The following is a 576,716-nucleotide window of genomic DNA, read 5'->3' on the forward strand; positions in this document are numbered from 1 at the left end:
TAGTTCAAATTGAGTGATTTATTTTCGTTCCTTGTTCATGTTTTTCAATAATTTCCCTTGTGTTTCACGTAATAATTGCTAATTCTGCTTGTTTATCCAAAAAAGCCTCACTGAGTCTCATGCCTCTCCTTCAGAAGGAAACTACCAAGCTATTAGAGTAAGGGGACTATTACAATTGAGCAACTTGTCGAATTTTCTCAAATTTGGACCCTGACTCCAGCCGGCACACAATGGCCTTCATTGCGAATTACGTCAGGGGATATTAAACGTCCCCTGTGAAGCAAAGTCATTACACCCGCAAAGATAATCAGGGCGGCCGCAGGATTTGAATTGGGACGTTTCGCAACAAGCGGCAGACACGCTACCCGCTGGGTCACTGCCCCAAACGTCGGTACAACTATTCACACACACACACTTGGGGATGAATTCATATTTTATTGGACGAGTTTAATCTCTGCACGTGTTCGCCCCGGGCTTGTCAACACATATTATATCAGTGATTTTTCAATACTTCTGCTAAGTGCTGTTGAAGATTACTCAAACTTTTCGTTACGAATAAATGTAATCTCAAACATACACATCGCCAACATTTCAACCACGCGAAATCTTATTCTGTAATATTGTATGATGCGTTCATGAACACCTTGTGTACGCCAGTTATTATCTCTGCTCACCCTTTGCTCTGAAGAAGCGCCGTTTCCCGAAACGTCAGCCTGTCGTATATTTGTGCTGTGATAATACAGTGCCCCATTTTGTGCCGACTTAGCATATCCGCTGACTTTGACGGCTGATTGACCGATTACAATGAGTACGGAGCAAAAGTTAACACATTGGCATAAGCAAAAGCGGAACCTGACATACGCCTCACGATAAGTCGTTCCGTTTTTTCCCCATTTTTTTATATTTACAATGTATAGGCACCCAAGGATGGCCTCGTGACAAACTGGCATCAAGGAATTGGACACATTGCCGCGTTGCAGATTTCTATTAAGTGATAGCGTGGCTGTCAGGATGTCCATAAATCCATAAAGTTCCATGATGGTATTGTAGAACCACAACAAAAACCGCAAACAAAATTGTATGAAACTTTTATTTATTTGAGGTACGTTTATGCTTTCACAATTGTTTTCGTATCGAATTTGTGCCACCATAATGTAATGTGCACATTCAACAAAGGAGACTTTATTGGAGAGTGTAGAGGCATGTGGTGTATACATATACGGTAACGTGGGGAGCGCCGGTGTAATGGTTAGCGCACAGCACTATGAAACCAGAAATCTGAGTTGAATTCTGCACGACGTTTTACATCAGTGGCGAGTGTCTGCACGTGACATTGCTACATCGCCAACTCGCGAAAACCAACGCGGTGAAGTATGGTCAAACAGCCCTCAAAAGCTGACTAAGGGTCGTACATTGTGTATACTACAAACTGTTCAGCAAAGTGAGCTTCCACACGACACTTCGCTGCAAGGGATGGTCAAGAATAATGATGGAGTGGCAGCCAATAAATGGAACGCGTCCGAGCGGTTGACCACAATCGGGGGAGATGGAGCGCTGAAATTCGCTTATGCGGAGGTGCTGGGTGGATTATTACATCGAAGGATCGGCGATGGCTTGTGGAGGCTTTCAGTGACTATTGATGATGCTGATTGTGTTCATGGTTGCATCGTGTGTTACTGCAGAGTTCGGGGAGCAGTGAGAGCTTGACCAGAATAAACTGGAATTCGTAGCCGCAGTGAGTTAAGGAAGAAATGGTAAATGCTGACGCAGAAATTCAGTCGAGTCTGCCTTTTACTTAGCAGGTAAAAAAAATGCTCGTTAAATATGCGTGTCATTCATTCTGCGTCCTTGATACTTATCTGTGGTCGTGAAAGGGCGTGGGTGGGAGCGGTGGCACAATGATTAGCGCACTGCGCTCTGAACCCAGCTTACCCGAGTTAAATTACTGACCATGGCTAACAGTGACGAGGATGAGGGATATCTAAACGGGTCCTGACAACTACTCCTCTCTCCGTCTTCCACTCCTTCCCCCACACTGCTGGGCAGTGGATACATTTATCTGCAAGTTATGCATCAATCGCTAACTCGGTTGGTTAATATTCCACGAGATGTTGCGCTCTCGAGGTCATGCCACAGTACAAGTGATCTAAATAACGCTTTAATGATAATACTTTTAATGGACTATTCGCTATTGTGCTAAGTCGATTATTTAGACGTCTGTGTGTGACTGACATCACGCGGACTTGTTAGCCGTCTTGGTTTCTTTTTTAAAGTCACATTGTTTACACCGTGGAATTTTTCCACGCACACAATAATCATTCACCCGACACATTCTCTCTCGGCGTCTGATGTCACCCGTGATTACAGATACAGCAACCGGATTTTTTGGTCATTTTCCAGGTGAGAAGGAGAACGAGGCGAGGATGGAGCCGGGTGGGGGGGCGAAAATTCAGTCACGTGTTTGCATCTGTGAAAAAGAGCTTCGGAGCTCATCAGATTTCTCCAGTCTACCAAACATATTCTGAATATGAAAACCCAAAAACACACAGCCTGTATATACATACACGGTGGTAAAAATGACACACGCGTGTAAACATACACATGCACATACTGATATAATAACACACGTACAGATGCGCCTGAACTTGTCAAATCTCGGAAGCTAAGCAGAATTTGAGCCTGGATAATGCGACCACCATGCAAAACAGGTGTTATACGTTGCTGCGTGCCACGTTTTCGACATCAGAGGGCAGTGCAGCAAAATAAATGATTGAAGTGTACCTATATCTCTCGACGTCCATGTTCTCTGCCAAGCAGCACTAATCAGCGAGGTTAGGTACGGTCAAGTGACCCCCACGAACCGCCGGACGCGGAGAGGCCCTCTCTCACCCAGCAGTAGATTGACACACGTGTGACTAGAACAACAAAAACCTCCCATAACTATAGAGGCGCAGTGATCGACACATGCTCCCTACCGCTTGCACAGATAACGAGACCGCGTGTTCTACCTGCGACTATTGCGCAAGCTATTATAAAGAACGTGACAAATGTTCCACATCCAGAACGGCATGCAGCCCTGAATGAGCACGCGTGCACAGAGATTTCTGTCTAAGTGAGATGAAGATAAGCCACACACACACATAGGGCAAGCGCATAAAGACCATATTTCATTTTGAGGTATATGTGCGTCAGAATAATCACGGTACATAATAATTGAGGCTTTATGTGGGAGCCCTTTAAAATGTCAACGATCTGTAAAGTCGTGGGCCCGGTGCTGTTTTTATTGATAAATACAATTAAGGATACGGATTTTCGTTTATATGGCGCTTAAGTGGCTCAGCAACTCAAAGCGCCTTACATCAATGTCATCTCATCCCATCTGCATAGCTAGATTGACAGATGTGTCCTGCTGCAAAGAACATTTGTTATCATCCACTTCTGATATTGAATTAAAGTACAGAGCAATTTTGCGAAATATTTTTTATGCTAATAAAGTAATTTGCCAGAAAAAATATATTCGAATTGGGCAAAACATTTTAACTTCTGTATAGTTCCCCTGCTAAGCACTAATTTATCATGAACATATATCTTTTTTTATGTTACTTTAATTCAATATCAGAAGTGGATGATAACATCGGATCAGAAAGTAATAACATATAAACAATCTTGATTTGAAGCTTTCGTTACTGCAGGAGTCCATACTCTCTTGTTCTTTCGGTAAAGTCACGTAGGTAGAAAAAATAATCAAATATATAGGCACGGGAGGGGAGAGGGAAGGGAGGGAAGGAAGGAGTTTGGCTGTGGAAGTTCGCAGGACGACGACAACCGGGTTCACTCACCCACCCGGTTGTCGTCGTCCAATTACGACTTCTACTACAAATCCATTTACTTGCTAATTTCTCCAGCCTCCTCCCGTCCCTGCACGCCACAAACCCCCCTCTCCCCTGTGAACTCCCACAGCCAAACTCCTTCCCTCCGCCCCTTCCCTCTCCCCTCCCGTGCCTATATAAAGCCACAACAGCAGATCATTTTTTCACACCTGAAGACGGACGCTTGTGTTGCGACCGAAACGTCGTGTTTTATTTTACATTATTATTTTTTCTATCTACATGACTTTACCGAAACATATAAACAGGCTGTAACGCACGCCTGTAATCCATTCTTGAAGCGAGGGTGGGTAGATCACACAAATGTTGTGAAATCCCTTCCCAATTGGCATTGAGTTGGCATCATACCCTGGCTCGCCAGGAAAATTGCGGTGCAGCTTGTGTGGTCTGGCACGTCCCATCCGTATGGGATAGTGTTGCCTCCTCACACGCGAGGATTTTTTTTAATCCAGATCCACCGGTTTCCTCCCACATGCATGAAACACATTAATTGGTCGAAAACCATCTTCACGTAAAAGCATTAAATTCTGGACATTCTTGATAAAAGGTTATTGGACTTCGTGTGGCTTTGTGGGTAAACGAGTAACTTCGGTGACGTGGCCTCGCAACATCGCGTTCCCCGCATGTTGCAGAGGTTCACGGTTCGAATCAAACGGCCGCCCTGACGTTAATACTACGAAGCATCTTAACCGTAGTAAATAAAAAAAACCGCACCATTGTGTGCCGGCGTCTTGGTCCAAATGTGCTCGATTTGAAAATGTATCCGCAAAATTATTCATCTGGACTTTACGTAGCAATGATCGCCCCCTACTGTGAAAACCGGGCGGTGATTGCGCACACAGCCTGTATTTTGGCACGTGGAGAGTTAGTGGAACGCACAAATAAAAACGAAACGACTATATTTTAACAGGTAAGGGGCCGTCCATAAATTACGTCACGTACCTAGGGGGGTGGGGGTCAGACATTTATGACGATGTGTGACGAGGGAGGGGGGGTTTGAGAATTGTGACGTCACATCAAAATGCGCAACTTTAAATAAATATAGACAACACGTTCTACTTAATTAAATATACTTTTTAAATAAATGTTTTCTCCTACAACATCAGAGTGCAGCGCCACATTAAATACGCACTACAATGACAATAATTTAAAGCGATTTTAAGCATGTTTTATTTTCAAAACGGAAATATGGTTTGGGGGGGGGGGGGTGCAGAGCTTTGTGACGTCATATTTGAGGGGGGATCTGACTTTTTGTGACGCCGAGTGACGGGGGGGGGGAAATCGTCCAAAATCGCGTGACGTCATTTATTGACGGCCCCTAAGACCGACTGAGCTATCGATATAGCTCCTTTTCAGAAGCGACATGGCCACAAATGATAGCTCTACGAAGTTGGCTTATCATATGTGGACATTTATCGAAGCCAAATACTCTACATGGTGTGAAGCTCCCTTCCCATGGGCGACACAAGGCAGCAGAGCAAGTGGACTGACATTGGAATGTGTTGGAAAGTGTGTCTCCCTTGTTTGTTTAATTGGCCGAAAATATCTCAAAAGTAAAAACCCAATGCAGGACCCAAATGAAAAAATAATCCTCCGACTCAAGTGTGGCAATCCTGGATGAATAAGCGAAGTAAGAACAAGTAAAAACTTGGCAGGATACTTTCCAAGGAGAGGTTATTATTGGAGCCGCACACGCTGCTTATCCTGCATTCCTGGAATGCCCTCTCAGGCTCGGCTCTCAGAATGCACAGTTCGGTTGACCTCGACCAAACCCGTTTGTCGCTACTCTTCGCATTCTCGTGATGGTTGTTTTGCTCATTCTCCAATACTAATTGCCTCGTCCTTGTTTTAGGTGCAGTATTCCTCTTTATTGTATTAATATTGTTCATGGTTGTTCTTTGTGTATTATTTCTGCCTTTACCTCCGACGCGTTCTGTTCCATTGTTACCTTTTAATATCACTTTGATGTTGTTTTAGCTCTGTGCTAATGCCCCACGCATCTCCATTGCAAATAAGTCGAGTAACTGGCTAAACTGGATTTTCTAACAATAAACATTGTTACTATACAGTGCATGAAAAACATCACGTATAAACAAATGCCCATAAGGAATTAGGAAATAAGAAACGCACATGCAGGAGAAAGGCATTTAAACCGCAAGCATTGATTGAATCAGAATCTGTATACCGGAGGAATCCGATGAGCTATAAAGCTCTCTTGTCTCACAAACGTCCACTAGGGGCCGGTGCAAGTGCATTCCTGTAAACCAATTCATCCTAGAAAGTCCCATCACAAAGGAGAAACGCAAAAACATGTTTTTACTGAAACGGCTGTACGCCATACGGACCTGAAAACTCAATTTCCCTGTAAAATAATACGGCTATGTCGTATGGGTTGACAAGCATGGAATCCGATGAGCTATCAAGCTCTTTTTTCACAGATTTCCAGCAGGGGCGTTTAAGAAAGTTACGACAACATTGGCAAGTGACACTTTGCGAGCAGCAGCAGCAGCGACGGCGGCGGAGCTATAGGAGAATGTGAGCTCCAACAGAGTTAATCATCCCAGGGACCCACGACTGCAACCGCGAAGCCACAGAAGCCACGTAATGGCATGCATTTAAAAAAAACCTCCACGTGCTTCCAACCGCATGGGATTACCCAAAAATAACGCGGTGACGTCACCCATCACGGCGGGGGGCGGGGCCGCGACTCAACGCACGAGCGCCCCATGCGACCACATTGGTCCGCGCTCGAGCCACGTGACCGGACTTGCGTTTATCCCCCCCCCGCTCCCATCCGCTCCGCCGCGCCCACCGCCCCCGCCAAACCGCCTCTCGCCGATGACGGGGGGTGGGGGGGGAAACGTCCTCTCGCGAGACTTGGCCACCCAAAGTGCGGAGGCCATCTTCCTACGGGATAATGAAATGCTTTGAGTTATTCAAGGGGGTGGGGGGCGGACGGGGGGGGGGAACGTCATCTCGCGAGACTTGGCCACCCAAAGGGCGGAGGCCATCTTACTATGGGACAATGAAATGCTTCGAGTTATTCAAGGGGGGTGGACGGGGGTGGGGGGAGTAGACGGGGGTGGGGGGAGTGGACGGGGGTGGGGGGCGGGGGGAACGTCCTCTCGCGAGACTTGGCCGCCCAAAGTGCGAGGCCATCTTACTACGGGACAATGAAATGCTTCGAGTTATTCAAGGGGGATGGGCGGAGGCGAATGCTCCATTCATTCATCAACGCATTAAGTCGGCGAGAGGACCGTCGCGCCCAACGTGCCACCACTCTTGTTGAATTGATGGCGGCATTTATTTGATGGTCGCGGTTCTCGCTTGGAACGTCGACCGACTATTGTTGCCGATTACGTTTTGTGCATCACATTAAACGTGTTAGGGGGGGGGTATCCAAAAAAAAAGTGACAGCCGCCTCTCTGTCCCTTTCTCTGAATTCGGGATGCACGCGTTCATGTAATAATTGGGCGCTGTAACAGGATAGAATGAATCCGCGACAGAATGAATGATACATTATGCTAATGCACAAGAGAGGACAATCAGCGGCAACGTGCGGCCTAATGTGGGTTTTTTTAGATCAACAAAATCGCCTCTTGAGGTCCAGAAATCATGTGACGGGAACGACTTTGACGATTTAAAAAAAAAACACATTACTTAAGATATCGAACATAGGATCGTAAAACAAAATCACGTCGATTCCCGTGCCTGTATTCCTTATATGGGCAAAGCCACCCCCAATTACTCCATATATCAGCCAAAGCGTTAACATAATCTATCATTCATTTTGTCGCGAATTAATTTTATCCTGTTACGACGTCAAAAACGTCGTGACCTCATGGCGTCAAGCATTCATTGGGCAGTGATCAATCGACTTCTGGATTTACGGCCTTAAACATGCACACTGTAACCGGTCTCCGTTGTACGGTGCCATTTGTCACGTCTTAACGAGCGTGTACAGCCAAGTGTACCGTTTCCAGTTGGTAATAATCACACCTTAACCGTGGTCTCAATACGATGAGAGCACGGTTAAGTCGGCAAACGTACCGTGCGGAACATTTGTCAATCATCGGCGGATGAGAGGCACACTGCTGCAATCATAATTCCATTTATACGTCGCTTTTTTTAAATCAAGGACCTCAAAGCGCTGCACAGGACGCAGCAACAGCGGCAAGACACTCAGCATGAAACGAATTACATTATAAATACATTTATGTGGGGCCGTGAGGCATATTTTCCCGAACGTTACGGTGCGCTCATCAGTGAGGGTTAGGTGGGTGGGTGAGGAGCGAGAGGACCGCTCAGGGCTCAGAGCCGCCATTAGCCACGAAGTGACGGTGACGTCACAAAGGCGCCTGTGACACGCCGGGTGCACTTTGAGGCGACGTGAAGTGTCGAAGGCTCGCTGACAGGAGGAGGTCTCGGGACAGACCCAGCCGGTGCCATGGGTTGGCTGACTGAGATGACCGGCAGATGCACCAACTGTACCCCCTACTCATACCTATCAACCCATACGGTTTGCCCGTATTCTTGTAGAGGTAAACTGAGTTTTCGGGTCCATACGGTATAAGCCGTTTCAATACGGGCAACAAAACTAAATTTTGTCTATTTGTTTGAGTTTCTCCCTTGTGATGGGACGTTGTAGGATGAACGTTGAGATTTATAAGGGCACGGGGTGACCATTACGGTCTGAATTGGTTGGTAATAAGGCAGGCGCTGATGAGGGGTTGACAGGTGTGCCTACTGTGCCACCTTGCTGCATTATACCCGCCCGACACTCCGCTCGTTGTTGTGAGTGTCGCTCCTCAGCACTTCGTTGTTGCTGGAAGGCGACTGCCTCCAACTGCTCAGTAGCGTCCTTTACGAGCCTTCTCCATAGAGGCCGATTTTGACAACGCTGGTACCAATCATCGGCAACTCCACTCTTCGCCCGTTTAGCCCCCTCTATGCAGCCAAACAGACGCTGCTTGGCAATGCGGTGGCTGGGCATACGGGCTACATGACCCAACCAATGCAGCCTTGCCTGCCGGAGGAGCTCATGACAGTCACACACACTTAAGCTTATTCCGGGGTGACTTGGGTCAGATAACCTCTCTACGGGCCTTATGTATGTACTGTACGTTGAACTTCTTTCGTACCGTACGTAGCCCCAACCGTGCTAATCAGAGGTGCGGGGAAAGGACAACCAACTACTGTTCACACAAAAAGCACATACAGCGGTAAACTATCGTAGTCTGCGCTCCAACTGCGAAGGAATAGCAAAACTACATGAAACTTCTGAAGCCCTGTCCTGTATCGCAGACCTAGGCATTGCTATTTAGCTCCTGAATTTGTTGCTGCCATATGCCCAAAGAAAAAAATAGAATTGAATTAAACATAAATATCTCAGTGGGCTTTAACCTAGTAAGATTTTTTTTAAATACGTTATTTAGTTTTATTTGTATATATTTTAGGTGATAAGTTTACATTTCCTATACTTGCACTCCTCTCGTGTTGTTGTATTGTTTGTTGTTTTAACGTTCTGACCAGACCCTATTGGACACCTGCCAGGACAAAGAGCTTCACGGCTCATCGGATTCCTCCGAGGACAGGTGTATTGCAGTAAATCTGAAACTTGCAAGCGAAAAGCAGACCACGACGCGATATTCATTGCATCAATTCGTGTGCAATTTGTAAGGGCGCGGTGATACAGACTTATTTAATTTTAAGGTTATACTGGTAGGAACCTCCTGGTTACACCACCAGCCCACAGGGGATTATTGTGTCCGTCCGTCGTGCATCCAAAAATGGGAGGGGTGGGGCTGGGTAGAGAGGGGAGGGTGGGGAGGGGCTGGGTGGGGAGGGCTGGGTGGGGAGGGGAGGGTGGGGAGGGGCTGTGTGGGGCTGGGTGGGGAGGGTGGGGAGGGGCTGGGTGGGGAGGGTGGGCTGGGTGGGGGGTGGGAGGGGTGGGGCTGGGTGAGGAGGGGCTGGTCACCCCGTGGTTCCCTTATAACACATTCCTGCGGAGAGAGCTGGTAAGAACGTTGGGTTGCTCGGTTAATGGCCAGGGTCAACGGTGGCACGTGGTGTATTCCGCAAATATGCCCGACTGTGAGGGAGGGCACAAGCCGGCGTGAGTAGGTTAAACGTTAAGTTTTATAAGGGCACCACGGGGTGACCAGCCCCTCCCCTCCCCACCCAGCCCCACCCCCCCCACCCCCCACCCAGCCCCACCCTCCCCACCCAGCCCCACCCTCCCCACCCAGCCCCTCCCCACCCTCCTCACCCAGCCCCTCCCCACCCTCCCCTCCCCACCCTCTCCAGCCCCTCCCCACCCTCCCCACCCAGCCCTTCCCTACCCTCTCCACCCAGCCCCACCTCTCCCGTTTTATCCGGGTGTCCGGATACACGTGGACAGACATCCACAGACATACACAATTAATCCCCTGCCTCCTGTGAATTAATCCCGGTTGGGCTTCCAGTCCACTACGTTTCCTACCAGTAATGCCCACTAGGAGCGCATTTGTTATATATCCGGGTGTCTGGATACACGTGGACAGACATCCACAGACATACACAATTAATCCCCTGCCTCCTGTGAATTAATCCCGGTTGGGCTTCCAGTCCAACTACTCACGCCGGCTTGTGCCCGCCCTCACAGTCGGGCATATTTGCGGAATACACCACGACATGGTGGTGCCGTTGACCCTGGCCATTGACCGAGCAACCCAACGTTCCTACCAGCTCCCTCCGCAGGAATGTGTTAATCCCGTGTTCATCATGACGTCCTTTTTACTTTGATGTCTCAACAGCGTGACGGAGATCGCGTGACGTGAGGGTTCTGCCTTTGTAGTGGGGGTTGTGAGTTGACGCCGAGGAGGGGGGAGGAGGCGCCTCGCCCCCCCATGTGGAGTGACGTCAGCCGCTAATTATTATGCATGGGGGGGGTGTCCAAGTGAAGTGACGTCACCTGCTCATGATTATGGGGGTCCATGTGGACGACGTCACCTGTTCATGATTATTAATGAGAGGGGGCTGTTGGATGTGGAGTGACGTCACTTGCGTATGATTATTAGTGAGCGGGGGGGGGAGTCCTCCATATTCAGTGACGTCACCCGATCATGATTATTAATGAGGAGGGGTGAGGGAGTGACCATTTGGAGGACGTCACCTGCTCATGATTATGAATGAGGGGGCTGGTCGATGTGGAGTGACGTCACGCGCGTTACGGATAGACATTCCTGGGAGATTAAAGTAGATATACTGTATTCCGTTGCGAGGACGATGGGAATCATCAATTCCAATACAAAACCTAACCGATCCAACTCCCTGCCATCGATTTACACCGATCGATCCACCCCACGCGCCCCTAACCCACCCCCCTCCTCGCCCCCCCCACCGCACCCAACCACTCCCTCGCGATGACGTCACCCCTCTTACATAAGCGCCGACCGCATAGAGGCTCCCCCTTAGCAAGATGGCAACGGGGGCGCGAGGCGTGACGTCAGACGGCGAGAGTATGACGACACCGACGCCGCCGCCGCCGCCGCTTGTGCTGCTGCTGCTGCCGCCGCCGGTGGCGACGTCGACGACGACGATGACTGCGCGAGACGAGGAGGGCCCGGGCTGCGAGATGGCGGAGGGCGGCGCTGCGGACCTCGCGACGCAGAAGGGCGACATCGGCGCCCTGCTCAAGACTCCGCTCAAGAAAGGCGACACATGGTGGGCTGGGGAGAGTGAGAGGGGAGGGGGCTGTTGGCGGTGGTTTGTCGCGAGGTCGGCGGGCCGTGGCGGGCTGGGGCGAGCGCTGGTGGCGTTGCGTTCACCCCCCGCCGCCGCCGCCCGTGGGCCCGGCTGTGACAAGGAGTCGAGGCGGAGTTACCCGGCGGAGGCCCCGGTGACTCGACTCGGTGTTGTCGGCCTCGGGCCTTACGCCGAACCTCCTTGCTCATCCGTCCTCCGCTAGCCACCGCCGCCAACCCCCGCATGGCCGGGGTTCGATTCGCCATGGAAATGACGAATTGTTTAATAATTGGGGTGTGATTTTTCTTCTTCCAGTTCTTTTAACGGTTGCGGTGTTTAAACCGTGGGCTTATTCACGCGCACGTGAGGCGGTTTGTTGGTGGGGAGGGGGAGAGATCTTCATCCAGCAGTGGATTGACCGCGGCCTCCTCCTCCTCCTGATGATGAAGATGAAGTGACGAAGCTGTGGATTTTGCCCGTGTCGTGCCACTAGCCGGGAGTGTTGAGGCCTCCAGCCGGCGGCTGTCTTGACGAGGCTGGCGGAGGGGAAGGGCTGGGGGGGGAGGTTCACCCATCCGCCTTGTTCCAAGAGTGCTTGAGATGTTTTAAGATTTTACAAAAAAATAGATAGGAACAAAAACGAGTTTTGAGAAAGGTGTTATTGATCGCATGATACTTTTTATGTTATATGTTCTACCCGGTATATAGGGGTTGGGGTTACCGGGAAACGTGTAAAAGTGGCACGCGTAAAGCTCTAAAGAATGTAGACCTTGAAAGCGCGAGTTTTATAGTATTTTATATATATAGATAGGCGTACCACTGCCTTTGACCATGGAAAGGCTCCGCCCAGTCTCAAGACTTATTGTCAAGGGGTCCTGCCACGTTTGTGACATTTGGCCATGAATTGCGTTAATGAGTGGCGTTTCGCTTCCCCGTACCCGAGTACCCGGGGAGAATCGACGACGCATACAACGACAGAGGATGTGTGGTGGTTGGATAGTGATCAAAGCTCCGCACAGATGGATTTAAATAATCCTGTCTTAAGTCTTGTATTGCCATATCCTCCTGGCCCCGTGGCAGCCAAAGCCTAGGGAGGGACGCCTTATTTGGCTGCGTTGTACCGGTGTTTAACGTCTACGTACAGTGAGTGACTAACTTTGGTGACAGTTTATTGTTGCCTCGTGGCATTATTTTTTTAATCTACCATCCACGGTGTTGCTGCCTTTTTCATGTCACTTGTAGTTTATAAAAAAAAAGCTTTTTTTAAATCTATAATACTTGAGTCACTTCCGTCTTTAGATACGTGTTCAAATCGCGACCCTATATTATACTGTTTAAGGTTTACGCATTCGGAATGCATTGAACGTGACAATCAACTTGTGACAACATTCCATCCAATCGCAGACCGCTCTAATCAACAGGCTATTGCGAAAATACTGAAATGAGTCACGAACACGAGTGAGCTGTTTAAAAGAGAAGCCTTTTGGAAACTTTAAGTGACCAAATGTACAATTTGCTCATGGGGCCCTTTTTAAATTCTCGTACTGTATACTGTACTTGGTGGAAAGTTGGTGATTGTATACATATTGAATAATGGGATTGATAAGGTTTATGTAGTAGCGTTTGCAGGGCGTTGGATACATAGGGTTTATTTTTGACAAATGTGTGGGCCCTTGGGTTACAATTTTATGCTGCTTTTGGCACCGGGAGATGACCGTGATACCATCCAGTACACTATCCGCCTCGCCACCCTGCGTCAAAAATAAACACTTCACTGCATTTAAAGGACAACAGTTTTAAACAATTCGGATGTGTGAAACAATACCGTCGTGGTGTGTTGAAATGAGGGTTGATCACAAAGTACATACTCTTGCACTTGTGAAATATTTAACATTCTGGGTCATTTTCTAAAAGGATTGCTTCTTTTAGCCCACGAAGGCCAGTTTAAGGTACATACATAATGCCTGTCTTAACTTGTTCAAGTACCTTGTTGGGAACTCTAAGCTGATTTTTATATTTCATTGTGCTTCCTTGTCCTCCCATTGTGACTTATCAGAACTTGTGCTCTCATAGCTTTAAACCAATACTGTAGTTTAGTTATGAAATTCTGTAATGTGGTAGCTCTAGGGCTGCCTTCATTCTTTTCCTGGTGATGGAAGGCACACAACTGTTAAGCAGCTGGACCCATAAATAGGAAGTCCACTTTTTTTCGTAAAGAGCAAAGTGTCAGAGATTTTGCTCTATCTTGCCATATTATGTAACCTTAAGCCTACATTTACCAAAGGTCCATTCAGTTTGAATCAGTATCTTTATTGATCGTTCAGAGATCCCATGCGATATGAAGTGCTTTTTCACATGTCCAGTCAGAAAGCTATAAAATTTAATTAGCGTTTTATGGGCACTAGTAGTATAGGTTTGATCACTTACTCCTAGTAGTTACAAGTTAAATCACCTAAGCCCTTTTGGCAAGTCATTGCTGGATGAAGGCCTTTAAATCACGGAAGTTGTTTGACCATACGTCACCAGCGTGTGGTCCGCACGGGTTAGTGAAACAAGCACCCTGGACTGATTGATGTATCACCTGAATTATAATAGACTTGCCCCTTTCCATTCAACATACGATTTTGTTTCAAATAGTAAAAATATATTGGGTCTTATTAGCCATGTAACAATGAATTAGTCTATTAATATAATTTCTTACACTGAAGAGATCGTGCATTTATTTGCAGGTCATATATATGTAGGTACCTTATGCCCCACAATGGCAAAAAGTTATTTATTTGCCATTTCAAGTGTGACCTTGAATCCTGACAATTTAATTGCTAGAAGAGCTTGTGTGCTTTATTAGGCTTGACTTTTGTGATATCTGCTGAAGGAATTGATTTTCCCGTTTTTAGGTACCTGGTTGACTGCCATTGGTTCAAACAGTGGAAGAAGCATGTGGGATTTGACAGCTGGGAAGTCTACTCTGCAGCTGACCAGAGCACCTATCCAGGCCCCATCGACAACTCTGGTCTCTTCAAAGGTAGTGCATAGTTCTACATGCCCGAGCAAGCCACGGTACAAACGTGCATATTGATCGATTAATAAGGTGTTGAATCCAGCTTGCAACTGTAATTATATAATATTTCAAACTCATTTCTATTCGAAGTATGAAACGGCGCATGTGCTGCTTTGTCATGCTTTTTTTTCTTCCCAATGCGTGTGCTCAGTTGGCCCAGACGAGAACTTGGAGGGGCTTAAGGATAATTTGATCGATGAGCTGGATTACATTCTGGTGCCCACAGAGGCTTGGAGGAAGTTAGTGGAATGGTATGGCTATACAGCTGACCAAGAGCCCGTCGAAAGGAAGGTATTAGCAGCTCCCCAATTCATTCCACACACAAAGCCATAAATTACCATTCTGAATGAGTTGAATAGTTACATTGCATTGAACTTTTTAAAGTGCTACTGGCATGATGTCTTTAAATTACCATAAATTTCTGCGAGACAAAATTGTAATTAATAATGAATCATTAAATAGTTTCTGAAATATTAAGTGTTTAAGTTACCGATTTGAATATTTATGAATTGTTTACTCACTTACTTGACATTATTTGACATTCTTATATAAGTTTTAACCACTGCATCATCTAAGTGCAGTGTTTTATCAAGCTCCATTCCTCATAACTCTTTATCAATCTCTCCCCTTCAAACGCACAATTAGGTGCCACACGGTGGCAATCTCGGAAAGCTGCACTACGAAGATTATTTTGAGTAAACTGATCCAGTGGATAATGTTATAATATGTTGTGAATTGTGTGTCTTATCCCCTTGGCAGGTAATAGAATATGGTATGTTTGTCAAGCACTGCAAGGTAGAGGTGTACCTCACTGAGCTTAGGCTTTGTGACAACAGCAACCTGGATACGGTGGTGAACTGGCAGTTCAGCAAGGCGGATACCATTGGTAAGCGTATATGGAGATATTTTGGTGTTCTAAAAGAACATTTGAGTTTTTTTTGTGATTCAAAAAGCCAGTTTGTCACTGTTTTTAAAGTGAAGCCTCATATAATGTATGCCGTCTTACCCGCCCCTACCGGATATCTGTGGAAGTAGCTTTATAACTCATCGGATTCTTCCAGTATAAACACATATTCTGATACTGTTTTGGAGGGCCTAGTTGTCAACCTTTAACTTCTCACTGCTGGGCAAGGCAGGGCTAGTTAGGAATGTGTGCTAGTGTTTGATTAATCTGTGGAAAAATGAACCTAATTTGATGCTTGCTTAACAGTCATTTGCCTGTGGCTATTTTTGTGTTTGTGCGCAGACACCATAGAGAAGGAAATGAGGAAGTTGTTTCATATCCCTGAAGAGAAAGAGACACGATTGTGGAACAAATATATGACCAACACGTACGAGCCCCTCAACAAACCCGAAAAGACCCTCCAGGATGTGGGACTCTTCCAGGGGCAGGTACAGAAGCAGCGTGTCGTTTTTGGTGTCTATGTTTTTCAGAAATATCATTGTTGGAAAGCATGGATTTTAAACCCTCTATCATTGTCAGAAGCAGTGACTAAAATGGTACGCAACACTAGGTTATAATCTGACGACCCGAGTTTGACTTCTGCCAATGGCTAACATGAGTTATGATTAACATCAGAATTGGCCCTATTCACCTTCCCACTCTCCCCTCTTCACCAACCTTCATGGTCCAACATGATGAATTATGGTCATGTTCCCCAAGGCCTTTATCTAGCAGTTGATTTAACAAAGGGCTGTTGATTACTATTCTTATGCATATTATATGGCAATTCAATTCTTCGTATTGATGGGACGTAATGTTTCCCTAGGGACAGGTCTGCATGGTTTTGAAACTCATTTTATACGACACTATCACCCTGTTTGCAGGTTTTGGTAATAGAACAGAAAAATGAAGATGGAACTTGGCCAAGACAATCGCCTACTACCAAGTATGTTAAGAATAATTTAACATTGGGTTTAGGTCTTATTATTGGTTTGTTTCCCACCCCACCCGGGCAAGAAAGCAACGATAACCTGCTTGTTTTGTATTTTGTTATTAATATAGGAGTCCACAGGAATGCTGCCGTTAGGGTTCCTGTTGCAGGGTAACTGGGCCACACTGCACTGTACTGCTGCATGAAGGAGCTTGTGCTGGTTTCTGTCACTTGTAAATGTTTGTTTATAAGGTCATATTGGGGTTTTGTGGTATTCTAATTAATATCATGCAACTTTTTGTAATTCGTTGATGATTGCAAGCGTTTTAAATATCCATAAAACAGGTGGCTAAAGAGCTGTTTCTGTCAGATGACCTCTGACTGCACCGGAGACAAAAAACCCAGCCTGTTGACACAATGTGGTGCAATTTGTATTTGTTCATAATTCCATCATATTTTTTGGTGATTTGAAGTTCAAGTCTTAATGGTATTGTTGAAATGGATTGTAAGTGAATACCTTTTTTGTCATATTTGCTTTGATGCTGTTTAAAATTATGTTGTGGCTCTCAGTCAACCAAAACGTGTGATTCATTAAGGTAGTGATCTTGGCAGAATTCAAATCCGCTTATGATGTAATCGGTTTAGCACTGACATTGGCTAACCTCTCTGCCGAATAAGACTCGGCACTCCTGTTCTCAACAAGCTATCGGGCCACCTGTGGCTGCTTCGTCTTTCTTTCTGAGTGTATCTTTGCTTTGCTGTCTTGCTTTCAGTTCACCTTGGTTTTGTGTTTTCCTGCCCATTTTGCTCCCCCTCCTTTCCATAGATCAGATAGTGCCGACGCAACTGAGAACGACACCCCGTCGCCAAAGCCCTCCTCTTCTCCCTCTGTGCCCACCCCCTCTATCCCACCTCCTCCTCCCCAGACTACCTCGGCTCTCACGGCCAGATTCTCGTCAGCCCGAGTGTCAGTAAACCCTGCCGTGCGCGTCAGTTGACCCTGCCAAATAAAACGCATGCAGTACCCGCCGGACTGGCATCTGTTATTTTTAGCAGAACGCATGATTCATTATTAGACTGCTTTTGTTTTTGGACAGGGAATCTTGTTTTGCGGAGTTAAAATTAAAATCAAGTTTCAACACCCCAAATTTAGGACACCTAAGCTTTTTTTATTCTGTTCAACTTTTTACTATATTTACTCACTTTATTGCTGAATAATTCATGCTGAATTCTATTTCTTCATCTGATATATACAGTCTGCCCATTAATAAATTCATGTTTTTGTTTTTTTTGTTCTGTACCATATGGCAGCATGCAACTAACTTTTTTTTCTTCTTAATGTACCCTTTGGGAAAAATTCAGGCTTTGAATTTACAAACCGTTTTGCCATCCAATTGTATAACCTTTAACATTCTACTAACCTCCAGCTTCCCCCTCCTGCATGAAACATGTTCTGCATTAATGTATTCGTGAAGTTATACTGTCTAGAGCAGATGTGTGTTTGTGCACCCTTACGGCCCGTGGGTTGTTCGGAGCCCGCATTGTGCTTTTGAGTGGCTCGCGTGTGCAACGGGTACGCGTACGTTTGTTGAACAACTCGGCGGGCTGTTTGCCGTGAACACGCGACCACGTCCACGTATGTTTGTGAAATATTACGTCATTCCCTTGCTAATGTGATGTCACGTTCTCGAAGTTCTCTCTGTCAATGTGACCCTCCTCGGCCCGCGGGGGGAGTTATGAGATTCTAAACCTGGCTTGTGTCCAAAAAAATGGCACACTTCTGGTTTCGCGTAAACCAGGCTTTCCTTTGTGTTTAGAAAATTTTTCAAGGCCATGCCCATAGCAGTGCAACATCATTTGTGTGCCATTGTCCATTGCAATGGATTAAATGCCAAATACTAATTGGTGTACACACACTGGATGTTTTAAAGATTTTTAGTTAAATCAGAAACTTTGAAAATCGGCTTTGGAAAATTAAATGTATTATCATGCGAAAACCATTTTTAGGGTTGCTCCAAAACGTTGTCACAGCATTGGCATCAAACCAATGTGCTCGAGTGATATCATTGACATGGACGACATGGGTGTGTGTCCATGTAAAAGTGAGTACGTAAATGCATCAGTTAGGGTATCGGGAGTGGTTGCCCAGTGGTGGTTAGTAGAACGTTATGAATGCGCAAAATGAATTTCATACCCAGTGATCTCAGTTGGTACTGGGCCTCACCTAGGGTGATTCGGCTTTTAATGACCAGTAGTCAACACTAAGTCAGCATTGTGGAGACAGATGTGGGCTGGTGTGGTGCTGCACTATTTCATGCGTCTTGCCTGCCTTAATGGCTGTTGGTATTTTGGGTGCGAGTGTTCACATTGCCTATCCGCAGTTGCTAGTTTATTCTGACTACATTGCATTGGCCCAAAATCTGTAACATATACATATGACGAGCTGCCAAGTTATTAGACAGTCAGTTTCCAAAACAGCTTTGTTTTAACATCCAGTGGAAACTGGTTCTGTATGAAGTATATCTATGTATGCCTATTACCTGGCAAGCTCTACTTTTATTCTTAATAGTTAAATACAATTCTTTACGTGCATCCTGCCAAGCAGAGTATTGTATTGAGAAAACCCTTTGGTAAACCTATTTATAGGGACCTACAAAAGCTTCAAATCAATATTAAAAGTGAAGTCACCTCTACACTTTTCACCATATTCATTGTTCTAGTTTTTCCATCAGCATATGGTCAGCTCTTTTATTATTACTATATTCTAGGGCCAGATATAGTTGGCTGAAAAAAAAAATCCTTTTTGATTTCCTGAAATATAAACATATCTTTCATAATAATCCAAGTCACTTGAACTTGGTGCCCTGTAACTTTTGTGGCTGAGCAAACTTGAGCAGAGTTTTGTGTTGGTATTATCTTTCAAGGTTATTGCGTGTTTAAAATAGATGGAATATTTTCCCCATCTTGGCACAGGGCTAGTTTATTGATGTTTGGCATGGCTGCTTTGCCATTTGCAGCTCGAGCAGCAGTAGTAGCAACAACTACAACTCGAGCTACAACTCGTACAGCGGGCGCGGTGGAACAAGCACGCCGGGTCTTTGTGGCCTCAGCAACCTGGGGAATACTTGCTTCATGAATTCTGCTTTGCAAGTAAGTGAAAGCGCACACATTCACAAGGGAGGTCGTGATATAAACATAGGTGGAACGCAAAAACGTTTATATGGAAGTGGATCTAGAGGATAGGCCTGAATTTTCTTGACTCTAAAAAAAAAAAATGTGCTCATCAGTTATTTTTTTAATTAATGCACTTTATTAAATAACATGTATCTATTAAACCTATGATTGATAACCAATGGAACTACTGCTTTTAATAAGATTTTTTTTTTTAGCTCTGAATCATTGAACCAATGTCTTTTGCTAAAAAAATAAGCCTCTGACCAAATTTATTGTAATGCATGTTAAATCCCTGATTGTACTTGGGACAGGCAACTACCCAGGCCCGCATGGGCCAGTGTGGTGAAATAGAGTAACAATGATACCCATGATCTGTATGGCATGGGAAAAGCCTTCATCCAGCAGTGGATTGACAATGGCCTGTACATGTACAATAAAACAACTATATTGGCACCCTTATTACAGCCAAAACTTAAGAATATAACATTTGTAGAAAGTTGCAGCTATTATATATATCTTTTATATATCTGTTTGCAGTGCTTGAGCAACACGCCACCTCTCACCACCTACTTCCTGGAGGATGCATATCTGAAGGAGCTCAACCGTGACAACCCGCTGGGCATGCGTGGTGAGATCGCCTGTGCCTACGCCGATCTTATCAAGCAGATGTGGTCTGGGAGCTACTCGTCCACCGTGCCACGCTCCTTCAAGGTCGGTCTGCCTTAATTGCGATTCAAGAGAGGCTTGTGCTGCGGTTACTCTCTTGGGAGGTGCCACTCTTTTTCTTTCAGATGAAGTCCAAAAAAGCAAGTTGTCTACATGAGATGCTTGTCATGTCAGTGCATTGGTTCCTCACTTGTAAATGATCTCTTGCTTGCAATGCAACATATGTATGTAAGAAACAATTATGATTTGTATGCAATTAGGTCATTTAAATAAAATAAAATACATGTTTCTTAAGTTGAATCATGGTTTGATATGCCCAGTAGGGATGCGTAGCTAGGCTCTGTTCTTGGCTGTCCACGTGTTTGAATCCTAATTGAGAAAATAATCTTAGATTTCTATTTGAGGCCTGCTGTGTCATTGTGCTTCATTATATTTCCTGATTGACATTGTATTTGAACGAACACATGTGCCATCGGTGGCATCGCTGAGTGCTATTTTGAGGCTTGCTTGCCTGTGATTTAAAAGTATTTTTTGTCATTCATCAATATTAAAATGTTGGACAACCTTGGGCACACAATCATGGGGCAGTGCCACGGTGGCGACGTTAACTACCTTGCCTGGTATACGGGATGTTGTGGGTTCGATCCTGATGCCTATTTATGTGGAGTTTGCATGTTCTCTCTGTGGTCGCGTGAATTTTTCTCTGGATCCCTCCAGTTTTTCTCTCCACATTTAGAATCAACATAAATTTAGAGTATTATTCATTTCCACATTTTAAGCCACTTTGTTGAGCTATCATTTGTGGTGAGGTTGCTTCTGAAAAAGAGCTACATAGCTCCAAAGTGCTCGCGAACAGCACTTGTCCCAACAGTCTAAGGCTATACGGGGGGGGGTCTTTGTCTTTATGTGTGTGTGATGCAGACGCAGGTAGGCCGCTTTGCTCCACAGTTCTCCGGGTACCAGCAGCAGGACTCGCAGGAGCTGCTGGCCTTCCTCTTGGATGGCCTTCACGAAGATCTCAACCGCATCCGCAAAAAGCCCTATGTGGAGCTCAAGGATGCAGAGGGCCGAGATGACAAGGTAGGTGTGGCCCCCACCCGGTTACATGCCACATGTGGGTTTCTAGGTTTTGTCCGTTTACTCGGCTGGTAAATAAATAATCACGATTCACATCTTATTTAATTAATCTGTCCCATAGTAACTTCCAAAAGAATGCTATATTTATATAATGGATAGCATACCCTCGTGATTCTCAGCATATTATTCTGGGTCTGTTTCGGGGCTATACAAATAACTTGGCTGCTTTTAAAGTTACAGGTGTGATGGAAGTGCCTAGATGTGATAAAATAAACGAATGAGGTATTAAGATCAGCCATGGTCTATCCACTGCTGCAGCAAAGGGTCTCCCCCAAGCTTTCACCATCTCGGTCTCGAAGTGAAACAATCCATCTAGCTCGTGCTAGATAACATAATTGCATCACTCCATCCATGCAATGGATGCGTTCTCTGGTATATTTCCTCATTTGCTTACACTCGATCGTAAGTCTCAAACGCCGACTCATCTCTTTTAGCAATAGAAATCAACATGCCATGTTTAAAGCTTTTTCAGTTTTTTATAGCAGCCTTTTTTAAAGCTTTGTATAATGAGAAGGGTAATTGGTTATATTTCAGATATCCTTTACGAGATTGGATGGTGATTTAGATGAATACTGAGGGCAGAACCACCGAAAGCCACGCATAGGTGAAAAGGTTTATAGCAACATGCATAACACTTCTGGTATGTGCATCTTTATGTAAATACCAGTAGAATTATAAACAAGGTATTTAGTGCAATTTACCTTCATGAGTGAATATGACAAAATGGTGTATGTTATTCTTTGGTTCTTTTGGTAAAGTCAAGTAGAATGAGAATAAAATAATAAATTGATAAAATAAAATAACACACAATAATATTCTCACGACGTTTCGGCCACAACACAAGCGGCCTTCATCAGATGAAGGGACGAGACTGTCTGGAGGACAGGACAGCGCTGTCCTCCAGACAGTCTCATCCCTTCACCTGATGAAGGCCGCTTGTGTTGTGGCCGAAACGTCGTGAGAATATTATTGTGCTATTTTATCAATTTATTACTTTATTCTCATTCTACGTGACTTTACCGAAAGAACCAAAGAATATGAATCCTTGCAGTCACGAAAGCTTCCTTGCAGTCACGAAAGCTTTAAATGGTGTATGTTATTATGAATTTGTGATCAACTGTATCCTTCCTGGCATATTTTATACGATGGGAATGGTGGTGCATGCCTTTAATCCTCCAGTACCTTTTGTGTGTTTTTAGTAAATAATCCAATACTTAATTTTACGAGTTAAAGATGCTTAATGTGCCAGCATCTTTAAATTGCGAACAAAGTTAATTGTATGACGACCTTATTTAAGAATAGTTTTACATAATCAGTTTGATTAATTTTGTACGGAAAATGGTATCGCTGAACATTTTCTACCTCCCGTGATAACCACATTCTGCCTATGGACTGCAAGGTTTGATGGCTCATACAAACTTCTAAAACTTAGAAAGTAGGTTTGTGCACCCATCTATCTAGGCCCTTTTCGTGTTATCTACTTGTATGCACGAGTTTCTCCAGGTGCTCCAGCTTCTTTCTGTGAAAAAAGACTTAAAAGCAAGTGGCCAAATATTCCAGTTGAGTAACTGGAAGAATGTTTTAGTTATTGAGGAGTTTGTGGATGAATATATGCCAATTATACAATTACATGTGACTTTTCATCCTCTTAATGTATAATTATTCAAACTAAAATCACGAGACGATGACGTCCGGTGTAATACTTCTGTGAATTTAACCATTAAAATGTCACTTGCAGGTTGTGGCGCAAGAGGCATGGGACAATCACCGTAAGCGGAACGACTCCATCATCGTAGACATCTTCCACGGCCTCTTTAAGTCGACACTCATTTGCCCCGATTGCGCCAAGGTCTCTGTGACCTTCGACCCCTTCTGCTACCTCACCCTGCCGTTGCCCATCAAGACGGAGCGGGCTGTGGAGGTCACACTCGTTTGGCAAGACCCCAAGTCCAAGCCTACCATGGTAAGCTCGCCTGATGGGGGAAGCATTTTTGTGGCCCATGTGACGTGTTCTCACACCTGCATAAACAGTCCTCATCCACAGCTGGATGAGGGCCACTTCATACTTGGTGTCTTGAGGGGGTTGATCTTATTTCACTGTGCGGGTTCGTGAAGGCAGGGAACATAGACATGAAAATAAAGTACAACAATATATTGTTGCACTGCACACCACTTAGCCCCGCAAGCTCTGACAACATGTTAGTGCATGGTGGTCATTCATCTATGCAATATCAAAGCTCAACCTTGTTCCACTTTCAAGATTGGAGATGGCCACTTGCCAGCTGATTTTGTCAGTGGCATGTAATCTTCATAAGACCCACGAGATGGCTCCTACTAGGAGTACTTGTTATCTACCGTCTGATGTTTGTGTAATGGATTTGTATCTATTGTTGTGCAGTACAGAGTGGTGGTGCCCAAGATGGGCTCTGTCTCCGACCTTTGTGCTGCATTGGGCCTGCTCGCTGATGTCCCAAAGGAAAACGTGAGACCCTGAGAACAGCTGTATGCATAATGGCGTGACTGTATTGTACGTGAACTTTGTAACTCTGTAATCGTAACATCTGAGCTAATAAGACAGCTCTGCTCGGCATAACAATTGAATGATTGTGAAAAGTGAGGCGGTGTGCTGTCATGAATAATAAATATTCTTCAAGGGTTTGAAACTTGAAGGCAGCATAGTTTGAGACCTTCCTCTGATAATTATTGCAGTGCTAGTCAGCTGTTGAAGGTTAATTTGCTTGTCATTTCATGGGACCTCCTTTGCCAGTACCAAATTATGAGCATAAGTTTTCCCCTTTTTTCTGGCAACAAAGACAGGTGTTAAGATGTTAAAACACCAAACATAAACCTTTTACAAGGAATCATGTCTGCATTAACCACGTTACTTGTCAGAATGCAAACAAAAAACATACTCTGGTAATATATGCATTGTCTTTGAAACTGATTGGTCCGCACCAGAGACAGCTTTCTTTTGAGCCTTGTCTCAAACGGTGTTAGACCAGAGGACGCCAAAAGGCGTCCTCTGGTCTAACACCAATCGGTTTCAAAGACAATGCATCATATTATCGGAGTTTTTTGTTTGCATTTTGACCACAAGTACTGTGGTTAATGCAGACATGATTCCTTGTAAAAGGTTTTAGTTTGGTGTTTTAACATCCTAACACCTGCTTTTGTTGCGAGAAAAAGGGGGAAAACCTATTCCCATGCTTGTCATTTGTTAATATCATAATGCAATATACTTTTTTATGGAATCTGTTTTCCATGCTGTGTTTCTGAGCATTAATTACTGTGTTTACGGTCTCGTTTCAGATGGTAGTAACAGACGTGTACAATCATCGTTTCCACAAAATCTTCACTATGAACGAGCCTCTAAATGGCATCAATGATCGAGACGACATCTTTGTGTGAGTTTTTCAAATGTACTTTTACCCAAGGACCCAGTACCACCTTTGAGTAGTGTTTCAGTTTTTTTTGTAAAATGTAGAAGAATTGAAATAATATACCCAAATAACTGAACTATTATTTTAGTAACAGCAGCTTGTGATCTAATTATTTTTAATGCTTGTATGAAAAATATAATACTTCGTTTTTTAAAATATCCGTATTAAAGTAGCTGTTCGCTTTGTTACTTCCGCACCCCCCCTCCAAGTGAAATTATAATCAGTTTTGTTCTCTCAACCTAAATCCACATTGGCATGACATTTTTAATAAATCGCACTTGGTTCTCACATGTACACTAATATGCATGTACCATAAGTGAGAGAATATGCACTAGTACAAGCCTGCTATCTACAAATCTTAATAATACGGGAAACCTATACCCCAAATTTTAACACGTTTCTAAATCTATGTAGAAGACATTGACTTCACCATCAGTTAATATGTTGGTAGCGGCAGTTACGTAGAATTATGATGTTTTAGAATAGAGCTTTGAAAATGTAGTGTTAATTTTATGCTGGATGTAATTACTAGCGAAACGTCGTACTCAAACTGTAAATGTTGTGGATTCACTCTTCAACACACCGGTGGGCTAAAGTAGTGAACTATTTGTCTTTTGTCAACGTGACACTTTTTTGCTGATTGGCTGTGTCGGGTGGTGGAGGGTTACGACACATTTATAAATAACGCGATCTAACCCAAAAACGTTTATTGTGATACATTTGATGCACACAAACATTTCTATAATCTAATGTCTTTTTCTCAAATAGCCTGCAAAGTCACGAAGATCTGTTTTGAGAAATCTTGCAATGAGATGTTTGACCAGTTTATTTAATGAGCATTTAGGAGGAAACTGTAGTACCTGGAGAGAACCTCTCATACAAGCGGGTAAACGGACATTCAAAAATCCATTGCTGTACTGCTACTTCACTGCCCTTAATTACATCACCTGATATTCCCATGCATTTTGCAATGCAAGTACTGTACAGGCTCAATCCTACTTACTTGTGAAGATCTGATCAGGCATACTCAAGGGTATTTTGTTTTAGGAAAAATAATGTGCAAGTAAATGTGCGTTTTTTTTATTGCAAATTGCCATCACCTGTGTAGGTAATTATTGATTATTTCAGTTGCAGATTAACTGAGCTTGTGAAAATGATAATATATCCATAACATTTTATGTGCATACTGATTATTACATGCCCCTTGTCGCGCATTGAGGTTCCATAAATGGGTGCCCACATGACCATAAACATGTCGGCAAAGTAAGCGAATTGCTACAAATAGCAATAAACACAGATAATAAATTATAGGCAAACAATTACACATTTTATAGCCTTAATACAAGTTTTGCATTATCTGTTTTTGTTTTATCTAGGCCAGCCCCATCTCCCCCCACCCCACATAATCAAAAGTTGACTGAAATTGGTCTACTGGGTTAGGCTACGCATTGATCCATTCCTTCCCTCAAGCATTCGGTCCCTGCACTAACTTGGCTGGCATCTTGAAGGAGTTGAAGTCTATTAATTTAGAATATAAGTGGCTGTGAAATCCACACGCTCAGAGCGGTTGCTTGTGTTGAGCTTTCTATTTGTGTGTTCTCAGATTCGAGGTGGCGGACGAGGACACAGCCCCCGACCACGTGCACGTGGCCGTGTACATGCGAGAGCGCAAGACGTCACGCAGCGGCTACAGTTCGAGCTGCGCCAGCACGTCGCTCTTCGGGCTGCCGCTACTCGTGTCTGTGCCGCGCAGCACCACCACCCTGGAGGGGCTCTATGAGCACCTCACTCAATGCATGGAGTGAGTGGCGTGCAACACTTGGAGGGGGGGGTGAGGTCTGGGTGAGGTGGTGGAGAAAGCCAAACTTGGTCAAAAAGATGTTTTTTTCAGGCAGGTCCTTCATTTAGGTTGGTTTGGCCAATGCCCCGTCAGCAAATGTGGGCAAATAAAGATTCAAATGACAAATTACAGGGGTGATTTGTAGACACAAATTACCAATTGACCCGGTGTAGTAGTTTGCGTGCTGCCACCATAATTCCTAGCGATTCCCATGGCTAAAATCGATAGCGAGTGATATCTCGAACGGGTTCTGAGCCCCACCTGCGCCAACTCAAATTAATCCAGCGTGGTGAAGTATGGCCAAACAACCTGCATGACCACTGATTATGGGGCAGCTTTCATCCACCAGTGGGTTGACAAAACGGCTGTAAATTATTTTACCAACTACTATGAGTTGTGTAATTTAGACATCCGTTCAGTGCAATTAAATATTTACGTTGCGTGTAATTTAGATGCTGCCATCACCGAGTCATGGACCACCTCATCATATTAAACTGTGGGAGATTTTCATATAAGTGAATGCAACAATGTTTGTATTTTGCCATGTACGGTTTCTGTTAATTAGCATAGACAGTCCCTTTTTTAACCTACAGCTGTTTGAGGTGCCCCCCCCATTCCGTAGAGGTTGTGGGGGTTATTTGACCATACTTTCACGATAATCAGTATGGGTTCATGAACACAAACTCATATTTTGATCTCCCAAAGCTGTAATTGTAGAAACTGGTTTACTGTACATCTGTGAAAGAGCTAGCTCATTGCGTTCCTCCAGTAAATATTCTGAATTACGGGCAGCTCCTTGGATTTGAACCCAGGATCTCGGTGCTCTGGCCTCTGAACCACCTGGCTATAACCAACATTGACTTATCTTTTAAATTTACCTTCCAGTGGAAATGGTACTGGAAGCTTTCTGACCAATGTCTCTGAAATGCTGTCAATGGGATTTTCCAAGTTCCCGTTTTCTTTTGCTTGCAGGCGCCACATTAGAAAACCAGATGACGAGGAGGAAGATCATGGACATCAGGAGCAGAATGGCACACACTACCCCCACAACTACAAATGCAATGGTGAGCTTTGACTTTTTTTAATCTTCCATAGGATGGCATGTTTTGGTGATGTGCAAAAAAACATTGAAATCTAAGCATGCAGGAACTATTAAGATCGCTTGACATTTCTTTATTTTTGAAAATGTTATTACAATTGTGCCATCTGCATCATATAATGAAATTAACATACATCCCTTCAGAACTCTTGCAGAATGATGCATCGCCTCATATTAGATGGCAGCCCACCAAAGATATCGCAGAACTGCTTTTGAGGTGTCTGCATGTGACTTTATCCAAAATGGCCATGCTACCCTTTTCTACAAGCCCTACCACAGATATTCGTTGCATGGCAGTCAAATGAAAATTATTTAATTATCACATAGAATCTTACTAAATTAACTGAACCCCGACACGGCCATCTCCATCTCAACATTTCTGGAAATAATTCAACTTTGTTTTAAAAAATTAGTTTTTTTTTTTTGTCTGCCGGCAGGCTCGGAACACATGGAGGATGACACGTCCAATCAGGACGTTCCTTCAAGTACAGTCACGGGAGACCCGGAGCAGGAGCTTGCTTCCGAGTCGGAGAGTGATGCGGACCAGCAGATAGTACCATCCAGACCCAAGGATAGCACAAGGGCGGTGCCAACGTACACAGCAGTAAGCACGGTCGACGGAGACTCTGACACGGAGGCGTCTCCCGAGCGGGGGGAGAGGGGAGACGGCGAGGGCTGTGCTGATGAGCCGCAGCTGGGCGGAAAAGGGCAGCGATGCGGACACAAGCGACGGCCCCTCTTCAGCATCCACCCCGTCAACTCCTATGGCAACACAGAGAACCATGCCATCACAGACGACGGCAAGCCCATCAAGTTCCAAGGTGCCAGTGAGGACATACATTTTCAGATGGATGGCATCGTCGGGTCTATGACCAAATCCACCCACACACAGATTCATTTAAATAACACATGCACAAATACAAACATGCTGATAAAATTTTACGTGCACACACGCCTATGACCAAATGACCCAGAGTCTATCCAATATAACCATATGTCCTGAAAATAACCTGGATTTGGACTGGATAGTGCTTTACTCGGTCACCACCATGCACAGATGGGTCGTTATCGGCTACGGGGCTACACGGTGGACAGCAGAGGACAATACAGCTAAATCGATTGTACATCTATGTTCCCTGCCTTCAAAAATTGGAACTGACCAGCATGGGAAGGATGGCTGTTATAACCCCGACGACCTGCATGGTGTGGGGTGGTCCTTATTTATAAATGGTTTGACAAAGGGCTGTGTGTATATATATACATGGAATAATCAGTGGTCATGCTTTATGGTCTTGTATGCAGTACTTGATATTAAGCATACCGTGTGTGTATAATTTCCTTTGCTTAGATTCCAATGCACTAATAATCGGCTTTTTAAATGATGGTAAGAACTGTTCTATCATTCCAGGCACCTGGCGTCAATTGATACTTATTTGGCCCTATTTGTCCAACAGGCTAGAAACTGTTTTATTTATTAACTCGTTCCACCTTCACATTTACATAGGTGTATTGCATTCAGATATAGTTGGGTGTGGTGATGCATTGCAGATGCATGTTGAATGGTAAGCGCCGAAGTAAGATCATGGGGCAATGCAAGCGTGATCGTTTGATCCGTTGTTTTTGTAGGCATATCACATTTATCAATGCAAAAGTAACTAATAATTATATTTTTATAACGTACGTCTCTTTACCTGGGGACGCCTTGAGAGTTTCATGATTCTCATTCAAGAGGATCTTGCCAAGTTTTTACAGCAGGGATAATATTCTGATGTCTAATCCTAATGTCTTAAAAAAAAATTGCATATAGGTTGTGGGTTTTTTTAGACACTGGGGGGGAAACCCATGCGCACACGCACATCCGAGTGGGGAATCTAACCCAGGGACTTCTTGCTGGGAGGCACAAGTGCTACCATTGCACCACCCTCCCGCCCTTGTCTAATTGTTTTGTCTTATCTTGCATTGCAGCGAGAACCTATCTGGCTTTAGAATGGGATTCTGAGACGAGAGCACGATTTTACAACAACAATGTGGATAAGGTAATATTTATTGCATGTTAAACTATCCCCTTGCCTTCAAGGTGACTAAATTTTGCAGCTCCGAAGGCATTTTCTATTCCGCATAAATATATAATCCATTACACAGTTGATTCATGCCGTCAGTGTTTTTATGATGCATAGCTCTTCTGTACAGAATCTTGAAATGCAGTGTGTACGTGTAGTTTCTTTCATAGCGTGCATAGTAGTCGACCGTGCTAATCGGAGTCAGTGAAACTTATATGCTGTACATATCCGAATTGTACTCTAATGTAATATTTGGCGTGTGGTGTGCGAGCAGGAATTTGAAAAACATGACAGCATGCTAGCACAGCCGTTGAAGAAGAAGAACCCAGTGAAGCTTAAGGAATGCATCGAGCTGTTCACGACCAAGGAGGAACTGGCAGCCACGGATCCATGGTAACTATCCCACGAGCAAACCAGTACACATTCCAAGTATCAAGTAAACCAGATTTAAGATGCATTACTTCCTCTGAGAGCCAGTTGGTATTTATTATCGGCTTGCAAAAGACCATGTCTTATTACGTAGGGAGTTTATCGAAATATACGTACGTGTATTTTATTCTGCAATGTCCCCCACCGTCTGTTAGCCACAATGGACAGAAGATATTACTTTATTGAGTGACATTTGCCTGAGGGATTGCAGGCTTTCTGCTCATATTTAATAATTTCGAATTTAAGCAATGACCTGTAAACCTAATGGCTGCCTCTTGACTGATATCATAGGGTATAACTTTATCAATTGATAGGCAAATGGCACTCTTTTCTAATTCCCTACATAAATCATCGGTGTGACATAGGTTTTTTTATTTTATTTGTGCAATCTGCTCTGGTCATGAGTGATTGCCATTCGGTGAACCAGCCATGCTTGTCAATTTTATAAATTATTTTGTATTCCAAGGATTGAAACAGGGAATGTAAGTTGGGTTTGTCTCCATCCAATTGGAAATGGCAATATTAAAGGGTTTTTTTGTGGGCTTTTATGCCTTCTGAACCCTTCTAACTGATTTTATTGGTTTGCTTGAGTAATATTGCATTGTTAAAGTGCTTTTTTAAAAATAAATTAATCTTCTGCTCTCAATTTGTATATTTTTTTTGCTGCTGTGCTTGTACTGTCATTACTTCAGGACCTCGTTATGAACAAAATATAAAGGGGCTTATTTTGTTTTAGTAGTCTACATGAAACATTCAATGATATGAACTTGGCGATTGAGCATATAAGTACACTGGCATGATGAATAAACATTGTCACACTGCTATTGATGATACTAATTTTATAAATAATACACAACAGGTAAAGCCACAATTAATTCCCTACAATGGAGTTTGGATTGACCTAGATATTTCATCCACGTTTTTTTTCTCTCCAAGCAATACTAATGTCACTTATTTTCCAGAAAAGCCAAGCTGCTGAACATATTTTTCAGGAAGTTTCTGGGACGTTTGATCAACCGGGACAACATTCATAGGTCCCACCTAGTTGTAAATGTTGTCATGGTCACTTGATATGGCCGCTTATAAGAGTACAGAAGTACTCTTTAGGGGCAGAGGTCTTTAGGGGTATTGGTGGTGTATTTGCCCAGGTACTGTCCCAACTGCAAGAAGCACAAGCAAGCTACCAAGAAGTTTGACCTGTGGGCATTGCCGAAAGTTCTGGTGGTGCACCTGAAGCGCTTCTCGTACAACAAGTACTGGAGGGACAAGTTGGATACCCTTGTGGACTTCCCTATCCGGTGAGGACCCCCACCGTGTTTAGCTGCCTGTATTCGTTGTCATTCTCGCACGTGCATTTTGAAATGTGCATTGGATAGTAGGCATGTAATGATTCATCCTACGACAATTGGATAAATTGTGTTCTTAGATTCAAGAATGAGCTCATGTCATGGCCCAAGTGAATTGGCCATGCTGAAAGAAAGGGATCCAGCTGAAACTTATTTTGTCGATTAAATAAAGTCTGCATATACTATGAGACCTCCTTTGCCAGTAGCAAGATATAGTAATAGGTTTTTACCCTTTTATCCAGATAAAAGGGTACAAACCTATTACTATAAAGTCTGCATATATTTGAATGTTTTGTATTGATTATAAATTCACAATGTTTTGCATCACCAAATGTGTGTTTTTTTTCTAAAACTTCAACTTTTACTCTTGATGCATGCCTGTTGAGTTTAGTACTAGTTAAGAGTCATGCATATTGGCATTAAAATAGATGCTTATGCTTAATTGCTTTTAATCTTGTGTGGTAAGATTTTATTTTTCAATCCATATACTTTTTTATGTTAATGGCAGGTATGCAGCTGCTTGGGATTTTACCTGCACTGCAATGGAAAACAATTTAATTGCGTTGGAAACCACTGATATCTTAATCATCTTGGAATGAAATTTTTGATATTGTATTACTATTTAAGATCTCGGATGTATTTTTAAGTGCTTGGCCATGATTTGGTCAGGTGACTTGGATCTCAATGCAGAGCTGGTACCACCTGATATCCTAGGTTCCGATGCAGGCAACTGCTCTTGATTAAATGGAATTCTCAAGAAAATGTATATAATGGCCTCAGCCCAGTCACCATTTAACACAAAATATAACTGATCTTAACATTGACTTTTTTTGCTAAATTTTATCTGGGTGATTAATTTTTCTGCTATGCAAGAATCTCGTAGGAGTGGGAAAGTTCACCCTGTGCCGTGTAAAGTATAAAAAAATACCATTTTAAGTCCTGTAAAAAGACAATGTGGACATTATCTAGGTTGAACATGGTTTGAACTGCTTTGAGATTTTCAAATGGGTAAATGCTCTTGCCATAATGCCAATAGCTCCGTTGCAATAAAATAGGAGGGGGGGAAATATAAAATATGTTTATGTTAATGATACTTAAGGGTATTATGCTAATTCCGTTATTGTCATGCATGCAGAGACCTAGACATGTCGGAGTTTGTGATCGGAACACAGGATGTTCCGTGCACCTATGACCTCATCGCGGTGTCCAATCACTATGGAGGAATGGGTGGAGGCCACTGTAAGTATACACAAACTAGATATAAAAACACTTTGCAGGTTACTGAAATCTCAACTAAATGTACTTTGTAATTGATTGCTTGTGTTCATCTCAATCTTGTAGCTTTCCAAATTGGCATTGTGCAATATCGATTTGGTAGCATCTCATCTTTTTATTTAACATTCACCACTTGGCAAAAGGGAGTTGGACATTTTTGTGTAATGGCACAATGTATGGTACAGGGACTGATATTTAAAATCTGTGTGAATGTCATGGTCTTCCTTGGCAGATACTGCTTATGCGAAAAACAAGGGGGAGAACTCCTGGTACTACTTTGATGACAGCAGTGTTTCCTCCTCGGCTGAAGATCAGATTGTGGTGAGAATTTGTAGGCGTTTTTCTTGAAAACCTTCATTGAAACTTGTTTTGCATGTAGAAATCACTCCAATAATTAAACACAATACAAGCTCGTGAAGTGCATTCAATTTTCTTGTTTCAGTTGTATGTATTGTCTATATGCATCATGTACTTTTTTGCATTCCTGTATCTTTTTAAATTGCGTGCATGTTTATTGTGCTCTACTAAAACTATAATCCTGTTTTGAAAATTGTATTTACCAATATTTAGCACGAGACCTAAAGGCAATCGACGACCAAAATGGTGGATCTCTGTGATTATTCCTTATGTTTCTAAATAAAATTTGCCTGGAATCGCAGTGCATAAAATTGTCTTTGCATTGGCAGTCGAAGGCTGCGTACGTGCTCTTCTACCAGCGGAGGGACAACCTCAAGCGTGCTCTGGAGGTCTCGGCATCCTTGGGCGTCCCCGAGGAAAACCACGATTCGCAGGACAACAGACACGTTACCAGCGGAGAGGAGGATGCCATGGACAACATGGACAACATGGACACAAACTAGGCCCAGCTGTGTGCACAACCAACGGGTTCCCTCACAGGACGCATTGGCATGTTCGTATCGAGCGTGGAAGTGTGATGTGTGCCTGCCTAAGGTGCATCCAGGTAGCGGTCAACCACCAACCTCTCTGTCTCCTACCAACTTTATAACCCCTTTTAAAGGTTGTGCCTTTTAACATCGTTTTAAAAAGAAAACACCCGTCTCACTCGTACATCCCAAAAATGTCCTACTGCTAAATTCCCTTTTGAGCAAGTGGCTGACATGCCCAGCCTCGCGCAGCCAGCCAGCCGCCCCCCACGCCCCTGCCAGAGCATGCACGTTCACGCATGGTCTCACGCATGGTCTCACGCATGGTCTCACGCATGGTCTCACGCATGGTCTCACGCATGGTCTCACGCATGGTCTCACGCATGGTCTCACGCATGGTCTCACGCATGGTCTCACGCATGGTCTCACGCATGGTCTCACGCATGGTCTCACGCATGGTCTCACGCATGGTCTCACGCATGGTCTCACGCATGGTCTCACGCATGGTCTCACGCATGGTCTCACGCATGGTCTCACACGCAGGGATGATGGTGCCCGTTCTTTGATCAGTTTTCCAGGCATAGCACACACTAGCTTCGCTTCATTTTGCCATGGGGATAGTGGTTTGTCCTTTTTCATTATTATTTTTACCACTTGCGCTGTTTCCAAATTGCAGCCTTGAGTAAATCTGGGGTGGCCTAATTGTTTAATAGTGTTAGGTAAGCCACTTCCTCATACTTGCACAGAATTAACTTGTTTTGTGTGATTTAGTGGATCTATCAGTGATGCATAACTGAAACAGTGCATATTGATTCACTGGCGTGATAATAAAGCATTAGTTTTGCATAATATTGTTACTTTTTGGTGGCCTATCATAAGGGCTCGAATGGAGTGGACGGTAGGCATAAAGGCACTTGGCCTGTGATCCTATAGATATTGAGTTCTGATTTTATAACTTCTTCCAAATTTTCAGTTGAGAGACACCACCTAGAGGTGTTGTTTCCATGAGTCGATAAATGATTGCGTTTCATGAAGAGGCCATATTCTTGCAACTTTTAGATACACAAATCAAAGAGGAGTTATTGTGGCTGCTATTTAACGGTGCTCCTACAACAAGGCCCTGTTCATCCCGAGTGACTTGTGGAGCCTTGTAATGAAACTCCACCCAGGTGTCTGTTTCATAATTGTGACGTTGCCACGTCATATTTTTATCGTGGCTATAAAATAGTACTGCATTTAATCTGATCATTAAGTTTATTTGGAAAATGTAAATTCAGAAGTGCGGTTTTTAACAGGCAAAGGATGATACATAGGTTTTTAAAAAGTACTGTTTATAAAATTAAATGGTGAAGATTTCAGGAAACTCGTGCGTGTGGCCAGATGTCCTTCAAGTAATATCAGATTGTCGTGATGAATATCAAACTAATAGCACCAGCCGTTTTTCTTGTTTGAGTAACAATAAATATATGCTAGCGTGAAGAAATTGTATATGCTGTATATTGGAGTTTTCATGTAAACTGTTGTACATTAATGGCATGGGGTTTTTAGCGCAGTTGTGTAAATACAGTAACTTTATAACCAGGAGAGTGCACATTGACAATGGGCAGTACTGACACTGAACTCGATTTTGTGTCATCTTAATACTTCATTACGGTTGGTACAGGTAGTCAGGAATTTTAGAGAAATGTCTAAATAAACACGCTTGATTTCACACCACTGTACCAGCCAGAATGAGGCTTCGTTTGTGTGAACAGCCCATGCATCGTGCTCACAGCATGTTAGTGTGTGGATAAAAGTTTGAATTGCACTGTACTGGTGTGTTTTTAATGTTTGGGTGACAAGTTGGTTTTTTTCTTTCCCCCTTTCCTAAAAATGCAACCCGAGAATCCACACGAGCGCTCACTTGGCGCACTCGCGTGACCTCGTGTGTGTGTGTGTGTAACCCATGTGTGCGCGCCAGGGGGCTGCCGTGCTGGGGTTGTTGACTTTTCCTGGGTTGGGCGAGGAGGTGAGGGGCATGATTTCTGTGGGCACACATCGATTCACGCGGTAAATCCGCGTTTGTTCTGTAAACTTGAGACAAAAAATGCAGTGGATTCTATATGGTTGGTTTTCAAACGATAGCTGTGATTTACGTGACATTTTACAAAGCTACAAATCCGACAAGATGAGAACACGAATATTAAATGTTAGTGCGTCCTATTCCACTGTAGTTGTTCAAGTTTACAGGATATTTTGACGATTTATGGAGTGTTGAATAAAAATTACCTGCAGGAGAAGTTTTTTAATGAAAATACTGTAATCAAGGTGGGAAATTATCCCTTCAACGGACGCTATAGGAAACTTCACCCAGTAATATTCGGCAACCTTTAGTCTGGCGCTAGCAATACATTTCTAGCAGCAAAATTTGACGCGAGCACTGCAGACGCTTGAATTTAAGTTCGTCTGCCACAGTAAGTGTGGAGGATGTGGGGTGCTGGGAGTGGGTGCAGTGCACTGTGTGGAACGGATGCCAAATCTGCATGGATAAGTGCTGGTGTTGCCTGCCTGCACAAAAATAAGCCTTTCAGTGGGCATTGATTGTCACTGACGATTGCTTTTATGTTCTTTTTAAATAAATTTGAGATGAAACACTGATTCTTTGTCACGATCATTAACAACATGGTGTTAAATTGTAAGTGCGTTGGTCGTACACACGAGCACAGCAGGTCTAAACTAAGATTGCTGTCTTAACATTCAAATTGGGGCATTTTATTTTTCACCAATAACTGAATGATGAAGTTTGCAGGCTTCTTAAGAGACTGCGTTGATTTTAATCATGTGCACGTTTGTGGTCTACATCTGTGTTAATTTTTAATGCAGTGTGTTTACATAACAAATGGTATGTTCAGGTCTAACCCAAAAGTTAGTCATGTAATTGTACTGTGCTTATTGTGCCAATATGGACACGACTAATTGGGTTTTCTATGCTGCTTACATTTGCTTTTAACTTTGCATTGGCATAATGACTAAAATAGGGTTAATATTTGACGATAAAATATTTGCATTACAGTAATTACACATCTGCAATAGTGTTTCAATGTCTACTTTCATATACGTATTGCGTTCAGCAGACATGCCTCTTGAATTCTGTAGGCTTCCAAACATGGAAGTTTAATAAAGGTAACTCATTTACCCTTGGCATGAGCAATATACGAAGTGTAGTGCTAAGAGAGCAATAACTTTCAACACTAACCTTTGTGCCTCGGTACAGGGCTATAATGTCGAACTGCTGGACTATTAAATGTAGAGCCCTTTGGCAAAACAATACATCTCTAATTCATTATCATTTTCTACAGCATTCTCCCTTTACATGTTTGATTAATCCGCAAATGTTAATGGCCTAAAGGCCATTAAAACAATACTCTTGAATTCTATAGAAACTAAATGTTTATTGCTGAAGTAACAAATACAACACTTCAAAATAGACGTAGCTTAATGGTCTGCCCACTATTCAAGAATAACTTTACAAATTGAACAATTGCATAAATACTGTTGTAAATAAACATTGCACACATACGCCCACGACTTTGCATGTGGACAGCTGGGTGTGTAGGCGAGATTGTGTGAGGTCATGCTCGCTCGATTTGTATACTGTAAAACCATCCCCGTTTAGCCATATGGACTGGTGCAAGTGTTGTTAAGTGTCGATTAAGGAAGGCCAGCATGGGAACACGAGGGGGTGGTGCGCGCAGCACCACGACGGACCGTCATTGTTATCCCCACCACTGACGATATCTACACATCGCACCAGGTACTCATTTCATGCGGAGTCAATCTACGGGAGGCGAAGGACTGGTTCAGATAATGGTCTCTGATGTGAGCAATTGGTACCCTGATGTTTCTGTGTTTCTAGTGCAATGTCCTAATATGCCACGAAATCCCTGCATACACGTATATAAATGTGTGTTTATACACAACTGCCAATTGCCACTGGTGGTGACGCCACTGCATTTGTGCTAGGCTTGGTGCACTTTGAGGCCATGAAGTGTTTTGAGGCTGGCTGGCAGATTACAGAAGAGACACTAGTGTTATGGGTAAACTGAGATGTCAAACACTCGAACTTTTTGATGAATAGAATAGTGTACTCAAGCATTGTAGGATATGCTGGCTCCCATAAATTCTGGCCAGAATCGTCATAAAGATCGGAGAATATAACACACTAGCGGTAAATACCCGGGGTTGCCCGGGCAAAACATTTCAAAACTTCTCTTAAAAACCTTACATATACACAGATACTAAGATATTGTGAAAGCCCGGTGGGCCATTTGTCCATTTCTCCAACAAAATTATAAGAGGCTTGCAAAAGTCCAAAAAGTTATAGAAAGTGTGGGGTAAATAGTTGATTTAAAAGGTTTCTGAAAATTGTCGACCCCCCCCTCAAAATATATTTAGCCCCACGTAGGCATATATACCTACACACCCTACATACAACAGAGTAAGTAGTATCTATTGACTCTGTAGTTGTATCTACTGACTGTACAGTAGTATCTACTGAGCCAGTAGTAGCTACTGACTGTATAGTAGTATTTACTGACTGTAGTAACGACCGACCGTAGTAGTATCTACTTACCCTACAGTAGTATGTACCGACTCTATAGTAGTAACAACTAACTTTATAGTAGTATATGCTGACTCTGGTAGTATCCACTGACTATAGTAGTAACTACTACCTCTATAGCAGTATCTACTCTATAGTAGTATCTACTGACTCTATAGCAGTAGCTACTCACCGTAGTAGTATGTACTGACTGTATAGTAGTATCTACTGACTCTATAGCAGTATTTACTGACTGCAGTGGTATATCCTGACTGTGTTAGTATCTACTAACTCTACATAGCATGATCTACCAACTGGATAGCAGTATCTACTATGACTACAGCAGTGCATACTGACTGTGGTGGGACCTGCTATGATTACAGCAGTGCATATTGTGGTGGTACCTGCTATGATTACAGCAGTGCATACCGACTGGTGGCACCCATGATTACAGCAGTGCATACTGACTGTGGTGATACCTGCTATGATTACAGCAGTGCATACTGACTGTGGTGGGACCTGCTATGATTGCAGCAGTGCATACTGGCTGTGGTGGTACCTGCTATGATAACAGCACTGCATGCTGACTGCGGTGGGACCTGCTATGATTACAGCAGTGCATACTGTGCTGGTTCCTGCTTTCACTACAGCATTGCATACTGACTGTGGTTACCTGCTATGACTACAGCAGTGCGTACCTACTTTTGGTGGTGTACGTTTGCCCACTGACAAAGAAATGATCAGTCTATAATTTTAATGGTAGGTTTATTTGAACAGTGAGAGACAGAATAACAAGAAAATCCAGAAAAACGCATGCCAAAAATGTTATAAATTGATTTGCATTTTAATGAGGGAAATAGGTATTTGACCCCCTCTCAATCAGAAAGATTTATGGCTCCCAGGTGTCTTTTATACAGGTAATGAGCTGAGAATAGGAGCACACTCTTAAAGGGAGTGCTCAATCTCAGCTTGTTACCTGTATAAAAGACACCTGTCCACAGAAGCAATCAATCAATCAGATTCCAAACTCTCCACCATGGCCAAGACCAAAGAGCTCTCCAAGGATGTCAGGGACACGATTGTAGACCTACACAAGGCTGGAATGGGTTACAAGACTATTGCCAAGCAGCTTGGTGAGAAGGTGACAACAGTTGGTGCGATTATTCGCAAATGGAAGAAACACAAAAGAACTGTCAATCTCCCTCGGCCTGGGGCACCATGCAAGATCTCACCTCGTGGAGTTGCAATAATAATGAGAACGGTGAGGAATCGGCCCAGAACGACACGGGAGGATCTTGTCAATGATCTCAAGGCAGTGGGGACCATAGTCACCAAGAAAACAATTGGTAACACTACGCCGTGAAGGACTGAAATCCTGCAGCGCCCGCAAGGTCCCCCTGCTCAAGAAAGCACATATACATGCCCGTTTGAAGTTTGCCAATGAACATCTGAATGATTCAGAGGACAACTGGGTGAAAGTGTTGTGGTCAGATGAACCCCACGGTCCGAGAGCCAAATCCCTCGCTATCGAGCGTACGCAGACAGACAGACGGACAGATTGGTAAGGTGGCGGTATCATTGATTCGGCTATGATGACATTGATTTTGGTTATAGGAATACTTTATATGGCAATTTCTGTGTTTGCTCGGCATTGCAAATAAAGGATTGGAGCCCCACTGAATCATCATTTGAGTATGGGATTTTAGACACCTTTTTCTTGCTTTGTAGGTGGTGTAGAATAGGTCAGAATCTAAAAAAATCTTTGCTAGGCTCCAGGGAAAACTCATAATGTAATGCTTTTCAGAATCTAAAAAAAATATTTGCTGGGCTCCAGAGAAAACTCCGAATGTACTACTTTTCTGCACGAAAGGGCAACCGTGATAGGTCATTAAATTCTCCCTCTGCTTGGACACCTTTTCCCAGCTCTAATCCATGGACCTTGGTGATAGCTAAGTTTGCTCGACCATGACCATATATTTATCAACCACCGGATTGACCCAGCCACATTCTGAGCACAGGGGCACTTAATATTTAAACAAGGCTTTTGGATTATCTAAGTGTTGATAATTATTAATATGAGGAATTAAAGAGACTACATCAGGTGCGTAGAATGGTAGTTTGAAAAGCAGATGACCCGTGAATTGTAACGAAGAGCCCATTACGTTCGATAGAATCAGAATATATATTCATACTGGAGGAATAATCAGATCTAACCATTAAACGTCTTCAGGATATCGAGTATGTGGTCAATCGTAATACAAAAAAAAACCCCATTTAAATCTATGTTGCCCACGTGGTTGGCTGGCTTAAAAATCGTATATCATTCAGTTATCTATTTCAATAATGAACAGGATACCATAGTTTAACACAGGCTTTCGTGACTAAAAACCTCCCCTGTATTATGGATGGATGATACTATACTGTATATAACTGTATATACAAGTGACAGGAGGTGAATGGGTCTGGAAAGACATCTGTTGTGTGTTTCCACGTATACTGTATTTCCCGAGTTATAAGTCCCAATTTCCGCCCCCCCCCCCCCCTGTATTTTAAAGCAGAGGATTTGGGGTACTGTTTAATGTTTTCTTTGAAATGATGAATCGTTCTTGATTTACCAAAGACAGGACCCTGGAACGTGATCGTGACTTTGTGTCGACTGGTGACCCCGTAACAACAGCCTTCTGCTTCCTTTTCATGTTTTGCGATTTTACGCATTATTATTATATCCTTTGAAAATAAGCTTTTGATTATTTACATTGTTATTTCTTGTAAATAGTTAATACACAGCAAAAAAAATACATGGGGGAAAACCGCCATCAATAATGTCCTCGTTTCGATCTTTGACTACACGTTGTATTCATCAAAAAGCTAGAGTGTTTTACAGATCAATATTCATTTATTTTGATGTCCAATCACAATTGTTGAGGGACTACCGTGCGTAATATTGGTGTGGTTTGGGACTGTTTTGTTGTTTTTACTGCCTTGCCAAATCTTCATAAATCTAACTTATATAGTTTAAAAGATCAAATATGTATTTATATTTAGTGACTTTTTTACCATTTTCCCAATGTTCTACTCCTAAAGTTTTTTGCATTATTTGTTGTTGTAACTGGCTGACCCGCCCCACACTGGACATCTATGGGGAGAAAAGAGCTTCATAGCTCTTCGCATTCCTCCTGAAGTCTAAATAAAGATTCTCATTCTGATCATCTCCCCAATTCTAAAGCACCGCGTTCATAATCCCGTCAACCCCTTATCAGTACCCTACCTTATTGCAGACCAATTCAGACCTTACTGGTCACCCCCTGCCCCTTATAAATCTCAACGTTCATCCCACAAAGTCCTATTACAAGGTAGAAACACAAACAAATAGACACTCACCACTAGTACACTCACCACGAGTACTCACTAGTACACTGACCACTCCATCAGTGCCCAACCTTATTGCAGACCAATTCAGACCTTGCTGGTCACCCTTATAAATCTCAAAGTTCATCCCACAAAGTCCCATCACGAGGGAGAAACACCAACAAATAGACTTTTTTTGCCAGTATTGAAACGGCTGTGCGCCGTGTGGACATGAAAACTCAATTTCCCTGTGCAAGAAAACGGGCTAAACCGCGTGAGTTCATGCGGTATGGAATCACCTGAAAGCAGGGACGGAGCCAGGATTTTGACTTTAAGGGGGGGGTGCTGACTTCAATATTCTGAGATATCCAATTTATGTTTTCCAATGGGCGCCACAAATGTATAAAACACATTTTATTGGTTTTGAACGCGGAGTTTATTAATTTATTAATAAGTCGGAGCCGCTGATGTGGGTAGTAAGTTCGATAAGTTCGAAAGGCTGCCGCTCAAGCAGCCTGCAGGGCAGCACGAGGTGACAGCCTGCAGGGCAGCACAAGGTGGCAGCCTGCAGGGCAGCACACGAGGTGGCAGCCTGCAGGGCAGCACAAGGTGGCAGCCTGCAGGGCAGCACAAGGTGGTAGCCTGCAGGGCAGCACACGAGGTGGCAGCCTGCAGGGCAGCACACGAGGTGGCAGCCTGCAGGGCAGCACAAGGTGGCAGCCTGCAGGGCAGCACACGAGGTGGCAGCCTGCAGGGCAGCACACGAGGTGGCAGCCTGCAGGGCAGCACAAGGTGGCAGCCTGCAGGGCAGCACGAGGTGGCAGCCTGCAGGGCAGCACGAGGTGGCAGCCTGCAGGGCAGCACAAGGTGGCAGCCTGCAGGGCAGCAGCACGAGGTGGCAGCCTGCAGGGCAGCAGCACGAGGTGGCAGCCTGCAGGGTAGCACACGAGGTGGCAGCACAAGGTGGCAGCCTGCAGCATTTTGCAGCAGCCGGATATCCTAAAATTTAAGGGGGGGCTAAGCCCCCCCCCAGCCCCCCCCCCCCGTGGCTCCGCCCCTGCCTGAAAGACGGCTCTCTGCACAATACATAGCACCGGATTAAAACGCTCGTAAAAGCAAGCGAGCGAGCGAGCACGCTTTTGTCTTGGTTGTTTTTCTCTCTCTTCAGGTGTCCCCATCTTATAATCCGTACAACACGTGAAGATCAAGGAGTAATTAGTAAAACATTTTTATTTAAAGCTTTCGTGACTGCAGGGATTCATATTCTTGGTTCTTTCGGTAAAGTCACGTAGAAGGGAAACAGTAAAATAATAAAAAAATATAAAACAATAAAATTCTCACGACGTTTCGACTGCAACACAAGCAATCATCATCAGGTGTGAAAACCACAGCAAGAAAATTTGGAGAAAAAAAACCGCCACTTTTTTCAATTTTTCTTGCTGTGGTTTTCACACCTGATGATGATTGCTTGTGTTGCAGTCGAAACGTCGTGAGAATTTTATTGTTTTATATTTTTATTATTTTATTGTTTCCCTTCTACGTGGTGACTTTACCGAAAGAACCAAGAATATAGCTGCAGCGATCTTGCTGTGACTGTTCCACCTGAAGACGGACGCTTGTGTTGCCTCCGAAACGTCGTGATTTAATTTAGTTGCTTTCATTTATTTTATTTTACCTACGTGACTTTACCGAAAAAAAAACAAAGAGTATGAATCCTTGCAGTCACGAAAACTTCAAATCTAGAAAGAATATAGTAAGCAATTAACAAGCAAGAGCAATCGGACTTGTCAAGCTAGAGGGTTTCCCCTTCAGATCTGGAGGAAAACCCTCCGAGCTGGCAAGGCGCACGCGCGCTCCGGTGTGTTTGCGGAAGCGCGGTGCCGCGTCAGCAAACGCGCCCCGTCAGCTCCGGCCGCCACCTCCGCGCCCTCCACTCCCTCCTCCTGAGGAGAAAAAAAAAGGAAACCAAGCCCCGAGCCGCACTCCGCCGCGTTCTCATGACACCGCGTGTCCGCGTCCAGCGGCCCCACGCCGCCAGGGACCGCGTTTTCTAGCGGCCCGATCGAGGCCTAGCCGAGCTGGGAAGCCTACGGGCTTGCCTCTACGGCCTGCGGCAAAAGACGCGAGGGACCACTCCGCACCCTCCTCCTCGTCCTCCTCGCGCCGGTCGCCCGCCTCTTCCGCGGGGCCTTCCACTCGACCGGGTTCGCCTTGGACTTTGCTCGCGGCTGCTGCTGCTCGAGCGGCTTTGGCAGCGAGGATGGCGACCACGTCTCCAGAAGCCGTCAAGAAATTGATAGAGCACATGCAGAGCGATTTGCGGGCGCTGTCCATGGACTGCAAGAAGAAATACCCCCCCGTGAAAGAGGTAAGGTTGGAGGATGGCGGCGGGTTGCGGAGGGCCTTCATCCAGCAGTGGATTGACCATGACTGATGATGAGGATGATTGTGGAGGCCGTGTGCGGTGTTGACATTTGTACAACAGGTACAGCCCCATATTTGTCAACCCACACTGCTGGATGAGTGACATCCGGCGCCGTGCGTGCCCTGGGTTTGTTTGTCTTCCCATGCAGTACTTTATATCTCGCATGTCATTGCGCGTTGGAGCACACCATAGTTCAACAATTGATGTTGCTGCACTGCCCTTCGCTGACACTATAGCCCAACAATAGTATACAGCACCTGTTTGGCCAGTTTATATGTACAGTATAAGGTGCCGTCTTGCTTAGCACATGCGGAGGAAACTGGAGTACCCGGAAAACAAAGTAAAACCCATTCCGTATAAGATCCGCACGGATGGGTTCACGAACTCTTGTTACCATGTCCTGGTCGCCTCGCAGCTCCCAAGTGGCTTTGGGAGTTTTACAAAACCTCAAATGTCTACGCCGCTGTCGACCTCCGGTTATTGACTTTCGTGTTGTGTTCAGTTGAATCTTCAGGTTGTTTTTCAAGATGGTACTGGTGTGATACGTCAGTTCGTTTTCATGAGCGTTATTCTTCGTGAGTGGATATCGGAGAAAGTGCGTGCGTAAGAGCAGTATGTTCAAATGTCCGCACAGACGAACTTGACTTCCTGCACTGCCGCCGTATGTGCTGGCCCACCTCGCAGCCCAACGTGTTTGAGATTTTTACATGAAACAAAATTGATCTTTATAATCCACCAACCTTTGCCTCCAAACCCCTGGCTTAGCAGGCGTGCATCACCACGCCCATAATATTTTAGGTCGTGATATTAATTTTTGTGTTAAGTCCTTGTGCTCATGTTCTTGCTCAATACTTTAATACACACAGGGCCACCCTTCTTCCCGTCTTATACCTTGATCAGCATTTTTTCTGCACAAAACTCTCTGCTTCCTCAATTCACTATCTCCATACCCATCCTTAAATTGTTCTTTTTACAGTACCGATTATGCCCTCCCTGTCCTGTGCATCATTTTGAGATGTTCTGCCATTTATACTCGCCTTATGAAATTACATTTAATGCGTTTCAAAGTATTTTTTGTCATTCTATTAAGGCGCATTTAATCCACTGTTGAAAATATATGTTGATTAATTTGTACATCTCACGCCATGCATTTTGACGCGATAGTTTACACTCCTGGACAACAGCACTTGACTGCCGTTTAGCTCTTACTTTAATTTTAAAGTGGGCTTGGGTAGGATATGTCGGGGATGGTGACCGGTGGTCGAGACGGAGAGGCATGCAATGGAGGAAACATGCCCAAGAGGAAGTCCACGGCACAGGTGGAGCGGTTGAATCCAATCATATGCAGGAGATAGATGTATTGTTGCATCTTATGGGACTCTTGAGTTATAGCAGCGGCCAAATGAGACCATCGAGTAGTGAATAGATCATGACTGACAATGGATTATCTTGCATGACCATGATAGTATACAATTTAAGCATTGGCTTAGAGCTGTAAACTTTGAAAAGGGGGATACCCCCTTTAACGTTTTATGCTTGCAAAAAAGTATTATTACAATGGAGTGGCACCTTATTGAATAAGGTACGTGAAAAAATAATTGAATAAAAAGAATGCACCAGATATGACAGCTTAACATGTCCACCAAGGACAGCTATTTACCGATATAATGTTATTGACATTGGAGAGAACGTGGACTGCACGTTAGTTTCAAAAAGAGAGAGGCTGTTTTCTTTAGTCTACATATGAGTAGACCCAGTGTTTTAAGTATGTTTACCAGAAATACTGACCAACTATACATAAAAAAGTATAAATATAAGCCGCCTACTGCCTTGTGCACTTCTAGTGCTGATACGAAATAACATTTTTGTAACTTTGTATTTGGTACTGCTGTTGTGTACTTGGATAGTGACTGACAACGGGATTGAGATACGTAAATACCTATTGTAAGAGCATGTACATGAAAACTTTTTGACTGATAAGTGAGTTTGTTCTCATTCATACAGTACCGAACATGGACATTTAATGTCTTGTTGGAGAGAAGGCTTCGGTGAAAAGTAATTAATGTTGTGGCAGTTATGGGATTACATAATGTACACGTTGTTTTGTGACTTGTAGTGCAGTAAAACATTTACGTAAATAAACATTGAGTTTAGCATCACTTGTGCTTTTCACTTTGAGTAATATTTGTGGTTTAATACATAATTAAATAGACAAAAGTGCATTTTTTATACTTGGTGGATATTGTTACAATTCATTGGCCTGCTTAGTTTCAAATGTTATTTAAATGTTTCTAAAAGATGTAGTTAAACACATTTAATGGGATAAGTTCTGCTTGGTTTGCATGCAAATAAGGCATGATATGTCTGCTTCCCTTACATTGGTAAAAGCATATCTTATACAGAGGCAACCACAGTTCACCTGTTGCTCATCCATCAAGGTTTAAAACATGAGTATGCAAGAGAACAGATACGTATCGTGAGGGTAGACCCCAGGGTAATGTTTTGGCAACGCCGAGACTAAGGGGACTTGATCACTTTACACTAACGATGTCTCTGTTGCTGTGCCTGTCCGAGCTTAATTATACGTTACGTTGAATTGTTTTGCCTCTCCCAGCTTTAAGCTTGTTGAGAGATGTACTTAACCTCGTATGAAATATGTACATATTATGCAGAGGGCACTTATGTTAATGGATTTGTAATATACCCACTTACCTGTTTTGGTAAATGTTAACGCTCATTTCATTTTGGAAACGCAGTGAATGTATTGCGATTTTAATTAAGTATACATCCATCATTAAAACTCGTGTTTTCAGATTACATACCGAGTTGGAGGGATATTAAGCATTACGTTTTGATATTTCAGGGGTGTGGCTGAATTTAATTTTCTATTTGTGTCTAAACATTTATGCAGAAATAGAACGTGTGTGCTCTTGAAGTAAAAGGAGAACATGTTTGCTATTTTAGAAAATAGTTATGCAAGCTGGTGCAAATGGCATGCTGACTTTGAAAACCATGGAAATCGTTTGTTATGGTGTCCATGTTCACAAATGTCCCCATCTAGTGAATTGCATGGGGTTTAGATGGCCTCACATATTCAATGTAAATGTTTATAAATGGAATCATTTTACACGACGGTATGAACCATTTTGTAAGTCTTTCGTATGTACTGTAGTTACATTTATATTTGCCAATACATGATGAGATCCTCGACAAAAAAGACTAAAGATACCAAAAAGTTACTTTCATAAGTCACATAATACATCATCTATTGAACACTGGACTGCACATGTTAATTTGTATCTTTAACATACAAGCTTAATAAATGATAGTGGGAAAAGCCTTAGACTTGCAGTGATAGTACAATCATTATTACGCTTTAGGTCTTCATTGCCATATCTTCCTGTTAAGTATTCCTATTGGTAGCATGTTAGAATGTCCACGTTAACACGTGTGCTTCCCATGTTAAGTGTTGCAGCAAAGGTTAATCAAATCTTCGATAGACTTTTTAGAGTTGGGTAGCTCATTGTTTTATGTAAGAGTGGGCAAGCCATCTAGCTGAGTGTTCCAAGTATTAGTGTCAATGTTCGAATTCATGTGTGCTGAGGAAGGCCCGTGTGTTTTTATTCAAAGTCTAATGCTGGAAACGCCCTTTCCAGACCCAGCAGTGCAAACAACATCAATAAACTATTGGGGTATGTTTGTATGTTGTCTCAACAAAGTGTTAGCCAGATAGCCCAGCTTGGCTGTTAACAGGTCTGATGTACCATCGGTTATTTGTTTTTGGCAGTTCAGAAAACACAGATGTGGACAGTAATGTGTGGAAATGTGAACAAATTGTTGAATACCCCGTGGGTGGGTCAATTTGAACGACTGTAGTAGAAACGGCAGTCCAGCTCAATAAATTGGCAAGCATTCAAACCACAGTACGCATGTGTCAATAATCCTTTCTAGAATGTTGTAATACTTATTACTTTGGAGTAGATCATATCCAAGTGCATAGATTACACTTTGAGTCTAGAGCTTCTTATATTCACCAATTCATGACATTTACTCACTCGCTCCCTGTCTCCTGACAAAGCAGCAGGCGAGTGCCACTTAATGGTAAACCAGCGCCGGGTTGACCACATGCTTTCAAGCTGCTTGGGGTGTACAACAAAATGCACTGAGTGATTGGCACTGGACAAGTACATACTCCCTGTATATCTATGGGCACTGCAAAATAAGCCCCTGCGTGTTAGCCTGTCTAAAAAAACTCCACCTTACGTAATATTACCATTGTGTGGCTTGTTGCCTAGGTGCATTGCTGCCTTCTCGGCAATTTTTAAGTGGCAGCACCGAATTATGCAAGAAATATAACATTCAGATGTATAATAATCAGAGGGGGAGAACTGATGTTTGCAGCCTGTGAAGCATGAACATAAATTTGCAAGCTGTGCGCGTTTTGTTTTGTAATTGGTTGTTTGCTGTTAGGGAGTTGAGCACAATAATTTTTGTTGACATTCCCTCTAATTGGCCTTGGTTGAAATTGATAGCCTGGTTGCTGATTGTATTCGATGTTTAGTTGTAGAAAATGCTGGGAGCTGCAATACTCCCAAAGATATACCTTCTGTCTTGCTGTTGGGAAGTGGAATTGATGCCTCTGCATAGCCCATACACAGATCTATGCTGAACTCAGTAGTCTGATTTCAAATTTTCAAAGGCCAGCCAACTACAATGGGCTTGGCTGGCATGTTTAGTTACTATTTACAAATGGATTATTGGAATATGATAGGAAGGACAGTTGCAGGGAAGGCTGTGGTAGAGTCGTAAGATTTATTGGTTTGTTCTGTGTTTTGGATTTAATTTTTTTTTTATCCCAACTAGGAAAATAAGTACACTTTTGATTAAATAATTATTGTAAAGTTTAATGTCTGATTTCATCTTTCATGTTGTTCTCACTTTCTTTTTATGTTTCAAATAATGTTAGAGTAATATTATTTACCACTTAATTCAGGTTGATGAACTACTAACTTTTTCCCTGGCTCATCAAATACATTAGGTGTAAGGATATAAATACTACTCTTTCAGTGTATTAAGAGTTTCTAGATACAATAATGACTTTATACTGGAGAGCATATGAAATATCGTTTTGCTGTTTACAAATTAGCCAAGCCTTGGCTGGCATGTTTACTAACTATTTACAAATGGATTCTGAGGACGATTGCTTGTGTTGCGATTGAAATGTCGTGATTTTTTAATTATTTTTATGTCTACGTGACTTTACCGAAAGACCCAAATAGTATGAATTCCTGCAGTCACGAAAGCTTTAAGTCATCATGTGTTATCTTCATTTCATAGTTGGCCATTTGATTAACACTCAATTGCGAGGCTACTCTTGTCTGTTGAGGTGCCCGTGAAATATATGTACATCCAAATTGTAATTTTATTTTAATAAGTAAAAACCATTCATCGTCAGATGTTTTAAAGTGATTGTTAAAATTTTATTTTGCATGTCGACTCTGGAACCATGTTAAACAAAAACTAAGACGTCCTGCCAAATGGGTTTCCTTAAAAGTGCTGTTGGTTCACGGTACGCAAGTCAATCAGTCTGAAAACCTTAATTGCAATTTTCACGGTGATAAAGGTCATGTTGCAGGTTCGGAACTTAAATTGTGTTGCTGGGTAATTATGTTTGAAATAAAATAAAGTAATGGAGGCTGGGAAAACACCATCCCATTATTGATTTGGAAACCAAGCCCTTGGGTAAATTTTCTGCTCACGTTTGTAATCAACCTTTACCAGAGTTATAGAGTGCATTCGATGTCCTCATTTTTGCTTTTCATTGTGTTCACTGTCACTTTTGTTGAAGTGGAAATCATCCGTTTACATTATTTATTGCTTAGCAAGACCTATTTGCAATTGAAAGCAGCCTGACTCCGTCATTGCATTTTGAAGCCAGCCTCCTACATGAATAAATAAGTTTGGTCACATTAGCTATTGTAACTTAGGTTAACAAGGTCAGAGGACACACATGGGGCCTGGCTAATGGTAGAGCCCACTGACAATGCTGTTTGTCATAAAGCCCAAAATACAATATAATATTTAGCGGTCCTTGTGAAATTAACGTCTATGAATGACCGATAATTTTAGTTGCTTTATAGAACGTTTATAGTGATTTTTTAAAAAGTGAATCATTTTAGGTTTCACAGATTTTAGTGAAAATGTTTGTTATTGAAACGTATTTGTGTGAATAATAACATTACATTTTCTTCAGGCTGCAGAATCTGGGATTGTGAAAATTAAAACCATTGCTGGAAAGAATAAAGACATCCTTAAAGGTAAAGTATTTTTCAAATATAAATTTTACTGTAAAATTCTTAAAGGTTTGGTTTACAATAAAGTAATTGTGCACTGCACTCAGAACGAATTGGTTATGTTTTTATTCCAATTTTTATTTTAAAAAATCAAGACGAAGCATGTTTGTTTAATGTTTAATCTTTGTATTTTAGTTTCATAATTTGAAACACAAATGTGGGAATTAGACCATTTTGTTAGCCTATAAATCTGAGTTTTAATGAGGTTATAATGATAGTAATGATATTACTGCTCTTGACTAAATTACTGTAATTGCCATCTAATCTAAAGTAAATGTTACTTGTCAATTTGATTACTTCATTACAATTTCATTTGATCAGTCTTTGCATTTTAAAATATTTAGGAAAATTTACATCTTAATATTGTTTTATTAACATAAATTTACTGTTATTCTCAGCAGCTGTTTTGTGTACATCATTGTGAAACAGATATTCTACTTAGCAAATATTTGTTGTTCTACATTTAGCACTTTGAACAGTGAGTGGTGCAAATTAAAAACAAACACGCTTATGTAACTATTGAGCATTCTGTTGTGCAGGCTACCATATATACCTGTTTTAAATGTTTTAATGCACAATTCAGTAACTGTATTGTGCATGTATCTCAGTGATAGCATGGTTTTGTCAGCATTATCTTAATTGCAGTGGAGATATCACGTTATACATGCCGACCCTGTGGTACCAGGCTCAATTTTTTTCTGGCAGTGGAGACGTCCAGCATTAAATGAGTGTTTATAATACAGGAAGATACCCGATTAGTGTATTTCCTGTGCTGGAGAAAAATGCGTGGATGCCCCCCCACTTCTTAAGACCAACCTGGCTGACTCACAGAAGTGCAGTGAATGCCTTTTGAAAAATGCAAGTCCTCTACCTGCAGTGGTTTTGCGCACTGCACGATGAACTTGGCGACACTGAGTTTATTTTATTTACAGAGGCAAGTGATAATCGAATTGGTCCTACTAACTATCTCACACTTTTACCAAACAGTTGTACCTGGTGAAGTGTCGTTGTCCTTCCCCCCCCCGCACCTCTGATTAGCACGTTTGGCTACGTACGGTCCAAAAGAAGTTCAACGTACAAATAACCCCGATGATCAACATTGTGCAGGCCATCATCCAGTAGTGGATTGGCAAATGGTTATAATTATATTTATCATTGTACCAGCTGTGCTGCATTCAGATTTTGGTTTACTATTTTAGTAATATACTTGTTCATTAGCATTCACAGTGTTGTAGTCAGATTAAAACTTTGTTTCTTTGCACTGCGGCTACCCGTTGACACACATCCGTGTGTACATTCTTGCTCTTGATTTGTTAATGCAGTTCTTAAAGAGAACAGTGCGGAAGTGGTGCAGCCGCTTCTCATGGGCTGTGGTACCAAGGAGCCCAAGATTGCACTGCTCTGCCTGACCTCGATCCAGAGACTCCTCTCGCATGACGTCGTGTCTGAGGTAGGGTGTCCCATATTCTGCTCATCAAACTTTATGGGCAGCATACCTCAATTCATGATTGTGATGTACTTCTATGCTCCCATATCTACGCTCCGTGCCTTGACCAGCATGTTGAAGTATGGTAAAAAAAACCTACAACCTGTCAGGTGTGGGGAGGCCCTCATGGAGCTGCTGATTGACAAAAAGGCTGTACATATACATGTAGCACACTATTTGTAATTCATGTATGTATTTGCAGTGCATTTATATATGTGAGTAGCTTAACTCGCATTTTGCAATTGTTTGACTATATTGTGACATTTCCTGATTTATTGGCAGATGCTTGTATTAATTTATGTATGTATGAATGTACACACTTTGATATATAGGTTGAATATGAGTGCGTCTATTTGGTGTATACGTGTTGTGTGTGTGTATATATATTGTGGTGAGCAGCAGTACAGTGGTTCGCACACTGCACTATGAACCCTGTGACCTGAGTTTGATTTCTTGCCACAGATAACATCAGTGGCGAGTGATGTATGAACCGGTCCTGTGCCACCCCTAGGTCGATTCACTCTTAATTGTGTACCTGGTGCAGTGTATAAACATCAACACTGGGTTACACCACCCTATCGTGTGCCATGGTAACTTTAATAGGTGCATACTCACAGCACTTTTCCCAAAAGCCTATGCAGACTATATGGGGGATATTTGTCTTTGTTTTTCAGACATGCCACTGAGATTCATTGTGAACATTCTGCACAAAAGCTGACATAATTTTGTCACGTAACCTTTTGAAATTCATTGTATATAGTGGAATCGCAATTGCTTGTCCCCAGCTTTGCTGTTTGTTGTGCGCACTGTTTACAATCTGTGCAGGTGGCAGCTGTGAATCTCATTAACACGCTGTGGCAGCTGATGGAGAATGGGCTCGAAGAGCTCAAACTGCTGCAGACCGTCCTGGTGCTGCTCACGTCCAACACGGTCGTGCATGACGAATCTCTGGCTAAGGTGGGAGATGCCCTTTCTAATCAAAGAGATGCCAGTTAATTTACACCGCTGTTTATTTGGAAGCCAGCATCAATGTACAATTGAAGATACAACTGAAAAATCCATTTATCTTTTAACTTATCGAAACCATACCCAGGCTGTGTATGCCATGTTGCCTGAAACAGGTTTGAATTTTTGTTAAAATTGTATCTGTTTAAAATGGCTTTCTCTCTTTAGTTATTTTCAAACGTCTTTCTCACTTCTTCTTTCCATGGTTGATGTTTAATTATTTTCGCCTTTCCATGCACAGCACTCTGAGAATGATTGTTTAAGGGCGCTTTATGAATTTAAATTATTATTAACTATAAAGAGACTTTAAAGTGCCCTTTAAGCACACACCTTTAAACCATGGAATGTTGGTGACATCTCTACAGTACGCCTGCTGTACTTCTCTATTTAACATCCACCTTGAAGTCATTTGTCATTCACGAAACTTCAAAACTCATGTTGAACAGCCCGGGACAGAGAGATCAGTCTAATTTTATCTTTTTTGTTTTGGATCTTCGTTTAATAAGAAATTGTATTTTAAAATCCAGTAAATAAATCACAATAATTCAATGCTGCACAGAATAATATTGTACTTGACAAATGGATATGGAATGTTTGACAACTATCTTTTGTCAGAAAATCAGTCATCCCTAAAGTTTTTCCTTCAGAAGAAACACATTGGTTTCATGGCTTATTGTATCTATATCACAATGCTTTTTGGCATCTGTCTGATTCAGTGGTTTTTGGTTTCCTGTAAACACCTGCAACTGTGCTTCCTGTGTGCAGGCCATAGTGCTCTGCTTCAGGCTGCACTTCACGAAGGACAACATCACCAACAACACAGCCGCTGCTACCGTGCGGCAGGTGGTCACTGTGGTCTTTGAGAGAATGGTTGCTGAGGACCAGCTCAGTACAGGTAGAAAACCAGCGTGCTTCTCGCTTATTTGTGCTCTGCTGTCTCATTTGTACGTACATATGTATGTTGAACTTCTAGCCATAAGTAGCCAATTGTGCTAATCGAAGGTGCAGTTCTTAAAGAGAACAGCGCGGAAGTGGTGCTGCCGTTTTTCATGGGCTGTGGTACTTAGAAGCCTAAGATCGCATTGCTCTTCCTGACTTTGAGCCATTGGCCAAAACATGTCTTATTGGTACCACTGATGGTGGCATATGCGAAAAATGTTTTCCTAAAGAATGTTATCACTAGATCAGAAAAATGTGTGATAGCAAGGTCACTATGGTAGCTGTTGATTATGAAAATGGCATTAAATGATGGTACCTACCATAGCATGATTGATAAAAAATATAGTTTTTATATACATTAAATGTCCACAGAATATGATGAAACACCCATGGAATATAATTGCATCTACAAAAGAAACAGTATACAGGTAGTCCTGTACTTACGATGGAGATGAATTATGACGACCCCATCGTAAGTCAAAAATATCGTAAGTCGAAGATGGCCTAGCCTACCCAAGAGTCTTAAAGAATGGTGATAATGTAGCAAAACAGAGCAATTTACAGTACCGTACTGTATAAGCTACTGTATGTATGTATTTATTAATTACAATACTGTGTTGCACAGTAAAATGTAAATAAAAAAAAGGAAAATTCTTAGCCTACCTATATGAACTGCAATTTAATAGAAAGGCGGGAGATGTGTACATCCCGGCAGCGTCCCAACGTACAGTATCGTACAACGTACAGTATCGTACCTCGTACGCTGCTGCGTTTGCCTGCCGCGCAAAATTTTAAATATTTTACATTTTTGTCGTATCGTTATCGCCATCGTAAGATCGAAATATCGTAAGTCGGACCATCGTAAGTCGGGGACTATCTGTATACACTGAGCTTTTACTGCCCATGGTGGATACTGCTGAGGGTGATTACTGGTCGCATTTGCCACCCTAGGTGGTACTGACCAACCCCGTTAGTTCATGGGATACCTATTCCAACCCTAACCCATGTATCATATTTGAAAGAAATGCCAGTGTTCCATATTAGATTCCAGTTGGATAAATTGGTGAGTGTTTTGTAGTCAGGAATGTTGCATGTATAGGTAGTGAAGTATATCCAGTCTTGTTTTTTTAATGGGTTTTGGCAAGATGCTTGCTCTTTTGATATATTTTGTGATTGTTGTCATCTTTACCTAGGTTGATGTACCATATAACTGTGTATTATGCCACCCATTTGACATTTCGTTCGATAGCTAAATTTAAGTTTAGACTACCATATGCACATACTAGTTGACATTGTTTTACACACTCATCTTTCTGTTTCACAAAAGCCCAGCGTCTGTTACAGCAGGAGGGCACACGGGGTGGGGAGGGGGTCGGGGAAGAGGGGGAGCCAAGAGGAGGGGCCGAGATGTGCAGGTGACAGTTGTGGTAGGATCACTGGCTTTCTCGTTTTAACATTTTATCAACTCCTTTTTCAGGTTTGGTGACTATTGATGCATCCAGTCACATTGTTGGAAACAATACGAGAAAACCGCCTACCTCTCTTAAACCATGTGCCAAGGATGCTTACCTGCTGTTCCAGGTACAGAATAATTTGCGCGTGCCTTGGACGTACAATGCGTGACATTCGGGCATAGGGTAAACTATTATCGCTAAACAAGAACAGTAAGCATTGGTCTCTTGGACGGAGTGTAATTTATATTGTTTTATGAAAGGATGCCTCATTTATTTTTCCACTGGACTGATTTATCGGCTCATTTTTACATTCACATATGCTGCCTTGATTATGCATGCAAGATTACTTCCTGGTATATCAGTAGCACTGCTTCATTTCAGTTGACCTTTACGCAAAGAATCTGAAAACGCCATTACGTATTTCATGCTGGAGTGAAATAAGCACATTGGCAGCAATGTAACCTAGTAAGATTGTATTGTGACTTGAGTTATTGTTTTCTGTGTTGTACGTGCCAGTGGCTGCTTTGCTCTCTAAATGTGTTGATGTAGATAATGGGAATTGTGTGCACGTGACAGGACCTGTGCCAGCTCGTGAATGCGGATGCACCATTTTGGCTGGTGGGCATGACTGAGATGACCAGGACGTTTGGCCTGGAGCTCCTCGAGTCTGTCCTCAATACCTTTCCACAGGTGTTTCTCCAGGTAAGTCGGCCTGGAGTGTAAGGCTGTGGTAGAGAGTGGAGTTGGGATGAAGGAAATGTTGAATTTAAGGAGCTTTTGTGGACTGAGCTTCAGCTATCTATGCCTGAGTGGTAAGTTAACCTGCAATGTTGTGGGTTTACTCTCCAACACACCGATGTGTTGAACTCGTAACGAATTAGCATGTTTTGTTGACGTGACAAACCTTACTAATTGGCTGTGTCGGGTGGTGGCGGATTTAACGACACAAATTAACACGCTCTAACCCAAAAAACCTCTTATTGATCATTTTGGTCGTGAAAGCCATTGTGTTAAACTAAGACAATAGCTATTTGTTTTTTTGGGTTGCAACCTCCTTTAAGACTGGGTAAAAGCCTGCCAGTTGATATTGAGTGGAGATGGCAGTTGCTTGACGCATCTCCCATGCCTGGGTACTCCTCCCTGCTCACATAATAACCTATCAAAATGTTTTTCGTTTTAAGGGCAGGTTGAAAAACTCACATGTTTCAACTTCGAAAAATACTTCAGCATACAATGATGTCACTATACATGAGTTATTCTATGTGCTTGTTTATTATACAACCCAGTATGTTTTTATTTTTTGATTTAAAGCTTCTACGTGACTTTACCGAAAAAAACAAGAATATGAAACCCAGTATGTGCAATGTTATTCGTTACCTTAGAAACTTGTTGGTCTTTCACGTTCAGGTGTGCCACTGCCTATGTCCAATGCTCTGTTCAATTGGGCTTCCTAATTCCATTGGTTGTTCTGGACTTGATTTATACTTCTGTGAGACACGATATCAAATGGTGATGATGAAACTCAAACCCCTTGGTCACCATCCATGCTGGTTTTTGGCGTGTGGCTCTTCCTCATTGCAGCACATGGAGTTTGCCTTCCTGCTGAAGGAGCGCGTGTGCCCCCTGGTCATTAAGCTCTTCTCACCCAACATCAAGTTCCGCCACACTTCAGGATCATCGTCGTCCTCGCCCGGGCCCAGCGAAAAGCCCTACTTCCCCATCTGCATGAGGCTGCTGCGCGTCGTCTCCATCCTCATCAAGCACTTCTACAGCCTTCTGGTGAGAGTGCCACCATGCCACGGCAATGCTCCTCGTGTTTTCAATTTGCCGGATAGGATTACAAGCAGATGTCAACAGCACCTTGTCACAAGTGTAGAAACTACGGCATTTATAAAAGGCACAAATTTCACCAACTGCGGTGGGGAATTCCCGACAGGTGACGGAGTGCGAGATCTTCCTGTCGCTGCTCGTCAAGTTTCTAGACGGGGACAAGCCGGCCTGGTTACGCGCGTTGGCCGGGGAATCCCTGCACCGCCTGTGCATTCAGCCCAGGCTGCTCAGGTCGGTGGAGAATTTGTGTGTGCGAGTGTGTGGCAAACGTCAGTGGTGAATTAACTGAATCAGTCCTGGGCCTCCCTGAGGCTGACATAAGCCTTAAATGATGGCCTGGTGCGGTGGGAAAACATAAGCACGAGGGAAACAAAGGTGGGCGGATGTGGTGCCTAGTCACACCGCCCCCTAGTCTGCTATCCCTGTGTTAGAAGGTGCTTGCTATTTTATTGTTGCTAATTATGAGTTATTCTGTTTATTACCCATTTGTTTTTTTTTACTTTATTATCGCAGCTTTGTTTTTGCTACTAATTTTTTCTAGCATTTTTACGAAACACTTATGTAACAGTTCCCTTGAATCCAATTGTATAATTACTTGTTCATCGCCATTATAATTAGCATTTATTGTCATGTAGACATGAGCAGGTTGAGCTGCTTCAATTAGTGAATGCTGGCTGCCTACTTCACGTATACAGGGGAGTATAGGCATTTGGATTTGAGTTTTTTTTTAAATAAAAAAAATGGTAAAACTATAAACTAGTTCAATCTTGAATGGTACATGGATCATCTAAAACCTGTTTTAGGTCCTGGAAGAGCCATCCAATTTTAAACCAGTTGAAATCTAGTGCAGCCAGAAAATTACATCCCCTGTAGTATTTATGGTACCCGCCATATACAACAAAATAGAAACTGATGAAAATTAGGGTTAGTTTTCTTGATTTCAAGCTTTCATGACTGCAGGAATCCATACTCTTTGGTTCTTTTAGTAAAGTCACGTAGGTAGAAAAATAAAACAAAAAATAATATATCACGACGTTTCGATTGCAACACAAGCGGACGTCCTCAGGCAGAAAAAAATAATCTAGCAGTGGAACTGCTGAACCAGGAAGAAACACAGCGAGAAAGCTGTTACAACAAGACGTTATATATGTGGTGAAGGGCAAGCAGGCGGGGTCTGAGCTGGAAAGGAATTTATCCCCGCATGCAAGCACGTCAGTTGTGTTAATGGGGGAGATTAAGGAGAGAGATTAGCATGAAATCAGCTTCCGTCGCCGCATAATAGTGTCACCCCCGCAGTGTTGATGGGAGATTAGCACTATGTTGATGGGAGAGATTAGGCAGAAAGATTAGGGGGATTAGCAGGCTAATATCATGTCTATGTGTAACACAAGCTGCGGCGCTGCCAACTGCGCTGTGAGAGGCAAGCGCGTCCACGCAAGAGAACACCACAACGATGGTCGCGCCAGTGAGACACACAGCCCATCACACAGCCAGAACCATCGATACATCGAGGCGAAGGGAGCAGAGGTGGCCATGTTCGTGAGACCCCAGCCTGTTAATGCATAGGCACCTAATAGGTCAATGCAATTCAGAGAGTTATTTTTCTGTGTCGATAGCACATTTGTCAATATGAGCACAATACATGTTTTTGATGACCATCCTGTGTTGCAAAACAATTATCTTTTAATTCGGAATCTCGCATCTGACGACGTGTTCTAACCAGAGCCTGATGCCTTATATTTACTTGTGCTTGTAGGTGCTTCTGCCAGTCTTACGATATGAAGGAGCACTCCACCAAAGTGTTCCGTGACATCATCAATGCGCTCGGCTCCTTCATCCAATCGCTCTTTATAAACTCAACCTCGGGGGGTGCGTCCTCGGGATCTGTGGGGCCACCAAGTAAGCAGCTGTCATCCCCGCAAATATTCCATGTCGTGTACACACACATCACTGCCTTTTTGAATACCCGATGGTCGGCTCTGGATAACTTGGGTAATTAGTGAGACCTACTGATGCCATTGGCGTCATCAGCTTGGTGTGGCTTTCAGAAGTTTTCTCACCTTCACGAAGCACAATATGTGAACGATCATTATTATTAAATCGGGCCAATTAATCGACGACAGAAAAGGTGAACGTTTCAAATTTTTTGACAATCGAGTTCTACATTAAACCTATTAAATTTCGCGAGAACATGAGCTGCGGTAGGCGTCGGAGAGAAGCCGCGCTTGTATGAATCGCTTTGTATGTCTGTTGAACTTCTTTTGCACCGTACGTAACCAACCGTGCTCATCGGAGGTGCCGATGATCCTGCTGTTTGTGATGTTCCCTTCCAGCTGCTCAGACGGTTGGGAGCACGGCAGGCACCCAGGGGGGAGCAGCGGCCGCCGGGGGCCCCATGGGAGGCGTGACCCCCCAGCCGGCTTTCGAGTACCGCGGCGTGTGGATCCCCATCCTCAGCGTGGCCGTGCAGGGCACCACCCGCTCCATCTAGTGAGTGTCGTGTCCTCGCTAGGTTTTGCGGAATGTAATTTTTCATGATATACGATATTCAATTTCACGATATGACGGTTATCACGAAAACATTTGGCCTTTCACGTTTTTATAGTCTTGTATTTGTGCTATGGTGCACTTTGAACACAGATAATGATTGCAAATTAGTAATTCAACTGTAGATCACTCAATATATGCCTGCCATGTGACTGCCAATCATTGCAACTTTACAATCAACTGTATAATACTCGTAACACACACGCCGTCAGAAAATGATGACATCAATATAGCCGTCGTCCTCTCAGTTGCTTTAGTAAACGTTTTACATAGCACTCAATGGGTAATTGTTATTTTTCATCACTTAATTATTATTGTGAACATTAATTGTTTCATGAATACAGTAAGTTCTCGCTTAACGCCTTTTCACACAACACGTTTTTGCTTTTAACACTTTCTCTTCTGAGGGAATACTTCGCACGACGTGGCAAGCGGCCGTTATAACACGGCTTCTGCGCGCTGAGCTATTTTTTTTTACTTAATTGTATTTTGCAAATATCGTGCGTACAGCGGGAAGAGTGTGCGTGTATATGTACAGACCTGTATTAATCCACTGCTCAATGATGGCGTTCCCCACACTCTGGATCGTCAGAATTATTTGACAAACTTCACCACAGTGGTCAGTGCAGGTTTGGTGAAGGCAGGGAGCATGAACGTGGGAGGCCGTTTTGTACAGTACGACAAGGGATTTGGCTGCGCTGCCCTCTGCTGCCCAAGGCATAGCACCGCAGCAGCCTATAGCGCTTGTTTTTCGCGCATGGTCGTCACCCATCCATGCACCTTCCAGGCAAAATTCTGCTTTAGGCTGATGAGATTCTGTGCATTCTGGATGAGAGTGTATACAGTGAGGGAAAAAAAAAGTATTTGATTCCCTGCTGATTTTGTACGTTTGCCCACTGACGAAGAAATGATCAGTCTATAATTTTAATGGTAGGTTTATTTGAACAGTGGGAGACAGAATAACAACAAAAACATCCAGAAAAACGCATGTCAAAAATGTTATAAATTGATTTGCATTTTAATGAGGGAAATAAGTATTTGACCTCTCCGCAAAACATGACTTAGTACTTGGTGGCAAAACCCTTGTTGGCAATCACAGAGGTCAGACGTTTCTTGTAGTTGGCCACCAGGTTGCACACATCTCAGGAGGGATTTTGTCCCACTCCTCTTTGCAGATCTTCTCCAAGTCATTAAGGTTTCGAGGCTGACGTTTGGCAACTCGAACCTTCAGCTCCCTCCACAGATTTTCTATGGTATTAAGGTCTGGAGACTGGCTAGGTCACTCCAGGACCTTAATGTGCTTCTTCTTGAGCCACTCCTTTGTTGCCTTGGCCGTGTGTTTTGGGTCATTGTCATGCTGGAATACCCATCCACGACCCATTTTCAATGACCTGGCTGAGGGAAGGAAGTTCTCACCCAAGATTTGACGGTACATGGCCCCGTCCATCGTCCCTGTGATGCGGTGAAGTTGTCCTGTCCCCTTAGCAGAAAAACACCCCCAAAGCATAATGTTTCCACCTCCATGTTTGACGGTGGGGATGGTGTTCTTGGGGTCATAAGCAGCATTCCTCCTCCTCCAAACACGGCGAGTTGAGTTGATGCCAAAGAGCTCCATTTTGGTCTCATCTTCCCACAACACTTTCACCCAGTTGTCCTCTGAATCATTCAGATGTTCTGGCAAACTTCAGACGGGCATGTATATGTGCTTTCTTGAGCAGGGGGACCTTGCGGGCGCTGCAGGATTTCAGTCCTTCACGGCGTAGTGTGCTACCAATTGTTTTCTTGGTGACTATGGTCCCAGCTGCCTTGAGATCATTGACAAGATCCTCCCGTGTAGTTCTGGGCTGATTCCTCACCGTTCTCATGATCATTGCAACTCCACGAGGTGAGATCTTGCATGGAGCCCCAGGCCGAGGGAGATTGACAGTTCTTTTGTGTTTCTTCCATTTGCGAATAATCGCACCAACTGTTGTCACCTTCTCACCAAGCTGCTTAGCAATGGTCTTGTAGCCCATTCCAGCCTTGTGTAGGTCTACAATCGTGTCCCTGACATCCTTGGAGGGCTCTTTGGTCTTGGCCATGGTGGAGAGTTTGGAATCTGATTGATTGATTGCTTCTGTGGACAGGTGTCTTTTATACAGTAACAAGCTGAGATTAGGAGCACTCCCTTTAAGAGTGTGCTCTTAATCTCAGCTCGTTACCGGTATAAAAGACACCTGGGAGCCAGAAATCTTTCTGATTGAGAGGGGGTCAAATACTTATTTCCCTCATTAAAATGCAAATCAATTTATAACATTTTTGACATGCGTTTTTCTGGATTTTGTTGTTGTTATTCTGTCTCTCACTGGTCAAATAAACCTACCATTAAAATTATAGACTGATCATTTCTTCGTCAGTGGGCAAACGTACAAAATCAGCAGGGGATCAAATACTTTTTTCCCGTACTGTACATAATTATATTCAGGTTTGTGCTCTCTACTGTGCCATAGTGCTGCCATTTAGTCTCCTGTGTGCTGTTTGAGTATTGTTCCTCCAATTGGATAGTGCAGTTGTGTCTGCTGTGATGCAGTATAATTTGCTCTCATTCTCGTGTTTCCCCACTTTCCTAAGCCTGGAGATGTTGGATAAGGTGGAGGCCCCCAGCATCCCGGATGGATACTCCATGTCGGTGGCCTTCAGCTGTCTACTAGACCTGGTGCGGGGGGTGACGAGCATGATTGAGGCCGAGATGGAGGACGAGAAGGCGGGGAAGGCGGTAGCTGGCGCTGCGAAGGGCGACACCATCAAATCATGTAGGTCTTCCGTTCCTTTTGGTCGCACACATTTTATTTCCCCCCCCCCCTGTTGTGGAGCAACCATGTCGACTTCCTCCGCTAATGAAGGAAGACATGTCGTGGGACTCCCATGTGTTTTCGAGTTGCACCGCGTGATGTCTGACGTTAAACGCTCCACGTGCTGAGAGCTTCTTCTGGAACCTTTTGTCGCTCGATTATGCAGGCTTGTGGGCTTGTGCTGGTGTTGCCAAATTCTTGACTATGATTGGACTCGCCTCTCTAACTTAGGCTGCCCCCATGTTCTTTTGCGTCATTTGGATGTAACCAGAGTGGCCAGAGTAAGCTCGCCACGCATCATCACTCAATTGGGGTTACGCACAGCAGATCGAATGCCTATTTGCAGGCCAGGTGCCCACATGGGGACTGCTTCTACTGGGGGGTCCCCTTTCACACATTTGAGATTGTGTCATTGCACATTTTGTCCAATTAGCAAATTCTGGCCATTTTGGACTGCAGATTAACTTCAACATGACTTGACGTAAATTCTCTTTACGAGAATAAAATAAAATACGTTTTACAATGGGTTTTTATTTGAAACAAAAAAACATTCCGTTATTTTAACATTGTGATTGACCTTGAGATGCAATGTGAGTTTTCTGCAATTTTATAAGGTATGCACAAAATACAAATGGTCCCGTAAATGTCAGAGCACGCCTAAGAGGCGCGGGTTGAATATTACGTGCGGGAGGGTTGATGGCGTCTGGTCAATGTTTACCCATCGGCGATTAACACCTCATGCTATTCCTTAGCGTAAGATGTGTGCTGTGTTTACTTCTCAGCGAACAGAGCCGTGTGGGAGGAGATGGTGAATGCGTCTTGGTGTGGACTTCTGGCTGCCCTTTCACTGCTCTTAGATGCAAGGTGCTCATTCAAATTCTTTGCGACAAATGTGGAAAAACATGTATGTGGCATGAGTATCAACAGGATGAGAACGTTATTAGCTCTGAGCTTATTGGCAAGCAGGTTATCCTCACTGCTCGCAACAATCACGGTGTGCGCAGTACGGACGAGACGGCCACGGAAAACATTCTGAAAGCGGAGACGGCGATGGCTGCACTGAGCGGCAAGCTGCACCTGAAGACGCCACGCGATGCCTTCATCACAGCCGTGTGCAAGGCCTCTCTCCCGCCGCACTATGCCCTTACGGGCCTTAACACCACCGTCACGGCGACTGTCAGCAAAGGTGACGGGTTTTTCTTTTGCGCTTAGTGTCACCGGTCGATATCCAAATCACGCCACCACTTGATTGCCACTACTTGAAAGAGAAGAGGTGATTTGAACGTCTTGCCAGGTCGAAAATAGTCCCCTCTAGTATCTGATTAGTGTGGCTAAAGTGCTTGCAATGATAGATAATACAATTTGCAGGCAGTTTAGAAGTGGTAGGCCTCATGTGGCCACTAAACATTTTGTATGAAGTCGCAAGACCGTAGGTTCCCCACTCCTAATATGTCTGGTTATGTAAGACTTACGCATTTCCTAAAGACATGTTAAATAATTAATGCTTGTAAACACAATGTAATTAATGTTATCAACGCTTTAGTATAAATAAATAAAATTGTTGCACATGTCAAGCAGACCTGACTGGTGGTTAAATGCAGACACCCATAGTGCAGAAATTATCTCTTATCAAGTGACCATGAGCAACTGGTCATACAACTTGCTACTCTGCAGCATATGTTTTCCATTTGGTTATATTGTAAAAATAAACTGGCACTGGTGTGGCAATACAATGTGCTACTCACAGCAAGCACATTCCATGTGCTGACGGTTTGGCTGCCCATAATTAAGGGTTATGATGAATGTACTTTCTATCTGGCACACGGGTGCCTGCTGAGGACACCGTGGACCATGCTGTCGACACGCTTATTGGGACTTGTGCGTTCCTTCCATGCAATTTGGTGTTCGGCAGATTGTTCAGTTCTCCCCTTTCATCACCGCTGCATACAGCGGCTTGTTTTCCACGTGTACCCAACAGAGCATTTTCATGATCAGATGGGAATTTTCTGGAATTCCGATGTTTCTCATCCATCCGCCTGTCTCTTTTGACCAGTGAGCACGGTTGGCTGTGTATGGTGTGAAAGAAGTTCAACATCAATACTAACAACCAGTGTAATGGTAGCGAAGTTGTTATGTTGGCAGTTCTTCGTGCGGTCAGCCTCACGGATCGACTGGTTTTGGTTTACGTTCGTCCAGCCCGCTATATTCTACATCCAGGTTTTGTGTGGGTGTTCTCTTTCTAGTCCCCACAATGGTGCCTTGTAGGATAGATTTGGAGAGTGTTATTCTAAGACTAAACTAGCTTTGGGAATTGGCTGAAGATGTCACTCATAATTACGTATTAGGACATGATATTTTCTGTTTATTATTATTATTATTCGTTTGGTTGATATTATGGCTATATAATAACATTGTTCGTATTATTAAGTGACTGCATTGCTCCTGTACAGTTTCTTGGAAATATTCAACTGAGAAAAGTTGCTCTGAGTTAATACACTAAGTTGTATGTGCTAAATCTGTTGAACGGCATATCTATCATTTTGAGCGATTGATATTGCAAGGGAGATATTACACTAATTTACTGACCTTCACATTGTGTTTGAAGCATTATGTGATTATATTATAAGTTGTAGCAACGTGTTATTTAATTCTTCTACATATACTTGTTACCGTTTTGTTCATGCATTGCTATGTTGCGCTTAGCATTTGATAAATGCAATAAAAACCCTATTGTATTATGCGTCTAGTTTTCACAGTGTTGCCTTAGTGCAAGTCATTGCTTTTAACAGTATCTCCGCACCTCTGATTAGCGTGGTTGGCTACCTATGGTGCGAAAGAATTTCAACATACAATGCATTGTGAGTAATCTCTCACTGTGTAGCTCTGGGGTGTGTCACATGGGCCGGCTGCCATGCCTTGATGTTGACGCAGCATTTTCGGCGGCATTGTGGCCTACAGCGTACTCCATCCAGGGCCAGTCGGTGTTGGCCATCAGTCCGACGAGCGAGTCACACCAGCAGGTGGTGGCCATGGGACAGCCTCTCTCCATGCAGGTGCAGGGCACCGTTGTGGTGAGGCTTTCCCTGCATCAACTTTCCCTGCTCTTAATCCGTGCTTCAAGGAAGATGCAATTAAGAAAGCAAATAACTCGTGTCATATAGATGTGTGTCTAGGCTGTTGGCATGGAATGATGTGTAGATTAATCGATTTTTCAGCTTATGATACCTGCTTACATTTGTGCGTGTGAGGATCTGTTATTTACAATTCATGCGGATTTTATACTCATAATATGGCCGTGTTACATTTAGGCTAATAGAGTGAACAGAACTCTCTAACCAGATATAAATTAGAAACAGTATGAATGAGATAGTAAAAATTTCACAAAATAACTAACTCATGAATGCAATTGTGACAATTCACATCGTCATGACAGTGGGTGAATTGTTATATACCAACTATTCTGTAACATGGGCTGCCTCACACATACATTTTTTTAAAAATCTTGGTCAGGTGCTCCATCCTCACTTTAGTGATGTCGCTGCATTTATTCATTCAAATGCGCACAATTTTTATCACAGTTATGCCGCTGGAGTCTAGAAATAATGCACCTGACTGTTTCCTCATAAATGTAACTTAAAAAGCATGTGAGACGGTATACGACAAACAAGCTAGGTACCTATCTACAAGCTGAGAGTTATTTGTTTTTTGCTTGCATTTTCTTTTAATTGCATGGCAAGTGTTTATTTCCCCCTGTACTTTGGCATCTGTATTTTATCTTTACCAATGGGTTTGAGCACAAACTACTTTGTCCATTTATCTGCCAACACATCCTTAAACCCATTTTCTTTTCGCCATGGGTTAATATTATGCATGACGACTACAAATGCATAATCTTTTGTCAAGATTGTTTTTGGAGCGGTGTCATTTTTTGTGTCTGTGCCTTTTCCAGCTTGTGTGTAGGAAGTGAACATACAGATAATTAAAACTAAATCGATAGTAATGATATGCTACAGGTGATAAACCGTAATTTTCTAAAATTTTTATGAGCAAAAAAATCTGTTTACCCATTCAGTTGTGTCACGTGTTTAAACAAATGTTTTTGAATATCGCCTTTGCAGTACCATGAATTGTAAGTTCCATCATGTGTGTCTTCGTTCGCGTGGCCCAGCTGACAAGCAAGAACATGCAGTCGATGCGCACGCTGCTCAATGTGGCTCATTGCCATGGTGCGGTGCTAGGCTCTGCCTGGCAGCTGGTGCTCTCCACCCTGCAGGTGAGGCCGCTGTCAGCGGCATTCCATCTTCCACGTCCCACAGCAGATGGCTGGTCACATCTGAGCATTGCACAGGGCTAGGGCTGAGCCACGGGGACGAAGCCATAATCCCGTTGCACTGTTATTTTACGTTGATTGAAATTAACGACGTACATTTCGCCTAGATGACGGCATTGTGCTTAAGCTCACACGAAAACACCTCACAGTGGGCCATCGGAGACCATATAATAAACCACTTTAGTCAGTGCTCCTTCAATGAAGGAGTATAAAAACTACACAAACTTTCTCTTGAAGCCCTCTCATGGCTAGCAGACCTGGACATCGTCATTTAGCTTTTGAGCATATTGCCATATGTAAGAATAAAACTATATTCATGGATTTTTTCAGCCTCTATATTTGAAATATGTTATTGTATAGTTTAACCAAGGAAGGTTGCCCCCCCCCCCATCATCTCTTAGTCATGTACTACTGCCCATAAAATTGTGAATAAATACTGGAAATAAATTTATATAGAGGCTCTATTAACGTCATCTTCAGGGCAGTGCAGCCTGCAGTGGAGTGGCAGTATATAGATGATGTAGACGCATAGCTCCCCAGCAAGATGACAGCGTGCACTCGAGAGACATGCAGCATGCAACATGACAATATTGTGTAAATCATCAACACACGGGGTGTGTAAGGCAGTAGCAGCGTGTAGACTACACAGACACCTGGACTTTATTGTATGTATGTTGAACTTCTTTCGCACCGCACGTAGCCGACCGTGCTAATCGGAGGTGTGTGTGAAGGACGACAAACTTAACACAAATCAGTTCTAAAGTAATGAATTTTCAATCTAGATTTAAAAGTACATCGCTCCGATGGCTTCCTAATATCGGAAGAGCGTTCCAGACGGCCGCAGAAGCTCATCTGAAAGTGACTGTCTTTGTTCGATGGTTAGCCAAAAGCTGCTGTGAGGATGACCAGAGTTTGATACTAATGTGGTAACCATGGAGACACGTGGTCCGTAGTACAATACCAGTGTGATTTTATGGAGACGTGCCATGCAGTGCAGCAACACTGTGATACCACCCCCTGTTTCCACACTCTTGCGTCACCACCTATAATTATTTACAGTTATGTCAGTCCCTTGCTGCACGAAGACCGCTTCATGCCGTGTCCATTACGGGGATGTTTTGACCATGCTTCACCATGCTGGTCAGTCTGAGTTGGTGAAGTGGGGGACCCCATGACCGGTTCAGACACCATTCCACCAATGATGTTAGCCATGACCGGGAATCCACTCTGGGTTGTTGTGTTCATAGCACATTTGGGTGCTGGCACATCTGCATCACAACATCATCACATGACACAACATGCCGATACACCTCTAAACCAGGGCCAGGCTCATTTACTACGGCAAAAAACGGCCAATCACAATGCTTGCTTACATAAAGAACTTCCCATGCCCGGCATATAAACTACCTTGACTTTTGATTTAAAGCTTTCGTAACTGCAGGGATTCATATTCTTAAAAATAATAAAAATATAAAACAATATATTTGTATTATTTTATTGTTTCCCTTCTACGTGACTTTACCGAAAGAATCAAGAATATGAATACCTTGACTCTGTAAAGCATAACAAAGGGAATCCACTCTGGGTTGTTGTGTTCATAGCATGGTGCGCTAACCACTCCAGTGTTCTCATCAATTCTAAATATATATAGTCAATGTATCATTTGGTAAACTATATGTCTATTGATTTTCAAGTAAATGTTTGCGTTCGATACAGTTATGTAAAACTCAGATTACACTATGCTCGTAGTGTAATGGTGTATTTCCGTAATTACAGCATGTGTGTATATCCACCTAATGCGACACGTGGTGCATTGCACAGCACTTGGTTTGGATCCTGGGACTGAAACCAGCAGCTGGGGGGGCCCTCAAGCCTGGAAGGACATCTGAAGGACCCAGCACGGTTTGCCTAATCTATTTGAAGTTTTTTTTTATATATATGTTACAGCAGTTTACACATTTCCATTATAAATGAAGTTCTAAAACGGATCACAAAAATGTAGGTGGACATCATGAGGCTGTTGTTACCCAATCTCGATGCACTTAGTTTTATAAATGTGCTGGTCGGTATTGTAGAGTGTTTTTCTAAAGCGGCGCATTGCGTTTACTAATGCGGGCACCTAATTGTGTCAATTTTCCCTGCTGTTCACATTAGTTATTCGTCATAGATCTACACCCTTGAATGGATCATCTAGCTTGCATTTCTATAAGTTACATTGCACTAAATTGGTCTTCTCCCACATGGTGCATGTACAGCCTTTTGTCGATCCAATACTGGATGAGGACCTTCCCAGGCCGTGCGAATTGTAGAGGTTATTGGTTGTAATTTAGCACTGGTCGGTATGGGTTTGTGAAGGTGGGTAACATGGATTTGAGAGCCTAAAGTACAGCACAGCATGGATTTTGCTGTACTGTCTGCTGCTGCCTGCCACGTGGCCCCACATTATAATCTCATTTGAAAACATTTGTGTAAAACAAAATGCTGCAGAGGAAACACTGAAAACGCGTGTGTTCCTGCTATCACATGGGTAGCCCCGTGGGTGTGGAGGGTTGGTTTGCTGTGGAGTTCGACTCATTGCACTTTGAGCCCCCCCTCCCCCCCCCATTGATGTGGCCTTGTTTTGTCACTTGGCAGGTGCTGACCACAGCAGTCATGGCTGACCTGCCGGTCATCTCTAACATGCTGTCGCGACTCTTCGAGAGCTCCCAGTGAGTTTTCTGGCAGATGCACCCATTAAAAAAATCTGTCTTGTTCACAAATGAAATGTTAACCCCAAATACATGGACACTGTTATGTTATGTTACGTTTTATCAGACAATTAAGCTGCCCTAATGCATTGTTGTATCAGTGATGTAAAGGTAGACAAAACAAATACCTCTTACATTGAGGATATTCACTTAGGCTATGTGTTCTGGGCTGTTTTAACTTCAATAATGAGCAAAAAAAGTAACCTAGTCATTCTTCCTGCATTCAAGTGAAGTTACTTCCAAACTTTTTAAATGTATATTGCAGTGATAATACTTAAGTACAATGATGGAGTGCCTCACCATCTATATGTCTCTTTTTTTCCCCCGATTAACAAAGAGTGGTGGTCAGCCCAGGACATACATCCATAAGATTATACCTGTTTTTTTCATTCGAGTGTTCCTTTTAAGTCAAGAGATTTTCACCTGACGGCAATAATCGTGACCATTGTCATCCTGCAGCAATGTAACGATGCTGTCGACGCACATAAATACTAATTAAAATTTTCACGCGTAAATGCCATGCATTTCATTTTCTTTTTCCCATTTGTGTCTACCGAGTGCTGCATTTACTGTTCTCGTGTTCGCCTATAGCATGTGAAACACTGCTGTGAAGTCCGGGTTATGATAACGATGCTTTTGTGACCACAGGTACTTGGATGATGTGTCTCTCCACCACCTCATCAACGCGCTGTGCTCCCTGTCCAGCGAGGCGATGGAGATGGCTTACGGCAACAGCAAGGTCAGTCATTCCGCATGGCACATCAATACGTTCTGCTTGTTTTATTGTTTGACCCAAATCACCCGCATATGCGCCCAATCCCGTCTGACCTCGGGACATTCATGTGGGTCAGGATTGGCGACCACCGTGCATAAAAAAAGCTGGAGGGTGTTCTCATAACTCGGGGTGCTTATTGCTAAATATAATCTCTTATTTCCAGGTTTAAACAGCATCTCACTTTGTTATTGGATGTTGCTATTTCCTACTGCTCACTTTGTGCAGTGTTTGCACCACTCATAATTAATATCCCATTGAGTTCGTTTCCACTGTTGGGGACACATGCTGCCTCATCCTGTGTCTGCCCTTCTTACCTCACGTTCACACACAGTGCCGTTTCCTTCCCGTCACCTCTCTCCCGCTGTGGCCCCTTCCACAGGAGCCGTCCCTGTTTGCTGTCGCCAAGTTGCTGGAGACGGGGCTCGTGAACATGCACCGCATCGAGATCCTCTGGCGGCCGCTCACGGGACATCTCCTTGAGGTAACCCCCGAAACGACCCACTCCATTTTACACCCCATTATGTACGCGTATATTTTTAACTTATTTCGCACCGTACGTAGCCAACCGTGCTATTCGGAAGTTCGGGGTGAAGGACAACAAACTAATGCGGAGGAAGGACAATATAACGACTGTATCCTTCACCCCATTGGTCATTTGTGAAATATAATGACACCTAACTCACCATGTCCGTGGCACGTCGAATCCATCCTCTGTGATGTTCCATCCAGTGCTCGACGTTACTGTGTCGGTGCTCGCAGTTGTGCTGTATTGTTCTCCGAGGTATTTTCCGGTTGTTGTACAGCGCGTGGTTCGGCATGTATTCTGTTCGATGTTTCGCTGCGCATGCTGGGAGCTTTTTCAGGAACTGCTCAGTTCAGTTCCTGAGAGAGCTTCCTCCAACACATGGAGCGAAACATTGGACATCATGCCGAACAAGGTGTGGTACAACCCGGAAAACATACTGTAGAGCTCGTGCTCTGTGCTCTTTAACAAGAAAAACATTGCCATCATGTTCATTGTTTAGCTCGCATTATATTTTAACTAAAACGACAAATTGGTTGCTTTTCCACAATATTGGAATATTTGATGTATTGCTTTTCGAATGGCCTCTGTATTTTTTGAAGTGTCACGCATTACAGGTAAACTGAGGTTTGCGTGCCATTTGAATTGGAAGTGCTACTATGGCAGTCAGTGCAGAGCCAGAGCTATGAATACTGAAATATTCCATTTAAAATTGGTTTGCACCGTGGTGCTAAAATGTAAACAATAATAGTACCAAACATATATGAAAACGTGAAATTAATTATATTTTCCGTGCCTAGCCTTGACAATTATTTTCCCAATACCCCTTTGTTTCGCAACTCAGCTTGCTTGTTTTTTGCAGAGCCACTTTCCACTTTATTTTTCCCCTTTACCCAGCTTGTCAAATGGAAATGCACCTTTTTGTGTAAAAATTAAGTGCCTGTGAGCTATTCCATGCTTTGAGTTGCCGTTCTCTTTACTGCTCTGTGTATAACCTATTCCCTTTTGTCCCTTGCATATCTGCTCTCCCACATTCCTATACAACAGAAGGTAAGGCTAGCCTTATAAAGCCCCTGCATACAAATGCGACTAAATTAATGTCAACTCTGGCTCTTTCAACGTTCCCGCTTTTGTAGTATTGGTGTTCGCACTCGCTTGTATGTACGCGTTATTTTTTTTACTTTACGAAATAAATGCACTGCATGTACCTGCGCATGTTTTTGCCCTTTCGGTTCCTATATTGTGCTTCGGGATTATTTATTTTTCTAAAAGTGACGGTGGTTTGCAGTGACTTTGTTATGCTTTACAAAGTCAAGATGGTTTATATGCCAGGCATGGGAAACTTTATATGTTGGCAAGCGTTGTGCTGGGCCTTTTTGTGCTGGCATACATGAGCCTCGCCCTGGTTTTAGAGGCTTGTCGGCGTGTCGTGTCGTGTGATGATGTTGTGATGCAGGTGTGCCAGCACCCAAATGTGCGTATGAGGGAGTGGGGAGCTGAGGCAATTACATCGCTCATTAAAGAAGGACTCGCCTACACCCACACCCCTCCACTGTCAGAAAACCAGGTCGGTCTGTTCATTGGATTTTAACGTCATACCTTAATGTCCTTTGATTCCATGTCTCCGATAAGGTGTACAATTGCCAGTTATGTCCACGCGGCACCTGGAGTCATGTTGATACATCCCTTTGCATGTGGGCTTTAAACTTTTGTTAGTGTCGCTTGCGTGTATCCATCCCATTTGTGTTGAGCAGCGAGAGTGCGATGCTGTTTTTGAAAGGTAAATTTTATTCACAATGCCCGATATTGTGTAGCTTTTGCAGCATCTCTCGCATGTCGGCTTAATATTATATTATTGTTATGAATATCTAAGCAAAAAAATAGGATTAGTAATTTGGATTTTCAGTGTGAATTTTGGATCATTTTTGTTTTTAAGTGAATTACACCATATCCTAATTAAACATGTCTTAGTGCGAACAATAGTGACGGCACACAATATCACGTGACAACACTTGTGATTTCAGGATTAATCAAAATTTGTATCTGTGCCTGATATTCTGTGTTTTCGTATTAATCTCCTAAATTGGGAACATATCCCTTAACATCGCTATGACCACTGTTATATTAGTTTAGAATTTAAAAAAAATCTACAAAGTAAACAGAAAATCTACAAAGCAATCTATCACTGCTAAACTCTAAAACTATAAAAAAAAACATTGTTTTCTCTTTAAATTGGAAACATGCTTTTTCGTATAAAAAAAAAAAAGATTTAATGTACACAGCCATGCAAACAAATTGGTTGTGGGCAGGGGATGATGGCGAACGCTGGGTGTTGTGCTCTAGAGGTTACAGGCCATGCTGCTGCTCCCGTTGCGGGAGCTGTCATCCATCACGCACGGCGACATCCGGCAGAAGCAGCTGGAGTGCATGCTGCAGCTGTTGGAGAGTAAGGGGGAGAGCCTGGGACCTGGCTGGCCACTGCTACTCGCCGTCATTGGGGCTATTCGCAACGACCAAGGGTACGGGCCCCATCTCGTGCCACCCACAGCTTCTGCCATCTTACACCACTGTCAACACAACGCGATGGAGCTGGCCTATCCGGTTGTTTACGTAGTCGAGTACTATGTATAATATAGGTTGTTTTGGGTTCGATCACGTAATTATAAATGTGTCGTAAAACCTGCCACCACCCGACACAGCCAATTAGTAAGGTTTGTCACGTAAACAAAACATGCTAATTCATTACTAATACAGCACCACCGGTGTGTTGGAGAGTAAACCCGCAACGTTGACAATTCGAGTACGACGTTTTGCCAGTAATTACAAGTAGCATCATCAGGTGACAGCCAGATTTGTGGATAAATCCTATTTCGGTATTAAATAGAGGGGTAAATATGATCGAGTACTCCACCAATTATTGGTTCAAGTTTTCTACCAATCGGTCGCTAATGGCAACTCCATAGTGCAATATCATTGTTTGTACAAGTAATCAGAAGCGACTTTTGTTGCATTATAACTGCGCTGCCAGTCTAGCCTTTGAATGTTTAATCTTTTTGTGTGTTGACTTAGCCTCAAATGGGTACCTGGTGCAGTGCTTAAACATCGACGCTAGGGAGACAAAGGCGGCCGGGCGTGGCGCTGGCCACCCACCCATCCCCTCATGTGCCGTGCCGGCCTCATAGGTGCTACTCGCTAACAGCACTTGCCCCAACAGTCCGTTAAGCCTACACAGGGGATATTTTCTTTGTTTTCTGTCTTTGTGTGTGTGTATAGGGAGTCTCTGATCCGCACCGCATTCCAGTGCTTACAGCTGGTGGTGACGGATTTCCTGCCGACCATGCCCAGCTCGTGCCTGCGCCTGGTTGTGGAGGTGGCAGGCAGCTTCGGTCTGCAGAACCAAGAGCTCAACATCAGCCTCACATCTATTGGCCTCCTTGTAAGGGCCCCCCACGGACCAAGCATCATTTTATTGCTAAATCAGGAAGATAGAACCCATAGTAGAACAGACCCGTCTGATATACAGGGTGTTCATAAATATATCATTATTATTTTTTTAATAATTGTAAGACAGCAGTTTGAGCAAGGTCAACAAACATACACAAGTGTTCACTTGGTAATATTAAGATTTTATCACGTGAGATGTAATGCCTCTAAACCCCCAAATTGTCTCCACTGGCATTGGAGACACAAGTCGTATCGATATTTGAGAGTCCCAGGAGTTTTTCAAAATCTTGGGTTTGTCTTTTTGAATACTTATGTTCCGTGCTGATGAAGATCACTCAATCGTTTCAGGTTTTTTTGGAAAACGCTTTTACTTTCACATAACCCCAACATTCAACCGCGCCAATTCTAACTGCCGCTTAATTACGATTGTTTAAGAATGGATGTTACTTTCATGGATACCCCGTATCAACCTGGGGTCAATTTCAAATGTAATTGTGTAATTCACGCAATCGTTTCAGCCACATTGTAATTTCAGCCAACATTGGTGCAGTAATTGTAATTATCAATGACCCCAAGTCTGCTGTGTATTATTACTCGTGATGGACTTTGCCTGCTTTCTATCAACTTCAGCATCACACTCCATATATATATACTCGCTTCACCGATGGGAGGGATCATATTTTTAAGAGCTCAGTACATGATTTAAAGCAATCTATAACTTTAGGCTAATGTTATCCTTTGAGTTAAACCAAGAAAACTCCGTGCCATAATTTTTCAGAACCCAAGTTCAAACATTTAGTTTTTCGCATATTTCTAGTTGTAAGCTGCGACTCAACTCTATTTATCTGCTTTCTAACCTTTCTATAACACATTTAAAATTGTCAGTGGATTTTCTACACGCATATATTGACTTGTGTGTTCAAATGGTGTCAAAATGCATTCCCGTTAATGGACCCTTGCCTCCACCTTGCAGTGGAACATCTCGGACTACTTCTCGAGGCGGCGGGAGATTGTTGAGCGTGCGCTGGAGCAAGAGGAAGCGCAGAAGCTGAGGCGGCGCACCGCGGAGAAGGACGGGAAACACGAAGGGGAGGAGGAGGAGGAGGAAGAGGAGCAGCAGGGTCTTGACGAGAAGGGGGCAGAGACGCCCTTTGCTGCGGCGCCGCCGTTTGATCGCCTGTGGCTGACGCTGTACTCGCGCCTCGGCATGCTGTGCGTGGACCCGCGACCGGCCGTGCGCAAGAGCGCCGGGCAAACCCTCTTCTCGACCATCGGTGCGCACGGCACCCAGCTGCAGCAGTCCACGTGGAACGTGGTGCTCTGGCAGGTAGCGAACTCCCCTCCAGCTCCCCCCCCCCCCCTTTGAACAGGGGACACGAATTTTAGCTCGGATCGTCAGGTGGGCAATCGTTAGCATGTGACGGTAGCAGCAGGCGAGGTTAGTGCATTCAACACAAGGGAGCTGTGTGCCGAGTGGATCACTTTCCTATTTTTTGGTTATTTTACAAGGTGTAAGGCCCGCTCAGCTATGTAGCCCTTTTTTCAGAAGTGATCTGGCCACAAATGATAGCTCGACGAAGTAGCTTATCACGTGAAAATTTATGGCAGCCAAATACTGTAAACTTATGTTGATTCTAAATGTGGAGGAAAAAAACGGAGAACCTGGAGAAAAATATACAAGACCATGAGGAGAACGTGCAATCTCCAAATTTCAAGGCGTCAGGGTCGGGATCAAACCCACGACCTGTATACCAGGCGAGGTAGTTAACATCTCACCACTATTTGAGTAATGCCGAGGGAGAAGCGCTCGCCGTTCATTTAGTACCAAGGAAGGAGTGTTGGGCTGTAGCAGCATACGTCACCATGGCCCCGTACAGAATCATAATCTTTATTTAGACTGGAGAAATCCGATGAGCTATGAAGCTCAGATGTCCAGTCGGGGGTGATCAGAATGCCCTCTCTGCCTATCGTGCAGGTGCTGTTCCCGCTGCTCGACAAGGTGCGCGAGTCAGCCAAGACGGCGGACAAGGAGAAGATCGACTCGGGAAGTGCCAACATCCTGATCCACCACTCGCGGGATACGGCCGAGAAGCAGTGGGCCGAGACCTGGGTGCTGGCGCTGGCTGGAGTAGCGCGGATCTTCAACACGCGTCGCAAGCTGCTTAAGGCGCTCAGTAAGCCTCTCTCGTCCCGTCACATTTCCAACTTCCGAATCGTCTGAATCAGTTTTCAACGCAGGGCGAGCGCAGAGTACTGACGGTAGATTCTCGCGGTTCCCCTTCCCACAGCGGGCGACTTCTCGAAGGCGTGGAACGCCCTGCTGGACCACATCCAGGCGGCAGCATTGAGCCGCAATGGCGAGGTGTCCCTGGCGGCGCTTAAGAGCTTCCAGGAGATCCTGCAGATCGTGCCACCCCAGGGCCGTGAGGGCGAGCGCGACGAGGGCCTTGTCTCAGCGCTCGACACCGCACAGGTTTGTGGTTAGTTTAACACGTAGGCTTTCGCGACCAATATTATTCATAATCAAGGTTTTTGGGTTAGATCGCATTATTTATAAATGTGTCGTAACCCTCCACCACCCGACACGGCCAATCGGCAAAAAAGTGTCACGTTGACAAAAGACAAATAGTTCACTACTTTAGCCCACCGGTGTGTTGAAGAGTGAAGCCACAACATTTACAGTTTGAGTACAGCGTTTCGCTGGTAATTACATCCAGCATCATCGGGCAATTCGCCAGAATGGTGAAGCCCTCCACTTGCTCCCGGTCTTAAATATAGCAGCAGTTCTTGTATTACCCCTCCCCTTCACTTCTCCTGGTGCAGCAGTTGAAACAATGGACACGTTACTTAAATCCTGCCCATGCCTCTGTCCACTCGGTAGTATCAATGGGTACACCTCAGTCGATTGGCAGGTCACGTGGTGGGGTAAAGTGTGGCTACTTCCAACTTTGGTAAGTCATCGTTCACAGGTTCCTGCTTCACGATTCCATTTGGCTGTATCGTTACGGCCGGGCTGCAAACCAGACACCAACCCCATTCTTCCAGGCTCTGGACCGGCACCCACTAATACTCAAACTTGCCATTGGTGGCTGGACTTGATGCTTATTAATATTTTTTGTGATAAAAAGCCTGTACTGCTGCATTTTAGACCGAAAGTGGTGTGGAACTTTAGGCTGACGCTGACCCGTGAGTGTGGAACCAATCAAACTGTAATATGGGACCTTTCTTGCCAGTATCAAAGTATAAGAATAGGTTTTACCCTTTCTGGCAATAAAACAGTTTGTGTTAAGGTGTTAAAACACCAAACAGAAATCTTTTGCAAGGAATCATGTCTGCATTAACCACACGTACTTGTGGTGAACATGCAGACAAAAACATGCTCTGGTAATATATGCATTGTCTTTGAGACTGATTGCCCTACACACCAGAGACAGCCTTCTTTATAGCCTAGTCTAACCAGTGTCAGACCAGAGAACAATGCCAAAAGGCTACAAACAGATCAGATATCATTCGCCACTGATATTTAGCCATGCCCGGAAATGCAACTTAGGCTGCCGGTTTGCGGGTGGAACTGTGCTAACCATTTTGTAGCTGCTCACCCCGAGCTATAAATGCTCTGAGAGTGCATTATCTTTGTACTGTTCGCCTTTTGGCATTCTCTGGTCTAACACTGCTTGAGACTAGGCCCTAAAGAAGGCTGCCTCTGGTGTAGACCAATTAGTTTCAAAGACAGTGCATATATTATTACCAGAGCATGTTTTTGTTGTCATGTTCACCACAAGTATGTGTGGTTAATGCAGACACGATTCCTTGCCAAAGGTTTATGTTTGATGTTTGAACATCTTAACACCTGTTTTATTGCCAGAAAGGGTAAAACCTATTCTTATAAAATCGAACTACAGTGAGGGAAAAAAGTATTTGATGCCCTGCTGATTTTGTACGTTTGCCCACTGACAAAGAAATTATCAGTCTATAATTTTAATGGTAGGTTTATTTGAACAGTGAGAGACAGAATAACAACAAAATCTAGAAAAACGCATGTCAAAAATGTTATAAATTGATTTGCATTTTAATGAGGGAAATAAGTATTTGACCCCTCTGCAAAACATGACTTAGTACTTGGTAGCAAAACTCTTGTTGGCAATAACAGAGGTCAGACCTTTCTTGTAGTTGGCCACCAGGTTTGCACACATCTCAGGAGGGATTTTGTCCCACTCCTCTTTGCAGATCTTCTCCAAGTCATTAAGGTTTCGAGACTGACATTTGGCAACTCGAACCTTCAGCTATTTTCTATGGGATTAAGGTCTGGAGACTGGCTAGGCCACTCCAGGACCTTAATGTGCTTCTTCTTGAGCCACTCCTTTGTTGCCTTGGCCGTGTGTTTTTGGTCATTGTCATGCTGGAATACCCATCCACGACCCATTTTCAATGTCCTGGCTGAGGGAAGGAGGTTCTCACCCAGGATTTGACGGTACATGGCCCCGTCCATCATCCCTTTGATGCAGTGAAGTTGTCCTGTCCCCTTAGCAGAAAAACACCCCCAAAGCATAATGTTTCCACCTCCATGTTTGACGGTGGGGATGGTGTTCTTGGGGTCATAGGCAGCATTTCTCCTCCTCCAAACACGGCGAGTTGAGTTGATGCCAAAGAGCTCCATTTTGGTCTCATCTGACCACAACACTTTCACCCAGTTGTCCTCTGAATCATTCAGATGTTCATTGGCAAACTTCAGACGGGCATGTATATGTGCTTTCTTGAGCAGGGGGACCTTGCGGGCACTGCAGGATTTCAGTCCTTCACGGCGTAGTGTGTTACCAATTGTTTTCTTGGTGACTATGGTCCCAGCTGCCTTGAGATCATTGACAAGATCCTCCTGTGTAGTTCTGGGCTGATTCCTCACTGCAAGGTGAGATCTTGCATGGAGCCCCAGGCCGAGGGAGATTGACAGTTCTTTTGTGTTTTATCCATTTGCGAATAATCGCACCAACTGTTGTCACCTTCTCACCAAGCTGCTTGGCAATGGTCTTGTAGCCCATTCCAGCCTTGTGTAGGTCTACAATCTTGTCCCGGACATCTTTGGAGAGCTCTTTGGTCTTGGCCATGGTGGAGAGTTTGGAATCTGATTGATTGATTGCTTCTGTGGACAGGTGTCTTTTATACAGGTAACAAGCTGAGATTAGGAGCACTCCCTTTAAGAGTGTGCTCCTAATCTCAGCTCGTTACCTGTATAAAAGACACCTGGGAGCCAGAAATCTTTCTGATTGAGAGGGGGTCAAATACTTATTTCCCTCATTAAAATGCAAATCAATGTATAACATTTTTGACATGCATTTTTCTGGATTTTCTTGTTGTTATTCTGTCTCTCACTGTTCAAATAAACCTACCATTAAAATTATAGACTGATAATTTTTTTGTCAGTGGGCAAATGTACAAAATCAGCAGGGAATCAAATACTTTTTTTCCCTCGCTGTGTGTGGGCCGTCGCCAGCTGCCGGGAATGCCCCCGGCGCTCGGCCGCAGCGACTCGCTGGTGGACGGCGGCGACGGGGCGGACGGGCCGAGCGGCGACGAGGACGCGGAGCTGTGGTGGGCGGCGTGGCTCGCGTGGGTGCGCATCGGCGGCGAGAGCACGCAGCCCCCGTGCGACGGCGAGCGAGCCACCTTCGTGCCCAGCCAGCTGTACTTGGCGGCGCTCGTGCACATCTTCCCCGCGCTCTTTCGCCACGTGCGGCCACGGTTCGGCATGACGGAGATGCGGGTGCTGGGCGTGATCATGTACGGCGCCGTCTCCGTGCCCATCAGCTCGGACGTGTCGCCCTTCTTGCTGCCCTCCTTCACGGAGGCCATACTCACGGCGCTGCAGGAGGCTGTTCTCGGAGCTCTCACGCTCCTGCAGAAGGTGAGTCCTCTCCCCGTTGATTAGAAGCATACATTTAGAGTAATCAGATTATTTTTGCTGCTATACATTTTCCATTGTTCAGCTACCATTTGTGGCCAGGTCGCTTCTGAAAAATAAGTTAATAGCTCAGTGGGCTTTTTCTGGTAAGATATGAATAGTTTAGTTTTATTTGCATATTTTTGTGGAGTGATTTGTTTACCTTTCCTATACTTTGCACTCCTGGTGTGTTTTTGTATTGTTTGCTGTTGTAACGTTCTGACCCGCCCTTGCTGGACATCTGTGAAAAAAAGAGCTTCATAGCTCATCGGATTCCTCAAGATAAATCTGATTCTGACCGATTAAAATCGCAATAATCGTACGTGCAGTATCCTTGTCTATTTGTGATGTAGCATTTTGTCATACTGCGTAATAGTGGTACATCCTTGATGGTTTCAGTCACCATGTACTCACGTCTCTGCAATTAGTCTATTATAATTCTCATAGGTGTTGAGCCTCGTGTTAAATCACTTTATTCCACTCCATAAAGGTTACTGTCACTCAATATGGAGTGGTTACGTCGAATGACAATAGCATATAGCCATAGTGTCATGGTCAGGTTATTTGAAGGCGGTTTTAATTGCGGGAGGATAGCACTGAAGGCCTAGGTGTAAAATACACAGCCCGCCACTGTAATACAGTCAAGGTTTTACAGCACCACTGAAGTCATGCCCAAGGTGCTTTGCAGTTAAAGATAAAAAAGGAGAAAATGTATTTAAAAGTACAAATGTATGACACGAAACATACCGATCAGGAAAGGATACAAATTTTAGTTTTTAGAAGTGATTAAAATAAAAGAAAAATGTACTTGCTTATGCCAGGGGTGGGGAACGTGCGGCCCGCGGGCCGTATAAGGCCCACGAAATTATTTGGTGGTGGCCCTGCCAAGGCAACCGCAGGCGGGACTCGAAATTCAATAAATCTAGGAGCACACCGGGAAAAGCAGTTGCGAGTAGCAACATCATCGATACCAGCTAACATCATCACACGCCTCACCAAAGAAAAGCGGTTCCAGCCATCACATTAGGGGTGAGTTAATTAAATGTTTGACAAAATATCACAGGCTAATTTTTAAGTTGATAATTTTGTATGGCCCGCAAATTATGTTATCAATATCCAAATGGCCTTTGGCAGAAAAAAAGGTTCCCCACCCCTGGCTTAGGCAGTAAGTTATGTAGTTCAGGTTCAAACAAAACAAAGCCTTGTGTCCCGCAGATCGTAGTTAATTCGTGTGACGATTAGCAATCTGCCGTTTGGAACAAAGATTACAAATGGCATGGGGAACAACTGTTTGTAAAAGATAAGGTGAAATCTTGACTTAAAGCTTTTGTGACTGCAGGAATTCCTATTCTTTGGGTCTTTTGGTAAAGTCACGTAGATAGGTAACCTATTCGAAGGCGAATAAAGATAAGGTGCTAAGCCATGAGGTGGAAAGCCATTTAAGGCCTTAAAAATGCAGTGGGAAACCTTAAGCTTCATTCTGCAGCAAACAGATAGCAAGTGTATTGGTTTTAGTGCAGAAATAATATTGTGTCATAGATCGTTGACTTCTGCATCATTGCTGAACGAGTGGAAATGAATGAATGTCAGCACCCTCGTGCTTACATTCCACTGCGTTTAGGTTATGACACGTGAATCTCTACAGTGTGAATATATTTGAAAATGGCCTGGTTGTTCATTTCGATTTTTTTCCCCCACACCAAATTATATTCCAGTTGTGCTCTTGGCACATGCCATGTAATGAGGACATTTCCATTGAGAACTCTCATAGCGAGCAGTGCACTACGCTGCCAGCACCTTGCAGCTCAACCCATAGGAAATGACGCTGCCCACCACCGGCCAGGAAAGAACCCTCGCTCAACTGCGTGCCTGCGCTCACTCCACTATCATGTGAACACTATCTTGTTCCTGGCAAAGGAGGTCTCATAATGTAAGTGCTTAAACCCGAGCTCTCAATACTCTGATGGTGCGCTGTTTTTGAGTTGTACGCCTTTTGGCGTCTTCTGGTCCAACACCAGTGGAGACTGGGCTCCTAAGAAAAGCCGTCTCGGGTGAGGACCAATCAAATTCAAGGACAGTGCATATGATCAGAGTTGTCTTTTTTGTTTGCATTTTGACTACTTGTGTTGTGGTTTTTGCAAACATGATCCCTTGTATAAAGGTGTCAGTGTTTGTGCCAGATAAAAGGGTAAAAACCTATTACTTTATCTTGTTACTGGCAAAGGAGGTCTCATAATGTAAACGTTCCAATAATGTTTGTGGATGTCTTAAGAGAAGCTGGCCGACTTGGCCAACGTCAATAGATGTTTATTTATTTATTTGGGATGTACAGCAAGCAAAATACAAAGCTCTGCACCACACTGTGTCAGAGAATGTATAGTTCACAGCAGCCAATAGCAAGAATACTGGAAAGTCAAATAGTTGCTTACACTTTTACAGCAACCATCGGTGCTCAAGTATAGGCAAAATATTATATTTTGCTCGACAGAATAACTTGATTCAGTAATGTTATCCAGCGCCACCGGGTGAATGTATTTTTAACATTGGAGCCCAATATTATACGTAACTTGATAAACGTGCTTTAAAGTGCAACTATATGTAATATTCGTAGGAGTTGCTATGTCAGTTGAATATGATAACAATTTCATATTGAATTGCCCTGTGTGGAATGTAGTGTGGTAGGAGCAATATTATCTTTCAAAACAATGCAGAGATGCCTTCGGGGTGATTCACTGCAAATGCCTTTCCAAAACACGGCATTGCTGAAATCCCAGCCACAGTCACCCATGTGACCTTGTTTCTTTCCTCCAAAGACCAAATATATTTTTATTTGGTGGGAATGTTTTCTATTAAAGTATTTATAGGAATATTTTCAATTTAATAGCAGGCTTTAAAGGAAACATATGGGTTTTCTTTGGCAGTAAAAACTATAATATTAGATTTTTTTTCATGTTATGACAGTCTTCAGAAATTGAAACTGTACTAAAAGCAATACCTTCGATGCATCTCTGGTTGTTCATACCAGTTTGTATGAAACCGCTGATCCACCATCGGTGCCTTTTGCTGTGTGGTGCGCCAGGCCATCTGCACTGGTCCTGAAAGCATGCAGGCTATGTACCCGGCCATCTTCCAGCAGCTGCTCAAGTTTGTGGCGTTTGCCTGCGTACCACCGCAGTACGGCAAGCTGGAGACCAAGAACGTGGCCAACGCAAAGTACAATCAGGTGATAAGTGAGCCCGTCACCTTTTCCTCACGTATCGCCTACTGTCTGATTGACCGAGTTTTCTGTATGAATTCCTCACCAGTGATAACAATCGGTTTATTAAAAAGAGTTATTGAAAAAAAATGGGTTGAACTTATTTTAGTGTCCACGATTTTTTTTAACAGGGCGAATATTAATTACATTATGTTTACGATAGAACCTCACAAATATATTATTTTTATTGGATGTATGACCCCTGTTTTAAATACCATGAATATGTGGGATAATATCTATCCCATAATGATATATCTAGTTGAAAGTGAAATGTGTTTGTGGTCATTAAATCTAATTTTAGTAGAGAAGCAAGATTAATTGCTTTCAGATTTTTTTATTGTTCATTATAGTTGGCTTGCTGTCAGACATATACAGTGCTCTAAACATTGCACAGCTAAAACTAAATTGGCCCAGGTTTTAATATGACTGGCGTTTGCTGTTTGCGAGCTATATTTAGTATGTGTTGTTAAGCTCAAACCATGTGTAACCACCCGCTGGGGATGTTGATTTTGCCAGCATTAGTCACAAACGACAGCTCGGTGAGCTAAGTTTAACAGCTGCGTTGTCCAATAATTTAAAATGCAGTTTGGACAATGAAACACATTCTTAGTAAAACTGAAATCACTAATGAATAATGTTGTTATTGTTCCTCTATGCTGCAATTCTGGACTGCTAGGTCCAACTGTTTGCCCCGGTGAGTTGATCTTGAGGGTTCGTGTTGGTGCATATTTTTTGGGATGATCACAGAAATGGGACTATGGCCACGCATGCTTTGGGAAGTTACGATGTGGTGATTGGGTCTTTGTGTTTGACCTTTGCACGTGGTTGTCAAGCTTTTAATGGGCTCTAAAATGTAAATTTACAATTGTTTTTTTCCCCCACCGAAACAAGTATCCAGGACTACACAAACAGTGCTTAGTAAACACCGAATGTATTAATGAGTATACTTTTTGTTGCAATAAATTGTAGCTTGGCTGACACCAAGTTTAAATAATTGGATATATTAACATAAAAATTGCCTCCGGGGCATGATATCACTGGTTTAATGAGTAAAATGTAGCTTATGTCCTGAATACTAACTTTGTAGGTGGAATTTGAAAATCATATATATGGTTTTAGTTGTTGGATTTCTTTTTTACATTTATGATGTATTTTATGGTTTCTGCTGACTTAATGTATAATGTATATAGCCATTATTTATCTGTTTAAAGTGTGTCTTGCTTTCGTGTTCTGTGTGAATTCAGGACTGACAGTTATATTCATTCCCGAATAACCAAGCGATTGGCAATGTTTTGCCCCGTAGATAAAGTGTAGCTATTGACGCCTTTAAGTACGTCATACAACTTGTGTTAAGAACCAAAGGTAGTAAAACTGGAAAACCAGGGTTTGGTACTTGGGACTCCTGCTGGGGTGGAGTTAGGTTACGGCACAGACTTTAGAATCATAAACACACCCAGCTAAAATTTTACATGTGCTTCATTTGATTCTTATTGCTACGCGATACATTCCCCCCCTGTCAGCGCCCTTTGCTCTGTTTGACCTTTGGTGTGTTCTCCTGTACACTCAGTGTTAACACAAGTGTACGTGCGTTGCTACACCGCAGGCACTGATGCGCACTCTGCAGCGTTTTCGGCGTGCCTTTCTCGTTGGCTCCCCTGTTCACGTGCGCTATGCCTTTTTGCTGTGTGCGCGTACGTGTCGACGCTCCTAGGCGGAGTGGGTGGCCATGAACTATGTCCCGTTTGCGGAGCGCGCCCTGGAGCTGGTGGTGGAGCTGTACCAGAAGACGGCGTGCCACAAGGCGGTGGTCAACGAGAATGTCCTGCAGGAGATCATCAAGGTGCTCGATAGGGGTGTGGAGGTGTTGGTGGCCGGGGGAGTGAGTGTCTCCTTGTGTGTGGCGGTTGCAGGGAGTGTCAAGCAGGTCAAACGCTGCTCCCAAAGTGTACAAAAATAAATGTAGGAGTAGCATGTGGGTGAAATTAAAAACAAAAATGAATGCAAGTCTTGCAATATCCCTCGTGAGTGTTCTGAGCACCAAAGGTGTCTGGGCCTTCGAGTATAATGCGACGTCGAAGCGGATCCAAACACCATTGGATGCACATGCTTTTGAAAACTTTTAATTAGCTTGAAGTGTCACATTTCACTTAGGTTTTTACACTACACTATAGCTCTTAATTTATTTATAATTCTGTCCTGATTATGCACTTTGCTATATATGTACATATGTTGAACTTCTTTCGCATTGCACGTAGCCAACTGTGCCATATTTTTATACAAATGTAGGTCTGTAGATACATAGAAATTTCAATATTTTTTTACGCAAGAGAGACATGGTACAAGCAAATGATCAAGATCATGAAAAGATGTCTTCAAACACAACAGTTAGGGCTACGCCACCCCAATCACGCCACAACATCAATGCTATAGGGTCACTCCACACCACACCGTCATGCCATACAATTATGCAACACTATCACCACACAATTTTCGCCATACAGTATCGCATATAGATACTGCTCATGCATGAACTTGAAGCTGCTACTTCTCAGATGGAAAGATCGTAATGTGGGGCAGTCACATGATCTGTCTCTGCGATCTGATTGGAAGTTGTCATCTCGGCTGCCCACCGCGATAATTTCTCTTCAGATTTTGTGCAATGAGATTTTGACAACAAAAGATTCTGATTGAAGGTGCACTGGTATTGTGCAGACGCTGCGAGTGCCACTAAGCATGAAGTACACGTGCCCATCGGAGAGTACCTGGCGGTTGGCGGTGACGTCGTTGCTGCGCGTGCTGGCCGTGGGGCTGCCAGTCGCTCGGCAGCATGCCTCCTCTGGAAAGTTTGACGCCATGTGGAGTGAGCTGGCCGCAACCTTCCAGGACTTCCTCTTCACCAACAGGTGGACCAGCTCTACAGAGACATATATATGGTGCCACGGTGGCAAGATGTTAACTACCTCGCCTGGTATACAGGTCGTTGGTTCGATCCCGACCCTGACGCCTGCATAGTTATAGAGTTTGCATCTTCTCCCCATGGTACCTTGGATTTTTCTCCAGGTCCACCAGTTTTTCCGTCAACATTTAGAAACATACACGTTGAGAGTATTTGGCTGATATAAATATCCACATCTTCAGCCACTTCATTGAGCTATCATTTTTTGCCAAGTCGCTTCTAGAAAAGAGCTATATAGTTTAGTGGGCTTTACCTGGTCAAATAAAAAAATTGTAACAAAAAGAATGAGTTTTTTTGGCAATATCTCGACTACAAGTTCAGTGTGCTAAGCTTTAAATCAGGCACTTCGTATGTGATTGAAATGATCTAAAAATACCAAATTCTGAAAACACGTAAAAATTGTCCCCAAATAATCAATAAATATATATATATCGAATGTATGCTAACTGCCATTCCAAAACGACACACCACAGAAGAGGTGAAACAATGCAAACAGGATGGTAAAATTGCATCGTAAAATAAATAAAAATGTAATCGAAACGCAGCCCTTAATAGTGGCATGAATAGCTTGGGGTCATTGCATCGCTGGGCATGAATCGCTTACTGACAACCCCACCCAAACCGACCGTACACTTGACCCTTTTCACACCCCTCGAAGAATAATACAATCTCATGAACCTCACCCACCCTTCCCCATTATATTTAAGACTTTCTCATTGTAAACAATAACCTTGCCGACGAATGCCCACCAGCTGATACATAATCATCTGTTTATTCAGCACTCCACCGGAAAACCTGTCTTTGCAAGAGTTTCAGAAGAATGAAAGCATTGACGTTCAGGTTTGCTGCTACAATTATTTATGGTCTAAGTCATGGATAACTTAAACAATTACTCCCACAGCTGTAAGTTTACTGACTTTAATCATGTGTACTCTTAATTTGAAATAAAAATGTGCATTTGACTAAATCTTATTGAAAAACTTTAATACATTATTGATTCTGTCCACGTAATTTTTCTTCTACAATTAATACCACCAGCTGTCATCTACTGGTATTAATGCTAATTGCTGTGAATGTGTACATTGGTTCTAACGCCGGTTGACACAAATGCAAACTGCTGTGTCCATTGATGCATCTGTAACAGTCTGTTGTACGGCCCTAATGAATGCCTTCTGCCACTGTGCACCGCGCTGGAGACTGATGCTTGATTGCCAGGCTGTTGCTCGTTTCAGGTGGTGCAGCTCATCGGCACAGACATTCTACCCCACGCGCTCTTCATCCCTAAGGAATTTGTCAACCAGATCATGAGCATGCTTAACAAAGGCTCCATCCACTCACAGTCCACCTCCTTTACCGGTACTGCATTGCCTTATTACACAGCCCCGATACATTACACTCTGTAACACAATTTTTGTTTCTGTGTAGTAAGTGTTATTTCGTAATTTCTTCTGCCTAAAAAGTATAGAAAATGGCTATTATTCCCCACAAACTGCGTTTGTGACCAGGACAGTGATATTTTGAAATTTACCTATTTTCAATGAGAGAACGGGCGAATTTCTGTCTTTTCGTTCACATAAAGTCAGAAAACAACAACATGAATCAAAATTAACATGTATTTATACTAAAGTAATCAAAAATGACTACAAAAAATTTAGACACCAAGGTGCACTACCACAGGCGGGACTGGCCACAGCGGACCGAGTTCTCTGTGGGGAGGAACAATGTCAAGTGGAAGCCACTGGGGAATTGTGGATGCTCTCACCTCTGCCATGATGTCTGGCCAGCATGCAAGAGTAGGCCAAATACCCTCTAGAATGTCTCTCCAGGGTTCCCTCTCGTGGAGGCCTTTCCACCAGCGGTGGCAATGGCTTGGAGTGGCCTTTCTCCAGTAGTGGAGAGATCGTGGCTGGCGATGATGACGACATTACGCAGTGGAAAAAAATGGGCCACAGTTGCAGGGTCATGGCCGTTTTTCAGGTCACCACTGTGAGTCAAATGCAGGTTTGGTTTTTAGTGACGTCATCAGAGACTTTTGCGGTTCAGTCTGATGGTGCAGGATTTAATCTTGTATAATATTGGGTGTTATGTAAGTGACTAATTGCCCGAATGATATCACTTTTCAAAATAAGTAAAAATTTAGTCAATGTAATTTTTGTTCAAATAATTCAAACAAAACATTTTATTAATCACATTTGCTTGCTGTGTCAATTATATTGCCTTTAAATGCTGATTATAGGATGGAAGAACATAGCACAGTTAACCCTGAGACAGGAAGAAACAATGATTTTAGTTCATAACTTAATAACATACTTCTCAAATTCAATTAACTGCCACAATTTGGGTTAAGTCTCATTTGTGTATTCATTTATTTTGTTGTACAGGTTTTTGTGCTCCATTAACCAAAATTACCTTATATTTCTAACACAACTTAATAATAATTTCTTGCATGCATCATTCAATGGACATTAGACCATTATAATAAATACAATGTTTGCAAAATACATTGTGTTTAGATAATGTCTAAATACAACTGCATATCAAGATGCTATACAAAACAGTAGTACGTGTGAATCGCAGCAATAACAATCTGTACTGGATTCATTGCGTATAATTATGGCTGGCCTATGATGCAATAAAATCACCCAGATTGTTCCCATCAAATATTGGAAAAGCCTTACTAGTGTTCAGATGGATGACTACCATGCACAAACAGGTTGTCGTAGGACTTGGATAGCAGAGGGAAGGGTAGCAAAACCCCCCACTTCTATGTTCCATGCCTTCACTGACCTACACATTTACCAGTGTGGTGAAGTATGGTAAATTAACCACCATGATCCGCATGGTGTGGCAAGGCCCTAATCCAGCTCTGGATTGTCTTTAGGGCTGTATAATGCACTAGCGCACATACAATCTAGACCAGACCAATATGGGTGTCAAGTCATTCCCAAACAAGTCCTGGCCCCTCCCATCCAACCACCATCAACCTTCACCGACCCTCACTGTCCAGCTTGGTGAAGCCTGGTTCAAATAACCACAGCAACCACGCACAGTGCGGGCAGGCCCTCATCCAGCAGCGGATTGACAAATGGGTGTGTGCGTGTGCACGTACAACCGTGGCTGTCGTTGTTTTTGTGACATTGCCGGCGTGCAGAGGCGGAGGTTAGCTACCGCATGCGCGAGGAGTTCTCCAAGGTGTGCTTCGAGACGCTGCTGCAGTTCTCGCTGAGCGGCAAGGCGACGAGTGCGCAGGAGGGCTACATCTCGCGCATGGCGCTCGCCGCGCTGCTTCAGCGAGCGCAGCAGGTGCTCGCCAAGTACGTGGAGGATGAGCGACTCAGCGGCTCCTGTCCCCTGCCCAGGTGCGCCGTTCCGGAGAGCGTACATCACGCGCGCGTACGTCAGTCATAGTCGCGGTGGCAATACACCAGTGTTCTTCACTATTCAGGGTTGGGGGGGGGGGGGGCACTTTTGCCGATAAGACATCAGTGTGAGGGCCGTGACACATGATGTGGCTTTTCACATCTGTGTATTGTGGGGGGCCGCACGTCAAGGGCCGCACTAAAGGCCACCCGGGGCCGCCAGTGGCCCGCGGGCCTTGCAATGAAGAACACTGCAATACACTTGTATAATCCAGCCCCTTGGAGGGGATAGAATCGGGTTTCCTTCCGCGTGATGTAATAACCGAGAAATTGGCCACACTATCACAAATCTGGCCTTATGACCAAATCGCCCAGAATGTGCCTGCTTCTCATTAGATCTTGGAAGCTAAGCAGAGTTGAGCTGGGGATAGTGCTTGGATGGGGCAATCGCCGTGCATAAAACTTGCGGCTTGTAGACTGCCGTGGGGCTCCGTTATGGGCAGCAGAGGGCATAAGAATGATGTATTGTACTATGCATCCACATCTGTACTGCCTGCCTGAACTAACCCACACTGAACAGCGTGGTGAGGTATGGTCATGGCATTGTGAGGCGGTCATGGCATTGGGAGGCACTCATCCAGCAGCGGAATGAGACAAAGTCTGTACATACACATAAATAGAGGACCCTTTTCGAAAATCAGTTTAAAACTCTAAGGTTTATACTCTTTGGTTATTTTAGGAAAATACACGTAGGTAGAAAAAAAAATCACGTTTCGATCGCAACACAAGCAATCGTCATCAGGTAGAAAGGTACAGTAGTAGAACTGCTGAACAAGGTTTGTTTGTGGATGCGTCGCGTAATGTTCACGATATTGTTGTTTGATACAGTGTGGTATCCTTATCCTTTGCCGCCCCAGTTTTGCCGCAACCACTGTTTTATTTTCACGTCTGTGCTCGAGTCACCTCACCTGTCCAATTCACTTTCACGGGAACAATTTTTTTACAGCTGCTGTTACAGCCGGCATCTCTGTTGATTGCAAGGTTATATTTGTAAAACTCATTTCCATGACGAGGAACACACTTTTCTTCGCTTCGTGTCGTTGAAAGTTAGTTGATCGGTTTTCTCCTTTGGTTTCACAGGCAGAGGATAACAGAAGTAGTTTTTGTATTAAAAGCAACAAGTACACTAATGGATTCGTTGAAAAAGACTCGACCGGAAAATGGTGAGTTTTGCTTCACTTCATTTGCAGCCCCAATGCGGGCGTGGGCGTTTAAAGTAACCGCGACGAGCTATTTTTATGCTATGAAAAGACTCCTTTGTTATTCTTTCCATTCTGCCACTGTTATCAGTGTCTACCATAGAAGAATATATGGGCGAAACCCGGGTTGATGGCGCTAGTGAATGTCTTTGTGTGCTCTATTTGATTTGGCAAGCTTCATGACAGGGATATATTTTTTGTATACGTGTTGCCTGCAAACAACAAATATAAATATGCTGTTTATGACCGCTAATTAAATGGGAAAGCAAACATTTGTATGTTATATATATTAAAAAAAACTTGTGAATGTTTTGGTTTCAATGTCAAGACACATTTAAACAATCTTAGCCCACAGAGTATATAATCTTAAAAGACCCTTGTGTAAACAACAAGTGGTACGCACGTGGTCATTTAGGAGTTATATTTAGTAGGCTTTTAAAATGTCCTGGGCTTTGAAATGTTCCATACAGCTAGCTGCTGGTTGTTTCTCTTCAGGACTTTAAATGTTATGATGTACACCACACGTCACAGATTTAGAAATTATCTATCCACGAGAATTGCAGGTAATACCGGATGTGCTGGTTATGCAGCAGTGACTGCAGTGTTGGAGGCTCATAAATTATTGACGCACACAACACTGTTATATTTGTCGTTTGAATTGTACGCAAACGTGTACTTGTGTGCTGTTTTACCTGGGCCACTTAAACACATCAGTGCATGGAGATGACATTTTTTTTGTCATTAGCGCATGGGTGGGTTGACAGGAAATCCTGTGAGGCCATGTGCATGCGGGCGTCATATTCACTTGGTCATTCTTTTAACTATGCACTCATTTATTGGCGGGTTTTTTTTGCACAATCCCTCTTGTTTTTACAGTGGACATGAGCATGTGGGAGCAGGTGATAGCGTTGTACCCGACGCTGGTCGCGTGCGTGTCGTGCACGTGTCCGGATGTGTGCCTGGCCCTCCAAGAGGCCATGCATCCTTTCCAGGACATGCTGCGGCCACCACCCTGCAAGCTGCAGAACGGAACCTCATGATTGCAACGCAAGGCCCCGCGTGCACTACACACAATAGCACTGCAGTCACCGCGCCAGTCCGGTGCTGCGATTCCGTGCAACGCCACCACGCCCTGCGCTTACTGCTGTAGCCGCATGTCATCGGCCCCGTTTCGGGAAAAAAAAATCCACGTCTTAACTCGCCCACGCTTCTTCCGTTTGCGACTCAACTCACCAGGCTGTAACCACCACCGTCTGTGCCACATGACGTGATTCAGCCCGTTCCAAGCAGAGTCACACTACGCTGTGATGCACTGTCAAAGAGATACAAAAATAATCTGGCTGCAGTAGGGTGCATACACCGCACACATGTGGCACATTTGAGGTCAGTGGGGAAAATGGTTGGGGGGGGGGGGGATGCCAAAGGACTCCTTTCGAAATCTTTATTCATTAAGCGCTTGAGCTGGTTTACACATTCGGGAGTCTCATTTTGTCTATCAGACGGAACGTAACGTCGAGTAGGCTGTTGCTGGGGTTCATCCAAGCTGGCTCAAAAGTAACAAAAAACATGTTAGGGAGTATTTTTGTGTGCAATTTTCACATTGTCCTCTTTCAATCCAGTCAATTCGATGATACATAATGGCTGTATCATGCCTTGTGTTCAAAACGTCTAATTTAATGGCATAATTTCCATGAAGGTTTTTATACAATCGGTTGTTTTGAGAGTACAAGGTTAATTGACGCAACCGCTTGTGTAAAACCTTACATTGCTCAAGGCTTTTTTATACAGGTGGTTGTCTTTTCACAGTGCAAGCTCAATCAGAAGTCGAGCAGATTGAGGGTGGGTGAGAGGCAGGGGAATGCTGACTTCAAGTCAGTCGTGGCAGTGGTGTTGGGTATGGGAAAAGAGCACTACAGTTTTTTTTTTATAAATAGTTAACTACCAAATGACTAGAATTTAAAGGTTGGGGCGTGATAAGTGCTCCAACCAGCTGGTACTTAGTGCCCATTACAGCTGGTTTAGCTGGTTTGTTAATGTCGGTCTATTTGAATGGTGTTAATACAGTATTAGGCTGACGTAGAAAAAGCCGGTTACTGTAATTGTATATTAAAGCAAGTACAGTTGTCTGTGTGTATCATTAAATGTATTTTGACTGTCAATTGAATGTGCTTGGAAAACAATTTTGTTTACATTTTCAGCAAGGTGCATCAGTTTTATCGTTTGTAAAGTCGGACATTTTGTATTATGGCCTTGCTTTGTCTTATTGTGCCAAGATCAAATTAATTTAAAGTCAAAACAGTGGAGTGTGATTCATTGGAAAGTGTGATACACTTTACAGCAGGGTTGTGCTGCAAGAATGGTCAAAAGGACTTGCTAATTACATAAAATGCGATTTCCTTACCATTGCAGCAATGCATGTCGCATGCTATTTCGTGCATATTGGTTTTTGCTTATACATGCATCTCCAACCTGGGACAAATATAGTTTTAAAATACACTTAAATACAACCAATACCACAGTACTCAAAATGATGTTCAATACAGTATTGGAATGTTTATTTGATAACAATGCAAAGCCCATGAAACATTGATATTACATACAACAGTAGTTAATAAAAGTGACACTGTTTAGTGGTGATGCACCAATTGCACTAACTTTACTTCATTAAACCCACAATCCAATGTACATTTGAATTTGGTTTCAAATTAACCAAGGACCGACTTGTCATTTCAATGCAGAATACAGTGGGGTTGCATGTGATTTTTAATGGAGTGGTCACCTTGAACACAGTAGTAGTTCTAAAAACACAACTACATGTGAAGTCAACAGCACCCTAACTGAAACCCATAACAAAAAGAGAACCATCTCCAAAAGGAATGTTTACACTGCTAAGTAAATGGAGATAACATGTTGGTTTTCCATACTGTGGCCATCCACATGCCCCTTCTTCCAAGACAGGCCAATGCCATTGTGCCCTCGCCCAGGAATAAAAATAATTACAGGTCAATTTATGGGCCTATTTACCCAGACAGTCTTAAATTGCATTGTCACTTTGGTTGCCATATTTAGTGTTAGGGAACAGGTTGGCCGCTATTAGGACCAACATAACAATCCAAATATACTAAGGAGACTACATCAATACACGATGCTATATGAGGCAGTTATCTGGCTTGACAACCTGAATGTGAAATTGCAGTTGTTGCTCTGCATCAGCCACACAAAAGACTGATCAGGACCTCAGCAGCAAGCAGTGCGGATGGTCTCAATTTTACCACCACTTGGGGCAGTCACAGGATGGAGGACTGCACAATACAGCACAACAGAGAAGAGGGCCCCCCCCCCCCCTTAAAATTTGGCTGGAAAAAGATGTGGCTTAAGTTGAAACTGCAAAGAATCCCGATGGCAAGAATCAAGGCCTTGAACCAAAAGAGCAGACTAGTGCTTGTGGAGAGGTCCCTGCCGTGGGGGCTGGTCCAAAGCAGCAGCCTGGAACCAGCACATGGCTACACCTTCATCTGCCTCGGAAAAAGGGAATGCGTTGACGGCTTCCAATGAAAACCCATGCTTAACGTAAGTAACGAAAGCCCCTTCTTTAGACAACTTTTAACACGAGTTACGAAATTCGTGATGCGTGTGTAATATATTCGCCACGTATAGTGTACTGAATTTGATTTACGAAGAAAAAAGGCAACTTAAGCAACAGTTTACAAGAGCCGGCAACCGCCTGTCTTCTTGCGCTTGCGGACTTGCAGGGCAGCCCTGGTGGCCATCTCAAAGACCTCACGCACACCATCCTTGGTCTTGGCCGAGCACTCCATGTAGCCAAAGGCATTTATCCGGTTGGCCATGTCTCTGCCTTCCTCCACCCTCACCGGCTCCTGCACAAGACAATCCCAGTGAACAGTGATGCTTAGGACTCTGAGAATGACTAAACAACCATGATCAGCCTTGTTCCCACAGTAAAATTCTAACCGCTCATTATTAATCGTCCAAGACAAAACATTGAAATAGTTATTGTAAATAGGTACCTCACCTGCTTCATCTTGGCAAGCTCACGCTTTGTGTTGTCGTCATTGCGCAGGTCCTTCTTATTTCCCACCAGGATAATTGGCACATTTGGGCAGAAATGTTTCACCTCTGGGGTCCACTTCTCAGGAATGTTTTCTAAAGGAACATTGAGAATGCAGGCTCGATACAAATATCCGTCTTCACAGTAGACAATGCCTTTTACCTGAATGTATGCGTGTCGCTAATTAAGCAAATATATTCATGTTTAACGATTGACGCAATGCAGTGTCTTGGGGTTTGAGCTACAACTGTCCTCGATTGAAGGCCCCGATCTAAAAATGTATCAATTTAAATAAATATAACATGGTGATCCCAATACATGCGTCACATCATGCAAATGAGAATCAATCATGTACAGTTCCTACATCGCATGTGGCTCACATGATTCCTGCAGCCATGATATGATCTACATTGAAACCCCCACATTGTGATAATTCGCATCATCTCAAGAGAGAAGAATTATTACACGCTTCCTGTTCACGCTTCCTTTTCAATGTATTTTGAACACTGTTTTTTTTCCTCCCGCAATGGTTGTACAGGATTTCCCCGCATGCCTGAGAGGATGCACGTACCCAGGTTGTCAGGACTCCGTTATTTAGAAATAGGGTACAAAGGTGTGTTTACGAACAGCCAGAAGGCATGACTCCCATCATGCCCTATATGCATGTCATGTGACCACCACACTGCATGTATAGCACAATGCTGTTTGCCTTGTCTAAACTACTAGCTCAAGGGAAGTGAATGTGTGGCTGTATCATTGTTTTAGACCACCAACTCATGAGTTGAAAACGTGGCCATCCCATTCGACAAAGCAAAGAGCATTTCATATGCAGTGGTCACATGACATGTGTACATGCAATACATGGTCGTGTCTTCCTGCTGTTAGATGCATACCTTTGTGTGTTGTTATTTTTCTTTGTTTACTACCAGCACATTACCGTTGTGATTTTTTTTCTCATCATTTACAGGGAGTTTTGTATTTGAAGCCCTGTTATTTTTATCATTGCGTGGCTTCGCCAAGAGCTTGAGCGGTCATACCCAGGCTGTCGGGACTGTCGATGGAGAAGCACATGAGGATGACGTCGGTGTCCGGGTAGGAGAGCGGTCGCAGGCGGTCGTAGTCCTCCTGTCCGGCCGTGTCCCACAGCGCCAGCTCCACCTGCTCACAGACAGTAATCCTTCAACTCTCCTCACCTGAATTTAAGAGTACTAGAGCCACTTATAAAATGAGATAAAATATTGCCAATTTAAAGGTGAGCTTAAAGTTAATTTAGAGAATTATGTTCTAGAAGGGCTATGAAGCTGAAATTTAGAACAGATAGTCAAATGCATTATAAAAAAAATACATTTTCAAAAATGAACCCTATTAAATGTGATATTCAAAATGTTAGTCACTCACAATCTGATAATGAAAACATCACACTTAAACTAGTTAGCCTAAAATTCAAAATGTAATTCGCCCAACACAATCCATCAATCATTAATGCACCAATGCATTTCCTCCTGTTTGGCATGATAAAGTAGGAAAACTCCATGAGCGGTTACAAGTTATCGATGCAGATAAATATTTTTGGGATGTACTTATTTCCATTAATATATACAGTGCATGTTTACTATTATACTAAAACAGACAGATGAAGTCGTCGTGAACCACATTTGCTCCCACCTGCTTGCCATCTACTTCGATATCGGCCACGTAGTTTTCAAACACAGTTGGCACGTAGACTTCGGGAAACTGATCTTTGCTGAAGACGATGAGAAGGCAGGTCTTTCCGCAGGCTCCATCCCCGACAATGACCAGCTTTTTCCTTATGGCTGCCATCTGAGCAGGCAACATAACAAGTAATTTAAGTAGACAGAAACACTTCAACGTAGGATCGGTGTCATAACTTAAGCACTGCTGTCGGTGTACTAGTATTTTACAACTAGTCGGTGGTCCAGATAGACCTTTCAATTAGATCTGGCCACCTTTAAAGACATACATGTCAACCCTTAATCAGTGCCTACGTTATTACAGACCAATTCAGACCTTATTGGTCACCCGGTGCCCTTATAAATCCCATCGCAAGGCAGAAAGACAAAGACAAAAAATGTTTAAACCGCTGTACGCCGTATGGACCTGAAAACGCAATTTCCCTGGACAAGAATACGGGTACACTGGGTTGACAGATATGTAAAGATAATGGCAGCTCCACCGTATTAAGAGACCCGTTGCACCTCAGTTGAGCTGCACCAGTCACGAACCACTTGGATTTGTTTTCTACACTCTACATCACAGGCTGACTGGTCAATTCTAACACTTGCCATGGCCCGAAACGTTCTTAACAACTTGAATCAGATCCACCAGGTGATCCATTTATGAACATCCCATCATCGTAATCGACAACGATAAACGTACACGTCCCCCCCAACAACCTCAATACAATTAAATATTGCAAGTCTCTTCTGCGATGGGAGACATTGCTTTCACACTATTAAAAAACTCGTTCGGAAGGGGCTTTTGCAAATCAGTGGAGTATCCTATAAATGGATCACCTTGTATTGGTTGTGTTCCTGTACACCACTGCCAATGCATTAACTTACTTTTCGGATACGCACCTCATCGTGTGGCGTTCGGACAGTACAAATCACAGCGTGTCATCAGTGCAGAGTTGGTTTCTTTGACATACTAACCAGAAGGCAACGCAGGACCCCACTAAAATGGCTCCCCTGTGCCTCCCAGACACTTCCTTTTACACAAGAGACCCAACTTTTGTACAGCTGTCACTACCATTTGCTTCTTTAGATCCCGTATTTTGTTTGCAAGCTGTGATTTTGGCTACCCAACACAAACGTTTTAGGCTCGTTTGGCTCTAATTTGGTTTTAACGTTATCTACCTCCAGCAGGCAAGTCGGAATAACTCGTCACACATACATACACTCCCACATGACATCACTATCAATATAGCATCACCACCAGCATCAATAACGTCATTCATTATTACCACCACCATGTATAGCACTATCAGCAGCATCAATAACATCACCATTCTCGTCAATGACATAACCACCATTATAAAAAGTAAACAATTTTTATGTTTCCATGTAAGGTCCACGGAGCTATATAGATCTTTTTTAGAAGCGACCTGCCCACAAATGATAGCTCAACGAAGTGGCTTATCACGTTTAAATGTATAGCAAAAAACCGGAGGACCCGGAGAAAAATCCACACCACCACAAACTCGAAATATACAGTAGGCGTCAGGGTCGGGATCGACCACACGACCTCGCGAGGTACTTGACATCTTGCCACCCTCTCATAAGTAACATCACCATCATCAACCAATATCACCACGACTTGACCAACATCACCAATAACCACCACCGCTCCCCACCACGACTTGATCACCACCGTCCCCGCCACCACTACCACCAACATCACCAACCAATATCATCCATAATAATATTGGTCGCGAAAGCCTACGTGTTAAACTGACCAATACCATCGCCACCACCAATAACCACCACCACCACCACAAAACACTGGCTCCAACATCATCACCACCACCAATAACCACCACCACAAAACACTGGCTCCAACATCATCACCACCAATAACCACCACCACCACAAACAGTTGGCTCCAACATCATCACCACCACCAATAACCACCACCACTTGCTCCAACATCACCACCACTACCAATAACCACCACCACAAACAGTTGGCTCCAACATCATCACCACCACCAATAACCACCACCACTGGCTCCAACATCATCACCACTACCAATAACCACCACCACAAAACACTGGCTTCAACATCATCACCACCACCAATAACCACCACCACAAACACTGGCTCCAACATCATCACCACTACCAATAACCACCACCACAAAACACTGGCTCCATCATCACCACCACCAATAACCACCACCACAAAACACTGGCTCCAACATCATCACCACTACCAATAACCACCACCACAAAACACTGGCTCCATCATCACCACCACCAATAACCACCACCACCACAAACAGTTGGCTCCAACATCATCACCACCACCAATAACCACCACCACAAAACACTGGCTCCAACATCATCACCACCACCACAAAACACTGGCTCCAACATCATCACCACCACCACCAATAACCACCACCACAAACACTGGCTCCAACATCATCACCACCACCAATAACCACCACCACAAACACTGGCTCCAACATCATCACCACCACCACCACAAAACACTGGCTCCAACATCATCACCACCACCAATAACCACCACCACCACAAAACACTGGCTCCAACATCATCACCACCACCAATAACCACCACCACCACCACTACAAAACACTGGCTCCAACATCATCACCACCACCAATAACCACCACCACCACAAACAGTTGGCTCCAACATCATCACCACCACCAATAACCACCACCACCACAAACAGTTGGCTCCAACATCATCACCACCACCAATAACCACCACCACCACAAACAGTTGGCTCCAACATCATCACCACCACCAATAACCACCACCACCACAAACAGTTGGCTCCAACATCATCACCACCACCAATAACCACCACCACCACAAACACTGGCTCCAACATCATCACCACCACCAATAACCACCACCACCACCACAAACAGTTGGCTCCATCATTTGTCGACGCGAGGCCTACGCCCAGCCGGAGAAGCCTGCGGCGTCGCCTGGAACGACCCGTCGTCCGGCCGCGTCGATCAACAAAAAAGCCGAGCTTAACAACAACAAAAACACCCCACCGCCAGATTAACGTCAAGACGCACGCGGATGGGCTTGACGGCGTCAACCTCGTCTCGCTCGCGAGGGGAATGAAGTCAGGGAAGGGGCTTGAGGCGCTTACCGCGGCCGCACAGGCAAACCCGTCGTCGCGGGGTGGGTGGGTGGGAGACGCGGGGTCAAGGCGCGGGGTCAAGGCGCGGCAGGGTGTGACGTCACGAATCAGACCACACCCTACTAGCCCCGCCTATCTTTTCCCGGCAGACCCCGCCCACGGTTATTTAGGCCGCGCCCTCTTTGTTTACGCCACGCCCCTCGCGCGATTGCAAGCCGGTCCCCCCCCCCCCCGTTTAGGCAACGCCCCCGCTTCAATACCCCTCCCCACCGATGGTAATTTGCATAAATTGTTCAAGCCACGCCTTCCGCGTTCTCCACCCAGGTGAAACAGGTGAACACGTGGACTGACTGTGGGTCGACCTGTCCTCTGATGTGGAAGCTCAAACATTATAATCGCTAGCGTCCTCGTGCAGAGTCTAAATAAAAACGTAGATAAGGAGACGATATGTAGTCACCTTCGTGTATGTCTGTCTCCACGTCCGTAATGTTTTTTGTTATTTGATGGTTACTTGTGTTGAAGCAATGCTGCTGAAATGCATTGCCAAGTATCCGCAGGCCGTTGGCGACACATGGGTTTGGTTCAAAGTTGCTTTTGTGGTGGTTTTTTTGGTGCAGAGAGACGGGGATATATGAAGGAGACATTGCTCATTCACACTCCGATGTTGGGCACGTAATGAATACTATGTGATCGATTTTTTTAAATTCGGAAATGCAATTCATGTTTTACTCATGCCAACGATTCACAACAACGCTTCAGGAGTTTGTACACAATCCAATAATAACAAACACTCGTCTTCACAGCACACGGGCCACGGAGGTCGAGTCGCTCCATAATAAAGGTTTTTTTGTGGGTTAGATCGCGTAAATATAAATATGTCGTTAACCCACCACCACCACGAGACATAGCTAATTAGTAAGGGTTCTCACGTAAACAAAACGTGCCAATTACTTGCTATCTAAGCACACCGGCGTGTTGGGAGTTGCTAATTTACTGCGCCCTCTGTAAGCAGTGCTTGTTGAATGCGCTACGTTTTGTTTTTCGGTTGTGTGCCTGTGCACCACTGCCAACACATTGTCACCAATGTAATGTGTTTACAATATACTGTAGCTTTTAGCATTGAACAAAAAGCTACAGTGCTCTCACCAATAGCATCTGGTGACTCAAAAAAGGTTCAACAAACTTTACCGCTGATGAGACCCAGAAGGTCAACACCGGCTGGTTAATACGAACTTTACTCTCTGCAGCCAGAATGCTTAGGAAATTGCTGCGGCCTGGTGTGGATGGATAAGAGAGGTCACCTGAGCTTTCCGAAGTAATTCTGTGATACACCCTTCCGTGGACCATTCTTTTACACGGAGTAATACACAGAGCAGTGTTCTGAGAGTTGCAAGTGGATTCTTCATCTCGTGGCGTATAATGGGGGCATCTTGTGCAGAAATTGGTCGCTGTCGCTCTGCCTCTTTACTGGAATATACTAAACTTAGTAAACTTTGTTTTTACCAGGCAAGGCCCACTGAGCGATATAGCTCTTTTTCAGAATCCACCTGGCCACAAATGATAGCTCAACGAAGTGGCTTATCATGTGGGAATGTATAGCAGCCAACGACTCTTAAGCACATTTCTAAATGTGGAAGGAAAAACCGGATGAGCCGGAGAAAAATCCACGCGACCACAGAGAGAACATGCAAGCTCAAAATATGCAGGCGTCAGGGTCGGTATAAAGCCCAAGGTATCCTGCACACCAGGCAGGGTAGTTAACGTCTCACCACCGCGGCGTCCAAACATACATTTGAGTCCTGATTTTGATGAAAGATATATCCTCAGATATGGCCCAATTCACGCTGATCAGTGGGTGAGTGAAGATGCTTGCATGCCAGGGGAATAATGTCCTTTGATCACACTGTTTTTAAATCATGTTTTTCCTTTAGGCCAGTGGAATTAAAGAGATATTACATGAGTGTCAAGAAAGTACAGTCGAGAGAGTACAAATGAATGACTACAAACAAGACAATGATACCATGCAGATGGGAGCACAGAATACGTGACCAGTACAAATGAGACAGAACGAGACGGTACAGATTAAATAATAGACAAAATAGTACCAAATGAGACCAGTACAAACAAGACAGCACAACATATAAAGACAGCACGAAAATATAGAACCAACAAGACAGCACTGAAATAGACGTACAGTACACATCAGACGGTACAAAAGGATAGACGGTATAAATGACACCAGACTGTATAAACAAGGAAGTATGAGACAGACCGTATAAATATGACACATTCAAATGAGGTGGACCGTACAAAAGATACAGACGATACAAACTGGGGCATTATGAATGAGGCAGTATGTATGTAATTTGAACTTTCGCACCGTACATAGCCAACCGTGCTAAACGGAGGTGAGGGTTATATAGTACAAATGATAAAGGCCGTTCGAATAATACTACCAGCGAAGACGGTATACATTTTATGAGAATAGGATTTCCCTTTTTTTCTCGCAACAAAACAGATGTTAAGATGTTAAAACACCAAACTGAAACCTTTTACAAGGAATCATGTCTGCATTAACTACAATACTTGTGGTCAGAATGCGAACAAAAAACATACCCTGATAATATACAGTGAGGGAAAAAAGTATTTGATCCCCTGCTGATTTTGTACGTTTGCCCACTGACAAAGAAATGATGAGTCTATAATTTTAATGGTAGGTTTATTTGAACAGTGAGAGACAGAATAACAACAAAACAATCCAGAAAAACGCATGTCAAAATTTTTATAAATTGATTTGCATTTTAATGAGGGAAATAAGTATTTGACCCCTCTGCAAAACATGACTTAGTACTTGCTGGCAAAACCCTTGTTGGCAATCACAGAGGGCAGACGTTTCTTGTAGTTGGCCACCAGGTTTGCACACATCTCAGGAGGGATTTTGTCCCACTCCTCTTTGCAGATCTTCTCCAAGTCATTAAGGTTTCGTGGCTGACGTTTGGCAACTCGAACCTTCAGCTCCCTCCACAGATTTTCTATGGGATTAAGGTCTGGAGACTGGCTAGGCCACTCCAGGACCTTAATGTGCTTCTTCTTGAGCCACTCCTTTGTTGCCTTGGCCGTGTGTTTTGGGTCATTGTCATGCTGGAATACCCATCCACGACCCATTTTCAATGCCCTGGCTGAGGGAAGGAGGTTCTCACCCAAGATTTGACGGTACATGGCCCCGTCCATCGTCCCTTTGATGCGGTGAAGTTGTCCTGTCCGCTTAGCAGAAAAAACACCCCCAAAGCATGTTTCCACCTCCATGTTTGATGGTGGGGATGGTGTTCTTGGGGTCATAGGTAGCATTCCTCCTCCAAACACGGCGAGTTGAGTTGATGCCAAAGAGCTCCATTTTGGTCTCATCTGACCACAACACTTTCACCCAATTGTCCTCTGAATCATTCAGATGTTCATTGGCAAACTTCAGACAGGCATGTATATGTGCTTTCTTGAGCAGGGGGACCTTGCGGGCGCTGCAGGATTTCAGTCCTTAACGGCGTAGTGTGTTACCAATTGTTTTCTTGGTGACTATGGTCCCAGCTGCCTTGAGATCATTGACAAGATCCTCCCATGTAGTTTTGGGCTGATTCCTCACCGTTGTCATGATCATTGCAACTCCACGAGGTGACATCTTGCATGGAGCCCCAGGCCGAGGGAGATTGACAGTTCTTTTGTGTTTCTTCCATTTGCGAATAATCACACCAACTGTTGTCACCTTCTCACCAAGCGGCTTGCAATGGTCTTGTAGCCCATTCCAGCCTTGTGTAGGTCTACAATCTTGTCCCCGACATCCTTTGAGAGCTATTTGGTCTTGGCCATGGTGGAGAGTTTGGAATCTGATTGATTGCTTCTGTGGACAGGCGTCTTTTATACAGGTAACAAGCTGAGATTAGGAGCACTCCCTTTAAGAGTGTGCTCCTAATCTCAGCTCGTTACCTGTATAAAAGACACCTGGGAGCCAGAAATCTTTCTGATTGATAGGGGGTTAAATACTTATTTCCCTAATTAAAACGCAAATCGACTTATAATATTTTTGAAATGCGTTTTTCTGGATTTTTTTGTTATTCTGATTCTCACTGTTCAAATAAACCTATCATTAAAATTATAGACTGATCATTTATTTGTCAGTGGGCAAACGTACAAAATCAGCAGGGGATCAAAAAATGTTTTCCCTCACTGTATGCATTGTCTTTGAAACTGATTGGTCCGCACCATTTGAGACGAGGCTCAAAAGAAAGCTGTATCTAGTGTGGACTAATCAGTTTCAAAGACAATGCATATATCATCAGAGTATGTTCTTTTTGTTTGCATTCTGACCACAAGTATTGTGGTTAATGCAGACATGATTCCTTGTAAAAGGTTTCAGTTTGGTGTTTTAACATCTTAACACCTGTTCTGTTGCCAGAAAAAAAGGGGAAAACCTATTTTATTTTGGTGCTGGCAAAGGAGGTCCCGTGATATTTTGAGAAATGCAGTGCAGACAAGACCCCCCCCCCCCCCCCCCCAAGTCGCTACATGCCTCATAGATGCCCAAATGTTTAAGCAGGTTAGCAGTGTACTCTTTGGTTCTATTGGGTAAAGTCACGTAGGTAAAAAATAAAATAACAAAAATCACGACGTTTCGGCCACAACACAAGCGGCCTTCATCAGGTGAAGGGACGAGACTGTCTGGAGGACAGCGCTGGAGTGAAAAAAGCCACGCTCAGATCACGACCTTTAAGCTGTGTGAGAAGAAACAGAGCGCCTTGACAAAGGAATTAGCATATTATTTAGCATTGAAATAGCTGAGTGATTAGCTTGTGACTGGTCACAGAAATGGCTATGTTAAAGTTAAAACATACACATCCGCAAAGGCACCCCTTGACAAAGGAATTAGCATAGAATTTAGCATTGAAATAGCTAAGTTAAAGTATACACATCCGCAGAGGCACCCCTTGACAAAGGAATTAGCATAGAATTTAGCATTGAAATAGCTGAGTGATTAGCTTGTAACTGGTCACAGAAATAGCTATGTTAAAGTCAGAGCATATACATTCACCGAGGCACCTACACTCCAGCGCTGTCCTCCAGACAGTCTCGTCCCTTCACCTGATGAAGGCCGCTTGTGTTGTGGCCGAAACGTCGTGATTTTTGTTATTTTATTTTTTTACCTACGTGACTTTACCCAATAGAACCAAAGAGTATGGATCCTTGCAGTCACGAAAGCTTTAAATCTAGAACAGGTTAGCAGTGACCTTTGAGCAGTATTGAGCTACGTCCTTTGTTTAACTAAGTAAGAATCCTTTAAACCTGAGAACAGCCACCACGATTGAAAGTTTTTAGAACCCCTAACAATGAAGAGGGTGGATTTTACAAAAAGACCAACATATTCAATTACAGAACTTCTTGAACAAGAGTCTTGAGACTGGGTTTCTCAGATACATCGTGTAGAGGACGTTGTTTTTACATTATGGGTGCCTTTGGCTGTATAAGTTTAGGCCATGCCACAGCTGGCACATATGCAAATATATTTAAAATTGTGCTTCTTGATGTGAACTGCTAACTTGGCACAGGGTGGAGTGCAGGAGGTACATCTACCACTCATCCATGTCAGTTAATCCATAATATCTGGGCCTGTCCTGTGATCTGTTTCCAGTGGATCTTTATCACTGAACGTGGCCTTATAGTAAACTTTGCCTGGTATAAGCACCGTGGTGATTTCACCAGCACATCGTGGAAAATGCCCTCTGTTGTTGTAATATGCACAAAAAATGGCATCACTCACAAATACGTTTGTTGCAAAATCATTTTTATATTCATCCAACAGAGACACACAGATAAGAAACAAGCTCACGTCACCCATAGCAGCATTATATAATAATTTATTCTTAAACATATCCTAAACTTTAGGTAAAAAAATGGCTATATTATTTGGATAAAATTAAATACAGTCCATTTAGAGGTGAGAAGAGGTTACTTTACCACTCCTGCCCTCAGACTGCGGGTCAAATTATTTCTGCAATGCACAGCATCACACTTGGGAACGCTTCCGATGTAAGTGGTAGGCTTCCATTTTTTACTCTTTCTACATAAAATCGGTGCGTGGGTAAAAGAGTCAAAACTAAAAATTGGCCGCCTGCCGCTTAAATTGGTAGAATTTCCAAATATGCCATGTGCTCTGCGCTCAAACGATAGCTTTAGACCGTACGTTTTGGTGCCTTTTCTGGCTTGGGGGGGAGAGGGGGGTGGGGGTGGTCACACGCTCACAGGAGACGACAACCGCTCGTCTTCTTGCGCTTGCGGACTTGCAGGGCAGCCCTGGCGGCCATCTCAAAGACCTCACGCACGCCATCCTTGGTCTTGGCCGAGCACTCCATGTAGCCAAAGGCATTTATCCGGTTGGCCATGTCTCTGCCTTCCTCCACCCTCACCGGCTCCTGCACACGGTGCACACCAGGAGATATTGCGGCTAGAAAGTCGTAAACACGCGCGCGCCTGTTATCCTGAGCTTTGGAAGCAGGCTTGGTGGATCACGCAGATTGTCATCATATGCTTGAGACCCCCCCAACCTTGTTGGGCTACGAAGGTGGTGTCTTGAGGCGACAGTAAAGCATCGCGCGCTTTCAGGTGTGCTTCTGCAGCCGTCTGGAATGCTCTTCTGATATTAGAAAGCCACTGGAGGTATGGACTTTTAAATCTAGATTGAAAACTCACTAATTCAAAAATACTTTTTGTCCCTAGTTTGTTGCCCATTCCCACACCTCCGATTAGCGCGGTTGACTTATGTACGGTGCAAAAGAAGTGCAACATGCATACAAAGCAAGGAGAATGCCATTGTACCCACACATTATTTTAGTGAATGTGTGAATGCTAGTTGGAATACTCTTGACAACAAACTAGGGCACAGTGGCACAGTGGCCTCGTATCGCAGGATGCCGATGACATAGACCCCAACAGCTTAGTTGGGCCATCCAGCTGAAACTATCTTATTTACAACATGCACATTGTGGAGGAATATTGTCTACTTTTTATGATGCAAAATAACATTTGTTTCATTTAACAGGTGAGAAATTCCATTGCAGCAAGATTGTAGTCCTCATCGGCCTAAATATGTCCATCATGTAAAATGCTAATAGGCATGTGTATCTGTAGACCAGTGTGTATGGAGTGTACTCTTTGGTTCTTTCAGTAAAGTCACGTAGGTATAAAATTAAATAAATTAAATAAGGACGTTTCGACTGCAACACAAGCAATCATCATCAGTGTTGCAGTCGAAACGTCGTGATTTAATTTAATTTATTTTATACCTACGCGACTTTACCGAAAGAACCAAAGAGTATGGATCCCTGCAGTCACGAAAGCTTCAAATCTAGATTGTATGGAGTGTGTTGGATTGTAGGTCGGGCTGCGTACATGAGTGTCGCACATATTTTACTCGATCCCCAATCCCTCCACTTCACCTCTTTGTGATTGCTGTATTTAAGTTCATTGTGATGATGGGGAATTTCAGTCTGATGATGGCAACGATTAGTAAGTGCGTTCGGTATTCGCACAATTCTTATGTAACAAAGGCTGCCATGAAGGTGCATAATCTCCAAGCTGAAGTCAAAAGCGGAATCCAATGAGCCATAAAGCTCTTTTCCACAGAAGTCCAGTATAAGTCAACAAGTCTCACTTGTCATGGGTTCATCCCATCTTGTTTCATGAGATTCTTAAATTGTATTGGTTCATGTGCATGTTTTACATACTTTACTAACATTTACTGAAGACCCCTGAAGAAAACAGCCAAACAAATCTGAATGCAGGGTCCGAATGAAAAAAAAATGTTTTTTAGACTCAATGAGATTTTCCTGGATAAAGTGACATGGCATGTTGTGCAAAGGTTAGTTCTCTGTATGGCGAGAGCCTGCTCTGATGTTATCAGCAATTATAATGAAAATAAGCTGGCTTGAAATTTCCATCAATCACTTATGTGGCTATTAGCTCTGAGGAAGGCCTTGTGTTTTCATTCGTGGTTGAGCCACTCTGAAATGTGGCTATAATAGCTCAGCTTTGGGCTCAAAGTCAACATAAAATTATTGTCGGCGTTAACTCGAACCATCATCAACTTCACTGCCAGCCACAGTCGAGCCTCCCAAAGCCGTTGGCATCCATCTTGGTCACACGTTGCAACAATCCATCTAGCCCCTGCCCACACGAGCTGATCTCATCCTCTCCATCTCCTCAGCCGATGTTCTCTCAGGCACGTTCTGCCACAACATCATGATCATCGTCATCACTGTCATAGGAATGCGTAACCTCCGCCGCAAGCCAAAACAACCACTAGGACGGATGAACACCCAACTGCAGCAACGACAGAGTACAGATGTATAATGACCTCCAGTGAGGTCGCCATCCCCGTCACCTGCTTTATCTTGGCGAGCTCACGCTTCGTGTTGTCGTCATTGCGGAGGTCTTTCTTGTTTCCGACGAGGACGATGGGCACGTTGGGACAGAAATGCCTCACCTCCGCAGTCCACCTGTCGGTGATGTTACCTGAATGCAAATCAAGGTGTGGTTAATTAAGAAAAAAATCATTATGGTGGGGGGCCAGGGTGGGAGTGATGCTGCCGTTAACAGCGTGGACTTTGAGGTTGCCGATTCCCCCTCCCTGCGCGTGACACGATTTCCACGGCGCCTCCCCCCGCCACCTCTATCCACCCAACAGTATGAATGGATACACCACAGTTAGCAGGGCGCGTGGGGTGGAGTATAGTGTGTGTGGTTACTCCTACGATGTCGGGTCTGTGTGGAAGAGTAGGCCAAAACACCTTTGAAAGTTTGTGGCACAAACTTTCATCGGTGCAAACGATGCAGCGAGACCCCCCCCCCCCCACCCTCATGTGGCATTTATGCAATCTGACATCTGTCCACTCTGTGAAGGTACGGGGCCCTCGTGTAAAGTCGCAGCGGGGGGCGGGTGCGCAACGCGCAGCCAGAGTTACACGCCATGCGGTGTACTTTTCATATTGGCTGCTGAGAAAAGGAAGTGGGCTGGTGCCAGGACATGTTGCAAGATCGTCAAGGTCATCTGTGGATAACAGTACAGTATTGTGTGGTTTTTTTCTCCTATTGAGTAATTGGGAAAAAATTTTAAAATCAAATAAGTAATCTAATTTCACCATCTGTAAATGCCCATGGGCACAATACAAGCACTGGATTCACTCCACTTAATTTACATAAATTCATGATATAAAATTCAATAAGCTGTAACTGTGTATTTATATTCCGAAATGAAGTTGAATTATAGCTCAAGCAATTTAACTGAAGGGAAACCATTGAACAGTTTACAATTCTTACAGACTCGTGTAATGTTTGTATGTATGTTGAGCTTCTTTCGCACCGTACATAGCCAACTGTGCTAAGCAGAGGTGCGGGGGAAGGACAACGAACTAAACACAAAAAGCAGTTACAAAGAAATGCGATTTCAATCTAGATTTAAAAGTGCATCGCTCCAGTGTTATATTAAAAAAACCAAGTCTGCAAATCTTGCAGGAAGGACTGCTATTCAGCCCGAAGGCATGACTCCCATCATCACCTATATGTATGTCATGTGACCACCACACTGCATGTATAGCATACAGTGCTGTTAGCCTTGTCTAAACCACTAGCTCAAGGGAAGTGAATTTGTGGCTGTATTATTGTTTAGACTATCAAATCATAAATAGCTGAAAATATGGCCATCCCATTAGACAAGGCTGAGAGCATATCAGATGCAGTGTGGTATGACATGCAAGGCATGGTGGCAGACGTGTCTTCCTGCTGTTTTTCAGATGCATACCTTTGTGTGTTGTTATTTTTCTTTGTTTACTGCCAGCACACGTTACCGTTGTGATGTTTTTTTTCTCATAATTTACAGGGAGTTTTGTATTTGAAGCCCTGTTATTTTTATCATTGCGTGGCTTTGCCAAGGGCTTGAGGCGGTCGTACCCAGGCTATCAGGACTGTCGATGGAGAAGCACATGAGGATGACGTCGGTGTCCGGGTAGGAGAGCGGTCGCAGGCGGTTGTAGTCCTCCTGTCCGGCCGTGTCCCACAGCGCCAGCTCCACCTGCTCACAGGTAGCCAATGAGCCGACGAATCGCGCAACCTCTGATACAGAAAGAGGAACAACGCGAATTAGAGCACGTACACAAGTTAGGGGCATCACATCGACGCCTAGGAAAAGTAAGCGGGGGTCTTGGGCAGGACACGTCATGGCTCGAAGAGGTGATGGGCCGGCGGTCGAGACAAGCGACAGTGGCCGACCGAGAGGAGAGAACGCGTCTGTGAGGCCAGCCACCACGAAGATGGAATACCGAAGTGAGCCCATGCTGGTGTTCGAGGGAGTGTTGCAATGTGGAACCGTGAGGAATGGTAACGGCTTGGAAAGGCCTTCATCCAGCAGTCCACTGATCATAGCTGATGATGATGAAGTGCCTTCACTCATGGCACTGCATAAGAGTACTTCATAGTGCCTTCATTAATTTATTTTCATGTATCCATCCCAAAAAGCCTCACTGACTCGCAATATACATGATGATCCTTGGTCAATTCTATTGTACGAGTGTTTTGCATCTGCGCGTAAACCAGAGAAATTTGAGACTGACGCCATCCAGACTGCCACTCTACGCCCGACCTTATGGAAGAGGTACATGGATGACACTTTTGTCATCTGGCTACATGGCCGGCCTGCTCTAGACCAATTCCTCGACCACATCAATTCCATACACCCAGCCATCAGATTTATCATGGAAGTCGAAAAAGATGGCAAGCTACCCTTTTTGGATGTCCTAATTAAAAGGAGATCTGATGGTTCAATGAGCCACTCTGTCTACAGGAAAGCTACCCATACGGATTCTTACTTAAAACCGGATTCCCACCACCATCCATCCCAGAAGAATTCCCTCATCAAGACTCTATACCATAGAGCCCAATGTCTCTCCGACCAGGAACACATTGCCAGTGAACTCAAGCACGTACACCAAGCTCTCAAGGCTAATGGTTACTCCGACTACACAAAGCCATCATTCCAACCATGAAGAAGGATCCTCTTGAGGAGGCATTCAAAACCATCACCTTACCCTACATTGCGGGGGTCATAAAAAAGATCTCCAAAATCCTGAATAAACACAAGATCCAGGTCCGATTCAGCACAGTACATAAAATCCGTGATCTGGTCCCGTCTATAAAAGATGTGGTTCCAGACATACAGAACTCGGGCATCTACAAACTAAGTTGCCTCTGCGGTAGCAGTTACATTGGAGAAACCAAACATGTCTCGGACCGAATCCGTGAACATAAAGCAGACTTGAAACACGGTAGAACGAACACCTCAGCCGTGGCAGATCACTGTTATAATTCAGTGGGCTCACATGACATTGACTTCTCCAAGACGGAGGTTCTCTGAAAGCCATCCGGCTACCATGAGAGATTAGTTCATGCGGCCATCCACATATACAAACACAGAGACAATTTAAACCGAGAAGATGGATTCTGGCTCAGTAATCATTGGAAAGACGTGATAAACCATTTCGGTTCTTGATTGATTGTGTTTTACGGTGACTTTCAGTCCGCAGTCCATTCACTGGCATTGCCTCTTAGTACCTTTCACGCGACGGTCAATGGTATGGTTTATAGCATGTTGTATAATTTTGACTGCAGGTATTGTGGTGAATGCAGACATGAATCCTTGTAAAAAGGTTTCAGTTTTGTTGCCAGAAAAAGGGGAAAAACCCTATTATTATATTTTGGTACTGGCAAAGGAGGTCTAATGATCTAAATTATTCTGTTGATATGTAAACTCCTTTGTCAAGGCGCTCTGCTCCTCCCACCCAGCTTAAAATACGCTGCCAAGCTTAGCAGTGTTCATTGGAGCACTGTCTTTCCGACAGTTCTGTTTCTTCACCTGGCGAAGGCTACTTGTGTTGTGGCCGAACACTCGTGATAATTTTATTATGTTTTATTTTTATTATTTTATTATTTCCCTTCAACGTGACTTTACCGAAAGAACCAAGAAGATGAATACCTGGCAGGAGGTTCACAAGGCTACAAACGATATACTGCATACTGTACACCATAAGCCTCCAAAGTGCAGGCATACAAGGTTGTGCCAATAGACCCGGCTTTAATAACGTTACGTTTATCAACACAGCATCCTTAGTTATATTTTGACTTAAAACTTTCGTGACTGCGGGAATTAATATTCTTTGGTTCTTTCGGTAAAGTCACATAGAAAAAATAATAAAAATAAAGTGAACACAAATATCACGACGTTTTGATTGCAGCCTCAAGCCGTCGTCATCAGGAAAAGGGGTTAGCCTCTAAAGGCAAACTGTTTATAAAGGTTTGGAGATGGACGTAGCCCAAGTGTATGAGCAACACCAGCAGCATGGGCGGGGCAGCAACGCCAATGCAGCAAACTCAAACACGTACACCAAGGTCTCAAGGCGAATGGATATTCTGACTACACAATCCATAAAGCCATCACCCCAACCGTGTGGAAGGAGCCATCTGAGGATACAATCAAAACCATCACCCTGCCATACATAGCAGGGGTAACCAAAAAGATTTCCGAAATCATGAACAAACACAAGATCCAGGTCCGATTTAACACAGTACATACATTTCGTGATCTGATCCCATCTGTGAAGGACAAGATTCCTGACATGCAATATCCCGGCGTCTACAAACTAAGATGTATCTGCGGCAGCAGTTACATTGGGAAAACTAAGCGACATGTCTCGGACCGTGTTCATGAACATAATGCAGATTTGAAAGATTGTAGGACCAATACTTCTGCTGTGGCTGATCATTATTTAATGCGGCTGGCTTACACGAAATTGATTTCTGTAAGACGATGGTACTTTGCAAGCCTACTGGCTATCAACAAAGATTCGTTCATGAAGCCATCCATATATTCGGACACAGACACAATTTCAACCGAGAGGAAGGTTATAGACTCAGCAATCATCGGCAAGATGTCATCAACCACTTTGGGTCATGACTTGACTTGTGTTTTCTTGTCAATCAACCTCCACTGTCAGCAGTGTGGTGTGTGGGGCGGGGTGCAGTGATTTCCTGGCGGCCCTTTGCTGCATTGGCATTGCTGCTGCATTGGCATTGCTGCTGCATTGGCATTGCTGCTGCATTGGCATTGCTGCTGGATTGCTGCCCTGCCCATGCTGTTGGTGACGCTGACACACTTGGGCTACGCCCGTCTCCAAACCTTTATAAACAGTTTGCCTTTAGAGGCTAACCCCTTTTCCTGATGACGACCGCTTGTGTTACGATCGAAACGTCGTGATATTTTTTTTCACTTTATTTTTTATTATTATTTCTATCTACGTGACTTTACCGAAAGAAACAAAAAATACTTGAATTTTGATTTAAAGCTTTCGTGACTGCAGGGATTCATATTCTTGGTTCTTTCGGTAAAGTCACGTAGAAGGGAAACAATAAAATAATACAAAATATATTTTTATTATTTTGTTTCCCTTCTACGTGATATATTTTTATTATTTTGTTTCCCTTCTACGTGACTTTACCAAAAGAACCAAAAATAAAGAATACTTGGTTATAATGGTATTTTCTTCTTCAATTTTATCAATATTGTGCTCTTGGCATTGTCATGAGTTGAATCTATTCGGGTTTATCATTGAGCAAACCATCACTCAGTGTGAGAAAACAGTCTGTGGAAGCGGATATTACAGAACTACTTGTGAGGTCTCTTTAAGTGGCCTCTTCTGCACATTAAGGGACAGCACTTTCCCTGCTAAAGCATAACGTTCGAAAGTCAGACTGATATGTTTACTTCTAAAGAGCTGGAATGTATAAAAATCAGATCTAATTATTTAATGATGTCATAGATTTTTTTTGGTGCAGTCGTTGGCAACCGAACTGACACCATCAACTTTGGAACCTGGTTTATCCACATGCAGCTGCCTGGATTTGAACCCATGACCTTCAGCCGTTGCCAGCTCAGCGCCCTTACCTCAAGGTTTACCCAATGGGTGTCACCCTCCAGCATTAATATATCAAACTGTATTTTCTCTCATTGTAAGGGCCCTTTTATCGCTTACACATTACTCAGGTGACCCCCCCCCCCCAAAAGATCAAAGAGACATAATTCCAAAATATGACTACGGAAATGGTGACCAAACAGCGCAATGCATCATCCACTGTTGCCCGAAGCGACGCTGCATCGGAAACCGCGAGTGTATCAACGAAATGACACACGGAACCACTATGCAGCTTACGAAACCTCGATATTCAAGTGTAACATTTCACACAGAACCTAACCATAGGCCAGAAGAATAAGACGAACCCGTATAACTCATAGAGGCAGCATTTGGCAGCAGATGGTCGACTTCCGTGGAGACTTCCCCAACATTGGTGGACAACCTAGAGCCCAGTAGCTAATCCCACACAGGAGGGCTTTTATTCCCAAGTCAGAAACGTTAACAAATGGATATTACACATTCTGCACAATATAGTGAATACCTCATGGGCTTTGTCGACATTATCTTTACAAACCTGCCACTTCCACTCCCCCCTACCCAAATGTGCAATATATTGATAGTATTTTTAAACTAAACGATTTTTAACTAAACGTTTTATTTAATTTTACCAGGTAAGGCCCACTGAGCTAATGTAGCTCTGTTTCAGAAGCGACCTGGCCACAAACGATAGCCCATCGAAATGGCTTATCACGCGGACATTTATAGCAGCAAAATATGTACTAAAATAATAGTTAGGGGTGTTCGTGAGTACAAAGACAGGCGGGGCGAGGTTTGGCTCTCACCTGCTTGCCATCCACCTCCATATCGGCCACGTAGTTTTCAAACACGGTTGGCACGTACACTTCGGGAAACTGATCTTTGCTGAAGACGATGAGAAGGCAGGTCTTTCCGCAGGCTCCATCCCCGACAATCACCAGCTTTTTTCTCAACGTCGTCGCCTGCCGAGGCGATAGATATCACGTTTTGCTAAATTATTTTGTTTCTGCGGTGTAGACATGTCATTTAAGACTCGCGCGTGCTTTTTTTTTCTCTCTCCCCCTCCGTTGTAAACCGTCACACGGCTGCCCGCATCACGTCAGCATTTATTTTACATTTCCTACTTTCCAAAGCCTCATTTTTTTCCACGCACTTTAATCCCTCTACGCAAATTACCGCTTCGTCCTGAAGTTACACGGGCTTTTTTCTCTTCCCCTGAAGTACACTTTTTTTTTTAAGAGCAGCACCTTATAGTGCCTCTGCGCTAAAAGTGCGATCCCATCATCCACCACGAAACCCAAAGGGAAAACCATTCGGCGCGGTTATGAACGTTCGCACTTTACCATGTCTGACGTTTTCCGTATTCTTCTCTCTTCGCCCTTTTTTGTAAGACGACGCAGATTTGTTGTTGTGGTTAATTTTTTTTACCGTAAAATAACTCAATGGTCGGACGCCGTAGCAACGGCAAAAAACCCCTAAAGCAAGCTGCCCGGCTCCCTATCCGTAAGGCGTCGTGTCCTCGTTCTGAATGCCCTCTGTTGGGACGATTGACAAACCTCGCGCGGCACAAGCGCCGATATTATTTGCCTTGCCCCCCACCCCTCTCCTCTTTCCTGTCTAAAGTCCCCAACAGCAGCGCAATCAAACGAAGGCACAGCCAAGGCCGAAACGAGTTGTTTGACCAGTGCGGTCATGCATAGATGCAACGTAGATACCCGAGCCTTTAAGCCACTTGTGTTCACCAAACACGACCCAACCACCCACCCCCCCTTCTTCATCCGATCTCTTCAGTCGACACCCTTACTGAGTCATTTGCTGCGGTGTGTGTGTGTGTGCAATGACTCGTGCGCGTGTAGGTACAGCGGTGTCTTATTCCTTTACGATACAAAACACAGTTAAAAATGCTGGTTCATTGGCTGCGCAGCTGTTCTCGAGTCTTTTTTTAACGTGGAGCTGATGGGGATGTGGAGGTTTATGGCCGGTGGAGACGGGCTGATTGGATTATGGACATTGGGGGCTGGAACGTGGTGAGCACAAGATCGCAAACATTAATCCCAAACGCATGTACAGTACTCGGAATGGGATTTAACAATGCAGCATTGGCAATGGTTCACACTGCTGAAGTTGTTTGCGGATGCGGTGATTGAGGGGATCAGTGAAGATGGGATCTCCAAGCCGATAATAATAATGCATCGACTCTGATGTGTAATAATGCTTTTTTTTCAGGGTTTGTGTATGGTGTGAATGTACAGGGGTGATCCGAATGTCTTGTGACCCCCCCCCCATTCAATTCTCTCAAACTTTATATTTTTAAAGTAAGGTTTATTTATTAAATGAATATGTAAAGTAAAACAATGTTAGGGTTAAATTAATTGGGAGGGGGGGTGGGGGGGTATCACAAAACATCTGTCTTGTGATACCCCAGCCCGACCTACAATCCAACACACTCCATACAATCTTGATTTGAAGCTTTTGTGACTGCAGGGATCCATACTCTAAGGTTCTTTCGGTAAAGTCACGTAGGTATAAAATAAAATACATTAAATCACGACGTTTTGATTGCAACACAAGCACCTGATGATGATTGCTTGTGTTGCAATCGAAACGTCGTGATTTAATTTATTTTATTTTATACCTACGTGACTTTACCGAAAGAACCAAAGAGTATGAACGGTAAACGTTTGGCAATATATATATATTTTAATGCCATATTTTACAACAACAAAAAAGCTACATTTAATTTGTTGCTCCAAAAACCAACTACTGCCCTCCCACCCCAACAATGTGTTTGTTTACAGCTATTAACCGGTTGCATACAATGTTATTTTTACTTGAGCTGGAGTGCTAAGAGTGAAGTTGGCCGCTAGAGGCCTCCACGTCCCGTCGTCCCTTGCACGGAGCTCGACCCTCGTGACCCGGCACAAACTAAACCAAATCTTGACTTAAAGCTTTTGTGACTGCAGGAATTAATATTCTTTGTTGAGGGAAAAGCCCGGAGGGACCTGGAGAAAAACCCAGCTACGTGACTTTACCGAAAGACCCAAAGAATATAAACTAAACGAACTAAACGTTTCATTTTATCAGGTAATGCCCACTGAGCGACGTAGCTCTTTTACTGGTAGGAACCTCCTGGTGACACCACCAACCCACAGGGGATTATTGTGTCCGTCCATCGTGCATCCAAAAATGGGAGGGGTGGGGCTGGGTGGAGAGGGGAGGGTGGGGAGGGGCTGGGTGGGGTGGGTGGGGCTGGGTAGGGGGTGGGAGGGATTTGGGCTGGGTGGGGAGGGGCTGGTCACTCCGTGGTGCCCTTATAAAACTCAACGTTTAACCTACTCACGCCGGCTTGTGCCCGCCCTCACAGTCGGGCATATTTGCGGAATACCCCACGTGGTGCCGCCGTTGACCCTGGCCATTGACCAAGCAACCCAACGTTCCTACCAGCTCCCTCCGCAGGAATGTGTTTTTTGAGAAGCGACCTGGCAATCGCAAGTGATAGCTCAACCAAGTGGCTTTTCATCACGTGGAGATGTATAGCAACCAAATTACTGTGAAACGCACGTCGAGTCTAAATGTCGACCTGGCGAAATATCCACGCGACCACGGGGGGGGGGGGGGGGGGGGGGGGTAGAGAGACAGAGACACGCCAACTCCACATGTACAACAGGCGTCGTCAGGGTCGAGATCGAACCCACGACCTCCTGCATACCAGACGAGGTAGTCAACATCTCCTAGCCACCGCGGCGCCCGGGCGACAAAGCAAAGGGGCAGACGGCTGCTCTCACCGAGACACGGAGACTCGGGGGTGAGAGACACGGGCACGGAGAGACGAAGGCAGGGCTCGGAGCTAGGGCTAAACGATTTTTGGAAAAATATCCGATTGCAATTTTTGTGACAGATATTGCGATTTGATATGCGATTACATTTTTTTAAAGTCAAGCTTCAGTTCAATATTCACTGTGTAATATATTTCAAACATGTGATGGAGCATTAACACATGATACCATCAAAATATGAACTGCTCTATATATTTTAATGCAAGGGTGAGAACTTAAAAGATATGAATTGCTTCTAACATGTATTTATTAAAATATTTTAATTGAAATAGAACAATCAAACATAGAACAATTGTTAAGCCCAGCGTCGGGGACGAATATCTGAACCGGTCCTGGGGCTCCCGTTGGTCGACTCAGCCTTAAATCAGTACCTGGTGCCGTGTGTTTACAGGAGCACTTCGGAGACAAAGGCGGCCAGCCGGGTGTGGTTCTGGCCACACCACCCTCGTGAGGCGTGTGCCGTGCCGGCCTTCATCGGGTGCTCACTAACTGCACTTGTCCCAACAGTTTGGAGGATCTGAGTTTGTTTGTATGGTGTGTACTCTGTTTCATCTGCGTCACGTAGTTGGAGTTTAGAGCCCTCGGGGACCAATCCCTCCCAGTGAACCCTGAGACCCAGCCACCTTGGAGTTGGGGACCTCCACCTGGCACCCTGGGACCCTCCACCTAGACCTTGGGATCCTGCACCTGGAGCTGGGACCTTCAACAGGGACCCTCCACCTGAACCCTGGCAGGGTCTCTGCCACCTGGAGTCGGGGACCCCTTGAGGTGAGCTCGACGCTCGTTCTACGTTGCTCGTGCTCAACAATCCCTCCACCACGAGTGAAGCAAGACATCCGCTTCCTGTGTGTGCGAAGCTAAAGCCGATAGCGATTCAATGCTGCTGACAGGAACTCGTCATGTAGGCGTGGACATTGTGTGTTACGAATTGATTTTCTCCATAATAGAGGTTTTTGGGTTAGATCGGGTTAATATAAATGCGTCGTTAAACCCGCCACCACCCGATATAGTCAATTAGTAAGGTTTGTCACGTGAACAAAACGTGCCAATTCGTTACTAGATCAGCACACCGGTGTGTTGGAGAGTAAACCCACAACATTTGCAATTCGAGTATGACGTTTCGCTATTAATTACAACTCGCATAATGAGTTGGACAGCCAGAGTATGTTTACCTGACAAATCTTAATAATTGACTGTGTCGAGTAGTGGCGGGTTTAACGACAAATATTTACATTATATAACCCAAAAACCACTTCTGAATAATATCGGTCGCGAAAGCCTGCGTGTTAAATTTGTCTTCTTCCCGTGACCTTTTCAAATCACGCTTGTGCCTAGCTTTGGATCGAAAGTCTGTTTGGTTTTGGCAAATGCGAATCCGATGTCCCAGGGTCTTTAACGTCCATGTTACAGTCACACAGGAGCAAGACCTCTGGGCAGTGAGCAGGCCTGTGGAGTCTATTCTGCCGCAATGCACGTGCTTACTTTCAATCCGTGTTTTTATTCGTGCTCGTTTAAGAAGTCGTTAATTACGTAGTGATTTTCCACAACGGACGTTTCCATGGAACTCCGTTTGCATGTTCAGACCGCGTTTTAAAGTCACAATCAAGTATCTCGAAAATGTTTAAAATGTTTTCACGTTTAAAGCTTTTAGCACTCCGATGTTAAATGTTTTAGAATGTTGCTGTTCTGCCACTAGGGACGCTGTGTTTTGTTCGATTTTAAACGCTAATTTGAAGCAAATATATCGATTTACCAACGCAATTGAACTGTAGGCTTTTTTTCAAAATCACTGTGAAACTGAGCACTGAGACCTTCTTTTGAAATTGTTCGTAATGTTTGTGATTGTTCTTCAAATATTGTTTTGGTGTCGATATAGCAGTTAGAATGCGAATTACAAAAAAAATGTGCACTCGCAGTGGCGGGCAGTGACCTATTTATGGTGATTTTTTGTGTCTCCGTGCTTCGCCTCACAGCGATTTTGTGCAAAACTTTTGGCAAAATGGTGGAATTCGATATGTTTGCCCCAAAAAGAGCGTTTTAAAGGGACATTCTAATGAAACGGTGCCCCCTACGCAAACAGCGCCCCTAGCGGTGGAAGAGCGCCCCCTAGTGGTAATAAAGTTAGTTGTATGTATCCCCCAAAAATTCACCATTTTTTTTCCTTCTCCCTTTCATCTCTCTGCTGTACTCCAGGTTCCTGCTCCCATTTGGACTTCACTCCGCTCACCTGCACTTCATACAGAGGACACACGACAATACATCCACATTAAAGCACTTACATTGAATTAGCACTCACCTTGGTTGAAGTTTTATTCCATGCCCATGGATGGGATTTGAACTTTGAACCTAGAACCCTTGCGTTGCCATACTGTCACTGTGTGTGCAGAGCCACCCGTGTTTCCTACAGGTGGGTTGGGCTTAGAGGTGCTCAATATGATTGTACTGCATGCACGTGGCTCATCGTATAATTTGTATAAGAAACCAAAAATATTTACTGTGGGATTTGAACCCATGCTAGGAGAGTAAGAGGCTACATGCGTTACCACTGCACTAAGAAGGCTTATAGTTGCATACTCATGTTCCGGTTCCTAAATACGTGGTGATTTAATCATTGCTATTTAACGCTTACAATTGTTTACAGTATATATTAAAAATATATATATAAATGACAAACTGTACTTTTTAATGGATAATACCGGCATATAATTTAATGTAATAAGAACAAATATAAAAAAAGCTGGACTCTCACCCTCATTAAGAAGCTAGTGAGCTATCTCATTATGATGATGTTAATTGTGATTTGACTCTTCCATAGCAGTCAAAGGAACAAGGGTGGAAAATTCACTGGTGTAACATCATATCCAAATCTCGACATTAATGAAAATTTTAACTATGGACCATATAGTAAACCACTGGACTCTGAGCTCTTTCGATTGAAGAAAAATCTACACAAACTATCCTGAAGCCTTCTCATGGCTAGCAGACCTCGACATTGGTATGTTTAGCTTCTGGACCTATTGCCATAATACGCAATAGAATTAAAGTGTTTTTACACATTCTGACGAGCACACATCCTTCGGGGAGTGACGAATTGAGTCGACCTAGGGGACCAGATTATCACCACTGATGTTAGCCGTGAACTGTAAGCGCACAGTATGGTCAGTCCACTGGTGGATGAATTCCCTCCCCAAGTCGCCGCCACCTGATGATGGTCTTGGAAACAACAATGCATTCCGCACCTGCACATGACCTGACATCATCGCTCCATCTTCCTGGCGGACGTACTGATGGGTGCATTCCATTCCTTGGCTGCCACGTGGTTATTATTCTTGACCATCACCCATCATCCTTTCGAGCGAGGAATGTGTCCTGCCCCAAGCTCACGAACACCAAGGACTTTGTGTCTCCACGTCTGTGTTTGCACGTATGGATTTCCCTTAATGTGTTTGTGTGTGTGTCTCTGTCTTTGTTGCCGTTGCTCACGCGGCGATACAGACACGACTCATATCTGTCCATCTACCAACACATAACATATTACCCGCGATTTTTTTTCTCAAGGATAAGTGGAATCCTGTGGCCCAATTCATGCTTTTATCCAGCAGTGGTTTGATCATGGCTGATTGTGATGATGAAGAGCAGTCATTGTATTGCTTATGCCAGTCGCAGCACGAATTTCAAGAGTGCATGGTCATCAGTAAGCAGGCACCAAGTGTAATTTGAGCATGCAAATCATCGTGGGCATTACAGTGTAAAATTACAGCATACTATGAAACCTTAAGCCATCACTTGTAGCGCAACACAATATTACAAAGGCACGCATAATTTCCAAATGTTTACCACTCAGCATGTAGAGATACTTTATTATTATATGCTATTTAAATAAGAGCCTTTATTTTGCACAGCATTGTAATTGCAACGTAGTTCATGATATACGTCACAGAGGACAGCATCTGAGAGCCACGTGTTCACATGTAACCCACACTCCCAGCAATACAGCCAACGTGGAAAAGAAAGCGGCATCTAATCACAAGTTTTGATTTTAAAAGCAAAAAAAAAACATTCCAACAAGTTGCCGCTGCACCGCACATGCGAATTAACCGAGCGGACAGGTCGCAGAACAGGAGCGCCAGAGATTTAATGACCGTTGCAAGAAAGTCCTTACAAGAAATAACCTACGGTTTGATGAAATATATCTTACAAATTTGCGGCTGATCTTTCACAAATGGTCCTTCCTGTCCGTGAAATTAATCGATAGGTTCGTGATCTTAAAAGTCTTGAATTCATTTAGGTATGTTTTATTTGTTTCATCTGACGGGATTTCGTGTGTGTGTGTGTATAGGTAAATCTTTGTCGCTACTTTTATAAATGGGCGGAGGAGATGTTAAAAAAACAAAATCTTGGTAGATTTTAGGGAAATGTTGAGAGTATTCCCATGTAACATTATTTATGATATCAAAACACCAACGATATGCCCAGACGTGATGGCGTTGAGTTCAAACTTGGGTGCTAACGTGTTGAGATTTTAACATGTTCTCAAATAGCATATTCATAAACATTTAAAGTAAAACAGCTTTTGCTGTGTAGTTCTCACAACCACTGTTAAAATATATTATAATTTTAAACATCCCTGTTACTATACAACCTTTTTACGGTTCATCTCGTATTGATGTGTAGTTTTTAGAATTTTTTTTACATTATATCTTACTTCATATATGGGATTGTTGCTTTGTATATATATCTCTGCTGAAGACTGTCAGTTGTTATTGCACATTCACAAATGTTCACAGCATTTTTGGTATGAAATAAACTGGCTAACGCAAAGTTTGGCTGTCATAAACATAAACGTTTAACATTAAAGGATAAATACTGAGAAAACCACCCAACACACATTTGTGCATTTTTCTGTATTTGCAAAACTAAACATTGAATGAAAGTAACATTCTTCGAGTCAAACAATAGAACATCTTACATAAGTTAAATAGTCTTTGCAGCTATCTGTCAAAATGTATGTCGATGCGATGTCATTAAGATGCGCAGTGTGTTGTGAGTGGACTATTGTACCTTCTGCGGCTTTTGGTGGTGGAACGTTTATTTGAGGCCTGGCAGGTAGTTTCCCGACACGTTTTGGCTGCCCATCAAAAAAAAGACGGGCCACTGCACGCGCGCGCTTTCAGATGCGCTTCTGCGGCCGTCTGGAACGCTCTTCCTTCCGATATTAGGAAGCAACTGGAGCTATGCACTTTGAAATCTGGATTGAAATGTCATTTATTATTGTGTTTAGTTTGTCGTCCTTCCCCCGCACCTCAAATTAGCACGGTAGGCTACGTGCGGTTCGAAGGAAGTTGAACATACGTATGTACACACAATGTCCCCCTGACAGAGCTGCCCCGTTTTAAATGGTCCATGCACAATTCGTCATCAATATCACCCTTTTAATAGTCCATCGCACAGGGTTAATACATTGCGTGTATCTCCCTAGTCCCCGCGGCCAGTCCATTAAACTACTCTAATGTCATAAGTTATGCCACATTGCAGTGTGCGGCACTAACCCTACCCACTCATGCTCTTATGCCACACAAAGCAATATCATGGTGAGCAGGCATGGGAGTAATTGCTACACGTACACTCCCCCCCCCCCCCTTCCAAACATGTATCTTTCGTCTCCTTCGCACAACACGGAGAATTCAGGACTTCCATACAAGTACTGTACTCAGTATCGTATTAGCAGTACGGCACTCAGAGCAATGGGAAATAAACCTGCAGTGTTTGACCGCGATCACTCAGAACAGAACCATGGGTCGTAAAAACGACTCAATGCTGGATTTGCAAACACGAAGGAAACATCATCAGAGCAGCAAGTCACTCCGCTCCCTCCGGACGCAATCATCTGGTTCAACCACCTCAACGTAAAATCATACTTGTTGCACTACATCCACATCAGCCATATGAAGAAGTACTCTGAACAGATTTGGTCATGTGAGCCACGGCCTTATCGTGTTATTACCATCGAACCATCGTTATATGAATGTACTGATTTGGAATACCGGACTTTTAATTGCTCATTGCGATAGAACGTTATATACGTTATATATTACGTTCAGTGCTTTGAAAGAATTTCGCGAATTTCGAGCGATCGTATGAAATAATTAAAAGTGTATAATTCCCGAAAGATTTTACGTAATTATAGCATTGTATAAACAACATTTAACACATATCCGAGAGCAAAAATGTGAAATATCTTGCTTAAACCCTGTAGTAAGTAAAATCATAGAGGTCATTAAAACGGTGGTATTAAAAAAAAATTCACTTGATCACAGAATGCAAAGCACAACAGTTTGGTGAATGGCATGTGTCCTTTTAAATTTCTTTCAAAGAGCAATTGCTCTCCCAATTGCTGTCCCCCTTTCAAAAATAAATCGTACGGCCATAATAACAATAATAATTATATCCATTAAGAACTACAGTTTAATAATTGCACAGAAAAAACACCCAACAACTTGGCACTGTTTTCCACCGATGGAGGAATTTCAGATTCGTTTATCTCAAAAGCCCACTGGTTATAACCACCCCCAAGTTTATACAAAACACAACACACATTGTGGCTCAACATCAATCGAACACAGAGAGAGAGAAGAGGTCATAACAATGGCGGTGAAACGAAACGTTACAAAACTCTATGTACATTTTTGCATGGACATTGGCTGAATATTGTGTACTTTCTTACATTTTCGCAAAGGTTAACGATGTGGGTAAACGTTTACACGATATACATATTTGAATTTATATGCAAAAAAATTGAAAAATGCACAAATGTACGCCTCAATAACAAACACATAGAGTACTTGGCCATGCTTTTATGTATAACCTTGCATTTGTGTGATTTTGCATCGTGTTTGCTTGTGCTTACACATAACTTACGAGTCACTGACCGGCTACGCACACTTACAAAGGTAAATATCCCCCCTCCCCCATATAGCCTGCAGAAGACTGTTGGGGCAAGTGCTGTTAGCAAGCACCTATGAAGGCCGGAATGGCACACGAGGGCATGATGGGTGGCCAGCACCACGCTCGGCTGCCTTTGTCTCCCCAGTGGCGACGCACCAGATACTCATTTGAGGCTGAGTCAACCTAGGAGATGCCCATGACCGGTTCAGATAATCGTCACTGATGTTAGCCGTGAGCGGGAATAGAACTCGGGTCGCCGGGTTTGCAGCACGGCGCGCTAACCACTGTGCCACCGCTCCTCAACGCACACACACACACGCGCGCACGCACACACAACAACAACCGCCATTCGCCACCAAGTGGCGGTGACGTCACTACGACGCTTGTGCCAGGCCATGTGCACCTTGAGGCCACGTGAAGTGTCGAACGCCCGCTGGTAGGATGTCACGGGGCAGACCCAGGTGCCACGAGTCGACTGACTGAGATGACTGGCTGATGCACCACCTGTGCCCCCTACTGTGCCAACCTGTTGTGCTTTAGCCACCCGGCGCTCCGCTCGTTGTTGTGAGCGTCGCTCCTCCGCCCTCCGTTGTTGTTGGAGGGCGACTGCCTCCAACTGCCTAGCAGCGTCCTTCACGAGCCTCCTCCACAGAGGCCGATCTTGACACCGCTGGTACCAGTTATGGGCAAGTCCACTCAGCACCACGTCCTCCTGTACCACATCACTCCATCTCTTCTCGAGCCCGTGCCGCGCCCGTTTAGCCCCCTCGATCCGGCCGAACAAAAGCTGTTTCGGCATGTGGTGGCTGGGCATGCGGGCTACATGACCCAGCCAACGCAACCTTGCCTGCCAGAGGAGCTCACCGATGGGACCTTGCCCAGATCTTTCAAGGATTTGTGAGCTCCTCACACAATCCAGCCTGGTTAAACCCAGGATGGATCGTAGGCAGGCGAGCCTAAATGTTTCTAACCGGCGAAGATGTTCCATTAAGGGGGTCCACGTTTCGCAAGCATAGAGAAGGGAGGGAATGACCGTGGCCGAGAAGACCTGAAGCTTAGTGCGGAGCGACAGACCAGGTAGCTTCCACACAGCGTTACGCAACCGATTAAAATATATTGCCGCTCGACTGATTCGGAGTGAAACCTCTGCTGTTAAACTGGAGCCGGTCATAAGCACACTGCCCAGGTATGGGAAACTCTCCACTCTCTCCACAACAGCCCCATCACCGATTGGGAGTTGTGGGGGTGGAGTGTCTGATGGTACAAAATACCGAGGCAGGTGCTTAGTTTTGGTGGGGCTGATGGTAAGGCCCCATCTCCTAGTGGCACGCTCCAGTCTCAGCAGCAGCGTCTCCAACTCCTCCTCTGAATGAGCAGCTATTACCAAATCATCGGCATACATAACGTGGTTGAGCAATAGTGAGCCATCCCTTGCCGGCACCTGGGCATCGATCAGCCTCCCATTATATCTGTACCAAATGGAGATTCCCCCGGTACAGCTATTGAAGGCTTCACGAACTACGTGGTCAAAATAGATGTTAAATAATGTGGGAGCCAGAGAACATCCCTGTCGCACCCCAAGGTGTAAAGGGAATGGCTCTGACTAACGGCCACGTAGTTTTACCCGGGCCCGCTCACCATCATCAAGGTCCTTAATGATCATGAGCAGGGGGTCAGGGACTCCAAAAGCACGAAGAACAACCCAGAGCCCAGGTCAAGGCCTATAATGGTGTCATAGGCCTTGACCAGGTCAATAAAGCAGAGATGTAGGTCTTGTTGGAATTCCCTACACCTCTGCTGTAGCAGACAGACAGAAAATATGGCATCTGTGCAAGACCGCCCTTTCCTGAAACCGCATTGGGGCTCCACAAGCCTCTCCTCAGCGTGCCTGGCAAGGCGATGTTGAATAATCCTTGCCAGGACCTTTCCCGGCACATTGAAGAGTGAGATGCCCCTGTAGTTGTTAAGTCTGTGCGGTCCCCCTTCTTAAAGAGGGGGACCACCAGGGCATCCTTCCAATCCTGCGGAACCCATCCAGTGGTCCAGACTGTTGTTATGATGTCATATAGGGCAGTCTGTGCACAAACGCCACCCTCCCTCAGCATTTCGCTTGGGAGATCATCTCTGCCCGGTGCTTTTTCTGGTCTCAGACTCCGGATCGCCTTCAGTACTTCCTCAACAGATGGCACCTCAGCCAGCCACTCACAGGGGGTGACTTCTTCCAATATCTGAGGCACCGCAGCCTCAGCAGGGTCATCCCCACTTTGTGCCACGATGTTTTCCTGGCTGAGGGGTTCCCCTCCCCCAGGACCTCACAGAAATGCTCAGCAAATCTGCAAACCTATTCCTGGGGTTGGAGATTGGAACACCATTTTTTCCCCTAATGATGGTAATAGGTGTGGCGCTGCAGGTTACTTTTTTGATGGAGTTAAATAGAGATTTGCGATCGCGGGCCACTGAGGCAGACTCCATCACCTCAGCAACCCGCGACCACCACCCATCCTTGCAGCGCCTCACGGCTCTCCAAACCTCCGAGCGAAGGCTGCGGTAAGCCTCCTCATTCTCTGACGTGGGATTCTGTAGCCGATGACAGTGGGCCTGTCGCTTTTTCTCAACTATCCTGAACACCTCATCTGTCAGCCAGGGTCTCTGGGGAGGTCTGGACCGCGTACCCAAAGCAGCCATTTCAGCTGCATGAGTCACAATCCTAAACCTCGCCCATTTACCCTCGACATCAGGAGTGGGGGACAATGCCAACCCCAGCCGCAAGCGATGATGAAATTCTCGCTTGCAACTTTCATCAGCTAACTGACACCAGGCCACTTTAGGTTGGAATGGGGTCCTGGGTGTACACCCACCACCGGAGTGGAAGAATGGCAGGCGCATCTTACAGATGACTAGTCGATGGTCAGAGGGCAGATCAGCTCCACGGTAGGTCCTGGTGTCAAGGACATGGGCTCGCATCCGCTGGTCCGTCACTATGTAGTCCAGCAGATGTTCTTGCTTGGACCCGGCATGCATCCATGATGTTGTGTGGATGCGCCGATGCCGAAGCAGTGTGTTGGTAATTACAAGCCCATGGGCTGCACAAAAATCTAGCCCATGCCCTCCAATCACTCCAGACCAAGTGCCAGCATCATGACCAACTCGGACATTGAAGTCACCCAACAAGATGACTCTATCCCGAGGGGTCACTTTAGCCAACATCTGTGACAGGAGGTCATAGAAGGCATCTGACTCATCGGCTGTGCCTGCATCCCTCCACGGATGTTCGTCTTCGGTGGGGGCATAAGTAACCACGACCATCATTCCTCGCCTCCGGTTGATGGGAAGGCGAGCCCAAAGTAGCCTGGGGCTTACAGCTCCCCACACCTCACCGCCACGCTCCCACGCACCCTTCATTTTTTTTGTTCAAAAGAAGAGCCACACCCTGTTGTTTGGCAGTCTGCTGCTCCGAGTAGAGGACTGTCCACCCCTCATGATGGCAGGAGCCAGAACCGGTCCACCGGACCTCCTGAATGCCACAGAGATCCAGGCGGTACCGGTCCAGCTCCCGACAGAGGAGTGGCAGCCTCTCCTCCGCAGTGAGCGTTCGAACATTCCACGTGGCCACACAAAGTGGCTTTTCGTTGTTTCTGGAGGAGCCCCGAGGGTAGAGATTCAATCTCCTGGCTCCGCCAATTGGGGTTTGGCCAGGAGACGTCATAGACGCCTGTCCCCCCGGGGCCTCCGGCACAAGCTTATTAGTTATATATTTAAGTCGTGGCTTCGTGGTAATTTTTTGAAAGGTGGAGGAGTTACCAACCCCTCGCACCCGTCCAGAGCCCCCGTTTAGCCACTGTGGTGGTCACAGACGCCATGAGGGGAGAGGGCCAATCGGAATTGGCCCTCTCCCCACAGCACTCGGATTCTGTTCCTCAAAGGCACACGTGCCGGCTTGGAAAGTTGAAAAGGTCACGCTCTGGCTGTTGATATTCACCGCTTGGCCTCATCGCAGCTGACATTTACAAAAGAAAAAGGTAAGAACATTTCTTAACAAACAAAAAAGTACCCCCTTGCTAGATGCGACAAAAAATAACATTTGTGAACGCCAGTAAAACTTCACGCAATTTTAGCTGATACCAAAGATTGCTTTACTCAAAAGGATGAAATCTTGACGCGAATAACCTGAAGCCCGTCGAAGTGCTCTCCATGCACAACCGAGCCTGCACATTAATCACCGTCATCAATCTTTTAACAGACGCGTCGTCGCTGCGAAACACGGCGGGCAAGCTGGAGCGTGTACAACGCACAGAGGACACTCGTCAGGATCAGAGAGCCACACATTGACGTTAAGCTTCCCCGACCCGGTGAACCCGAGCCACTACGCAAACACACGGGTGTGGAGCTCATGCGGCAAGCGTCTTCCAGCACCCACCTTCCCCCCCCTCTCTCGCCATTCACTAAACATCACAACTGCGATGAGCACACCGGTACAAAGACAAAGATCCCCCGTATAGCCTTAACAGACTTGTAGGGGGCAAGTGCTGTTAGCGAGCACCTATGAAGGCCGGAACGGTACACGAGGGGGTTGGTGGCCAGCACCACGCCTTCCGCCTTTGTCTCCCTAGTGGCGATGTTTTTACCAACCGCACCAGGTACTCATTTGAGGCTGAGTCGACCTAGGGGAGGCCCAGAACCGGTTCAGGTAATCGTCACCGGTGTTGGCCATGAGCGGGAGTCTAACCCGGGTCGCCAGGTTCGTAGCGCAGCGCGCCAACCGCTACACGACCGCTCCCCACCGGTACGCACACACACAGACATCAGCTGCCAACTTCCATCCGCAATGAGGACCCATCGCTCTTGTTACCGCGAGGATATAAATCCGATTTCCTCCACGCTGCCAGTTTCGCGGGGGGAGCACCGACGACCCCATCCAAATGTTGTTCTCGACAACTCACCGCACGGCGCTCGACAAGCCTGTGAAGGCCTCAATTCACAAAGTCCCTTCGCGAACAAGCCTTAGTAGTCTTCTTTATTAAGCCTTATAATTATTTCGTATAATCCATTGGTACCGGTTGGTTTACAATGAGGGAAATGCTCATTTGCATGGAAATATGTTTCGTGCTGGCTTCGCGTGGAACATTTATCAAGAGTACTGATTATTCTGTCCAGAAGTGTAAAGCGTAATTAGCAATAACGCACAAGCAGGTTATCCATATAAAACACAGCTCTAAAGGAGTGTAGTCATCATGGTTCTAATGTTGCCACTGCTGCTGATACGGAAGTGATTGTCCACAATACTCGTGATGCATCTGCAAAGTATGCAGATTCTTCATACAAAGAATGATGCAAATATGCAATAGCATCTTATTTTATTTTACGGAGACGATGTCATCTTGTGCCTCGTGAAGAGAACAGATGGATAATGCCCAGCTAGCGCAAACAAAGATACGACTCCACTTGCAAAAGAAACAAGGAGAGTTTGAGGTTGTGCTTCATAACGTCAACTGGTTGAACACTTTGCGGTAAATGTGATGCAGAAAGAATGCAATCAAGATCGAGGTCGTAAAAAAATAAAAAATTACAATAAAAAACTTATACACACATTATATATGGTCACTATAATGGTAGAAAACATGAACCAAAGAAGCAAACGTGTTAATAAAAGTGACAATGACGACAAGAATAATCACGTGCACCGTGTGAATGAGATGATATCCGTCTCCTGGGATTATCCAAGCAAAACAACTAAAACTAATTAAACAAAATCTCTTTCACGAGGAGGCTTTGCAGCAGATCGTTCTAACGATAATCTTCTAGTCCTGTGAACTACACTGGGGCCCTTGGGCCAGACCATGAAAGGATCCTGATGAAAAGGATTCTGATGAAAAGGAGATCTGATGATAGCCATGTGATAAAAATGTCACATATTAGGCTTTGGAGTAGATTCAGTATACAGTACTGGGTTTTATAATTACAATGTGGTTATGTATATGAAGGAATACATTTATTATGACATCTAGAGAACCCCTAACCATTTTCCTTCAACATTGCTAGGCTTTTGTTGAGCAAAAATAAACGCATGCCTCATCGGTTCAATGACAGATGTCGATGTGAGTGATCCCAAACTGTGCCTTTATTGCTTGTGCAATGTCTTTTTTTTAAACCAAACAATAATACAAATTAATGCAACAAAAAATCCACAAATTGTATCGGCCATGGCTTATCGGGAATGGAAATTAGAGGGCATTTAATTGACTGTTAAGAAAACAATAGGTGGGATTTGGCGAGTTGTCAGTCAGAGGAGCGAATATACGCCCTATAAATGGACTTCTTTCTCTCTACATTCATGACCTTCAGCCATTTATTCCATCATGATCATTAAAAGATCATCAGATTGTGCATTCACTGTTCCACTGTCTCTAGGCTTCACACTTGGAGGGGGGTGGGGGAGGTGACGGTGCTTTGCAGTCACGGCACCTAAACTGTGGAACTCATTGCCCTTCGAGGTCAGGACTTCGAGACACTTGCAGAACTTAAAATCTCGACCACAAACGCACCTGTTTAAAATGTCTCTCTCTCTCTCTTTATATATTTTCAAACATGTTTCTCACTTCTTCTTTCCTTGGTTGATGTCAAACTATTTCCGCCTTTCCATGCATAGCGCCCTGAGAACGATTGTTCAAGGGCGCTTCATACATTTACAAATTACTCTTATTACTGGAGGATGACCACTGCGGAGGATGCAGCGGTAGCATTGTGACATCGCGCACCATGAGGCGATGGGCAGAGACACAGGGAGGCCTTCCTCTAGCCATGGGTAGAACATAGCCGCCTGCGGTGACGATGACAAAGAATTGTTGCCTCTATTCTGTCGTAATTGTAGCAGTCTGTTTGAATTCCGCGGGGCGGAATTCGTTTTTAAGGGCAGCGAAAAAAAATCGGTTCCTAGAAATGTCGAGAATGGGGGTCATGGATGCGTGTTAACGTAGCATGCATTTTTATGAAGGGGAAAAAAATAATAATCTTAGAAATTAATAAAATTGTCAAAACTTGGGATGTATTGACCTGCATAAAAGCCAGTGTGCATTCGTGTTTGAGTTGATATCGGTAAATCATAATATGGCACGCGCAGCTCCCTTCATTGGCGAATGATTAAGGTTTGTTTGGCAAACACCATATTATTCAATGTAAACGTAAACAAAAACAATGTTTTAACACAACTCACAAACAGACCATTCGTAAAAGTCTGACTTCATTCTCTGTCTCAAGACAATTGCAGTTCACGCCTTGGTAAAAACTATCGTTGGGTTTCAAAACGTTATCAACTCGTCACCTTTGTGGCCAACGCCGTTGATGCCACGACGCCTCGCCAATGCTTCTTACGCACATTCTCGCGATACATATTCATAGCGTTCTCCCGCAGAATTCTTGTAATATTTACTTACATTCTTATAACATCTCCTGGAAACAAGAAAAAAACCCGTCACATTGTGATTTGTAGCAGGATATGATTTGTTGTAAGCTCAGTTTCGTAGGCTTTTGACGAACGAAATGAGTTGCAATAACAATTATAGATATGACGATGGCATCGTTCTGACACGCAACGGGGAACAGAAAGTTTGATAGAAAAACAACAAAAAAAACGTCATTTAAAGAATCCGTGAAAGGTCCAAAGAAGCGACGATCGTCTTCCAACTATTCACGCGAAACGAGCGTATCAAACAAAACACGCGGTTATCGTTGAACTGCGGTGTCATTGCCCTCAGGCTTCAGGGATGGAATGAATGGCAACGAACATAACGAGCAGCATCCATGCATCACAGCTCTAAATTAGTCCATCAGGGGCAGCTGTTACTCCAAAAGAAAAATGCCCATCCATTTCGCAGGCTCCTGAAAACATTCCTCTGTTTGTACAGCTATCCAACAATATCTTGGGTATTTTCCGTCACAAAATAATCAACATTGCCTTTGTTGATGTGAGTGTATTTTTTTTTTAATCCCAAGAACAAAAACAATCGATTCAAATGAGGGAATTTCTGCCCAGTAACAAGCCGGCAGATATCGCTCTTGTGACTCGTCGTAATATTCCTCACAAAGAGGTCGTGAGTAATGTACAAATGTGCATTTTTTGAAACGTTACTTTTAAATTAGCCCCCCTCCAACCCTAAATAAACGAAAAATATACACTGACATTGTAAATGCGAGTAAGCAACTTGTACGAGAGGTGGTAAAAACTTTAACCTACAGGATATTCGTATAACGCACACGAACACTTGAGTCATTAACGTAATTATCAGTGCAGTCAATGCACTTAGTAATTGTATCGTTGTTGTATTGTCAGTAGTCGGAGCTTGCTGATAATCTTATATTTCAATGTTTTTGAGCACCTCTTTGCACATCAGAAAAATAACAATGTCACACACGCCCGATGGTTGTTTATCAATGTAAACTATTCTCTTTGTATATTTGGCAATAATAAACCAATGCATCACAATGTCATGAAAAATGTCTAATTGGATTCGAAATAAAATTTACAAATAGCAAACATTGAGTTTTGATGTGTATACGCAAACACTGCAGTGTAACTAGCATTCAACCTCCGTCAAAAGTCAAAATCTATTGACGCAATCATATTTTTGTTAACTTTCGTCTCCAGCATGCATGCATACAATTACAAAGTATCCATGCCACAATATCGAGGTCAACATTTCTATACATTGTTCAAGAGGGGGCAATCAGAACACTAAATGTACAGAGGTCTCCTGTTTTCAACACACTGCATGCAAATACAGTTTGGAACACGATGCTATAAACAGTATATAGAATGATCCCTAACGCGGGCCATTATTCAGAAATCCTCTACAAATTTGTGCGTCCATTCCACCATCTCCCAGGCATCCCCCGCCCCACTCCCCCCCCGTGGACCCCACCCTCCAAACCCACCCATCCCTCCAATCCAAATCATCCTCCCCAACCCCCCCCCCTCCCCCCCAACACTCAACTCCAGCAATTCAAGAAAACCACCGTTTACTGAGATCCGGGATAAGTGTGCTGTTATTATTCACAAAGTTTCCTGTACAAAGTTCACAGTGCCGCTATGGCTCAAAATTCTCATTGGACTCCAACTAAGTCAAGGCCACCGACAACTCGGACGTCGACCGATGAAGGTCACAGGCAGCGGCGGGGCGCTGCGGCAGTGCTTCTCGAAAAAACTCCCAATTCCAGCCGTCAGGCGATGATTCACGACTTCGTCTCAAATTTTTCCAAAACGGGCGATTGGCTGCCAGTGCTTCATTGCCACCGGGGGGGGGGGGGCGGGGGGTGGCGGCGGAGGGGGGGGGGTGTGTCGGCAAACGGCGGTACCTCGTTACGGTTCCACCTCCTCCTCCTTCCGTGGGGCTGCCGTCCGCCTCGGCTCCCGGCCCTCGTCGGGGCGACCGGTCAACTTGCAGTCACATCGCCGTGGGCCTCTTCTCGAACCGCTTTCCGCTTCCCCGGTGCCCGAGCGAGACGCCGCTCTGTCGCGTGCCTTGCAAGCGTGCCCGTTGCGAGCGTGCCTTTTGCGTGTGTGCCTTGCGTGCGTGAGCGTGTGTCCATGAGCGGATGGCATGGCGGGCGGGCCGTGCCGTTATACATCGATTCGTTTCCTTATCACCCCAATGACGGGAGACGTTGCTGTGTGCGCGCGATCGACGAGCGGTCGTGCTCAGTGTGCCTCGAGGTTGCTGAGCAGCAGCTTGTACCAGCCGATGGCCTTCTTCTTGAGATCCACCTGGTCCAGCCAGATGTACGCTTCTCCGATGAGTGTCTTGCGCACAAACTTGCCGCCGTTGGACACCAGCAGGATCTGCCGTGTGTGGCGGCAGACGGCCAGGGTCAGAGGTCTGATCGTGCAGCAGTGGCCGTTCTGTGGTCAACGCTCTCACTGTGTGCAATGCTTAATTGGCAGCATGTTGCCGTCTTTACCCTGTTAGTTCTTCACCACGGCCTGCTTTTGCGAATAATGTGAACGGATTAAAATTCAAATGTAGGTGGATGGTTAATGTACGTAAGACATTTTGCAAATTTCACTGCTGGACCAACTCTTTTGAAATGCCCTCATATTTAGGCATCGTCGTGACTTCTCTAAAAATAATAATGACTGCATATGTTCTCATTGCATCCCTAGTTGGTGAATTAAAAATAAACATTTAACATTCATGATTACCTCTATTTAATAAGGCCGAAGAAAGTACGAGATAGTTGGTTTGTAAGGGAGAAGTGAAAAGCTCAATTACCTATGCACCTTTACTGACTGCACCATAATGTGACGAAACTCCTAATTCCAGCAAACTAGTGGCCAGACGAATAAACCAACTTAAAGGAAAGCTCCCCCTAATTTCCTATCCAAATCACTCGAAATGGAATTTTTTCAATGCCACTACCCACAGCTGGCTATATTTTACAGCTCTGATGAAGATAATTCTCTTACATGCTGCTCTACTTATGATAAACAATGAACTCTTCTATGTAATAATAATAACAATAAGGACAATTTTTTTGTACAGCGTTTTAACTTGGCAAGCCATTACAAGAGAGCTGAACAAACAACAAAAACATTACAGATTCATAATTAGTCCAAGGCAGTGAGAAATAGACGTAGCGTCACTTTATGTCATTATGGTGCAGGTGAAATATCGTGTGGTTGTAAGAGTATATGTGCTAGGTTAGGCCAAGCCAATATTTTAATTTCCACTCTGTATTTTGTACAAAAATATGGCATTGAAGCTGACGTATGCTCAAGGCTGTAGGGTTGTGTGATGGGAAAATGAGGAAATGGTGTGAATTGTGGGCTTGCACGTTCAGAGCTGCCCACACAACGGCTCCATCGGCATAACTCAAAACGCCGCGTTTCCACCGCAACCAGTGGGAAGGGCTGCGTTCGTGAACCGGGCTCACAGAGACTCTGCCCGAGTTCATAATCAGAATATTAATGTGTACTGGAGGAATCTTTTTTTTCACAGATGTCCAGTCGGGACGGGTCAGAATGTTACAACAAAAATACAGAAATCTGACAGGAGTGCAAAGTTCCCAAGCGAGCCGGGAGAGTGAGCTCACGGGGCTCGCTCATCCGCAACGAGCTGTAACGCTTGTGACCCGGGCTGCCCTACGAACCAGTCAGAACATTGTGGGATCTATGCGGAAGCATCACACGTAGTCAATGGTGTCCTTGGCTTAGTTCAATTTCAGGGCCGTATCTTTAGAAGGAAAAAAAAAACCGGTGGAGAAAAAAAAAATATCTTGGCTTGGAATAACCCGGTGCATAAACCAGACTGCCACTAGAATATTCTACTTGCATTACAACGTAAATAAATTAATGCTTTGAGTTTAACTCCGAATTGTGAAGAGGGATAATCATTGGGGGGCAGGATGGTAAATTGGGAACACTTGTGCCTTACAACAAGAAGTTCCTGGGTTCCATTCCTGACACGGGTGCCTTCTGAGTGGCGTGTGTATGTTCTACCACCATTCTGTGTTGTCTCCGCGTTCTCTGGTTTGCTCTCATAGCTAAAACACCGTACAATGTAACTGGTATGGACCAAACATTCCAATGCTGATTGACAGCCACAAATAACTTATTTGGGTTAACACAACATTGCCCCCGACTGCGATAACGTGGCAGGACGCTCCTGAGACTCAGCGACGCTTCACTGGGTCAACAAGCGTAATTACAGGTCTATTAAATGGGTCACTCCTGGGCTACCCGGCCAGCTTTCCAATGGCGGTGAAAATGCATCTCAAGACGCTGGGGCGGCGGTGCCTGTGTCACTGCACACCTGCAGCGAGTGGCCCTGGGGGTTGATGGTGAAGCGGAAGGTCTCGTTGAACATGGGCTCGCGGTCGTGACGACAAACACGCGTCTTCTTCTTGAAGAGCTTCTTCTTCGATGCCAGGTTGATGACGTACACCTTCACGTACAGGTCTGCGCGCGCACGTGGAGAAACGGCGACGCCTCGGTACAGTCATCAAGGAGAATAAGCAATCATCACGCGAACTCCGTCATCCTCACAAGCGACGGCTTTTGGCTGGCCATCGAACAAAGATGGTCACCGCATCGCGCGCTTTCAGATGCACTTCTGCGGCTGTCTGGAATGCTCTTCCTTACAATATTAGGAAGCCACTGGAGCTATGCAATTTTAAATCATCTCGATTGAAAACCCATTTTTTTAGAACTGCTTTTTTCTGTTTAGTTTGTTATCCTTCCCTCGCACCTCCGATTAGCGCGGCTGGCTACGTACAGTACGGTGCAAAAGAAGTTCAACGTACAGACAGTGCATTGATCGACTTAAAAAAAATATACCTACATTTTAATGTCATATTTCCACCACAAAATGACATACAATTTGTGATATAACGCAAATCGCCTGGAATGCGAGAGATCCCGGAAGCTAAGCTGGCTTTGAGCCTGGAGAGTGCTTGGATGGATCGACCACCATACATAAATCAGGTTGGTTGAGGCTTGTAGGGCTACGTGGTGGATAGTCGGAGGCAGACCAGTAAAGTCATAATAAACTTAGTTTTACAAAGCATCTTTCAAATGAGTAACCGCAAAGTTCTGTACATCAGAGGTAAAAAAATATATATTTTAAAATGATGTTAAAATAAAACACTGACACACCAGTAAAATACATCGTTGTACTGTACCATGCTCCAATATCTATGCGCCCCACTTTCTCTAACATATGTATGTTGAACTTCTTTCGCACCGTACATAGTCAACCGTGCTAATTGATGAAGTACGTCAAAATAACTCCCCATGACCCACACCGCGTGTGCGGGTGGGGGGGGCTCATTCAGCGGTGGATTGACAGCATGCGCATGTTCTCTCGTGTAGTTAGAATTTGAGAATAGGTTTTCCCCTTTTTTCTGGCAACAACAACAGGTGTTGAGATGTTAAAACACCAAACTGAAACCTTTTACAAGGAATCATTTCTGCATTAACCACGTTACTTGTGGTCAGAATGCAAACAAAAAACATAACTCTGATAACGCATGCACTGTCCTTGAAACTGATTGGTCCACACCAGAGACAGCTTTCTTTCGAGCCTAGTCTCAAACGGTGTGGACCAATCAGTTTCAAAGACAATGCCAATATATAATCAGAGTATGTTTTTTGTTTGCATTCTGACCACAAGTATTGTGGTTAATGCAGACATGATTCCTCGTAAAATGTTTCAATTTTGTGTTTTAACATCTTAACACAGCTGTTTTGTTGCCAGAAAAAAGGGGAAAACCCATTCTCATATTTTGTTACTGGCAAAGGAAATCCCATGATGGTTAGAATTTGTATCACGTGTTGGCTCACAACACGCTACATATCACGCATAATATTGTGACTGTCGTATTCTTCCATCATGCATTGTGGCCTGTCGCTCACCTCGACGTGTATTGTTTGACATGGCAGAATTGGCGTGCGATGTCTGGGCGAGGTAGAGCCAGGCAAACACAGAGCGGTAAAAGGCAGGGAAACGTGACTTAATGTGGCAAGGTCAGGCTTTTATACAAGACACTCGAGGAAGTACGACACAAACTTGAAGGCAATGTCCTAGTAAATAAAAAATTTCGCCATGCTGGCGAGATGTTAACTGCCTCGCTTCATATACAGGAGGTGGTGGGTTCGATCCCGACCCTGACACCTGTATATTTGGCGTTTGCATGTTCTCCCCGTGGTCACGTGGATTTTTCTCTGGTTTTTCCCTTGAGGATCATAAGCCACTTCGTTGAGCTACTATTTGTGGCCAGGTTGCTTCTGAAACAGAGCTATATAGCTCAGTGGGCTTTACCTGGTAAAATAACAAAAAAAAGTTAGTAAATACTTTGCCGTTGAATTTAGGTCAGTACGCAAATATACCTGGCAGGTGATCAGGGGACTTGAATTTGAAGGTGATGTTCCGGCATTGGATGATATCAACAACCAGCTGGTCACCATCGGTCTTCATCTCCTTCTTCAGCGAGATCTTCATCTCTCCCATGATCTGGGCTGCACGCATCGCACACCAAGCGAGAATGATGGAGGGCCATTAAAGCCCAGCAGACAGGGCCTGTTTAACGCAGTGGTTTAGGGGTTGAAGCGCGGGACCTTGGATTTGAGGGCCCTCAAATACACAGGATGCTTCAAAATTTTTTATTTGCAACAACACCACAAGGAATGTGCCTCCGGGCTCTGGAGACCGCCTGGGGAAGATTCCAGGCACGTGTTGACAATGATGGCGAACAAGTGGTGACTCTTTGACTTTTTAAAGCTATTAACATTACATTTGTTATAATGTTCCAATGTATTATCCGTTCTTTTTCCATTTAAAACGATAGTCCCATATAATTGTTAATATTTTTTGAAGCACCCTGCATATACAGTATATTCTGATTTACAGCCGTTGAAATGCAAAACTGTGGCATTATGATAGAGCCTCTAGTGGAATTTGGTCATTAGAGCCAGAACATCACAATATGCATTACTACCAGTTAAGCCCAAAAATAATAATATTTGTGTTTGTTTTAATTTATAAGTGGCTTTACAATTCACAAATGACATTTAGATATTGGAACTATAAAAACCAAAGTAAACATCGATGAAGTGTTTAGCATCATCAGGCAAGGGTGGTGGTAAAAGAATCAATGGATGGAATCGAAATAAATAAAGTGGCCCTGCAAAAACTAAAACAGCATGGGGTCTCAAACCACGTTATTTGGCCCTGCTGGTAGATGGCCATGCCATGGTTCCACCAGGCTCAAGGAAAAGCTTTCCACCAGCATGTAAATCACATCCTGAATGGATAGTCATGTGGTGCTATTAGTGGGCATTTTAATTACGCACACAATGACAAATATCCCCCGTATAGCCTTAACAGACTATTGGGGCAAGTGCTGTTAGTGAGTAGCACCTATGAAGGCAGGCACGGCACCACGCCCGGCCGCCTTTGTCTCCCTAGTGGCGATGCTGCCGCACCAGGTACTCATTTGAGGCTGGTGTTGGCCATAAGCAGGAATCGAACCCGAGTCACCAGGTTCGTAGCCTGGTGCACTAACCCTTGCACTACCGCTCCCCATATTATGCACACACACGGCAAAATGCAAAGAATGCCCTTGGTTAGCGGGATTAGCCCGTGGAAGACAAGAACTGCAACTGCTGTGACATTAAAGTTTAAAGGACATGCTTGGCAACAGCGTGAGTGTAGATATGCATATAATATATTCGTTTTTTTGGTTGATATCCCGTAAATATACTATTATACATGAAAAATATATATTTACATCGCGTAAATATATTAAGCATTCTATCATTATTACTTCATAAAATTTCGCAATCTAACCTCAAAAAATGTGTATGGATGATGGATGCTATTGGTCGCGAAAGCCTACGTGTTTAGAAGATATGTATGTATAAGTAGTGCAGACGAATACACTACGGTTATAAATAACGTCAGTGCTCTGAGACAATGACCGCTATGAAATTTTACAAGTGGAAGCCAGGCCATGAATGTGTGGAGCGATTATTAAACAATTTAAAGCGTACTCTTTGGTTCTTTCGGTAAAGTCTTGTACAGTGAGGGAAAAAAAAATATTTGATCCCCTGCTGATTTTGTACGTTTGCCCACTGACAAAGAAATGATCAGTCTATAATTTTAATAGGTTTATTTGAACAGTGAGAGACAGAAAAACAACAACAATATCCAGAAAAACGCATGTCAAAATTTTATAAATTGATTTGCATTTTAATGAGGGAAATAAGTATTTGACCCCCTCTCAATCAGAAAGATTTCTGGCTCCCAGGTGTCTTTTATACAGGTAACGAGCTGAGATGAGGAGCACACTCTTAAAGGGAGTGCTCCTAATCTCAGCTTGTTACCTGTATAAAAGGCACCTGTCCACAGAAGCAATCAATCAATCAGATTTCAAACTCTCCACCATGGCCAAGACCAAAGAGCTCTCCAAGGATGTCAAGGACAAGATTGTAGACCTACACAAGGCTGGAATGGGCTACACGACCATTGCCAAACCGCTTGGTGAGAAGGTGACAACAGTTGGTGCGATTATTCACAAACTGAAGAAACACAAAAGAACTGTCAATCTCCTTCGGCCTGGGGCTCCATGCAAGATCTCACCTCGTGGAGTTGCAATGATCATGAGAACGGTGAGGAATCAGCCCAGAACTACACGGGAGGATCTTGTCAATGATCTCAAGACAGCTGGGACCATAGTCACCAAGAAAACAATTGGTAACACACTACGCCGTGAAGTACTGAAATCCTGCAGCACCCACAAGGTCCCCCTGCTCAAGAAAGCACATATACATGCCCGTCTGAAGTTTGCCAATGAACATCTGAATGATTCAAAGGACAACTGGGTGAAAGTGTTGTGGTCAGATGAGACCAAAATGGAGCTCTTTGGCATCAACTCAACTCGCCGTGTTTGGAGGAGGAGGAATGCTGCCTATGACCCCAAGAACACCATCCCCACCGTCAAACATGGAGGTGGAAACATTATGCTTTGGGTGTGTTTTTCTGCTAAGGGGACGGGACAACTTCACCGCATCAAAGGGACGATGGACAGGGCCATGTACCGTCAAATCTTGGGTGAGAACCTCCTTCCCTCAGCCAGGGCATTGAAAATGGGTCCTGGGTGGGTATTCCAGCATGACAATGACCCAAAACACACGGCCAAGGCAACAAAGGTGTGGCTCAAGAAGAAACACATTAAGGTCCTGGAGTGGCCTAGCCAGTCTCCAGACCTTAATCCCATAGAAAATCTGTGGAGGGAGCTGAAGGTTCGAGTTGCCAAACGTCAGCCTCAAAACCTTAATGACTTGGAGAAGTTCTGCAAAGAGGAGTGGGACAAAATCCCTCTTGAGATGTGTGCAAACCTGGTGGCCAACTACAAGAAACGTCTGACCTCTGTGATTGCCAATAAGGGTTTTGCCACCAAGTACTAAGTCATGTTTTGCAGAGGGGTCAAATACTTATTTCCCTCATTAAAATGCAAATCAATTTATAACATTTTTGACATGCGTTTTTCTGGATTTTGTTGTTGTTATTCTGGCTCTCACTGTTCAAATAAACCTATTAAAATTATAGACTGATCATTTCTTTGTCAGTGGGCAAACGTACAAAATCAGCAGGGGATCAAATACTTTTTTCCCTCACTATAGGTAGAAAAATAATAGATCAAAACATTTCGATCACAACAAAAGTAATCATCATCAGGTGGGACAACCACAGCAAGAAAACTGCTGAAGTAGGCCACCTACTTCAGCAGAAACGTCGTGATCTATTATTTTTCTACCTATGTGACTTCACTGAAAGAACCAGAGTATGGATTCCTGCAGTCACGAAAGCTTCAAATCAAGATTGAATTTAAAGCGTGTTGGCATGGTCAGCCTATTATGATGGCGACGAATAGATTTGGAAAGATAGCTATGCCAACCAAGACAAGTGAATGAGCAAATCAACAGACGTCAGCAATTATGAAGTCTTTCCCTCCGATGATATAGCTTTTATATCTGACAGAATGAAAGTGTGCGTGGACGAGTGAAGATCAGTTAACAAGTTGTTACAAGCTTCCGGAAGAGAACGTGTGGCATGAGGTCTATGACATCTATTATTTATGTGATTAAAAGGTAAAAATGTAAAGGTGTAGTCCAGTAATTGCTTGCTCAGGCCCGTAGCTGGCGGAAGGGCCCCCACGAGAGAAAGTAATAGAGAGCCTCTCTACGTGGCATTTGGCCTACTCTTCCACACTGGTCAAAAATGCTGGAAGCGATGGTAGTTACACACACGTTACCCCACCGTGTGCAACTTGCCGATCGGCTAACTTGTGGTGGACCCATTTATACAGCTGGGTGGACGGATGCATGGGTAGGATTGGAGAAACCTGTCCATTGGTTCAACTGCCGAGCCGGGAGAATGAACCAGCGAATCTGTGGATTGCAAGTCCAGCGTGCTAACCATGACACCAGTGCAAGCATTGGACATTTGATAAAGCGGTGAAAATAAACACATCGCTGCGCATTAACAGGTGGGAGTACCAAAAAACTTTACCCCACCACATGCCACCTGCCTATCGTCTAAATGCAGTGAACACATTTACACTGCTGGGTAGGCAGAGGTGGGGGGAGGGGGGGATTTAATAAAACTTACACTGTTGTTTCAACTGCCTCGCCGGATTGCAAGTCCGGTGTGTGAACCAATTCACAACGGTAGCAGCCCCGGTTAATATTATTGTGATGAGAAAATAGAATGACACCATTGGCCGTGCGATAGCAAATCGTGATACTGCCATTATAGGGCCTCTATTTTTGGATGTAACAAAAAGTTACACTGAAATTTGTTATTAAATATTTGAGCATTTTACTTAATGGCACTGTCAAAATAAATTGGATGTTGTATTCTTTGGCTGTAAAAATGTGAGAGTTGACTCCATTCATCAAAAGCTCCAGAAGCCTAATAGGTCATAGCACATATCCAAACAAAATTACATTTCCTCAAACATGACTCTAAAGAAGTGTAAAAATTTTTATTAGAATTTTGTTCCTATCAAAGTTACCAGACATTTTCCTAAAGTGTAAGAATGAGCAGAGAATATTAAAACCTGTTTTCATACATGTTACAAGTTAATAATAAGTCAAAGCGTTGATTGTAACTCTTTTTTTTAAATTGGCCTTCACGCTTCCGCAAACAAGAGAGACTGCTTTTAATGAGAGAAATTCTGGCAGCCCTGCAGACGAACGAGGATTACAAGTTAATTGGATGCTCCAGCAATTAAACTGCTAACAAATGTTATTTATTGCGATAAAACTCAACCCCATTTGGCAACACCGCTTTGCACGTTTTAGTGGCTGCATACAAAGTCCAACAATGGAGTTGCTTGCTTTGCATTAATTTAGAATTGCAGTTTTATAAGCTTTAAAGTGGTGTATAATCCTCACAAAGTTGTATAAAGGCGCAGCCCTGAAATTGCTCGATAACGCAACTGCTGGTGGATGAGCCTCCGCCAGAGGAAGCTCTGGAGAGGCTCTCTAGAAAATACCCTCAACATTCAACAACAACAGCCGCCATTCGCCATTAAACGACGGTGACGTCACAGCGGCGACTGTGCCAGGCCAGGTGCACTTTGAGGCCACGTGAAGTGTCGAAGGCACTTCACGTGCTGGCAGGAGGTCACGGGACAGACCCAGGTGCCATGGGTTGGCTGACTGAGATGACTGATATTATTGACATTATTCATAATAAAGGTGTTTGGGTTAGATCGCGTTATTTATAAATGTGTCGTAACCCTCCACCACCCGACACGGCCAATCAGCAAAAAAAGTGTCACGTTGACAAAAGACAAATAGTTCACTACTTTAGCCCACCGGTGTGTTGAAGAGTGAATCCACAACATTTACAGTTTGAATACGACGTTTCACTGGTAATTACATCCAGCATCATCGGGCAATTCGCCAGAATGGTAAAGCCCTCATCTGCTCCCGGTCTTAAATACCATTATTGACATTATATTGAGATTATTTAGATATTTTCTACATGATAAACCACTTTGTTGAGCTGTTATTTGTGATAGCTAGGCCGCTTCTGAAAAATAAGTTAATGCCTCAGTGGGCTTTGCCTGGTGGGATGGGGCTGGTTTAGTTTTTGGGTGATTGTTTGCCTTTTTTATACTTTGCACTGCTATCGTGTTTTGTATTGTTTGTTGTTGTAACGTTATTAACCGCCCCTTCCAGACAACTGTGAAAAAGAGCTTTATAGCTCATCGGATTCCTCCAATATAAATAAATATTCTCGTTCCGATTCTAACTGGAAGATGCACCCACCGGCTGTGTTTCGCAACCTTTCTGGTTCTCAACCTTTCTGGAACCGGTGGGTTATTGTCAACGCTCAAATAAACGTTCCCGGGTTATCGTGCACCAATAATGCTCTAAATCGTGGTTTCTGCGACAGTTCCACGGAACACTTCGCTCGACGTTGTGGGTTGCGGGCCAACCTGTGATGCGTGGACCACAGTTTGGGAACTACTGCTCTAGAGGATATTTTGTTCAATTCTTCCGTACTACCCCGATGTCTTGGAATAGGTTGGAGTACCCGCACTTAACCCCAACCACACAGCGACCTACTGTGTGACTCATTTCTATTGCTGGGTGCACAAAGGCAGGGGAATTCAAGAAAATGTCCCCATCGCTTAAACTGCCACGCTAGGAGATCGAACTGGCGACCTCTGGATCGCAAGCGCAGTCTGATAACCATTACACCACGGCAACTTCCCATTATACACCATTCACACTATCAGAATATTTATTAAATTAATCATTTGGCGGGACCCCGGGGTCCCGCAAAAATCAGGTCAATAATTATTATGTTTCAGTCCGCCCACTCGTGATCCCGACAGCAACGCGCCGCCCGCCCAGACTCGCGCCAACAAGCGCCAGCAGCAGGCGGCGATCAACACGATGGGCGCCACCTCACCGGCCAAATGCAAGCCCCGGGGGGCGTCCGCCGCAGTCGCGCGCGGCGACGACGCCCTCCGGTCAGCCGTCGATCCTCAGCTTCTTTGCCAAGGCGAGCCCGCCCCCCAGGCAGTGAATTTAACGTGTTTATGTAATTTTTCAACTTTTTACGAAACTTAGTGCCCTGAGTAGCTCTCGACGAGGCCAATCGATTGACCACTAGTTTTGTTGTCGGTAAGGCAAGACTCGTGTCGCTACGCGGCTTTTCCCACCCCGGGGCAATGATGGGACCCTGGGGCCCCACCAATTGCTTCAAATCACAATCTTTATTTAGATTGGAGGAATCTGATGAGCTATGAAGCTCTTTTTCACAGTTGCTCAGTAGTTTTACAGATGTCCAGTAATTGCACCGTTTGTGTGCTTTAACAAAAAAAAAATGTGAATAGCCGAAAAGACACGGAAAATGCATAGAGACATCTGATTATTTTCTACCCCCCCCCCCCCCCCCCCCACAGAGAATACGCCGAGGCCACCGCTACAAAGGGCACTTGGAATGGGTCGATATTAAACATCCAGTGCTTTTTACTTTAAGCACCCTATCATTTTGAGGCAGTGGTGACTGGCTGCCCTAACCCTAACCCCTTCACATCCACTCAAAAGATTAATGCTTGGTGGCCATGTCTGATGGATTGTCGAGTCAGCAGATGAGCTGCACTCCTGCACTCTCTGCGGGGAATGCTGAGAGGCACACATTCTGCTTTAACATTTCCAAAGGGAGCTGCCTGAAATACCGTGGTTGTCAAGTCGGCTGTAATGCTGGGATTAAAAAAAGGAAACGCTGTAAATCTAATGCTAACAAAATGCTCAGGAGGAAATGCGGCCCTGGGTTTTATGACATGGATATCTAACAGTGGCGAACGTAGTCCATCCTGCTCAATGTGAAGCCCTCGTTTGCAATGAGAGCTCAAATCCCAGTAGCAATGAGAGCTCAAATCCCAGTAGCAACTCACTTGTAACATTTTTGCTTGGTCAATAGCTCATTATATCAAACACTCACTGCGTGTGCACAACACGAGTCCCCAATTACTTACCGAAGACAATGCTGCCCTTGTGTAACCGTACAATGCGCACTGGAATTACAATCCAGAGGTTTGCTGGTTTGATCTCCCGGCAGGGTAATTGAAACAGTGGGAAAGTTTCCTAAACCCCCACCCCCCCCCTGCTTCCCCCACCCCCCATCCCCTCCAGCACTCTCGACCCAGCGGTCCTAAAGATCATTCCACATTATTCTTGGTTCTTTCACAAGCAATCATCATCATCAGGTGTGAAAACCACAGCAAGAAAATTTGATTGCTTGTGTTGCAATCGAAACGTCGTGAGAATTTGATAGTTTTATTTTTTATTATTTTATTATTTCCCTTCTACGTGACTTTACCGAAAGAACCAAGAATATGAATCCCTGCAGTCACGAAAGCTTTAAATCGAAATTTGACCACTCCACAGTTCCATTAGTCGATCGCCAGGTTCCGTGTGGTGGTATAAAGTGTGGGTACTCCCATCTCTCTCAGTACATTTGGCCACTATGGAAGAGTAGGCCAAATACCTTCTCAAATACCTTCTCTCTAGAGCCCACATCTCGTGGAGGACCTACCACCAGCAGCGTCGCAAGCAATTGCAGGGCTGCAACCTTACCTTTTTGTATGTGTGTGTACGCATGTTGAACTTATTTCGCACTGTACGTAGCCAACCGTGCTAATCGGAGGTGCGGCGGAAGGACAACAAACTAAACACAGAAAGCAGTTTTAAAGAAATTAGTTTTCAATCTAGATTTAAAAGTGCATAGCGCCAGTCACTTCCTAAGTAATATCTAATATCTAGTGAACAAAAATTCCATAACATCATGGAACCTCCCTTGTCAGTATCAAAATATACGAATTGGTTTGAGCTTTTCTGGCAATAAAACAGTTGGTGTTAAGATGTTAAAACACCAAAGAATCCTTTTGCAAGGAATCATGTCTGCATTAAGCACATATACTTGTGTCGAACATGCAAAACAAAAAAAATACTCTGATAATTTATGCATTGTCTTTGAAACTGATTGGTCCACACCAGAGACAGCTTTCTATAGAGCCTAGCCTAAAGCAGTGTTAAACCAGAGGACGCCAAAAGACGAACGAGGTCCCATGATGTAGCTATAAATGTCCTGACAGTGGCATCGTCTTTGTGCTGTTCGCATTTTGGCGTCCTATGGTCTAATACCGTTTGAAACGAGGCTCAAAAGAAAGCCGTCTCTGCTGCGGACCAATCAGTTTCAAAGACAATGCATATACTATCAGAGCATGTTTTTGTTGGCATGTTAGCAACAAGTATATGTGCTTAATGCAGGCATGATTCCTTGCTAAAGGTTTCTTTGGTGTTTCAACATCTTAACACAACTGTTTCATTGCCAGAAAGGGTAAAACTTATTCTTAAAAATTCCATAATGAGCATCATCACATTCGTTGGTAAAGACGTCTTGCCACGTTGCATTGCAATGAGTTAGGATACTAATGTGCTTAGATCTAGAATGCATTGCTGGTTTGAACTTCAATTTGTACAGCAGAGGGCGCTGTCCAAATGTCTTTCGAATGACCGGTCAAACGATTTAAAATTCCAGTCAACTTTCATTCACTTGTTTGACGGTACTGTTGACACCACTCTGCGTGTCCCAACGTGTGTGTGGAGCGGTAGTGTAGTGGTTAGCGCGTGGCGCTATGAACCCGGTGTCCCGAGTGCGATTCCCGCTCACGGGCAACACCAGTGACGATTATTTGAACCGGTCCTGGGGCTCCCCTAGGTCGACTCAGCCTCAGATGAGTACCTGGTGTGGTGTGTATACATCACCACTGGGGAGACAAAGGTGGTCGGGCGTGGTGCTGGCCCACCCACACCCTAGTGTACCATTCTAGCCTGCATAGGTGCTATTCGCTAACAGCACTTGCCCCAACATCAAAACTTACCAGAATATCAACAGTCTGTTAAGGATATACGGGGGATATTTATAAATGTGTCGTAACCTTCCACCACCCGACACGGCCAATCAGCAAAAAAAGTGTCACGTTGACAAAAGACAATTAGTCCACTACTTTAGCCCACCGGTGTGTTGAAGAGTGAATCCACAACATTTACAGTTTGAATACGACGTTTCGCTGGTAATTACAGCATCATCGGGCAATTCGCCAGAATGGTAAAGCCCTTACTTGCTCCCGGTCTTAAATAGAGCAGCAGGGTGACGTCATCACTTAACTCATTTCAGGTGCAGTGATTTGAGGCTGAGGGGGTATTGTAATTATATAATCGATTGGTAATCAGTTAATGGTTATGATTAGTAATGAGTTGTAGATTAGTAATTAGTTGTAATGTGTGTTATTGTGATTATATGCTACATTAGTAATCCGTTAATTAATGTGTTTCCCCTATAAGGAATTGTAATATGTATTATTTAATAATACGCTTCCAAGCCGCACTAAGCCTATAGCTATCAGAACGATTAAAGTTATTTCTGTTTCTCTCAATTTCAATGGATTCTCTAATTAGTCTTTGCCAGTAATAATTAGTTTTACACAACACTTCAACGTTATCAAAATCAATTGAGTGTCCTTGTTGACAAGCATTTTCTGCCACTGCCGACAGGTGTTTGAGATAATTTAATATTTCTTTGGTGTTCTTTTAGTCTTATGCTGATGTTACGTCCCGTCTGTCCAATATAGCATCTGCCACATAAACAATTAATCTGATACACACATTCTGTTGATAATTTAGGTAATTCGTCTTTAGTGCAAGATACTAGTTTTGAATTTTGTGTACTGTACCAAATCTTACTGTAATGTTTTGATTTTGCAAAACACGGGCTAATTTTTCAGTTACTCCTGAGATATATGGAAGTGTAATTGTTTTAAGAATCTGATCGCTTTCAGCAGTGTTGCTTTGCGATCGTGATTTGGCATTCAGTGCTCTGTTAATTTGAGTATTATTGTAGCCATTCTGTCGGAATGCTTCTTTAACGTGTTTGATCTCTCTCACTAGACTTTCACCATCTGACACTGTTTTAGCCCGATGTATGAGCGTCTTGATAAGAGATGATTTCTGAGCAGGATGATGATGCGAATCTGCATTCAGATAGGCATCAGTGTGTGTTTGCTTTCTGTAAACGCTGTGTTATTTTACCGTTTATGCCATGTCCAAGCAAAATATCTAGGAACGGGAGTGTGTTATTCACCTCCATTTCCATGGTGAACTGGATGGCCGGGTTTTGTGTATTGAGATGATTTAGAAAATCATTAAGTGTATCTTTACCATGTGGCCAGACAACCAAAGTGTCATCCACATATCTAAACCAAAAATATGATTTTAATGTGCTTGAGGCAAGTGCTCTTATTTAAAAGTTTTCCATGTACAGATTTGCTATAGCAGGAGATAAAGGAGAGCCCATTGCTGCTCCTTCCTTTTGTTTAAAGAAATCCCCTCTCCATAAGAAGTAAGTGTTATTTAAACAATGGTCAGCAAGTTTCGGAATATCTTTTGGTAAACCTGCATTCTTTACTAGTGTATCAAGTAATTTAAGCGATTCGTTCACTGGAACCTTAGTGAATAGAGAAATCACATCAAAACTCACCAGAATATCATTAGGATTAAGTTTGATATCTTTAATCACATTCACAAGATGTTCTGAATTTCTTATTACGAATAATATTGGTCGCGAAAGCCTACGTGTTAAACTGATATACGGGGGATCTTTGTCTTTGTGAGGATCACATCTGGGGGGAGCGGTAGCGCAGTGATGAGCGCACTGCGCTAGAAAACCCGAGTTCACGGTCAACTTTGGTGACAAATATCTAAACTGCTCCAAGGCCTCCTCCAGTTTGACTCAGCCTTAAACGAGTAGTGGGTGATCTGTGTAAATATCACCACTGCGTAGACAAAGATCACCGGGCATTGTGTTGGCCCCCCCATGGCCATTATACTGTAGGTGCTCACTAACAGATCTTTGTCGTTGTGGGGATCAGATCTCCACATCTGCAGCACCAAGTGAAATTGCGGAAGTTGGAAAGTCTCAGTTTAAGCAATGAGATCACGGAGATGTGTTGCCTGTTTATTTGTGAGCAAATTATAACGATTAAATGATGATGATGATGATGGATTGGTGACGGTGGTAGAAATTCTGATGATGACCAGGGCCGGATTATGATATGCTGGGGCCCTACGCAACCTCAGGCCTAAGAGGCCCCATCGAGGAATGCCTGTGTATTTGCGTCATACCGGAATGAATATATCCGTTTTAGAGAGTATATTTTCCCTTATCTCCTTTATTCTTCAACAGTTTTTGTTCAAACTTTTCGTTTTTAGAGGCCCCTCAAAATGCGAGGCCCTAAGCTGCAACTTACGACAGGCATTGCCATGATGTTGATGCAGATAAGCAATGCTGATTATCATTCTTCAAGTCCTTACTTCCGATGAAGATCATGGCATGTCCCATGTTTCTGTTGACACTAACCCAGTGTTTCGCAAAGCACTCAGCCGATGCAAATATTTCCGTAGACCACCCTGGTGACAAAACGCATTCACTTGTCTCTCTAAATAAAAATTCTTCATATTTCCGGAACACAACAATATATATTTTTTTAAACGCAGCATTAAGGGTTTTTTTTAGGGGGGGGGCATTTACACCTTAGGTTAGGGTCGTTCAATCAGGGTAGTTTACGGAACTTAATTTTTTTAAGTTAAATGTAAGTAAATTCTGAATGAATGTCCAAAACAAATGGTATAAACATTGTCCAGATCAACCTGCATTTGCATCAGCCCCGCAGGTCACCTGGAGGACCACACTTTGAGAACCACTGCACTAAACGACGATAATCATTGTTATAGTGACCTTGTTGCAGATACCAAAATGATGATGACTTTCATGGTGACGTTGCTGCAAATAAACAATGATGATAATTACACCATTATCACTTAATTCTTTAATATTATATCATGTATACAGTTATGTCTGACAAGAGAGGCAAATAATGACAACAACAATTCTGCAAGTGAGTTGCGAATGGACAAACAACAAGGGCCTGAAACAATTTTCAACAATTATTGCATTTGGCTGAAATGATAGTGACGGAAGGGCTGCCACCTCTGAGATACAAAAAAACCAGAACACATCAGGTGCAGAAGAATATCTGACAATAGCAGAAGAGGGGAGAAAACTACATGCAAAAGCATTGTCTCGAGTGGTGTATCATTAGACAGCTGACAAAAAACAGGATCTTTCAATGTTGTTAGGAAATACTTACAACATTTCCCAGCACAGCTATCTTTAAGCAAATAGGACGACTCTGGGAAAACCAGGAGAGGTGACAACCCCAAGCTCCACACTGGGCAGGATAGACTATGTTTACCAACTAAAACTAAACAATTTTTTATTTTACCAGGTAAGGTCCACTGAACTCTATAGCTCTTTTTCAGAAGCGACCTGGCCACAAATGATAATTCAACGAAGTGGCTTATCATGTGGAAAAGTATAGTAGACAAAATACTCTAAACCAGTATTCTTCACACATTTTCAGAGGGGGAGGGCACTTTCGCCGATAAGATGTCAGTTTGAGGGCCGCCATACATTTGAAACCATTGTTGAGTTTGACAGCACAATGGGGGTGTTGTCACATGTTGTGTATTGTTGTGGGCTGTACGCCAGGGGCCGCACTAAAGGCCATCAGTGGCCCACGGGCCTTACAATGAAGAACACTGCTCTAAACGCATATTTCTACCCAAGCTAGATAACTAAACTAAACTATTTATTTTATTTTACCAGGTAAGGCCCACTGAGCTATATAACTTTTTTTTATCAGAAGCTAGCCACAAATGATAGCTCAACGAAGTGCCTTATCGTGACGTGCACATTTATAACAGCAGACAAACACTCTAGACGCACGTTGATTCCAAATGTGGAGGGAAAAAACCGGAGGGACCCGGCGAAAAAAATCCACAAACGTCGGTGGTGACGTGGGGAGGTAGTGGTGGGGAGTTAGTGGTGGGGATTGTGTGTGTGGGGGGGGTGTCGCTGCCTACCCGACTTGCTGGCGCCCATGAGCTGCCCGGGGCCCAGGTCGGTGTTGGGCACCAGCTCCCCGCGAGCCGCTCGACCGCCGCTCGCCAGCGCGCCGTTGGGCCGCACGCCGGGCCCCGTCGGGTCTCTACCGGGAACCCACGGAGGGGAGTCAGGACTGACCGTGCTGGGGGAGGGAGGGGGGCAGCACGGGGGTGGCGAGGGAACGGGTTGGGGAGGGGGGGGGTTAGGAGGGCGGCCAGGGGATGAGGGAGGTGGGAGAGGGGGGCAAGCATTCGCATTCAATGGAGCGGTGGTGCCAGGGGGGGGGGGTGCCGGTCGGAGGGGGTATCGGCTTCACGCGGCTGCGTCGTGGCGGGGAACGTGGCACCGCGCACGTCCTCGAGATGTGGGCACTTGCATGCGTAACGTCAATACGTGTGTAACTGATGTCTAAGTTAGACACCTCAAAGTGGATGGTGGTTTGCATCTAAATGACGGTACAAGAGGAGGTCGTCAATATGGCATTTTGTGTACGTTACTCCGGTCGTCGTAACTTTCGAATGCATTTCACATACATCTCGACGACTCGCTTCACCGTACACGCACAACACCCCCTTTTGTAAATCCACTGCAGGTTGCGATGCATGAAAAATAAAAAATAAACAAAGTTCACTGCACTCTTTTTTTAATACTGAACAAATAGCAACATATTTACCATTGAGCAGCGAAAGGGGTGGGAAGGCTGAGGAGGGGGGGGAAGGCGATTCGAAAGTGGTAAGTCCATTGCACTAAGACCATGACAACCTGAGTTAAATCCCCAGCCATGGCAAACATCAGTGGCGAATGATATCCCAAACTAGTCCTGGGCCCCCTCTTAACTAAGCCACACTGACTCCTGTAACTTCTATCGCTGATACATAATCGGGAGCAGTGGATTGACAAAGACACGCCAATTATCATTTTAATTTGAACCGGGTGAATGACTGCGTCAGAAAGCGCATGTTTACAAGTTAAGCTGCACATGCCAAGATTATATTTTCTAACCCAGAACTAACCAATGCAAATCTTGTTCAACTGCGTCATTTCTCTATGTGCCATTGGCTAAGCAAGAAAGTTATGTCATGGTTTGTTTGACCTTACTGTATTCACACCTCCTGAGGCTAACAGTTATTTTAACACTCCGTTCTTTTCATAGTAAACATTAAATTGGCCCTCTCTGCAATTCGTATTAAGGATGAGGACTACGAATTGACATGTTAACTAGTTACTCATTGCATGGCACAGATGAAAGGCTATAAAAGGATAATTGTAAAACATAAAACGCAATGTGTATACAAACTTATTAATCTGATTTGAACAGACCGTACAATGTATAACGACGCAATTCCTGATCCACAAATACGAAGGAGACATCACAGCAGCGATACACTACTCCGCCACTCTTGACGCAGTTATCTGGCTTGACCACCTGAATGTGAAATTGTAATTGTTGCTCTGCGTCTACATCAGCCGTACGAAAGGAGAAGAATCTGATTTGAGAGGAGATCACACCTTTTTCACACTTAAAGTGCCACTATCCTTTTGATATCAGGGCACAATTAACAGTTATGAAAACTGAAAATGTGCTGTATCCCCGCTGAGATCATTTTAAATAGATGCAATGGAGGTTCAAACACGTTAGTGTAATAAGAAGGGTAACAAGCAAATACACATGTAAATAAATAAATAAACCACCTTAGTGTAATAAGAAGGGTAACAAGCAAATACACACATAACTAACTAAATAAAACATTTTTAAATCTTCTAGCCGATTTTTGAAAAACGATTTTAAGACTTGTTTATTACTTACATCCTTCCCCCCCCCTTTTTACCAGCATGATCTTTGGAGACCCTAAAAATAGCCAAGGTGAAAATTGCATCTTTGGCGGGAGTTTACATGCGAGTTGGGCCAAGCACATCGAGGTTATAGTTTCTCCCCTTCCGTTAATTAGTGCCAGGACATCAGTTGCTCTTGCGTTGTACAGGACATGGAATTAAGCCCCCGTTGTCCATTTTGCGGATGCAGCCTCATCCAAAGACGCGTTTTCTTCCCATTAGCAGGGCTGGTTGCTCAGTGGCAGCTGTGGCTTGATAAGACTAATCGTGTTACCGCTAAGGCTGCACACATACTGCCAATGCATGCGTGCACAAATGCTAGAGCAAAGCCAAAGATCCCCCATGTAGCCTACGCAGACTGTCGAGATAAGTGCTGTTAGCGAGCATCCAATTAAGTCTAGCAAAACGGTTCGTGCGGCCACAACCACGCTTGGCAATCTTTGTTCCCCCTTTGATGATGTTTACACAGCGCATTAGGTACTATTTGAAGGCCGAGTTGACCTAGGGGAGACCCAGAATAAATTCAGATGTTCATCGCCGGTGTCGGCCGTGACGGGAATAGAGCTTACGTCGAAGGGCTACATAAGGCAATGCACTAACCACAATGCCGCCGCTCGCCAAAAGCACCCACAGGCACACAATGATCCACACGTAGACACGCGAACACAAACACGCACGTCCATACCCTTTGGAGCTCCCGGAGCCATCAGACGCGTGCGACGCCATGGAGGTTGTTGATGACATGCTCTCTCTCGGTATCTTGGCTGGGCTGCCATTTTTGATCACTTCTGTCCAAACAGTATAAATGAGTGCACCGCAGTTAATCGACTGGCAGGTCGCGTGTGGGTGGGGTGAGATGTGGATACCCTTCCACCTCTCCCAAGACTTCGAACCAGGGTGGAAGAGCAGGTCGAAATGCCACCGAGTGGGGGGGGTCCTCGAGAATCCCCTTGAGCGGAGGTCCTCCGACAGGCAGTGGCATGAGCAAGAAGCTGAAGGGCAGCAGCATCTTTGTCCTTTATTTTAACCTCTGTCCGCACAGATAGGGTGCTAGACAGTTCGTTCTTGCATTGACGGAGATTTTATGACGATAACGTTTCTGATCGGACCTAATGCTCGGGCGATCAGATACGCGCTGACAATTAACCGACCTCAAAACTGCTTGCGATGGGAACTCTCAGGGAAAGTGTGCTGGGAGCAGTCCTGTTTCTCAGGGGGGCGGCCCATCGACAGGCACGCGTAATGCGGGTTCTTGAATTGACAGCGAACGGAGAACATTGGATCCTGCGGGACAGTGGACCGTGTCAGCCCTATGATTCATGCAATTGCCCTGCGCATTGACCAATGCATCGCTTGGGTGACATTTCAATGAGCGAAGCCACGCTGAGCAACACCGTGTTGACAGCGGCGCATCAAAGGCGCCGTTACAATTTTGCACCGCTGAACAAGAAGTCACTCCATTTTCCAATAAGAAAAAACGACTAACATTCCTGAGCACTTTGTTCGTACGGTAAAGAGAAGCACTGTGACCAATGTTATAAAAAAAAACTTTTATTTTTTCGGGTTAGATTGCGTAACTAATTACAAACAGCTTCATCAGGCGATTTTGGTACAGTTCTGTAAAAATCGCCTGATGATGCAGGTTGTAATTACCAGCGAAATGTCGTGCTAAAATTTTCAATGTTGTGGGTTGAAGTATTATATAGTTGGAACGTTTTGTTTACCTAACAATCATTACTAATTGGCCTTCTAACTCAAGAAAAAAACCCCTTTATTAAGTAGTCTGACTGAATGTGGTGTGAAATTAATATAATAAAACACAAAATATCTTTCGATGGGCTGCTGCAAAAGTAACTCACTGCCAGCACCAACAATAATTGATTTCGCTAATTAACAACAGAGGTGGCATATTGCAATGGTGACCTCGTCAAATGACTCACTGTTAAGGCAGCAACCTGGCCAGCGACCTTGGCTCAACCAAAAAGGCCGAATTGACGCTAACGTATAGACCTGCCTTGACAGTCTCAAAGTGAAACACTCGGTGGAATAGGCAATTGTGATTCCGTTGTGTGTCCCCGCTTCATTTCAATGTGAACATATTGGACGTGGCCGGCGTGTTAGGTAGGGATTTACCGTCTGTCCGGTGTGGTGGGTCCTGCCTGGAGAGCCCTCCAGCCTGGCTTGTGGCTCCGTTGCTGTGGGCCGTTCCACTCCCGCTTCGAAAATAAAATCACGGACATCCGTCATCGTCATCCTCATCGTCGTCATCAAGTCAAGAGAAAGTCCCGTCATAGATTACGCGTGTGGTGCCGTGCTCATATATCCCTGGGTGGCCCTGAGCCATTGGTAGAAAATGACACATTACCTTTATATCAGGCGCCAGTTTATATTTTAAACCTTAGCTGCAAAGTAAAAAGCCATGTTTCTATTGACTGCAATTGTGAAGAAATATTAAGCACACACTTGACTGTGTTCTAGAGAATTAACTGAAACGAAAAAAAATATATATTAAATTCGCATTACTTAAACATTAACATTGTAAATAAATAATACGTGAAAATAACAAGAAATAAAATCAGTCCACAGAGGAGATGGAGCTATGAAATTAGCTCTTGTGTAGGTGCTTAGGTGGATCGTTGCATTGCTGGATGGTGAGAATTGGTGGTGGTAGCTTGGGGAGGCCTTCATCCAGCAGTAGATTGACCATGGCTGCTGCGGCTAATGATGATGATGATGAAGAGCGGTCAATGTATTGCTTATACCCTACCGCAATAAATTACCATTTTGTTCTCTCGTCTTACTTTGAGAGAAACAAAGCCGACGGAGGTATGAAAAGGATAACTCAAAATACAAAATTCTCACTAGAGACTCAGCTGTCTCTTTTATTAAATAAAATATTAATGGCTCCGCATTTATCCTCATCGACTACTTGGGCCAAGAGCAGTCGGTGAGCACCTATTAAAAGGGGGATCATGCACAGAGGGGACAGTGTGTGCCCATATTTGAATCCTCACGGCTAATGTCGACGCTGCGATCAGGAACTCCTTTTAAGCTCAGGTCACATTAAGATTTAAAAGGCTGCATAGCCAGACATCGTGGGTTGCCAGGTTCATATGGGGTTACTACCTCTGAGGTCCCACAAAAAAACCGCCGGGGTATATCATGGGAAGAAGATGATCTCACAGTACCAGCAGGAGGGAGAACTCCATGCAAATGCACTGTCTTGAGCAGAGTATTATTACAAAAGGGACATTTTTTAAATTACTTTTATTGTACGAGGAAGACTTACAGATTTCCCGGGACAGCTGCTACTTTAACAAAAGGACAATCCTGGGAAAACGAGGGCAGGTGGCAACCCTAGATTCATAGCACGGTGCGCGAACCACAATCGCCAACAACACATTCCAGCATGTGAACAGAGGTGCAAACGCAATGAAGTAGGGCCCAGAATTTTCTCAGTGCCAACGGCGGCAGAAAGGTCCCATTATGAGTGTTGATTTAGCCATTGACCTGGCACCCTTTGCGGAGTCTCTGTGGCACTGCACCAGCGCCCCCGCGTGACAATTAACAATTACCCCACATCGCATTGCTGTGCAAATTAAAAGCCCTTTACCATTGACGTACATTAACGATCCAATCAGCAGGATGTCATTACACAAAGGTGCAGCATATGTATAGGGTGTCTTTTCAACCGTTTGATGTTTAACGAGACTGATTTTTAGCACTTCCTGACGAAGCTGCTTAACAATGTGCAGTCACTGGGTGGCTTGAGATGGATCGTCGCAGCTTTAGGGTTCCCTCCTTCGTCGAGGCTGTCAGATCATGACCAGGTATCGAGAGCACACTTTTTTGGGTCAATTAGTGGACCTATTTCCAATAACCCCAGCTCTTCTAACTCGTGTGCCCAGTGTGGAGAAGGCCCTTTGAAAGGTGGAATTGTTTCAACTGCATCGGCATGAACACTCAGGGAATGGCTCGATTATGTTTTTTTTTTACCGAGATAATAATCATTAAAATCTACTTGGCGCGCAACAGACAGTGTTAAATAGTATTCGGAGATACGCATGGGGGAGGGAAGTGGGGATTTACACAGCTATAGCTGAATTGCCTACGGTGTAGGCAAACCTAAGCAGCAACAACACAAAACCAAACAGCTTCTGATGGCAAGCGTCAAGAACGTGGCAGCCCAGAGCAAGAGACGGCAGCTCTCAGGCCGGTCACGAGCAACGTTGAGCGGTGTCTCCGTGCGTGAGTTGGGCCATCCCCGGGTGCAGTTCAGAGACTGCGGACGTACGTTTCAGACGCTTTTGCTTTTTGAATATATAAAAAGATGCGAGAAAATCCTTAAGCGTAATCACGAGGCAGGTTTTCACTTGCGGCATAGACTGTTGACCAATTAGGACCGCAATTTACGTTTTTGCACGGTGCTTGACGTACTGGAGCTAACCGACGTTTTAATCCACGCGGGAACGGCTGTGTTTATTTATATTATGCAAATGAGGCATACTTTCTGAATATACAGTGAGGGAAAAAAGTATCTGATCCCCTGCTGATTTTGTACGTTTGCCCCACTGACAAAGAAATGATCAGTCTATAATTTTAATGGTAGGTTTATTTGAACAGTGAGAGACAGAATAACAACAAGAAAATCCAGAAAAACGCATGTCAAAAATGTTATGAATTGATTTTCATTTTAATGAGGGAAATAAGTATTTGACCCCCTCTCAATCAGAAAGATTTCTGGCTCCCAGGTGTCTTATAAACAGGTAACGAGCTGAGATTAGGAGCACACTCTAAAAGGGAGTGCTCCTAATCTCAGCTTGTTACCTGTATAAAAGACACCTGTCCACAGAAGCAATCAATCAGATTCCAAACTCTCCGACGGAGCCAGGGGTGGGGGGGCGACGGAGCCGGGGGGGGGGGGGCGACGGAGCCGGGGGGGGGGCGAAGGAGCTGGGGGAAGGGGGCGACGGAACCAGGGGGGGGCGACGGAACCAGGGGGGGGGGCGACGGAACCAGGGGGGGGCGACGGAGCCGGGGGGGGGGGCGACGGCGTGAGCAGAGGGAGCCGACACTGACTTTCTCACACACCATGCACTGACTCACTCACACATCATGCACTGACTCACTCACACATCATGCACTGACTCGCTCATCATCCGCTTACTCACTCACACATCATACACTCGCACAACCACTGACCCATTCACTCATCATACACAGGTTCACTCATCGTGTGCTGACTCGCTCACACATCATACACTGACTCACTCATCATGCGCTGACTAACACATCGTGCGCTGACTCACACAGCATACACTCACTCACACTGCCGCTGACTCGCTCACACATCATACAATCGCTCACACATCATACACTGACTCACTCATCATACGCTGACTCGCACATCATACTCACGCTGCTGCTGACTCACTCACACATCATACACTGGGAGTGTCGTGCTGCCAGCTATGGCTGCAGTTTTTGTCGTACCTGTTATGTATATCGTTTATTGTTAAATTACAAATCACAGTTCCTATGATTACTGTTGTTACATTGTTTTTATAGCTTTATTTTGGTGATTCGAAAACATATGGTTAATCTAAATTGTCTTATGGTTGTTGTTGTTGGCTTGCACCACATTGATTTTTGCACACAGCGTTTTAATAATTTTTTTGTGTGTGGAATATTTGCTGGTTTATTCCAGGATGTTTCTGTTACGCGTTGTCGCTTTAAGATGTTCTGTGTTCAAATTTAGTTTGTTGCGGTTGCACCCGACTTAAGAGCCACATGGCTCACAGGGCTGTACCTAATAAATGAAACTTGAAACACTTGAAACTTGTCTTGTTACATAACAGTGATGGCGCACTCGCAATAAAACTGTCTCGTGGGATCAAACAAAAAAGACGCAAACATTTACAAAAGGAATTATGATGCGAGACAGCCGCTTACCCGCGGTGCTCACGGTGCGTTCCGGAGAACGTGTCGTCCGTGAGCGCCGAGCTGCCCTCGCTGTCCACGCTGTAGCCGCTGCCTACGCTGCTGACGGACGACGTCGTTGAGATGGAAGAGTCCGGGGCGCGCTGGCTCACCGGCCTGCCTGTGGGGAGGCACCCACACGCTGACTCGCCAAGCTCCCTGCCCGCTGCCAGCACGCCCCGTTCAACCAACCGCTCAACCAACCGCTCAACCGCGCCCCGCTCAACCGCTCCCCGCTCAACCGCGCCCCGTTCAACCGCTCCCCACTCAACCGGGCCATTCTCAATCGCGCCCTGCTCAACCATTGGGTTATGAATCGTGGGCTGGGCGCTTCAGTTGGTCGGAAATAGCAGGTGATATGACGAGGGCTATAATGACCAGGCAATGTTATTTTCAGCCCGTAAATACACGTCTGGCTTTTACCGATGTAAATAATTGGTTAACGTCATTTGCGAGTGATGTCTGCACCGGTGCTCGTACCAGCATTCACCAACCAGCACTGATTGGCATGGTGAAGTATGGTTAAAAAAAAAAAACATGATTAATAGCACAGTGAGGGGAAGTCAATCTAGGAGTTGACCCACAAAGAAATCTAAAAAAAATACTATAAATAATTAAATTGAGGGACCATCTGCTCCAAAGAGGGATGGCAGTGCAGTGTTTAACAGCAAAGTCAATTTTAATAAAATCACGACATTCATATCCAGAAAAAAATTTGTGTTGTGAGGTATCCTCATTATCTTCTAAGTCCATGAAAACATTATTATTGATTGAAAAGCATAATGTACTGAAATAAGGCAAACAATTGTTCTATAAATTTCCCATCACACAACATGCAGAAATAAATAACATTAAAATAATCAGATTGGAATTTCTCATTTTAATGACCATTAAAGTCTTAATAATTAGCAATTATCTTGAAACTACCAATTGGCACACGATATATTGTTCTCGTATCTTTAAGCAATTATGTTGCAGTCAGACGGCCGCTAATTGTAAAAGGGTCACGATGCAGGGAAATTCCACTAAAAGCACACGAGCCTGATTTGTGTGCATTTCACGGGCCCACGTCTGCATTTGATTAACGTTATTCTTACTGCGAACAGTTCAGGAACATAGTTCATGGGTCACTTCTTCTTCTTCTTCTTATCCTGCGGCATTTTATTTTGCACCGAGACAAATTGATTGCAAGTGGAACTTAAGTGTACGGCGTGGAGAATGACATTCAAACAAAGTTTGAGAACGGGGCCCCGAGTCTCAAAAAGGAGATGCGTGGGCTGCGGTGGTGAGATTTTATTTCCACACCATTGGTGCCCCCTTGAGCACACACATTGTGCGAGTGTGTCGCACTTTTTTTCTTTCGTGCCATTTAGGCTAGCATCACAGGAAATATAATAATAATAATTCATTATAGCAGGCCTCGATGGCAATTTACTACAATATACAGTACATTTCTTTGCAACTTTATACAGAAATTTTTTATCAGAATGAGCCAACACTGATTTACAATCAAGTTGGCTGTTAGTTAAAGGAGGGTTTTTTTTTTGTTTCCAGTGTCAGTGTTGGTGCCAGCGTTTCCCTCCAGATTAACCACAGTTAATACAATTTCTCCCGGCACTTTGTGTCGACCTTTTAGAGAAACCAAGAGCAAAAACACAGTCATTCTCACGGCCACCACACGGAGGATTCGGTAATAACCAATTCCCCAAGTTTCCCAACGCTGTGATAACCATATCCCGAGTATAGCATGTATCGTACCAGTGCCAATCCACTGGTGGATGAGCGCCTCCCCACGCCGTGTGGGTTGGGGGAGTTTATTTGACGACACGTCACCATGCTGGGTCAGTGCGGGGCTTGTGAAGGTGGGCACATAGAGATACAACTTAATAATGTATTTAGCTGCACTGTCCTCTGCTGACGACCTCCAGCTATCTATAACAACCTGGCATGCATGGGGGTCACCCATCCAAGCGCTATCCAGGCTCAACCCTGCTTTGTGGTCACAGGCTATGGCATCGATGCTCGGTCATTTTGAATATCATTGTGCAATTATTGTCAGAGAAAAGACCAACGCCTTCATATGAGCCTTATGGCATTTCCCCCGGGGTATCAAATAATAAAAATTGGCCGAGGCAATTAAGTATTTTATTTCTGGGACACTATTTTTTTCCCAGGGGTGTACTTCACTCCGCGACTGGGGTACCAATCAATCCGAAATCAGTGCAACTCCGCGCTGTCAAAATGCAGCGAGGACGATTACGCCGAAACCCTGAACGCTCGCGTACGCACCGTAGTGGTGCATCGTGCACAGCTCGTCGAGATGAGTCGATTGCCGCATCGCCGACCATCAACAGACTAAAAATGACTGCATCACGGACATGATGCGAGAGCCGGGGTACTATGATACCCCGGGGTACCGCCATAAGGTTCATATATGCAAATATTTATTTATTTAGCTAATAGTATATTTTCTGAAGGCTACGGATGAGTAAAGTCTATCTGGTAAGTTTTAATATATATTCATGCATGATCTGGAATTTAAAATGTTGCTTTTCAAACACTAAAAAATGTTGGTCCATTACAGTATTCCAAAGGAAGTGTGTGGAACATTAGGCGATTATCAGATGAAATAATAAGGTTCCAGTGTGGAGAAGCTCAGGAAAATTATTTACATGACTTGCGCATTTGCTACAACACGAACCTGAACACTTATACGAATCCACTGACAGTTTAAATTCAGGCGTGTCGTTTTCAAATAGTTTCAGTTACAGTGGAACGGCAACAGCACCAGACACCCATACGTTTACAGTTAATAAGTTAAATATTTGCACAAAGCGAGGTTAATTTCTCAATAACATTGATGCATTTAAAGGTGGAAAATGAAGATTAATATCGGCTGAAAGTGGCTTTAAATGAGTGAAAATGAAACTAATAGCTGAGTGAACTCTACCTGGTAAAATAAAAAGTACATTTTTCTTGCGATTTGCTTACTTTTCCTATACTTTTGCACTTCTATGGTGTTTTTTTTTTTGCATCGATCGTTATTGTAACTTTCTGACACTGGCCCCAACTGGCCATTCGCGAAAACAAGCTTTGTGGCTTCATCGCATTCCTCCAGTATGAACGACGAGTCTGATTCTGAGCGAGAGGCATTTTTTTCCCCCACTGTCGTCACGATCGCGTGGCCCCCAGTGGTTCGCCGGGCGCAGCTCACTTCTGTCGGACTTGGCGGGGCTGTCCGATTGCACCTTGCGGATGGCGAGCTGCGCCGCCACTTCCCCTGGCTCTGGGCCGGCCCCGTCCGGCGGTCCCGCCGCCGCCGCTGCCGCCGCCGCCGCGCTCTTCCGCACCGGTGGCAGCACCCCCGCTATGCTGTGTCTGTGCTTCTTCACATTATTTGGGGCTTTAGATGGCTTAGCCGCTGGGAGCAAAGCGAAAAGTGAAAAGCGAGAGAGAGTCCCCCCGGGGTGTGCTTTTATTTACGTTGCTTTTGTTCCATCAGTTTTTTTTTTGATTCTCGTTTTCATTTTTTTTGTCGTCTTCTCAAATGAAGTCACTCAACTACTGATGATTTTTAAAAAAATAAACTGAAAAAAAAAACAAAATCTGACAGAATTAGTTAACAGAACTGATTATTATACCGTAATCGTTCACGATTCCTTCACATTGTGTTGATGTTCATTGGATCGTGTTTATCTTTTGTATTGCATCGTGTTTATCAATTAACTTGAGTTTAATATACATATAATAAAAACATGTTTTATTAGTATTACTGGTAGTGTAGAATGGATACTTTTCCACTTATGAGCCAAACGTTGTCATATTATTGGTAAACGCCGAAGTAATATTGCATTAAATATTATGAGAATAACCTGTTGTCAAACAAGCTATCAGTCAGTAAAGCCATTAAGCAGATAAGCCAGCATACAAGAAGCTGCGTCAAATCAAGATAACACTGCAAATAAAAATTAATTAGCTATACAGCAATTAATGGCGCAACAAATTGCAGTTGTTTTCAAGACACATGCTCATCAGATCTGTTAACTGCTGCAAAGGATGACGATTCACATAAAAAAAAATAAACTTGAATGTAAAACTGTGAATAACCAGATGATTAAATGTATAAAATAATATTTACTTGCAATCAGCTTAAGTATTACAATTTAACTGCTTCACAATTATCTATATTACGCCATAAATGTAGATAAATGATGAATGCCAAAACTTTAATTTCCCACAATAATGCGTGATAAGTAGAGATGAGGCGTGCTTATGGATTTATGCTTGCATTATAAATTGGAGAGAGAAATCTAAACCCATGAAGGATAAACTCGTGGCTATGTAAGTTTCAAACTCGTGCGCAGCTTTCCATTAAGTATATATAATTCTTGTAAAATTGTTTTGAATAACATTGCTTATCCAATAACGAGGTTTTTTATTTACAATTGACAGATTGCAAGGACATCTTAATGGCAGGAACAGTGAAATATCAAGGGGAAATATTTGATGAGACGGGACGTAAATAAACATGCTTTAATGATCAACTAAATTAATGGGTGAAAAATGAAATAGTTAAACAAAAAAATATGAATCTCAAACAACATTAACACGTGTGGTTGTTTTGATAGGAAAATCTTAACGAAGTTACTCGTGCCCAGGAAAAGGTCTCAGGAAATTCAGAGGTGAACACACAAAGGTCAGATAATAGGGCCAAAGAAACATGAGGAAGCACTTACACATTTACAAAGTTGTGCTTTGTTTCAAAAACGGTGATAATATATTACACGTGCATATTTACATTTGAGGGTTTTTTTTCAGTAATAAAATAATTATCAAACAATTTTCGCGAGGGCTTCCTCAGATTTCTATTCAGTGGTGGGGGAGCCACTCCACAGCTGAGTGAACGAGGCAAACAGGCAGTAAAAAAAATATATATAAAACAAAAACCTCAGCTGGTGGAGGCCAGGATTATTAGACAAATGAGCGGGATGGCAGATTGCGTTCCGGTGCCTGTGATCGTTGACTCAACGCCGCAACAGCTGCTGTTGCTTCACGCATCAGAAAATGCACGATGCGGAAACCGTGGCACGGCAGCAGCGTCGGCGGCGGCGAGCATCGGCTGACGGCAAAGGGGAACGAAAAGACTCGGAAGATCAGGCAGGCAGGCAGGCGGTGGTGGAGCGAGCGCGGTGCAACGGAAGGAAAAAAATGCGAGCGAACGGTAAAAGAAAAAAAAAATCACACGGACAAAACCTACTGGCGAACGTAAAAAAAAAATTAACCCAGAAAAAACAACAACAAATAATTTGAGCGTGACTTCATTCTGCGGCTTGGGTAGAGGGTCTGCGTCGCCGTTTACTTGGCAGCTGCTGCTGTTGCTGGAGCTGTTGCACGGCGGCTTCTGCGGCGGCGATCGCCGCGCCCGCGCTCTCCAGGTGGCTCTGCGTGATGCTGCCTTTGCTCTGCGAACGCGACGGGGCGTGCGACGACGTGGCCGAGGCCGAGGTCCGCAGACGCCCCTCGGACGATGACTTGGAGTCGGGCATCCCGGCGTGCTGCTGCTGCTGTTGCTGCGGTGGCCCGGACAGAGAGAGTCGCTGATGCCCTCCGGTCGACCCTGATGTTGCGGCCGCTGCCCCGGACACGGAGGAGGTGGAGGAGGACGAGCCGCCTACTCCGGACCTCGAGTCGGCCATGCTGCTCTGAGACTTGCTGCCCGGTGGACGCGGGGCTTCTGGAGGGTGGGTTAACGGGAGGAGGTCAACTCAACGTGGAGCAACTGCGGTCATGGGAAATCACAAGATGTCGAGATAGAGACAATGAATTGGGCCAAGCTGTCATCGTCACGGACGCCGTTGATGCCTATGCACGTCGACGTCCCGTCCGTCCTAGATCCTGCAGCTGTTGTCGAGTTAACACCTTCAGGGTCCACTCTGACAGTCTCCTGCAATCTGCATGTAGGTCTTGCCCTGGGTTGCAGACCTCCGGATGTCCACTCCAATGTCTTTCGCGTTGATCTGGCCTCCTCCACCCTCTGTGTGTCCCACCCATCGCAAGCCTATTTCTTGATTAAGTCAAGAACAATTTAATTGCCACATTCAACGTGCAACTCTATTCACATTTCACATGCAACGGGTTGCTTGTAACAATTCAAGTCAAGTGTGAGAGCACACGCCAAGACAGTGCAGCTTCCACCCTCGGATGCCAACCCCTAAGATCTCACCTTGCAAAGCCTCCCAAGTGAGCTACCTTCCTTTTGAGTCTCTCCGGTCAAAGCCCCCAAGTGAGCCTCCTTCCTATCCCTGAATTACGACAGTCACGGTCGATCTGATGCAGCCATGGGTATGTGACCGACCCCTCATCCTCACCTGCCCCCACCCCCCACGTGGTTCCCTAGTGCAGACAACTTGGTGGGCAGGGTCAACCAAGGGGAAGCGAAGCGAGGAACCAGATAGCCCAAGTGCCATAGTGGAAATTCCCACATTGTTCAGGGAGCCAAAGCCTAAACATTACTGCAGTAGCCTATGGTGAGGCACAAAGATTCGGCAAAGAGAAGTGCCAAGAAAAGAACAATTACAACTAATTGTGGGAAGCCATTAATTAACAGACAATGCAGTTCAAAATACATTTGCGAAAGGATGAGCACAGATTGAATGCCTCCTTGCCTGATGTTAACCTTCAAGCCCGAGCTCTGAATAAAGCCTACAGTTATAAAAAAAATATATATATAAAACTTTGGGCCATTTAATCCTTGACATTGACAGATGAGACTCGTAAATGCCCTTGGGTTTCACAGGAAAATGAGCCGGTGAAATGTACAAACAAAAATAAATGATGGGCAAAAAAAATAATTCTAAGGGCAAACGTATTTTTAGGGGAAATATTTATTTTATTTCTCGGTGATGAATCTGTACAAATGCTACGCATGTGGTGGTATTGGCCGTGCACACGCGTTTCGTGTCGAAGGCCACTTCACGCCGTGTGCCAGCATGCCCTTATAACACAGACGTGCGCTTTCAACTTGCTGCAACAGGAGGAATCGCCACTAATGCCGCGCGAGCACCGCACAGACCGTCGCATTTAAGTCAGGTCCACAACTGACTTAAATCGCGCAACTTAACCATCGTAGCCCGCAACCGCTTTGTCCACCACATCTTAGCGGGTAGTTGCTGCGTGCAACACACACTTGGCTGGCCGTGGCAAACAAAGTGTCTATCCACGCCTTTTAGAGCATAGCCCCACCTCTTGTCAGGTTATCTCCATCACCCCAAAGAAAAAGATCCCTGTTATAGCCTGAATGGACTTTTGAGGCAATTGCTGTTAGCGAGCACCTATGAAGGCCGGTACAGCACACGAGGGGGTGGGTGCCCAACACCACGCCCGACCACCTTTGTCTTTCCAGTGGTGATGTTTACACACCAGACTAGGTACTCATTTAAGGCTGTGTCGACCTAGGGGAGGCCCATGACCAGTTCAGTCACTGGTGTTGGTCGTGAGCGGGAATTCAACTACATGACCGCTCCCCAACAACAACAACAACCGCCATTCGCCGCTAAGTGGCGGTGACGTCCCCACGGCGCGTGTGCCAGGCTATGTGCGCGTTGAGGCCACGTGAAGTGACGAACGCCCGCTGGCAGGAGGTCACGGGACAGACCCAGGTGCCATGGCTTGACCGACCGAGATGACTGGCTGAACCGTTCCCCACCCCCCACCACCACCCACGTGAGGACTGCAATGCTCAGGTGTTGGGGAGCGGCCGTACCGCCAGTGCACACGCGCGCCGGGCCTCACTCACCCTTGGTGCCCTCGTTCACTCCCAGGTGGCTCTTGCTCTTGCTCACGGGCTGCTTGGAGGGGGGCAGCCCACTCTGAGGCCCCGGAGCCTTGGGGGGGGAGCCCCCCTCCGACTGCTCCCGCAGCGGGTACCAGCGCTGGGCCCCGTCCAGGTGGCTCACGTCCGACAGCTCGATGCGCACCTACGCGATCCGATCGGGCACAATCGGCGGTAGTTGTGGCCTCCGCGTCGCAACGCGATCGCAACGGGGGCCCCGCGCGTCTGCCAGTCCCTCGCACCGCCCTTTACGTGACGTGGCGCTTACAAATGCACGTTGCTGTCAAGTTGCACGCACGTGCGTTGATCTTCTTTTGCCACCGTCCATCGCCGACCGTGCTAATCAGCTGCACGAGATGTTGTTTGTTTTAATTAGACGAAACGTCAAAAGCGCGACGCCGTATAATCTCCACGACATCGATTACTCCGGAAAATGTTTTGCAAAGTAACCGATGGGAAAGAACTATTCATTTGCTGCTTAATTATCGTGATGGTTTGTGAATTCACCAATATTTTTCTATAAAATATCCAAACTAAATTAGCCATTTTAATCACACTGTAATGGTATTTTTGCAAAACAGATGATGCGATTATCGTGGCCCTCACGTCCTACGGTATATATCGTAGTAACACAACATAGTGGGGATTATTACCGAAAACAATAAACTCGCCGTCAGCTTCACAGTGGACATTGAAAAAATAGAGCGTGCCATGTGCGTGTCGGCATCACTGTCCAACTTTGCCAACTAAAAAAAAGTACTCTCTGTTGAACTCACTTGGTAATATCGCCGCAAAATGGATATCGCGATAATCATGATGATCGTGAACATTGGTATTGTATTATGACAATACCCTGGAAACCCTACGGCGTGGGCATGCGAGGGTACGTCATGCGAGGGTTACATTAGGGACTAGCGTTCTAGCCGAGGGGCTGGAGGTTCTCTCATACCTATAAGGTCGCATCCATTGCACACAAAATGTTTGCCACAAATGAACTGCAATACCTCGCTGACCTTGTCAAGGAGCATAAACCATTCAGTGAACTCCGGTCATCCTCGCAGCAGCGGCTTTTGGCTGGCCATCGAACAAAGATGATCACCGCATCGCGCACTTTCAGATGCGCTTCTGTGGCCGTCTGGAATGCTCTTCCTTCCGATATGTGGAAGCCACTGGAGCTATGCACTTTTAAATCTAGATTGAAAGCTCATTTCTTTCGAACTGCTTTTGTGTTTAGTGTGTTGTCTTTCCCCCGCACCTCCGATGAGCATGGACTGGCTACATACGAAGTTCAACATACATATACACCTATTTCCACTGGAACATCCAAGCCAAGTCAGTGTGGGCACATGTGATTTTTCCACTGGTTACTTTGCAAGCCACGCCAGAACCACGCCGTGATATGCTAGCTGGCCTCACAGGACATCTGCATTTGGTTCGGGGTAAGCTGGGCTAAGGGCAGGTCTAACGATGAGTTTATTGCATGTGACGTCAGTCGGTAAAGTTAGGACAGAGCGTTACCCCGTCATCCACATGTGACTCGGACTCGTTTGGGGTATATGACGTCGGTGGCATGGCTAGGCTTCTGCAGTGGAAAAAACAAACTGGTGCCTCCTGAACCATGCCGGGCTGGCTCTGTTGTGCACTGGAAAAAGAGGAATTAGGTAGCTCTGCTGGGAGGGCCTTGGGCGAGGTCAGTACCAGCTCCGTGCGGTCACGTTTACTGCAGTGCTGCGTGCTGTTGGGCCATCAACAACCTTTCATTGCCTGCTCTGAAATGTTAACTCAAATATACTTATAATGAGCATTTTGGGAAAACAGAATTTGCATTTGTACATTGTACGAAGCCACGACGGAGATCAGTGTGTGTCGGCAGAGATCATAACAGGCATACATAATTAATTTAAAGACTTCCCGCAGTGGCTGGGCCTGAGCTGTAAACGTATGACAAGACCAAAGTGTGCACTTTCATTTAAATGGACTAATGCACACACACACATTTCATTTCTGAGACAGCAAGCTGGTGATAATTATCAATAATGGGTGATGTATCAACGGTTATTTTAATATATTACCATTAATGTTAGCTTCTTGGCGGAATTTTTTTTTTACTGTAATGAATGCCAACCAGGGTGTGGGTGAAGCCACTTGCTTTATCGCCAGCATCATCAGTGTCCTTGAAAACACCTCGACCCTTTGATATCTGACTTGGGGGGGGGGGGGTCCTCACTCACTATCAAGGTCGATGTATAGAAAACATAATAAAATAATAAGTAACCAAATGTATGACGTTTCAGAAACGAAGATTTATGGAAAATCATAATTACGGAGATTAGTAATTCGGTTAAATTGCTTAGCACAACAGGCACGTAACAATTAATCAAATCACCAATTAACACACATCCCACTGCGCTCGTGACGAAAACAATACACCACGTGTGCAATAATAAGTGGAAGTTATTCGACAAATTGTATGAATATGTAACAAATTTGGCTTACAGCCAAATGAGAAACAATACAAATGAGATGCTAAAAAGACAAGCGTGATCTAATTATTAAAACAATACAGTAATTGTGATCCCAAGTTGTTATAATGTATTAAATCTTGTTTGAGGGGTGGGCGGGGAGGTGTTTAGGGTGATTGTTACACATCTAATATAAATAACAATATCAACTAAACTATTTTCTATTTTACCAGGTAAGGCTCACTGAGCTGTATAGCTCTTTTTCAGAGCGACCTGGCCACAAGTGATAGCTCAACGGAGTGGCTTATCGTCACGTGAAAATTTATAGCAGCCAAATACTCTAAACGCACGTTTCTAAAAAAAAATTGGGGGGGGGTGGAGAGGGGGGGAAACCGGAGGACCGGGAGAAAAATCCACGCATCCACGGAGAGAACATGCAAACTCCAAATATACAGCAGGCGTCAGGGTCGGGATTGAATCCACAACCTCCTCTAGACCAGGCGAGGTAGTTCACATCTCGCCACTGCATATATATACCTGGTGTCATTAACATAAATACACCTGAAGAATAACCGAATACTGGAGAACTGTAGGCGAGTTCACGTCATGTTATTGCAGACGGCTCTGTGCACAATCAGCATCGCTGAGCACGATGAACAAATTAACATTCACTCCACGTCGGCCCGAGCTGTTCTCAGGTGATAATAAAACGGCCTGGCTTAGGGCTCAGCAAAACTCAGCCACGCTTCTGGGCCTAATTAAAACTTGACAGACATTGGATTTCCTGACTTTTTTAAAATGATCGCGCACGCGTGAACCGCGAATCGTCGCTCTCAGACACAGCCACGTCGATTACGGTCGACGCTAATCTCGCTGAACCACAACCGCCACCAACGCATCGGGGATGCATTTTCCGAGGTCACAAGAAAATGTCCCGCCGTACGCACACGTCTGCGTTGTGGCAGTCGCTCCAGCAGTGGTACACCTCGCTTTGCTGCAATTGCCATCGCATTTACAATCTGCTCTTGTTTTAGACGCGGAGAGACTAGCGCGTGACTGCCATTGGTTCATCGACATTCGTGACGTCAACACTCCTACGAAGGAGGCGAGGAAGCTCACAGAGAACAATTACAAATGATAGTTACAGGTGCAGCCCCTGCAATTGCTTAGTGTTGTCACCGCTGGTGGAGAGGTCTCCGTTAGAGGGTTCTCCAGAGGGCCCCTCCAGAAGGTACGTGGCCTACTCTTCCAGACCGGACAGGAATCTTGGAAGAGGTGAGAGTACCCAGACTTTATCTGACCACACGTAACCTGCCGATCATCTATAATGGTGGTGGACCTATTTATACAGCCGGGTGGACAGGGGCGAGGAGGATTTAATAAACTCCCCCTAATGTTTCAACTGCCGCATAACTTCTGGATTGCAAGCCCGGTGTGCTAACCATCACACCACAGCAGCATCCATTACCAAATAGTTTCCATTGCTCATGTTTAATATACAAAACTACAGGTTTTCATTAGGCCGTTAACTTCCAAATGCAAAAGGCACAGATGAAATTGATCCACTTAAAAATACAGTAGTAAGCACTCTCATACCTCGCCGAGGAAATCGTTGGAGGAGAATCGATCGTAGTCCCAGACAGAAAACTCCAGTGTTTTCCTTTTCAGCTGCGATCACACAAACGGCACTGACACTTCATGACTTGAGGTAGGAATGCATCTCATTACGCAAAGAGTATTGACCCCGTCGTGGATATTTCAATGTTAATCATGCATTGTTAGAACTCTTCATCTATCGATACCGATCATCACGTTACGCTTGAATGCACTTCACCATATGTATTGGAAATAAAAAAAAGTATTTTCCATCTGATATTCGATCCAGATTGTGCGATCAGTGCAATGTCGTGTGAGGAAGAATCCATTCGGAACTTGTGCAGAACAGAACAATCACCCATTATCAAAGAACATTCTGTGGAGGTGGATATCATAGAATGACTTCTGAGACACCCTAAAAGTTATGTCTGACCCACATACTCGGTGGCAGCACTTACCGCACCAAATACTGAGAGTAATAACATCGTTGGGTCAGCTAGAACGCTTATTTCAAAACCAGCTGAAGGCTTCATTAGTATTGCTACAGTATTTGTCCAGAAGAGACAAATGAAACGCTGCTTTGGCTCGCAAGCAGGTCGAGCCAGCAGTCACAGACATGCGGTCGTTTGTCCCGTGACGAATGGTTCTCCATGTTTTCACGCTGCCAAAAGGCTCAGCATCGCGCTCAAATTAGAGAGCTTGCCGCGAACCCGGAGGGACAATTCCAGGGGCGTGCATCACCCCTACGAAGCTATCGTGGGGGCTTGTGTATATATATATTTTTTGTGAACAGGAAAAAAGATGGATTCACAATGGGGCCACTAAAACACCAAATGAACAAAAAAAAGACATGACCTCTTAATTTTTAAACGGGTAGATGTTTAAAACGAGCAGGGCAGCACTCTGTGTTGACACACGTACCTCATCGAGCATAATGTTCTTGTAGACGACTGTTTGGTTCCACTCTGGGTTCAGTGTTTTGTGGATGTACTTTGTTCTTCTCTTGTTCTCTGAACTGGCAGGGCCCACACGCACAGGTGGCAGCCACCGTGCTTCGGTGAATTTCGAACGGCAAAACACTTTTTCTTAAACATTTATTTGTAATGAGGCAATGTGCGGGCCCGACGCATCGCTTTGCGACGTGATGCGTATATACGCCGTCAACGTAAGCCAAGCCGGTTATGAAAAGCAGGGGATATAAAGACGGTGGACGGGCTTCGCTGCCCCAAACCATACGGGGGGTCCCACCGAAGGAGGAAAAGGTGACTACACGTTGGAAGCAACACTTTAAACACTTTAAACGGAGCGCATTCGTCGGACTTAGCACTTCATCAGTATTCTGGAAGTGAAATTATATACTCCTTAAATGCAGCAGAGCACCGGTAACATTACTGTTGTCTCATAATTTGATTCATCCCCTCGGTTTAGCTTGCTTCGCACGCGCTCCAGACAATGCCAACAGTGGCTGTGATTGCGTACGTACTGAATTTAAACATTTTTCTTCCTCCTCTGGCAAGAAGAGGCCAGGCTCATATGAAAAATAGACCAGCAATCACTTAGCACACTAGGCTGGCACCAGCCGTGATATTGTGCACAGATTTATTCTTTTTTATTAAAAGTCATAGTCGTTCTGTTGCTTACACTGTTATTGGAGTTTTGCTCTTATTTACGAATAACCCATTCATATTGCTTTTGAGGTTGACATTTTTCGAAATCAGACCATGGAAAATTCCACATTATATATATTGCCCGACTATAATTCTCCAGTGACGGCTAAGCAGCTGGCAAGCGCTACTCTTTGGAAGATGTCAATCAATTCATTAACCTCACCCAGATGCCAAATACTTTCGACAAATATGCGCATTCTTCCAAGGGGTGAAAGTAAGAGAGCTCTCAATGTACAAATTCAACTCTAAAATGAAACACAGTTTGGAGCAATGAGGTTCCATCATGATCAACTAGTACAATACAAGCCCCTTGCGTCAATTTCACTGCACATTTTACAATGACCTTTATCATGCTAACGAATATGATAATCAGCACGATAATCGTATCATTAAGATAATTATAATCTACAATCCATTATCGTCACTGTTGCCCTTTATAACCTGTGCATTGCTGAGAGGTAATTGAAACACGCACACGCCCATGCGTTAAACGGCAGACACTCGTACGTATCTCGAAATGGTTCAAATTTCCCCATAATCTCACAGAGTACGCCGAGCAGTTAATGCCCCACGTGGCATACATTTTCACAAAATGACGACACTCCCCACCACCATAGTAAACAAATAAAGCAATCTCTCAGACTAATATATTTATTTCTCTGCATGCAAACTGGAGAAATGCTAACGGATACATCTTTTTATTAATCAAAGAAGACAGGAAAACATAGGCTGAGGCAATTGGTAAAAAAAACCCATTAGCTTGCTCAGGATGGTGTCATACGAAAAGACACATTTCACTTTTTACCTGACTTAAATTGCTGGGCTCAATTGCGGGTTATTTTTTGTGTAAATGGCACAGTATTTCGGCTAAAAAGGTTTTCAGCCATTCCCTCCAAAAGGCACGCTGTCAAATTAAATGCATGCACATGTAGGGATGCTCCTCCACAACTCTGACACTTTCACATTCACGCCCTCTTCCCCCCCCCCTATTAATATTACCCTAGAACTGAGCCATTGCCTGGACAGGTGCAACACCAAGCCAAACGTGGGGCCAAGTCATCATGTGTCATGAGGGTCTGTAGCCTGCGATGGTTGATAACCACGCTCACCCGCAACCCCGCTCATTGTGCTCAATATTTTTCTTGCTACCAGTGCTGGACTATGGTCAATTGCGGCCTCCCTTCCAGCAGTGACACTTTGCAAAGAGCGTCCAAAGCCAGGCCAGCACTGTCGTTTGGTCGGCGCCAAGAGATCTGCGAGCATTCTCAGCGCCGGGTCGTGCTCCTGATTTTTAATCTCCAGCTGTAGTTCACGGAGAGGTCGCAGGGTCACGGCCAAACCAGCATGCCCTGCACGGTTCGGTCGTTTGTGATGTGGTAGAAGCTGGATATAAGCACATCCCCTTGGGAGGGAGCAAGGCCAAGTATGCTTATATCTGAAGCGTGCTCGTCTCAAAAGTGTCCCGTCTTTGTCTTCTGCCCACTGGTGTGATGTAAGGATGCGTTGCTTAGATGACAACTGTTCTTACGGAAGATGTGATAATATCCAGCGCCGACTTCAAACCGTTCAAAGCTATCAAAAAATTTCCGAACGCTTCATGCAGTTTCGACTGAAACAACAACCAACACAAAAGACCGGGGCGCAAGTGGCGAAGGTGAATTTTCAACCTAATGCACCGTTGTGAGTAGGGTACAAGATACAGGTGCAGCTCGCCAAAGATTTGTATCACGCCACTGCTGTCAGTAAGCCCGTAATCGGAAGAAGATGTTCTAAGGGCAGTGTATCTCAAAATATTTTTTGGCCCCACTGGACCACTCTGCCGACGCAAAACATTTCCGCGGACCCCCCCCCACCCCTGATGACAAAACGCGTTCACTTTCCTCTCTAAACACCAGTAATACTAAATTAATCTAATTACCGGAAAATATAATGTTTTAATGTAGCCATTACGTTATTTGTTTCACTAGGGGGGGGGGGAGGTCATTTAGATAAAGTGAGGGAAAAAAAGTATTTGATCCCCTGCTGATTTTGTACGTTTGCCCACTGACAAAGAAATGATCAGTCTATAATTTTAATGATAGGTTTATTTGAACAGTGAGAGAAAGAATAACAACAACAAAATCCAGAAAAACGCATGTCAAAAATGTTATAAATTGATTTGCATTTTAATGAGGGAAATAAGTATTTGACCCCTCTGCAAAACATGACTTAGTTCTTGGTGGAAAAACCCTTGTTGGCAATCACAGAGGTCAGACGTTTCTTGTAGTTGGCCACCAGGTTTGCACACATCTCAGGAGGGATTTTGTCCCACTCCTCTTTGCAGATCTTCTCCAAGTCATTAAGGTTTCGAGGCTGACGTTTGGCAACTCGAAACTTCAGCTCCCTCCGCAGATTTTCTATGGGATTAAGGTCTGGAGACTGGCTAGGCCACTCCAGGACCTTAATGTGCTTCTTCTTGAGCCACTCCTTTGTTGCCTTGGCCGTGTGTTTTGGGTCATTGTCATGCTGGAATACCCATCCACGACCCATTTTCAATGTCCTGGCTGAGGGAAGGAGGTTCTCACCCAAGATTTGACGGTACATGGCCCCGTCCATCGTCCCTTTGATGCGGTGAAGTTGTCCTGTCCCCTTAGCAGAAAAACACCCTCAAAGCATAATATTTCCACCTCCATGTTTGACGGTGGGGATGGTGTTCTTGGGGTCATAGGCAGTATTCCTCCTCCTCCAAACACGGCAAGTTGAGTTGATGCCAAAGAGCTCCATTTTGTTCTCATCTGACCACAACACTGTTACCCAGTTGTCCTCTGAATCATTCAGATGTTCATTGGCAAACTTCAGATGACCATGTATATGTGCTTTCTTGAGCAGGGGCACCTTGTGGGCGCTGCAGGATTTCAGTCCTTCACGGCATAATGTGTTACCAATTGTCTTATTGGTGACTATGGTCCCAGCTGCCTTGAGATCATTGACAAGATCCTCTCGTGTAGTTCTGGGCTGATTCCTAACCGTTCTCATGATCATTGCAACTCCACGAGATGAGATCTTGCATGGAGCCCCAGGCCGAGGGAGATTGACAATTCTTTTGTGTTTCTTCCATTTGCGAATGATCGCACCAACTGTTGTCACCTTCTCACCAAGCTGCTGTTTGGTCTTGGCCATGGTGGAGAGTTTAGAATCTGATTGATTGCTTCTGTGGACAGCTGTCTTTTATACAGGTAACAAGCTGAGATTAGCACTCCCTTAACGAGTGTGCTTCTAATCTCAGCTCGTTATCTGTATAAAAGACACCTGGGAGCCAGAAATCTTTCTGATTGAGAGGGGGTCAAATACTTATTTCCCTCATTAAAATGCAAATCAATTTATGACATTTTTGACATGCGTTTTTCTGGATTTTTTCTTGTTATTCTTTCTCTCACTGTTCAAATAAACCTACCATTAAAATTATAGACTGATCATTTCTTTTTCAGTGGGCAAACGTACAAAATCAGCAGGGGATCAAATACTTTTTTATCCCTCACTGTATTAAGGCTGGGGTAGTTTAATTAGGGTGACTTACCTAACTTCATTTTTTTAATTAATTATCATGAGTAGCATATTCGTTAATGTTCGACCACTTGGAGTACCGTCGGGAACCACTGGTGGTCTGGGGACCACACTTTGGGAACCACTGCTTTAGAGGCCCTCCCCTGGAGGGTGTTCACGTATTCTGTCATGCTGGCCGGACATATTTTGGAAGACGCGGAAGTCCCCACACTTTACTCCACCGCACGTGACCTGCCAATCAACCAACTGTGGTGTGTGCCCCATTTATACTGTTGGGTGGACAATAGCAGGGGGAAGAAATTTAAGGAAGTTTTACATTGTTTCAACTGTCGGGCTGGAACATCGAATTGAACTGGCGACCTCTGGATTAGGAGTCCAGTGTGCTCACTCACCATGCCACCAGAAAATGTATTTTTCTTTGTTAAAGCGCAGGTGAGTTACATTCAGTGGAATATTGTAAAATTAAAATGAGTGGTATCGCTCTCTTTTCCATTAGTGGAGATAAGTCCCTTACGATGGTTTCATCTCGAAACTGCTCTATCCTCGGATGAAAGCCCAGTCACTCGTAGTCATGGGAGCAGGAGCGGACCTAGAGGAGCTGCCAGCAACTGTCGCCCTCACGGCGAACCACGCAATCGGCGCTCCCACCCTCAAACCCCAAGGGCAGATCCAGGCTGAGGTTTTTTGGTAAACTGGGAAACATTTTGCCCCTTCCGTTTAATGTTTTTTTAAGTGGATTTTTTTTCTTAAACAGAGGCATCATTATTCGGTTTGCCCGTCCATCCATCTGTCCGACCAATAAATTATCATGAATGTTGAGAAATTAATTATCATTTATATTCCCTTTGTACGCGCACGAGAATTGAAATAATGACATCTTCGTTATTTCATTATGTATATATTTTTTTATTCGTATTTTTTTCCCTAGAATGTGGCGCCCCCCACTTAAATTGGTGCCCAAGGCGACCACCCAGTTTGCCTATGTGGACGGGCCGCCCCTGCATGGGATGTCAGAAAGAACCGCGGGACAACACGCATTCGATTGGGCTCATGCTGCCGCCGATTTTGAAGCCAGGCTGTGGCTTCACACACGCCTGTCCACCGATAAGCTGAAACTCAATAAGAGTGAGCAAATATGATGGATCCCTCACAATTCTGACCAAATGATTACGTAATTGGCCTTGGATTAACAAAAATATATACAGTGTATATATATACACAAACACATGCAAACACGCAAGGGCAAACAGATTGAGAATATTATGAAAAGGAGAAACAAACAATACCTGGCATTTTGGACAACCATAACTTGACTGCATATCCCAGAATGCACGGGGCAAGCAAGAATATCAACACATCAAAGCATCAGCGCACAGACAAGCAGAGAAACAAGTTCGAGAGAGGACACTTTCCAGGTGAGACGGGGGGGGGGACAGACAAACAAAGCAAAGTGAGGACAGCTGTACACCCACACACATTTCGTGGACTTTCAGGCACGTGGCTTTCAAACAGGTTCGCAGACATTTGGCAATGAGACTATAATAACAAACGTGACAAACAAATAGGGTTAAGCCTCGGTGCTGTCTCATTCGAAGAGTGAATCGCGGTGTGCCGTCTAGAGGCGATGACGTTCAGACGAGTATGACCAAGAGAAAGGGAATACTAGAAAAGGTGGAATACTACGTTATTATGATGATTCAAATTAATATAGAGTCATAACTTCTGGTTAAACAGAACTAAAATGAAAACGGCTGACTAAAACAACACACTCGTTATCATCAGCTATCATCACAGGCGTCTGCCCTTGGTGCCTCGTTAAACTTTCATTGGACGGCATCCAGCCCTCGCCACGCGCTAACCCCAGTCGTTAGCACCCACAAGAGACCATAACCTGAAAACGCAGAGGGAGAAACTGTTGCGTCTTGCAGCTGTCTGACAAGCCAATGGAGAAACGCAATGGCTCCAAATCATTAATCATCATCATCAGCCCCATAGCCTATCCAGTGTTGGTCAAAGGCCTCCCCCAGAACGTCATCATCTTTCACAATCTCACAATAAAACAATCCATCTGACTCCTGCATGCCAAATGATCTCTTTGCTCCATCTCCTCGGCGGACGTTCCCTCTGGAAGTGTCCTCCCCCTTCGGCTGCCACTACATCATTGATGTTGACTATTGGCCATCATACCTTCTTACGACAAGTCTTGCCCAAGCCCCCTGCCTTTTATAAATCATCAGCATGTTTCTAACTGGAATACCTTGCAGATCTCGTCAAGGAGCATACACCATCATGTGAACTACGGCTATCCTCGCAGTGGCTTTTGGCTAACCGTCAAACAAAGACGCTCACTGCATCGCACACTTACAGATGCACTTCTGCGGCCATCTGGAACGCTCTTCCTTCTGATATTAGGAAGCCACTGGAGCTATGCACTTTTAAATCATCTAGATGGAAAACTAATTTCTGTAGAACTGCTTTTATCCGTTTAGTTCGTTGTATTTCCCCCACACCTTCAATTAGCACAGTTGGCTATGTACGGTGCAAAATAAGTTCAACATACGTACAAACATAAACAATACAACATACGTACACACATAAAACCTGCATATGCTCTCCAAGATGTGTATTCCTCATGCTGCGCCTCAGTATAATTGCAGGCCTATATTTAATGACATATGTGCCATACAGTGTTATTCCACAGATGGCTTTTGGCAGAATGAAGGATAGATTACAGGTCATAATCACGATGGAATTTACTGCAATAATTACCATTGTCATCGATAATTAGGACAAATAATGGGAATGGAAATACCTCATTACATGAGTGACCACACTGATCTGCCAATGCTTAATCCTAACAGACTTTCATTGGGGAAAGCAAGATACAGACACATTAATAAAGCAATTGCAAGTCAAAATAGAGCCACATTTACAAACACCGGGCACTTCAGCTCAGACAATGAACAAAGCATGAGATGCTTGCGGCTGTGTTTCATTTAATGTGAGGCAGCAGTGCAGTGCAGCATGCTGAGACTATACATGCACTGACTCAGAGTGTGTCGTGAGTAATCTGCAGATCTTTGCCCTGTGGATTTGAAGATTCTGATAACGAAGCTGAGCTCTGTAAAAAAACAAAAAACTTCTGGGAAGAAAAATCTTAAACGGCAGTAGAGTTTCACGACTCTCTTTTGTTCAATATATCCCTAGCAGGCTAGACGGCGGAATTACATCCTCACCCTTATTGCCTCGTTTTTGTGGGTGACAGAGGGGTCAAGCAGCAATCACACATCGCAAAGGTGCACCGCATGCAATATTAATTCCCATCGCTCTCTCTTTCGAAGTGTCACACGAATTCATTACGAGCGGAGGCAGGGAGCGCACTACACGTAACATCTACCAGGAGCAACCGCTTTTCCCCTTGTGAGGGCATTCAGTTTTACAAGGTGGGGGGGCACGTGTTCATGCCTTGGCCGAGTGTATTTTTCAAAGGGCGGCCGATGGGACTCACCCGCGCCCCGGTAGGAGGTACACCTTGACGAAGGGGTCCGAGAAGCCGTTATTGTCACGTGGTGCCAAGCCCCGCGCTTGCAGGACGTGAATGATCAGGTTTCCCGAGTGGCGGTCAAAGCTCATTTGCAGCTGCACGGAGGTGGACAATCATCATTCAATCAATCTTCATTTTACGTGCCAATGTCGCCCTCAATAAAGTGGGCATCGGTGCACATCACGGCGGAACGGGAGCGGTAACAGTGGCGGGGGGGGGGGGGGGTGCGGCCACGGAGAAACAGGGATGAGAAAATAAACCCGTCACGCCCTCCGCGGCCGACGTCGAGTGAGCAGAGTAAATTGCAACCGTGCGCAATGAACAGCATGAGAAAGGTAAGTAGTACATGAAATAAAGTAGATGAAAAGTAAAGAGTTTTTAATTAACATTTTAGATTTTATGGGACAAGGAGAGGGCAAGGGGCATGAGGCCACCAAACGTGAATCTCATTGTACGCTCCTGTGAGCACACGGCACACACAAAAACATGGGTTTTATAGCATGGTACACATTTTGGTTATTGCACTTTGCCACGAATAGGCACAGAGCAAAATGTAGCATGGAATTCAGTACGAATGGATATAAAAAAAGTGTTTAAAAAAAAAAAACAGTTACCTGAATCTCCCCAGTAATTGGATGAGAAGGTTTTGTAACTTCGATCTGTTGCAATCAAATAGAACAATATAACATTTCACTGAAGAAATTGCAATCTCTATCCATTATCAGTTCGAAGAAAAAATACTTTGTAACACTGCAGATTTGAAAAATTGAAATTTCTTCACCAGTTTGATGTCTCTGCTGTGCATCAGATAATGCATTAGAATAAAAAAATTGTGTGATGCGATATACACAAAACGTCAATGGCATATAAATAAATAGAAACGCCATGGGAACAATAGAATTAAAATTGGTTCAACACATAATCTAAACGTTGTTCTCTGATGTGGTCCATGAAGTAAATAATTAAAGCAGAATATTCTAATTATTGTTTTGTTTTTACTTATTCATGATGCATAAATTCACTGATAAACCACAATCAAATGGCTATGTAAAAACTCACAATATAGTTCCCAGCTCATAAGTCTTTAAATATCAAAACTTTCAAAAATGTGTTAGTAAAAAGTTTATTGTTTACATTAACTCACAGCGTATACACAGCCTATGAATTAAATGCAGCACAGATGAAATGAGCACACAAGTCAACGTGCAGGCTGACAGATCATCGTCATGACCGATGACACAACACGGTGTTGTATGCCCAGCAATTGGGACCCTGCCAATATTCCCGGGGATATTTTAAGACTGCACGTTGTCAGAGGGAAGGTGCTGCGTTAAAACAAATGGCAGCGTAATGTGACATCGCTTCCCGAGTGTATTAATCAGAGATTTCAGATCCACGGGTGAAACCATCCGGCTGTGCTAAAGGTGGTCAAACTCTGGCAGTCCAAAACCACTTGCTGCTCACAGAACACGGAACATTGGCCACGCAAGTGTGGGATATCTTGTTGCGGACGTTGTGCCGTAGATAAGCGGGCACAGATTTGTTAAGTGAAAGCTATTCTCCTCCACAAGATAAGATGTGCCCTTTTTTGAGCTGCCGTTTTGTATTTACAAGAGGTGGTCATTTTTTGAGCTGCCGTTTTGTATTTACAAGAGGTGGTCCTTTTTTGAGCTGCCGTTTTGTACGTGTAAGATGTGCGTGTTTGAGCTGCCGCTCTCGCTCTGGCCCCTCCCCCCCCTCCAACCGTATTTCCTATTTAAGCTTCTGTTCATCCCTCCGGCCCCCCCTCTCTGCCTCCCTGTCCGTCTTTCCTCCCTCCTTACCTCTTGGTGGACTTGTATATGTATTTCTACTGACCGTGTACCTCGTATTTTTTCATTCTATCTATGCTGGTATGTGCAATCCAAAGGTTGAACACGAAATTTAACACTCTTCTGAAATTCGTGGTCTGCCAGGAAGTGTCTAACTGTGTTGTTGGCCTGACTGGATGTGCTTCACATAATGTTTTTTCAGGTTTGTTGAATTCTCGTCTCTCATCTTTTTGTTGTATTTACCTCCGTGATTTGTTCTTGACACCTGATGAAGATCGCTTGCGTTGTGATCGAAACGTCGTGATTGTTTTTGGTTTTAATATAATTTTATTGTATTTCTACATACGTGACTTTACCGAAAAAAACAATGAGTGAGTATATTTCTATCAACCAACTTTATGCATTCCTATTAAAAGAAACGTCAACCATGTCAGACCTATGAACATTTGACTCCATGACAAAGAGAGGCTCCCAAAGTTGTAATTTTTCCATGCGAAAAGGACTATCTTTATTGTCTAAACGTATGCAACGTTACAAATAGTCCCCTCTCAACTCTCTTCTCGATGGTAAACACATAGAACAGAACCAGCACATGAAAGGAATCGCATTTTGAGGATCTGTCAGCAGCAAGGTCACATCCACTTGGGTTAAATTGAACGTGTAACAAGCCTGATAATTCATGACCAATGGCTAATTTTTTTATTTCGCAAAAAAACACTTGATATGGTGCAAAACTTTCATATCCATTTAAATGCAGGCTGAATAAATACATGACGTTGAAGGATATCAACGTTATGCAAACGCCACTCGGGACTGCACTTTCACGGCGCTGTGAGCCCGGTGGCGGCGCAAGAGAATCTCATCCATGCGGCCTGGATATACTCCCATAGGTGCCAACCAATGCGATCTCAATAAGGTGTTCGCTTTCTTCATGGTATGGATGATGCCACCGTTTTGCAAGTGGGCAGCGGTGAGGGAGGGAGTGAAGGGGTTGGGATGAAGATGGCGATGGGGGCATAGCCGGGTCGAGGGGAGGGAAGGGGCGACGCCGTGACCCTGCCGGTGTTGTTACGCAGGGACAAATCGACGCCGTCTGCGTGAAGGCGCTGTGCAGCCGGAGGGATGGGACACCGGGCGGGCAACGTTAATGTGGCAACGACGCCGGCTCGAAGCCCTGCCTCGCGTCACGATTATATATTTTTGGTTGTTTTGTAGCTCCCGCTATTTATAGCGTGGTGGTACATTTTTAATGCATCATAGCTAGTGGTGGTGGAAAAAAAAGGCATTGTTCATCACAACACAGACAATTTTTTTCCCGGGGTTGTACCGATCTCATGCATGGATTTTTAGTCGTGGGGGGGGGCTAAAGTCCATTATTCCTCCGTGCCGACGTCAGGCAGTAATAGGGTGAAAGCCCCCTACCCCCACTCATCCCCGACCCTCCCCACCCAGCTTGGAAATTCTAGACCACGCTTACGTACGTGGTCAAGGTCTCACATTAGGCCCTGACGACGACGCAAAGCACAATTCAAACAGTGGAGGAGATCCAGCAGGCTGGGAATCAAGTAGTTTTGCTACCCCGACGCAGGCTGTTGGGGGCAAGTGCTATTAGCGAGCGCCCGTGAAGGCCGGAGCATGCAAACTCACAAAGACAACGATCCCCTGCATGGCTTCCACATATCTTTGGGGCAGGTGCTGTTCGCGGAGCATCTGTACATTGGGAGAAATGCGCATGCACGCGCGCACGCGCGACACACGCACGCGCCGGTACAACTAGCTGGGTGCATCGTGCCACAGGTGAGACTGGCAGGGTGGATCATGCCACAGGTGAGGCTAGAATTGTGGATCATGCCACAGGCGAGAAGTCACACGAGGAGGGACGGGAGACAAGAGGGAGGCACTGGCCTTGGAGTGGCGCTTCTTGCTGCCGCTGGCGGGCGAGGCAGGTCGGCTGGGGCTCGACGTGGCCGACAGGCCGTCCCGTAGATGCTGCTGCTGCTGCTGCGTCGTGGCCGCGGGTGTGGCCGTGCCGATGACGATCAAGGTCTTGCCGTCCATCTGCGCCGTGGCTCCGGCTGCTCCTCCGGCACACTGCGCCACCTTGCGCAGCTCGTACGCGAGCTGCTTGGGGTCCACGCCCGGCGACCTCTGGCGCTGCGATGCTGTGAACCAAACGCGGCATGGTTTGTGGATTTGAAGCTCCACCCCCCCCCCCTTTCAATTTGTCTCTGTAAGATAGTCCTTGCCAACCACGCCTTTGGTACGCTCAACAGTCGAGCCCAGTCGCACATTGAAGTAACAATCCTGGCACACCTTCGTGAAAAGGTGGGTGCCAAACACGGCGTGATACTGCTCTGAATTACTGCTTTGGGTTACACAAAAGAGTTTTAATTAACATGCGTTTGAGAGTCTGATTTTACTCTGAGAGAGTTGAGAGTTTCGAATGACTAAGTGATCTCTCTCTCTGTTATTAGCAACTCGCACTCATAGCTGATTCATTTTATGGTATAATTGCACAGACCTTAATCAATAGAACCACTTGTTTTTTTGCAAGTGCAAGTTTGTTTTTTGGGTTTGACATGGTGTTCGGGTGATAATTAATTTCTCTAGAACTGCTTTGTGTGTTTAGTTTGTTGTCCTTCCCCCGCACCTCCGATTAGCACAGTTGGCTATGCGCGGTGCGAAAGAAATTCAACATACAGTACATACATTTGGGACACGTGGTGTGGTATTTTAATACAAAGTGTGATTTTTGCACAAAGTGAGGGTTATTTATTGTAAGTTATCACGAATAGGAACGGGGAATATGTATGACATTGCCAATTACTTTTTTAATAGAAAACACTGCATATAATATTAAACTCATGGCACAATATCGATGTCTTTCCAGGCATTTTATTTCCATCCTTTCATGAAAAAATATTTAATGACATAAGCAAATAAAGCACATCATGAGTAAAAAAGTAATATTTTGATGAAAACTGAAGGCATTTTATATTCATACAAGTGAAAATAACTTTTGTCTGGCAAGAAACTATTTAAAACACCTTTAATCTGTAATAAAAGCGATTCCATGATTCATCATTACCACATGGCATTTCTAGAATTTTGCCACACAAATCTACCAGTCACTGCAGGCCAATTGTAACAAAAAAAGCTATGAGGAGGAAGAGTAGGAGGCTCCTATCCCCAGATGTAATTCAAAGCCAATCAATGGAATGAGGGTAGTTGATAGGTCTTTTCCACATCAGCCAGAGTCCTTTTTGTTTGCTTAACAGCAAAAGCCACAGGGGCAACGATGAGACCTCGATCAACAATGCCACTGCTCAAAGGGACACCTTTAGACTCAAGGTCCGGCCTTTCAAGAGCGCATTGAGTACACAGAGTTGATGCATATTTTATTTTAATTTCACGGCTCGTTTTTAAGATATCAACTCTCTCTCTCTTAATCTGTATAGCTAAAAAAAATATCGTCAATATAACGGTGATTCAATCCGGTATACTCTGGATGATTCATCCAGTACGGTATACGAACTCTGGCTATTACATTTTTTATCCTCTAATGCGAAGGTTGACGGCAGGTTTTGGATATTTTGTTTTAAATTGGTCTGCGTGGCAAGGTAGAAAAGTAGGTCATGTATCTCTCAGGAACTGATGTTTAGAATAAACAATGAACACAAGTTTCAAACAGAGGACACCACACTGACAGCACAGCAGACCAACAAACACATTGTTACAGGGAATCCTTCCCAGACACAGCCAAATGAGCAGAACTCTATTAATGGGCCTGGCCGAGTCTTCCATTACTAAAGTTCTGGAAATTACACCATATAATCACTTTAATATTTCTCACACCAGGTACAGACACTAAATAAAATATGGATTTGCCCACAGCTCCTGGTGGCAGCGTGGATTGTAAATTTATTTTTGGCGGGTCCCTGGGAAGCCTGCTGGGGTGGGGGCAGGAAGGGGGAGGGGAAGTGGGGGATGGATGGGGAGGGTGGGGGGTGGCAGGCAGGGGGAGGGGGGTCTACAGTTGCAGTTTGTCATCCTCGAAATGAGTTGGTTGTTAAGGTTTTCTCCTTTTCAGCTTTTTACTGGTGGGACCTGGCTTCAACGGGCCCCCGAACGACGATCCACCACTGGACAGGTCAAGCACTCTTTACTTGCGTTCCACAACTACACGACGGAACTGCACGCGGTGAATTAATTTAGACCACCTCCGTTAATAAAGTATAGATGCGAGTCGGACAACTATTATTATTTCAATAGCATTTAAGATCTCCTGCTCAATTGGCTCTGGGTGTCACAAGTGTAAAAAAAAATAAAAAAAGCTATGGCTCTGATTTCGACAAAGAATCCCAAAGGGGCAGTGAGATGATGCGTAGACCTTACTTACTCAAGCTGGAATATTCCTGCAGCTCTAGGCGTTGAGGGTTCTCCAGGTCTGAGAGCATGTTGAGGTCCCTGTTCGAGGACACAGATCTACACACATTATTTTGTTCCACTGTAGGCGATTTCCACAAAATAGGGCTCATCACTCACCGAATTGACATTCAAGAGTGCAGCATTTTTGCAGGGAGTAAGACAAGGAGTAAATTACGATGACATCCCTTTAACCCCTGGATGTTTTTGTTTTTGCTCTTTTCAGGAGGTCACGGGATTTTGTTGTTGCTGTAAAAATGCCGTACGGGCAGCCAATTCGGATATCACGAGATGTTCTTTATGAAAAAAAAAATAACTTGCTTCGGCGCACAAGATAAATGCCATAAAGTAGGGGTTGAAGGATGCAATATTTAATAAATAAATTCCGATTCCTAAGCTCATGGTATATGATTTGGATCGTGTAAGGATACATATTATTCCGCTTCATAAATGTTGCACGCAATGGTTTGACATCACCCCTGCAGCTACTTAGGAGGCACTATCATTCACTGCAATATATACTGTATATAAAATTACTCATCCGTTAATCAAACATTGACCTTGAATTGCTGAAGTTCATCGATTTGCCCGACGAACTGCTCCACCCCTACTATACAGCATTGAATATACAGTTATTTAACACACACACCTCCTGTAACATCGATAAATAAATACTAATACTACATTAAACTATCTGGGGTTATTTACCTCTGTGGTGTACTACGGACGGCACTTTAATAAGGATGGCCCCATTCTTAACGCGCCCTCATTTACAACTCTCCGCCGGGCAGAGGGAGTGCCAAAGCGTTGCAGTGTAAGGACCCTTCATCAGCACAGACATTGATCGACACTCCTTGCCAGGTTTTAGCTTTTCTAATCTTCTTCGAAGGCTGCTCAATCCTTGTGTAAGCCTCAAGGCAACAACATCTTGGGTCGGGAATAGTAGATATTAGTCTACACCGAGGCCCAAAGTTTATTGCGTTTCTTCATGTAATAAATAAAATGACCGTTCCTTTTGTAATACAAATAAGCCGAGAGATATGCAGCATTATATACAAGGCATATTGCTGTGCATGTGTATATTTTAAAGTGCTAAAGCGAATATATATGTATATATTTCCACATCCTGTTCCATTCGTGGTTGACTTTGGCCCTTATCTCTCCAGGGCTGATATAATGGATGCCACTTTGTGGGAAGTGGAGTTGGATCCTGGCTTGCGGCTTCGATGGGCAACCAACCAGCATGCATTCAAGAGGGTTTTGTGGATTTTCTGCAGGGCTACATTGTCAGCAGCCGGAGCACCGCAGTAACATCCATTACTGTGCTGCACGATACTCAATGTATATACTCCCCGCCTTCACAGATCTTCGCACTGACCAGCGTGGTGCACTATGGTGAACGCACTCCTAACAAATGACCCGCGTGACATGGGGGAAGGCCCTCATCCAGCAGTGGATTTGGCAAAAGGGCCACACCGGCACACGTGCTGTCGCCGTTGGCGATTGCAAAAAAAAAAAAACCCCACGTTTATTTTAGCCATGCTGCTGCAACATGCAGTGACTTCATCACCCCAGGCCAGAGATGATGTTTTGCCCGTGGTTCCAGCCGCTGGGCCCGTAGGCCGAGCATGCGTCGCGTCTGCCACTAGCGCCCGCGCGGAGAGGGCCGCGAGACGGCGGCGGCACGTACAGGCGGACGCAGATCTCCACCTCCTTGTCGTGTCTGCTCAGGATGCTTTGCACCTCCTCGAACGTCCTCCCGGTCAGCGGGATTCGGTTCCACTCCAGCACTTGCATCCCTGCGGCAGGGCACGACAGCGAGCACAATACGGTGGCCTCTGGTTAAACCGTCCGGAGCTCATTAATAGGCCACGAGTTGTTAACAGAGCATGAGTCAAAGAGGTGGGTTGGTACTACCTGCGGTGGTAAACGCCACCAGTAATCCGGCCGGGCAGTATCTCTCATTGGCAGAAAGCTTAGTTGTACGTATATGTCTTTCGCACGGTGCGTACCCAACCGTGCTAATTGGAGGTGCGATTAGTGCGGTTGGCACATACTCTGTTTGATACACTCTCTATATTTGTCATATCACGTGGATGTTTCATGTCACATACGTTCTAGTTTTTACTGCTCAAACCGGTATTCTCTAGGTGACATACCGCAGTAAACATGGGAACGTTCGGCCAATGGTTTTAAAACATGCCAATGTTCCATGTTTATGGAGACTATGGTCCCCTTATTTTACAAAAATCTATCTCAGAAACAGTTACAACAGTGACCTTGCTATCATGTGTATATATTTGTGATCTAGAAGTAAACTAATTAAAGAAAATCATGGTAAGAATTTGCCACACTAGGTGCTACCAACAAGACATTTTTGGGCTATTTACTCAAGGACCATGAAGCCACGCACGGAACGCTGGGTGGCCCATAAGTTTCATCACGACGGGCTAAACCGACATTCTGTGTTACGTTGCTTGATTCAGCAGACTTGTAATGGTGCCTAAGATGATGCTAAACCACCAAGGCAGCGTGCGCCCCCTCAATCGCATCATGAGATTTTTTTTTTTTTACAATTGTGTCTTTTCATTTTAGCAAGGGCCTTCCTTTGTTTACGAATAAGCTACGAGACTGGCACGCAGCTGGCCGCAAGTCCGCCCGCTGAAGCTTCGTGGCTTATTTAAAAAACAAATTAAGGTCACACTGCATTCACAGATAAACAAATGTGGGAGGAACATTGTCGATTTTTTTTTTCTTTTCGAAACTGATTATCAGTCTTAAATGTACACAGGCCTCTGAAATGCACATCTTTACAACACCGCTGTGTCACGATGTAGCCATGATCATTTCTTCACGTGAGGATGCTTTTTTCTCTCCGAATAACACCCGTGGAATACCAAGGGGTTACTGTACACGCGCCTGCGGTCACCACCAACCCGCGACTGACCATTTTCACTCTCCCCTCATCCGCCCCAAAGATTTTCGACAAACTACAGAATTAGTATTGCTTCTCTACGGCCGAAGTGAATGTGCAGACATTCAACAATTTAGCGTTATATATATTTTTATCTTTTCAGAGATTGTACAAAATGCACAAATGGTGCATCAAATATAAACCACGCACTTGCACCTTCTTTCATGTCTGCAAGATTTTGGTGCAGAAAAAAGTGCGCAATTATTATAATGAAGCGTACCAGCGTTGCAGTTGTTTCAAGAGGAAATGCTCATTTGCATCTCTCACTGGGATCTATAGTCCTGTGATTTCATTATTCCGTTGATGTTGGCATCTTAAGGTATAACATACAACTTATCTACTGCTGGAATTCCCAACAACAATGGCAGGTGATGTTTCAGAATTCCTTATTTGGTTTATATGCTGCATCGCATTTGCCTCTCCTGCCATTTAGAGGACAAAAAGGCTTTAATGTGTCATTATATTCTGTACGCTCAAATTAAATGAATGTGGCAATTAGCTCTCAAATAATTATACGGTTTTAACTCTTTTGGGGAAAGAATGGAGAAACCAGACTAAATGACAAATTCAGCGGCATAGGATTAGTAGCCACTTTTGTTCAATTGCATCGGAGGGGTAATGCAGAAATTCATAACTGGATTTGCTTCTATTAATTAATGTTTAAGATGGTTAGCTTTCACCTTATGAGCTGTATATCGTGATTTAAACATTTTCACATCTGGCTCAGTTCAACGACCTTCTTATATCAGTGGTGGGAATCTCACGAGATTGCTAAATGCCACAGTGGCAAGTGGCTAACGCTTTTCACATTTTTCACGGACTGCATTAATGTATCTGGAAAAATCGAAGATAATAAAACATAATTTATTGCCATTGCACGTATGATACCTACGTCATCAGTTCATACCATTGCTGGCCTAGGTGACCTCTTGCCTGTGCTTTTAACTCACTAACCCAATGCAAAATGCAAACATCAACACTATTAAGATATTCCTTCCAAAGCAAATCGTGTTTTTCAAGACATATACTCACAAAACATTACATGTATGCACCTATGACCAAATATTAATGATTGCATCTGCTCTCAAGAGCTAAATAGGGTGAAGCTTGATTGGTACGTATAAGAGAGATCTGAATACCAGGTGGTTATAGGCTAGGGCTGCGAGGTGGTAAAGGAAATGGCAGTCAAGCAATGTATTCTTGAGTCTAACCATGCTGAGTTTTGAGCGTTCATCCCTCGTATGTATACATTTCCTCACGGCACTCTTGTCATTCCCCTCCACATGAAGCAAAAGGCTCATTCATGGAACTGGCCAAACATACCAATGCAGGATCCTCCTGAGAGAGTCGTAAGACTCCGTGAGTGTTTCCTGATGAAATGAAGAAAATAATTATTATGGATAATTTCACTTGAATCTAGATCATTATCACCGCCGACCATGATAAATTCAATTCTGGATGAAGAATTTCCCCAAGCAAAAACATCCCCCAATCCTATACCCTGTGAAAGATAGTTAAACATGAAACACATCGGATCATGTGTCAATAACACCCCTTTGATTTTATCAACACGTGAAGACTGTTTTGGCATAGGCCTGATGCATAACTTTTTTTTTCCAAAAAAATCGTTTTGATGAAAGAGAAACACGACACCTGCCAGGACTGGTGCACGACTCGGACACTGTCATTACACCCCTGCCAGCGATGTTGACAAATGCCACTAATTTACATTCTGTAACAGAATGGCACCTAAAAACCTGGTAAATTTCATGTTCCCGACTTACCCTTCGAATTACGGGTCTCAACCACAGCAGGCGCTAAATTTTACATTCAGCTGTTGCAGTGTGAGAGCACGGCTTGCGTTGCAATCTGGAGCACACGAGTCAAATGCGTAAAACGAATGCGAAATATGAAAATCTCTGCGCGCAATTGCAGTGGACGGCTGGGTATATATTTACGTGTGTATGTGCGTGATAAACGTGCGGAAATGTGCTCGCCCAATGAAGCTGTTTTTAATGGCTGCAAATTGCTACAACATAGAAAGTTGCTCATTCTAGGTGACAAAGCCTTTGCCGCCGCAGCACCAACGTTTTGGAACAACCTTGTTTCCTCCCTTAACATCGTAAATGTTCATCCCAAAAAAAATATCCCGAAGCAGAAGATCAGTGCTGCATGCAACTGCATTTGCAAATGTGATTTGTAACTTTCATCCTTCGCCATGTATCGATAGTTCAATTTTGATAGAACTAACGACTGTGTGTTGTCTTGATGTGGTCTGGGATTTGTTTTTTTGCTGTTGTTTTGCTGCCTTGGGATTTGTTGTACATATGCAATTTGAGCTCATATGCTTTATCTATTTTACGTAATTATTTAGCTGTTATTTGTTTACCCCTCCTATACTTTGCACTCCTATCTGGGTTTTTTTCATTGTTTGTTGTTGTAACTTTTTGACCCGCCCCCTACTGGACATCGGATTTCTCCAGGATAAATATAAAAAAACATTCTGATTCTGAAAACGATTGTCACTATTAAACACACACACATTTCAATTCACGTTGTAGATGTGATTAGGCATAAAAAGGTTGTGCTGAGTAAGACACGTGTGTGTGTGTGTGTGCAGGATTGTGGAGGGCCGGTTTACGGGACGGGTGTAGCGCTGCGGAGGAATCTGCACGAACCGCCCAGCAACCAAGAGGAAGACCTCAGCGCGGGCGGTGGGAGACTGAGCACGGATCGTGGGAGACGGATCTTGGGCGCTAGGGTGGCGAAATGTTAACTACCTCGCCTGGTATAGAGGCGAGTGGTTCTGTATTTTACTGGTTTGTATTGCTGTATTTGCTCAGTACCCTGGTCTCCCATTACCCAGGTGTTATTCACACATCAAGACATTAGGCACAATCGATAAAAAGGTGTGATTGTGATCTTCAGCTGATTTAATTTCTGAAATTCATCACTCAAGCCACATTTGCAATGACCGTATCTCCGAGTCCCCAGTGTACGCATTGATAGTGAACTTTTGAAAAAGAAAGACACGTCTGACCTCTCATAACGTTTTTCAGACGACAACGGCACCACGATACGTTTAAAGCCAGCACACGAGCTGGCATCGTGAACGTGTGCACAATTTCGCTTGAAATAAAAATGTAGAACGCTTAAGACTGGCTACGGCTGTAATATTCAGGTCTGAATGACTCAAGTGAGCCATTGAGAATTTGACATTGGTCAAAAATGAGATGCACAACAAGTGTGTTCATGCGTACAAATATTAATTCATGACCGGCCGAATGAGACACTGCACATCTCTTTCGCAAGAGAGATCTGGGTCACAAGCTAAAAAAGGCGAATAAATAAATAAAAAATTTCCTTTTATATTTAAATGTCAAATAAATGTCTTAAATTATACGATAGATCAGTGAAATATTTTACAGTCAAACGTTTAACACAAATCTACAATTTAATTGTATACGATGTTAGTTGTATTTACACGATATAAATGAAGTGAACGTATTAAAGTCTAAGTTTTTGCTTATATAATTTGTTGTTGTTGTTGTTTAACCATGAAAACAAAAACCCTGTGCACAGCCAAGGCCAGCTGTGAAGGACGAGCGTGGTGCCTCACGGTGACACACCCCTTCACGAGTACAATTGGCCAGGAGGGTTGAACAAACTTCTTGCAAACCAAACATACAAGTCAAAGGTCATCTGTGGCTCAGCTATTTCATTTCTAGAGCTGGCTGTTAGGCTATCAACAATCCGGAATCGAGCAATAGATTTTATCATCATCAGCTGACAAAAAGATGTATTGATCATTTTTCGTATATCTTTTTTAAAACCAATTTTAATCCGATTGTGCGATCTGTTTGGATGTATCACAGAGCAGTGTAGCAATTCCTTGTTGGAGGGCGGCCCAGGCGAATGGATATATATCTCAAAGCTACCTCTGAGATCCCTCACAAGCGACTGCTGGTACACACAGTAGGAGGAAGCACTTTCTCACCCGCTGCGTATGAGAGTAATGCTCATCACATGAAAGGCACACCAATAATTTAATTATCAGAGACATGTAGCCAAATTAGGAGCATAACGACATTTATTGGATTGTCTTTTTTAAGCAATCATTGGTGACCGGGCTGAGACACCGGTGGAACCATCAACTGCATTGGAACATCAACAGGCCGATGTGCACAACTCCTTCATGATTGGAAAATTAAAGACAAGCTACGAGTGTGACTGTGGCCATGTAACCCAAACTATGGAAACCACTGAAGTCTGCGCTACTTTAACGTCTAACATGTGAGTACGCACATGAGCAGCAGCCTCTGTGGAGCAGCACGGTAATGACTAGATAGCCGTGGCGCGCTCTGTTTATTGCTGGGGATGATTGCATTGTGCCCTCACAATCCCTTTGGGCAATATAAACATTTGTGGATTGTCCTGCAGAAGAAGATCACCGATGGATAACAATCTGCAGGGGCCGATTGCTGGTACCCGATCAAAGATTTAACCTGCCACGTGTCCCCAAACTGATACTGTAGATAAACTGCAGTGCAAATAAATATTCACGCTGTCCAAGGCCAGGCTTGTACATTTATGACACTTGAAACTTGATGGCATCGGTAAATGGTAAAAGTGTAGCCTTGCAGCTGCTTGCGAACACCACTGCTGTGGAAAGGGCCTCCACTCGAGGGATAGACAGCTCCTCAAAAGGGTATTCGACCTCCTCTGCCATGCCACTGTTCTATCTGGCCAGGTGGCTCAGCAGTAGAGCAAGCGACTTGCCTTTGGAAGGTTCTGAGTTCAAATCCTAGATTGGGACTGGCTCAGCCCATCATCCCTCAGGGGTAAGTAAAATGAATACCACTTCATTAACAGTGGTTGTTCTATTGATAAGACTTGTCACCACCATAGGAAGGTGGTATTTGCACCACTGGCTCAGGGCTGTAAATGGGAAATGAGCACGGCCTTTTAAATCTAGATTGAAAACGAATTTCTCTAGAACTTATTTTTTTATGTTGGCTACGTATGGTGCGAAGGAAGTCAAACATACATACAGCCCGACTGATCATTTAAACGGGAAATCACTTTGACTTGACTGCGACTTCCAGGCTTGACTTGACTGGCCAGATGTGTTGGACGAGGTCAGAGTACCCACACTTCACGCCGGTCGTGCTGTATGCTCACCTATACTGCCGGATGGAGAGAGGTGGGGCGATTGAAGGCACATCAGCATCTACCCGTGAAAAACACATTTCTGGCAAGTGGCAAGTACGTGTAATACCAGAGGATGTAGGGTGAAGCCACATGCACTCCGAAGGAACAGATGAACTCCGACATAGCTACATCAGGAGCTGGAGTGGCTGTACAAGAGTGACACATTATTGTTCAAGGACTCTCCAGAGACTTATAGCACGAGGCTTCCATCTGCAGAAGACTCTCAAATGGCACTGCAATCTTACACTGATTGCAAATCTGATAGTCGCATCACATATTGGGTTAACATTTTATGCTGAAACGTGTATACAGACTTGAATTTCTGAGCATGGAAATTACATTTTTCTTCACCGCTATATATATCACAACACTCTATCCTTGTGGGCATCCATTTGCTGATATTGATCGAGCTGTTCTCTTTTTTTGACAAACTAATTAAACACCACGGAATTAAATCACTGCATAAAATTATTCCGAGAGATTGTTGATACCGATCAATCTATATCCCTTTGAGTGCTGTGTGATCTCTTTCAAAATTAACAAATGCCAATTTTTGACTAACACGAACGAAAACAAAACAACATTGGTAACAGCATTGGTGTAAAAATGTCAGAGAATATTTAGAATGTCATATTTCTGAACAAGGTCATTGCGTGACACTCTGCCTAAACTACAAGTGACATACTTTTGATTTAAAGCTTTCGTGACTGCAGTAATTCATATTCTTAGCTCTTTCGGTAAAGTCACGTTGAAGGGAAACAATAAAATAATAAAATATATATAAAACAAGAAAAATTCTCACGACGTTTCGACCATAACACAAACGGTCATCATCAGGTGTGACACCTGATGACGACCATTTGTTTTATATATACTTTATTATTTTATTGTTTCCCTTCAACGTGACTTTACCGAAAGAGCTAAGAATAAGTGACATACTTCTCTGATGTGCTCAACTTGATACATTTTGACTGCTCCAAAATGGTGATGAGATTTATAATTTACAGCCCTTTGTCATTAATGTACACTACTGGAGAAATCACTGCCTACACCGGCGTATGTCACGGGGATCGTTTGGCCATACTTCCCCACGCTTATCAACGTGGGCTGGCGAAGAATCAGGAGGCCAAGCGACCGGTTCACGTGCCGGGAATCGAACTCATCTCGGCGGTCCCATCACCGCGTCACCACTCCCCACCAGAAAGAGATTCCGACGGAGGGACGCGCAAGCCTCACTCCCAGGCAAGCGTCCGGCACGGGGAGCAAATAGCACGGGCGGCAGCGCTGAACAAAGAAAAAAAACAGCGGCTTCACGTGGAAGCCGCTCACATTACAGGCGTGCGCGCGTGAATGGCCTTTCCTTCGAAGCAGCACAAAAAGCAGCGCCCTTAAAAAGAGGACGCTTGTAACAGCATCGCACTGGACGCCCGGCACATCATTCCCCCCCCCCCCCTTTAAATCCGAGCTCTCAAGCTCCCCAGGCTTGGGAGGCAAAGTGGGGGGGGGGGGGGGTATCGCATCTTTAGAGCAAGGGGGGCTTGCGCTCGTCGTGCGAATCGCAAGCCGCCGACGATGATCGCACTTTGTGCATCGACACTTCAGCAATTGCATGAACGCGTAGGAATAACTGGCGACACACAATGTGCGTGATCGCTATATTTAGTGTCCGTGCATGTGCAGTAAGGTCTGCATGTTGCATTATATAGGGGCCGTCCATAAATGACGTCACGCACCTGGGGGGGGGGGGAGGGGTCAGACATTTGTGACGATGTGTGACGAGGGGGGGGGGGAAGGTTGAGAATTGTGACGTCACATCAAAATGCGCAACTTTAAATAAATGTAGACAACACGTTCTACTTAATTAAAATAGACTTTCTAATACATGTTTTCTCCTACAACATCAGAGTGCAGCGGCACATTAAATACGCACTACAATGACAATAGTTTAAAGCTATTTGAAGCATGTTTTATTTTTTTTTGGTAGGGGGTCTGACTTTTTGTGACGCCGTGTGACGAAAGGGGGGGGGGGGTCACAAATCGTCCAAAATCGCGTGACGTCATTTATGGACGGCCCCATATACACAATAAAATCCTAAATATTCCCACCGTCTCCGTTACTTGCGACGTAGACACATGTGGGCGCTATATAAATAAAAAAAATGTGTTGTATTGTACGTACAGTACTGTATAGTGTGGTAGTTGAGTGCAGTATGTAATGATTACTTGGGAGACAAACACAGAAAAGGCATAGTGATGGCCAGACAACACCCTTCCTTTGCCATTCTGGCCTTAACAAATTTCTAACTTATGCTATATATCCATTTAGTCTATAACGACTAAATGGGAGATCTCTGTCTTTGTATACATACAGCAGCGTATGTGAGAGGTCCCCAGTGATGTCCAATGCAGTTTACCACCTCTGGCAAGAGGGCATTTAAAGGGATGTGGCAAATCCTTGCGGTAAGCTGAAAACCATCTTGTGTGTGCATCATTTATTTGATGTTGCACCTCCCGGCGTTGGGCGTGACTGATGGACTTCCTGTGCAAGATCATGACCGACATCAGTGGTGCTGACAACCGTGTTATATGATCCCAGGGTAGACTTGTTATTGCGTCTCAAATTTGAAAAAAAAGAAAAGGAAATGCATGTACAGGCTGCGCTCGATGATATTAAATGCGAACCGCGCACAGCCATCGGAAGGCCTCCCTCTGCACCATGTAGGCCATGGGATTTGTTCGAACATACTTCGCCGATGTTAGACAATGACTGGGAATCGCACTTAGGTTGGCGGAGGGTTTGCATGGCACGAACTACTGCAAGTGCAAATCTTACTTTCGATTTTTATTTTGCACTTCTGTTGCATCCTTAGCATCAAACTGTTATCCTGGCACGTGTTGTGTTATCCTGGCACGTGTGGCTAAGCAGGGCCATGGAAATGCATTAGGGAATGATTCACAACATTGTCCTCATGCACATGATTGTGTTGTGGCAGTTTTCGGAAAACGGCTGAAAATGGTGAAAAACTGCCTTCTTGTTGGCAGCTGAATTAGGTTCAATTTTGTACACCACAGGAAATACCGCACACACACACGTAATAACATCAGTAGACGGATTATTAAAGACAAGCCACAGTGCTATTGTGGCCATGCAACCGAAACTAAGGACCGTGGAGTAAACCACTGTGGTCTGCGCTCCTTCAACGGGGGAGGAAAAGCAAAAACTACACGAACTCTCTCCTGAAGCCCTCTCGTGGTGGCCAGCAGAGCTCACCATTGGAATTTAGCGCCAGAAGATGTTGCCATTTGTTAGAATAGTGGATGGACTGGCTGCGCGGGTGTGCAGCATTAAAGTACGTATTCTTTCCAAATTAATGAAACTCCCAGGTCACAATAAGTATCCTTGCCAGGTGAATGGAACCGACCCAGATTTAAGTATTTAGCATAATCACAGTTTTCACTAACCTCTACCCAAACTGTGGTGACGAATTTGAGATGGCAAAAACACAAATCACACATTTGTATGCAAATCCTGCATCTTAGTTCTTCTCAAAATAGACCCGCGACAATGCAACACTCTAAGTTATTCATAAAATACTTTCACTTTTCAAGCCATTTCCAGAAGAAAATCATATAGAGGATTTTAAATAATGTTTATATTTTGTAAGCATATTTTTTCGTAACATCCTTTATATATCTTTTTAAATATATTGCCAGTGAAAGTGTATGAATATTAAAATGGTATAACACACTTCATCCGATGCTGCCCAAATGAATGGGAATCCCAGCATCTGTGACAACCCTTACACTTTATAATATTGGCCATATACATTTTTCTTACAGTCATCAACAGAGGGGAAAGTGTGTGGGTAATTTAAAAGCAATTCGTGTCCAAAAGGGCTCAGGATTCGTAACCTTACATGCCAAGAAACAACATTGAAAAATAGCTCTGTTACGATTCTTCATCACACCTCGGTCTGTTGAAATCGAGAGGTTGTAAGTTAAGAAGGATGCAAGTCAGATGTGAATGGGTGATAAGTACTTACGGTACTGTAAGTAATGCAGAAAAGTCACGGCACTAGAATTGTAAATGTTGTGGGGTGTATTCTACAACGCACCGGTCTGCTGAAATAGTAACCAATTGGTACGTTTTATTTACGTGACAAACCTTATTAGTTGGCTGTGTCGGGTGGTGGCGGGTTTACCAACACATTTCTATTTAAGCGATCTAACCCACAAAAACACTTTATTATGGATAACGCAGTGCCGTAGTTATTGTTCTCTCTCTCTCACCGTTCTAAACATATTTATTTACTTATTCATTCGGCTATTTTTAAACGGGACAGCTTTTACTGTGAAGCACACGCTGGTGTGTTTTCTCTCTCCCAGGAGCGAGTGCCGCTGTATTCGTGCGGCACAAAGGGCTGACGCTCATGTGATCGGACAGGCGTCTCCATGGCAAAATACGACCGCGAATGCTTTATACGTCGAGAGAAGCCTTTAAAAAAATGTTTCATTTTCGGCTAAAAAACACGTCGGCTAAAAAACACGTGGACAAAACAGAATGGGAACACGAGGGATGGCCGCGTCCGTCACAGAGGCCGTTCATAAATGACGTCACGCGATTTTGGACGATTTTTTGACCCCCCCCCACCTTCGTCACACGGCGTCACAAAAAGTCAGACCCCCCTCAAATATGACGTCACAAAGCTCTGCCCCCCCCCCCCAAAAAAATATAAAACATGCTTCAAATCGCTTTAAATTATTGTCATTGTAGTGCGTATTTAATGTGGCGCTGCATTCTTTTATTGTAGGAGAAAACATTCATTATTTAATTAAGTATAACGTGTTGTCTATATTTATTTAAAGTTGCGCATTTTGATGTGACGTCACATTTCTCAACCCCACCCCCCCCCCCATCGTCACACATCGTCACAAATGTCTGACCCCCCCCCCCAGGTGCGTGACGTCATTTATGGACGGCCCCATAGACCCGTGGAGCTAGAGATGCTATTCTATTCTCTCGAATGGGCAATGTGTTCAGGAGCTAAATGCCAATGTCGAGGTAACGGCAGCCACGTTAGTGCTGCAGGGGACTTGGTGTGGTTTTGCCATTCCTCCTCCGTTGAACGAGGGCAGGCTATGGCGGTTTGGGTTGCGTGGATGGCAGACGGTAGCCCACCCTACCACGTGTTTCCGTGTCATCCTTAAACACAATGAAGAGCGTCGTCTAGGCGAAATGCATTCAGTTAATTCGAGTCAAGAGATCAAGAGCCGAGTTGGGATCTGAGGTAGCAAAGGGACGCAGATGAGAGATGGAGAGAAACGAGGAGAGAGTACGACAGAGTAGAAGAGAAGAGACGGAGATTACAGAATGGGGTGAAGATGATCAAGCCAGTAAGGGGTCGGGCACAAGAGAGGTGTGCACCTTCCTACAAGACGTTTGAGTGATGGTCACCCCCTGCATTATTAGAATCGGCCAATGTTCAAACGCGTATAGGCGGTGTCTTCCAGTATCTCATTTGTCGGCGCCTAAAGGCAATAAACGTGTGACCTTTGTCCCCCCCCCCCATACTGTATCTTTAAAGCGAAGCACTGTCTTACAAGCATGATGCATTACACGTTATGCAGACATTGGATATAGTGAGGGAAAAAAGTATTTGATCCCCTGCTGATTTTGTACGTTTGCCCACTGACAAAGAAATGATCAGTCTATAATTTTAATGGTAGGTTTATTTGAACAGGGAGAGACAGAATAACAACAACAAAATCCAGAAAAACGCATGTCAGAAATGTCATAAATTGATTTGCATTTTAATGAGGGAAATAAGTATTTGACCCCTCTGCAAAACATGACTTAGTACTTGGTGGAAAAAAACCCTTGTTGACAATCACAGAGGTCAGACGTTTCTTGTAGTTGGCAACAAGGTTTGCACACATCTCAGGAGGGATTTTGTCCCACTCCTCTTTGCATATCTTCTCCAAGTCATTAAGGTTTCGAGGCTGACGTTTGGCAACTCGAACCTTCAGCTCCCTCCACAGAGTTTCTATGGGATTAAGGTCTGGAGACTGGCTAGGCCACTCCAGGACCTTAATGTGGTTCTTTTTGAGCTACTCCATTGTTGTCTTGGCCGTATGTTTTGGGTCATTGTCATGCTGGAATACCCATCCACGACCCATTTTCAATGCCCTGGCTGAGGGAAGGAGGTTCTCACCCAAGATTTGACGGTACATGGCCCCGTCCATCGTCCCTTTGATGCGGTGAAGTTGTCCTGTCCCCTTAGCAGAAAAACACCCCCAAAGCATAATGTTTCTACCTCCATGTTTGGCGGTGGGGATGGTGTTCTTGGGGTCATAGGCAGCATTCCTCCTCCTCCAAACACGGCGAGTTGAGTTGATGCCAAAGAGCTCCATTCTGGTCTCATCTGACCACAACACTTTCACCCAGTTGTCCTCTGAATCATTCAGATATTCATTGGCAAACTTCAGACGAGCATGTATATGTGCTTTCTTGAACAGGGGGACCTTGCGGGCGCTGCAGGATTTCAGTCCTTCACGGCGTAGTGTGTTACCAATTGTATTCTTGGTGACTATGGTCCCAGCTGCCTTGAGATCATTGACAAGATCCTCCCGTGTAGTTCTGGGCTGATTCCTCACCATTCTCATGATCATTGCAACTCCACGAGGTGAGATCTTGCATGGAGCCCCAGGCCGAGGGAGATTGACAGTTCTTTTGTGTTTCTTCCATTTGCGAATAATCGCACCAATTGTTATCACCTTCTCACCAAGCTGCTTGGCAATGGTCTTGTAGCCCACTCCAGCCTTGTGTAGGTCTACAATCTTGTCCCTGACATCCTTGGAGAGCTCTTTGGTCTTGGCCTTGGTGGAGAGTTTGGAATCTGATTGATTGATTGCTTCTGTGGACAGGTATCTTTTATATAGGTAACAAGCTGAGATTAGGAGTACTCCCTTTAAGAATGTGCTCCTAATCTCAGCTCGTTACCTGTATAAAAGACACCTGGGAGCCAGACATCTTTCTGATTGAGAGGGGGTCAAATACTTATTTTCCTCATTAAAATGCAAATCAATTTATAACATTTTTTAACATGCGTTTTTCTGGATGTTTTTGTTGTTATTCTGTCTCTCACTGTTCAAATAAACCTACCATTAAAATTATAGACTGATCATTTCTTTGTCAGTGGGCAAACGTACAAAATCAGCAGGGGATCAAATACTTTTTTCGCTCACTGTATCTATGGTTTTGTGAATTCATTCCAACGAGTGTTGAAATTGTACTTATTTGAAATGTTTGGTGCCACCCAATAAATAATTATTACTGTGTGTACTGTGTATACTTCATATATACACACAAAGATACTTCCAAGGCTTAAACCTTACTTTCATGCACATGTATTATTTATGCAAATAATCCACTGCAACATCATCAAATATGTAATTTGAATTACATGCAAAGCATCCCAATATTTAACGGGGCTCTTATGGGCAATTTGTTTGTTCGTCAAAGGGATTTGACATCACATTGGATTCACTTCACAAGGGGAAACTATTCTTCGCGACTCAGCAGAGGTTTGATGACATCATCGGCGTGCACGCGCCAACAATTCCACATGGCAGGAGCTCTGCAACCGATGCCTCGAGAGTAAAGTACACCGTAACAGGCGTGACGCACCGCCTCGTCGATTCAAGCAAAAATGATGCATCTCTTGCCCGCAGAGGTGGGGGGGGGGGGGTGGAGTGGTGCGGGGCGGACGTGCTCTTAAAACAAAAATGTATAAAAATGTGGCGCGGTTAAGTTCAGCGAAGATCTGATTTGCAACTGACGCGAAGCGACCCCGGGATGCGCTCGCACACGAAGCGGTGCCCTCGTGCCGGCGGCGAGCGCTGGGCAACCCTGGCTCGGGATGTCATCGTCGTGAATTCGAGGGTGCACCGTAGGGCGGGCGGAACTTATGCAGCGTCCACGTCAATGTCCTATGAACAGAGCGTAACGATGAACGATCAAAATGTCGCTACGTGTAATAATGTCTCCAATTCCTCAGTCCATCGATGCTATGCACAGCATCAATTGCTTTAGGGCCGTGAAACCTAAAGCAGCTGTCTCTACAATGCGTGTGAGGGCGCGCGTGTGTGCTTAACATCTCGTCAAAACTTTTAGCACAGTCCTTGTTAAGCTGAGGTCGCTGAATTGAATACATCAATGATAATAAGCGAGCGTGAAGGTAAGTGAATAATAACTCATAAACATTTCGATTTAAAGCTTTCGTGACTGCAAGGATTCATCTTCTTTGGTTCTTTCGGTAAAGTCACGTAGAATGAGAATAAAATAATGAAATAAAATAAGACAATAAAATTCTCACGACGTTTCGGCCACAACACAAGCTGCCTTCTTCAGGTGAAAAAACAGAACTGTCGGGACGACAGAGCTTGAATCAACGCTGTTAAGATTCGTAGCGTCTTTTAAGCTCGGCGTGGAGAGCCCGATCAAAGCAGGAGAATTTAGCATTGAAATAGCTGAGGGATTAGCTTGTGACAGAAATAGCTGCGTTAAAGTCAAAGTTTACATATCAACAGAGGCATTTAGTACATGGACGCTAAAGGCCTCAAACTACCAACTATCATAAAGTAAACCAGTGTGAAAAAAACTAAATCTATATTACATCAATATAATAAATGTACTTAATATATTCTTCAATGAGCTGAGCTATTAATCAAAAAGCAACTGGGTATACACTCCACTATATAATGAATACCATATAACTTGATTAGGTGCTTTCGTGACTGCAGGAATTACTCTTTCGTTTTTTTCGGTAAAGTCAGTAGAAATAATAAAAATAATAAAATTATACAACAGCATACGACGCCTCGATTGCAACACAAGCAATCATCATCAGGCACAGAAGAGCCAAATCCAAGAGAGAGAGAGAGAGGAAACACACAACCGCAGACATATATATACAGACCCCAAGCAGAGGGAATCAACACAGACACGCCAGGGGACACAGAGAGAGACGGAGCACACCAAATCAAACAGGCCCTGTTTGATTTGGTGTGTCTGCGTTGATTCCCTCTGCTTGGGGTCTGTATATATATGTCTGCGGTTGTGTGTTTCCTCTCTCTGTCTCTCTCTTGGATTTGGCTCTTCTGTGCCTGATGATGATTGCTTGTGTTGCAATCGAGGTGTCGTATGCTATTATATAATTTTATTTTTTATTATTTCTACTGACTTTACCGAAAAAACCATAGAGTAATTCCTGCAGTCACGAAAGCACCTAATCAAGTTATATGGTATTCATTATATAGTGTAGTGTATACCCAGTTGCTTTGTGATGAATAGCTCAGCTTATTGAAGAATATATTAAGTACATTTATTATATTGATGTAATATAGAATTAGTTTTTTCACATCGGTTTACTTTATGATAGTTGGTAGTTGGAGGGCTTTAGCGTCCATGTACTAAATGCCTCTGTTGATAAGTTATACTTTGACTTTAACACAGCTATTTCTATCACAAGCTAATCCCTCAGCTATTTCAATGCTAAAATCTCCTGCTTTGATAGGTAAACTCCTTTGTCAAGGCTCTCCACGCCTCTCACCGAGCTTAAAAGACGCTACGAATCTTAACAGCGTTCATTCAAGCTCTGTCGTCCCGACAGTTCTGTTCTTTCACCTGAAGAAGGCTACTTGTGTTGTGGCCGAAAAGTCGTGAGAATTTTATTGTCTTATTTTATTTTATTATTTTATTCTCATTCTACGTGACTTCACCGAAAGAACCAAAGAAGATGAACTCATAAACACATAAATCCCTTCAACGTGACTTTACCAAAAGAACTAAGAATATGAATTGCTGCAGTCACGAAAGCTTTAAATCAAAACATAAATCCACGTCTATTAATGCTATGTACTGCATATTAGTATAGTTTTATTCAATTCAATGACCTCATCTTCAAAAGGAATGAGCTGAAGTTTTCACAAGATATTCAACATTCAAAGACAAAGATCCCCCGTATAGCCTTAACAGACTATCGGGGCAAGTGCTGTTTGTGAGCACCTATGAAGGCCGGCACGACACATGAGGGGGTGAGTGGTTAGCACCACGCCCAGCCGCCTTTGTCTCCATAGTGGCGATGATTATACACCGCAACAGGTACTCATTTGAGACTGAGTCGACCTAGAGGAGGCCCAGGACCAGTTCAGATATTCTTCACTGATATTGGCCGTAAGCAGGAATCAAACTCTGGACGCCGGGTTCGTAGCGCAGTGCGTTAACTACTACACTACCGCTCCCCACACTCACTCAAAGACAGTTGTATCAGCTTTCACTACCCTAAAGCCATCCCTGACACAACTGTGCCATGGCATTAGAAATAACGCCCAGCGTGCTGGATGGTTGTAAGCTTTTTTCTCAAACAATATCTCACCACCGTTCACATATTGCACTAAACTATTCAGTTTGATGTTCCATTCCCTGGTAACTTGTATCTTAAATGAAGTAACTGCACATAAATGCCAACCAAATATATATTTTTCCCATGAATATAAATTTTCTATTTTATATTACAACTATGCATACGGTTTTACAGATTTCCTTATCAAGTTTCACTGATGAACACATTATGGCCGTGTGTTTCTTCTGAGACGTATATTTTTAGGCCTCTTTACATATATCCTGCCACAGCACTGGTGAACGAAAACACCTACAAGCAAAGAGTGGATTTGTCATCAACTGTGGATCCACCTCAGGGCTTTGCTGCGCGCAGACATTCACGCATGAAGTCTTGCTCAGCGTGTTCTCTAGAAATCAGTCCTTTGTGAGCATCTTGGGCGAATAGCACTGGACAGTGGAAAAAATAACCCTCCCACTCAAGCAGAGCGCCTATTTATCAGCGCTGGACATTTGGAAGGAGAATATTTATGTTACATTATTTCCTCCATCCCCTTTAACCTTTGCAAGTAATTATTTTCTTCGCTATCGTCCAAGTGAAATGGGTTTTGGACAAATTCATGGAAAGTGCCCAATTTAAAAATGGTTTCTTTGGAAACGGTTATGCATTATGCTGTGGTGCAGTGGAAGGGTAATGAAGTTACATTGGGAGAAAAATAATGATGCAAAGCTATCCGTTAAAATATTTTTTATTTATTTAACCCAGGCGGATTAATGTTGTGGTATAAGGCGGGGCACTCAACAAAATGTGGTCGCTAAGGCAGAGAGATATTAAACAATCGAAATTAGCAAGCAATCAAACAATCTGCTCGCACCACCCAACTTTGTGTTGCGTGTTTTTGTTAAATGGGTCTCTTTCAAAGTGCCCCAATGCTTTAAAATTAATAACGTGTACACAAAATGCCACACGTTATGTAATTTGTTTTCCAAGTACTGTAATGGAATGCCAATACTGCATTTGCCGATTTGGAAAAGCAATCTGACAATACCAGACAAGGAAGGCAGTTCATATGACCTGGCGGGACATCAGAAACAACTACTTAATGCAATTCCACTTATTAAAGATGGGCATTTAATCATAACAATGCTACATTATTGCAACTGCCTTATGATATTAAATTATCCTGTTTAAGAACATGAGACCTAAACACGGCAGAGGGAACTACGCTATCTAAAGTTATTCCTGTGCAGACCTCACCATCAATTAAAGGAAGTTGGTCTTATTATTGTATTTCATAACATTGATGCTGCCATGGTGTGAAGGTTATAGCGCAATTCAGACCTTGCCGGTTCTTACAATCCTTCTCCCAGACTGGCAATTGAAACAATTGTGTAAGTTTATTAAATCACTTGGCTTCTGTCCACCAAGCAGTACAAATAGGTGCAACCACAGTTAGTCGATCAGTAGGTCACGTGTGCTGAGGTCAAATTGTGCGAACTCCGATTTTGTCCAAGACGTCTGCCAAATTTTGGAAGAGTAGACCAAAACATTTCCTTTACCGGGGCTCTCCAGCGCTTTCTCTTACAGAGACCCTTCTGCCAGCAGTGGCGTGAGTGAGTGAGTAAGGCTGTGCTTTGAACTTTTACTTATATTTAGATTCAAATAAATACCAGTACATAGAGGCCCAGCTTTGTTGCATTCTAAATATTTTTCTTTATTAAAGGTCGGCAAATTTTCCCCGAGACTGGCACTGAATTTGTAATGGGGGGGGGGGGGGGGGGTGGGGGAGAAATTACCTACAAACAATGATTATAAATGACAGATGTCACATCACATTCAAAGAGTAACGTGGGTTTTTTTGTTCATGCGTCACAAATAAGTATTGGTCAACAACATCCCCCCCCAAGGCCCTCCCACTGGAATGGAGCGTCAGGTTGAGAAACGTTGCACAGGTAAGCAAGCGCGCGACTGCATGCTTGAACAATACTGTGTAACTCTGTACCGAGCAAGCCGGGATCTTCAGCCACATCTGTCACGATTGAACCATTTATGTAAAACATCCCCGGCAGCAGGCCCTGATGGGCAATTCATACAACCGGGGTTCCCTTAAGGACACACTCCCAAGCACCCCAATTTGCGATTTCACATCTCAAAATCCATTGGAAGAAAAATCGGCGATTGGTTTGGCACTTTATTCGCAATGCGCCGCATCACTGGAATTATTTGGGGGCATCTGTTATATAAAACTTCAATGGGCGTCCCATTTTCCTGTCATTTCTCTCGTGTTCAGGAAGCCCACAGACTAAACACCGCTTGATTCATGTCAAGAAAATGGAGCGTGCGGTAGCAGGAGATCAACATTAATTTGGCTTCATTGATCGAATAGAAGAAATGTAATTTTGCGATTGCCTTGGACTATTTGTTCAAATGAAAGATGCAGTGGTCACTAAAACGTTTAAGTTAATCTGCAAAAACACTCACAGCACGGCACTCTTGTTAATAAGGAATTAATTTATGGGGTACAAAGTACATTTCTCCCCATTGGGAAAGTTTCCCTATGAGTTCATTGTTAACTCGTTAGGGCTATTAAAACGAGTGAAACTTTACTATGATATAACGTGGAAAAGAATACATCGTGGAAAAATAATACCACAGCTTATGTAGCTCATAATTTTAATAATATTGATGATGACTTAACGATAATGATCGTAAAGCACCTAATAAAGTGGAAGTTATCTCTAATATTTTTTTAAATGAATTGACCAAAAATGCAGTAATATGCATGTGTGGAGTAATGTTAACCCATTTACATAATTTACATTTATTCAATTGGCGTTTAGGGTGAAGGGTGAAAATAATTCTCAAACAATATTTATGTTAAATAAATTAGAGACGGCATCATTAAAATTAAAAGGTGAGCACGATAACAATGAATGTGGCCTAGGGGGTAGCTGCCAATAGCATAAGATCAGGCAGTGTGCTATTGTTTATTCGTGGCAATGACATTTAAACTAATTATTCATTACTTCAGGCTAATTTTTACCTCGGTGAACACAATGTCTTAGCATGGCAGCCAGCAATAACAGCAACAAAATATACATTAGCGACAACCGGTTTGGGAATAGCCTCAAAATAATAAATAACATTGAGCTTAATTAATAAGCTTTTTATCAACAGCACTCAACTCAAAATTAGGTTTTAAACAAATTTACACTTTCACCCACCAGCCTACAACTTATTGTTTTATTCATAAGGAATGGCCATAACATGGACTGTGTTCTCCGAATAAAAACAGTGTTGCATCTATTTTTTGAGTAGGTGTGTGTGTGTATGTGACCAGATTTGAGCACAAGTTTGGGATGCATCTCTCTTTCCACAGCTTCTTATAATCCGATTATACATTTGCCTAATATGACATTTTTTTTGTCACGTGAAATCACAACCGAGTGCTATTTAGTGTGACGCCCGCTCACCTGCTACAAGTGTTGCAATGTAAGTGCTCGCTGTGTATTTGTAAAATGCGTGTTCATGCAAATGATGCCTTTAACATGGGGTGGAACATTCATGGGCATTGTGCTGCCGTTTGTCAGCCTCCTGATTTGCGCCACTCTCATGGTGCAGTCACAATCGTGGGTTAGAGTTAGGATGAGCAAATGTTTCATCTGTTTTTTCCCCCCCCTGGAGTCTTTCGACAGGAGTCTCGGCTGCGCTGAGCCGGCTTTGAAAGCAAAGCACACGTGGATACTTTCACAAATACAGTGCAAGATCCTGCACGATAACCAACCGAATTAGGCCGGTTATATATTTATTACGCGAAGCTGCTGTGGTAGCTCCCTCGCAGTAAATGTTTATGCTGTCGCCACGGACGCCCACAAACACTGAGTGGGAGGCGAAGTTCAGCAGGCTGGCTTTGGTGGGGAGGTCCCGTTAAAAGGTCAGCTCGCAGCTTTCATACCGCGATGCATTCCGCCCCTCCCTCCCCTAGGAAATTGCCAATCGGGTGGAGAAAAAGGTCAAAGGCAAGAACCAATGATGCCGGGATATTATGACAAGCACGCAGGCCACTTTACACGTTGAGTGGCAATGTTAAAATCAGACAATGTCAACGAGAGGTGACCCATACAACGCATGCAAGCCATTGCAAGGTGTCTCTGCATGATTTCTCACTGAGGTGTGCGTCTCTACAGGGACACAACGTTAATAAATATGGGCCATTAAAAACAATGTCACTTACATCCATACCACCTTAGGGGCCTGACCTCATCAGCTTTTATGATGTTAGTTTATCTCTGGGTAGGTCTCGGTTTGGAGACCTGTAAGGAACATTTATTGACGTGGAATGTGGTATTGGTGGCTCAGTTGGGAGCACCTTTCCTTCCTTGAAACAAAGCTTAAATACAAATCATATACCCAGGTTACACAACAATAATTATTGTAAGATACGACCCTACATAATGATAATAATGTCCAGCTCTTTGTTAATCCACTGCTGGATGAAGGCCTTCCCATGCCGTGTCCGTGAATGGGGTAATTTTGACCATACTTCACCCAGGCTGGTCAGTGCAGGTTGGTGAATGGGGGTGGGCCCAGGACTCTTTTAGATATCACTTGCCACTGATGTTAGCCGTGGTCAGGACTAAAATTCAGTTTGCTAGGTTCATATATAGAATATAAATACATTTCACATTCTGTACTTTAACCAATCTTTGGAAGGAGAAAGTACTGATTTGTCTTAATTGCAGCTTCAGCATTAAACTCTGTCCCGTTGAGGCCAACATTTTAGGGTTCCAAATAGTGTTGAAAAGAATGTGGATATAGGTGCGCAGGGTGAAAAGGGCAAACACGGTTTATCTATCACCGCGGTGATTTCAATGCGTCTCTAGAACTGGCCTGATTTTTGTGTATTTCTGGGAACCAATCACCCAACAGATTCTGGCGGTACTCAGCGTGCTTCTTCCCAAAGATATGTTTGTGCTTCCAACGTTGCCTGGCAATGTCTGATTGCGCGTCCGAATAATGAGAAAGTAATTGGGCATAATGATTGTAATCAGGTGCATGGCAAGAGTGAATTAAGCGGAAAATCAGTACAGTGGTGTTTACTTATATAAGCGAGGACGTGTTTTACCAACAAGGGGGTAATTTTTATATTCAATTAATTGGTTGTCCTCATTAAGGACATGACTATACAGTATAATATCAGCGCAGACATTGTCTATGTATGTATGTTGAACTTCTTTCGCACCGTACGTAGCCAACCGTGCTAATCGGAGGTGCGGGGGAAGGACAACAAACGAAACACAAAAAGCAACAGACTTTTGAAATAAATGTCACGTGAATTACAAAAAAATAATAACATTTTGACCAAGCAGCACCATGGCTATATAGAACACGCCGTTTGAAATTAAAGGTAACATCCCAGCCGTATTGGCTAAAAATATTTCAAACGAGATGAACATTTTATTAGTGATTTCCCCCCCCCCCCCCCGCTGCAGTCGTCTGAGCTTGATTTATTCGTGACGCGAGCCATTAATTTCACAGCAATTTTATGAACACCACTGAACATCGGCACATGAAGCTGCATCCACTGCCAAATGTGATTAAAAAGCCCTCGATATATTAGACTGTGGACACACGAGCACACCGTGAGAGCCCAGCCGCCACAAAGCTGGGGCAGAGTAGAATTTCTGAAAATTAATTTAGCAATTTTTTTTTTATTTTGCAAAGCTTTTTCAAACGTTGCACTATGAAAAAAATGTACAACTACCACAATCGGTTCACGTTGAGCTCGCAAACGAGCAATTTCCACCTCGCAGAAATGCCTCAAAATGATTTATGTTTTTTGCATAGCCGTCTCAGATTTAATGCACTTTTTGTTGCTGTTTTTAAAATAAATCCGCGAGGGCATGGAGTCAAATCGCCAAGCGCGCTGGTCTAAAATACCGGGGGCATTCCTCCGAATGTAACCTTCAAGGCGAAGCCTCTTCCCCCTGAATGGCTATTTCGCTGACACTGCTGGTCACTGTTGCTAGGGCAACGCGTGCACATACTCCCTAGAAATATATTTATTCTTTAATATGCAACATTCAGAAATTATAATGGCATCTCAAAGCATGAAGAGGGGCCGTGCAGTGAAATTGAATTACAGCTCTAATGCTGTTACAGCAATATATATTTTTTTCTAAATTAGAGACATAACACGATTATTCCACTGCCAAGGAGCCACATTCAAGTGTCACGCTCACAGCTGACACCGCTCAGAGAGAGGGGGAAACAAAAAAAACATTGGATTATTTTGAACGGGAAGCATAAATTCAGGACGATAATTATAGTATGAGATTATTCATCCACGAGATTTATACCACAGCTTGAGCAGAACAACACTGGATCAAGTGCTGACGAGCAGTCTCAATCAGAACTTAGCCCCTTTCTGTTGCCTACGAAATGAGGTGGTGGTTCTTTCCCTGGCAGTGTTTAAGGCACTGGTGTGTTAAGACACCTATTACGCAGGTGTTTTAAGACACCTGCCACCTTGTACTTACTATTCACCAAACAATTAATAGAAATCAACGCGTGCCAACTTAAGAAAATACGTGTTATTGAAAGACTACATTGTACAAGCTGCCACAAACTATAAATCACATTCTCTTATTGTTCTGAAAATGCCCATAAGCCAAAACATTGGCTAATTTATTTTTGACTTAAGACACTGCAATTTAATGATGAACAAAGGTTAATTACTTGAAATATGCCTGCTCCCAATTCAGTTGCCAAAACATTACCTCATATTTTACCTCACATATAATAAAAAAATGATTCAATTCAGAAATATGAAACGGTATTACACAGTAACTACTTTAACAACAGTAATAAAATCATAATTGTGCAACCAATGTCAAGCAATTATGATTTATGCCACTAAACAAACGTGTAATAAAAAAATTACCAAGAGAGAACAAACTAAATGTAAAAGATGGCACATTAATGTTTTATAAAACTTGAAGGTAACAAAAGCAGCTAACAGAGCTTTTGCCACTAAATTTAAATCCCTCTGTCGCTCAACAACAGGAGAGAGTTTGCACCAAGCATAGCAATGAACCACTAACTGGGACATTTTCGCATTTTTCTGTAATTATCTTGAGGTTAGCAGTTTGTAAAGTAGAGCTGGGACGATTAGCCAAATCAGGCAAATAACTGATCAATAATTATGACAGGCTACTTTTTTTTGCGGTCGATTACTCGGATGAACTTTAAAAAGATATAAAACGGAGGGTGGCCCAATGTCCATGGATTTTCTGTTTGCACAGTCACATAGTCACTTTCAGATGTTTTTCTTGTTCGTGTTTTTGTTTGTTTGTTGTGGTTGCACCCGATTCAAGAGCCGAATGGCTCACAGGGCTATACCAAAATAAACTGAACTGAAGGCAGGAAACCCCCCACAAGCCACGCTCAGCGTGACGACGCTGATGACGTTCCCAGGCCCCGCCCACCACCTCCCATCCACCAACTTGCGTGGGAACAGAATTGAGTCTTTTTGTTACACGCTTTTATTTACCTCTTGTTTGTTGTTGTATCCTCAAATCTTGTAACTCAATTTGTACCCACTTCCCAATGTGCTATCGACTGCAAACTTGGTATACTTATGTCATACTGATGACAATACTACATTCTATCGTAAAAAATGAAATATTTTTAAACAATCTTTTTATTACACGCTTTCTATTAACTCACCGTCTGTTGTTGTCGTATCTTCAAATCTTGTAACTCAATTTGTACCCACTTCCCAATGTGCTATCGACTGCAGACTCGGTATACTTATGGCATACTGATGACAATACTCTATTCATTAAAGCGTGTTTTTTTTTAAAAGTATTTTTAAATATTACTTATTTTTAACTTACTTTCACGTTATTCAACTAGTCGAGGAGTCAAACTGATAATCATAAGAGTCAATCGATTACTTAAATGAACGGAATACCCAGATTTTCTCAAGTGTCAATCAGTCAAAATGATTTGATTTGCCCTTGGTATACCAGGTTGAGAGAGAAAAACAAGTTTAAGCAAACCAAGGCCGTAGCCATGGAGTCAACATTGGGGGGGACCAAATCTTCCAGGGGGTCTGGGGGTCCACCCCCAGAAAAAAAAATCTAAATTCGAAAACTAATTTCCTGCCATTTCCTGCCTAAAATATTTTTAAAAATTCACTAAGTCCATAGGATGGCCTTTATTTTTTACAATAATGTCTAATAGTGTTATTGTATTACATTGCTCTGTTTTTTCTTTTTTACCTTTTCTTGTTTCATTGTATGTAATGGCAGAGATTAGGGATTAATAAAGTACAACCATAACCGCAATCATATGAACAGAAATCTATTTTATATCAATATATTATAATTACGGCCTTGAAGCAAACAATGTAACCCTGGAGGAAACGCGAGTAACATATGCCCAGGTCGTACCGTGGTGCACTGTCATACGTTAAATAGGGTCTCTCACCGTTCACTTGCTGGAACATGTGATTGCGATTTACAGCCCAGGACACGGGTTCAGATGTCGCTCACCACTGAATGTTAGCTGTGACTGGGAGTAGAACTCGGATCGTCAGGTTCACAGGGGAGAGCACTAACCACTGCACCACTGCTCCGTCCCCTCGTTAGGTCGCACCGGTGCAAAGGGGCCGTCCATAAATGACGTCACACGATTTTGGACAATTTTTGACCCCCCCCCCCATCTCCCCATCGTCACACGGCGTCACAAAAAGTCAGACCCCTCCCCCCTCAAATATGACGTCACAAAGCTCTGCCCCCCCCCGCCTCAAAATAAAACATGCTTCAAATCGCTTTAAACTATCGTCATTGTAGTGCGTATTTAATGTGCCGCTGCACTCTGATGTTGTAGGAGAAAACATTTATTAAAAAGTTAATTTAATTAAGTATAACGCGTTGTCTATATTTATTTAAAGTTGCGCATTTTGATGTGACGTCACATTTCTCATCCCCTCCCCCCGCCTCGTCACACATCGTCACAAATGTCTGACCCCTCGCCCCCCCCCCCCCCGCCAGGTGCGTGACGTCATTTATGGACGGCCCCCTAACACGTGCACCGTTGCGGCGCTGTCCCATCTCACGCGATGTATCGGAGCAGCATTTGTGGGGTGAAAGGAGCTGAACGGAACCCATCTCGATTCAACTGACAAAATGGAAGCACTTGTGGAGGAGGGAGTGGAGCAAGGTCAAGGTTCAGATATGGGATGGGGAGGGGGAAAAAACCTGAAACGCCGTTGTAGTTATTTTGTGGCCATTAAAGCATCTCTCAATGATCAATATGTAATTGATTCGTGATAATCACGGGAACAATTTGTGGCCTAATTACAACAAACCGTGCTCGGCGAGGATTAACTTTAATTCTACTGCCCGTCCGGCGTCCCAAGCAGTCAATCAGCGGAGCCTGATGCGACAAGAGTCTGAGCTGTAGACATTTGTCCGTGTTTTAGTTTTTGTTTGTTTGTTGTGATTGCAGTCGATTCAAGAGCCGAATGGCTCACAGGGCTATACCAAAATAAATCAACTGAAACTGGAACATTTCAACGTGGTACGGGGTTCAAGCTGATGCTGGATCCATCGCAGAAAGCAGATTCTGCTCGACATTCACCAGGGGATGCTCGTCGCACACATCCGTTATGCACCACATTCAAATCAGGTATTTAAAAACCGCAGCACGTAAGTGAAACTGTTTTGCTTGATTGAACACATCAATACAGGTTGACATACTGTGCTGATAATACTGAGGTAAAATGTGAGATTGTTGAATAAATTAAGTGCCAGACTTGGCCTTGATTTATTGATTGCAAATCGTTTAGCCAAAGAAATCGACTGCAATGTAATACAATTTAAAACGAGGCACATTTAACATCGTATTTCATTTCGTTCATAAATACTGAGACAAGGGAAGGAATAATACATTGCTTGAAAGTTTATTAAAAATAAAAATAAAATCATATTTCAAATAATGATGGTGATTTTTTACAATAGTCTCGACCATGCTGCTTAGGTGGCCTTGCAATCGATCTCCTGGCGTGGCAGCTGAAACAATGGAGCAAGTTTGGAAGAGTAGACCAAAACGTCCTTTCTGCAGGGCTCTCTAGAGCTTTCTCTATCAGAGGCCCTCCCGACAGCAGTGGCACCAGCGAGTAATTGCAGGGCTGCACCTTTACCACCTTTGGACTAGGCTTCTTTAACAACATCATTTTCATTTAGTTGCTGAGTACAAAAAAGGAATGCAATAGCCCATCATTTATAACGCTTGCTCGGTGTTTCATTGGCAAGTAATACATCAAATAAACTACGGAAGTTTTTTTTCGTCTCTCTCTCTCAACCAGCTGTGTTTTCGAGAATGAGCACCGTTGCCTACCTTCTGCGAGCTTCGCAGATTGCTCAGCGGCGCCTCCTGGCAGGATCTTGCTGATGTACGCGCCGATCTCCCCGTCTCTTCCCGGAACCTCTTTCCCACCAACGACTCGGACGCCAAGTCCGTTCCCTGCACGCAGAGCAGCTTGCTTCCTTAGCAAGACAGCCAAACCTCCAGCAGGCGATGCATGCTGATGACATGAGTAACTCTCTCTTGAGTTTTCATGCATAAAACACATTGCACCTGGCAGGTCCACAAACTTACAGCCAGGTGTCCTGCAATGAATTCTTAAGATAGTGCATTTGTATTCTTGCATAATCAAAGCTAACATTAAAGAAGGCATTGATTTAAGCGTATCTACAAAGTATCGTCTGCGTGACAGCTTGAAACCAGGCTTAGTTGCCAGGGGGCAGACTGTACAGCTGTATAGCTTTTTTTGTAAAATGTATGTATTATGCAGTCAAATATGCCACGTCTAATATTCTCATAGCAGATCTTCCTGCACTGCATTCAGCCTTGCATTACAATTCCTTCAGTCATTTATGGTTCGCGGGGGGGGACCAAAAAAGGTGTTATTTGCTAATTTTGCAAAAGTAATTACCAGCAGACAGATCTTCATTCGAGTTAATGGGTGGATGCAATATGGGACAATAATTGCGTGGTGCCAACAAAAATATAGCGTGGAGTACATGGCAATGACTTCTTGAGCAGCAACACAGCTGCCAGGGCCCATTTACTGCCATCCCATAAGCTGTGCTAAAAAAATGGGATTTGTTCTGCTGCCTCTTTCTGCTTGGGTATATAAATCTGGCCCCGGAGTGCTTAAACAACAACAAAACAAGAGCAAAAAAACAAGAATTATATGCTGTGATCACAATTGTAGCATATTATGCATTATGTATTTAAGACAATGTTTTGCTGCCTTGAAAAGAAAATGTGGACACAAGGCTATGTTTTGGGCTATGGCCCTTCTTCACAGCACATAGGGTGGCCAGTGCTGTGAAAAAGAGCCATTAGGTGATTGCTCACAATCTAGAGTATTATATGTTTTCTATTTAAGGCAGTGTTATTGATGAATGTGTTGAGTTTTTGTTTATGTAACATTATATACTGTTAGGGCAAGGGCTGTAAGCGAATACCTATTAATGCCAGTGTGAGGCACACGCAGGTTATTTGGCCAGCACCATAACTTTCTGTCTTTTGACTTCCAACTGCTGACATTTGCGCACCATCCCGGGTACTCATTCATAGCTTAAGTGACTTAGCAGAGGCCCATGACAGTTTGAGATTTTATTCACGGCAGGGAATCAAACCCAGGTCACCAGGGACATAACCACTGCATCACCGCTCGCTGCCATGCGCCAAGCTGTGGCTCATCACCGCTATTTAGAACAACAAAAATAAACAATCTCTCCCCGCCGAGCGAAACATAATTCCAGTTGATGATCGAGGGGTGGCAATGTTACAGCATTGGCTCGTCAGTGGAGGAACGACAGCTGGTCCGAACTGCAGAGTACCCAGGGTCAGCTTCCGGGTCACGGCTAGGAGCAGGACGAGAGCTATAGCCGGGCCCACCTGACATGCTGTGGTCCTTGGCGTCTTGTTGAAGCGGCACTCTGGCGTGCGGGAAGTCGTAGCTCTGCGGGGGGTCGCTGATCTGACAAGGCACATCGTTCAGCACGGCGCGACCGCAGGCAATGGTGGGTTATAGCGTGTGTGCGTGCGCGCAGCGACAACGCCGCTACAGCAACGCCCAACAAAGCATGGGGGATCCAATGCGCCTAACGTGATTCACGTTGGAAGAGTTATAATAATAATTCAAATGGAGAATGCGCATTCCATCCTAGGATCCCAATGCACAATGCATGGAAAGCAGAAAACAAAAACAGAACCAGGGCAACCGACCAAACTAAAGAAGGAAGGCCGGTTTAAAGAGATGGGTTTTCAAAGGAGACTTAAATATATCTACCGACTCTGATTTCCTGATTTCAAGTGGCAAGGCGTTCCGCAGCTTTGGGTGCCACGCTAACGAAAACCTGATCGCCAAAAGAGCGCAACCTAGATGGCATTAATGAACAATCAGTTATATAATGCACGTGTGTTACATAATACGTGTGCGTGTGGGTTATATGTAGGGCCCAAATGTTTCATGTGATAATTGTGATAATTTACAGAGCATTTTCAGTAAACTGTACTGCTGGGTGGACGAATGCCTCCCGATGCCATGCAGTTCATTGGGGGTCATTTGAATATACTTCACCACACAGGTCAACGCACATTGAAGGGAGGGGGAACTGATAGGATTCAGTTGAATTTATTAGGTATAACCCTGTGAGCCATGCGGCTCTTGACTCTGGTGCAACCGAGGATTGGTTTAGGTATAGGATTGGTTTAGATATCAGCTGTGGCCAGGAATCAAATTAAAATTGTTGGGTTCATACCACAGCGCAAACCATTTATACATTTTAGTTTCTGTATATATATACACATATATATTTTCTTTGCAAGATCATAAGGGATGGCGACGGCTTCATGACGCCTTCATCCAGCAGGTGATAAATCATGGCTGATGATGATTTATATACACGTGTGCATATTTAGTCAGGGAGCACAATTGACGTGCAAACATCAACTTAAATGTCGTTTCTAAAGTATTTTTTTAAAATTGTTTTTACCAGGTCAGGCTTACTGGGCTTTATAGCTTTTTTCAGAAGCGACCTGGCCACAAATGAGTGCTGAACGAATTGGCCTATCATGTGGAATTGTACAGCAACCAAAGTTTAAAGCTTCTCATTTTCACCGCCCATCTATTGGTGGGCTTTATCAGTCTCATCACATTTCACGAAAGTGAAAACAGCTCAGGTGGCCCCTTCGTATAGGGGTGCACATGCTCATAAAGTCCCAACTTTAACCTGGGTTTACCCACCGCACTGACCATGTAGGCTCAATATAGGTCCAATATTGATGTCGTGTGAGATTGTGGTAACAAAGCTGCTGTACACTGTGTACGCAGAGGTGGTCAATTTCAATGAGAATTGATCTTTATTGTTGATGAAATTCAAATTACATTCCCAATAGATTTTTATGGCAGAATTTTTTTTTCTTCTTCAAGCGATCGACTTTCGCTTGGCGACTCTTCTGGGCTCAGTGCTGATTTCAGAGCTTATTCTCTGAGGAGTCAGCACCAGCGCCAGTCTACAGCCCACACGAGACTTCCTCCTAAGCAGGGTTAGTTACTGCGGTAGGCACATGAGGTCTGCTGGGCACAAACGCTCGCTGTACTTACCTGCAAGGGGTGGTATCCTCCATGCTTGCTTTTGGAGTGATCTTCATGGAAGGAGTCGCGAGGTTTATCGAACCAATTCGTGTCTTCACGCCTCAAGTGGTATGCTTTAAAAAGTCAAAACGGAGCTTTGGGGTAAGTGGGGGTGGGGGGCACGGTCCTCTGTAACGGAGCCACGTCGCGCGAGCACACGCAAAACGGACACCTCCAATCTGGTGAGTGCTCGCATGCAGATCCGTGGCATGATTGGTTCATGCAAAAATCCATGGCCCGGAAAACAAAATGTGCATGCTTGGATATAAAAGAGCATGCAAAAGAATAGAGAGAAACAAAAATAAAGTGGTGTAAAGACACGTTTTCAAGTAGAATTTTTTTTTTAAATACAAGAGAAAAACATCTGCAGCACGAATGATCGTGTTTTTTTCTTCAGTCCGTGCAATTCTTGCATTTCATACGAGGTAGCTTGTGTTTTGTTCTCAAATCGAATGAAAGTTTGTCCAAAATAATTTCGCTGTAGTCATGCGTAACTAAACGTTGCACACACGCCGATCCGCAGACGTGTCGAGGAGGTGCATGCAGTCCAGCAGCAAAACAGGAAGAAGAAAAAAGAAGCAAAACACAGAGAAAGTTAAAAAAAAGCACATCCAGGGTGGCATTTGAAGCAGTCGCCGACCCATCCGCGTGCATCCGTGCCCTCGGGCGTCAGAGCACGGCGCACACATTCCCCCCGCTCAGTTACCTTCGCTGTCCGACATGGCGTGCTGCAGGTCGTCCAGGATGTACGCCACGTCGCGGTCGTAGCTACGCCGGTGCAGCTCCTTGATGTGCTGCTGCACTTCGGGCAGCGAGTGGCTTGAGCCGAACTGCTCGCGCGTGTCGGCCGAGATGGGCGGCAGGGGCCCCGCGGCCGCCCGCGCCATGCCCATGGGCTGGCCCACGGGACTCAGAGGGCTCTCCTCCTCCGAGTTCTGGGCCACGATGGGGATCCTCCCCTTGCTTTGGCTGATGATGAGATTGGGCGGCTTGCACCTCAGTTTGACCCCGGCGGCTCCCGGCACGTACGAGCTCATGTCCAGCGCGTCGCCATCTTTGGCCGCCGTCGTCGCCGCGGCCTGCAGCTCGTGCTTAGTCATGGTCAGGTCGAGCCCGTGAACCGACGATGGCCGGGAGCGGGTCAGCTCGATGCCGTACACGGATGAGGGCCGGGAACCGGCGCCTTCCATCCTGTAAATGGATGATGGCCTCGATTTACTGCAGTCGAGCCCGTAGACGGACGTCGGCCTGGATCTGCCGCTGTCCATACCGTACACAGACGAGGGTCTCGACCTGCTGTCCTCCAGGCCGTATGCAGACGTGGGCCTTGAGCGGGTGCTCTCCATGCTGTAGACTGAAGCGGGCCGAGACCTTGTGATGTCCAGACCATAAACGGACGACGGTCGCGATCGGCTGCTTTCGAGGCTGTACACCGACCTTGGCCGAGAGCGTGTGCCGGTGCCGCTCAATAAGTCGAGCTCGTTCGTGTGCCCCCTCGTCGTGAGCACCGAGAGCTTCTGCTGCTCCTGGATATTCTTCCTGAGGCCGTACGTGATGTCTCCCTGCAGCTTCTTGGCTCGCATCACGACGGTGGACGCCGCCTCCGTGGCCGGAGTCGTGGTTAAGTAGGAGGGAAATTCAGACTCGACGTCTTTGGCTTCCTCAATTGGAGAGAACTTGGAGACCCTGTGCTCGACGCCCAGCTTTCTGGATTTCAGCTGCTTGTTCGAAACAACGGCCGGCATCAGCTGCTTCGCCGCTTCCTTTTCCAACGTGATCCTCCCGATGCTGTAGCGATCTGACTTCGAGGGGTGCCTGTATTTCACGTCGCCATGGTAGAGCGTGGCGGTTCCCAAGTGATCCAGGGGGTCGGACCCCCTCTGAAACTCCTGCTTAATCTGCTGCTTCAACAGCTTGAGCTCGTAGGGATCTTTCATCGACTCGTCGTCGATCTTCCTGTGCATGTGTGACCTCGGCGTGCTCGAAGTGCTCATGTAGTCGCTGATGTCCGACATCCTCTTTGGGTCCCTGGAGTGATGGTAGCGACGCTCCACTCTGTGCGTGCCCCCCAAGCTGAACGTGCCCCCGATGGCCGCGCCTTTCGTGAGCTCGTTAATGTCATCGATCATCACGTAGTTGCGCGCCGCCTGGTGCTCGAGATCTGCGTAGAATGACTCAGCGGAAATGCTCGACATAGGGCTGCTGGCCATGCTTCCCCTCTCCTCCAGCGCCAGCCGAAGGTCAAGGTTGTCGTACATCTCGACCGCCGACGTGGGCGACATCAGCAGAGGGTGGCTCTGCTGCAGCAACTCGTAGTTGGCCTTCAGCTTGGGGTCCAAGTTGATCAGCTGGGAATGCCGGGGCTTCTGCGCGAAGTGCGGCTGGTGGTGCGGATGCATCGTGTGGCCCTGCGCATAGTAGGACGTGCCCGGCGTGGCTTGATACCCGGGCTGCGGGCCCGTGGCCATCTGGAAGCTCGTCGTGTGGTAGGGAGCGTGATGGCTTCCCAATGTCGGGTAGGTGGTGGTCAGGTAATCTGCCTGGTGGCTGGGCATCGGCTGGAAACTTGTGGCCTGATAACCAGCTAGGTGGCCGCCCAAGGTAGGGAAAGGGGTGGTCTGATAGCCCGACTGGTGCATCGGCAGGGTTTGGTAGCTGGTGGTCTGATACCCGGCCTGCGTTGTGGAAATGGTCTGGTGGCTCGTCGTCTGGTATGCGGGGCGGTGCGCTTCCAACGTGCTGTAGCCTGCGGCCTGGGACCGATAGGGGAGCGGCTGAGTCTGATAAAGCGGCTGCGGCTGGTAGGGCGCCTGCTGCAGGTACGAATTACTCGGCTGCGTGGTGGCGCCGGCGGTGTGCGAGAACTCGATGTTGAGCGAGTGGCGTGTGTTCGGAGCTAGGTACTGGGCGTACTGGTGCTGCGGCGCCGTCCTCGGCCGCTCGCCCTGGCGGCCGCCCTCCGCCACGGTCCCACGGATGTTGCTGACCTCGCTGTCGGACATGTAGTCGCGGTCCTCGGCGACGCCCCGCAGGTAGGCCCTCTCCCTCTTCTCGCGCTCCTTCAGCAGGGCGTCCTTCCGCCGGTTGATACCCATCTCGAGGTAGCGCAGCTTGGCGTCGATCTCCTTCTCCTCCTCGTCCAGCTCCGCCTGCCTCTTGCGCAGCTTCGACGACTCCTTCTCCACAATCTCGAGCTCCCGGTCGATGTCCTGGATGAGCTTGGCACGGGCCATGGTGCTCGTGCGCCCGATTCGCTTGCGCGGGATGGACGCGACGAACGAGAGCGAGTTTGCGGAGCTGGGTGCTGGCGCGTCCTCCGGAGGGGGGTTGGGCAGCGTCCGCTTCACTTTCTTGCTCTGGGCCAGGGCCGCCGCCGCCGTCGATTGCTGCGTGGGTTTGATCTGGAATGAAACGGGGCGTTTGTTCACAAGAGCGCGGCGTGCGACGTGAGGGCACAATTAACACTGCACACCGCTCCAGGATTCCTCTCGCCGGAAACGGTTCAACGGCTAACGAGGGTCGGGTTCGGTGGCACATGACGATAATCCGTCTCTACGGAGATGCGGTCGGGGAATCGTGCTGTGATCATGCGCGCAATACGCCCGATCTGGAGCAGCGTGTTATCAAATGCAGGAGGCAGCGGAGCAAATACGTTGCCGACCTATTTGATCGCTGCCGAATTTATTTATTTGGTTTTTCTCCTTCCTGTGCACGCATGGGTTATTTCAAAGTATTTCAGTTTCATACCACACACCTCGTTAAATTGGGTCACATCCCACAGAGCAGCCTCACGATAAAATATTGATGCTCAGCGAAATTTCCTTGGATAATTATAGCTGTTATACCTACATTAATTGTGAAACTCCGTAGTGGTGTTTCTCTCGTGGAATTATCTCACTGGCCATTCAATACCTCCAGAATTTCCTGTCATTACCCTGATGTAGCCATTGCCTACTCCAACTATAAACTGTTGCTCAATACGCCCGGTAGATTTCAATGACACGCAGCAATGCACATTTAAAATTGACACTGTAAGAATTATTTTTCACCACGTATCGCCATTAACTTGTGGCTGAGCCAATTTCTTCCAACAGCAGTCACCATTAAACTAACATGTGCACCATGATTAATTTATTTTCATTGCAGTACTCTGATAGAGTAAATGAACCATAAAATGAACCAACTTTCTATAGTTTTAAAAAAAATAAGTCCAACAAATTGCCAAAAGTTATATTATTGTAGATAGCAGAACGTGCACACTCTCACTGCATTTGTTATTGGTAACTGAGATCAAAGTGCAAAAGTGTGAAGTAAATAAAAACGTCTTTCCTCCTGTGTATTAAATAGAAATTATTAATTATAGCGCTTACTGCAAAACCGTTGAGCATTCTGCCAGCTACCTGTCGGAACCATGGAGTTGTAATCTCGGATATTTTACAGCAATTGGTTTTTTGAGGCAAAACATGAAATCATTTAGACTCCAGGTCACAATCACCATTGATTTTTCGAGAAAACAAATATATTCTAAACCAATCAATATCCTGTCTGCATTCGATCAGTGCTTATTAAGCCCTTTTTAATTTACAGGTGCTACAAACCGACCTTGCTGTCATTGAGCACGTACACGGTCGTTGATTAAATGCAATTCATACGAGTTAGTGCACTTCAAAGCTTCATTGTCGTCTTCATTAGATATGTTATGTTATCTTTACAGCGTCATGGAACACAGTTTTAAAACCTGACAATATCTTTTCAAACCTGTTCTCTCACCATAAAATGCGTTTTTAGTCATTAAGAAAAGGCACAAAATCTTGAATCTCACATAGAAAGTCAATCTTCAGGTGGTATAAGCCCACAGCAGGCGACAATCAGCCAATGTGATCATCTGATCCGACCAGTTACTGCAAGATCCGACCACGTCTGTCCAGTGCTCGCTGAGCTGCATTGGCTTATGGTTGCTGAACAAATAGGTTATAAGGTTGCACCCATGACCCATTAAGTGCTTGCCACAAATGAACCACGATACCGTGTTGATCTCATCAATGAGCAGACACCGTCACACAAACTCCGGTCATCCTCACAGCAGCGTCCTTTGGCTCGCCGTCGAACAAAGACGCTCACTGCATCGTGCGCATTCAGATGAGCTTCTGCGACCATCTGGAACGCTCTTCCTTCCGATATTAGGAAGCCACTGGAGCTATGACCTTTTAAATCATCATCTAGATTGAAAACGAATTTCTTTAGAACTGCTTTTTTTGTGTTTAATTTGTTGCCCTTCCCCCGCACCTCCGATTAGCACAGTTGGCTACGTACGGTGCCAAAGAAGTTCAACGTACATATGTACATGATCTATCCACTGCTAAATGAAGACCTCCCCAAGCTGTCGTCATCCCCCATGATCGCGCGATGTAACAATCCGTTTAGTCCCTGCACACGCACAAGCTGTTGTCAGCACTCTCAGGTGCTATGAAGAAGGGCCATAGCTCAAAACGTTGCCAATTTTATATATCTATTTCTTTTCCGGCCGCAGTGTTATTGATAAAATGTGTTGAGTTTATTGGGATATGGTAATTTTTCGTGCAGCATTTGATGGTAAGCCAATATTCACCTTTCAAGCAGCTGCACCACGGCTAACTCCGCCACTAAACAGGCCTTCCAAGATCAGTGCCTGTCCCCGCTTCAATATGTGCGCTAGTTAATGCACCCCACGCTTACATCCACCAACATTATTTTCACTCTGACTGAATTACATTTACAACACAATTTGGGTTTGGATGCATCCAGTTACCTTTTAGCGAGATCCTGATGGATGGGCGGCATCTGATCATGTTCAATTATTTGTAAATGCAGGCGAATTTTACTTTCATTCTCTGCACGTGCGTGCCTCTGACAGAAAATAAGCAACCAGCATATTTAAGAGCGCTCACTTATAGCGCTGCCCATTGTTGCTCCGAATAACAACGCCACCAATATGTATGTCAGTGGCAGCTGTCACTAGAACTGCCGCATATTAAAATGAAAATATCTATTAAAAAAAACTTTTGACTTGCAGCTCGAAGTACTGAAAGGATTCGTAATGGAATCCCTCTTTGCATTGTGATATTATAATTGCAGCTCAAGTCGTGGACGAGGTGCGTCTGAACAGAGAAGGCCACTTAATGTGCAGGAATTATAAGGTCCTGCTGCGTGCATCAATGTGAAAAATAAGTGTCAGTGTGTCCGTATGGTTTGCCAGGCAGAGGTGAAACAAACATCCTTCAATATTTTCATCAGAGAGAAATGCAATTGAGGCTTTCAGGCAGCGCAGTCGGTTCTGCCCAAGATTGGCGCTGCATTAAACCGAACTAAACCAGGGCACGTGTCATAGGTATGGTCTCCCTACCTTCATCTCTCTCTCTCTCTAAGAGTAATTATAGCTTCCATGAACCCATCCCAGATGCAGGCAATAACAGTGCCACAGCCAAAGGAAATACATTCACACATACCTAATGCAAACAATAAAAATGCAAAGCATTCTTATTTGCAGGCCAAAGTGCAAAAAAACCCAATTCACCATGTCCACCACCACTACTGGCTTCTGTCTTACATTGGCTGGTTATGTACGGTGCAAAAGAAGTTCAACATACATACATATATATTCGTCTGTTGTGGAGGGGCGGTGCAGTTGTTCGCCTCACTGCGCTGCAAATCCAGTGATCTAAGTTGTATTTTTGGCCATGGCTGACATCAGTGACGAGTGATATCGTGAGAACCCCTCCACACCATCACCACCTCTTCAGAAAACCTGCACTGACTAACGCCCATGACCGACAAGGCGTGGGGAGGCCTGCACACAGTGAAATGACTTTATAATCTTAATCATATTATTATGGTGAGGCAGTGTTCGTGTCACATAGTCTAAATGAACCGAAAACCGGAACTAGAAACTGGAGTTAACTACTGTACTTATTTTCATGGATTGAAACCAAAAAGCTACTCTCTCCATATGTCCGTTTGTCTCGCGGAATCTCAATTCGTCTCTCTGTAGCTCTGTCTCAGTAACTCGCAACACACAGAAATGTTTTTTTTTGGGTTAGATCGCGTAAACATATAAATGTGTTGTTAAAACCCGCCACCACCCGACACAGCCAACTAGTAAGGGTTGTCATGTAAACAGAACATGCCAATTCGTCACTAGTAACAGCACACCGGTGTGTTGGAGAGCCAAGCCACAACATTTACAATCTGAGTACGACGTTTCGCCAATAATTACAACCAGCATCATCAGGCGACAGCCAGATTTGTGGCGGGTTTTAACGACACATTTATATATTTATGCGATCTAACCCAAAAAAAAACCCCTCTATTATGGATGATATTGGTCGCGAAAGCCTACGTGTTAAAGACACAGAAATGTGTTTGAAGCAACTAAAACACATCTCTCTCTTTCTGCTTTGCAAATAGACGTTGCACATTGGCAGTGTAGCAATATAAAGGCCTACGATGTAGTCTATATTGTAAAATGCAGCCTGTATTGTAAAATAGAATATGCAGGGGATCATTGTTTAGGCTATAGGGAAGATCTGCGTTTTGCAAAATTTGTTGTTGATATATATTTTTAGCTAATATGCAAATTCAAAGTGATTAAAACCAGTTTTTTTTGCAGGTGGTTAACTATAAGTTAACGTTCTGTGACAGTTTTGAACGGATGGAACAATAATCAGTTCCGTTGGTTTTGGAGTAACCTGAACCATAGCCAAAAATGTGTCTATTCGACTCACCGGTGAGTGATAAATATGGTGAGTTTTTCTTCCCTGGCTGGTGTTCATGCACCACTGCCAATGTTTTTCCTTGTGGGTGCTGTGGTGGCGAGGTGATAACTACCTCGCCTGGTATGCAGGAGGTTGTGGGTTTGATCTCGACCCTGACGCCTGTATATCTGGAGTTTGCATTTTCTCCCCGTGGTCATGTTGATTTCCCTCCGGGTCCTCCAGTTTTTCCCTCCACATTTAGAATCTACATGCGAATTCAAAGCATTTGGCTGCCATACATTTACACATGATAAGTAACTTTGTTGAGCTACCATTTCTGTCCAGGTCGCACCTAAAAAAGAGCTACATAGCTCCGTGGGCCTTACCTGGCAAAAAAAAAGCTGACTTGAGTTTATTTTTTTGCATCCTTATAATAACTACTCTCTTTGTATTCTTGGTTCTTTCGGTAAAGTCACGTTGAAGGGAAACAATAAAATAATAATATACATATAAAACAATACAATTCCCTTCAACGTGACTTTACCGAAAGAACCAAGAATATGAATCACTTCAGTCACGAAAGCTTCAAATCAAAATTTACTCTCTTTGTATTCATTTTTTACACGAAGCTGCACCATATAAAATATTGAACGTGCCCCAAGTGAGTTTCCGATGTGGAGTGTGTCACTGCCAGGTTAAAGATAAGATACCTGGTCACCCCCCTCCTCCCCCACCAAAATAAAAAAAACTGTGTTAAACATTTTCTCACGGTAAAGTAACATTAAAGAAACGTGCAACTGCAAACAGGAAATTAAACGGGATAAAGGAAACATTTTCGAGGCTCTGGCGTCTGGAATCGGTGTGCGATGTTGTAGATTAGAGTTCACTCGTATAAACCACGACAATATATTTTTTGGTGCTGAACCATGTCTCTGCCACATTTGCTGAGGCTAGGGATTCACACTTCTGTACCAAACACTAAACTACGCTTATTTCCAGTACCGGTCCTGGCCTCCCCACCCTTCACTAACCCACACCGACCAACACGGTGAGGTATGATGAAGCAATCCCCCGCCCCCCCCCCCCACCATGATCGACACGGCATCGGGAGGTCTTCATCCAGCAGTGTATTGACAAAATCGTAGCTTTGCTTGCTCATCGTGGCGAAGTAAATCAGATGGGAAACGTTGTAAATGAAGGAGCTGTCTGCCACGCGTGCCTCTTCTTGCCATTTGCCAACTTGCTCCGCAGGTCTCGTGCACCCAATGCCCCCACTAAGTCACCCAGTGCTGCCAAACTGCCGAGGCACAAGCGTCTAAGGAAGGCGTTGAAAAGCCATTGTCGAACTGCTGGCAATGGTCACCATATCGACAATCTCTTATGCACGTGTGTGTTAAATAAAGGTTGTTGTTTTTATGTATATATAATGTGGGGAAAGTAACATAAATTTTCACTTTACTGAGCAGAGCTCACACGAGCAGGTGAACTATATTTAGAGTAAATGATCATGAATTTTACACTGTTTATTTAACTTCACCAAAAATGTGAACGGAAAGTGTCATGTGTGGTTTTATAAGTGTAAATACAATTCAACGTGTCCAAACAATGAGCGGTGCTAACGTTTAGCCAGCTCTAAGACAGGGCTCGATTTCTTACTTTACTTTCGGGAACGTTGCTCGGCCGGCTTGAAGTACCTCCGAATAGCAGGGTTGGCTACATACGGTGTGAAAGAAGTTCAAGATACATACATTTGTGTAAGGCAATACCACTAGAATACGCTTATCCATAACAATCCTATATTATTGTACCCTACATTCATATAATCGCATACACAGGTTTATAAACAGGTTTTGTATAATGATGACAAAATAAGGCAAGATGGATGTGGCATACTAAACTAATTCCCAAATAATTGTTCAATTCATCACTGGTTGTGAGACATCTGACAGCTAAAGGTATATGAAAGGTCTTGATTTTTAAAATCAATGTTTTATACTCAACAGAAGTGCAGGAGGAAATATACAATACACGTGTAATATTAATACATATTACGTGTGAGCAATTAAAAGGCATTTTTTCAAAGTTCAGGTTGAATTTTAAACACATTTGTGATCTAAAATAATTATTGGACGTATTCAATGATACGTTTGTACTATATTAGCAATGATACGAATTTCAACTAAGTTCAATATTTATTTGGCTCATGCGCATGCACGACATAAATACAAGCATTGGCGTATTTGATTCTCCAATTAAAACTGAACTTTGTGCGTTTGGCTCCATGTCTGCCTTCCTCGTAAAAAGCGTAGACACCAAGAACACGTCTGCAAGGAAATATAGCAGCATCCACCCATTTGCTCAACCCTATTCAAACACCATTTCATAAAAAAACAGGTCAGAAATTGAAACATTGTCCCATGCTAATATAGTTCAAGAAATCAATTCAAGGCTATTGACATTATAGTGTCTGCGCTGAGAAACCCTATTTTAGCGGGTCTTCTGACAAAAATAATTATTTTTACTTACTATTAACAGGTTTACGCGTGTAATCAGGCTACACAGTGGTTTGGATTGATGAATTGGTGGATTTCTAAGGGATAGAGGCACTGTATTCACATCAACGTGGCCTTGCTAGCGGCGTATAATGTGAATGAAAAGGCACAAGCGAGAAATACCGTGGCTGTCAGTCAGCAGAGCTAAAAAACCGAGGTCCGCGATCTTGCCTGCTGGTAATTCATGGCGCCTGTCCAGATTAAGACAGATCATCGGTCTTTTGGCAAGGCTTCATTAACTGCCTGCCCTGCATATGGAGGTGAAGGGCCTCCATATTCCACACGGCGTTGAGGTAATTAAAACGTAACCTCAAATGTCGTGTATTTACTTAAATCGCTTATTCTCTAAGCCGCTGTTTATGGATCCTTCCCAGGCTGAGTAGGCCACCTTTGGACCTGCCCAGCTTCGGAACCATCTATTTCACAGACGCCAAGGCAGGGAATGCACCCGAGAGCATGGGCCGACGTGGAGATGAGAGTCGATTAAGTGGGATCGAGTAAAGGTGCGAGGAGGATTGTTACATTACAGGATTACGAGAGATGGCGGCAGTTTGGCGGCAGCCTTCAATGCTGCAGTGAATTGATCGGGGTTGATGCTAATTTCATCGTCGCATCGCGTCACCTTTGTCACCTGATCACATGAGGTCTTTCAACCTGGACCCATTCACCAACTTAGTCCTTTCTTCATCACCCCACCCGCTCAGTAACGCATCATACTCACAGATGAACAAGTATTGCGTCCCTGTTTTCCAAGATATTTTTACGATAACGAGCAAGAAAATCTTGTTTCAACACCATTGCTCTGTGCTTTTATTTGTTGAATTATCTTCCTACATTTAAATTATTTAATTGGTTTCAATATACAGTATATGCGATTGTAAAGTATATGTATTGCTTATACAACAGGGAACATCAATATTTTCATATTGATGCTCCCTGTTATTTGCATCAATTTCCCAAGGCTATATTAATATTAGAATGAAGCTGCAAGATTGGCTCTCTTATTATAGCTTAGCAGTGACTATACAGCCTCTGTAGGGCTCGAGATATGCTCCTGTATACATGGCCACTGACATTGAAGAACTTCTTAAATGCCTGCAGTGAGAAAATTACACATTTTAGGTGCGTACGACAACGCTCACGAGAGCTATAAATTAGCCGCTAAAATTCACTAAACTTAATTTTACAGCTCAATTTAATTTCCACTGGAGGATAAAATGGCCATCCCAACATTGCGTCAGTCATCGGGGGCTGTTTGATCTACTTCACGGTGCTGCTCGGTGTGAGGAGAAGGAACGACCGGTTCAGGTTTGACGTGCCACTGACGTTAGCCGTGGCTGAGAATCAAACATTTTGCAGGCGTCACAGCAAACCATCTCTCTCCCATGATAATACAAAAAATTACGACAAATCTAAAAAAAGATTGGAAGGATGTGTGATCATAAATGGTACTGTAATTGAAAGTAACATGCTTTAAAAATGCAATGAATTTTTTTTTGCAAATAATTGTTAAACCTCTTGAGTAAATACAAAAATATATATATATATAATTATGGTATAATTCAACTAGCATTGTTGAATGTTTTAGCTGTGGAAAGTGACATTGTGGTGCCATATTATTATTTTTCAACATGCTGACGTTTATTATTTATCTTATTTATTGCCGTGCAGGTCAAACCTTGTGGGTACAAATTGTTGCAACTTATTATAACTATTTAAAAATGTAAAATCTCCACAAAGAAATCCGTGGTATTTCTAGCAACGTTCATTTGGTAAAGAAAATATGTGACAAAAAATATTTGTCACTTATTTTCTTTACCAAATGTGAGTATGATTGATAGAAAATCATGATCCATGACAATAACTACAAATACCCACGAGAAACCCAAGCATACCAATGATGAGATAAAAAATAATGAGTCTGATTGAAGATGCAGATGAAAGTAATTTTGCGGTGTGTTTAGAGACTGCAGTGCACCGATGAATACCAAACTTTGTGATTGACTAGATCGGTGTAAATAAACAAGATTTACTGGGTTCACTCATTGGCTGACGTGGTGATATTGGGGTAGACAAAATTGCACGCCTCCTCACTCCAACCAACATTTCACGACGAAGAGTGGATTAAGATTTATGGCTGCTACACGCGCGTAAGAGAACGACTATGTGACATCCACAGACTATGACTGGACTCAAATCCCCCCAAATTGTCCTCGTCTATACGAAGACTGTGACCAGAATATACAATGCTGACTAAATTATGAACTGGCTTCTAGCCACGTTCATACCGTGTGCCGAGAATCCTCTCATTTTGTCCCCTTGATAATGAAAAGGAAACATACGAATGTGCCTACAGAGCAAAGGCTCAAACCTGTACACATTGCACAAAGAAGCGACGAGAGACGCCTGCTCAGACTCACACTGAGAGACAGAAAACGAAACACGTGGACGAGGGAGCAAATGGAAATGATAAGCATCGTATCGCCCGGCAAGGAAGTGAGTGAGCTCTGACCATGAGAACGGTCACCATGAACATGGAGACCGGGCTCGGGCTCAAAGGCAGAAGAGGTGAGTTAAGGTGTTGTGAGGGGTTGGCGATGGTGTAGGGAGGGCCTTCATTTGACAGTGGATATAAAATAATAATTAATCATATTTTGTAAGGGGCATTTCATTTAGGGGATCCCAATGCACCACCGTGTATGGAAAGCAGGAAATAAGACAGAGCCAGCAGCGTTAAAAGATCAAAAGCATTGGGAAAAGGCCAATTTAAGGAGGTGAGTTTTCAGGGCAGCTCTAAATAGCTCTAAAGATTCTGATTGTCTTATTTGTCAGAGGCAATGGTCCTGGAGCTGCACAGCAGCCATGATAGAGATCATGATATAGATCATGATATAGATCATGGTATAGATCATGATATAGATCATGGCTGCTGCTGTTGCTGCTGTTGATGGTGAATGGAAGGAAACTGGAGTAACAAAAATAACTGCTGGCTGAATTTAACCAATTGGCCGTGTCGGGTGGTGGAGGGTTGCGACACATGTATATATTTACGCGATCTAACCCCCAAAAAAACATTCATTATGAATGATAACTGGTCGCGAAAGCCTACGTATTAAACTGAATTTAACTGCCATGAAAAACACCGATTATAATAACACACTAGTAATCATCAGCTAGCATCACTTGACTATCCCCTTATACCCCGTTATACTTTTATTACACTGCATTCGGCTCTCATCAAACACTAACCCCGGGCTTTAACACCCATCCCGGACCACGGCCTCAAAACTCCAAGAAGCGCCGTTGCATCTGCGAGGGAGATTTACAAATTGAAGACCGAATGCTGTAGTTTACCTTAACACTCAACATATTCAACACAACAAACACAGCATTCATATATTATTGAGCGCAGGCTGCACGATCCTTGTCCTCATAGTCTTTGCCTGTAATCCAGTGACTTGCAGGCTGACTCACAGATCATACATAAATGAGTCGTGAATCACCGGTTCTATCAAGGGCCGTGATGTCCATAAAACATCTGCCTGCTAACTAACATGATTCCTTTGAAGGCAGCAGCATAGCAAGAATGTTTAATAATAATTAACTACATTTGTAATGCAGCTGGATCCCAATGCGCTGTCTATGGAAAGCAGGAAATAAACAGAATCAGGGTAAAAGCTAGGGAGTAAAGGCCAATTTAAAGCGGTTAGTATTCAAGACAGACTTAAAAGGCTTTAATGACTCTGATCGTTCTTATTACCTTAGGAAATGCATTCCATCGTCTGGGAGCTGCACTGGCAAAAAGCCGATCACCCCGGGAAATTAGCCTTCACCTTAGATTCCTTAGAGGAAGGCGATCCTAAGATCTCAGGGAGCTCGTTGGAGAGTAAACAGAGATCGTCCCTGCAGATATTGGTGGGGCTAACCCATTGAGAGCCTTGTAGATCAGCCGCAGGATTAGACACAGGATATCTGTGCTGAGTTTCAGAGTCCTCTGGGAACACTGGCTTCAGCGTCCAACTCTATAAACAATCGTCTTTGAGTTTAAATAGAAATGACGACAATAATAACACGTGACCTATTTTTTTTTTTACAAAAAATGTAAACAAGCACTTGTTAGAAACTCGTAAAAAAAAAAGAGCAATTAAATGGCTGTTATACCCTGTAGAAATCTCTCAAGTATTTAAGTAACGGTGAGAATTATTGATTGGAATAGCCACAGCTCTAATGTTACAGATGACCACGCGTGGGTGAAAACCATGGGCGCTGGCACGGGCCAACGGTGGCACGTTTGCCGCTTTTTGCAGAGGGATCACAATTCGAATTCGGGAGGCCGCCCTGATAAATACCGCGAGAGCATTGACCATAAATAAATACTATGCATCGTTGTCTGCATCAAAGTGGACGTTAACAATCCCGTGATATAATAATAGGTTTTACCCTTTTAACTGGCACAAAAAACTGACACCATTATTCAAGGCATCATGTCTGCAATAACCGCAACACAAGCAGTCAAAATGCAAACAAAAGAGACAACTCTGATAATAATAATATGCACTGTCCTTGAATTTGATTGGTCCACACCGGAGACGGCTTTCTTTAGAGCCTAGTCTCCATTGGTGTTGGACCAGAAGACGCCAAAAGGCTATAAAGAAAGCCGTCTCGGGTGTGGACCAATCAAATTCAAGGACAGTGCATGTTATTATCAGAGTTGTCTTTTTGTTTGCATTTTGACTGCTTGTGCTGCAGTTATTGCAGACATGATGCCTTGAATAAAGGTGTCAGTTTTTTGTGCCAGTTAAAAGGGTAAAACCTATTACTATATCTTGTTACTGGCAAAGGAGGTCTCATAACGTAAATCTCGTGATGTCATTCGCAAGAGAAGGCCGCTTATGTGCCGGCCTCATGGTCCAAATATTGACGAATAAATAAATGACCCGCGGATTACTCAGTTGAAAAACGTACAGAGCAATCATTGCCTGCCACTGCGAAAACTTGGTATGACCCTCCTGAAAGACAGCCATGAGACTCAATGAGACTTCCCGTGGTAAAGAAATGTAATCACAATGGTGTGTAATAAAATAATAATAAAAATAATCAATGGATCCAAGCTGCGGAAGTCATGCTGGTGAGAAACGCGTGGCAGAATCTGCGTGCTCTGTTAGACTGACATTTCACATCGCGTGGGAAATTCTTTGCTATCTGGATGAACTTTTCTGATCGAGCTCATGGAATGACATGCATGGATGTCAGCGACAAGAGCAGCGTTGAAAAAGCCAAGGAGATCGTAATGTGCTCCTGTATTTCTTAGTCACTGCACAAGAGTTTTTGAAATTTGATTGTTAAAAACTTTGTCCGAGAAAGAAATGTACCATACTCTGCAATGGCTTTATTATGCCACATAATGTACGCATATGCTGGCACACTGCTAAGTGTTAAGAACGTTTATTTTAATTAACGGTGATATATTTACATGCAGTTTTTTTGCTTTCTCCTTGAACGTTATTGTTAGAATTTAGCTTTGTTGTCCTTGACACATTTAGTTGTATTCATAATTGCAATACTGCTTTCACTCTTGCAAACTAGGTTAATACTGGTCTCTTGAGTTCTCACCTGGTAAAGTAAATTTAACTAAACTAACTTCACATATGGAGTGCTAATAAAAATAAAATAAACATTTAGGCAAGATGCCCTGCTCTTTTCACTAAAACTAAAGTTCAACTTCCATGCAACTCGTGGATTAATTCCACCAAATGATTTGCACCACCACGAACAAATAATCAACAACAATATTTCAAAGTAAAAAAAACACATGCAGATAAATAACAAACTTACCAGGCAGCTCTGCTGCTGCTGAAACAGCTGGTAGGACGTCTTTCCATCCTCGCCCGTGGGACTCAGAGGCTTGGGATCTGACATTGAGCGCTGCATGGGCTTGGTCATGCGCAGGCTCTGTGGGTGCTGCGGCGGCGGAGTCACGGAGCCGGACGCTTTGGCCGAGCGATCGTAGGGGGACACAGGGGAGTCCAGCATCTTCCCCGATGTGAGCGGCGAGATGGGCGAGTGCAGCACCTGCGGAGATTTGGGCGGCGAGCGCGACATCGGAGTGGCCGTTCCCGTCTGCAGGTGGGACGAGTAGCCCGAGGGCTTCAGGCCACCCGTCGGCAGGGGGTCCGCTTCGTGCTGCCGCTGGTCACACTCCGTGTCCGTCTGGCAGGCGAGGCTCTCCCCGTGAAATGTTTCTTCGGTGGCCGAAATGTCGGACATGGTCGGGTAGCCCGAGGCCGAACGGGACCTCTGCGATGGGGTGATGACCGTGTCGTCGATCTCGGTCTGAACAGAGCAATTGGAGGTCATCTGAATGCCGATGCTGGCCATGTGCTTGGTTTTCTTTTTGAAATGTTCAGCCTCGACGCCTCCTTCGTATTTCGGAAGCCTCGGGCGCCTCCTCCGTGACGAGTAATCCCAATCGTCCATGTCCTCGTCGTCCGTCTGGACGCTGGTGTCCACGCTCCTGGAGGTTCTCTTTCGGCGGCCGCCGTACCACTGGCTCCCTTCATCCTCTTCGTCGGTCTGCACGCCGCTGTCCACGATCCTCTGAGGCCTGTACCTCCCGTCTTGCGATTGCTTTTCGTACTGAGCGGGCAGGCGAGGCATGGACTGCTCTTTGCGGAGGATGTCTCCTTTTCTGAGGCCCATGTCTTTGAGGGACATGTCGGAGACCGAGCTCACCATGGTGCGGTGCATCTCGAGGGTAGACATACCTTCCTGCGCAAACCTAAAGGTGCCCTGCTGATTCTTAGCCTCTGGGCCGAGCAGCCGAATCGGCTCCTGTGAAACAAACTGTTGGCCGAGTCCCTCCTGCCAGAACTGCCCATCGGCAGCAGAGGAAACTTCCGTGACGGCGATTTCGTACGGGTAGCTGTACCCCTGACCCTGCTGGTGCTGCTGTTCCTCAAGCTGCTGCTGCAGCCGCTGCTGCAGCTGGTGTATCTGCTGCGCGAGCTGCTCCTGCTGCATGATGAAGTGCGCCTGCCTCTCGTCGTGCTGCTGCTGCTGGTACAGCTGCTGCCGCATGCTCTGCAGCTCCTCGAGCTCCAGCTGCATGAGGCGCCGCTCCTCCTCGCTCCGCCTCTGCATCTCCAAGCGTTCGCGCTCGAGCTCCTCCAGCTGCTTCAGCGTGTCCATCTCCAGCATGTGGCCGTGCTGCAGCTTCAGTCTGTCCTGCTGCTGCGTCGCTCGCTCCTCCTCCCCTTGCCACATCGCCTGGCCGCCCAGTGTCCCGTCCATCAGCAGAGACCGCCGCTCGGCCGCGATTGAAGTCAGAACGGAGGAGGATGAACCCAGGGGCATGGCGACGGCACTGGCGACTTCCGCGATCGTCTGCTGGATTGGCAGCAGGGTCGACCCGCCAGTAAACACCGCAGTCACTCCCGATAGGTAAATGTCTCCCTGAAGTTGGTCGCGTATAGAGCTCGGCTGGGTGGTAATAGGTAGAGTGGCCGGGATGGGAGTTTGCACTGTGGAATAAATTACTCCGTCTGTTGACCTCCACATGCTTGAATATTGAGTCCACAGTGGCTGAGTGGTGGAGGACAAGGCGCTGGCAGTCACTTCTTGACTCCCTGCTGTCACGTACGAGAAGAGGCTGCTCTGCTCCATCACCCCGCCTGGCAAAAGATGTAATGGCAATTACGTTATAAGAGTAGGTTTTGCCCTTTCTGGCAATAAAACAGTTTGTGTTAACATGTTAAAACACCAAACTGAAACCTTTTGCAAGGAATCATGTCTGCATTAGCCACAGATACTTGTGGTGAACATGCAAACAAACAACACGCTCTGGTAATGTATGGCATTGTCTTTGAAACTGATTGTTCCAGACCAGAGACAGCTTTCTTGAGAGCCTAGTCTCAACCAGTGTTCGACCAGAGAACTCCAAAAGGCGAACAGCACAAAGACAATGCCACTATCAGGGCATTTAAAGCAGCTACAATATGGGATAACTTTAGTTTGTTGTCCTTTCCCCCCTGGACCTCCGATTAGCCATGTTAACGACTCATCGTTTCACGACGGGCCTCCATAGAGCCCAATGTGTAGTGTATAGTAGTGTATAGTGTAGTGTATAGTAGTGTAGTACCTCCATAGAACCCAATGTGTTCGCTTACCGACCATTCCCCTGTTAACGACGGGCTTACGACGAGCACGCGACCGCCAAGCTCCAAAGTGGTCTGACCAGGCCTCGGCCAATCGGCGACGTCCATTCATGAGCGTTGGGGCATTTTTTACATTCAGTGTCTGCTACGCTTTGAAGTGGAAACATCCACTCGCTTAACGACCAAATCACTTGACTGGTTTTGTGGAACCAATTACCGTCGTTAAAAGGGGTTCTACTGGACACATACACGTTAACATTGGCACTAATCGCCACCAATGCATCTGTGCTCATTCAAATTGATCACCGGCTATGGTCTATCCACTGCTTCATGAAGGCCTCCCTCATGTCATCACCATCCCACATGGTCCCGTGATGCCACAATCCATCTCGCGACTGCCCCTGCACGCGAGCGGATCTCATCGCTCCCATCTCCGCAGTGGTTTCTCCTCTCCCCCTTTGTCTCCCGTTCATGATGGCTAGCTTGTGAAGATCGCGGGTGTTATTTCACATCAATACTTTGGTCAGCTGTGATAGAATAAATAACAACCACAGTGGTGAGTCACCAGAGTGGACTAAATTACATTCAATTATCAGAGCACCCTTACCCACGAATGAGTGTGTTTCTAATCCAAGGTAAAATTTCTTGCAACTCACTCTGGTGGCTGCGAACGTATATTCAGAGTTTGATGATTTAAGTGCCTGAGGATGTTCACCGAAAGCACACAGAATGGTCTCCGGTTGTGATGAAGCCCAAGGATCACACTTAATGCAGTGTTCTCGCCGTGGTGAGGCTTCACGCATCCTGCCAAAAGTGACAGCAAAGCTGCTGATCCTTTCAAAGGCACGTCGAATAAGTCCGGTGAGGGGTTTAACAGAGGAGTCGGTGATCTCTTTGGTTTTCATTCCATTTATCTGAGAGGTTTTCATGCCACCTGCTTTCTCCGCTTTCTCTGCTTGCCTCGCTTGGTACCTCCCACCCCGTGTGCATTTATGCACTCTAAATCGCGACCACAACCTTTGTTATAAATGTACATTGTTGTTGTTGTTGTCAAATATTGCCAACATTAATTGGTCATGAAAACAGCCGATTTCGAAGTCGACTTAACGTATTGTACATCGACGCACGTTAAAACTGAAAGTGTAAACTTTCACCAGTTTGTGTGCGCGTGCGGCGTAAATTGCCGCATAATTATACCGAGTTAAGGTACAAAGCTCGGGGAAATTTGTGGCTAAATTATATGGGTTCATTCAAGTGTGAACAAAGTTGCATTTCACACAATGCTCGATTGTGCCTGATACATATTGCTCAACATGAGTTTCAAAGCAGCGTTTTGCTTATCAACATCCCCAACGCGAAAACATTCAACAAGCGGTCAAATTCACTTCGGACACTTGGATTAATATACGCGCATTGATTGATTGTTCATTCTTTTTTTAAGAAAGCATATCTCACGCAAAATCCCCACAATACAATTGATACCCACTTGTCATCTCTCGCGCGGAATGGTCTGCGGCGATATCTGCCGGCACGTGCTGATCGATCGCGGCCTCGCTCCGGTACGACAGCGGGCCCGCTGTGTCCGTCAAGCCGGCGTCGGACGTGGACGCTCGCACGTGCCCGTACTCGGCGGACGCTCGCGACCTCACGTCGACGTAATCGTCGTCCCCGTAGCCGACGGCTCCGGCGTCGGCCAGGCTCCGCCCCGCGACGGCCACGTCGGGGGACGTCTTCGGCGGAGATGGAGCGCACATGCCCACGAAGGGGATGTTGTACACGACATCGCAGCACGCGGCTCGGCGACTCCCCTGCGTCAGATCGACGGGCCTCGACTCGTCCGCCAAAACCGACGTGGGGCTCGACTCCGTGTCGCCCAGGGACACGATGACGCCCAACGACTTGGGCTTGCTGAGGTCGACCGCGGCCTCGCAGGTTGACGGCTCCGGTGGGAGCATCTTGGGCGCATCCTCCGTCGTCTTCGTCGCGATTTTCACCGGCTGCTGCGAGATCGTCAAGTTAACCGGGCCCTCGGACATGGGCTCCTCGTAGGCCGCGTAAGCAGCGTCCCCCATGGGCTTAAAGTGGTGGAGAGCCAATGCTGGGTGAGCCAGGTCAAGCGGCTCATCTGTGAGGTCTTTCGCAGGCTTCTCTTGCCTTGCCTTCGATTCCGACTGTTCCAAAGGGGCGGCAGTTGCATCTGTTGTCGCAAGGTTAATAATTTTGGGCTGTATGACCGTCTGCAACTTTTGGACAATTTGTCCACTCTGCTCCGACTGCATTCTGCTCTGCAATGCTGCTACTGTAAAATCTAGGCCATGGTCGGTCATTACGATAGCGGGGGGAGACATTTCATTTTTCATGGTCAGATCCATCACATTGCTGCTGCTGCTGCTAACGACAGCTATTTCTCCTGATGTGACAATAGTAGCGCTTTCACTCACAGGAGTGGGTAACCGTGTCTCTAAAGTTCCATAAGGTCCTTTGAGTTCACCACAGGGGCCAGAGAGAGGTGCAAAATCAACGTTCTGGGCTACGGTGACGGTCGTGGTGGTGGCTGTTTGTGCGAAGCAAATCAACGGCTCTGCAGGTGCCAGGGGCTCCAGCTCCTCCTGCATGGCCGAGTCCATGCTCAGTGACTTTGGCATGAGCTCCGGCGGTGTAGCTTGTGTCAGTTGCACATCAGGAACGCTCGGTGACCTCGACATTTTGCTCGACGTTGTTGACGTCAGCAGCGCTGGGGACGTGTACACTTCTTTGCCCGTCGGGCTGTCGTCTGAGGGCAGAGTAATGACCACATATGACTCCTGAGCCAGAGAATACCTCTTCGGCGACCTAGGAGATACAGGGGAGGTAACCGGCGATGATGACCGGCTGCCAGGTCCGGATGTCACCACAACTTGCTGGGTTTCCAACTGATGTTCGTAGCTTTTGCTCAGCTTTGCCGTGTGCGGGGAGGGTGTAGGTTTCGGCGCCACGGGAGGTGGCAGAGGTTTGGATGTGACGAGGCTCACTGGGAAGTGCGTTGGCTTTGGTGCAACAACTTGAGGGCGTGTCGAGGCTGTTGTTGTCGTTACAGTTTGTGTGACCGTGGTGTCGGAGGTGATTACCGGTGCTGACGAAGCGGCGGTGAAAGTCGGCGATACGGAAACCGTGGTGGTCACCACACTCGGTGCAGTGGGTTCAACTGGAGGAACTTTGGTCAGTTCTTTCTTCAAAAGCATCATAGGTTTGCGTGGCAGTGGTGGCGGTGGTGGCGGAGGTGGTGGCGGCGGCGGTGGTGGTGGAGGTGGCGGCGGCGGCGGCGGCGGTGGTGGTGGTGGTGGTGGTGGTGATGGAGGTGGCATCTGAAAGTCTGGTTCCTGTGTGGTGCCTCTAAAGTAGGAGAACACCTTCGAGGTGAAGTACGTCATTCCTGTAGTGGTGTCGTGTTTATCGTCAGGTGCGCTCGTAACCGGTGGCAGGGCAGGCTCCTGCTGCGATGCACTGAGCTCTGCTGAAGCTGTCACTATGGTAGGTGACAGCACGACTGGTTTGGAAACAACAGCAGCAGCTGCACTCGGAGAAACTTCAGAAAGGAAGGAGTCTTGTGAATGTGCTGCTTGTACATCGGTATGCACTGGGAGAGCAGCTTCATCAGCAAGCTTCACTAATACCGCATCATTATCAGCGCTGGCTGCTGTTGTTCCAAGCACGGGTTCCGCAGTGGGAGTCTCATATATTTGTGAATCGGTGGGTACATTTGTTTCAGTGTCTACATATGAGATGGATAAATCTATTTCGGGCAGTTCTATAATGTTTTCTCCGGCACTAATTGCTATCTCCTCCTGACGGCACGGCTCAGCGAGTTCTGAATATTCGTCGTTCATAGGGACGTCAGGAATCTCGCCTATCATTTCCGGAATGAAGTCATCTCGTGACGAAGCGAAGACAAAGTCAACCATCGAAGCGTCATCTGCGGGTGCTGCCGAAACCGACGTGCCCGTTGCGTCCACCGAAGCAAGAGCCGCGCCTGCCAAAAACGAATCCATCCCAAAGGATCCACTTCCAAATTCAACAGGTTCCACAAAGGCAGACGAGGAGTCTGCAGCCACGTTTTCTTCGGCAGCCGCTGTTATCACTACGCCGTCGGTGATCGCCACCGTTTCAGGAGGTTGAACCAACTCATCGTCCACAAACTCGCCATCACTTGGCAGATCCGAATCGTCTTCCGGTGTGAAATGCTGCGTTATCGTCACATCCGGCACCGAAAACAGGGGTGACGGCAGCACGGGACTGAAGTCGTACGAAGCCAGCGGGTCGGCGTCGCCGGTTGCCAGCGAGCTGAAATCGGCCGCAATGTCCGTGAAGGCGCTCTCCGTGGATGTCTCCACAGCAGTTGCAGCGAACACGGATATGTCGTCGCTGCTGATGTCGTCGCTGCTGATCTCGGGATACGTGATGCCCACGGAGGCGTCCGAGAGATGCTGGGTGGGGCTCGTGCCCGGAGTCAGGATCACATTATGCTTTCGGAGAAGCTCCTCGTAGGCTGCGTCTGCGTCCAGCAGCTGTTCCGAGCCGGAGAAGGACATGTCCGTGGGCGGAGGTGGCAGAGGTTCGGCAAAAGCGTAAATGTCGTCTGGAGTGTACATCGGTTGGTCTGTGTCCAACCTGCCCACCGGTTCCATATACATGACATCCTCGTACGCGGATGCAGTGGCTGACTCGTCTGTCGTAAATGTTAGAAGTTCGGTTCGGGACTCTAGTATGGTTGCATATGGCAAGTCATCAAACACAGTGGCCTCATGCCTGTAGAAACTATATTGTTCATCGTCAAAATCTTGACTCTCTTTTGAAGCAGGTTCTGACGCGTGGCTCCCGTGCATTTGGGCATTTCTCATCATTTCCTCATACACCTCCTCCGCTGTCTTCAGCTCTTCATGTTCAGCCACTGAAATGTCGTCATCTAAAATGTCTTTGTCTTCTACCTGGGATTGCTCCAGTCTGGAATATGAAGGAAATGTGAAACCTACGCCGGTAGGCAGATCATATTCCCGCTGAAGCTCCATTATTTTCGCTGCCTGGACCTCAAAGCTTTCCGGATCTGATTCGAGGCTCGGGGAATACTCCGAGCAAGAAGACCGATGCATCTCCTCCATTTCGGCTGCCTGTCGGAGCTCCTCTGTGGGGGATGCGTCTTCGATGGGAGACAGGTTACTGGGCGATGTCTTTGAGTGCCTCCTCTGGGCGCGCAGCTCCTCCTTATCGCGCTTCGACTTCCTGCCTGAACTCTTCCTCTGCTGCAGCTCCAGCTCGCGCAGCTTCTCCTGCTCTCTCAGTTGATCCTCCTCCTCCCTCAGCTCCTCCTCCTCCGAAGAGTCCTCGATCGTCGGCAGCAGCGGCCCGCTCGACCTGTGCCGAGTCTTGCGGTGTTGCTTCGGGTCGTCGAGCGCTCTCCTCCGGCTGGGACTGCTGTCGCTGTCGTCTTCCAGGGACGAGACGGAGCTCGGAGAGGTGCCCGGCGTGAAGTTGGTGGCCGCCTGTGCGCTGGACGAGCCCTCCCCTCGCGACCTGTCCTCGGGAGAGTCCGTGAGGCTCTCCATCTCGAGCTCAGGCTCGTCGTAAAATACGCTGTTCTCGTACCCCTGTTCCCCCTGCTCCTCGGCGACGTATTTATGAGGAAGTGAACTTTTCAGGTCGATTGTCTTAAAGCGCCGCAGACCGCCTGTCACTATGGAGACATCTTCCTCGTTATCCTGACTCTTTGACTCTCTAAATTTGCTTTCGGGGCTGTCGTCAAACATTTCGTCATCCTCGTGCCATGAATGCCGCCGCGATGCCTCCTCCTCCTCCAGTTCCTCGTAATGAATTTCTTCGTAGCTCGAGCTCTCTTTTCTAAGCAACTGCTTCTGCTTGGCTTTGTCTTTTGTCTGTGCTTTGTCCTGCTCCTGCTGCTGTTCCTGCTGCTGTTCCTGCTGCTGTTCCTGCTGCTGCTCCTGCTGTTGCTCCTGCGGTTGCTGCTGCTCCTGCGGTTGCTGCTGCTCCTGCTGCTGCCGTTGCTGGCGGTGGTCTTCCTTGGTCATGGCCTTTTTCAGCCGCCTCTTGAACATGTCCTCCTCGTCGTCGTCGTCGCCGTCGGAGCCCGACGCCTCTTCATCCGCGCTCATCTCGATGATCTGCTGTCGGATGAATTCCTCGTCGTCCAGCGAGCAGGAGCTGTCGCTGCGATCCCTCTGCCCTTCCTCGCTGCTGGGCGACCCCAGGCTGACGAGCTGCTTCCGGTGCCGAAGGGGCGACGGCGTGCTGCCACCGCTGTCCTCCACGGAGTCCCGTCGCCGGTGCTTGGCCGACGCCTCGTCCCGGGACTCGACGCCACCTCCACGCCGCGCGTCGGAAACGACCTTCGCTGCGCCCTCTTCGTTGACCGCATCTTCGTCCTCCTCCTGGATGTCCTCCAGATCCTCCTCATCCGAGCTGTAGCCCTCTGGAGTGACGGTGAGCATCTTTGGCCGCTGCTTCTTCTCTCGATCCTTTTCTTCGAATAATCCGTAAGGATCTTTCTTTGCCGCCTGCTCTTCGCCCTCCAAGTCGATCGGGTTGGCCTCCAAAAGCGACCGGACCGTGCTTTCCAATTTCTCCAGTTCTGACGGGCTGGCGGGACTTTCCTGTGCAGAGATAGACTTCTCTTCCTTCTTACCATCACGATCTGCAGCCACTTCTCCATCTTTTAAGGGAATGACAAGCAAAGCCTGTTCCTCCACAGTCTCGGTTTCATCTTTAAGTATTGCTTTCTGCAAGACAAAAAAAACCAAACATTTAGAAAGAAATTGGTTGTAATAATATTCGTAATAGATACTGTATATGCGGCCATAAGCCTTTACGTGATGAATGGCAATGTTGGTACCAACAGCAAGTTGCGTTTCATATTTTGCCAGCTGCATGAATGGAAATCAATAGCAAAAAAACGTTACATATAAAAAAGATACTATAGCTAGATGATATTTCGTTTGATAAATCAAAAAGTTGTATATTCTCTTTTGTAAATTTCTGATTTCTACCAAAGCAGATTTATGTTACATCAATTATGACCTAACATATGCAATGTTTGCCATGTTAGGACAGCCACCGTGGATTATTTGCAGCCATCTTGGACTTTGTTATACATGGACAATATTTTCTGAAATGTTGGCCTTGTAAGAGACACGTTACTCAAGATTCATTTAGTAAACCTTTGTTTATATGATGCAGGATTAAAGTGTGATACAAATATCAATGGGATGCTGCCATGGTGTAATTGGTCACCAGAGTGGACTAAAGAGTAGTGAGGTTTCTGGTTTGATTCCTTCGCGGCAACATTTTAAAGTCCGCCCACCTGCGTCCACCCAGGAAGTATAAATGGGTACACGACGGTCAACCAATAGGTCGCATGTGGTGGGGTAAAGTGTGGATACTCATACCGCTTCAAAGACATCTGGCCAACGGCGGAGGAGTAAGCCAAAACGCTCCAGAGGGGGTGCTTTCATGAGCTGAGAAATAGCAGTGACGTGAGCAAGCATAGAGCTGGACGTTCAACCTTTTATAATTATGAGTAAATATTGTGACTGATACAAAAATAAAAATACATTTTGGAAAACCAATCTAAAGCAAAAATATCGGTACAAAAACTTGAACATCCTTACGTAGGAGTCTGCACTAAAAGGCTATTTGCGAGTGAAACGTTTAAGCATGATGGGTTTGCCCTCATGACAAGTCACCGCATTGAAAATTGGGTCAGATACGTAAAAGACATGCGCGAGTGAAATCCCTCAAATAAAAATTATTCGTTCCTGATAAAAACATAATGAGGGTCGAAAGACCCGGTTATATGATTCATGGCAACTACAAGCCCTTTTGAAAATGGTATATTTTATGGAAAGACCTGAAACGCTTATGGGAATACTGTAATAACATTTCTTTCTTCGAAAAGTAATAACTTATTTGCCTTATATGAAGCTTAATGATGGCAATGTTAACAAAAGTGATGCATGCATCTGGTCAGTGTCAAAAATGCACGGAGACTCCAAACGCTGAAATTTTAAATACAAATGCGCTGCGGTCAAATACTGTATCATACATATTCATGGAATGGAATTAAATATAACCTCTGGTTAAATATTTCCCACTTTACGCACGATCGGTTTTGTTAAAGTTAATTTGTACACTGCATATTTACATTCTTTGGGCTGTAAATATTTGTACACTTTTATCATTAAATATCTCCACACGTGTCATATTATATATATATTTTATTACATATAAATTCTGACATGATTGTACACCACGTAAATACCGTGTTGAATTTGAATTCTTCAAAATCTGTGCTGTATTTGAGTACAAAACATTTATTAAACAGAAAGCATTTGTGGTAATTTCAATTACCTTTAATTGTATTCTCTCCACATATTACTATAATTAATTTTACATTCGGCGATTTTATCAAGACATCCCTACTAGGCTCTCCATTTTTAATACAAAAGCTATTTAATAATATTCAAATTGAAAGCTGTATGTTGCAACAAATTACCAAATTACTTATCTAACCTCCTTAAGAACACCAAATGTGTTACTGACGAATAGTGTTGAGTTGTTTCACCTTTGTAAATGCCGTTTGAAAACGTGTGGAACAACCGTTTGCAATTATAAACAGAACATTAACCATATTCTTGGTTCTTTCGGTAAAGTCACGTAGAAGGTAAACAATAAAATAATAAATAAATAATCATTGATTGTTCACACTTACGGTGGCTTTCAGACCGCATCCATTATTTTCGTCTCCTCCCTCCTCTTTTCCGAACATTAATGGACTCGTCTATCTGAACAAACTGTCAAATCGCTCTCCGTGGTGCTAACGTTAAAAATAACTGCCACTTTTTTCAAATTTTCTTGCTGTGGTTTTCACACCTGATGATGATTGCTTGTGTTGCAGTCGAAACGTCGTGAGAATTTTATTGTTTTATATTTTTGTTATTATTTTATTGTTTCCCTTCTACGTGACTTTACCGAAAGAACCAAGAATATGAATCCCTGCAGTCACGAAAGCTTTAAATCAGAACATTAACCAATTATGAATATTATAATCATTAGACAAAGACATGAAAATGTATTGGTGTGCCAAGGCACAACTCAGAAGAGACTTTATCACCTATAACAAATGCCTCTTCAAATCGGTCTAGCCTGTATGGAAGAGAATATCTACTACAGAGTCTCTCTAGAATTCGCTCTTAATGGAGGCCCCTTATGCCAGCAGTGGCACAAGGAAGCAATTGCAGGGCTGCACCTTTATCTTATATCTATGACTAAATATGATGAGAGTTTTTTTTGTTGTTGTTTAACTTGCGCATGTATAAAATAAATGTTGCACATTCGAATTAATGAAACCTCAAAGATTCGTTTAACATGAAGGGTTTCGTGACCAACATTATCCTTACGAGGTTTTTTTTTTTAGTTAGATCGCGTAAATATAAATGTGCCGTTAAACCCACCGCCACCCAACACCGCCAATAGTTTTACTCTGCAACACCACCGGTGCGCTGAGCTAACAACTACTCGGCATGTTTTGTTCACGTGACAAACCTCCCCTCAAATATTCACTAGCTCACCTCTATCAGTGGTTCTCTCAGCTCCGTGTCCTCTGGCGCCTGCTGAAGGTGGAGATGGTCGGACGGTTCAGCTCTCTTGGACACCGTCTCCGGCCAGGGCACGTCAGGCTCCAGCCCTTGGCTGGGAGCCTCTCTGCGGTCGGCACGAGCCTCCTCAGCAAGCACTGGCTCAGGCCCTGGGTGTCCCGCCGGTTGTCCTTCCGCCGCTTTTGCTTCGGTGGACGGCTGATCTTTCAGCGTGGGTCCTTCACCAGAAGCGTGATGCTCTCTCTCAAACGTTTCATCTTTGAGCGAGGGTTGATGCTTCAACTGCACCGGCTTGACCTCCGCTGCTGCCCGCGGTGGACTCTCCGTATCGCCTAGACGCCCTTTCTCTTCACCGTCCTTCGCTGAGCACACGCGGTCCTGCGGAGGCGAAGGTTGCACCTCATCTGTGCGTCCCGAGGAGCTCACCGTGAGCAGCGGCTTCTCAGTTGGCTGAGGTTTTGGCAGGACCTGCTCTGCCCGGGGCTTGGCCGATGGCTTCTGTGCTACCGGAGGGGCTCCCTTTTGCTGGAGAAACTCCTGGCTGGTCTTGGTTGATGGAGGAGGCCGTTTGGCTGGAAGGTCCGGTGTCTCAAGGTCCACCAACTGCCCCGACAGGGCCCTCTGAGTCTGGCAGGTAAGGCACAGCCATTCCTTCTTCTGCAAAAGAACAACGAGAAGGATTACAAATAAATATCACTGACTGCAGCATTCATATTTTGTATTTGGAATCACAATAATTTGACTATGATAAACAAATAGTGATATAGTTCAACCCTATAGCAGAAAAACCCCTGTTATTTAATTTATACAATATAATACACTTTGGATTTATAGTGTTTCAACATGACTGCATCTTTAGGCTATTAATGATCATTTACAGACTTTTGTTTATCCAATAACATGTCAGTCATGGGGGGTTGTTTGACCATACTTTGGTCATTGAGGATTGGTGAAGGGACATGGCCAGGACTAGTTCAGACAGCACTGTTGATGTTCACCATGGCCAGGATTTCAACTCAGGCGGCCAGGTTTATGGAGCACAGTGCACAAGCCACCGCGCCAATAACTTGACACCAGGACAAGCGAATTGAGAAACGAATGAACGAATACGTACATTATATGTACATCAGCTGGCCTGTGAATTCCCCAGCGAAAGCTAGAGTCTGTCGCCAGGGAAACGGAGGTCTGGACCGCCCTACTCAACACGCTGCTGCCGCGACCCTCACCAGGACAAGCGGATTGAGAAACGAATGAACGAACGCACCGTTAGGATCCACGCACGCAGTGCACTAACACCAAGGGGACTCCAGTTGTTTACGCAACTGAGATTAATTCAGTGTTTCCTCTTGCCCCATCTTCATTGCCTTACAGGGCATTTTTTTCTTCACGTTTTTTCTTCATGCATCGCAAGTCAAATTGAAGTTGGCCGATGCTTCAGCGTATTCTATAAAATGTCGGGTTGTGTTAAATAAACATGGGCTCACTGTCCTTCCAAGCAGGCTTTCATGCGGTGGTGGTGGTTAAATAAAGATGGTTTGCGTTGTTTTTTTTTAAACAGTGCTCCTGTGGTGTTATTCATGGAACAAATGCTTTGCTGTAGTGGAACATAAAACTAATGCACAGAAAATACATCCCTTTGGATAGAAGCAGCCCATGGACTGACACGTTCTGTCAGACATTCAGTAAACCAGCATCATCATCAACATCCATGTTCAATCCTCTGCTGGATGAAGGCCTCAAGGCGCTGCCACCTCTCATATGATCCTGAGATACAATGTGAACTGTCAACGAATCCTTTTACTTTTGTCAAATCCTTTTTTTGTCCACGAGCCTTGCTGCAAGTATAAGTAAAGTCGCAGCCCTGTAATAACTTCTTCACGCTACTGCTAGCAGAAGTGCCTCCTCTAGAGTGAGCTCAAGAGGATGTACGGCCGACTCTTTCATGCTGGTCAGACGTTTTGCGTCGAGGTGAGAGAGTACCCACACTTTATTCGACTGCACGCAACCTGCCGATCGAATGCGGTGTACCCACTTATACTGGCTGCGGTGGACAGACGCTGCGAGTGTACTTGATGATTGTTTTTGTCATTGTGGGCAGCTAATTTAACCGCTGCGCTGGCACATAATGGCATGCCTTTGTAAATTTGTCACGTTAATGATTTAAATTTTCTGCTCAGCTGCATTCAGGATGCATGTTAAAGGCTACCCGAGGGAAACAAAGCTTAAAAAAAAAGCCCTTTTGGAATAATATATTTATTTATTATATATATACATAAATGGGGAACACTTTTGGTGAGCGTGCACATTTCAACGGCTACAACAGAGAAGCGGAGGCACATTAGTATTCCTCCGGCGAGCCTATTCTTACTCGTCTCGTTATGTGCAGATTTTCACCAGCTGACTTGCAAGCAGCAATGTGCTTAGATAATGCTACGTTAAAGCTCGCAATCGATTCAGCACCAGACCAGCGATGCCCTTTAAAACTGTGCAACGAGAGAGTGCAGATTTGACAAACATCCGTTTTTAATTCAATATCTATCGATTACGTACGATTTTCCCTATGCTGTGAAAGGGTTAAGTGAGTGCTGGTCATCATAAATACTGTCTCACCAGACACATTTCTAATAGAGGGCCTTTCATGATACACAAACCAATCCATAATGGCATGTGTCAATCAAACATTGGTTTCTCACTCAATCGAGCATGGGGCAGTGCTCATCTCCTGTGTAGAGCTCTGAGACCACGGTGCAAATTACACATTTATATAGTGGGGGCCAGTCTTCCCATAGGACAATCTCAAAGCTGTTCCAATTTTATTAACCTTGAAGGGATGATGGGTCGAGTCAACCCTCGGCTGGGATTTGAAATCACAACTTTCGTATCTTTTATCAGAATATTTATATGGACTGGAGGAATCCGATGAGCTATGAAGCTCTTTTTTTCACAGATGTCCAGTTGGGGCGAGTCAGCAAGTTCCAACAGCAAACAATAAAAAAACGATCGGAGTGCAAAATACAGGCAAGCTAAGCAGGTCACTAAAAATAATCACAAGCCGCACACCCAACCGTTGTGCCACCCAGCCGTACGTAGCCAACCAATTAATTATAAAAGTTGGCTACGTACGGTGCGAAAGAAGTTCAAGGTACATACGTACAGCACATCAATATATGCTTACTCCATTAACAGCAATGCCTAAGCAAGAGCAATATGCCGAATTGGTATGAGGACACATTCTCGTTTCCAGGTTCAGCACTTGTATATGCGTCATGAACCGGTTTCACCTTTCAAAGCAGGCCTCTTGTTTATTATTAGCCAGAACAGATTTTGCTTGCTGTTCACCACATTTCAATTCACCTCCCACTGCACGCTATTGTGAGGATCAATGCGGGTGACATCGTGTACATTACGAGGCATTTGAACACGTGCGTGTCATCGTTCCCCGGAAGCAAACTTAACACACGGAAATGTATCAGCACATCGTGCTGGAATCCTGATGTCTTAGCGATACACTTTATGGCAGTTTTAGTGGTGTGCGGGAAAAAAAAAACAGTGCTGAATGCATTTTCGATACAGATAAAATTGTTGCAAGGAGACAATATTAGATTGTCAATTGAGACGTATCTTAACGTCAACTGCTGTGTAAGGCATCTCAACATACCGCCTTACACTGCAACATTGCGACAGCTAATCTTTGTCACGTGTGAACGTAGCAGCTAATGGAACCAGTCACTTATATCCTTGAAAAAGAAAATAAACTCTGCCTAGTCCCCTTTCATTTTTGTGACACAGTGGTGAGATGTGAACTACCTCGCTTGGTATACAGGAGGTTGTGGGTTCCATCTCAACCTCTGACGCCTTTTGTATATTCGGAGTTTGCGTGCTCTCCCCGAGGTCGCATGGATTTTTTCTCCGGGTCCTCTGGTTTTTTCCCCTCCACATGTAGAAAAATGCATTTACATAATTTGGCTGCCATGAATTTCCACTTGAAAGGCCGCTTCGTTGAGCTATTACTTGTGGCCAGGTCGCTTCTGAAAAAGAACTACATAGCTCAGTGGGTCTTACCTGGTAAAATAAAAATAAATGTTTCATCGTTTCTCTTTCTGTTTAAAGTCTCCCCTCAATCCTTCCGGTCCCTCCGGTTCTGCCTGGGGTAATTCTGCGCTATGAGACGTTTGCTACGATTGTGGGACGCGTTCCAAACGTAAGTTGGTCGTTGCCGATTTAGTCCGGGAGCAAGGCAGGGGTGTGATGATGATGATGATAATAATGTGGGCAACTGATAACACGCGTTGTTGCTCAATCACGTGTGCACAGGGGGAATAAGACTCGAGAGATATCAGGGCAGGGGACTGGTATTATAGCATTCGCACATTCGTTTAGCATGGTTGGCTATGTACGGTGCAAAAGACGTTCAGCATACATACAGCATTTGGCTGAAGAATTTGCCAGTATCAGTTGTGTTTCAGTGTCCCTGGCCTCCCAATAAAACGGTTCAATATTTATTACACACACTACCACTTTAAACACTGTGGTCAGCAAGCGTGACGTTTCGTGAATATATCCCCTCCCAACTTGTTTTAACAGCATTTGCAATTTGCAGCTGTGCGTTTGAATGTGATGCAAATGTCAGGCCTTAATACAGCCAAGACAAGCTTGGTGTTGTATATTATACAGAGACAAAGAGCTCCCCGATAGCCTTAATATACTTTTTGGGGCTACTCTCCCGTCGTGCCGAATTAGATTTTTCGCGGATTTTCTGTCCCCCCCCCCCTCTCTCCAAAGTCCATCGGCGTATTGTACAGGCTCGCGTTTTGTTGCAATAGAAAAAAACAGACTTTTGGAGCAAGTGCTGCGAGCGAACACCTATGAAGGCCGGTTACGGCACATGCTGGGGATCGGTTGGGCAGCACAATGCCCGGCCGCCTTTGTCTCCGTTTTGTCGATGTTTACCACACACAGCACCAGCTTCTCATTTGGGTTGACCTAGGCGGCGAGAACCAGGACCGTTTCAGACATTCGTCACCGATGTTGGCCGTGAGCGGGACTCGAACTCTGGTCGCCGGGTTCGTAACGCGGCCCCGCTAACCGCTAGACTGCCCCCCACATATTACACGTAACAAGGAGAAAGATCCCCCGTGTAGCCTTCACAGACTGTTGGGGAAAGTGCTGTTAGCGAGCGCCTACGAAGGCCGGCACGGCACACGAGAGGGTGGGTGGCCAGCACCACGCCCTGCTGCCTTTGTCTCCCCAGTGTAGATGTTAACACACCACACCAGGTACTCATTTGAGGCTGAGTCGACATAGGGGAGGCCCAGGACGGATTCAGATAATCGTCACTGATGTTGGCCGTGAGCGGGAATCGAATCCGGGTCGCTGGGTTTGTAGTGCAGCGCGCTAACCACTACACTACAGCTCTCCACATGTGAACGTGTGTGTCTATGTACCAATACCCGCCATTCGCCTCTAAGTCGTATCACCACAGTACCTGTGCCAGGCCAGGTGCACCTTGAGGCCACGTGAAGTGTTGAAAGCTTGCTGACAGGAGGTTACAGGACAGCCCCAGCAGGTGCCATGGGTTGGCTGAGTGAGATGACTTGCAAATGCACCACCAGCTGTACCCCCTACTGTGCCAACTTGCTGTATTTTAGCTGTCCAGCACTCCGCTCGTTGCTGTGAGCGTCGCTCCTCTGCTCTCCATTGTTGTTGGAGGGCGACTGCCTCCAACTGCCCAGTAGCATCCTTCACGAGCCTCCTCCACAGAGGCCGATCTTGACACCGCTGGTACCAGTCATCGGCAAGTCTACTCAGCTCCACATCCCTCCCATACCCCATCACTCCATCTCCTCTTCAGCCCGTAGCATGCCCGTTTAGCCCTATCTATCCGGCCAAACAAAAGCTGCTGGGGATCGGGTGGGCAGCACAATGCCCAGCCGCCTTTGTCTCCGTTTTGGCGACGTTTACCACACACCGCACCAGCTTCACATTTGGGTTGACCAATAGGCGGCGAGAACCAGGACCCAGCCCATGCAGCCTTGCCTGCCGGAGGAGCTCACTTACGGGAATGTGTCCAGATCTTTCAACGATTTGTGAGCTCCTCGCACAATATATGTACATATATAAACACATACATGCACACGCACAGCGTGTCATTTCATTTGATGGTACTGCAAACCCCCAGCCGTGCTCCGTGTGACGGTGGATGGAGCGTCAGCATTCGTTGCTGACCCCTCCGCTCTCGCCCCCCACTGGGGACAATTTGTAGATCCGACCTCTGTTCCACTATAAAAAGGGAAAAAAATCCCTCAAAAAGTATATAATAATCCAACATGCTAATCTAATCTTCTAAGTAAATTTCCTTTAACATTCCACGATATTTACATGGTATAATCCTACATGCTAATCAGAGTTCTTATGCGCTACGGAAGCTCATTAACTTTGCACTATAATCGAACATGCTAATCCAAGTTAATTTCCTTTAACATGCCACGCTATGTATTACCTTTACGCTATAATACCCCATTAACACTATTTCGGCTGCCTTTGTTCTCAAAACTCATATAAACTCTTGCTGGTAACAGCTTCTCTTCGCAAGGGAGCAGACATTGTGCTGCTCCCAACAGACATCTCAGCTGTCGCGATTTTCACCTGAAGACGAGCGCTTGTGTTGCGTTCGAAACGTGAATTATTTTATTTTATTTCTGTCTACGTGACTTTACCGAAAGAACCAAAGAGTATGGATTCCTGCAGTCACGAAAGCTTCAAATCAAGATATAATAGGGGAGGTTTCAGGTGATGGCCCTTTTTAATGTCACCTACAATAGATGTACTTATTGTACCCCTTTGTGCAGTGTTAAATGACGAATGCGTTGAGTTTGTTTTTTCATCTGTGCTCATGCACCACTGCTAAAAGTATTTTTCCAATTCTGGCTTTTAAAAAAAACACCTGGGACATATGGAAATAATAACATAAGGGCCAACTACATGCACATGGATTGTCGTGAGTGGCGTCTCATTACGCAAGTGACACAAAAAAGCGGCACTTTTTAACGTCCCGGGAAGATTTCCCAGGACTGCTATCTCAACGGAGTGCTCTTGGCAATATCTGGTAATCCAGCAGTGTTTGTGTACAAAGCCCGACTCAGCTGCTCAAGAGTTTGCTCTCTATTGATCGGTGCAGGGTGGTAAATGTGCAAAGCCTATACATGGGAGCATATAAATACAGTGCAACAATGCCTTTTGATGCAGTGCCCTCTGCTGCCCGCCACGTAGCCGAGCAGCATCCGATAAACTATTTTTTATTTAACCAGGTAAATCCTACTTTTTCACAAGTGGCCTGGTCACAAGTGATAGCTCAACGAAGTGGCTTATCATCTGGAAATTTGTAAGCAGCCAAATACTCTAAACGCATGTTTCTAAATGTGGGGGGGGGGGGGGGACCAGAAGACCTGGAGAGAAATCGAAGCAACTACGGGGAGAACATCTAAACTCCAAATATACACGCATCAGGGTTGGGATCGAACCCACGGCCTCGTGCATACCAAGCGAGCCAGTTGGCAACTTGCCACAGCGGCATGGCGGTTGCCCAATCCAAGCAGTATCCAGGCTCGGACATGCTCGGACATGCTTAGTTTCCAAAAACGGATGAGATTGGGCACATACTGGGCAATTTGATGACGGGTAATCAGCATATATCCTCAGATAATTTTCAGTAACGGGATAATTTGGTAGTTACGCTATCGCGCGTTCATCATGTATAGCTTCATTATAATTTCAGTGTATGATACATATATAAAATGCACAAAGATTTACTAAGAACATTCAAATATTGAATTTATAATATATTGATTGCCTAATAAAAATTATAAACACCGCTGGAAAGGTTCACTATTATAATCTGGTAGAACAAAAGGTCAACCCTGCTCATTAGCATGCAGTGCAGAATCTGTCACAGCTGGAAAGCACTTCCACGCAATTTTTCATTTAATTGGTGATAGAAAGTCTAACACACACCTAGAATGGCTTTATACCAGCAAGGACGCTGCTCTAATTATAGACAAATTCATACGTCTCAGATGAATGTAAATGTGTTGGGGAACAGGAACATGATATGAGCTTGAGCTCTAAAATCTCTCAAATTATTTTAGCACCAGTGCAAAAATGTACATGCAAATAAAATTTGATGTACAATATTTTTACGACTATTTTTCTTATTATTAATTAATAATTCACGGTTGCTGAGGACAGGCCCCCGAGGCCCAAAATGCCAAGCGACCAGCAACAAAAAGCACTCGTGAAGTTGTAATAGATAACAGTTAAAGTGCTCCTTGAATCAAGGACGTAGGAAAATAGACAAAGGGAGGGAATTCAAAATGTGGGGAAGTGGGAGAAAAGAAGCAAAAATTGATGTGGTGTACCGGGAGTGTGGTTAGTGGGTGGGAGGGTGGGTGAAAGAGAGAGAGAGTTTCGTGGTTAAACAAAGATCCCCCGTATAGCCTTAACAGACTGTTGGGGCAAGTGCTGTCAGCGAGCACCTATTAAGGCCGGCACGGCACACAAGGCGGTGGGTGGCCAGGACCACGCCCGACCGATGAAACACGGTGTGTATGAGAGGCAACAGTCTGGTAGACCCAGTCCTCAACAAGGGGGGAGGAAATACATGAATGATTGTCGTTCATGGGAACAGTATCCATGGCAATAGAGAGAGAGAGATGAAAATGAATCCGTGATTCCTCACTATTTTATGACCAGAATGAACATGTACCGGACACATTAAAAATATATATATTAGTATGGTTTGAATACTGTTCAAGAAGTAATGCTTTCACATCTTGTAGAACTACATTCGCACGTAGCCAACCGTGCTAATCGGATGCTATATTACTTTTGTAGTGAGTCACTAAACTCAGAAAAAAACTATTTTGTGAGGGAATTGCTACGTCAGGTTGATATATGTGTCATTTAAACTCACGGTTGTCTCACTAGAATTTGGGCAAAACATTATTATTCCAATGTCGTTTAAGGTTGCGGGTATTATTACAAAACAAGCTGTTTGAACAACTATTTTATAGGAATAAAATGCATGCGTTGACATTTAAGGCAACCTGATATTTACATCATATAAACGATATGCAGGTGTTATTTCGCTCGAGATTTTCCTCTTGTATTATATGCTTTAGGATGAAAAAAATATATATAAGGAAAAAAATAATGCAAATTACAATTTTGGATGAGAATTTTCTCAAATGTACAGCACTTTCATTCTAGATTTGAAGTTTTCGTGACTGCAAGGATCCATATTCTTTGGTTCTTTCGGTAAAGTCACGTAGGTGAAAAAAAGAAAAGAAAATAAAATTAAAAAAAAAACATTTCACCCTCGTGACTTTACCGAAAGAACCAAAGTGCAGCACTTTGTCAAACAATTTATGGATGGAGTCCTACCCATGGGCGTTATCGTTCCCTTTCTTCACCGTATGACGAAAAGAATGAGCCAAACATGGAGCTTGATATACATTTGATGTAATAAAATTTAAATATTATTTATAACCAGTTTATTATACCTTCGTAAAATATTATTGTATTTATTTACAACAGGCAAGCCTAATTCAAATCCGCACGAGTAAGAACAAACCGTGATTTCAAGAGTAGAGAGCGCTAATGCCTATCACAACCAGCTCAAATTACTACTGCTAACTGCATCGCTTCCTAGAGGCAGTTCACTTCTCTGTATTGATGTTCACTACCTCGCCTGGTATGCAGGAGGTCGTGGGTTCGCTGCCGACCCTGACGCCTATATATTTGGAGTCTGCGTGTTTCTCTCCCCGTGGTCACGTGGATCTTTCTCCGGGTCTTCCGGTTTTTCTTTCAGCATTTAGAAACGCGCGTTTAGATTATTTGGCTGCTGTACATTTCCACGTGATAAGCCACTTAGGCTAAAGTGGCTGCGGACATCGTGGTTTATAGAGGACGAGTGCAGCAAAAGCCATTGTTGTACGGTACTTCTATGGTGCTATAGCAATGCTCCCGACCTTCACCAACCCACATTGACCAGCGCGGCCAAGTATGGCACGGGAAAGTCCTCATCTAGTGGCGGATTGACCAAAGTCCAGCCCCTATAAAATATCTACTGAGATATGTTACAGGGGCTGGAGGAAACAGCACGTGCCACACGGGCGTGTTTTTCAAACATTGACATTAGCAATTGCTGTCTGCGGGTATCTATCTCTCTGTTACAACCACAAACACGCACGCACGAGTGAAGTGAATAATAAACAAGGTATATTATATTGTTGCGTATTTGGTCCACGAGTTTGGAAGACAAGCGCGAGAGGCGACTTCCGTTTAACGATGTAAACATGTTAAGCCTTCGCTCCGCGTACTGGAGGGTAGGCACAACTGAATCCTAACCCCATTTGGCCAGGATATTTGTGTTTCACAAATAAACCCCCTGTTCCATCACCACTCCTGAGGTGGAGATGCCCCGCTTGGCAGCAACTGTCGTGGCCAGATTGCCATCTGCCGACGGGCAAAGAGGGGCCAGAAGGGGAATTTTTTTTTTAACGATATGCGCTTGCAAAAGCAAGCACAGTTCTGAAGAAAGCTGCTTTGCCGCAAATGGTTTGAAGAGATCATGGCGGCACAGAAGATGGGGCATCCATTTTCACAATGTCTCGTGAACAACTCCCGATCGCGCGCACAATTCTCGATGAGCAACGTAATCAGTTTGAAATTAGAGCAATGGTCAGGTGATGTAGGCAAAATCCACGATGCGGTGCCAATCCCAACCCACTCCTTGTGGTTTCTTCTTCTTCTTCTCGTAATTAACAGTGTGCTTTTGACATCGTGCACAAAGCACTCACCACCACCGCAATTAGTTTCCACACGGGTGACATTGCCACCATGGCGTTTGTCAAAACGTAAAAAAAAATGTTTTTGCTTAAATCTAGGTCGAATTAAATTATACCAGGAGACTGAATTAAACGGTGAAAAAGTGCCTCGTTGCAACATGCGGCATTCAATCAAAAAATGAAATGATACAGAACATGTACAAGTAAACTCAATCATTCAGTATAAAAAAAAACTGGTCAAAGTTCAATTAACATAAAAGTACATTTATGTTGAAGTGAAAGCGTGATATAAAAAGGGACATTACTCAAAACGTTGCCTATTGTATATTTTTCATTGTAAGTATTATAGTATTATAAAAAAAAACCGCGTCGAGTATTTCAAGGGATGTCTGAGCTCAAAAAAAGCAATGCACGGCATCAAAGCAAAAGAAAACCCAAATATATGAAACGTGGATTAACGGTTACTGAGTCGGCGGTATAATGTTTAAACACCGGCACTTGAAACAAACATCAATCCCTCACGACCCCTTCCCTCGTCCCCCAGCGCCCCACTTAACCCCAATTCGAGCAGCACAGGTGTGACATCAAACCATACCTATGTCAATTGCGACATCACGACCGAGCTTCCCAATCTCCAGGGATCCCCCCCAGGCTCCGCCTCCGCGTGGCAAGAACAATGGACGCGTCACGAGTGATGACGCGGGCTGGCTATCGCAGCGACCAATCGGCTCCTGCGCTGCCGGGGAGGGTGTGCTCGCCCACGTGCACGCGCGGAGACGAGAGTCGATCAACGGGCAGCCAATCCACAATCGAAGTGCTTGAAAGGTGCACGTTGCCAATGAGAACGAATGCTCGGAAAGGATTCATCTTCTTGGTTCTTTCGGTAAAAGTCACGTAGAATGAGAATAAAACAATAAAACAAAATAAGACATTCTACATGACTTTACCGAAAGAACCAAGAAGATGAATCCTTGCAGTCACGAAAGCTTTAAATCGAAACTCGGAAAGGATGTTCAGCTTCACGCGAACATGCTTGAGTTCCTCCCTTAAAGAGAAGCCACCGTGTTCTCCCTAAGCCTATACGACTGCTGCTACTCCTTGCAATCTCGACCCCAAACTACGACTAGGCCTACCCCAACCCATATCACTTCCCCTATCGCCATCCCTACCCCTATCACCACCCTTACCCCCCTATCATTACTCCTACCCAAAACTCCATCTTAACCTCTGCCAACTGTTCTTTTAATAACGCCACTCTCTAATTTCAACCATCATGTCGTGTATATGTGTTGTAAATCGCCTTGTAAATCTTTGATAAGATACGCTTAAAATGATAGACCGGTGGGAAAATATATTGATGGGGCACAGAAGTCCGCGGGGTGCGTGGAGGGGGAGGAAAGGTGGTGGTGGGGTCTATGTGCAGTTAAAGTTTATAATATGAGTAGCGGTAAGTGTTGCAAATGCGTTTCTTCTCCTATTGTTTTACGATTAAAGGGCCCTGCTGCAGCAGCTGCCACTGTGGCTGAATAATTACAGGGCCAAGTTCTCAGGGCCCTGCTGCAGCAGCTGCCACTGTGGCTGAATAATTACAGGGCCAAGTTCTCAAGGACTCACGGCTTTGGCTTGAGCTTATTGCTGACCTGCACGAGGATGGATATGTATATGATAATAATTGACCATTCTTTACCTACATAAGCCTGAGATAATTAATACCCTTAAGAAGAGTCCTGTATTTTGGATGTTTGGCCACTGCCATCAATTAGCGCTTGGCATACGGGAGGAAACTGGAGAAGATAATGATCCATATCGATTTGAGGAGTCATCTCAACATTGCCATCTTCTGGTCACGTCGAAACCCCATAACCGAATACTTGAAAAGCATCGATGGTCACCCAGCTAAGTACAGTATTGGCCAGGCTGCAAATGCTTAGCTTCTGATATTGGACATCAGGATAACCACATGCCTTTCTTCCAACATGCCAAATACTCTTACATCAACATTTGGCCGACATCCGCATGCTGGGCTGATCTGAATAACATTCATATGGCTCGGTGGTAAATTTTTCAACACACATAAAAGAGACCCGCACATGGGTACACGAATAGGCAAACGCATGCACGCAACATGGCCTTGCACAACGTGGTCGAGCTCATATTTCTTGACCACGCAGGGCTGATGGGATGAATCGAGCGGCGAGCAGGATTCGAACCGCGTGACCTACTAATTGCGAGTCGTGTGCTCTGATCTCAGCAAAACATTTCGGCAGGTTGATGCGAATGCTGCAGTCGCAACAAACCAATCCGGTTGTGCAAGCTCCAACCGCATCAACACCATCTCAGCCCTATTTATCTCCTCCGAGAGCCTGTTACTCATGCATCCATTCATTAAATATAGATAGGTGAGTTCCAGCTGCATAAGCGTGCATTGTACGAGAATATTTGCATACATTAGGACGTTTTTAATAATTCTGTAATCTGTCGTCTGATTTTGGTAAAAACTTGAGTGCATAGTGATTCAGGAATTATCCGAGTACAGCCGTAAGTACTCATGTACATATTGTATCCCCACATGTTGCCACTAGATGGCAGATGTATCACGTGATCACAAGAAGGCAGCCCTTGCACAACTGCACACTCGAAGAGCGGCATCTCGCCCTCTTGAGGATGTTGAGACGAGAATAATGTACAGCACTGTAGACTGTGGCTATGACTCATATCGAAATGTTTACAATATCGTAGAACAGCTGCCATAAGGTAATGAACGTGTTTGTGATAATGATGTAAGTGCCACGCCAGCTGAAGCTTTGTTTATAGTCAATGCTGTGCACGTTGAGGTGTTGATTTTTGATGACACGAAGAGGAATTAAGCACGCATCAGACTCAGACTTCATTTCAGCCGCTAAGGCCCATGGAGCTAAACAGCTCTTTTACAAGGACATCGTCACAGGGATGAGTAGACATCAGGATTTGTGTTTGTCGTGCAAACAGTCAGGATCCCACATGAAGGCATCACCACCACCGCCAATTACACTTGGATCCATCACTATGAGCCGAAGAGGAAACTCCAGAACACTAAATGGAAATCGTTGGTTCTCCAGTTAAGAAAAAAACACACATCAATCCCCAACCTTTTGCCGTAAAGGAAATGATGACAGTTTTTGGGACATACAGGGTCCGATAATGGTTGCTTTCCATTAGAATTGAAATATTGTCACCAGTGCTTCATATTGTGACGCTGTCGGAGACTATATTGATGCCCGACGTTCGTCAGAAACACCGTGGAGAACGCAATCGGTATTTTGGCACGATAACGTACGGGCACGATCTACATAGCAACAGTGAAATCACACAGACATCTTCGTCATTTAAGGCCCTCTCCGACCGAAATGTAAGCGCAATGATACGTTGTTTGTTTGCATCTACGGTACACTTTTGTTTTAATTTGGTTGACCGCTGAGAGGTGAGCAGACATCAAGATCCCCATTTCCCACCAGCCAGTGTCTCGGCCAGGTACAGCCATCAACGTGTTTAGCCATTGCGCAAGACCTCTGAAGGTGAAGGATTTACCCAAACGTACACTTGATGTGTGTTCATTCCCCAAAGAAACCTTCCCCTAATCCATAGGGAGACTTGGATTTCCCCACTAAACAGTGACAGGAGGTCTGTGTCCATACACCTTCAGCTTAATTGGTAATCCCTGCATAAACGTGCTACAATCATAAACTGTACGTGATATTAATTATTCATGGCTTTGTTAAAGTAAACACCGAATGAACCGTCAAAATACAGTGAAGATATTCTGTGTCCATAAACGACGTGGGATGCAAATTAATACGTTAAAATAAACGAGTTAATTACAAACAACATTCAAGGCAAAAGCGTGGGGAGTTTAAACAAAAATAATCTAAGGCAAGCAAGTACCTGGCGCTGTTTGTTATGGAAGACAATTCGTTATTTCATAGAAAACATGAATACAGAGCACACCCCCCCATGCAACAGGATTGTAAACCTCAATCTTCATGAAGATAATTTGAAAGTTAATTGCAGTTACAGTACAACGTTGCACATCCGACCCAGTGCCCGCGGACTAAGGTATGGGCGGGAATGTGAAATGGTCAGATATGTGAACCGTCAACAGAAAATGACAGTTGCACCACCATGCTCAAATACTGCGCTGAGTATGGGGCGATTAGTCGGTCAGGGCGGACACGTGACGATCGGATAATGGACGATGAATTGCATTGAGGAGAAAAAAGAACACACACACACACACTGCTTAGCGCAGGGGGATTGAGGCAGTGAGCTGAACACGGTTTCTGGCGGTGAATGTTTCCCCCGTGTATATATTCTCACGTTATATCGCATGAGGTTTTTCAAATTCCATTCCTACCCTTGTCCCCCAAGGTCCATTTTTCCATATTCACCAAAACCCTTCATGGCAATGAAGTTGTGATACACCGCGCACATATATACGGTAAAAAAAGTTGCAGCGTGTAATGCAGAGCCGTTGATGGCCTAAAATTTGAGAAACTCTGACATACAGCATTTAAAGAATGGAGTTGCAGCTTGGATGCAAGCTGTTATGCGATATTCTGCATCTGTGTTTGAGGAATCTTGCCTCACCATGCTCCATCACTTGCATGCATTGCATGGATACCAGCTCCTACCCACATTAATATTCACCATAGAATACAGACGAGCCTCTCAGAATATGCCCTTATAAGTAAACGGATGGCTTATGCAACATGTGTTTACTTTAGGGTTGAGCACTTCCTAGCAGCAAGTTTACACAGTTCATCTTTCCATGCCATCAAATCAACATTTGCATGAAAGGCTCATTATCCCACTCACCAAAGGAAACACGAACATTGGTTAGCATGAATATACGATGTCCTACCCATAAAACCAGTAAATGCTTGTCTTACTTATTATTTCATTGAACAAAGGGGTGAGGTGGTGTAGTGGCCCGTGCAATGTGCAATGGAACTGACGACTTGAGTTTGATTCCTGACCAGGGCTCAAGTGGCTCGTGATATCTGAATAAATCTCATCAACCCGCACTGATCAGCGTGATCAAGCTTGGCCACAAATTCACCATGACCGTGTGGCGATATGGCATGCGGAGGAATTCATCCAGCTGTGGGCTGGCAAAGTCCAGGGCCGCTTTATTCAATAGGCACAGTGCCTACAAAAAACTAAAGGGGGAGGGGGGGGGTTAACACGTAGGCTTTCGCGACCAATTTCATCCATAATATAGGTTTTTTGGGTTAGAATAACGTAAATATGCGTCATTAAACCTGCCACCACCACACAGCCAGGGCCGTATTATCCAACAGGCATAGTAGGCTCACAACATTGTGGACTTGCTCTCGAACACACCAGTGTGCTGTACTAGTAACGAATTGGCATGTTTTGTTTACGTGACAATCTTACTAATTGGCTGTGTCGGGTGGTGGCGGGTTTAACGACACATTTATATTTACACAATCAAACCCAAAAAACCTGTATTATGAAAACTAAAGGTCCTACAACAAAAAAATCGACCGTGTTTTTTTGTTTGTATGATAAAAAAAATGTTAACCAAGATATCTTATTCTTGGTTCTTTCGGTAAAGTCACGTAGAAAGGAAACAATAAAATAATAAAAATATAAAACAACATTATTTTATTGTTTCCCTTCTACGTGACTTTACCGAAAGAACCAGGAATATGAATCCCTGCAGTCACGAAAGCTTTAAATCAAGATATCTTCTTGAATAAATATATTTATACAGCAAGGATAGGCACAGTACAGTGCATACACAAAGAGGCAGTCATGTCAATGTCGATCTTTTTTTCCCATAAGGTGAGAGACATTAACACCGGAGATGAACCTTTCCAGATGTTTTTTCATTGCAAAATTAGCAATAGCATCTTCAAAGGGAGTGTTGCGCACAATCTCATTCTCAATAGGGAGTAGTGCAAGGGGAGACAAGCGTTGTTGTCCTGTGGTTGATCGAAGACAGTTTTCTAAATCAGCTTTAGCGAGTGACAGCGGTGGTAGTAACACGGGGCAGCAGCAGCAGTACCAATTGTAGAAAATGATCACCGAAGGCCTACAAAAACAGAAGTGCCTAGGGCCTACAAGAACCTTAATCCGGCCCTGGCAAAGTCGCATACATTATTATAAAGTACTGCACATCATTGAACAGGGTTGTTATATTCATCTGCAAACAGAGGAACTTTTACGAGAAGACCCTGTCCTATACAGCAGTGAATAATTGATCCACTTTACATTGATTGATTTGGTCGAGACACCAGAACACAATGGTCTACCTCTGCAGAGGTTATTGTGTGTTACGTTACATCCACAAGTAATTAGAAGGCATTATAGCATTCCCATCGAGAATAGCGTTGCAATTCTAACACGCTGGCATGCCAGCACATTTACGGAGCCTTCATTTTCTTTAGTTCATGGAGTCCGAGGCTATATCATTACATTCGATCAAAATGTGTATCACAAACATGAGACATTGAAAAATAAACTGGAAACAAATAAATTGGAAAATGACACGTAGAGGGCGTGGAGAGATCCACGCCGAGAATGACAGAGAGCGAGAGAGATAAAGCGAGGCTCGTGGATCGGAGAACGAATGCAAATCAGAGACATATTGCCCGAGTCGCACATCGTGGCTCGAAGGGATTGATGGCCACCGGACTGGAATGGTGATGGAGTGGCAGAGATGGATGGATGATGATGACGCCAACACATTTGTCAGAGCAAGATGGAACTTGGCACAGCAGCTCCATGGGGCGGTGACAATGTTGGGGAGCGTTCATTCGGCAGTAGACTGAACATGGCTCAAGATGATGATGATGATGATACGTGTGCGCTTACACATACGAACTATATACGTTCTATTTCACACACTAACCAAGCTGGTATAAAGCATATTCCTCATTAAAATTCTTGAAATAAAAGTACTGTACCTATTTAAAAGTGTTCCATGGCGAATGTTGCCCAAAATCTACACAGAACACGGCATTGATCGTGGTTATCTGTGTCGTCTGTGTCAGACTGATTGGTTTCGGGAGTGTATTTTTTTTTGCAATATATGTGAAATGTCTTCTGATGGATGGATGGACTGACGGAAGGTTGGACCTAAAGACAGATGCACATACCGTATCTCCCAGACAACACCGCATCGCATCTTCTCCCTTACAGCTGTGCGATGGCACGTTATGAGGAACGGTGAGATGCAAGCCGTATCCGGCTAACTTTTACCCAATGAACAAGCGCACCACGATCGGACTCCCATCATTTAATAATCTATCTCTGTGATGCAACGTTAATGAAGTAGTCAGTACTGCTGAGGCAATGAGCAAAGCGTTTACTTGAAAGGAAAAAAAAATCCTGAAGTTGCAGTTGACAAATGTGACACTAATTTGTAATGATATGCACGCCGTGGTTGTATAACCCGTTCACATACATAATAAATAAACACGTCGTTATATGTTTATCTATTCAACCGTGCCTCGCTTAATCGCAAAGCGTGTTTTGCAGGAGATTCCCTGCAGCATTTCGATATTTGGCCACCTCCATGAGGAAGCGTGTTACACGTTGCACGAGTATCCAGAGAAAACCCCGGGGCACGAGCAGAAGACAATGCACGTGTCACAATAAATATTTGACTATCCCATTTGCTGTGCTGTCATCTCCTGCCCATCTTAAGAGGTCAGTGGGGTTCTGGGAGTTCCACCAAATCCGCGTGACCTCGCGACCGCCTGCCCACGATTGCATTGTTGTCGTAAAACCGTTCGAACGGCGGGCCCCATCATTTTCACGGAGTGCTCTTGCTCATAACATCCTGCTCATAACATCCTGCTCTCGCAGCAGCATGTATACTTTGATAAGCCTGACTGCTGACAAGACACCGGTTAAAGAGTTTGTTGCTTGGACAAAACAAAAAAAAAACACGTGGTCTGGAAACCACGATGGACTAAAAGTGTCTACGTGGGGACACGTCAAGAAAGTTCTGCTTGCAGAAGCTGGCAATCAGCACACCCCTTCAGAGAGTGCAAGGCCCCGTGTGCTTATATCAAGAGTAGTGTGCTTGTATCTGACGTTGCCCTTTCCCTTCCCCCACCAGTGTAATGCAAGGATGTTGTCACTTATATACTTAGACTATATATTATAATACTGAATAGTCACAAAAATAAAAATAATGCTTGAAAACAACCCAGAAAAGTCACTAAAGTTTTCGATTTATGTAAGCATGGGTAATGTCAGTTTAACACGTGGGCTTTCGCGACCAATATCATCCATGATACAGAATTTTGTGTAAGATCGCGTAAATATATATGTGTCGTTAAACCCGCCTCCACCCGACACAGCCAACTTAGTAAGGGTTGTCACGTCAACAGAACGTGCCAATTCGTCACTAGTACAGCGCACCGGTGTGTTGGAGAGCAAAGCCACAACATTTACAATCTTCTATGCTCCTCACAAATATGGCTGTCGCCTGATGAAGCTAGTTGTAATTACTGGCGAAACGTCGTACTCAGATGGTAAATGTTGTGGCTTTGCTCTCCCAACACACCGGTGTGCTGTTACTAGTGACGAATTGGCCACGTTCTGTTTACGTGACGAACCTTACTAATTAACTGTGTCGGGTGGTGGTGAGTTTATCGACACATTTATATTTTTACGTGATCTAACCCCAAAAAAAACCTGTATTATGGGTAATATTATTAAATGTAGAAAATTGTAATAATTTTGAGAAGGAAATGTTGAGAATTTGTATTCACGTCCTAGTCAAGTGGTCTCTCGCAAGACACTTGAGGCACAATCTCCTAAGAAACTAACTGCGGGTCAGGGTACTTAAAATCCCTTGATGGTATACATATATACGTACTGACACTTTCTCTTTTGTACGCTTACATTATTGTTAAGCCTGGACTGACGGTGCGTGTGTGACAACCGAATAAACCAAGTTGCCTTTGGAATGGTACTCACTGTGCTCTATAAATGACGTGCCTCTTGAGTTCAGCTCAACCGACAACCACAAGAACAGACTGCTCTAACTCGAGGCACCGCTTATTCATTCATTGTCGATCAACGAAGCTTTTTTTCATAACATTCCTGAGATTTTTTTGGTGAGCTAGAAACAGCGCTATGTGGACAATTAATTACATTAAGGTGGATGAAAGGTGTGTTTAATAATTCCAAACACGAATATCATGAAACTGATTTAAAAAAAATGTTTTTTTTCTCAATTCTGTACATCACTGTGCAGCCGAAATCTACATTACAAAAAAAACCCGCTTCTATATATACGACTTATCTGGCATGACATTTCCCAAAGCATATGTATCACGAATATCACATCCTCAAAGGACCTGTAGCACTGCTGCCATGTGGTTCTTAAAAGGCAGGCTACAGTCTGCACATATATTTTATTTTACTGATCATTTATGTTCAAAATGGATGTCAACATTTTCTCGGTGCAGGTCAACGCTGTCTACAGTGAGGGAAAAAAGTATTTGATCCCCTGCTGATTTTGTACGTTTGCCCACTGACAAAGAAATGATCAGTCTATAATTTTAATGGTAGGTTTATTTGAACAGTGACAGACAGAATAACAACAACAAAATCCAGAAAAAGGCATGTCAAAATTTTTATAAATTGATTTGCATTTTAATGAGGGAAATAAGTATTTGACCCCTCTGCAAAACATGACTTAGTATTTGGTGGCAAAACCCTTGTTGGCAATAACAGAGGTCAGACGTTTCTTGTAGTTGGCCACCAGGTTTGCACACATCTCAGGAGGGATTTTGTCCCACTCCTCTTTGCAGATCTTCTCCAAGTCATTAAGGTTTCGAGGCTGACGTTTGGCAACTCGAACCTTCAGCTCCCTCCACAGATTTTCTATGGGATTAAGGTCTGGAGACTGGCTAGGCCACTCCAGGACCTTAATGTGCTTCTTCTTGAGCCACTCCTTTGTTGCCTTGGCCGTGTGGTTTGGGTCATTGTCATGCTGGAATAGCCATCCACGACCCATTTCCAATGCCCTGGCTGAGGGAAGGAGGTTCTCACCCAAGACATGACGGTACATGGCCCCGTCCATCGTCCCTTTGATGCGGTGAAGTTGTCCTGTCCCCTTAGCAGAAAAACACCCCCAAAGCATGATGTTTCCACCTCCATGTTTGACGGTGGGGATGGTGTTCTTGGGGTCAGAGGTAGCATTCCTCCTCCAAACACGGCGAGTTGAGTTGATGCCAAAGAGCTCCATTTTGGTCTTATCTGACCACAACACTTTCACACAGTTGTCCTCTGAATCATTCAGATGTTCATTGGCAAACTTCAGACGGGCATGTATATGTGCTTTCTTGAGCAGGGGGACCTTGCGGGCGCTGCAGGATTTCAGTCCTTCACGGCGTAGTGTGTTACCAATTGTTTTCTTGGTGACTATGGTCCCAGCTGCCTTGAGATCATTAACAAGATCCTCCCGTGTAGTTCTGGGCTGATTCCTCACCGTTCTCATGATCATTGCAACTCCACGAGGTGAGATCTTGCATGGAGCCCTAGGCCGAGGGAGATTGACAGTTCTTTTGTGTTTCTTCCATTTGCGAATAATCGCACCAACTGTTGTCACCTTCTCACCAAGCTGCTTGGCAATGGTCTTGTAGCCCATTCCAGCCTTGTGTAGGTCTACAATCTTGTCCCTGACATCCTTGGGAAGATCTTTGGTCTTGGCCATGGTGGAGAGTTTGGAATCAGATTGATTGATTGCTTGTATGGACAGGTGCCTTTTATACAGGTAACAAGCTGAGATTAGGAGCACTCCCTTAAGAGTATGCTCCTAATCTCAGCTCGTTACCTGTATAAAAGACACCTGGGAGCCAGAAAGTTTTCTGATTGAGAGGGGGTCAAATACTTGTTTCCCTTATAAAAATGCAAATCAATTTATAAAATTTTTGACATGCGTTTTTCTGGATTTTGTTGTTGTTATTCTGTCTCTCACTGTTCAAATAAACCTACCATTAAAATTATAGACTGATCATTTCTTTGTCAGTGGGCAAACGTACAAAATCAGCAGGGGATCAAATACTTTTTTTTCCCTCACTGTACATATTAAACGCTTCGCTTTATTGTTACACTATTCTCAGCAGTGCCTTCTGACATTCATTCTGATCTTTGGGACGTTGCATTTGAAAGAAAATAAGAATACAACTATAATGTTATATTCTCTCAATGGAAGAACTAAAACGTTACCAAGTAACCAGCCATATTCTTGGTTCTTTCGGTAAAGTCACGTAGAAGGGAAACAATAAAATAATAAAATAAAATAAAAACAATAAAATGCTCACGACGTTTCGACTGCAACACAAGCAATCATCATCAGGTGGTTTTCACACCTTTAATTCCAAACACGAAAGAACCAAGAATATGAATACCTGCAGTCACGAAAGCTTTAAATCAAAAGTAACCAGCCGTCACGTGCATGCAGTGCGGAGGCATTGCAGCACGGGTGTTCACTTTTTTTTTACTAAATGAATAAGCAAACAATACTCCTTCCCATATTTGTCTCTGCACATAAAAAAGTAGTCTTACACATTCCATTGGCTGTACAGCCTTCTGCGAGTGACTACATTCAGCTGCATTGCTTTAACACAAACTCTGTACCGGTTTTGACACTCAGTGTCTCATCAGCAGAGGCTTGCTTCAACCAACTGGTGAAATGCCTGATGCTTATAAAGCACGGACACTCTGTTGGATATGGGTCCCAGTTCATTTTCGTCACTCAATGCATATATGTTGAACCTCTTTCGCACCGTACGTAGCCAATCGTGCAGGGGAAGGACGACAAACTAAACACAAAAATCAGTTCAAAAGAAATTAGGTTTCGATCTAGATTTGAAAGTACATGGCTCCAGTGGCTCCCTAATATCGACATGCACAGGCTGTGGCCATTTAAGCATTACCTTTTATTTATCAAACACAGCCCATATGTGACAAGGATGTGTTGCTGGTGCTGGAAAAGCCACAGTACATAACAAGATGTCATTCTAACAGCATTCCCTGCCCTATGCTGGCTCTATGTAGCACTCAAATATAGACGTTGCTGTGTCCTTTGTTCCCTGTGATTCAAAACTAATGGTAATCAATAAGCACTCTTCCTATCACCTAGGGATACAAACAACAATCAGTCAACTGAATGAAAAATCAAGCAGAAAAAAAACAAATCTTTCATAACAAACAAAAACACATCTATGGAATTGATCTATCCAGCAATATACAGCAAAATAACAAACTATACTGACGCGCGTAAAACTTATATTCCCATTTGGTTTCTTTCACCTACGTAGCAGTTCGTCATCAAACAATATGCATTCCAAAACGGTATTTTTATATAATTAAACACATTCTAATTATTGATATGATGTAACAATATCGTTGCAGCCCATCAAGTGATGACTGTGATTTTTTTTTTCAACATCGTACACCCGCCGTGCACATCGCACCTTCGAAATGTCGCTCTGGCAAACACGTAGTTCCCATTAATTCCCCGATAGTCGACGAGGAGGGAATGTCATTGCGAGCTCTTCCCGAGCGCCCACGTGTGCGCTCGTCTGCGCGCCATTTTAAATCGGATCAGCACCAAAACGTGCCGCGCATGTCAGAGCTGCAGTCGTCACCGGCGATATTACATTTGCGACCCTCAGTATCGAAGTTTAACGTTACAACACACGTGGTCAAACGCAGATAATGGATTATTAATGGCAGGGTGTTTTTGTACTCCTTCTGGTTATTATGATAATTTGTCACGATCAATTCAATTAAGCTAACCGAGTAATAAATAAAACAAATATCACGTGCAAGTATTCATGAGCAATAACCGGGGATTTTAAATGGCCTGTTTAACTATACGCTCAGTTTAAATGAGGTTTACTGAAACTAATCCTTGTAGAATAATTGGATGTAAAGTGTTATGGTATAATCCGTATAAGTTGCATCTGTCACCGGAAAGTCAAGGGCACGCATGGTTTTATGTCTTTACAAAATACATTATGGTTTTATTTTAGGCTTAGTTTCATCGTTACATACCATATGTAAACAAGAGGCATGGCAGAGCAGCTGAGTATATTTACAAAGGGATAATCTTTCGGTCTTTTGGTAAAGCCACGTAGATAGAAAAAATAATAAAAAGTAATAATATCACGACGTTTCGATCGCAACACAAGCAATCACCTGATGACGATTGCATGTGTTGAGATTGAAACGTCGTGATATTGTTATTATTTTTTTCTATCTACGTGGCTTTACCGAAAGACCCAACGAATATGAATTCCTGTGTCACGAAAGCTTTAAGTCAATACCAAGGGATGTCAGTGTATAGCACCAGATATTAATAATAATAATGCCACTTATTTATCTAGGGAAGCTTCCCTGAGCCTCAAGACTGATTTTCAGAAGGGTCCCGCATTGGCATTGCTGGCCAACCCTTTTAGGATTCTTTATCGTTCAGCGTTATTGGCCAAAGATCTTACAGTCACATGAAGGCACCGTTAGGATTATTATATTTATTGTTGTTTGGTGGGCCCATGGCTCAGAGGACCACACGAAGCAATTGTTGAGATTCTTACATTCCGTGGTAATTCACAGGGTTCATAAAGCCAGAAAAAGGCACTTTAAGGATGTTCAGAGTTAATGCCTGAGGCTCATTGTCACGTGCGGGAACCGTTAGGATTCTTAGGATTCAGTAGAAATGCTCATGGCTCATAAAGCCAGGCTATGGTACTACTAATTTCCAGGGATTGATGTTCATGTCCAAGGCTCACAGAGAATGGCATAGATGTAGGGAATCTCCGAGTGCATACATAAATAAGCAGATATTGGTCTGTTTCTTTATTATAACCAACATATATTTTAACACTACGTAGTTCTTCAAATTCAGACTGCAAATTCTGCTTTAGTCAATTTGTCTCTTTAAAATGAAATATATTGGGTTGTGCATCTCTGCATTTCCCCCCCATGAATATATGTTAGACTGTAAATTTGGGAAAAAAAACATAACAATGGTCCTTATTTATGATTGTAAGCAGGAGGATGTCATCTGTACAATGATTGAAGGGATATTGTGGTGGGAAAAAAATACAAAAATAACTAAAATAAAAATTAGATCCTAGCAGAGCGCAGCAACCAGAGTCAAGCGAGTTTTCCACACTCCTGTCCCAAGCCGACCCGTCAGCTCTGTGCCCTGGCTAACGCACATCTGACCACAACATCCATTGTGGGCGTGGGATGGTAATGGGGTGAGAAAACTGAAAGAGGCATCAATCTACCCTAATTAAATTATCCACTTCAGCTCTGTGCCGTTTGTTTGCCACCGGCCATAATGCTGCTAAGCACATGTGCACTACTGGGGTCCTAGCAATGGCATTTTCCGTCATGACACATCAGGTTACGGGCAATACATTTCCATTGGCATCTGTACTGGGACTTGTTTACAATCCACTCACAGATAAAGGCCTCCCCATGCCTTGTCAGGTCATAAGGGCTACTTTTTTGTTTCGATATTTTCCACCATACAGGGAATTTTTCTTGGGTGTTTTTCACTTCAAACTAGTCCTGGCAGAACTGCCGAATGTTGTTCAGCACCCCGATTGGGACCCAGCAGGCCTTCGTCGTCCATACACATCAACGCAATGTGCCACGCAAGTCATTATATCCGTTCAATGTTGTATGGTATTTATTGCACACGTTATGATTCCATGCTGTTTATCCAAGCCTTGATTTGTCATTATAATTTATAGAAGCTATTCTATGCCTTTGCGATGAATTGAAATGTTTAACAAACTAAGAAATGCATGGCTACAGTGTGATATTAAATATAATTTAGACTAGAGGAGACATATTTTACATGTTCTTCTCTTATCAACTCACCTACCGCTCGAACAAAAATCCGAGCAGCCATTATACAACGTTCATGCTGCTGCATTGCAAGCACCATTGTAATGGCTTGCCATGTTACAGCACTATATAAAGTGTAGTTACAGTATAATAATTATTATTTATGTTAAATAATTTAATGTAGGAGCGTTATGGTTCACTTTTATCCGCACGTCAACCCACTTACAAATGCGGATAATAGGACAGTCTTGCCATCACTGCTAAGACACTTCTTTTATCCACGGATAATGATAAGAAATTGCTGCCACGTATGGATGATGCCCCTTATCCATAGTTAAGCGTAGATAATAGGATGAATATAGTGCTTCCAGGAAAAACCCCGTCTGCGTTGCTCATCCACGGATGAACGCTGACAAATAGAGAAAGTTTCCGCCACTTCTGCCTCTTCTGGGTCAGTGGTGGCCGCTGGGTAATTATATTGTTGGTTCACGGAAGAATCGAGGGTGGATGAAGGTGGGGTGTAGGGGTGGTGGGGAGGGGTGGGAGCAGCAGTGGGAGGAGGAGGTGCATGCAGTTTGTAATCTTTATAATGAACAGGTAAGTGTTGTTTCGGTTATTTGCCCTTTATTCTCTCACTCGTGGGGTTAGGCACCGCCAACCCCTTATGACGAGCCACCACTTTCATGGGTGACTAATATTATCGTAAGTGTAGGAATGGAGAAGAATCAATGCACAGGTAATAGGATTTTCCATGAATCAAAATGATGATTTTAATCACTGGAAAAGCAAATAGGAGGGCAGATAAGAGATGCTTCACTGTATATTTAATCTAACTAAAATTACATCTATTTCTATTTAAATATCCCAAGCCACTTTTATTGGGTTATTTGCGCAGCTGGCACTGAATGTGTCCACATGTTTCCATTTGGCAGCGTCAGATAATAACGTGGATTACAAAACACGCAATTACAATTATCTCCTAAATGCTTCTTAAGACACTGTACAAAAACAGTGGGCACGCTTATTGTGTAGAGAGAAGCAGTTGGTCATGGACAGAGAAAAAGTACGTTTTTGAGCCTCGACTTAAATAGGTGCAGGGAGTCGACATGCACAGCAGGCTGGGAGAAAGAAATTTCCAGATTATGGGGGTGGGAGGACAGAGGACAATGAACGACCTTCCACTGAGAAACGGATCCCCTGGTGGTCTTGACAGAAAGCTTTTGTTGCTGGAGACGGAGGGTGCATGGGGCGAGGTGGGAGGGTGCATGGGGCGAGGTGGGCAAGGCAAGTCCATGGAGGCTCTTAAAGATGGCGAATGTAATCTTGAAATTGATCCGGGATTAAATTGGGAGCCAGTGGAGGTATTGGAGTTATGTGGTGATAATGTTATAAATATGACGGTATTTGTATTAACTCTGCTTCCTATGTCATTTAGATAGCAATGATATGGGGCCATGAAGCATGGTGGGTAAGGTACAGGCCACTACACAAGCACATGGTGCTAAAGACACTATTTGCCGCCGCCACCTCATATGCCACTGATCCTCCGTACACTGAAACGTACATATTCAAAGACAATTACAGCAAAACCTTGGATTGCGAGTAACTTGGTCTGCGAGTGTTTTGCAAGACGAGCAAAATTTTTAAATAAATATTAATTTGATAAACGAGAGAGGTTTTGCATTACGAGTAGTACCGTATACGCTTTGTCTGCCGAGCGTCACGTGATCACAACTGGTATACGAGTGCTTTGATATACGAGTGCTTTGGATTGCAAACACGTTTCCGAATTATGCTCGCAATCCAAGGTTTTACTGTACACATCAAGTCATGGCCTCTAATAATCCAAGAGTCGGTATTGAGTAATAGGACATTGCAATAACATCTGACATTGTGGCATGTTTAATATTTTAAAGCGCAAAAAAACCACATCACCTTAGTCATTCACATTACTTCATAATATAGGAAAAAAAGAGCAGGCTAATGTTTCAGGCAACGACCCTCATCTCAATTACTTGTAATCTCAGCCTGCTAAATATTAGAAGATTATTAGGCAGCATTAATGATATGGGTGAAACAGATACATCTATGAATGGATTTGATCTTAAGCTGCTGATATACGCAGTGAATCACGTGTGTAAGAAAACGGAGCTTTATATTTGCATGCATTATACACTAAAAGCACTACGGACTCAGTGGAATGTGAAACAGTTAATTGAATTGTGGTCCTAAATCACAATAATTAATTTAAGCCACAGGGAAATGTTCGGGGTGAATCGTTTCACCGTTAGTTGAATGGCAACGGTGGTAGTCGTTTTAGAGTTAGGGTTCTGCAGCACAATACTCAAATTCATAAATGAAAAGAGAAACCCATCATAACATAAACAAATACAACTGCCAATGCGGCCCGTTCATTCTCAGTCTTAAACTAAACTATTTAAAATATATATATTTTACCAGGTAAGGCTCACTGAGCGAAATCGCGTTTTCAGAAGCGACCTGGCGTCAAATTATAGCTCAAGGAAGTGGCTTATGACGTGGAAATGTATCGAAGCCAAATACTCCAAACGCACGTTTCTTAATGTGGAAGCCAAAAACTGGAGGACTCGGATAAAATTCCATGCGACCACGGGGAGAGACAAACGCAAACTCCAAATATACAGGCAACAGGGTTGGGGATCGAACCCACAACCTCCTGTACACCAGGCGAGGTAGTTAACATTCACCATGTTTGGTGTGAATCGTTTCACTGTTGTTAAATGGCAACGGTAGTCGTTGTTTTCGGGTTCTCCAGTACAGTGCTCAAATCCGTAAATGACGAGAAAACCTATAAGAGAAAAAAAAATACAACTGCCAATGCGTTCTGTTTCAAATGTAAGAATTCGTGCAACTACATTAATTGAAGAAAGTGTACATTTGCACGCCGTGAATAGCAAACCGACGATGTTGAGATCACTTGGTGTCGCTGCTCCCCGTTATTGGAACGAGCTCGCTCCATGATTTCGGATAAAATCGCTCCGCTCACCTTCGGCCGATTTAGAGTCCTTACTCGATTTAAAAATTATCCATTTACTTGCACGGGTATTTAGCGTGCTCTGTCTAACTCGCTATTTTTTGCGGTGTTCCTCGTGTCCTGTAAAGTGTTGCCCTTGATTGTATAGGTGCCTTCGTATGTTGAAGCACCTACCTTTTTTATTGCTGTATTATTGTTGTATTTTTAATATTATGTTAACGATGTAACATCCCTTACGAGATGCTCTGCGGGTCTCATTTACAGGAGCCTATGAATGAATGTTACTCAACCGCTTCACCAAATAATAATGAACTGAAGTGATTCAGGAAAAGAAAAACATAGATTCAACTACACAGAATTGTTTTAACGGAATTCCCATTGCGTACCTCATAACGAGCTCTCTCTCGCTCTCTCTTTCCCCCGTGACAGTAAACCTGGCAAAAATGTGCATCACACTTGACTGCTCACATGTGAGAGTGATGAACACAGTCGTGGGCAGATTCTCAAATCAATACGGACAGGACAACCGCAATATCGGTCATGCGTTTGGCAATTCCAAGCAGGAAGCCACGCCGCCGAGAGTGGAGTTTACGAGCCCATTTTTTACACAGCCTAGCACCGAAGCCCTCTGTGGTGTGGACTTTGCTGGGGGGGGGGGGGGGGGGATGGGGGTTGAGTCCTTGTCTCAGAACAAAAGGTAGATGAAACGACCACGCAATATATGACGGCGTAGGTCTTTGCGGTGTTGCTGCGTAGCTCTGTGATGCCACGTGCTGCCCGGCTATAATTCCCAATGTTTTGCTTCCAGCATGATTGTGCCGACGTCATTTCGCTCCACGTTGCCGGGAGGTTCTTCAGCTTCTCCACGAGCTCAGTGCCTTCAGAAACTCAATTCCCGAGGAAGCTCCCTGCGTTTGTGGAGCGAAACGTCGGACATCATGCCAAACAACAATCGGCACGACCCCCACTAACCAGGCAATACCATCCTCGTGAACGGGGAATCTCAGTCCTCACACTCACCGAAACGATTCCGACAGAAGCTCTGCAGCAGCTTGCTTGGTGAGGCACCCCTCATTTGCAATTCCCACAGAAGTTATATTTACATCGATGCAAGGAAAAACGTTTTTGACTGCACAGTTCTTCGCGACTGTTGCTGTAACAACTCTCCGAGATGAGCTTTTGGGTTGTACCGCGCGTCGTTCAGCACAGTGTCTGGGTGTCTTACTCCTTCAGGAGCCGAACAGTAGCTCTCGGCAAGTGGCACGAGATCGGTAATCCCCGCAGTCCGACGTTTCGCTCCACTTGCTGAGAGCTTCTGTTCAGCTCCCGAAGAAGCTCCCAGCGCGTGTAGTGAAACGCCGGATTTCTTGCTGAACAGCGCGCGGCACACAAGCCGAGAGCGCAGCTGATAGCTGAAAGCACGACTCGTCCACCGCAGCTCGTGCTCAACAAGTCAACTGCGAGGCCACTTTGTGGCACCATGCTGTTTCCGTCTGAAATCAGGCTGCTTTCAAACGGACTCCAAACAGCAATACATCATTTTGCGCAGGAGTAGTGTTGTATAATGGTGGTTTATTTTTAGGTGCGAACCCTTGCGCCAAAGTCGTTGCAATATTTGTTTTTTTTTAAATCAGTTTCCACGCTAGCAATGTTGATTCCAGTTCAGCAAAAGTCACGCGAAAGTGTGAAAAGCAATTCGAGTATGACATTTCAAAATAAGTTTCTGACTGACCCCTCCGTTATTTCGTTGCTGCATTATTTCCCACATGCTCGGCGACAATGGGTCTAACAATGCCCATGCATTACGGACAATTAACAACGTTAATGTTGGCAAATGTGCTTTGGTGGCGAGGCGATCTAAGACAATATGTGCCCCAAAGCAGAGAAAGATCACACGTAACAAATGCCCAAACATCATCAAGCATGGATGCGAGCTGAAGGCCTTAACCACATCGTCAGCATCATTGTTCTGAGATGCAAAAATCCTTCTCGCTCTAGATTGAAAACGAATTTCTTTCGAACTTCATTTTGAGTTCTAGTTTGTTGTCCTTCCCCCCGCGCTTCTGATTGGCTACATACGGTGCGAAACAACTTCTAAATACATACATAAATCTCATCGTTACGTCTCTGCGGTAGTAGCACCTTTTTGGCAGGGTCCCTTCTTTGATTGTCATTCCATCGCCAGTCTCGTCCACCAGCTATCATCACACATAGTGGTGTCCTCCCGTAGCCAACTTAACCTTCATAACAGTCAACAACATACTTTTTGTTTTTTTTCGGTTAAGTCACGTAGGTAAAATAAAATAAAAGAGGACAATTAAATCACGACGTTTCGGAGGCAACACAAGCTTCCGTCTTCAGGTGGAACAGTGACAGCAGAATATCTCTACAGATATTCTTGTGTTGCCTCCGAAACGTCGTGATTTAATTGTTCTCTTTTATTTGATTTTACCTACGTGACTTTACCGAAAAAAACAAAAAGTATGAATCCTTGCAGTCACGAAAGCTTCAAATCTAGAGTCAACAACATGTTGTCCGATCCATGTCTTTCTTTATCTGTCTCTCAGTACAATTGCTAGTGTAGATCGTCTCTTTGTTGTTTGCGAACATTGGAGTGTTGTGCATTTTTTGTTAGTTATCCATGTCTTTGATCCGTATAATATTGATCAATGGGCACTGATTGAAAACGTTACTCTTTTGGCATGTTGGTCCATTACCCGCACCTCCGATTAGCATGGTTGGCTACGTAGGGTGCAAACAAAGTTCATCATACATATATACGAATATGTAGAAAATGACGAAATCGCACACATCTGTTCCGTGTTTTCATACCCTATTGTAGTGGGTACGAAAGGTGGCTATTATATTATCATGATCTAATCTATTGCTCGTGAAACAAAAATTCATGAATAACCAACATAAACAAACAACGTACCAACTTCAGTTGTATACTTTGCATATTATTCATAATGGAATTGCCATAAGATACACACGTGCATTTTTAATGAGAACTTTCAAGATACTGTTCCATTATTTAATGCCACAAACAATGTGCCACGTGCCAAGAGAGTTAATGTGTGCCTTTCCCGAAGACCAGATGCAGCCGGCATTCTCGTGGCAGGTAGGAGACGTTAACTGTTGGGCACTTCTTTGCGACTGCACTTAATCAATAAAGCTTTGTCGCGTTTCACATAGCACAGCTAGCTGACCATGTTTTTCCTTGCTATGTCCCACAAACAGATTGATATTGTACTCACGCCACACGGACAAACCCGTGAAAACGGGACGAAAATATCACCACCGAAAGCCAAGTCACAACAGGCGACAACGTGGACTAACGGCCGGTGTGAAGGCTTCCATGGATGAGCACACAATAATTAATGGAAAACATTATCTGCAGGCTCCTCCACTGTCCGGCAGGGCACCTTGCGTTGCTTAAAGATCCAGTTTGCCGTCGTGATAAGTCACCGTCACGAACGGAGCTGCTTTTACTTTCGGCAGTCCGGAGAGGTATAGCCAGAATACAACTATGACAAAGCCCAAGCTAAATCCAAGGTGCATTATTAATGCGTGGGTTGGGCAATCACTGTGGCATCCCATTTAATGTCAATTAAATATAAATGCCCTTTTCAGGCATGCCTGTGGGAAAAATGATAATTGCAATTTGCTTGTTTCCCCGACACAATGGCAAATGAATACGATACACGTAAACAAAGACGCACGCACCCAATCATGGAGGGTAACAAGTAGCCAGGAATTACATTACATTGGCATCAACACCTTTGTTAATCTTAAGATGCTGAGTCGAAGAAGCAAATTCAACGGTTCTTGTTGTGTTTTTGGATCAGCATCAGCAACGGTGCTCTATCCCCTGCTGGATACATGCCACCCCACGTCGTCCCCACATCTTACAATCCCGCGATGCCACAATCCATGTTCACTCCCACGCCGCGTGCGGATCTCATCACTCCATCTCCGCGATGGTCCTTATCTGAAGCGCGTACCCTCCTTTGGCTGCCCTTCTATCACCAGACTCCTCCATTGGCCATCTTATCTTCTCGCACACGTGTCTTGCCCAAGCCCACTTAACTTATTTCAGCGGTCGGCGTGATGCCTCCAATTTGAATTTGTTCTCTGATCTGTGAGTTTCTCCATCTTTCTCTCAGTGTAATCTCAATTTAATAATTTACGAGAATGTAAATTTGCTATTGTGCACGTTATACATAATTTGTAATGTTTTCTGTTTGCATACTGTATGTGGTGCTCATTTATGTATATGTTTGGTAACAAACATTACATTGGGAAACAAAACAAAGCAAAAAAACAACCCCCCCCACATGGTTTTACTCACAACTCCGTGGATGTGTGCTCACAGGCTCCGGGCAACACCTTCCACTCACCTTGCAAGGTCACCCAAGCCAGTCGACCTCGCACGGCATTGGACATATTTTTAACTCGGAAAATGGGTAACGCGCACGACTGTCGAAAAAGAAGAAAAAAACCTCACCACCACATTCCCGACACCTCTTACACTTGCTCGCCGGACGTGGATAAATCGTTACGCTTGCACCAACACCCGATGACACGGTGAAATGTCTGAGCGGAGTTCCGTAATCGGTGCAATTTCATTAATCTCCAGAACCTACTAATCCGTGTATTTCCACCGGAGCCAGATGCGTGTAGATCAACCGCGGAGGCGACCGTACGTATGGACGCATGTTCAGTCGTTTTAATTGACGGTGGTTGTGGCCTACTGACAGGTAAAGGTGCAGGGCTGCAATGGATCCGCTTGCTCACCGCCACTTCTGCCAACAGCAGGGCCTCCACTGCAGGAAGCTCGAGACAGCCTTTCTAGTGGATGCTGAAACAGTAGGCAACGTTTTCTTAAATCATCCTCCACTCAGCAGTATTAACGGGTGCCCCGTAGTTAGTCGATGGGCAGAGGTTGCCTGTGGTGGGGTCAAATTGTGGGAACGTCCACATTTTCCAAGACGCCTGTGGCCAGCGCAGAAGGTTTAGGCCCAATCTCCTCTAAAAGGGACTCCCAAGGGCTCCCTCTAATGAAGTGCTTTCCACCGGCAGTGGTCTAAGCAAGCAATTGCAGGGCTGCACCTTTACCTTTTCACGGCGCACCCAATGGCACGCAGCTCCAATCATTGTGTGCAAGTAACGGGTGTGGCGAGGTCTCCTGTTCTCCCGTACTCCCCGTGATGTCCTTTTAACTGGCGTCCATTCGACATGGTCAAGCCATCCGTGCTGCCACGAGGGCAAACTACGAAGCCAAGCTTCCCTTCCCGTGGGGTCACCAGGGTTCAAACATCCGGGCACGTGCCACGTCCAATGCACTCCTCTACCCTGCCGCTGCCACGAGTGGCAAAGAGCAGGGGTGGCCTCTGAACGACCACTCCCGTTAACGACTAATCGTTTAACGACGGGCCTCCATAGAGCTCGATGTGTAGTGTATAGTGCAGTGTATAGTAGTGTAGTGTATAATAGTGTATAGTGTAGTGTATGGTAGTCTACAGTAGAACCCCTCTTAACGACCACCCCTGTTAACGACTAATCGCTTCACGACAGGCCTCCACAGAGCCCAGTGTGTTCGCTTACCGACCATTCCCCTGTTGTAGGTACAGTGGATATTACCGTTATTAATGACTTGATTAACCATGTTTCATTTAATATTGTGTGTTTATAATGTTGTTAGTATCTTTGTGGATTAGTATCCATTGTTGAAATATTATAAAGTACGTTAATGGGGTGAAAAAGGGTAACTTTTGATGCCATCGGAACGAATTAAGCCTTTAACGTGTATTTCCAATCCTCGCTTAACAACCAAATCACTGAACGAGCAGTTTTGTGGAACCCATTTACCGTCGTTAAGAGGGCTTTTAATGTGTATAAACCAATGGCACTTGCATTTCTCATAATCTGAAAAGAGTACAAAATCGCTGCACAATGCTGTCGTGAATCTGCGGTCATTTTCGTCATGATAACATCAGTTCATGAAGCATCATCTGTTGTTAAGTGGGTCTTTGCTTCCAGGTGTATTGTATCAAGTAACAAAAATAAAAGGAAAATGCGTGCAGCTGCATTAGAACTAAACATTTAGCCCTTCCTAAACGCGCAATAGTTTTATTATTAGCAGGAGTAAAAAGGTGGAATGTGAAATTTGAGTTCACCCACATGTACTCTGAAGAAGAAGAAGGGCAATTGCCTGAAGCATTGCATTTTATATATACACATCCCTTTAAGGGCATTGTTATTGGTAAATGTGTTGACTTTTTCATGTGTATCAAATTGATAACACTTTAGATTCCATTCAATAATGTAACCAATAATTGCAAGCATAAACCAGAGCATGTTATGTTCCCGAACACAAACATACTCTATTGTAAATAAATATAGGTCGTATTGTGAAAATGTCAGCCCTCTGGAGAAGTATATACCAATAAAATGACAAAAGAAAAAGAGAATCAAGGGTGGTTATGAAAGTTGTACAAATTACACCCGGAGCACACGGTCCGCATACCAACAAGGCACGCACACACAGAGAAACACCAGACGTTTAATGCCTTTCGCATCCATTCCTCATTTTGCACGAAGGACGTGCACTTTCTGTGGGTGCTAGGCAATGCCGCATGAAATCAAGACACGAAGACACAGGGGGGTCCCCCCCCGTCTAATATGTCAGATGCCAGAGGAACGATTTTATTTTGTATATCTTAGGCAAGAAGCGGGTCTGGCTCTCTGCACCTCACGGCCGCACCGTCCGTGTGGTGCATTCTGATAAGGCCCCCCCCCCCCCCATGTCACAGGCAGCTTAACACGGGCGGTGCGGAATGGGGAAACCTGCACCTCATTAATTGCCCTTAAAGTAACCTATCTATGAATAATCGTCATCATCATCATCAGAGATTAGAGTCGCGTTCCCTAACGTTACGCAACGCGGTTTACCGTCACATTAGTCGGTATGCCATGTACGAGCAACTCGACACGTACGTCAATGATACATACTCTGGCCTCAAAAAGGAAACGTGCAGACAGTAATTGGGCAACCTTTTGGGCAATGGCCCTACTCCATAGCATATATCATGTACAAACGTATCAAAAAGGCAAACGGATTAAGAAAAGCAAAACAGTCACAACAAGGGATGGGAATTTGGGAGAGACACTGCATGTAAAATTGAGGCCTCCCGTGCGCCATTTGTTTTATTTTGGAACTCTCAAAACAATAAAGGACTTAAAATATTACATCTATACCCTCACTCCCTCCCAGAAATCTGTCATAAACGATTAAATATTGGAGCAATGCAATTGTCAAGTCTCTCCTGAACTCGGGCAATAATTCATGACGGTTTTGAATTGAACTGACAAACCGACACACACACACACTCTAAAATTAGAAGTCCCTGCAGAAAGCAAAAGGAGCTTCTAGATATCGTCGAGGGTGTTTGATTGGATTCGCGCACAATATTGCATTGGGTGAGTGGCGTCAGTCAAAAAATGTATTTTTAGATGGGCTGTGAAAAGTGCCAATGTGGTAAAAAAATAAAAAAAACATACAGTTACCTCCACGACTGCGGGAACTCGTTACCTTTACTGGCAAATTAACGAATTTCTGTAATCCACTCACGATAATTTACCGCACCTCCGATGAGCGCGATTGGCTACGTACGGTGCGAAAGAAGTTCAACGTGCGTGCAAGCACAAGTCAAACATCAATATTGTACAGTACTGTAGTTATTTTGTAAACAATGCGGTGAACAGTAGCGCCTCTAGTGGCTCTAGGTGTGACAAACTCACTCATTGTGTGCGACGCAGGGTACAAATATATAATTAAATTGATAAGGACACGTATGATTCAATGCACGTATACTTAATTATCTTCAAAATCGATGTTTCAATCCATAATTCCACCCCTAACATGCATAAGTAATATAATAGCACTATCGCGTTAAGATTTTTATTTAAAATATTTCCCATGGAGATAGAATGAATTTGTGGCATTTACAAATATATTTATTTCCACCTTACAGTTTTATTTTATGTTGCGCTCATTGATTGAATTACTCGCGTTATCAATATCTAACCGGGCGCATTAATGAGTCCAAACACGCACCGCGTGTAAAGACACCGATATGAACAGTGTCGAACCTCAACTGAATGAAGAGCATTCCTCAACACCTTCTAGTGAGGAACTAAGAAAACGCATATATCGGAACTTCAGGTGAGCCTTTCCTTGCTGAGAGTGCCAAGGGATATTTTCAAAATTCTCAACACAGAATGTGAGGTCATCAGCCTTGAGGTGCCTTCTAAGACGGCATACTTATTCATCCTCGCACAGTGGGACAGCAAACTTGATGTCCCCACTGGGGACGTGCAGTGCATTATTCGTTCACCACAATGGGGGCCTTGAACTGCCAATTCCCAGTCTCAAGGGCCGTGTGTCCATGACCATCATTTATGCTCCAAACCCAGTTGTGAATGTGAAACTTCTTTGCCAATGCAGAAGTGGCCGACTTGACTGCGTTGTCATATTTCTGAGCCTACCACCGAAGAGTGGGTCCCTTTGTAAGAATGCAGGCGGCTTCCACACACTGATTTCAGTAACCTGAAGGCTCACATGAGAAGTGCAAAGGCTATTTTGTGTCTTCTCCATCCAAGAATTTTCATTTTTTTTATAATATTTGTCTGACCCTTGGTGGGTCCTGCAACCTGAAGGGCACCCCACTATAATATTGGCATCAAAACGGGCTGTCTCAGTTTGCTGGGTAAATAATAAAAACATATTTTGGGGGGGGGGGGGGGCAGGGTCACGAGGCAGTGGCATGTCAAGGTTTATTCGAAACGTCACGTGGTGACCTCACTCATGAGATGGCACCCACAGACTTATGATTATTAACGTTACTTTCTTAGGTTCTATTTGCAGGTGCCCAAACTAAATTAGCCAATGTGGGATGTACTTTAAAATCAGTGGGAGACATGTCAGGTGGCAGCCTTTTAAACGGCATTGTTTAAAATTATAACAATGACAAGTATTAGTACTCAGTGTTCAAAAATATCACTTTAAGAACAATGTACCGAGTAAGTTAATTGACCTCTGGGGTATGATAACCCACAACTCCATAAGGTCCTTGCAATCCCAATTCTTAATAGCAAGATTAATAAGGGTGATTATGTAGAAAATTTCATTAGTCATGAATTATACCCTTACGGGAATATTATGTTAACACAAGTTTGGTGTTTGAATGTTCGTTTTATTTAACTTCAAGTATTATCCCAATCAACTGCATAAAAACCGTTGCAACGTGGAGATATACAGTTTCGGACAGAATCGCTTGTTTATGAAATGGCCAAAACGAATGGCATTGGCAATTTCCCCCATTGTTACGCGTCCAAAACATAGAGACATTTTTACCAAGATTTTGTAAAAAAAAACTTCCACTTTTGAATCATGCCTTTCATCCATAAGTATATTTACGAAAATCATAAATTTTTGGTTGCCCAAAAGCACTTCAAATCTGCTATTGTCTCCACATTATTTCATCTTGTTAATCCTGGTCTACCTTCAATAACTGCCCTAGGCACACACACACATACTCTGATGCCTTTTCCCATTGTGCAGCTCCAACATATATTAGAGAGCTTGTAGGAGGTCACCTTTTGTTTTCATCACATTTATATCTTGAGCCCAACGAAGCGGCAGTTTCATTTCGACTCAGCTCTTTCGTCATTTCCTGAAGTAAATTTGCCATTGGTTGGAATCATGTCGACATCATAACCATTTTCTGAGAGGGTTAACATATTCATACATAGCCTACACAGTAAAGTCACGTAGAAGGGAAACAATTAAATAATAAAAATATAAAACAATACAATTCTCACGACGTTTTGACTGCAACACAAGCAATCATCATCAGGTGTGAAAACCACAGCAAGAAAATTAGAAAAAACTTTTTTCAAATTTTTACTTTACCGAAAGAACCATGAATATGAATCCCTGCAGTCACGAAAGCTTTAAATCAAAATTTAGCCTACACAGTGTTTTTTACGTTTCAATAAAAGATTTTCGAACAAAGACGGTCACTGCATGCGCTTCTTTGGCCGTCTGGAACGCTCTTCCTTACGATATAAGGAAGCCACTGGGAGCTATGAAGACTTTTACATCATCTCGGTTGAAAACTCATTTCTCTAGAACTGCTTTTTGTGTTGTCCTTCCCCTGCACTTCCGATAAGCACGTTTGGCTACATACGGCGCGAAAAAAGTTCAACATACATGCATACAATATCCCATTTTGGTTTTGAGTTAAAAGTAGTTTGTACCAGCGTATCACCATCAGTCTTTGCACACTTAATTGCACAATCACCTAGAGCATGTAAATATCGATTTTATTATTAACATGCCATGCCACATGTAATAATATTTCAAGCAGTGGTGTCACCATAATGTGGTATACAGTATATATGTACTGTCCAATTTTTTAAAAATGACTCCGACAGATAATTTATTTACCTAAGCACCACACACAAAGCGTCGTGTTATTTGTATGTGGCTTGCTTCCTGGACATTCAATTGATTAGTTATCACTAAATGGTAACAGAATAATGGACGCTGTAACATCCACAATTACCACAATGGTTTGCAATTGCAGTGTTATTGCAACAGTTTAGTAAAACACATCACATACATCCCAAGTCATTCTTGATATCGTTTGGAGAGGCGTTACAATTCTGTTCCTGATGGCGATTCGATGAATTTTCAAGATTCGTGGTCTCAATTGAATAAAAAAAAATGTATGACTTGTCTTTCCTCAGAAGGTGGCTAATGCAGTGGCTACTAGTGGCTGCATGGGTCACACAAAACATTTAGCATACAACGTATACAAATTGAAAAACCTCCGTTCTTACACAAGCGTGTATTTTAAGCATAAAAAAATCGATTAAAAATCTACGCCTCGATGTCCTGTTACACCCCAATCATTTAAAAGCGATCCAGCATACGAACACAAAATCACACTCGTCAATAAGACTGCCTTGACAAAGAAAAAGGTGAATAAAAAGGTGACGTTGCTAGAAATGTCCCTTCTTCACAGCAGTCCACCTCAGTGGCCCTCTCCATGTGCTGTGACGAAGTGCCAAAGCTTGAAAAATCTCCTACCATATACTTTTATTTAAGCATTGCAGCATTATTGACGTAGTATGTCGAGTTTTTGTTTTGGTATTTGTGCTTGTATACCACTGCAAATGCAGTATGACCAAATCATTAGCATACGGAATTAACATTTTCCCCAAAGTAAGTCAATCAAATGGCTACATATTGCTGTAAAAAACAGGTATTATTTTCCCCGTGTGAACAATAAAACAACACATCCTTTAACATTCCCCACATTCATGTAAGTACTATTCTTGTTTATAACCCTCACGATATCTTGTTTGTGACATTAATGAAATGTCGGAGAGCAAATTTTGTATCTCAGATAAACTGGCGCACAACACAAAAAAAATCACAATGGAACGGGGATTCTCAGCTCATCTCTTGGATATCTCACATTGTGTTGTGTTCCGTGGTACGTTAACGCATCTGTACACATATTAATCTTGCCTAATGCCACCGTGCCTTGAAGCCAGTGAACACAATGTTATTTTCGGATAAACAGAGCTCCCTAATAAAAACAAATCGGCACGCATCCCAGGACGTTACCTCCTGCGTACTGAAATGTATTTTCAAAAACGGTCGTTGAACGGAGAACGATGCAGTACAGGAAATTTCAACAATACAAATGCGTGGTTTATCGTTAACATGGGTGTGTTTTATGTTTATGTGCAACCGCCAATCCCAAGAATTGAACTCGCAACCTTCCGATTATGAGCAGCTTTCTCGACTGCTGAGCCCCCTGGCCAGATAAGGACAATATTACTGGATAATTGCCATGAGAACAACGGGAGGAGGAAGGGGTCTAACCGGTGCTCGGGTGATGAAGGGGAATTTGAATCATTTTAATAACGACCCATGGTTACACAACCAAATTTGCTCTCCACATGACTCAGAGGATGCCAGAGTTTAAATAATAACGCTAAAAACCCGGAGAAGCAGAGTGGTTATTTTGTTACGCTGGTGGGGAGCTGTGGTACAATCATTCAGATTTGGAGGAATATCCACTAGGGTGGGTGGGTGGGTCAATTCCATTTGTTTTCTTCGCCATAAAAAGTGATGCAGGCATCGCTCAGCTGGTATAAGAACCGTGCTTAAAAACACATTTGTATCCGGATTGTGCTTATTGTCTAGGAAAATTAATTATGCACGTAAATAAAGAAATACATCACGTGCATAGGCTCATAGTTGTTCATTTGCATCCACATACACTGTACATTACAAGCGGAAACAATTTCCACCGTACATTACAAGCGGAAAGAAATTACGGATGAGCTCCTGAAAAGAAATCCAGACAAAGGCCTAAAATCAAGTTACATTTTTAGGCCATTTTAACGTAATAACCTGTTACCAGAAAACTGATGTGAAATTATATGGTGAAATAAAACAGAATGCATAGATAAGGAACGGTGAATGTAGTTTCAAACACTATATACACGAATAGGTTTACAAAATATGATTGATACCATTAAATGGGCAAACGACAGTTATATTCTTAGAAACTAGAATACAATATTTAAAGTTACCGGTACACGAGTTTGAATAATACATTGCAGTATTTTTCACAGTTCATTTGCTATAAAAACAAGGTTAGTACATTGTGCTTTGCCACTTATTTCATAAGGTAAGTCACTATTGTCTACACAAATTGTTACATAAATTATACACCTCAATTGTGCGTTCAAATGTGAAATAACAACACAAACATTATCTCATCTTTCCGTTCATAGAAACAATGAATAATTGAACAATGTATTAGCCTCAATGCATTGTTTTCAGAGCAGCTTGACAGTCAATATATGTTAATGTATGTGGGCCATACACAATGCGGTACACTTAATGATTTACTGTGGTATACGGTGATGAATGTACAAACATCTTTTTAACAAAGCATTATCATGGTGAATGATGCAAACCTCCTACACAGCTTAATGTTTTGCTATAATAACAAATATTTAAGGAGAAAACTACTTTTGTATAATTAGTGCATTCAAAAACCCCTTTTTAAATGAGTTCCATTGTGAAAAAATAGCGGGATTAAACAAAGTAACATTTTGTAATGTGCTAGAAATAATTTGAATGTACAGCTTTTTGCCAATCCACTGCAGGATGACGACCTACAAACGCAGTGCTCATTCTGGAGGGGGAGTGTTTGACCTTGTTGCACCATACCGGCTAGTGTGGGGTTGTGGGGCTGTTAGGCAGGAGCAGGATACGTTCAGATATACACCCGCCACTGATATTAGCCGTGGCTCGGAATCAAACTCGTACGGGCAGTGTGCAAACCACTGCGCCGCCACTCCTCCCCTAAAAGGATTTAAACCATGATAAAATGTGAGCTACTCGCGAACTATCAGCTGCTACGCGATCACATTCCACACGTGTTTGTCAAATGCATGCAATATAAAAGGGTCAGCATTGATAATGCGCATAAACGCAAAACAGCGTTTACTGCATCTGATAAACACAATTCATCAATTTAATCACTATTGTGTCGTGAGCTCTTACCATCACCGTAAATGTGACTTTCACATCCACTTGGTCAACAATAGGCATCTTCAAATGAATCAGCGAGGACATCCGTACCGCAACGGGAAACCATTACAATCTTAAAACAATGCTTCCACTTAAACAATGCTTTCCACAAGCAGTCAACACGACTCCAAGAATGCTCCCCACCCCCCTGCACTGGGGATACGGTAAACAGGTGAAAGATTCAGGAAGAAACAATGAAACGCTGCACTGACTGGCAACATTGACTCAAGCTGGACACCGGTGCGGCTAACGGGAGATTACTTGAATGGGGCGAGCACGTGTCGACTGCTCGCGTGACATCACATAAACTTTTTATTCTGATACCAAGGATTTCACAGAGTCGTGACAGCTACCCAGTTGTGAGTGAGAGAGGGCTGACCTCTCGCTCATCGCAGACGGATAATGGTGAAGACTGCCCAGCGTGTTTGATTTGGCCAAGTTGCGGGTGTGTGGCATTTGGGAAAAAAGGTAAATAGAAAGGGAATGGGGACAGCTGTCAATAGCGCCATGGCTTGAAATAGAATCGCGGATTAATGCGGTGTGAAATCAACTTTGCCATCGTGGTTTGTATAGAGCGGGGTGGGCAGTGAAGGAAGCACCTCAAGTGTGGATTTTTTGTCGTCAAAATCTCTCCGTATAAAATAAATACGCTCGTTATATTTTTTCTTAGCAATGAGGATAAAATGTAACGAATAAGCTATTACATAGAAAACGGGTATTGTAAATGTTGTGATTCAGTTCCCTCAATTCTAAAAAGGTCATGTATTGTGTATCCATACAATACGTGTTATGAACAAGTTAAAAATTCATTTTTTTACAAAAATAAACGACAAATAGTTTTCACAAAAGTAGTAAAAGGTAGTGCTGAATACTTTTGCAGCATTTCCATTTTCCTCGTATTCTGTGTTTAAACCTCGCAATTGTATTAAATTCAGCCTGGCCATCATTTAAAACCTTCAAATCTGCAGAACCTCATGCTGTGAAAATTACTGAGCATTTCACCTTAGCGTAATGAGCAAGAAGTTTTAATAAGTGAGCTGGTCATAGTAATACATTAACCATTTCTGTGCATTTGTAATGGGTTCAACTAAGTCGGAGACGTAGACTTGGAGGCAACACATATATTTAACTCCAACACACTTTCCCCTTAACAGAATAACAACCTATGGTGGTGACCACCAGGCTAACTACACCAGTTACAACGTAACTGCTACTACGTACCCGGACCAACAGCTTGGGTCCAGGTCCACGTGTTGGAGACTCATTTAACGAAGAACATAGACTAAGGGTTTCTTCCAGGATGAACAACAACACTGGTCCCTCTCGGGACCCGGCTTATATTCTCTGCTGCGTGGCCGGCACTGCCCTTGGCCACGCCCACCTTCCAGAATCCTCGGGAAGGATCTGGGTCCCAATCACGTGACCACCCCTAGCCCCCACTTGGGGCCCCTTTGTAGACTTAACCGGTCACGTGTCCTCCCGGGTCAACCAGAGTGCCATGGCCTTTAGTAACCTCATTCCTTCGGCCGGCACTCGCACACCCTGTCCTGTAGGGGCTGGCACTGCACGCCAAGCGTGGTGCCACCCAGCGCTATCAATCGGCGCTCACCGGGCCCCTCTAGGGCCGGCACTGCACGTTGACATCCCGTGATGTCACTGCACATTGACTAGGATATAAAAATCCAGTTTATATAAACATTAAATATTTATTGAAATCATCGCTTCGCTTAGAAAGCAAAGGCATGAAGACTTGTTGGCTCAGTTAAGACTTTAGCATCATCACAACTAAATACTTCAAATTATAACGTTTCATAATCACAGTAATTACATTTTTACAGACGTCAAGATGCCACTAATTTATGTTCACGTATTTTATTAATATTCCCGTTTATTCTCCGGCATTAAATAGTTTGGCCGTTATCCTGTGAACAGAACGCCGGTGCAAATTACTCACACACAGAAGCAGAAACCCTTGCCAACATGTGAACATACATACAAACACTTACAAACACCACACATTAAGTTCAACTATTCTTGATTTTGATTGCACTATTGGGGGTGTTATGATTCAGCCCTTCAGCAAATGGGTTCTTTGTTTTAATTCGACTTAAGAATTTTGATTCATTATTGGCCCATTTTTACATCTAATTTTTGTCCATCTCATTCGTACAAGTCACAGTCACTCCATTTTACCTAACTGCAACATTAGCATGCCGTTTGCGTATGGTTTTCAGACGTCGATAAAAAATACATTACATTTCAAGGCACGCGATTTGATGCATGTGTCCATGAGCCCTCTCAATCGACATTAATCAATGAAACAATGCATCGCTTCACCCCCAGATACCATGAATGTCAGCATGCGGGCGGGCTCGGAAGAGGCCTCGTTTATTTTCACTATTATTGGTGGGATAATAATTTGAAAACGGGCATGAACGAAGAAATCGCAGCATGCTTAAATTGAGCGAGTTCACAGTTCTGTGATCACAGTCCATTGAACATCTTGCCCGACATGTCAGCTGCGCAGGCAATCCCTCATTTTAATTTCGGGAATTCGAGACCGTACACTCAATGCTCGTACAAAAGAGTAGCCTCATCTGCTTTGCTCGTTGGCATGATGCTGAATTTCAAATAAGTAATATTTTTTGAAATTTTTTTAAACACGCTTTAATGAAATGTACCGTACTAGTAATGGAAGAACTCCACGACTCCAGGAAGTGGCCCCGAAGCTTGCCACAACGTAAGGGACCGTGGGCAATTACAGCCAACGTGAGTTGAGCGTGGACAATTAGACCCAAGCCTAAACATAACAGATAAAAATTTAAGTTTAAAAATATTTTTCTTTTATTTTTAATGATAGAATGTAGTATTGTCATCAGTATGACATAAGTATACCAAGTTTGCCGTCGATACCGCATTGGGAAGTGGGTTACAATTGAGTTACAAGATTTGAGGATACAACAGACAGTGAGTTAATAAAAGCGTAATAATTATGTAATAATAATAATTTTAAAAAGGAGATAGAGTTGCTCGCTCGTTGACGTCGGGTTTCTGTATTAAGCAGCACATTATTGCATGATCCGAGGCAGAATGTGACTTTTAGACTTTCAATAAACACAGCAAAGTCTTTATGGGGTTACAACCCACCATTAAGTTATTAACAATGGGTGATGTAGCACAATGAAGGAAATTCCAATCGGAGTAAGAGCAATAAAAGGTTCCTTGAAAATGAGTAATTCTAAGGGTATGTTCCAGTGTCAGTGTCTACAATTACGTCAATAAAAAGAGAATACGCTCTGTTTGGTTTTAGAACATTTCGCCGGTATGAGCGTTAGCGTTAAACTCGTCATGTCAACGAGAACATCGCAGCGGTTATCCCACTCAATTGTAAAACTACAGGCATTTACTCTCGACTAATTAACAAGGGGCCATCCATAAATGACGTCACGCGATTTTGGACGATTTCCCCCCCCCCCCACTCGTCACACGGCGTCACAAAAAGTCAGACCACTCTCAAATATGACGTCACAAAGCTCTGCCCCCCCCCCAAAAAAAACCATGCTTCAAATGGCTTTAAACTATTGTCATTTTAGTGCGTATTTAATGTGGCGCTGCACTCTGATGTTGTAGGAGAAAACATTTATTAAAAAGTCAATTTAATTAGTAGAACGTGTTGTCTATATTTATTTAAAGTTGCGCATTTTGATGTGACGTCACATTTCTCAAACCCTCCCCCCTCGTCACAAATGTCTGACCCCGCCCCTCCCCCAGGTGCGTGACGTCATTTATGGACGGCCCCCAACCGTAAAATGATCACGACAAATAATATTTACGAGTAAATCAGATTGCGATTAAGAGGCCGCCTTCATAACGAAGTGGGACTGCTCCCTGAGTGTTTTCAACGGCGGTCCCTTTTTTCTCGTGGGCTGCTAAAAAAAAACCTTTATTATGAATGCTATTACCCTGTTGGCGTGCGGATCGCTTGAGGCTTTACATCATTACCTGCAGCCCAGCGGGGCTAAAGCCGTGGCGAGGAGGCCCCTCTTTAATGATTCATTGCTCCATCTCTAATGGCCAGCGTCGAATCCCCTCGAGGCACCACCATCCCCTTTTAAAGATGCCACCGCCGTCTCTCCGCCCAGTGCAAACTTATTTTGGCGGCATTTCAATGCTTATTTATTTATTGTTGCATTTTCTTGCGAAAACCGGGTCGGCGTGAGCGTTGGCCAGATGGCGTCCTCTGCTTCTGCAACTTTGAAAGGAACAAACAGAAAAAACGCCCACCCACAACAAACCAGCCACCTCAAAAGGCAACTGCAGCTGAAAGGAAACAAACTCGTCCCATTGATATATTTTACTCACGTGCGTACAACAGTACCCACGTGTTTTTGGTTTGTTTGGAATGGAGGTAGATCTATTCCTGTTTAAGCCAGAGATATCGCAGTGGTAAGTCATTGTAGCTTTCTGCATGCGGCGTGCTGTCTGGCTGACCGCGTGGCAGGAGAGTGAATGGCTTGTTTAGTCTTCCATCTTACGCTGAACTGCCATGGACCTGCTGCTGATACGTGTGAGATCCACTCGGCTTCGGACAGCAGAACGGAGTTGTTCATCTGGAACCCACCCGTTGGAACGGTCTCTGCCAATTTCGATTCAAAGCTTTCGTGACTGCAAGGATTCAACTTCTTTGGTTCTTTCGGTAAAGTCACGTAGAATGAGAATAAAATAATAAATTAATAAAATAACACAATAAAATTCTCACGACGTGAGAGTCCGCTCAGCCGTGGCAATCGGTGATTTCAAGAGCAGACTAAACACATTATTTCCTCTTCTGTCTCGTTTAATATCGCTTAATTTTGTCTGTGTGTCAACCCTGCGCCCGTCTCAGCATCTTTATGAACATGGCAGAGCGTTGAACATCTTGGATTGATCGCAAATTATTTCATGGTGCGTGTGTACGGTGCGTTGATTTCCAGTGGCAGGTTCCTCCGATAAAAATGCTGGAGAAGATGTGATAGAGCAATTACATATCATTGTTGTCAATAAAATAATGGTTTAATGACATGAATATTATGGCATAGTGAATGTTCTAGTTCCCACTCTGCAGGAGATATTTAACAAATTTCCACTGTTTTAATTCCCTTACGTATGTACATTTCCAAATGAAGTGAGTACATCGTGTCACATGTGAGCACTTTCTTCCAAGTATTATTGATTAAGACCAAGCCAACCTGTATAAGTCCGCACACACGGCTTATGCAAATCGGTTTTATATTGAACTAGAAGCAGCCGAGGAATAAATGTAATAAAAGCAGCCGGTGGTTTTTTAATTTTGCAAAGATACATGGATTACCGTAATCGATCTATATTTACCTGAAAGATTAATAATATAATATCTCTTCATGAAAGGTGTTTTTTATAATCATCCGCATCCAAACACGTGGTGGGCAAAATATGATTGAGCTTCATGAAACGAATCTATTTTAACTCTTTGAAGCACAATACAAAAGACGTCCATCAATGTTCCAAGGCTTCAGTTTCCATCAAGCACTCTTTGTCTGCCTCCTATAGATGACTACATATGTACCACACGTCACTTTATTGTCAGGAGAAAACTCGTGTTCCCAAAAGTGATCGTATAATTGTGGAAACATGTGGAAGTCACTGGGAAATGGCAGCGGTATAGTTTTTTTTTACATTTCTCTGAATATTCTCCAGAGTTATCTGGATTCTACAGAGCTCCTCTATGTATTAGTCAACTCAACATAAGCAGGAACATTTCAAATGCGTGCAATATATATGTGAAATTAGGTCACGAGCCTTAACAAAAGCTGTACATTTGAAAGTACATTTGCTTTATAGCTCTGGTGTGTTTTCGCGTTCCAACGCGTGTTGTTCAGCACGATGTCCGACATTTCACTCCGCGTGCTGCGAGCGTCATCTTCAAGGAACTGAAAAGAGCAGCTCATGTTCTGTTTCAAACAAGCAACGTTGTCAGCTACTGCAAAGGTGGTTATCCCTCTCCAGGTACCGCAGTTCGTCTGGACGCAGCACATAAACAAAGCCGGCCGGCTGACCTGCATCAGCCTCCCAGCCGGTGTAGCGAAACGTCGGACATCGAGCCGAAATGACACGCAGTGCAACCTGAATATACATTGGAGAGAGAAAGGCTGTAAAAGCAAGTGAGTGCTGTTAGCAAAGCACCTATGAAGGTCGGCCTGGCAAATGGTGTCGTGGGTGACCAGCACCGCGCCCGGCCACTTTTGTTTCCCGAATGGTGATGTTCACACACCGCTCTCGGTCCAGTCCTCATTTGAGGCTGAGTCGACATAGGGGAGGCCCAGGACTGGTGTTGGCCGTGAGCGAGCGGGAATCGCAGCGTGCTACTGCTCCCTGATATCGTTGGCACGACCACCAAAAGACCTACGCATAGTAAACCTACGCATGTCTTGACTTTCTGTTGTGGCAGCACTTATTTGTTAGTTTTTTTTACCACCCCTCTTTTACACTTGGTTGTGCTTGATACATTTGGTGTTCAGTGCGTTACGGACTGCCCATTAAAAAAAAATGCCTTCACATAATCGTTACCGGTCTCCTGCAGCAACATTGATTCCAATTAACGTGGACGTTGAACAAGCACGCGAGCCGAAGCTGAGTGTGCCCGCTTAGCCAAATTTGCTTTGAAAATGTCGAGCGATGCACACCGCCGCGCATTCAGAACGCACGCAATTTATTTGCAAGCAGTAGCACGTGCATGCGTATTCATTTAAATGTTAGCGAGATTGTAATTTGATTTCAATGTCTGGCAATTTGCATTAATAGCTCACTATCTCATTAATATGACACATTCCACCAACGGCGTGCGATGTTTTCAAAAGTGCACGAGGAATTCGTGTACGTTTGCGTGGTGCAATACTCAGTTGTCTATGAAAGGTTTACAACACGATGCATGATATTAGGTTCTGTTCATGCAGTATAATACTATAATCCCCAAGATTATATCTCCCGAACGTGCCACTTGTGTGTGCGTGTTCATGCAGCGGTGTAGCGGTTATCACACTGCGCTACGAACCTGGCGACCCGGGTTCGATTCTCGCTCACGACCAACACCAGTGACGATTATCTGAACTGGTTCTGGACCTCCCCTAGGTCGATTCAGCCTCAAATGAGAACCTAGTGCAGTGTGCAAGCATTGCCACTCGGGAGACAAAGGCGGCCGAGCGTGGTGTTGGCCACCCACCCCCTCGTGTGCCGTGCTGATCTTCATAGGTGCTCGCTAACAACACTTGCCCCAAGTTTGCTAAGGCTATATGGGGGATTTTTGTCATGTACGAACCCAGCGACCCTGGTTTGATTCCCTCGCACAGCCCAATATTGGCGACGAACATCTGAACAGGTTTTGGACCTCCCCTAGGTCGACTGAGTCCTAAAAAAATGTACCTAGTGCGGTGTATAAACATCGTCACTCGGGATACAAAAGCGGCCGGACGTGGTGCTGGCCACTCAAGCCCTCGTTTGCGAGGCTGGCCTTCATAGGTACTCGCCAACATCACTCGCTGTCTTTCATGCCAACAACATTCATTATATATAAGGACCAAATCCAAAATCACATATACGCGGTTGGCTACATACGGCGCAAAGGCAAACCCTACTACCAGCAGTGGAGTGAGTCAGTAATTGCAGGGCTGCACTTCTCCATCGATGCACAGGGGCCTGCCTACCATGGCTGCAAGTGTAGCAAATATTTGACGTCACTGCAGAAGGCAGGCAGGGTTGACAGCGAGCAGTAGTATATCAGCCTCAGCCCAGTGCGTATCAATGCGTGCGGGCCAGCATTGTGCAAATAAGGTGCGAAGTCCTCCAAATGCTCTACATTCAGCTATTCACACATTTGTCTCCAGACCCTCTAGACTGCAGAGGTGACGCTGACGCGTGAAGTCATTGTCCGCATATTGTTTGTGCCGCATCGGACCGTGTAACACAGGACTGGCCTCGCGTCCCGAGTCCCGTGAAATGTGTCCTGTAAGAACAGTCAGGCTGGTCCCTTCACCTGATGAAGGCCGCTTGTGTTGTGGCCGAAACGTCGTGATTTTTGTTGTTTTATTTTTTACCTTCGTGACTTTACCGAATAGAACCAAAGAGTATGGATCCTTGCAGTCACGAAAGCTTTAAATCTAGAATACCTAAACATCTTTTGTTATAAGAAACTTTTACCGTACAACTTTCACTCTTGTCCAAAGGCATTATTTTTTACGACAAATATTTGAAAAGAGATGCTGACCGGGCTAACGGTGAGCACACTGGACCCGCAAAACAGAGGTCGTCCGATCAGTCTCTGGCGTTGCAGTTGAAACGTTGGCCGAGTTTGTGAAATCGCTTTGTCACCATCCCACCCCAGTGGTTGTAAAATGAGGACACCGCAGTGATTTGATGGGCAGGTCGCGTGTCGCAGATTCAAGTTTTTTGTTATTGCCACTTGCGATAACCATGAAATACCCGCCGTCTATTCCCCACCTCTCCTTGTCTCTTTTCTTTCCCCAGTGCCGTTTGTTATCTTCCCTGTTTCCCCTCTCCCAGTACAACATCTTCATGTGGCTCCCCACCTTGGTTGTCTTGTCGTGCCGAATTCGGGTTGCTGTCGCCCTCCCCAACCCCATCCGCTTTGCGATCGCCGTGTTGTAACCGGGCTCGCTCGAGTCGAGTTGCGTTAAATATCCCCCCGAGGTCGTCCGAAACGAGTCGACCATCGTGGTCCAAATATTTTTTTAAAAACCCCGCAAATTATTTTAATAAGCATGACGACGCCTAGCAATCGTCGCAGACCAATGGCTTCCACCCGCATGCAGGCGAGGTTGCCACCTTAGTCGCCTTGTGCCACACAGAGACAGCTGCCAACGGGGGTCTCCTTTGAAATGTGTTGAGAGGAGTGAGACGCGACCAACTCTGGCTGTCCGCCTGATGACGCTCGTTGTAACTGTTGGCGAAACGTCGTACTCGAATTGTAAATGGTGTGGGGTTTACTCTGCAACACACCGGTGTGCTGAACTAGTAAGGCATTGGCACGTTATGTTTACGTGACAAACTTTACTTATTGGCTGTGTCCGGTGGTGGCGGGTTTAACGACGCATTTATATTTACGCGATTTAACCCAACAACCTCCATTATGGATGATATTGTTCGCGAAAGCCTACTACGTCTGAAACTGAGATGCGATGTAAGTCGCTTATTGCGTGTAAAGTGCGCTCTGAGATGCCCCGGTATAAACAGAGGGTCACTCGATCACATTTCGTGCCATCGCTATCATGACCTCTTGCAATTCGACTGGCCGGCGTGGAAGAGTAAAAGCAAAACAATGTCCCGCTATGTAGAGGGAGCTCTCTATAGAGCTTCCTCTATCGGAGGACCTTCCCCCAGCAGGAGCGGTAGAAAGCAATTGCCGGGCTGCACCGTTTCTCCATTATATTTCATGAAAGTAAAAAAAAAACATTACTAAATAACCCCCCTCCCCAACACGCAATTAATTTACTGTACATCAAATAATAATGAAAAAAAACAAATCCCGAGGAGTGAAAAAACCCACAAGTCCAATAAAATGCTGGAGCACCATCGTGACAGGTCCGTGGTTCCCTAGAGGCCGGCCGGGGTGCCGTCCTGGCAACGGGCTGCACCCAGTGGCAGCTGCAGCTCTGTAACCAGGGCAGTGCCCTCCCCAGCCCCCTCCACCAACCCCCCCAGGAGTGGACGTGGTTCAGCCAAGGCTGTTTGGCCATGGTCATGAACCGGCATAAATGTTTGCCAATTTAAGCTGTTGTAGAGCGAGTGGCTGTTGAGCAAAGTCCACATGTCAGGGGCGTGTTAGAGCACAAATAAAAAAAACAATTACTGTGGCGTTCATAATATACTGTAGTTCATCTGGAGCGAACACGAGGTATAATACGAGTGTGTGCCTGTGACCAAATCACCTGGAATGCACCTGGATCTCGTAATGTCTACTGGGCGGGGCTGAGCCTGGGTTCATCTTGGGAGGGTGACCACCATGCATTAAATAGGCGGTGCTGCCAGGGATACATTATCAGCAGAGGGCAGCGTCGCAAGCGATATCGTTGGACTGCACTATGTTGCCACCTTTGCTCCCCGCCGTCACAAACCCGTACTGACCGACGTGGTGAAGTATGATTGAAACAACTCCCAACGCCCGGATGGCGTGGAGAGGCCCTCACCCAGCAGTGGATTGACAAAGGTCTGCAGATGTGCACGCTTGTGGCTTACTAAACGCCAATTGTGTCTTACTAAACGCCATTTGTGTTATTTAACGCAATTTGTGTCTTACTAAACGCCATTTGTGTCTTACTAAACGCCAATTGTGTCTTACTAAACGCCATTTGTGTCTTACTAAACGCCATTTGTGTCTTACTAAACGCCAATTGTGTCTTACTAAACGCCATTTGTGTTATTTAACGCCATTTGTGTCTTACTAAACGCCATTTGTGTCTTACTAAACGCCAATTGTGTCTTACTAAACGCCATTTGTGTTATTTAACGCCATTTGTGTCTTACTAAACGCCATTTGTGTCTTACTAAACGCCATTTGTGTTATTTAACGCCATTTGTGTCTTACTAAACGCCATTTGTGTCTTACTAAACGCCATTTGTGTTATTTAACGCCATTTGTGTCTTACTAAACGCCATTTGTGTCTTACTGAACGCCATTCGTGTCTTACTAAACCCCATTTGTGTCTTACTAAACGCCATTTGTGTCTTACTAAACGCCATTTGTGTTATTTAACGCCATTTGTGTCTTACTAAACGCCATTTGTGTCTTACTAAAGGCCATTTGTGTCTTACTAAACGCCATTTGTGTCTTACTAAACGCCATTTGTGTCTTACTAAACCCCATTTGTGTCTTACTAAACGCCATTTGTGTCTTACTAAACCCCATTGGTGTCTTACTAAACGCCATTTGTGTCTTACTAAACGCCATTTGTGTCTTACTAAACGCCATTTGTGTCTTACTAAACGCAATTTGTGTCTTACTAAACGCCATTTGTGTTAACGCCATTTCCTCATCCAACCGCATAATCTGCTCTGCAATGGAATGAATGTTTGAGTTTGCTGAGAATGCAGACATTTTACACATGTCAATATAAAAGCCTTCATCATAGAAAGCACTCTACTGACAAATGATATGCATTTGAATGCGGTAATATTAAAGTGCATCATTAGTCTGTTTTTAAACACAGTGGGAGGTGTGTACCTTTGTGATAAAACAAATTCATTAAGTTCACTGTATCAATGTGGAAGTGTGCCTGGTTCCAAGCTCATTTAAATATTCCTCGAGATTCAAGATTAATTCCTTAATCAAGTGTTTGGCAGAAAATGTGTTGTGAAGAGTCTCAATTATTGATGGCTTCCCCGCTATTTTATTTAATACACGGGGGCTCAATACAATAATGATCTCATGAACTGGTAAGTCTAAGTCATGCTTCAATGTAACAAGTTATTCGTCTCATTTTTTTCCGCCTCGCATGTATTGTTTAGCATGCCGCATTTTCTGTTGGCTCGTTAGCACAGCCTTACTTATTCCATTAGGGGCCGTCCATAAATGACGTCACGTGATTTTTGACGATTTTTGACCCCCCCCTCGTCACACGGCGTCACAAAAAGTCAGACCCCCCCTTCAAATATGACGTCACAAAGCTCTTCCCCCCCATCCAACCAAAAAATGCTTCAAATCGCTTTAAACTATTGTCATTGTAGTGCCTATTTAATGTGGCGCTGCACTCTGATGTTGATGGAGAAAACATTTATTAAAACGTCTATTTAATTAAGTAGAACGTGTTGTCTATATTGATTTAAAGTCGCTCATTTTGATGTGACGTCACATTTCTCAACCCCCCTCCCCCCTCGTCACGAATCGTCACAAATGTCTGACCCCCCCCGCCCCTTGTGCGTGACGTCATTTATGGACGGCCCCTTAGCCCGAACGCAACAGTAGCATAATATATGCATACCACTTGCATGAAGAGTAAGTCATCGATTACCAAACACCACAATTCTACTATTGAATCGAAGACTCATCACAATTCTCACCGTTTCATCTATGAACCACAGCAGGATTATAAACGTGTCAACTAAAGTACAGTGTTGATTGCACGGGCATTCAACGTTGGCAATTTGACCAAATCAGGCCAGTCGCGGATTCAGTACGCTCCGAGCGGTTGTGCAATGGCCACATTTGTCGCAAAACAAACATCAACAGGCGCAACCCAAACGCAAATGTCCGAGAGTGACATTTGCGAATCTCGACACGTCCCCAGTCACGACAGGCAGCGCCCAAACTGCGGAACAACCAAAGACGACCGGCAGCACACGCTCACACACGCGGGCCGCGCGCGTTGTCGAGCCCCGCGTGTCTCTTACCTCGGTCAGATGTGGAGCCGGGTTGAATCCGCAGAAGTTGCACACATTGGCCCGGCATCCGGTGCAGGTGTTGTAGTTGTGCGGCTCTCGCGAGTCAACGTTGAGCTCCGCCTTGCACAGAGGGCAAAGCGCCTTCTGCGCGAGGCGCGCAGCGATGTCCCCAGCCACCGTGCCGACGCCTTCCCGTCCGTTTGCCTCCCGTTCCACAGTTCGCTCGCGTTCTTCATCGGCGATTTCCTTGCCGCTTGGCTGCTGCAGGTCTCCCGTAGCTCTTGTCGTCTCTTGCAGTTCTTTAATGCTTGTCTGTGGCTGCTTTGGCTGTGGCTGCTGCTGCTGATGTGGCTCTGCTGATTTTGGTTCAACAGCTGTAGTAGTGGTCGTCTTCTTGTCATCATCCACAGCTCCAGCCCTTTGCTTCACTTTATCTTGCACTGCACTTGTCGGCTTCTTAGGCGTATCACTACTCTGCGTTTGGGCCATTTGCGTCGGTGTTGCTGCGGGCTTTGGCTTTTCTATCGCCGTAGACTTCTCGGCTTCTTTACTCTTGGCCAATTTCTGTTGCTTCGCTGCTCCTTCTTGGCCAACAGCTAGGGCAGCAGCAGCTGCTGGTGCCTTAGCCGGAGAGCCATTTGCAGAAGACGTTTGGGAGCCTGGCTGGGCAGCAGTTGAGATTAAATTCGTGGCCTGGCTGAACAGGGATGCACCAAAACCAAACAACTTTCCAGTGACCCCTTCCTGCGGTGTCGTAGCTCCAGAAGTGGTGGCAGGCTTAGTCTGCTGGTGTGGCAATGTCCACGGTTTACTCTGTTGAACCTCTGGCTTGGCAAACAAACTCTGCTGGAAAATCGCACTTGCGGACGTCGGCAGTTTTCCTTGGAGAAACTTTGCGGGACCTTCGGCTTGGCTTTGCTGTGGCTTTGATGGAGACGCATGATGCTCCGGAGTCGGAGGTTTTATTATTTGGGGCTGCTGTTTAGAACCCTCGCCATCAGCAGGCGGGCGCGTTGTTGATGGTTCCGTTTGCACCAACGCTTGAGCGGGCTGGCCAGTTGGCTTGGGTTCTGTGATCTGTGTCAGTGGCTTGTTACCCGCTTGCACGTGCGAAGGTACGTCTTCTTTTGCAGCATCTGGCACTGCTTGTTTTTCATCAGCAACGGGGTTTTTGATGATCTCTTTTGGCTTTGCACTCTCGCGAATATCTTTTTGCACTTTATCTCGCTGCGGAGTTGGCCCACTGCGCGGTGCTGGCGTTTCTGCGGGTTTCACGTCTTTTGGGAGGGCTGGTTGCTTTGACCGATGCTTTGGCTGTTGCTGAGGATGCGATTGTAGTTGTGGCTCTTGTTGTGCATACGGTGATTTATGGGGCTGTGCGTGTGTCTGCATCTGCGTGTAAGGCTGCTTATCTGCCTGTGGGGGTGTCTGTTGCGCGTGTGGTTTTGGCTGCTTCTGCGGTTGTGGCTGCTTCTGCGCCCGTGGTTGCTGTTGTCCCTGTGCCAGTTGTCGCTTTTGTTGCTGTGGATGTGGCTGTTTATGTCCCTGCGGTTGATCCCGTGGCTGTGGTGGCTGCACTGGCTGCTGCTTCAGTTGAACGTAATCTGGAGACTTTGGCTTGAAGTGCATCTCCTCCGGAGGATCCCCTTGTCTTGGTTTTTGCTGCTGCTTCAGTTGGCCCGGTTGATCCAAGTCACCCGCTCCGCGTTGTTTGGCATCGTCGATGGCACCGGCGTCTGAAGCGACCCGGGACGCTTTGCTTTGCAACGGCTTTAGAGGCGACTCAGCTGCATCGCAATCAGGACCAACATGTTTAAGCTGGTGTGGCTGTTTTTGTTCGACATCACTGGAGGAAATTTTGGCTTGGCTTTCAGAGGATAGATGTTTGGGCTTACCCTCGATAAAGGGCAGCTTGGATGGGCTGGCATCAGGCGTCTTGAGTGCAGCCTTTGGCTGGCTGCTTTCAAAATGTTGAAGCATTCCCATGGGCTTAGGTGGCGACATCATGTCCATGCCGAGTGCTCGCTGCATTTGACAGTTGAGACAGAGCCATTCTTTCACCTGAAACAAAAAAACAAAAACAAAAGGCAAGCCTGAAAAAATCTCTAAAATCACATACCTTGACCGTCATTAAAGCTGTGTAGCATATGTTTGCACCCAAACTATATTTTACATGTAAAATGTTAGTACCGTCCTGTATATACGGGGGTGCAGTGATTTGCACACTGCACTAGGAATCTGGCGAGCCAGGTTTGGTCCTGTGTCCGCCCATGGCTAACAGCAGTGGGCTCCGTCCAACCCCACCCCACCCCCACTATCCTCACCTCCACCTGCACAGACAAGTACGGTCAAGTATAGTCAAACAACCCCCATAAAGGATACAGCATTGGGAGGAGGCCTTCATCTAGCGGTGGGCTGTGAATTATTATTCGTATTATTACTCAAGTAAATTGTCCACATTTACTGAAAAAAAACATGTAAAAGTAACCTTGTGTATACCTCGATGCCATTGTATTGTTTCTACGGTAACTAATGGTGTTGATATCTTAATACATTTAAGTACCATAACGTTTATAGCACTTCGTTCGACAAAAAAACTATAATCGTATGAAAAATGATGTAAACTTAATTAATGTTTCGATTACTATTCATCTTTCAGTATTATAATTAGTCTCATTATATTGTAGATTATGGTTTCAACACCGACGTTTGACATGTGTCTTGGGTTTACAGATAATATAATTAACGAATTGAACCATTTTATTCACACTACATACAACAAATTCGTTAATTTTAGGTACCTTTATCTTATTTGAATATGCCTGTTTAACACGTAGGCTTTTGCGACGAATATTATCTATCGGAGGTTTTTGGGTTAGATCCCGTAAATATAAATGTGTCGTTAAACCATCACCCGACACAGCCAATTACTAAGGTTTGTCACGTCAACAATTCGAGGAGTATTCGACAATATTTAATATTCGAGTACTCGTAAATTCGAGTACTCGAATTGTAAATGTTGTGGCTTTACTATCTAACACACCGGTGTGCTGTACTAGTAACGAATTGCTATGTTGTGTTTACGTGACAAACCTTAATAATTGGTTGTGTCGGTTGGTGGCGAGTTTAACAAATAATGTAAATTTATGTGATCTAACTCAAAAACCTCTATTATGGTTGAGTGCCTATTGTCATGATGAAACATACCAACACACCTGTTATATACTCTATCTCTCCCCTACTCCCATTGCCAGTACTCACTGGCATGTGTCTCAGTGCCATTTCATAAGCTCAGTGTTATCATGACTATAATTAGCCAAAACCAGAACGTGACGGATGAAAAAGCTATGATGGTGAAAAATGGAAAAAATTAAATGTCAATGCATTTTAGTGTACCCCCATTCTCCTTGATAATTACTGTGGTAATAACAACTGAGTGCTCGAAATGTTGATATGGGTTAATTGCATTGCCTCGTCTATCGGAAGGCATTAGTGATACGGTGATGTTCTCTCCGATGCACCAATGTTGCAGTCAATATTTGATTCAGAGTGCTTCGGCGCAGCTATTGTAAACTGTGTGACCTCTCGTCCGGCCAGACCGCCAATCTGCCTGGCAGGCCCCACCCCAATTCCACCCCCCCCCCTCCCTCCCCTCCACTGTCATGACAGTAACATGTATGTATGTTGAACTTCTTTCGCACCGTACATAGCCAACCGTGCTTATCGGACGTGTGGAATGGATGTGCGGAACAGCAACGTGGAAGTTCAGAACATGAGGAAGGAGTTTTGGATACATTTTTTTTATCATAGATGATATTTAAAAAATGAAATATATGCCCAATTTTGGATTTAATGTAGTATTTTGTGATTCACATTAATTAAATGTACAGCGCATAACTTTTATTGCTAATAAACGACATGTCAGAATGTTTTAATGTGATCACAAAATAAGATGTGTTTACATTACGTTACATCAGTAATGCAAACATGTAATATTTTGATAATTTAAGCAAAAGTGGTGTCACGGAACGGCAGTTTTGGCGGTAGTGGCGCAGAATTGGCGTGACCTGTGGTGACATTTTTAAGGTCAACTGAACATTTTTTTTTCAATCGGATCATCCGAAATGTCGTGTCTAGGTACGATTTTCAGATCTTTCATCTTTCTCTCGTCATACAAAAATCGTGAACATATTATACATATGTAAATATATAATCGCTGTGGCCTCGTTCAGAACGTGCACTCATGCTTTTTTGCTTACACAGCAAGTACTATCCACTCCTTGGCAAGAGTTATCCATGTGTACATTGGCAAAGGTTGCTAAACCGTACGTTGATACCCTGAATGGCTCTCGGCAAGTGCCATTTCAGCCACACTGAGAAGCAGTGCGCAAATGATGAAATCACATCAATTGTCTCAGCAATGACGCATTTGGAAAAAGTAACACGTTGACTCTACAAATGGAAATTTCGTAACAACAACCGTTTAAAGCACATGCTCTAACTATACCATTATGGAATGCAATTATTACACTACAGCCTATTTGTTAATACGATTTTCAGGAAATGAGCAAAGATAAGAAAAGTAATTTTAAAGACGTACAGCTGCATTCATAGTACACTATTAAGGAAGGCAATGATGCTTTTAAGATCACAGCCAATACCATGCATTAACCCCACGTGCCCTTTGCGTGCTTATGCTTCTAGTTGGCAGGTATCTGCAGGAGACCTTTGTGGTTTCCACGCGATAGTAATACAGAGACTAAGAGCACAAGAATACGTCATTGATGGAATAACGCATGACAAATATTTGTAATTCATTTTACAAATATGTAGATTGACACCGGTAACATTTAACTAAAAAACTAGGTTTTCGTACCCAATACAATGATCTAACATCAGACAAGATTCACTTTTACAGGAGATATTATTTACGCGTGCCAATGTATTGATCAAATTCCGACCAATAAAGGTCCTTCTCACTGGTGGCTTCAGACTATTCACCACTGAATTCAGCATCAACGTACGGCGACATTTCACTCAAATTGTTTTGAGCTTCATCCAGGTAGTGAACTCGTTAATCGAGTTTATTACATAATCGACTCTAAAAACATGGAAAACATTCAAAAATCGAGTTATTGATTTCCGTCTACATTACTTGATGAAGTTCAAAGCAGTTTGAGAGAACGCGTCGTATGTTGATGTCGAATTCAGTTATGGAGAGTCGTAAAGATTATTGGTCAAAATCCAATCAATACATTGCCACGTAAAAATAATATCTTGTTAGAACGTGACACTTTTGCTGGGTGGTGGCGGTTTAATGACAGAATTTTGGAATAACACTCCCACATGGCTTATTCCCAAAAGCAAATATGGATCACCAATAACGTGGATTTCCAAGCGATACAATATTCACTGAGTACTCTTTTCAATTCAACTCGAGCCTCAGGTGCCTCTGCAGAAATGTATAAAAATAATAACTTTTGAAATATATAATTGAAGAGAAAACTGTAACCTTGCATATCATTTGTGTTCAGGTAATTTATCAATGTCATAAATAAACATTCCACGTGAATTTTACATTGCAATAGTGACATGGTGTGGAGCGGTGGCAGTGGTCAGTGTAGTGGGCAATGGACCCAGATACCTGAGTTTAATCCACCGCCACAGCTAGCATCAGTGGCGAGTGACATCTGAAACGGTCCTGCCCCTTAACCTCCTTCATCAACCCAAACTGGTAAAATTTGGGTTGCCTGACATGGTATGGGGGAGGCCTTTATCCATCAGTGGAGATCATTTATTATTCATCATATGGTCAACGCCACAGCAACATAATTACAGCATTAGGGAACAGAATCTGATGATAACAATTTTTTACGTAATTCTTATTTTTGATTTTTTGTGTTGCTTGTTGTTACACAAAAGAGCCTGCTTAATTGCTGTGTATAATGTGCTTGCATTATTCTTGTTATTCTGTTTATGTTCAATGGCCTATAAGCTTGAACAAAATACACAACCATGAAAATTCCGGATCAGTAACAATTGCACACATCTACAGTTAAATACAATGAATGTGAAACTGGGAGTAAAGCACACACACCGCCTTAGCGTGTTACTAGCAATGTAAAGGTAAATCTTACATAGGCACGTGTTTCCTTAAGATGGCATATGTATTTTTTTTATTTAAAGCTTTCGTGACTGCAGTAATTCATATTCTTAGCTCTTTCGGTAAAGTCACGTTGAAGGGAAACAATAAAATAATAAAATATATACAACAATACAAATTCTCACGACGTTTCGACCATAACACAAACGGTCGAAACGTCGTGAGAATTTTTATTGTTTTATATATGTTTTATTATTTTATTGTTTCCCTTCAACGTGACTTTACCGAAAGAGCTAAGAATATGGCATATGTAGTTAAAGCTGCAATTGATTTTTCGGAAAATTGTGAGTACATTTAAGTACACTTCATTAAAATACCATGAAAATGGATGTAGGTAAGTCTATCCTCGCCAGCGGACTGGATAGGTCATTCAGCGTTTAAAGCAAACCATGATTTTGAAGATGATATGTTGAAAATATTGCACAAAAAATTAGGCATTTGATGGATAACTCACAAATTTAGGCAGACTTCTCAAAATGTCATGTAAGCTGTATAGCCACTACTTGAATTTTCAGACAGTCGACATGACACTTTAGTTAAGTCTACATTCATTTTGAGATGTTCCTGAATGGCCAGACTCATTTCAGGAGATTTGCCCCTTTTATGAGTGTTTGAGTGTGAATCATATCTACTATAGATGAATATAGCGCCTTATTACTCCAAGGCACTTTACATGAATTGTTTTACAAAAATGTCCATAAGATGATCGTGGTTGAAATTAAGAGTGGGGTTATTCAAAGTGGTGGTGTAGTTAGGGCGACAGTTATGAGAACAGGTGGGAATGGTTAAGTAGGAGCTGGGGTAGGCCTTGTCGTAGCTGGGTGGGTGGGGGTAGGAGGATTGGCTAGGGAAGAAGAGATGGGGGTTGTTTTAAGGGAGGAACGGAAGCAGGTCAGTGAAGATGACTGCTTTGCGATGAGAGTCTTTAAAGCAGCGCACACTAAAAGCACGGCCAACAACACGGACCCTCATTGTGGAAATCGGCCGCCGCCGCGGTCTCACGCACCTCGGTGATGTGCGGGCTCGGATTGAAGCCGCAGTGATTGCACACCACGGTCTGGCACTGCGTGCACATGTTGTAGTTGGGCTGCTCGGGGGTCTCCACGCTCAGCGCCGTGGTGGTGCAGATCGGGCAGAGGGTGGTCTTGGGCAGCGGCGCCAACCTCGGCACTTGGTACGGCGTTCCGGGACTGGCGGGCGACAGTTGCTCCTGGAAACCCTTCCCGACGCCCCGGTGCTGCGATTCGGGGATGGCCATTGGTCTCGTCGTCGTCTCGGCGTGCGTGTCGACCCACGGCTTGCTCGGGCTCCGAGGCACCTCCACGGCCGAATGCGCCAAGCGTTCGGCACTGGACAGCTCCAGACGCCCCGGGACTTCGGGACTCAGACCCCGCGGGCTTTTGTCGGGCGGCCCCTTACGATCCTGGGCGGATTTTCTTCCCAGAGTGCCCCTGGAGCCCTTCTCCATCGCCTCGTCCCTGGCTTGCAGCGACATGGAGGGCTCGCCATGGTACAAGCTTTCTTTAGAATCGCCGGGGGACGTGGCTCGCGAGGTGGATCTGGACGTGGCTCGCGATGGCTTCCCTTTTGACGACGATCCCCCTTCCGTGCTCCTGCAGGGCGTCAGGCGTCGGCGGTGTGTCAAGAACGAGAGAGCAGCGCTCATACCGTACGCAGCATGTACGCGGAATGCATTTTTAAGGTGTTGGGTATTTAAGCACTTATGATAATGTGATATAGAGAAGATGATAAATAATGGTTTAAGAGCCCAATCCTGTACTGTCACGGCAATCTTTAACACGAGGCTCGTCTATATGGCTTCATGTGATAATACATAAATTTAGCACTCTTTGGAAGAACGTAATCAACCAGGTAGGGTGTTGACTGTTATGTCAGCCGACTCTCTGTATTGTATTGCATTATATGTATAAGTTTACTAGGTTTGTTTTTTTCTCATTCATTTGTACCTGATGATGATTGCTTGTGTTGCAATCGAAACGTTGTTTTCTATTATTTAATTTATTTTCTTTCTACGTGACTTTACCGAGAGAACCAAAAAGTAAAATACATATTATGTTGTGTGAACATTTTATATCCCCTCAGAGTCTTTAAAAAAACCTTCTAATAAACGTAACGTTTATGCCTATGCATACCAAGCAGTGAACATGGAACTTTGGGCTAATCTTGGCCCAACCACATGCCAACGTTGGCTAAACGTTGGCATGTGGTTGGGTATTTGGCTTCGTATCACATTCATATAAAAGAGTACACATTCATATACATCTACACGTATGCACTTTATGTATACATTACACGTGGTATAAATTCACTACACCAGCGCAATTTCATCTGCAGTATATTCAGCACAGTATATCGCAGCCAGTGCCTCATGCCACTGTTGGCTCATTACCAAACTCAACAACGCATGGACGCGTAACGCAAACAGGCTGCGTTATTCAAGGTCTGCGAGGAGCATCATTCTGAGCGCAATGAGTAGCTCTTGACGTCTACCTACACCGCTTACACACGAAAACACCACGGCTCTTCCCACGCCTCTAGCAGCACACGATGTGGATTGCGATACTTTATTAGCAAAACATAAAACAGCAAAAAAAGCCCTCAAGTAGTGAAATACGCTTAAGCCGAGCAGACAACTTAATATTACAATTTAAATTATTTTCACATGGGCATCAACCTTGTATCTGCACGATATATTCTACTTCGCAAGCATGCTCTACTTCCATAGGTGTTTTAAGGGGCTCTTAGGAAGCACTTGAATCGTGAATTACATACACAGACACGGTACAGAATGGATGGGCAGTCTCTTATATTTAGTATGGCTGGAGGCCTTCATCCAGCAGTTGATTGACAAAGGCCTAGAACTTATTAGGTTATCATGACGGGGTATAGGTATTTTATACACTTAAAACCTTGAGAAACATGGCGATGAACAATGGAGATACTTTGTAAGGTGTATTTGCAGTGTGCACAAAACATTAGAGTATTTGCCAGATCTCATACTGCACATACAGCACATATGTATCAAATGTTGCAACACGATTACACGTGTTCTTGTGCAGCATGCAATATGCGTATCCACACATCATGTATGTGCGTACATCCATGCTGTATATTGTACTGAGCATGCCTGCATATAATGTACAGATACAGGACAATACATAGACAGATCAATATACGGTACATTATATTTTACTATACATATAAGCATATTACAGTATAACACTATATATGCAATACATATATATGGACAAATAATCTGGGACCGACACAGTATTCATTTTGATAAGCGACAGTAGCAAAGGATAGCTATCTAAATGGGAATTATGGCCCAGAAAAGCATCAGCGAATCTAATGAATATGTCAAAGTCGGGTCCTGCATTTGTATATATTTTTCCATTGCCATGAATGTTTGGCTTGTGGGAGGAGACCGGAGAACCCAGAGGAAACCCCACGCATATGAAGGAGACAACACTCAACACTGCCATCTCTCACCTTAAGTGCATTACTGCACAGTGCAGGCATTCCCAATTAATCTCAGTACCGTGTTTCCGTTGTCGCCATATAATTGTTGCAATTCTGTACTGCCTGCCTCCTTCACCAACCAGAAGTGACCAGCGTGGTGGAGTAAGGTCAATAGCACCCCCCTCGCCCTTCTCCCACTACCCTCACGTCTTGGGGCGGCGCTCATCCAGCAGTGGAATGACAAAGTGGGCTATACATGCACATGGACTGAACCCCCCCCCCCCACAAAATCTCAGCGCAATCACGCGTTTGGCCACACACCTACCTGCGCATGAACTACACGGTACAGAGGATACAAACACGGAGACTACACGCGTTGCGACTACACATTCACACCACAAAGGATCAGGTCAAGCCGCCCGTTTCACCCTTAAAAAAAGGTGCCAAACCGTACAATGCAATCAATTGCTCTCTCCGTCCGCGAGTACCCATTCATCTCAACTCGGCCGGAAAAGAACCGCGTACTCCCCGTTGTCCTGTACGTCACCCGGTACTGGTTCAATTCCACCTTAAGGCCGAGTCTACCGAGGGGATGCAATGCATGCTCAGGTATTATCATCACCCCAAAGCCCCTCCAACGCCCCCCTCGCTTGCTCTCTTACCTAGGTGTTAGGGTGGCCCCAGCCTCTGCTCGGGAGAGCACAGCTGCAATCTGTTTCCTCTCCTCCTCGCTGAGATGGCTCATTCTGCTCGGCTGAGTGGCTCCTTCTTCCACCCCCCCCTCCGCGCTCGCTTCGTTGCCCATGGCTCGTGCAGCTGTTGTGGGTCTCTCGCCGTGCCGTCACACCCACTCTTCAACAAACAGCCGCGCTGTTCCCGTTGGCCCCGTTGTTGCTGCCGCTCTCGTCGCCGCATACAGTTATCGATCAACGATGTCCTAATTTGCACGCTTCGTTAGAGTAGATGAGGATGGTGATGGTGTTGTTTATCTTTAAATCATTTTTTTGCAACCTTCTCTCAGAGTTTATTTCCTATGCACATCTTGTGATATTTTCTCCACCGTTGGTATTTATAGAATTGACATTATAATTGTTGTTGTTGTTGTTGATGATTGGCTTATGCCGTTAATTGTGAAGAGCGGCCCGCTCCGAGCTCGCTCTTCTCTCCGCCGGGACGAATGACGCTGACGCTTCTGCTTCTGCTGCTGCAAATATCCACACCTTAAGATTCCTTAGACCGCATGCGCTCCGGCACTGATTTCGGCGCACGCCACTGGCCAGCCGAGCGCTGTCAGCACGGCGCCTTCCAATCCACGCTCGTCTCCCCGGCGAGTTGAGCCAGTCCGCTCTGACAAATCTAAAGCCGTTTAAATCCACTTCGCCCGCCCACCTTCACCGAGGAAGCCAGTGCGCGTGCGCGGCCACCTTGCTTTCAGCACCACGGACAGCGCAGGCTCAGGGCAAGAAGTAGCATTGGAGGGGCTATGTACACAATGCGCTGTCCATGGTGCTGAAAGCGGGAGGAGGCCACGCATAGACATAGCAGGGTCGACAGTAGAAGTAGCGTTGGTGGGGGGGGTACTCACAGCGTTTCATACAGTATGCTGATGAAGCGCAATGCAATGCACGTGTGTCCATCTGGGCAGCGCAGATATATAATTTATATATATATATGGAAATGATAATAGGACGCGTTTACTGTAATAATGTGTACAATGTGTGAACCCACGTTGCCCGTTAACGCAATTATTTATTTTTATAATATACGATGTGTACATGATGAGCGGTTGCATTATTCGGTGAAAAAGAAAAATTAGGTATGCGTAGTCACGATTGATGGGTTCTTAAATGTTTAATGTGATATCCCTAATGTCAATGCTCTGAACCAACTGCACAATTTATACATGTCATTAGAAATGTGTACATTTTTAGCAGCACAATAGGTATAAAAAGCAATGTATATGTCTTTATAAGTGCAAAATGTGTTTAAACATAGTGTGACCAGCTGGCATATGTAGCATGGACCAAAATGTACTGTACGGCATTTATAAATGACCGATATTCATAATATAATCAGTATAACATTTATGTGCACAATGTATATGAAATTGTAGATATGCTGTATACGTATTGTTATTTCTTGATAATTGAGGGGAGGGTTTGAGTGAAGGGCAGATTGTCGAATAAGCTTTTTGGGGTGAGTGGGCTGGATACAAATCAATATCCACTGTGAAAGAAAATCTGGCGAAGGCCAATTGGCTAAAACGTTGCCCATCCCATCTTTCTTCCTCGGCACATATTGATCCGTGCTTGTTCACATTTAGTAAGTCAGCAGCAGCCTGCTCGCGCTGTGTGTGTGGCGTGGAGGACGATGGAGAGCGGATGCTGGATGGGATGAATGAGTGAAATTCAACTCTGGAGTTATAGATTAACGGAGGTGTTGAACCGATGCGACGCCCTGTTTGCTTACTGTGCAGCCGCCACTTTACTATGGCAACAGGCCTACACGTTGACTGGAACGAGGGGATAGTGCTGAAACGCTGATTTGTATTGATTCACCTCGGTGTTTTCTACCTCTCATGCTCTATACCTGTGTGTTGTATCCTCCTTTGATCGCACACGCATGCACTGTCCAACGCGGCACTTAGAACACATTTAAACAGAATGCGGCTCTTGATGCAACCACTAGAACTTAAGACATGATTTTAACGCATCTGACAACTATTAATGTGAAAGTGTCCAATGATGCTTTTAGACTGTTAAAACACGTGTTTAACTTTTTTCATTTTATAATAAATTACGAAATTTTCTGTCCATATTTTGGCTATTAAATTGCGCCGAATGAAATGTTTTTTAATGCTGCTCCCCACTTGTCAATGCTGCTTGCAAGACCGATACGTGAGGAAGGGTTACTAAACCTTATAGTTACGCTCTCCATGATTTTAACACAATGTACCATGTTACTGTATATGTATCGTACAGGATCGGTTCTGATATCACTTGCGACCGATATTAGCCGTGGGTTTTGAATCCAAAACTCGGGTCTATTTATTTGCTATAACGCAGCAGGTTAACCAACTGCACCGCGATTTTGTCTACGGTGTTCAATGTGACGTTTCGGAATTCCTCAGTTAAAGTTATAATGCTGAATATCTCGGCGTATATAACACGTGAGGCAGTGCAAGAAGAGAGTACCTTAACACATCTCGCTTCACTACAAGGTCATTTTGTGTGTTTTTTTAAAGCAACTTTGTTTTTTCAGACTATACAATCTCACGTTCACACCAGTCGTCACTTGATTTCATTTGTCTTAATAATACTCTTGTTGGTCCGTGGTGACCAATGCTATACAGGTTAAAACGCTTGGATAAACAATTTCGGTCACAATGTATGAAAAGTAAGGTCTTACCCTTTCTGGAAATAACACAGGGGGTGTTAACATGTTCAAACACCAAATAGAGACCGTTTTCAAGGAATCAAGTACTGCATTAACCACACAGGGTACTTGTGGTGAACATGCAAGCAAACATGCTCTGATAATATGATGCATTGTCTTTGAAACTGATTGGTCTTCCCCAGATCCTGGCAAAAAAAGGTCCCATGGTAGAGTCTCATTGTGATCCCTGCGGTACTCCTTAAGGGCCGTGTGCTCGTTCTCCTCAGTAATTTTTTTTTTATTTTGTTTTTGTCGTTGCTGTGGTCACACACCACGAATCTCCCTCGTAAAGGAACCCTGCAGTCGGCTAAACGGGACCATCGGTGTAAAAAAAACTTAAACTCAAACTCATTGCGGCACACTAAACACACGGACCTGTCACGAGCCTCACGACAATCATTGCATCACTACGACCTATATCGCCCCCTGCCGTTGGCCAACATGCGTCACAACTTCACAACACGAATTATTATTATCAACCTAACACAGGAGGTCGGCAACGAAAATGAAGAGCCTATTTTCTTCGAATTCTGTAAAAATATATATAATTAAAGAGTGGCAATGCATGCGAACACGAGACAATGAGTCCTTAATCTGTCACGAAGCAGTTCCTTAAAGAGCCGCATGCGTCTCTGGAGCAACACAGTTTGCGATCGCGAGATTATAATGATGAGTTTTAACATAAATCCCTGGCAAACTCATTCATACCGCTTCATTTTCCAACATATGAACGTTAAACTGTGGCTGTTATTAAAATAATGAAAACAATCATGCATATTGGTAACAGCCGTGAGGTCTTACCTCGAGAGAAACGCTCACGTTCAAAAGACGTGCAGGCTGGCGAGTCTCAGAGAAAAAAAACAACACGAAACTTCCTATATAGAAATGAAGTTACTTGAAGAAACTACGTTTGATTTTGGTGTTTTTAACGTATAAAACATAGCCACGCCGTGACATTGTGTTGGAAAGCGCTGCTGCACACCGATTTTCTTTCTTCCATGCACTGATTGGCTGTCCAAATCTGTTCTGCCTTTGCGGTGAGCAATCTTGATTGTTTATCCCATTATTGATTTCCTCGGCTTAGACAAGCCCATTGGCCTCGTCAAGTAACTAAACCCAAACCAGAGTTGTGAACCACCCCTTCACCCTCGGAGGCAGAATCACTTGCAAGTTGTAAAAATGAGCCACACGTGGCAGGGTTTCATCCTGCGCAATGTTACGGCTCTGGTTAGCCACAGCCACGTTCAACACAGCACCCCCTGTATAGCCATTCAAGGAACCAAACAGGAGCATTTCTCCACAAATCAGGCTGTCGCCTGATTAAGCGAGTTGTAATTACTGGCGAAACGTCGTGCTCAGATTGTAAATGTTGTGGCTTGGCTCTCCAACACACCGGTTAGTGCTGTGCTAGTGACGAATTTGCCACGTTCTGTTGACGTGACAACCCTTACTAGTTGGCTGTGTCGGGTGGTGGCGGGTTTAACGACACATTTATATATTTATGCCATCTAACCTACCCCCCCCCTCCCCCCCCCGTAGTATGGACTACTTCGAGAGAGTATTGGGACAAGTGATGTTGGCGAGCACTCTTGAAGGGCCGGTACGGCACACAAAGGGCGTGGGGGTGGCCAACAAGACGCCCGGCCGCCTTTGTCTCCCCAATGGTGATATGTACGCACCGCATCAGGTACTAATTTGAGGCTGGAGTCGACCTAGGGGAGGCCGAGGGCCGGTTCGGATAATCGTTACCTGTGTTCTTGGCCGTGAGCGGGAATCAAACTCGGGTTTCCCGGTTCGTGGCACAACGCGCCAACCTGACACACATCACCTCCGATTAGCACGGTTGGCTACGTGCGGTGCGAAAAAAGTTCAACATACATACAACACACACACACACGTTTGTACCAGCCAGCTCCCCCTTTGCTCCTGCGTGGGGCACGCTATCCGGGCTACAGGGCGCGAGTTGTTGAAATGTCATGTAACCAGAACCACGGGGAACAATTGGCTAACAGGACGCGTCCCCGACTCGCAAAGCGTGGCTGAGCTCCTGCAGGCGTGACGAAGTTACACTGTTGTATTGGTGTTAACGCAGTGTTGCCAACTCTTGCATAGCGAAAACTCGCCAAATGAACCCGAAGAAGTCCCTCTGTGTCTTGCGGCGTTCTTCATCGTAAGGTCCGCGGACCGTGGCGGCCAGTGGCGGCCTTTAATGCGGCCCCTGGCAAGACAAAACAGACGTGAAAACGGAAAAACATTTTATATATTAAAAAAATGTAAACACGCTTTTATGAAACGTAGCGAAAAGTTAAAATGACTTTTTTATGTTCAAGTACTTTGCAGTATATATGTTTAATATACTGTTGTTGTAACTGACTACAAATAAAAGCGTGGGGCGTTTAAAAAAATAATATATTTTATGATAGAATTGTCATCAGTATGACATACAGCGAGGGAAAAAAGTATTTGATCCCCTGCTGATTTTGTACGTTTGCCCACTGACAGAGAAATGATCAGTCTATAATTTTAATGGTAGGTTTATTTGAACAGTGAGAGACAGAACAACAACAAAATCTAGAAAAACGCATGTCAAAAATGTTACAAATTGATTTGCATTTTATTGAGGGAAATAAGTATTTGACCCCTCTGCAAAACATGACTTAGTACTTGGTGGCAAAACCCTTGTTGGCAATCACAGATTGTAGTTGGCCACCAGGTTTGCACACATCTCAGGAGGGATTTTGTCCCACTCCTCTTTGCAGATCTTCTCCAAGTCATTAAGGTTTCGAGTCTGACGTTTGGCAACTCGAACCTTCAGCTCCCTCCACAGATGTTCTATAGGATAAGATTAAGGTCTGGAGACTGGCTAGGCCACTCCAGGACCTTAATGTGCTTCTTCTTGAGCCACTCCTTTGTTGCCTTGGCCGTGTGTTTTGGGTCATTGTCATGCTGAAATACCCATCCACGACCCATTTTCAATGCCCTGGCTGAGGGAAGGAGGTTCTCACCCAAGATTTGACGGTACATGGCCCCGTCCATCGTCCCTTTGATGCGGTGAAGTTGTCCTGTCCCCTTAGCAGAAAAACACCCCAAAAGCATAACGTTTCCACCTCCATATTTGACGGTGGGGATGGTGTTCTTGGGGTCATAGGCAGCATTCCTCCTCTTCCAAACACGGCGAGTTGATTTGATGCCAAAGAGCTACATTTTGGTCTCATCTGACCACAACATTTTCACCCAGTTGTCCTCTGAATCATTCAGATGTGCATTGGCAAACTTCAGACGGGCATGTATATGTGCTTTCTTGAGCAGGGGGGCCTTGCGGGCGCTGCAGGATTTCAGTCCTTCACGGCGTAGTGTGTTACCAATTGTTTTCTTGGTGACTATGGTCCCAGCTGCCTTGAGATCATTGACAAGATCCTCCCGTGTAGTTCTGGGCTGATTCCTCACCGTTCTCATGATCATTGCAACTCCACGAGGTGAGATCTTGCATGGTGCCCCAGGCCGAGGGAGATTGACAGTTATTTTGTGTTTCTTCCATTTGCGAATAATCGCACCAACTGTTGTCAACTTCTCACTAAGCTGCTTGGCAATGGTCTTGTAGCCCATTCCAGCCTTGTGTAGGTCTACAATCGTATCCCTGACATCCTTGAAGAGCTCTTTGGTCTTGGCCATGGTGGAGAGTTTGGAATTTGATTGATTGCTTCTGTGGCCAGGTGCCTTTTATAGAGGTAACGAGCTGAGATTAGGAGCACTCCCTTAAGAGTGTGCTCCTAATCTCAGCTCATTACCTATATAAAAGACACCTGGGAGCCAGAAATCTGTATGATTGAGAGGGGGTCAAATACTTATTTCCCTCATTAAAATGCAAATCAATTTATAAAATTTTTGACATGCGTTTTTCTGGATTTTGTTGTTGTTATTCTGTCTCTCACTGTTCAAATAAACCTACCATTAAAATTATAGACTGATCATTTCTCTGTCAGTGGGCAAACGTTGAAAATCAGCAGGGGATCATATACTTTTTTCCCTCACTGTAAGTATACCAAGTTTGCAGTCGATACCACATTGGGATGTGGCTTAAAATTGAGTTACAATATTTGAGGATGCAACAACAACGACAACAACAACAACGGCAACAGAGTTAAGTAAAAGCGTGTAATAATAATAAAAACGCCCTCAATATTTCAAGATCCGCAATGCAACGTTAATAGCATCAAGAAGCAGTCCTGAAAGAGCCGCGTGCGGAGTGCGGCTTCTGGACCCGCAGGTTGCCGACCCGCGATGTGACTCCACGACCTGGCTAGACGTTGCGGGCGGACACCGCACGTCACCCCCCCTGCCACCACCCCATCGAGCTGTCAAACCCCAACCGAGCGCAAGAAGCGTGGTCACCACACCTACGCCTCTATATCAGGACTGAAACAGTGAGACTGCTCTACAAATCTGGCTTTCGCCTGATGAAGCTGGTTGTAATTACTGGCGAAACGTCGTACTCAGATTGTAAATGTTGTGACTCGGCTCTCCAACACACCGGTGTGCTGTACTAGTCACGAATTGGGATGTTCTGTTTACGTGACAACACTTACTAGTTCGCTGTGTCGGGTGGTGTCGGGTTTTAGCGACACATCTATATATTTACGTGATCTAACCCAAAAAAACCCCTCTATTATGGGATGATAGTGGTCGCGAAAGCTTACGGTGTTAAACTGATTTCAAATGTGTGGCGGCCCTCTACACTGAAGTTTTATCGGCGAAAGTGCCCCGCCCCCCCCCCCCCTTTTCTGTACAATGAGTGAAGAACGCTGGTGTCAACACACGGCACATACACAATTTGTACACGTACAGCAAGCGACCGTGGATAAGGGCCGAGATGCTTCGCTAATTACAAAGTCGTTCTTCAACCACGCTGATTAGCGCGGGTTGAAAGGAAAGGATCACAGACACAAAAGCGTTGTGCAACATAACAAAGTATGCAATATTGTAACACTCTCTAGAGCCCCCCACGTTAACTGCCCCGTGGCCTTAACTAAGCACAGTGAATTGATACAGGGGTTCTTAATAGTTAACGCTTACCTGGAATCTATTTTAAATCGGGATAATGTCCAATTCCCCCCAAAAAGCTGCTAGATATTTAAACCACAACAGTGGTTTATTGTATGGTTCATAGACACGTGGTTTATTGTATGGTTCATAGACACTTGGATTATTGTATGGTTCATAGACACGTGGTTTATTGTATGGTCCATAGACACGTGGTTTATTGTATGGTTCATACACAATAGTGGTGTATTGTATGGTCCATAGACACGTGGTGTATTGTATGGTCCATAGACACGTGGTGTATTGTATGGTCCATAGACACGTGGTGTATTGTATGGTCCATAGACACGTGGTGTATTGTATGGTCCATAGACACGTGGTTTATTGTATGGTCCATAGACACGTGGTTTATTGTATGGTTCATACACAATAGTGGTTTATTGTATTGTTCATACACAATAGTGGTGTATTGTATGGTCCATAGACACGTGGTGTATTGTATGGTCCATAGACACGTGGTGTATTGTATGGTCCATAGACACGTGGTGTATTGTCTGGTCCATCGACACGTGGTGTATTGTATGGTCCATAGACAATAGATGTGTATTGTATGGTCCATAGACACGTGGTTTATTGTATGGTCTATAGACACGTGGTGTATTGTATGGTCCATAGACAATAGATGTTTATTGTATGGTCCATAGACACGTGATTTATTGTATGGTCTATAGACACGTGGTGTATTGTATGGTCCATAGACACGTGGTTTATTGTATGGTCCATAGTTCGGGTTGCATGGCCACAATCGCATTACTCTGGCCTCTTTCATGTTCTACGTATAAAAAGTTGAATGTTGAGTAACTTTCTTCAAATGCAAACTGTAAAAAAGAAAAATGTTTAACAGCATTTCATATTAAACACACGTACCACAGGATTTCTTTAATAGATACTGTACTTTAATTTTAAATCAGATTACAGTTATAAATAACACAATGTACATAATAGTGCTTTAAGTAATGTTACAAAGTAAATCTGAAATTAACAGAATAGCCATGGGATTTGAATACTGTAGTTAGCACATGAGTAGCATACGTTATTAACATTTTTTATTGCAGACTTTTTTCTAAAGTACAGCTATGAAAATGATTACTCCACATATCGGTTTCTTTACCTCCATATATTAAAACACAAGTATTTCAAGTTGCAATAAGTTGGCATTATCATCTGTGATCAATTCAGAGTAAACGGACTGCAATCGCATGTTAACAACTTTGAAGCAGACGTCCATCTTATATTCTTATTCACAATCAGAAATTACAAAAATGCTCCGAATTTACAAAAATTTAACATTTTTTTGAGAGAACATTTGTGGTGTGGGGTGGTGGTGTGGGGTGGCGTGGTGTGGGTTTCACAATGCAAAAGCTGCCAAGCACTCTTAAATAACATGTGGACGTTACCAACATTCAATCTATTTAGTGACAGCGTACTGAAGTAGAAATAATGTGATCATTTAGTGCATGAAAAAATGCTCAACATTCTAAAATAACATCTTCCACATACGCACCAAGTACTGTATATATAAATATTTTTTTAATAGTTATTTTATTATTTTGCCTTAGCATTCAATCTTCAAACAGGCACGGACTCACTACAGTAATTGCAGATCATTCCATTCATGAATGCAGAAAGGTGTATGTGGCTGAATAATGGCTCTGAGCTATGCAACAAATGGCTTTCAAGGATCAATGTCTAGCAAATGCTAGGATATATGGGTTTTTTGTTTCTTCATGCACGCTGGAATGTTTTAAGGGATAGGCTGGTCTCAATACAATAGGGGATCAATAAAGCATGATCTCTTTCCATATATATACCTTCGTGTTCTTTCAAATGTGTTTACAGAACAAAACATTGAAGCCAATTTAAACATAGGCACTGACCAAAAAAAACCCTCCCCCCACATTATTTATGAATCAAACGGCAATAAAGTAAGATTACAATGAAAATGTGGCAAATTATATCCTGAAATCAATCGCTTAGATACCACCATGCGGTAGCTCCCTAGCCCATCCCTAACCAAAAAAAGGGAAACTACAATAAAAATCTGAAATGTTTCCAACAAAAAATGAACTTCGACAAACGCGCCTTCTGTTGTTAAACGTAGGAACAAAACTGCAAGTTGGAGATGAGAGTTGATATGTGCTTCATTGCAGTTCTTATTATATTTGATTTGACACATCCTCGAACGAGTAGGTATATACAAGTGTTATTGGTAATTTTTTTTTATTAAAAGAATGTCATATTTAAGTTATATACACCAATTGTGTACTTGTGCTGCAACTATCATATAAACACTGCTTGTTTTTTTTTATTCCATATTTAAAATAATAAAAACAAAAAGGAGGTATTTTAACATTGGTTAAACATCGATCTTTCTTATTTCAACACAAAGAGACAAAACCAGGTAGTTTAGTATTGATACGTTTTTTAAAAGACACCGTTATATAGTTTGTCAAATACTTTTGCAAAGGACTTCTCTTATTGAAATTTGCACGGACGTAAGCTGAAATGGTTACCTATCAGCGCAACTGGGCAATGAAGGAGAAAATTATACATTGACAACATATTGGCATACCCAATATAGAATGGAGCACAAGGATGCAAGACTGCGATATTTCTTTCCTCTATTCCCATATTTCATACAACAGTCTCTGTCACTCCTGTGTCTCACACAAGGCGTCATGTTCACACTGACGCCTGGGTACATATTTTAACACGAAAATAATATTTTAAAAAAATAGATAAAACCTGTCGTTTCGCAGCACTTTCACTGCAACAGAGAGGGACCAAAGTAGCATTATTTCCCCACTGATTACTTATATAAGCGCATGAGCGAGCCTGTGGTAACCGAGAGAGGTGTGGCAAGAGGACATTGAAGTGTCACAGCATGAGGTCCCACCAAGGTCATTGTTTTAAGGGGGCAGTTTGGACGGATGGGTGGGTGACGGTCACGAGAAGCAGCTGTCTGTGGGAATGAGGAGCCATAGCAGGCAGACCTGAAAGGTAAGCAGAGCCAGCACGTGTGGCCTCAGCATGGTGCCATGACCACACTCAGAGACATCCTCCTGTGCCAGAGAACAGGAACAGCCAGCAGAAGGCGCACACACGCACACACGCACACCAACGTGCACTCGTTACTGTGATGACAGATCAACGTAGAGGCACACTTTGTTTACAACTTGCCCATTCAGAGCGCCACTATATGGACTAAATCCATCTGAGAGGGTACTCAAAGGTGCATTTTAAGAATGTATTTTAACTCGTAGCACAGCGTTCCGTTTGTCACCATGCATTAAAGTAATTATTTCTGTTGTTCTTTGCTGCGATATGCAAAGTTAAGTCTCACCGCCAAATATATAAGATCCATAAACATCAAAGGCAGTGTATATAAATGAAATGCTTTCTACAGAATATACATTTGCGGATTTAAATGTTACTGAGATACGAGGTACCATTATGCTATTTCAGTTTTGCGTATTTTTCATTGTGGAAAATCCATTTTTTTAGACCATGATTCCATGGACTTTTGCAAAACTCATCTTGTAATTAAATGACAAGTAGCAATGGGGTAGCAAGGCAAGTTAATCAAGACAATGCAAGTCACAGCAAGTACTGCCAACCATAGGTAGCGGAACCAGACCTTGATTGGAAGCTGAAGGCATGGCACATGTCATGTGCATGGTGAGTTATTTGTATAAATCCATCTCTCACTACACGTTATGCCTTTGTAAGTTAACACAAGTGGACATTATTTGGGAGCAACTAAGTGGTTTATTTTTATTTCTCAGAGGCAGAATTATCGTCTGGTACAATGTAGCCTGGAATGTTCCATATCCATCCGTGGACAAAAGCTACAGCTCTCCATCATTGCTGGTTCTACCCCCTTTGGCATCAACAAGAGTTAATATCTTGCTCATTGTGCACTTAGTAAAGCATTACCGCCACCGTCCATTTGAGCTGTGTGTTAATAAATAAACGTGGTGTGCACAAACAAAAAGTAACATGCAAGAAGCTGTATGCATTGGCATGACCGCTGATGGAGCTAGCAAAAGGCTGGAAACCAGCACCCTCAGATTTATTTGAGTAGCAAGGCTCTTTCATCAAGCATGGCATTCAGAATCGATGCATGCAGTGGGATCATGCCAACCCCTCTCATACAGCTTCACAACGTTCCACACATGATGCAGACAAACTTGGTAAATGGTGATAGATGTGACATCGCAGCAGAAATCTAAAGTGGAAATGCAACTAACGTGATTAAAAGTGGTGTCTCCACGTTTATTGTATTCCAGAAACACTTCACAAGTCTGCGGTCAGATAAGAAGACTATGCAACACTCTAAAACACAAACCTTGCAGTTTGATTACTTACTCCAAATTACACTTGATGGTAACAATTCAAAGTAACCCAAAACGCTCTTACATTTCTATATTGTGAAAAAAATCACTGCGATGCTCAAAATGGATTTTCTTCCCGTTATCATTACCGACACAGGCATTTCTTGCACGAAATCTTCCATCAGCAGTTTTCCCACAATAGAAGCAAAACCTGGCTCTGCGTTGTTACAGCTAAAAGCACCAAATTAACGGCGAAAGGCTTGCGAGCCGTGTAAAGGAAGAGAAGACAGCTGTGCCCTACATTTCATGTACTGAGCTACTTTCTACATTGTTAGCAATGGGAGCCTGATCCATTTCGCCAAAAAACCCCATGATGTTTTGCTCGAGCTTATGAAAGTATGAAAGAGTGGATTTGACGCCTCGAAGTCTCTTAGACGGGTAAGGAAAAGAGAGTGGAGCTTTAACTTTCTTTACATGTTACCTGAAACACACACTTGAGATTTTGTGCACAGTTGCTGGGAAAGTGAAATCATGAACTTAGTAAGATAACTCAATACACTGTGTACGACTGCTCTGTCACTTCTCACAATTGAACACAAGTGTTTTTTTTTTGGTATGCACACGACTATCAGTTTTTGTGTAACTCGAAATTATGTACAACTTCGTTTTCATAATAGATTTCTGCTGCAACTACACAATTGCCATACTTGACTTCATGCTAGGCAGACAAAATAACCCAGTTGATGAATCATCCCAAATCAGCTACAGGTGAATAATGCATCCTTATAATAGGGCCTTATTTTACAGCAGGCTGCACAGCAGCGATGTGACAGGCTTCGTGTCACAAAGAGCCGAAACATTGCCAGCCGCACACTCCGCCCCACACGAGCCGCCCACGGGTTGCGTACAGCTTCAAGTCATGCACACGTTGGACTGCTCTCATATGCTGTGAACTGGAGCACCAAGCCCAATTAAAAGTGCATATCACTTTTAACTAAGGCCACCACGTCGTCAAGTGGTGTGCCTTAAAATAGGAACAAGCAACCAACAACATAGCCTATAAACTTGAGAACAAATTAATTGGTGATAGCGCGTTAGGAGTAATGTACAAGCTTAAACAACAAATACTGACCACATTCATCAATAACATTGCCTTGAAAGAAAAGTACGTGATTAACGACGTTTTGGGCTCTCCTTCATAGCATGCTATTCTATGAACCATGCTATGCAGAAGGGCCAATCGCCACCTATTTTATACTTTACTCTTTTAAGGCAGTGCTGCTGACGAATGTGTTGAGTTTATTTTCTACTGTATATTATTGGAAACATAATAAAACATGTTAATACAATTGGATAACTTGGTTTCAACATGAGCGTTACTCCAAAAGTAATGCCTCTTATTTATTTTCTGCCAATACATTGTATTGAAGAGATGCAACAATTTACAAATTCATTCATGAGAAAGCCATGAACATTGTATTTTAAATGGTGGAAGACCTCCTCCGGCACAGATATGAGCCTGAGTATATCACACAGGTCACTGCAGAGTTTGGGTGGACTGCAGAGCCCAGATCTAGGCACCCTCCGATTAACAATCTCGTTCAGCCGTTTGAGGTTGGCCTATGCGTGTGCAATTTTGTCAGGATGATTTTATTTTTTGTTAATTAAAATTTCAACCTCGTCATACGTCACACAGTCGTTGCTCACTCTTGAAGTGAAAGAGGGAACGACTCAGAGGCACGAGGATTCATAGACACGTGGGGGGTGAGCTGCCTCCAAATTCCCCACCAGGCTCTGTGATCCTCTATATATAAAGATGTTATCACCCGTTTTTAGGGGGCAACACTCTACGATTTATCCCATGCAGATGGAACAGGTGAAGTTAATATTTTCTGTACCACCTTATTCTGGTAAGCCAGGGTAGAGCAACCCAAATGCCCACAGGGAGATTCGCAATATTTGAAACAATCAATCAACCAATGCCTCGAAAGTGCTGGATTACAGGCGTGCAGAGCCACCACTGGCCATACAGTATGGTTTTCTGTACAATGTGTTTTTCTTATTTATAATGTGTATGTGATGTTTATAAATATTTGTCCTAATGGAATGCTGTCTCTGATTCCGTATTTATGCAATTACATATACGAGGATGGTAGCTATGCTTGAAAAACAGCCAAATGCTGCTGATGATAACATTTCCAAGAATTTTATAATAGAAAATTGGAGGCATTACTTTTGGGGCATCACAAATCCTACGTTTGTGGTTTAATATAATAAGAAACCATGATGAGGTGTAGTTTATTTCATTTTCTGAATCTTGGCTGTGATGGGCTCACCAAGGCATGCAGCCAATCAGTTTCACGTGAGCATTTTTGCAGCCATATAGCTGCTGTACGACCTAGTATCATAAGACAGTCCTTAATACACACTTGCATTTTTGCGAATGTGCTTTGAAACAATTCGTATTTGATGTCACCATTCATTTACTTTAATGTAGACTGCCATACAGACCTCCCCCCAAATTGTAAAAGGACTTTATTTGCATTCCCGTGGGGGTTATTTATAAGCACCGTGGTAAAAGATCGGCAAGCTTTCTCGATGCATTATTCAGGTTTCAACTGGGTCAGCCTGCCATCCAAACATGTAGTCAAGATGGAGCTTACAAAATATCACATTTATCTTGTTTTTTTGCCAACGTTTGTCCGTGTTGTGCCCCCAAGGCAAAAATGAAACTTTCCCGTTTCCTTTCGAAAAAGGGAGAGCACAAAATGGGTGAGATTAACGGAAGCATGACTGACCCTGGACAAGGATTTGAACTAATGCTGGAATGAAAAATAGAGCAAGAGTAGAAGGGATCACATTGGAGGCTTGGTTCGACACGGAGCACATGGGCTCATCCTGCAAGATAAAGATTCATGAGTAAAATTCAAAAAGGATTTAAAAGGAAAAAACAATGGAAAAGAAAGAGATGCAAACGTGACGACAAAGCTTAAAGAAAGGTAAAAAATGTCACATTGTAGAAAGCATAAACACATTTCTTTTTTGCTGATGCCTTGTATCAAGAACATTGAAATGGGGGGGAAAAAATGTTAATTTGTAAATGAAGTTTATCCTCTGGTAGCAAAGGAACAATAGAAGACGCAACAGTAGGAGAGAACGTCCATAAGTTATTCTTCACGAATCGGTCAATGAAGTTTGGAAAAGAGCGTAGTGATATTGGACGTCCTTAAGTGGGTTCAATTCACCTGCTAATGTAAGCCATAAAACATTTCAGTATATGCTCGTGTAGAGCTACTGTGATACGTGTTGACAACTTTCATGACAGTGCAAGGGGCTCGTAAGTAATTGCCATAATTGCAAAACACGGAGACAGAAAGCAGAAATTATGCTAACATCTGCATGTTATTTTGTCAGCACATTAGCATAACAAGACAAACTACTTTAGCGACATTAATCCATTATTAATTGCACACCATATTATCTTCATTTTTATTACATAAAATGCAAACATAACCTCCCTCTAGATCATGTTTATGCAATGCAATGGCTCTGCAAGCAAGCGTAACAAAATTAACTTTGTAATATTATTATTATTATTTATTCTTTGGTTCTTTCGGTAAAGTGACGTAGATAGAAAAAATGAGAATAAAAAATTAAGTGCATAAAAATAATTATTTATTCTTTTTCAAGCTACGTGACTTTACCGAAAGAACCAAAGAATGTGAATTCCTGCAGTCACGAAAGTTTCAAAATCAAAATTAGTACACACATGACGAAGAAACACACACAGAGCAGGGTTCTAACTCACATCGACATTGTAATCAAAGCAGGCATCGGGTCCTTTCCTATACCGTGGCGTTTCTGCCAGCAGACAGGGGTCGGGTCCTTGCGCTGAGCGGATAGCAAAGTCAAGGACGACGTCAACACAGGGAGCCGCGCTCGCCAACACCGGCGGAATTGCGCTTTGCAGTTCTCGTTGTTGTCGTCGTTCACGATCGCAGCGCCTTACCACACGCAAACCCAGCGTGCCCTCTGACACTCGCTCAAGCGCTCTGCACATTCGCACATTACAGTCCGTAACAAGGTGCACGGAGCAGACATCACATTGCAGGTTCTGCTGCAGTTGTGCAAGCCCAGTTGTCGATCCGCTGCTGGATGAGGGCTTCCCCACGCTGTGGTTACCGCAGGGGACATGTGACCGTTATTTTGCCATGATCATCAGTGAGGGCTGCAGCAATATCCACCGTTGTACTGTACTTACTTTCTATGCTCCACTGTCCATTCTCCCCACGTTCACACCCTGTTGACAAGGATTCATATATAGACAGTGCATGCTTGCAAGCGGTCATCCCAGCGATTCATTCCTTGCAGTGCTTCAATGAATTGTCACAATGCGGGAATAGATTCAAGAATTGATTCTTTGCATTGTTTTCACAATCTAATTTGTATTGCTTCTCTTAATTATATCTCATTTGTATGGATTTGTTCACTCGATTAGCCTGCGTGTAACATGAGCATATTATTGAATAGATATGCAAACTGGCGACCATACAAATTCATTATTGTACGTCTTGTGTGGTTACATTAGATTTGTTTTATCAAAGAATCGATTCTTAATTTCAAACCTGTTTGTACAGCATATCATGAGTATATAATTAAATTCCCTCTACCAATGCTCGGAGGTCAACCTTCCAGGAAACAACCGAGTTCAAACCCCGTTCCTCTCTCGAGATCTCAAGATATTGGGCTTCACCAAGAGTGATATGGTCATGCAAAAGGATACACTTTTGCTTGGCCTGCTTGATTTTCCGAACTTCGCACACTGTACATTCTTTTGAGAACAGCTCTGCCACGACCAGCACCAGGTTACTGGTGCCCAGCTTCTCCGCATGGAAGTACCTGTTCCAATGTTGCACAAATACACGAGCTCACCGTCGAATCAAAGACAACGTAGCCACCCAACCCTATAGCATGACCATAATTAACGGAGAAGGGGAAGAATGCACGACACAGTCAATGCTAAGCTAAACAAATGTTCAACGATAAACAGAAAGCATTAAGATATGCTCTGCTTTTGTCCATCATGCATCCTGCTCTAGATTTCACCCCCCCCGTGTGTATGAAGAAAGGCTGCAATGCCCATAACTTCATTGTAAAACATATTTGCAATAACATTTATTTGATTATAAGACTATATGGGGTGGGGGGGGGGGGGGAGGAGGGGCAGGCGGTGGGGGTGGCTGAGTCTTCAGCAGGGGAGGTCAGTTTCAGTCCTTTCTCGGTGCCCTCCCAAATGCCCCCCCGCCCCCCAACGCTAAAGAGGCCAATGAACGAGGCTTGCCCGGCCAACAAGCTACGGAGCGCCTGCGTGTGTGTTGTGTCGTGCGAAGGAGGAGTGCCGTTTGTATTCGTGAGCAACGACCCCACCTGGTGCAATTGCCACAGTCGATGAGTTTATGGAAGGACTTGTTGTTGTTTGGGAAGTAGTACTGCGTCTGCAGCATCACGCAGCTGACCTTGCCCTTCAGGTCCAGGGGGTCCCTCGCGTCCACGGCTGGGGATACAAAGCGGCGGCGAAAGCATCGATCACACGATTAAACAAGGCCATCGCTTGTGCACTCCACAAAACGTGAATGATAACAAATCCATATTCTGTAGAACATATAAACATATAATTCGGTGTATGCCCCCGCCATGAATTCATTCTATGAGGATGTTCCTGTACACGCATCATAGGATATGTCATTGCCACATACTCCTTCGCGATGATATTTTTTTGCAAATTAAATTTGGGGCCAAATCAACGTTCGGATTATCCAGCCAGCAGTATGAATGGGCACACCTCTGGTTTGCACGGTTGGCTATATACGGTGCGAAGAAATGTTCAATGTACGTGCATACGTACACCACAGTTAGTCCATCCTGGAAGGTCACGTGTGGTGGGGTAAAGCGTGGGTACCGCATACCCCCATCCAAGACCTGCCGGGTAGAGTAGGCGAGGTACCCTCTAGAGTTGCCCTCTAGTGGGGACCCCTTCTGCAAGCAGTGGCTCGAACATCCCCTTGTACGCCCATCGGTAATGTAATTGATTAATTTGCTGTGATCCACTCTGTAAATTAACCTCGCGCTTTGGTCCGAATCAAACAGAATGTGAACCGACAACACGACACCATGAGTATGTGAGGCACGCAATTGCAATTGCAGGGCTGCACAAAGGCTTTGCCGAGTGATCGGGGCACTTACACGGACTGAACAAGTTTGGTACCGTAATTCCACACAGCAGCTGCTGGAGCAGCGACCTGTCAGGGAACACACAGAGACCATCCTCATGTTTAATTCTCCTCCGTGTGCGTCGGTCTGTCTGCAACCAGTCGAGCAAAGTTATCATACGGAGCAAACAAAGAAGGTTCATTCGAACGAGAAGGCACCCAGGATATACGGTAATGATGATGACCCTATGTGTGACCATTTATCTTTAACCGAGATGAAAAAAAATCGTGACCAAAATACTAGTATTTTATTATATCACCACTCTCTCCTGAAGCCCTCTCGTGGTGAGAAGACCTCGCTCGACTTTGGCATTTCGCTTCCCAAAACATATGGCCATTCGCAAGAAGATAATCCAACCACTAGAGGGCGGCAGAGGTTCAGTATCAGCGTATCCTGTGGATGGAGTAAAATATTTTCCAAAGAAAACATTTTATCCTGAGGGTGGCTGGGTGGCTAGGAGGTCAGAGCGCTGAGCTGGTACTGCTGAGAACCTGGGTTTGATCCAGGTAAGCTGCCTGTGATGGTCTCAGGCCAACTCACCGATGACTGCACAAATACACATCAAATAACACATTGGTTGTGCATTAAATTTGGTGAAATTACAACTCTTCATGATTAAAATGTTTGTCATGTGACTAACATTAGGATTCTAGTCATTCGTAATAAGTAGTTTCAGTTGGGACTGTAATGAACAGAGAAGGATCACCCCGTCTATAGGTTTCACTGGTACTTGCTTAGAATGCAAGTAATAATAAAGTCATTCATAAAGGCTTTTGGGTTATTTATACATGTATCGTAACCCTCCACCACCCGACACGGCCAATCAGCAAAAAAAGTGTCACGTTGACAAAAGACAATTAGTTCACTACTTTAGCCCACCGGTGTGTTGAAGATTGAATTCACAACATTTACAGTCACGTACATTTAATTTTTGTTGACATTGGCACCTTTCTGGAACAAATCTTCCACTCAAAGCGTCATCACATTAATACTCAACAAAAAAAATTAGAATGTTAGAAACGATGGTGACAAAAATACACGCTTCAAAGCACAATCTGCAAAATGTGTGCTGTATCAGTAACAGTAATAACAAATAATTGTAGCGTATGGGGTCCCATATGTTGTAAACCTTAATCTCAATTTCATGTATGTGAAATGTCATGGAGGGGGGAGTGGAGGGATATTAGACCTGAGAGCTCTGAGCATGAGTGATTATGTCAATCGATTTACTTAATTGTTATGTTATTCTGGTGATTAAACAGATGCCCTCCATCAGTTTTTTTTATGACTGACTCAAGTCGAGGCCCCTTCTAATGACAATGAAACCTTCCTAGGGGGGGTCATGACCCAAAGTCTGATAAATGCGTTTCTGGCTTATTGGAGTCATGCAACGGTAACGTCTAAAGTAATAAAAAAAAATCACGTCCAATACTAGGCATCTTTATTTATTTACTAGCATACATAAACTGTTATTATTTTCCTCACTTTTAAAAACTTTTGATGTAAAGCTTTCGTGACTGCAGTGATTCATATTCTTGGTTCTTTCGGTAAAGTCACGTAGAAGGGAAACAATAAAATAATAAAAATATAAAACAATAAAATTATCACGACGTTTTGACTGCAACACAAGCAATCATCATCAGGTATGAAAACCACAGCAAGAACATTTTTTTTCTTGCTGTGATTTTTTTCTTGCTGTGGGTTTCACACCTGATGATGATTGCTTGTGTTGCAGTCGAAACGTCGTGAGAATTTTAGTGTTATATATTTTTATTATTTTATTGTTTCCCTTCTACGTGACTTTTAAAAAACTTGTCGAGTAATTAAAAAGCATATTGCAGAAATGTTCCGATTAAAAAGAAGCAAATGCAATTCTTTGAGTACGTGCAAAGATTTTCCAGGCGTTGAGCGTTTATGTTTGGTGTGAAATGTGCGACAAATAAATATTTCTTCATAACCATTAAATGAGTTCTCAATGTTGAAAAATAACCTTGCATTACGAAATAAGATGCGTGAACTCTCATGGTTTGCAATTTATTCAGCATGAAGATTGTGTCCCGGTTTTTACTCACCATGCCGCTGCAGAGAACCACCAGGCAAGGTTTAGGATGTCATATATTTTTGGCTGGAAAAAAAACAAACAAACCCCAAAATTTAACACGTAGGCTTTCGCGACCAATATTATTCATAATAAAGGCTTTTGGGTTAGATCGCGCTATTTATAAATGTGTCGTAACCCTCCACCACCCGACACGGCCAATCAGCAAAAAAGTGTCACGTTGATAAAAGACAATCAACACACCGGTGGGCTAAAGTAGTGAATTGTCTTTTGTCAACGTGACACTTTTTTGCTGATTGGCCGTGTCAGGTGGTGGAGGGTTACGACACATTTATAAATGACGCGATCTAACCCAAAAACCTTTATTATGAAACCCCAAAATTTATTTGACGTAAATAATCAAGCAAACAGAGCAACACATTTGAGCAAAAAATTATTTCAGCTCAAGTACACAGACACACGTATGTTATTTATGTCCGTTACTTTGATGACTCAACTGCACACAGCCTTGATCCTCGGCACAGAATTGCAACTGCTCGAGAGCCCTCGCCTTCACAGCAAAGTAAAATTTGAAGAAAAAAAACCGACATTGCTTCTTCCACTATCACAGCAAATGAGCAGGTCGCGGGCCTTTACGTAACACGGTGCAGCCTCTCCTTTCAACTTTGACCAAAGGGGAGAGCAGAGCATCGCTCCGTATTGGTTGCGTTTCTGCATTTTCTCCCACCGATGCTGGATAAAGGGCATTGCAGTATAATTATAATCCAATTTCAGCATAAAACAATGATATCAAACTGAGCGATGAATATTTACTGTCATATTCGTATGACACACTATTACCCAATTACAACTGTGCGTCTGATGCAAATTAATTCCGTTCAGTAGTAATAGTATTGTTTTAATGACTTTTATACATGTTTTCGTCGTGTAGATATATGCATTTGTGTTCCCCAGAGTGGAATGTCAGTGTGTGAGTTTTACGCTTGTGCTGTATAGCGCTCTTCATTTGTTTTCGGGTTGTACCGCATTTTGTTCGGTGTGACGTCTGACGTGCACGGGAGCTTCGTCATGCTGAACATCACGTGGTAGAGCCTGAAAACACTTCAGAGAGCTATTGGAGCCCTCAATGGATTGCTCCCCGACTCAGTGACTATTCTCCCGTGATTTTCCCAGCATGACTATGCTCATCCTGTTCTGAACTGATACAAGGCATCTCTCAGAGCCGCAATGGTGAGCTATGGCTATGCGCTGAACTTAAGACAGTTTGCAGAGCTATGTGATGCTGTTATATCATGAACTATGGCTGCAAAATGGAATACAGCTCATCTGTTTGTATATTTGGCATGTGCCCCTTTCTTAGAGCGCACAGGTTATCATGAAGTTGCTCTGTCTATGTTCCAGAGATGGGTAGCGTTCAGCAGTGGGCGGCAATATGCCATGCAGTTTTCCGCAATTAAGTTATTTCCGATCATTGCAACATTGGACTGCGACGCAAGCACACACGGCTTTTCTCGTTTTCAAATAACGTATACGGGATCTTTAAATAGCCACTGTGAAGCAGACAGCGTGTATATTTGGTTAATACATCCACAGCATTAACCAGGGCGATCACAGAGCTGGAACCACAAACCTCTGCGGCAAGCAGCAAATCCGATATCGCTCGACTAGCCATGATGCTGTACCTAGAGACCGTTGTGAACCGACATTGCACTCCAAGCAATATGTATATGCCCCGAGCAGCGAGCGAGAGAGCCCCGCCGTCCTCCCCCCGAAGAGGGTGTGCGGTGCCGGGGACCACTTACGATGCGGATGGATCTGTGCGCGGCGCCCGCGTGCGACTCAGGCGGAGGGTCGCACACCGACTGATAGTCGTAGGACTCGACGCGTGAGTACACCGCCAGTCTGTGCATCTCGTGGAACAGGTGGGGGTCCACCTCCCCGAAGAACTCGCCCAGCTGCGCGGTGAACGACATTCGGCGTGGGAACAGACGTGCGGATTTGGTGTCTTGCACGAACAACAACAACAACAATCACCTTCACTCGACCGTTTACTCTGGAGTGGCAATCAAGGGGAGTAGGCCCATCGAGGAGATGGGAAGCGATGAAATCAGTTCGTGTGCAGGAGGTGCTAAGGTGAATCGTTGCATATTAGGATCATGAGATTTGGTGGTGGCTTGTTGAGGCCTTCATTCAGAAATATATTGACCATGCCTGATGATTACGATAACAGAAATATACCGACGATCAAATTGCCCAGAATGCATCTGATCTTGTCAGATCTCGGAGGCTAAGCAATGTTGACCCTGGGTAGTGCTTGGATGGGCAATCACCATCCACAGATTGTCAAGTATGAAAAATAAAAATAGGTTTTACCCTATGCATTGTCTTTGTACTGTTCGTATTTTGGCGTTCTCTGGTCTGACACTGGTAAGATTAGGCCATAAAGAAGGCTGTCTCTGGTGTAGGCCAATCAGTTTAAAAGACAATGCATATATAATTATCAGAGCACGGTCGTTTGTATGTATGTATGTTCACCACAAATGCCTGTGGTTAATGCAGACTTGATATACAAACATAGACACAACTTCAACCGAGAGGATGGTTTTAAATTGAGCAACCATTGGAAAGATGTCATCAACCAAGTCAAACTTTAGCTGCCTTATAAGTGTACGGCCATTGCCATTTCTGCCAGTGGTTGTACTCGCTTTCGCACAGTGCGCCATCGCTACCCCCGAACCCCCTGCAGCATAACAAAAGGCGACTTAACTTAGCCCTCCCCTCCCCACCCACGTCCCTTCCTGCCCCCCCCCCCCTTAACCTGTATATAATCTCGGGTGTCTCAGAGCTCTTCACCTAATACAGCTATTTTGCTGTGACTGTTCCACCTGAAGACGGAAGCTTGTGTTGCCTCCGAAACGTCGTGATTTAATTGTCCTCTTTTATTTTATTTTACCTACGTGACTTTACCGGAAAAAAAAAAAAACACAAAGAGTACAGACTTGATTCCTTGCAAAATGTATCTATGTGGTGTTTGAACATCTTAACACCTTCTGTTTCATTGCCAGAGAGGGTAAAACTATTCTTATTTTTCATACTTTGATACTGCCAAACAATAAGGTTCCAGGATTGTCACAGAGCTGCGGGCATTCGTAGTGGGCAGCAGAGGGCAGTGCAGCAAGATCCTTTGCTGCTCTCGCGTATTTGCTCTGTGCCTTCACCAGCCGGCACTCAGAAACAGCGTGATGACGTTTCACGAAATAACCCACATGACCTTCCCCAACACTCACCCAGCAATGGATGGACAAAAGAGCCGTATATAACAGAGTTACGTATATATGGTAGGCTGACATTTTGGGCAACGGCCCTTGCTGTGGTACAGAGAGAGGGTGGAGAAGTTTAGCTGACTGAAAGCCAGAGGCTGCACTTTGCACTATGGTGTACTGTGAAAATTAAAAGTTAAATTGACATTTTTTAGATAAACCAGTTAAATGTTTTCAAACTTAAAAAAAGTTTGATACGTAAATGCCAACCAATGACAAACTCATTATAAGTCAATAAAATAATTATTTGACAACCTTGTTAAAATGTCTCAACTGTCACAATCCACCAGAGCGTTAAGCACAATCCCTCTGACCCCGTCTATCTCTGCTCTGAAGAATGGCCGATACCATACACATCAGCATGTTACACACTTATCTGCTGTAAGCCAGTGCTAACGATGAGTACTTATGAGCTGTCTGCCCATCTGTCTTGTCTGTAGAGCTGGGGGGGTCACGATAACTTTCACAAAGATGATCCAACATACCCTGTAGAAATCTGGTGAAATGTATGAAAGGGTTGTCCAAAACTTGGGCGATTTTAACCATCGCTTAAAGAAAAAATGTTTGTGACAAAGGCATTTGCATCATCACGTGCTATGTCGTCTTGTTCTGTGGCTCAGCAGGCGACGTTATACATCGCTAATGAAATACTTCCGAAGGACTAATGCAAGCGCTGGTACAGAATTCCTGTATATGTACACATGATCTTTCTCCTCTGTGTTCATTTGTGCTCGCGATTGAAAACTCATCTCTTTCGAATTGCTTTTTGTGTTTAGTTTATTGTTCATCCCCCGCACCTACGATTAGCACGGTTGGCTACGTACGGCACAAAAGAAGTTCAACATACATACGTGCACCACCGTCAACAGAGAGACTCACTTATTTTTTCTTACTATCTTCCATTCAGACCTCCCATTGGAAAGTGATGCAATCTATAAAACTAATCCATATTGGGACTTTTGTTGTAAATTGTATACTTTTAAATTGATTTATGAACTTTTTATTTATGCCTGAGCTGTGTGTGTTTTACGACAATTATTTGATTACACAGTTTCTCTACGTGATCTGAATGCATGAGCAACGTGTCTTTTGCAATTAGAATGCACATGAAGAATGTTTACCATATTCAGCTGCCTTGACAGGACACACTACGAGCGTTGTATTGGTTTGCACATGTGAATTTCCAAAGGACAATTACTTATTAAACTGAGAACATGACTGTGTTGCACTAGAGTCATTTGTCAGTGCACCACTATTACCTTTTCTTGGTGAGATTCTTGGTTTGAAAATACGAGGAAACCTCCATCATCCAACACCACACATTCCAAGATCTGAGAAAATGTACACAACCATCAACTCAACACCACATCATCATCATCATAAAACAGTATACTCAAAGCCATAATATGTATGTATGTATGTTGAAATTATTTCGCAGCGTACGTAGGAAACTATGCTAATCTAAGGCGCGGAGGAAGGATAACAAACTAAACACAAAAAGCAGTTCTAAAGAAATGAGTTTTCAATCTAGATTTAAAAGTGGAAAGGCCAAGTGGCTTCCTAATATCGGAACAGTGTTGCAAACGGCCGCAGAAGCGCATCTGAAGGCGTGCAATGCAGTGACCGTCTTTGTTCGATGGACAGCCAAAACACCGCATTTTTGATGCGTAGTGAGCCATGCCACATGGAAAATTAACAGGATGCTTTGCATCTTGTATTTATTATCGGGACTTGGGGCATATTCTCAGCTTTCCAAGGCTGTATCGATAGTACTCTGCCACCAGTTGCTATGCCAATGCAACCAGCACTGTACTGGGTGATTGTAATTCCACTCCATTATTTTTGTTTATCCTATATATTGGAAACAAATGAGTATAGCTGTATGGTAGAGCACTACCCACGTGCAATGGCATTATAAAATGTGTGTGTATGTGTTTCAATGGGATTCGTTTGCTTGCTTTATGAGGAAGCAGCACTGGGCCCGGTAAACGCCAAGATAATGACAGTGCAACAGGCAGCTGAGTGTGTCACGTGGTCAGGCTTGTTGCCTTAAAAAAAACCACCCTGTGACAACCCGTCTTGTTATGGGAAGGAGCATGTCTCCTCACAATAGCGCAAGAGAGCATAATTGTATGTAAATGCTCTGTGTCTTGAGTGGTGCATTGTTAACGCAGCTGGCAGAAACCGAGACGTTCAATGTTCCCGGGAAGACTTAAAAGAGATTTCCCAGAACAGCAAACCTCAACAAAAGATAACTCACTGGAACACCAATATAGGTGGCAACCCTTAGTTGTGGTTTAGCTCAGCTAAAGCAGTGTTTGAAGACAGTTAGCGAGGGTTTCTGGAGGAGAGGCATCCTCTGAGAAAACACCGTGGCCATGCATGTACAGTATGTATGTTGAACTTCTTTTGCACCGTACGTAGCCAACCGTACTAATGTGGAGGTGCGGGACATGGTCAGCTTCCAAGGTTACAAAATGACACGAACAATTTTGTTTCCCCTGTAGGGGTTTTGTCAAAGGAATTATCATACAAAACTAACGTGGAAGTACTCAAAGGGATGACACAAATTTGCGGCTAGAAAACCCCACTTAAGAGATCTTACGAATATTGTGCACCTTTTAATAACCAGGGGGAGGCACTTCACGATCAACCAGCTATTTCAGCAACCAAATACGTACTGCAACCAATGCATTAACGCAAGGGATATTTGACAACAGAGGCTAGGAAATGACACGAGGTTGGGTACTTAACAGCACCCTTCCAATTAACAGTTGTCAAAGAAATGCAAGAGTGGAAGGTGGCAGCTTTCACGTGGCCCACTCTGTTAAGTGATACATAACGATTAGTGCCGTCAACCGGTGAAGGGAACATCGATCAACGATCTCCCGGTCTCCAGGGCAACAACAGAAACGCATATTTGCCTCTACTTATCACAAGTGACTTGTGCGCTTTTTATTTGCTTGCAAAAGGAAAAGGGCAAAGTGTATGTCTTCTGACACGCTATTAACTTACATTACTTTTGGAGTCGCAGTCCATTTCGCAAGAGTTGTCCATACACTGCAAAATCTAAAAATGTCACACGATTAGACAAGCATGGCACGTATAAATAGCAACGCAACACCACGCAAAAAAAAAACTGCTGTCGAATGCAAATACTGCCGAAATAAATGTACGACCTTTTTTGGATTCTTGCCTCTGTCTGTCTGATTATTGGTGAGGAGTCGGAATCTGGGCACCCAGAATTCGGGATTCAGCTTCACTCCGACCACTAAACACAAATCACGAGGAAAAAAGTCCATGCAAAACCTAAAAGTATCACCTTGAATCGGGGGGGAAATATGACGTTCATTGACAATATTTACAAACATTGCAGTCTCCGCATATATAGATTAGTAAAATGAAATGTAATGTGTAATCGGATCGTTTAAGTGATATAACAACATCAATTACAGTTTTTAATCCACTGCTGGATGAAGGCCTCCCAAACCACATACAAGTGAAGGTGGTGGTTTGACTGTACTTCACCGAGCTGGTGAGTGAGGGTTGGTGAAAGAAACAGGCAACCCAGGACTGGTTCACATAAACAACTATTAAAATTAGTTTTATTTGACCAGGTAAGGCACACAAAGCTATATAGCTCTTTTCAGAAGTGACCTGGCCACAATTGATATTCTCAATAAAGTGGCCTATCATGTGGAAATTTATAGCGACCAAATACTCTCAACATATGTTTATAAATGTGGATGGGAAAAATCGGAGGACCCGGAGAAAAATCCACGCCATCACGAGGAGGACACGCAAACTCCAAATATACAGCGGGCGTCAAGGTCTGAATTGAACCCACGATCTCCTGTATACCAGGCGAGGTAGTTAACATCTCGCCACTGTGGGAATTTAACCTAAGCCACTGGAGTTCAGCGCAGTGCTCTATCCATTGCAATCAACACTCCCAGCCCAATTGCAATATTGCAAAAAAAAATCTATTAACTCCAAAAAAAGTTCGCGTAATTTTTGTTGTTGTTGTTCTAACTGCAGAGACTCCGGCCCTGCCGAGCGCTTCACCTGCAGGTCGCAGGCTCTTGCCATCGATGTTGACGTCTACAACGCGTGAAGCCAGGATTCCCATGGACACGTTGGCACCATATGCTTGCCTTGCGGCTGAAAAACAAAAAAACCCATAAATCATAGTATCTTGGATACATGTTGTTAAGAGTTTTCCGCTCTGGTGAACGCTAAATTATTTTCTAAAAGACGAAAGGTCGCAGATAAACTTATGGGATGAAAGCAGAAGGTTGGGCAAATATTGGGGAAATTAGTGGGGTAGTGACAACAGCTATGGCTAGGCGGATGTGGCGCGTGCCTGCAATGTACCACTGTGAAGGCATATATTGGCGGATCACAAAATTGCTGCACAAATCCCTCCCTGTAGGTGCCGAGGTGCCATACCCTGGTTTGTCAGGCGAAGGCAGTACAGCAAAGTGTGGACTAATATAATCTGTCCATTCTCTGGGTGCTCTGGTTTCCTCTCATATGTACATATGATCATTAATTGGCTGAAAACATCTTAATGCATAGAGGACTGCAGAGCTTGGGAGATTGTTGGACCCATCTCACCGCCTGTCTGCCTTCCAGCTTGTCTGTGATTCCTCAGCGATTGAGAGATGCAATTTTCACAAACAATGCTATATAAAACTAAAGATTATTATATCATTATAGCAATGCTCTCCTTGACACAATATTGATTCTATATCATAAACTGACATGGTGAACTGACTGTGGCTACCCCCTTGGTCCCATAAATCAATACATCTCTGCTTGGCTCCAATCTTAACAAACTGTGGTTCGTATTCACCTGTGCTTCTTTCTCTTTGTTGAAAAAAAAAACCTCGAAAGGTATGCATGTGACCTATAGCCTCAAACCTTTGTAGCTTTCAGTTATATAGGCAAGGTTGTATTTTGATTAACAATTGACGGCACTGTGTCATATTGCGTTATTCTAGTAAAGATGCCATTGGAATCCCAAAAACAGGCTGGGCTGTGAGATAGAAGGAGATGGAAAATATAGCCAATGGATTACTGAATCCATCTGTGTGGGCGTTTTTGCACTACCCACACATATGTGCGAGTTTTATTTATTTTTCTTCCCAGATACAAAACACTCAATAATGGAACTGGCCAAACATCCCAATCCAGGATCCTCCAGCCAATGAGTCTTCAGACTCCTCGATAATTATTTTCTCGTGGTGTCTGATTGGCTCGTACAACCTGTGGATGGACATCACAACCACTGAGGTGAGTCTACTCTGAGCAGCTGAATATGCTAGTAGGTGGGAGGGTGGGGGGGAGGTTGGGTGGGGGCAGGTGGGGGCTCAAGACTTGTTCAGACAGCCATGGTCAGGAATCAAAAGCAGGTTCACCGATTCATACTGCACTGCGAGAACTAGAGTGGCAGCTCCATCCATAGTTGTAGGAAGCAAAATCCAAATAACAGCAAATAATGTAGACACGTAGTCTACATGTTGAAAAAATATAACGTTATAAAATATAGCTTGACATTACTTTAATAAGACGATAAACAACTCTATGAAATGAAACTTGTTAAAACTGTGTAATGTTTTTTTTAATACATGTGATGTGTACACAATACAATGTGCATGTTTCATAATTAGGGATACAATGTACACTGACATTCCAGCCAAATGGTTATACAAATGACTAAAGGAACTGGTATACTTCTGATTCAATAAGCAACTTAAAGTGAACTGATTCGTCTTGAACACGGATGTATCAGTGCTTGTAATTAGGGGGATGTAACGACGCATCGATTACATTTTGATTTACACACTCACGATACATCCGTTGGACAATAGCACACATTTTTTCATACGCATCCATTCATTAGATGTACTTTTATTTCACATGGCCACTGCAGACAGTGTAGCTGACGTGGGAATTGAGAGGTGTGTCAGAAATAGAATTATAATACATAACTGATTCTTTAATTGAATTGTGACCCGCAACAAAGGTGACAATCTATTGAATGACAGCAGAGGTTAACTTTGGGATGGACCGACTGGCAATGGTACCAGTAACTGTTTGTTATCCTGTGGTCAGACTGCCCCCTGCTGGCTACAAAGTATATAACAAGCCTTTATTCAATACAAGCTGCATTCGAGCACACACACCACGAGACAGTCCAGTTACTCTAATAGGTATGATGCATTTAAAGATACCCTAATAATTTCAAATGACCCCATTACTTTAATCTCCGCAGGTGATTGACTAATGTGAAAGCGACGGCCCCGTGTCTCACGGAGGAGAGCGCTGAAGATTGAATAAATGCATTGAGATTTGTGGGAGACGTGTAGTGCCTTTGAATGAAAATACAGTCTGCTATACTGCACAATTTATCCCTCTATGACTTTAGTGAAGTGTCTATAAATGCATCAGTCCATATCTTAATCCAGCGGTCCGAAACAATTATGCATCATTATAAAATTTTAACGCTAACACACATGGAAACTTTAGGTAATTCATGCATTGAAAGTGTGACTGGCACATTATTGAAACGTGATAATGCACTTGCTGAAAGTTACCTCCGAAATGTGTGGCCCTGTAGATGAATGACTTGTTGTCTAAGCTTCTCTTGTAATAACTGGATTCATGCGGTTCTGGATTTTCCTCCCATTCATCGTCACTACTGTGAATTACAGATTACACCAAATAAACACACGTTAACATTTGCCTAAAATATTATCATTACGCATGATAACATTTACAACATTCCAAACACAACTGTGAAGTCTGTAAGATAATTGTCCTTCATTTAATGTAAAAACCTATAAAAGTAATAATTATATTTGACACATTTTCCAGTACTAGTAACCCAATTTGTCACGTGTCCCCTGAAAGCTTTAATATTGTAGAGTGTAGTGTTTGTGCAAGCATTACACACCTTCACTCACATTTCAAGTCCTAATTTAAATAATGCTTTTATACAATGGTGTTTTATCTGACTTCATATTTTTATATTGAAATTGACGCGATACCTGTAAGGGTATACCCTTGTAATTCCACCATCCGTAGCCACAAAGAGTGTTAGAATGCCCATGCTGTACAGATAAATACATAAAGTCACGTTACAATAGTTATACAATTCCATAACAACAAAAAACATCTTGCAACTCAAAGAGACACCCATCAAAGTGTTGAAAAAGTGAACATACAAATTATATTTTCTACTCTTGTGTATGGCAATATGTTCAGGAACTAAATGCCAATGTTGAAGTCTGCTAGCCACGAGAGGGCTTCAGGAGTGAATTCGTGTAGGTTTGTTGCTCCAACGTTCAGGGAGCACAGACCACACTGCTTTCTTAATTGGCCCATAGTTTGGGTTGTATTTCCACAGCCTGCGGCTTGTCTTGCATTTTTCATTCGTGAAGGAGGTGTGCGGATCGCCGTGTTGATGGGCTCTGATGCGGTTGATGGCTACACCTGTGTATTTCGTAATGTCAAAGCCAGGAGGTGCGATATTTGGGATATCCAAAGAACAACAACGATGGGCCACTTCTCACCTTGCTATATTTTGTTTTTGCCAATGCGTTTGAGCCAACTTTGCAGTGATCCCAGCATCAAGAATGAGGTTGTATATCATATCCGTGTTGCCTGAAAGTGAAAGAGCAACCACAAATGAAATTATTAAACCACCAACAGTTGGCTACGTACGATGCAAAAGAAGTTCAACATACATAAACACACGTAGGCTTTCGCGACCAATATTATTCATAAAAAGGTTTTTGGGTTAGATCGCGTTATTTATGTGTCGCAACCCTCCACCACCCGACATGGCCAATCAGTAAAAAATGTGTCACGTTGACAAAAGACAAATAGTTCACTTCTTTAGCCCACCGGTGTGTTGAAGAGTGAATCCACAACATTTACAATTTTTGAGTACGACGTTTCGCTGGTAATTACATCCAGCATCATCGGGTGATTTGCCAGAATAGTTAAGCCCCACACCTGCTCCCGGTCTTAGATCGAGCAGCAGGGTGACGTCATCATCATTTAACCCAATCAGGGGCAGAGATCAGAGGCGGAGAGGGGGGGGGGTAATAATATAATAGATTGGTAATCAGTGAATTATTATAATTAGTAATCAGTTATAGATGAGTAATTAGTTGTAATGTGTTTTAATTTAATAACTGAACCCAATCACTATACCCAATCGGGTGCGGAAATCAGAGGTGGCGGAGGGGGGGGTTATTGTAATTATATACTACGTTAGTAATCAGTCAATTAGTATGTGTTTCCCTTATAAGGAATTGTAATATGTATACTAATACATAAACACCCAGCTCTGTGATTCTGTCATTCTGTGACTAACGCTGCACGGATTGGTTGAAGCGCGTCACGTGACCGGGACCAAGCAGCCAACCAACGCTTTGGCGGGGCTTTCGAGGGGCGGGTGAAAGTCCGCATCGAATCAAACCCCCAGCAAGGCCAACGTCGAGAGGAAATTCACACGAATTGTCGTTTTCAATTAAGTATTCCAGATGTAAAATGATATAAGTTTTTAATGAAGAAATACAATTATCTCATTTAAAACACAAAATAATTCAAAATATATATTCTTGTTTTTTTCGGTAAAGTCACGTTCTTGCCGTTGGTTTTCACACCTGATGATGACTGCTTGTGTTGCAGTCGAAACGTCGTGATAATTTTATTGTTTTATATATTTTTTATTATTTTATTGTTTCCCTTCAACGTGACTTTACCGAAAGAACCAAGAATATGAATCACTGCAGTCACGAAAGCTTTAAATCAAAATTCAAAATATGTTTCATTTTAAAACTTCAAAACGGAGCATCGGGTGCTTGCGTGAATGTGTACAATTTTTGTTTCGTGACATTCCCTGGTTATTTAATAATACGCTTCCAGGTCGCACTAAGCCTGTAGCAGTCAGAGCGATTAAAGTTACTTAAAGTTGTTTGGTTTTGAGGCCCCTGGCTTAATTTGGTATTGCTCAGTCTTGGGGATTAAATGAATTCGCACTGATTGCAGTCGTCTTACATTCTAGAGTATTAGTTGTATCTCGTTTAATTTGAATGTTGGTACTGTACTTTCCTCTAGTAAATCTTTAATTTGATTATAATCGCCTCGTGACACCACTACAGTAATGCGGCCTTTATCAGCTGCCAGGATTTGAATATCTTGATTTAATCGGAGCCCTCTTAAGGCTTTGCTTTGTTAGAGCTAATATTTACTTTTGGTACTTTGCTATTCTCAATTATTTTGGCAACCTCGTGTCTAGTCATCTCTGCCTCGTTACGTGGAAGGAGTCTTACCACCGATTCTACCTCAGCAGTGATCTCATCTACTGGAATTGTGCGTGGGGTAACGGCAAAGTTATTAATAACGCGATCTAACCCAAAAACCTTTACTATAAATACATACACACATTCTATTTAAGATGTTAAAGTCCTATACTGTACAGTAAAACCTTGCACATCTAACTCTAGTGACCAATGCATGGGCGGATTGGTGAAAACGTCAGATTTGTGAACATTTATATAAAATGACGGCTACATCATGCACAGAGAGATTACTGGGCAAAACCAGAGCATTAATTTCTATAAACATGCACCAATATTTGACTATGCTTTAGAAGTTAGCGATTATCTGCGAGATTAAGAATACACTGCTGTATGTGAAAAGCTCGGATTCGTGAACGTGTACATAAAATAAAAATAATTGCACCACGCACAGGCAGTCAGTTAAATGATCAAGGTGTTAATGTGACGATTGGAAATGTGACGCTGTACTCTGTACATCTGTTGTTATATCGCTGCTCTAAGAGAGATGTTGGTGGTCATGTATGTTGAACTTTTATTCGCACCGTACATAGCCAACCGTGCTAACTGGAGGTGTGGAGGAAGGACAACAAACTAAACACAAAAATCACTTGTAAAGAAATGGGGTTTTCAATCTAGATTTTTAAAAGTGCATATAGATCCGGTGGCTATCTAACAACGAAAAGAGCGTTCCAAATGGCCGCAGAAGCGGATGTGAAAGCGCGCTCGGTGCAGTTAGCGTCTTTGTTCGAAGGCCGGCAATAAGCTGCCACTGCAAGCGGTGACCCGAGTTCGCGTGTTGGTTTATGCTCCCCTACGTCACCGCCCACCAATACCTAGGGGCCGTCCATAAATGACGTCACGCGATTTTGGAGATTTTTGAACCCCCCCCCTCACCCCACCGCTCGTCACACGGCGTCACAAAAAGTAATCATAGCATTTAATAAAATATTTGCAGCAGGAAGCATACCTTTTGTGTCATAGATGCGGCCAAAGCCCAATTAGTTATTATTGTAACAATTAAAAAAAACTGAAATAAACCATTGTTTTTTTTAATGCAGTGAATATGCGTGTTCCCACTCCACACACGACCATCCCGTCTCACCGATGCCCAGCTACGCAAATCACTCACAATGCTCCGAATCCGGCGTTTTTTTCTCCATCTCGCCAATAAATGTCCGCAGGAATTCAGCGTTGTCACTCATCGGTCTGAGATTTTTGCAGTACTCTCTATGATACGGTTTAACAGACAATATCCATGCAAATTAAGGGTGTAACAATTCATAAAACATATTTTTTATGCAGAATATAATTTATTAAGCATCGATTTACACGTGTAATAAAAAAAAAATCAAGAGTTGTATTTATTTATTTCCTTTATGTTGATTGTAAGGTGGTTTCTTGATTCTTGCAGCGACTAGAGAGAATTCTGCATTCACCACAATGTTAAATAGAGCACACATTCGTACAAAGCATCGCGTCTCTGAATGATGACGATTCAGGGAATGTGGTCGGTTGCATCATTACACCCGTAACATTCTTCACCATAATAAAACAGGTACAGGATTTTACATACAGGTATCCCTCGATTTACGAAAGAGATGTGTTCTTAAAAAAACACACGTGTAAAACGAAATTTCGTAAATCCAAATGGATTTTCCCATTTATATATATAAAAAAAAAACAATTAGGGGTGTGTTCCGGAAAGTAATTCCAAACTTGTACTCTTAACCTAAACATATACACATGTGTAACTTTTCACAATGCAAAAATAATAACAGAAATATGAAAATTATTGTTAATAATCAATTTAAAATTTAAATAATACAAATTTTCAGGAAACTCACCAAAAGATCTGCATGTTGGAATAACTGCAAAGGTGACGTGGAGGTGTTACTGTAGGGACACCGTGACACTGTCGTAGATGGATGACGCAGCTTCCCAAGTGGTTAATCGAACAGTGTTCATAATTTGTGAATTGCGTTAACGCGCAGTTTTGTAAACCAAACATTCGTAAATCGAGGAATACCTCTATTGCCCTTGTTAAATGAGGTAGCTACTCCTAAATATATCATAATCCATGGTAGAAGTGTCATATATTTTATTAGTTAACATTTTTTTCTATGAGAAATTCTGCCTGCTTTGCTACGTAACTAGAATTATAGAAAATACACCAATGCAAGATAAAACACGTGTTTACGGTATAGCCCTGTGAGGGACATCGTTGGCTGTCTTGTTATATCGAAGAGGTAATTTAGCACCGTGATATGAGCATATAAACTCATTTAGCGTTGTTGAGGAGCATTATGGGTAATAACATAAACACTAATCACACCTCCGATGTGCGTCTCCCACATGTAAATAAAGTATATTTTTAGTCATTTAGTAATTGGCTTTCCAGAGTTTGCCTGCTTCAAAAAATGCCACTGGTTAATATTGGTGTGCAAATCTGATAGGCGATTACATCTTTTTTTTATATTTGTATGCGGAGACAGAACGCACTGTGAAACGAGCAGCTGTATAGTTATCGAGTGCCATGTACTATCTCTCATTGTGTTGGCCTCAAGAGGTCTGGCAAAGGCACATGTATTTGTTTTTTTCAGCAAAGGTGTATAGAGTCAGCGCTTGCTACGGGGTGGACACCAACGCTCCGATCCGTTTGTCATGGGCAAAATAAAACGTTACTTGGTGACAAATGCAGGTGCCTCAGATTGTCCACATTATGCACAGTGAGGCGCTGTTTTCATCTTACAAGAGGTTCTCAGAAATAATAAAGCACATCGCTGTCATGCAGAGCTGCACCTGCAAAGCAACTGTAACAAAAATATTGTTCGAATATGCTAAGTGTACACACAATTTTGTTTTTACCATTTTGCTGTGCATTTAAGCACCACCTTGTTTTGTAAAGTACACCTTTATCTTTATAAATGTCAAACACAAAATGATACCCATCATTTTTATATTTCAGATTTGCAAGGTTTACTCTTTGAAAATACAACCATAAATATTTGACACAAAAAACAGTCCTACAATTTCCTCAAAGCATTTGAAACCATTGGCTACAGAATATGAAGAATGCCTCAGGGAATCAGGTTAGGTTTTAGTTATTATTTTCCTACGAAAACTGGGAAAAAGTGGCATAAATATTTACGCAGGAGAAATAGAAAATAATCACAGCTAAAGGTCACGATAAAAGGGCTCAAGCTTCACAGCCATGCAGAAAACTATTTCAACATGTTTTTTGTATTATACCAGGAAAGGCCCATTAAGCTATATAGCTGCTTTTCATAAGCGAACTGGCCACAAATAATAGCTTAACAAAGTGGCTTATCATGTCGAAATTTAAAGCAGCCAAATACTCCAAAGAAGGGAGAAAAGTTGCAGTGGTTGTACATGGCACCTCTCAATTCCCTTGACACAATGACTAAGATCAGGCTGAATTTACTCATTTGTGCTCTTCCTTCAGACACAAGCGTCTACCCATTTTGATTTGCAAGTTCTGGTAAAGTCAAGAATAGGCAGATGGAAGAGAACCCAATGTAGGAGGCAAACTACCTGGGGGCTATGAACACATGTCCAATGGTCTCGAAGGAGCTCGGCAAGAGGAACTCTAAATCTGCAAGCACAGATTGAGGAGCAAGGGATTAATGAAATGTGCAGGAAGGCAGCAGGGCACGAAAGACAACAGGGCAGGGCACAAAGGGGGTTTAGTCAGGAGACATTTTGAAAATGAGTGTGGCAGGTCAAACACATTTTCTGTTGATAGTTTCCCAGGAAGAATGATCTTAAAATGTTTATTCAAATTATACTTTCGAAGAGTTTGTGACACTACCTTATATTTCGTTAACAACAAAGCTAGGAACACACGTGATGAAATATCTGGTGATGAAATATCTGCTGAAAATATTAAGCCAGAACAAAAATAAACAAAGATGATTATGAACATACATGTAGTGTAACCAAAGCCAATAAAGCATCAAAAGTCAATTAAACAGTTCATGCTTGCCTGCACATACTGCATGGAAATGAGTAAGAATCTAAATTATTCTAATTACCATATTCGCTAACCTGCTTAGGGATATATGTATGTAATCACAGCTGGGAAGGTGGATGCTTAAACAAAGTTTCAGCAATCGATCTAGGAGGGGATTTACAATAATAAATAACCACTACACAAACATAACACTCTTTATACAGAGCCTCATGGGTAATTTTGTGTTAATTCCCTCTACTTAGGGTCCGTATATATATCTGCGGTTATGTGTTTCCTCTCTCTCTAAAATTTAGCTCTTCTGTACCTGATGATGATTGCTTGTGTTGCAATCGAAACGTCGTATGCTATTATATAATTTTATTTTTTATTATTTCTACGTGACTTTACCGAAAAAAACAAAGAGTAATTCCTGCAGTCACGAAAGCACCTAATCAAGTTCGAACCACTTCTTCGGGGAGGTATGAAGTCTGTGTCTTTGTGTTGTCTCTGCTGGTGTATCTGCTTTTGTGTCTTGACTTGGGTTTGTATCGCTGTGTTGTCTCTGCCTGTGTGTGTGCCTTGGTGTCTCCGAGTGTGCGCTGCGACTTCCTCCTCTGTGTGACAACTCGTGCCCTCTACCCGCACCGTTCTTTGATATGTGCTCTCTTCATGCTAATTTGTGTCCCATTGTATCTGAGTCCCAGCCCCGCCGTCTCTGTCTATTTAAGGCTTCGGCACAGAGATGCTGCTTCACTTCTTCACTGTGTGCGTGTCTCTCTCCCCATATGTCTCTTTGCGGTCTGTGTTCTATCACTCTCTTAAATTTCACACGTAACTTACAATTTAGCAATCTTTGAAATAGCGTAATCAACGAGACCATGCGTTAATTGTGTTTTAACCGACCGTCTGTGTTGCTTTATATAGTTTCCAAATTTTGCTAAACCCTGTTTGATTTAGTGTGCTCCTCCGTCTCTCTCTGTATCCCCTGGTGTATGTGTTAATTCCCTCTACTTAGGGTCTGTATATATATCTGCGGTTATGTGTTTCCTCTCTCTCTTAAATTTAGCTCTTCTGTACCTGATGATGATTGCTTGTGTTGCAATCGAAACGTCGTATGCTATTATATAATTTTATTTTTTATTATTTCTACGTGACTTTACCGAAAAAAACCCAAGGGGTAATTGTATTTCCATTAGGCCCGCTTCATCGCATACAGATGTGAGCAATAATTAAAGGGTGTTTTATCTCTGTACGGTTGTTTAATACCACAGTCCCTCACTGGATCTTGCCACCTGATGCTCGGGGTGAGAAAGGAAACTCGCTGTCGAGCTAAAAACAAGGATCGCTGCCGAGTCACACTAGAACTAGAGCAAAGGAAGGGCCACAGGCAAGAGCACGGCTAGTGAGTAAAGGAAGCAAGGGTCAACTACTATGCAGGCAGACGATCAGTCCAGCGAAGGGAGGAGTCAAGGATTGGCAGGGGTCACACAACTAGCGGTTTAATACTTGCCCTCCTTGCGTGTGCCCTTTTTGACTGTGCAAGTCCGTCAAATGGGAAAGACAGAGAGAGAGAGAGAAGCAGAGATGGTGGGAGATCATGGGGACTTGAACAATATTTTATTCAAAAGGCGCATTGAATAAAAATATTGTCTGGCTTAAGCTGGCTATAGTTTTTTTTGCCGGGTGTGCAAAAACAAACACCGCGGAGATACAACACTGGAATTCAAAGCTGCTTTTGCGACTGCTCAGCACTCCTACTCGAAGTAAGAAAAATACGCAAGTGGTTTTCACGAGCAGTCAGCATTGCCATGCAAAAGACTTCTCACAATGAAACCAATAGAATGCCATATAAGTAGATGCATACGTGGGTTAACGCAACATGAAATGTAAGTGAAAAAAAAGTATTTCCACATTTTGGAATACAGTAATAAGAAATATTTTAAGCCCTCTGTCAATTAACCACTAGATGCTGGCCTCCCAACACCGTGTCGGCCACTCTGGTTGTTTAGCCATACTTCACCACGCTAATCAACGCGGGTAGGTGAAGGAGGCAACACAAGATTGGTTCAGATATGTAAGCCGTGGTTGGCAATCGTGCTTAGGGTTTCTGGGTTCATACTGCACCGTATTAACCACTGTGCGACTGCTCCACCCCAGGACTTATTATAAAAGAAAGCTATTAGGGCTATGCTGCAACGTCTGAACAGAATCTCTTTGTCATTGCATTAAAAATATTTATGCCTTATCCACACGCACTGCAAAATTACATGAGCTTGCACTTGTGCTGATGATGTACTCACATTGTGCCTGTAGTATTTGGTCGGTAAGTGATGACCTGATGTAATAGTTGCTATAAGATGGCAAGACCAGAGCGAGGCTGTAAACCACCATAATAAACACGGTATGCATTAAAACACAAAGCAATAAAAACAGATTGATAATTGCCACCGGCGTCAGACTAATAAAAAAGAACCTGCCTTCCTCCTGAAAAAGAAATCAATAAATAACAATCATATACACACACAGTTTATAGTTTGCACAATACTGTAATGATGTTGGCTCATAATTTTGAGGTATGATATTTTTCAAGCCTTTAATGTGTCGACAAGCAATATTACACCTCCATTTTGAGACGAGTACTTAAATGTGTAGCCACACTTTCTAAGACAGGAGGGCATATTCCACACTGTGTTGACGTGTGTGCTGGATATCACCTGCAGTGTGCGTGTGTGATGTGAACGGTCTTTAGGAGAGTGGCTCTTTAATTTTGATATATGTCACACCGGGAAAAAGCATTGATTTGTTTTGTGATATATTTTTTTTTACTTTTAGCTTACTAAATGAGGGCTTGCCACCACAAAGTGTCGGGTTTTCCTCCAGAAAAAATGTAAGGCGTCTGAAATTTGAAGGGTGGGCATGAGAGATGGTCACGAGCATGCGCCTTGAAATCTACATTTGTTTGACAAAGACTGTGGGAAGAGACAACCTTGTCCTCCTTCCCATTCCCACGGCGATAGCACAAGGTGGCTCATTTTGTGAGACAGAGCTGATGCTCCGTCCCAGCATTCTCTCAAGACCTCTATAAGCCCCGACAATTGCATTCCTTGAAATGTGGGCCTCTTAGGGTTATAATGAGTCCGCTCCGCAAGACAAAAGTGTAGGGCATTAGCCCCGAAACCAATGCACATGGACACGAGGACAACTTGTACATAAAAGCGACACAGGGTTTGAGCCCTTGACCCGTGGACAGCAAAGTGCTTTTTCGGGCTTTAAGTGTTCAAATGGCTATTTGATGTTAATAATGAATGATGATTTGGCTACGATGTGGAAATCTAAAAAAAGGTCTGAAGTGGCTACTTACCTGTATTCAGCCGACTGCATTGGTGTCCAAGTATAAGTTCTCATGCTTTTATCTATGTACCTCTGTGGTGACAAAGAGCAGCGGGTTTTTGAAGTCAACATTTAAAAATAAAGACGGTCATCATTTGAAATCTCCCATTGTAGCCAACCATAATTTACACATACATACATCTCTGTCTAAAATGCATGCATGACACAGGACGAGATATTTTCTCCAGATAAATGTATTGTGGTTAAACTCATTTAGAAATCTTAAATGGTATATTGCGCTTGTTACGTTCAATTGATTAAAAAATATATATTAACATTTTATTCAATATTGACTTGAAATTATAAAGTAAACTAGTAATTGTTTTGATTTAAAGCTTTCGTGACTGCAGTAATTCATATTTTTAGCTCTTTCGGTAAAGTCACGTTGAAGGGAAACAATAAAATAATAAAATAAATATAAAACCATAACATAAACGGTAGTCATCACACACCTGATGACGACCGTTTGTGTTATGGTCGAAACGTCGTGAGAATTTTTATTGTTTTATATATATTTTATTATTTTATTGTTTCCCTTCAACGTGACTTTACCGAAAGAGTTAGTAATTGTTGTTACATAAGATGGTGATTATTTAGCACAGTTGCAAGGATGCATCAATTAATTCATATTGATTCTAAAGTTCATGATACTTGCATAATTACTGTTGTATGCAATGAGTGCATGTGACCTCTGCAGCCACTTGAGGCGCTACATGCATCACAGTGTAATTAAAATAATCGATTCTTAGATTGAATAACCGAGAGTGAATCAAATAATATTAATAGGGTTTTCCCCCTTTTTTCTGGCAACAAAACTGAAACCTTTTTACAATGAATCATGTCTGCATTAACCACAATACTTGTGGTCAAAATGCAAAAAAAAACACACTGATAATATATGCATTGTCCTTGAAACTGATTTGTCCACACCAGAGACGGCTTTCTTTTGAGCCTCGTCTCAATTGGTGCTAGACCAGAGGACGCCAAAAGGCGTACAGCTCAAAGACAATGCACTAGCAAAGTAATGAGGGCTCAGGGTTAGCATCTACATCATTAGACCTCCTTTGCCAGTACCAAAATATAATAAGGGGAAAAACCCTATGATTATATTTTGGTACTGGCAAAGGAGGTCTAATGACGAGAGTTAATCATTCTACCTCTAATATTGAGCCACATGTTGTAATAATGTCACAATATAGTTTTTTTCAGTTGTGCTGTATATCTCTCCAGTGTATTGTATGGCACGATATCCGACATTTTTCTCCGAGTACTGGGGAGCTTCAGTTTCTGACAAAAGCTCTTATCAGAATTCAGTGAAATGTCACATATTTTGCTAGACTGCACACGGCACAACATGAAAGCACATTGGAGAGAATATTGCAACGCAAAAGGGATTTGTGAATTTCCGCTCACCTCATCCAAGGATTTGATTAGCATCTCAAAAGTGCGCATTCCAGACTTCTTGTCAATCATGCTCTGCCTGATCTAATTAGCAAAACACCAGAAACACGATGAAAAACACGTGAAAAAGCGTTCACTTGTAAATTGTTTAAAAAAAAATTACGTTTTAACTTTTCATTTTTAAAACGTTTCTTAATATATACAGAAGCTAGGAAGTGAAACTTACCAGCAATTTAATATCATTTTCCAGTTCGGCATCCAGAAAGTCAAGGGTGACTGGCTCTTCAAATTTTGTCACCTGGGAAACAAAGCAACGTAATAATGTTGGAAGGCTGCGTGGGGCACCTTGGGCTACTACACTGGGCAAGGCCACGTGGGGGCAGTCTTCCACCACGCTATGCGTTGACATTCAGAGACTGCGCCACCCTTTAAAATATACAAGCACAAAGTACCGAAACGCTGGTTTCTCAATTGTACCGAGCACAATTTTAAGAAACTGTTCTGTGCAAGTAGTTTTAATGACATCTTTATCGTCTTTGCTTTAAAGCGACACGATTTGTTTTTTTGACCATAATATAAGAAAGGCATTGCAAAGCTTTTTAAAAAATATATATATACAAAGGTCCCCCGTATAGCCTTAACGGCTGTTGGGGCAAATGATGTTCGTGACCACCTATGAAGGCCGGAACGGCACACGCCTGGTTCCGTTTGTCTCCCCAGAGGCGGCGTCTATACATCACACCAGGTACTCATTTGAGGCCGAGTCGACTTAGGGGAGGCCCAGGACCGATTCAGAGAATCGTCACTGGTGTTGCGCCGTGAGCGGGAATGGAACTCTGGTCGCTGAGTTCGCGGAGCAGCGCGCTACCCATTGCACTACGGCGCTCCCCACACACAGACACACACATAGACACACAACAACAATCGCCATTCGCCACTAAGTGGCGGTGACGTCACCATGACGCTTGTGCCAGGCCATGTGCACCTTGAGGCCACGTGAAGTTTCGAACGCCCGCGGGCAGGAGGTCACGGGGCAGACCCAGATGCCACGGGTCGACTGACTAAGATGACTGGCTGATGCACCACCTGTGCCCCCTACTGTGCCAACTTGCTGTGCTTTAGCCACCCGGCGCTCCGCTCGTTGTTGTGAGCGTGGGTCCTCCGCCCTCCGTTGTTGTTGGAGGGTGACTGCCTCCAACTGCCCAGTAGCGTTCTTCACGAGCCTCCTCCACAGAGGCCGATCTTGACACCGCTGGTACCAGTCATCGGCAAGTCCACTCAGCTCCACATTCTCCTCTACCACATCACTCTATCTCTTCTCGAGCCCGTGCCGCGCCCGTTTAGCCCCCTAGATCCGGCCGAACAAAAGCTGTTTAGACATGCGGTGACTGGGCATGTGGGCTACATGGCCCAGCCAACGCAGCCTTGCCTGCTGGAGCTCACCGATGGGACTTTGTCCAGATCTTTCAAGGATTTGTGAGCTCCGCACACAATCCAGCCTGGTTAAACCCAGGATGGATCATAGGCAGGCCAGCCTAAATGTTTCTAACCGGCAAAGATGTACTATTAGGGGGGTTCACGTTTCGCAAGCGTAGAGAAGGGAGGGATTGACTGTGGCCGAGAAGACCTGAAGCTTCGTGCGGAGCGACAGACCAGGTAGCTTCCACACAGCGTTACGCAACCGATGAAAAGATAATGGCGCTCGACTGATTCGGAGTGAGACCTCTGCTGCTAAACCGCAGCCGGTCATAAGCACACTGCCCAGATATGGGAAACTCTCCACTTTCTCCACAACTTACCCATCACCAATTAGGAGTTGTGGGGGTGGAGTGTCCGATGGTACAAAATACCCTGGCAGGTGCTTAGTTTTGGTGGGGCTGATGGTAAGGTCCAAACCTCTTAGTGGCAAGCTCCAGTCTCAGCAGCACCGTCTCCAACTCCTCCTCTGAATGAGCAGCTATTACCAAATCATCGGCATACATAAAATGGTTGAGCAATAGGGAGCCATCCCTTGACCGAACCCAGGCATCGATCAGCCTCCCATTATATCTGTACCAGATGGAAATTTCTCTGGTACAGCTATTGAAGGCCTCACGAACTACGTAGTCAAAAAAGATGTTAAATAATGTGGGAGCCAGAGGACATCCCTGTCGCACCCCAAGGTGTACAGGGAATGGCTCTGACTCCTGGCCACGTAGTTTTACCCGGGCCCGCTCATCATCATGAAGGTCCTTAATGATCGTGAGCAGAGGGTCAGGGACTCCAAAAGCACGAAGAACAACCCAGAGCCCAGGCCTACTGATGGTATCATAGGCCTTGGCCAGGTCAGTAAGGCAGAGATGTAGGTCTTGTTGGAATTCCCTACACTGCTGTAGCAGACGGACAGAAAATATGGCATCCGTGCAGGACCACCCTTTCCTGAAACCACATTGAGGCTCTGCAAGCCTCTCCTCAGCGTGCCTAACAAGGCGATGTTGAATAATCCTTGCCAGGACCTTTCCCGGCACACTGAGGAGTGAGATGGCCCTGTAGTTGTTACAGTCTGTGCGGTCCCCCTTCTTAAAGAGGGGGACCACCAGGGCATCCTTCCAGTCCTGCGGAACCCGTCCAGTGGTCCAGACTGTTGTTACATCATGTAGGGCAGTCTGTGCACAAACGCCACCCTCCCTCAGCATTTCGCTTGGGAGATCACCTCTGCCCGGTGCCTTTCCTGGCCTCAGACTCTGGATCGCCTTTAGTACTTCCTCAACAGATGGCACCTCAGCCAGCCACTCACAGGGGGTGACTTCTTCAAATATTTGAGGCACCGCAGCCTTCGCAGGGTCATCCCCACTTTGTCCCATGATGTTTCCCATGTCGAGGGATTTCCCCTCCCCCAGGACTTCACAGAAATGCTCAGCAAATCTGCAAACCTGTTCCTGGGGGTCGGAGATTGGATCACCAGTTTTTCCCCTAATGATGGTAATAGGTGTGGTGCTGCAGGTTACTTGTTTGATGGCGTTAAATAGGGATTTGTGATCGCAGGCCACTGAGGCAGATTCCATCTCCACAGCAACCCGCGACCACCACCCATCCTTGCAGCGCCTCACGGCTCTCCGAACCTCCGAGCGAAGGCTGCGGTAAGCCTCCTCATTCTCTGTCGTGGGATGCTGTAGACGATTAGAGTGGGCCTGTCGCTTTTTCTCAACTATCCTGAACACCTCCTCTGTCAGCCAGGGTCTCTGGGGAGGTCTGGACCGCGTACCAAAAGCAGCCATTGCAGCTGCATGAGTCACAGTCCTAAACCTCGCCCATTTACCCTCGACATCTGGAGGAGCGGGGCGCGATGCCAACCCCAGCCGCAAGCAACTTTCATCAGCTAGCTGAGATCAGGCCACCTTAGGTTGGAATGGGGTCCTGGGTGTACACCCACCACCGGAGTGGAAGAATGGCAGGCGCATCTTACAGATGACAAGTCGATGGTCAGAGGGCAGATCAGCTCCACGGTAGGTCCTGGTGTCAAGGACATGGGCCCGCATCCGCTGATCCGTCACTATGTAGTCCAGCAGATGTTCTTGCTCGGACCCGGAATGCATCCATGATGCTGTGTGGATGCGCCGATGCCTGAACAGCGTGTTGGTAATTACAAGCCCATGGGCTGCACAAAAATCTAGCAGCCTCCTACCGTTGTTATTGAGCTGATCTGGCCCATGCCTTCCAATCACTTCAGACCAGGTGCCAGCATCATGACCAACTCGGGCATTGAAATCACCCAACAAGATGACTCTTTCCCGAGGGGCCACTTTAGCCAGCACCTGTGACAGGAGGTCATAGAAGGCATCTGACTCATCGGCCTTGCCTGCGTCCCTCCATGTTCGTCTTCGGTGGGGGCATAAGTAGCCACAACCACCACTCCGCGCCTCCGGTTGATGGGAAGGCGAGCCCAATGTAGCCACACACACACAGACACACACAGCCACACAGAAACACAGACACACACAGAAACACAGACACACAGACACAGACACACACAGACACACACACACACAAACCCCTAACATAGACACAACCCCTAACGTATTGAGCACGGTCATAAAGGAACACAAAGTGAGGTTGTTATGCAAGTGAACCTTATGGCGGGTCCCATGGGCACCATAAGCCCCCGGCTCTCCCATAAACTGCGCTGCGACGTCATTTTATGTCTGTTGAAGGCGAACGACATGGCGATCTGTTCCTTTCGACGAGCTCTACACGATGCGCGAATCAAAGTTTTGTTTCTTCTGCGCATTCGTCCTCGCTGCTGCGCTTGTACACGACATGACAACAGAACCATCCGCGCCAGGTGGGTCACGGCGTTTATGTGTGCGGTGGGACAGAGTCGCCAAAAAATGCAATAATTCATTACGATTTTGACTTCCGTTTATTCGGGACCCCGGGGTCCCGCCATAAGGTTCACGTGCTCAGGGAGGTAATGTCCCCTTATGGGTGTGGGGGAGGTCCTATCAAAGGCACACCGATGTGAGTGCCCACTGCTGCCTACAGCCCATTCCGACCAAGCTGCATTCATCAAGAGTGCCCTGCAGGGAACTTTCTGGCCACTCGGCGTGTTGTTGCCGGTCATTTGCCACCGCGCCGATGCTCTCTATCACATGTGGCAAGTCACAACTGATCGGACTTGGTAGGAACACATCACCAGCGATTCCCACCTTCCCCCTCCTCTGCCTTTGCATCCCCCCGCATACTGGCGGCAATCGGGGCGCGCAGCGGCATCTGCGCCTTTGTTGCAAGAAGATTACAAGATGCAAGGGCGGCTATGGGCAAAAGGAGGATTGCGGCGAAGGAAATGCAAGCATGTTTTAGTCCATGTGAGGTTTATAATCTCACGAAACATGCTATAAACATTATGCATATATCGATGGAACGGTACTGTAAACTCCGTACTTAAATTTACAACGGCGTGTTCGAGTTGTCAACAAACCGTGATGGAAAACGACATCGTTGTGACATTCACCGTGAGCTCAATTTAAATCGTAGAGTGCCCTGTGGTCGGGTAGGCCAGAAAGTCTCTGTTCTCATGATGCAAATGATCCACATTTACCCACCTCACCATATCCCCCCCCCCCCCAGAAAAACACCAAACGACTACCACGGATAAAGATGCATTTTCAGTTTAACTCTCTTCCAGATTGCGAGGAAACATGAAGGCCTTCAGTGCCTGTAGGAGATGGGGAGCATAATAATTGGTGTCGCACGGCAAGGAACGGACAAACTCTCGCAACCATGAGGCAGATTGTAAAGCGGAGTGTGCCTTTCGGCAGCATGAGACTCACGCCGACTTGAAGCCAGCAGCTAGATTGCTCGAATAATCAGTCACAGAGCGAGAATTAATCAGCACACCATTTACTGAAAAACCTGCACCATATAATTTACGTCTCGGGGATATCTGATTATTAGAGGACTATAAATCAATTTGTTCATTTAGAACCAGGCTGGGCACATTGAGATGCTAGCAATGCAGTTGTCAATGTCACTGCAAAGCGATCATTACACGCATGTCAGCATGCAGATACTGCAGCAGCCACAGTTCAGCATCGTACAGGGTAAATAATAAACTGTTAGCACAATGCCGCTGCTTGTGAATATGGCGTTGCTTGTTGATTTGTCAGCAAGGGTGCTCCCCCAGAAAGCCGTTCTGGAAACATCAACAAACTCAGCATGACGTGAATTTCAGCATCGAAGTAGTGGGGACCAATTCGTGGGGTTCAGCCAACGTGCCCAACAAACACCTGATCAGTGGTCCCAAAACCACAATGCCGGGTTTCCACAACACACAAGCTCATCTGCGAGCCCACCACCACACTGCCTGGGTTCCATCTGGTATGGAAACAATGGGCAGTGCTTAACCGGATTCGCACAAAGCACGGAAAGCGTGAACACCAACTGCACAAGTAGAAAATAGAGCATACTCTTCCTCTGCGCAACTGCGGGCGATGAATGCCAAACCATGGACTGTATAACTTCGCATTGCCCGAAATATAACCCTGTGGGCAGGGTATCTGCAATTCACCAACTCGCAGACGAAGCAGTTGAATGGTTAAATAATTTAAATGTAATCTCTAATAGCTTATCTTGATTGGCCGCACGAAATCATCTCAGGTGCTCTTGTAAATAAAAAAAAACAATCCTACAGGGGGATTTTGTTGCTTTTGTCAGCATGAATTCCTGCAGCAGACCCAAGTCGCTCTTACCAGCGCAAGTTGTTGTGACGATTGTAAACAGAGGGAAAATTAACGTGGAATTAAAAATAAAATAGGCAATTTGATAAATCTAAGAACCCCACATGACAACACATTTAAAGATGTCACAATCTAAAAAAAGAAATCTATATTTGTTTAATCTTGATTTGATCTCACCTGAAGACGGCCGCTGGTGTTGCGACCGAAACGTCGTGTTTTCTTTTATTATTTTTTCTATCTACGTGACTTTACCGAGAGAACCGGAGAGTATAATATTTATTCAACAGAAAATCTAATACAAATCTCAAGATACTGTGGACAAGATACCACTGCACCTCGCCAATGCTTTCTCCTCTCTGCCAGATCCCGCAGCTGCTGCAGACTAGACACTCAGCGACCTCAAATATCCACCCAGACAGCCTCCCACCATCTACTCTTATGTCTTCCCCTTGGTCGCCAGAATCACGGAGACCATTTAAATGTTCATCTCGGTAAATGCAACTAAACTATTTTTTTGTTTACCAGATAAGGCCCACTGAGCTATACAGCTCATTTTCAGAAGCGACCTGGCCACAAATGACAGCTCAACTAAGTGGCTTATCACGTGGAAATTTATAGCAGCCAAATACGTTAAACACATGCTGAACCTACATGTGGAGCGAAAAAATCGGAGGACCCGGACAAAAAATCCACGCAAACACGGGGAGAACATGCAAACTCAAAATATACAGGCGTCAGGGTCGGGATCGGGATCGAACCCACGACCTCCTGTATACCAGGCGAGGGAGTGAACATCTCGCCACCGCAGCGATCCTCCATCCTACACACGTCTTACTCAGCGCAACAATGTTTTGCCTAATCATACAATGAAATGCAGTTACTACGTAAAAAAAAAACACGCACTATGAAAAAGAGATGAACACTTTAGTGAGCATGTGATGCTGCTTCTGGTGCACATGGAGCCCAGAGCATACACAGCGAGGCTCAGTACCTTGGGTTTCAGGTTGGGGTGAAGCAGCACGTAGCCGTTGGGGTCTATTGCAAAGAAGTAGCCGTTCGGACCGAGCTGCAGTCATCAACAAAAGCACGTGGCAGACGGTGGTGAAGTTATTGCAGACAAAAAAAACAACAACCCCAGCAGTGACAAACAAGGCTCGAGAAATTGATTAGTATTTTAACATCCAATTAGTGATTCAAAAACAGACAATTGTTTAGCTGTGCCAAACGCGCACGGTGAACACAAATCAGACCATTAACAAGCTAAATAATAGTGAGGTCAACGAGGATGACACTTGCGTGTCAAAATTGCCGTCTTGCTCGAATACATAACCAACATAGCTAACGATAAAACGGCCGCGCTTAACAATTAGCATGCAAATGTTTCCGACTTGATGATGAGAGACAGTGCACTGTTCAGCAGCGCGCTTGATATGCTGCAAAAAAAATGTTCACACTTCACGTGTCTTTTCCCGGTATCGCCTGCTTGCAGCTTAGACAGCTGTGCAAGAGAGGTGTGAACATATACACCATGTGTTATTTCAGGTAAGTGTGGATGAGAGTGGATGGGGAGGAGAGGGGTGGGGTGGGGGGGGGTGTTCATTTTCACACCTCCACTTGGATAAAGCAAACCTACAAGGCTGGTTTAGTCTCAGAATGACACAATCAGAGCATTTCCCCCATGCATTTAGCAGGACCAAAATGTGCAACCCGCATGCCTTATTTGTATTTTTATACTATTCTAGATAATCCACTCCTGGTATGAAACCTAAAAAAATATACATCGCTCTTCAGCATTACACAAACTGTTTTATTTTGAAAGTGCAAGTCTCACATTGTACTGCGTGGTAAGCTTCTTTATGTCGTCGAGCGATATGTCAACTCCCATCACGCCAAGCAGCAACTGATTCTGCTGGAAACAGCATCGTCAAGAGAGACAGCACGGTATGCATGTATGTGCATGCAGTATCTCACAACCTTTGACAAAACATCACAGGAAATGTGTTTAGTATCTGAGGCGGTGCAAAAACGTAAGATTAGGTTACATTGCGAGTGCCGTAAAAAGTTATGTTTTCTCAAGGTGACTGAGCACAAGGCCAAAGGCTCCCAAAAACGCAGTCAGCAATAAACAGCAACAAATAAGTTATAGGAATAGGTTTTACCCTTTTAACTGGCACAAAAACTGACACCTTTATTCAAGGCATCATGTTTGCAATAACCACAACACAAGCAGTCAAAATGCAAACAAAAAATACAACTCTGATAATAATATGCACTGTCCTTGAATTTGATTGGTCCACACCCGAGACGGCTTTTCTTAGAGCCTAGTCTCCATTGGTGTTGGACCAGAAGACGCCAAAAGGCGTACAACTCAAAAACAGCGCACTATCAGAGTATTGAGGGCTCGGGGTGAGCATTTACATTATGAGACCTCCTTTGCCAGAAACAAGATATAAGTTCCTGCACATATAGGCCCAAATTGAGCATGTGGCGACCCACAGGCTCGCGTAAGAAAAAATGCAGCTATCGTGGAATCTCAGGAAGAGGACATCAATGAGATAAATTTGAAACCCATTTAAAAAAAATATATGCATTGCCATAACACAGCACATGAAAGGGCTCGTGCACCATTTTAACTTTTCTAATTCCTCCACGCATTACGTTGGCAAGTTATTTGAAAATGGCTTTCCGTAATGTCAAGCGGTATTTTTTTCCATACAAGGCTTAATACCAAAATGTCAGCCAGAGAACAGAAGTTTTAAAATTCATACTCACCGTGTTGCTAAACAATATGAAAATATTGTACCGAATTTTTGGACAAACAATTAAAAAAACAGTACTGATAAATAGAAGCTATTATAACAAGGATTGATATTTAAACCGAAACATGTATTTTGTCTGCATGGCTAAAATTAAACACAAACCTTCATTATTTTCCCCCTTTCTGAAACCATTAGCCACTAGGACAAAGAGCTTCATCATTTATCACACACCTTATTCAGTTTGTTATATTTTTTTCATCCAGAGCATATAATCATTAAATATGATCTGCAATATCGAATGGCCTTCCACATCATAATTAGAGTACAGTATAAGACAGATATTGACCACAGTGCGGTCTGTCCCACTAGAGTAGCTTGATATGATTGTGTTTGAAAGTCGTGGCATATTATACAATCCACGTAAATATGGTGGATATATGACGGACTGTAAACATACACATTTATACAGCAAAACAGCCGATAAACTGTAGGGAGGCCACACTGATGGCTATCCCACACATTTTTACTTTCACCAGTCTTGGGTCCTCAACACTAATCCTGGGCCTTGAGGCTGGCTTGGGGACTGTCTCAGCTCTTGTCCTTGACCTTGGCCCTGGTGCCGTGGCCTTGGAGGCACCATCCGCAGCATCAGCCTCAATATAAAAAGATGGGTGGCAATAACACCGGCCTAAGCAAACAGGATCTGGCCTTGACCGGCCTTGACCGGCCTTAAATTTGAGGCTCCTGGCCTTGGCCACGTCCTTGGCCTTGTGGCTCCCAGATTTAAATCAAACATTGATTGTGTACAACTTTCATCCACATTAACGTCACATGGTTGCCTCAAACTTTTGCAGAACAAGGTTGTCTTATGACCATTATAAACATTTCACAGACCCCCCCCCCCTTTTTAGTGAGCAGTAATGCACAATTGTAAATGCGGAAGTAATGAAACACATGTATGATTGAACCTCTGGATGAAGCCATACCAGTTGTTGGCATACAAGAGCAGATCGGTCCATGGATCCCCAATTACGCTCACTGACCTGTTGGCACTTGACTGACCGCTGCGAATTCCATATTTGCATTTGGCAAAATCCACCAGCAATACCTTCATCCCCACAGTGTTACGCAGACCCTGGTTGAGGACTCCAGAGTTACACAATCTCACGTACTGCGTAGCTTTTCGCGGCTCTCTACAGTGTTTAGTTTTTTTTAATCTTGTACCTAAAATCTTAATATTCGGTTTCTGCATTATCGAGTGGAGCGAAACGTCAGACGCCATTCTGTGCAACACGCGGAACAACCCAAAAACACGTTGGAGTGCCATGTTAAAGACGTGGCTCGAGCCTCGTACGTTTATGATTGCAAAGCGGTGATTGCATTTTTTGCGCTTAGTTTGTTGTCCTTCCCCCGCACCTCCGTTGAGCACGGTTGGCTACGTACGGCGCGAAAGAAGTTCAACATACGTACGGTACATACAAGCAGGTGACAGCGCCATTGGGCAACTTGGGCATCTGACATTTTCATCGCATGTGCAGTTTAACGTCTATTCGGCCGCTTTTGCATACTAAGATGCACGGAGAATTTCCAGCAGCCTCCAAGTCACGAGCAGCTGTTGCCCCGCTAAGTGTGAGCACGCACACAGCAGCACACTTGCCTCCACGGTGAGTGAACCACGGGTTGTAGTTTACAGCAGCTGGCTACAGACTTTCAAATGTATTTAAAAAATGCAGCATGCTTTTTAAAAACGCTACAAGTCGAACAGACGTTTTTTTTCATTCAATCACAAGCTCAATTTATTGCCTAACCTACACCACAGCACACCTACGAATCATACTCGCATGAGTTTTTCTCCCGCCCCCATACCCCCATTACCTGCTCTCCTGCGTTCTTGCTTATGTTGAACACCGGCATGGTGCCCGTGATGACCAGACCCAGGTTCTAAAGAGAAACGGCACGGAATGGCGGGGTGAGTGTTGCAATCTCGGTATCTCGTGCCCTCAGCAACATAAATAAATAATAACGATGGTGACTCGGGACTGCAATTACAGGAGCTTAGGGTTGTGAGGTGGTAGTACAACAATGATGGAATCTTGATTCTATCTGTGCGCAGCTTTCTATTCTCTTGACATTCATGGCTTTCCTCCGAGTTCTCCGGTTTTCCTGGAGCAAAGAAATCGGCTCGTGTTGCATGCACTGGGTGGATTGCTGCATTGTGTGGATTGCAGGAGATGCCGGAGACTTGACGGATGCCTTCATCCACCAGTGGATTGACCATGGCTGATTATAATGATATTGTTAACGAGTATTGATCAGTGCAATGATAATGATGTTTCACTTTAAAAAAATAATAATCCTGCATGGCTTCATAATTTCACCCGTTTTCTCCCCCCAAATAACTACAACAAACGATTCAAGCACACATAGAGGGCATGTATGGGATTTGTAACCAGTATAGACACAATGCGAATGTTCACCCGTGTTTAATGCCACAGGTTTTCGCATGCTTAACATGCCAATATACACGGACACGAAAGGCACTGATCCTCACCGCAGAACATAAAATGACTGCATTAAATAACCATGCACATTTTGGTGACCTCGCTGCTCACCAGTTTATACTGCCTTCACATTTCATCTGCCTGTAAGTAAAGATTTGGACAAACACCTCACCTCCGGAATTTTATTTGCCCATTGATTGCACAACAAACCCAAAAGCAGATGGCTGGGAAATTCACGTGATTTGCTCTGGTAATAGCATGCAATTCTAAACTGGATTCTTTTTTTTTCAGGGCTTCACAGGTTTGTCCTCTACGTCCAAGCTGTTGATTATTAAATAGCTTCGGTATAAATGTGTGTGAAATTGAATATAATTCATAATAATAATAATTTACAGCTCATTGGCAATCCACTTCTTCATGCAGGCCTCCCCAAGCCATGTGACTCATGGGAGTTTTTTTTTAACTATACTTTACCATGCTGGTCAATGTGGGGTTTGTGAACCAGGCCATTTAATTATAATTTGCTGGCTATAACACTTAGGTATGTTTGGGTTCATCGTGCAATGCGCTAAAACCACTGCACCGCTGCTCGACCCAATATTTATATTGTCAGCACATAAAGGTGGGGGCTTTAAAACAAACGACAATTTGACTTTGTGTAACTCTTTTGTGCACCTTATTGTTAACTTCTATTGACCTGCCCCAGCATCTATGTGTCACACAATAATTCAGCAAGGCAACCAAGAACCGGAGCACTACGCTTCAAATTTGCATGCACAGTTGCGCGGTGTCAACTGTAAAGCTTGTATGCTAATCTGAACCGCGTAACAAATTACACTGCTTCTTTGCTAAATTAAACGACCTTTTTTTGCGAGAGCGTGAGGATTGTGTTTATCTGAAAGAATTAGCCATTAAAAAAAAATTACGTATTCTTTTCTTGCATGTGGAACAGTTAGTAAAATAAATGTCAAAAAGGTAAAATGTGCAATTATACAACATATGGTTTATTTTGGCCTATTTGATGTAGAAAATGTGTTTTGTCCTCTGGGCATTGAAAACCCAACTCAGGCAATATGTTATTCATAGAGCATGTGTGTAGTTATCTCTCTTACTGCATCCAGGTTGCGTTTTTGTTTGCAGTCAAGATATTCTGGGGCAGGTGTGGTGGATGCCTACTAAATTAAACACATGTAGTAAAAAAAAACACCTCCAGGTAAACATAACATCTCATCATTTCCAGCCATAGCCTTGCAAAATGCGGCAGATTCGTAACATTGCAGAAGGTCATGCAATTTTAACAAATTAAATTCAGTGACCTGCTACCACTGGGAGACCCTGACAGATATACTCAGTGGCAAATGCTGTCTGCAGACCGTCTGAATGCGGTTTGCGTGCCATGCCTTACCAATGCATCCTTGTAGACATTTGTCCATTGCACCTTCTTGGCCTTGGGTCCTGCCAGTACCATAGGTCTTCCAAGGACATCCAGATAATCCTTAAGAAAGCAGTAAGGAATCGTATTAATGCTCTATCATTCGTAGTCTACAGTAATTATATCCATAGAGGGGGGGGGGGGTGACAGTGTGGCATCACTGGATTCTCCCATGGATATTCATTTTCTATTATAGAGTCAGAGCACATAGCCAGCACCACTGAGATCCTAGGTTTGAATCCTGTCACAATAACATACAATTTTCCCGATCTTTTTAACATAAAAATCAGGCTGACTGTCATACATAGGACAAACGTCTCTGTAACAGGGCATGTGCAAATGTCTAATGCCCCTAGTGTGAATAACAAGTTATTTGAAGTAATTTCAAAAGTAATTCTGTGATATCGGCTTGTGCAGGCTTTTATCGAATATACAGTGGTGCATTGGTTTGCAAGAGTTCTGAATAGACATTTCTTCATCTCGAAAAATGATGCCGATAGCTACGCTTGGAATAAAATTGGAGAAAACCATACATGAAAAAAATCTATATAGGGAACCAAGAGATAATGTTTGTTTGATGAACTGTAAAATGTTTGTTTTTCATGACTTCACAAATGGGATAAGAACATTTGTTGTTACACTTTGTTCTAAAAACCCAATCCGCTCCACAAAATAATCCTACACTATTCATGTTTTCAGTGTGGACTCTCTCAGCCTTACAATTTACGAGCAGCATGAGTGCATGGCTCATGATACCCATTGTCCCCATTGTATTACAGCAGGTGGTCCTGGATGTAACGCAACTGCGCGAGGATCCACAAATAAGTAATGTTCACGCTGGCGACTTCTCACCGCAAAGCCAGTGCTAACGTTCTATGTTACCAATCTTTTCTTCCCATCACAGGGACTTCAGAGAGATGCTACGCACATCATCTCGCAGCATGTTCAAAAACATGTATGCCAGATTTAAAACCGCATTCGCCGTGGATCATCATCTCAAAAAATGTGTGGCTTAGGCAAGGGAATTGTTACTTCCTACCACGAAACACCGTAGTTGGTGTTCAAGATAACCCACGTGATCAACACATTTGCATTTATTTACTGCCTAAGTGATAGTAGCTGCACGCAACAACACTACTTTGATACCGCAGGGTTTATAAATTGCAAGCGCCTTCCGCGCTGATGCATCTGCTGCTTGCAAATTAGGTGTTGTTAAAACATCAAGTCACCTTCCTTCCCATTTGCTGACAAAAGATAATAGAGTTTAATGAGAATGGCGTAACGCTTGCTATCCCTCAGAGGGGATAAAGGTGACCCCCATAGTCTTATGGGCCATCGCTTGAACCAAAAAGGCTAACAGCTTTTCTTATCAAGTCACTGGCAGGACATCAACTGTTACCAAGTTTCGAACTATTGATACGCTTGGCTGTCAACAGTTTAGGGAATGCACAAAGGGGTGTGTTCTTTTTGTTGAGACTTGTAACGATGGCTTGTTTCGCAAGCAAAAGTGGCTACGAAGCTGAATATATGTATATATTCCTTACGAAGTACATAATAACTGACATCTAAAGGAATGACCGTATAATTATTCTATGCCGAGTTATAAAAAAAATCATGTCAGCTAAAAAAAACCCCAACTGCTGATATTAAAACAATAATTCTCTACTTTATACATATGCACGCACACAAACTAGTTTTTACACCGCATGTACATAAACAAGTCGGGTGATGAATAAATAAATAAACGCACGAAGCCTCGCAAGATTGATTTGGCACAATACAAAAAAAACCCCACAGGTCATTTACGTGACATCTTCCACTATTATTGCAATTTTTAACAGCTCACATGCTGTTATAAATTACAGCAAAAAAAACACAAAAGAAGAAAATAAGTGTCTGGGATTTAATTCTCTTTTCACACAGAGCCAATAACACTTGTCACCGTGTTTTCATCACACATATGAACTGCAGTAATTTAGATATTTAAGCAAATTCTACCATGCATGCATAGCCTGAGACCGTGTGTGGAATGAGCGTCAAAGATAATGTCTTTGCCTATTCTGTGTCAAGCTAAATGTGCGCTAAATTAAGCAGATCCGTGCCCAGTATTTGAACTTCTCTCCCATAACAATATCTTCAGAAAACAGCGGCACTGTTCTTACAATCTAGCCATATAAATGTCCGAGTGTTTAAAAAATGTAACTTATATTCTTTAGTTGTTTAGATTTTCACACCATTTTAAAATCATGAATTAGAAATAGAACACGTCTAATATTTGTTTCATATAAGTCAATACATTGCAGAGGCACTGTAAGTAATTTACTGACATATTTGATAAAAAAAAACAATGGTATGAGGTTTCAATGATGAATTATATCAAACTACAGTACTGTGACTGGAACACCGTATTATTCCAGTAGTTATTGCAATTGCAACAGTGGCAGTGGTTTAATATTTGTGATGTAATGGTGAGGGATACTGAGAAAGCATACCATTTGCTGTAACATGTACATTAAATAATATTCATAGTAACGACACGGCCAAACAGTAAAGAATGTGTCACGTTTACAAAGGACAAATAGTTCACTACTTTAGCCCACCGGTGTGTTTAAGAGTGAATCAACATCATTTAAAATTTGAGTACGACGTTTCGCTGGTAATTACATCCAGCATCATCGGGCAATTCGCCAGAATGGTAAAGCCCTCACTTGCTCCCGGTCTTAAATAGAGCAGCAGGGTGACGTCATCATTTAACACGATCTAACCCAAAAACCTTTATTATGAATAATATTGATCGCGAAAGCCTACGTGTTCAATTAAATAATGTGGCATTCATCGGAAGGGTGGGGAATCGTGTGCCAGTGGTATGAACCAACACGTAACATCATGAGCATTTATACTATGAAGACAAAGTAGATAAGATCCCTTCTGTTGAGATCGTTGGCTTAATCTGTTGGCCAAACCGCTAAAAGCAATCATTGGGATAAGCAATGAAAATTAAAAGAAAACAAGGTTTGACTATTTCCATGGTTCTGCTTTCAAGTAGAACCAAACAAGGAAAGAGAGTTATTAAATTTTGGTCTGCTGTTATATTCCATGTGCTGTCCATTTGGTGGCAACAGTCCATCCACCCTTGACGTTCAGCCTTTCACGTGTGACGTGGCCATTTGATATGGGAGCTTAAATCCCAAACAATTTACTGGAAACGGAAGAAAGCGGTAAAGCCTACCACATTTGGTCACTGTTACACACAGTCTGGGTGCTGGGGTACTGCCACATTGCCCATACACTTAGAGTGAATCTTCCTGCGCTGCTGTAATCATTACTTACATGCCTAGTGGACAGCCAATTCCAACACTCGTTACTTCCACAAGTGAAGGATTTCCATTTTCCCCTGCTGCCTTTGGAATCACAACCCAGCATTCTCAAAAATGCATATTAAATAATAATGAAGCAAAGAGCATGAAATGTGCTTCTCGCTCTTGTGGCAAACATCTCATCTGTATTCCGAACGGCTCGCCTCTCTCATTCCTCTACGGTTGTGGGACGGCCCATGACTCGGGCCTATGGTTCATACCTCACGCAAAGCCATGCTACATGGCCCATGAGCCAATGGGGTTTCAGTTTTAGCTTCATTTTATTAGCCAATGGGGTAGGTTGGGAACACCCGGGGTGGCTAATGCGAGCAGTGTCCACACATGGGCAGTGTCAACCATGGCCTCAATGCTTTGCGTGTATAACATACTCCCTACTAATTTTCATATTCCACATGTTTCATATCGATAATCCACACTCATAGTATTCACATGTAAATCAACCGTTCATTTATTCCTGCTAAGGAAACAATATAAGCAGACTATGCCAAATACATTATTTGGCCCCACTTTATAAACACTATCGTTTCATTTATTTTCCGTTTTCATTCGAATATTAAAAAATATATTGCGTATGTATATATCATGTGTTTATTTAGAGACAGATGAAATATCCTTCTCTGTCATTTAAAATTACTTTTTTTTCTCAGTCCAACTCTTGTGAATCTACGACTTCCCTCCATTCCCTGCACAATCCCCAGGGACATTGTATCGGTGGCTGTAAAAGCCTTCAGCTTTGTGGTTTCTTATTCATGAAGCAAGGTTGTCTACAGGCTTAAACTCCCATTTTCGATTCACCCCTTCAGTTCAAATTCTTTTGTAAGCCCCTCACAGCTATCGTGAGTTATCACTGCCCCCGTGGAATCATGACACTTACCATTTTCTTTGCCATTAAGGTGCATGCCATTTAGCTTAACCCTACCGTTTTGCTTCTTATGATAAACTATCGGTACACTCATTGGCTTTTAAGTCTTTTCCATGTTTTGTTTAAAACAAAAAAGCTTAAGCGATCCAACCGGAGGCTTATCTTGGGACATGACGCCAACAACACAATCATGACACAATTGTGGGAAAAATTACAAAGTGTTTTGCCGTTGAATTTTGCATTCCTTGGAAATATTTTGTCAAAGAAAAAAAAACTCCTTTATGTTGCTTCGAATCTAACATCTTGGTAAGTTTAACCGGAAGATATTAGTACGTTTATGCAATTACAGTATGTGTGAGCACATTTGCTTTCATAAAAGTAACATGTATTAAGATAATATTAAATCCTGATGTCATCTTTGCAAATGACGTCTTGCTACTCGAGCAATGCTAATTTGTTAAAAAGGTCTGCGTGGAAATAATTGTCAATAAACCCCCAATAATGATGATGTTTAATAAATATCTGCACCTTTGTAATTTACATTCACACTATGTCCAATCAAGGGGCATACTTTACACGCCATGCAGTAAACGGTGATTGGCCATGAAACACGTTAAGCCTAGTAAAATTAGGATGAGAAAACGTTCTGAATTGGAAGCAATTACACTGGTTAGAATTACCTTAGCTGCCAGTTTAATGGAATCCAAGTTGATGTTATTTGGATCAGTGCACTTGTAGTAGCTTTAATGCATGACTTACAATCAAAATACTGCAAAAATGTGTACTGGCTCAAATAATCGGAGACTCACCTGAGTGTTAATGCGGATGGCGCCAATGGAAGGGATTTCAAAATAAAACCCTGAAGCAGCCAAGCAGAAGATTAAATTCAAGGTTTGATCTTTCAAGACATCACAGTATGCAGGGATGGCAGTGGTATTGCTTTTCTTAAGGGTATTAAATGTTAAAGTTCCATCAGAAAATGCTACATGTATTGTTCCATGAGAAAAACATCTGACATTTAAAAATGGCATGCCATTTTAATTATCTGTACCGTGCAGTAACCTTAATAATTTCCTATCAATATAACCAAACAAATGTTTAAATTAATGACAAACATTTCGGAAAAAGGGAATCTTTCAAAGAAATCACATCAATACAAGAACACATTGCATGTATATAAGCAGAGGCTTTACTTCTTCATATATCTATCAACATAAACAGAAAAGTATTCTTTATACAACCCAATTGGCCTCACGGCCTTCTGGGAGAGCATGTCAGCAACATTGATTCAGCACAAGCAGACTCTGGACCAGTTTCGACATAGTGTCTCAGCAGCAGAGTCAGTCTTGCTTGAACCAGTGCTGGTGAACTGCCAGTTTTTGAGATTCAGATATATTAAGATTACATGTTGTTTGTTTATCTGTTTTGTCAATTATATTCTCCACAATGCTAATGATTATTTTGAGTTATGCCATACATTGTAGTTCTTGTTAGCCAATCAATCGTATGGATAAAATATCAATTGCACTTATATACAAATACATATTTTGATAACGTGGAAGAACAACCAATTATCAGTGATATTGCGATGCAATTAGCTGTGAGTTCTGTATACTCGCAAATATTTCAAAGAATTGGCCAAAAATCCCAAGCAGAACCCTCCTGAAAAATGTTGGCATACTTTGAATCATCTTGCCCTCGCTAACCATAAAAATGATTACGTGTGCAGAGTACATTGTACAACACCGTAATGTCCGTACACGATAATGCACACATCGCGATAATAATGGGACATTGCCGTCCTGCTAGGGCTAGCACACTGGACTTGCAAAACCAAAGGTCGCTGCATCAATTCCATCTCGTAGCGTGCAAGTTCAATAAGAGGGCGAGTTGTTGTCCACCCAGGAGAATGAATGGGTGCACCGGAGTTGGGTTAATTGTGGGTGCTCCCACCTCTTCCAAGACGTCTGGCCACTGTGGAAGCGTAGGCCAAATACCGAACCGTAGAGACCCTTCCGGCAGCAGTCGTGCGAGCAAGCTATTGCCCGTTTGCACCTTTGCTGTCGGCATCACCGTGCCGTAATAACACGCGAATGTACGCGCGCAAGTCTCTTACCTTTGTTGGCACAGGCCATCCACTGAATAGGGGCCACGTTATAATTGTGCTGTCCCACGGAGAAGGTAAACACCCGCACCTGTAAGAGAAATTGGGGGGGGGGACGACAATTTGAGACAACACTGCAGTGCATGCAAAGAGTTAGAGGAGCCCTCTCTGTCTAATTGATTCAACACAGAAACTATAGATGCAGCCTTCTCCTTTAACGACCGTAGGCCAACACATACTCTAATTATTGCGATTCGAGAAATGCATTCCCTTGCTTTGTATTTGTCACTGTTTTGTTCAACGAATGTATTAATCCTCTGCGTGCATTCCTTCTCGAGCAAACGCATTAGTGTGAGACATCCCGAGTTTACAGTCCTAACATTGTCCCATTAAGATGGTGTAAACCTGCTATAGCATTCCTCAGCTGTAATGGCCCACGCCAAACAGCACAGCACTAATAACGTGAATTCGTTGTTGCTAAAAAAAAAAGCCAATTAGGATTGGCCGCGAAATTATAGCAATCATTTTATTCCAATGCTGGTTCTCGAAGTGAATGCAAGCCACAGACAACGAACGTGTTTGGCGATGAAGAATTGTGTACATGTCAGATTCAACAGAGGCATGTTAAACAGGTGTCATTCCGACACGTTTCTTTTCTTCTCCTGAGGGTTGCGAGCACGACAATGCAACGGTGAAACTGTTTTCAACATCAAAACGCAACCGATTTTTATCAACATGTCACCGCTCATCAGGCCTGCTGGGCCAACTCTTTTTCTTTATTTTAGTTGACATAAACTGAACACCCTCCCTGAAAGAAAGGCAATGCCCCCAAGTGAACGGAGCTCTGGATTTTTTTTTTATGTGTTCGTACCCTCTTGTGCAACCAAGAGTTTTAGTTTGACTACCCCATGGTGGGGAGTGGGGGGGGGATACTGTAGATATATTTGGGCAATGCTACAGAGATTCCAGCAAATTCTCTGCGGGAAACATGTGGACGCGTCTTTCTAGTTTGTGTTCCCGCAGGATAAAATATCATCCACGATGGGGTTTTTTTTTGACGCATACTCTTTGGTTATTTCGGTAAAGTCACGTAGATAGAAAATCTATAGATCACGACGCAGTACACATTAAGCAGCTTTGTGTACGAGCAGTTGATTTGGAACAATGTAGTTGCATTGTTTTAACCCTATACATTTTTACATGAATTGTATAATTTGCTTCATGTACAAAAATATATGTTTTAATTGCCTTGTAAAAAATTCAAGACTTACACACACACACACGGAACACTGAAATTAACCACTCTAAACTTAATACAATATTTAAAGTCATTCGAGTATTATTGAGAATAAAAATCTGAAAATTGCAATATTGCTGTTGAGAGGTACCCAACAATGCAGTGACTGTGATATTGACTGTTGTGCTTGTGGCAATTATGTACTTCCTCATTAAGGTGCGTAAAACAAAAGGAGCCCTAAGATGTTTTACAGGCTGGAGGGTCGTGCATGGAAAAAATACATTAACCTACTCGATCAAGCACTCACCAACCCTCATCTCTCTCGGCTATAGGACATTGGCTGCAGTATTTATTAATTACCTGTCCGATTACCCCCATTATCGCACCATCACATCTTGTCAATTAGGCATAGAAAGCCGCCAGCCACCTGGGATTACTTGAAGTGTAATAAATCATCAGCTGCGCCTCTTCGCTGGGTATTTCACACGAGGAATCGAAGCATTTGGGCTCTTGTGTTGGTTCCACAACCAGAGCAGCTGCTCAATTAATCTGGGATGAGCAAGAGACATAGGTCACCTGTCTGAACTGAATACTGAAATAATCATTATCATCATCAAGTGGCATTCTGTGTTTCTGTACGTGCTGCCCATCCACAGTTCCCTCCGCCTCTTTAGATCTTTTTTCCGTATTCTCTGCTGTTGTTATTGTTGTTAGATCCCATTGTTACAAGCCTCTGTCTGCTGTGTATTCCCATCTGGTAATAGGTCTTATGATGTTATTGTTAGATCCCATTGTGACAATTCTCTGTCAGCTATATCTTCCCATCTGGTCATAAGACTTCTGTTGTTATTAGAAACCATTGTGCCAATTCTTTGTCAGCTATATCTTCCCATCTGGTCACAGGTCTTCTCTTGTTGTTAGAACCTATTGTTCCAAGCCTCTGTCTGCTATATCTTCCCATCGAGTGATAGGTCATCTGTTGTTATTGTTAGATCCCATGGCACCAAGCCTCTGTCTGCTGTGCCTTCCCATCTGGTCTTCCCCGTTGTTGTATTCCATGTATTAGTTTCCATTGCATCAGTTATTGTGATAACCTCATTGCGGTATCTTTGTATAGTAGGATGATTATGTAATTTGTAATTATGAAATACTTGGTAAAATGGTGCAGCCCTGCAATTACTTGCTCATATCACTGCTGGCTGAAGGACCTCCATTAGAGGAGGTTCTAGAGAGTGCCTTTAGAGGTTATTTGGCCTCCACTTCCAAGCTGGCCAGATGAGAAATAATGGTAACATAATATAAATACATGTATTGTGCAAAGATGATTGCACATATCAACAAACCAAGGATATCCATAGCTTTTGGGGTGTACATATTAGAGTCCAGCCACACGTCAATACGGTGTATTATTAATGTCTAATTGGGTCGTGGGGGTGGGGTATTGGAATAAAATAAATTCACAGCTTGTCATTCCTTTTGACACGTACCCCACGATGCCACTATGGGTGGGATATGTGAACACTGCTGAGAAGAGGGCACTACAGGAACCCTTGGGAATCCTGCCCGTAAGACTGTAACATTAATTTTACGTGTCAAAATATATTGCCAATGTAGTCATATTTGATCGAAAAATCAAGATAGCATATTTAGAAAAATCAAACCAAAAACCTGAAAATGAAAAAAAAATCTTAAGATACTTCTGTTTGTTTTGCCTCAGTAAGGATTGGCCATACTGAACCGATAACGCAATAACGTGTTGGAAAAACTTGCGCTGTCGAGCTGAACCTGATATCAACAAAGTCAATCTGCATATAATTTACGTGCCGAGAACACACGTCTGACGCTTTAACTATTTCCGTGTAGAAATTCACAAAACAATTTTAAACGCAAGATTTCAATGCTTTTTGTAATAAAAAAAAGGATGGATTGTGTTGGCAGTGGTGCCTGAGCAAAAAATAAAAAAAAATACCACAATTATCCTTATGACTATTTTCGAATGGAAAAAAAAATGCGGTGATGTTTCAGGCGATGATTCTTCTTCAGAACAGAGCAAAAAATGGGCACTGCATGAAATGTCAGCAAATCATGTGTTTTTTCTTTGCTTCGGCATTGTCAGTGCCCAATGTTTTGAGAGTTAACATCGCTTGTTTTTTTTAACCCATTTCCAAAATCACTTGCAATTTAAACACCAATTCTTAGATATATTTTATGGAAATAGAAAAAAAAGAATGTTGTTGTTTAACAACAAAATTGTTTAAGTGCTAGGATACAAAATACAAATTGAAATAGGTGAATGCAGATAATGCTGAAATAACCATGGCTGGACTTGTCACCATATAAGAATAACTAAGTTGATAACACAATATTGTAATTGTGCTTTATCAATAGATATACTATTCTTATTACATGTTTAATTATGACTATTAAAAGTTCAGTAATGCAGATGACTATTTACTTTTTTCCAAGCAGCGGTTTTAAAATTAAGTTTAGAGAAAGACGGTGAAAAAAAAATCCATTATTATTATATTCCATATTTCTGTGGTGAAATATTCAGAGCTCATCATTTATTCATGTGCTACGGGAAGCGAGAACATAAACAGAAATGAAAGCCCAGTATGGGAGGTAGGGGGGAAAGCCAACGCCATATGTGGGAATGTAATCTTTTGGGAGTCCCAAAAAATATCTGAGAATTTTCAAATGTCAAGTGTTACAGCCCAACAAAACGCGAAAGTAAATAAAACCAATATCATTATTATTATTACCATTATTGTCAGAGCAGATGTGTCATCTGTGGCTCTAGAAACGGCAACATCATTAAAACAAAAGCGTACACACTGTAGCTGCTCAGCAATTCGATCTCGCGATCACTGGAAAGATGACGTGTATCTGAAACGGCTGCAATTGCACTCGGTAACCATTTGTAAAATGTTTACAATTAATAAAAGTTAATTGTTTAAAACGCAACTTTTCGTGGTGATCAAATAATCTCAGCATTGTCTTTGCTAAATTTAGCATGGGGTACTGCAAATCATGTGTAATTTCCCATGGCTCTAATCGATCAGATTGCATTATGGAACAACAATATTGCACAACCATTTACGGCAAAACGTAATATTTTACAGTAATTAAAACAGAGCACATGTTATCAGAGTGCTAATTAAGGAGGTGTTTGCTGTGTAAGAGCTTTGATGGGAGCATGTGCTTACGTCAGTGCAGACACAATGCATGTGCCTGCAGGTATTGCGGATGTAAGTGCTGTCAGGAGCCACAACGGATGCGCAGATGTGGTGAGGGCAGTAAAGGCACCGTAAAGATAATGAGGCTGCAGCAAAGTTTAATGAGGCCGCGCTGCGAATTTTAACCCATGGTGTTTCCGAAATATGCGCAGATTAAAAATAAACTGAATTAAAATATAAATAAGGCCAAAACACAACCGACCAACAACACATCTCTCCGATGTGTTTTCAGGGACGCACCGGACAAGCTCCCAGCTCGCGCGGCGAAACGTCGGACATCATGCTGGACAGCACACGGTAGTACAAATGGCAGGCACACTGGAGAGCTATACGCCACAGTCGTGAATGATGGTAAAAAAACCCACCTCTTTTTTCGGCCAGTTGTAATTCTCAAAAACGTCCTGGGCGCGGTCCTCTCCTCCGTCGGTGAACATCATGATCATCTTGTTACAGTTGGCTCGGGTCACGTTGGTCTGCTCATGGGGAATAAGACAACAAAGTGGCCGAACTGACGTACCAAGGGACTCACTACCGTGCGAGTGTTCACAGTCGTTCTTTTGTGGCTCTCCGATGTGGTTCCCAGGGTTGTGTACCGCGTGTTGTTCGGCACGGTCTCCGACATTGCGCTCCACAGGCTAGGAGCTTCTTTTTCGTTCCTTCAGATTGGTTTCTGAAGAAGCTAAAAGCATGTGGAGTGTCAACGTCGGACAAAAAGCCGAACAAGTGGTATAACCTAAATACACATCAGAGAGCTGAAGAAGAAACTTATTTTGTTCTTGTCTGACCATATAGGAAGTGATGTCAATTGTCACACGCGAGAGCGAGATATATACATGTTAATATAAATAGTTATTTCATTACAATGGTTATTGCAACATTTGCAGACCACAGACTTTTTTTGACTCATCGCAAAAAAACGGAGTTAAATTCCCATTTCTATGCAAGCACAAAAACAGTATTTAATTTAATGGATTGTTGTTTAAATCAAAATGAAGCAGTGTACCGAACATTACTTATTTATTTCACAATCAGATTCTCTTACATATGTATGCTCTGCACAATTAACGGCGCAATTGTGAGCACTTCAGAGGGGATGTCTCTCGTCCATCCGCGCTGTATCTGCAGCCCTCCAAATATGTGGATTAGCATGCCCCTTGCGAGGTTCAAAGGAAGCCGTACGTTTAAGAGCTGCTCAAACGCGTACGTAAACGCGGCCTTGTAGTTCGTCATTCCCTTGGCAGTTAGCTTCTCCACGGACTCGCTGAGCATTTGCTTGTTGCGTACGTTGGCTTGCACTAAGTGATTGAAGCAGGACACCGGGACGGCTTCGTTGTGAAACTGTAAAATACAAAAATAAGTAAACAATAGAGAAAAACACACGTGCAAAAAAAACCGTAAAAATGTCAGGGACTTTATTTTGTAACACTCATTCGTTTGCAATATGTTATACGCTTAAATACAATGTTTATACCGTGCGTATTTAAATAGTAAAATGTTAAGTAGTTGTAGTGTAGTTTAAATTCTACACAACTCTATGGGCAATAATATCTGCCATCGGTTATTTCATTTTTAAAACTTTACAGAGCATTTTCCTGGTCCCTTATGCCATCAGCAAACAGCCCATTAATTGTACGTGGATTTATAAAGTACACTATACAATAACCACATCGAAATAATGGTAATGCATTTCATTTGAAAACCGGGCGAGCAAACATCAGACTATAATACTACTTCTCTATTTTGGTTGTACTTTAAGAAAATGTCTGAGTCACAAATACTTACAGATGCTACATTCACGTAATCATCATCGGAAAGGGTTTCCAGCATTTCAGACACCGACTTCTTCATCAGTTTTAATGTGAGTCCACTGACACTTCCGCTCCTGAAGCAATGCAAACAAAGCGTAACAAAGGAAAAGCAACCCAGTTGTTATGCAGCACGACTGAAAACAGGCATCTTTTATTCATCTTGCGTCTTCAAGGTCATTGTAACTCAATAAAGCTATCGCTGCATTGCATTTAGAAGATAATGATACATTTTCCAGGTGCCTTCTATTTCAAAGTATCATTTAAAACTATTTTCAAAAATAAGTGTTTTTTGTAGGAAAGTAAACATGAATAACGCTTGCGAGAATGTAATACATTTTCGAGGAGCACACGATGACCTCAAGGTTTTGGTGGCGGTTATCTGATCGGAATTGATCTTCACCCCAAATGGTGATGCCTTTCAGATAATGCGTCAAAAGTGAGCACACCACAAGCCCTACTCAATGGCTTTCGTTTGACGAAAGGAAGCCATTTTTTTCCTTTAACTTTTTTAAAGACTCCCGTGGCTAATTGCTGTTTGCCTTGCTGAAAGCGATAGTGCATTTTTGGTTTAAGATAGTAAACAGTTTTAAAAATACGGCCACTGGCAAAACTCACAGCGATGGAAACAATCATATTTGCAAACATTTCAAACGAAAAATGCGCTTGCAAATTACTTCTAATCTTTGCTATTGATAATTTGAAGATATTTAATGTGAAATTGAAAATGTTCCAAAAATACTTCTGGGTTTTTTTGGTCTCTTTTTTTAGGAAAATGAAATGTGACTGGAAGCTCAAGTTGTCACGCTCGTGGCCAGAAAAGAATTGTTGTGGCAATTAAGGTCATGTCATTCAGAGGTCAAATATTTAAAACACAGCCCCAGGCTATAGGCTATAGGATATTATCATGGTCTGGATATATGGCGCTATAGTTAGGAGCCTGAAGCCACATATATACTGTGCAGTATACATCTGAAGTGCTCGCAATATATAAGTATAAAAACACATTGCTCAACTATTTGTTCAGCATTTGAAGCAAAGTCTTTATATGTGCAGTGGCTTATATTTAAGCTCTATCTATTACATGCATTGATCTGAGGGATAACCATGATGAAAAATGACGTGCAATCATTATTGATATTAGTGGTGTAATGATGCATGCACCCCCCCCCACTCCCCCCACTGATTGGATGAAGAGTTACATTTCAGGGTCATGATTGGATTAAAGAATGGATATTATTTTAACATTGTGGAGAATGGTAGCACCTCTAGTGGCTGCAGGGGATCACATTAACTCATTGTATTCAACACACGTGATAAAAAAATATACATATACAATATGATGCATGTATTGAGGGCTTCAGAATTGAACATGTGTTGGCGAGTTCGATGCATCGTTACGCCACAAAGAAAGATCAGAGTTTACCCAAAACCGTTTTACTGCCACTCAAACAAGTAGAATTTATACAAAGAGTACGAGCACATTGCATGGCCTACCCATAACAAGAAAGGCAATTTACGGTGATTGTTTAGCAAAGAGTGAAGAGTCGCTAACTACTGGCACACACACACACACATCCGGTTTGACAGGAGTGTATGATAGGCAGATCAAATTAGCAATTCACCATGGTTACTGCACAGGCTAGACTTTAATATTGTACGCGTTACATTGAATAACTTTCATTTTGTTTTACAACTGCTGTTTGAAAACAATTTTACGTCATGAAAGGGTGATAAAAAAGAAGTGGAGGAGGAAATTGGATTATCATAACTCTGACATTACAGTATAAAATAAAAAATCTCTCTTCACTGCGATCAAGTTAAGTAACGTTTCAGTTTGATGAAAGGCAATACATGTGGAATGTTACAATCTCATCTCTGATGTGACATTTTATTTACTACTATGTTTTAACATGCTCTGAAGTACATAAAACTAAATTAAACAAGCCAGGAGACCAGTTTAACGTGAACTGAGTTTTCCATATTTAGGAATAAAAGTTCAACTTTAATACTGGAGCCCCCAAAGAATAAATTGTGCAGCTTCGCATTTTAGTATATCATACACGCGGTATTGAAATATGTTTCAAGGTTTGCACTTCATTTTGTTTTAACCACGTGACACCTCCAGGGACCTGGATGGGTTCATTTGGTAGAGTTACCTGAGTCGCTAAGATGGCAAAGAGAAAAATAAATAAATGATTACAGCAATGAAGCAAATAGAATTAAGAGAAAAAAAAACAACTTGTGTCACGTAAGAAATGTAAGATATTTTGAACGAATGTAAATCAACGTTAAATAATACCATCCCTTCAATGTCAATTGGGTCAGGCAGATGATTTTTAGACTGATCAGACTACAATCGCAATTAAGTTACATAAACATTACACGGATATGCGGAGTGACTATTCCAACAATATATAATAAAAAAAAAACCTCAACACTTTTCTTATGCTAGTGTTAATGTTTAATGTGTTGCATTTTTTGTTGTTGTTTTGTTAATTGTGTTTGTGCAACACTGCCAACGCAGCACCATCACCAAGCGATGCGTAAAAAAATACGTCGAAATAGCGCATATGTCAAAGTCGCCTGGATACGCATGGAATTAAAGTTTCTCCATTCGCAAACGGTACTTTTGGCACTCGGAGAAGCAAAGTCAAAAGACAGAGCGGTGGTGCTCATAACCTGTTTACAAGTGGAGAGAATGTTCACTTTGCTGTGGTGAGGGCAAACCAGTGTTGACGTCACACGTAGCAACACGAGTGTGTGAGAAGTCTGTGTTCACGCAAACGATGCGCGTTAGATGAAACACATTATTTGGTGATGCGGCTGCTATTGGCAGCAAGTGCACAAGCACACACGCAACAACAATGTCTACGCATTCGTCAATAACGTGGGCAAAACAAATGTACAGAATGCTTTTATACGTTGCTCCTTTTATTGACGAACGTGTTAAGTTTCTGAGGAAGTGTTATTGGCATTCATCAAAGGCACTGCCTTAAGACAAAAATTAAATGTGTCAAGTGGTGGGAAAGCGAGACGAAAAAAATCGATTTCTAAATCGATTAATGATCCTGAATTGTGACAATTACATTTATCATGAGGAGCGTTGCATCTTTACATGTACACAGTAATTTTTAACCATAAATGTGTGTAAATATATATAGGCACACATAAATAAATAAAAATTCACACTTAACAGTGTTCTGGAAGCCAGGACAGGGTAAGGTACAAACATGTTTGTTATTCTACATTGGCGGTTTAGCGCTATTTGGTTTACCTTATTCTCAATGTAATAACATTTAGACGTTCGCATACAATTTTACTTCATTAAGCACTATTTTATGGAAGGCTTACAGCGACTTAATATGTCATAACGGTTTTAAATGTTTATCTGTGCATGAAATCAATTGATATAGGATTTAAAATAAATAAATATAGGGCATAATCCAATGACATTTTTGTTACAAATCCAATTTTCATTCTGATAAATTCCAATCATTAGCAATGTTAAGCTGATCACCTGAACTGGCAGAAAGGAGAGGTCAGGGGTTCTGCTATTTACGATTATGACCGAATCTGATGGCAACACCCCGAGTATTTACCATTCGCAACTACACCTGAAAAATACATCACGATGTTATAGAGAGTACACTGTTTCTATATATATAACTAATTCTATTCCTTCTCAGCGAAACAATATTGTGAGCAAATAAATTTGACGCACATGTGAAGGTTTGATGAAAAATGAGAGGTAGTGATGATGTCATGGTCACCCGATGGGATGATGCTGCAATGGACTGTGGGTAGTGGCATCAATCATGGTCAGTGGGCATGTAATGATGCATCAATTCATCTGTATGTATATAAAAAAATGATTTTTACACTCACGATACATGCATCAAAACACGTGTGTAAGAATCGATGATGTTGCATTTATTACATACATATAAATACATTATATACATATAAATACAACTAAAAACGAAATCCCGGCCATTCTTAATCCACCATTGGATGAAGGAATTCCCATGCCTTGACAGTCATTGGTTTTATTTTACCATACTTCAATCATACTGGTGAAGTATGGGGGGGGAGGGCAAGCGAGAACGGTTCTGATGTCACTTGCCAATGATGTTAGCTGTGGCCGGGATTGAAACTCAGGTCGTCACATTCATAGTGCAGTGTGCTAACCACTGCACCACCTCTCCACTGCTCCTTTAGTAACTGTCATTGTGTAAATGGTCAGTATGACCCCTGCACTAGAGATACGACAATGCACCACAATGTAAACAAAAAAAACCCCCATCTGATTCTTAAATAGAATCTTGACTTTTATTCGTGACAATTCTTTGAATTGTGAGAGGCAAATCTTTACACGCCGAATGGAAAGCCTTCATCCAGCAACGAAATTAAAGTAGCTGTTGATAATGATTGCAGATATATATGGTCATATTATTATTGCATTGAGTTGGCACGTTAAACACGTTAATGAGTAACGTATACAATATGTTGAAACAAGAACAGTTCTGTGACAAACATCTACCCCGCGACAAAATTAATTTCTGCCAACTCAGCCGGAGGGGAAATTTTTGCTATTGCAAACGGCTGTCATTTGACATGCTCCTCCGTACTCACACGTCTATAATGATCACCATGTCCTTGGGAGATGAGGCCCCTTGTATGTACCTGCAAAGAAACACAAATCATATCAACACGCGTGCATGTGCACGAATGGCAATCGTCGAATGCAGCAACTGAGCGTGGAATTAATAGCACGGCAACTAACATCCCGTTTATCGGAGGGATTATTTAATCGCCCACATTGAAATTTATTTAAATACCAATATGCAATGCAAACTATACTTTTCCTTAGCAGTCTTGCATTTTTCCTCTATCAGCAACGTACTGCTCCGTCTTGAAAATTCGTTTCTTAACGAGGCAATGGAAATTCAACTTTGCTCATTTTATTAGCTCTTTTTTTTTTTACTGGCGGCAAAGAACTATGAGGACAGCGCTTTTGAGTAATGGCATTTGAGACATTTGAGCATTTGTCTCTCTGCGAGCTTGTTCCTCAAGCCATAACGGGAAGCATTTTCCGGCACGCTCGGTTTGCTTGCTTGACTTTCTGCGCTTGAGGGACAAGAGCCTCTCGAAATGACCGGGGCTGCAGGCATAAAGGTAAATGAATATGCCAGGAGTGCTGCGATGGAGGTGGAAATTACTGCCGGCCACATCAATCACACAGTCCCCCAGCATAAAGTGAGTTTTATTGCAGGCAGACGCTGTAAATGACTTTCATTTTGCTATATGTCAATCTTTAATTAGACCAGATGGTACAATAACTTTAGTACATTCAAATTTACTTTATTTTTTTTTTACTGCCATTTTCTGTTTTTAAGTCTTGCGTGCAGTCACGATAGGAATGTTTACGATTATTATTGTTATGATTTTACTAATATTAAATGCGTTCCAAGAAATACTGCCGAATTCTGATGTGTTGTTCATTATTTTTGTACAGAGGAACTGCTGAGATAAAATGAAGGTCATGTGCATTCTCATTGGTTTCAACTCCAGAATTCACGTCAAGTTGTCTGTACATTGAAACAATGCAGGGCATGGCATAGTTCATTTGTGAATCATGATATGAAAACAATGATTACATCGATTGTCATGGTACTACAGTTTCTAAATGTAGCTATTTGAAACATCTACGTTTGGTGGATAAATTCACCATTAAGACAGCATTGGTTCCAGTGAATCCAAATGACTGGGTGTAAATGTGAGCGTTTCTTTTTATAAACGTCACATTTGAAATATTACATGTTTTATAAATGGCTGAAATGTGTTTGGAAACTCTGTCACAGTAAATGTAATAAATATTGTACCACAAAATGGATAAACTGGTAGCATGCTGGTAAATTATATATATGTGTGTGCACACCCATATTTGGCATACCTTTAATGTAAAAATTTAAGCAAATATTTTACTGCCATGATAAACGCAAAACGTGATGTTGTACACATACGATTACATCACAGTCAGTTACATGTAATGCCCCCGTTATGACCGCTACTGCGATGATCTAAACGTTTAGGAAATTGGCTGCAACTCTGCATTGCAGGGATCAGATTTATGCGGCGATGCTCAAGCCAGTCAACTCCATTAAAGGCAGCTCTGGGGCAATAAATTACGCGTAAAAATGAATGATTGGATGAACGAATGAATGAATCAAGCGGTAAGCGAGCAAGAAATATGGTGGCCCTTGGCCGTCCGCTTCACGAGCGCTTACCACGGCCGCCTGCGGACATCAAACAAATCCACGTCTCCCGGAGCCACCCAGGGAGTTGCTAAGGAAAAGGAGGAGAAGAATAAATAAATAAATATAGCAGGGCGTTTGCGGTTAGCAGGGCATGCTGCAAAGCGCGGCACTTTGCATTTTTCAGCACTTACAATTGGAGTGGCCGTTTAAGGGCCCTTTCACCTGGGGCCATTCGGCAGGTCCACTTTGGGTTGGAGGCAAAATTCATTATTTTGCTTTGTGCAGGGATATCGGGACTTTCTGTGTATGGGTGGAACAATGACATTGATTCACCGACGAGTGTGATTATTCAGCTCGCGGCGTCTTGGCTGCGTGGGAGTTTTCTGCGGTTGTGCTGCATTGGCTCGCTCACCAGTGTTGTTTCCTGGTTGTACTGGTACCATTTGAAAACACGTTGGACAGCTCAGGAAACATGTATCAAACGACATGTGTAAGAAGTAACAATGGATGTGTTTTGTTTCAAATGTATTGTATTTTGAGTAGAGCAGCAGAGCAATGGTGTGTTAGCGCACCGCACCATGAACTCAGTGGCCTTAGTTCGATTCCAAACCGTGGCTCACAGTGGCATGTGATATCTGGGCAGGTCCTTTCCCTCCCCTGCCAGATTCACCAACACACATTGACCAGCGTAGTAAAGTATGGTCACGCAACTCCCATAACCCACAAGTTATTGGGGAGGTCTTCATCCAGCAGTGGATTGAAAAATCGCAGTAAATAAGTATTGCAAGTAATGGGTTCACATCAGAACTGAGACCATAAGAGCTGCAATACAATAGAAAATTCCTTTTGAATAAAATTGTGATCAGGACCACAACGATTCATCAAATTTCTGGAGATAGGACTGGGGGTGGGGAATTATTTTTTTTGTTCACTGTAACGAATCGCCAATTCTCAAGAACACCAACGGTGTTGCCATCATGTGACAGTTGACATTCTGCGCTTCGATTCCAGGTGTCGCCGGTTCAATCTACGTTCACCGAGCGGTAAACATGGGTACACCACTGTTACTTGATCGGCAGGTCAGAGTGGAAGTGGAGGCCAAACATGCATCATAGTGGGGCTCTCTAGCGTTAACTGTCATGACGGCCTTTCTACCAGAAGTGACGTCGTCAAGTAATTGCAGTGCTGCTCCATTACCTTGTTTTTTGTTTTCACAAGAACATCTTATTAAAAATATATATTTACCCGGTAAGGCCCACTGAGCTATGCAGCTCTTTTTCAGAAGCGACCAGGCCAGAAATGATAGCTCAACGAAGTGGCTTAACACGTGGAAATGTATAGCAGCCAAACACCCTAAACGCGTGTTTCTAAATGTGGAGGGAAAACCCCGAAGATCCAGAGAAAAATCCGTGCGACCAAGGGAAGAATATGCAAACTCTAATATATAGGCATCAGGGTTGGGATCGAACCCACAACCTCCTGTTTACCATGCGAGGTAGTTAGATGTTATAAAGACACCAAGTGTTGCAGAGTTACTGGAGAGAGAGGGCAAGAGTTCAACAAAAAAAGCACTTACACTTTAGACTGGTGATCTACACAAGAGAGTACCAAAACTATCCATTGTGTGGGTTTTTGAGGACATCTCTATTTTAAATGTATTCTTTTGTGTTGAACAGAAAGCCGTGGGGCACTGATGTCCAGAGAATGGAAAAATACGGTCAGGTCCCAACAATCGTTGCAAAAGGAAAAGCAGAAGTTGTACCCCCTGTGGCAATCACACCACTCAGAGCAACTGCAAAAAAACTCATCACACATTGCACAAAACTACGCTTTGATAGCGTTTCGATGATGACCAAGCGTGGAGTGCGTTGCCTCGAGAGTCACACTGATGATTCATTTATGTTGTGGAGCTGACCGACACAGCTGGCAGAGTGCAACTATTTTATTAAATGTGCGCATCACTTATTCAAAGCAACTTCGTAGGCTTTTGTGGTTTCATGCTGTAAAGCCCTCTGATGTGTCTTTGGGTTGTACCGCGCTTTGCTCGGCATGATGTCGGATGCTTCCCTCCCATGTGCTGGGAGCTCATTCAGGAACTGAATTCCTGAAAGAATTTCCCAAGAAATTTAGTTCTTGAAGAAGCTCCCAGCATGTGAAGTGAAAAATTGGACATCCTGCCGAATAACGACTGGTGCAAACACATTAGAGCGACATTCACACAGTCTGGCTGTTGGCATCCTGTTGGTTGCTTAATGGTTGGATGCAGCAGTGTGCTCATCTTTCAACAAAGTCTGCGCTCAACTGTGGAATTGAAGCACCATTGAAGCATATTCCGGTTTGCAAACTTTGTTTCTCAAGAAAGCACATATGTAGAATACGAAACATATAATCAGACAATATCCCTCCTCATACCTGGTGTATATATATAATATAGTGTTTGGTTGAACTAGGACCCATTTCTTTGTCTATAAACATCTGACAGTTCACCAGCATTGGTTCAAGTAAGCCTGACTGCCGATGAAACAATGATTGTCAAGACTAGCTTAGAGTGATGCACTTCCATAAGGCCATGTGACTGATGGGATGTGTAAAATATACTTCGTTTTATTTTACGTGGATGGACAGATATGAGAATGAGGTGTATTGTCTGCTTGTTTATGTTGTTACTTATATTCTCCGCAACGATGCAATTACTTCGTGTTTTGCAGATTACAAGTTGAGAAAGATGAAAACGGTACTGATTACAAGGCAAAAGTGGTACACCACAAAATTAACCTCATATGAAAAGAAGAGACGTTATGCATTAGCATGTCAAAGCTAACTCCAAAATGGAGGGCAGAAGAGAAGACTTTATTTTAACCAAAAGAAAATAAGTAAAACTGTAATGGATTTATATATACTGTATATTAAGTATATTGCCTAAACACTATACTACGACTAAAATAACAAATACTCTTTCAAGTAATACAGATGTTAGGGATATAATAACAGCAAATGAAATATATACATATATACACCTCCAGTCACTTTATTCTAACAATACAGATGGATGTTCATAATCATCAATGAAATTGAGGTTGCTGAAGCAATTCTGCAAAGGAAGATGCAGGGTTGAGGTCACTGCTGTTGGCCACATTACATCTGGTAACTGCACTTCTCTCTGCATTCCTTTGCGTGCCTTTTTAAAGCATCATTTTACAAAAAAAGCATTCATTTCCATGACGGTATTCCAGTTTGCCGCATAATATCCATATACATTATTGAGCGCCAACCATTAGAGATAGTTCCACAGTGCAATAAAATGTATGCTTTCATATTCTTAGTTCTTTCGGTAAAGTCATGTTGAAGGGAAACAACCAAATAATAAAATATATATAAAACAATAAAAATTCTCACGACGTTTCGACCGTTTGTGTTATGGTCGAAACGTCGTGAGAATTTTTATTGTTTTATATATATTTTATTATTTGGTTGTTTCCCTTCAACGTGACTTTACCGAAAGAACTAAGAATATGAATTAGTCACGAAAGCTTTAAATCAAAATGTATGCTTTCATTCAAATAAAACGACAACCAGACAAGTGGTATAACATTTGCATTGCATCGTGTTTCTATGCAGATGTTGTAAAAGGACGTGTTGCGCGCGGCATCGAAGGCGAGCTGGCCCAAAACAAACACTGGAAGCCGTTTATTGACCACGCAAATAACCCACCTTGCTCCCAAACTCACAAAACCAAGGCACTATTTTCATTGTAAAACAGCTACGTATGCAGTACATAGTTGTATTCACTTATGAAATTTGCAGTCACAACCAATTTAACATAGGCTGGGGCAGTGGCACAATAAGTTTGCACACGGCACGAGCTCCACCGCCAGACCGACATTGTCTGCCCGGGGCTGACGTGCAAGCACATTGCAACAGGTACACACCGAGGCAAAAAACTACATTATACGAGCCCTGCACGGTTGGCTACGTACGGTGAGAAATAAGTTCGCCATACATATAAGACGTTTATACAACTGTTAGCCGTGTGTATGGCCATGAATCGAACGATGTTTATCAGGATTATAGTTTGGGATGCGGTCATTTCTCTCCTCTGGTGATTCAATGAATTGTCACGCAGTTGGGTCGCAATTCATTTTCGAACATGTTTTTGTATGTTGTGGTAAAAGGGGCAACAACTCTCTGCAGGGGTCACATGAACCCATTCCTCACAAAATGGAATGGGTTGCGTGCTAGCATCATGGTCGGTCCAAATTAGCAAAATTTGATTCCTTACTAACTTGGGATGACACATTGCCACATCGCTCCCCAATGGCACACTATATTCACGCGTAAAACGTAGCCTCTGCGCCATAATAATGATACCAATATAAATGTATAAGATTACTATTATTACTATTTACAAATTGAACAACAAACAATAATTGATTAATCGTTGCCTAGATACACCCCGAGCCATAGCATAGCGCACTAACTACTATTTCACCATTCCCTCAAGCAAACTCACACAGCTAGCACATAAAACTGCCTGCGATACTGAGTGCAGGCACATTTAAATTCACCTCTAACCTTGCGGCTTTACAAATCGTAATCCAGCAATTTGGAGGCAATGGTCGTTAAATCACGTTCACTTGTAATAAATACTACGTGGTTAGGAAAAGGCAATAAATAATGAGCTAACGAACCCATCTGTGTGAACCTGTGAGTGCTAACGAATGCAGGAGCCTTCGGAAAAAAAAGACTCAGTGCCACTTTTCACAGACAAATAAATACTGTACTATATATATGCAAGCATATAGGTCGTACTCATTACACACAGAGTGCTTGCTACACATGGACCACAATACCTCACTCATCTCGTCAAGGATCATAAAACCATCAGGCGAACTCTGCTCATCCTCGCAGTGGCTTTCGGCTAACCATCGAACAAAGACGGTCAACCGCATCGCGCGTTTTCAGATGCGCTTCTGTGGCCATCTGGAACGCTCTTCCTTCTGATATTAGGAAGCCACTGGAGGCATGCACTTTTAAACCTAGATTTAACACATTTCCTTAGAACTTACGTTTTTTTGTTTCATTTGTTCTTCCACCGCACCTACCTCCAATTAGCATGGTTGGCTAAGCACGGTGCAAAAGAAGTGCAACATACATGCAAGCGTAAAGCCTCAGCGATCAATTGAATATGACTGTAATGGTAAAGTTGCAGCTCTGCAATTTATTGCTGGAGCCATTGTTGGAGCAAGGGCCGTCACGAACAGGAAGCTCTCAAGGGCTTCTCTGAAGAGGAATTGGCTTTTGTTGCATGCTGGCCAGACATGTGGTGGGGGAGTATCCACACATTACCCTACCGAACGCGACCTGCCGTCCAACCAACTATGATGTACTCATGTATACTGCTGGTCGGAAACAAGAAAAGGGATTTTTAAACAACATGCAGCATTTTCTTTGGTTCTTTCGGTAAAGTCACGTAGAATTGAAATAAAATAATAAAAACATTATTTACCAGTTAAAGCCCACTGAGCTATTAGCCCTATTTCAGAGGTGACATGGCCACACATGATATCTTATCCAAGTGGTGTATAGTATGGCTGAACGATGAATCGATTTCAAATCGAAATCGTAATTTTTAACAATGCGATGAGCAAAGGCTGCAATTTTTGCGATTTTAAAAGTCCTATTTCTTATTCTAATTGTTTTATTTTCTATTATAACTTTCTTGATTTAATTTAACAATTGTTTTGTTTGATTGTTCTATTTCAACTAAAACATTTGAATAAATACATGTTGGAAGCAATTCATATCTTTTAAGTTCTCATCCTTGCATTAGAATATATAGAGCAGTTCATATTTTGATGGTATCACGTGGTAATGCTCCATCACATGTTTGAAATCTATTACGCAGGTAAATATTGAACTGAAGCTTGACTTAAACATTTGTAATCGCAAATCAAATCGCAATCGCAACATCTGTCAGAAAAATCGCAATTACATATTTTCCCCAAATCGTTCAGCCCTAGTATATAGCACAATGTGCGAATTCATAACAGCAAAATAATCTAAACGCTTGTTTCTAAATGTGGAGGGCGAAATAACAAATAACCACTCCTGTGGGGGAGATTCCGCTTAAACTCGGCCTGCTCATTCATTACGCTTCGTGGCAGTAGGCATTGCGAGCATTTATTGCGGCAGTGGCCAATTTAAACTCACTTAACCTAATTCGTCTACCGCTTAGAAGCTCATCATTAGTGAACGCCACAGGTAACACCGATAGCCTACCCTTTATTTCGTCATGCGAACACACGCACGACAGTTGACAATTAAAAAAAAAAGCTTTTATTTCTCCGAGACCTCCTGAGTGGTGGTGGAGGCGGGGTGGGGGGCTAATCTAAGGTGCCCTTCCATTGGTCACAGCGGGAAAGGTGACCGTGAAGCGTAAATGATGTCAGTAGGGGTCAATGCTCGCTCCCAGGAGCAGCACTTTGTGTGAAGTTGAAACTCGCTCACACGCGCGCGACACTCCGTTCCTCCCCATGTTTTATCCCTGCCTCTCATCGCCCTCGCTTTGCTCTCTCTCTCTCTATTGCTGCTGCTGCTGCTGCCTGTCGCTATTATTCACTTAATGAGCCAGTGGTTAGGACTCATCAAAAGATCGTTACAGAAGCTCGCAATCTCCAAGATTGGGATTAGGTTTTTTTTTCTCTCTTTATGGCGTTTACGGTGCTTCTCTTTTGAAAAATGGTCACACTCGTAATTATGGTAACTACAATTCCCCATTAATTATCAAACGTATGAATTGCGGTTGACAAATAAATATAAAGCATCTATTACAAACCCTTTCATATAACGGCTACGATGTAGTTTATATTTGTGATGCATGCTGAAATTTGTGCATTGCTATAAAACATTTTTGAAGCAGATTATTTGTGAAAATTCGAATACAATTAGCTTCACATTGATTAAATGGAACAAAAAAAAGAATATATGCTGATACATTTTGTACATATTATTTATTCAAGCACTGGACAATTTCTTCAGTAATACATTGCCTCAGATATTCTTGTCAGCTGCAACATTGCGTTTGTTTCTGGAGCCATCGCCCCTCTCTGGCCACACAGCAATCAAGCTGCCTTTGTGATATCTGGAATGCGATATTGATGAAATAATAAATCTATCACCACCAGTTCCATGCAATTTTGGCATAACGCGAAACAAATGTTGAATTATTGAATAATCGGCCCTTCAATATTGATTTATAAAAAAAAAATCAGGGAATGTTTATCACATTTCAAAATGCTGGCCATTAGTAAAATACCTATAACGTTTTCTTGGTTATTCTTGGTTCTTTCGGTAAAGTCACGTAGAAGGGAAACAATTAAATAATAAAAATATAAAACAATATATTTTGTATTTTTATTTTGATTGTTTCCCTTCTACGTGACTTTACCGAAAGAACCAAGAATATAAATCCCTGCAGTCACGAAAGCTTTAAATCAAAAGTCTTCTTGGTTCTTTCGGTAAAGTCACGTAGAAGGGAAATAATAAAATAATAAAAATGAAACAATAAAATACAAAATAAAATAAAATGAAACATTACAGCCAAAACATTCCAAAGAACCAAGAAAATGAATCCCTGCAGTCACGAAAGTTTTATATTAAAATTTTACCTATAACGTATTAACACTTGGACACAAACAATATTATTTTACATTACAGCCAAAACATTTCGCAAACCATGAAGACCTGTGCTCTAATGTAACAATTACAGAGCAATGACTTGACATGGTCTGTTTTTATAATACAACATTCATTATAATGTGCTAATTACCTTGTTAAACATCGCTCCCCTGCGTATTACACATCTTATTCATGGACACGTGCTATCTATACTATCTGTAATGAGATATGAACCTAAGCTCACGCCCGGGCAACACTGCGAATGGAATTTGGCATAAAAAAATGGACATCTCTATAAGAATGTGTTAAACAAACACATTAGGAGCAGCCCTGCAACTGCCTGTTCACACCACCACTGCTGGTGGAAGGGCTTCCTCGAGAGGGAGGTTTGGAAGGCCCCATGAGAGGGTATTTGGCCTCCTCTTGCATGCCTGCCAGTCGTATCAGAAGACGTGGGAATAACCACACTTTACCCTCCCACGTGCGACCTGCCAATCGACTAACTGTGGCAAACACATTCAGACCATTAAACAATACGCGATTTGTTTTACTTTTCAACTATATGTAATTTTACCAAGTAAGGCCCATTGAGCATCATAGCTATTTTTCAGAAGCGACCTCGCCACAAATGATAGCTCAACGAAGTGGCTTATCACGTGGGAATTTATAGCAGCCAAATGCTCTCAGCGCATGTTTATAAATGTGCGGGAAAAACCGGAGGACCCGGAGAAAAATCCACACGATCATGGGGAGAACATACAAACTCAAAATATACAGACATTAGGGTTGCGATCGAATCCACGACCTCCTGCATACCAGGCGAGGTAGTTAACATCTCGCCACCGTGGCGAGTTAACATTTCGCCACCATGGCTCAATGTTAATTGCGTGGATAGAGGCGGTACGAGATTAAAAAAGTTTGTACCTTTGTTTCAACTACCGTGCCCAGGAGATGGAACCGGCAACCTCTGGAAGTCCAGTGTGCCATCCATCACACCATGGCAGCTTAAACGAACACATTCAAAGGAAATAAATACAGGCAAAGTGTTCTCTACTTTGCCATTCCTCCGCGTAAAAATAGTAATTGCTTCCTACTTAGCCTGTCCGCCCTCGAGTGAGTCTCTCCTCGGTTAGTGCAGCCTGAAATGAGTTTGCGACCCACCATTTGCCAGCGCTGGCAAGGCAAAAGTGCATTCTGGGAGCATGCAAAACTGATCTCAATCGGGTTCCTGCAAACAGCCCTTTCACAATTATTCCTTTGCCCTTACATTTGCCCTAACCTGTCACTCCGTGTTCGTTTGTTTTAGAAATCTTCAGACGCGCTACCGGCAGTGGCAGCCATTTTTCCATTTGATTTAGTGTCGTAGATGTTCTAATGGCAGTAATTAAAAAGCTCATTAATTGCAAATTATTTCTTGTAATGGCAGTTTCTTCCAGAAGGGTTTCAATTCCTTAAGCAATTAGACAATTTGCAAATCTGTTTAAAGTGCATTGCCTGTAATGGTTAAATAAAAATAAAGACCTAACTGACTCAACATTAATGTTGCTAGGTTAAACAATTTAAATCTTAAAAATTGCATTTTACAGATGTTTGGAAAATCAGGCATTTCGAATGCGATTTGATTAGGATAAAATTGTTGTGTGATTAAAACCCATTTTCTATTTTTAGATAAGTCACAATTCATGTGAAGACAAATGAAACCAATCATAATACACCACATATACACAACAATGGAGCACATATACACTCTATAGTCCACATGTACACTCAATAGACCAAATATACACAACAATAGAGCACATATACACTCTATAGTCCACATCTACACTCAATAGACCACATATACACTGAATATGTGGTCTATTGAGTAGTGTATATCTATTGAAGGTGTATATCGGATTAATTGTTAATGTGGCAGATGCTATATTGGACAGATGAGATGTAACATCAGCATAAGACTAAAAGAACACCAAAGAAATATTAAACTGTCTCAAACACAACTGTCGGCAGTGGCAGAACATGCTTGTCAACAAGGACACTCAATTGATTTTGATAACGTTGAAGTGTTGTGTAAAACTAATTATTACTGGCAAAGACTAATTAGAGAATCCATTGAAATTGAGAGAAACAGAAATAAGTTTAATCGTTTTGATAGCTATAGGCTTAGTGCGGTTAGGAAGCGTATTATTAAATAATACATATTACAATTCCTTATAGGGGAAACACATACTAATTAACGGATTACTAATGTAGCATATAATCACAATAACACACATTACAACTAATTACTAATCTACAACTCATTACTAATCATAACCCTTGACTGATTACCAATCGATTATATAATTACTGGACCTGAAATGAGTTAAATGATGACGTCACCCTGCTGCTCTATTTAAGACCGGGAGCAAGTGAGGGCTTTACCATTCTGGCGAATTGCCCGATGATGATGGATGTAATTAGCAGCGAAACGTCGTATTCAAACTGTAAATGTTGTGGATTCACTCTTCAACACACCGGTGGGCTAAAGTAGTGAACTATTTGTCTTTTGTCAACGTGACACTTTTTTATGATTGGCCGTGTCGGGTGGTGGAGGGTTACGACACATTTATTAATAACGCGATCTAACCCAAAAACCTTTATTATGAATAATATTGGTCGCGAAAGCCTACGTGTTACACTGAATAGACCACATATACACAACAATGGAGCACATCTACACTCAATAGACCACATCTACACTCAATAGACCACATACATACCAAAGGAAACTATATGTATAAATCCTTGCTAAATGTATACCGCCATGCTAAATGCAAACGCTGCATACAATGTCAAGTGGCCTAAAAAAAGTAGCTCGCATTACATAACTACGAAATTGCATTTTGCGAGCCAAATAGCAGCTGATTATTACTTCTGCCATGGTGATCATAACGACTTTGTTCCCTGTGGCTGGCATTACCGAAAACTCAAAGTGGCTCCCTGAGCTCAAGCAAGGGGCATTCACCGCACTGTCTAAATTTGCAGTCACACTGCTGCCTGCCCCATTGCACTGACGGAGCCAAAAGGTGACCACTTTACCCAGACCTCAAATCAAGTTCTCGACAATGATGCTCACCTTTTGCCACTCAGCTATGGCTACGGCACCTTTGCCATTTGCGCGCGGGGTCACCACATTCAATGATGAGAAACAGCGTTCGAAGGAATACCAAATGGCCCTCTGGCATTCGGCATTGTGGACTCAATACAGAAGAGCTGCCGTGGAGACTCATTCAGAGGAAATCTCTCAATCATTTTTTTTTCTTGAGCCGAGTCAAACCATTGTCAAACATGTGCTATATGTAACATGTTCGTGACAGTGTAAACATATCAACTGACACGCAGACCGATGCCATTTAAAAAACTACGCACGCCTAGCGTAGTCCTGAAGGAGTTGTATGTCAGCTGGTGTTCAGACATCGCCGAGAAGACTTTCACAGTCTCTCTGTCCACAACCAATCACGGTGAAAAGTGCTCTGGAAGCGAGAGAAATGTTCGCCGAGAGACGTGCCGAGCAAGGGATTTTTTTTTGTTTGTTTGCGCGCGTGCACCATGCTTTCGCCTTCCCGGGCCAGCGTGTCGTGAGCGGTTGTCAGCGTCTCGTAGAACGGGCATTGCGAGTCCCCTGATGACGAACGCATTGACCGTCAAAGCCGCCCCAGTGGCGAGATGCTGGACGCACCCCGCTCAATTGCGAGGGTACCCGGCGCCCTTTTTTTTCTGCCCGCCGTGACACGACGGGTGTCACGCTCTGACTCGAGCGCGCCGCACGCACGCAAAGTGTCGACGCGCTTCACCTACGGACAGCGAGACCCAAACGGAGCCCCCCCCACCCCCACCACCCCCGGGACTCGCATCGAGATGCGTGCTCGGGGGCTGCGCGGAGGGCGACGCATCGCGCAGGTGTTTCTGATGCTGAAAATAATGGCAGAGGAAGACAAAAAAATCACACGCTTTATCCCAACAGCGTAAATACCAAGCGCTGACTGAGATGAATTTCCTTCTTACTGAGCCTCACAAGCTCGCACACAAATGGGTTCCGTGCCCATGTGCAAAGGCAATTGGTTTTTATTCCTTATATTTTTAATCAAGGCACTGTGCACTTTGAGCATCAATAGAAATAGTATAAACGACTGGAATGCTAGTTATTTATTCATCACTTTAAGCAATAAGGCCCTTGTTGTGACAGGAAAAACTCGAGGGTTTTTTTTAGGAGGGCCGCACATTGGCTTGCTTGGTCAGTTCCATGTTATGAGCATCTGGTACATAGTGGGAAACTGGATTATCTGAAAAAACCCCACACATATGCTGGGGGTAAACACTCCGAGCTCCATACAGATAGATTAAAATATCCTTTGCTCCACTGCTATCTCTTCCATAACTCACACTCAGCAATTTGCATGCAGTTTGCCATCCAAATACGAGTCAGGCACCAAACCTGCTTCACTCCCAAGATCGGATGAGATCATGTGCATTCAGGGTGATTTGGTCATAAACTGAGTAGGTCACCTTGAATAAGCTACTTCCCACAAACCCTGTATATAATGTTACTTGTCTTGGCCACGTGCAATGTAACAGCTACACTTCTTTGTGTGTACCCTTTATATTTAGCATGCAAGGCATTTTTTTAAGCAGGTGATGTCACGACCTTAACACGGTTAAGGTCGAAGATGCAGGGATACGGTGACTTTTTAATTCATGTACAAATTTGCTATCGTGGTGCATTAAGGTGAATCACCGGGTATACAGACAGCCTATTAACCCACAAGATTGCCACCTTCTTACTAATAGGGTCTAGTTTTAATCAAACACACTAGTTGTACGCTCAGGCAATTAATCCACAGATGTGATGAGTAATTTGCCACATTTTTACATACCGTGAAACACCAATTAGAAGCACTAACATTTAATGCTTATATTATGACATAGTAATCAGACTACCAGAAGGTCCATACCAGGTCAAACCACTCTAGGCTAACTCACATACTGCTAATTAAGAATCCTGTGCTGATCCTGTGCTTGCTTGTGCTTGTGTCATATAAGTGAAGCATAGCATAAACATAAAGCACTAAATCAAGGTGGTTGGGTGGCTAAGAGGTCAGAGCAGGATGTCAACCGACACCGATGAGGCCCTGGGTTCATATACAGGTAGCCATCTTACATTCTACGACAGCTATCAAATGTAGTGATTTGACAGTCTAACATCACCAATGACTGCACCAAAAAATAACGTTAGATTCCAACTTGGAGTATAACATATACAGTAAAACCTTGGATTGCGAGTAACTTGGGTAGCGAGTGTTTTGCAAGACGAGCAAAAATGTTAAATATTAATTTGACAAACGAGCGACGTCTTGCAATACGAGTAGTACCGTATACGCTTTGTCTGCCGAGAGTCACGTGATCACAACTGATATACGAGTGCTTTGATATACGAGTGCTTTGGATTACGAACACGTTTCCGGAACGAATTACGCTCGCAATCCAAGGCTTTACTGTATATACCATACTCATTGATTCTTTCGGTACGTATGTAGAAATAAAATAAAATAAAAATAAATCACGCCGTTTCAATCGCAACACAAGCAATCGTCATCAGGTGGAAAGATAGAGCAGTGGAACTGCTGAACAAGAAAGGGCTGTAGAGGTGGGGGGAAGGGAAGGGGCGGAGAGAAGGACCAAAACAGGCGACAAATCGTGGAAAACAATGGGGAAACGAAAACGGAGACACCAACCACGGTAAACGAAAACGAATCAAAATTACAACACGTAGAGATACATACGCAGAGAAGACAACACAGGGAAAGATGTTTCGAAAGGAATTCTAAGCACAACCTCCCCGTAGAGGTGGATTCATCTCGAATTGAAGCTTTCGTGACTGCAGAAATTACTATACTCATTGGTTGTTTCGGTAAAGTGACATATGTGTTGCGATCGAAACGTCGTGATTTATTTTTTTATTTTTGTTTGTGATTTATTTAAATTTTTATTTTATTTCTACATACGTGACTTTACCGAAAGAACCAATGAGTGTAGTATTTTCTGCAGGCACGAAAGCTTCAATTCTAGATATATATACCATTATGACTGCCATGGGATAATAATTTAGCATGAGAAAGGATTACAAAAGGTAAAACATCTCAGAACAAGCTCTTTAAATTATGCTTTTGTGGGCCATTCTCTTTCACAAATGCATGCAATGCTCTGCGAGAGTTCCATAGGGGTACCTAATGTCATGATGTGATGCCGGTAGCACAAGTTGAACAACAACGGGCAGCAAAAAAACCCACGAATATTGACAGAATCCCCCCAAAAATTGAATCAAGATAAAAAAAAACCAACCTGGATAAAATCTGGTGAGACCTGTGGCACTTCCAAACACCTGCCACAGCAGAGTGGGGTCCTCTTCCTTGTTCAGCTTGAACACCTCATCGAGCCCCGCCGTCCAGTTCAGCTCGTTCAGAATGATCGTGGCTGCAAACAAAAAAAATAAATGTGAATGCGTCAGGCCATGGGTCACTGACAAGGTTGTCGAGGCCTCCCCTGGGGGGGGGGCACCGCTGATGGAGATTTCAGTTGCATCGAATGCCTTGCTGCTCCGCCGACTGCCTCCATGCATCACTCGGAGGGGGTCGTCACAAATGTCACACGTTCTTCCTTACAAGCCGCAAATGGTTTACCCCCCCCCACCCCCCCTTCTTTGCAGAACGTACATTTCCGTCTGGAAACGCTTCGCGTGCTTCTCTGAACACCCCATTTGAAGCGTGGTCCTGGTGGCAAACCGACACTCCCCATGCTGCCGGAGATAAAGTTGTGGCTGAGCAGAAGCGGATCTAGGCAGGAGCGTGCTGTGCAGGGCGACAGCGCCACTTCAAAAAACACCGATCGCAAAAAAAAAACCTCGCTGTTTCCGCCGCTAATTACAGGCGACACACGGCTCAGTCAGAACTGCCACAGGGCACACGTGTGTAAATACTGATTAAGAAGCATTGGGTTTACACGGAGACACCCCACTGTGTGGTAACTTAACATTGCTTTGAAAAGAAGGAAAAAAAAAACACATTGATGAATAACAATAACACAAACTACAAATTGTGAAAGTTGAGCGTGCATTAAAACCCATTGATGTAGGGCGGCAGCGTTCATATATTTTTTTATAATTAAAATGCATCACGACATATTTTGGACCTTTTATTGTTTGTATTTACCACATTAACTTATTGAGTAAACAGTTGATATCAAGTACTTTAACAGCTAACAGGCGCTTGCAGTGAAGGGTGCTTATTTAACACAAATGGACCTCTGTAGACCTTCGTAGATACATGATACTACATTTATATCACTCTGAAGTAGCATAGGTGCTAACTGCAAATATATTCTATCCACTCATTTGTCCATTTAAATGTGTGGAACATTAAAAACAACAACTTTTTACGTGACAGCATGCCACATTTTATCCATTGTAAAGATAATTAGTATTACACAACGCCGACAAATGAACCTTGCACAGCTCACTTAAGATTCGTAAATGTTATTTGCGTAACAAAATCAATTTGTGGTTTGTCTGTTTCAAAAACATACAAGTTTTGTAGGTGGCTTGGTGGGTGGCTCAGAGGTCAGAGCGCCAAGGCAGCAATAATGACACCGTGACTACACTGAGTTGATGGCCTCAGCTTGGTCATAAATGACTGCGCAAAAAAAAACATGCCTTCTTGTGCACAAACTTTGGCTAAATCCTAGTTCTGAGAATGAAAAAGGAATGCCACTTTAATGGTCATGTACTTAATATTTCTCTTTAGCATGACGTGTGGAAAAGTGCCCCCCCGCCCCCCCCCGATGTAAGAATAGAAAAAAATGCTTGAAGGGATATCAGTCTAATATGTACTATGTGATACAGTAGGATCTGGACATACGCACACATTATACGCACAGTTCTGATATAAGAAACACATCCTTACATAATAATGGTACAAACACACTATGGATACAAGCATACCGGGCCTTGTTCCCAAGGGGTGAGCTTATGTATATCTGGTTACTACTGTGCCTGCTTCCACGCCCCGTTCTCTAGAGTTTCAAATGGAGCCTTCGTCTTAGGATATGACGCCGATAGCACAAGTGGAATAAACATGGGGAGGGGGCGGGGGAAGTCTAAAGATACAAAAAATAAATACAAGCCTCACGCCAGAGATGAGCTTTCTATTAAAACCTGATCATGCTGGAAGTAATCTACAGCGATATACGTCATGTACAATTGTCATCATTTTGCTCGCTTTTCAACATATCAGTAGTTTGTTGAAACACCAAATCAAATGGCATATTTTCCTACGTTGCAACTTGATCTGATTGACTTTTTCAGGTGGTGGAGGGTAAAGCTGCATTATACCTTCATGATGATTTTTCCCAAAATAAAATACATGTGAATAATCTGACAGGACCCAAGACATTCACAGGCATGTTGTTTCCATGAAAAAAAATGCTTTATACCTTGGATCGTATTACCTTATTTAATTTGTGCATGGTGTACATCAATGACTAGACGACAGTGCACTACATTACCAGTATATATATTCACTACATTTTTTCAATTAAAATATTAAAATATCGTACAATAGTGGTTGCAATTGTTAAGGCATACTTTGCACTTATAGTGAGCGCTATGGTGGCGAGATGTTGACTACCTCGTCTGATATACAGGAGGTTGTGGGTTCGATCTCGACCCTGATGCCGCCTGTATATTTGGACATTGGATGTTCTCCCCGTGGTCGCGTGGAGTTTTCTCCACGTCCTCCGGTTTTTCCCTCCACATTCAGAATCAAGCGTTTATATAAGATTTGGCTGCTACAAATTTCCACGTGATAATAAGCCACTTCGTTGAGCTATTATTTGTCGCCAGGTCGCTTTTAAAAAATATCTATTAAGCTCAGTGGACCTTACATGGTAAAAAAAATGTTTAATAGTTGTAAAGCATTTCACCCAATCACCTTTCTATTCTTATTCTTGGTTCTTTCGGTAAAGTCACAGAGAAGGGAAACGATAAAATAATAAAAAACAATAAAAATATAAAACAATACAATTCTCACGACGTTTCGACTGCAACACAAGCAATCATCATCAGGCGTGAAAACCACAGCAAGAAAATTTGAAAAAAGTGGCGTTTTTTTTTAAGTTAGCACCACGGAGAGCGATTTGACAATTTGTTCAGATGGACGAGTCCATCTATGTTCGGAAAAGAGGAGGGGGGAGACGAAAATTATGGATGCGGTCTGAAAGCCACCATAAGTGTGAACAATCAATTAAGACCCGAAATGGTTGATCAAAATCCTTCCAATGATTGCTAAGCCAGAATCCATGTTCTCGGTTGAAATTGTCTCTGTGTTTGTATATGTGGATAGCCTCATGAACGAATCTCTCATGGTAGCCAGATGGCTTGCAAATAACCTATGTCTTCGAGAAGTCAATGTCATGTGAGCCTACTGAATTATAACAGTGATCTGCCACGGCCGAGGTGTTGGTCCTACCGTGTCTTAGGTCTGCTTTGTGTTCACGAATGCTCTAGACCAATTCTTCGACCACATAAATTCCATACACCCAGCCATCAGATTTACCATGGAAGTCGAAAAAGATGGCAAGCTACCTTTTTTGTATGTCCTGACAAAAAAGAGACCTGATGGTTCAATGAGCCACTCTGTCTACAGAAAAGCAGACCTAAAACACGGAAGGACCAACACCTCGGCCGTGGCAGATCACTGTTATAATTCAGTAGGCTCACATGACATTGACTTCTCCAAGACATAGGTTATTTGCCAGCCATCTGGCTACCATGAGAGATTCGTTCATGAGGCTATCCACATATACAACGCTTACGGTGGCTTTCAGACCGCATCCATTATTTTCGTCCCCCCCCTCCTCTTTTCCGAACATTAATGGACTCGTCCATCTGAACAAACTGTCAAATCGCTCTCCGTGGTGCTAACGTTAAAAATAACCGCCACTTTTTTCAAATGTTCTTGCTGTGGTTTTCACACCTGATGATGATCGCTTGTGTTGCAGTCGAAACATCGTGAGAATTTTATTGTTTTATATATTTTTTTATTTTATTTTATTGTTTCCCTTCTACGTGACTTTACCGAAAGAACCAAGAATATGAATCCCTGCAGTCATGAAAGCTTTAAATCAAAATTATTTCTATTCTTGACCAGTGTTTGGGATCTCAATGGGTACTCAATTCAGATCAAGTGGATCGGTGAGAGATCCTCATAATGATGTTATTGGGACTAGGGTCAATGGATTGGAACAAAAGGTCTCCAGGCACTACACCACTAGTGGATCAAACGCACACAAATGGCTTTTAAAGAACCCGCGTGTGCACACAATGAAAATCCCCTGCGTCATAATTAATTGTCTACGTGTTCAGGGAATTGCAGGTTAAGTGGTTGATAAGAGGCGGAGAAGACACAATCGCACAGCAGCTGGAGCCAGGCTTTAGATCACAAAGATAAATATGAAGCAGGGTCCAAGGTAGACAGGCAGACAATAGGTACGCAGGGAGTGAAAGGCAGCGAGGCAGACAGACAAATTGTCAGGAAAGGGAGGCACACACGAGGCAGTCAACAAAAAAATTGCAGACAGAGGGACGCATTTGGCTATAAAAAAGAATAATACGGATAAAAAAACCTGCTGGTAACTGCAAAAGAATTTAATATTGGGATGGAATCTTGCAATGCATCACATGGGAAGACAAGGCCTGTAATTGGAGTTAATCGTCCATACCTACTAGCCCAGTGAGCGCTAGGGGAAGACAAGTACTCTTACCTAATTGCACATTAAACATTCATTTCATTTCCTTATAATTCACACGCTGACCTTCTTTCCATAGCAGCCTCTATTGTTTAACTTTTTTTTTACTGTGAGCTATATTCATGGTGAAACTTGGGGTACAATTATTTAAATGTGACAAATGCAATGAAAATTACGTGACATATTCACATGTGAATGTCGAGAATCCAAACATAGAGACGCTGATGTATTTCCCCCAAAATGCAAATGTATTCATGGTCGTTAATTTACCTATTCATCACATTCACTAACTGTTAGGTAACATAAGGTGGTTATAAAAAACATTATTCAATTAACAAAATACTTTCAAAATTAGCGAAGCAAACACAGCTAGTGTGAGTGCTTCGAGACCCATCAGAAATGTGGATTCTAAAACAGAATGCTTGTGCTCTATATCTATATATAAAAAGCTACATGCTCTTATTAATGAGGGCTAATTGGCATGGCTGCATTTGTGTTTGAGGCATTTTGCACAAAGGAATAACTTCCTTACATGATTTTGTGACGCGCTTTAATATCTAATGGAATAAGAGCTGATACTTTAAAGAGTACATTGCGTGGGCACATGCAAAGTGGCAGGGAGTGCAGACGATGAATTCAAAGAGGTTTGTAAACAACTCCAGGCATGCCAAAAATGGTTGATTACAGCGCCGTATTAAAAACACTCGGCAAACAAGCAATGTTTAACACGTAGGCTTTCGCGACCAATATTATTCATAATAAAGGTTTTTGGGTTAGATCGCGTTTATTTATAAATGTGTCGTAACCCTCCACCACCCGACACGGCCAATCAGCAAAAAAAGTGTCACGTTGACAAAGGACAAATAATTCACTACTTTAGCCCACCGGTGTGTTGAAGAGTGAATCCACATTTACAGTTTGAGTACGACGTTTCGCTGGTAAATACATCCAGCATCATCGGGCAATTCGCCAGAATGGTAAAGCCCTCGCTTGCTCCCGGTTTTATATAGAGCAGCAGGGTGACGTCACATTTATAAATAAACGCGATCTAACCCAAAAACCTTTATTATGAAACGAGCAATGGTTGGGGAAGACAACCGAAACACAAAAAAACCCCGATACAAATCAGGGACAAACAGTTTTAATGCACGATTAATCAACGATTTAACAAAACAAGCACACGCACTCTGGTCATGGAAGAATAAATAACACGTGCGATGGAGTTGTGCAAGTGGTGAAATTGGCCTCATATCACTCGGAATAAATTGTGTCGCTGTCTGATATTTAGGCTTAACTGCAAAGTATGTCGCGCAGTGATCCGATGCACGTTTTGGCCGCATAGAGGTCACTGAACAATGGTTGCATACCAATTGATTTGCCTGAAGGTGATTCCGAAGTTTTATAGCAACAAAGAGACGTTGTAACTCTGTGTGTTACATCTTCGTATTTATGACAGATTATCACCTCCGTTCGCTCTCCAACCAATTCCCCCCCTCCACGTCAACTATGTCTATTCACATGGCGCTCAAGATCCTGATATTAAGCTTTCACTCCTTTAAAAAAAAAAGTCATGTTACAGAGCTTGCACATTTTTTTGTGACCTTCCACGGAGTTTGTGTTAGCAAATCAATAGGTCATAAACTCCATTTTCCAGACTTTTAAATGCAATAGACTGGAGGAGGGGAAAAAATGTATTTTGCCGTTTATTCAATAGTACGATGGCAAGGTTCAAGGTGGCTGGGTGAAGAAGAAAGCTGACAATAATGAGCCGGTAATAATGGTTCATTTCAGCCCGATGACCTGAATTTTCAACATGATAGATTTACTGCTTTTGCTCTGGCTCTGGGTCAAGAGATAAGCGCGTCATTATGATGATACGTGTTGGCTGGCGTGCGACGGCACGCTTGAGCAAGCTTCCCCAATTTCATTTCACATTGGTGCTGCAGTCATTAAGTGCACACAAGAACAGTACTTTTGTTTACACTGCAAATGTGCAGGGCTGTGATTAGGGAAAGCGCTGTGTGTGTGTGTGCAAGTGCTATGCCCATCTTTGTGCACGTACAGTGAGGGAAAAAAGTATTTGATCCCCTGCTGATTTTGTACGTTTGCCCACTGACAAAGAAATGATCAGTCTATCATTTTAATGGTAGGTTTATTTGAACAGTGATAGACAGAATAACAACAACAAAATCCAGAAAAACGCATGTCAAAAATGTTATAAATTGATTTGCATTTTAATGAGGGAAATAAGTATTGGATCCCCTCTCAATTAGAAAGATTTCTGGCTCCCAGGTGTCTTTTATACAGGTAACGAGCTGAGATTAGGAGCGCACTCTTAAAGGGAGTGCTCCTAATCTCAGCTTTTTACCTGTATAAAAGACACCTGTCCACAGAAGCAATCAATCAATCAGATTCCAAACTCTCCACCATGGCCAAGACCAAAGAGCTCTCCAAGGATGTCAAGGACAAGATTGTAGACCTACACAAGGCTGGAATGGGCTACAAGACCATTGCCAAGCAGCTTGGTGAGAAGGTGACAACAGTTGGTGCAATAATTCGCAAATGGAAGAAACACAAAAGAACTGTCAATCTCCCTCGGCTTGGGGCTACATGCAAGATCTCACCTCGTGGAGTTGCAATGACCATGCGAACGGTAAGGAATGAGCCCAGAACTACACGGGAGGATCTTGTCAATTATCTCAAGGCAGCTGGGACCATAGTCACCAAGAAAACAATTTGTAACACACTACGCCGTGAAGGACTGAAATCCTGCAGCGCCCGCAAGGTCCCCCTGCTCAAGAAAGCACATATACATGCCCGTCTGAAGTTTGCCAATGAACATCTGAATGATTCAGAGGACAACTGGGTGAAAGTGTTGTGGTCAGATGAGACCAAAATGGAGCTCTTTGGCATCAACTCAACTCGCCGTGTTTGGAGGAGGAGGAATGCTGCCTATGACCCCAAGAACATCATCCCCACACTCAAACATGCTTTGGGGGTGTTTTTCTGCTAAGGGGACAGGACAACTTCACCGCATCAAAGGGACGATGGACGGGGCCATGTACCGTCAAATCTTGGGTGAGAACCTCCTTCCCTCAGCCAGGGCATTGAAAATGGGTCGTGGATGGGTATTCCAGCATCACAATGACCCAAAACACACGGCCAAGGTAACAAAGGAGTGGCTCAAGAAGAAGCACATTAAGGTCCTGGAGTGGCCTAGCCAGTCTCCAGACCTTAATCCCATAGAAAATCTGTGGAGGGAGCTGAAGGTTCGAGTTGCCAAACGTCAGCACCCGTTAAGATCAGTGGGGACTGATCTTAACGGGTGCTGGGCCTCCCCGAGGTTGACTCAGCCTGAAATGAGTACTTGATAAGGTGTGTAAATATCAGCACTGGGGAGACAAAGGTAGCACTGGGAACTCCATTCCATTGTGCAGTGCCACCATTCAAAGGTGCTTGCAAACATCACTTGCCGGAACAGTCTATAATGGCGACATGGGTGTCTTTGTATCTTTGTGTATAATCTACAAGGCTACACTTATCACATGCAAAATACATGTCATGTATTTGACATTGATGATACCGGGCATGCGTTTACGTTAATATTGGCAGAGGCAATGCTAAATAAAATTAATGTGGCACCTTTGGCACGAAGTAGTATTGCACGTATTTTTTTCTGTGCTGCATTCTACAAATGCAACTAATGTACCGGAATAACATAAAAAAACTAAAACAATCTATATTTTTCTTATTTTACTGGGTTAAGTCCACTGAGCTATATAGCTATTTTTCAAAGTGACTTAGCCACCAATGATAGCTCAACTTAGTGGCATATCATGTGGAAATGTATATCAGCCCAATACTCTAAAGGCATTTTTCGAAATGTGGAGGGAGAAACCGGAGGACCCGGGGAGAAAATGCGAACTCCAAATATACAGCAGCAGGCGTCAGGGTCGGAATCGAACCCACGACCTCCAGCGTGCCAGGCGAGGTAGTTAACATCTCACCACCGATTAATATTCAGGTTTAGTTTTACTCATTTTAATCGAACTGTGCTATCAGTGTCATGTGAAGAGACAGGGAAATCCCTGCAGGACTCTCACAGAGTGGTGCGATGTGACAGGTTCGAGAAGGGTTAACAGAAACGAGACTGGACGAGGAGACATGTCCCCACACGCCCCACTACAGACAGATTCACATGCCCGTGACAGTTCACGCAATAGTCTTACTTCCCAGCCATAGAATTTAGCCACAGCGGAAAACACCAAAATATAACAGAAACACGATTTTTTTTTTCAAATCAGTTTTTTTGGGATCCTGAATAATTATGATCTACTCTTAGTAAACTATATTTCACAATTTAAATGACGGTATTGATATATTGATAGCAATTCCATGACAATAGAGTACAACGTTCTGCCTAGAAGTAGATTTGTGAAAAAAATCATACCAACAAACCTGAAAATTCGTTTTTGGAAAAAAAATCCTAACGTAAGAACACGTACAGAAAACAGGAATCTCTCTATATGTGTGTGGGTACACGTGGTTTATGCAGCAACAACAACAAACCCCCCTCCCACCACCCCAAAGTACAATAAATCAGTAATTTAGAAAATCAATTACCTGCAGGTTAGCGTATCTGCATTGTATTTTACAGTAACCAGGATAGTAAAATGCACAATGAATGTGTGTTTGTACGCTTGCACTGCCAAGATAATGCTAGCTTAAAAAAAAGAATCAAAATTTACACTAAAAAAAGTGAAGACCAAAAGCCATCATGAGTTAAATCTGAATGAAAAGTTCTTTCTACAATAGTAATATATTATGATGCCAAAATAAATGCAGATTCATATGAATGTAAAACTACACATATATTCTGCCTAAACTAGAGCATATTTAATTAGATATCTTGTATGTGGAAATCTGCACATAATTAGCCTCGCCTAACATTTCATTATCTTTATTCCAATAAGGTACCAATACAATTTTGGAATACAAATGCTTGTTCGCTGTCGTGTCATTTACTGCACAACCCATTCACGCCTCTCGCTCGCGGATAGCCTCAAATGGACTCGTAGAATCTGTATTCTTGCTGTGCGACGACTGTATGACAAAATGAAAACTACACGTGACTTACAGCCCTTGTCAAAGCTAATATAATATACTGCCGCCTGTAACAAAGCAGCGTGAGCAGCCGTGCACCTCAGGCCCACCATCACACAAAGCCAAGCCACAGGGGACACCTGGGGGTTAAAGCGAGGGTCGGGACATGACACGTGTGTTTTATAGCAGCAAGTGCTGTAGAAACAAGCCGGTGTTTGACACAATGCACACACAGCACAAAGCCACCGCAAGACAAATGTCCGCCCCGTTAGCGGTGCCTGTGTGAGCGCCAGAAAATGAGGTCACTGCCAGATCCCCGAATAATCTATGTCGTCACCTCAACTGCTCTCTGCGGGCATTTAGATGTTGAAACAACAATGGAGACACGGAACCATTACGAAGGTTATCAATATTGACGGATCCAGGAATCATTAGGCATTCATCCGTGTTAGCAGCGTACGTCAATGCGAGTCAATACGTTTGAGGGCGATAGAGAAATCAAGATTTAATTTCGGGACATAGATTGAGGGCTTGAGTGACAATTCAGTGCACCCTTTGTCTTGTAATGTACGTCCTTTTTTGACAGACAAAACTCGATCTTAAAGAGTGATATCAGCGAACATTTTGTCTCCAATAAATGATGGCGTAATGGAAAAGAGTACACTTTTACACGTGGTGAACGTATTTAATGCCAATCTTCATCAAATCTAAAACTTGCTCAAGGTAATGAGACAGCAAGATGATATTTACATATATCAAGTATATGCCACTCGTCAGGTGGAGGAAAGTTCAAATTCCGGTCAGGAGTGAACTCAAATGAATTAATTCCTCCAGGCTCAATCAAATGAATTCCACGTTGTGGGAAGTCAACAGTGGTTTAGAATTCATATTATTTGGGTCTTTTGGTAAAGTCACGTAGAACAATTTTTTTTTTTACAAAACACTACGACGTTTCGATCGCAACACGAGCAATTCCTCCTGATGACGATTGCTTGTGTTGCGATCGAAACGTCGTAGTTTTTTGTTAATTTTTTTTTGTTCTACGTGACTTTACCGAAAGACCCCAAAGAATATGAATGCCTGCAGTCATGAAAGCTTTACGTCAAGATTTGATGGTTTGGAATGTAAAATTTACACTTCGAGGCAATGCGCATCTCCCCGTGGCTGTTTGCGTGAGAAATCACTTTGGTTTGACTGTTTGTGTAGTACTCTTCTACCCACCACGTGTTCGCTCGAGGTAATGAAATTCCTAAAATACCATGATAATAGCATGGAAAATATACTTGGAGATATTTTTTTGGCTGTGGTGTAAGGTCTCATGTACAATGAAACTTACCCATGAGTACTATGATTGACAGACTGACTCCCAGATGTACAAATTAAGATGTAATAAAAAAGTGAAATAGACCACACAATTACATAAAGTAATACATATTATTTTGTTATTCATGAAACAGTTAATTTCTTGAACAATATTTGCATTGGGATCTACAAATGAAATACACCTTACAAATATCAAATTATTTTTATTATTTGCTTTCCCAGTCAGGACCATTATTTAACGTATATATAAAAGTGCAGCCCTGCAATGTCCTGCTCATACCACCGATGTGGATGTTGTGAGCGTCAGACCTTGTCGCACGATGTTGACAAGTGACCCCTGTCCAGACTCGATAGAGGTCTCAGGGCACTCCTTAGCTCCACAATGCTGCTGATGAAGCGGTTATCGCCTTGCTCGTCGAGACAAGTGGGCAATTATTATAAATAAAATAACCACTGCTGGTGTAAGGACTTCTGATAGAGGAAACGCCGTGGTGGTGAGATGTTGACTGCCTAGCCTGGTATACAGGAGGTTGTGGGTTTGATCCCGATCATGACACCTGTATATCTGGAGTTTGCATGTTCTTCCCCGTGGTCATGTGGATTTTTCTCCAGGTTATCCAGTTTTTCCCTCCACATTTAGAACCAACATGCGTTTCGAGTATTTAGCTGCTAGAAATGTCCACGTGATAAGCCACTTAATTGGGCTATCATATGTGGCCAGGTCGCTTCTGAAAAGAGCTCTATAGCTTAGTGTGCCTTATCTGGTAAAATGAAAATAAATTTTGATTTAAAGCTTTCGTGACTGCAGGGATTCATATTCTTGGTTCTTTCGGTAAAGTCAGGTAGAAGGGAAACAATAAAATAATAAAAATATAAAACAATAAAATTCTCACGACGTTTCGACTGCAACACAAGCAATCATCATCAGGTGTGAAAACCACAGCAAGAACATTTGAAAAAAAGTGGCTGTTATTTTTAACGTTAGCACCACGGAGAGCATTTGACAATTTGTTCAGATGGACGAGTCCAACTATGTTCGGAAAAGAGGGGGGAGACGAAAATTATGGATGCGGTCTGAAAGTCACCATAAGCGTGAACAATCAATAAGACCCGAAATGGTTTATCAAATCCTTCCAATGATTGCTAAGCCAGAATCCATCTTCTCGTTGAAATTGTCTCTGTGTTTGTATATGTGGATAGCCTCATGAACGAATCTCTCATGGTAGAAAAATGGCTTGCAAAGAACCTCTGTCTTGGAGAAGTCAATGTCTTGTGAGCATACTAATTATAACAGTGATCTGCCACGGCCGAGGGGTTGGTCCTACCGTGTTTTAGGTCTGCTTTGTGTTCACGAATGCGGTCTGAGACATGTCGTTTGGTTTCTCCAATGTAACTACTACCACAGAGGCAACTTAGTTTGTAGACGCCAGGATACTGTATGTCCAGAATCACATCTTTTACAGACGGAACCAGATCACGGATTTTATGTAATGTGTTGAATCGGACCTGGATCTTGTGTTCATTCAAGATTTTGGAGATCTTTTTTGTGATCCCTGCAATGTAGGGTAAAGTGATGGATTTGAAAGGCTCCTCAAGAGGGTCCTTCTTCATGGTTGGAGTGATAGCTTTGCGGATTGTGTAGTCGGAGTAACCATTAGCCTTAAGAGCTTGGTGTACATGCTTGAGTTCACTGGCTATGTGTTCCTGGTCGGATATGCATTGGGCTCTATGGTGCAGAGTCTTGATGAGGGAATTCTTCTGGGATGGATGGTGGTGGGAATCCGGTTTCAGGTAAGCATCTGTATGGGTAGCTTTTCTGTAGACAGAGTGGCTCATTGAACCATCAGGTCTCTTTTTTATTAGGACATCCAAAAAAGGTAGCTTGCCTGCTCTAGACCAATTCTTCGACCACATCAATTCCATACACCCAGCCATCAGATTTACCATGGAAGTCGAAAAAGATGGCAAGCTACCTTTTTTAGATGTCCTAATAAAAAAGAGACCTGATGGTTCAATGAGCCACTCTGTCTACAGGAAAGCTACCCATACGGATGCTTACCTGAAACCGGATTCCCACCACCATCCATCCCAGAAGAATTCCCTCATCAAGACTCTGCACCATAGAGCCCAATGCATATCCGACCAGAAACACATAGCCAGTGAACTGAAGCATGTACACCAAGCTCTTAAGGCTAATAGTTACTCTGACTACACAATCCGCAAAGCTATCACTCCAACCATGAAGAAGGACCCTCTTGAGGAGCCTTTCAAAACCATCACTTTACCCTACATTTCGGGAATAACAAAAAAGATCTCCAAAATCTTGAATAAACACAAGATCCAGGTCCGATTCAACACATTACATAAAATCCGTGATCTGGTTCCGTCTGTAAAAGATGTGATTCCGGACATACAGTACCCTGGTGTCTACAAACTAAGTTGCCTCTGTGGTAGTAGTTACATTGGAGAAACCAAACGACATGTCTCGGACCGCATTCGTGAACACAAAGCAGACCTAAAACACGGTAGGACCAACACCTCGGCCGTCGCAGATCACTGTTATAATTCAGTAGGCTCACATGACATTGACTTCTCTAAGACAGAGGTTCTTTGCAAGTCATCTGGCTACCATGAGAGATTCGTTCATGAGGCTATCCACATATACAAACACAGAGACAATTTCAAGAAGATGGATTTCAAGAATATGGATTCTGGTTTAGCAATCATTGGAAGGATTTGATAAACCATTTCGGGTCTTCATTGATTGTTCACGCTTATGGTGGCTTTCAGACCGCATCCATAATTTTCGTCTCCCCCCTCCTCTTTTCCGAACATAGATGGACTCGTCCATCTGAGCAAACTGTCAAATCGCTCTCCGTGGTGCTAACGTTATAAATACCGCCACTTTTTCAAATTTTCTTGCTGTGATTTTCACACCTGATGATGATTGCTTGTGTTGCAGTCGAAACGTCGTGAGAATTTTATTGTTTTATATTTTTATTATTTTATTGTTTCCCTTCTACGTGACTTTACCAAAAGAACCAAGAATACAATGAAATAGTTTAGTTTGGCGTAGCCTTTTATACAGCTGGGTGGACAGCGGAGAGGGGATTTAAAATAAACCCGCCCATTGCTTCAACTGCTGCTCCAGGAGATTAAACAAATGACGTCTGGGAGTCCATAATGCTAACAATTACACCACAGCAGCAGCGCCAAGTTATATATAGAGAAAGCTATATATAAATAAACAAGTACATTGATGCTATTTAATACATTTTCAGTATGTACTTCAAGAATCAATGCTGAAATAAACCCATTATTGCGGCAGAATGGAATGCTTCAAGTACAGCTGAACTAAATCAATGCTATCCTGGCACTAATCCAAAAATGTGAGAATTAAACCAACTGCTATAGTAGCATGTCCATACTATTTCAGTCCTATATACTTAAGTTATATAAACTCCAGTGATAATTAAATGATTATGCCGTGCTTTGTGTGTGGTATCTCAGATTACTTAAGGGATCTCGATAAAAATATACAATTCAGCAGGTACTGACAAATTCAGGTTATTTTTTTTTTAAATCAGGTGGTAGATCATCAGCCATAATGCACTGATGTGTTTCTGATTATGAAAATTATTAAATTGCGGCACTGTATGAAAATTTTACTAAACGTAGCAGGTCTCTCACTTCAGTATTTTTATTTGCTGGGGTGTACAGATGGCTTTGACTCGTGCTATTAACCGTATCCAATATGGCATTTTGCTATTATAGGTAGAGTGGCTATAGAGGGGCAATGTTGCATTGACCTTCTGGGAATGGCTTAAGGGAGGCATTATTCCAACACAAGAAAGGCATGCCAAAATTATTCACCGCATTTTTGAGGCTTCTTACAAAAGCACGCAATTACAGTGCATCACTTTGCTGACCTACAAGAGGATTACATTTTTATCTCTGGTCAAATACAGAATACTGGGTTAAGCAAATGCACGGATTAATGATAAAAATATATAAGCCAAATTTTACCACTAATGTGCAAGATAATTGTGCCAAATGCTGATTCTCATTGTGGACATGTCAATTGAGCTATTAAAACATCTCAAATGATAGCAACACATTTTTATGTAGTTCACATTAAATCAATCTGTGTCATCTCCATGTGGACTTTCTGATGATTCAGGCAGGCAACTATAGCCAGCTGCACAGAATGTGCATTATGGTTAAACTGCGTATGCCATTGATACATCTAAATGAGTAATATCCAGCTGGAGCACTTATTTCTATGTGAACATGACTAAATATTTTATGAGCCTTTTGCCTTGCATTATCTTGTTTGAAATGCCATGTACTGTTTGCTCATATGTTTATATGTCTAACATGTTCATTCGCCCGTGGATTTTATTGTTCCTACAACATGAGTATCGCAATAACACAAGTCAATTCATTTTTTGGTAGCTGCCATGTGGAGGGACGTATATAAATGTGAACATTGTCGCAGAAGTCACGTAAACTTTTCACGGCATTGCCCTTGTGATGGGATATTGCATTCTGCATGGTTTAACGTTGTCTCCCGGTGAAAACCTGCCTTATTTATTCCATTATTGGAAATGTATGCCACTTACTGAGAATCAATCAAAATAATCGTGCAGCCAGCTCTTTCAATCATTGCAGTGCACCACCGTCACTGCATCTGCACAGTGCAGCGGCAACAGCAATTTACCTGACAACTCGCTGCCGCAGTTTGTCAATGACAAAGGCGCATTCACAAGTACCATATATCGGTGCCGGTGAATAAATATTTCATGAGCTTACATTTAAAAACGTATCCAAATCCGAGAAAGATGACTTGCTAACATTTCTGGCAGGATTTGAGTCAGATGTTTGCATATTGAAAAATTCGCAGGCGTAAATGTGTATTCAGATTGTAACATTTTTTTTAATGGGTAAAAAAAACCAAGCTTTCAACGCACACACCTTTATTTGCACTTAAAAGTAGAAGATACATTATTTTAACCCCGGAATTAATGAAACTACATGAGCTCAATAAAAGTGGGGGGCTTGCATAAAGAAGATTAAACATATCGAAAGGAAGCCACTCACTTTTTATTGAGCACATCAAATTTTATTAATTCCATGGTCAAAATAATTTATTTTCTACTTTTGAGTGCAAATGAAAGTGTGTGCATTGAAAATCTTGTTTTTATTACCTAATAAGAGTTTGTTCGGTGTACTTGTTGCTCTTGCGCTAAGGAGCAACAGCGGCCGCTCCGGCGCCATGATGAGCGGTGATAGAAGCGCGCCTCTCATTGGTCAGAGGCTGGCCAGCAATAGCCGCTGTGATTGGGCCAGACGTTTGCAAGACGTCGTCGGCGGGCGCGACCATTCGTGATTTTAAAAAAAGGGGGAAGGGGGGGGGGAAATCTACGATTATAATTATTGAGTAAAATATACGGTTATTAATTAGTAAAGTGCACGATTTCAACTAGTATAATTTAGGATGATTAATCAGTAAAATATACGATTATTAATGAGTAAAATGTACGATCATGAATTAGTAAAATATACCATGAAGAATTAGTAAAAGGTACGATTGTTAATAAGTAAAATGTTGTAAAATATACGAATCGGACCACAATGGGCAGGACCTGGGCCGTTTTAAAAAAAATGAATATTGTCACACGAAGCGGCGAGTTTGCGTATAACATTTCAGCTCGCGAGGCTTCGTAGATCCCAAGATATTAAGCGTCAAAGATTCCAAAGCATATCAACGAACAACAGTGCGAATTCAATAAAAGTTTGTAATAAAAAAATAGTACATTTGTGAAAAACTATAGAATCTAAGTTGAAAAGCTACATTTAACATACATGCACCAACAGAATGTTTGTATTATCTTTAGAGTTTTTTTAAAAATGAAATAATCACTCTGCTAACAGAGGTGAGGTCACTTTGTATTCATAACATGAACCAAATTGAGCCAGCACATCTTAACCAGTGTGTTCACGCCACACGTCGCCAATATATACTACTCAGAAATGCACGTAAATACATCACGCAAAAAATTAACCCGACCAATATTATACACTAACAAGCACTGGTGCTCCAATGAACTCAGTCAACTCATACTATTCAATTCACCCTGCATTTATGCAGTTCAATGAAAAATAGGACTGCATGGCCAATGCCTATTAATGGGATCAAGCTGGGTCCCTTATATGTGGACAAACAACTTTGTCATTATGGAAATGCAAGCCCACCATAAAAAAACTATAATCTTACTAGGTGCCCCATTTCACTGCTCTTTAAGGGGAAGAGTGGTGGTGAGCAGTCATTATGGTCACTGACTGATGTTAGCTCACACGACTCGGCCATAGATAAAGACACACCATGTGCACTTTTTGTCTGCCGCTCGGCTAATTGCCCCTAACCGGAGCAATACATTCATAAAGGTAATGGCATGAAAGGCGAACATAAAATAAGCAGGTATTTTGGCGAAGAAATTCTGCAGTAGATTTCTATCACGTGAGAATAACATATGAAATAGCTGCGATTGGAAAATAAGTATGCAACTTTAAAAAACAAAAATTGCATTTCAGCTCGAAATTTTCGGTGGCGCGGGGGTGATTGTATTTACATCCCAGCGTGCAAACATGCGAACCTTTAGCGCGGTGCACGAATGCCGCGCTCAAAATAAGCGGGGTGTTAATCGCAGCGTGTGCTCGACACACACACACCCCGCGACGCGACGCGCTGCTGCTGTTGCTGAAGCTGCCTAATTGAGAACTATTTATGTAGGTCAGCACTCGCCTGGAACGCTGGCAAGTCAACGCAACACAGACCGAGGGGGGACCATTTGTCACCCTCTCGCGTGGGTGTTAGTAAGTGTCTGCATGCATGCTGGACAGCAGCCCTTGCTGGGCAGGCGGCAGGGATGGCGCCGCAGCGTCGTCGCAGGCTGCAGGGGGCTCTCCTGTGTGCGCTTCTCGTCCGGACACTGCCGGCGTGTTGGGAACGGTTTTCAGGAATGGAAATCTACGAGCAAAAAGCCCGGTTGGGGTTTGGTTTGCTAGGCAGAGCGTTGTGCTTTATTAACAAAAACCATCACAGCACCCCAGCACAGAGCCCAAAGGCTCAACATGCCAAGCAGCCAGCAACGTGGATCACAATTGAAGGGGTAATTGAAAATAGTTAATTTTTTTTCTGTTGAATTTGAGCAAGGTTATAAGAACTTGGGAAAAGAGGCAATGGGAGGGGATTACGAAGTTGAGCAGCGCGTAGAGAGAAGCAGAAAGAGAATTGTGACCTGCAGTCGATTGGTTGAACACGGTATGTATAATGAGACAAAATAGTCAGTGCGGTCGACTAAGTCTTAGGAATGCATATACAGGTAGTCCCCCACTTACGATATAGGTAGTCCCCGACTTACGACGGAGATGCGTTACGACGACCCCATCGTAAGTCGAAAATATCGTAAGTCGAAAATATCGTAAGTCGAAGATGGCCTAGCCTACCCAGGAGTCTTAAAGAATGATGATAATTTAGCAAAACAGAGCAATTTACAGTACCGTACTGTATAAACTATATACTGTATGTATATAAGTTACAGTATCGTACCTTGTAGTGCGCTGCTGCGTTTGCCTGCCGCGCGAAATTTAAAATTTTACAATTTTGTCATATCGCTATCGCCATCGTAAGATCGAAATATCGTAAGTCGGGGACCATCGTAAGTCGGGGACTACCTGTATTGAATCCCTCAGCGATTCGATGACCTCAATGATCGATTTTTTTAGTCTCGTTTTAACGGTCTTGTTTCTAGTCTCTCTCTATATTGTTATAGGTTACTCTCTTTGGTAGTGTGAGTCAATCTACTAGCCTAAAGGTAACATCGAATATCATTTCCATATGTGCATGAGATAGGATGCATTCCAACTGATTTGGTCAAAGGCGTAATTTGCATGATATTTGCATACATCTAAATAACTTATTCCCTCACACACCTGATGAGATGAATGTGGCGTGAGTGTAAGAATATATTTTAATCAACAAATTGACACCGCTTAATGCCTAGGATCATACAGGCCAAACAGTACCAACTATGGGACTAGGATAAAATAAATTGTTCCAGTAGTAAAATATCGCAAGGACAACAACTTCTTAAAATAAACGACACCAATTGACTTTCACAGTAATTATTACTGTGAAAGTATAATTATAATTACTGTGAAAGTAATAGTATCACAATACATTTAGATACAGAATAATGTCCACACTAGATGTTGCATCTTGGTCACGAGAATGTATGTTGGCACATGGTTAAGAATAATGATGGAGTGACAGCCAATGAAGGGGATATACGTCGAATAAGATGTCCACCGAGGAGATGGAGCAATAAAATCAGACCTTGTGCAGGCGAAAGGCAAATTCTTACAGTGGAGGGTCGTGAAATTTGGCGGCTAGGGCAAGATTTCATTCAGCAGCAGATTGACCAAAGTTGATTATGATAACATATATTTCGCACACCTCCAATTAAAACGGTTGGCTACGTATGGTGCGAAAGAAGTTCAACATACATACATATAGGGACTATAGCCACAGATGCGCTTAAATTTCCAGTACACACCACATAAGTTGCATACTAAATATATGCGATGATATTCCGTAAATTTCACTGCACCGTCATATAGACTTTTCAACGCAGATGCCATGAGCGGGCATGATGAAGATAAAAGTTGTACGCTACGAAAATACATTTGTGTGCAAGGTTAAAAAAGCATTGGGTTTTAAACGGCAGCATAGTGTTTATGAGAGACGATAGCCAGGACATGCTGGTGGTCGGGCACTTCATTATGACTCTTGCGGTTTTTTAAAGTGACTGGTGTAGAAAATTGCATCTTAGTGTTTGGAACGTGCGTGATAAGCCACGAGCGACATGCAAATGAAAATAATCCGCAGTGAATATGCTAGCCGAATTGCACACATTACTCTTCTTTAAAAAATAGATTTGATTTAGGGTGCTTGAAATAAAATAAAATAAACCTCCTTGCAATGTAGTTAATGTGATTCAGACAGTCTTTTCGAAACAAAAATAATCAATTTAAACTTAAAATGGAAAGGCGCTGAAATGTGTAAAGAAAATATATTTTTGGTTGTTGCAGAATGTAATGTAAATATTTGGTGTAAAATGCAAATCAAGCATAATAATAGATTTATATATGTAAAAAAATGCCATCCAATTATAACATAATGTTTACCCTTATCAAGTGCCTTAAGATGTACATTTATTATAATACATTGCATTTATAATAATTTAATAGAATATTAATTTAAGTTGTTCAATATCGATTACATTTCAATACTGTAAAATGCGGTTAAATAAAGGCCATGTGTACAATAAAAACCATGAGCTTTTTTGAAAATGTTTTAATTTTTAAACGATCTAGGCTAAATGGGGCCACACATTACAATTTATATTTCACGACTCTTTAAACACCTGAAAAGAAAGGGAAACAATATATACCAAAATGCATTTTACTTAAAAGGCCACTATCCATATAATATTAATGACAGGACATTTCGGAAACTTGCAACTTCATACTCACAGGCTTTGTAAATGTCAGTTGGGATGTGAATCGCGGAGTGATTTTTATCCACAGAGAATCCAAACGCGGAGTCTTGCTTAAACGTCGGCTCGATTCGCGGAGAATTAATCTCATGTCCATCTTCCTCCTCCTCCTCCGAATCCTGAGTACACCGAGATATAGTGTTCAGCATTAATGTTGTACAATTTCTCGCGAGTATCAACACAACATTTAAACTGGGAGAAATGTTGTCTTGTTTAATTGCGTTTACATGGGGTCAGCAGACACAGGAGGAGTAAATGTCAAAAAGAAGGAAAGAAAGCATTCACTCATTCATAGTATGAGTGAGCAGCAGAAATGGTGCACGGAGGGGGGGCGGGTGGGCAGGAGAGAATGGGCAACATTCATAAACCATTACAGGCGAAGTAACCATTACACAGTATCTGTAATGACACATTCAGTTAACTTCACCCATTTCGACCACGATAAGGCGTGCACTTTGTAATGGTGTTCTCCTGTAACCTCCCACTAAAAAGTCACCGGTGGCCCGAGCAGAAGACAAGGCAGATAGAACAACGATTTCGCTAAGAAAGACAACCGCGCCAATGCAGCGTCGTCACTTAGGGTGATATCTCACAAGTCTTTGACATTCACGGGGAGGGGTTTCTTGAACTTTGGGATTAACCGACTTAATTCTTTACCACGTGCGCGCCTACATGTCTGATCCCGATTTTCTGAAATATTCTCCACCATTCGTTTAACCGTTTATCAACAACACATTGTTTGCCGATGCTATGCCGGTAGCAGTGCACGAGCATAATTAATTGCAAAAAAAAAGAGAGATACGTGATGTTTCAGGTAAAAGCCCTTCTTCACAGCAGATGTTAAGTTTCATTTCTCTTTTTCAAGCAGTGTTGTTGCTATATTAATAAAGGTGGGACTTAGCTCCGTATTGTTTAAGTGCAACATTGGTGTCTATGCAACCTTTTTTAACATGAGATATTTCTCACACCAATTTAAAAACACTCACATTAAATGCGTTGCTATTCCGTTTTACTCAGACGGTGACCGATTTGCTCAAAATGCTCACTAATCCCAAATTTCACAACCCACTGAACCCCGTTACCTTAAAAATGAAGCCTTCTAATAATAGGCAACCTTCAGGTCAATGGAGTTGCAAATATATGTGCTGTCCACACTATAGTCCCCATGTAACATTGGATGCGACTACATTTGCTGATGCTTCTTGGCATTTAGGAACATTATGCTGCAGGCTTTCTAACCATGGAGACAAAGCCAGAGAGCCAATCCACAGTAATAGCTCTGTGCTTGGGTAGATGCGAGCTCTCATAGGGGTCTTTGTGTATGCCAATGTTCCATGCCAACTTTACCCGGCCCACCAACTACCCCACTAACTCCCCTACCTCACGCCTACCCGGAATATTTTTTTTTAAAGACAAATGTCGGGCTGAACGTGGTCAGAGCCAAGAATGCCGATGGAAAATGTCAATGTTAACAACCATCATTTTGTCGTTATCGCAAAAAAACTATTACCAGATAAGCCCGCTGCAATCTGCAGCAAAGAAATGCCCGGCTAACGGTGCCAGGAGAACATGTTTCACTCAAACACATTTAGTGACCACTTGAACGTGCTTGACATTCTCGACATGCAACTGCACGTGAAAAACAATAATTTCAAAGACCTAGCACCCAATTGTAACACTGCATTCGCGAGATCACACGGAGGTTATTGCTTGCAGCATCACGGGTCTTGTGATTCAGTGCCGACTGTCACGATGATTGCACCTTTTCCCGTTCTGACAGCAGTGGATATATATGTATAGATTTTGAAATCTTTGAAACCTTTTTCCTCCTCCAAAAATCATTCTGTTGCCATTAAGGAGACACAAAAAAGTCTTGATGGAATTTGTAAGTGCAAAGTTTTGGATGGGAATACCGTGGGAAGTAAAAATTCAGTTGCAGGACATTAGTGAGAATATTTGGATATTAATAATGAGAATTGATTTACCCTTTGTAAATCCAGTACTAGATGAAGGCTTCCCGGTATAACATTCCTTGACATGTAAACAGGGCAACAATTTCACTCAGGTCTTTCAAAAAGGAATATTATACCCATAACGTTAAAGTATATAATTTGACAATGCTATTTTAATGTTATTTTGCTATATCTCTATAAAACAATGAACGTGTAGATTGAGATAAACGTTTTTGAAGGATAACATGTCCTCTTCGTTGATGCTTAGAGAATATGCATGTGGGCGTTTGTTATTCATGATTTTGATATAAAATATGCTTTATATATGATTTCAATTATGTATGACGTTTAGACACATTTGAGTTTAATCAACAATGATGATTAGTGACATCAGAAACAATCCAGTATTTTGTAGAAGCGCTATTCATACGGTTATTCCATAATCTTGTCACAAAATCGCCACTGTTACAATCACAAAACACAGTGCCACTTAATGTCACCAGGGTAAGGGCCCATCGGGACATCATGTCTCCTTTGTTAGGGGATCCTCATAACGTGCGTATCGGCAGTCAACTTGTTGACAAATCCCTTGTAATTTTAATGCGAACGGCAATGGTAATTCATTATATAACTCGACATTAATACATCTTAATGTGCCAATTAATTTAATCTAGGTGCCAAGTAGTGTGAGGAATGCTGCCATGGTATAATGGTTAGGGGCCGTCCATAAATGACGTCACGCGATTTTAGACGATTTTTGACCCCCTCCCCCCCTCGTCACACGGCGTCACAAAAAGTCAGACCCCCCTCAAATATGACGTCACAAAGCTCTGCCCCCCCCCCCAAAAAAAACACATGCTTCAAATCGCTTAAAACTATTGTCATTGTAGTGGGTATTTAATGTGCCGCTGCACTCTGATGTTGTAGGAGAAAACATCCATTAAAAAGTATATTTAATTAAGTAGAACGTTTTGATTTAAAGCTTTCGTGACTGCAGGGATTCATATTCTTGGTTCTTTCGGTAAAGTCACGTAGAAGGGAAACAATAAAATAATACAAATATAAAAAAAACAAAATTCTCACGACGTTTCGACTGCAACACAAGCAATCATCATCAGGTGTGAAAACCACAGCAAGAAAATTTGTTTCCCTTCTACGTGACTTTACCGAAAGAACCAAGAATATAAGTAGAACGTGTTGTCTATATTTATTTAACGTTGCGCATTTTGATGTGACGTCACATTTCTCAAACCCCGCCCCCCCCCCCTCGTCACTTATAGACGGCCCCTTAACACACTGCACTCGCAATCCAGAGGTCGCCTGTTCGATCACCCCGGCACGGCAATTATGACAATAGTTAGGTTTCTGAAGATCCCCTGGCCTCTGTCCATCCAGCAGTATAAATGGAGGTCGCATTTGGTGCGATAAAGCATCAGTGCTCCCACCTCTGCTGAGATATTTGGCCAGCATGGAAGAGTTACGCCCTTTTAACGGAATGTCAGGGCCGAGCCTTTACCTTGAACTTTTTTAATACGTAGTCACGAAGCAATATTCATGCGTGCTCTCCAGTCCTCTATACACTTGCGGATGAATAAATACGTTTTTTCGCGCCTGAGCTTGTAGCTCCCAACATTAAGTGGACATTGCCAGCAGGAAATGGGGCATGACGAATTTCACCTCGCCCTGCAGTCTCGCGTATGAAAATAGCCACGTGGTTTGTTTTTTTACAATTGCGGCATCCTGTCGACATTGAGCGTTGTGCTGCTATTCCCCCCACCCCAAGTGCAAGAGTGCACATCAGCACTTATTAAATAAACGACAGATTAAATTAACAGTGTACGATCTTAAGTCTTGTTTTTCTTGAAATTTTTGGGCGTTTAAAAATAATGTTAAAATAAATTAATGTTGTTCCCAAATGTGATTTTTTTTTGCGGAGGATATCACGGTGAAAAAAAAATCAATTTGCACCCAGCGGTGAAAGTAAATGCAACATTAAAGTGGTCAAAAATCTTATAAGCCCCTCAGGGAAAGATATTCATTCATTTAGCAGAAAACAGTCTGCAAGCTCATTATGATTATCGTATTCATCTCCCCGGACTTTCAGCATGCAGAAACGGCTGCCACCTTCCTTTGCGCTGACTGATATCGTAGACAACAGCAGGTCGATAAGCTTTTCCCTGCTGGGACGCCAAACCTTCGGCTGCAACATAATTATTTATTAAAAGCCTGATGGAGGCTATGATAACACTGTTATCTGTAACATGCCTGGCTGGTTTAGCCAGATGGATTGGAGGCGACACTACACATGGGAATGGCAGCAATATGGCTGTTTCAGGAATAAGTGTCCGCGTTATTTCTTTGAATTTTTATTTTCAGACATTAAATCGTAGCCAGGAGCTTGCCTATTTAAAACTATATTTAACTTCATTAGCATTTCCCTGCTGAGCAGCGCTACACATTAAAAACATGCACTCTGTAATGACAGAAATTGAGATCTCTATACCTGCTCTCCGTTGCCCACTGAATATTCCTCTTCAAGCTCTTTCTTCGCATTATAATAAAGCATATCTTCTTCCTACAAACAAGAAGCAATCGTTAGAAATTCGATAGTGCAAAGGTATATTTAATAGTATGCAAACATTCCATGTGCTATTAATATTGTGCTTGTTCGCCCGAGAAATCCTCACCGAGTCTCACGACTCTTTTTAAGGAGGGTCCTGTCAAGCCTTTCCAATTCGGCGGTGATGTTGCTACGTGTCATTCCAATTAGGTCATTTAGAAAAAAAATTTGAGAGATTTGGGATTTTTTTGTTTGTTACCAATACCGCACCAGTTGCGGTGTACGCATTTTTAGCTATGGAAGGAAACCCAGAGAATACGGAGGAAAGCAGTGCAGGAGAGGGAGATAACGTGCACGCTCCACGTGGAAACGTGTCCGAGTCGGGGATCGAACCCAGGCCCCTTCTTGCTGTGCGGCACGAGTGTTACCAATGTGCCATCCAGCCACCCGAAACTTTACAAATGAAAAAGCACTCAAGCAGCAATTCCATTTAAACATTTAGACATATTTTTGAAAAAAAAAGCAATTGGATATAAATTAACAAAAAAAATGCTGCGGAATTACCAGCAATGAGATCTACGAGGGCAGCTTTCTACTCCTGCATAAAAACAGTAAGACGTTTTTAAATGCTGCTCGGCACCCTGAAAAAAATAAATACTTCTGCCGATGCCTTTGAAATATAAATCAGGGCTGATCTTGGACTTCACGAGGATGGATGAAGCCTGGGGTTTGAGCTGCACACATATAGGCATGATGAGAGTGCCACAGTAAGCCCAATGGGAGGTGTTGTCAGGGAGCCATGAATTCCCGTGTCATTGTATAAGACGCTCCTTCTTCTGTGCCGTTGGAAGCCAAAGCAGTGGTAACAATAACTGCCAGCTCATCTTGAGAAATCCAGGCCTCGTCGTCCAATGAAGTGTATGCCTCAATAAAAGTCACTCAAATGGTGAGTATAGAATCATGGAATTAGAGAAAAATAATAACCCTTCGCCATTCTAACAATGAGATATGCCAAATAAAACAAACTGTCATTACAAATGTTGTTTTGATAACAACCTTACCGATTGGCGGTGTCGGTTGATGGTGGGTTATCGACACATTTTTATTTACGCATTCTAACCCAAACTAACTTTTATTATGAGCACATCAAACTTGCAATCTCGATGTCGCCGGTTTTGCCTCCTGGCTCCTCCGCCCCCTCTCTGCTCCCCCCTCCCCAGCAATACAGTATGAATGGGTATGCCACAGTTAGTTCATTCGCAGGTCACGTGTGTGGTGGAGTAAACTGTGGTTATTTCCACCTTTTGCAAGTAATCTGACAGTGTGGAAGAGGAGGCCAACATACCCTCCAGAGGGGCTCACGAGATTTCCCTCCAGTATCGGTTCTTCCACCAGCAGTGACATGAGGAAGCCATTGCAGGGCTGAACTTTTACCTTTTCACTTTTTATTTATTTAGAATATAATTATTAACCTCGATCGTGATTGAGGAATTGTGAGGATTTTAGTCACTATTTGTTTAATTTAGCAATTATTATTTTACCATTGTAATGTGTGCACAATGTAATGTCTCATGGCTGCCGGGTTTACATAAGCCAATTAAATACAACATACAGTGAGGGAAAAAAGTATTTGATCCCCTGCTGATTTTGGACGTTTGCCCACTGACAAAGAAATGATCAGTGTATAATTTTAATGGTAGGTTTATTTGAACAGTGAGAGACAGAATAACAACAACAAAATCCAGAAAAACGCATGTCAAAAATGATATAAATTGATTTGCATTTTAATGAGGGAAATAAGTATTTGACCCCCTCTCAATAAGAAAGATTTCTGGCTCCCAGGTGTCTTTTATACAGGTAACGAGCTGAGATTAGGAGCACACTCTTAAAGGGAGTGCTCCTAATCTCAGCTTGTTACCTGTATAAAAGACACCTGTCCACAGAAGCAATCGATCAATCAGATTCCAAACTCTCCACCATGGCCAAGACCAAAGCGCTCTCCAAGGATGTCAGGGACAAGATTGTAGACCTACACAAGGCTGGAATGGGCTACAAGACCATTGCCAAGCAGTTTGGTGAGAAGGTGACCACAGTTGGTGCGATTATTCGCAAATGGAAGAAACACAAAAGAACTGTCAATCTCCCTTGGCCTGGGGCTCCATGCAAGATCTCACCTCGTGGAGTTGCAATGATCATGAGAACGGTGAGGAATCAGCCCAGAACTACACGGGAGGATCTTGTCAATTATCTCAAGGCAGCTGGGACCATAGTCACCAAGAAAACAATTGGTAACACACTACGCCGTGAAGGACTGAAATCTTGCAGCGCCCGCAAGGTCCCCCTGCTCAAGAAAGCACATATACATGCCCGTCTGAAGTTTGCCAATGAACATCTGAATGATTCAGAGGACAACTGGGTGAAAGTGTTGTGGTCAGATGAGGCCAAAGTGGAGCTCTTTGGCATCAACTCAACTCGCCGTGTTTGGAGGAGGAGGAATGCTGCTTATGACCCCAAGAACACCATCCCCACCGTCAGACATGGAGGTGTAAACATTATGCTTTGGGGATGTTTTTCTGCTAAGGGGACAGGACAACTTCACTGCATCAAAGGGATAATGGACGGGGCCATGTACCGTCAAATCTTGGGTAAGAACCTCCTTCCCTCAGCCAGGGCATTGAAAATGGGTCGTGGATGGGTATTCCAGCATGACAATGACCCAAAACACACGGCCAAGGCAACAAAGGAGTGGCTCAAGAAGAAGCACATTAAGGTCCTGGAGTGGCCTAGCCAATCTCCAGACCTTAATCCCATAGAAAATCTGTGGAGGGAGCTGAAGGTTCGAGTTGCCAAACGTCAGCCTCGAAACCTTAATGATTTGGAGAAGATCTGCAAAGAGGAGTGGGACAAAATCCCTTCTGAGATGTGTGCAAACCTGGTGGCCAACTACAAGAAACGTCTGACCTCTGTGATTGCCAACAAGGGTTTTGCCACCAAGTACTAAGTCATGTTTTGCAGAGGGGTCAAATACTTATTTCCCTCATTAAAATGCAAATAAATTTATAACATTTTTGACATGCGTTTTTCTGGATTTTGTTGATATTCTGTCTCTCACTGTTCAAATAAACCTACCATTAAAATTATAGACTGATCATTTCTTTGTCAGTGGGAAAACGTACAAAATCAGCAGGGGATCAAATACTTTTTTCCCTCACTTTACATATGAAAGAAAAATAAGCCATTTTACAAATTATTCGATTTCTGAATGACAAGCATAATTGAGCTTGATCAATGAATCGATGCATCCTTACATTTTTACTGTTCATTGCTACAATAATTTTAGCCTGATCTGGAAAACATATCAGCTTGCTGAAATAAATCAGACCTGTAAGTCAGTTTCAGCTTAATCAGTTGAATATATAAGTGGAGCCACTGCAAGGTTAGCAAATGCATGCCTGTGAGGGTGAGTGATTGCGGAAATACTAACATTCTAAAGAAGCCAAAAATAGAAGTCAATGCATATAGCTAGGGCCTCTGCACTAACACTTGTTTCTCTTCAACGTGACTTTACCGAAAAAACTAAGAATATAATAATACTTGGTACACAGTTTAAAAACAAATGGCAGAAAAAGGATCAGAAAAATATAAATTGTAGGGGATCCGACAGAAAAGCAGGAGACAGGTGTGAGTTTATGCACGGAGCTGGAATAATATTGAGTGTGCCCATATACATGCTGAAAGCTCTAGCCAAACACAAACATTGATTTCGCGGCATAACAGTTTTGGTAAAAAAAAAATGGAATCAAAATTCACAGCGATCTTTGTTGTTTACTTACCCTGACATTGATTGTCATATCTACCAAACAACTGATGGCTTACTCTAGACTATGCTTTGTGAAGAAAACTTATACAAAAAGCATGCCAACACTTTCCTGCGCAGTAAACAATGGAAAGGGCTGAAATGTGGTTTATTGCTGGGTTATCTCGATATCTGGGAACAAAAATTAATCCCCTCAGGAACATCGAAACCGCGAAGACAAATTATTTCTCATATAACACACTTTGGCAAAAACTGAAAACTTTTAGTTGTTAATGCATTGCATCAAAGTCAATCGGACATAGCAGAGGGACATTAGTAACATTGAAGAACACATTAGAACACGTTAATTTCAAACAATTTTTCTTACCAGATTCTATTACTCTGCAAAGATTATTTATAGGGAATCGCAGCATGACCACTTTTCAGTCTCATCAAGCCCCCTTGCACACGCACTTAACTTACATCCAATTACAATTTTTATTTTTTATGAAATAAAATGTTATTTATTCTACGATCGGCCTGAATAAGTATGGCAATTGCCCTCATACGTGTACTCACGTCTCAGTTTTCTCCACAACTGCCATCCTGCTAGAGTATGTTGAACGTTGTCGTTGTGCTATAACACGCATTATTATTTACTCATGCAACTGAATAAGATTGTTTTACAAAGTAATAATGGATAATTTAATTTGATCAACACAGTTAATAAAAGTGCCACCTGTGCATTCACTAAGCATTTTTTTTTTAAAAAACGTGCACCACAATGAGGAGCTATCTGAGACATGGGGAAAGAAGAGGCAATAAAGGTAAAGGCGCAGCCCTGCAATTGCCCACTCACGCCAATGCTGATGGAAGGGCTTCCACGAACAGCGAGCTCTAGAGAGCCCCCTCTAGAGTGTATTTTGGCCTGTTCTTCCACACTGGCCAGATGCCTTGGAAGCGGTGGGGGTCGTCATTATTCACCCCACCGTTATGCGGTCTGCAGTCTGCCTATCGACTAACCGTGGTGAACCCATTTATGTATACTGCTGGGTCGACAAAGGCGGTGAGGGATTTAAGAAACGTGGTCTGTTGCCTCAACTGCCATTCCCAGGAAAATTAACTGGTGACCTCTGGATATTAAGTTCAGAGTACTAACCATTACGTCATGGCAGTATCCATGGAAGAAATAAAAATGTGCTTAAAATATCAAAGATAAAGCGTAAAAACCCCAGTGTTCCGAATGTGCGATGTTGCTCGATACAGTGTCTAAAATAAGCATCACAGCTCCAGTTATAGGGAAGCATATTTAAATAGCTGTAAGTACGCTTCCTAAAATCTGTGAAAAAGAGCATCAGAGCTCATTGGATTCTTCAGGTACAAATACACATTCTGATTCTCTGTTCCCTTGGTGGAATATCTAAAGGCTTACAACAAGTCGTGTTAACATTACAGGATCACACTTTGACATACAAGGCACGCTATAAAAAAGCTAGACCTTTAAGAACATGACATTTCAAGTGAACTCAACATATATGTTTTATCCTATCATGGTTCTTCAATTTCACATTGGGACAAACAATTTTTCCGACACGAATTGTCATGGAATTAGATTAATTTAATAAGTTAATGAAAAAGCTTTTTTCCCCGGTTGCAGCGGATGCACTTATGCACACCTGATCGCACTCACAGCCACAGCTAATCTACCCACTAGAGTCACTTATAAACACGTCCTCCCCAACCCCCCCCCACACGCTACAAAGCACTTAATTTCCATTTTCATCCACCGTCAAAAAGGAGGTAAAAGGGAATTTGATCACACCGCAGTAATGCTCCATCTACGAGGGAGTGATGAACAATCAACCTTGAGACCTTTGCCTTTAAAAAAAAAACTAATTACTACACACAATCAGAATTAAAGTGTTAGACGGCACAATAGATTAAATGCGATTGCATTAAGACATATTCCTGCCTGGTGATTTTGGAGAAAACCCGCCCCATCTAAAACCTGAATTGTCTTTTCCACAAACAAAACGTGACATGCACGGAATTTACAGCTCCACACGAGATCCCATTTGTGTGTTTGTTTGGGAGACAGAAGACCTTTCCGCAGGATCTGCCAGACCAGCCATGCATAAATCCGGGGCACAAGGTAATTTTATAATGCTGCCTTTATTTGCGCGTCAAATTTCCCTTCTCTCATTAACAAGAAAGTGTCAATTGCTCATAAGCATACTATACATTGTTCTTCTATCAAAGCTCTACAGCTGCTGCATGAACAATTTAATTGTGTGTGGCCAGTTCCGATGCCAGATCGTAATTCACTTGTCAAATGCTATTTACATTAGCAGCATGTCCTCTTCCTACCTACTCCACAGTGGGTCATATATTTTTCTCTTCCATGCACAACAACAGATACTCTGATTTTTTTATATGCAGAGCTGGAAAATTCATAACACGCAAAAAGGGAGCACGTCACCCTCACGATCAACAAATGACACCGACAGAATGCAGCACAACCCGTTGAGCGTAGGAATCGCTACAGTGATGCAAAACTATTATGATTTTTTAAAATTATTTTACAAACCTTTACACCAGTAAATAGTTATCATGCCCAAATAAGCTGCACGACCAGTTCATATCATGCAACATTTGTGCTATTACATTTTTTTAATGTGTTGAGTTGTTTTTTTGATGTCAAAGTATTTAAAAGCATTACGCTATTTAATGTCTGCAATGTTAAATAGTTTCCAGATTCACATTTTGTCAGTTCGGTTGGAAAATAAATATTGAATCAGCGCACTATTGCATTAACATCCAACCCATTATATGAAGATCCCCTTAAATATCGCTCCCTGAGCTGCAATATTTTTAATTGACCACGAGAAAAGAGCAATAATTTTGTTAAATATTCCAACATAATAGCGGTAAAATTATATAAAATTAACATCAACGAGTCCATTAATTGTGAACAAACCTCCAGCGTGAACCAGCCATGCCACTAACACATCAAATCCTCTTTGTTGCCACTAACATCAATTACGCCAATGAAAAAGTGTCTGTTGCAGTGTAAAGAGGGCAGTGCACAGAATTAATCAATTGTGGACAAGATCCAATGCTTTTAGCAGATCTGTAAATATTGATTCCACTCTTTAGTTAATAAAATGGTAAAGAGGTAAAAAATAAGGGAGGCACTGTGGAGTGAACGGTAACCGTGGTAGCTCGATGTCACGATGTTTGACCTCCCCCCAGCCCTCACCTTGATGTTGTCGCTCCACTGGTGAGCTCTCTGCAGTTCTTCTGCAGTCCTGGCCAGCCTCTGTGCAGGCACACACGAGAAAGTGACACGTCACAAATAAAGTTTTGAAACCGTTACAAAAATAAAAATAGGTTTTACCCTTTCTGGCAATAAAACAGGTGTAGGTCTTCAAACACCAAATAGATACCTTTTTGCAAGGAATTAAGTAAAAAGGTATCTATTATTTGGCGTTTGAACATCTTAACACCTAAATTTTGATTTAAAGCTTTCGTGACTGCAGGGATTCATATTCTTGGTTCTTTCGGTAAAGTCACGTAGAAGGGAAACAATAAAATAACAATAATGTTTCCCTTCTACGTGACTTTACCGAAAGAACCAAGAATATGAAAATCTTAACACCTGTTTTATTGCTAGAAAGGATAACACCTATTCTTATTTTTTTCATACTTTGATATTGTCAAAACGGTCTCGTGATACAGCTGCGTCACCCCGAGCTATAAATGCCTCTGCTACGTGTGGCATTGTCTTTGTACTGTTCGTCTTTGGGCGTTCTCTGGTCTGAGGCTGGTGGTGAGTCTAGGCCATAAAGAAGGCTGTCTCTGGTGTACGCCAACCAGGTTCAAAGACAATGGATATATTTTCAGAGCATGTTTTTGTCTGCGTGTTCACCACAATTACTGTGTGGTTAATGCGGACTTGATTCCTTGTCAAACGTATCTGTTTGGTATTTGAACATCTTAACAGCCGTTTTATTGCCAGAAAGGGTGAAACCTATTCTTATTCTTTCATGTTTTCAAACCGTGGAGCTCAAGGCGGCATTTCATTTGTTTCACCAACGCAGCAGAAGAAACCCGAAAACAAATTTACTAAAAATTGCCCTGCAAAACTTGACATTGTAGATTGTCCCTTGAAGGCCGGGTTTTAAAGCCACATTTTTATTTGGACTTTAAATTGCAAGGAAGGGCTTCTGTGGCATGACCAGTGTCACTGACAGTGAGAGCAAGAGAGAAAGGACGTCAACAAGAGTCCATTCCAAATTCATTAATGTTTTTGAGGAAAGCCAGAAAGTGTGGTGCAACGGTTTAAATAAGGCAATTAATTTCAGCTTATCTATTTTTGGGCCTCTTTAACCTACCCCCCCCAAAAAAAATATTAAATTGAGGTGGAGCTCGCATTTGTCTAGAGATTGTTTCCATTTACTTTGATCGCCCTTTCGTTTTCTTGTCTTTAAATCCTACCCTCGCTCTTTGCACGAGGCAATCACTGGTAGCAATTTCTGTTTAAAGCTGGAGACTCCATCTGCCTATGTTTCGCCTTTCCCTCCTCACTCGATGACGTTAGTCATTAAGCAGAGTAATTTCATATTTATTATTACATTCACGGTTCCTGCCTATGCAGCTGATCCACAAATTGCTGCGCTAAAATGCCTCGCCGAATATATATGTGCTGTAGACAAGTGAGGAATCTCTTTTGATCATGTATATGACTGTGTACTGTAATCTAACACAACACACTATAAAACATTGTACTTATGGTATGTTACTGGAAAGTCGAGTCATTCTGAAGATAAACAAAAATATTTTCTGAAATAAAATGCCACATTGCCCTCAAGTGTGATGACATTTATAAAATCTGAATACACATCATATGTTTGGTTACTATACAATTTGCATTTATTTACATTTCCCATATCATTCATTGTTGTTCTATGTGAATGAGCTGCATTAGTAAATAGCAGGAGGATAAATACTGCCACATTCCATGGAAATAACTACTATATTTACCCAAGAATATTGTCTGTGTGTCCCGCGCGTGACGTCACTCCACGTCGACCAGTCCCCCTCATTAATAATCATGAACAGGTTACGTCATCCACATGGACCCCCCCCCCTCCATTAATAATAATTAGCGGGTGACGTCACTCCACATGGGGGGGCGAGGCGCCTCCTCCCCCCTCCTCAGCGTCAACTCACAACCCTCACTACAAAGGCAGAACCCTCACGTCACGTGATCTCCGTAACGCTATTGAGACATAGAAGTTAAAAGGACGTCGTGATGAACAAGGGATTATAACATTTCAACGAAATAAGTCTGTGTCACCGCGGCCTTACAAATTGCACACGAATGGATGTAATGAATATGACGTTGCGGTCTGCTTTTTGCTTGCAAGTTTCAGATTTACTGCAGTACACCTGTCCTTGGACGGGCAAAAGGCTAGTTTATAATAATGCTTCATTAATTACCCTAAAAAGCTTCATGCGGCATTACTCTGTAGTTGCAATGATAGCACAAAAAGGTCCAAGTGCTTTGAGTTAATTATCTTCTTTTATGAATTCTATTAGTTTAAAGGTTATTTGGACAGTTCCCTAAAAGGCATTTTACTTGATGCTCAAAGAGACAATACTGTGGACAGAATACATATTATTTTCAGTTGGCAGTAAAAGTATCATCACAACAAACTGCACTTGACAGTTTAATTTCCTTTTCAGAGAAAAACAGGGTTGTACATTTTTGCTGTTTTTGTTAATTTTGTTACATCCACATATTAATTTGGGGTGCCACGGTGGCGAGATGTTAACTACCTCGCCTGTTATACAGGATTCAATCCCAACCCTGATGCCTGTATATTTGGGATTTCATGTTCTCCCCATGGTAATGTGGATTTTTCTCTGGATCCTCCGGTTTTTCCCTCCACATTTAGAAACGTGCGTTTCGAGTATTTGGCTACTATAAATGTCCACGTGATAAGCCACTTTATTGAGCTATCATTTGTGGCTAGGTCACTTCTGAAAAAGAGCTGTCTAGCTCAGTTGGCCTTACCTGGTAAAATAAAAAATAGCTGAGTTTTAGTTTAGTTCACGATAAGCCATTGGCCACTCTGCTGGATAAAATAGGTAACAATTACAGCTCTACAATTGTTTTCTTTTCCCGGGTTGTACCATGAACCGTTCAGCATGATGGTCGACGTTTCACTCCGTGTACTAAAGCTCACGACACTTGGAGTGAAACGTCGGACATCACGTCGATACAACCTGAAAAGACGTTAAAAATCTACGCGGTACAACCGCAGAAGCCTACGCAGTCGGGGAGGCAACTATCATTGCCGCTAACCCACGCACGACCCTCTAGCCTTCAACAAAATTACCCTAATTCTTCTAATATAATTGGATGAGGAAAGCTAAGCCTGGTTAATACTTGGATGGTTGATTTCCAGGGCTTGCCAGGTGTTGTAGGTGCACGGCTTTCCCCAGATACGACGGTTTTGTTCCACGTGCCAAAACATTATACACGGGACTGGCCAAACACCAAAATAAATGCAGGATGTCAGATTCCCCTGGGAAAGCAGTTGGTATTATCTCTACACATACTTCACGTCTCGTTGAACGATACCGGTATATATCAGATGCAGTTGCAGATGCTATCTAAATCCCAAATGCATGATGGTGTCGAGTGTCACAAGTCTACTGGGGATTAAAACACCCCTCTTTAACCAATCCACCAACCCCAACCAGAGCAATCGCGTGGCAGGTGAACAATGTGAAGTGAACAAATCATGTGGTGATGCTGCGCTGGCAGTGGTGCACGAGCTTTAATTTTGTTACGAAGAAGAGCCATTGCCTGAATCATCATAAATTATACGTTTTTGTTCTTTTCAGCCAGTGTTATTGTATGAAGCGATATGATTTGACCAACACTCATTTCTAGCTCACGATGCAAAATTCATGTTGCAGATGTGTACTGCCAATAAATGACAGAGTGAACGATGGAATGGAAACCATCCGAAGAGGAATTGACAAAAGGGGTGGGGGTGGGGGGGTCTTTTACCACCGACCATGAAATACAAAGCCTGAACATGCGTGGCTCTAAGTGGGCGATGCACTTTCTGTTGTCGATAGAAGCATTTGTTATTGCTGAACCGGATGACTTCATTAAAGCAGTGCACACAAACGCGCTGGTCGTACGCAGCAAACCACCTTTAAAAATGTGTTTCCCCCATCATCATCATCGGCTACTCCGCACCAACCTTGACATTTAGGCAAGCGAATGATTGGGTATGATACACATTGCCATGGTTTATTTGGAATTAAATGTGGCTATGGAAGATAGCCTTGGGAAAAGAAGCATCTAACCTATAATTGTATTACATTGAAATACTTTGTACATGTTTACAGTCACCTTTTCACGGATTTTTCTTCTTTCAAACGCAAAAAAGCGACACCAATAAAAAGGTAATTAAGTTCGCTGCTCTGCGCTCTCTCAATGCTGTTATTTTACGTGTATCACAGCAGTTCAGTTACTGCCCAAAAGTAGCACTGTGGCTATTTATATTTGGTTTAAGACGTAGGTTTTTATGACCAATATAATCCAAAATACAGTTTTTTTTGGGTTAGATCTCATACATATAAATGTGACGTTAAATCAGCCACCACCCGACACAGACAATTAGTAAGGTTTGTCAGATAAACAGAACATGCCAATTCGTTACTTGTACACCCGCGTGTTGGAGAGCAAATCCACAACATTTACAATCTTGTGGATTTGCTTTCCAAAACACTGGTGTGCTGTACTAGTAACGAATTGGTTTGTTCTGTTTACGTGAAAAACCTTACTAATTGGCTGTGTCGGGTGGTGACTGATTTAACGACTCATTTATATTTATGCGAGATAACCCAAAAGAAACTGTATTATGGATATATATATATTTACCTACTGCTGATAACATTATATACGCAAAAAGTTGTCTTGAACAGAAAAAAAACCCATCGCACCGTCTGTTGCACATCAGCCTTTGAAGATTTTGTGATGGTTTACATTTTTTTTTAATTGGCCACGTTTGTGCAATAGGTGTGTCCGGCATGTGCACGAGATACACTGAGCGTGAGATCGTGCCCCCTAGTGACCAATGACAGAAATCGCCTACTGGTAGCGTGTAGCCAACAGTATTTGGTCTTATTTTGCTTGAAATAATTTATGTAGCGCCTCGTCCAAGGCGCTTTCCACCCAATTAACAATAGCACTTAACAATAGCACGTCGTGTGAATGTAATGGTGGAGATTAAGTGAATGAAATAGACGAGAGGACGCAAATGTGCAAATCCGTGAAGCGTGAATTCGGTGAAAGTTAAATTGATGGCAGTGAATGATGATGCTTGGATTGAATGAGGACCAGAGATTGAGAACGTAGAGGGCGAGAAGGAACGTAGACGGATACAAGAGTGGCAATATGCGGTGGTAGACCAGGGTGAGGAATTTGAACGGGCAACGGTAGTACTCAGGGAGCCAATGCAGTTGGCACAAGGAGGGTCGAGCAACGGGAACTGTAGGGAATGGTTGAATATGATCCGAGCAGAGTTGTTTTGGGATTTGTTGAAGCGGGGGGGGGGGGGTAAAGTATAAATGGGCTCCACCACGCTCCAGTGGGCACACATCGGCAGACCGGTGACTTCCAGCTCAGAACCACGTGGGGTGCTGAACCAGGTTCTGCCCTTGCGTATGATGGAAGCAGCAATGTGTTCAGGAAATCACTGCCATTGTCGAGGTCCGCTAACCACGATGAGAAGTGCTTCAGGGGATAGTGTCTGTGATTTTGCTGTTCCTCCTTCGCTGAAGGCGCGAAGGGCTACGCTGGTTTACTTCGTGGCCCCAGAGTTTGGGCATGGCCACAATCGAGCGACTGCGGGTTGTCTTGAAGTATCCATTCATGAAGGAGATATGTGCATCAGCCTGACGATGTTCTGATGTGGTTGATGGTAACACCAGTGCCTTCGAGGAATTTCAAAGCCAGGAGGTGCACTGTTCGGATTTGGGTGAGATTCTAGGATGGTGACAGCGCAATCCCAGCAGAAGGGAGATCGGGACTTGAGTCAGTCATGAGGCAGTGACGTCACTCGGGTGACACCATCAGAGGGGAGGGTGACACCAAAATGACTCTCCATACAATTATATTCTTGGTTCTAGATTTAAAGCTTTCGTGACTACAACACAAGTGGCCTTCATCAGGTGAAGGGACCTCGATACAGTCTGGTCCCTTCACCTGATGAAGGCTGCTTGTGTTGTGGCCGAAACGTCGTGATTTTTGTTGTTTTATGTTTTACCTACGTGACTTTACCGAATAGAACCAAAGAGTATATTCTTGGTTCTTTCGGTAAAGTCACGTAGAAGGGAAACAATAAAATAATAAAAATATAAAACAAGCAATATTGCTTGTGTTGCAGTCGAAACGTCGTGAGAATTTTATTCTTTTATGTTTTTATTATTGTATTGTTTCCCTTCTACGTGACTTTACCGTTAGAACCAAGAATACGAATCCCTGCAGTCACGAAAGCCTTAAATCAAAATCTCTATACAATTGTTGAGCAGTGTTTCAGCATACATTTCTTACATATTTATTTAAAAAATCCCAGTCGTTAGTTATAACAAAAAAACATTTTTCGTAAGCCCAGCTTACATGTGCTGTATCAATATACCTACAAGGCTAAAGCTCTGTGCTAATTTGCTTTTTGAACCTTCTCATGCGCTCCGGTCAGAGCCGTCGTTGTTACCCAACTGCAGTGACGCTCCGAGTCACGTGGTTTCGTCTGCACGCGCCACAAGCACGCGCTGTTGTTTTCGTCGTTGCTCGTGTTTTATTTTTAAACATCACTGTCTTGCAAATCTAGAAATCTGATTTTAATGAAATTTTCAGGGTTTACGTTTGAATTATGTTTAAAAAAATAGTGACACGCTAAAATTTACATTTGATAGAACTAATATATCCAAGAGATTTACATTTTACATTTTCTAATAGTTTTTTTCTTCAAATATTGCTAATTTGTGTTTTTTATTGTGCAGGAATATGCAACCATTCCACATGGAGTGCAAACATCAAAAAGGCCAAGTGGATGCCAGCAAAGGTTAGCAAATGAGGCAAGAATTAAATCACTAAAAACACTTGCTGGATCCATGCTTCAATATATCAAAAGACCGGATGATGGCCAGGGTTCATCAAAAGACCCTGCTCGTCAGTCTACAATGGATGAAGCTGATTCTTCTAATGCTAGCATGCATTCTGCAGAAGAGCAAGGAGTGGAAATGGCAGAATTTGAAGCAGAAGAGAGTGCTGAAAGTGACTCTAGCCATGATACTGTTAATGAGATGAGTAACGTTAAGGAGAAATATTTGAAAATTTTACGCGATGTTTCTTTCTGGGAGATACCAGTTCCAGATCATTTTCGGTTTGAAATCACGAAAAGGGTCAAGTGCTTCTTTCCAGAACAGAGATGGGCCGGGCCTTGCAGTGTTGCGGCAATCCAAGATGCAAAGGCAAAGAGAGAGATGTGCGCCAGCTTTCAAGAGAGTGGTTTCACACGGTGATGCCAAATTGGCGAGAAAATTCTGCGGTCATGGACGGTTTACTCACTCGTTAGCGAGAATTTATACTGCTTTTCCTGCCGACTGTTTTCCATTAGTGCTACTGATACGACATCCAAATTTGTGACTGGGTTTCAGAAGTGGTGGAAACTGAGCCCGAACGTGCATAACCATGGGAACATCCGAACAGCACCTACGTTGCCCCGAAAAGTGGAAAACATTGGCGGCAGTACTGAGGTTGCACAAAACCATTGACGACAAAACTGTTGCTTTGATTGACATGGAGAAGAAAAAGTGGAGGGACATGTTGCACAGATTGCTTGATATCACATTGTTTCTTGCCAAGCAGAATCTGCCATTCCGTGGCCACAAGGAAGATGAATCTTCATTGAATAAAGGGAACTTTCTTGAGATGGTTGAGATACTTTCAAAATGTGATCCAGTGCTGAAAGAGCACCTAATGAGATTAAAGTGGAGCACATGTAAACTTAAAGTATCGGTCTCTTATCTTGCACCAAAATCTCAGAATGAGTGTATAAGTGCCCTGGCAAATCACGTGAAGGAGAAGCTTGTCATGGACATCAAGTCTGCAAAGTACTTTGGGATCATGTTCGACAGCACACCTGACATATCACATACTGACCAGATATCCGAAGTGATCAGATATGTAAAAATCAACAATAGGAAAATTAAAGTGTAAGAGGTATTTCTCGGGATTTTCCCCTTTAAAGGGGAAAAAAGCTGCTGACCTCAGTTCTGACATTCTTAAAAAAAACTGGAAAGTGATGGACTGGACGTAATTATGTGCCGCGCTCAAGGTTACCATAATGCTGCCATTATGGCTGGAATCCATGGAGGTGTACAAGCCATTCCTAAGGGAAAGAACAAGAAAGCTATTTTTAATGGATGTGCGGACCATTCGCTTAACTTGTGCGGTCAGCACTCTGTTGCTGAAAATGCATCGTGTGTGACATTTTTTGGAATTTTTGAGACAATGTTTTCTTTCATTGCTGATTCCACCCATCGATGGGATGTGTTAATTTACCATCCTGGAGTGTCAGTGCAACGGCTATCAACAACACGCTGGAGTGCTCATCATGCTGCAGTTAAGTCAGTTAAAGAAAAATTCGATGAGTTTGTGGCGGCGATTGAAGCTCTTTGTGATCCACATGAAAATGTGGACACGAGGAGCAGCACAAGGTCTTTTGCCTGCTGTCTGTGATTTCACTTTTCTGTGCTACCCGTACTTCTGGTGTGATGTTCAGCAAGTTGATCTTACACAGCGGTGCCTGCAGACTAAGGGCTTAAGTCTCGACAAGGTGGTGACAAAGCTTGAGGCGCTAAAACTTTTTCTGCACGAGGAGCGCAGTCACCTAGCGGAGCGTGCAGTTGAACAAGGGCGCTTTTAAAATCAGACGAATATGGAATTGCAATAGAGAGAAGAGCCAGGTTCAAGAAGAGGATGGCATGGGAGCAGGCAAGCGATGCTGGACTCACTCTGCAAGAAGAAAACAAGAGGGCGATGCTTGAGTGCATTGATCGCTTTCATTCCTGAACTCCAGATCAGATCAAGAGCCATCAAGGCAGTCGCAGCCATGTTTGAGGCTATTCAAGCAAAGAGTCTCATATCTGCCACTGAAGAAGAGTTAAAGGTGTCCATTCCAAAATTGACCACTTTCTATGATGAGGTATTCGAGAGTGAGCTTTTAATAGAAATACCAAGGCTGAGAAGGCACCTGAAAGTAGCAGAGATTGATCTGGAAGAAGCCAAATATTGGGCAACATTAGACGTTTTGACATTCATAGCTGACTGGAACTTCGTACTGTATGGACGGTCCCTTACCGCACTGGGTGACACCAACCCTAGTGACGCCACTGTGGTGAGGTACATTGTTGAAGTCTCGGTTGATGGGTGGGTGATTTTCATTGACAAGAAAACGCGTCAACTCTCTTGTAGTTTGCATTCCTCTGCAGCTATTTGGTGGCGAAATGTTTTCCAGAACAAGGAGCCAGGGAATTGGTGTCAGTTTCAGTGTGCCAGTTATGATTCGCATCACGTTCGCCGATTTGTGCATCTAGCAGATTTGTGTATGAGCTCCTGGACGACGCTGGATCAGTGATAGGGTGGGAGTTCGCAGGACATCAGCTGAGGCGCCCCAGGCTTTTCCTACGTGTGGCTTGAAGGTCAGACTTCTTTCCATAATAAACCCGAGACATCTTGGAGTGGGGGTTATAGTGCACTGGGCTACAACAGGACACGTGAATTTGCTCCATGATTGTCTCGGTGGAAAGTGCTTATGGTGGTGTTGGGGGGATTTGGTCGAAGTCTCCAGCGACAGAAATATACCTCCGATAATATTAAAATCAGCTGAGTGTTGGTAATGTTCTCGAGGTCTCTGCCCTGTGCAGCAAGGGCTGTGTCATCTGCATACATGAACCTGTGAGGCGATGTACATGGCAGGTCGCTCATATACACAATATGTTAAATCGTGACGGTGCTGGTACCATGCCTTGAGGGAGTCCGTTGTTTATAATTCTCTCGTGGCTGTTTTACCAGCGAGGTATATCCCCGAAAGTACGGTTGCCGAGCGTTGTGTCGATTAAGTGTGCAGCAGATCAGCTTTTTGATGATTTTGGCTATCTTCAGCAGCAGGCCATGACGCAATACGGTGGCGGCAGATGAGACCAATCGTTGCTGTACTCGTTTGATGTCGACATTGGAGAGCAGCTTATATGAGGGTGGTGACGGCACTAATCTAATGATGGAAACTACATACAGTTCTACATTTGGATCGCATTTAGGGGCAGATAATGGGGGAACAGTCTAGCAAGAATGTTGAATTTCTTCTTTTGCACCGTACTTAACCAACCGTGCAAATGAGAAGAGTATGGCACGTTTCTTCAGCTTGGAGGTGGAGGATAAGAGGGATATTGGCTTCTAGCTGGAGGGTGAGTCTTGGGGCTTTCCGGCTTTTAGAACGGCGATGACTTTGGCTTCCATTATTTTCGGGATAATGTCTTTTCTGTGTATGACAGTGAAGAGGTCTGCAAGCCACTGTTGTCCATATAGTCTCAGGGTTCTTTAGAAACTCAGGACACAAGGTCACCATATCGCGTCTGTGTGAAGCTGATGACGGTCGCTTGTGTTGCGATCGAAACGTCGTAGGTTATAATATATTTTTTTAATCTATCTACGTGACTTTACCGACAGATCCAAAGAATGTGGAAGCTCCGATAATCTAAAGAAAATCTAAGCAATCTGACTCAAAACAATATAACTCAAATATATTTTAATTATAATAGTTAATTTAACTAATATAATTTAAATTAGTCACAATTTGCCACAGCAAGTATCGATATTTTATGTGTCATTTGGAGCTAAAGTCACATCATCAGGCACAATTCCCTCTGTTAAGGAGTGGAGCTGGGCATGTGGTCCTAAAAACCAAGTCGTGACTCGATTAAATCAAATTGCACGTCTGTGATACTTCCTACATTAATATTTGTTAAATGCTATGGTTAGCTGTGGTGCATTGCGTCGGGAGGAAATATAGTTAAATGGGTTGTGTTAATGTGTGGATTAGTGTGGGGCCTCTTTGAGTACGCATATGGTGGGGCCTACTTAGATGGGTCTTGTTTGCTTTGTGGGCAATGCTGATAATTTTGTATGCCTCAACAATGATGTGCAATAACATTTATTATTTATGGTGAATTAGTCATTCAAAAGTCACAGGCGATGTATAATTGGTAACTTGTAATTAATGGCTCATAGGCGACGCATAATATGGAAAATCATGGCTAATTGGATTAAATATGATGCGTGTTGTTATGATTTTACTTTATATGGACTTTGGCTTGTTAATGCTCGTAGAAGTAATGGTTATGGGAATAACTATGTTGATTGTTGAGTGATGCGAGACGGGGCGCACATAAGTAATGTTTTGGTCAGCGGTATCAGTAGCGTGCACGCTTAATTGGGTATGTCTCTGGGCGGCTTCATTAAAATTGTGCACGGCAGAGTCGCGGGCGGCGCTGGGCAAGGGAGTGGCGCTGGGCATGCGGTCCCGAAGCGTGCCTCGGTTTAACCATGTTGCAGGCCTCCGTTCGGTACGCAAACAACAGCATTGCCCGCGGATCGATCGCTCTCTCTCTCTCTGTGCGACGCCCATGTGGGTAACAGCAAGCTCCAAAGTTGTATTCACTGGCTCCCCCGTCGTCTCGGGGAAGATCGCAGTCAGAAAGTTGAGATGCAACAGTCCCAATGGTATAAAATTTGAAAATACTTTCAAGTCGCCCATTTGGGTGAAGCCACGTAGCAACATCGCCCCCTACTGTGAAACTACCGTAGACTCGTCAAGGAGCATAAACCATCACGCAAAACTACGCTGATCCCCGGAGCGGCTTTTGGCTGATCATTGAACAAAGACGGCGGTCACCGCATCGTGCGCATTCAGATGCGCTTCCGCGGCCATATGGAACGCTCTTCCTTCGGATATTAGGAAGTCACTAGAGTTCTAGATTTGAAGCTTTCGTGACTGCAAGGATCCATACTCTTTGGTTCTATTCGGTAAAGTCACGTAGGTAAAAAATAAAACAACAAAAATCACGACGTTTCGGCCACAACACACCTGATGAAGGCCGCTTGTGCTGTGGCCGAAACGTCGTGATTTTTGTTGTTTTATGTTTTACCTACGTGACTTTACCGAATAGAACCAAAGAGTAAGTCACTAGAGCTCTGCACTTTTACATCCAAATTGAAAACTAATTTCTTCAGAGATGCTCTTTGCGTTTAGTTTATTGTCCTTCCCCCACACCTTAGATTAGCACGGTTGGCTACGTACGGTGTGAAATAAGTTCAGCGCATACATGCACATTGCACACGACAATCGCCTGCAAAACACAACGCTTTTCAGGATAGCCATACGCGATAGGAATGGTGCGAGTATATTAATGATTTTGTCGTGACATCGCGGATGTCACTGTATGGTGCCGGCCCAGGAGGGCCATGGCGCGCGATGCACCGTCACCGCGTGCACCCCGTGGTGGGTGTAGTGCCAGCCCTAGCGGGGGGGCTTGGTGAGCGCTGGGATAGCACGGGCACCACGCATGTCGCGCGGTGCGGGCTCCCACCAGGGGGAGCGGGAGATGTGTCTGCCGAAGGGCAGGGTTGCCCCGGGCCATGGCACTCTGGGAGAGCTCTCCAGAGGGATCGAGGGGGAGCTAGAAGGCTCCAGAAGGCGGGCGGGGCCAGGGGCGGAGCGGCCCCGACCCGTGGGGGGATATAAGGCGGGTCCCTGAGAGGGACCGGGGTCGCTGCAGTCTACAAGCCGGAAGCTCAACACCTACAAGCGGGAAGATCTACGTCTCAAGCTGGAAGATCTACGTCCTACGAGAAAACCACGTGGTTGCGGACCCGAGTGAGGGCCCGACCCTTCGTAGCAGTAACTCCTCTGTATAGGGTAGTTAGCTGGGTGGTCACCACCCTAGGCTGTATCTGGTGAAGGGGCAGTTACCCCTTTGTGTTACGTGTTACAAATAAATGTGTTGCCTCTAAAAGGAACAACGTCTGCGACTCAGTTGGACGCACTACAATATTATAACAGGAACGCCAGCTTATTTTGTCGGTCAAGATGACCTCACTATTACTGCACGTATTTGTTACATCCCCGTGTGATAGCCACAGCAAAGTTCAGGCAATGTCTCCAGCTGAAAGAGGCAATGCAACACCTAGAAAAAAAGTGCAGACCACATATAAATGGTCACACACACATATATGAAAAGTGTCTTCAACCTAAAAACATAACAGGGATGTCACCATGCTTTTACAAGACCGAGTAGGCAGAGATCTGGCCAACATAGGTCCACTTGCTGCACAAATAGCAGCAGCAGGCATGATGGCTATCCTCAGGGCCTGTTTGGTCACTGGATATTTCTCAGGGTCGCTGGGAGACTGAAGAAGGCACGCGAGTAGATAATAGATGTATACCGGATCTGGTGCATCGGTACCAGGTTCAGAAATAATTTCTAAGTCAGCCTACAGTGGAAATGGATTAGTGGGCACGGGGGGTAATGACAGGGGAGTCATCCTGCAGTATGAAGGGACTAGTGGCCACGGGAGGTAATGACAGGGGAGTCAGCCTGCAGTACGAAGGGATTAGTGACCACGGAAGGTAATGACAAGGGTGTCAGCTTGCAGTACGAAGGGACTAGTGGCGACAGGAAGTAAAGACAAGGGTGTCAGCTTGCAGTATGAAGGGACTGGTGGCTACGGAAATGATCGAGAATAAGAGCGTGGTCAGGTGATGGAAGAGGACGGTAGAGTCTGTCGGTGGAGCGAGCATCCAGAGCCAGCGAGAAGGTTTGGGAAGAGGGGTGTGGCCTCAGACCGTATATAAGGGAGACTCGGGGCTGTTGCAGTGGGGTATCAACATATTCGAGTGAACGTGTCTCATCAATAAATAAACCATTTCAAGACAAGCGTGTCAAGTCGTCATTACACATGCAAGGATGGGGATGTCCTCTAGACATGTAAAGCGTGCTGGTATTCCTGCAATGTTTTGCTGTTGAGACACTTTACTGTGTATATATCATTAATTTCCTGCATTTTTTTGTGGCCATTGAATAGCCCCATTCAGCAAGACAAAGTGCTCGAATTGTGATTTTTACTTATTGAAAATAAATATAATGAATGTGCTAAGAGAATTAAATTGTGCTCAAAAGGTTCTGTTCTAAAATTAAGCATCGAGTCAAATGGTCAGAACATCAAATTATGAACTAAAATGGGTTTCATAATGGCTTGGTGAGCATCCTTAGAATTGCAGATCACAGCCAAACAGAAATACATATATAAACAAAGATAAACACAGTGTAGAAACAGTTCTAACAATAATTACATGAATTTAGAAGAAAAAAAAACATTACCTTTCAAGATTATTTACTCGTGGTTTTTAAAATATGCCATGAAAATATTTGTTAAAAAAATGCAGAAATATTAAATTATTTAATTGCAAATTTTCATGACATTATACAAGGTTTGCTTTATATTCTTGGTTCTTTCGGTAAAGTCACGTAGAAGGGAAACAATAAAATAATAAATAAAAAAAATTCTCACGACGTTTCGACTGCAACACAAGCAATCATCATCAGGTGTGAAAACCACAGCAAGAAAAGGTTTTCACACCTGATGATGATTGCTCGTGTTGCAGTCGAAACGTGGTGAGAATTTTATTGTTTTTTATGATTTAATTGTTTCCCTTCTACGTGACTTTACCGAAAGAACCAAGAATATGAATCCCTGCAGTCACGAAAGCTTTAAATAAAAATTTAAGGTTTTTAAATCTTTATGGCATTTCCTTTCGATCCCTCCGCTATTCTTCCGGAGATTATCTGACCTAGGCATTTCAATAAACGATGTATCACATTTGAACTTTCTACAAACAAACTGAGGGCACCCCAATGGGCTCCCCCCTTTCTCCAATTATAGCTAACATTTTCATGGAGAAATTTGAGACTGACGCCATCCAGACTGCCACTCTGCACCCAACCTTATGGAAGAGGTATGTGGATGACACTTTTGTCATCTGGCCACATGGCCGGCCTGCTCTAGACCAATTCTTCGACCACATCAATTCCATACACCCAGCCATCAGATTTACCATGGAAGTCGAAATAGATGGCAAGATACCTTTTTTGGATGTCCTAATTTAAAAGAGACCTGATGGTTCAATGAGCCACTCTGTCTACAGGAAAGCTACCCATACGGATGCTTATCTGAAACCGGATTCCCACCACCATCCATCACAGAAGAATTCTCTCATCAAGACTCTGTATCATAGAGCCCAATGCATATCCGACCAGGAACACATTAGCAGTGAACTCAAGCACGTACACCAATCTCTTAGGGCTAATGGTTACTCCGACTATACAATCCGCAAAGCTATCACTCAAACCATGAAGAAGAACCCTCTTGAGGAGCCTTTCAAAACCATCACTTTACCCTACATTGCGGGGATCACAAAAAAGATCTCCAAAATCTTGAATAAACACAAGATCCAGGTCCATTTCAACACATTACATAAAATCCGTGATCTGGTTCCGTCTGTAAAAGATGTGATTCCGGACATACAATACCCTGGTGTCTACAAACTATGTTGCCTCTGTGGTAGTAGCTACATTGGAGAAACCAAACGCCATGTCTCGGACCGCATTCGTGAACACAAAGCAGACCTTAAACACGGTAGGACCAACACCTCGGCCGTGGCAGATCATTGTTCTAATTCAGTAGGCTCACATGCCATTGACTTTTCCAAGACAGAGGTTCTTTGTAAGCCATCTGGCTTCCATGAGAGATTCGTTCATGAGGCTATCCACATATACAAGCACAGAGACAATTTCAACCGAGAAGATGGATTCTATCTTAGCAATCATTGGAAAGATTTGATAAACCATTTCAGGTCTTAATTCATTGTTCACGCTTACCGTGTCTTTCAGACAGCATACATTATAAAAAATTTCGTCTCCCCCCTCCTCTTTTCAGAATATAGATGGACTAGTCCTAAATAAACTGCCAAATCGTTGCGCGTGGCGCTAACGGTTTTTTAAATAAATAAATAAAGGCGGCGTTTAAAAATAAATGTATGCAAACCAACACACCTGAAGACGACCGTTTGAGTTATGGTCGAAACGTCGTGAGAATTTTTTTATTGTTTTATATATATTTTATAATTTTGTTGTTTCCCTTCAACTTTGACTTTACCGAAAAAACTAAGAAGATGTATCACATATTTAACACGTTATATATTTAATGTATTGTCCATTCAAATGTTCATCAAACGACCTTGACCTGCTGTAGTGGAAAGCAAGGACGCTGCGTACAGTTTTTAGCCGTACCTTTTTTTCCCCCTTTGCCCCACATTGAGCTGTCAACGTGAGCTATACAATCTTCAAGTGCACACTAATCCCTGCTGCCATATAGCCCCATGGCAACTAAGCATAGATGGCTGTGCTGAAAAAATACAGATCACCATTGCATGCACAACTTGCAACAACAACAAAAAGTATTCTCCCGTTGTCTGGTCAACTATTAATTTACTAGCCTTTTGCCCGTCCAAGGACGGATGTACTGCAGTAAATCTGACGCAAGTGGAAAGCAGACCACGACGTGATATTCATTGCATCCATTCGTGTGCACTTTGTAAGGGCGCGGTGACACAGACCTACTTCATTTTAAGGTTATAATCCCTTTTAACATGACGTCCTTTTTACTTTGATGTCTCAACAGCGTTACGGAGATCACGTGACGTGAGGGTTCTGCCTTTGTAGTGAGGGTTGTAAGTTGACGCCGAGGAGGGGGGAGGAGGCGCCTCGCCCCCCCCATGTAGAGTGACGTCAGCCGCTAATTATTATTAATGGGGGGGGAGGGGCGTGTCCATTTGGAGGATGTCACCTTATCATGATTATTAATGAGGGGGGCTGGTCTATGTTGAGTGACGTCACCCGCTCATGATTATGAATGAGGGGGGAGGGTGCTTCATGTGGAGTGACGTCACTTGCTCATGATTATTAATGAGGGGGCTGTTCAATGTTGAGTGACGTCACTCACTAATTATTAATGAGGAGGTGTGGGGGGTGTCCATTTGGAGGACGTCACCTGCTCATGAATATTAATTAGGGAGGCCGGTCCATGTGGAGTGACGTCACGAGCGTTAAGGACATTCCTGGGTGATTATAGTAGGTATAACAAGGCGTTTTTCAATACATAGACAACTCATACTTTCCCTCAGTTTAAATCACCACATTTAATACTGCATGGTACCAATATACACAAATTGCAACACTTGCCCAATCCGTTGTGCAGTTCACTAGCAATCCCGACGGCGCATTTCAACTGCGTTCATAATCTTTTGACAGAATATTTTTGTTATCTTAGAGAAATCCTACGAGCTATGAAGCTCTTTTTCACAGACGCCCAGTATTCCACAGATGTCCAGCTGCTCACTTTTCCGCTTCATATTGACTTGTGACAATACGTCCACTCGTGCAAGACTTAGCGGACACCAGACAATCTCATAAGGGTGCCAGTTAGTGAGCACGAGGGTAAGGTCATCTCACATTAGCCCAACCGCTTGGCAACATTGTGCATTAGGTACGCAAGTTATAGTAATGTGGATTAGGCACCCAATCGTGCGTTGTTTAATCGCTAAAATAGATTATTCTTACAAGTGACATACGGTGTGTGGAAATCGATTATTTCCATTAAATGCAATTTTATGTAGAAATAATATGCGACTGTTACAATGTATGAATCAAATTTATTATATGGGATATAAAAAACAAATTCCAACAAGATGTATTTTTTGTTGACAATTTTTTTTATGGAATTGCTATCCCGTAATTAATAGAAATGCTGGGGGGAATTGTTAAACGCATTTTATTATATATTTTATATTTAGCATGCATGTTGCATTTTTATTTACACTTTTTAACAGTGTAAAGATGCTGTATGTTGTTTATTATAGACCAATATCTATTTCCACACCGTAACGTACGCCAAGTTAACCGAGCACTCCCTCGACACACAATTACTGAACATTATTGTATTAATGCTAAAGATAAGTGTGAAGTTGTCGTCATTTAAGACTGGAGTGCAGTTATGTTATGTTCACAACTTATCCAATTAAGGTTGGTAATACTTTACACTGCTACTGGAGCAAGACTCGTCGCCGCAGGGGGTAGGAGCATGCTGCTTTTCTGTAATGGTTATCACACTGGACTTGCAAATCGGCAAGTGGTCAATTAGATCTCTCCTCCACATGCCTCTGTCTCCCCAACAAGTATAACCGGGAACACCGCAGTCGATCGGTCTTCCAAGATGCCTGGGCTAGTGTGGCAGGGGGGGGGGCAAGTACTCTGTAGTGCGGTGTTCGTCACTGCAAGGCCAGCGGGCCCACAGTGCGGTCCCTGACGTGCTGCGCCCGACCGTACACAACTTGTGATAGCGGACCCACCACGTGTGGCAGCCCTCGCACTGGTGATGTCTTATCGGCGAAAGTGTCGAAGAACACTGCTCTACGTGGGTCTCACTTGAGCTCCCTTCTCTTCCGCCAGCGGTGGTGTTCGCAAGTAAGTGCAGGGCTGCACCTTTACCTCACACCACATTTCAGTTGCAACCACGTGTATCTTGGGCCTAGTGGGGTATTTCAATTGTTTGAATACAGCCTACCAGTTGTATTCCTCTGCAGCTTTGGCGACCGTGTAGGGTGACCAAGTTTAGAGGGGGTGGGGGATACAAAAACACCGAGGAGGCCATGGCACGGTCAATGTTGGACACACTTGAAACACACGACACACCAAACAAAATGAGTAACGATACAAGCTGCTTTTGCCTATCGTGCACTCTGCTCTCGCTCTCAACCACTATACAGAGGAGGAAACCTCACAAGTGGTGTTCAGTATTGTCCCAATATATTTCGATTTAATTATACAGGTACCTCTTTTCCACTTGCACAGCTGAGCCATTGCTCTGGCTGTGCCAAGCCACGAAAACCGAGCCATGTTGCTGACATCACACGCAATTTATGACGTCAAGACCCGTATAGATGGCACGGTGCTGCTGTGCTTAAGTTGCACTCACTCACTTGACCGATGCCATACGCATTGCCCACGTCAATAGCTCCGCCAGCTGTGCCCTGAGCCAGATGTCTTGTGAGGTCATTGTAGCACAAGCCCTCGGTTCCAGTTTAGCTCAGCAAATAACCATTGGAAAACAACCCGTACCATGCTGGCCCTGGACCGGCATGGCTCGGATATGCAAGTGGGAAAAAAGGCGTTATATCATTCAAAATGGTGGGCTCAGTATTCAGCCGGGGTGGCTCACTTCCCTTCACCCTCCCCCGCCCCAAGGCTGTGGGGCTGAGCTGCGGACTCTGCAGTTGTGTCAAGCTGGACTAATGCGGCCCTCCTAAGAGGGCGATGGAGAGAGGAGACATTCTCCTCATGCACTGTGCCGTATTTTGCTCGGTGTGTGACAGTGCGGCGGACCCCAAGTGGCACCATCACACGCAGCAGGGAAGAGGCCCTTAAAGTGTCCTTTTTGTGTCTGTAATTTGTCGTGCGCGAGACATCATCCATTCCGGCGTCCACCCACTGCAGCTTCACGTATACACTTATTGTTTTATCCTTAATGCTCACTTTTGTAATCCTGTCCTTTTTTTATGATTACCCTGAAGGCAAAAGTTACCTTTCGATAGTAGGACATCAATCGCAAATATAAATATATAAAAAAAATGTGTTCCACGTAGCACACTCCGATCTTATTCGATGCATCCTTTGTTTAAATAAGTGGACAGCAAGGTAGCAGCTAATAATAAGTAAATATACATTTGCGATGAACAGAAAGTGAAAACTACATTTCTCAAATCAGTTCGTGTGCAGGTGCGAGATGGGGCGAAACGGTGAGTGATGGCAATGGGCTTAGGGAAGCCTTTATCCAGCAGTAGATTGATCACGGCTGATGATGATGATTATTAAATGCTCTGGAGAGGCTGGAGATGTGTCCATGTAGTGCTCGTGTGAAATGTCAGGCAGGTTCGACAGAAATACATTATTTGTGTCACTGGAAGTGGCTTGAAATCGTCAATTTCTTTGCCTCTCAGTGAAAACCTTAGCCGGAAAAAAATATATATTTATAGCATCTGGTGCTGTTCGGCTCGCATCAATCTCTTGTGTCTTAATTTTCCTTTCTTTCCTTTGATTTTTGTTCAGAGAGAATGACAGCGAGCATAATTAAAATGTCATTTCATTTTATTTATATGGAGAAACACAACCTGTGAAGGCTGTTTGTAAGCGTGAAGCTGTCTAAAAGTGTTCTGTGATGTGCTCTTTTTTTGTAATCTGACAGCATTTCAATTGATTCACTCAGATGTATATTTAAAAAGGAAAAAAAAGAATAATTGGTAGAAAATTCACCATTGGGGGGAAATTGAAGCGTGAAATAAAATAATATTAATATAAAAAACCCTTTGAAACTACTGGAGGCTACCATTAATCCATTCGTGACGATTGAAATTTGGTAACTTTAATATCTGACTTTGCATCTGCAAACAGCTCAAGTTGAGTATTTATTGACAAACACTGCTGGTGTTGCTTTCACGTCTATGTTTAATGGATAGCGAGTGGTACATTGGGCGCTGCCTTCCTCTCAATGCGATACTTGACTGTGGGTTTACTAAGCACACAGATGGTTCTGTTAGGGACTGTTAGTTGCCCATCTGCCAATGCCCAGAAAAAAACAGACATTTGAGGTGAGAATTTTTTTTAAATCAAGTTCACAAGGGCTTCTCGTTGAAGCTCTGTCGTCCCGACAGTTCTGTTCCTTCACCTGAAGAAGGCTACTTGTGTTGTGGCCGAAACGTCGTGATTTTTGTTGTTTTAATTTTTTTACCTACGTGACTTTACCGAATAGAACCAGAGAGTATTCACAGGGGCTGGCAGACAAGGTGCATTCAAAGACAATTCTTCCTACAAGGTTGCAATTAGTTTCAAAGTGTAATTTCTGCTCACTTCCTTTCCTCTCCTCCAAGGGCGACGATGATCGGGACACCGCAATAGCTCCACGACTAAAACATCGGCGTGCAGCAAAATCCACATCGACTGCCACATCCAGCCAAAATGTAATTTATCCTTGCGTTCGGTCGTACTAAAAGCCCCTCCGCAATGCATTCAATTACCCTTTCAGTGTTGCTCATTTGTTTGACAAGGTGTCAAACAAAATCAACTCGCTCTTGCATTTCTGGCCTTGCATTGCCACAATGCCACTGTAATTAGGAACGCCAACAGAGGACGCGTTGTGGCTGCTTTTTTTCTGCCCGGGCTAAGCACCCTGCCCACCCGCACCATCCATTCATTTTACACACGGCATCCCATTCCCATCCCCGTGGCCTTATTATTAAACGCCACATGACACGGCAGAAAGAAAGAGAAACCTGCGAACTCTGAAACAGACCTTGTCTATTGGACCGGAATAATGAAGACGTCTGTGAACGGTATTAATCGATTATACACAATGGCAAGACCTTTACGTTTAACTACGGAGACTTAGTAGCGATGTGTTGTTGGTGTGAAACAACACTAAGGATTGATGATGTTCACGCTTTTTTCTGATGTAAAGGGAAATGTTTAAATGTAATGTTTGACAATAAAAAACAGGAATTTGTCCCAGTAACGGACGGGAAGTGCGTTACTATAAACATGAAAATGCAGTTTTATTGCCGTTTAGGAAAGAGATAACATGAAACAGTGGTTTACAAAATGGGACCTTTTTGCGAGTATCAAAGTATGAAAAAACAAGAATACGTTTTACCCTTTCTGGCAATAAAACAGGTGTTAAGATCAGGGGCGGAGCCAGGGGGGGTGACAGGGGTGACATTCTGCGTATAAGTGTACGACACTCGGTCTGGCGGACTCCGTGCAACTGCATTGTCAGAGTGTGTCGCCAACCGATGGCGTCTAGTTCAACAGCCTGACTCTCTAATTATTCTTGAAATTAACATTTGTTGAATGTTACCCCGGCCTGAAATCCTGGCTCCGCCCCTGGTTAAGATGTTCATACATGAAATGTAAACCTTTTGCAGGGAATCAATTTAGTGCATTGTCTTTGTACTTTTCCCCTTTTGGCGTACTCTGGTCTACACTGGTGGTGAGACGAGGCCCTAAAGAAGACTGGCTGGTGCAGGCCAATCAGTTTCAAATACAATGCATATATAATTATCAGAGCATGTTTGTTTGCATGTTCGCTACAAGTACCGTGTGTGGTTAATACGAACTTGATTCCTTGCAAAAGGTTTGTGTTTGGTGTATGAACATCTTAACACCTCTTTTTTTGCTAGAAAGGGTAAAACCTATTCTTATATATATTTTTTATAGTGGTTTACTTTGTCAAAATCACAGTGCTGTCCTAAAGAGTACAACGCAATACGATCGTTTGACATTTTGGGATTATATAACAAATGTGCAATGCAGTTTTATGTAACATCACGGAAGGTTTTGTTAAATTTAACTTTAAAACTCAGACCGAGACCAGGCATATATTTTTTCCCTATGTGAGCAGATAGAAGAGTCTCATCACTAGCTAAATTGGAAGCATTTTATTTCACCAAAAAGAAATGATTGGGCTGTATGAATGAGCCCTGGTAGCTAGGTAATGAACTATCAAGGGATTATGAAACGGAGGGCATGCTGGGGTGCATAACTTCATTCAGGAGTGGACATCAAAGGAATTAACCCAGAATAGGAGGTAATGGATGCCATCTGAGGTGGGGCCTCATAGCTGTGTTGGTGTGTACTCCTAACTCATTTGTCCACCTCCCCAATGAATAACCCTCAATACGTTTCAACCTTTGTCAATGAACTCCTGGATAAAGGCGTCCCCATGGCATGCCGGTTGATCAAACTTCGCCACACTGGTCAGTTGGTGAAGGGATGGAGGGGGCAGGGGCATAAGCAAATGGTAAATTCAGATATCACCACTCAGCCTTGACCGATACTCAAACTCAGATCACAGAGTTTATGGCATTGTGATGTGCTAAGTAATGAGCCACACCTATTCTCCCAACCACTGCCATCAATATACATCAAATTGTAGCAGCACATCTAATTGACGTGTTTTTGAGTGATAATATACAGTAAAACCGGAAAACAAATGAGAGAGCTATAACAGCACAATTGCGAAAACCTACATACGTTGTAACGAAGCAAGTCAGGCCAAGTAGCCTCTGTCATGCCCAATCGATCAATCTTGTTAAAAAGCAATACACATCAAATTTAATCCAATGAATGTGAATTCAAATTAGTAATCAATTACTACTTATTAAATGTTTAAACTAAAATAAAATCCAGATTGCAAGTCAATTGTATTACGCCTTCTTTTCCCTGGAACCCTAGAGGGAATTCATTACTTTGGACCTTAATGCCCAAGGGCAAGATAGAGTTTTGTTTTCCATTGGGAGATAAAAAGTCTGAGCCCACTTGACTTGGAGGAAAACAGTGAATAAGGTGTATTGCCAAAGTGCACTGTAGTCTGCCTGCAGCAATTCTATGACCCGCTCAAGTCAAAACCGTTAACTTTCCATTTGCAGCCAGAGGGCTGTGGAAGAAGGGAATAAGAAAGGTGTTGAAAGAGGAGAGGAGATGTGATGGTAGAGTGGTCACGGGTGGTATACAGATAGGTCTTGTTATCTATTTCTCATGATGATAAATTTGTATTTGGCAATGTCGTTTGGTTATTGTTTGTCAACACATCTCACATCCTAAATACATCATTGTGTGTTTTTATGTTACATCCAAACTAGGACTGTGCTTTTCATGAGATGCTGTGCCTTCGTTATACAAGAATACAGGATACTAATTCATTAGTGATGAACACGTCAATGATTGCTTCAACCAACACCTATTGTTTCACTCAACACTGCATATTTTCCAATGTTCCTCACACAAATCATCTGGCTCAAACAACAGACCATAATACAGCTTTTTGCACTGTATAATACCAAACTGCTATTACGGCCCGATGGAAAATTGTTCACATTGTACTTTAAAAAAGCTTTCTTGCAATCTTGCCAAAAGGGCATGTGTCTGTGAGTGAGCAGATATCAAAAGCAATAGTGTATGCCTTTTTTTCCAGGGCTGAATGGCAAACTGGTAGAGGCCAATATGGCAGTGTGGAGGAAACTGAACTGGCAGATAATAACCGTTGGCCCTTTCCCATTCCGATGACGTGCGTGTACTTTATCGTTACATATCCAGGTCGGAAGACATATCCAGGCTCCCACAAGGCCATGCAGGAGGGCGTGTGTCACAGTTTGGCGCCAGGGTGTGGTCGTGTCGCTACAGTTCTCTGCAGTTAGTACAGTGTCGTTAAAAACAACAGCGCTATGCCTCTCCAAATAAAATTAACGCGAATTGCTTGCGCATTCCGAGATTCAGCAGTGAAGGGATCCACCCTGTAACTTGCAGACATCTTGGAATGGAAAAGGGTTAATCAGACAAAATCTGCTGCAATTAATAGTGTTTCAATTATACCTTAGCTCCTTTTAAAACTGTGGAAGACTATTATTTTTTAAAAAAATCATTTGTTAAATAAAACAACTACGTAAATGTATGTTTCATTGCATTGGACGAGCTGATTGTGTTTTAAATTATATGACACTGTATTTCAAATTAAAGTTTACTTTGGCTTTAATTGGTATACTTTGAACAGGTGAGAAAATAAATCGTGAATTTTTCTTCTGATAAAAAGTTCACGAAGAAAGATGGAGAGATGCAAGCTTGAGAATCACACTGACAGCAAGATAGACTGTAAAGGAGTGTAAATAGACTTGGGTATGACACCTGAAAGAATGATGTAGCCAACCGCGCCAATCCCAAGGTGTGGGGGAAGCACAATAAATGAAACACAAAAATCAGTACTAAAGAAATGTGTTTTAAATCTAGGTTTAAAAGTGCATACAGTAGCTCCAATGGCTTCCTAATATTGGAAGAGCGTTCCAGACGGCCGCAGTAGCATATCTGAAAGTGTGTAATACAGTGACCGTCTTTATTCGATGCTTAGCCAAAAGCTGCTGCGGGGATGACCGGAGTTGGCGTGACGGTTTATCCTCCCTGACGAGAAAATGATGGACAAGACTGGTGATTGAATGGCAGCCGAAGGAGAGAATATGTCCGAGCTTAAGTGATAAAAGCAGCTAATGTGCAGAAGTGAGATGGATTGTGGCACCACAGGACCAAGAGGAATGGAGATTGCATGGGTAGACCTTCATCCAGAAGTGGATCAATAACGGTTGTTGGTGACAATTCTATTCTGGTAGAGAGGTCTGTTTTAGTGTTCTAAGGCAAGTACATGAGGATTACAATTAATTTTACAATGCAATTCAGGGTAGTTTTCAACAGTGGAAGTTGCATGATAATACCACCGCACAATAGACCATTCGTGTAATTAACCATGTCACAGGGTATTCAATATCAACTTTGTGGGAAACAGTACGCTTTATGAATTCCCTGCTGAAATTTCCAACAGCCGCAATAATGAAAGAGTCGTCTCCGCACAAAGTGACCCGGCGGTGAGAGTTGCTGACCATAAGGGTACCCAGCCAGTAAAATGCAAAACATTTAAATAATGCCACGTGCGGCAAATTCAGGTCACAAAGCAATAAGGATTTCATTGTTATAACTTTTTTTTTAAACAATAAGCATTTAAATAACGGGACATTCATACCTCCCTGATCTCCCCACCCCCCCTGCCCCCTCCAATAAAATCGCACACACATTTACTTTGTGAGGAATTCCTCTGGTGTAGTCCCTGCAAAGCAAGTAGCTTGTTGGACAAAATTAATTAAGGGCTGCTCAAAAAAACAATTGTGAATTGTTTTTGTGTTTCAATTAGTATGCATATAAATAAGGGATTCACAAAAAACAATGTGGGACTGAGGGGCCCTGGGATATAGATTATATGACACTTCTTGCCTCTGCAGATTTCCTGTCACTGTGTGGTACTCTCCGAATTCTTTCACCTTTTGAAGACCCCAAATGATGATTGTGGACAAAACAGTGGCACAGTAGTGGTTAGCATGGTGCGTTATGAAATTGGCAATTTGAGTTGATTCAGGGGCACGGCTAACATCAGTGGCACATGATATCAGAACTGGTGCTGGCCCATCCCTCCTTCACCAACCTGCACTTGCCAGAATGGTGAAGTATGTTCAGAAAACCTACATGTCTGAGATGGTGCGGGGAGGCCCTCATCCATTCGTGGATGAACGACGGATGGATATTAAAAAATATATATATCTAATTTCACATGTTGATCATGGATTAATTTATCACTGAATCATTTCTGGGGTGCTGGTAGACTGGGATGTGGCATGTGATTAACAGCCACAGCCATAGTGAGAAGATATTATGGATGTGGTGTGTCGGGTGCTGAAATATTTTCTAGAGTTCGGCCCTGGACAGCTGTAGCTGAAATTTAGCCCTGATGTAAGACCCATGGCTGAAAATCCCAGGCATAAATTATATAACAGATTTTAAGATGAAGAAAAAGGCCCAGTTGGATAGAATACGTATAGAAAATCTTGACCGACTGATATGAAGTTCTGAAAGGGCTACACAGCTGAAATTTGTATTCTAGGCACATAATGATGCAATGATTCAGTAATTAAAACGTGTTCTTGCTCCCACAATGCAAGCCAGTGGTTAGCGTCAGACACCGTGAACCTGGCGGCCTTAATGCGATTCACGGTCATGGGTAACCTTAGCGGCTAGTGTTGCCTGAACTGGTCCTGGAATGCATCCCTTCACCCTACACAGGCTGACCAGCATGGTGAGGTATGGTCAAACAACTTCTATGACCAACACGGAATGGGGTGGCCGCCATCTAGCAGTGGATTGACAAAGGGCTATACATTGTTACATTTCAGTACAGTATCATTCTAATATGTGTTTATGTAATTGGTTTACATTGCCCATTTACCAACTAGAAGCGCTACATTCAGCACGATAATAAAAAAAATCAACAGATTTTAAATCCAATCATTACTCTGAATTGTGGAAGTTCATTCATTCGCAAGGGAGGTCAGTCTATGATTATACCTTGGAAAATCTGAAAACCACTTTTTACAATTTGGGACCTCCAAAAATGATGACCTAGAGGTCTATTGATTTTACTCATAGGCCAGGATCAACCTGAAGTTATAACCTGCTTTACGTCCTGTACAAAATACTTACAAATATATACGGTCAGTTTAACACGTAGGCTTTCACGACCAATATCATCCATAATATATACGGTCTCTATCGTGAGTGAATCAAGCAAATCGCTTCCCGGAGAGGGTGACGCTAGAGCTGGTAGAAAGCAGGCCGACCCTATTATCGGCGACTATTAACACATCTGCTCCTGACTATGATGAAGGATGAGACATTTACTTGTGTTTTTCCCCTTGGGAGCAAAGTTAACCTTCACTGAAATTGTCACCGCGGGCATAGGTGGCACGGAACAGTAAGTGGCATTTAAATAGTCAGACGAGTCGATGCATGCTGAGGAGGAAATGCTAAAAAAAGAAGTGTCGTGGAATAGATGTAGAGAGGCACCGGATGAGCCATTTCTCGTTTTTTTTATACGTCTTTGATGCTCGCTGCAAATTTATTAGCATGGCGGTCCGGGTGACAGACCTTCCTTCTTCCCCTTTCTTCTGTGCCGTGCCCCATTGCCAGGCGCGATGGAAGCCAAGCCCGTGCCCCAGGGGTCATGCTTGATGGCGTGTGTCCGGCAGAGTCTGGGACAGCTGCCGGCTTGTCGTCGCTCTATTGAGAAAGTCGTCATCGTCAGGACGAAAGGGAAGAGGCCTTTGTGATCGGGGGCGTGCATGCTGCCGTCAGGCCGAGAGCTGGCGCGTTTTGGCCGCAGTGTTAATGCACCGAAGCCAAGAATAACCGCCGTAGCGGAAATGCGGATAAGGTTAGAAAAGGAAAGGAGAGTATGGAAGTTGGAGCACAATAGTGAGGTGGCCAAGCAAACGAGAGGCCATTGGTTAGAATTCTTGGCGTGGCAGTTGAAATAGCGGACACGTTCTTAACCCCCCCCCCAACCCATTTATACTGCTCTCCACTCAGCAGCATAAGTGGCTTATACTGCAGTTAGTCCATAAGTGTGGTTACTTCTACCTCTTTTTAAGATGTCTGGCGAGAGAGTAGGCCCACTACCCTCTAGAGGGGGTTCTCTAGGGGTCCCCTTCAGTCGGGACAATTCTGCCATCAGTGGCATTACCACGACATTGCAGGGCTGTGCCTTTGCCTTTTACGGAGCTGTAAAGGCGAGGAGCCCTGCTTCAGACAGTTGGCCATGCTTTCACATTATGAGAAACTGGAGAGACTGGAGGTAGGCCGTGCATCTGGGGGAAAAAGCGGTGAAATTCTGGACAGATCGGCGGTCAGTGTCACATATATACCCTACTGCCCTTTGCAGGGCACTCGATGTTCAGGCAAGTAACCATCATGTCTTGCGCGATGTAAGCACAATCCACCTAATCCCACCTCAAAACTCGGCTGGATTGTAGCCATGTGCCTCCTTACTCAGCGGCCAGTTCTCTGCAATTGCTGGCTGGTGTGTAGAATTTAAGTGCAGTGTTGGAGCAAAAGAAAAAAAACGGGGGGGGGGGGAGGGTGTCTGACAGATACAAGTGTGATTGAGAATACCATTAGGAAAACTGGACAAAGCAAAGTGGATCGGATGATTGTCGGAAAATTAATGCGATAGTTTGGGTACGTGCTGCAGATGGAGCAATGCGATAGGAGGTTGTAGATTGGGCACCTCCAGAGGGGGCGGCAAGCAGAGGGGACGAAAGGACAATGAATGATGTTGAAGGCAGAGAGTGGAAGGCCCTGAAGAGATACCAGATTACGTGGGAAGAGGCGAGATAAGAAAGAAATTGAGACGTGGCAGACTGCTTTCGTGACGGTTGACACATACAGCTTAACTTCCATCAGTAAATAAAAACATAATAAATGAGTGCCTAAACATCTTTCAAATATATTAATTGAACGGATATATGCGTTTGATTGCACTTTTAAATATTATACTTGTTTTTTGTGTATACATAAGAGGTCTAAAAAGAGAGACCTTTTAAAAATTTAAAAGTGTTTCATTCAAACCTTTTGGAAAAGGCATGTCCCTTTTGCCATTAAAACAGACCTCGTGGGGTGAGCACCGTGGCACGCTTTGAGCCTTGACAGATAAAACCTGACAATAATGCTCTCCTTCACTCTCGCAGTCACATAGCCTCGGCTTCGAATTCTACACAAATTCGCCAAGCGTTAATCACACTTGAGCTTTTCAGCCAAAGGCATGCCTTGCCCTCCTGTCACAACCAGTAAGCCAAACACAACTAGATAATTACTTTTCCCAGAATATTTCGCCAAAGGACACCTGAAGTGATGCATTTTTGAAGATTTCCATCCCCCCCCCCCCCCTTCAAGCCTTAGAAGGCTTGTTTGCAGGATTAGCTTGTACGCTTAATATGGAAGTTTATTTTTATATTTCAGCAGTTGCGAAAAAAATAATGATATTCATTATTAAACCTAAACATTTTCTGCTTCGCCATCCCACCATTTTCAATGTATCGTGAAAATTGGATGAAGTCTTTTCTATGCGATGCATAAACATTTTTCAGTTTTTAGTGCATAATAACTGCTATACTACAGAGAAGGCATCTTCTTCACGATTTAAGACAAACTGGCATGGCGTAAATGCGATGATCTCGATAAATTATGTTATTTTAGTTTTCAAACGATAGCAAATGTTGAAAGCGGAAGCATACGCCAGTCATTATGCAGATAACCTTGATCTTTTGAGCAGAAAATCGATTATTAATAAATATAGTATGTACATGGACAACGGATTTGTCAATCGGCTGTTAGATAAGGGTATCCCTACACTGGACAAGTCAGAGTTATATGATCATACTTCACCAAGCTGGTCACTGCAGGTTTGTGAAATTGTGGATGATCGGGTGTGTAGTGTTTAGCGCGCACGGCCAATGCCACTTCACGATTGTCTGAACCGGTGCAGGACCTCCCCTTGGTCGATTCAGCCTTTAAATGAGTAGATAGCGAGGTAAACATCGCCACGAGGGAGACAAAGGCGGTCGGGCGTGGTGCTCCCTCGTGTGGCGTGCCGGCCTTCAAGGGTGCTCGCGAACAGTACTTGCCCTAACAGTCTGTTAAGCCTATATGGGCGAATCTTTGTTTTTGATGGAGGGAGCGAGGGTAGAACAACGGATTTAGCTGCACTGCCCACAATGACAACTGCACCTGTTCTAAGGGTGATGGCCACCCATCCAAGCACCGTCTCAGTTGAATTCTTGCTTAGCTTCAGATATCTGATGGGATTGGGTGCATTCTGGGTGATTTGGTCACATACAACGTGCATTAGAAGTAATCAGCTAACGTAGTGGACACGCATCAAAAAATTATATTTGTCCACGATATAATTTCTTTCACACATTGTTGAGTTACAAGCTTATCAGGAAAACACATTGATCAATACAAATGATCCAGAATCCAGCAGCATTTTCCATGCAAGAATAATTCATGTTGTACTTACAAGCTGTTAAAAAAAACTGGTCGTGTGTATCGCACTGTGCTTTGATGCAGTGTGTGAAGAATACACAGCCTGGTTGCATTTACATGATCATTAATATTCAGTAACATTCCTTGAGACCCAGATATATCCTAAGGCATCTTTTTTTCATTATGTATTAATTTGCACACATTTAGCACAACCAAGACAGACTGCGCAAAGAACAGCCCATAAACCACATTACCGGTCGCATTCAACAATGCGGGTTCAACCCCGATGAAGCTTGGAGAGCTGAAGGGAATTCAAAAGAACTCACAAACACCTTATGAGAGACCCAACATGGATACTACCTGATGCACAAATGGAGTATTAAAAACTCTCCAGTAGTGTGCGACTGTGGTCATCCAGAACAGACCGTACAACGTATAACGACGCAATGGCCCCGATCCGCAAATACGAAGGAGACATCACAGCGACGCACTCCGCTGCTCCTGACGCGGTTATCTGGCTTGGCCACCTGAATGTGAAATTGTACTTGTTGTTGCTCTGCATCGACATCAGCAGCCGTACGGAAGAAGAAGAAGACGTGTCTCCGAAGTGCTGAACAAGATCGAGTGAGAAGACGAGACTGCGATGATGGTAAACACACAAGTTGAGATGGAGCAACAGAGGGCTTATAGTGCTGATGGCAGCGGTGAAGGGCAGGAGGAAGCAGGCTGCTACATGAAACTACTAAAATGTTAGTATTGGCCACTGCCTTCCAGCTGGCCGGCTGTGTGGGGCCTACACACCACATTACACAAGCACGACTTGGGCAAGACATTAAACCTCCCAAGCACAGGAATTGACAAATACAGTGACCGAGAATGGCCCCTAAAGTGCTGCAAACAGGGTTACCAATTCAATATCTGCGAATTCATAAATCAAGATAACAGCCTTATGCTCACACTGGGCTGCATTTTAGGATTTCACAGTTTAAGCAAATGTAGTGTTCCAAGAATGATTTTGTAAATATAATTGTCAATGTTGAATGTGTGAGCAGGTTATTTGAAATATTAGTTTGTTCCCCCAAATGCATCAAAACAGTAACACAAATGTAATATCAATTACAGGCAAATGATGAATGTAAGTTAGTTCCTATCGATTGCAATTTTAGAATAACATAAAACACACTGTATTAATTGAAATCAGTGTTATTCATTTGTTCATTGAAATTTCTGAAACTAACATTGCACACTCTCTATTCATCATGTTGTAGCTATTCAGGTCAGCTTTTCAGCATTTAAAGTACAATTGTTAAATATTTCACCGAAATTATCTGCTACTCTACTCATTTACATGACAACTAATCGCACGTTCATTTTTTTTAAAATATGCCATTTCGACAATGGTATGGCTTATAGGCTCCTTATGAGACGTAATGGCTGTTGAACTTTAAAATCAACTGCGGTGATGTTTCTTTCCCCCACAAACGGACGAGGAGGGAATTCTTGGCAGAGCGAGTATGGAAATAAGATCGGATTTGCTCCGGATGAAAATCCAGGATTACAGTTTTATCAGCAAGCTGCATAAGGTCCTCTCTGCTTAGAGGGAAGTGGAAAAATATGAAGCCAATTTACAGCATATGACATGCAGCCAGCTTGTAAATATGCAGAGATGAGCTGCTATTGTTGGCACAGGTTTTTAGTCGAAAAACTAGTTATGCTTACTATAGCATCATGTGGGTGCCACGAATTAAGACACAAAATAATATATATTGTGCTCATTGTGTCTATATATATCGAAGTTTATATGTATCACCAATCACCTTTTTTTTGCTTTCTTGTTCTTTCCTGGATATACGTTAACGTACAATGTTTGTTCATTTCCTCTCGGTTCTCAATTCACGCTGGCTTCAGGAAGCTCAATGAGATCCCACAACTGGGGTTGCACAAACAGAACTGACTTTTATACTCTTTGGTTTTATTCGGTAAAGTGACGTAGGTAAAACAAATTAAAATAAATTGAAATAAAATAAAAGAAACGATTAAAACACGACGTTTCGGAGGCAAAGCAAGCTTCCGTCTTCAGGTGGGACCAGTCACAGCAAAATCGCTGCACTGTGACTGGTCCCACCTGAAGACGGAAGCTTGCTTTGCCTCCGAAACGTCGTGTTTTAATTGTTTCTTTTCTTTTATTTCAATTTATTTTAATTTGTTTTACCTACGTGACTTTACCGAATAAAACCAAAGAGTATGAATCCTTGCAGTCACGAAAGCTTCAAATCTAGAAAGAACTGACTTTTATTCAGACGCACCGGCAGGTAGGTGATGAAGGCATGCGATAGTTGTGTGCACTTGGTATTCCTTTACCCAGTCTTTATTCCGAGGAAGCTGATTGCCGATGTCAGTATCTTCACTGTCCGGAACAGATTTGTAGGGTTTGAGGGGACACCTTCCTTGTTCTGCTTAATGTGTGCATGTGTCTTCTGTTTATTATGTGGTAATTGGCTTTTGCTGAGCGTACAGTGAGGAACGGACGCACGGATGTTTAGCACTGAACAAATATTAATGCTGCCGCAACCCTGACCATTCTTCAAATGCGTTTCAGCGGAAAATCCAACGCGTGCATTGTGGTATTTCACCAGATTAAAATGAGCGACAACAGAATTGTGGTTATTTCAGTAAAGGGGAATATTGAGCGTGTTAAAAAAAACACGAAAGCAATAAATCCTCAAGAAAGATAAAGGTGCGGTGAGAAATGTCTTTCTTACACCAGTGCTCGCAGAAGCGCGTGAACTCGAGGGGGTTCTAGAGCCCCTCTAGAGAGTATTTGGCCTACTCTTCCACACTGGCGAGATATCTTGGAAGATAATATAATCTCAAAGCTGTGAATAATGTATATAACTGCACCATTGCACTCCACATCGAGCGCTGTTCGTTGCCGAATGTCAAAAATGAAAAGTAAAATGTAGGTTTGAAAATGGCAACATATAGTAACCGTTAACCGCATGGATACCGATACACAGTTGGAACTGCTTTATAAAATTATGGCTAAACAGTCATGGAGCAATGATTCACCACTCTCCCTCAAACTGCCAATCCCAACCCTGACAGATTCAAATCATGAGAATCTATTTTAATCAATTAATCGAGTCATCATTATTTGCCTTTTAAACAGGCATTATGATTAACTTATAACACCAACTTAAAAAAAATACAGATACATTTGTGGCAATTGTTAGGTATCCTTGAGCCACAGCACTCAAGGACATCACGCAAGAGACAAATGAACACACCTTAAAACCGTAACATCAATCAGTGCCACGGCTGCATCTTAAATTCCTTCGTGAAGCGACAACGCTCATTTTGGGTTAAACTAAAGTGCAGAAGTTGCCTTGAGAAAGACAAAAAATCCTGCCCAAATATTTTGTTTTGCTGTAAAGAACTGCATTGGAACTGTAAAGTGGATGAAATCAACAGTTCACTGCCCATTACACCGTATGTAAAAACATGTATATATTTAAGGCAGACTAAAATTGAGCAGACTAAAAACCATTTGTCAGAGTATTCTTGGTTCTTTCGGTAAAGTCACGTAAAAGGGAAATAATAAAATAATACAAATGAAACAACAAAATTCTCACGTTTCGGCCACAACGCAAGCAAGCCGTCCTCAGGTGAAGAAACAGAGCTGTCGGATAGACAGCGTCCTAATGAAAGCTTTAAATCGAAATTCAATTGTCACCGTTTCATTTTTTTGGTAATTGTTACCCCAGTCAATTTTGCAAGAAAGCAGATCTGATTGGGAAAATATTCCCGAAGTTAGGTCAGCTCACGTGGGAAGTTAATGACCATAACCAAGAGCTTCTAGAAGTGGCACTTGCCAAGAAAAGTGTCTCGATTGAAGCCAAGCTGACCCAGGCAGAAAGCCTCTAAAAAGATGGCAGAAGCAATTAGTCGTGAACAGAATACATTTTGAAGGTTTCGCAATTTTTGAGTGTCTGGGGGAAAAAAAACTTGATGCATCCTTACCTGGAGCAGTTAATATCTGGTGATTGCTGGAGCAGTAACTAGAGTGTATTTAATACCTGTTTGTGCTGTATTCACCAATGAAAAACAAACTATCCCCCCCCACCCCAGAATCCCATTAAAGTCACAAATACCTCTTATTATGGAATAATAAATAGCAAACATGGCTTTACTAAAAGCATCTCAATGAAAACACGTCATTGAATTGTACACTAAATGCTGACATTTATAAGCTCCATGCCTACTCGAGCTCCCTGGAGCTTATGAATTAAATTTCAATCTCAGCAGTATCATCTTTAGTAATTTCACACGTGCCTTTAACTGTGCACCACAGAGAAGACAATGGATTAAAACATAATTCATTTCATGTGCATGTGCTTATTATACCTGAGACCCTGAGAATACTATTAAGGGTGTGCCAAGACGAGACCATGATTGCAGAGTAGACTTATTTGGTTTCTTGCAGCCAAATAGGGTACAATTATTTACCTTTTCAAATTAACCAATTCAAGTAAGACATTGCACCTCAGTGAATGTTATAAAATTTATATTTTCAAATAAATTACTGAAAGATGTTTACGTAATAACATTTTGATAATATTGTGTTATTTAAATATTAAGATGTGAGATCTCAAAAGAGATCTATCTATGCCTTTCATCAAATTACTCAGAACATTTTCAAGTCTCAGAAGATAGGCAAGGGTTTTTTTTGGCCTGGTTATTACTTGTGTAGCGACTCACTTCGGAGACACTAAGGGTTGGTGGCACTTTATTTAACGCACACTACACACCCTACGCTGGTACACACTATGCTATCTCTCGTTTATACACAGCGCTATGTGGGTTGCTAGCCTATAGACAACACTGGCCGTCTAACACTGACGGCGCTGAACCGAGATAGCCAACTGCCGTCTAGCAATATCGAGTGACGATGAGAGCGACGATGGCGACGAGACGACATAGACGATCTTCAACAGCACGACGAGGATCCAACTCCAAACGACAACCCCGAGATCCCCTACAGAAGCCCCTCTTATACTGTCAGCGTGGCCTGGCTCCGCCCACGGCCACGCCCCCTTTCTAGAACCTACCAGCGGGTTCCTGGTGTGCCCCTTCCGTGACGTTTCCCCCTAGACCCCCCTCTGGTGTATCACCTGGCCTGCTGACGTCAGGGCTGCCGTAAGCGGCAGATCCCCTTCCCCGCCAGCAGCCAGCGCTATGCTGCTACGTAGCTAATTCTATGTCACTACACTTGTATGGGTGACCATCAAGGGCCTCACCAGGTGGAGCTGCAAAGTGATCACGAGATGGGAGTGTTGATTGTCGCCCCCTCATTTTGGACGGGTTTCTCCTGGTTCTCCGATTTTACTCCCAGATGGCATGAACCAGTATTCGTCAAACATTCCAATCCGATATTCTCGTAAAAAAAGAGTATTGATACTCGGTGTTTTTTTTTCGTACAGAAATTGGCATTATTAGCATTGTTATCTACGCTATCATTTACACAGGGTACCCAAATCACAATAGTATCTAGGAAACAATATATTTAACACAGTATATCGCAGTGTTTTGGTGTCAAGCAGTAGCACAGTGGTTAGCCTGTTGTTCTATGAACCTGGTGATCTAAATCTAATACCCAACCATGGATAAGGCACTGGAAAGGGCACATGATATCAGAACCAATCCTGGACCATCCATTCACAAACCTGCAATGAGCTGCGTGCTGCAGAGCGGGCAACCAAACTCCCAAAATCAACACGGGCGAATTGTGGAGGCTTTAATCCAGCAGTGGATTGGCAAAGTATATTACATTACTATTGAACTGCAATATTCGAGATTAGCATGGTTGGCTATGTACGGTGCGAAATAAGTCCAACATACATACGTACATTCCGTAGAGTATTTTATTTGAGCGTATACAGTACAGGGCTTTCGTAATTCAACGGGAATAAAAAACCACATGACCCCATAAGCTGAATTTACCTTGAATTAGATTTCGGTAGGGCAAATAAAGCAGTTAATCGACTGAAACATGTAATGCACTGAAGTGATCTAATTTTGTATGCAATCAGATGGGACCTTGCAGGAAAAATGAGGGCATGTCACACTCACCTCCAGAGCCTTCACTTTTTTGTCGAGGACTTTCTCAATCTCGCCGGTCACCGACTCCACCAGATGCTGTGCATCGTTCCTCCGAACCTCAAACAGATGCTTGTGCTCCGTGTACAGCTGCAAATGGCAGATAAAATTAACCATCGACCAGCACTGCACAGCAATCCCAGTTCGGTGCCAAAAAAATAAACACTGGAATCGCTTGCACTGCACTGTGACCAACTGGACAGAGGCAGCCCCACCAACAATAGCGGCTAATATTTTTTAGTTTCGAGGCAGCGAAGGAAAACTGTAGGTGAAATATCTGTTGAGGAGAACAGAAGCCCAGCAGGGCAATGAAAGTAATTACGGTCTATGTACTTCTTGCATTATGTTATTTTAACCAGGCAACTAGAGACTGCTGAAATGTTTGTTCTTTGAATTAACTGCGCATGTAAACAAAAAAATTTGAAAATAAATAATACCGTTTTGGGAAGAAAAAAAATTGTAACTCCTTGTGTTATTAAACAGTTTATTTGTGTATTTTTCTAAACACATTATTTCCGTCAGACGTGGCTTATTTCACAAAGGCAGTTTAGCGGGGCTATTGTTTTCATGTATGTCAGAATATTATTGCCAGACAATGGTTAAAGTGTGCTTAATAAATACAAAACAAACAACATATGTAAAAACGATTATTAAAACACATTGCAATGATAGTACTTTGGTGTCCAGCGTTGAACATTTCCAATGCCAAAATGTTTGTTAATAATGTTCATATAAATAATAATGGAGCATTACCATGAGTAAAGTGAACATTTAAACATTTGAATTTGAAATTAAATGTATGTAGAAATTACATTTTGAAAGTGAAGGCGCTCATAATTTAAGTGCACATTGAATATGTATAGTACAATTTAAGATCATACATCTGAGATGAGAACCACTTACACATTTTCGACAGTTTTTTTTTAGGCGCATCTAAAACGTGAAAGGAAAGGTACATTTTTTTAATCATTTTTTTCGGTTACGTACAATTTCTTACAATTCAGTGTAGTTCGAAGGCATTCCGAAGTCCGTTTGTCAATGTCGCCTACACAAGTCTCCACTGATTACTCGCAGCCTTCACGCTGTACACCCCCTTATCATGACTGCACAAATGATTGCACACCAATCATGGCAATTGGTGAGGGGAACTTTGAAAGAAAGTCAGAACATGTGTGGCAGCACAGACAAATTACAGATGATGCCACTAAAAGTGTTTCTTTTTGGGCGCCATGAAGAGTTAATTAATTTTAAAAAATGTGTGGGAGCAGTTAAGAATGGATGTCAAAGCGTATTCATATTGACATGATGTATTTAAGTCCTCCTTTAAAAAGTAGGGATTAGTTGGGGATGATGGCGATTGATAAGTTAGACAGTTACATTGTAGTGTGCATTATTGAAATTAATATGCGAGGCATGGATATCCTTCTCCCAAATCATCTTCAGCTAGCCTCTCCAGAGATCCGTGATATTTGCTTTCGCAATTCATGAACGCTTGTTTTAATTTAGAGAAATGTCATTTTAAACATAATTTCACTCGTAAATAAGCATTTATGTAACGTAAAAAAACGAGTATGCACACGTATATCGTACCTATAAATGCAGGATGAAATATGTACAATATACCGCACAGAACAGTGTTACAAGTACTGACATTTTTTTTGTTTTCGATAAATCAATGGTAAATTAGGCAATTAAAATGGACATACCAGTTTTCTATAGTCTGTAGAATTGCACAGTAAAGTTAAGATAACTTGTAATGATTAATCAGTGACCCGTATCCTCTGCCTCCTCAATCATGCAAATGTTTTTTTTTTAATAAAGCTCCCTAATCACAAAGAAGACCACTGAAAAAAATATCACCAAACCTCCATTGACAACGATGGAGCCTGTTCAAGTATCAAGACGCATGTACACAGGCAAGCATGGCCCACAATATGTGAGTTGTGGTCACGAAGGGGACAACTGCTGGGGTGTATCCTTTGAAGTTGAACCCTGCAGAGGGGTCATCAGTGGAATTCAATTAGACTGGTATTAGATTCAATTAGACTGGCATCAATTAGACTGGTATTAGATTCAATTAGACTGGCATCAATTAGACTGGTATTAGATTCAATTAGACTGGTATTAGGCTGATGTTAGACTGGTATCAATTTGACTGATATTAGACTGATGTTCGACTGGTATTAAACTGGTGTTAGTAAAGTCTCAATTAGACAGGCATTAAACTGGTATGAGACTAATACCAATTGGACTGATACTAATTAGAGTGATATAAATGGTCATGAAAAATGCCCCCCCATCCCCATCCCCTTCCCACCCTCCTCCTTACTGCACACAAAGACAAAGATCACCATTTGAGCCTTCGTATGTGCTGTTTGCAAGCACATACGAAGGCCTGCACGGTACACGAGGGGTGGCCAGCACCACGCCTGGCCGCCTATCTCTCCCTCGTGGCGATGTTTACATATCACACTAGATTTGAGGCTGAGTCGACCTAGGGTAGGTTCAAATAATCGTAACTAGTGTTGGCCGTGTGCGGGAATCGAACTCGGGTCGCCGGGTTCGTAGCGCTGCGCCGCTAACCACAGAGCACACACACAGGGAGTACACACAGCGAACACACACACATAGAGAGCACACACACACATAGAGCACACACACACACATAGAGCACACACACAGACATAGAGAGCACACACACACATAAAGCACACACACACATAGGGAGCACACACACACACACACAGGGACTACACACACATAAGGAGTACACACACAGGGAGTACACACACACAGGGAGTACACACACACACACATAAGCAGTACACACACACACAAGGAGTACACACACACAGGGAGTACACACACACAGAGTACACACACACATAGAGCACACACACAGGGAGTACACACACAGAGTACACACACACAGGGAACACACACGCACACACACAAGGAGTACACACACACACACAGGGAGTACACACGTACGTACCTGCTTGAGTTGGTCGACCCCGCTGGCTTGACGCACGACGCGCTCCAGTTCCCGGTCGAGCCTCCCCGCCCATTGCTTAATTCTGCAGCATTCCGAAGCAACAACATCCACGTGCCGTTATTTATCACCGCGGGTCGCGTATCTGCATTGGCGTACAGCTCAGTCCCACCCTCCTTCCCCACTACCCCTCCGACCGGGCGCAAAGCTACCGTCAATCAAGCTCCTACCCTCAACCCACCAAACCCAACCCACCCCTAACCCGCCGTGCCAGGGCAGGAATAACCTCCACAGAAGCAAAAAAAAAAGAGACGTGGGTCTCCTGACCGCAAACAAAAAAACAACTTGTCCAAGGCCGTGTGTTTTTTTTGGGGGGGGAGGGGGAGGAATAAATAATGCCCTAATGTAGACATTAAGATGAGTGTGACGATTTAAACGCGGTCGTAAAATATTCAGCACACTCAGCCGTGACAGGGTGACGGAGCGCATTGCGAGACACGCCCGGGTGTCTGCACGTGCTGCAGTCCCCCTGTTACTGTCGGGAGCGAATTTAGTATATATGCCAATTACTAAAAAAGTGCTGTCCGCATTGTAATGGACAGAACTCGTGCTGCAATATAATAATTTGGATTGAAAAAAAACGTTCGCGCGCCGATGAATTATTTAGACAGAACAACACTGGCATTTGTTTATTTTCTTTCCTCTTGAAAAATGACTGGGGAAGTGTCAACGCGTCTGAGTGGTATTCAAATTATTAACTCGACATAGACAGCGGGAAGATCCCAGGTCTCCTTTGCGAAGGTGACACGGAATGCCAATGACAAATCGTTGTATTAACACACACACACACAAACACACCTGGGAAGTATCAAATGGTCTAATAAGCAGTATTGCAGCAAATTGGAAAACTGCCCATACAAAACTGAAATGCATCCAGCTCTCCATTGCAAATCCACAAGGCATCTCAATAACACTTGATGCTATTGAGCAGTAACGGGAAACGTGCCAACTGTTTTATTACGAATACAAACAAAACTCCGCTCATACACAACTACAAATACCCCTCTCAAGTATCGCCCCCACCCATCCCTTGCCAAAGCCACAAACACAAAACCTACGCTACATGTCATGTAATAAATAAGGAGTAATCACAAAAATAAATAAGAGGGGGCGGTAAAGTAATGTCACAGCACAGATTCGGGTGAGTGATGCAGCCAAACGGGTGGCAGTGGCGCGCTGCCTTGGCGCGATGTGTCTGTGTGTGTGCTGACGTGGGGAGCGGTGGTGTAACGGTTAGCGCCCTGCGCTACCAACCAGGCGATTCCCGCTCACGGCCAACACCAGTGACGATTATCTGAACCGGTCCTGGGCATCCCCTAGGTCGACTCAGCCTCAAATGAGTACCTGGTGCGATGTGTGAGCATCGCCACTAGGGAGACAAAGGCGGCCGGGCGTGGTGTTGGCCACCCACTCTATCGTGTGCCGTGCCGGTCTTCATAGGTGCTCGCTAACAGCACTTTGCCCCAACAGTCTGTTAAGGCTAGACGGGGGATCTTTGTCTTTGTGCTGACGTGAGCCCTTCCGTGCGCCTTGCCGACATTCATAGGCGCTCGCTAACAGCACTTTGCCCCAACAGTCTGTTAAGGCTAGACGGGGGATCTTTGTCTTTGTCGGCAGCCCTGTGCACTTTTGTGTAGAACGAATCGGCGGCGGAAGGCACCCTGTCGCCGTACAGTAGATAGCAACGGGTCAATGTCCCGGGGCTAATGAGAACATTACAATTGGAACCAACCCGAACGTCCTTGTCAATCCCCCGGCATCGCATCATCATCATCATCGTACTCGTCGTCGTGTCTGCTGTGGTAAGCGTCAGGCCACATGGGCAGAGTCGGGCGCGCAATTTCGGTGGCTATCTCAAGGCAATGCTAAATTGGGTGCGCACTTTGTATTATTGTCTATCGCGTTCTATTTGCTCCGCGAACAACTATCGCGTTGGTTACCACCCCTTTACATGCAGGTGACCGCGGTGTTCACACTTCACAAATCACCGAGCACGTATTCTTTGGGTCTTTTGGTAAAGTCACGTAGATAGGTTCAAAGGAAATATGTTTTTTGTTATTTTATTTTAACCTATCTACGTGACTTTACCGAAAGACCCAAAGAATATTAATTCCTGCAGTCACGACAGCTTTAAGTCACCGAGCACGTCTCGCATAAAAAGCGCCTTGTTTGGAGACGAAATAAAGCAATGACTCACGTCGAGTCTGCGTCATATTTGTTTGCGTTGGTGGTGGGTCCAAGCGCGCACACACACACAGGGTCCAACCACACACACACAGGGTCAGCACACACGCACACACAGGGTCCAAACACGCACACACACACACACACGCAGGGTCCAAGCGCGCGCACACACACAGGGTCCAAGCGCGCACGCACACACAGGGTCCAAACACACACACACACAGGGTCCAAGCGCGCACACACACACAGGGTCCAAGCGCGCACGCACACACAGGGTCCAAACACGCACACACACACACGCAGGGTCCAAGCGCGCACACAAACACAGGGTCCAAACAGGCACACACACACAGGGTTCAAACACACACAGGGTCCAAGCGCGCGCACACACACACACAGGGTCCAAGCGCGCGCACACACACACAGGGTCCAAGCGCGCGCACACACACACACAGGGTCCAAGCGCGCTCACACACACACAGGGTCCAAGCGCGCACACACACACGCAGGGTCCAAGCGCGCGCACACACACAGGGTCCAAACACCCACACACACAGGGTCCAAACACACACGCAGGGTCCAAGCGCGCACACACACACAGGGTCCAAGCGCGCGCACACACAGGGTCCAAACAGGCACACACACACAGGGTCCAAACACGCACACACACACACAGGGTCCAAACACGCGCACACACAGGGTCCAAACACGCACACACACACACAGGGTCCAAACACGCACACACACAGGGTCCAAGCGCGCACACACACACACACAGGGTCCAAGCGCACAAACACACAGGGTCCAAGCGCGCACACACACACAGGGTCCAAACACGCACACACACACAGGGTCCAAACACGCACACACACAGGGTCCAAGCGCGCGCACACACACAGGGTCCAAGCGCGCGCACACACACAGGGTCTAAGCGCGCACACACAGGGTCCAAGCGCGCACACCACACAGGGTCCAAACACGCAAACACACACAGGGTCCAAGCGCGCGCACACACACACACAGTTGCTGACGTACTCCGTCTTATTCGCACGACGCTCATTGCCGTGGCTTGCAGGGAGCCAGTACGCACGATGTCCTCTGCTTATCACAAGACTCCCCATTGTTGTAGAGAGAGAGCGAGAGAGCGAGCGTGTCCATACTCTGGCAAAGGCGCTTCGGAGTGATGGCGTAACGCGAGCTGCTACCCGGCGCTGCTGCGCGCAATACGAGAAACAGATCTTTTCGGGAGTGAGTGACATTTTGCCGACGTCTTTCTTTTTATCCCCAAGTAAACATTTTTGTTGACTCCTGTTCGTTGTAATTTCCGTTTTACATAGCAAACCCCATAACACTGCTCACAAATCCCCCCCCCCTTCCCCCGCAACAATTCTTGGCGATCCGCCTTGTGTTCCCATATCGCCAAGTGTTTGTCTTCCCAATGCAATGCTAACTTTGAACAATTCCTTAAACAATGTGATCGGATGCATCTTGGATTAGATTGAGGGCCAAGGTTTTTTTTTAGCGAAACAAAACACTCACAGTATCGATAAACGTACTGAGAAATTCGAAACGATTGAACTTAAACCCATCCACGAAATAACACGCGCGTGTCTATTGAGGCAACCCCTTCAGGAATGAACGCACACATCTATACAGCATGCGGACGGCGGGCAATATAACGCGTCATTCTCTCTTTTTTAAAGAGTAGCACATTTTTAAGACTCGCTCTTTACTATTGCATCGGTTGCGACAGATAGCCAGCAGCGCGTGGTTAAATAAAGAATGCGAAGTCTGTCGAACTCGTAGAAAAACGGCGTGCGTAAGCAATGCGCCATTGGTCAAGTTTCCCTTCGGCACACTCGCTCGCATGCACACTGTTGCGCAGAAGCGCAGCGCGCCACAATGCAGGGCAAGTCGTGTGAGCACAAACACATTACATCAGCGGGCCACTTGTTATCGGCCATGCACTCACAGTAAAACGTAACAGCATTGATATTTGTTCATGTCGAACACACACACGGAGGTATTTGGAGCAGTCTGAAATGCGCCGGTTAAGACCACGGTTAGGCAGCCGCTAGGCATTGACACGGCCAGGTACGGGGCATGCGGAGAATATAACAGACAAGCGCTGGGGCGTCCATACAGAGGAGCCGGTCCTCTTGGGGCAAACAGAGTGCGCGGATGATAACGCGGATCAAGTTATAGTTTAGACAAGAGATGGATTGAGTGGTCACTAAACGATGGATTAAATGTACGCATTGATGCGATGGATGGATGAATGAGGGCGACGGACCCGGCCAGCGCGCGCGCGTGCGCGCGCGAAACCCGCACGCTGGGAGTTTCTTCCCCGAGTCGAATGAGCAAGAGTACTGGGGGCTGGGGGGGGGGGTGTTACTCACGTCCACGGATGCGGGAAGACGTCGGCGCGGACCAGGCTCATCACGGCCAGAGCAAGTGAGACGAGGGCGCTGCCTCTCGCACACGCCGCCGTCGCCATATTGACACCTCTTCGTGCGGGACGCGGGACACATGCACACACACGCGCGCGTGTACACACACACACACACGCGCGCGCGCTAGAGAGAGAGAGAGCGTGCGAGAAGAGAGAGGGTGGGAGAGAACAGACGAGAGAGAGAGAGAGAGGGAAGGGGGTAGGGTGGCGAGCGAGCGGAGAGCGCGCGTTGAGAGAGAGGGTGCTGCCGGCGCGCGGGACGCTCCGCGAGCCAATTAAAGCGCCGCCGCCGCTGCTGCTGGCCCCGGCAGGGTCGCGCGCGCGCGCGCCCGCACGCCCGGGCACGGACGCCAATGCGCGCCGCTCATTGGTTAAGGCGCTCGTTTTGTGTCGGGAGGGAACCCACGCGCGCGCGCGACCGAGCGAGCGAGCCACGGGACTGAGCGATCGATGGGACCCGACCGACTTAATAATCTATATGCCCGACCGATGTTCGTACGATAGACGGAGAGTGAACCGAATTTTAACACGAGGTTGAGTAGAATAATAATACGAAGAAATACAAAATATACAGAGTGATTCAGAGATAGCGTTGTGGGAGAACGTGAGATAGAAGGCAAGAAAAGGACGAGAGTGGGAGAGTGGGATAGAACGAACAACGTAGAGTAGGTAGGAAGAGAGGCCGGCAGATGGGGGAGGAGAGAGAACTGAGTGATTGAATGGAAAATGATGAGATTGTGTGGACGCATGGATTCAGACGTAAACGCCCGCAATTACATCAGACGTCCGCAGAGCTTTTTGTCAAATACCACGCTGTGCACCTGTAGCCCAAATAATATTTATACTGTAGCCAGTTGTATCGCCCCATAAAGATGTCATTGTTGCACATTTCCCACAATGCCATTTGAACAGTACCTTCCGACCTATTATTCGTCGGGTGAGCCTCATTTGTGCTGTGCAAATTTCAGAATTAAACATGGGTTCGCTAACTCGTATGTGCGCCAAGCCTTTTAAAACTTTACATTTGATAAGAGGACAGTATCTGCCACATTCCCTACCATTTAACATATACCACGCCTTTAAGCCTGGGTAGACTGCTACGGGCGGCAAGTGTTGTTCGCGAGCACCTGGGGACAACCAATATCGCTCAAGCGCAGAGTCATGCGTCTCGCCAGTACTGGCATTGACACACAGCCATATCGGGGACTATTTTTTTAGTATGAATAGAGCAACTAGCCGAGGACCCCCCCGACCAAGCTCAGGTTTCGAACCGAAATATCATACGTGCATTTCTGCAATTTTTTTTTAAATATATGAAATACAAACGAAAATCAATATTTGTCTGAAATATTTGTATTATAACCTTTGTCGGCAAAGGTTATTAACAGCGATCCAGAGATGCATTGACATGCAAATTCTTGAGGCCGTTTGACAGAGACGGATATTTTTAATCAGGCTTAGCAAACTAGGCACGCATCTCTTGCAATTTCTGGGAAAGTCCCGTGTCCTGCAGCCCTTGCCCCAGTAGGTTCCGTGTAATTTGAACGATGCATATACATACACACGTTTGACACATCCATGTACAGATATTAAATGGGACGGTTTTGTGGTACATTGTATCCACATATTTCAATTATAAAAATATATATACCCAAGCAGGAAAACGATTGCAAACCTTATTTTTACGGTAACAATCTGATCTACACTCGACGATACAAAACTCTGCTTTGCAACTAAAGTAACCAAAGTATTTTTTTTAAATAACACGAGCTTATACGATAGGAAATTATCTCTATATCTGTGAGTGGATATATATATAAAAGAACGCAGTATTATAATTAAAACTCCTGAAACCAAAACGCCTCTGGTATGTATTGACTTTTTGTGACTGACATCAGCGAAGCGTTATACGATGCCATTTACGATAATTACGACGATGCCTCTTTATTGTCGCGATGACTTAAAACGCTCACAGTACATTGTATATTAGATATGACCTAATTTTCACAAGTCAATAGTACATTTTGTAAGAATAGTAAGCAAAATCAGTATCCCTTCGATAATACAACGTCTTACGTAGCATTCAATGTTGTTTCCACGTGGCCTCTCACCTGGCTAAATAAAGGGCAACTGGAAAGCAAAATAGCGAAGCCTTTGCTCTCTCGATAAGCCACGCTCTGAATGTCGCCGTGAAGCGCTGTCCAAGGTACCCGGGTGACGTCAACACCGCGCACGTTCGCTGATGCGTGGTTGACCCGGGGAGCTCACAGAGAGCGCGCGGGGGGGGGGGGGGTGACAATGGAATATGAGGGGGCAGTGGGACACTAAAAACACGTCTGCTAATACAACAACGTGTGTTTATATACGTAATGATTATTATACTTAAGTCACAGCGTTCCTATTGGCTGGGTCGACCCTTAATTATCTCCGGTGTCATTCCACAAGCGTTGGTATACATTACACACTCATTTGGCAAGATCCATTCTGTTTAAAGGACAACTGCTGTTGATTTCCCAACAAGAAGCGCTCACCTTACGCTATAGAGATGAAGGGCCATTGAACTCGGGTTAAGGTTTGAACTCAAGATCTCACGATTTCGGAGCCTGTTGTTTTGCCAACAGAGCTGCAGTATTTGCATTTTCCCAATCAATTAGTTGCAAGGGACTGCCAATTCCGGTGCGATGACTAAATCTGAGTGTCATCACGTGGATGCAATTAGCCCGAGTGAATAAAACAATGATGCCCAGGTGGGCACAAGCCAGACATAAATAAACTGTTATAAATGTATGCACAGGCACGATATTCAATCCCAAACAACAGACAGCAGAGAACTATTTTCATATATATCGATAGCGAGAAGCACTTTAATCGAGCTGATATCAATAAATTAAATCCAGCTTGGAAACATAATTGAAGAGTAGGTGATATATTCAATAATAAAGCCTTATAACACATTTTACACGAAGTTTTAAATATCAGACAATATAATAATACTTTCCTGCTACAGGCGAGTAAGCTAATGAGAAGTTATAATTAATAATGCATACAATGTAAATAATTGGCCCACATTAATTTGAATGAAATAAAATACGCAATGGTTAATATCCGCGTTAAATCTGTTTTTCTTCTATTAATGAAGCCGGGTTAGGTGACACACGGTTGTTACGTCTTCCTGGATCTTGTCCTGATGATGCTTGACCTAATTGCAAAAGAAAGCATCGTATCTAATTGCTAAATTTGGCTACAAGAATTGTTCCTCAGCTTGCCAGTGAGATTGAATCATAATATAAGTGTGTTAAACGTTTGTACACGTGGGAATTTAATTTGTTTGGCTGTGTCGGGTGGTTGAGGGTCATAATGACACAAATTCGGTCATATAATTACGTGGCCTAATCCATATCAAATCAATATTTAATTATATTTATAAAATGTAATCATTATACAGTTCTAACTTGGCCAATTTAATGAATGCAGATACATTGAAAATAATCATGTTTACTATATCGCGACCAACAGATCGATTCAGCTTTCAGCCTGGCAAATAGAATATAATTACGTCTACTGAACATTTAGCACAGTATTCAGTATACGCACGTGCGTATAATGGGAGCACGATACAACACAATTCGGAGCGTATAGGGCCAACTAAATAGCCAGACTAAGCAGGTGGCCTATTCCGGGAGCCACACTCAGTAAGATTGTGACTTTCACAAAGTCAAGCACGTGTGCCACGTGGACGCTGCACTGTTATCACGTGGCAGCAAATGATCCATATGCAAGAATTCTTCAGCCCAGCAGGCCGATTAGGCCGACCACACGTGGATGGAAGGCGTTCTTCTCTAATATTTTTTTTCCTGGCAACTGAACATCATTTAAGAATGTGTCACATTTGTAAGCACGCGCGCTCTGAACCAAAACCTGGAACTGTATTTACTGCCTTTGCATGGCGCAACAATAAAGGTACGTTGCTGCCTCTCCGCGGTTGATACCTTCAAGACGGAACACTTTTCAAGCATCCCAACCTTACATTTATGGTGCAAGCAACCGTGTTCCCGGTGTAATGAGCTCTTTTGTGTCTCATATAATGTGGCAACAGCTGTAATCAGCAGTGTGCGGGTTGTCTATAACATGATGGCAGCTATTACATGGCAAATCAATGTTTGCAATGAAAGGCTGAAAGTAGACAGGAAAAGCGTCTTACTTGCTCATTTATGTTAATGAAATTGCCAGTATAGGAGGCAATTTATAATAATGTGCTTTTAAGCAATTACCTGCAATTAACAGCTAAAATATTTACGATGATGAGTGCGTTAAGCAGTGCATTAGTCATCGTGGACTCAAATTAAATTATAACCGTTGTTTTTTTTTACGGGAAAAAAAGTCTTGCCTCCATCCCCATCACGCCACACAGAGGGAGTGAGTTACCTGCAAAAATGTACGACTGCATACTTCCAAATTAAAATCACGCAGTGCAAATTCATTGCAAACACTATTGGATGTGATGTGTTGAAAATGAAAGTAAGTGGGCCGTCGGCAAGCACAAAAGGGTAAGTAATGAACATATGAATTTGGCTCGTTTTGTAATGCAAACGCTGGTATATATCCTAATTACCTCCAGAATTAAAAATTCAATTGCTGTATGAGTGAGAGAGAAAAAAACTGGAACTTGCAAAACATGTACTTGTATTACAGGGGACAGAAAGGCCGGTGATATTTTGTGATTCAATTCAGCCATAAGGGATATCACAGGATGCAGTGGGCTGACAAGGGGCATGGAGGTTACAACAGTGTGGAGCTGAGAGAGATGGGAAAGGAGTGGAAAGATCACAGGTCATGGAAGATGTGACTGCGATCATATTTGGGCAAGGGAGAAGCAGGATTTTTGAAAGGACATGAAACATGCACACGTTCTTAAACAGGTCATTCATGTCGTGTAAAATGTTCTCCACCATTAACTTTAACTGTCGTCCATATTTCTGTATACATAGTATACGAACATCTGGATTGCCAACTTCCGCTCTTAAAAACGATTGCATTATTATGATTATATAATTACTTATTTATCCAGTAGAGCCACCGTGAGTTGAAAACACTCTTCAAGAGTGTCCTGTTATATTTAGACGTTTGGCCAATACCAGTTCCAATGTATATTGTTTTTAGCCATGAGAAGAAACTGGAGAATGTGGAGGAAACCGATGCAGAACAGGGCGAGAACATACAAACGCCACAACAAAGAGGGTCACCTGAGTGGGGAATCCAACCAATGCGCTCCTTGCCGAATGGAACCAGTCTTACCACTATGCTATCTTGCCGCATTGTAAGCACGCTATAGTTCATATTTCAAGCTGTACACTTAAATTGTAGCCCACAGGTAAAAAACAATAACCCAACATTGATTATTTTGCACTCAAATATAGTATGCACAGCTTACAGTGCATGTGCAGGACCGAAATGTTCAAAATATTGATTCCCCCAAAGCAAAACATATACAGATATTTATGCATTGAAGGTACATTCTGACTTGCTACTTAAAGTCATAGCCATTGGGGCTAACAGTCCAGTTATCAGCGAATTGAAGCTTAAATTGTATAAAAGGGGTTTATGTTATCTAGCCAGTGCAGGATGCAATGATGTGCCAGAATTCAGCATAACAGCCTTTTTGTCACGTTAGGTTAGACTAGACCACACAGCAGCCGTAATGATTACAGTCACATTACAGGCATCTGTCTGGTGGGAAACAGCCATCACTGCTAATAAGCCTGTACCAGCCAAGACTGCTGTGATGTGCTGCATAACTTGTCACGGTGGCATTGTACTAATGCAACCATGATATGACACACTGATATCTGATGTGTGAGTGTAGGTGCACTTTTGTATGAAACAACACCAACAATGTAAAGGTGGTACATAAGTTTAACATTTCACATCAAAACACAGATTGAAAATGTTTAATAGCATGTTTTTAGATTGTTGAGGGTAGCGGGCATAATGGAAGTATTTGGGCAGTTTAAGGAGGGGTACACTCACAAATACTGGACTTCAAGGGTGATTAAGCACGACCCTTGTTCCTTAATATATACCTATTAATAGGAAGCAATACAAAAACAAAACATTATGATGATGGTATGCATGCCACATATTTACATATCTCATTATGTGGGTTTGGCATCATTAAAGAACATCCAAATTATTTTGTTTCATGGTTGGCCTTATCTAAAGGTTTTTAATAGCTTATGTTTGGCCATGGCTCCTACAGAGTAGATTTATATGGGGACGTGCCCGCGGAACACATTTGTAAGCACGTTAGGAGAGCGTAAACACGCTGTCCAAACCCAGAGGCTGTCTCATTGAATTTGCGCCGCGCGTTGAAGCCGGGACGAAGATTTCCCTCTGCGCGCCACGCCACCAACGTTGACCGCTATTCCGTAAGCATGACGGGTGATGATGAAACACATTTTCCTGATCCAAGCAACATGAAGGACATGGTGTTCGCGCTGTTTCTCCTGCGCACGCAACACTGCCGCAGAGGGTGACTCTCTAATTACCCCATTACACCAGAGAACACACACACACACACACAATCTTCCACTTCAAATGTTGCTGATGTCACAAATAAACAACAGGAGCCTGGTAACAACAACAGCAGCAGCAGCAGCAACAGCAGCAGTAGCTGCCGTCACGTTGTGCTGCTGCGGTGTGTACTTCTTTGCTATTGTTTGGTGATTGCGCAGCAGTGGAGTCGATTTAACACGTAGACTTTCGCGACCGACATTATCCGACCAGGTGACAGACAGATTTGGCTGTCACCTGGTAGTTACTGGCGAAACGTCGTACTCGAATTGTAAATGTTGTGGCTTTACTCTCCAACACACCGGTGTGCTGTTACTAATAACGAATTGGCACGTTCTGTTTACGTGACAAACCTTACTAATTTGGCTGTGTCGGGTGGTGGCGGGTTTAACGACACATTTATATATTTACGCGATCTAACACCCCCTCCCCCCCTCTATTGTGAGTGGTGTAGCTGTTTGGCTAGGGGGTGTTGGGTAGTCTCTAAAGTAGCAAGCAAGGTGATCTCCAAACACTCCCCTCCCACCACGTGCAGCTAACATGATTCAAAACCTAAATGTTTGAATGATGATCAACGGCAATAAAAGGTGTTTAATGACAATGGATGATGAGCATGATGAATGAGGTTGATAATTGATTCGGGTTAGTGAATGACAAATTACGTTGATGAGTGATGATTAACAGTAGTAAATGATAGGGAATAAGTGAATTATAAATAATGATGGCGAGAGAGGAGGATTGGGAATGAAAAATTATGCTATTGCTTGGGTTGTTAACAGCGCAAAGAGGTTGCCAGGCTGGGAATGAGCTCCACATATCTGCCTAGTAAGTGCTCTTAGTTTATCCATTTTTTTGTTTTAATATCCGTAAATGTTTCCAATGAAAGGCACCCAAAGCGAATTACATTCATACCAAACACACACACACACTTCTCGCCATCCACCCCCAATCCGAACACCCACGGGCCCTCTAAAAACCGTTTATTCCATTCAAGGGGAACTTAAGCCTCTCCTAATTTCTAGTGTCCAAATGGCACTACTCTTAACAATTAAACATTTTGAGGTCTTTATTCCCAGATGTGGTTAATAGTGCAATTCCGACATGAACACGAATCACCATTAATTCTGTAGAGAATAAACAATAACATCTTTAATCTGTCCAACACATTTAATCGAGGGATTTCAAGAGTGTTTCTGTAGCCTTTTATTCTTTCTCAAGTACAAATACATAGCAAGCGTTTAATGGCTAAAATTATGCACTTATGCCACAAATAGCAACTGCTGTTGGAAATTGCTTGTGTAAGCGCTGGCTGAGGATATCTACTGCATGGTGTGGGAAATAACTGGAACATGCAGCATTTGCCCAAAGTATTAATATTCACATTTTCACACTGCAAATCGCTCTCGTGTGCATGCTATACATCAGAAAGCAAAATAGTTTGGCAACTACTGGCATGAATGTCAGGTCACAGTTTTGCACTTGCAAACGTGCTTGAGAATCTTCTTTGGTTCTTTCGGTAAAATCACGTAGAATGAGAATCAAATAATAAATTAATTAAATAAAATAACACAATAAAATTCTCACGACGTTTCGGCCACAACACAAGTGGCCTTCATCAGGTGAAGGGACGAGACTGTCTCGAGGACAACGCTGGAGCGAACACAGCCAAGCTCAGACCGCGACCTTTAAGCTGTGTGTATCACCGACATTTCATGGCATCCGTCCTCTCATCCATACATCCATTCCCCAATCTATCCATCCAGTCCCCATTCATTGTCCAATTTACCCTCCTCATCCACCCTCTACCCATCCATCCATTCCTTCCCCATCCACTCCCCATCCATGCATCCACCCCCCCCCCCCCCCCTAATACATTCATTCCACCTGCCTTCGATCCTTCCATAAATCCAACAATACATTTCCTCACCTCTTCTCCATCTGATATCTATTCAGAGTTGATGTCAATATGTCTATTGATGAATATTACACTCATAGAAAATAACATGAATGGTTCTGCGAGGGGTGGATTGAATACCGTGAATACCTTCAGCTTTGGAATGTGGAGCTCTTCATACAAATTGCAGTGAACCTGACCATTTTCAGCTAAGGACTAAAATGCGCTATAATATTGATTTTAAACAACACACCTTTGGATTTAACAGGAAACGGAAATGTCTGCAAGGAACACAGGCGTGTCTCGCTTCGTGAGCGAGATACGTTCAGCGGAAATTTGCTGGTTAAGCGAAAATTCGTGAAACGAAAGTGGATTTCCCATTGACTCCCATGTTAAAAGCCGAATTCAGTTTCAGACCCTGACATTTTTCCACTCTTGCACAACTTTTTTTACGTGAGTAGTAAAATCTATACATTTTAAATAAATGAGTAAAACATCAAATGTTAATCTTACAACATACAAAGTGCTTGCCACAAATACCTTGCTGAGCTCATCAAGCTGCATAAACCATCACGTAAACTCCGGTTTATATTCGCATCGGCTTTTGGCTGGCCATCAAACAAAGATCGTCACTGCATCATGCTCTTTGAAATGCGCTTTTGCGGCTGTCTGGAATGCTCTTTCTTCCGCTATAAGGAAGCCACTGTAGCTATGCACTTTTAAATCTAGATTGAAAATGTATTTCTTTAGAATTGCTTTTTGTGTTTAGTTTGTTATCCTTCCCCCGCACCTCCGATTAGCACGGTTGGCTACGTACGGTGCAAAATAAGTTCAACAAACAGTACATCACATACGCTTGCAGGTCCTCAGAGTCTGCAATTAATTAGTGCCACCACCCACACACCCACTACAGTGCCACCACGAGGGCCCCCTCCTCCAGAGGGCAAATCACACGCAAGCACGCAGCACGGCACAGTTGGTAAACAAACTGATGCAGGGCCGCAGTGCGCCCCCCTGCCACCACGGAACTTATTCGACTGATCGGTCCCTGCTCGTTACGCGAACATTTGCTCGTTTTGCGAACAAATTGGTCTCATTTCAAATTGCTCGTGATAGCAAATTCTCGTAGAAAGAATGCCCGTTAGGCGGCTTCTAGTCCTCATTTTACGCTGCAATTATAGTGCTATTGAAAGTATTTTCTCCCACATTTTGGTACATTTACATATGAATACACGTCAACTCGCGTGAAATCATAAGCATCACATCTATTGGCATCTTAATTACTGTCCAGTGATCATTTTGATAGAGGGCTGTCTTAGATAATCAGGAATATTTTTTCGGGGGGGACATGAAAACAAATCATTGAAAAATATATTTTACATACAAAAGAGATTATTACCTTTGAAATTCTGTAAATTAGAGTTTAATATTGGCACACAAATTACAATTCTTATAAATGTGGGTCATAGGGTCTTTAATATATAATTAACTGCAACATTATCTTGGATAATTGCTTCAAAATGATGCTGATCGGCGATGGAATTTGAACCATCAAAATCGTTACACTCTGCCACCTCAATGTTAAGTGCAATAACCACTGGGTTGTCCAGCTGGACAGTCTGTCTCATTCCAGCATGAGTCTATCTCTGGACAGGAAAGAGCTTAAGAGGCAGTTACTTATCCAGTGGTTACCTGGCATTTGATCCCGACCCTGACGTCTGTATATTTTGCAAGTCTCCCAATGGTTACGTAGCTTTATCTCCGGGTCCTCCGGGTTTTCCCCTCCACATTTAAAGTCATGCGTTTAGAGCGGTGGTTCTTAACCTGGGGTGCATGCACCCCCTGGGGTGAGAGATGCCCTTTTTGGAGGTGCGAGACATGCAAGATTTTTTTTTAGAAGGTAAATAATCTAAACACAAATTCAGCACGGGCACGTACAGTGAGGGGAAAAAGTATTTGATCCCCTGCTGATTTTGTACGTTTGCCCACTGACAAAGAAATGATCAGTCTATAATTTTAATGGTAGGTTTATTTGAACAGTGAGAGACAGAATAACAACAAAAAAATCCAGAAAAACGCATGTCAAAAATGTTATAAATTGATTTGCATTTTAATGAGGGAAATAAGTATTTGACCCCTCTGCAAAACATGACTTAGTACTTGGTGGCAAGACCCTTGTTGGCAATCACAGAGGTCAGACGTTTCTTGTAGTTGGCCACCAGGTTTGCACACATCTCAGGAGGGATTTTGTCCCACTCCTCTTTGCAGATCTTCTCCAAGTCATTAAGGTTTCGAGGCTGACGTTTGGCAACTCGAACCTTCAGCTCCCTCCACAGATTTTCTATGGGATTAAGGTCTGGAGACTGGCTAGGCCACTCCAGGACCTGAATGTGCTTCTTCTTGAGCCACTCCTTTGTTGCCTTAGCCGTGTGTTTTGGGTCATTGTCATGCTGGAATACCCATCCACGACCCATTTTCAATGCCCTGGCTGAGGGAAGGAGGCTCTAACCCAAGATTTGACGGTACATGGCCCCATTCATCGTCCCTTTGATGCGGTGAAGTTGTCCTGTCCCCTTAGCAGAAAAACACCCCCAAAGCATAATGTTTCCACCTCCATGTTTGACGGTGGGGATGGTGTTCTTGGGGTCATAGGCAGCATTCCTCCTCCTCCAAACACGGCGGGTTGAGTTGATGCCAAAGAGCTCCATTTTGGTCTCATCTGACCTCAACACTTTCACCCAGTTGACCTCTGAATCATTCAGATGTTCATTGGCAAACTTCAGACGGGCATGTATATGTGCTTTCTTGAGCAGGGGGACCTTGCGGGCGCTGCAGGATTTCATTCCTTCACGGCGTAGTGTGTTACCAATTGTTTTCTTGGTGACGATGGTCCCAGCTGCCTTGAGATCATTGACAAGATCCTCCCGTGTAGTTCTGGGCTGATTCCTCAGTTCTCATGATCGTTGCAACTCCACGATGTGAGATCTTGCATGGAGCCCCAGGCCGAGGGAGATTGACAGTTATTTTGTGTTTCTTCCATTTGCGAATAATCGCACCAACTGTTTTCACCTTCTCACCAAGCTGCTTGGCAATGGTCTTGTAGCCCATTCCAGCCTTGTGTAGGTCTACAATCTTGTCCCTGACATCCTTGGAGAGCTCTTTGGTCTTGGCCATGGTGGAGAGTTTGGAATCTGATTGATTGATTGCTTCTGTGGACAGGTGTCTTTTATACAGGTAACAAGCTCGTTACCTGTATAAAAGACACCTGGGAGCCAGACATCTTTCTGATTGAGAGGGGGTCAAATACTTATTTCCCTCATTAAAATGCAAATCAATTTATAACATTTTTGACATGCGTTTTTCTGGATTTTTGTTGTTATTCTGTCTCTCACTGTTCAAATAAACCTACCATTAAAATTATAGACTGATCCTTTCTTTGTCAGTGGGCAAACGTACAAATGCTTTTTTCCCTCACTATAAGTACAACTTCTTTGTTTCATGAAACCTATGTATTGATTAACATGAAACATTGTTTTTATGATTGAGAACCAAAGGGGCGCAAAACTGCAGTAAAGGTTAAGAACCACTGGTTTAGAGCATTTGGGGAGGAGGGGGAGTGTCATGTGTTGTATGCGAGTTCACATTGTAAGCACGGGTGCGGCAACAAGCGTTTACAGTGGCGCAGTTCATGCCTGGCAACACACACCATTTGCGGTTTAATTTTCTGCGATCACAAGAAAATGAATTAAACGCCGCTTGCATTGAAATTTGTCGGAGCTGTCAGCTGCGCTTGGATATTTCCAAAACAAGCTTCACCCACTGGAATTTATAAGAGTAGCGGCCCCAAAAGAGTCCTTTCTCATCGAAAATAGAATGGAAATCCCTGAAAAATGTGTGGAAATTAAACGTGCAAAATTTCTCAGACTGATCCTGGGAATTACTGACACGAGCTGTAAATATTAATGAATTTAAATAGTCCAAGAGACTTTTCCCATAGCAATTTTTTGTTGCCAAATACCAAGGGCTTCATTATTTTATCATTATGCCGGTCGATCGCACTTTGGGGCTCATCCTCAGTGAGTGGAGACACCTACAGGTAGAGGATTCCTCCCTGTTGAGATTGCGGCGCCAGGCTTCCCGGACGCCGAGGTCAGTTAAGCGCCGCTTTAAACGGCTTGTTGATGGACTCCTCTTGCGATGGGACGTCGAGCCTTGAAGATTTTGTTTTGTGGTGCCCACGAGCCTGCGAGGCAGACTTGTGCACGCGGTGCACGATCATTTTCTGCATTCGGAAGTAAGGAAAACGTTGTTGACTTTGAAGAGAGATTTCTATTGGCCGGGAATGCACAATGATTTGCACTTGTTCGTTAAAACTTGCCCCGAATGTGCGCGTCGGAAGGCGCCTGCGCAACCGTTCGAGTTGCCGCTACAGTCCACAAAAGGTTCTCGGGTCAACGAATTGGTGGCATTGGACATTTTGGGTCCATTTCCTGTTACCCGGAGGGAGGTTCTAGAGGCCTCCATGAATAATTCGGCACGGCGTCAGGCGGCCAACGAGCGCTTGTGGGGTACGTGACCTCCGCGCGAGCCGTGGCGAGAAGGTGCCAAGGCATGGCTCCATTGCCCCGTGGTGCCGGTGGGCACGTCACCCAAACTACATCGCCCGTGGCAAGGGCCGGTAGAGGTCGTTGATGTTTGTCGACCCCAGTACGTGCGTATTCGATTCGGGCGACGCCAGTGGTATGTGCACCTGTCACGGCTGAAGAAGTTTGAGCCACCCATTTATGATGCGTCATCTCCCATCCCGAAACGGCCTGAGTCAGATGCATCCGATGAGCCCGTCACGCCGCCCTGAGCGGACGTGCCTCAGGAGTCTGGTTCCCATTCCGCCCACAGGATCGCGCCAACGAAGGCAAGGCAAGCCGACCGGCCGGCCATCGGAGTCCGAATCGGAGGACCGTTTTGGCGCGACCGGGACCCACAAGAGGCTCACGGTTCATTGGGAAAGAGACACGGCTCTCTGGCGAGCGCTGAGCTGTCTCTTCCTCCGGCTGTGCGGGACACGGTTCGTGGTGACGGACCGGCGGCGGGAACCCGCTCATGGAGGACTCTTTTTCATTGAGGAATGCGAGAGCGTTCAAAGAGAGAGACTGCATTGCACACACCTTTACATACACGCGCACTTATTGTTGTTGTTGCTGCTGTTGTGTTATTGTTGTTATATCCTGTGTTACAGCTTCGTGCTACGTAGTTGTATGTAAGATTAGCCGGGACGGCTAGATTTCTCATCACGTGGAGGGGGGGGGAGTAACGCGTGCAGGGTTTTGCAAAGAGTGTGCATGCACGTGTGAGCCGCGGACAGTGAAGTCACGTCAGGGCAAACAGGTGCGGTGAGAGAGTCATCCAGAGAGAGACGACCAATTAAGATGCGTAGCGGTGATTGGCTGGCTGCAAATGCAGACACGGTGTAGGCGCCTCGGAGTCTGCAGATCGAGGCGATAGCAGCGGAAGCCGCGGTGCGAGAGGCGACGGGAGGACGCCAGCTTCATTAGGGCGTTTAATGAGGAGCAGGATAAATACGGCAACGTGCGAGGCAGGGAGTTGAGTTGCTTGGAGTGAAGCGAAGAGCGAACACAAGAGAAGCCAGCAGAGTGTATAGTGAGAGGCTAGCAGTGGAGAAATTAGCGGAGTGTATAGTGAGAGGCTAGCAGTGGAGAAATTAGCGGAGTGTATAGTGAGAGGCCAGCAGAGTATATAGCGAGAGGCTAGCAGTGGAGAAGCTAGCAGAGTGTATGGTGGGAAGCTACCAGAGTGTGTAGATATAGGCTAGCAGAGTGATAGAGAGAGAGAGCGGAGCGAGCGGAGTGTGGCAGGCAGGCGAGCAGCAGAGAGGCTAGGAGAGAGACAGCAGGCTAGCTAGCGAGCGAAGCGTGGCAGGCGATCAGAGCTAGCGGGAGAGTTGCGACGGAGTGACGTGGTGTTGAACGCCACGAATAAAGTGACACGGGGACAAAAAATAAGTTGTGTGGAGTGATGTCACGCGCGGGACACACAGACATTCTTGGCTCATAGCAGTAAATGTTTTATTGCAATATTTAATAAACACAGCGAGAAATGTTTTTTTTTATAAATTATGGTCGTTCGTTTTAAGGGCCAATTGTAAATAATGAATTTAATTTTATTTTGATTTAAAGCTTTCGTGACTGCAGTAATTAATATTCTTAGCTCTTTCGGTAAAGTTGTTTTTCACACCTGATGATGACCGTTTGTGTTATGGTCTAAACGTCGTGAGAATTGTTATTGTTATATATATTTTATTATTGTATTGTTTCCCTTCAACGTGACTTTACCGAAAGAGCTAAGAATAATAATGAATTGGTTCATCATGCATTTTGGCATTTAATATAATCCCTATGTGGGAATCATGTACGCTATTAATTTATTTCAGTATACTTTAAAGCTGTTGGAAGTCTGCAACAGCGCAATGAATCAGCGCCATTCTCAATAATAATGACACACGGATAAACACATTTCATTGCATCAGCCCGCTACGCACACGTGTACATAAACACACTCCACTCGGCCGTTATCGGATACGTATCCACCCATGGGTTTCAATTAAATGGATGATTCAGCATACCATACACTTGTCAATCACCCGTTCTTGAGTGATTCTGTGGACAGACTCCCAACCACATCCACGCACTCTGGGGTGATGCCTGTGTCCTACATGCATTTTATTTCTGTGTGAGTCATAACATTTACACATACATGTAACGTTGAATATTGCCAGTGCAAACACCACCACATTTTAGAGTTGTCTTTTCTATATGCCAGCCCTACTGGAGAGTTGGCTGTCAATGTCTAAACCCGTTTACCGTATGCCAATTTTCAAGGCAAACATTAACCCCCCCCATCCCCCCCAAAACGTAATAAAGTGAGATGATTAGCTTTGCAGTTCAGTATGTCGTAAAAAAACAATTGGCAGCTTCCACTTTAATCGGTAGGGTTGTCTCGTATGCAGTGTGTGTGTGTGCTTGTCCGAACATATACATTGTTACGGATATATTGCTCATATGCAACGTGCAAGTGTCCGTCCGTCATGCTCTGCTGTTCGCAAACGATATGTCGTACGATAAAAAAAAACACATCGAAACAAAAACCTTTCTCTTGGCGAGGACACTCCAAGAAAATTGTTACCTTTCCAAACGAATCGCATTTTACACCCCCCCCCCTCACCCAAATTACGAAAAATCACGTCCAATAGCAACCAATGTGAGCCAATATCTTTCAGAGGGGTGACTCGTATTTTTTATTGCTAGATTCGTCCTGAAGTTCGGCTCCCCATTGACTTGCATTGAAATCCATTTCACATGACGCCACTGTTCCTTAAACATTGCATATGGCTTTGATGCGGTGACGTCACCCGATAGGGCCGAATGCCTCCGTGATGATGTCAGCGCACTTCACACCGAATCCTCATGTAGCGCATGTGCAGGGCAAGGGTGCTGTGTAGTGACATCCCGTACAAATGCATGGGCCAGTGCGAGCACGTGTACACGTGTGTATGCAGAGGTAAGGCAAAATGCATTAAGAATCTTCCCGTTATGAGTATGCAAAGGTATATTATTATTCCTGAAAGTGACTCCTTGTATACATTATGTCCCATTCACTTGCCGGTCTTGTGAAAACATTAAAATGTATTGCTTCTGAAAAGCATCTCTGACTGTATTTCTACCGAAGTCCTGTATCATTCCCTTCCGCATGGTTGTTTATTGTCGGGCCGAGCTTTGGACTGATGCCGGACAACAAAAAGGAGCCACACATTTCATGCCCACTGAATAGAACCCCTGACAGTATCCCTATCTGCTAAACCCGTATTAAGGGCCTGTATGAAATCCATTTGTTATTGTCAGTCTCACTAACATCCCATAATAATGTCAATTATTTACCCGGGAGAGCCTCTCCTGGACTCTCTGTGTCCAGAGCGTCCCACATTGGGATGTTTGTCCAATTCCATTTAGAAATCTTTGACATGGGGGAGTAAACTGGAGCACATTGAGAAAACTCACACATACGAGAGGTGACAATTAAAACTGTTATCTCTTGGCCACCTCATAGCCGCGTGCCTCCAACACATGGCAAGCCCTTTTGATCACTTATTGAAATAGTAGCGATACTTAGCACTACTTAATTTACACAATTTCATGATATCAGGTTCGTTCATGATGATTTGGTTGCAATGCGTGATTTAGTTATACACTGATGCTAAGCCATGAATGTAAATGGGTTATTAATAACATTTTTTTTTAACGACAAAGGGAAGGGATACGTTATATGACAAATACAATGACAAGACACGCTTATATACCTGGGTTAAATGGCCCACAAATGGCATTGATATTAAAATAGAACTAACATTTCACTTTGCTCATTGGGTGCATTAGGCAAATAATGTAGAAGCCAGAAAAAAATACCCGTGTCATGAAGGACTGGCCCTTGCTACCAGGGCCCCGAAGGAAACATAGTTTTCAGGAGACTTTAGCCATCTAGTCTCTCATGTCATTAATATTTCAAGTCACATTTCATATATATAGTAGTACAAACCTCTTTACTGAACCCTGCCCCAGCCTTCATTGGAGGTCAAGGTTTCAACTCCCACTAGGGTTTTCCCAGTGGTCTCACGTCAAATGTGGTTCACAGTGATAAAGTTAATTGCAAGTATTGGCTGCCGCTATTTCATTTGGCTCTGTTGGGCACACCTGGTGCCGGGACTTTACGAAGTCCAAGCAGGATATAGTTTTTTTTTTATATATAGAGAGATTTGTAATAATTGTATTTCCACGTATCATTTCATTTTTGGAATCCAGGTAGTTTTTTTTTCCGAGTTGAAATGTAATCTTCTCAGGTTCCACCCTTATATACTTGAAATGTTGTACATTTCTAATATATATAACATACTTACAACGGTTCTCTGTTTGGTTTGAATTGGTGTCAGATCATATATATTTTTTATTGGAATTGTATCAAATCAATGTATTGACCATGCAGTGATTTTAATGTGACCTGATAAAAAATGGGTCATATCAGCAGATTGCCTTCGCAGATTATTAACTATGTTAAATGTAGCCTCTGATGGCGATGTCATTGTAGTATTGGGGGTTAATATGTCCCTTTACTGAATAACAATGTTCTTGGGTTTTTTTCCAACCAGGGATTGTATTAAAACGTCTTGTTTTGAGATGTACTCATAAAACCTCTCTTGCCCATGGTGAAATGGAGGTGCAATTATCTCATCCTATTATCTCTATTGATCTATCGTAATAATTGTCTTAATGTGGCTATCCGTGCATAAACACGAAAGTAAACGATGCATTTTATTATCCACCTATATGGAAAGACAAAGATAATAGGATGAATTTAGCAGTCTCGGGTAAACATGAAAATTCTCATCTTATCTTGATGTAATGTATATCGCACCTTAACCAAGGCGCTGCACAAATATAATTAGCAATGGTACGGGAAAAAAAAAACTGTGATGGGATGAGATGAGTTGATCGGAAGGATGGTATTATATAAATATGATGATGCGTGAAATAAACGATGATGAAAGTAACAATGAGTGGTTCATGATGGTAGACAGTGGGGCTCATAGTTTGACGTGTAGGGGGCAGTTTGTCCCAGTGTAGTGGGACCAGAAGCGAGAACGAAGGCAATTGTGATTTGGCAGCACATTAAGGAAAGGGAACAAAGATAGAGACAGCTGGGACTGTGAACAGAGAGGGTGAGAAGGAGTGCAGAACGCAGAATGAAATGAGGGAAGCGAAATAAGTTTGGGGCGAGACCGTGGAGAGATTTGTAAACTAGTGGGAGGAATTTTAAAAGGCACCGAAAGTAGATGGCAAGCCAGTGTAGCTGTATGAGTAGAGGCGATGTGTGGAAGTGGTAGGGGAGATTAAAGATGATCCGGGCAGCGGCAATTAGGATTTGTCGGAGTAGTTTAAATGCTTAGCAGGGAAGACCGAGCAGTTGCAATAATCGAGTTGAGCGAAAATGAGGGAGTGAATTAGAGGAAGAAATGACGGGGAAGGTCGAATGATGAGAGTAGGGATTCGAGTGGAGAGATCGAGAGAGAAAAGAGTAGAGAACCAAGGACAGCATTCTGGGGGACACCGACCGCGATGTTGGAGAGCGGTGACGTGGTTAGATGAGACTTCTGAGGTGCGTGAGGAGAGATATCGCGAGAGGAAAGGGTAGAAAATAGAGCGGTGGAACGATCAACTGTATCGAAGGCTGCAGTAAAGTCGAGTGGAATGAGAATAGAAGAGAGACCGGCGTGAGCAGAATTTGACAAATGGTTCTGTACCACGAGTAGGGCCGTTTCAGTTAGAATGGAAGCGACGGAACTCGGATTGGAATTGTGGGTAGAGTGAGAGTTCGAGAGCATGTACTGAGTGAGGCAGGAGTGGTCCCAGGCCTTCAAGGGGAAACAGGAGGATAGTTCTCAGGGCGAGAAGTATCGAGAGACGTATGTTTTTTTTTTAAGAGAGAGAAACGATGATGGCAGCTTTGAAATCGGCAGGCAAGGCACCGGGGGAGAGGGAATAATTGAAGAGGGAAACGAAGTAGGGGAGAATCCAAGGAAGGAGATGGGTGTGAGGGAGGAAGGGATAGGATCCGGTGAGCAGGGAGTAGGGCGGGCTTTAGAAACGATGGAGGAGAGTTCAGAAGTAGATGTTGGAGGAAAGGACGAGAAATTCGAGTGAAGGATTTCACAAACACTCCCAAGGTGACGCCTCGGACTTTAATTTAACTCGTAGGCTTGTACAACCCTTTGTTAATATATTGCTGGATGACGGAAAATCCACACCACGGGCGACGAGGGGGTTCGTTGACACATTTTACTGCACCGGACAGTGTGGGTTTGCGGAGGTGAGGAACACATACGTGGAAGCGTGGAAGTACAATACCGTACAACAATGGGATAATCTGGACTGCTCTTTGTTGGACACCATGCAGCTCTGCATGCGATAGAACCTTTTATGCATGGCTGCTACCAATTAAGGTTTTATCCAAGTTAAAGCTTCCTTAGCTTCTGAGATACGGACAGATTGGGCTTGTTCAAGGTGCTTTGTTCGTAAGCACAACGTTAATAAAACCTTAAAAATCTTAACTGCACTTGCAAGTTAAATACAACAAACAGTGGATACTCTATTTTTGTTCCAAACAGCACAATGCAATAGCTTTGGGGTTTCAACATATGTTTGAACTTTCTTAGCATTGGCGGTTACTTTGCCATTAAAAAGCCAGTGATTATATTTTTTTCACAACATAATTTCAGACCTGTTAGCAGAATCTTCTTTGGTTCTTTCGGTAAAGTCACGTAGAATGAGAATAAAATAATAAGTTGATAAAATAAAATAACATAACACAATAATATCAATTATTTTATCAATTTATTATATTTTATCAATTTATTATTTTACTCTCATTCTACGTGACTTTACCGAAAGAACCAAAGAAGATGAATCCTTGCAGTCACGAAAGCTTTAAATCGAAATGTTAGCAGAATGTTGATAGTCGGGCAAAAAAGAATTCTTCATAAAATACAGAATCCAGGCAGGTCCAAGGCATGAAGCAAAATTACAGTATGTTGACAACCTGTTCGTTGGGAAGGGGTCAGATGTGGTGAGGGAATATCAACCCATGGACGAAATACAGCAATGCCGAATGAACACGCATTCGTCAAAAGTTGCAAGCAAATACTCGAAACGGCCTCGCAAATGGCTCTGACTTGCTGGGCAAAGGCTAACATCTCGCGTTGATTTGATGTCAGAGTTTTTGTTGCATCAATTCATTTCCGACACTGGGAATAGACGTGCGGATGCCCGCGAAATGCGCGCGCTTATTCTAGCTCCTCATTCGCTGAACGCCGCTTCGCACCCTCGCTTCATTAATTCAACCTGCCGCTCGCTCGGCGGCCTTACAAATGCCTGGACTTGGGGATGATTTTGTATGTAGAAATTGCAGAGAAGGAAACCTAATTACAAGTGCTCGTGTTCTGGAAAGTAGGCACATTTCATATCGGATGAAAACATGACACGGCCATCAGAAACGGCTGTGTAAAAACATTTTAGGCAATTTGAGAGAAAAAGTCACACAATTGCATTTACAAGATCAAGTAATGCAGGCTGTAAAATAGTACAGTATCCCAGAAATAAAATGTAAATTTGTTCACGTGCCAAATTGATATGGAGCGTTTTCTATGCAGTATACAGTTATTTACATTTGGTACATCTTTTATTTCCGCTCTTCAAAATATTGAAACATATTCTTACGATTTATCTTCGAGCTCTGTGTGTAAGAACACATACTCAGCAGTTTCATAACGTCCCGGGGAATAGCGCAGACAAACACTGCGGGTTGGACAAATACCTCGTGCATTCATCCAGCGTTGTGGGCGGGAAAAAAAAAAACTATTCCTGGCGAATGTTTATTTATTTATATCTGAACGTTCGTCCACGAGGCAGCAGCGGCAAATCTTTGGCTGGACGCTGTCGTTATGTGTGCATGTAATCCGTGTGACTTGATGACTTGGAGCTAGGGTTGGTGGGTCATGCAGAAATGCATTAACCATGTCGGTGACATCTATCTGCAGGGCTACACGGTGCCTATAGGAGGCAACGAAGCAAGTAATCCTCTGCCATGTGTGTGGAATTTGAGAATTCAGCTGGCATATGTGTGGATTTTTCTGCAGCCAGTATGATTTCCTCTGGCATGCAAATATAGTTTAAGAGGTGCCTAGATAATTGGATGCTGTCACAGTATAATAGTTAGCACACGGGACTTGGAATCCAGAGGTCTCCTGTTCGATCTCCTGGCGTGGCAGTTGAAATAAGGGGCAAGTTTCTTCATCCCTTCACTCTCTGCACACAGAGGTATAAACGGCTGCAACTACAGGCGATCTGCAGGTCACGTGTGATGGGGGTAAGGCACTCCCAGCCATTGCAATACGTCTCATTCCGCGTGGAAGAGTAGGCCAAATACCCCCTATAGAGAGACTCTCAAGAGCTTCCTCTAGTGGAGGCGCCTTGGCTAACAGTGGCATGCGAAAGCAATTACAGGGCTTCTTTACCTTGTTTACACAGATAATGATTATTAATATGATTTAACAGAGTAATTTTGGACAGCGCCGGGCATGTTTATTGACACCATCATGATAGTACGGTATCCCCTCTCATCTAACCACCCTTATGGATCAAGTGACATTGGGGATTCACATATCAGGCATATACAGCAGAGGCTCTTCACAGCTTACACCTGGAATGGTGCCGTCCTTATCGATAACGAACCCGCAGACCAATTACCCCCGGGATTTAAGATGCAACTTGAATCGGAAATAGTTGAAGCCTACACCTTGGCTACTCGATCAGTCTAAAGTACTGTTCAGTTCTATGAATGAGTGTTTAGCGTGTGGGAGGAATCCGGAGTACCAAGGAGAAAATACACAAAATATGAGGCGGTAATGAATAAAACTCCGCACTGATGGATTCGGAAAATACATCGCTGTACTTACTCTCTTCTAGCCACTTTACAGTTGAATGAGAAGATATGGCTGAAATAACGCAAGCATTCTTTACATGTACGCATTGCATTAAATTGTTCACGAATAACCAACGCAATGTACACTTGCATTACAAAAGGGATATAACCAGGGTGAGGGCTGTAAATAGCTTGACACAATCGAGTGCAGTCCTCAGCAACATAACAACAAAAAAACTGGCTTTTGTTAAACAAAAACTGACATTGTACCAGCGTATCACTTGTGCTTAATATTGCTTCACGTATGTGCATTGAACCTCTTTCGCACCATACATGGCCAAGCATGCAATTGGATAATATATATGCATATATGTTTGTATGCATATGGTGTACACAAAAATAGAATCCGTAATTAAAGAATCGTAATGGCATAGCAGATTGAGCTGTAAAGTTGAAATACTGACAACAGATTCCTTACATAATCATGTGAAAAAAAAATCCACACACAACGCTTGAGTGGTTTTCAGCTGCACATTGCAGAAGCATCTTAAACAATCACACCCGAGATGTTGACAAACACCTGAACCCTTCTCAAACCTCGACACAGCGTGTGTCGCCAACGCTATAGCGGACACGTGGAGGATGAAGAGGAATGAGACTCGTACGAAAACATCTTCACACACACTTTCACGCACGTGCGCGTGTGTGTGTGTTTAGAGTTTGTGTGCAGTGGTAGTGTAGCGATTTTGCGCGCTGCGCTATGAACCGGGCGACCCGAGTTCGATTCCTGCTCATGGCCAACACAGGTGACAAAAATTTGAACCGGCCCTGGGCCTCCCTTGATCGATTCAGCCTCAAATGCGTACCTGCTGTGATGTGTAAACATGCTCACGAGGGAGACAAAGGCGGCCGGGCGTGGTGTGTTGGCCACCCACCCCCTCGAGTGCCGTGCGGGCCTTCATAGTTGCTACGCGCAAACAGCACTTGCCCCAACAGTCCGTTAGGACTATACGGAGCTTTTTTTCCTTGTGTTTTTTTTAGTTTTTCACAACCGTGTCTCAATAGTCCGTCAATTTACAACTCTTTAATACATGGATGATACCTTTAAGGACAACCCCGTGTACACACACATACACACACACACACACCCCCACACAAATACATGTTGTCTCGCCGTCACATTGCAGGATCGCGATGGCTCCGAGGTTTCCAGTGGAGCGTGGCTGATGTGGCGATTGATGATCTCAGCCCATGCGTGCAGAGACACTCCTGGACAAGCCACCCGCATTGCTGGCAAGGAGCGCGCCTCCATCTCCTGCGCAGCGATCCGCACGCCACAATCCCCGCCGTGTCAGGGAAACAGAACCATCGCACCGCGCTCAAACTGCGCATCCCAACACCAAGGTGCTCTTCTTCTTCTTCTTAGGCGGGGTTAGCAAAAAGAAGCTGAATAAGCACGTAATGTTCTTTCACCAAACGCGATGCGCGCCTTGTCCTTATTTACCCATCACAGTGTGCCGTAGGCATGCATCCATGACCGACCACTGCTAAAGAGAAAAAAAAAACAAAGGATTGGCCGGTTTTGTCACAATTTTAACTGCCTCCCTCCTCTCTATAGAGACATGTGGATGAAATACAGCAAACATGCATGCACATCGCCAGGGGTGCCGCGGTTATCGCAACTGCACGATAAAGTCGGCAACCTAAATTTGACTCCCTTCCTTGGCTTTCGCAAGTGGCGAGTGACACGTCAACCTGCATCAATTCTCCACCTTCACCAACCCCACCCTTACCATTGTGGTGAAGTATAGTCAAGAAACCCCCCCCCCGCCCCGCCCCATGGCAGACACAGTCAAGGAGTCCTCAATCCAACAGTGGATTGTCAAAGGGCTGTAAACTTTTGATTTAAAGCTTTCGTGACTGCAGGGATTCATATTATTGGTTCTTTCGGTAAAGTCACGTAGAAGGGAAACAATAAAATAATAAAAATATTAAACAATATAATTATCATCATCAGATTTGATGATGATTGCTTGTGTTGCAGTCGAAACGTCAGATCATCAGATTTGATGATGATTGCTTGTGTTGCAGTCGAAACGTCGTGAGAATGTTATTGTTTTATATTTTTATTTTATTGTTTCCCTTCTACGTGACTTTACCGAAAGAACCAAGAATAGGGCTGTAAACTGTTATTATTGTTATTATCGTCACGTACTGTGAAGGCTGTCCACTAACAAAGATTCGTGGCTGTCTGACGACACTGCATTCTGCAAATGATGAAGCCACTGCCTAGTTTGGTGCAAGTGCACACGCTAAATAAAAGAAAGGACCATAACTGCTGTGAATGTTACTGGAGGAATTTGCTCACAAGTATTTGTTTAGTGGAACTGGGGTGGTTGTCAGAAAAACCGAGGTGACCCCCAATCTCATCAACCGTACGAGGTGAGCGCGGTGAAGTATGGTCAACAAACCCCCACGATCAAACGCGGAGTGAGGAGGCCTTCAACCAGCAGGGGATTGACACAGGGCTGAATATACATGCTGACACACAGCAATGTACTCTAAGAGTCCACTGTCTATTCAAAGGATTTCTTTCCAGCATTATTGCGTCTAAGTGGTGGATCCCCTGGGGTGAATGTGGGCAGAGTGGAAGAGCAAAAGGGCAGGAGGCACGTAGACAAAGCACCCTGGCGATGAGAGATGGTTACTCTACACTCCATGTGTCAAACTCATATTCATCAGAAATGCCCTCTTGAAGCGGCATGGGTTGCCTGACATTGATTGTGCACTACAACGTGATTCTCCCTGTAACCACTGTGCATTGAGACACACACTACCCAGGAGTGAGTTAAACTGTGAGAAGGTTCCAACACAAGGCGAGAAAGTTTCAGAGGCTGATCGATATCAATTGTGCAGAAGGATGGCCACAATTCAGAGGACTTCTAATAAGGTCTAGTTCAGTGGCACAAAGAAATAGAACTTTGTCCCATCGCATTTCTTACCTGTCTGACCTTTGACCCTGATAGAGCCTTGAAAAATAAGTACAGGGTAAAAAAAAGTTGGAATGAAACCAAGTTTATTCCAAGTGTATATTTGGAGGCTTTGCTTCCTTACGGTGTGAAGTCTTTTATAATTATGAATTCATATACATAATCTCCCTCACCTTCCTTTTGTGCATGCTAAATTATGCATTTGATGTAAATGTTGTTTTTACCAAAGTACGCATTTTATCGCAATACAATAAGTGAGATTCTCTTTACATTTTTCTATAAATTCACAAATTTTGATTTCGAGTAATCCAAATTTCAGTAAAGGGGGGAGCAGTGATGCAGTTATTAGCATACTGTGCTCTGAAGCCGGTATCGTGAGTTCAATTCCCAGCCATGGATACAGGTCATACGTGGACTTGTTTGGGCTCCCCTTGCATCAACCTGCATTGTGCTGCAAGGTAATGTATGATCAGACAACGTCCTAAACCGCTACGGCGTGGAAAGCCCTTCGTTGGGCAATGGATAATAAAAAGACTGTTCAAATATATGCAGCCACATTTTAATTCTATTGCAATACAAGAATATGACATAATAATGCTGCAGAGTGGTGAAAGTCTCTTCTTATAATGTCTACAATTATCATAAACTTAGTTTTGAAAGAGTTATCTGACCCATTCATTTCTTTCAACCCATCTTATCTCATAATTTTAGATCGTATCCCCTTTATCTATTGTCATCTTCCTCCATTGCCACCCATGCTTTTCATTTAAACTGCCCTCCCCCTGTTCTACAAATTGTGGACATCCTAAAAAATGTAATTACGGATATTTATTTTAAAAGACTGAGCCCCATAATATAATACTTTTTAGTGAGCACATGCAAGGAAACGTAATAGATTTTGCTTTAACTCATCTCTTTTTCCATTCTGGTGGCAATATGGAAATAGCTCTAATCTTGTTGAACACATACAGTGCCACACAGCATTGGATGAGAATGGAATTTCTTCAAAATAATTGGTTTCATATATAAGAAGGCCAATACTGGCCCTAGGGTTTTACATTGAAATTATACAGAATTATATATATAAATGCATTAACATTACCACAAAGGAATATCTATGTTGAGATGTTTAATGCAAAGTACAAGCTTCCCAACATGTGTTTCCCCTCCTTTGTTAATTGATAGCACAACATGTGCAACAATGTACGTATTATTTTATGAGTCCCAGAATATGCATAATTTGCATTCTTTGCTGTGGAATTATGGGCCATGAATGTAGGCAAATTTACATTTATTTACCAGCACGTTAACAATAGTAATAGTGGCCTAAAGGTTTGTAAAAATACAAAGGAAATTGCACTAAATTGATTTTACCTATTTTAAATGATCATATTTACCATTGAATCATAATATAAATGTTTTAGAAAACTGTTCACCACATGTTTGGCAAGCAACAGTAAGGATATTTAAACTGTACTTACCCAAAAAGGTTGGTGTGTATTTTGCGCATATTGCTAGTATTCCATTATCAAAACTTTTGACTGCTGTGTTTATTCGGTACGAGTCTGATTAATTTCACAACCATAACAGGGGCAAATTTGGCCTTTACCTGGAAGAAGAGACAGCGAAAGTGCCTTGGTGGAAAACATCACCTGCTCTTTGAGTGCCTGTGAAAGGGTTAATGTAGAAACGCGGCCCAATTAAAATTAAAACATAACAACGCATTAGGATGGGAAAGGGAAGAGACATTGACATTGTGGAGGAAATATTTGCATTCGTTAAGCAAATGATAAAACCACATGCTCAATTATGATCAGAGAGAGAGAGAGAGAGAAACAAGCCATAAATAGAGAGCAAGACGCAGATGTGGTCTTAATGAGGGAGACTTGCTTCACGGTCAACCATACCGTCAATTGCGGGGTTTGATTTTTATTATACAAAATGCCACTTGACATGCGCCTTTGCCTTCACACCATAGGCGTAGCACACTGTGGGATTATTGGTGTGGGTGGATGGAGGGAGAAGCGGAGTGGTAGCCCAGCTTCGGCAGAGGTCATCCTGTGCTGTGGGGTGGTATCCAGATTTCACCACACCTTTGCCGAGCTACAGCAAGGACGATATTTAAACTTTACTTATTGTAAACTTTCACTTTAAAATGATGGGTACTTAAAAAAACCCAACACATTTACACGTGAGAATGCAATAGTAAAGTCATATACGCACCCCCAGCATGTTGTAAAGTATGCGAAATATTGCCCGTGAATATCATGACAATCTGCCCTAAGCTGGCTTATTGGGGTGCCTTGTTGTAAATACCCCCTGGTTTTGCCACTGATAAAACAGCATTACCTATCTGGGTAAATTGGTAAGCAATATCTACCTTTGCCTAATGTATAGTTCATAACTGCTATACACCCACTGCAAGCAATTGCCTCACAGGCCAATGGCAAAATGGCCATTTATTAGGCAACATTTCTATATTTATATAGTTTAGACTTATCTGCAAGCCGCAGACAGTGTGAAATTAAATCAGCTTATATACATATCTGCATTTTAGCCGGTGGGAAAACTGCAGCAGAGTGCGAAAGAATCGAGTTGCTAGAATGCCGACAAATTCCGGTTCATACACCTCTCGACAGGAATTTAAAAGTGGGTTTGTATTACATATGAAGGCCCACTCGCGATGAGCAGCGCCCTTTTAAAATATTTTTTTTTCTGAAAAGAAATTGCAATCATTACACCGATCAGTGGTTCCCAAAGAAGTGCTTGAAATTATATAGAGACAGACAGGGCGCAGACAATCACGTAATCATTGCACTCCATGCATGCGTAAGTGCAGATGGATGTTGACATGCAAGTCAAGGTTTCCTTTCGCCAGCAGTACAATGCATTTATAAATATGTAAAATAAGAAGCCCGAGGTCATATAACCTTTTACCTCCAGTATCCTGAGCACAGGGATAATAATGCTAATAAATATACTGTATACAAACATGGCGTGATGCAATACAATCCTGTGTACACAACAAATGTGCAGCTCTGAAATTGCTTGCTCACATCACTGCTGGGGAATGAGCCTACACTCCGATTGGAAGCTCTTGGGAACCCTCTCTATAGAGTGTGTGGCCTACTCTTCCACACTGACCAGACGTCTGGGTCGAGATGGGAGTACTCACATTTAACCCGATCACGCGTGTGACCTACTGACCGACTAACTGTGGTGGACCAATTTATACTGCTGGATCGACAGTTCGGGGTTGTGGGGGGAATTTAAGAAACCTGCCCCATTGTTTTAAATGCCACTGTGGTAGATCGAACCGCCAAGTGCTGAATTACAAGTCCAATGTGCCAACAATTACAGCACAGCAGCACGGACAATCCTGTGTACCAATATATATATAATTATCATCATAATCTTCATTAGATGCTTGTCCCTTGGCAGAACATAGCGGTCCCCATGAGACACCACCAGGTTACCCTATCACGAGCAGTGTCGCCACACTATTTAACTTCGTTTGCACCGTACGTAGCCAACCGTGCTAACCGGAGGTGTGGAAATCGTTTTTTGCGTGTGTCAGTCTCAACGACACGCATCAACTTCAAATGTCCTCCCCCCGCACCTCCGATTCTGGTGCGAAAAAAGTTCAACATACATACATGCATTCAACCGTGGTCTGTGCCGAGTAAACGGCTCCAGCACCACGGTAGTGCCGCCGGCGTGGGTGGCGATGGCACTCAAGGGCTCCACTTTGATCGGACGAGGTGTCCGCCTGGGCAAGTTGTCCGAAGAGGCAAAGTCTCCTGACCCTGATCATTTCAGTCACCGCCAGACCTCAGCGATGGGGATTTGCTCACTGGAATGGATGCGAGTGTTCCTGCTGCAGACACCGCTGGTGGAATGTGTTCAGTTTCCTGCGCAGAGACGTTTTCATTGACCGCATCTATGAGCCATACAGCGGCAGCACAGGGAGGATGTACGCATTGCCGATTATTCTGTCGAGCTGTGTCATGCTTCCAAATAGGTTGGAGGTTGCACCTGAGATAAGTGACTGCTTTTACCGCTTGAACATTGATGTCTCCTATTTTGCACTTCGTTCAGGTTATGTGGCTGCTCTTCAGTAGTCTGTATTTTGCTTTTAGCCCAGTTTATTTACAGGCCAAATGAGAAAGCTTCATATTGCATAATCTCCAGTGCAATAAGTAGCACTTCAATCATCTCAGCTGGCAGAGCAGCATCGTCTGTGTAGTCCAGATCAGTGAGCACTTCTTTGTCAAGGGTTGCTTCTATATAACTTTGGTTAACTATGCGCTGCAGGATTCAGTCAACCAGAGCAAGAAACAGGTTCGGAACAATGGTGCAGCCTTGCCTCATGCAGAGCTTGATGCTAAACCAGTGAGAGGACTCTCAATCCACGCAAACACAACTGATTGTGTTGTCGGTGTAGAGTTCTTTATCAGATTCACAACCTTTTGAGGGAGTTCAATGCTTATATGAATCACCCAAAGAGCGTCGCTTTCAACAACATTTGAAGCAGCCTTGAGAGCTCAATCTGGCGAAGCGGTCGATGGTTGAACGTCCAGGTGTGAAAATGCTCGATTCCCTGCGGTGTTTTTCTAAAAGTTTCTCTTTGACTCTGCCCGGCAGAATTGAAGCAAATAACTTGCCAGGGCAAGAGATGAATGTGATGCCGTGATGGTTCTCACACTCATGGTCCAATTTACTTGCCCTTGTAGAAGGGCAACATTATGCCCTTCTTCCAATCTGCTGGTCCTAAGCCTGTGCCCCCCCCCTGTCCCCCCTCCCCATGTGCTGAAAGGCGATAGGTAACCATTTGATGACAGCTGGGCCGTCGGACATCATAATTTTTGCCACAATATTGCAAATTCTCGGTGCTCTGCCATTATTATTTTCTTTATCGAAGGGCAGCCCTCACTTAATCCTCAGATGGTTCGGAGCAGGAGTTGTTGGGGGTCTTCCATTCCTGTTGCCACGGCTTGCAAGAGCTCTCCAGAGGGGGATGTTGAAGAGCTATTCAGCAGCTGGGAGTAGAATTCTTCCCAGCATGTTGCTGCTTCGTATCACTGACCAGGTGTGCCACAAAGCATCCGTAATTGCGCAGGAGATGTTGCAGTTGAATCACCGGAGCAGCCTGAAGTTTTTATTTTACCAGGTAAGACCCACTGAGCTACATAGGTGTTTTTCAGAAGCCACCTGGCCACAAATTATAGCTTAACGAAGTGGCGTATCACGTGGAAGTGTATTGCAGAAACATACTCTAAATGCATGTTTCTAAATGTAGAGGGAAAACCCGGAGGACCCAGAGAAAAATCCATGCGACCATGGGGAGAGAGACACGCAAACTTAAAATATACAGGCATCAGGTTTGGGATCGAACCCCAGACCTCCTGTATACCAGGCAAGGGAGTTAACATCTCGCCACCAAAATGCAATGGCTGACAGCAAAATAGTTTTTCAGAAGGTTCCACTCTTTAAAAAAAGATTTTCCTCTGGCACTTGAGAGAACATTTTGAAAGGAAAAGTTGTATTGTTCGCTCCGAGCATTCAGTGTGCAGCATAACAAATTTTGGGTAATTTTCATGCTGTGGGAGCTAAAAATAAGGTCCTCTTTTGCATTAAAATAATCCGGCGATAAAATAACACAGCACCTTCAGTCAGAACATGTTTATGCATTCTATGCAGAATTAGTATAATTCGTATAACCTGTGTTTATGCATACACAGTGGACACATTTGAATGTATATATATACATATTAAAAACACATTTTGGTATAATGTTCTTCTAACTGTTACTAGCAATATGCACATCCTTTGGACATGACCATCCGTCTGTCTCAGCCATCCAGCAAAACTTAAAACAAAATATAGTATGATTCTAATCGTGCTATCAGCATAATGTCAGGGGCCGAAGCGTTCTTTTAGAATTTTAACGTTGCTCTATTTATCAGAATAATTTGCATAAAACAGTGCACCTTCGATATTCGCGGGCACGTATTTTAAATATTCGCCGTTGTAGCACGCGACTACCTGACAAGAAGCCTTGAGGCATGGGAGTGATGTTGATCGTGAGAGCGCCAAGTTTCTCACGAGCCACTCTCCATTCTTAGTCTGCCTTTGTCTGTCACACGATTAATACTCGAGAGTTTTCCTTCACAACTCTTTGGAATTAAAATTCAACTAAACTAAAACTCAACTCTTTGGAATTAAAATACAACTAAACTAAAACTAAACTATATCTTTTTTATCAGGTAAGGCCCACTGGGCTATATAGCTATTGTTCAGAAGCAGCCTGGCTACAAATTATAGCTCAACAAAGTGGATTACCACGTGGAAATGTATAGCAGGCAAATACTCTAAACGCATGTTTCTAAATGTGGAGGAGCTTGAGAAAAATCCACGAGACGATGGGGAGAGGGACATACAAACTCCAAATATACAGCAGCAGGCGTCAGGGTCGGGATTGCACCCACGGCCTCCTGCATATCTGGCGAGGTAGTTAACATCTCGCCACCACAGTGCACCTATTATGTCCCGAATAATATAAATTAGTTTATTCATTGATATTTGTACTTTTAAATGTTTATATTCATCATTATGAAAAGGTAAGTTAAATAATACAATAACACTATACACCATATGTATTGCTTGATATATAGAGTTTTATATGTTTAAACATGATAAATATTTATGCCCTCCAACACCATTTTCCTCATGAGCTTTAAGTATTAATATTCGCGCCGTTCTCCAGGAACCTATCTCTCCCGCGAACATCCAGGCTGCAGTGTCATTTGCATTCATTCTGAATCGATTCCTACTTGGGCAATTCGATGTGTGTCCCGTGAGTGTTAGAATCAATTTGAATCGATCATAATCAATGATTGGCTTCATCTTACATGCCTAATCTAATGTGGATGTTGGCGGGAGGGTGAGAGGATGGGGGGGAGTCTCAGATTCGAGAGGGCCTCAAACAGGGCTGGGAGGGTCCGCATCGGGTGTTTTCATTATGTCCCAAGTGGCCTCAGAGTGGGCCTCATTTGGCACTTTGCCCCCAGGCCTCCAAACATATTTTGGCGGCCATACGTACCTCTCGTGTTGCTCTCCACTAAAGAAGCGTCACTGTCCTGCGGCAGATTATGATTATTTATTGCTGTAATTCAGTACATGCATCTGTCAAATGCAGTGTTAATGAGGTGGGCTGGGTGGTGATAAGGTCAGAGTGCTTAGCTTGCGCCGCTGATATTCAGGGTTCGATTATGGGCAGCTGCCCTTGATGAAATTGGATTCTCAAGTGTAGTTGACTTGATTGTCTCATCCTGGTCATCAACAGCTGCATAAGGAAAACCATCGCATTCAATTTAGGTTGCCAATAAATTTGGTGAAATGCTAGCTCTAGGAATTAAAAAAAACATAACTTTCCTGTCATTAAAAATATAGAGTCTCATAGCAGAGTATATATATAAAAGTGCAACCATAACTGAATAAAAGAAAATGTTGGCAGCTTGAAGAATTTTTTTTATCGAAAATTCCTATGAAGAATATCTTACACTGACACATTGGGGTCACTTTTAAAATTTGTAATTGAGTTTTTCGTCTCATGTTCATGTTGTCAACATTTTGATTTAAAGCTTTCGTGACTGCAGGGATTCATATTCTTGGTTCTTTCGGTAAAGTCACGTCGAAGGGAAACAATAAAATAATAAAAATATAAAACAATAAAATTCTCACGACGTTATAATTCAGTAGGTTCACATGACATTGACTTCTCCAAGACAGAGGTTCTTTGCAAGCCATCTGGCTACCATGAGAGATTCGTTCATGAGGCTATCCACATATACAAACACAGAGACAATTTCAACCGAGAAGATGGATTCTGGCTTAGCAATCATTGGAAGGATTTGATAAACAATTTCGGGTCTTAAATGATTGATCACGCTTGAGGTGGCTTTCAGACTGCTTCCATTATTTTTTCGTCTCCCCCCTCCTCTTTTCCAAACATAGATGGACTCGTCCATCTGAACAAACTGTCAAATCTCTCTCCGTGGTGTTAACGTTAAAAATAACTGCCACTTTTTTCAAAATTTCTTGTTGTGGTTTTCACACCTGATGATGATTGCTTGTGTTGCAGTCGAAACGTCGTGAGAATTTTATTGTTTTATATTTTTATTATTTTATTGTGTCCCTTCTACGTGACTTTACCGAAAGAACCAAGAATATGTTGTCAACAGCATAACTATAAATTGTGGGGCGAAAACGCGCAAAATATATCGTAAGCTTTTTTTTATTTGTTTAAATGTCTCCTTTATTTTGCAAGCTAATACGCATCTGCACCTGTACAGATTTAGGGACCACATCAACTTCATACAATTAAGTATGAAATATTATGAATGCCCTCTGTTTTTAATCTGAAAAGCATTCATAGTTTTTACTACATCAAATAAACACATTCGGTTGATTTAAATATTCATGTTTTGTTGTTGCATTGATGTCTCACTAATTATGTTTCCGATTGGATGGATCACACATGAACGTGCCAACATCGTGTCTACGCGCAAAAAAAAATGTGGTTTATTCAAATACCATTTTCTGATCGGAGATTTTACCAGGACAACTTTTAACTCCTAACGAGATATGCTCAGTCACTGAGCCTCTATTGTGCTGAATAGAACCTCTTATAGTTCTCTTTAATTACCTCTATCTACTTGGCCTAATTACTTGATTCACTAAATTTATTTCTATTTCACAGTTGGGATGCCTTAATTGGAAGACACTTCAGTAACAAATGGAACGGAATCTTGCCGGTCGTTTTTATGTCAGCCACTGGGAACACTGTCGGCCAGCCCAGCCGCTCCTCCCATCAGTTGTACTATTTATCGTGCCCAGAAATTAGGATGTATTTGGTTGCATGTAAATAAAATTGCGCTAAATGCATTGACCGTTTGTGTGAAAGAAGCAACACAGCCACAAACGGCATTACTTTTCTACGTACGAATAAAATCAGTAAAATATTGTATCGTACAGACAAAAAACTCCCATGACTGCCATTGTGCATTGCAGCTGTAGGGTTGGTGAAAACTCCCATTATCCATGGTGCTATTCCTCCAATTACCTAAGGTTTGTTTCCACGGATGAGTAGAGTTAATTTGCTAATAACGTCATGGCTAATATGATCCATGGTATCGGTCAGCCAGAGTTTCCCAGTACTCCTTTTAAAATGTAAAAAAAATGTGTGTTAGAGTATCAACAGTACACATTTAGTATACAGCGTCGCCATCGATGAATGTAACCCCTTTTTGAAAATGCAAACATTTCCATGCTGATACTGCTGCCCATAGTGCCGTGTTGCTACAATTAAACTAATTCTCACGTGCAATGAGTTAATCACTAAATATATAAAAAATACATATATATGCACATTTCGTGGGAGTGAATGAAAAACAAAAAAAAACTATACCCTGTAGTTAAATGTGATCACTATCCAGCATTTGCAGAGGCGTCTGTGGAGTGCACAGGTGAAAGCATTGATTGTAGATCCAAGGGCATGTGCCACCTTCAATCGAAGAATCTCCCATCTGCCACGACGTGGCTGTATCACTGTATGGCTATACCCACAGAGGCAGATGGTCACGGCTATTTGTCTTCCAAAGTAGGATGGTCAACACACATTCACAAAAGTTTTGCAATGCACATTAGTGCTAAAAGTAATTTAAATTGACAGCTTCTTGCATATTTATAATATATCTTAAAATTGCCATTGGTTATAACTTATGATGGTTCCTGGAAGCATGCATCGCTAATTGTACATTCATTATTCATTTAAACAGTGACTTGGCTAGCCACTCACAATGTAGCCTGAAATATTTTGGTATATTTTAGATCATATTAAAGTTAAAATGTATTCAATAAGAGCACTTGTTTTTTTGTTGGATGCAGAAAAACATATAACGTGAGATGGTGTGAAATTGTTTTCAAATTTACACAACTATTACATGGGGCTTTGTGTATATACAAATTCATTCATGTCAAATGCGTAAATGTGCATTCACACCATGCAGCAGTCGCAACTATATTGGCTTATTCGATCAAAGCGCTATGATTTGAACACCAGTTTCAGGGGGACTTTTGATTACCCGGTGTTTCAAATGTGAGGCCGAAATAAACACTCCTGTTAAAATGTGTCATTGCAAATAGATGTCTCAATACAGCAACATTCCGATGCCTCCTCTTCTAGCCCCACAAAAGCATGAGTCCCACCATGAGAGTTCGCTGGTCGTTGGCAAATCCTAGCAGGAATAAAAAAAAAAATATTCAAAGTTCCAGTCCTGCAATATGTAGATTATGCCATGCTGGCAGAAGATGTCTATAGAGCCCCTTCACAGTACTTAGCTGGAATACACGAATACAATGGATGATCCCATGGCCTACAAACGAAATCATCTCTTTAAACTCAATCATGTGCTTGCAGTAAGTCTGAAAACGAATCTAAAGGTCATTCTCATTGTCGCAGCTATTTTCTAGTTGTTGCATGCCAATACAAATCTGATCACTACGTTTGGTTAGGGATCTATGTAGGTCTAAGTATCCAGTGTTATTTTTTTGGACCAACAGAGAAGTTTCTGGCACTTATGAAAGATTACGGGTCCATAGAATGCCCATCGGTCATTGTTATAGTTTCTATATTCGTCTATGTGCTATTTGTTAGTTTATCAATCGTAAAATTAGTCTCTTTGTCATTTGTAAGTCTTTTTTTTAGTGTATTGGACCTATGCAAGTGCATGCATCCTAATGATATCACTATGTAACACGATTTTGGTCCCTGTGTAGTAAGTATTATTTTTTAATTGCTTATGCCTAAAAAGTATAGAAAATGGCTATTTATTATTCCCCACAAACTTTGCTTTTGTGACCAGGACTTTACGTGAAGGAATGATCACAAAAGCAAAGTTTGTGCGGAATATTCTTTGATTCTTTCGGTAAAGTCACGTAGATAAAAAAAACTCACGATGTTTTGATCGCAACACAAGCGGTCGTCATCAGGCGGAGAGAAATGGTGAGTAAGCCTCTAAATGCAACTCTTTATAAAGATTGAAAATGGGCGTAGCCCAAGTGTGAGAAGGAGTGACTTTACCGAAAATAACTTAATCGAAATAAGCAAATAATATGAATTCCTGCAGTCACGAAAGTCAAGTCAAAATTTGTGGGGAATAATAGCCGTTTTCTGTACTTTTGAGGCATAAGCAATTAGGAAATAACACATACTACACTGTGTAACAAAAAACAGTTTTTTATTACACAGTGTAGTCTATGGATCATGTGTGAATGTATATATTCTGCCTTTAGTCACGTGCACATTGAGAAATTGATGATTACCCACGTGTTCTTTGCAAGTCTATGGAACATACGAGCTTGTATTTCTGTGGAGTAATGTTTTGTATGAGTGCCCTAGCAAAAAAAAAAAACAATACCTGCATAAATACAATTAATTTTGAACGAAAGTAAAATTGAAATGACATTAACAAGATCCCACGGCGTAGCAACGCATATAAGTGTCCATGTTGAGATGGGAATGTGTCTGAACCACAATAATAATTCTGCGCGCTTCCTTCCCCGCCCACTCCACTCCCAGTCGTCCCGCTCCGCTGCCACTCGCACGCCTTGCCGACCCCGCAAAGTCCCCCCCCCGTGTGCCAAGTGCTTTTGGGGCATCGCATACATTGCTCATCCATTGCACATTCCCTTCCAAATAGACTGGGCGTACCTTCCCGCCCGGCGAGTGATCAAATTCCCAAGCCACCGCCCCAAGAAATGAAAATCGCCGCGTGGAATGAAGTGTGTCCCTCAGGTGCATTAACTTGAGCGTGCAGCATATTTTCCAAAAAAATTCGTTCCCCATTCTATTCCTGTTGCGCTATGGCCATCATGTCATGCAAATAAGCGGAAATGTCCATTCGGAACTCTCACGCAGCAGTGTATAACTCTGTGTCAGAGAACAACTCGTAGAAGGTGATATTACAGAACTCCTTCTGAGATCCCATCAACTGATCTCTTATTCAAACGAGAGGTGTTGCCCTTTCTGACGAACATTGTTTTAAAAATTGGCAATCAAAGTTAAATACTCATAGCTGGAATTTGGCCACATTAAATGGAAGCCAAATTTTTAATTATACTTTTTTGTGCGTGCAGTAATTGGTGTCAGAACTGAGATAATCATTTTTCGATTTAAAGCTTTCGTAACTGCAAGTATTCATCTTCTTTGGTTCTTTTGGTAAGATCACGTAGAATGAGAATAAAATAATAAAATAACACAATAAAATTCTCACGACGTTTTGGCCACAACGCAAGCGGCCGTCTTCAGGTAAAAGGTACAGACCTGTCGGGACGACAGAGCTTCAATTGAAAACGTCGTGAGAATTTTATTGTGTTATTTTATTATTTTATTCTCATTCTACGTGACCTTACCGAAAGAACCAAAGAAGATGAGATCATCATCTCTCATTAAACCTGCGCAATTGAGCAAATTCGAAAGTTACCCACAACTTACTCAATTGAAATTATACCTAGCAACCGTTGACTCACTACTGGCAGACTAATGCCTGTTTGCAGGCCAGGTGTTGGCCCACCTTGTGAACACAGGGACAGAGCTACCACTGGGGGGGGGGGGGCTTTCAAGTGCTGAAAATTAGATGTGTCTTAAACCAAAGTATTGAAACTAAGTAATTTTTTTTACCAGGTAAGGCCCACTGAGCTACATAGCTCTTTTTTAAAAAGCAACTTGGCCACAAATGAAAGCTCTACGAAGTGGCTTGTCATGTGAAAATGTATCTAAACGCATGTTTTTCAAATGTGGAGGGAAAAACCGGAGGACTCAGAGAAAAATCCATGCGACCACGGGGAGAACATACAAACTCAGAATATACATGCGTCAGAGTTGGGATCGAACCCACGACCACCTGTATACCAGGCTAGCTAGTTAATATCTCGCCACCGTGGTGCCTGAAAGTGCTTTGAGATGCCCTGGTCGTAAAAACAAATTGTTAAAATTAGCAGTGGCTAAATGCCAATGTGGCACTGGAAACATGGCCATGTACTAGGGGTGAAAATCTCTTTGAGAAACAAGACCCTAAAAATGTTTTTTCGACACAATTTTTGTTTTGGAATCTCACATTTGTGTGCACGTGTGTGTGACGGTGTACAATAATGTCACGCGAGGGGTAACTCTCGGGGTAACTCTACTGAAAACGTAATGTCAGAACGTTTACATTCTTCAAACAACATGTTACAAAGAAACATTTGATTAAACGTTGCATGATTGAACACTGCCGTTCCCCTCGTGTATCCTTATGTGCAACATAAATCTATGCTAAAGTGTAGTCGTTGTCATGTGAAACGTGGAATAATGTAGATTTATCGATCTGGCCTACTTATTGGGGGGAAATTCAATTAAAATGTCCATCCTGTGTGATTCCACAATTGTAAAAGCTAACTGAATGATGGGGGGCGCTGTTAAAGAATATTGATTGTGACTGTAAAACCAATTACATCTACACTCTTTAAAGCATTAGTAAAATGTCACACAAATAATTAATTAAAGCTAAACTTTTGCACGTGTATGCTTTGCTGTGCTGCTAGAAACTTCGATTGAAGGAAGCATACTTACTTTAAAAGTTAAATGGGGAATCAATTATTCCCACGATTTTAAGACAAACATATATCCAAGAGCGATTATGAAGAGGGGATCAACTTAATTTGGCCCTAAAGTTGTAAAATATCGCAACTCTGGAAATGTGTCCAACATGTATATTGTACTAGGCAGTTATGGATAAATAAAGCAGGACATGAAACTATTTATGCAAAAAACTGTGGTGAGACAGTAGTTAAACAGGTTTAAAATTTTGATTTAAAGCTTTCGTGACTGCAGTAATTCATATTCTTAGTTTTTTCGGTAAAGTCACGTTGAAGAGAAACAACAAAATAACAAAATATATATAAAACAATAAAAAAATTCTCACGACGTTTCGACCATAACTCAAACGGTCATCATCAGGTGTGTCGGTTTGCATAAATTTATTTTGAAAACGGCATATTTATTTATATATATATAAATAACGTTTGCGTCACGCGCAACGATGGCAGTTTGCCAGGACTAGTCCATCTATTTTTTGAAAAGAGGAGGGGGGAGACGAAATTTGTTTTTATGTATGCTGTCTGAAAGGCACTGTAAGCGTGAACAATCAATCAAGAACTGAAATGATTTATCAAATCTTTCCAATGATTGCTAAGATAGAATCCATCTTCTCGGTTGAAATTGTCTCTGTGTTTGTATATGTGGATAGCCTCATGAACGAATCTCTCATGGAAGCCAGATGGCTTACAAAGAACCTCCGTCTTGGAAAAGTCAATGGCATGTGAGCCTACTGAATTAGAACAATGATCTGCTACGGCCGAGGTGTTGGTCCTACCGTGTTTAAGGTCTGCTTTATGTTCACGAATGCGGTCCGAGATATGGCGTTTGGTTTCTCCAATGTAACTACTACCACAGAGGCAACTTAGTTTGTAGACACCAGGGTATTGTATGTCCGGAATCACATCTTTTACAGACGGAACCAGATCACGGATTTTATGTAATGTGTTGAAACGGACCTGGATCTTGTGTTTATTCAAGATTTTGGAGATCTTTTTTGTGATCCCAGCAATGTAGGGTAAAGTGATGGTTTTGAAAGGCTCCTCAAGAGGGTTCTTCTTCATGGTTTGAGTGATAGCTTTGCGGATTGTATAGTCGGAGTAACCATTAGCCCTAAGAGCTTGGTGTACGTGCTTGAGTTCACTGCTTATGTGTTCCTGGTCGGATATGCATTGGGCTCTATGATACAGAGTCTTGATGAGAGAATTCTTCTGTGATGGATGGTGGTGGGAATCCGGTTTCAGATAAGCATCCGTATGGGTAGCTTTCCTGTAGACAGAGTGGCTCATTGAACCATCAGGTCTCTTTTTAATTAGGACATCCAAAAAAGGTATCTTGCCATCTATTTCGACTTCCATGGTAAATCTGATGGCTGGGTGTATGGAATTGATGTGGTCGAAGAATTTGTCTAGAGCAGGCCGGCCATGTGGCCAGATGACAAAAGTGTCATCCACGTACCTCTTCCATAAGGTTGGGCGCAGAGTGGCAGTCTGGATGGCGTCAGTCTCAAATTTCTCCATGAAAATGTTAGCTATAACTGGAGAAAGGGGGGAGCCCATTGGGGTGCCCTCAGTTTGTTTGTAGAAAGTTCCATTCCAAGTGAAGTATGTATTGGTTAAACAGTGTCTCACCAGGGGGGGTACCTCAGTGTTTAGTCCTTGATGAACCAAGTCTTCAATGATTGCAATGGTGTCAGGTACAGGAACCTTGGTGAATAAGGAAACTACATCAAAACTGACAAGCAGGTCGTCTGGGGACAGGGAAATACCCTTGATTGTTGATACCAGGTGAGTAGAATTTTGTACCGTAGAGGTGGTCTTTCCAGTGAAAGGACGCAGGATTTCAGACAAAAAACGAGCTAGTTTGTAGGTGGGGGAGCTGATAGTAGAGACTATGGGACGAAGAGGTGTATCAACTTTATGTATTTTTGGTAAGCCGTATAATCTTGGTGGCCTGGCAGCAGAAGGTTTCAACGAAAACTGTTTAGATTGATCAATTAATGCGGTTGAATCAGAAATTATTTTGTTGGTTTGTGTGACGAGGCTGTTGGTGGGATCTCTTTTTATTTTTGTATAACTACCATCGTCGAGTAATTCTTAAATTTTGTTGTTGTATTCTATTTTATCCATGATAACAGTAGCATTGCCTTTGTCAGCTGAGAGAACTACAATATCATTCCTCTTTTTTAATTTATATAATTCAAAACGCTCATCTTTGCTGAGGTTGCTAGCTGGCATCTTAGCGTTTTTGAGGGTTGCAGCGATTTCAGATCTTGCTACGTCTGCAGCGATGTGACCCAGGCCCCTGAGAGCAACGTCTACTTGGGCAATTATATCATTAACTGGTATGTGTTTAGGTGTGACTGCAAAGTTTAGACCTTTAGCTAAAACGGATTTCAGACCATCGGAAATAGAACTGTTACTGCGATTAATTACGACTTTATTAACGTCTAACTTTTTGGTGTGTGGGTCCGGTCTTTTGTTTAAGAGGAGGTTAAATTTGGAAATCAGGTTTTCCTTACATTTGGTCGACATAGTAGCAGCTGAAGAGGCAGTCATATTGTCTACATGTTCCCAATCCGATGTGGACATTATGACTTTACCGAAAAAACTAAGAATATGAATTACTGCAGTCACGAAAGCTTTAAATCAAAATTTAATCGCCTCTACGGGGAGGGTTTTCACATAACTTTAAGATCTTTCAACAAACTCCGGGATAAGAAAGCTCAGCTGATCGAGTCTCTCACCTTCCTGAAGAGATGCCGCGACTCTGGGGTAATACCAATCGCATTTACACTCACCTCTGCTACTGTAACTTCTTCAAATGCGAAACGAATTCTTTTCAAAACTAGCTTAGCTCTTATCTCAGAAAAAATCAGACTTATACGCACAGAACTAGATCAGTTAGACAAGACACTCTACAAATCACACTTATCATTGACGGCAATAATGTCCACATCGGATTGGGAACATGTAGACAATATGACTGCCTCTTCAGCTGCTACTATGTCGACCAAATGTAAGGAAAACCTGATTTCCAAATTTAACCTCCTCTTAAACAAAAGACCGGACCCACACACCAAAAAGTTAGACGTTAATAAAGTCGTAATTAATCGCAGTAACAGTTCTATTTCCGATGGTCTGAAATCCGTTTTAGCTAAAGGTCTAAACTTTGCAGTCACACCTAAACACATACCAGTTAATGATATAATTGCCCAAGTAGACGTTGCTCTCAGGGGCCTGGGTCACATCGCTGCAGACGTAGCAAGATCTGAAATCGCTGCAACCCTCAAAAACGCTAAGATGCCAGCTAGCAACCTCAGCAAAGATGAGCGTTTTGAATTATATAAATTAAAAAAGAGGAATGATATTGTAGTTCTCTCAGCTGACAAAGGCAATGCTACTGTTATCATGGATAAAATAGAATACAACAACAAAATTAAAGAATTACTCGACGATGGTAGTTATACAAAAATAAAAAGAGATCCCACCAACAGCCTCGTCACACAAACCAACAAAATAATTTCTGATTCAACCGCATTAATTGATCAATCTAAACAGTTTTCGTTGAAACCTTCTGCTGCCAGGCCACCAAGATTATACGGCTTACCAAAAATACATAAAGTTGATACACCTCTTCGTCCCATAGTCTCTACTATCAGCTCCCCCACCTACAAACTAGCTCGTTTTTTGTCTGAAATCCTGCGTCCTTTCACTGGAAAGACCACCTCTACGGTACAAAATTCTACTCACCTGGTATCAACAATCAAGGGTATTTCCCTGTCCCCAGACGACCTGCTTGTCAGTTTTGATGTAGTTTCCTTATTCACCAAGGTTCCTGTACCTGACACCATTGCAATCATTGAAGACTTGGTTCATCAAGGACTAAACACTGAGGTACCCCCCCTGGTGAGACACTGTTTAACCAATACATACTTCACTTGGAATGGAACTTTCTACAAACAAACTGAGGGCACCCCAATGGGCTCCCCCCTTTCTCCAGTTATAGCTAACATTTTCATGGAGAAATTTGAGACTGACGCCATCCAGACTGCCACTCTGCGCCCAACCTTATGGAAGAGGTACGTGGATGACACTTTTGTCATCTGGCCACATGGCCGGCCTGCTCTAGACAAATTCTTCGACCACATCAATTCCATACACCCAGCCATCAGATTTACCATGGAAGTCGAAATAGATGGCAAGATACCTTTTTTGGATGTCCTAATTAAAAAGAGACCTGATGGTTCAATGAGCCACTCTGTCTACAGGAAAGCTACCCATACGGATGCTTATCTGAAACCGGATTCCCACCACCATCCATCACAGAAGAATTCTCTCATCAAGACTCTGTATCATAGAGCCCAATGCATATCCGACCAGGAACACATAAGCAGTGAACTCAAGCACGTACACCAAGCTCTTAGGGCTAATGGTTACTCCGACTATACAATCCGCAAAGCTATCACTCAAACCATGAAGAAGAACCCTCTTGAGGAGCCTTTCAAAACCATCACTTTACCCTACATTGCTGGGATCACAAAAAAGATCTCCAAAATCTTGAATAAACACAAGATCCAGGTCCGTTTCAACACATTACATAAAATCCGTGATCTGGTTCCGTCTGTAAAAGATGTGATTCCGGACATACAATACCCTGGTGTCTACAAACTAAGTTGCCTCTGTGGTAGTAGTTACATTGGAGAAACCAAACGCCATATCTCGGACCGCATTCGTGAACATAAAGCAGACCTTAAACACGGTAGGACCAACACCTCGGCCGTAGCAGATCATTGTTCTAATTCAGTAGGCTCACATGCCATTGACTTTTCCAAGACGGAGGTTCTTTGTAAGCCATCTGGCTTCCATGAGAGATTCGTTCATGAGGCTATCCACATATACAAACACAGAGACAATTTCAACCGAGAAGATGGATTCTATCTTAGCAATCATTGGAAAGATTTGATAAATCATTTCAGTTCTTGATTGATTGTTCACGCTTACAGTGCCTTTCAGACAGCATACATAAAAACAAATTTCGTCTCCCCCCTCCTCTTTTCAAAAAATAGATGGACTAGTCCTGGCAAACTGCCATCGTTGCGCGTGACGCAAACGTTATTTTTATATATATAAATAAATATGCCGTTTTCAAAATAAATTTATGCAAACCGACACACCTGATGATGACCGTTTGAGTTATGGTCGAAACGTCGTGAGAATTTTTTATTGTTTTATATATATTTTGTTATTTTGTTGTTTCTCTTCAACGTGACTTTACCGAAAAAACTAAGAATATAGGTTTAAAATTGTACGCAAAGTATGGTTTCCACATGAATAGAGTGAGTTTAACACGTAGGCTTTCGCGACCAATATTATTCATAATAAAGGTTTTTTTTGGGTTAGATCGCGTTTATTTATAAATGTGTCGTAACCCTCCACCACCCGACACGGCCAATCAGCAAAAAAAAAGTGTCACGTTGACAAAAGACAAATAATTCACTACTTCAGCCCACCGGTGTGTTGAAGAGTTAATCCACATTTACAGTTTGAGTACGACGTTTCGCTGGTAAATACTTCCAGCATCATCGGGCGAATTGCCGAATTGCCCGATGATGCTGGAAGTATTTACCAGCGAAACGTCGTACTCAAACTGTAAATGTGGATTAGCTCTTCAACACACCGGTGGGCTGAAGTAGTGAATTATTTGTCTTTTGTCAACGTGACACTTTTTTTTGCTGATTGGCCGTGTCGGGTGGTGGAGGGTTACGACACATTTATAAATAAACGCGATCTAACCCAAAAAAAACCTTTATTATGAATGAATAGAGTGGTTATGTCACTGTTAATGGATTTTGAATGTTCTTGATTTTCTGCCCCAAAATTGGTTGTTACATCTCAGCCTTCTCAGCCATCACAATCTTTGCAGTTGCCAAACTCAACCTGAAGTCCAAAGTTAAATTGCGTGCATTTTTAAAATTAGATTATTCTTCAAAGGTGCAGCCGAGCAATGATTTGAGCTCAACACCACTTGCTGACGAAAGGGCTTCCACTTAAGAAAGCGCTAGAGATACGTGAAGAGTCTAGAGTATATCTTGGAAGAGATGGACGTACCCATACTTTACCCCGCTACACACGATTCTGCCGTTAGAATAACTGCAATGTACCCATTCGTACTGCTGGCTTGGACAGAGGCAGAGGCGAATTTAAGATACTTGCACCGACCATGTCAGAAGATCGATCTGGCGAACTCTGGATTGCAAGTCCGGTTTTCTGACCATCTTCCATACAGCGTGCAGATTCTTTATATATTATATCATAAAAATACAACACTGAGTGCCCAATCATTCCTTCGAGTTTTAAAGCTCATGTTTTAGGATATATATTCTGCCATTATTGCTTGAGCCACTTTGCGATCAGACTCTGCGGTATACATGTAGAATGCAGAGGCTTGTACACTGTAAACAAAATGGAATGGTCCAAAGCTAATTACCTTACTCCTGCACTGCCAAGCCAGATATTGTGTAATTAGGCACAGGTTTGTTGTTTGTGCTGACACACATAACTCCTGCAGTGAAATTATCCCGCCTGAGGATAATTCCTTGATGGAAAATCAGGACAATAAAAAATCCACAGTGTTCAAGATTACATTCATATTTTAGAAGAGTGATACATATAACCATGCAAATTTGTCAATAAGCACAGGCGATTTTGAGGAGAGGAAACTCGCAACGTCGACGGTGTCTTAGTAAAAAGGTGGCAATGGTGAAGGTGCACCACACATCCTACTTGCGGTAAAACATTCAAACAAACAGGCTCTGATAATATATAAGCCCCACCAGTATTAGACCAGAGAACGGTAGAAAGGCAAGGTATCGGGTCGAGCAGTTATATAGTCTAGATTTAAAGCTTTCGTCACTGCTAGGATCCATACTCTTTGGTTCTATTGGGTAAAGTCACGTAGGTGAAAATAAAATAACCAATAATCACGACGTTTCGGCCACAACACAAGCGGCCTTCATCAGGTGAAGGGACGAGACTGTCTGGAGGACAGCGCTGGAGTGGAAGAAGCCACGCGTAGATCATGACCTTTAAGCTGTGTGAGAAGAAAAAGACCACGCGCCTTGACAAAGGAATTAGCATATAATTTAGCATTGAAATCGCTCATTGAAATAGCTAAGTTAAAGTATACACATCTGCAGAGGTACCCCTTGACAAAGGAATTAGCGCTGGAGTGGAAGAAGCCACGCTTAGATCACGACCTTTAAGCTGTGTGAGAAGAAAAAGGCCAAGTGCCTTGACAAAGGAATTAGCATATAATTTAGCATTGAAATGGCTCATTGAAATAGCTAAGTTAAAGTATACACATCCGCAGAGGTACCCCTTGACAAAGGAATTAGCATCGAATTTAGCATTGAAATAGCTGAGTGATTAGCTTGTAACTGGTCACAGAAATAGCTATGTTAAAGTTAGAGCATATACATTCACCGAGGCACCTAGTACTCATAAAACAGGAGAATTTAGCGAAACACAACCACGCTCAGATCCAGGTCCGGTTCAATACAGTACACAAAATTCGTGATCTGATCCCATCCGTGAAGGATGTCATTCCTGATTTACAGTACCCCGAGGTTTACAAAGTGAGTTGTACCTGCGGTGATTGCTACATCGGTGAGACAAAGCGACACGTCTCTGACCGAATTCGCGAGCACAAATCAGATTTGAAACATGGCAAAACGAATTCTTCTGCCGTGGCTGATCACTGTTACAACGCTGTGGGGGATCACGATATAATTTTCTCCGATACCAAGGTTCTTTGCAAACCCACGGGCTTTTATCAGAGATTTGTCCATGAAGCAATTCAGATCTACAAACACAGACGCAATTTCAACCGAGAGGATGGTTTCAAATTAAGCAACCATTGGAAAGATGTTCTAAATCGAACTAAACATTAAACTAATTTAAATGGTACAGTATATTTTTCAAGTAGTGGTACCCGAAACTTTCGCAGCTCTTATAAATTCCCCCTTTTCACACCATCAATAGGTAAACTCCCCCCTTTCCCCCCCCCCCCGCGCCAAACTGCAAGTCCACCGGCACGTACACCACCTCTTTCCTAAAATCTGCCAATCAAATGCTAATTTTTATGCTAATTTCTTTGTCAGAACACCTTGTTTGCTCACACACAGGTCCGATGTCTGAGCGTGGTTGTGTTTCGCTAAATTCTCCTGTTTGATGAGTACTAGGTGCCTCGGTGAATGTATATGCTCTAACTTTAACATAGCTATTTCTGTGACCAGTTACAAGCTAATCACTCAGCTATTTCAATGCTAAATTCGATGCTAATTCCTTTGTCAAGGGGTACCTCTGCGGATGTGTATACTTTAACTTAGCTATTTCAATGAGCCATTTCAATGCTAAATTATATGCTAATTCCTTTGTCAAGGCACTTGGCCTTTTTCTTCTCACACAGCTTAAAGGTCGTGATCTAAGCGTGGCTTCTTCCACTCCAGCGCTAATTCCTTTGTCAAGGGGTACCTCTGCGGATGTGTATACTTTAACTTAGCTATTTCAATGAGCGATTTCAATGCTAAATCGTATGCTGATTCCTTTGTCAAGGCGCGTGGTCTTTTTCTTCTCACACAGCTTAAAGGTCGTGATCTACGTGTGGCTTCTTCCACTCCAGCGCTGTCCTCCAGACAGTCTCGTCCCTTCACCTGATTAAGGCCGCTTGTGTTGTGGCCGAAACGTCGTGATTTTTTGTTATTTTATTTTCACCTACGTGACTTTACCCAATAGAACCAAAGAGTACAGTTATATATTATCAGAGCATATTGGCTTGCATATTTTTGCCAGAAATATGTGTAGTTAATACAGACTTGATGCCTTGCAAAATGTATCTATTTGGTGTTTGAACATGTTAACACTTGTTTTAGTGCCAGAAAGGTTAACACCTATTCTTATTTTTTCATCATTTTGGATATTGCCAAAAAGGTCCCGTAGATATGTAAATGTGCATCCCTGTAATGTTGTGCTCATGTCTCTAAAGGGAACACGAAAGAGCCCACACTGGAGGGTATTTAGCCTACTCTTCCACGCTGACCAGACGTCTTGGAGGTGGGATTACCCACACTTTACCCCACCACAATGACTGGCTGATCGACATACTCTGGGGAGGGAAATAATAAACTTTGCCCCATTGTTTCAACTGCCTTGCCAAGAAGATTGAAACGAAAGAGTGATTTCTGGATTGCAAGTCCAGTCTGCAAATCCTTATACCGTACAGCATTTCCTTCATTTAGCTTTGTAAGGGTGTCTTCATAATGAGCACAAAATTATGGCTTGATAGGCTGCCAAAATTGTAGGCATACAGGCCAAGAGGAAACAGATAATTAAGCTATGGATCAACAAGCACATTGGAGGAACAGCTGCCCTCCCTTTAATTTCTTCAGCAGTAAAAGTTTGTAATGCAAGACATTTGAGTCTTCTACTTGAATAGCTGGCCAGTGAATAATCGGCAAAATATCCTTTACATTTGTATTTTACCATTGAAAAGAGGCATTAGGAAGTCCGTATTGCATTGTTAATTTTCAAATGTGTATTTTGGCCTGCCAGAAAAAAGGAACTTACTTGTTTCAACTTCCATTTGTTAATTAAAGTGGAAAAACATTGCTAAGTTATAGCAGATAAAATAAAGGCAAAACGTCAAACTATAGTAAACGCATATATTGTGTAAATTTAGCTTTTGAAAAGTCACACCACAACCTTTAATAGAGCTTGCCATTTTAATGCGATGACATTTTTTAAAACGGAATTTTAATTTTGCTCACAACTCACAGATACGATTGCATGCAAATAATGGACTGAGACATTTGATGCAATGATTGTTCGTGGAAAGATACATTTATTTGTTGGTCAAAACAGTTTCGCTTATAGCTCATGTTTTTTTTGTCATCTACTGTGATGTAATTTGTATTCACTTCCTGTCTTTTTTTTTTTACAAACCTCCTAATACATCTGTGCACGTAAGAATGCATGGACAGTACTGTTTCAGTTATTGGACTTTGTACAAAATACCACACATTTTCAGAAAACTAACATCAACACTTCCTTGTATGATGATTCCCCAGAGTTAAGCTAAGTAACCACATTCCAGATATGTACAAGGAATTCATTTTAATGCCTCCTATTGTTTTATCGTTACATTACACTATGTAACACAATTTTTGTTCCTGGTGCTGTGTTATTTTTTAATTGCTTATGCCTAAAAAGTATAGCAAATGGCTATTATTCTTCCCCACAAACGTTGCTTTTGTGACCAGGACTTTATGTGAACGAAAGACACAAATGCACACGTTTTCTCATTGAAAATACGTAAATTTCACAATATCACTGTCCTGGTCACAAAAGCAAAGTTTGTGGGGAATAACTATGTTTTGTTACACAGTGGTATTAATGGAGTGGATTATATTGGTAGGAACCTCCTGGTTACACCAGCCCACAGGGGATTATTGTGTCCGTTCGTCCGTCGTGCATCCAACAATGGAAGGGGTGGGGCTGGGTGGAGAGGGGAGGGTGGGGAAGGGCTGGGTGGGGAGGGAGTGGAGGGGCTGGGTGAGGAGGGTGGGGAGGAGCTGGGTGAGGAGGGTGGGGAGGGGCTGGGCGGGGTGGGTGGGGCTGGGTGGGGGGTGGGAGGGGTGAGGCTGGGTGGGGAGGGGCTGGTCACCCCGTGGTGCCCTTATAAAACTCAACGTTTAACCTACTCACGCCGACTTGTGCCCGCCCTCACAGTCGGGCATATTTGTGGAATACACCACGTGGTGCCGCCGTTGACCGTGGCCATTGACCGAGCAACCCAACGTTCCTACCAGCTTCCTCTGCAGGAATGTGTTACCTTTGCGTTTGTGTCTGGGTCACAAAAGCAAAGTTTGTGGGGAATAATAGCCATTTTTTGTACCTTTTAAGCATAAGAAATAACACTTACTACCCAGGAACACATTTTTTCGTGACACAGTGTTATCATTGCTTTCTTAGCAGATGTTACACATACGCTCTTGAGATTCTGATGGAATGTAAAGTTTTTATTCAAGGAACGCACCCAGATATCAAGATGGTCGGAGTTTTTCAACACAAAAGTGGCTTACCCACACCACATGAGCCTGAGAACATCATAGGCCGTCACACACACTTGTGTATCGTCAGCCCTTTGGAAGGATGGCTTACGTGGAAAACATGTTGAAAATAACACTGCACTGCAGGATACTGTTTACAAACGTGACGATGGGATGCTGACACTGGGTCCACACTTCTGCAAACTGCATTTAAGAGCATGGGGACTATGTTGAAAACAGGCATATGCTCGTAACATTCACCCCAGAAAACATGGGTTCAATAAAAAAATGAATTATTTAGAAAAAAAAATAAGCAATACTCTTCTAAGTATGTGCCATGCTCCTTGAGATGGAACTAATGCTTAAATGCTTTCAATATTCCCGGATACACAAACCACATCGGCGGTTCTACGAGGTGAGCGGTAACTGGTGGGCTCTGTGGGTTTTCCCTGCGATGGTGGTGAAGGCGATGGTGCTGTTTGGCCCGTGGGACAGGCAGCGCTTGCAGTCGGTCTTCTCCTTTCATACGGCTGATGTAGCTGCAGAGCGAACAACTACGATTTCACATGCAGGTGGTCATGCCGGACACACCGCGTAAGGAGTGGCGGAGAGTGCAGCGTTGCCGTGATGTCTCCTTTGCATTTGTGGATTGGGCATTGCGTCAGCATACGTTGTGATGGTGTCTGTTCGAGTTACAGTTGGTGTAAGCGCAAGCCGGTGGCGGTGAGTCTCACCACCGCTCGGAGCCGGCACGGTTCCAGAATCTCTTGCAGGGCAGTCTTGCGGACAAGTGAGTCCAATGATAAACCAAAGTGAATATTTGCCAGAAAATGTGTCCAGCCCTTTGGAAAACGATTCTTCAATCTCCCACGACTGATGAGGCAGGAAAAAAGGCTGAGGGGCCAGGGAAAAAAAACTATTGGTATTCAATTATTATAAGCCCTTCCGCCAGGACACATGCTATGTCGTTGGTCCCGTTGGAATTCAAATGCCACAAGTAGGCTCTCGGTACAGTATTGTGTATTTTGGAAGCACGAACGTTGAAGCAATTTGGATTGGAAAACGCATTACATGTGTAATGTACATGGAAAATATGAGAATTTCGGTCGCAATGCAGTCTGAATGAACTATATAGATCTGTAGCTCATTGCACAATTTTTTTAAAAAGTAAAATAATTGCACTAAAATTCAACGTCTTTGTATACTCTGGTTAATCTCAATATACTGAGATTGATTTAAAATTAAAATTGAGGTTATGAGTATCAATGCGTTTAAAGATATGTTCACGAAATTGAGACAGCAAAATAAGATCAAGTTGCCGCATTAGACATGAAATGTATGCTAGTTAAGGTTAAGAGTTATTTATATATATTTTCCATCACCTATTTCGATTTGAGGTCATTTGTGTATGTAATTTGTGTATTTGAATCAAATGCATTTCATTGTCTACAAAAGTCAGGCACAGGGAGTGTTTGACATTAATTTGTAATATTATTATTCATTTTTTGTCTTTACAAGGATAATGTGTGTGGTCGATGATATAAAAAATGACATTTTATAAATCCGGCTTGCTCACATGGTTGGTTGGCCTCTAAATTGCCTATTATTTGCTTTTCTATGATTGTCATGAACAATTTATACACCCGTGATAGGAGGCTAATGGGTATGTAATGCTTCAAATTACTTTGCTTCTTTTTGTTTGAATAGAAGAAATGATTGATTGAGGCATCATTCAATGATTGAGATTTTATTTCTGTGCGGTAAATTTGTTCACCAATGTTCTTCTCATCCAATGGGGGCCAATCCGTGCCCCAATTTTTGTTCTTCTTTAAAATCTTTCTTCACATCGACGTGGTTCTTTCCCCGCTAGATGAAGGCCTCCCAAAGTCATTGCCATGGTCTGTGGTGGTGTTAACCATTCACCTCGCGCCTGCACATGAGCTGATTCAATTGCTCCACATCTCCGATCGACATCTCTGAGTGTGTCCCCTGCTATGGCTAACCATCCTGTTGATATTCTCGTTGATGGCCATGAACCCTTATATGTATGTATGTTGAACTTCATTAGCACCGTACGTAGCCAACCGTACAAATCGGAGGTGCGGGGGAAGGACCACAAACGAAACATAATAAGCAGTTTTGAATAAATTAGTTTTGCAGTCTAGATTTAATAGTGCATAGATCCAGTGGCTTCCTAATATTTGAAGTGAAGAGCATTTCAGACAGCCGCAGAAGCGCATCTAAAAGTGGTATTTCCTGCCCAAGCAAGCCCAGTTAATAGGTCCAATATGTTCTTTGTTGATTACCACAGTAACTCAATTTGGTCCAGGAGCTTTCATACTATGATGTGTCGTGGTGACAACTTCAGGTGTAACATGTGGCACATTGTCACCCTCATTTGTTTTTTTTCCTGACTTAAATATTATTTTTGTTTGCAATACAGAGACCTGATTTCTCTACCACTATTTCTACGATTCTGTCTCGGTCAGGCATTACTGATCAATCTCATTCTCTATCTTTTACAACAAATCCAACAACGAAAAAGTCAAATGATTTTTGAAGACCTTGGGATGGACAAGAGCCAATCACCACTCTTAGGGGCTATGATAGGTTGATAAGTTCACCCAAGGGGACATCCGAGGGGACATCCGACGGGACATCTGAGGAGACATCCATGGGGATATCTGAGTGGACATTGAGGGGACACTGAGGTGACATCCACGGAGGCGATGGAGTGATGAGATAAGTTAATGTACAGGTGCTGGGTACAATATGACATCATAGGATCATGAGAGATGGCGACAGTTTGGGGAGGCCTTCAACCAGCAGTGGATTAGCTATGAAGATAGGGACCAGTATCCCTCGATTTACGAACGTGCGGTTTACAAAATGTCGCGTCAACGCCATTGACAAATTATGAACAGCGTTCGATTGACATAATCGAATTTTCACGTTTACGAAATTTGACACGGAAATCGCCATGAGATCATCAAACAAAAACCACCCGGGAGGCTGCGTCATCCATCCGCTACAGCGTCACGGTGTCCCTATAGTGCCGATAGTTTTACTATGTATGTTCTTTATTGTTGTATTGTGAAAAGTGATATAGGTGTGTATGTTTAGGTCAGGGGTAGACTGTGCACAACAAAAATCCCCAATTTTTAAAAAATTAAATTAACGGGAAAAGCCATTCCGACTTTACAACTTTAGTCTTACGTGCGTTTTTCGAAAAGCGCATCCCTTTCGTAAATCGAGGGATACCTGTGTCTCCCCTTCGCTGGGGCAACACCAAACGCATTTGTAGGCAAGGGAACCTTTGCATAATTACAATCAGACTCGTGCGTGATAAAAAAACAAAGAGACCGCCAGAAGTTCAGAAAGCCTGCAATGTATGTTGATTACACATTGTGAACCAAATTAGCCCAGCTGGATGCGTGGATTGGAGCACCGCGCACTCATTGGATCAATTTAGCTTGAAATACTACTTCGACAGTCGATCACGGTGACGTGGCCTGTCTGGGGACCCCCGATATGCTTCAGCTCAGCCAGTTATGCTGCCATTGAATGGCCCATAATTCAATTAAAATGCCTGTGCGGCTGCTTTGAACTTTGTATGGTAAGTGCTTTCCATTACAAGCCCATAGATATTATGATTGCTGATCAAGGTAATCAAGGCAACAGGTCATTCAAGCTCTCAACTACATCTCAATGCCCAATCGACCGTTTAAAAAAAATACGTTCAACTCATTTAAGCATAAACATATACAAGTAATCGATGTAATTATTGTAATTAAATAATTAATATTGCCATCCTTGAAATCTTGATGTAATTCAGTTTCTCAGACTGATACGCAGATTGGTTGGGTGTTAATGGTGACAGTACAGGAAAATATAGACATTATACTTCAAACTGATTTTACTTGAATTTAATTATTGCAATTACAAGTGTTAATTTTGTTCCCTAAACTTTATCTAAAAACAAGTTCATATTTAATCATTTAAATATTCATACACGTATAAATAACATTATCTTTCTGAGACAACGTGTTTTGCGAGGGCTTTTAAATGTAACTTGCATCTTTGCATACTAATCTTTGTTTGGACTGACTGCCTTTGATTTTATACCAATGTTGTACAACCTTAGTTTGAATTTCGATTTAAAGCTTTCGTGACTGCAAGGATTCATCTTCTTTGGTTCTTTCGGTAAAGTCACGTAAAGTTATGTGACTTTACCCAGTAAAGTTACGTGACTTTACCCAAAGAACCAAAGAAGATGAATCCTTGCAGTCACGAAAGCTTTAAATCGAAATTTAACCGCCTCTACGGGGAGGGATTCCACACAACCTTAAGATCATTCAACAGACTCCGGGATAAGAAGGCTCAACTAATCGAGTCTCTCACCTTTCTGAAGAGATGATGCGACTCTAAGGCGCTTTGTTTCTTCTCACACAGCTTAAAGGTCGCGATCTGAGCGTGGCTTTTTCACTCCAGCGCTGTCCTCCAGACAGTCTCGTTCCTTCACCTGATGAAGGCCGCTTGTGTTGTGGCCGAAACGTCGTGAGAATATTATTGTGTTATTTTATTTTATCAATTTATTATTTTATTCTCATTCTACGTGACTTTACCGAAAGAACCAAAGAAGATTAACCTTAGTTTGCTTGTATATTTTACTTGTCTGTTCCAAAATGTCCCTCGAAAAATAAACGCTTTTCATCTTAATACATGTTAACTTATTATAACAACAAATAGTATGTACAAAAATGCACAAATATACACAACGCGAGAGATTTCCAATACAGCCTTACAGACTGCAATAACATAATCGCACCATGGAAACATTAAATCAAATACAAACGAATAATATGTTCGTTAAAGGTGCAGCCCTTCGCTTACTTGCTCATGCCCCGACTGGAATTAAAAGTCTCCACTAGAAGTCGGCCCCAGAGAGCTCCTCTAGAAGGTGTTTGGCCTACTGTTCCATGCTGATAAGTCATTTTGAAAGGGACAGGAGTAGCCGCATTTTCAATTGCCGCGAGCGACCCTCTGCACTGCGAGTTCAGTGTTCTCACAATTACATAATGGCAGCATGATCTCAAACCAATAACAGTTGGGGCAAAAACAAAATATCACATTGAGAAACTGCTTAAGTTTGAATGCACATTTGTGCACATCTTGTTCATTGAATTTGCTTATGGAGAGTATTTGAAAACTTATCATAGCAGTTTGCGGGAACGGTGGGGAGGCTTAATAAAATTCAAGTGACACACATTATTTGTAAAATAAATATGCTCAGGGGTTTTGCAGCCTTTCGGCCAAACACTGCAGCGAGTTCTCCCCCAGGGCCCGTGAAAGCTGCTAGTGCGGCAGATGTGATAATGTGCACCGTTTAATTCCAATAACGCAGTTCTCCCTGGCGTTATTTTATTGCCAGTGCTTCCCACGAGACTCTTGCTCGGCTCTCGCGGTATATTTGTTTGTGTAACCTTTTGTTGTTGTTGTTGTTGCATTGCAACCGTAAACGTTTCATTGTCAAATAAGAAATTTTTGTAACAGAACAAAAACCCCCCCGCAAAAATGTAAAACCTCTGTTTTTTTGTTTGTTTTGATGGATGCTGATAGGTTGAACTTATTCTATTCTTAATGACCGAAAGCAACTGTTGTAACGTGAGAATTGAGTGGTTTTTTTGTCTTTTTTCGCTGAGCAATGATGTGTTCCCTTTTATTTTAACTACAGTCGTCTTACAGCGCTCTCTTGGGCTGATGTATTCCGATTGCAATGAATTCTGACAAGACAAATGCTTCGGTGAGATTGACAAATGCTGTCCATGTTGATACTTCAGGGCTAGTTTTACCATCAACAAAAAAAAACTTGTGGCCACAAGGGCATTCAAGGCTGAGAGTCCAACCCCCCAAGTGATGCTCAGTGATGGATTAACTAAACAGGCAGTTCATTTAATATTTGCTTAAAATTAATGACGCCTCTAATACAGCAATATATTTCACATATGTGCACGTGTGGCTGTGTACTGTATATGATTTAATTGCTGGTACCTCATCATTCGTTTATATTGGACAGCCAAATACCCGAATACAATCCACATTGAAATGCCCATCACCCTCAAATAAGAAATGCTGCATCATCAATTCAAGCACACGACTATGGCGCTCACGAGTTACAATCCACATCTTTTCTTTTGAAATCTTTGATGAACGATACATTTTTACACTTAAATAGCACAAACGTACGTCAATTTTTTTTTACTCTCCATCTAATTCCATTCTTTTCTTAGAGCCGTTTCTATCTTCGATTTATTCTTTATTTAATTTATCCCCCCCCCAAAAAAAATGTGGTCACAGCGTGCGCTGGAATGAATCACACGCGCTGTTAATCCCAGCTCCATCTGCCTGTATAAAACTCGGACTCATTCACCCACAAAACAAGACGCGACTGACGCGCACCTTTAACGTGGCCCTTTACGACCAAAACCGGTTCATTGTACTGCAACGTAAAAACCTTGATGGCACATCGTGTGCTGTAAATGTACCAAGCTTTCTATATTGCCAACCATTATCGAATGGCTGCCTTGATGCACATTAAAATCCTCTGAAACACCAATTATTTTATTTCGCTCCACGTCACAGCGTGTAGGTTGTAGGCTGGGACCACAAAACTACAGTATAATAATATATTTTCCAGCACCGCCCGCTGCTGACCACCGCTTAGCCCCCACAGCCTAACAACATTTCGATGTGTACATATATATCGCGGTATACTGAGAAATATTCAACTCGTTTCTCACAATGTAAAGGGTGATGAAAATATATATATACTTTAAAAAAAGTGTATACATTTGTTCACTTACTTCAATGGCTTGGCAACATTTGAGCTGCTGTCATTTTGTATAAACTATTTTGTGCAAAGTTAAAATGTAACGTCAATTGCTTTGCCAAAGGCACTGTTGGAGGGTGTGTGAGATCTCCCACCGGGAACCCATGATGTGGCTTCCCCAGAGTTGCTGATATGAATACCCCAGTGCCGCCACTGAATAAGTACTCGCGCTCAAATGCCTCCAGAAAGTGGCCTTTGTATTTGCGCTAAGTAACAATAATAAAACTGCGACGACAATAATACACATAATAATGTACAGCTATTTGTGAATCCACCGCTGGATTAAGGTCTCCCCATGTCATGTCACTTGATGAAGGGAGGGCCCAGGACCATTTGAGACGTTTCGTGCCACAAAATCGGGTTGTTGGCTTCATTGTGCAGTGCGCTAACCACGGTGCCACTGCTCCCTTGGCACGACGAATGTGTTTTATGTAATTCACATGTCAAAATAGAGAGAGAGAGAGAGGAATTAAAAATTACGAATTGAGCTCAGGTCGTTCGGTTGATATTGCTGCATGCTAATGCTCCACGACTCTCTACTATGTATGGATTCTAAATGAACAAAATTTGTGTCCGCACAAAACACTTTTTGAGTCCATAGGCATACGGGGTCAATTTACTGAACCGTAGCATTTGTTTAAGCAGCATACTCTAATCTCATCAGCAGGCAGGTGTGTTTATAAAATGATAGCAGTTTGCAAGATGCTATAAGTAAGAGCTGTCAACTTAAGCTATGGGATCAATTGAGCACCGATTTGCATTCGAATAATTTTTTTGTCACCGTTTTTGTTTGACTATGTTGAGCATCTTGAGTAAAGACATTTTATACGAAAAAAATAAGATTAGAAAAATCCAACCTCGTGTGTTTGACGAACAAACCCAATATATATTTAAAAAAATTAATGGTGCAACCCAAGTGAGTAAATGTAACGTTGTACGTGCAATTGTGTCACAACAATACATTCCATCATCAACAGCACCAGGTGCAGCCAAATTGCAGAGAAATTGTGAGCAAACGCACTGCAAGTCGTGCATTATTAATGATGTAGAAATTGTCCACACCTGCTCGATATTTTTTTTAAAACCCATAACAGATAACGATGAACAAGGGAGATGGACTTACACTGCAAATCTCAGTTTTAAAAAAATAGCAGTCAGAACAAAAATGACAAAAAACTACGTATTCATAAAATAGTATTCCACAATGCATATAGTTTATTCATTCTGCCTTCGCGTTTTTCATTTTGTATCAAGCATTCTACCTCCATTCCTAAAAATGCCTCACGCTTGCCAGTGGAAAGGTAGCAATCAACAATAAAAAAGGGTATACAAAGCTCGGCACAGTTGTTGCTGAGTGAGTGAATGAGTTTAAAGCTGTCGTTGAACAACAGAAAAAATATATTGTGACATTTTTCCAATTGATAATCTCCCTTTGGTCACCACAAAGAAACATTCGGGGTTTTTTTCTTCCTTTGCATGCAATTCAGGTGATGTTAGGTGTGGACGTTATCCATTTTAAAATTGCGAAGCTACAACATTGAACTTGACTACACATCGACATTCCTTTCTTTTGAACATCCTTTTTCTCTTGAGAGTGGCAGGGTGGCCCAGTGACAACACTCGTGCCTTAAGACAAGATGTGTCTGGGTTGGATTCCCGGCTCAGATGCTTTTACGTTTTGCAGATTCAATGTTTTCCCGCTGATCGACATATGGGTTTTCCTCTCGGTTATTTGGTTCATCCCCCACAGCTAAATAAAAGCATACTAAATTATCGACATGGGTCAAACTTCCCAATGCTGGCAGTACACATAGCCAACATCATCCCCTGACACGAACCTCCTGAAAAAAAGTCTTGACATTTTTCCTTCGTAAACAAGCAATGTAATAATCAGAATACTCAAACTTAACTCTCAATGTAAACTCAAAATGTTTGCCAGCAGAATAATGCTTAAAATTAAGCGTATAGATGAACTGTGGTCTAATTAAGAACAATTAACTAAATAAAACGTGTAGTAAAACAAACGAGGTATTTGATGGTTATAAACGAAACACGGGAATTAAAAAAAACTATGTAAATATCAAATGACAGCAAGAGGTGCCAGACAAAGATAGGTACAGGTGCAAGTAAGCTCTATACTTTACTATAGCAAAATACAGAAAACCCCATATAGCCTAAGACTGTTTTGGGCAAGTGCCGTTAGCGAGTACCTATGAGGACCGGCACCTTACCTGGCCACCTTTGTCTCCCTGGTGGCGATGTTTACTCTTCGCGCCAGGTACTCATTTGAGGCTGAGTCGACCTAGGGAAGGCCCAGGACCGGTTCAGATAATCGTCACTGGTGTTGGCCGTGAGCAGGAATCAAACCTCGGTCGCTGGGTTCATAGCGTAGTGTGCTAACCACTACACTACCGCTCCCCATTTTTCAGTATGATGGTGTCATAAACACATGCCAATCTAAAAAGACAGTGCAAACATGTTGCAGCGAGAGGATCCAGAAAGAGTGAGGCACACGTGCAAGCAAGCTCTGTGTTTTGGCCTAATAGGGAAATAAAGGGGGGGGGGGGTGAAGGGAGCAAACCATGCTAGATGTATGTATGTTGAACTTCTTTTGCATCGTACGTAAGACAACCGTGCTAATCAGAGATGCTCGGGTAGGACAAGAAACTAAACACAAAAAGCAGTTATAAAGAAATGAGTTTTGAATCTCGATTTAAAAGTGCCGTAGCTCCAGTGGCTTCCTAATACCGGAAGCAAGAGCGTTCCAGACGGCCGCAGAAGCGCATCTGAAAGCACCCGATGCAGTGACCGACTTTGTTCGATGGTAAGGATGACGCTTTATGCTCCTTGACGAGATCAGCAAGGTAGACGGGTTGCAAGGGAGTTCCTCGAGTCTACAACTCCTAAACTCTTACACTGCACTGGTACAGAGTGTGCAGCACCTCGGAACCGTCATCGATCCACAAACCTCAATTCCCTTCCCAGAGGTCAACTGTCCAGGAAACTCACGCGGTCGTACACCTCAATCTGTGCAACGTCTCTCGCATCTGTCATTTTTCTTACCCCAGCTGCCATTGAGACCCTCATCCATGCCTTCATAGCTTCCTGGACTCAAAACGCGTACGAATCTCCGCGGCAGCATCCTCAAATCCCTCATCACCAAACCCGTATGATCCAAGACAGACGCTGGTGCCACAACTCATCAACCAGTCCCGGCTCAAGTTTCTGATCGCACATCGTGTCTTTAAGAGCCTCCTTGCACTTGTACCTTCCTACTTCCCTCCTCTCGTCTTAGTCACCTCCCACTCCACGCATTCTCCTACCTCTCATCTCACCCTACCTTACTTTAGTTCCCTCCACACACTCCCCTACCACTCCCTTCGTTGGACTTCTTTCGCACCCTACGTAGCCAAGCGTGCTATTCAGAGGTGCACATCTCACTCTACTCCCCTTCCATGCACTCACTGCTCCAAGCAACCAAGACTGTCTGTCGAAACTCCCAGTCAACCTTCGCTCAGTGGGAGGTGGCTCATTCTCACCAGTGTCTGTCGCAGTTTGAATTCCTTTCCCCGCGGCCATCTGTGCTATTAATTCCCTACCGATGTTTCAAGACCTTCATCTTTTGTCTGCCTATGACTGACTGTCTCTTTCTTGATATAAAATACAGACAGTATGCCCACTCTATTTTTGCACAGCATTCAGATATATCATCGCATTAATGCTAGATACATCCAAATTATTTGATTGTAAATCTATTTTAAAACTGAATTGTAATCTTGCAGTATTCAGGTTTAGACGTGCTCAGTGTCCATCCAAAAACAAAAGTCATTCGTTACAGATAATTTGATTTGGCTCTTGACGAATCGTAGAGAGAACTGCTATCGCCACTCATGTGGTTGTTCTCAATGTTTTCTTGTCGTACATCACAATATGTAGACAATAATAATTTCCACAAAAGTCTTCGTAAATACATAACTAAGAAATGTCCAATACGGATTCGAATACATTCACACGTGATATATAATGAGACAGTAAACCAGCAACATATTTTTACTCTTCTTAATTACTCCCATATATATAGTATTGGATAACTAATGATGATGAAGATATAGTACATTGTATCCACATGTGTGGACAACATGTATGTACGTATGTTGAACGCCTTTTGCACCATACATAGCCAACCGTGCTAATCGAAGGTACATGGTTTTTTTTTTTTTAAACGTTCTGGGTGCAAGAGAAACAGATTACCAGCATCACACTCTATCCATTCATCCAAGGTGTTTTGGGCAGAATAGCTTCCAACAGATTTGTGATCTTCGTCAAGGTTCAGCAACGACTCTGCAACAGCTGAGCCCAGCTCTTGTGAGGTGCGGCAGTTAGCCAATGTGAGAGGCGGCACACTCCGAACCACACTCGTGGAGGCCGTCTTCACTGTGTTTATGGGTCTCCAATTAGGCTTGCCATCATACACAATTGACAGTAACTTAAACATATATAAAAACCTCTGTTATATTCTTACTCGTAATAATGTACGGCCCTTTGTCAATATACCGCTGGATGAAGGCCTACCCGTTGTCTTTTAATCATTGGTAGGAATGTTTTGCCATACTAGTCAGGGTCAGGACCAGCTCCAATGTCACTTGCCAATGATCGCATATGTCGTCCTATTTTAGCTAACTGCACGTGGGCGCTACACAAAAGCCAGCGGGAATGCCTCGTTTTTGCCCCATCCAGTTTTCCAAATTGCTGCAAAATCGCACAATTCAGAGGCGGTGCTAGGGGAGTGCTCAGTTGCTGGCTGCTTCTGTTTCTGCACAGGTCAGGCGGCTGTCCACAGACAGGTCTGAATCCTCCAGCGTGGAGGTAGCCCAGGGTGGGACGTTATCGTAAAGCACGCGCAAGGTGCCGGTGCACTGAGGACAAAACATTTCACGGTCCGAAGCGTAAAAACAGCGCCATAAATTACGGATTGTAGACACAAAATTCCCTCTTAAAATAAAAGGAAATATAGCTCTGTCACGAGGGGGTGTACTTTAGTGGATGTGCCATACAATAGTTCAATAGTTCTGCGAGAGTTACAAAGGAGTTCTACCTGCTCATTTTAGAGGAATGAATTTTTGTATTTGTATGCCTTTTTTTTACTTCCCTCAAATTTACAGCCTCCTTGGCGGCACTATTCGGACTTGCTAATATCAAGGTCTATATTTATCGGTGGCTGACTCATTCCACCAGGCATACAGAATGGAAGAACCTTGTACCCAAGGTCTTTACCACACAACCGAAACATAAATTTAAATCTGTCGGAATTTGTCATATTATGTTTAATTGAAAAAAAAGTTGCAATGACGAAAGTTTGGAACATTCTTAAAATAAGTTGAAGGTACCCCAATGGGTTCTCCATTATCTCCAGTTGTAGCCAATGTTTTCATGGAAAAAGTTGAGACAGATACCATCCAGGCATCCACTCTACGTCCGTTCTTTTGGAAGAGGTACCTAGATGACACCTTCGTCATCTGGCCACATGGCCGACCAGCTCTGAACCAATTCCTCAACCAAATCAATTCCATACACCCAGCCATAAAATTGGTGGAAAAGGATGGCAGGCTACCATTCTTGGATGTTTTAATCGAATAGAGACCAGATAGCTCAATGGGAAAGCCACCCATACAGATGCCTACCTAAAACCTGACTCCCACCACCATCCATCCCAGAAGAATTCCCTCACGAAAACTCTACACCATGGAGCTCGATATATTTCTGACCATCATCACCTAGCCAGTGAACTCGAACATGTACACCAAGCTCTACATAATCCGTAAAGCTATCACCCCAACTGTTGGGAAAGAACCATCTGAGGACCCAATCAAAACCATCACCTTGCCATACATAGCAGGGGTCACCAAATATATTTCCAAACTCATGAGGAAACACAAGATCCAGGTCCGATTTAACACAGTACATAAAATTCGTGATCTGATCCCATCTGTGAAGGATGTGATCCCTGACATGCAATAAAACCGGCGTCTACAAACTAAGCTGTCTGCGGCAGTAGTTACATTGGGGAAACTAAGCGACATTTCTCGGACCGTGTTCGTGAACGCAAGGCAGATCTGAAACACGGTAGGACCAATACCTCGGCCGTGGCTGATCATTGTTTTAATGCAGCGGGCTCACACGATATTGATTTCTCTAAGACGAAGGTACTGTGGAAACCCACCAACACAGCCACCTTCGCAGCGCCGTACCTCGACGTGGCGGTGGCTCTGAGATCTCACATTAACATATGCTAATCTCTCACATTAACATAGCCACCTCAGCGTGCTTGCCGTGGAGGCCGCTCACTGATCATACATTAACATGTTAATTTTACCTGGCAGCCCTTTCATTGGTGGAAAGCCACCTCCAATCGTGGCCGCTGCCCATCACTTACATTAACATTAGCTGCCCCGCCCATTCTGCTGACATTTGGGCTATGCCCATTTTAAACCTTTATAAACAGTTTGGCTTTAGATGCTAACCCCCTTTTCCTGATGACGACCGCTTGTGTTGTGATCGAAACGTCGTAGTTTTTTGTCATTTTCTTTGAGCCTATCTCCGTGACTAAACCGAAAGACCCAAAGAATACTAAAAATATCGGCTAAGTATTTAAAACCATTCATCATTGTTTAGTATGTTGACGTTTATTTCACTAAAATTACAACCATACATGAGCCTTGAGATTTGGAAGTCCAATCGGACAGAATTAACGAGTTAAACGCATGCAAATATACATTTAAAAATGCAATCGGTCTTATATACAGACTGTTTAGCTCTTTGCCAATCCACTATTAGATTAACGTTTTCCCAGACAGTTTCAGTTATGATCATAGTTCATCATGCTGATTTAATGTCTGTTTGTGAAATGGGCACCCAAGATCAGTTCACATGTCAATCGCCAACGATGTTTAGCCATGGTCGGGAATCAAACTTGGGTCACTAGTTTCATGGTGCAGTGCAATAACACTGCACCACCACTTCACCCCACTCCAGTCCTGCCCACCACATCTATTCAATACATGTTGCATAATGCACATGAAATGAATCACAAAGTAAAAGGTCTCCCAAAGATCCCCTCAAGTGTAGAGTGCTATGGCGAGGTTCAGTGTCATTGTAGGACGACCACTGGCGGTGGAGGAGATGCTAATTTGTTTTATGAAAGAACCTGGGGAGACGATGGGCTGAGTCGGCCGTGGCTGAAATTTTAACTCATGACCACGAGCTCCAGGCTCCTCATGGGTACCATATCCATTTTAACATTAAAAGTGCAATATAATGTGTGGCGGAAATGCATATAAAAAGTGTTCTGATTCTACACGTGTTCCTTTAATAGCAAGCTGTGCGGTGCAGTGGTTTTGCCTTAATGCTGCATCTGCGAGGTTCCCATTGGATATTATCAGTGTACCTGGAGACGCTGCACACCATTTCACAAATCGAATCATTTTAGTATTTTAATAGCACCGCCAGGTAAACCTTTAATTCGTCTCATTAGCATTGCACTCTTGTTGAGCAATGCATTCTGACTCGATCGCTATTGCACGGGCAAAGTCCACGGACTTACTTGGCCCTTCGTGCCCATTAATAATATAGCTTGGAGGAGTGTGGTGCAACGGTTAGCATGCCGCACTATAAACACAACAATCTGAGTTTGTTTTCCAGCCACGACCGATATTAATGGTGAGTGATATTTGAACCGGATCGGGAAAACCCCTTCTTCAATGTGCACTGACCAGCGTGGTTGAGGTATGGCAAACAGCCCCTACAACTGACATAGCCTTTGGGAGGCCCTCACACATCTGCAGATTGACAAACGGTTGCTAATGATTACATTTGTTTATATAGCTTATTTAGGGTGAATATTTGTTTCGTTATTTTCTATTATCAACAATGTTGAATTTCGATGAATTCTCAATGCACAATATTAATCGATGGTAAATTTGCTGACTTTTGTAGTTTGCGATTGGTTAAGGCCTGTGGTATTTGCTCACCTGAGGAAATTCCCACTTCACGTTGCAGGGTATCATTTATGGTACGCTTAATGTATTAAGGCAACGATTGTGTTACTTTAGGTTGTGGAGTATTTAACCATGCATATTTAAAACTCTCTTTATCAGTAAATAATTTTACCTTGAAGAATTTATGAAAGGACTGTGCCAGATCAAACATAAAGTTATTGGAATTTAACGTAGGCGCCTTTCATCTTGGATTTTAGTAGTTCCAATCAGGTCCACACTTTTGACATGTCACCAATATGACCTTGCATTGTGGTAAGCGAATAAATGGAATGCACTGACAAACACATCAAATGGGAAGAATACTGATCAACTATACACATATCATCAAATGCAGTATTGGCATTTTTTGACTGCAAATACTGATGTCCAATACACCTACGCTAATCGTTTAGAATAGTTTAAATGTGTATGCGACACATGTGTAGTGGGTTCAGGGGACACGGAGACGGTAGAGTAGAGGCAGCACTATTTATTTAACGTAACAAGAGTTACACTGGAAGGGGTAACGGCCCATTCACCCGTATACACGCTGGGACACCCTCTAGGCTATCTAGCCTATCTCCTGTGCTCCCAGTTCCTCCAGCTACAGGCGCTAGAGGAGGCTATCTGATCTGGTCCTGGTCAAGCACAGATCACGGCACCCCACCAACCAGACTGACCCTTAATAGGGCTCCGGCTCTGAGGCTCTGAGGCTCTGGGGCCGCACCACCGGCTTACCCTGCCGGCCTTTAAAAGGACAGCAGTCAGGGAAGTCCCAGGGTCTATCTAGCCGGCCTTCCTTCTTCACTGGTTCTTCATTCTTGGCCCCAACACTCTGCCCCGAGCTCTCTGGCTCCCCGCCCTTTATACCCATGCACCACTGAGGGCGGGGCTATAGCGGACGTGGTTGTAGCCACCATGGTGTGGCTGTGTGTCACCTTCCCACACTGTGTGTGTTACCTTCCCATAACACCCCTACACATGATTGCAATCTGCACTTATTATTTTTAAAATACTTTATGTAATTCCCCAATTTTTTTTACAATAGTGACATAAATAGATTTACAAAAGAGATTTAAAACATAACTGTAGGGAACACCATCTGTGGCACATGATAAAAATATGTTACTCTCTAAAATAGAATTGCTTAATCTAGATTTGAAGCTTTCGTGACTGCAGGAATCCATACTCTTTGGTTCTTTCCGTCGTGATTTATTTTATTTTATGCCTACGTGACTTTAACGAAAGAACCAAAGAGTATAGAATTGCTTTGTTTGTAACCTTTCATAGGAGATGTTATTTTCCAAGAATTGTGAAATTTCACAAAGTGGTATCCTGCACCAAGAATCCAGGGTTGCAGCCACCTTCATGGACTGTCTGTTGGAAGATCTTCCATATCATATGGCATTACAGGGAAGGCTCAGGTGCAGCCCGGCAATTGCTTTCTCCAGTCACGACTATCCAAAGGGCCTCCACGAGAAGGAGAACTTCTCTTTTTGGGTGTATTTGGCCGACTCTGCCAAGCTGTTTGAACATCTTGGCGAAGGTGGCAGTACCCACAGTTTAGCCCATCATATGTGACCTGACATTCAACTGTGGTTTTCTCATCTGTACTGCTGGGTGGCAGCTTATGTGTATAATGAATACAACTCCATTTTTCCGGTGGGTTGAACGCCTCCACGACTTCACAGCAGCCGCCGCTCAGAACCAATTATTATGGAACCTTACGTATGAAATACACATGACAAAAAAACTGCTGCTATACCAAAAACATAATGCAAGAATGTGCAATTGTGGCCCAAAAAATATACCTGCGTGATTAATTGCACTTGGGCCTACGGAGCACGACTTGCGTGCAAAGGCATCATTTTCAGCTCCCGCTCACATTGAGGAAAACATTAGCAAGGGCAAAACGGCACGGAGGGCAGAGATGCATCACCCACTGTTGTGACAAATTACAATAACCCCTTGCCACACCACGGTCGCTACGACGCGTCTAGAAGAGAGTGCGAACCGCAGAAATGGCGCCACATCGGCAAGGACACTGTCGTGGATGCGTTACCTTCATCGTGCTTACTTAAGTGCGATATCGCTCGGATTTTGTCGAGGTGGTGGCTTTGTTGCTTATTTATTTAGAACATTTTAATGCACGCCATGTTGCATGTTGCTCAGCAAAAGATATATTTTTAAACAATCCGCGGGGATTGCCACATCCTTCAGCGACTGGCCCTTCATAGGCAATGCATGTGGCACCATAATACATGTGGCACTACAATACATGTGGCACTACAATGCATGTGGCACTACAATACATGTGGCACCACAATACATGTGGCACCACAATACATGTGGCACTACAATACATGTGGCAACATTATACATGCTCCACTACAATACATGTGTAGTGGCGTGTATAGTGTCTCTGTGGTGTAGCGCCAGTACCGAGAGAAGGGCGGTACTGTAGGTATGGAGTCTCTCTAGCACCGGGATGAGTACGGAATGGAAGGGTCCCTCGGGGGCATAGTTCGGGTGACGGCGAGAGAGAGGTCGGGTGAGGACATGGTAGTCTGGGTGAACCCGAGAAGGCACGTGACCGGATGAGGTAGTAACGAGGGCCAAAGAGGAGGTGAGAGGGACACGTGATGTGGGCACAAGATTCTCCAAGAAGGATCTGGAAGGGGGCATGGCCAAGGGCGGAGCCTGGCCACGCCGCAGCCCATAAAGGCCGAGTCCCGAGAGCGATCTGGGCTGTTCGTCTCTGGGAATGGAATTTGCCAGCTATGTCTTTGGTCTTCGGGCTTCCTGCACGGCATCGTGGACCAGGCAGGGAGTTAGCTGACCTGGTCCGAGTATATAGTTATCCCGTTGAGTGGTTACGTAGCTAACCATGGTGGTCACCATCCTAAGTCATTATCCCATCGAGTGGTTATGTAGTTGCACGTGGTGGTTACCACCCTATATCGTTATCCCGTCAAGTGGTTATATGGTTAACCCGTTGTATTAAGAATAAACATGTTCCCTCCAAGTTCGAGTATGCGCCTCTGCGGAACCCACTACACATGCAGCACATCAATACATGTGGCACTACAATACATTCAATTGCCGGCGTTTTTGTACGGCAACGGCAATAATAAGGCAGGGGATGGAAAGAGATCATTTTGAGCTGAGTGCGGATAGGCGTATAAGTCAGCTCTCACGAGAGCCGATTGTGCAAACTATTGCTCAGCTCACCCTCGTATTGATTTGTATTCAACCGTCAAATTCCTCCCCTTCATATCTCTCCGAATGTTTATTAAACGCAGCACAGTTAACACACCCCTTGGGAGAAATGCCTGGTGTGCTTATGTCTGATCATGTGCTTGTATCAGAAGTTGCCCTTTGCCTTCCAAACCTCTCCCCCACCAAAAAATGTAAATGCAAGCATGTGTTGCTTACATCAGAACTGTGCTTATATTCAGATTCTGCTGTACTGGCACATATGCTGACGAAAAAAATAATTGTTATAATTAACATTGCAGTATCTACCCACTCGTAAATATAATACTTCATTTTGGCCAATATCCGAAGCCTATAAAAAAATACGTGCGCATTCATATATAAAGTAATATCATTAACCTATGGATTATATAACTAAAGCATAAACAAAACTGTGACCTTCTATAACATGCATTACTCTATTTTAAAGAGCTTTAATTGCTGGCCAAATGTGACAAGGGGTTCATCTTCTTGGTTCTCTCAGTAAAGTCACGTAGAAGGGAAATAATAAAATAATACAAATATTTTTTTATGTTTTATTTTAAAATAATAAAAATATTTTATCATGTTTTATTTTCATTATTTTATCATTTCCCTTCTACGTGACTTTACCGAAAGAACCAAGAAGACGAATCCCTGCAGTCACGAAAGCTTTAAATCGAAATATCGTATACTTGGTCCTCCAAAACGAGCTTCATTATCATATCATTATTAATCGGAAAGGTTAAAGATTTAAATAATTGTCCCATTATGTTTCATGCAGCTTCTTTGATTCAAACATACACACACACATTCATACATGTGATTGGCACTTAGTATTCTATGGGGGTTTTTTTTCATGAAAGTGTTTTTTAAAATATATTATTAATCGACTTTTGCCTTTTTTTTTTACAATGTATATCTTAAAAAAACCTTACATATCATCATCAGCCATGATCGATCTACTGCTGGATGAAGGCCTTCTCAAGCCATCGTCAACCCTTCATGGTCTCGAGAGGCAACAATCCAAACAGCTCCTGTGTTGTAACTGAACTATGAGGTTGACATTTCATAGGGATGTTGAGGATGTTCATGATGGTGTGATAATGGGTATGTGGACATGAGGGTGGAAGACAGCGTGTTTAATGGCCTGATATGTAGTACATTTGTTCACGTGATAATTCATGAATTGGCTGTATTGGGTGGAGGAGGGGTTACGACACACATTTTACACGTACGCGATGTGAGAATAAAAATCAATTATGAATCGTAATATTGCTCGCGAACGTCTTACGCATTCAATGATGGTGTAGGCTGTGATGGCAGTAAAAATGTACTCAAGTTCTAGAGTGGCTCTCTGATGTATAGTCGGATTGTGACGTGGCTTGTTCGGCGTGACGTCGAATGCTTCGCTCCATGTGTTGGTTGCTTCTTCAGGAGCTGAATTGATGAAGAAGTTCTGAGCATGTGGAGCGAAACGTCGGACATTATGCCGAGCAAGACACAACCCAAAAATTGCATGACAGAGCTATGCAGCACAAAATCTGCGAAGTGGTTTTACATCATAATCAAAACTTGCAGTTTTGTTGTTGATGTCACGTCGTGCAACTTTATTGTTGTTGAAAAGTCAAAAATCACACAAAAGGCATCTTATGGTGCATTCCCTTTTCCTCTTGGTGAGATATTTGTCAATTTACATTTTTAGGCACTTGAACTGTGTACAGTGAATGATGCAGCAACAATTCATCTTACTACTGTAAGCATAAACCACGTATTTTAATGAGATGTATGTCAGACTTTAATTAAGAGATAAATTCATCTTGGCAGATGTTTAGGAGCAAGGCAACCTTTTACTTGCACTCTTGCATTTAGAAGCCTGGAGGGGAAAATGTTCAAGTTAATTCGTGAGCAGCGCCGGGCATATGAGCAGCACCCTTTTTAAAGTTGCCTTGAGAGCATTACTTGAAGGAAATATTCCCATTGTTAATTAAATAATACTTTTACTCAGATCCCTAAGTAATATTTGTATATAATTCATTCCACTGGTGCTTGCCGAATAACAAAAGGAAAATGTGAATCGTGATGGAATTTCCAGTTTTAAAATATAATGTAGTTGAAGGATGTGTTACTGATTTCATATTAATCTGAAAATATATCAAAATCGGGCCTGGATATGATATTTTAAACGATCCCAATTTTTTTATTGATCTGAGAGTATGACATCAGAGGAAATGACATGACAATATGACCCTTTCATGCTTTTCCCATCAACAGTGGTGTCACGTGGTATTGGGTGACATCACTTGTTTGGTACGAACAAACGTTACATGATTAAATAATATTCTTTGGGTCTTTCGGTAAAGTCACGTAGATAGGTTCAAAGAAAATAACAAAAAACTACGACGTTTAAATCGCAACACAAGCAGTCGTCATCAGGAAAAGGGGGTTAGCCTCTAAAGGCAAACTGTTTATAAAGGTTTAAAATGGGCGTAGCCCAAGTGTCCGCAGCATGGGCGGGGCAGCTAATGTTAATGTAAGTCATGGTCAATGACAGCACTGGTGGTGGGTTTCCACCAATTAAAACGCTGCCAGGTAAAAATTAGCACGTTACTGTAAGATTGGAGAGTGGCCTCCACGGCGAGCGTGGTGAGGTGGCTATGTTAATGTGAGAGATTAGCATGTTAATGGAAGATCGCAGAGCCGCTGCCACGTTGAGGTCGGCGTGCGGAGGTGGCTGTGTTGGTGTGAGACATTTTACCTGTTTATGTAAAATCGGGGAGCCGAAAATAACAACTAACATCGGATGGTGGCAGGATGGGAACATCACAGCCAGTTATGACTTAAACTGGTTGATCACGTCCTTCCAATGATTGCTAAGTTTGTACCCATCCTCTCGGTGGAAATTGTATCTGTGTCTGTATATATGGATGGCTTCATAAAGGAATCTTTGTTGATAGCCAGTGGGTTTGGACAGTACCTTCGTCTTCGAGAAACCAATGTCGCATGAGCCCACCGCATTAAAACAATGATCAGCCACGACCAAGGTATTGGTCCTACCGTGTTTCAGATCTGCCTTATGTTCACGAACACGGTCCGAGACATGTCGCTTAGTTTCACCAATGTAACTATTGCCGCAGACACAGCTTAGTTTGTAGACCCCGGGGTAGCATGTCAGGGGTCACATCCTGCACAGATGGGATCAGATCACGAATTGTATGTACTGTGTTAAATCGAACCTAGATCTTGTGTTTGCTCATAATTTTGGAAATATTTTTGGTGACCCCTGCTATGTATGGCAAGGTGATGGTTTTGATTGGGTCCTCAGATGGTTTTTTCGCAATGGTTGAGGCGATAGCTTTATGGATTGTGGAGTTTGAATATCCACTCGTCTTGAGAGCTTGGTGTACGTGTTCCAGTTCACTGGCTAGGGGATGATGGTCGGAAATACATCGAGCTCGATGGTGTAGAGTTTTGATGAGGGAATTCTTCTGGGATGGATGGTGGTGGGAGTCAGGTTTTAGGTAGGCATCCGTATGGGTTGCTTTCCTATCGATAGAGTGGCCCATTGAACCATCTGGTCTCTTTTCGATTAAAACATCCAAGAATGGTAGCTTGCCATCCTTTTCCACCTCCATGGTGAATTTTATGGCTGGGTGTATGGAATTGATGTGGTTGAGGAATTAGTTTAAGAGCTGCTCGGCCATGTGACCAGATGACGAACGTGTCATCTACGTACCTCTTCCCCAAGGACGGACGTAGAGTGGATGCCTGGATGGCGTCTGTCTCAAAATTTTCCATGAAAACATTGGCTACAACCGGAGATAAGGGAGAACCCATTGGGATACCTTCAACTTGTTTGTAGAATGTTCCATGCAAGGTGAAGTAAGTGTTGGTGAGGCAGTGTCTCACCAGGGCCGGTACATCAGCATTTAGTCCTTGTTGGACCAAATTTTAAATGATTGCAATGGTGTCAGGCACAGGAACTTTGGTAAACAAAGAGACTACATCGAAACTAACGAGCAAATCACCTGGAGATAGTGAGATGTCCTTAATTAACGGTACCAAGTGAGCTGATTAAATAATGTAAACAATCCAACCCCCCCCCCCCCACACTCAAATTGTCCTTAAACATGTGGAATTCTGAAATTTAACCTGAAACTCAACCCTTGCATAGTATGAGAATAGGTTTTCCCTTTTTTTCTGGCAACAAAACAGGTGTTAAGATGTTAAAACACCAACCTGAACCCTTTTACAAGGAATCACGTAATAGAGAGATGGAGATAATCACTCATGGGAGACACTAACCATACAGTGAAGATATACCTGATGTAGGCTACGACGTATTGGGATGGGTACAATATACAATTACTATGGAACAAGCTGTAATCATACCCATTGTGATGACCCCCAATTATCCTTGTTCATTATACGCGTCTAGCCAGTGACCATAGGACAGTGGCAGCGATCTTCATTTTGGTCAATTTCAAGCACATGTCACTGCATAGAAATCTCAGAAAACGAATTCAGGTAGAAAACTAAGAGTTGCTACAATGCGTCTGCAGAACAATGAAATATGAAGACCACAAGGGTCAAAGCTATGACGATGTATAGAAATGGCACTGCGGGCCCAAATCTCAACCTCACTTGTGAATTGTAAGATTGAGTTCCTCAACTACATTTGGCAGCTGTCATGGGCCATATCGTGGTCAAACCTCCCTTGCGCCCAAAACAAAATAGTTTCACTATGGGGGGGGGGGGGGGGACGAACGAAATATCAGACATCCAGTTTTTTTAAGTTAAGTACAAATTTCCTTGCAAGCCCATACTTTCAGTCTAACTCATCACCACGGATATCTATCACATAAAGACACTCTAAGGAATAGACGATCTTTTTATGAAAGAAAAAAAAACTGTCGCACAACAAATTGCCCTGCAACTATATGATTAAATTGCTGCTAAATTATGCATTTTTTACAAATATTTCTGATACATTCATTCAATATGATTTTTTTTTTACTATGTTGATTCGTTGCTTACAGAAAACGTGTTAAATCTTAGTGTTGTAAATATGCTTGCTTTCAATGCCTTGCTCATGCCACTGTGTGGAAGTGTCTCCACAGAGACCCCCCTCCAGAATATATTTTTGGCCTACTCTTTCACACAGTCCAGACATCTTGGAAGAGGTGTGAGAGCCCACTTTTAACCCCACTGACTGCATACGATGGTGTACCCCTTTATACTGCTGGGTGGACAGAGATAGGGGCGCTTCAAGAAAGTTGCATCATTGTTTCAACTGCCACACCAGGAAATGGAACTGTCAACCACAAGGATGCAAGTCGAGTGGGCTAAACGTTACATCACAGCATTATAGTTCTCATTATCATAATTGTCGCGAAGAGTAAATGCTGTATTTCCTTTTATCTACTTGGGCAATCAGATTCCCCACACACCTTTTCCTCCCTGAGCTCAGAACGCAGATAATCTAGCTCTGGAAAGCATTGAACATGGGGAGAATTTAGCTAGCTAATTAATGTGCATGAATACTTTATATTAAGTCATAAATTATCGATGTGTGAAAAGTTTGTCTCATAAAACACACACTATCAATTGTTCCCGTCCCCCTGCTGGTATATGAATGTAATGTGAGATCCATATGCATTTATACTGTAATTTGTATGGATTTTATTACCTAATTTAGATATATGGACAATAAAATCCATTGCAACATACCATACCTCTTAATAACACATAGGAATTGTGTGCAACATTCTTTATCAACAATTCGTTTTAAATGGCCCATATTCCAATTACACAGTTATAACATTAATTTACGGAGGCTTTTCATTCCTGCTGCAGGGGATACAGTCTCATTTTATATTAATGCGGCCAAGTGCATATTATGCACTAATTGTACATTCTGGTAACAGCTTGCGTCAAACTAAAAACATTTGCATTCAACAAAAAATAACGTTTAAAAAGGACAACGTAATTATCTGAGTAGATGTGCGTTCATTTATTTTTTGTTTCTGTTAAATGATTTTAATAACATTGCAGACTCCTGCGTCACCATGCAGGCTGTACTTCCGGCATGATTCTCCATTAGGAGTTGCTTTGTACGCGAGAGATAAGCGCTGATGCATTGTAAAGCATGTTACCATTAATAACCCAGCAGGTGCTCTATAGGTTAGTAGATAGGCAAGGTGGCGTGGGGTGGTGGTAACATTTGGTACACACCCATCTCGCTCCAAAACGCCTGGCTAGCATGGCAGAGAAATCCAAAAAAAGGGCATCTATTGAAGGCCCTTTCCTGCAGCGGTGTTGTGAGTGAGGCTTCATAAGGGGTGCGCCATTACCCTTACAATGTTTTAGCATTAGTAAATAAACATGAGCCATGCGTCCTGTTTCACAAGCAAGGCGAACTCTTCCAGTTTTAGGTGAAAATAGTTGAAAGCTCCTCTTAAGGGAAAAGCAAAAAAAATAATGCAATATAAATTCATTCAATTCTTACAGCATTAATGAGATCATTGCAATACAACCTGGCATGACCAGCGTAGTGGATTCCTAGGCTTACCCAAATTGGGGCCCTGCTCGGTATGCGTTCTGAAAGAGCGTTACTGTGTGGTGTGTAGAGGCTGCGTTTTCTTGGCAATGCAGTGAAGACATTCAATTCCACCACCACGAACAGAACTGCCACTCGTTGAGACACAGATAACCTTCTTCTTATTCTTGCTATGTGAGTTTTATTATTGAAGAAAATGACTTCCACATGCCATGCAATTGCCTTAGATTTGACTGTTTGTAAATCAACTTTTTTAAAATTAACACACACACATACACGATCATTGATAATGGATTGATGTTTTTTTGTGATATTGTATTAGCAACGGTTGCATCAGCACAAACAACACAATACTCAACACATTTGTCAATAACTCAGCCATAAAAGGAATGGCCCTCGTTCATATTATACAGATCAATGTGCAATGAAGAAAGGGACATTGCCCAAAACGTCACCCATTATGTATTGTATAGAAATCCATGTTATTGACAAAAGTGTTGAGCTTTTAATAGATTGAATGTTCAGATTGTGTTATTCAAGTTTCAACAATTTCCAACCCCTAGCCACTGATGGTTTCTCCCTGGCTACGCACGACTGTGAAACATGTTTTAATGGCCACAACTTTGTGTCTATCTCTCACACGGTTAACTCTAGATTTATTTTGTCGCATTTTGCGTGCAGCTGTGGTTCTGTGATTGAATCAACATAACGCGCACAAAAGGTTTGATTTTATTTAAGCCGCCGTAATTTTTCATCAGCATTGTCAGTATGTATCACTAGCATTGATATTTATTCTAGTGATCATTCATATGGTGTTCCATTAATTCGTGTAATAATTTAACACGTGGGCTTTCGCTACCAATATTATTAAGAATAAAGTTTTTTGGTTAGATGGCGTAAATATACGTGTCGTTAACCCACCCTCACGTGACACAACCAATTATCAAGGCATGTCACGTGACCAACACGTGCAAATTAGCTATTACATCAGCACACCGGTGTGATGACAGTAAACTTCATTGTATAAGTCGAGTACTCAATTGAGTACTCAATTGTATATGTTGTGAGTTTACTCGCCATATACCCACAGTGCATTTTATACTTTCATGATTGAGTGTAGTTGACCATAAAATGTGACATCAATTCAATAATGTGACACCAATTCAATAATGTGACACCAGTTCAATAATGTGACACCAATTCAATAATGTGACACCAGTTCAATAATGTGACACCAATTCAATAATGTGACACTAATTCAATGATGTGACACCAATTCAATAATGTGACATCAATTCAATGTGACACCAGTTCAATAATGTGACACCAATTCAATAATGTGACACCAATTCAATGTGACACCAATTCAATAATGTGACATCGATTCAATAATGTGACACCAGTTCAATAATGTGACACCAATTCAATAATGTGACACCAGTTCAATAATGTGACATCAATTCAATAATGTGACACCAATTCAATAACGTGACACCAGTTCAATAATGTGACACCAATTCAATAATGTGACACCAGTTCAATAATGTGACACCAATTCAATAATGTGACACCAGTTCAATAATGTGACACCAATTCAATAATGTGACATCAATTCAATGTGACACCAGTTCAATAATGTGACACCAATTCAATAATGTGACACCAATTCAATGTGACACCAATTCAATAATGTGACATCAATTCAATAATGTGACACCAGTTCAATAATGTGACATCAATTCAATAATATGACACCAATTCAGTGATGTGACACCAATTCAATGATGTGACATCAATTCAATAATGTGACACCAATTCAATAATGTGACACCAATTCAATAATGTGACATCAATTCAATAATGTGACACCAATTCAATAATGTGATATCAATTCAATAATGTGACACCAATTCATTAATGTGACACCAATTCAATAATGTGACACCAATTCAATAATGTGACACCAATTCAATGTGACACTAATTCAATAATGTGACATCAATTCAATAATGTGACACCAATTCAATAATGTGACACCAATTCAATAATGTGACACCAATTCAATAATGTGACACCAATTCAATAATGTGACACTAATTCAATAATGTGACACCAGTTGAATAATGTGACACCAATTCAATGTGACACTAATTCAATAATGTGACACCAATTCAATAACGTGACACCAGTTCAATAATGTGACACCAATTCAATAATGTGACACCAGTTCAATAATGTGACACCAATTCAATAATGTGACATCAATTCAATAATGTGACACCAATTCAATAATGTGACACCAATTCAATAATGTGACACCAATTCAATAATGTGACATCAATTCAATAATGTGACACCAATTCATTAATGTGACACCAATTCAATAATGTGACACCAATTCAATAATGTGACACCAATTTAATAATGTGACACCAATTCAATGTGACACTAATTCAATAATGTGACATCAATTCAATAATGTGACACCAATTCAATAATGTGACACCAATTCAATAATGTGACACCAATTCAATAATGTGACACCAATTCAATAATGTGACACCAATTCAATAATGTGACATCAATTCAATAATGTGACATTAATTCAAAAATGTGACACTAATTCAATAATGTGGCACCAATTCAATAATGTGACACCAATTCAATAATGTGACACCAGTTGAATAATGTGACACCAGTTGAATAATGTGACACCAATTCAATGTGACATCAATTCAATGCGACACCAATTCAATAATGTGACACCAGTTCAATAATGTGACACCAATTCAATAATGTGACACTAATTCAATGATGTGACACCAATTCAATAATGTGACATCAATTCAATGTGACACCAGTTCAATAATGTGACACCAATTCAATAATGTGACACCAATTCAATGTGACACCAATTCAATGCGACATCGATTCAATAATGTGACACGAGTTCAATAATGTGACACCATTTCAATAATGTGACACCAGTTCAATAATGTGACATCAATTCAATGATGTGACACCAATTCAATAATGTGACACCAGTTCAATAATGTGACACCAATTCAATAATGTGACACCAGTACAATAATGTGACACCAATTCAATAATGTGACACCAGTTCAATAATGTGACACCAATTCAATAATGTGACATCAATTCAATGTGACACCAGTTCAATAATGTGACACCAATTCAATAATGTGACACCAATTCAATGTGACACCAATTCAATAATGTGACATCAATTCAATAATGTGACACCAGTTCAATAATGTGACACCAATTCAATAATGTGACACCAATTCAATAATGTGACATCAATTCAAAAATGTGACACCAATTCAGTGATGTGACACCAATTCAATAATGTGACACCAATTCAATAATGTGACATCAATTCAATAATGTGACATTCATTCAATAATGTGACACCAATTCAATGATGTGACATCAATTCAATAATGTGACACTAATTCAATAATGTGACACCAATTCAATAATGTGACACCAATTCAATAATGTGACATCAATTCAATAATGTGACACCAATTCAATAATGTGATATCAATTCAATAATGTGACACCAATTCAATAATGTGACATCAATTCAATAATGTGACACCAATTCAATAATGTGATATCAATTCAATAATGTGACACCAATTCATTAATGTGACACCAATTCAATAATGTGACACCAGTTGAATAATGTGACACCAATTTAATAATGTGACACCAATTCAATGTGACACTAATTCAATAATGTGACATCAATTCAATAATGTGACACCAATTCAATAATGTGACACCAATTCAATAATGTGACAGCAATTCAATAATGTGACACCAATTCAATAATGTGACACCAATTCAATAATGTGACACTAATTCAATAATGTGACATCAATTCAATAATGTGACACCAGTTGAATAATGTGACACAAATTCAATGTGACACTAATTCAATAATGTGACATCAATTCAATAATGTGACACCAATTCAATGTGACACCAATTCAGTAATGTGACACAATTCAATAATGTGACACCAATTCAATCATGTGACACCAATTCAGTAATGTGACACCAATTCAATGTGACATCAATCAATAATGTGACACCAATTCAATAATGTGACATCAATTCAATAATGTGACACCAATTCAATAATGTGACATCAATTCAATAATGTGACACCAATTCTATAATGTGACACTAATTCAACAATGTGACACCAATTCAATAATGTGACACTAATTCAATAATGTGACACCAATTCAATAATGTGACACTAATTCAATAATGTGACACTAATTCAACAATGTGACACCAATTCAATAATGTCACACTAATTCAATAATGTGACATCAATTCAATAATGTGACACCAGTTGAATAATTTGACACCAGTTGAATAATGTGACACCAATTAAATGTGACATCAATTCAATAATGTGACACCAATTCAATAATGTGGCACCAATTCAATAATGTGACACCAATTCAATAATGTGACATTAATTCAATAATGTGACACCAATTCAATAATGTGGCACCAATTCATTAATGTGACACCAATTCAATAATGTGACACCAATTCAATAATGTGACACCAATTTAATAATGTGACACCAATTCAATGTGACACTAATTCAATAATGTGACATCAATTCAATAATGTGACACCAATTCAATAATGTGACACCAATTCAATAATGTGACACCAATTCAATAATGTGACACCAATTCAATAATGTGACACCAATTCAATAATGTGACAACAATTCAATAATGTGACATTAATTCAAAAATGTGACACTAATTCAATAATGTGGCACCAATTCAATAATGTGACACCAATTCAATAATGTGACACCAGTTGAATAATGTGACACCAGTTGAATAATGTGACACCAATTCAATGTGACATCAATTCAATGCGACACCAATTCAATAATGTGACACCAGTTCAATAATGTGACACCAATTCAATAATGTGACACTAATTCAATGATGTGACACCAATTCAATAATGTGACATCAATTCAATGTGACACCAGTTCAATAATGTGACACCAATTCAATAATGTGACACCAATTCAATGTGACACCAATTCAATGCGACATCGATTCAATAATGTGACACCAATTCAATAATGTGACATCAATTCAATAATGTGACACCAATTCAATAATGTGATATCAATTCAATAATGTGACACCAATTCAATAATGTGACACCAGTTGAATAATGTGACACCAATTTAATAATGTGACACCAATTCAATGTGACACTAATTCAATAATGTGACATCAATTCAATAATGTGACACCAATTCAATAATGTGACACCAATTCAATAATGTGACAGCAATTCAATAATGTGACACCAATTCAATAATGTGACACTAATTCAATAATGTGACACTAATTCAATAATGTGACATCAATTCAATAATGTGACACCAGTTGAATAATGTGACACCAATTCAATGTGACACTAATTCAATAATGTGACATCAATTCAATAATGTGACACCAATTCAATAATGTGACACCAATTCAGTAATGTGACACAATTCAATAATGTGACACCAATTCAATCATGTGACACCAATTCAGTAATGTGACACCAATTCAATGTGACATCAATCAATAATGTGACACCAATTCAATAATGTGACATCAATTCAATAATGTGACACCAATTCAATAATGTGACATCAATTCAATAATGTGACACCAATTCTATAATGTGACACTAATTCAACAATGTGACACCAATTCAATAATGTGACACTAATTCAATAATGTGACACCAATTCAATAATGTGACACTAATTCAATAATGTGACACTAATTCAACAATCTGACACCAATTCAATAATGTCACACTAATTCAATAATGTGACATCAATTCAATAATGTGACACCAGTTGAATAATTTGACACCAGTTGAATAATGTGACACCAATTAAATGTGACATCAATTCAATAATGTGACACTAATTCAATAATGTGACACCAATTCAATAATGTGACACCAATTCAATAATGTGACATCAATTCAATAATGTGACACCAATTCAATAATGTGATATCAATTCAATAATGTGACACCAATTCAATAATGTGACATCAATTCAATAATGTGACACCAATTCAATAATGTGATATCAATTCAATAATGTGACACCAATTCATTAATGTGACACCAATTCAATAATGTGACACCAGTTGAATAATGTGACACCAATTTAATAATGTGACACCAATTCAATGTGACACTAATTCAATAATGTGACATCAATTCAATAATGTGACACCAATTCAATAATGTGACACCAATTCAATAATGTGACAGCAATTCAATAATGTGACACCAATTCAATAATGTGACACCAATTCAATAATGTGACACTAATTCAATAATGTGACATCAATTCAATAATGTGACACCAGTTGAATAATGTGACACCAATTCAATGTGACACTAATTCAATAATGTGACATCAATTCAATAATGTGACACCAATTCAATGTGACACCAATTCAGTAATGTGACACAATTCAATAATGTGACACCAATTCAATCATGTGACACCAATTCAGTAATGTGACACCAATTCAATGTGACATCAATCAATAATGTGACACCAATTCAATAATGTGACATCAATTCAATAATGTGACACCAATTCAATAATGTGACATCAATTCAATAATGTGACACCAATTCTATAATGTGACACTAATTCAACAATGTGACACCAATTCAATAATGTGACACTAATTCAATAATGTGACACCAATTCAATAATGTGACACTAATTCAATAATGTGACACTAATTCAACAATGTGACACCAATTCAATAATGTCACACTAATTCAATAATGTGACATCAATTCAATAATGTGACACCAGTTGAATAATTTGACACCAGTTGAATAATGTGACACCAATTAAATGTGACATCAATTCAATAATGTGACACCAATTCAATAATGTGGCACCAATTCAATAATGTGACACCAATTCAATAATGTGACATTAATTCAATAATGTGACACCAATTCAATAATGTGGCACCAATTCATTAATGTGACACCAATTCAATAATGTGACACCAATTCAATAATGTGACACCAATTTAATAATGTGACACCAATTCAATGTGACACTAATTCAATAATGTGACATCAATTCAATAATGTGACACCAATTCAATAATGTGACACCAATTCAATAATGTGACACCAATTCAATAATGTGACACCAATTCAATAATGTGACACCAATTCAATAATGTGACAACAATTCAATAATGTGACATTAATTCAAAAATGTGACACTAATTCAATAATGTGGCACCAATTCAATAATGTGACACCAATTCAATAATGTGACACCAGTTGAATAATGTGACACCAGTTGAATAATGTGACACCAATTCAATGTGACATCAATTCAATGCGACACCAATTCAATAATGTGACACCAGTTCAATAATGTGACACCAATTCAATAATGTGACACTAATTCAATGATGTGACACCAATTCAATAATGTGACATCAATTCAATGTGACACCAGTTCAATAATGTGACACCAATTCAATAATGTGACACCAATTCAATGTGACACCAATTCAATGCGACATCGATTCAATAATGTGACACCAATTCAATAATGTGACATCAATTCAATAATGTGACACCAATTCAATAATGTGATATCAATTCAATAATGTGACACCAATTCATTAATGTGACACCAATTCAATAATGTGACACCAGTTGAATAATGTGACACCAATTTAATAATGTGACACCAATTCAATGTGACACTAATTCAATAATGTGACATCAATTCAATAATGTGACACCAATTCAATAATGTGACACCAATTCAATAATGTGACAGCAATTCAATAATGTGACACCAATTCAATAATGTGACACTAATTCAATAATGTGACACTAATTCAATAATGTGACATCAATTCAATAATGTGACACCAGTTGAATAATGTGACACCAATTCAATGTGACACTAATTCAATAATGTGACATCAATTCAATAATGTGACACCAATTCAATAATGTGACACCAATTCAGTAATGTGACACAATTCAATAATGTGACACCAATTCAATCATGTGACACCAATTCAGTAATGTGACACCAATTCAATGTGACATCAATCAATAATGTGACACCAATTCAATAATGTGACATCAATTCAATAATGTGACACCAATTCAATAATGTGACATCAATTCAATAATGTGACACCAATTCTATAATGTGACACTAATTCAACAATGTGACACCAATTCAATAATGTGACACTAATTCAATAATGTGACACCAATTCAATAATGTGACACTAATTCAATAATGTGACACTAATTCAACAATGTGACACCAATTCAATAATGTCACACTAATTCAATAATGTGACATCAATTCAATAATGTGACACCAGTTGAATAATTTGACACCAGTTGAATAATGTGACACCAATTAAATGTGACATCAATTCAATAATGTGACACCAATTCAATAATGTGGCACCAATTCAATAATGTGACACCAATTCAATAATGTGACATTAATTCAATAATGTGACACCAATTCAATAATGTGGCACCAATTCAATAATGTGACACCAATTCAATAATGTGGCACCAATTCAATAATTTGACACCAATTAAATAATGTGACACTAATTCAATGATGTGACATCAATTCAATAATGTGACACCAGTTGAATAATGTGACACCAGTTGAATAATGTGACACCAATTCAATGTGACATCAATTCAATGCGACATCAATTCAATAATGTGACACCAATTCAATAATGTGACACCAATTCAATAATGTGACACTAATTCAATAATGTGACACCAATTCAATAATGTGACACCAATTCAATAATGTGACATCAATTCAATAATGTGACACCAGTTGAATAATGTGACACCAATTCAATGTGACATCAAATCAATGCGACATCAATTCAATAATATGACACCAATTCAATAACGTGACACTAATTCAATAATGTGACACCAATTCAATAATGTGACATCAATTCAATAATGTGACACCAGTTGAATAATGTGACACCAGTTGAATAATGTGACACCAATTCAATGTGACATCAATTCAATAATGCGACATCAATTCAATAATGTGACATCAATTCAATAATGTGACACCAATTCAATAATGTGACACCAATTCAATAATGTGACACCAATTAAATAATGTGACATCAATTCAATAATGTGACACCAATTCAATGCGACACTAATTCAATAATGTGACACTAATTCAGTGATGTGACACGAAACCACTGTGCACAGAGCCGCCCTGTAGCATTTGAGTTGGAAAGGGTGGGGGCGGCTGAAGGGGGCTGATCTCCCCTGCTGAATGCTCGGCCCTCGTTTAAATTCTTTGAGTGTGGTAAAGACTGTGTTCCACACACTGCAGTGACTGCTCATACTGACTGGTCTAACACAAATGGCTGTCCTAATTTGAAATCTCCTTGTGATATACAAACTGTTTGCGTATAAATTAAGGGATGGGCATTGCGGTCTTTCCTCGTATACGCAGGGGTTGAGAGCAGGGCAGAGGCGATGAGAGACAAACGGAGATTGTAGCGTCGTTACTTATTTAGTTTCGTGTTTCAGTGTGTTTTAACCTTTGTTTAGCATCGAATGTGTCCTGCCCCAATGAGTTTTTGCATGCTCCCCCCCCTTCCTTCAAACAAGATGTCTGCTATGGGGTTAGAATACAGATACAATGTTAAACATACATGTAAACTTTCGATTTAAAGCTTTCGTGACTGCAGGGATTCATCTTCTTGGTTCTTTCGGTAAAGTCACGTAGAATGGAAATAAAATAATAAAAATGAAACATAATAAAACAAAATTCTCACGACGTTTCGGCCACGACACAAGTAGCCTTCCTTAGTTGAAGAAACAGAACTGTCGGGAAGACAGTGCTTCAGTGAACACTGTCAAGCTTGGCAGCGTCTTTTAAGCTGGGTGGGAGGAGCAGAGCGCCTTGACGAAGGAGTTTACATATCAACAGAAGAATTTAGCATTGTGTTAATGTGTTGGATTAGCAGGATGTTAAAGTCAGAAATTAGCATGTAAAAAAAAGATCTCCAAAATCCTGAATAAACACAAGATCCAGGTCCGATTCAACACAGTACATAAAATCCGTGATCTGGTTCCGTGAGTAAAAGATGTGGTTCCAGACATACAGTACCCGGGCGTCTACAAACTAAGTTGCCTCTGTGGTACCACCTACATTGGAGAAACCAAACGACATATCTCGGACCGCATCTGTGAACATAAAGCAGACTTGAAACACGGTAGGATTAACACCTCAGCCGTGGCAGATGACTGTTATAATTCAGTGGGCTCACATGACATTGACTTCTCCAAGACGGAGGTTCTCTGCAAGCCATCCGGCTACCATGAGAGATTCGTTCATGAGGCTATCCACATATACAAACACAGAGAGAATTTCAACCGAGAAGATGGATTCTGGCTTAGTAACCATTAAAAAGACGTTAAAAACCGTTTAGGTTCTTGATTGATTGTATTTTACGGTGACTTTCAGACTGAAGTCCACTCGCTGGAACTGCCTCTTAGTACCTTTCACACGACTGTCAATGGTATGGTTTATAGCATGTCGTATAATAATAAATAGTATAACAGTGTAATGTTTAACATAATTCATAAGGCAATATATTGTATCGTAATTGTATAGTAAATATACAGCAGTGTGGTATACAGTATGGTTGGTAGAATAATACATAGTGTAATATTACAAGTCGAATATTTTATAGTCTAAAGTATAGGGTAGTGTATAGTAACGCATTGTATAATTCAAGGGTGGGGTTTGTCTATGGCAGTGTATATTACGATGTATAGTCGTGTAATGTAGAAAAATTTTAGTTGGAGGCATATCAATATAATGCATAATGTTAGAGCTTACATTGGGCTGTGTATACGATATTATACAATGTAGTTTAGATTGGAAGGTATAACATTGTAATGTATAGTAGTCTAGTTTATAGCATAGTTGTAACGCAACACAGGACAGAGCAGCGCATCGTGGCTGTTTCTCTCTCTCCCCCATCCTCCGTTCCAAGCATAGATGGACTCGTCCGTCTGAACAAAGCTCGTCGCTTTCCGTGGTGCTAACGTTGAAAATAAAAAAGAAACCGCCACTTTTTCCGACATAGTTACATGCTAATCCCTCACACTAACATTATGCTAATCTCCCAGTTACATGCTAATTTCTGACTTTAACATCCTGCTAATCCAACACATTAACACAGCTACTTCAATGCTAAATTCTTCTGTTGATATGTAAACTCCTTCATCAAGGCGCTCTGCTCCTCCCACCCAGCTTAAAAGATGCTGCCAAGCTTGGAAAGTGTTCACTGAAGCGCTGTCTTCCCGACAGTTATGTTTCTTCACCTGACGAAGGCTACTTGTGTTGTGGCCGAAACGTCGTGAGAATTTTATTTTATTAAGTTTTGTTTTTATTATTTTATTTCCATTCTACGTGACTTTACCGAAAGAACCAAGAAGATACATGTAAACTGTATAAATATGATTTAAAGCTTTCGTGACTGCAGGGATTCATATTCTTGGTTCTTTCGGTAAACTCACGTAGAAGGGAAACAATAAAATAAATATATAGCAATACAATTATCAAGACGTTTCGACTGCAATACAAGCAATCATCACCAGGTGTGAAAACCACAGCAAGAACATTTGAAAAAAGTGGCGGTTATTTTTAACGTTAGCACCACGGAGAGCGATTTGACAGTTTGTTCAGATTGACGAGTCCATCTATGTTCGGAAAAGAGGAGACGAAAATGATGGATGCGGTCTGAAAGCTACCATAAGTGTGAACAATCAATTAAGACCCTAAATGGTTTATCAAATCCTTCCAATGGTTGCTAAGCCAGAATCAATCTTCTCGGTTGAAATTGTCTCTGTGTTTGTATATGTGGATAGCCTCATGAACGAATCTCTCATGGTAGCCAGATGGCTTGCAAAGAACCTCTGTCTTGGCGAAGTCAATGTCATGTGAGCCTACTGAATTATAACAGTGCTCTGCCTCGGCCGAGGTGTCTGTAAAGGATGTGATTCCGGACATATAGTACCCTGGCGTCTACAAACTAAGTTGCCTCTGTGGTAGTAGTTACATTGGAGAAACCAAACGACATATCTCGGACCGCATTCGTGAACAGAAAGCAGACCTAAAACACGGTAGGACCAACACCTCGGCCTTGGCAGATCACTGTTATAATTCAGTAGGCTCACATGACATTGACTTCACCAAGACAGAGGTTTTTTGCAAGCCATCTGACTACCATGAGAGATTCGTTCATGAGGCTATCCACATATACAAACACAGAGACAATTTCAACCGAGAAGATGGATCCTGGCTTAGCAATCATTGGAAAGATTTGATAAACCATTTCGGATCTTAATTGATTGTTCACGCTTACGGTGGCTTTCAGACCGCATCCATCATTTTCGTCTCCCCCCTCCTCTTTTCCGAACATTAATGGACTCGTCCATCTGAACAAACTGTCAAATCGCTCTCCGTGGTGCTAACGTAAAAAAAACCCGCCACTTTTTTCAAAATTTCTTGCTGTGGTTTTCACACCTGATGATGATTGCTTGTGTTGCAGTCGAAACGTCGTGAGAAATTATTTTTTTTATATATTTTTAATTATTTTTAATTATTTTATTGTTTCCCTTCTACGTGACTTTACCGAAAGAACCAAAAATATGTATAAATATGATTAAATTCAGTGAAGAAAACAGATCTAAAGGCAGGTTTATCTGGGTACAAAGCAGTGTGTGTTTCCTCTAAGTTTCAGAGGAAATATTCTGGCAGCGTTGCCTCAAGTCACATCACGTCCTGTCTTTATTTCACAATTAAGCAGCACTGTAATTGAAAAAGAGTGGTATGAAATCTATTCATAGCCTCAATATTTGGCTTTATTTAAATTCAATCAGAATCTTTGGCAATTACAGAAAGATGGAAAAATGACGAAATTGAGACAAATTGAGGAGAAACCCCACCTCTTTACACATTTACCACAAAATGTAGCTGTATTTTTGGCTTTGAGCCATTGGTCCAGCATTGGCTTATGTTTATGATTATTGATGCAGAAAACAAAACCGAATGTGATTTGAAACATCAACAAAATATGAAAATAAATATGAAGCGTATGTTAATAAAAATGAAGCTTTTTCCCCATGGGCTATACTATTCTATTATGTGTATGATGGCAATATGTTCAGGAGCTAAATGCTAATATCGAGGTCTGCTAACCAGGAGAGGGCTTCAGGAGAGAGTTAGTGTAGGTTTGCTATTTCTCCATTGCACCTCCGATTAGCACGGTTGGCTACGTACGGTGCGAAAAAATTCAACATACATACATATACTGAAGGAGCGCAAATTAGTGGTTTACGAAAATGGTCCATAGTTTTGGTTTGATTGGCTACCATCACGTTCCCGTGGCTTGTCTTTAAATTTTCATTCATGAAGGAGATGTGCGCATCGGTCTGCTGATGAACTGATGTGGTCGGTGGTTACTCCAGTGTCTTTGAGGAATGTCAAAGCTAGGATGTGCGAAATTTGGGTCTCGAACGAGGTGTTAAGTCTGGATGCCCACGTTGTTCCACCCTGGTGGATCCCGCCCACGGCGGACACTGAGAGCATTCACCACACAAGGTGGGGGGACCAGCCAATCCCCTTGGCTCATTGACTATTTAATCAACATGTAATTGTTTCCCGTGGTCTCGCACATACTCTCAGGAAATGTGAGTGACACACGGAGAAGGATCACTTGTTGGACTGGGTTGCCATATAGTACTGATTATATATTTATTTAATTACTGTTGGACACTCTGTGCAGCTCACAAATCCCTGACCTTCCAACAGATGTGTTAACCTGTTAGGAACCAATGGGAGCCCCTACACAATACATTTCTGGGGTTATTTTTTGTTTCCTTGTTCTAGATGCCTTTTTCCACTGATATGACAGCATAATCACATTTTCTGGGCTTTATGGGGGACAGAAATTGCTTGGTGATACCAATAGATGTGGTCCGTTGGGTAAAGTTGGCTGATTTTGAAGTGTACGGCTAATGATTTACGATTGACCTGCTAAGCACAGTGCTCTAAGTATGCACAAGGTAATATTATAATTTCCAAGGTTGCCACACAATGTGGCCTTTATATGCCATTAAGTATTGTGTTAACTCTCAAATAACGTACATGGATAAGATCATTTTATGTTTGTCTCATCAACACAATGTTGGTGAGTATACAGTGCCAATATTCTCCAATAGCCGACGACTCACGAGAATCACACGGTCAAGTAGATAAAAAAAAAACATCAATGTACTTCTCCATTTACCTTTTAGTTAAAAACAAAAATTAAATAGATACAAAGGGACAATTCTCCAATACACGCACAAGGTCATAATCCCACTTTTACTCTTCAAAAAGTAACGAAACATTCCTCACTGAAGTTGTAATGAGAAAGAGCAGAGAGTCCCGACTTGTGTTGGAAGACAGGCAGTTGATTCCCACTTTGTGGTTAAAAGAGTCAAATCGATGCTATTTTGATCAGATGTGAACATTCTCACTGCCAACAAAGGGTGAAAGATTTGCCTCTTCCAGCACATCAATCACACCCTTAGTCCGTTACATCCATTATACTTTTGGATTAAGCACATGTGTGTACATGCACAAACCCTCTTGCAAATCCCTCACTGGATAAGGGTCTCTTAATGCCTGCGTGGGTCATGGGGGTTATTTGATGAGTTCACCACCTTGCTGATTAGTGCGGGTTGGCAAAGGTGGGGAGCGTAGATATGGAAGCATATAAGTACAGTGCAACAATGCATTTTGCTGCTATGTTATAGAATGCCCGCCATATAGTCCTGCAGCACTATGACAACCTATTTGTGTATCATAGTCACCTATCCAGGCACTATGCAGGTTAAAATAATGTTTAGCTTCTGACATGTGATAAGTGCAGTGCATTCCATGATTAGGTCACCATCGACATCATTCATCATCCCTGGTCAATCTAATGTAGGATGAAGGCTTTCCAAAGACTTCGTCATTGGTGATGCTAAGTTTGGTCACCAGTCTATCAAAAAAATAAGGGACGAGTCAGGTGACGAGCTTGTTTATTCTGAGGGTTTCACCCAGCGGTGTCGCCGAGTGTCCTCCACTTCCTTTATTCGCTTTTGATTTGTTAGGCGATTGGTTTAGTGTAATGTAAATGGACCTGCAAAATGCGTTTCCCAGAATGCCATGCATACATGCATGATTAGCTCGATGGGGAATCCTACTTCAGAACTTGCCATCAAAATATAGCCTAATTAGCCACCTATTCAAGGTTAAAACTTTCATTATTACACATGTAAATGTTTACAACAAAGCTTGTTGAATGCTATATATAAAATGCGTGTTACACATTCCCATATACTTTGCTCGTGTTATATGTGTGCATTCCAGTAGGATGCTAAAGCAGAATGCCATAATAAAATAGACATTCTTTGTAGAAAATATCCATTAGATGATGCACGAACTGCAAGAAAATCGGAATAAACATTAATTGGGCTCCCTTTAATACAAGTTATGAAGCCAAGGGACATATTGTGTCTGGGGGGATGCCACTGAGGTGACGGAGCGATGAAATCGACTTGGGTGCGGGTGTTGGGTGGATTGCTACGTTGTGCGGAGCGGTGGTGCAGCGGTTAGCGCCACGCTGCGCTATGAAGCTGGCGACCCAGGTTCGATTCCCGCTCACAGCCAACACCGGTGAAGATTAACCTGAAACGGTCCTGGGCTTCCCCTAGGTCGACTCAGCCGCAAATGAGTACTTGGTGCGATGTGTAAACATCGCCACTAGGGAGACAAAGGCGGCCGGGCGTGGTGTTGGCCACCCACCCCCTCGTGTGCCGTGCCGTCCTTTACATGTGCTCACTAACAGCACTTGCCCCTACAGTCTGTTAAGGCCATACGGGGGATCTTTGCTACATTACAAAATAGTGAGAGATGGTGGTTGCTTTGAAAGAGCTTCAGATAGCAGTGGATTCACCAAAGCAACGATGAATAATAATACTAATAATGTTCAGTATTCTGACAAATAATTACTGGGTTGAAGTCCTCCACATGTTAGTAGTCGGGGTTGTTTGACCGTACGTCACAATGCTGGTCGGTGCAGGTTTGTGAAGAAGGAACCCATGACTCAAGTCAGTAGGTCCATAGTGCAGTGTGCTCATTCCTGTGCCATGCCTTTTCTCATTCATTGAAATAACAGTGGAAATTGAAATATTGTAATGTGTTAACAAGACGGTTATAATTAATATATGCACTGTTTATGCATACATTCTATGGTAAATTGTGCATTTGTATGCAGATGTATGCATCACTGGATTTCTTCTTTTTTTATTGCCTTTTCTTTCAGGCAGGCAAATTTGACAGCATACAAATTAATCCCTTCAGAAGGAAAATGCTCTGCGTCCCTGGGTACACAATATCGCACCAAATGTCTCACTCCGTTATCTTTGCCAGTGTAAAATGTTTGAACTCCACCCCACGAGGCAGTGTGCACCTACAAACACACGCAGACACGTACGCGGTTTTTTTTTTGCATTTAGGGCTGTAACAGGACAGCATTGAAATTCAATGCATTTGCTCTCTGACACAGCCGTCCCAGGTAAATGTACATCTGCTTTACAGGATTTATTATTCCCCCGTGATGCATGACTGGTGTTGAACTGGTTGCCGTTCTGGCAAAGGCAGAACCGGCTGTTGTTCCTCTCAAGTGCACGAGCTGTAAAATAATGAAATGGCCACGAATATCAGTCTCTTGTCTGCAGACGATGTGACAGCCAGGCCAAATAAGCTGATTAATTCCGCAGCGTTTCCAAAGATAAATAAGTACGCATGGTTTTCCCCGTGCTGCCACAAAGCTAACATTAAATAAAATCTACCCTTTGCCGTTCTTTCTTCACTGCGTGCATTGTGTTTGAATCCATGAGAGCCGAGCTATAGAGAATGTGTTCACCGTAAATAAGGATTGTGCTTTATTGGTTCAGTTGTTTTTTTGGTGCTTTGCCTTTTTGTTTCCTTTTCAATTACAGCGACGTATTAACTTGCCTCGAAAGTTTCTCAAAGTCAAACAGTGAAATGTCTGCTTCTTTACCACAACCAAACTCATTTGAATGAATTAGAAGAGGGAACGTCATATAGAAGATCATAAAAAAAGTTGGATAAGTAATATTCCACAAAGTTTTTCAAACATAGGAAATTCATTCCAGACATGCTTTAAGGCCCTCATTCCCAATAAGGCTGCCAAGGCATTGTTTACAGCCACGCTGAGCCTCAGCTCTTAGTTTTGATATGAAGAGGGGCGAAAACAAAAAAGGTAGATTAAAAGGAAGCACCCTGCATACTCATGCAAGCTGCTGAAATATGGAAAATAACCAAACCTCTAAATGCAAATTAGATCTACGAAATCATGACGGCCATGCCAAATAATGGCACAAATAAATTACAGCAGTGAGTGACTGACCAGTCACTTTTGCGGTTGGCTTCAATAAATATTAGGAGTACGTTCGTGGCAGGTGGGGGGGCAATAACAGAAATGGAGACCCACCAAAATCTGATGTGACAGGCTAATAGGTGGCTGGGATTACCGTATAAGCTCTGTGACAGATAGAGTTATCACTGGAAGATTAGTGGGCAGCGATGGATGTCCACAGTAAGCGAGGCACCCACCTTATCGCCCTTATTAATGCATCTGTCTGTCGTTATTTTGACCTGACCTTCAACATTGGCACTGGAGCTCTGCTGCTGTAGCACCAACTACCAGCACTCTAATCCTGTCATCCGCCAGGCTATTTATAGGTAATAGCCACCAATAGTGTGCTTAATTTTCCCCAAATTGGAAAAAAAGTGCTTATGAGCAAAGCAAAGTATTATACATCAAGTCAGAAAGTTCCCAATGTTTCATATAAATGTTGTCCTTTAAAGTGGTATACGCGGCAATGGAGAATTACAATTTGCTTTTGTGTTTTTTTCCATTCCTCATTTTCACTTTTCAGAAGTATTGACAAAGTGGCCAGTGCCACAAGTCCAAAATGCACTGATCCAAGGTCAAATTAATAACCTATAATGACCCTTGTGATTATTTTGAGATTCCTCAAGCAAAAAATATAATTCAATTTGTTTGTAACTGTTTTTACAAGCGAAAATGTATTTAATTATTATTTGTTGTCTTCATTACGTGTAATTTCCATAAATGAAAAATAGAGTAAGGATGTACAGTTGGTGAGAGGAAAAAAGAGACGTTCCTACCTACCATGCGACGCTTTGTATTGGACACGTCATTTTGAATACTATTTGTGCATCTATATACATGCATAAGCCACTATGAGCCGGCCATGTAAATTAATGTATATCCCCCATTTATCCTTGATAGAATGCCAGGACCAGTGCTGTTAGTGTGGGCCAATTAAGGCCAGAATGCCAATAATCCACTTTTCTGGCCAGCAGCATGCTGGCCATGCTGCTTTGTTTCTCCATTTGAACCATGAAGCCAAGGTAGTTTTACACCGAATCAATCTAGAGGAGCAACAGGTCAGATGTAAATTTCATCTGCAACATGTGTTAATGTCGGTGGGATGATACGTATCATGCTGAACACTAGACCACTAAACTGTCCACTAAACTGTTGATGGATATGGGCAAATGGGAATAGATAGGTAGCTATAGCGACGATCCATTTTTGTAGTTCATCATTGGTTCATTTTGGGTTAGCATCGTGTAAAATGTGTGTTGTAAACCCTTCTCCACCGTGACACAGCCAATTAATAAATTGTCACGTCAATCAAACATGCAAAATCTATTAATGCTTCAGCAACACCAATGTGCGTTGGAGAGGAATCTCAAAACTTTTAATTAGGCGCGACCTTTTGCTGGAGATTGCATCCAGCATCATCAGGTTGTTAACAGGAGCTCAGATCTCAAGATCTCAAAATGTGGGCTCTTGTTAAATAAATGAGCACATTTGATGCACGTGACACTCTTTTTGAATGGGCTATGTCAGGTCGAGAAGGGTTTCCGACAATTATTTTTACGCGACCTAACCCAAAAATAAACCAATGAGTAACAATAGCTTTTAAATTAACCTAATAGTTCTACATGGAAAATTCTTTAGGTTTTTTTTCACATTATCTCTATGGTGTTTGTTCAGGGGGTTCGTATGCTGCTTGGCATGTGACGTTACTCTTTATGTGCTGGGAGCTTCTTCCGGAACTGAATTCAGATTTTTTTTTTTTACCAGACAAGCTCTCAGCACATGGAGCTAAATGTCGGACCTCATATCTAACAACACATAGCGGCACAACTGGAATAACATAACGGAGAGCCAGACAGCGCAACTTAAAAAAAAAACCTACACAGTAGTGTTCGTCCTCACTCTCATTTGCATATGTATGTATGTATGCATGTATGTTGAATTTCTTTCGCGCCGTACGTAGCCAACCCATTCTCATCATGTCTCACGATCTCAGGAACGTGAGTCATGCACGGCATTTATTTGCTTGCAGCATCAAGAGGCATCACCGTAGCCTCAGGTTTGGCACGAATGAAGATGGTGCAATATTTAATTTTCTCCATTACATCACTTTCCACAATAGTTGAAGCATTTCCATGATTAGTTTCATGCTACGTCCACAGCTATTATAATCATGTGCCTTTGTTTCACGCTCACTTGTTAAACACAGAAGAGCCTCGAGCTAAACAGTTCTGCGTTCAGGGAAATTATAAAACAGCAAATAAAAAAAGCATTACCATGCAAGTTGAATTCCTTGGTCAATTTGACGTTTGGACTTGCCACTGCATGTAAATTATTTAATCACATCTGACATGAAGTGAATGTTAATTAAACAAATGCATGCGGAGGTAAAACTAATAATGAGGTGGGGGGGGGTGTAGCGGTGGTGTAGTAGTTAGTGCGTTGCGCTGTGAAATTTTGAGTTCGATTTCTAGCCACGGCTTCCATGAGTGGCATGTGATATTTGACATGGTGCTGCCCCCCCCCCCCCCCCACCACTTCAGGAACCCACGCTGACTAGTGTGGCAAAATATGGTAAAATACCACCCGAGACCGATGCCGTGTGTGGAAGCCTTCATCCAGCAGTGGATTTAAAAACGGCTTTAAGATTCCGCTGTTGAATACAAATTCATATTATCAATGATTTCACGCATTCTTGCGTGCATGAACTCGCAAATTCAGCTCATCGTTTTACGTAATTATTTTCAAAGTGATGCTTCTAGCCAGTGCATTTTAAAGTAATGAATTTTCAGTGCTTTAAGGGCAGATGCATCACAGGCAATACGACAGAAGCACCAGCATCACAGCCCTCGGCCCATGATCCTGGTCTCAAATGAAACTTGACAGTTGATTACGTGGCCTTGGTCATGCCTCAGACGCAGCATGACAGATACGCATTGAATGAGGATTAACCCTTCGAATGACAAATTATCTTTTTTTTTCTTCCAATACGTGTACACACGTTCATAATTGCAGACTTGACAATGAGGCTTATTCGATTTTTGTTCTAACAGGGATTCGACAAAGTGTCCGCGTTGTGATTTAATTTAAGAAAAACCGCCAAGGGGAGGTGTTTTTGTTTTGCAGAATGAAATCACGAATCCAAATGAAGAGATCAACTGCATGCCTTGTCACATATAGTTTGTTTTGTTCCTCTTTGTTGAATTCAAGTTAGAGATTGGGTTAAATAAATCGGTTAAAAGGGTCCAGGGCAACAGTAAATAGTTATACTGTGAGCACCCTGTAATCATCCACCACCGTGCACATTTAAATCCTGCACTTTTTCAGGGTTACTTAAAACGTGGGTTTTGTAGCCAATGATACGCCACTAAAACTAAAACGGTTCACATCGCGTAGGTGTTACCATTATATTTGTAACGATTATGAAATCATTAAATATAAATGGCACACACACACACTTGAAAGATGCCGCTCATTTAAACAAGAGTCAATGTGGAAAACACATTTTTGCCACTTTTTATCCAACTCCCTGAATCTTTTACTGTCATTTCTGAGGTCACAAACGCATCCAAACTAAATATGCCAACGTTACAAATCATACAAAACAAGTTTAAATTGTTGGAGTTTTTAAGAGGTCTTCTATTTTCAAATCTGCATTTTTTCTTTGAGTGAAAAAAAAATTTGTACACAACTTATATGGTAAAGCAGTTGACAATGATTCAAACACATACAGCTTTAACAAACTTTTACATCGATATATAAAAAAAAAGTTTGAAAGTTATGGATAAAAATAATTAAACCCAGAAAGGTAAACAATTTGATCTGAATTGCTTTTCCTGATATTATCTTTAAAATAGATTTTCCAACCCTACAACATGATTGCAGGGTACTTCAAATTCACGCTGCGATACCACTTCTTCTAGATTATGAGGAAAAGGTTTAAAGCTCTTGACAGCATTTTTATGAGAAATTATAGCTAAGAAAAACCACATCCAACAAATGAAACACTGAAGTGCACATGCTCGCATTTACGCCTATATGAAAATAAACACACTTTTTGAAGGACAAACATTAGCCGTGTGACGCATTTAATATCCGGACCAACCGTTTCCGCTCGAGACTGTGTGTTTGTGTGTGCTTTTCTCGGGGATCTGTACACTGGCTGGCTGGTACATCTGAAGGTAAAGGGAAGGTTATTTCATAAAAGCCGGCCCTCGGGGGGTGGGGGGAGGGGGAAGGAGATCCTTCCCGTTCATTATCGGCCCCTCTCATCTGGAGCCCAGGGGCGTCCCCTGCCTATCTATCAGACCCGATTGACCTCGGGACACCGTCCCGCACACCGCGACCACACCGCGGTGCACGACGCCGACGCCTCTCGTTCGTGAGCGGGAGAAGGCGGGGGAGGGATGGGGGGAGCAATGCCTGGGCTCGACTGGGCGACAACCCCCGGCATCCTCAACCCCCCCCCCCCACCTCGCGCATTGGAGCAGAAATCATTTGTTCCATTAATTTCAAAAGCCTTCCCGTATCATGGCTGACACGGCACGCTCGCCACCGTCGTGAACGTGCCCGAAGCCTTCACATTGATGGGTCCATCCACGCCCTGCCGCCGTCCTCACTGTGTCCCCCCGTTGCTCGATGGATTGAATTTGAACAAGTGAAAGCGGCATCAACTTAACGTCGCATATCCGACCGTCACACACCCAACTCCGACCAATTAACTGCCCACACCCGGTGTGGGAGTTGTGCACGGGTCTAACCGGTTACGCTTTGTTATTGTTCACACATCCGTCCTTTTCGCGTGCTGTAATGCATTCTCAATCTCATTAAATACGAGCAATAATCGATGCACATACTTAAAGGGTACAGTAAAGCATTCTTCTAAAGGTAGTGCTTTATATTTGTCCCGTAACTTAATTAAGCGTCCTTTGCTGCACGAGGAAGGCCTACCCTATTGCTGTTGTCATTGATGGAAGTCGATTGACCATACTTCACCATTTCTTGTCAGCAAACAATAGTTGGGCGAGGGAGCCAGGACCAGAATCGACAAAACGCTGTGCTGATGTTAGTAGCCATGGCTGGTATTTCAACCCTTGTCGCAAGTCTCACAACACAGTGGCAACCGTTTAACCACCACTCTACCCATAGCATGGTATATATATGTCGAAAGCAAAAAAGTTTGTATATTTACGAAGGCTAAAAATAAAGTTAATTAAAAAATTGTATTCAGCTCATTTATATTAAATCCGGTTAAGCTGTAACTGATTACAATCATCCCCTGTATTTACAGCAACCCAGGGTTTAGCTCATGATAAACTTCTCTCTTTTTATATTATCGATATTTAATGGCTAACTAGTGGATGATGAGCAAGAAAAAGTCCGCGGATAATTATATTTAACGAGCCGCTGTTTAATCTGCATGCATGGTGATGCATCGGGTTATCACCCACAGAAAAAAAACGGTGGGATGCCGTTCACTATTAAGGAGCCATCCATTGAGTAGTTACGCAAAAATCTGTCAAAACTTGACACCTCCCCCCCTCCCTGTACGCACGCGGACTTTTTACCCCCCCCCCCACCCCCGAATCCTACATAACGGCCGATCTTTAATCCACGCAGAAACCATCAAGGATTAATAATATGAACGTGTTTAAGCAAACAGATAGCCCACCGCCGGACTATCAAACTCATTTGAAGGCCAATGTAGACATTATTATCGAGGCTTCACCCCCCCACATCCCCCCACCGTTTCACATGCGTACGTACATTGTTAGTAGATCCCCTATACGCAAGCTACGCATTTGGGTTAACCCCCCTCCCCCCTCCATGCGTACGTACCGAATGGATGGCCCATAACAGCGGAAATGACATTTCCTTCGGCAAGGCAATTCATAAACTTTTATTTCCACTCCCGCGTAGGGTTTCACGGTTGTGGTGTATAGCTCTGTGATGTGTTCCCGGGTTGTGTCGTGTGTTACTGGGAGTAATGTCCGACGTTTCGTTCCATGTGCCGGGAGCTTCAGAAACTGAATTCTCCCATGATGTATGTGTTCCTGGCGATTGGCGAACTTTTATTTACACTCCTGCATAGGTTTTCGCGGTTACAATTGATTACACTATGTGACACATTTTTTTCCCTGGGTAATAAGTGTTATTACCTAATTGCTTATGTCTAAAAAGTATAGAAAATGGCTATGATTCTCAACAAACTTTGCTTTTGTGACCAGAACATTGATATTTTGAAATTTACATATTTTCAATGAGAAAACTGGCAAATTTGTGTCTTTTCATTCACATAAAGTCAGAAAAAAACAACATGAATCAAAATTAAAATGTATTTATACTAATGTAATGTAAAAATGACTACAAAATATTTCGAAGAAGTGAGTAGTTTTTCGAGATTTACGATTATACTGTAAATCACTTTCACGAATCAGCCCCTAAATGTAGTCTATCATCATGTTCTCGTTATACTGTCCTTGGTAGCGGCGTTCAAAGTCCAGTATTTCCTGGTGGAAGCGCTCGTTTTGCTCCTCCGAGTACGCTCCCATATTATCATTGAATTTATCAAGATGAACATCAAAGATATGGACTTTGTGGGACATCCTACACTCCATTGTGCCGTAGTTCTTCACCAGAGTCTCAACCAGCTCCACATAGTTTTCGACCTTCTAATTGCCCAGGAAGCCACGAACCACTGCGACAAAGTTGTTCCAATCCGCTTTCTCCTTACTAGTGAGCTTCTTGGGGAATTCATTGCACTCCAGGATCTTCTTTATCTGTGGTCCGACGAAGACACCGGCTTTGACTTTTGCTTCAAACAGCTTATATAAGAAGTCTTGAAGGTACTTGAAGACTGCCGACTCTTTATCTGCAGCTATGACAAATTGTTTCATAAGGCCCAATTTGATGTGCAGTGGTGGCATCAGCACCTTCCGGGGGTCCACCAGTGGCTCCCACTTGACGTTGTTCCTCCCCACAGAGAACTCGGTCCGCTGTGGCCAGTCCTGCCTGTGGTAGTACGCCTTGGTGTCCCTGCTGTCCCAAAGGCAAAGATAGCAGGGAAACTTGGTAAAACCGCCTTGGAGACCCATCAGGAATGCCACCATTTTGAAGTCTCCGATGACCTCCCAGCTGTACTCATCATTCTTCAAGGCGTCCAGCAAGGTCTTGATGCTGTTGCAATCCTCTTTGAGGTGCACCGAGTGAGCCATTATGCAGCAGCACGGCGGCTCATGGATGAGCTGTCAATGTAGAGGCGCCATTCGTTCTGGTTACAGGCGATTTCGATTGTCTCGAACAGACTGGTCACATTGTGGCAGAAGCAGAGCCCATCTTGACAGGTGAAGAAGCTGCAACAAAGGTTGGTGACGTTTCCTCTGATCTGCGATTTGCACACTTAAATCTAACAAGTTCCACTGCTTGAGCCTAGACGTCAAAAGCTCGACATTGGACTTGGTGAGACCAAGAAACCTTGGTGAGACCAAGGTTTCTCTCCTTAGCTTCACCT

At 43.2% G+C, this 576,716-nt stretch overlaps 6 protein-coding genes and 1 long non-coding RNA gene across 21 annotated transcripts; 3 read left to right on the plus strand and 4 right to left on the minus strand.

Moving 5' to 3' along the window:
• Positions 1 to 11,325: 11,325 nt before the first annotated feature.
• LOC116942385 (ubiquitin carboxyl-terminal hydrolase 15-like) lies at positions 11,326 to 36,534 on the plus strand. Of its 3 annotated transcripts, XM_032954226.2 has the most exons (22): positions 11,326 to 11,591; positions 14,510 to 14,637; positions 14,825 to 14,964; positions 15,433 to 15,559; positions 15,920 to 16,065; positions 16,501 to 16,562; positions 17,374 to 17,514; positions 19,565 to 19,697; positions 20,259 to 20,432; positions 21,309 to 21,467; positions 23,263 to 23,487; positions 23,923 to 24,006; positions 24,834 to 24,928; positions 26,568 to 26,765; positions 27,777 to 27,868; positions 28,341 to 28,724; positions 29,869 to 29,939; positions 30,238 to 30,356; positions 31,541 to 31,690; positions 32,874 to 32,977; positions 33,246 to 33,334; positions 33,700 to 36,534. In XM_032954226.2, exons 1-22 carry the CDS (start codon positions 11,347 to 11,349, stop codon positions 33,871 to 33,873), a joined length of 3,240 nt encoding a protein of 1,079 aa, XP_032810117.2. In that variant the 5' UTR covers positions 11,326 to 11,346; the 3' UTR covers positions 33,874 to 36,534. The 3 variants fall into 3 exon arrangements, with proteins under 3 accessions (XP_032810117.2, XP_032810119.2, XP_032810118.2); XM_032954227.2 differs by lacking the exon at positions 17,374 to 17,514 and having other exon boundaries at positions 11,327 to 11,591; XM_032954228.2 differs by lacking the exons at positions 31,541 to 31,690; positions 32,874 to 32,977; positions 33,246 to 33,334; positions 33,700 to 36,534 and adding an exon at positions 31,085 to 31,531.
• A 7,131-nt stretch (positions 36,535 to 43,665) lies between these two features.
• Positions 43,666 to 93,437, plus strand: MON2 (MON2 regulator of endosome-to-Golgi trafficking). Of its 3 annotated transcripts, none has more exons than XM_032954215.2 (36): positions 43,666 to 44,192; positions 50,503 to 50,566; positions 51,925 to 52,052; positions 52,914 to 53,045; positions 53,859 to 53,988; positions 55,510 to 55,613; positions 56,063 to 56,188; positions 57,068 to 57,265; positions 57,423 to 57,547; positions 59,073 to 59,215; positions 59,650 to 59,806; positions 62,474 to 62,655; positions 63,477 to 63,558; positions 63,699 to 63,880; positions 65,653 to 65,765; positions 66,863 to 66,967; positions 68,846 to 68,926; positions 69,659 to 69,732; positions 70,420 to 70,510; positions 70,926 to 71,027; positions 72,526 to 72,636; positions 73,413 to 73,588; positions 74,343 to 74,505; positions 75,487 to 75,840; positions 76,489 to 76,687; positions 76,802 to 76,986; positions 80,002 to 80,412; positions 83,528 to 83,671; positions 84,381 to 84,398; positions 85,416 to 85,544; positions 86,417 to 86,607; positions 87,440 to 87,500; positions 87,893 to 88,016; positions 89,812 to 90,019; positions 91,160 to 91,242; positions 92,155 to 93,437. In XM_032954215.2, the coding sequence occupies exons 1-36, from the start codon at positions 44,085 to 44,087 to the stop codon at positions 92,316 to 92,318; spliced, it is 5,148 nt and encodes a 1,715-aa protein (XP_032810106.2). In that variant the 5' UTR covers positions 43,666 to 44,084; the 3' UTR covers positions 92,319 to 93,437. The 3 variants fall into 3 exon arrangements, with proteins under 3 accessions (XP_032810106.2, XP_075923164.1, XP_032810110.2); XM_076067049.1 differs by having other exon boundaries at positions 43,781 to 44,192; positions 65,653 to 65,747; XM_032954219.2 differs by lacking the exon at positions 84,381 to 84,398 and having other exon boundaries at positions 43,781 to 44,192.
• A 369-nt stretch (positions 93,438 to 93,806) lies between these two features.
• On the minus strand, positions 93,807 to 100,356 carry LOC116942383 (rho-related GTP-binding protein RhoA-D-like). 2 transcript variants are annotated; one of them, XM_032954223.2, is made up of 5 exons: positions 100,222 to 100,356; positions 97,013 to 97,168; positions 96,385 to 96,505; positions 95,312 to 95,442; positions 93,807 to 95,156 (listed from the first exon to the last, which is right to left on the minus strand). In XM_032954223.2, exons 2-5 carry the CDS (start codon positions 97,166 to 97,168, stop codon positions 94,983 to 94,985), a joined length of 582 nt encoding a protein of 193 aa, XP_032810114.1. In that variant the 5' UTR covers positions 100,222 to 100,356; the 3' UTR covers positions 93,807 to 94,982. The 2 variants fall into 2 exon arrangements, with proteins under 2 accessions (XP_032810114.1, XP_032810115.1); XM_032954224.2 differs by having other exon boundaries at positions 100,145 to 100,246.
• Positions 100,357 to 106,025: 5,669 nt separating this feature from the next.
• Positions 106,026 to 116,517, minus strand: LOC116942382 (rho-related GTP-binding protein RhoA-D-like). Its single transcript, XM_032954221.2, has 5 exons — positions 115,592 to 116,517; positions 115,055 to 115,210; positions 110,203 to 110,323; positions 108,638 to 108,768; positions 106,026 to 106,670 (listed from the first exon to the last, which is right to left on the minus strand). The coding sequence occupies exons 1-5, from the start codon at positions 115,592 to 115,594 to the stop codon at positions 106,497 to 106,499; spliced, it is 585 nt and encodes a 194-aa protein (XP_032810112.1). The 5' UTR covers positions 115,595 to 116,517; the 3' UTR covers positions 106,026 to 106,496.
• Positions 116,518 to 117,863: 1,346 nt separating this feature from the next.
• On the plus strand, positions 117,864 to 122,905 carry LOC116942384 (uncharacterized). The gene is made up of 2 exons (XR_004402781.2): positions 117,864 to 118,852; positions 120,278 to 122,905. It is a non-coding gene; the product is annotated as an uncharacterized LOC116942384 (long non-coding RNA).
• An 11,089-nt stretch (positions 122,906 to 133,994) lies between these two features.
• LOC116942380 (protein piccolo) lies at positions 133,995 to 313,809 on the minus strand. Of its 5 annotated transcripts, none has more exons than XM_032954212.2 (28): positions 312,832 to 313,809; positions 309,693 to 310,299; positions 302,533 to 304,584; positions 247,653 to 248,336; positions 239,525 to 244,805; positions 235,721 to 237,555; positions 220,310 to 223,004; positions 219,574 to 219,677; positions 217,863 to 217,944; positions 216,291 to 216,416; positions 188,989 to 189,097; positions 187,273 to 187,340; positions 184,779 to 185,035; positions 181,677 to 181,721; positions 181,027 to 181,157; positions 178,805 to 178,831; positions 173,230 to 173,323; positions 172,309 to 172,380; positions 168,215 to 168,395; positions 165,779 to 166,153; positions 163,634 to 163,840; positions 160,393 to 160,540; positions 156,574 to 156,656; positions 155,126 to 155,228; positions 152,586 to 152,749; positions 138,906 to 139,034; positions 136,831 to 136,976; positions 133,995 to 134,861 (listed from the first exon to the last, which is right to left on the minus strand). In XM_032954212.2, the coding sequence occupies exons 1-28, from the start codon at positions 312,972 to 312,974 to the stop codon at positions 134,721 to 134,723; spliced, it is 16,089 nt and encodes a 5,362-aa protein (XP_032810103.2). In that variant the 5' UTR covers positions 312,975 to 313,809; the 3' UTR covers positions 133,995 to 134,720. The 5 variants fall into 5 exon arrangements, with proteins under 5 accessions (XP_032810103.2, XP_032810102.2, XP_032810104.2 ...); XM_032954211.2 differs by having other exon boundaries at positions 155,126 to 155,225; positions 187,273 to 187,358; XM_032954213.2 differs by having other exon boundaries at positions 152,586 to 152,710; positions 187,273 to 187,358.
• Positions 313,810 to 321,578: 7,769 nt separating this feature from the next.
• On the minus strand, positions 321,579 to 477,313 carry LOC116942379 (voltage-dependent calcium channel subunit alpha-2/delta-2-like). 6 transcript variants are annotated; one of them, XM_032954204.2, is made up of 40 exons: positions 476,977 to 477,313; positions 472,337 to 472,418; positions 469,315 to 469,431; positions 432,722 to 432,781; positions 425,610 to 425,681; positions 421,132 to 421,273; positions 400,651 to 400,782; positions 386,623 to 386,680; positions 384,968 to 385,018; positions 380,310 to 380,409; positions 379,707 to 379,865; positions 378,893 to 379,000; positions 374,067 to 374,145; positions 372,760 to 372,809; positions 367,685 to 367,774; positions 365,654 to 365,719; positions 362,851 to 362,925; positions 362,011 to 362,085; positions 355,031 to 355,102; positions 354,817 to 354,888; positions 353,375 to 353,436; positions 352,314 to 352,390; positions 351,524 to 351,547; positions 349,596 to 349,656; positions 347,173 to 347,270; positions 344,265 to 344,355; positions 343,740 to 343,802; positions 343,287 to 343,390; positions 340,753 to 340,848; positions 339,867 to 339,958; positions 339,703 to 339,756; positions 337,947 to 338,018; positions 335,170 to 335,322; positions 333,381 to 333,433; positions 331,282 to 331,337; positions 330,466 to 330,592; positions 329,822 to 329,937; positions 328,847 to 328,929; positions 327,837 to 327,936; positions 321,579 to 323,697 (listed from the first exon to the last, which is right to left on the minus strand). In XM_032954204.2, the coding sequence occupies exons 1-40, from the start codon at positions 477,072 to 477,074 to the stop codon at positions 323,606 to 323,608; spliced, it is 3,432 nt and encodes a 1,143-aa protein (XP_032810095.2). In that variant the 5' UTR covers positions 477,075 to 477,313; the 3' UTR covers positions 321,579 to 323,605. The 6 variants fall into 6 exon arrangements, with proteins under 6 accessions (XP_032810095.2, XP_032810094.2, XP_032810096.2 ...); XM_032954203.2 differs by having other exon boundaries at positions 362,851 to 362,928; XM_032954208.2 differs by having other exon boundaries at positions 323,612 to 323,766; positions 362,851 to 362,928.
• Between the last annotated feature and the right edge of the window lie 99,403 nt (positions 477,314 to 576,716).

The sequence above is a fragment of the Petromyzon marinus genome, chromosome 14 (genome assembly GCF_048934315.1).
Source record: "Petromyzon marinus isolate PM22_M1 ecotype Great Lakes invasive population chromosome 14, UKy_Petmar_22M1.pri1.0, whole genome shotgun sequence".
Taxonomy (NCBI): domain Eukaryota; kingdom Metazoa; phylum Chordata; class Hyperoartia; order Petromyzontiformes; family Petromyzontidae; genus Petromyzon; species Petromyzon marinus.

Bases quoted from the DNA above. Each gene is read 5' to 3' on its own strand.
- LOC116942385 (XM_032954226.2), top strand. From the start codon at position 11,347: ATGGCAACGGGGGCGCGAGGCGTGACGTCAGACGGCGAGAGTATGACG. The intron at 11,592-14,509 runs GTGGGCTGGGGA...TCCCGTTTTTAG, and splicing joins CTCAAGAAAGGCGACACATG to GTACCTGGTTGACTGCCATT. The intron at 30,357-31,540 runs GTAACTATCCCA...GTATTTGCCCAG, and splicing joins CTGGCAGCCACGGATCCATG to GTACTGTCCCAACTGCAAGA.
- MON2 (XM_032954215.2), top strand. From the start codon at position 44,085: ATGGCGACCACGTCTCCAGAAGCCGTCAAGAAATTGATAGAGCACATG. The intron at 71,028-72,525 runs GTAACCCCCGAA...GTTGTGATGCAG, and splicing joins TCACGGGACATCTCCTTGAG to GTGTGCCAGCACCCAAATGT. The intron at 86,608-87,439 runs GTGGACCAGCTC...CTGTTTATTCAG, and splicing joins GACTTCCTCTTCACCAACAG to CACTCCACCGGAAAACCTGT.
- LOC116942383 (XM_032954223.2), bottom strand. From the start codon at position 97,168: ATGGCAGCCATAAGGAAAAAGCTGGTCATTGTCGGGGATGGAGCCTGC. The intron at 95,443-96,384 runs GTATGACCGCTC...ATGTTCCTTTAG, and splicing joins CGACAGTCCCGACAGCCTGG to AAAACATTCCTGAGAAGTGG. The intron at 95,157-95,311 runs GTGAGGTACCTA...TGTCTTGTGCAG, and splicing joins AGCTTGCCAAGATGAAGCAG to GAGCCGGTGAGGGTGGAGGA.
- LOC116942382 (XM_032954221.2), bottom strand. The intron at 110,324-115,054 runs GTGAGAGCCAAA...ACCTGTGAGCAG, and splicing joins TGGAGGTGGATGGCAAGCAG to GTGGAGCTGGCGCTGTGGGA. The intron at 108,769-110,202 runs GTACGACCGCCT...ATTTGCATTCAG, and splicing joins CGACAGTCCTGATAGCCTGG to GTAACATCACCGACAGGTGG.
- LOC116942380 (XM_032954210.2), bottom strand. From the start codon at position 312,974: ATGGGCAACGAAGCGAGCGCGGAGGGGGGGGTGGAAGAAGGAGCCACT. The intron at 248,337-302,532 runs GTAAGAGACACG...GTTCTTTTGCAG, and splicing joins CGGCTCCACATCTGACCGAG to AAGAAGGAATGGCTGTGCCT. The intron at 178,832-181,026 runs GTGAGTCCCATC...TGGGATATGCAG, and splicing joins TACCTCCTACCGGGGCGCGG to TCAAGTTATGGTTGTCCAAA.
- LOC116942379 (XM_032954203.2), bottom strand. From the start codon at position 477,074: ATGGCGACGGCGGCGTGTGCGAGAGGCAGCGCCCTCGTCTCACTTGCT. The intron at 379,001-379,706 runs GTACGGCTTCCT...CCCCATGAGCAG, and splicing joins CGTTTGAGCAGCTCTTAAAC to ACCAACGTGACCCGAGCCAA. The intron at 365,720-367,684 runs GTAAGGCATGGC...GTTTCTCTTTAG, and splicing joins ATGTCTACAAGGATGCATTG to AACCTGGGTCTGGTCATCAC.